Raw genomic sequence first — 545,925 nt, 5'->3', positions numbered from 1 at the left:
TGTGGGAAGAGGAAGAAGCCTGGGGAGCTTCTCCTGGAGCTGCAAACGGGCACTTTGCTGCTGTACCAGCGGGGCCCCAGCTGAACAGCCACTGGATGCACCCCTTTGCCCAGCTGGTTGGGACTGAAGGTCCTTGGCTTAAACTCTTGCTGCTGTAGATGGAGGCAGGGCTGGGTGAGCAGTGGCACACGTGCCCCTCGCCTGTGGGGGCTTCTTAATATCCCACATTACTGGGAGCTTCTGCATCAAAAACTTCCTTTCTGCTACTTTCCAATTAATCAAAACGCTCTCTAAATGTGAGCAACTTCAGCTTCTAGATGAAGGCAAGCAGAGATTTCACTTGGCCCCAGCTTCCTCCCACAAACCATGAGCAGAAGCACCTTGCTTTGAACTCTCAGCCTCCTACGTGCCAGCCCTGTGCCAGTGCAGGTGTTTGCTCAGCAGGCTGCAGGATTCAAGGGCTACTCCTGTGAGTGTGTCAGTGGCAGCAGATCTTCAGGGTGGCCTTGAGACATGCCATCCACACCCTGCGGTGACCTGGCAGCTTGTTCCAGCAGTCCCTTTCTCCATGAGATAATGCAGAAGGAGAAAGCAGCTCATGCAGAAGTCAGAGCTGGAGATCTCTGACCTATTATTCACAGAATCCCAGAATCAATGAGGTTGGAAGAGCCCTCTGGGATCATTGAGTCCAACCATTGCCCTGACACCACCATGCCAACTAGACCAGGGCACTAAGTGCCATGTCCAGTCTTTTCTTAAACACCTCCAGAGATGGTGACTCCACCTTCTCCCTGGGCAGCCCATTCCAGTGTCTAATGACCCTTTCCGAGAAGAAATGCTTCCTAATGTCCAACCTGAACCTCTCCTGACCAAGCCTGAGGCTGTGTCCTCTTGTCCTGTTGCTGGTTGCCTGGGAGAAGAGGCCAACTCCCACCCCACTACAACCTCCCTTCAGGTAGTTGTAGACTGCACTAAGGTCACCTCTGAGCCTCCTCTTCTCCAGGCTAAACACCTCCAGCCCCCTCAGCCGTTCCTCGTAGGTCAGACCCTCCAGACCCTTCCCCAACTTGGTCGCCCTCCTCTGCACTCGCTCCAACACCTCAACATCTTTCTTGAAGTGCGGGGCCCAACACGCTCTTCTCTCCCTCTTTTTCTCCACAGAGGGCATTTAGAAATCATCTACCCGGAGCTGGGTGATGTGGGCTGCATGTACATCCCCGTGTGCCACCAGTACCGGCGGCGGATGAGCAGGGAGTGGGGCAGCCCCCGCGTTCGCTACGCCAAGGCTGAGAAGGTGAGTCCCGCGGTCGCCTTTGCTCCACGCTTTGCCGCGTTAATTAAAGGTGTAGTTGACATGGTGGTGTCAGGGCAATGGTTGGACTTGATGATCCCAGAGGGCTCTTCCAACCTGGTTGATTCTGGGATCATGAGGGGGGGGTTCACTGGGAAAGGGCTGCTTAAGCATCTGTGTGGTCGTACTTTGACCCTGGCCGTGGCGCTTTGTCTGGGAGCTGGGCAGGGATGTGGCTTCGCACCCCTGTCCTGCTGCCAGCGCGCTGGTGCCTGCTCAGGTTGTGCTGATAAACTTTTGCCTGAAATCAGGGTGATTTTGTGAGCTTTGGCCCGTGCTTTGCATTGCTGCAGGGTTTGGGTTGAGGCTGAGCTGGGAGCAGACGGAAACGCAAATATTTTGGTTAAAATGAAGTATTTTGGTTAAATCATTTTTAAAAAGGATACTTTGTGGGCGACTTTTTGGATACTTTGTGGGCGACTTTTTGGATACTTTGTGGGCGACTTTTTGGATACTTTGTGGGCGACTTTTTGGATACTTTGTGGGCGACTTTTTGGATACTTTGTGGGCGACTTTTTGGATACTTTGTGGGCGACTTTTTGGATACTTTGTGGGCGACTTTTTGGATACTTTGTGGGCGACTTTTTGGATACTTTGTGGGCGACTTTTTGGATACTTTGTGGGCGACTTTTTGGATACTTTGTGGGCGACTTTTTGGATACTTTGTGGGCGACTTTTTGGATACTTTGTGGGCGACTTTTTGGATACTTTGTGGGCGACTTTTTGGATACTTTGTGGGCGACTTTTTGGATACTTAATACTTTTTTTTATAATTAAATTATACCACAAAAGACCCTCACAATGAGACTTTTTCAATTGCTTTCAAACTGTTTAAGGCAAACGCGGGGTGTTCGCACCCCGAGCTGGTGCCTGCGCGCGTGTGACCGGTGCCTGCCCGGAGAAACCGGATTAATTAATCTAATCAGCCCCGGGGTTAGTGTGCGATGGTGGTTACCGGTAACGGGGGGAGCTCCGGGGCTGCTGTTCCCACGCGTGGCCGCCAGGTGGCAGCATTGAACTTCCCGAGTACTGGGAGCACTGGGAGTACTGGGAGCCGCTGAGCCCCCTCCTGGGTGCTGCACCCCGGCGACCCCCGTGCTGGGGGGGGGGGTAATCTGAGAAGTGAGGTGTTGTGGGGGTCTTTGGGTGTTGGGATGTCATCCAGCACCCCCGGTGTCCCCCTGTGACCTGCCCAGTTGGGGACCGCAGCTGGCCGGAGGGTGCTGTGGCATCAGCTTGCGGAGGGCACCTTGTCCCCAGGTCCCCAGTGCAGTCCCTGGTGGCACCCTGGTGCGGTTTCCCCGTCGTTACCTCCAGCCCCGGCGGCTGCGAACGCTTCGGCTGCAGCTAATAAGGGAGAAACCCGGCTCTTGTGCGTCTTGGCTTTACCTTGAAGTGTTCAGAATCAGTTTTTCTGGCTGCTTCATCGCCGTCTGGAAAGTCTCTTCCCCCTGTCGATCACATGGTTTGAAGTACAACTTTCCCTTAAAGATGTCTGATTCTTCCCCAAAAAAACAATCCTCCCTGGCAGAGGATGCTGCACACAAAACCATCCAGCCCTCGTTCAAACCCTCCCTGGGATGTAGGCAGTTGCTTTTCTGTATATTTTAGTCCTGGAAAGCAAACCACGGCAGGGAGAAGGGAAGGGGCTTGGCTGTGGTGATGCTGGTGGATGCTGCTCTGCCCAGTAAACGATACTGCTGGCTGTGGGGAGGGTTTTGGGGCTAAGCAGAGCCAGACCCTCACCCGGGTGTGCTGGGGGGACACAGGCTTTGTGTTTGTGAACCTGAAAAGAAGAGCAGGCGGGTGAGCCTGCCCAAGCCGGGCTGGGGAGCTGGCTGTGTGTGTCACTTGTGCACATTTATTTTGGGATGAGATGCCAGCTGTGGCACCGAGGGGTAGGCAGGTCCCCAGGGAGCCCGTTACAGAGGGCCGGTGGCTCCTGCTGGCATTGGTGCTGGCTGATGGCTCTTCGCTGGCAGATTTGGCACCGTTTCCTTCCAAGACAACTCGGCACATCTTGCGCTGAGGCGGCATCTGAGGACACGGGCCCCGCTGCCTCCCTTGGTTTGCATTTATTCTCTCCTGGAGCCTTAGCCAGGAACACAGCTGGAAGCCTTCCAGGGTCTGCTGCATGCAAACTGAGGGTTCAATTTTGGGCAAGGGGCTGCACGGCCCTAATTTGGTTGCAGAGAACTGGTTCTGAATTGCCTCAGCTTTTCTCTACAGGAATATATATTTTTCTTACTCCTGAACCTATATGGATGCTTTGGGATAATCTTTTTCCCCCAAAAATCACCCTAAAGTGAGTGGGAACAAGAGTTGCCTTATCCTATGCCAAGGCTGAGGCACACACAGGTGACAGGGTTGTTTTTTATGGTTTATGATGGGATTTCTAAGGTCAGGAAACTTGATCTTTTTTAATTCCCAGATGAGAATAGGAAACCTCCTTTGAAGTTATCTCTGTCTCTCTGTGATGCTTCCCAGGACAATGGGGTGCTACAGCCCTGCTGAGGCTCAGCAATCTCGTGGCTGGAGTGGGGAGAGATGGGCTGGGTGAAGGGCTGGCTACACTCTTCATGTCAAAATCGGTGGCAGAAAAACTCGGGGTTTGAGTATGAAAACTTGTGTAGGAAGTGTCTGCTTTCCGTGGAACACTTTGTCTCTTCAAGAAAAACCATCACCAAAAAAGCCAAATGTGGAGTGTTTGTTTTTATCTCTGGAAATATTATCAGTTTTCTGAGGAGGGGGAACGGGACATTTCCCATCCTTGTTCCAGATGCTGCTAACGGGGCTGGTGGGGGCCACGTTTCACCCCGCTGTGCTGAAGGTCTCTGCTCGCAGTCTCGGTGCTCCTTGGTGAAGGCAACAGCGATGTGTTTGTGGGTGATGGCCCTTAGGGTGGGGTGGCACCTTGCTGAGCTTTGGTCTACCACCACGTGGCCTGGGGGATTCCAATACACCATCTTGTGTGTGTTTGGGGGGGTTTTAATAGACATTGATGCTTATCTAGTATAGACACTGGGGCACTGCAGCCTGGCAGCCAGCTTTGTCAAACTTTTACTTCCCAAAAGACCCATCTTGGACTTTTTTTTGGTGCAAAGAAGGCAGCTGTTACCTCTGGCTGCTACCTCTGTGAGCAGAGGGATAACAGACCCATCGCCAGGCTTGGGGAGGCTGGTGATTGAGGGTTTGGGTACCCTGGCAACCCTTTAGCTGGGCACAGACATACAAACCCGCTGTGTGCATGGTTTGGGCATGTGGGAAGTATGTGTCCCACAGTCCCATGCTGGAGCAGAGCAGCCAGTTGGTCCATCCTGGTGTCACAGAGGTCTGGGTGGGTGTGAGATGCAGCCCTGGGATGCTGAGGATGCTCGGTCCTTACTGGGAGACCCTGCTGAGCATCAGAACTTGCTCTGCAGGCATCCCATGCAGCCCTTGGGTACTGCCACAAAGATGTGCCACGGAGCAAACGCACATGGAGGCATCCTCCTGAAAACCTTGGCAGAGGAGCTGCTGCCAGACCCTTTCCCAGGGCAAGGAGGCAGCAGGAGCGGAGTGGAGAACATCTGGGTAGGTGGGAAATGCGCCCTCCTTGTCCTGCCTCAATATTGCTTTGCTCAACCAAAAATAAATTGGAAAAGAAAATTGGACATTGCATCAATTTGGGGCAAGTTTATAAATTCTGCAGCTAAGCAATCCCAATAGAAGGTGATAGATCGCCCGCGAGCGCGCGGCCCCGGCCGTGATGTATGGTCGCATTAGCCGAAACGCCGTGTTACATGATTCTGTTTTATTACCCCTGTTGGTGGCAGACAGAAAAACAGATTACGCTTGAGATCAAATCGATAGGAACTTTATTTACTGGCCTTTTAAAAACATATTTCTGCACTTTATAAAAACATACGGTAGATGCTATTGATAGAACTTGTCTGCTTGTTAAAAAGCAATTTGCCCACTGCGGTGTTCTCAAGCTGCAGTTTATGGCACCACCTTTTACCTGCTCTTCCAGATCTCTTTTCATCACAGGGCTTGACGACTTCCTTAGAGGTTTCTTTGGGCCGTGCTCTCACTAGTTTAGGGTGCGGGGAAGGGATAGGACTTACTCTCCGACTGAGGGACCAGAAGTCTCAGGAATAAAGTGCTTTTCTCAGGGTTTTCTAACTCAAACTGAACTTTTTTAAAGTTAAGTTGTTCTTGTGAGAACCCTCTCCTGTCCAAACCAGTCTGAGAAGACAACTTGCACTTGTGTGAACTGGAACTTCTTTCTGCAGCTATACAGATTACTGCCTTTTCTCTGCTCTTTCAAGAACTGTACATTTTCATAGCACCTTATTTAAACCCACTTCTGTGGCAGGACAAGCTGGAGCTGAAAAGGCAGCAGGAAAAGCCCACCAGCTGTGTGAACCATGGGATGGTGCCCTTGTGGGTTGCATTTGGCTTAATGCAGAAGTGGCTCCATGTGCTCTTTGTGCTTAAGCCTTAACCAGCACCCTGGGGTGCTGCTGTGGGGCTGGAGAGCCATGGCGATGTCCTGCCACGGGGCTGGGGATCGCAGCCATGCCCAGGGTGAAGGGCAGGAGTAGGAGCCTCTCCCAGGAGCTTGGGTTGTGCCTGGAGTCCATGGCTAAATCACTTGCTGGTTATATCCCAGCCTTGGCCCAGTCTCTCCTCCTTTTGTGAACACTTGGTGGCCGGATTGGGGACAGTCCTAATTTATAAAGGTTTCTGTGCTCCAGGGTCTGGGGCCCATTATTTGGGAGTTTATTCTTATGAGGGAATTCATGAGCTTTTAACAGAAGGAGGGGAAGGTCGGCTTAATCCCCTGATGGGGGTGTGCTCTGGTTGTGTCAGGCAGTGATTTGCAGCTGGCAAAGAGGGGGCTTTTGAGCAGTACCCAGGTTAAATTCAAGTCTCATTAAAGAAGATGGTTTTAAGCAGAATATTCCTGACAGTTTGTGTGTCCTCCTTGGCTTGTGGAACCCTCTGGGGTTAAGGAGCCACCAGCATGTTTTTCTCTCAATCCTGTCTGGGCTACTTAAAAAAACAATGGCCCAACATTCCTTCCCGATGCTGTCAGCCAGATATTATGGGGCTTAGCCCAAGTCCCTGGTGAGGAACCCCTCCCTTCTGCCCTGCTGGAGCTGGTGCTGGTTTGGGTTCCCATGCCCTGGGACTGCGCCGTGGCATACCAGCATCCCCGACTTCAGAGGGCTGCCAGCCCCGTGGCTCCCCGGCGCCTGGGACCGTCCCAGCTTTGCAGCGACTTCTGAGCGCAGAGGGGTTGGTGCGAGGCCTGCGAGCGACCAAAGTGCCTCTTTGAGGGCTTAAGTGTGGGGTGTTAAAGCAAAAAAGCTGTATGTGCTGCAGGCTCTTCTGCGCTGCATCAGCCCTGTCCTCTGCTGACCCGCTCCCAGGCAGGACCGCGCAGGGGCTGGCAGGCTGCTGTGGAGGTTTGGTTTGGGATGCAGCTCCCCTCTGAGCAAAGCAGGAGCAATTCCCAGGAGAGCATCCTCGATGTAAGCACTGGAAAAGCACAGGGTGTTGTACCATGATGGGCCCTTGCCCGACCAGACGGGACTGATGGGACGGCTGGTGCTGCATGCGATGAGAGCCTCTTTCCATGAGCAATCTTGGCAGAAATGTCACTTCACATCTGTTTCATTACCTACACGTTTGCTGGACATTTAACTATCCTGGACAAATAACCTTCCCCTTCAGGCAGAAGGATGGGCGTTGGAGATGGCAAGAACCTACAGGTCATCCCTCTGCTCTCCTTGTTGCTTATGTGTTGGCATCCACGCAGGATGCTGTTCCGACAGCAAAGTGTTTGAAGCAGCTGATGGTTTTACTTTGATCCCCGCAAGCGCTATACAGTAATCAAAGTTTAAGCTGCTTTGCATGAAATAATTGCTTAACAATCATATAAGACAAAGTGATTCAACAAATGACAATTAGGACTTGTGATATATGGAACAGATGCAGTCAGTGTACCATATTATAATGTGCTAATACAAGATTGACAGCGCAATAATAGGAGAGAACAGCCACTCAGCCTATAATTTGAAACCAAATGTGAGGCTGTCCACAGAGCTCACATCCGAACGGGCTGTAAAATCAGAGGTAAGAAGGCACAAGGTTCACAAAGACTCATTAGCAGGTTGGCTGTGAGTTTTTGAGGAGGGGGGGGGGAATTTCCTGCTGTAAAATGACTTATGGGGTGGAAAACCTCAGCCTCCTCGTGTCTATATGTTGGGAAGCAAGTAACCTGTGTCTCCCTGGTCTCAAACAGGCTGTAGCTGCTGCTGTCCCCCGTTAACAGCAGGGTTTTGGAGCAGAGAGCTGCTCCTGTGCCATGGCAGCATCGTGTCCTGGTGCCAGGGGACCGGACACATCACATAGCGTTACTGTACAGCGTGGGTACACGAACCAGACAACGGTGTTAAGGACCAAATGAAATTAAGCCTGATCTGAACACGGAGGTCTCCTGGGCATTCCCAAGCCCTAAATGATACTGATGGGTGGCAGGGCACCCTTTAACCCTGTCCATGGTGATTAAGGCAGCTTGCTCTTCTCTTGGGGTAAATCAGGAGCTGGGGACATGTGTGGGAGCGGAGGCTGTCAATCTCTAATGCCCCCTGCATGGGCAAAGGCAGGAGCTGGGGTCCGCCCTCCCCAAGCCCCTCCATGGGCTGGATGCACCATGCCATGTGCTGCACCCTCCTTCTAGAGCTGCTTTGGAGCCAAAGAGATCAAAGGAGCTAATATTTTCAGCGCTGGTGACAAAACAGACTTCAGCTCATCTTGTACTTTACACACACCTTGCGCTTATCCCACCAACATATAATTTTATCATATTTTATTATTAAATAAACATGCCAGAAAATATACTTTTTGTATGTGGGGGAGGATGGGAAGGTTTGGTAATTAAAACTTCTATCCATCAATGCTTAACTCCAAGAGATAATTGTGTTGCTTCTGCAGATGTATATTTTGTGTTGAATCACCCAGTTTTGTGTTAAAATTGGAGCTGGTGCTTGTGTGTGGAGCTGGGATGTGCTGGGGGCCATGTGGGACCCCAGCGGGCACGTCCTGGGCAGCGTGTGATCAGGCACTGGCCGAGGAGTTGGGAATTGGGCTTTTTGTCTCTGTGATGCTGGTTTATTGGATGGGCAAGTCCCTGCCATCGCAGGGCACTTCTGTGACCGCTTTGTCTTTAATGTGTTAATCTGAACGCGGCAGCGATGCGCCCGGCGGGGGGGGTCTGGTGTAAAGAAATAGATATTTTTCTTATTTTTTTAAATGGTAATGTCAAGCTGCATTGTAGAAACAGATTAATCTATTGAAAATAACCTCATTTTTTTTTTTTCCCCACCTTGTGTTTGGGATTTTCTCTGTGTGCCAGCTGCAGCCTGCGCTTACCTGCAGTGTGTGCTGGCATCGGGCACTCAGGATTTAAGAGCCTTAGCTGGGGTGATGCTAGGGAAAAGGCTGCAAAGCTCAGCCCTCCTCTTATTTAAACTCCCCACCTATTTTATTTTCAAGTGGACCCTTAGGAAGCGCAGCCCCCATGAACCTCCAAAGCCCATCTGGGGTTTCAAAGTCAGGTTCAACACCATGGTTGATGGCAAATCAATGACCCCTGAGGTGAGGTGTCACACTTGTCACATCTCCTGCTGCCCCAGGACCTGTCTTGGCTTTTTCAGAACAAATTAGTGACATTTTGGGTGGGCAGGAGGGTTTAGAGTAGGAGGCAGGCTCCTCCTGACCCTCCTGGCACTTGTGCCTTGAAAATTGGATTTGTGGGGTCTGAAATAATGTTTAATCAGGGGGGTGCAGCTGCTGCACCTCATCAGCTATAACATGGACCTGGCTGGCCCCACTCCTGCCTCTGCAGCACTGGCCTTGGACCTTGTTGGGGCTGGGAAAGGCTCTGGGACCAGACCTGGCACGGGGTTGGGGTGTTTTGGGGGGTCTCTGCTCCATCACCCTGCTCGTTGCAGGCAGGTATTGTCCTCCCTGCTCTTTGCAGAGGGGTTTGGGGGCACCTGGGGTCTCACTGGGACGTGGTGAGTTGCTGAGCACAAGGATGAAAAAGCCATGAAGTGCTGGTGGCTTTGACCTGGGAGAGCCAGGAGGAAAGTGCTGTAGGGGAGAGGTGCTTACCCCTAAAACACACCCTGACCCTGCTGCGCTGCCGGAGCCCTCCCCTGGGACTGTCCAAGCATCTCCCGTCCCCTTTCCAGCATCCAGAAGGGCTCGAGCCTGCTCTGGGTTCAATTTTGACATGGGAGGGTAGCGATGCCCTTCAGATGGAGGAGCAGCCCTCGTGAGGTCCCTTTTCTGCAGGGACACCCACTCTGTCCTGCTTTCCTGCTCCAGCTGCGTTTCCCGAGCACCACCTCCAGCTCAGGGTGGCATCCCAGGGACCACAGCCTCATCCCTGGGCTCTGAGCTTCCTCCCCTGCTGCACCTTCCCCGGTGCCTCCCTGGAGGAGTAATTCTTCCCCATTTGGGGGGCTCCTGTAACAGCCCCGAGCTCACCTGCCTCTTCCCCGCTGCTGATCTCCGGCAGAAATGTTTCCCTTTTCCCCGCAGCGGGGAGGGGACGGGGGATCTCGGTTATACAAGCTGGGGTTGGGGCGACTATTTTGGATCCCTCCTTCCTGCCTCCAAATTGCAGCTTCGAATGTGACAAGTTACAAAACATTTGAGTCATTTCTCTCTCTCTCTCTATCACTGCTTTTCCCCCCACCAGGAGAAACTCGTCCAGGTTTGGGTTATTTTATAGGGAAATAAATAAACTGGGGGGGAAGGGGGCTCCCTGCCTGCCCCCCACCCTGGGTGGCTGCGTGCAGCCCCCACGCAGGGTAACTCTGAGCACTGTTTATGTAAGCTGCTCATGTTCTGCTGAGCTGCAGCGAGAGCTGTTGTCGATTCAGAGGAAAGCCCACGTCTGCCCACGTAGGATCTCCCGAGCAGGGTTGTGTAACGGGGAACGCTGCGCCGGGGGGCTGCCACGCAAGGCTGGGGGGGGGGCTGGGAGATCCTGTTTTGGGGGTATCTTGGAGATCTGGGGGCAAAGGAGCAGAAAAAGTGTTGTGGAAAAGTCCGTCTGCTTTGATGTGCTGCGGGGAGAGGAGGGAGCGGGGTACCCACTGCTGCATCTCCCAGGGGGCTTGGGGATGCTCGGGGGGTCCTGCCCCGGGGTTGGCACCGCGTGTTGGCGTGTGTGTGTGTCTGAGTGTGGGCTTTAAACTAATCGAGTCATTGGGTGACTTCCAGCATCTTTGTTTCTTGGGCTCTTGGAAGCAAAGGGGCTTTGCTGGCAGATAAGGTTTGGTGCTGGACTCGAGGGAAATATTTGCGACGTCTCCAGAGCCCCTTGACGGAGGGGGTGGCCTGATCCTGAGCGCGCTGGGATTATCATGTCAATGGTTCTTTACCTAAATACCAAAGAATAAGGGAAGCTGGTGGCTTGGGTTGCTCCCAGCCTCTGCGAAACGCTATCTCGGCTATCGGATTGGAGTTCTTTGCAGCGTTACATTTTTATCCATATTTATTCATGCAGAGCAGAGGCGCCGAGCGAGTCGCCCTGCCACGGGGCTGCTGGGTGCTCTGCTATACATAAGAATGAACCTTCATTTACATCCTCACTCCTTCCCCACAATTGAACTGTGTGGGTTATTTTTATTCCTCATGTGTGTGTTTTTTTTTTTTTTTACAGGGAGGAGGAAAAAAAATCCCCTCTAAATTCACTTTTTTTTTTACTTCTATTAAAATTTCCCCTCCTGAATTTTTATAAGCCATAGAAATGAGGCACAGGAGCGAGCTTCACCGGAGTGGGGAGGCCCAGGGATGAGGGGGAGGAATGCGTTTTGGGGCAAAGAGTAAGTTTATAACTATTTTTCTCTTAACTGGAGCAGTTAGCTGCACTGCAAGCCATTCATCTTCTGATTTAATAACTCATTCTGCCCGCACGGAGATGGGGTATTATATTCCTGGATATTGCTTTTCTTGGTATCAGGTATCAAAGACGAATCCACGTTTTCTAATAAAATACATTTTCATTGTGATTGAAATAAGCCTTTTCTGCTCCTTGCTTTTTCCCTTTATTTGGGGGACCAGAGCTCTCCTTCCCCAAGTCCCTCTTTCTAGCCTGACATTTATTTATTTCCCTTCCCAAGTGATGGTTTCAGCACTGGCAACAACTCCCTCATTTTCCCCCATCCCAGGGGGGCTCGTGTGATGGGAGAAGTGCTGCCATTTCCCTTGGGCTGCCCCTAATCAAATCTTAACTCCGATATTAGATTATTTTTAGCATATTTTTGCACCCAGGGGGTCTCCCCTGTTGCAGGGGCTGATGCACAGTGGGGATACCAGGGAGTACCAGCCACCTCAAGGGCTTTTTGTGACCATTTCACTCTCGATTGACAATTTATTCGCAGCAACTCATCCCCTGGAGCAAGCTTTTTCCCTTGTGCCCAAGGTCCTTTCTCCCTCGGGGGTGTGATGAGTTTGCAGGGCCTCGAGGCAGGGGCAGGTCGGGTGCGTTTGTGGTCGTGGAGGGTTTTTCTGGGAGCAGAGGGAGCTCTCGGCTCGCAGCTCTGCCGCTTCCCGCGCCGCCTCGCCGGGGTTGATATCCTCACACAAAACTTCTCCCTTTCATGTTCTCGCCTGACTGTCTCTTAACTAATCATTTGATCTCAGCATCTCCGCGAGAAGGTTCAGAGCCTGATCAGAAATTAATGGGAAGGAGGAATTCAGCAGCGGATCAAAGCGGCCGTGTCGCGGGCTGCGGTTCGGGGTTGAAAGCAGGGGTGACCGGTGGGGCGTGATGGCAGGGGGGGGACACGGGGGACGCTCGGGGACAGCAGCTCCTCGTGCTCTCAGTCCCGCTGCAGCAGGGAAGCAGTAAGTTGCAACCCCCACGCAAAAAGGGTCTTTGCACCGCTGCGAGCGGCCATCACCCTCGCGTCACGCCTGGTGTCGGTGCACCGAGGGGCTCGTAGCCATCTCCGGGGGTTTCTCTGTGTTTGAGGATGCTGCCTGCAGCATCACGCAGCGCCGGAGCCCACGTACGTGAGACAGGAATTCCCTTATTGAACAAATATTTGGCGAGTGGGAGGAGGAGGGGAGGCAGCAGCGCTGCTGAGCCCCCCGTGATGCTGCAGCCCCCCGTGGTGCTGCCCGGCCCCTTCCCAGGCAAACAGCAGCTGGGAGGAAGGGTGATGCCAGAGCAAAATGGGGCTGGGGGCATGGCATTGCACCCACCGGGTTTGCAAAAGCAGAGCTTTTCTCTACTAAACCTCTTGTAATTCCTACTACGCCAAGTGGACCCGGCTGCTTTTTTGGGGCAATGAGGCAGGGTGGGAGCGGGGCACACGCCAGCCCCATGGGTTGGGATTCGGTTGCTGCTTTGTGCCTGGTTTGCTCTGCAGCTGCAGGGCTTTGTCCCGTCCCTCCGGGAAGCGCTGCTCCCAGGGGATGTCCCTCTTCATGGGGGCAGGTCGCACGCAGTCGATGGGTTTGGCAGATTTCTTTCAGCTGGAGTGAAAAGCCTGGGAATTTGGGTGGAAATCTGGCTGTAAGGAAGCAGCAGAGCTCTTGGCATTTGGGGAGGAGACCAGCTCGGCTGGCACCGCTGCCTGCTCCCGGCCACCTCTGGGCTGATGCTCAGCTCAGTCTCTCCCAGGCCATCCGTGAGATGAGCCAGTCTGGGCTCAGCTGCCAGGAGACAGGAGCTGCCTCGAGCGCCGGGAGCTGCAGCCCTGCCAGCCTGGCACCTTTCCCCATTGGCAAGGGAAGGCAGGCTTGGAAAGTGGTCCTTTTGCCACCTTTTGGTCTTCTCTTGCTGGGACGTCACTGCAGGTGCCACTCGCTGCCGTTTGGTGGCAGGGACCTGCTGGGGCCGAGGGGAAGATGCTCTCAGGGAGATGCTCCTGGAGCAGATCCTGTGCAAAGCCACTGCATCCCCTGCAGTGAGCACAGCCTTGGTTTTCCCAGCAAAGATCCAGTAATGGGGAGAGGGATTCCTGCGAGACCCCTGCCCAGGCGATGTGACCCACATCCCCCCTGGGCAGCCGGTAGCGGCTGTGCTTGGGGTTTGAGCCCCGATGGATGCCGCCTTTCCAGAAAAATGCTTTATCAAACCTCAGCCTTGAGTCCTTTAATTATCTGCACCCAGGGTATAAATTGCCCAAGCACTTAAGGGCTGTTCTCAGCCAGGGCCTGAGGCCACGAGGGCTCATGCCCCTCTCCTTTGCACACCCAGCTGCATTTCAGCACACACTCATGCTGGTATGTAAAAAAAAAAAAATCTCCTTCAGGAGGGAAATGTGCAATTAAAATACCACCACACACACACAAAAACCCACCCGTGTCAGTCTCCAACCAGTGAATTAAATAAGGATGAAAGGCAAAAGCTAGCTCTGGCAAAACCCTAGGAAAGGAGCCATCAGCTCTCGGCGTCGTCCCGGGATTGCGAACCACGCCAATGAAATTTGGCCGCTTCATTTCATTCACTGTCAATCAGCGTTGCTGCTACTGATGCTTCCTCCTCTTTTTATATCCCCCGTTTCTTTTGGCGATGCCCAGAGCTCAGTTGTATCCCAGCCAGGCAGCCCTCATCACCAAGCGATTAAATCATCGTTAAAAAAAAAAAAAAAGGAGAGACATCTCAGACATAATAGTAAAAAGGGGGCGGTGAGGGGGGACGACGGCTCCGGGGCTATTTCTGCTCTGATATGTCCTGGCGCCGATGGTGCGTGTTCCCCAGGCACCGCGCGATGCCGAGCTGTGCCGAGCTGAGCATCACCTGCTGCAGATGGCAAAACGTGATGTTCAGAGAGGGCTCTCGCACCGTGCTGGGTTCCTGTGGGATCCCAAAGCCCCCAGCCCCAGGGACTGGTCCTGCTGTGATGCCGGACCCTGCACTGCCGCAGCCTCGCTGGGCTCCCGTGAGCTTCATCCCTGTGTGGAGCAATTGGGGTGTTGGTGAACGTGGCACGTTGTGCCTGGTCCTCAGGTATCCCTGCCTCTGAGCATCCTGAACCCCGAGCATCCTGAACCCTGAGCATCCCAGAGCCCCCGAGCATCCTGAACCCAGAGCATCCCTGACTCTGAGTGCCCTGAACCCTGAGCATCCCTGCCCCAAGCATCCCTGCCTCTGAGCATCCTGAACCCCAAGCATCCCAGATCCCCTGAGCATCCCTGACTCTGAGCACCCTGAACATCCCTGCCCCAAGCATCCCTTCCTCTGAGCATCCTGAACCCCGAGCATCCCTGCCTCCAAGCATCCTAGACCCCCTGAGCATCCTGAACCCTGAGCATCCCTGACTCTGAGCATCCTGAACCCCAGGCATCCCTGCCTCCAGGCATCCTGAACCCCAGGCATCCCAGACCCCCTGAGCATCTCAGACCCCCTGAGCATCCCTGTCTCTGAGCATCCTGAACCCTGAGCACCCTGAACCCCGAGCATCCCAGTCTCTGAGCATCCCTGCCCCGTGCCTTTCACGAGGGCAGCTGCCTCGCAGCCACTAAAATCTAGTGCTTTAATAACGGAGCTCTCGGGCTGTAAAGGGACCGTGGAGAGAGGGGGGAAATAATTGTGCGATCGGGGGCTATCGGTTCGCCGAGTGTTTCCTGCCCTGGGTTTGGCCGTTCCCAGAATAAAACTGAGCGATGAGGGTAGGGCTGCCTTCATGAAAACATGCCTAAAGGCCTGTCCCTGGGGACCACACACCAGTGGGCTGCGAGGGTCCCTGAGCCCCCTTGGTCGGGCGGGTGTTTGCAGCAGCAACGTGGCCCCGGTTTCGCACCGAGCCTCGGCGCATGTCCTTCTCTCTGGAGGAGGTTTCGTCTAAGTCCTGGGCTGTGGGAAATACCCAGCAGGTTGCTTGTATTTATTTTAAGGGGTTTGTGTTCGAATGCGATGCTCTAGGAAATCCCACTCCGCTCGTGACATCCCCGGGGCCACTCCTGCTGCCTTGGCGCGGGCGGCCACGACACCCAGCTCTGCCCCTGGGAGCAAAGTTGGGCTCAGATCCCGGCTTATCCCACGTGTGAAAAAAACCTGAGGGTGTGAACGCAAAACCTGCTGTCCCAGGGGACCGTCCCCAGGGTGGGGGGTGATGGGTCTGGGGGGGTGTTTGTCTGGGAAATAGCATTAAAAATAAGTTGTGTAGCGCTGGCGCGGCCGCCGAGCGGGGCAGCAAAGGGCTGGGCCGGCAACGGCTTTTTAATTTCAGAAATGTCACTGAGTCACGAATGACTCATAATTGTAATGGGAGACATTTCCAACCCGGCGCATGACTCGGAGATGTCTTCCAGGGATATTAGAGCTGTTTGTAAAAGCCAGGCCTTGCCCCGGCGCTCTCCCCCATTCCCCGGCTGGTTTGTGTCCCCCCCCACTTGCCAAGGTGACAGTGGCAGCAGAGATGCGGTCCCCTCGCCGGGCTGAGGATGCTCGTCAGTGTTCAGCAGGAGCAGGGGGACGCATTAACGCTCCCCATGAGGTGGCAGGTGTCTATTAAAGTGACTCCCGTCACCGCTGCGTCTGGCCTGCCCTTGACTCGGGGCTGCCCCGGCAGACAGCTCCGTGTCGGCGGCGTGACCCCCGGGGTATCGTCAGGCAGAGGGGCAGCGGCGTGACCCCCCCGGCTGCGCTGACCCCTGCCACTCTGCCTCCTGGGGACAGGCGCTTCGTCCCCTTGCCCATCATTTTGGGTGCAAAAGGCGCCTTTGCGGGTTTTTTACGGCTGCAGCTCCGTGTCGTGCAGAACAGCTGCCTGCGATGGGGGGTGTTTCTGTGTCTGAGCATCCTCCGGGTTATCCCTTGCTCTGCCACCCTTTCCCCCTCTTCCCAACCAGGGAAATTGTCATTCCCATTCCTGGTGTGCTGGGAAGGGGACAGGTCTGTGGTCGGGTCCCCGGGCAGCGCGTCCTCAGGTGCTGGTGGGTGGGTGCTGCGGTGGGTACCCAGGGGTGACACCCCCTCGGAGATGCCTCAGCGTCTGCTCTGCCTCTAGACCCAATTAATTAAGCAGGATTGGTATGAACTAAATTAGGGAGGTGTTTGATCCCGTCAGACCAGTTCCGAGCTCCCAGGGTGACTGGTGTGTGTCGGTGCCAGCATGGTCCCCGGTGCGATGCCGGGAGCCAGGCTCGGGGAGCCGTGCGGTTCCCTCCTCGCTGGAAATACTTTCTCACCAAATAGCATTAAATATTCCTGAGCTGTGAACGTCTTGGACTGATTTTATTTTCCATAAATAAACTTGTTGGGAGATATTTGGAGATGGGCCTAAGCTGCAGAACTTGGACTAGCTCCCAAAGCTCGCTGCTGTTTGGGCTCGAGGGGTTGGTTCAGGATTGTTTCGAGATTTTATTTCGGTTTTAAGGGTTTGAGATGAAGTAGCTGCCCTCAAACAGGACTCTCACAGTGCCTCCCCAAGCTCCCTCATCCCCCAAGGGCTGCTGATGGACGGAGAGGGCTTAACAGGCATCCTCTTGCCGCTATAGGGTCATATTGATATAGGTTGCTATAGGGGCTGGGGTTTTCAGAAGCAGCTGCTACTGCTGGGTGGTTCCAGCGTGGCCGGCCGGCCGCTGCACGTGTCTTCAAGAGGCAAGAGGCACCAAACCCCCGTTGCCAGGGCTGGGACCGCGGGGGCTCGATGTTTTAGGCAGCTCCCTGCACCAGCACCGTGCATTTATGGGGGGCAAACCCTTCCTCGTTGCACGTGCGAGGTGCCCCGAGCCAAACGGCTCCGAGCTGGTGACCCCTCTGGTCTTCTCACTGGAAGTGGGTTGCTTTCCAGATTGGGCAAAAGAAGGGAAAGGAAAAAAAAACCCAATCAATTCTGTTTGTTTATTTTTAAATGGGGAAATTAAGTAGGAGAGCTGTAAGGATGTGTTTGCAAACCCACTCCCTGCGCAGCGCATCTCGGGGATGCCGGCTCCGTGGGGCGAGGAGGTGAGGGTTTAATTCCCTTCCCTTACCGAGCGCTCTCTGCTTGCCTAACGTGTGCCTGATTAATTATGACAAGTACAGGATTGCTCGTTTGGTGAGCGCACATGCTCCCCGAACCCCTCGCCGGCCCTCACCCTCGGCTTCCCTTCTCTTCACTCAATTTTCAGGTTTATGCCGAGCGCAGCCATGGGAAGAGGAGTCTAATCTGACCCCTAAACGCTGTCACATCCTCATTAATTTGGCCATGTCTCCCCTGGTAGCCTAAGGGGACCGTCACAGCTTTAACGAGGCTCCGAGGGGGCCGTCACGGCGACAGCTTCATTTTGACAGCTGAGGTGGGAAAGGTGCAGCGTCAGGTTTTACGGTGGCTCCCGGTGCCGCCGTGGGCTGGTCCCCGGGCAGGATTTGGCCCGCGCCGTCCAAGCTGTGCAGCTCTGGGCAGGCGTTTTGGTTCAGCTTCGTTTCGCCCAGGATGCAGCCACTGCACCCGAATTTGCTCGTGGTTTAAAGCCCAGAGCGAAGGGATGCTGCTGGTGTGCCATTGCTGTGGGGACGGTGCCAGCATCCCAGCGTGGGGCACATCCAAACCCTTTGGAGAGCCCTGGGGTTTGGCACCGTGGCCAATTCTGGGCAATTCTGCTTTTTTCCCCCCCTATAATTCCTAAATTTAAATGTTTTATAGCCAAACCCCCCAGCAGGGTCCCCTTCCCAGGGAATATTCCCCGCCGGGGGGGTCAGAGGCCGCATCCACGAGCGGTTTTGTGTCCAGGGTGAGGATGCTTTGCTGTTTTGTGCAAGGGCAGTGGCTGATCCGGAGGGATCTTGCTTCATCCTGGGAGCTCTTTTTGCCTATTCTAATGCAAATGCACATTAGCTGATAATCTGAATGTTGAGTGGATTATTTCACCCCCAGATGAGCTGCTGTAAGGCAGATTTTTTTTTGCTTTCAGTATATTGAACCGAGAAAAAAAAAAAACCCTTGGAATTACATTTTATCACCAGAAGCCCGTGCAGGAATCACGCTTCGCTCTTTCCCTCGCACGCCCTAAAACAAATGAGGAAACACGACCTACTGACACCCTCTAACAGCTCTATCGCGTGTGCACGATAATTGCATCAGCAAACATTTGTATTGCAATTAAAGAGAGGAAGAAATAAACCCTGAGAAATCAATTAAAAGAGGGTCCCGGCTGCGGGAGCATCCTCCCACCTGTCCTGCTAAGATGCAATAAGACCCAACCATCCTGCTCCATCCTATCCCCCCACAAAACCACAGCAGGGCTTGACCCCCCAGGGTGGGGCTGAGCAGGGGGTTGGTTTTTCTCCTTCTCTCCAAATTTCCTGAACACTGGAGCATCGCTGCTGGCTGTGCATCACCGTGCTGGAGCATCGCTGCCTGGGGGAGTCGTGGCATCGCTGCCCAGTGTTGAAACCAGGAGGTTTTGGTAGCTGAGGGTTTGCCCTGGGTGCTGGCAGGCCAGGGAGCAGAGGCATCACCCCTGCACCCGCACGATGGTGGGATTCAGGTTTGTTTTTAGGGCTCAGACCAGCAGCAGTTTGGGTGAGTTGCTTAAAGCTGCCGGCACCTTCCCCAAGAGCCCCTCTCACCCCAGGACCAGATTTTTGCTCCACCCATCACCCCAGATAACAGAGGTTTGGGTGCAGGACGCCAACCCCTCCGAGCCCTGCTCCGGCCAGCTCACTTTGCCCACGGCGATGCGTTTCCTCCTGTGTGCAGAGAAAAAGAAGATAAACCCACCAAAACAAACCCTTCCTCTGCACATGCGGCTCCTTCCCCCGGGAGAGACGGAAAGAGAGACTGAACCACACGTGACAGATGTTAATCGCATCATTTAATGCACTCCTGGAAGGCACTTGGATACGAGGGCTGGGTAGGAGCCCGTACGGAGGAGAATAGACTATTGTCTTCTTGTTTCCGCCAGCACCCACGGGGGAATTGATAACCCTGGGTTTGTGCGAAGGTGCAACTCGCAGCTCTTAAATTGGGGAGTTTTCTAATATATGCACGGTGAATCCTATTTTAATACAAATAAATTTTAAAAAAAACACCATAAGAACATTTTTGGCTTGTCCGCAGCTCCCCAAAGGGCTCTTTGGTCTTGGGAGGGGATACAGGAGAGGGGAAAATAGCGATGGAGGATTCACACCCCAGCATCCCTGCACCCACCACCTGTGGTGTGAGAAATAATGAAACCCCGTCACATATTGGTTGGAGAAGGGCTATTTGCTGCGTGGGGCTGCTGGTGGCAGGGGATTGCGTTTCCGAGGCAGGAGCAGCGTCCCGTGGGCCAGCTCCCTGATTGAATTTCCCCTCGGTGACCCTTGCAGCGAAGGGGGAGCCGGGGCAGATGGCACCCGCCGTGGAAACCAGCATCTCCATCCATCACCCAACCTGGGAAGCAATTGAGGCGAGATGACTAAAGGTCCATAAAAGTAGCAAAGTTATTGACTAATAGATTTCTTAGTCATGAAGTCCCTGTGCTCCATATGTACCGAAATCAAAGCAATTATGGATTTAAATGAAGCTGGAATCCGCGGTGCAGAAAATGCTTGTTTTAGCGTAAGATTGGCCAGAGGTGAATGACCTGTAAAACCCCCGGTAATGAAAGCTCTTCACAGCTTGCAGTGTTTCACCGGGTCGTAATTGCTGCAGTCTGCGATACGGCTCTGGCTGCGTTAATGATGCACTGTTCCTTTTCATAGGACTCATTTAAGCTTCCCATTTTTTCAGGGTTTTCAAAAAGCAACAAGGCATCATGGAAATTAACACATTAACGTGGACGTTTTCTCACTCGGAGGATTTAAAATATTATTTAAAACTTTCAGCCGGGATCGATTCACAAAGTGATGGGGGCCGGGAGCCTTGGGAGAGGGTGGTTGTGTGCTGGAGGCAAACGGAGCGCGGCACGGGCGCTCCCGGTTGGGTTACATCGGTCCAATTTGTATTTTATTTAGCATGACAAGATGGATATATCAGAACAAAACATACATTAGGAAAAAAAAAAAGAGAAATTTTGGATGGGAATAAAAATCCTATTAACTTCCAAATGAAAACCACATCCAAGGGAGACAGTTGGCTTCTCTTCGTAGTTTATTATTAAATATTTTACTAGGGAGGGAAGTTCTGAGCTGAGCATCTTTTCCCTCCTGTTCCTGGCAAGAGCGGTTTGCGTAGCGGGGAGGGTTATTTCTTGGTCGTTTTGCCAAAGCGGTTTCTGGGGGTAGATGAGCAGGTGGGGACGGTGCATCGGGGTGGGGGAAAGGCCCCGGCTGCACTTTTGGGTACTTGCGAGCAGCAAATTCAAACTGCTGGGGGTGAATCGCGGCAGGTAAATGGATGCGGTGGGTGGGCTGGCGTTACCTCCCCGGGGATGGAGATGGGCAGAGCAGCTCCTGCCGCTCCTGAAATACTCTTATTTTTCCCCAGATAGGGAGGAGAGCTCCCGTCCCCTCCCAGCCCTTGCAATCTCATGGCCAAGGCGCCAGCCCGGCTCCCACGGGGCTCGGGGATTAATTTCTTTCGGTGACCCTGGGGGCCGCTGCCGCCTGACCCCGCCGCCGGAGGGGAGGCGAGGTCGGGGCGAGGGAGCAGAGGGGACCGGCGGCAGATGATCAGCAGCTCGGGGCACTTAAGGGTTTGAACAATACGGAAATGGCATTTCCAGTTAACTTAATCACCGCGCCGGCTCTGCTGAGCGTGAGCGCCGAGATTCAATTACCGTCCCCGCGCGCGCCGTCCCCGGGGAGCCGCTTGTCACCGTCCCCCAGCGCCGCCGTCCCACGCTGCCACCCCCCCCCAAGGACCCCCCGTCCTCCTGCACGGCCTCGGGGGTGGCCGTGGGTCCCCGCGGGCACGGCTGTGGCCAGCGAGCGGGGCAGTGGCTGGCAGCAAGAGGTCGAGGCGCAGTCAGGAATGATCAATGAGGAGGTTGCGGGGTGCTGGGTGCTTGTAGGAATGTGAATTTATTCTTGTAAGGCATCATGCCAGCGATTTCCCTTTTGGAACTGGGGAAACGGAGGCAGCGCTGTGATTTGGTGACCATGGAGGGTGTGTTGGACCCGCTCAGCATCATCCTGCGTCTCCTGCTCTGTGTAGGGGTGAGCATCATCCAAGAAGAGGGCACGGGGCAGAGCGGGGCAGTCCCCACGCCCGCTTTACCAGGTGCCGACGCCGTGCACAGCCCCATCCATTTCCCAAAGGTTTTTAAGGCTGCTCCTGGAGCAGGAGGGGATGGGAGAGGTGATGGCGAGGAGCTGGGGAGGCACCACCCATCCCCACATGCCACAATGAGCCCCAATTTATCCTTGCAAAGACCCTGGGGACATCGGCTCTGACAACGGCCAATTTGCTAAAGAGGGGGAGTTATTTCCCTGCCCCAGTTTCTCCAGGCCAGTTTGGTGGTGGGACACACGTGCTGGGTGTTTGGGCTTGGCTGCAGCCCTGAGCTGTGATTGTAATCGTGGGATAATCCTCTTGCCGAAGCTGCCCATGAAACTGTTCTTTATTTTCACAGAGAAAAATCTAATCCAGAAAATAAGAAAACACTCATTATTTAATTTTCCCCAGTACTTTGTGTGCTCACGGGATTTTAATAGTATTAATTATTATTTAATTTGCGCTTTGGCAATTCATTTGTGCTGAGCTCTTGTTTTATCAGAGCGACAGCAGCGCTCAGTCCGCTTTGCATCGCGGTCCGCCCCGCCGGCCTCCAGCCCTTCCTCCTGGGTACCCCTCCACCTCCCCATCCCCTCCCATCCAAAGCAGCCCCACATCTCCTCCTCCCTCCTTTATTTTATTTCCTTTTTAATCTCTGGCTACCAGACTCTAAAGATCAATGTGCTGCACGTGTCACTGGGTGCTATTTGCCTGTACGAGTGGGAACAGCCGAGCAAAGGGCTGCCAGGATCATCAGCTCAGAGTCACAAAGCAGAGGAGTGGGTCCCTCCTGGGTGTCCCCGGTGCAGGATCATCCCTGTGCCCCATCCCCATGAAACCATCCTTCCATCCCCCTGCAATCATCCCTCCATCCCCCTGCAATCATCCCTCCATCCCCCTCCAAGCATCCCTCCATCCCCCTCCATCCCCGCCAGCTGCAGCCCCACTTCCCCAGATAATGAGAGTGAGTTTAAAAAACTTAAAGCCTCTTCCTGCACGCTGGTGACTGACACAAATGGAGTTCATATTTAATCATCTGTTAACTCGTTGTCTATTATAGCTCTTTAATAGCACCATAGATATTCTTAATGAAGCATGATTTAAGGTATTTACAGCTCTAGGACCGACAGACATCACTCACAGTGTGCAGGTAATGAGGCGTAAAACAGCTCTGGAAACCATAAAAATGGGAGAGAGAGAGCAGGGAGGGAGAGAAGCAGGCGAGGAGTTCAGAGCTGAATTGTTCTAGGGTTTGTTTTAAAATGTTTAGGCATTTAAAGTCATTTCAGCTTTCCCGAGGTGTCTGGTAGCACAGAGTTCAGCAGTTCCCAGCGCCGGTAACCCCTGCCTTGCCGGGGAGGGGTCCAGCCCCACGATGCTCTGTGGCCAGGGCAGATGCGACGGCAGCTCCTTCCCTGGTGTGGGTGGGAGGGAGGGGGGGAACAACCCTTTGGGGGTCCCCAAGGGCCGGGCAGGCATCAGTGGGGGCACGGTGATGCCCCAGAGGAAAGCTTGGGGTTTTTCAGTGCCTTCGATTGCCCCCACTGGGGCTGTTTGCTTTGCCCTCCTGGTGGCACAGCCACCACGACCTCCTTGCTTACGGTGGGGAACAATGGCCCTTTCCTCTGCAAATGCTACCCTGTGTGATCCTTTTTTCTTTTTCCCCCCAGAAAAAAAAAAAAAAAAACAAACTGAAAAAAACCCACCCAAACCCAAGCCAAGATTTGGAAAATAATTTGTGACGGAGGTGCCATTTCGCATCAAAATATTTTGTAGAAAATGTCAAATGTCACCAATCCATGTGTCCCCCCGCGTGACAGTAATTGGGTTGGAAGGCTGTGCTCTGCCAGCGCGGCCGCTCGCCGCCTCCTCCTCCTCCTCCTCCTCGCAGCCCGCTCGGGAGATGTGCCGCTTCGCCCGAGTTCGTCCCGGCTCCCGGGCGTGCGGGGAGGGCAGCGTGGCCAGCGTGTCCCCAGCCCGGGGACGAGCGCGCGGTGCTCGTTAGCTCACCCCCGAAGCCGTGCCGCCCAAATGGCAATAAATAGCTCCTGGGAAAGGAGGGGACGGAGCAGCAACTCAGCAGCTGGGTTGGGGGGTTCTTGGGGGGTTAATTCCATTTTTGCTGGTGTTTTTGGGGTTTCTTTTCTGGCTGGAAGGTGGGCAGTGGTGTGTGCCACCCCATTCCCCCGATGTTCGGTGTCTGGCAGCCAGCTTACAGGTGATGATGATGATGATGATTTAGATAAACCTCAATTTTGGGGAAACCAAAATTTCAGCGGGGTCTGAGCGAGGAGGCACAGCCTGTTGCTCTCCTTCCTCCCCGAAAGTGATCCAGAGGCGCAGCCTTCTCCTCTTGCAAACCTGTAGTTACGGCACCATGGAAGATTTACCCCACTTTCTGCTTGGTTACGTTACGCGTGTCACACACCCGTTGCCATTTCGTTGCAAGGAGATGGTTTATTCTACGGGGGAAAACAAACTGTTCTTTTGTAGCAAAAAAAACGTTCCTTAAAGCATCTCAAGACCTTAATCTGGGAACAGACCTTTAACACGCTCGCTTTAACGATCCTAAATTAATCAATTCTTATTAGAACATTAAGCTGCATAAATATTTGGCCGGCTTCGCTGCGGCAAGACCCCGGGGAGAGCGAAGGGATGGGGAGAGTTGTTGGAAAGTCGATGAAGTTCCCTTCGGCATCGCGGGGCTGGAGGGGAGCAGAGACCTGCGGCTGGGGGAGCTGGGTCAGGCGCTGGGATGGTGCCGCTTGTCCCCTTGGGCAAGTCCTGCGGAGCAGGGTTAATATTGCTGAGCTGGTTTTGCAAGGGGAGGAAGTGGTGACGTGCTGGTTTAAAATAAGGTGAAATCCCACCGTGCTCTGCAGCTCTTTCCCAGAGCCACAACACCGGACTCGGCTGCAAACAATTCCTTGCCTGCCTCGCCCCCCCGCGCTGTTAGCCGCCAAGAAAGGCACTGAAATGTCTCTTTGGCGAAGCAGCAGCAGCAGAATTGCTAACTCTGTGCCCGTTATAGAAACTTTTGAGTACTGGGGATGAGCCAAGAGAAAAGCCCAGATTGCCTCCGAGCTCTCAGCTGGTGCTCGCAGCCCTCGCAGGGGGAGCGGCTCCGCTCGGACCCTCACACTGGTGGGATGCAGAGCTGGGAGGATGTTTCCCAAGAGCACCCTGCCCACCTCCCTGCCCATCCAGCAGCTCCTGCCCCGCTCTGGCAGGTCACTTTGGGTATATTCAGATTTTCTGGTTTGCTGTTGCACAACCCGAGCTCTCCCCGGCCACTGCCTGGGGTGCTGGGTGCTCGGGGTGTATTGCCACAGCCCATCTCTGCACCGGAGGGACTGGCCAGCCTCGGTCTGTGCCATCAGTCACCCCGAAATCCTTTGCAGTGAGACAACGTGGGCTATTGCAACGCCGAGCTTAGCTCTCGGGGAGGCGGAGGCCCTTTTGGCTCAGGTACCGTCTTAATCTATCAGTGCCCCGGTTTGCTTCTGCAGCAGCTCCCTGCCTTGGTGAACGTGTCAGCAGCTGTAAGGGGACACGGGTGTCAAGAGGTCAACTGGAAACCTCCCCTGTTGCCCTGCGTGGTGAGGGGCTGGATGCTCCCAGCAGCTTTTTCCCTTGCTCCGGGCGGGTGCGAACGAGGAGCAGCTCGAGGGATGGGTGAGCTGGGGAGGATCTAGGTGGACTTTTCAAAATCAACCAGACCCACTTATACCCTGTGCTGGGAGGCGGGTGCTGGGTTGAGAGCCTGGCCGGGGCTTTGCCCATCACCTGGGCTTCTTTCCTTAGCGTTGGGATTGAATTCCCAAGGCGAGTGGGGCCAGCAAAGCTGGGCACCATCCACTTTCCCTTCACAGTCAGGAGAAAGCACGTTTCACGCCGTTTTCCTCCGTGCCCTGCAGCAGGCACGCCGCTGGGACGGGGCTTTGCTCCGGCTCCATCCCCAGCCAAGCGCGGGCATCCCTGGCAGGGCAGAGCCCTGTGACCGCTCCGGCGCTGCCGAAAATGCCAGGGCGCCGCATGTGTGCCACTTCCATGTGCGCTGGTTTCCAAGGAAACCGCTCGCTCTACATGTGTGTCGCTTAACACCCTATTTGCTTTCATTTGGATAAGTCTTTAATTCCTGTGCAGCCCCGGCTCCGCGGGATCTATTGAGCTGTGTGTGTATCCCCAGCACACAAATCCATCTCCTGCCCGCCCGCCTCTTGAAAAGTCCCTGCCTGCTCGGAGCAAGTTTCCTAAACCTGTGGCTAATCGCGGGAGCTGATGCTTTCTGCAGTAATAACTGGATATATCGCTGCTGCTTCCCTCCAGAAACAATTAGCAGGGAAAACATGACACTGTCATCTGCCACCAGCTCTGCTGCTTCGGCTCCGTTTCGGGTGTCGAAGCAGGGCAGGACAAGCACGTCGGGGGTAAAGCAATGCCCCTGGCCACACCGCCGAGCCCTCAGGGAGCACAGCAGCTCGTTGCAATGGTTAAATGCTAATTGCAAAGCACCCCAGCGAGAGGCACGGGGAAGGGGGAGCCTTTATTTTAAACCAGTGATGCTGGTGGGACGCTCCGTGTCCCCGCATGTCCCGCACACCGGCAGCTCCTCCGTGCCCCGGGCTGAGCTAGGGTGACTGGGTGTTGGGGGTGCTTTGGTACCCCAAATTTTCAGCTGTGGGAACCCAAAAGGGCTTTTTCTTCCCTCTCCCCCTTCCATCTGCAGAATAACACGCCGCCTGTTCTCCTGCACTGGAGGACTGAGGTGTTTGCTCATCTAAACCCACTTTCCTCCTCTCCAAAAATCCCCGGGGCTGGTTCCTGCCTGTGAAGCTGAGCAGCTCCCGTGTGACCCCGGGCTGGCTCCTGTGTGCAGCCCTGGCAGCAGCTAATGCTGTTAGCCTGCGTCCAGGAGAGATTTCAGTGGTAAAACCCCCCCTAAAATCACCAGCACACCGGCCAGAGGGTTTGCCTGGCTTTCGGGGAGATTTTGGGGGGCCGGTGCAGCCGCGGGAGCAGCGCAAGGCTGCTGGCACGGGATGCGACTGCTCACCTAAGCACCGGGAGATTAACTCGGGTCGTGGAGGGCTTTGCTATCTTTAGGTGGAAGGTGAGGGATTGGGCCTCTTAGGGTGGCCCGCAGGTGATGAGAGAGAAAAATCCCTCGGTCCCAGCCTGGCTCGGGGCCACTGACCCCAGCTCCCGTCCCCGCGGGGGTCTGGCCTCGCCGGCCCCTGGCCACGTTCGCTGCCACCTTTCTAGGCCACAATCTGTACCAAATCACGAGCCTGCTGTTAACTTCGCTTGCACTCTATTCTCGTGTTTGCTGTTTATTTTTTAACACTTTTTTTCCTTCCCTTTTTATTTTTTTTTTTTTTTTGCATAAAAGCACTACCCTCTCCCCAGAGCCTGCCTGTAGCGAAGGCATGGTCTGTACAACTGCAATTATTTCGAAGAACAGATGGAGTGAGGAGCAGAAAGTCTGTTAATAGTAATAGAAATGCTACATGTTAACCTGGACAGCACACGATGACAGTCCCATGACTACACGTTCTGTTCCCACCAGCTGGGCTCCCGAGCAGAGCCGAGAGATTCAGAAACGCCGTGCTCAGCTCCGCACCCTCCCCAAAGTTAGAGCTCAAATTCCTTCACACTTCCAGCGTAAGGTTTTTGGGTTGTCGGGCTTCTTTTCCCCTCCTCCTCCTTCCCATTAAACACTGATTTCAAGGAATAGCGTTGATTTTTTCGGGGATGCTCACAGCGATGCAGCTGCGAGCGCTGCGGGGAGGGAGGTGGCAGCTCTGCTCCGAGGTCCTGAGCTTCAGCCTCACGCGGTGGCACCGTCACTGCCCCTTTTCCATGCCCACATCTGCATGCTTGGCATAACCCCCCCTCCACCCCGTGATGCCTTGAGCCAGGCTGGGATTAGTGCCCCAGGGCTGTGCTCCCAGGCAGGGCAGTTGCAGGAGCTTGGCATTTTTCTCTGCAAATGTTGCAAACTGGTTTTTAAATGGGTTGAAATCCACGTTTAAACTGGTTCTTGTGGTGGAGGTGGGGTCTGCAAGGCGGGCTGAGCGGTGCATGGTGGGCTGCAAAGGGAAGGGGCTGGAGGGGATCTCTGGGTATGGCAGTGGCCCGGGGCTTGCTCGCCCCGTTTGCCCCAACCAGGGGTTGGGAAATAGAGCAAAAAGGTTGTGTCAGTCCCAACCATCTCACTGTGAAAATCCCTGCCTGGTTTCACAAGCGACCAGGCTGTTTAGCCACAGAGCTCCAGCTAATTTTGGTGGGAATTGCATGGCTAAATCCTCCAGCCCTTTATGAAACCTCAGCCCTCGGGCGCTGGAGCCGTGCATGGCACCACTGGCGACCTGGCAGATGCACCTGGAGGTCTTATTGGGCTATAGATCCCTTAATCTGGGTGCTTGCAGGATAATCTAGTGCCTGAGGTCCTGCCAAATCCCCTGCCATCAGCAGGTTTTCTGTCCGCAGCCTCCAGAGGTCACTTCAAACCCAGCTCCATCCTCGGGGACCAAAATATCCATCCTGTCTCACAGCGCTGGTGGCACCCTTGGGTGCTGGACACCCTCGGTGGGGACCCAGGGCAGGCTATAAGGGATGCTGGGGGGCTGAGCCAGCATTGTCCATGAGTCCCTGCTCTCTTTGCTTGGTTGCCATCACCCAGGAGAGGTTGCCCAAGCCCCGGGTGTGTGGTGAGGCAGCAGCTTTGCCTTCTTGCAGCATCCCTGGCCCATCTTTCAGTTAGTTTGGGGTTTGTTAGGTAGAGCTTAACTCCTTGCAGCCCCCCTCATGAGGCCAGGGGGTCCAGCCTGTCCTCAGCCACTGCCCTGGGGCTGGAGCTGGATTTAAATCCCCAAAATACCCCATCACCCTCTCCCAGGGATCGCAACCCTCTGCAGAAAGTCCCCTGCAGCGTGGCGCGTCGCTCTGCCCTGGCTACTGTAGGATGTGGTTAGAGGAAATTCTCTTTGGTGCCTTTTATCTGGAGGCAGCAGAAACCCCCTGATCTTCTTCTCTTTGAAGAGATTCAGATCACGAGGAGTAAATAGTCCGGAGCGGGTTTGTGGCCCTCGCGTTCCCCCGTGCGTGTTCATCATTCGCCTTCCCCGCGCATTTTGCATGAGTGCAACCACCAAAGCGTGGGAAAAAATGTCTTTTGGGGGCTGATAAAACCCCTGCTCCTCGCTCGCACGCCGCTGTCCAGCCCCCCGGTCCCGTGCATCATGCCCATAGCGCTCTTTTCTCCTCTCTTGCAGAGCAAGAAGTACGTGCTGGTGCTGGTGGACCCCGATGCTCCCAGCAGAGCCGACCCCAAGAACCGTTTCTGGAGGCACTGGCTGGTCACCGACATCCCAGTGAGTCCCCCCGCCATGGGGTCCGTGGGTCGGGGTCCGTGGGTCGGGGTTTGTGTGGGTGGGGGGGCTGGTTTCCCACGGGATGCGTGTCTCTCCCAGTTACAGCAGCGTCTCGGTGTGATCCCGAAGGACGAGCGTTTGCGAGAAAAATGTAAATGGTGCTCGGCGTGTAGGTAGGGGAGCGCTTCCTCGGGCTATATAGAGCCCAGCTGGTCCAAAAATATTGCTGCTTTTTTTTTTTCCCCTCCTTCTTCTAAGGAAATGCTGAAAAAAACCCGCTTTGAAAACTCCCCACCACCAGTTTTCTCTGCAGACACAACCGGTCGTTTCAAAAATCTCTTGCTGCCCTTGTTTTTTTTATTTTTGGTTAAAAAAGCAGTTTTGGTGAAAATCTCACCACTGCCAAATTTTCCATTTCAATTTTTTTTGGTGAGAAAATGGGTTTGGGCTGAATTCCTGCTGCTTCCCAGCTCGGTGGCCATGGGACAGGGGGCCGAGCCCTTGCCCTGCGATCGCTCCCCGACTGACCCGCCGTATCGCTCGTTCGCCTCCCAAAAGCTTTTGGAAAATCAGTTTGTTCCTCTCCTGCTTGTTTTTATCTTTTAAAAAATTAGATGTTTCAACCCTGAATCAATCTAACTCATAATCTTAGTACTAAAGTCTAATTAAGATATCAATTAATTTGCAGCGTGCATTTAACAAGAAATATCCCGTCATTTTCCTCTATTATTCTCTGAAATTACTGCTAAGGGCTTTTTGTACAGATACCTTAATTAGACTTTTTATTGTTAATGGGAATATTGAGCAAATTAAAATTGGATATTAATACTTTCCATGAATTTCATAATTGGCTGAAAAATAGAAAGCATTCGGAATAATTGCAGAGATTTGTGCACAGGGCTTTTTTTTTTTTAATCCTTCACAGAAACCCTTCTGCATTTCTAACAACGGGGTCCTGAAAGTCTCTCATTAATTTTAATATTTACTAAACGCAAAGAAGCCCAAGCTCTTGTTTTCCCTTCTGTACACAGATCCTTCTGAGGCGTTCGCTATTGCTAATTATTGTGGTTTTCTTTTCTTTTCTTTTTTTTTTTTTGAGCATAAGATCATTTAAGCAAAGAAGGGAAATGTGGGATTAAAAGCAGTTCTCTGGTGCGAATAGAAGGTGGATTTTCTCTGGCGTTTGAGCAATTCAGTTTGCAGTATAAAAGGTCAGAAAGCTCCTCGTGAGGCCATGCAGGAGTGGGGAAAAAGGGGATTTTGGGGAAGGAGAAGGGCTTTCCCATGTGCAGGTGCCGCATCTCTGCCAGGGACGGGGCTGACCCCAACCCCACCTATTCCTTGAGCATTCTCATTGTGAGATAAATATACATAGATAAATATATATATATGAGCAGTGAGCTGGAGTCAATGATCCTTATAGGTCCCTTCCAACTGGACATATTCTATGATATATTATATAAAATACATATATTGATATGATATATATTATATATATAAAAATATATATAATTATGTGATACATGTCTCCCATATAGATATCTCATGGGTGTGTATATATCTCTGTATCTCACGTATACACACACATCGATGCCTACAAATCTCCGCTGCACTATGAGACCCCACCAAACCCGCCGTCATCCTCGCAGGGCACCAGGGCAAAACCACCTTGCCCCAGCGCCGAGGTCGGTCCCCGTTGCCAGGGGGGTCCCAGCATCCCCCCTCGGGGCCACAGCCCGAACTTTCCCGAAGCGCCAGCCCCAAATCGCTTCTGCGGAGCCGGCGGCTCCCGGGGCTCAGCCACATGGTGTCTCGTTGAAATGCAGATCGTTGGGGGGTATATGGAAGTCTTGGCTCCGCGGAGCTTCAGCTGACAGGCTTATTTGCACACTGGCTCTAAAATAACCGTGTAGGCTTTACATGACACCTTCTGTTGCTTTGGTGCGGAGAAGGGCTTTCAAGTGCCTTTCTCCAGGAGGGACGGGGCGGCCGGCGCGTTGGCTGGGGGGCTGCAAAAGCCCCCGCACCCCGGCATCGCCCGGGCTTTGCCATCCCCCTGGGTTGGAGGGCAGCGGCTCTGGCAGCACTAAATGCCGTTATAGGTGCTGCAGTACCTTGGCACGCCACCAAGTTTGGGATTTGGCTCTGAATTTGCTTTCCCAGGTTGGTTTCGGGATGGAGCATCCCATCCCATGTCATCCCATCCCATCCATCCCATCCCATGTCATCCCATCCCATCCATTCCATCCCACGTCATCCCATCCCATCCATCCCATCCCACGTCATCCCATCCCACGTCATCCCATCCCATCCATCCCATCCCATCTATCCCATCCCTCCCATCCATCCCATCCCACGTCATCCCATCCCATCCATCCCATCCCATCCATCCCATCCATCCCATCCATCCCATCCCACGTCATCCCATCCCATCCATCCCATCCATCCCATCCCATGTCATCCCATCCATCCCATCCCATGTCATCCCATCCCATCCATCCCATCCCATGTCATGCCATCCATCCCATTCCATGTCATCCCATCCATCCCATCCCATCCCATCCCCATCCCATCCCATCCATCCCATCCATCCCACCCCAACCCAGCCGTGCCGTTTGCCGTTCCCTGTCAGCCGCCGCTCCTCCGGTTGTCAAACGCGAGCGACGCTTTCGCTCCCATTCAAAATAATTTAAATAAAAATGTTGCTACAAAGTGGAATAATATCTTTTGATGAATGTTTTTAAAGCCCTTTAGGTTTTCATGGTAATTTGCAGTGTAAAATTATTTAGAGATAAGAGCCAAATTAGCTCTTATAGGCGGAGGTCGATATGTCCCGTTATCCATGCAAGCAGTGTTTAAATATAATCAGCCTTTACTCTAATGCAGCATAATTGTTCATTTGAAATATCTTTTTTTTTTTTCCTTACTCCATTCAATGAGTCATTAAAATATTCAAAGGATAATGCAGTGAATTGGAAATGAATTTATCACATTATCCTGTAAATACTGTAGAGCATCAGGTAACCAGGCAGAGTCGGAACCAGTTTACAGAGAAATCCAGTAAACAAGGCTTTCCATTTTGTATTCAGCGGGGGAAAGAAAAAGAAGGGAGAAAATACTGCCCTTCAAATGGAAAGCTTTCTGTCTTTATTCCCCCTCCTTGGGGAGGAGGAAGGGGGAGGGAGAGAGCAGCAAATTTGTACTCCACTAAAGCCTCGCTGCTTTAACTTTATTTTTATCAAAATATGTTTGTAACAGAAAGTCGTTATGGAAACCAGTTCTGCCAGCCGGGAGAAATCCTGCGCCAGGCTGGAGCGGAGCGGGACCCCCTGGGCGCTGCTGCCGCCCGGCACGGCTCGCCTCGCTCCGCCGACCCTGCCCCGGGTGCGGGCGTTGGGGAAACTGAGGCACGGAGGCGGTCGGAGCCCAGTTTGGGGTCAGGGAGGGGAAATGTGTCAGATGAGTTTGAACGAGACCCGTTCCCACCCCATCGCCCACCACGGCTTTTCACCCCACGGTGGGTGCGCTGGGGTCCAGCCCCCTGGGGCTGCGCTCGCTCCCGTGGCTTTGCAGAGCGGGGTGGGGAACCCGTGGGTGCAAGACTGGTGGGTTTAGGTGCCAGGAGACCCCAGCATCCCTGCCCGGTCCCAGAGGTCCCGCCACCACCCATGGCCTTCGCCCGCAGCGCCCGCTCCCGCGGTTGCGTTTGTCAGAGCGTTTCTCCTTGCCGATAAACAGGCTCTGGGTTGCAAGTGTCACCATAGAAACAGGTGCTATCTTAAGCAAACAAGGGCTTGATTAACCTTAAAAGTTACGGGATTTTTGCATGCTCAGAGGCTGGGAAGGGACTTGTGGGGGGTGGCTGCGTGCCCACGCACGTGGCCCTGCGCCCTGCCCCAGCGACCATCCCTGTCCCCATCCCAAAGGGACACGGATGCTCTCAAGCAAACTTCTCCCCTGTAGTGTGTTTATACAGCACGTGGTGTTGGGGGTCAAGCTTATCCAAAACGCTTGGATTTATTAAAAATAATAGAGAGCAGCTGTTAATTGCCAGCTGCTGTTATTTCTGCTCCTCGGCTGCTGGGCAAAGCGCTGTACGGAGACGCCGGGGACACTTTTGCAGAGCTTCAGCATCCCAGCAGTGCCAGCGAGGAGAAAAATCTTGTAGGGGCAGGGAATCCTTTTCAGTAGGTTAATTAGTGTTAGTGGGGAAAAGAAATCAGCTTTTGGGTATTCTGCAGGTGGGAGGGATGCCTGTTTTGGGAGATGCCGCATCCTGAACCATCCAGCATCCCCGAGCTGCTGGCTGGCTCTGTGACACTGTGGCATCACCGGTCCCTGCCGTGCTGCTCCTCCTTTGTACTCCACTTTTTGGTGATTAAACGGAGAGTTTGAAAGGGAAAGAACAGAGGGAAATGTTGTTTCAATGGATGACTTGGCTCCTTGGAATAGGCAGTTCCTCGGTGTGAGTTTCTGTCGCCACTTGTTAATGAAGCCTTTATTAAGAAAAGAAAAAACAAACTAAGGAAAACCACAATAAGACTAAGAGGTGGCTGCTCGGGTGTAGTTTTCTTTGCTCTTCAAGCTGCTTTGCTCCTCCATAAGCACGTGGCAAGGTCGAGCCCCTCCGAAACACATGGGCATGGCACTTAGTGCCATGGTCTAGTTGACACGGTGGTGCCAGGGCAATGGTTGGACTCGATGAGCCCAGAGGGCTCTTCCAGCCTCATTGATTCTGGGATTCTGTGAAACACCAGTGGGATTCTCAGCACTGCTGCTTTTGCTGGGACCATGGGGTGTGTGTTGCCCCCGGCACCGCAGCACCTTCCTCTGCTGCACACGCGGTGCCAAGCAAAGCGCTCGGGGCTGCGCTCGGGATGACAGGCGCTGCACAGACGTGCGTTATATGATTATTATCATTATATTGCCAAGGATCCATGAGGAGAGAGATGATTGCGACGGCTACAAAGAGGCTTTTGTAAGCAGGGGCTGCCGGCAGCGAGCTGCTCGCAGTTTTCTGCTCAGCCCTACGCAGCCCAGCCCCGTCCCGCGAATGCTCTTGGCTTTACTCAGGCCCTGCCATTGCATAGGGATGAATTTAGGGTGAAGCCATGGTGCTAAAGCATTCAGCATCCAGAAACCCATCTGGTTTTGGGGTTATTTGGGATGTTTTCATGTGCAAGACTCGTGGTTTGTTGCCCTCGCCAGGGCTGCCCCGTGAATCGGTCCCTCTGCCTTCGTCTCTTCTCCCAGGCAACCAGCGATAGGACAAGAGGACACAGCCTCAAGCTTCACCAGGGGAGGGCCAGGTTAGACATCAGGAAGCTTTTCTTCTCAGCAAGGGTCATTAGCCATTGGAAGGGGCTGCCCAGGGAGGTGGTGGAGTCACCATCTCTGGAGGGGTTTAAGAAAAGCCTGGACATGGCACTTAGTGCCCTGGTCTAGTTGACATGATGGTGTCAGGGCAATGGTTGGACTCGATGATCCCAGAGGGCTCTTCCAACCTCATTGATTCTGGGATTCTGTGATCTGGTTTTGGGGTTATTTGGGATGTTTTCATGTACAAAACTCGTGGTTTGTTGCCCTTGCCGGGGCTGCCCCGTGGATCGGTCCCTCTGCCTTCGTCTCCACAGCAGGTACCGTCGTTATGCAGATGGGAATTAAGGTTTTCTCCTCCATGCTTCTATTTCATTTAACATGCAAAGGCTAATAATTTGTCACAATTCAATAAGGCGGAGGTTACAAACACTCTCGCTGCTGTTTATTTAAACGATGGTTTGTTAATTACCTCCTCTTAACGAGGAGAGAATAAATCAGATAAAACATACCAAAATGGTATGGAGATATTTTGAAGATTAATTTTATTTTCCAGCTGAGATGCTCCCGGCAGCCGGGCGCTCACCGGCTCTCGGCTCCATCCCAACCCCTGCGGGGGTGCAGGGCACATCGTGGCACCGCTCAGCCCGGGCTGATGCTCTGCCACGTCGCATCTCATTCACCACAGGTCCAAAAAAGGACTTTTCTGGCTCTTTTCTGCTGCTGGGCTCTGTCCCTCCAGCCTGGTCATGGCAGTGGCTGGCCCTGCAGCACGCTGGGTTTCCCTCTGGTTCTGCTCGCCGCTTGTGTAGTCTACGGTGGTTGAGGGGGGGGGAAATAAAAATTAGATCAAGAATAAAGTTGTGCTGATGCAAGTGGGAGTTCGGGGCAGGTTTACCCATCACCATCAGCCAGAGCCAAGCTCCCATTTCATCGCTCGCCCCGTGGAGAGCACTTAGCTCCGATCCTCATCACGTCCCCACCACCCTGGGGATATTTTATATACAGTCTATAAAATGTGTCCGGGGACGGGATTTCTTGCAAACTCTTGTCTGTGTCCCCCGTGAGCACCCGGGGACCCCCGCGGCGGTGGCCGGTGGAGAGCGACGGGGTCTGCCTTGCGGAAGAGGCGCTGATCAATGATTAATCGGGCATGTGTGGCTGTGTGGGAGCGATTTGTGTTGGAGGAGGGAACTCCTACAGCACCCCGGTCATGAATCATTTGAAAGGCAAATTTGTGCAGTTACCAAGGGAACGGAAGAAAGGAAGGGACTTCCCTTGCCGAAATGACTCGCGCTCTGATGCGGCTGAGAAAATCGCTCCAAAAAAAAAAAATAAAAAGGGAAAAAAAAAGAAAAAAAAAGAGAGTCGAAGCTGTGACTAAGCAGCAGAAGTTATGTAAAGCGCTCGCTGGGAAGTGCAGGGGAGGGACAGCACATCCTGCCGCTGCCCACGGCGGTGGCGGGGGGCGGCCGCCAGCCCCCTTCTCGCCTCCCCGGGGAGCGGGGGCGAAGCCGCGCCGGCTGGCCTGCTCCTCACCTCTCGCCCTTGCTCATGCAGGTGCTTAGAAAGGCTGAGCACGCTGCCTTGGTGCCCTTGCTGGAGGGGGGCATCACCCCCGGGCACCTGCATCGCCCACCTCTGCATCACCCTCGACCGCGGTCCCCGCGGGAGCTGGTGCTCGGTGTTGTACTAGGGAAATGTCCTTGCTCTGGGCAGGGGGTAGTTTTGGGGTGCTCTGGGGGATGCTGGGCCCTGCGGTGTGCTGTGGCATCACCGTCAGCCGGACGGGCATGTGGAGCCGGGCTGTTTCCAGAGGGAACGGGAGGATGTGGGAGATGATGCTGCGACCTTCGCGGTGGGGCTTGCGGTGATGCTCTTGGCAGCAGCTCATTCGGCACATCTCTGCCAGGGCCAGGGCTGGGCTCGTGGCTGAGGGTGGGACCCTCTGCTCTGCTCCCCGTGGGAGCTCAGGCAAGGGCCAGGTACTCGGTTTGGGGCTTGACACCCAAATTGAACGGTGCTCGCCCAAATTTAGGGATGCTCATCCAAAGGGCGTAAAAGCACGTGCAGGGTGGAGGCACCAACCGCTCCTCCATGGCGAAGGGATGCGCGAGGCACAACCACGCTCCTTAAAAACTCAGAAATCTGCTTTTCCTCTGAAAACATGACCCTGGGGCTGTGCGAGGGGGAGCAGCAAAGACCCAGGGCCGTGGCAGCGAGATCCGTAGCAGCAGCGAGATCCTCAGCAGCATCTCGGCGGAGCCCCAGCCACGCCGGGGAAGATGTTTGGGATCTTTCCAGCTTCCGCTTGGGAGCCCCCAAGCCCGGCAGGGAGCCGCGATATCTCCCGAAAAGGGAATGCAGAGGCAGCTGCACGGTGAAGGAAAACCCTCTCCCTGCCCTCCCCTGGTGCCACAGACAACCGGTGTCTGAGCGATTAGTCACGGCGCGAGCGCCGAGGCTTCCCTCCTCCGCGGCAGAGCCTGTCCCCCACACAGGCAAGCCAGCTGAATGCTTAATTGGAGTTCCTCACACCTACCGGGGCGCAGCCTTAAACGGAGCGACAGCGCGATCGCAGCGCTGGAGTCAGACCCTGGGAGCCGAGGGTTGCTATGGAGTTTCTGGGTTTAAAAGAAAGGGAAGGCAAAAAAAAATCTACGTATAAGCAGCAATCGTGGGGATGCTGCAGGCAGAGCGGCGCGGGGAGGCTGCAGGGGTGGTGCTTGGGGGGGTTTGCTCCTCCATGGGATGCTCGGCCCCAAAAAGGTGCTTTCCACCCCATAAAGCTGACAGCAGAGCTGAAGGAGGTTTGGTTAAGAAACCCTGTAAGGCTCCTGCATCCCGTGTGTGGGAAGGAGGTAGGAAAGTTCATCCTGTGCACGGGGAGGGGATGGGGAAGGTCGGCGTGGCGGGGAGCATCCTGCGGGGTCCAGCCGGGGCTTCTGCTTCCTCGTTACTTTTGGAACCGTCTCAGATGCATCAGGAAAGTCACCAGTGAGCGTGTCCCCAGGGTGGGAGCGCTGGCCCCACGCTGGTCCCCACGGCTGTGTTAGCTCGCCCAGAGGTGGCCGGGCTGGAGTTTGACCAAAGGATTCATTTTTCTGTGTGAAATTTAGGGTGAGGACTTTAAGCCTTTAACGTTTCTCATCCAGGTGAGGCCACGCGCCGTGGTCTGGTTTGATCAGCCACGGGGTGATGCTGCATCAGGACCCCTGCAGATGGGGATGCCCGTGTCTCCTCACTCAGTAGCACCCCATCACCCATCACCTACAGCTTCGTATTCCTCCAAAAGATGCTTGGGCTCAACTTTCAGAGGCCTTAAATTGCAGTGAGTGGGTACGGGGACCTGAGCCCCCGCCGCTGCCCACGGCCTGGGGGAGCCGGCAGGCTGGTTTTGGCTCGGGAGAGGGAAATTACGGCTCCATTCCCGTCAGGAACAACTTCTCTTCCCCAAAACAGAGGCGCCGTGCGGGAGGCAAACAGGATATCATTTGTGGTTTCATGAAAATATCGTCTTTTTTTTTTGTTTCATTCTTGTCGCTTCGGGTTCTATTTAAAATTTGGGTATTCTGAGACGGAAAGTTATTTCAAAAGGGCAAAAATGCGTCAAGTTCCAGAAAAATGGTGAAATCAGCTTGATGGCAGCGTTTTTTTTGGGGAAACACAGTTCTCTCCCAAATCCTGCCAGTCTGGTGCTGTGGCTGGCGCAGGATCTGGCCCCATCCCGCTCCAGTGCTGCACAAAGGAGCATCCCTGGTACCAAAATGCCATTTTTTCACCCCAATCTCTCTGCCAGCCGGTGGCAGGGGTGTACCCAGGGGATTTGCAACCCACTGCTGCCTCGAGCCCGACCCCAAGCATCCACATGTGGGCAGGGACGATCGTTGAAGCCCCATCGATCCCGTCTGCGCTGCCCCAGCCCTTCATCGATAAAGCATCAGCTCTTGCGAGGTGCTACAGGCAGCCTTAAAAAGATCATCTCGATACGAGGGCTTTTGGTTCCCGACGATTAATTAGTGCGTTGTAAACGACTCGGAAAGGAGGTAAATGTGAGAGCAATTAAATGTGCGGCGCCCGCACCCCTCCGACCCCGCTCCCGAGGCATCGATCTCGCTCGGCAGCCTCTGGGGAAGCGATGGGGTGGGCTGAGCTGGGATCGCATCCCCCTGGCACTGGGAAAAAAAGGCTTTTCCCAGGCTGGGATCTGTTTCTGCCTCTCTGGGCTGGCACAGCCGGCCGGCTCGCCTCTCCCCTGCGAAACGCACTGGGTTTATTCCCCGCTGTTTCTGAACGAGGGCTGGAAAAAGGTAGGAGAGCGAGGAAAACCCTCCGCTGGCTTCCCTTGATGAACTGAGCTAATTTCTCTCTTAATGGTTCGCTACGGAGCTGAATGTGAGGCTTTCCTCCTGCACAGCAAACCCTCTCCCACACACAGACAAATAGGCTGAATATTTAATTGGAATTCCTCACACCTACAGGGTAAAGCCTTGTCAGTAGAAATATAGCCCATCGCCAGCTGGCATCCCCGCACGCCACCCACCTCAGCTCTTAAAAAGAAATCCCTCCTCGTCCTCCCCTCCTCGCCGCACACCCACCAGCCCCCCAACCACGGGAGGATGCTGCCCCCCCGATGCTGCCCCCTGCTCCTTGGGGTGCCCTCTCAGGGATGGGGTGCCCGGCCAGAGCCTGTCCCCATGGCCATCGTGCCAGGGGAGATGCCCGTTGCCCATCATCTGCTGCACCGCAGAGGCACAGCCCTCACTGAAGCGAGCCCCCTCGGGGATGGTGGGGACCCAGCTGCGGTCCCAGGTGGGTGGCAGGGGACCAAGAGCAGCAGAGGGCACCACCGGCCCGTCTGCCCGCACCCTGCCCTGCCGGTGCCCGGGTGATGAAACGCAGGGCGAAGCCTTGCCCAACGCGCAGGCAGCGTGCCTGGGGTGCTTGCTGGCAGCGGGGTGGGCAAGCCCCCCGTTTGCAAGCCCTGGAGCCCCCCAGGAGGGAAGGCCACCGTGTCCGCTGCCAAAAATGACTCTCCCTCCCTGCCTGTGCTGTGCTGGCCCATGTGGGGTGTAACCCCATGGCATCAAGCGCTGCCACAGAGCTGATGGGGATGCAGGAGCTGAAGCCCTGCCTGCAAGGTGCCCCCATGGTGGGCAGCAGATAAGCTGGAGGGGCCTCGAGAAGTTTGTGTTCCCCTCGTCCCTCCAATATCTCCTTTGGTTTCTGACAGAATTGCTCTTTTCTCATCCCCCGTCGTTCCCTTTTTTGCTCTTTCTCCCTCGCTCCTTCTCCTCGTACCTCTCTCATCCCAGGTTTCAAAGACCCCCCTCCATCCCCTGCGGGGACCTGCCGCCATCTGTGGTTTTCTTTCCCTTTCTTGTTTTTTTTTTTTTCAAAGTTTCCCCATGTCTTTGTCTTAAGGAGCCAGGTTAAATATTCTATAATCAGTGTAATAATACACCTGGACTCGTTCGCGAGATATCTGCCTTTTGTACTGCGACAGGACATTAATAGTAATTATTCTGCTTTGTAATTGGAGCTTTAAATACTAATTCAAACAGCCAGAGGAAAACCAATTAGTGCTAATTTATCTCTATGTGTTTTGGAGAGCCTGTGTCTGTCATACTGTGAAGAAATAGGTTGGTAATTAGTACAGTTGGGTGGTAGATAGAAGTAATTATCAGATTCTTTCATGTTCTTTAAAGGAAAAAAAAAAAATCTAAAGGTTGCGTGACTCTTCCTTCCCGAGGAAGTTTGCACCTCGAAGGAAGGCGGTGCATGGTCCCAGCCAGCTCCGGGCTCGCCTGCTCGGCACGAGGCTCCTGGCCTGATCCTTTGGGGATGTTCAGGTTGGCCATTAGGAAGCATTTCTTCTCAGCAAGGGTCATTAGCCATTGGAAGGGGCTGCCCAGGGAGGTGGTGGAGTCACCATCTCTGGAGGGGTTTAAGACAAGACTGGACATGGCACTTAGTGCCATGGTCTAGTTGCCATGGTGGTGTCAGGGCAATGGTTGGACTCGATGATCCCAGAGGGCTCTTCCAACCTCATTGATTCTGGGATACCTTGTGCATTTGAGCCGTATCTTGCATGTTGGACCCAGACCCTATGCATTTGAGCCAAACCCTGTGTGTATGAGCCCTAGGTTGGGCATTTGAGCCAGAGTCTGTGCATTTGAGCCACATCCTATGTGTTTGAGCCAAACCCTACATATTCAAATCCTATCCTACACCTATGAATCCTACCCTGTGCATTTGAAATGTAGCCTATGCATTTGAGCCATACCCCGTGTTTCTGGATCCTACCCTACACCTTTGAGCTGTACCGTACGTCTTTCCGGATCCTGCCCTATGCCTTTGTGCCGTACCCTACGTGTTTGAGCCATCCTTTGTGTGTTTGAGCCAGACCCGATGTGTTTGAACCAAAACCTACGCATTCAAATCCTACTCTACACGTATGAATCCCACCCTGTGCGTCTGAGCCGTACCCCATGTTTATGGAACCCATCCTGCTTGTTTAAGCCGTACCTGACGTGTTTGAGCCATACCCTGTGTATGTGAGCCAGGCCCTGTGCGTTTGAGCCAGACCTGATGTGTATGAGACAGACCTTGTGCGTTTTAGCCATACCCCATGCTTTTGGGAGGATGTTGGTGGTGGCCAAGTGGCTGCTGTCCCCACTGTCCCCGTCCCCATCATCCCTGTCCCCATCATCCCTGTCCCCATCATCTCCTCCTGGCACTCTTGCTTTGCTGCCCAGGAGGAAGCAGCAGGTTCCTCGAGGATGCTGGGCCCTGCCACATGCTGCTTTTTTTCCACCCCCCCTCTTATTGGATACGAGGATCTCAAGGATTTCTGTGCAGGGAGGGTTTGGTTTGTAGTTACTTCAATCTCCCCCCACCCCATGTTGTGCTATTAAAAAAATAAATAATGCATGGAGCAGTTGTTCACCCCGTCAGGATGTCGGGCTGAGCCAGACCAGGAGTGCAGCAGGACCTGCAGGAATTCATTAATGGCCCATTCTGTATTTCCTTTTCTCTTTCAAAACCCAGCGGAGTTACCTTGGTAATAATAAAGTGCACGATTCCAGGAAGGAGGGAACAGATTCTTATTTTGATTAAACGGATTTCTCCTCCTCCCCTCTTTGCCCCTTTCATTCCTGACGATTTAGGATTTTTGTTTAGGGGAAAAAAAAAAAATATAAGCAAAAGCTAATGATGGAAAAAAGCACATTTTTTTCAAGGGAGGGGAGAAAATGCCATTGGAAATCTTCTATGTGAAGAGATGCCGGGGGGTACAATATATCAAAGAAAATATAATACACCCAGGTTAAAACTAATGATTGCCATATAATTAGACGTGAACCATTGTGCTATAAATGTGTATTCTTCAGCGTGCTGTGATTTTACTGTAAAAGAGAGAGAGAGAGAGAGTGAGCGGGAGAGAAAGAAAGACAGAAAAACACAGAACCCAGCAACATACTATAAAAAGCACTCTGTTGACTTTTCTGCTGTTTAGTATTCCTTGCCCGTACTCCCCCGGGAGTATGTAATTAGTGCTTTATGAAGAGTGCATTTAAAGCAGTTTAATATTCACCTCATTCAGTCTGAAACAATGTGATCACTGCTTAGACAAATCACTGCTCCTTACTGACATCCTCTGTCAGTACATTACCTCTGAAAAGACCTTTCAAGAGGCTTGGATGTTAATTAGTTGTCTATCATGTATAAACAGAGCAGTGAGCAGAAGGGCTGCGCCAGGCCAGAGACACAGAGGGAGATACTGGAAATACTTTTTTCTTTTTTTTTATTCCCCTTTCCCTCCTCCTTTAACGACAATTCCTGGCTTTCTCGGCCCCCGCTCCCTGGTTTGCTGGCGCTTCGCAGAGTTTTGCGTGGCCTGGAGTGGAGCCTGGGTTTCCCTGGGTGCCCTCGCAGGGATGCTGAGCCAGCCTGTCCCCGTGGCTCTGCAGGCAAGGGGCTGCTGGACCCCGGCTGGTCCGTGGAGCATCCTCCGCTCTGGCTGGGCACCTGCTGAGCTGCCCTGCTGTCCCTGCAATGTGTGAGCATCCCAGCTGACATCCCAACACTGAATCCTGGCCCTGCATCCCTGTGCTACATCCCAACCCCGCATCCCAGCCCTGCATCCCAGCCCTGCATCCCAGCCCTGTACCCCAATGTTACATCCTAGCCCTGCATCCTAACCCTGCATCCCAGCCCTGCATCCCAGCCCTGTACCCCAATGTTACATCCCAGCCCTGCATCCCAGCCCTGTACCCCAATGTTACATCCCAGCCCTGCATCCCAGCCCTGCATCCCAGCCCTGCATCCCAGCCCTGCATCCCAGCCCTGCATCCCAGCCCTGCATCCCAACCCTGCATCCCTGTGCTGTATCCCAGCCCCACATCCCAACCCTGCATCCCAATTCTGCATCCCAACCCTGCATCCCAGCCCTGTACCCCAATGCTACATCCTAGCCCTGCATCTCAGCCCTGCACCCCAACTCTGTATCTCAGCCCCACATCCCAACCCTGAATCCCAATTCTGCATCCCAACCGTGTATCCCAACCCTGCATCCCAATTCTGCATCCCAACCCTGCATCCTAACCCCACATCCCTGTGCTATAACCCAGCCCCACATCCTAACCCCACATCCCAACCCCACATCCCAACCCTGCACCCCAGTGCTACATCCTGTCCCTGTATCCCGGTCCCGTATCCCATCCCGCATCCCGCAGGTGCCCTCCCAAGCACATGGGGACACGCAACTGAATTCCCCTGGGGTGCTGAGCCCTGCAGTGCTGCTCCCTGGCAGGGGAGGTCCTGGCCCTGCAGCTGGGGATGGGACCGGGAACCTGCCAGAGTGGGAAGGTGCTTTAATCCCAGCGCTGACACCGGTTTAGTGACTGAACACGCCGAACTAGCGCTTCTGCACCTATAAAGTGTGGTTATTGACACCCACCCACTTTTCTAACGTGCTTGGAAATGAATGGATGGGAAATACTATAGGAAAAGGAAGTATTGCTGTTTAAATCGGAGTTTAGCGTGGCACAGCGGCTTCACCCGGCGCAAAGCCCCGCGGGTTTGCTGCGGTGCTTGCTCTGTTGATGCTGTTGTCGCAGCCCTCCTCCGTGGCACCAGCACGGGGGGGAAAAGGGATGGGGCAGTGGGTGGGAGACCCGGCTTAGACACCCTTATTGCACCCCAAAGCGGCTCTTTGGCCGTTCAAAGAGACTTTTTCCATTCTCCATCGCTGCACCCTGCCATCTCAGGTCAGGAAATTCAGCAGACCTGGGGCAGCACCAGGCCCCGCTGTGCATCGCTCATCCCCATCCAGCCGCACGCCTGTGGATGCTCCCCGTGCTGCCGGGGGCTGCCAGCCCCGAGCCCTCCTTCCCCAGGGCAGCTTGTCCCTTATGAGCATCCCTGCATCCCCCCCGTGTCCCCTGCATGTCCCCAATGTCCCCCCGTGCTCCTTGCTGGGTGCAAGGTGGACTCAAGGCACCATCACAGAGCTGGTCCTGGCTTTGCTCATGGCTCCTCAAGCCTGGCCTCCACGGCAGGGAGGGAGGACCAGGAGCCACAGGAATCCTCTTACCAGCCTCCATCTGGCAGACCCATTTGCTCTCCCAGGCGCTCACGAACCAAATCCAGCAAATCCAACACTTCCCAGGGCCAGGGCAGCCACTCGCTCCCCCACGGAGGTGTTTAAAGGGCAGGCAAGGTCCCACGCTGCCCTTTCCCTTTGACAAGCAGCAGACACGGACTGTTGCCCGCTCTGCTGCTGGGAGCAACAGCCAAGGTGTGAAACCACGGGTGTTTTGGGGTGAGAGCCCCTTGCACCCCATGGCTGGGCTCCCCATGTGTGCATCCCCATGCACAGCCCCGTGCCACGGTGGGGACATGCCAAGCATCCCCACAGGACACTTTCCTGAGCCTCCCCGACAGCCTCACCACTGAGCAGCAGCTCCACACCCTCCGGCTTGGGGTTTTTCCCCCTTTTTCTCCCTTTTCCACCGGTTTGTTTCCCTGGCTCTCTTAGTCACGAAGGTGAGGCACTGACAGAGACACAGACATCAAAAACAAGAGGTGATGAAACGCCGGGAATAATTAAGTTGCACTAAATCACCAGGCCCTGGTGGCACCCTGCCAAAGCACTGAGGAAACTGGAGCACGAAGGAGCTGAGTTATTATTAATAATCACCAGCGCCCTCGTGAACAACAACCTATTTTGCACCTCTCTGTACCAAAGGAGTGGGAAGGGAGCAGCTGGCCATAGGGACCGGGATGGGGAGAGGAGCATCAGCACGGGGGACAGAGCAGGGGACCAGAGCTGGTCCTGCTGGCTCTACCGGTGCATGGTGCTGCACGTCCCACCGTGATCCGGATCCGCGCCGGGGCCATCGGCACCACCGGGGCTGGGCTGGCCGTGCCGCAGGCAGCCCAAGGCCAGAGCAAGTCTGCTCCCGCCGCGCATCCTCCACGCAACCCCGAGCCTTACGTAAGGGCAGCCTTATCCGCCTGCCATCGGGGCTCATCCGGGAGCGAGAGCTCCCGTTCCCAGTGGGTGGGAGCCTGCTAGCCCCGGGCTGGGCATTGCACAGCTCCTGCACCCCTGCCCGGCCCTGCTTGCACGACGCATGCAACAGGCTGCCATCGCCTGCCCTGCAATACCCGATGGGCAGCTGATAGCGGGCCAGCGTGCAGCCGGCGGAGCCGCGGCTCTGCAGGGTGTTTGGGACCCGTATCCCCTGCGTCGTGCTGGGCTTTCACTCTTCAAAGCTCTTGGGAAGGTGCTGCTGGGTGTGCAGGGCTCGCTGTCTTCGCTGCTCTAGGTCTCACCTTGATGACGTGCTTTAAGGATCAAGGGAAGACCCCCCGGCACCCATTGCTGGTGGAGGTGCTGGTGGAAGGGATGCTCCAGCTCCCACAAGCCTTCCTGGGTACCGGTGTGCTTTTGGGGAGAGAAAAGAGACCTTAATGCAAAGGCTCCTTCTCCAATGAACGTGGCTTTACATGGCATGGCAGGGCAAGGCTCGCTGCAGGGTCTGATTGCACTTGGCACCATCTCTGCCAGAGCCCAACAGGCTCTTTGCAAGGTTTGGGGTTGATTTTGGATGCCATGTGGCCATGGGCCATGTGGCCAGCATTCCCACCAGCATGCGTTTCGTCAGGGAAACCATCCCAACCTGGTCAAAATCCTCCCTGGCAGCGTAAACCCAACGGTGTCGAAATTTCGGGGCGCTGTAAATCTAATGTGTCTGTAAAACCTTTAAGCCTCCGTCTGCAACGCTCAGGTAAACCTTTAATTCCCTGACAATACAGAGCTAACTCCCAGCTCAATCCTTAATTCCTGCGCACCGTAGCTCCGTGATTCGGGCCCTTTGCAGCCCAGGTCTCACCTGCACTGAGCAGCATCCACTGCCCGCTGCAGCATCCACGCTCTTTGGATGCAGTCTGTGTGCTCCCGGTGGAAAAGTCCCCTAAAATAGTTGATTAAAATCTTTGAAACGCCTTTTGTGTCTCTGTAAAATAGGAATAACGATGGCTCCTGCATCCCCGCAGCGCTCTGCCATCACCCTGGTGTTGCGGCGTGCAGGGGGACGGGGAGGCAGGGCAGGAGCCACCCAAACCCGGTGTCCCAGCTCCAGGCCAACCCTCCCTTCCTCTAACACGGCTCAAACCCTTCCAGCCGATGCGACATGTTGGAATGAGCCCGTTGCCTGCTCCGGCGGGTGCTGCGAGGCTCGTGAAGCATCGCCAGCACCCGCTGACAGACTTTCCCCCCCGGAGCTGATCCCCCACGCGATAGCGAGAGGGTGCAGCTGCGGAGAGACCCAGCCGGCACAGAGCGGGTGTCGGGGACACCGAGGGAGCCCGACGGGTTCGGGAGCTCATCAGCAGCGTGATGACAGCGCTGGCGATTGCTCCACGCGTTGTACAATGCGGGTCCCGGCTGCTGGGAGAACGTTTCCCAACCTGGTGTAACCTGTACGAACGACCACCCTTTTCTTAAGCAATTTTCCTGACTCAAGATCCCACCCCGAGTCAGCGGGAGACGGCTCTCTGCTGCCTCTTACAAAACATCCCCATCCAAACAGGTTTCCCCATTAATCCCTCTTCTAGAGATTATTTTTTTTTCCTCTTTATTTTTGGGGTGACCACGGGTGCTGTTGGCTCTTCAGGAGGGTGTTTGGTGTCAGGCCACGGGGCTGCATTGGCGTGGCTTGGCTTTCCTCAGCTGGGGGCTGAGGCCACCCACGGCGTCAAGCACAGATTAACCAAAATCATGCCCTTTATAGGAAAAACTTTCCTGAGGCAGGAGAGAAGGGAACGGCTCCTCTGGGAACTGGGCAAATCCAGGGGAGACACAGGGAGGGACTGTCCGCAGTGCTGGGGGATGCTCAGCCCTTTTTTATATCAGTGGCCCAAACACTGATGTGGAGGAAATCTGGAGGATGACACCGTGTTCACCTCCCCTGGATTTACAGCACATTTCTAAGGGGTGAATACTTTTATGGATGAATAGAGTTGCTAATTTATTTCGGTGCTCAGCAAATGGTCCTGGTGGGCTAAAACTCACCCATAACCTACCCCGAACGTGCTCATGGAAACATCTGCAGTGGCTTCTAGCCTGTTCGTGATGCTTATAAATCCATTTTTCCCTCGTGGGGATGCCACCTCGTGCGTGTCCTGCCGGGCTGTGCGGCCGGGTGCCGGCAGGCGAAGGGTTACGCAGCCCCGGCTGCTCCGTTCCCCATTTCACAAGGGCGGGTTTGGAGTTTTACTACAAGTTTCAGACAATGAAGGTGTGTCTGCGTTCGGTGCCTGGTTTGCCCGTTGTGTAGGCGTCGGGTTCAGCGCCGTCTTGTCAACACTTGAATATGTTGAGCATCACTCACGGGGCATTCTGTAAGAAACCTATTAAGTTAATTACCGAGGCTCGATGTGTGTGTGTGTGTGAGAGCGAGCGTGTGCGCCTCTCCTGTAAAAATTTGGCTTTCTTCGTTGCAAGCCGCTTCTGATGCAAGCCCCGGCCTCTTGGTGTGATGACATCTTGTCTGCTGCTGTAACTGATACGGGGCTCGCAGCGCGCTGCCTGCAAGCCAGGGAGGTTGCGAGGGTATGGGGTCGGGGTGGGACCCCCAGCCAGCCTGCCTTGGGGACGCCCACCTGGACGTAGGGACCTGCTTCGGCTCCCTGCGGTGGCCCTGGTTATGGGCTGAGGAGGAGTTAGGATGTAGATCAGTCCTAAATCTGTGGGGTTTGGACTCAAACCAGGCTGCGCCGCCTGCGTGGGGCCAGCCCCATCATCCCTGTAGGGAACAGCAGCTCCCTCACTGTTGGCTTCTATCATCATCTCTGCTCCATCCGAATACCTGGGAAAATATATTTTTGGCCCCTTGGCTTGGGAAGAGAGCTGGGAAGGAGCCTCTTGGTCTTTATATTTGCACCACCACCCACAAGTAGCCCAGAATAATTGGGGCTGGAGAGGGGAAGCTGTTCTCTTTGGGGCTGGGGGGGACTGTCCCGTTCCTGGTGGCAGGCAAACACGGTTTGTGCAAGGGGACGGTGCAGAAATAGCCTCGAGGAGCATTCCCAGGGGGACACCCCCTCCACTTTTCCTCTCCCCTCTTCCAAGCCTCTCTGCTGCCTTTGCATCCCCCTGGCCAAGGAGCTGCAGGTTTGAGCCCCAGCCCGGACAAGAGCGGGGCTGTTTGAGCGATGATGATGAAATGCTGCGAGCAGCAGCACGTGTCTGCGCTGCCCAGCCCCAGCCTCGCCATCGCCTCCTGGCTTTCCCTGCGTCCTCGCCCTGAACCAGGGCTGCTGCGTGCCTGGCTGCCCCTGAAATACATAAAAAATGAGTTTTCCCTCGCCGGAGCCCAAGCTGGGGTAGGGAGCAGCGCGAGTGCTGGCTCCAGGCTCCCAGGGTGGTGTTTTTGGGAGGCGCACGGGGCATTGCACAAACAGCCCCAGGTAGGGCGGCTTGGCCTCCTCCTCCCCGCGCCCAGAGCATCCCGCGGGAGCCCGGATCCGGTGGACTTTTATGGAAGAAAGGGAAGTTCATGGCACTGCCGGAGCAGCCTTGGCAGCCGCAGCGCCGAGCGCCCGCCAGCCGTGCAGCAACAGCAGCGCCGCTGCCATTAACCCCTCGTCCTCGGGACGGGCCACGGCTCCGGCCCCCAGATAGCTGCTGGGGTGCAGGTCTGGGGAGGGGAGGGGGGTCAGCAGCCCTCTGCCTTGAGCTGGGCATCCGTAGGATGTGAGAAGGCACATCTGGCTCTTCCTCATCGTCTATATCAACGTGAAGGGCTTGTGAGCATCCCAAAGCTCTCTCACCCCCCAAGAACCCCCCAAAAAATAACAGGCAGGAGGGAAGCGAGGGGGAGAACTCGCGCTGCTTCAGCGAAAGATGTTTCCTGTCGGAGTTTCTCCCGTCCCAGGGGCAGCTCTGGACTCTCCCTCCGCCCGCTGCCAAGTCCCGCAGTCAGGAAGCAGCGTTGGAGGGGGGGGACGTGAGGCCGAGCCCACGGCAGCCCGGATGCGCTGGCGGGGGCCCAGGCAGCGCCGTCCCCTCCCGGTGGGTCCCGGCCAGGGCTGTCGTCATCAGATGAGAAAAGGGAGACTTTTTGGCCAACGGAAGGAGAAAATAAAAATAATGTATAAAAAAAAAAAAAGAAAAATCAACCCAACCCCACGCTCGTTCCCCACCGCTCCCATCAGATTAGTGAAGCCAAAATAGCCAAGTTGGCCCAGAGCGGGAGCGGGGCTGGCACGCGCGGGCTTTGATCCGCCCCCGCGCCCAGGAAGGTGCCTGGCCCGGGGATCAGACACCCCGGGGAGGAGGAATTTGCAGGGGAGGTTTGCGGCGTGCGTACGCACCCCCGGCCGCCCTCCAGCCCCGAGGTGCCCCCCACCCTACGCCGGGGCTTGGCTGCCAGGGTGGGATGCAGCGTCGCAGCTGGGGGAGCGATGGGTGCAGCACCCTGCTCCCAACCCACCGGGCTCTGTGGGTTCTTATCTTCAGGTATCACCCCGGAACATCTGGGCTCGTGCCCTGGTTTCATGCCCTGGGCTTTCAATCCCAGTTGTCGCTGGTGCATCAGCACGGACCCGGCGTCTGCATCGCGTCAGCAGTGCAAAAACCCACTCTGAGACACGAGACCACCCCGGAGAGGTGGGAGGGGAGGTTGGCTGGGGGCTGGAAAACATCAGGTTTCTCTGTCCTCCCAAAGCCTTGCAGCACTGCATGAGGTGGCAGGGCTGTATTTTCACCCGTAAGAGTCTCCCATCACGTCTGAGAGTAGCTGTGGCACGTCCTGCACACCGAGCATCGCCTCCTCCAGCACCCTCCTCTCCATCCTTTCCCCTTGGGCCAGAAGCTTAGAGCATCTCTGCCAGCCTGGTTGTGCCTTGCCGAGGGACACGCAGCTCACACGTGAAATATCCAGGCCCCACGTGCCCCACAGACTTATTTATTACTGTTTACTGCTGCTTGGACGCTGGCAGCGCTGGGAACGTGCTGGCGCTTTGCAACCACCGCAGCAAATATATTCCCGTCCCCAAAGGTGAAGCTGCTGGCGGAGCGTCCCCAGGGTGCATCCTCCCGGCTGTCCTGGGCCTGGCCCCGGGGAGGGGGGTTCAGCGCAGGCACAGAATCAGGCTCCAGGCCTTGAAAGGCCTGAATTAGGCAAAATTTGGTGTTTCTCCAAGAATCCTCCGGAAATCTGCTGCTGGAAAAGCAAGCTCATCTTAAAGCTACACGCACAGGCAGCGAGCAAGTTTTCCACTCTCCAGAACTGTAGAGACTTGGGATGGAAAAGACCTTTTCAGTCCTACCCAGCCCTTTTGCTGGCCGGTTCAAGCTTGTTTCCCGCAGTGAAATCTCGGGGGCTTTGCTCATGGCTTTGAAACCTCTCGTAGTGCTCCTTTCTCTGGAGTTTTTGTGGAGTTTTGCAGATGCCCCATCAGTGCTGGGGGCATCGAGGGGAACTGCCTGCCCCTGGTTCCATGGGGTGAATGGGGGGAGGTCCGTCAGGATCCTCCTGGAGAAGGACCAGGCTTGTGCCAAAGCCCAGCACAGCACGATGCAGGTGTGGTCCGGCGGCTGCTGGGAACGTCGGTGTTGCAAGCGGCGTGTTTGAGCGGTGCCACCCTGCCACAGCGACCGGGGCAAAAACTCGTCGAGGGCTAAAAACTGCCCTTCCCCTTCTGCCCCCCTGCACCCGAACCATCCGCAAGCCTTCCTCCTCCTCCTCCAAACCCAGCGCCTCCTCCTCCTCCAAACCCAGCGCCGCTTCCCCATCAGCCGTTATCCCCCGGCACCAAGGATGCTTACGGGGGTCCTGGCTGGCTGGTGTGTGGGATGAACTGGATGAAGCCCACCCCCTCGGTGGGGCAGCGCCGGGCCAGTGGGTCAGGGTGACTCATTTGGCAACCAGCCCCTGCCGTGAGCTCGCCCGCAGTTGCAACACCGCGGGGATGTTAAACCCAGCCAGCCGCGGAGCCCGGCATCCAGCACGCAGCTTCCTAACACGCCCCTGGGGTTGCTATCAACATCCCTGTTGTTCTTAGCAATCGCAGCCATCATTTATCATCCCGGGGTTTACAACAGAGGCCCAGGGGCTGGGAGACGGGGTGTAGCCGCGCGGGACGCGATTGCAACGCTCCCCAGAAGGGTCTCGTGGGTGCGTTGGGGTGCAGCCACCCCACTGTGTGCTGTCAGCCACCCTGAAGGAAAGCGAGGTGTACGCAGCAATCCCAGCGTGGACAGCCCATGGACAGCTGATTTAAATCATCTTTTTATTTAATTTTCTCACTTAAACAAACCTTGATGCTCCTCCGCCACGGACCCAGGAGAGAAGGGGTAGCAGGAAAACTCTTTCACGCACTTTCTCAGCGAGCCAGCCAGCCTCAGCTCCCAAATCCATCACTTGTACCCACGCTGCGAGCGTCCTGGCAATGCCACATCTCGCGTGCGCACGTCTGGGGCCGGAGCCCAGCATCCTGCATCCCTTTCCCCCCCATCCCAGTGCTATAATAACACAGGTGTTTAAAAAAAAAACCAAAACCAACAAAACCCCACACAAAACCTCCTTTTTCAACAGAAGTGTTTTGGCTGAAGTTTCAAAACCATCCGAGTGTCATCACGGCCTCCGCCCCGCTGGCTCGGACCCCTCACCTACATCCTCAAGGGAAGGTGCAGATAGGCAGAGTGTGTGTGCCAGCAACGCCTAAGCCGGGCAGGTATCTGTTGCTCGCTGGAAATCCACCCAGCAGAGCCTCCCTCTTTTGAAATGGGATGTTCTGGCACTGGGAACGCCGGGGAGGGAGGCAGGAGCCCGGCGAAGCTCTCTGCAGCGTGCGGGTCCTGAACGGTTCGGGTTATTGAGTGCAGCATTTTGTCTCGGCTGCTTTCGTGCTCCTAGATTAAAAAATCTTGCAAAGAGCCCAACGCTGCGGTGATTTATGTTTATTTTGCTTACTTAATAACCCTATAGCACGTCCTTCCCTGGGGCATTAGGGTGTATCAGACAAGCATTAATTTAAATTACAACCGTGCCTGATATTTATTTTTTAATATATTTTTATGGTACCTTTCCCCATTTATAGCGATCTAGAAAGAAAGCCGGGCCACGCCAAGAAGCTGTAATCGCTACCTAATAATCCTAAAAGCAATCAGGGTAAATCGTCGGCGATGCTGACCCCGGAAAGCTGGAGGAGAGGCTCTTCGGAGCCGTGGCGGAGAGGTGACATCCCAGCGTGGCCACCCGGTCCTGCTCCAACCCGGGCAGAGCAGTGCTTCCCTCGGGGACCCCGGGGTGGCAACAGAATCCCAGAATCCATCAGGTTGGAAGAGCCCTCTGGGATCATCGAGTCCAACCATTGCCCTGACACCACCATGGCAACTAGACCAGGGCACTAAGTGCCATGTCCAGTCTTTTCTTAAACCCCTCCAGAGATGGTGACTCCACCACCTCCCTGGGCAGCCCATTCCACCTCGAGCTGCTTCTGCTTCTTGGAGACCCTCTGGGCCTCGTGGTGAGCTTTCCCAGGGGCTCTAAGAGCCTTGGTTCATGGTTGTGGATGAGGCTGTGTGGTGCAGCAGTGTGGGGTCGGGCAGCACCATCTATTTGGCGGTCGCTGCCTGCTCAGAAACGCCGTCCTGGCACGATGCTGGTATTAAAACCACCCGGTTTCAGTGCTTGTAGCAGCGTCAGTCCCCAAACTGCAGATCCCCCAGCTGGGGGGTACCGATCCGCCCGGGGTGAGCTTTTCCTCACCACTCACTGAGGTTCTGGCTCTGCCCTAAAGTGATGTTCTCTGCAGAAAGAAACTCGCCTTTTCCACTCTTTCTGTGCCTGTTCGTGGCTCGGATGTAGCTGATCACACCTCCGTGCGCAGACTGGCAGCGAGCAAGCCGAATATCACCTGGGATGGTGCAACTTCTGAGAGTTAAAGGAAAATAAAATAATGGGCTTGGGCTCTGGGTGATGGGGGTTGGCAGCCAGGGCTGGGGTGATTGCACGTACCCGGCCCGGTGTAGCTCGGCAGGTCCCCAGGGTCACGGTGCTGGACTGGGCATCGCTGGAGCCTGCCCAGGGGAGCAGGAGGCTCTCAAGCAGCTCATTAATCTCCTGTATTTGCATGTATGAAAGCGAAGTGTCCGGGCAATTAAAAGTTGGGCAGAAAGTTAGGCTGGAGGCATGGGGTACCCGTTTTTGGGTGGCGGTGAGATGCTGGGGATCATTTCTGCCTCGGGTCCGGGGTCGCCTGTGCCACGTCTCCAGCTGCACCAGAGGAGTGAAACTGGCTCTGAGGAAAAGCCGAGGGGCCTGAGTCATCCCGAGGATCCGGGAACTGGGGCTACAGGGGAGCCCTGGGGAGCAGGAGGCTGAGGATAACATCTGGGCTTGGGAAAGCTGGTCTGTTCCAGTGGGAAGGGGAGGTTTCTCTGGATTTGGGGCGCGATGGGATCCGGTACCGGCTCTGTTGGGCTTCAGTATGGGTTTATCTGTGGCCTTGGGGACGCAACCCTCAGTTTTCTCTCTGCAGCACAGGGACCTCCCCAGCTGGAGGTGACACCCCCGCCTCTGTGGGCTTTTCTTCCCCGAGCTCCTTCCTCTTCTTTCTCTGTATTTTTCTATTTCTACTAATTCCTTTCCCGACGGAGAGAACACCAAGCTTTAATTTGGTGGCATAACGGGCTGTGACATTTAGAATAAAAAAAAGGATGTGCATGGCAGGGGCTGACAGTCTCCTTCGGGCATGAAAGCCCAGCTTGAAGGTGATGGGGAAAGCGAGGGTGGTCTGGAGCCGTGCTGGCGGGGAGAGGGTCGGCGCGGCGCGGGCGAGCTGGGGCGGTTCGGGACCATCCCATGCCCCGGCGCAGAGAAATGATCTGAAATGCAAAGGGGCAGCTGAGCTGGGCAACGCCGGAGTCTGGGAGCGCTGGGAGCTCGCCGGGCCCTGCCCTGCGCTCTCATGGCCTCCCTCCACGCAGGAGTAATTGGAGGGAGAGTTTCTCTTGGACTGGGTTTTTTTCTCATGTACTTTTTGTTGGGAAGCAGGGTGAGCCTGTGCGTTTCTGGGAGCCGGGGTAGGAGCTGGCTTTGGTGGAGAGGAGGAAAACCCAAGGCGTGCACCTTCCCCTGCAAGGACACGGTGGAACAGATCCGTATCCAGCTGCAATTAGCATCTCGTTCCTTTATTCCGTGTTCAAGCCTCCGCTCCGCTTGCAGGAGGCTGGATTGCCATCCCGGCGGCTCTGCCCTTCCCGGGATGCTCCCCTGCGCTCCCGAGAGCCAATTCATAAATTCTGACCTCATTATAAATATCACAGAAAGAGAGAATAACAAATCTGGGCTCCTGGCTGCGCCGGCTTTGAAGCCGCCTTCCCCCCGTCAAGCTAGCGTGCCGTAAGCGAGCAGCGCAGGAGGAGCCCTGTTTGTTTGGGGATTAACTTCCCCGCTTGGCTAATTGTTGGTTAATCATATCAGCGAGCTGGCAGGCTGGCACCTGGGCTGCTGCCCCGTGGGATGCACCCAAATGTGTCCCTTGGGGTCCCTGGGGTCCCCGGGGCCGGGCTGGGGCACGCTCCCGGCGAGGCAGCAGCAGCCCAGCCCCGCTCTGCCGCGCAGCCCTGGGTCCCATCCGTCATCTGTTTGTCCTGGTCCCCTGCCAGCGATTGTGCCGATTCCCACACCCACTTTCCATAACCCTCCGTCCTCGCCCGGGCGAATCGCTGGCGCGCTCGCCACCCATCCCTTTCCCCTCCTCTCCGATGGGATCAGACACGTTCTGGAGAGGGGGAAGAAAGGGGAAAGCAAAAAAAAAAAAAAAAAAGATCAAGAGGAAAACAAAATGTGACTCACTGCCGCCTTAATTTATTTGTATTTATTTATCCCCCCCCGCCCTACGCTGCGATGCGCAGCAGGCAACACCGAGGGCTGGCTGCGATCTACCGGGGAGCCTCGGCGTGGCCGATGTCTGGCTTGGAAAAGGGGTGTTGGGAATGGGGGGGAATCATTTTCTCCACACTTTTGGCCAGGGAAGGGAGCACGGAGAGGAGCTCCTGGCACAGAAATTGTGTGGTACGGATTTTTAAGGCTGTCCAGGCCTCCGCGCTAGCATCCCTCCAGCATCCCGTGCCCCACCAGCACTCGGCACCGCACAGACCGGAGGGTGGAAATATCTAATTCCACCTCCTACACTGTGTCCTCGGCGGGGGGAAAGAGAGAAAGAGAAGATAAAAGGCTGGGAAGCTCAAATGGTGTCATTAGGAACGTTAATGCTCTCATAAAAGGGCATTAATAAACGCGGCAGCTCATCAGCGTCCATTAGCCCCGCTCCTGGCAGGGATCTTCGGGGGCCGCCGGCCCGGTGCTCCCCTCGGCGCTCCCCTCGCCGGCATTTCAGCGAAGGGGCAGTGGGCTGGAGGGGGGGTTTGCTCCTCCCTGCAAACCATTACCCCCACGCTAGCAAAAACCAGCTGCGAGTGGCCCTCGGCCCAGCGAGGCAGCGGGAGGGGAAGGGCGCTGGAGCGAGCGGGGTTCACCCCCGGCCCCCCAGCCTCTCCCGCAGCCCGTGCCCACCGCGGGCACCTTGGTCCTTGCCTCCAGAATAGCTGTTTGCTATTAAAAAAAAATAAAGGCCGGGTTTACAGTGCTCGGCCCTACTTTCTCCCTCCCGCCCTCTTCCTGTTCTCGCCTCTTAAAAGGAACTTTATCCTTTGACTCTCCCATCCCCGGGGCTAGCGAGAACCCACTGCGAGCAGGCAGCCCACACCAGCGGGGAGGGAAAGAGGGAGGAGGCCCGGCCTGTCCCGATAAGCCCATGGCAAAGCCAGGAATAGCAGCGAGGTCCCGGCACGGGAGCACCCGACCCGGCGCGGGGGCAGCCGCGGTCGCTGCCGTTGGAGAGCCGGGGCTGGCAGGCGGCCCGGCCGCAGCATGGCGAGCTGGGGTGTGCTGGAGCTTCATCTGCCAGCTGAGATGGCACATCTGGGGGAGCAGGCACAGCTGGAGGGGCTGGGTGTGCATGGCTGGGTGGAGCAGGTGTGCACATCTGGATGGAGGAGGCGTGCGCGTCGTCCGGGCAGGGCGGGCACGTGTGGGTGGGCTGGTAGTGCACATCTGTGCGGAGCTGGTGTGCACATCTGTGTGGAGCTGGTGTGCACATCTGGGTGAAGTAATGCTCATCTGGATGGAGCCGACATGCACATCTGGATGGAGCTGGTGTGCACATCTGGATGGAGTGGGCATGCTCATCTGGATGGAGCTGGTGTGCACATCTGGATGGAGTGAGCATGCTCATCTGGATGGAGGAGGCATGCGCATCGTCCAGGCAGGGTGGGCACGCATGTGTGGGTGGGCTGGTAGTACACATCTGGATGGAGCTGGTGTGCACATCTGGACGAAGTAGGCATGTTCATATGGATGGAGCCGGCATGCGCATCTGGGCAGGATGTGCTCACACATCTGGGCAGACCAGGCAGGGAGAGAGCAGCCAGTGCAGCTCCATGGCCTCGTGTCCCCCCACGGCCTTGTGTCTTCCCACAGCCTCGTGTCCCCCCATGGCCTCGTGTCCCCCCACACCCTGAGGTGCTTCCCCCCCCGCAGTCTGCGTGCCGCCTTCCCCTCCCCTGCGAACCGAGGCACCCAAACCTGCCGGTTGCTGCCCCAATCCTGACTCATCACCTCTCTGTCATTGGGATATTTTCGGCTCTGGCTGCCAAGGTGGCGAGCCAGCGTTGGGGAGCTGATAGCCCGGGATCTGAGCGGGCACTTGGCTTCCCGGTGAGCTTGGCCGTGCCACAGGAGGCCGTTGCCAGCCGGGACTCAGTGCAAAGCAGGTTTTTTTTTTGGAGAAAGCAAAGCTTTGATCCCCAAAAGCCGGGGACCGACCACGTTCCCCGCGTGCGCGTTCGCTTGCAGTTATCTGATGCATCTTTTTTTCGGGGTAAGAACTCCCAGGGCAGGTTAGGACGGAGGAGCCCTGGCAGTGGTGGGTGTGTGGGCAGGACTGGAATAACGGGTGCCGTAGGAGAGGGTTTACGAGCGCTGGGAGGTGGGGGCCGGGAATAGCACAGCAGGTCAGGGGTGAGGTGGCTTGTGCGGGGCCAGGATGCGACCGAAGGTCCCGCCGCTGCCCTCTCACCATTAATCTGGTCCTGGTGGGATGCTCGGTGGTCTTGGCAAAGCCTCCTTCCTCCAGGGAAGTGTCGCAGGCAGGGATGCAGGGCCAAGCCCGTTGGGAGGTGGGGTTTGCTCCCTGATGAACCTTTGCAAGGAAAACACCCAAAACGTTGGGAAACAAATCCCTGGGGAGATGCAGGTGGAGCAGGGGGGGTTGGAGGGCTCTGTCCACCCATGTCCTTCTCCCGGGGGTCTCGGTAGCACCTCACCCCCCTCTTCTTGTCCTTTCAGGGTACAGAGCTGAGGACTGGGGACATCAAAGGGCACGTGCTGACGGGTGAGTGCGGACCCCGACGGGGGACGGGGTCTCCCACAGCCCAGGCTGGGAGCTGTGCCGAGGCGATGGCAGAGCTGGCTGTGCCACACCAGGACAGGAGGGAGGGACACAAGGGTTTCCCACAGGGCTTAGATGGGCTGAAAATAGGAGCCACCTTTTTCTCTTAGTTTTCTAGAGGCAAAAGTGGTTAAAAAACTCCCCAGCGGCTGGAAGGGCTCCAAACCAGCGCAAAAAGGGGAGGGGGGGGGGGGGAAATACAAGCAAAAAGAAAAACACAAGATAAAAGCGGGTGAATCCCAACAACTTCTGTGATGTTGCACGAACAAAGACTTTGAGTTCACAACAGAGCAGACACGGCTCATGGAGTTCACACCCCGAGGGAGCGAGGGAGAGGGGCCAGGGGCTCGCCCGAGTCCTGGAGGAGCTTCAGCCTCCTGCCCCTTGGCATCAAGTCCTCCCGTCCCCCATGGAGGGTGAGGGGTGGCTGGAGGCATCGGCAGCGCAGGGAGGGGGATCTCCCCCCCAGGATGTCCCTCTGCCCTGAGCCAGCTGCAGGCCCCACATCTGGGCAGCTGTGCGCCGGGTTAAGGGCACGCAGGCGGTGCGGTGTGCGCCCGGGGACGTGCCCGCCCGCGCGTTGAACATCTGTAGCAACGTGGGGGGAACAGCCTTGGACCTCCAGCACCTGAGAACCTCTCATCCTCCCCCATCAAAGCTGGGAGGGTGATGGGTGCTGGGGGTCTCAGGCTTGTCCTCCTGGCAGGTCCCCCCATGGCCCTACCCAGGGGAGGCTGCACCCAGCATGGAGGGGATGGTGCAGGGCTGGGAAGGGTGATGGAGGAGAGGTCGAGGCGCTCGGCACGGAGGCAAGGAGCACCCCGGGGCTCTGAAGTTGAAAGAGGAGCAGGAGGAGGAGAGGGCGGGGGCTGGCGCAGCGGGAGGCTGGGGGCAGGTTATTTCAGGAGAGGGAAAACAGGAGCTGGCCCCCGGGCAGAGGAGTGGGGGGGTGTTTGGGGGGGGCACAGCGGTGGCTCTTGGCCATGAAACACCTGAGCTGCTGAGCACCTTCTCCCTCCAGCCCCAGGCATGGCGAGGGGCCTCGGTGCACGGGGTGGGAGAGCCTGGAAGGGGGTGGTGGGCGCGTGGTTGTGGCTCACCAGGATGCTCAGCCGTTATCTTTGGCATCCCCAGGTTACATGCGGCCCACACCGCCGCCGCGCAGCGGGTACCACCGCTACCAGCTCCTCCTGTACGAGCAGCCGGCACACGAGGCCATCGCCCTGAGCCCCCAGGAGCGCGTCTCGCTGGGTAAGGAGCAGCGGGCCCCTCGCTTCATCCCCGTGGGTACCGATAACGCCACGCGTTCGGGCACGCCAGATGTGCCAGGCTGGGGATGCTCGTTTGGTGCAAAGGGCCATGAAATCCTTCCACGGGACATGGCTGGGGCGTCACGTCCTTGCAAGGCAGCAGGAACCCTCGGTGAAGTGGCTGGTAACGGCCTGGCTAGCGGGATCGGAAGCAGGGAGAGATCTCAGCTGTGAAATTGAGTCCTTGCTGGCGCGTCCCCCCCACACCCGAGTTGCATCACCGGCACCTCGGAGCAGGCAGATAAGGATCAGCCGTGGAGATGGTTTAGCAAGGGATTGCTCAAACCGGGCTGACACAACGCCCGCCAACTCCCAGCTCCCCTCCGCCCCGTGCCCGGCTGGGATGGGGCTGCTGCCTCCCAAAGTGCTGCACAGCAAGGATGGAGGCGAGCAGGCGAGACCCCCGGGACACGAGGGGACCATCCTCGCTGCTTCATCCTGGGTGGGGTCACCTGTGGGACCCCCGACAAGGACCCATCCTGCGAAATGCAGAACCCAGCCAGCGCAGGGCCGGGATGCCTGTCCCATCTGGAGCTGGATGCTGCTGCTGCGAGTCTCCCTGCGGGTTATTTCTGCCCTTCGGTTCGCTTTCTGGCTCATTAGCTCTGCTTCTTAATGACATGCATTGAATTTACCCCCCTGCCAGAGGAGCGGGGCACTTCCCCAGCCCCTCATCCCCGGCGTGGGCAGAGGAGGGGGCTGCACTGCTGTCACCCTGGGCCACGCACCCGCATCCCCGTCACAACATCCCGGGGCTGGGAAGGGATCCTGGGACACCCACCGAAGAGCTTTTTCTAGATAAATCCTCTTATTTGGGGGCTCCAGGCCCCAAATTTCACAGCCAAAGGGGTTCAGCCACCAGACCCCTGTGCCCTGTGGAAGATCCCTCCCCTGTCCCCCGAGGTACAGGGTGGCCAGGCTCTCCCCATCCCACCCCAAAGTTTCTCAGCCCTTCCCAGGCTCCCTGGGCAAGCCCTGGTAAAACAGCAGCGGATATTTTCTCTGCAACAGCAGAGGCTGTTGTTTAATAGTTGCTTGGAGGTTATTTTTAACCATTTCACTGCTGGATCGAACCACCCCCCACCAGCAGCCCACGCGTGGGTGAGCGCTGCGGTCTGGCCCCGCGGTGCGAAGGCAGCGCACGGGGAGGGGAGAGGAGCAAACACCTTTGGCAGCACGTGGGAACAAGGAGGGCCTGATCCTGACCCAGGCGGGTGAGAAACGCAGCTGGATCCTCCGCAGCTCTGCCGTGGTCCTCTCCTCTGGCGGTACGAGGGATGCGGGTTCGCCCGGCGATGCTGCAGGCACAGCTTGCAGCCTCGCTCGGCATTTTCCCTCTTGCTTGGCCTTAAACCAGCCCCTTGTTGCTTTTATTTTGCCCTACACCCGGTGGCAGCAATATCTCCATGTCACCGAGGATGAGAACCCTGCAGAGGGAGGGATGGCCCGACCGGAGCACCAGGAGCGGTGCTGACCCGTCCCATCCTCCGCGTGCATCCAGGAGGGTCCTGGGCCAAGTGGGGCCAAACCGGGGCGGGTGGTGGGTGCCAGGGGGGATGGCAGGAGCTCCATGGCAGAGCCTCCAGGAGAGGGCACTAAACCAGGCCCTGCCCGCGCCACCGCGACCCTGGGCCTCGGGAAGGGCCGGTCCTTGTGCACATCCCTGGGAAACCCAAAAGCGAGGGGTGATGGTGAGCGTGGGAAATACATCTGTGCTGCTTCTCCCCCCATCACCCAGCTCTGGCAGCTCGCAGGGAGCGAGGACGGCTCCGTGGTGGCTCCGGTGAAATGGGTTGTGTACAGCACAGGTGTTTCTCCAGGGTGGCTCTTGAGCAGGGACTTGTTTCATCAGGAAAACAAGCCCCAATCCTTCTCCTTGAGGGTTTCTGATCAATCCTTGCACCAGTCCGCTCTCCTGCTGTGCACCCACAGGCAAATAACCCTCTTGGAGCCTCAGTTTCTCCACTGGAGTCTGATTCACTCCACTTTCTGGCTGTGCCGCAGCTTTGCAACCAAATTGTCACTGAGCACCAGCTCTGTCCCCGCTTGGGACCGAAGATGGGGACCCTTGGGGTGTCCCTGAGGCCGTGCAGGCACCGTCAGGCGGTGCACAGCCCTTCCTCTCCCTCCCGAGCCAGGAGGGTTACGAGCTGTGTTTGTATTCTGGCGAGATGCGAGATAATAGTTTGTGGTCTGCGAAATGTCGAAGCCGCCCGTCGCGTCCCGAGGCGTCGGTGGGAGCTGCCAGCTCCGGGGAGCCCCCTCGGCCGCGGGAACTGGGGCATCGGGGAGCCATGGCCACGGCGGCCCTGGGGACCTCTGCACCCATCTGCAGCCCGTGGGAGGGTGCAGACCGTTTGTTTGCCACCTCCTTCCTCTCCTTTGTGGGGGAACATTAATTAGCACAGGATCCTGAGGTTTAATTGCACCTGCCCTATCTCCCTCTGCTTCCACCCTGCCGTGCCCGGTGCTGGATGCCCCCCAGCTCCGCGGAGCATGGGGAGATGCTCCCCAGCATCCCCAAACCTCCTCCTGCCCCGGAAAGACGTTTTACAACTGGGAATGGAATTTTGCCTCCCAGAAATGTTGCCTCTGGGAAGCAGCAAGTCCTTTGGGGACCAGGGATGAGCCCAGCCAGCCACCTTCCCCGTGGCTCCATCCTTCTCCAGCTCCGGATCGGGGCTGCAGCGATGACTCATGAGCCGACCTCGTGCATCTCCGATCCACCCAGCAGGAAAATCGGGTCGGACCGGGCCCCGGCGGGGAGGGAAAGGCTGCGGCTGGGATGGGAGGCAGCGAAGGGCTGCGGGGAGCACACGGTCCCGGCCGAAGTCCCCGGGTGTCAGTTAATGGTGACCAAAGCGGCCGGCGGCCTCCCGCCCACCTCCGCTGGGACATCATTAATCTTGGCGGAAAAGCATCAGGGCTCTATCAGGGAGAACGGCCCCGCTGATGAGGCTGATAAATTACAGCCAGCAACATGCCCCCGGCACTGCGGGGCTGGGGGGAGGCGGGGAGCGGTCATTTGGGGGGGGCAGGGCTGTGAAACACCCGTTGCCTGCGGGGCCGGAGGGTCCCTGAGCTCCCTGAGCCCAGCGCCTCCCTCGTGCCTCAGTTTCCCCACCCGGCGCTCAGGGATCAGGCGGTGGCCGCACGTGTGGGTGTCAGCGGGCGCTCCGATAAGGGCTGAGTGAGATGATATAATCCTCTGGGAAATGAGTTTGAAAACCAACCAAGCCACGGGTGAAACATTGCGTTGTTTTGGCGGGGAGAGGGGACGGCGGCACCGCGAGCTGGGCTCCCTGGCCAGCCCCCCGCTCCCCTCCCGGCTCCGTGGTCCCGGTGACCCACAGTCCCCAGCCCTGGCGTGATTTGGGATGGTTTGCAAAGGGATGCCACCCTGTGCTGGGGGTCCATGTGGTCATGCCAGGATGGGGCATCCAGTTTGGGGATGCACCCAAGGGGTTGGATTTGGCGGGGAGGATGCGGACCCCCAGACCCAGCAGCCACCCTGTGCATCACCCCCTTTGCTGCGCCCGGGGCTTTCCCTGTGGCCAGTCCCGGTTTCCCCAGAGGGACGGGCACAACCGGTGCGGTGGCAGGTAGGAAAGTAGGTCAGGAAAAACCCCGGCCTCACGCGCGGCGGCGAGAGCCTGGGCCGGTGCCTGCGGCCCCGCAGCGGCTCTGCCTCTCCTGGCTCCTTTCATCTGCGCCTCTCCGGAGGCTTCGCCGACATCAATGGCAGCTCCCGGCACCCCTGGGAGTTGGGGGGCTGCCGCCTCTCCTCTCACCCCTGTCCCACGGGGCGCCGGCCGCTCTCCCCCGGGGCTTTCCGAGCGCTTTGAAACCCTCTGGATGAAAGGCACCCGCCGAAGGGCTGCGGGCACAGGGGAGCATCTCCCCCGAGACCCCTTCCCCTGGTGATGGTGTGGGGACACCTGGGACCCCCCCCAAACACACGCAGCCTGATGCATTTCAACAAATCTTCCCCGCTGTCACACCAGGGTGCAGGATCCAGCATGAGCATCCTGCGACCTCCTTCCCTGGCACCGGAGCATCTCCCTGGCCACGTCCTCTAGCAGCTCCGGGAGGTCGCAGGGCACCGGGGGCATCTGCAGATGCACCCCCAGCAGTCACCACCCCGCACGGGTGATGCAGCAGCTCGGGTTTTGCTCAGCACTTCTGCAAGAGCAACGGGGACAGTTTGCTCCCGTCGGGGCTGAGATGCGGAGGCAGATAAGGGCTGCCAGGCTGCGGCGTGACATTAAAGAGCAGCGCCAGGAAGGGGAGAGGAGGGGAGGATGGGTTTCAGATAAACAACGGGCCCCTTTCCCCCCACAGGGCACTACGGCCGTGTCCCATCCAGTGTCCCACCAGGCAGGGATGGAGGTGGCAGCGTGAGCCACCTCACCCCCTGGGAAAGCCCGTCTGGCCAGGGAGGAGGATGCTCCACCAGCCCTGAGCCAGACCCACACGTGGCACCGAACCCTGGCAGGGTGCAGGGGGGTTTCTGGCCCACGGGGCTGGGCACAAGGGATTCCCTGCGTAGGGAAAACCGAGGCTGGCTCCAGCCTCGAGCTGCCCCTGGACCTCCGGCATCCTCGGGTCGGGGCAGACAGCAGAGGAGCGGGGTCAGGAGTGAAGGTGCCCCCTTGGCTCCAAGGGTTTGTGGAGCAGCAGCTCGGTGCGTGCAGGCGAGGGGGATCTCCTGCCGCCTCCCCAGGGTGCTGCCGGGGGATTTCCAGGCACCCCAGGGTGGGCTCGTAGGAAGCTGTGGGCAGGTCTGCTCCGAAGGTCAGCCGGGGTGGAGGGGGGGTGTGAGAGGAGCCACCGCCGCTCCCCCCCACCCCAGGGTGCTCGGGGCAGGGCTGCCCGCGGCTCCCTGCCCCGCAGAGCCCGGGGCCTCCCCGTTGTTTGCAGGATGTGGGCTGCAGCACCCGGCGCATGGCACGGATGTGGCCCCGCAGCATCCCTCCTCCATCCCAGCCCCCTCACCCCCTTTCTCCCTCTCTCCCCAGGTGCCTGGGCGATGGAGAGCTTCGTGGAGCACTTTCGGCTGGGCTCGCCGGTGGCCTCCACCCAGTTCCTCACCAAACACTACGAGGAATAGCGCCGGCCATCGTGCCCTTGCCCTGTGCAGCTGCGCTCCCTTCCCTGCACCGCAGAGCCGCCTACACCTGGACCGGGAGGAGACCCCGGGACCCCCGAGGATGCGCCCACCCTTCTGCCAGCCCGGATTCACAGCAGAAACCCCATCCACTCCCAAAACCTGGGAGGGGGTTTCCTTTTTCCCTCCGAGGGCAGCATCCCGAGCGGTGTCCCGGCTCCCCTGGGTGTCCCAGGAATGACGGCATCACCCCCTTCTCCTCCCCTCACCCCATTTCTGGCCTGACCCCCAGCCTGTCCCGCCTGCACCTCGGGGGTCTTGAGCTTTAATGCCTGCAGCTTTCTGAATAAAACACAGCTGGAGCACGGGGGGCTGCGTGGGCACCTTGACAGCAAGCATAGGGCGATGCTGGGGCAGCACCGGGCGAACCTGGGTGGTTTGGGGTCCGCGCCAGCTGCATGGGATGGAGCAGACCCCCCGCAGCTGGGGGGGGGGATGCCAGCCAGACCCTCATGCAGGCGATGCCAGATGTCACCCAGGGACTCCGGTGCGGGCACAGGACCGCGGTGCCCGGCCAGGGGGTCCCTCGGCAGCACCGCGCAGGGCGGCAGCGTGGGAACCAGGCGCTGCCCCGGCCTGACTCGGGCCCTGCCCTGCCTTTGCCCTCGCTCGCTGCCTCAGCCCGCTCCTCTTGGAAAGCAAAACCGAAATTAAAGCCGTAACTCAGGAGAGCTCTGCCTACTGGCCGCTTAGCCGGACCTCCCCTTTAATTAGCTCTTTAATTAGGCTTTCATCTAAGACTCGGTTTTCTCTGAGGCTTGGATTGACCCGCCTGCGAGTGCTCCTTGGTGGCTCCTCTGTGACAAAGCTGATTTTTGTCCTGCCGACGGCCGGGGCCACATCCAGGAGCACTTTGAACAAACCACGGGGAGCAAGACCCCCGGGAGGCACTTTGCAGGCAGGGGAAACTGAGGCACGAGCGAATGACTTGCTCACGGCCGTGCAGGGAGGTCTTAGAGGGGATGGCGATGCTCCTGGTGCTGCATCTCCCCCCTGCATCGGTCCCTGGGTCTGTCCCAGAGCAACCTGCTCCCGATGCAAGAGGGAAAACAGGTCTGTGCGCCCCCTTCCTGCTCCCTGCACCCCACTGGCCGCCCTCCCCAGCTCCCTGGCGGCGAGAGCGGCTTTCACTCCTGGCCAGGGGGGGATTAAACGTGGCTGGGACTTTCCCTGCAGCAGGAAACGGCTGTTTACCTCGCAGGGGCTGGGTGACGCCGGCCGCACGCAGGCGCGTCGCGCGGGTCCCGCAGATCTCCGATGAGAAGGGTCGGGGTGACGGGCTGCGAGGTGGACACGGGAGCCACGGGGTCCCAGATGGGCACAGGGTGAAGCTGCAGGAGGCAGCGAGGAGAGCAACAAAAAAAAAAAGGAAGCTGGGTAACATACCGCAACGCAGGGAAAAAAATACCCAACAGAGTGCCCGGCTTGCCATGGGGGCTAAAATTAGCAGCAGAGGAAATGACACGGCGAGATGTCATGGAAGTCTGCTAAAGTTGGATTTCTCCTTCCCTTTTTCTGCACTTACCCACCGTTGAGGGTGTAATTGGCCCGTTGGGTTAATGCGGAGGGACTGGTGTAAATGAAAGGTCACGCTTTGTTGACATCCTGCAGTGAAGCTATAGTCATCCTGCCCTCCCTGCCTTTAATTCCTTGTGGCTGGCGTGTTTATTTTTGGTGGAACGGGAGAGAAAAGGCAATCGGATGTTTGTCCTTCGAGGAAATTATCACCATCATTCTTGGGTTTAATTTGAGCCGGAGAGGAGTTAGACGCACGCCGCGTCGCCCTGGTCCTCTCCCCTGTGTGTCGCTGATGGGGATGGGGATGGAGAAGGGGGGTTAGGATGGGGATGGGGATGGAGAACGGGGATTAGGATGGGGATGGAGATAGGGATGGGGATGGGATGAGGATGGGGATGGAGATGGGGATGGAATGGAATGGGGATGGATAATGGGGATGGGGATGGGAATGGGGCAGGGATGAGGATGGGGATAGGGATGGGATGGGGATGGATAATGGGGATGGGGTTGAGGATGAGGATGGAGATGGGGATGAGGATGGAGATGGGGATGAGATTGGAGATGGGGATGGGAATGAGATGGAGAGGGAGAGGGAGACAGGGACGGGGATGGGGATGGTCCAGAGCAGGAATCTGCCCAGGTGGGTGCAGTGGGCGCTGTGGTGGGACGATCCCAGTCAAGGACGCAGGACCAGGCACCGCTGACCTTGCACTGGGTGCCCAGGCACACGCAGGGCTGCAAACTCATGGCAAGGGCAGAGCCACAAACTCTCACGTGGATGTGTGCAAGGCCTTCACAGCGTGGAAAATATTAATTGTGGTTTTTTGCTTCGCTTTTTGATAATTTAGAAAGAAAGAAGAAAAAAAAAAGAAGGAGGAAGCCACGTAGAGTCACTTCGCGCTGGTCCCACCCCCTTTATCTCTCCTTCCATTCGCTCACCATCGGCGCGAGAGAGAAAAGAGAAGCTGAGTCTCTCGCTGCCTAAATGTAGAAAGTTTTGCTTCTAAATCAGTTTGTGATGGAAAGGAAATACGTCACGTCCCTGGGGAAGTGGCTGGTTTTCAGCAGCCACAACCCCAGCGCCGAGTGCTGCAATGGAACAGCCCGGCACTGAAATAGCTCCGTGCTCTGTTATTGTCACCGATATAATTTTTTTTCTCTGTCTACGTGTGTCATTTTTAGCATCCAGAGGAAGTTTTATTTGTATTTGTTAGCTCGACTTTCCACTGTCGTGGCTTTTTTTAATGTGTTTTTTCATCTGAAGGTCCAGGAAAGGGGGGCAGGAGAAAATAGAGCGGGGTGAGCTCAGGTGCGATGGGGTGTAATGTGGTACCCGCACGGCTGCGGATGGACCCAGCTCCCCTTTGCTCTCCCCAGGACGGGGTTGTGAGGCGTGTTTGGATGCTTCCAGCCCCTTCCCAGCGTGAACCTACCCGCTCAACGGGATGGCCAAGGGAGAGGAAGACTTGGGGTTTAAAAAAATGACAGTGAGCTTGTGAAAATCCAACGCTCCTGGTGAGCAACGGCAGCTCCCGGCAGCACACGGGGGGGTGTTTCTTTCCAAAGCTGGGCAGGAGGCCAGAGGAAGCCTGAGCTAAACACGATCTCTAAGTCAACAGGGTAATAATTACCTATTTTTAATGATTATTGAAATAATTACTCTAATGAGAAAAAGTCTCAGCCCCTGGCTCAGGGGGAGGCAGCCCTGGGTCCCATCCTGATGGAGAGCAGAAGGCATCTCCCCTCCAGCGCAACCACCGTGGGAAAACACAGATTTAGGGGCAGGGGATATTAAGGAACAGGGACTGGGGGCCACCCCTTGCACCCCCTGGCCTCGGTGGCACGTGGGGACAATGCAGGGACAACCTGGCTGGCTGGGAAGAAAGCGATGCCAGGCAGCAGCTGCCCCTCGCACAGGTACTTGCACAAGAAGGGATTAGCAGGATCAGCTGGTGATGATCTAAGCGCATAACTATATCAACCTGTGAATTAATTAATGATATCTCACGCTTCATAATGGCTCTATCTGCAGATCTTATGCCCTCCTCAAGCAGTCACTGAATTACGCCTTGCTGCACCCCCCCTGGGGAAATAGGTCAAGATTGTTCATCCCCACGTGCTGGTGGGGACACGGCGGTGTGACGCGGGGATAAACAACGCTGCCCATCTCGGGTGCCAACGCGGGAGATCTTCCAGGCGAGCCGAGCACCAGCATCCCCACGGCCCCGCTGTGGGTGGGTGATGGGTACCACTGGTGGGACGCTGCGATGCTCGGGGCTGAGCTCCCAGCCCTCCGCCTTGGGGTCCCCCACGAAGCCCCCAGCGTGGGGGCCCCCACAGCGCGTGAACGGGGCTGGTGGTGGCACTGGGAGCCGGTTACTTGGCTTTGCTGGCAGCCACGAGGCGCTGGATGCGGCGGGTGCCTCCGTGAGCGGTGACCCGGCAGCCGGGCGGGCCCCGGGAGAGGCAGCCTGGGCTGTGGCAGGAATTTAGGGCTCCTGAAGTAATAGGGGAAGGCGGGCGAGGCGAGGACAGGGCCACGTCCCTACCTCTGCGTGCTGTGCCAGCACCCAGAGGGGGCTGGCAGGCAGCGAGGGGCATGCAGGCTGCTCCTGGCGTGATGGTTTCATTAATTAGCAATAATAATTAATTCTTATTGAGCCTCCAAAATGCTGCATATTGGAGGAGCTTTGTGGGGCTGTCAGGAGGAGCCCCATCCCCATTGCTGCCCCATCAGGGCTTGCTTGGCTTGGGGGTCCTGGCCCCCCACCCCAGTGGGGTTGGCAGCGGTTCAGCTGGGCTCTTGCGATGCCAACGCCGGCTGTTACGGAGGGCAAGCACCTGTGCCTGCGTGAGATGCTGCCCTGGGTGCCCAGACATCCCATCAAGGGATGCTCAGCAGAGACAAACTGCGTTGGGGTTTTGTTTCCTCTCCCAGCTCGCTCTCGGAGTCGGTTTGGGCTGGGAAGCTCGCAGCCTCACCCACCGCCGGGAGCACGAGCACCTTCAGATGTGGTTTGCCCCGAACGCTCCTCAGGAGAAGAAAAGGGCTGTTGATAGGGTGGTCCTGGACCACCGAGCTTTGCTCCTGCCCAGAAGCAGCCATCAGCCCCGCTGCTGCTCCGGGTACCCCCGGCTCTCTGCGGGGTGAGGCAGGTGCCTCTCGGGGTTTGCACCCGGAGGTGCGGGGGAAGGTGCTGGTGGCTGCGTGGCTCTGCCAGCCTCCCCTGCCCGCCCCACGGGCAGAGGACGGGCTCACCCCGCGGCCCCCGACGGCTTGTCCTCACTTGTCGGTAGCGAGACTCGCTTCCCATCGCCTGCCCGCAGCCCCGCAGCGCCTCGGCTAACCTCGGTTTCCTCATTGCGAGGAAATGGCTAATTCCCCCCGGGCTGGTTTCAGTGGATGCGCAGATCCCTCGCCTTTGGCCTCGCACCAGTTTCTCCTTCGGTGGTTAAAGCGAAGCCCTGCAGCCCTCGGGAGCGGCGCGTTCCCAGGGCCGTGGCTGGCCGGGAGGACACCCATCCCCTGCACAGCACCCTGAGGTGGGTGCCCCGACCCTGCTGGGTGCTGGATTCACCCCCTGAGCCTGTTCTCCAGCCCCTGTGCCGTATTCACACGAGGTTGAGCCCCTTCTCCGGCACCGACGTGGGATGCGGCAGGTTCGGGGAGTCTCCTCCATGCTTCTGTGCCACAAGCTCCTCTCCCCCAGGGACCCGCTCGCGTCTCCAGAGCTGTGTGTCACGGCACGGTTCTCCGAGCTGAACCTCAAGCATCCCTTTCCTCTTTTGTTTCTTGGTTTCAGGTTAAAAAAAGCCTTCGTGGTACATCTCTGCAAACCCCTCGCTGGGGCTGCAGCGTTGCCCACTCCTCTGGGGCTCATGGCTGGGGCCACATCGCTGAGGTTCGTGCTTGTCCCACAACATCAGCCCCATCTCTGGCCGCTCCGTGCCTGATCTCGGCTAGTGGTCCTTGGCTCCAAGCCCCGTCGTTCCCAGCGGTGCTGCTCCCTCGGGGCCGCTCTTTGCTCCGGACCTACTATGTAGTTTTCCTGCTAATCACACTGTCTCCTTATCTCTGGGTCACACTGCGCCGGCCACCACCGCTATTGTTCCCCTGCTGCGGGCTGGATAATAACAGGAAAAACCTCCGGGCTCACAAACCGAAACCTGCCTCGGACTTAGATGACCCGGAGGTTCCCGGCTCCCCAGTGCGCACGGCAACGTGCCCCTCGCCGCCACAAGCCAGTCACCCACCGACCCCAGGCCCTGAGAGCGGCAGAAGATTGTGGGGTGCTCTTCAGGGTGGCAGAGCGCAGGGATGGGGTGATGCGTGGAAGGGGACGGCAGCGGTGTGGGGACCAGGGGGTGCAGGCAGAGCCCCCCCACCCTGCAGAACCCTCCACACCCGGTGCTGCTGCGGGTGCTTCCCAGCCTCCAGCCTGTTCCCAGTGCTGCCACCTTCAGGGACCGGCCCCGGCCACTCAGCACCCATTTCCCTGCGCAGGGTGCCCAGGGCTGCCCCAGGCTCGGCAGGGTGGGCTCACAGCTCCCCTCCACCCCAGAGGGCTTCCCCCCCTGCCCCGAGCTTCTCACGCTGCTGCTGCGCAGGGTGAGGTGAGGCTGATCTCGCTCTCTTGCCACAGGGGAAACTGAGGCAGGGAAGGGCCTCCCACAGCCACCCCCGGTGCTCCCGCAGGACCCCGCTGCCTGGCTCCCCCCCACCCGCCGCCCTGGGGTTCGGCACACGGGGACTCGCCTTTTGGGACCCACTCAGCAAAGCAGGCAGCAAGTTTGGGTCCCTTCGCCCCCCAAAAGGGGAGGGAGGATGGAGACGGCCCCGTCTCCTTTGCCACGCATATTTCAGCGCGAGTGTTCCTGAATATTTCCGGAGGAGGAGGGCGTGTAGTTTTCACAGGCAAATCAGGAAAACCTAGGTGAGGCGGGAGACGGTGGTGTGGAAGGACGCGGGCTGTGCCGGGAGGGTGTTGGTCCGGGATGAGGAAGGCTGCCCAGCAGTTTCTCCTGGCTAGAGTTCTCCCAGCCAGACTTTGGCCTCAAATGAGGTTTTCCCACGCCCAACAGCAGCAGAGAAAGTCTCTCCTCCTCCAGAAACTACAGATCACCCTGAATCCCATCCCTGCCGGTGCTGAGCATCTCTCATGTCCAGGCCCTGAGTTGCCCAGAGAATAATTTGCTGCCGATGGGGCATCTGCCACGTCTCAGGGCAGCGGGTGTGTGCCGGAGGGAGCTGACACCCCCCAAGTGCCACATCCCACCCGTGGAACCTCACAAAACACTCGCAGCCTCGAGAAACTATGGTGGCTTCATCAGATACCTGCGTGACACCCACCTCGTGGTTTGGGTGGCTGAAAGACTCGGGGTTTATTTGTTCCCCTTCTCCAAGCTGCTCGAGAAGAGCTTGTGTTGTCGACCATCCAAGCAGCCGCCTACGCACGTGGCCCCGGTACAGTCATGCCCGGGGGTAGGAGGTAGATGACCTTTCAGGTCCCCACCAGCCACACTCTGTTTACAACTCTGTGACCTTACCAGCCTCAGATCTACATCTACAGCAAATCCAAGGGGCTGGGGAGGAAAGGCTCCATGGCCTGGTGATGTAAGTGCCTCCAGCTTCGTGTCTGAGCATCTTCTGTAACCCAGGGCCGGAGGCACCACCACTGTGGGTCCCCAGAGCCTGAAACCCACAGCCATGAACCATCCAGAGTCTCCCAGAGCTCTGGAGACACCGAACCGCATGGCAGGATGGTGATGAGCACCTCAACCCATCCCTCAGCCTCCGAGGCTCTGCTCTGTCCAAGCTCAGCTCTTGGCTCAGGACCACCAGCAAGGTTTGGGCATGATCTCAGTGGGAATGAGCATCCCACTTGCCTCGCCACGAGGCATGAAAACCCAGCTCGTGCTCTCCTCTCCATCAGTACATTTATGCTGTCATTAACTAGGTGAAAAAAAAACCTGAATAATTCCCCTTTTAAAAGCCCCAGCAGTCCCCAGAGAGCCGGCGTGCAGCGTGGCCTCTCGCCACGGCCCGGTGCACCTGCGGGGCTCACGGCACATGAATCACCCGGTCACAAGACCGAGAGGGACGGGGAGAAATCACCCATCAGCTGACAGCACCCAGAGGGACACGGTCCCCCGGGGTGCTGGTGGGGTTTTGGTGTGTCATGTCCCACTCACAGCCCCAAAGGGAGGCCCAGGGGCCGGGGGGCAGCGGGAGGCTAAAGGGAAGGTGCCAGCACTCTCTTGGCATGGGTATTATGGGGACTGAACCCGACTGGGACACTGTTAAATAACGTCAAGGCTGGTCCCAAGCGGGTGGGGAGAGCCGAGGCGCAGGGGGATGGAGAGGGGTGCCAGGGCAGAGGAGGTTGGGCTCGCCCACGCTGTCACGGCATTATTCCTCCCATTATCTCTGGGGTTAACGAGGCTTAAAACCATTCAGAGCATCCCAGGTGAGAGGTTTTTTTCCTTTTGCTCCCTTTGGGTATAGCGCTCTGCTCGGGACGCTCCAACTCCTCACACTGAGCTGTAACTAAGCCAGTCCAACCCCCACGCGGCCGTTTTCATGCCAGTCTAAGGCTGCCTCGGTTTATTTTGGCTTAAGGCCGTTTCCCCATCAATTGGCATCAAACCACTATTAGTAACCGAGCCGGTGTCCGTGCGGGATTAGGCCGTTCTCACAGGCTGGCTTTAGCGGCACGCCTCCCTCCTAGCCTGGCTCCGTGAGTAAATCGGGCCCTTGTGACTCAGGAGCTTTGAGCCAGGCTTAAACCTCGCTGCGAGGGGTTGGGGTGTTATCGCTGCACCCACATCCCCAGCTGCCTGCTTTGCTGGGGTACGGGGTTGTTCTCAGCGGGGAGCGGGTGCCACTTGGGGCAGGAGGGATACGGGTGCACGTTTATGCACCCGTGGCACTGTCACCCCCTCTGCCCACATACCCACCTGGGTCAGTACGAGCCAAATGTGGGGCTGGGCCGCCTGGCACCCACTGGGATGCCGGGCTGCTCCGTGGCAGGGCAAGGAGCTGGGTCAGTGCCTGCTCGCTCCGGTGCAGCCATTCCCAACGCCAGCCTCGATGGTGCCCGCTGGTACGGCCCGGCAAACCCTCACCCCCTCTGCTATAAAGTCTGGAGGAGCTGGAGAGGAGCGGTGGTGGTGCCAGGCACGCTTGGCAGCCGAGAAGGGGCGGCTTGTTTTTTGGGGAGGGCCCTGCTCTAATCTGCGTGGGGCTGGCGGTGCCCGTGGGAGCCGGGGACGCAGCGGGGGGACCGGAGCATCCCCAGCACCGCGGCTGCGACCGTGGGAATGCGCTGATGGGGGAAAGGCGGGGGGGGGGGGCGGGAGCTCGACGGGACCCCCCTAAGGGTCGGGGCGGTGCTGCCCGGGGGGGGTGCGGGCGGTGGGTTCCCCTCCGCGCCCCGCGCCCGCCCCGCACCTCCCCAGCGCCGGGGGGGCCGGAACCGGCCGCCAAAGAAGGCAGCGGAGGCGGCGCCGGATCCAGACCTTGTATGGCGCTTCCCCTCGGCCGCCCGCCCGCCGCCGCCCCGCAACCCCCCCCCGCCGCCGCCGCCGCCGCCGCGCTCCCCCGGGCCGCGCCGGGCCACGGGGCGGGGGGGTGGGATGTATCGGGGGGGGGCTGCGTCTAGAAGGGTGCAATGGGGGGGGGTGTAATGGAAGGGGTGTAAATAGAGGGAGGTGCGAAAGAAGAGGGTGCCCTGCGAAGGATGGGGGGGTGATAAGGGTGCAGGGGGTGGAGGGGGGCTGGAAGGGATGGGGGGTGTCTGTGAAGGATGGGGGGGGGTTGCGAAGGATGGGGGGGCTCTGCGCAGAGTGGGGGTGCTTCTAATGGAAGCGGGGTCCTGCGGTGGATGGGTGCCGCTGCAATGGATGGGGGGGCTGCAGTGGTTGGGGGGCTGCAGTGGTTGGGGGGCTGCAGTGGTTGGGGGCTGCACTGGATGGGGTGCCTTGGAGTGGATGGGGGCCCTGAAGTGGATGGCAGCACTCGGACCGCCCCCCCGCACTCACAAACAGGCCACTTTGGGGCTCGCTGCCCCCCACTCCCAGTACACGCCCCCGCCCCGCAGCATCCCCACACCCCACACCCCAACCCGGGAGGCTGCTGGCACCGCAGGGCTAAAGTCCCCGGGCCCCGCAGCACCGGCCCCCTCCTCCCCAGCCCCCCCGGCCCCCCGCAGCCGGCAGCGGTGCCCGGTCCCCCCCAGCTGCAGCCCTCCCGCAGCACGGATTGCACTCCCATTGCAAAGCCGGCCCTGCAGGAATTGGGTAAGTGGAGCTATTGCAACACAGCATTTTTCCATACATTTGCTATATAACTCGGAGGGTTTTAAAGATAGCATCAGTTGGCACACTTAGCACGAAACCACCTAATTACTGACGCCTTGGAAGTGCCAAACTTTTAAAGGGGGGGGGAGGTGAGGTTAAAATTCACAGGCGACCAACAAGTGTTACCTGTTTTAAAGTATTCAAAGCACTGTTGTCCGTGGGACCCGGGGCACGGGGAGGGGGCAGCTCGGTGCAAAGCCGTCTCCTCTGTCCCCACGAGCCAGGGAGGGGATTTGAGGCTTCGGCAGCTCCAGCGCCTTCCCCGCTGACCCTCTCCATCCCACCAAACTCCAGGCTCTGCCTGGCGCTGGGCTTTCCCCCGCACATCTCCCATCCCGCTTCTCCTGGGCTGCGAGATGGGATTTGTGGCCGGTTCCCCCCCCTCTCCCTCTCCAGGGAGCGGAGCCGGGGCGGGGGGGAATAAAATCGCCAGGTCTGTCTCTGAGCATCCCCGGGGGAGGACGCACGGACGGGCACCGCGGGGGCGGGCGGCCCCGCGCCCCCGCTTCTTCCCGAGGGAAGAGCGATCCGGTGAGCCGCTGCCTTCCCCGGGGTGACCGCATCGCTCGGCTGGGCGAGATGTAAGTGCGGATGGAGGGAGAGACCCCCCCTCCCGCTACCCGGTGCAGGGTCCCCAGTGCCCGATGCCCGGTGCAGGATGCCCCATGCCCAGTACCCGGTGCCGGGTCCCCGATGCGGGATGCCCGGTGCCCGATGCGGGATGCCCGGTGCGGGATGCCCGGTGCCCGATGTGGGATGCCCGGTGCGGGATGCCCGATGCGGGATGCCCGATGCCCTGTGCCCCACGCCCTGTGCAGGGTGCCTGGTGCCCCGTGCCCGGTGCCGGGTCCCCGATGCCCGGTCCCCGGTGCCCGATGCGGGATGCCCGATGCGGGATGCCCGGTGCCCTGTGCCCCACGCCCTGTGCAGGATGCTCGGTGCCCTGTGCCCCATGGCCGGTGCAGGGTGCCCGGTGCCCGGTCCCGCGCTCCCCGGTGCCCGCACACGCCGGCCCCGCTTCCTGCTTTCTAATGTTCCATTGTGCGGAGCTTCCATTGTGACGTCTCGGCCTCGGCTCGGCTTTGTCTGTCCATATATGGGCAGCTACGTCACGGAGCGCTCCCGCCGCCCGGATAAATGGGCTGCGGAGTCCCCGGCGGAGCAGTCGGGCGGCAGCGAGGGAACCTGCGAGCGGAGCCGAGCGCGGGAGGGAGCGGGGACGGGGACGGGGACGGGGACGGGGAGCGGGAGCGAGCGAGAGGAGGGGTTAAATCCTCCCACCCGCTTCTACAACCACATCTGCCAGCCAGATCGCCCCCTCCCCCTCGAGGAAACACCACCAGGGACCCACGGAGGACCGCACCCCCCCCGCGCCCCCTCCTCCGCGGCCACCCCCGGCTCCCCCCCCCCCCCCCCTCCTCCCCGGTCCCCCCCCCGCCGCCCCCGCCCCAACTTTTTCTCTTGCATGATTTCCCTCGCACGGATTTGCCACTCGGATGTTGTTTCCTCGGGAGCTGAGCTCGGAGCCACGTTGAACCAGCCTTTTCCTCCAGTGCTATGACAGGCAAACTACTGGAGAAGCTGCCGGGGACCATGAACACTTTGATGAACCAATTGCCTGACAATCTGTACCCAGAGGAGATCCCCAACTCTTTGAATATCTTCTCCAGCAGCAGCGACTCGGTGGCTCACTACAACCAGATGGCTGCAGGTAAGGGGGGTGGGGGGGAAGGAAAATGGGGAGAAGGGAGGCGGGGGGGGGGGGGGGGGGAGCCGGTGGGGCGAGGAGGAGGACGCTGTGGGTAGGGTGTCATGGAGCCTCGGAGGGAAGGGAAGCGCTGGGGCTGGGGAGCGTCCCCCCCCCCGCACCCACCCACCCCTTTCCTCGCCGTCTCTCCGCGCGATCGCTGCAGGGCTCCGCCGAGCGCTGCTGCCGAGCCGCCGCCGCAGGTACGGGCACGGCGGCCGGGCTCCGTGGGGAGGAGGGCACGGCAAGGCTGGGGAGGGGGGGGGCAACAGCCGGGCCCCCGTGGCTCGGAGGGGCCATCCGCCCGTGCAGGGATCCGGCCGCGGACACGCGTGGCCGTGGCGGCCGCCCCCCCGCACCTCGCAGCGGCGGCTCCCCGGGACGCGGCGCCGACTTTCCCTCGGTGGGGGGGACGGAGGACTTGGGGGGCACAAGTGAGCGTCGAGGGAGGGCGGGGGGGGCCGCCCCGCGTGTCCCCGCTCCCACCCAGAGCCTTGCCGGGCTAAATCCCCCCCCCCTCCACCTCTCCGTGTTTCTCCTCGCCGGGGCTCGGCGCAGGGAAGGCGGCGAGTCGGTAACGGCGTCGGCGGCCGCAGCCGGCTCCGCGGAGTGCCCAGCGCTGCCGGGGGCTGGACGGGGAGGAAGCCTACCTGTAGCCGCAGGTACCTCCTTCCCCCGGCCCCACCCGCGGGGCGGCGGCGGTGTCCCCCCCCCATCCCCGGGGGGCAGCCCGGGTCCGCTCCCCGCGGGGGCGGCGGGGGCGGCGGAGGCGGCAGCCGGCCCCGCACCGCCGGGACCCTCGGCAGCCAGCGCCGCAGTACGCGGAGAGCGGAGCGGGGCGGGGGGGAAGCGGCGAGGGGTAGGAGGGAGCGGAGCGGGAGGGCCCGGCGCATCCCCGGCGCATCCCCGGTGCATCCCCGGTGCCCCCCCCTTCCCCGGGGCGGCGCGGCCCTCCCGGCTCACCCTGCCCCGCTTCTCTCGCACTTTGCAGATAATGTTATGGACATTGGCTTAGCGAACGAAAAGGCCGGTCAGGAACTGTCCTCCTATTCGGGGACTTTTCAACCCGCCCCGGGCAACAAGACTGTCACCTACCTGGGGAAATTCGCTTTCGACTCGCCCTCCAACTGGTGCCAGGACAACATCATCAGCCTGATGAGTGCGGGCATCCTGGGGGTGCCGCCGTCCTCGGGCGCGCTCACCAGCACGCAGAGCTCGGCGGGCAGCATGGGGCCGCCGCAGGGCGAGGTGGACCAGATGTACCCCGCGCTGCCGCCCTACTCCTCCTGCAGTGACCTCTACCCAGAGCCCGTCTCCTTCCACGACCCTCAGAGCAACCCCGGCCTCACCTACTCCCCCCAGGATTACCAGGCGGCCAAACCCGCCTTGGACAGCAACCTCTTCCCCATGATCCCAGACTATAACCTCTACCACCACCCCAACGACATGGGCACCATCACGGAGCACAAACCCTTCCAGAGCTTGGACCCCATCCGCGTCAACCCGCCCCCCATCACCCCGTTGGAGACCATCAAGGCCTTCAAGGACAAGCAGATCCACCCGGGTTTCGGGGGGCTGCCGCAGCCACCCCTCACCCTCAAGCCCATCCGACCCCGCAAGTATCCCAACCGGCCCAGCAAGACGCCGCTCCACGAGCGGCCCCACGCCTGCCCCGCCGAGGGTTGCGACCGCCGCTTCTCCCGCTCCGACGAGCTCACCCGCCACCTCCGCATCCACACGGGCCACAAGCCCTTCCAGTGCCGCATCTGCATGCGGAGCTTCAGCCGCAGCGACCACCTCACCACCCACATCCGCACCCACACCGGCGAGAAACCCTTCGCCTGCGAGTTCTGCGGCCGCAAGTTCGCCCGCTCCGACGAGCGCAAGCGGCACGCCAAGATCCACCTCAAGCAGAAGGAGAAGAAGGCCGAGAAGGGCTCGGCCGGCCAGCCCCCCGCCGTGCCCCCCGCCGCCGCCGCCACCACCTCGCCCCCCGTTGCCCTCGCCCCTGCCGTCACCACGTGCGCTTGAGGGACCGTGGGGGGCGGCACGGTGGCACCTCCTCTCCTCCCCTGCCCTCCGCACTGCTCCGTGCTGGGGGGGACCCCGGGGCAGCCTTGCCCCCCGGGTTCAGGATGCCCGGGGGCTGCGCCGTACGGGTCCACTCTGCCCGCACCCGGATTGACCGGGTCCAGGCTGCCCGCACCAGGATCCTGCCTGCACTTGGATCGACAGGACCCCGCACTGCCTGGATCCCGGCTGCCTGCACCCGCGCTGCCCGGTCCTGCACTGCCCGCACCCGGATTCCCCGGACCTGCACTGCCCGCACCCGCGCTGCCCGGATCCCGGCTGCCTGTACCCGCACTGCCCGGGGCCAGGCTGCCCGCACCCTCCTTGCCCGCACCCTGCTCACCCGGATCCCTGCTGCCTGCACCTCGGTGCCCGGATCCCTGCTGCCTGCACCCGGATTACCCGCACTGCCTGGATCCCGGATTGCCCAGACCCGGATTGCCCAGACCTGGATTACCCGGACCCGGCTCTCCCGCACCCCGCGTCTCCCGGTTCCAGCCTGCCCGCGCCCAGCTTGGCCCGGGTCCGGGCTGCCCGGGTTGCAGATCCCGGCTGACCTGGATCCCAGGTATCCGGATCCGACCCGCCCGGTTCCCCCAGGGCTGGGCTGGGCAGGATCGGGCCCTCCCGGATCCCACCCGCCCGGCTCCCCCGGGGCTGGGCTCGCCGGGATCCGGGTGCGGGTGGATGGATGGAGCCGACCCGCTCCCCCGTGCCCCGCCGGGCCCGGAGCCGGCCCCCTGCGCCTCCCCTCCCCTGTGCTCCCCCCCTGCCCCAAGCACCGGGGCCCCGCGGCGGAGGTAAGCGGGCGGGGGGCGGCTCGGCGGGACCCCGCAACTTCGGGGGGCGGCGGGGAGCGACGTCCCGGCAGCAGCTTTTGGGTTTGTTTTTTTTTTTTTTCCCTTTTCTTTTTTTTTTTTTTCTTCAGCAGAAGGGAAATTCTTTACAGAAATGCAGAAAAAAAACACCCCAGTATTTTGCTGAATACTTTTTATAATGTGAGATATTTTTATTTTATTTTATTTGGTCACTTTAAAACAACCAACCAACTACGGAGGAGAAAAATCAATTAGCCCTCTATTTTATTTTATTTTTTTTTTTTTTCTTTCTCCTTCTGGTATGTGCATGTCATTGCATGACTGCTCTGATTTTTTTCTTCTTTTGTTTTAATAAAACTGTGCTCAGACATTTAAGCTAAACTAAGCAAAAATAATAATGACTTAAAAAAAAAAAAAATCTTTGTTGCCAAAAGGTCGTGCTATCCAGGTTTGATGTCTGCATGTGAAAAAAAAAAAAAAACCATTAAAAACGTACAAAAAATAAAGAGAAGAGAAAGAATGCAGTCTAATTTATGTGAACCGAAAGGAACAAAAAAAAAAAAAAGAAAAAAAAAACCACAATCAGGTTTAACCACACAAACCTAAGGGAATGATATTTTTTGAAAGACTTTTGTATAAAGTTGAGTACTTAGAGAAAAAAAAAAAATAATCATACCAGATGTAATATATTTTGTGGATGTTTTTATTTCTTGGATTTATAGTACCTTATACTAAGGTTAAAAAAAAAAAAATTACGCTTGATATTGTGAAAAGGTGATAATTTTCACACACATTTCATTTGCTCATTTGTCACGTTGTAATGCAAATATGATAGTTAATGCATACAGCATTTTTAAGGGAAAAAAAACACAGAAATATTGAACCGATGTATTGTTGTACCATTTGCACTGTGAGCAAATGCTAATGCAGTAAATATATTGTGTTTGCTGACAATCAGAAGCTGTAGTAAATATCTATCTTTATTTTACCTTGCTTAAAGAAGGTCTATAATGGTTTGGGGGAAAAAAAAAGTCGTCTCTAATGTGTAAGGGGGTGTTAAAATGGCTTGAAATATGTAGGGCGGTGGGCGCCGCGCCTCGTCACGGGCGACTTGGAGACCTGTTTGTACATTTTTTCCTTGTGTTGTATTTGCTTAAATTATTTTTTTTCTTTAATATTTTCTTTTTTTAATGACCCAACCTCTTCTCAGCCCCCCTCTCCTTCAGTTCTGTTCGCAGGACGGCGTGGCAAGACCAGCTGGATGCCGGGCGACCCCGAAGGCGACCGGCTCCATCCTCGTGCCCCCCCCTTTTCCCAGCCGCGTGGGGAGGGGGTGCGCCCCGAAGCCCCCCACAAAACCGCCGCGTCCTTGGGTTGCCCTTGACCTTGCGCCTTATTTTTTGCCCCGCTCGTGCCCTCGCCGCCGCCTTGACCCCGTCACCGTTTCGCCGGGTCGCGTCTGTCGGATAACGGTGGGCGAAAGAGGATCGCGCCGCTTCAGCCGGTAATGCCCCCGCGCCTTTTGCCAGCCAAATCGCCCCAGGTCCAGAGCCCCGAGGGGATTTTTGCCCGGCTGGGTCACTCGGGTTAAAAATAACCCGCTGGGTTTCAGAGCTGGCACTTGTACGGGCACGAGGGACGGGTGGGAGAAGGTGCAGGACGAGGCGCTTGGGTGTTTGGGGTGGGCGCGCGGGTGGTGGCCCGCGATGGTCAAACGCTTCCCCAGGGATGGGCTCTCCTGGAGCTGGCGTCGTGCTGGAGGTGAAGGCTGGAGGATGTGAGGGTCTGGGGGTCCCTCGGTCCGCGCGGGTCCGGCTCTGCTGGGCTGGAGCGTGGTCAGAGCGGTCGAGCGTCCCACAAGCTTCCCCGTTCCCCAGGGCTTTGCCGGTGGCCGGTGGTGGCACCGTGGTTGTTCCCGGGGTGTTCTGCCCATCCCCAGGGTTTCGCTGAGCTCCCTGTCTCGGAGAGGCTTTGATTTTGGGGGGAACCCGGGGGCTGCCCAGTGACTCAGGGCATGCCAGGCCCAGCCAGGACAGGACCTCGTGGCATTGGGGGCATCGGCTCTGGAGCCCACAGGAGCTGTGCCAGGTGGGCTCCCATGTCCCAGAGTTGATTCCCAGGTGGTTGAGCCTTGGGTGACCATTGAGACGAGGTCAGAGCAGCTGCCGGATTCAGCGCGGGGCAGGAGGGGTGTCGGGGGCTGCCATCTGCGGCGCAGGGTCGGGGTGAGCCCTTCCCTTGGTGCTCTGAGCATCTTGAAGGTCCCACAGCGATTGGGGGCTGCGTGTTGGTTTTGGAGCTGCCGGTCCCCGTGGTGTCCCCTCGTGTGGCTTGGACAAGCCGAGGTGGTTGAGTAGGAGCTGGAGCCACCATGGACACAGCTGATGGCGCGGGGAGAGTTGCTGTGGCCCCCAGCATCGTCTGAGGGTGCTGTGGTGGTGGTGGTTACGCTCGTCTCCACTGGTGGTTGTGCTGGAAGATGTTGGAGATGCTGGGCATGGGCAGGCAGTGGCACGGCAAAGGCTGCCGGGAGACGCCACGCCAGCATCACTGTGCCACGGCGAGGAGCCACCCAAGGTTGCTCCAACGCTTTGGGCAACTTCGCTGCGGGCGAGGAGGAGGGAAGGAGCCTACCAGGCATCATCGGGGCATCGCGGCCCCAGTGCCAGGCTGGGGACTTGCTCTGCCACCTGGGCACAGGTGTCCTGGCTGGGCAGGACCACCCTTGCATGGAGCAGGAAGGTGAGGAGCACCCTTGGGTGGCAAAATGCATGGAGTGCGTGCGGCACCTTGCACGAAAATGTTGGTTGCTACGGAAACACGGCACTTTCCATCCCCGTTCTGGGCTATCTGTGTTCTGGGGAGGAGGGAAGGGCTTGCCAGTCACGTACCAGCTCAACACAACTTGCTGCCTTTCCCTTCTCGACGGCGGCTCTGGGTTCCTGAGGAGGCCACCAACACCTCGCTCCTCACTGCTGAGGGTCTTCAGGGCTTTGCAAGTTGTTGTTGAAACCCAAGAGCTCTCCACGGGATGGGATGTGCTTCTGAGGAGGAGTACTGAGAGCTGAGACCCCATCCCGGGGGTTGGGAGTGACGAAGACCTGCACCCAGAAGCTCCTGGTTTGCAGCTGGTAGATCTTGATGCCACAGATGCTGGTGGGATCCCTCCCTGATCTTCTCAGCCTCTGGTCACCGGCTCAGCCTCTCCTGCTGCCCTGATCTTCTGCAGAAGGTCTGGATGGTTTCTGGATTGCCCGACCCTCGTCTCCCACCCTGTGCTGGTGCCGTATGGACCCGTCCCCCGTTTCCTCCCCATCCCTGGCCAGGGTGGCAGGTCTGACCTCTGCTTTGGGCAGAGCATTTTGGAGGAAATTAGCAAATTAGCGTTTGCTCAAGTGCCCGGGCCAGGGTGACACGAGCCAGAACCTCTACGGAAGATGCTCTCTGAGCCCTGCAGCCACTGGGACGCCCAGATGCCAGGACCCGCTGGTCCCAGCTCTGCCTCTGGCCCTCGCTTGCCATATCCCCTACTGGCATGGGGCATCGCGGTGGGGATGGTGGCCAGGAGCAGCAGCGTGTCCCAGCACGTGGTGGGAACCACCGGCAAACCCTTCCCAGCACCCCTGGCACCAGCCTCGCTCCATCCCCACCCTGCCCACGCCTCGGCCGGGGGCACAGTGGGGTCCTCCCGGCTGCCTCCCCTCTCCATTTGCTCCGACAAAATGGGTGCCTGGGGTCTCTGCCACCCCGGGCACTGTCCCCACTGTCACCTGCCCAGGTTTGCCCCCCTCCTCGCTCCTTTTGGGCTAATCCCGTCCTCGCCGGTGTCGGTAACACCTTCCCAGTTTAGCATCATCCTCCCTGCCTGTAATTACCGCCCTGTTTACCTCCACCTGCTAATTGATAAAGCCACCCCTGGCACCCATCCCGGGCCTCCTCCCCTCGGCCCCGTGCAGTGGCACGTGCCATCGCCAGCCTGGTGTCACCGGCACCGAGCCTGGTCCCCCCACCGGGACGTCACCCCGGGCTGGCAATGGGGGTCCAAGGGCACACAGAGCTCAGGGGGTGTTTTGCTTCGTCCCACTGCCCCCGGGGTCACGGCTGGAGGTGGCTGCTGGGGACAGTGCTGAGGGCAGGGGGGCTTTTTGGTCGCCAAAATGTCTTCGCTGCCCCATCTGCCCCTGCCCGGCCTCCTGGTGCCGGATTCCGGGGGTTTCTCCCCAAAAATGGCTGCTCCCCCCCCTCCCAAGTGTGCCACCCATCCCTGCTGCCCTTCCCCGCGCCCTTGCCCACCCCGGGGTGCCCCGGAGCACCCCCTCCCCTCGCCCACCCCGGGGTGCTCCTGGCCACCCCCCCCTCGCCCACCCCGGGGTGCTCCTGGCCACCCCCCCCCCCGGTGCTCCCGGTTTTGGGGCGTGACGGTGGTTTTATTCCGACACCCCCCGCTCCGTTTCCAGGGTTTGCACCGAATCCGGAGGATTTTAAGCGTTTTCTCGCCGGTTTCCCCCTCCGGCCCCGGCTCCGGACCCCGGCCCTGCCCCGTGACGTCACGCCCCCTCCCTGACGTCACCCCCGCGGCGGGTTAACGCTCCCGCCCGCTGGCGGCGCTACCGGAAGGGGCGGGGCGAAGGCGGTGGCACTTCCGGGAGCGGCGCGGGGCGGCGGGGAACCATGAGCTGGTGAGTGCGGGACCCCCGGGCCGGCCCGGCCGCGCCGCTCTGTGCTCCGCTCCGCGGGGCCCGCAGCTCCCCGTTACCCCCGGGGCCCGGCCCGGCCCGGCTCGGCCCGCTCCGCTGCGGCGCTCGGCCAGACAGGCCCCGGCTTCTCACCGCGGGCGCTGCCGGGGCTGGCGGCCTAGGAGGGCCCCGGTGCTGGCCCAGGGGGAAGGCCCAGTGCTGGTCCGGGAGGAAGGCCCGGTGCTGGCCCAGTGCTGGCCCGGAGGGGGCCTCGGTGCTGGCCCAGTGCTGGCCCAGGGGGGAGCCTCGGTGCTGGCCCAGTGCTGGCCCAGGGGGGAGCCTCGGTGCTGGCCCAGTGCTGGCCCAGGGGGGAGCCTCGGTGCTGGCCCGGTGCTGGCCTGGAGGGGAGCCTCGGTGCTGGCCCAGTGCTGGCCCAGGGGGGAGCCTCGGTGCTGGCCCAGTGCTGGCTGGTGTGGGGGGTCCTGGTGCTGGCCCAGTGCTGGCTGGTGGGGGGGTCCCGGTGCTAGCCCAGTGCAGGCTGGGCTTTGCTCCAGTTCTGGCCAGGCTTGGCCCCGGTGTAGCTGCCCCGGAGCCGTGTCTGTAGGCCCACATAGGATATGTGGGTGTCTAACGTGTGTGCGCCCGGGGGGCCCCTCGCCCGTGCCCCCGGCAGCAGCTGTGTCCGTCCCTCCCGAGGCTGCGGCGGACCTGGCCTTCACCCCGGGTAAGGGGGAGCACAGGCCTGACCCCCTTGCCCCTCCCCTGCCCTCCCACCCCCCTGCAGCCCGGCTCACTGCCCTGCGCGTGGGTGCTGCTGCGGGGCGAAGGGGTCAGTGCGGGGAGGCGGGGGGTCCCCAAAGGTCCCCTCCGACCCTGGTGGCTCCGTGAGGCTGAAACGCTGTAAAACTGCCTTCTGCTCCATTAAAGTAAAGCTTTTTGGTTAAAAAAAGAGTTCCCACGTGTGTTTGAATCAGACTTGTGCGAGGCTCGGTTCGGACACCGCGGCCTTTGGCGTGCTGCTCCTGCGTGTCTGCGCTCTAAATAAGCGCTGGCTTAGTTAGACTAATTGTGTTAGACATTAATCTTGGCTGCTGTGCGCGATTTCTCATCACGGATAGTCACATAGAGCCGGCACCGTTGTGAGAGGTGAAGGATGTGATGGTTTAAGGAGAAAAAAGGCCTTCCCTGTGCCTGGTGGTCTCGGGCTGAGTTTGCCAGGGCAGGCACAGGGTGAAAATTGAAGATTTTTTGGGGGGAAGTTGTGGTCTGGAAACATACTTCAGCAATATAACGATGTGCACGCAGGTAGCTATTAAAAGGGGGCGTTTTGGTTAAAAATACACACTTATCCACTGGGTTAATTTTTATTCTGCTTTACTTGTCTCAGAGCAGCCATGATTATAGACAGCGCTGGTTAACGAGGGTCTCGGAGCCGCCTTTTGCCCGGGCTGCCCTCGTGAGCCCAGGGGCTGCTTGTGGGAGAGGGCTGCTCCACTCTCCTGGTCTGAAAACGTAAGAAATAAATCTTCCTTTCACATGACTGATGTGGGATAATTCAGGTGCGGAGCGGCAACACTTCCCCTCTGCGCTTTCCAGCCTCTGAATGGCCACGCTACTCCCCAGGACCTCGCCTGGGGACTGGAGCTTGTGGCATCTGGTGGCTTCCCTACAACACACGTGGCTTTTACTGAGAGACCGGGTGTTTTTGCCTGTTGCTGGGGACGAATGAAAGGTCATTGCTGGAAGGAGGGGGGGACTCCGCCGGAGTCTGAGTCTCCTCTTTCTTCTCTGGCAGCGTCACTCCTTCGGCGTGTCGTGGCTCCGCTTACGCGCGGACGCGAGGGGCTCTGACCCCGCGGGCCTTCGGCGACGTGTCACTGACACAATCGCTCTCAGTTCGGCCTCGCCGGCCGTGCCAGCCCTCCCGGCTGATCATTCACGCAGCCGCCCGCCCGGGATGAATCGCCCTATTCACGGGGGGCCCAAGTTCAGCGCCCGGCTGGCAGGGATGGCCTTGGCGTGACGTCCGGCTCGCTGCCGCGGCGAGGGGTTACGCTCCCGTCGGCAGTGGCCAGCGGTAACAAACGCTGGCGAGGGAGGGAGAAGCGATTGTGCCGGGGTCGTGCCCTGCTCCTCAAACGTCAAACGTGTCCGGCCCCGACGCCTCAGCTCTACCATCCCCACGGAGGGAGCGAGCTTTGTTCCAGCCCGGCGGGGCGTGTTTGCTTAGCGTGCACGTGTGTCTCTCCAGCGACGGGCACCGTTAGGCCGGGGCAGCGCTGATTAAAACCCCCTTTTGCAGGGGTCGATCAAGAGGATGGAGCTTCATCCTCAGCTCTGTCCTGCAGGTCATGCTGGGGAAGCGGCACGTAACTGCCTCCAGTTTTGCTTCTGTACCCTCGTTACCTCAATTATTTTGCGAAGGGCTGTGTGAGATTCTCTACGGACTAAAGGGCAAAGAAGCTGAGAGCGGGCTGGTAGATGCCTTGTGGAATGGTGTGTGGTTAATCCTTCGCTTTCCCTCGGCGCGTCGGGACTCGGAACACAGCGATGCCCCTTGGACCAGCACGGGAAAGCTTTGCTCCAGGGAGTAGAGAGTAACCCGCTGGTGACAGAGGCTGGGCTAAACCCCCGAATTCCCGACTCCAGCTCCTAGGCAACTCGGCAGTGCTGTCTTTCTAGGCTGAGCTTTATTTAGAGCAGGAGTAGGCTTGTTTTGGGAAACAGCCTTGCATGGACAGATGAGATGTTTCCTAAATCTTGGCGAAGCTCCGTGGCTTCCTTCAGGCTTTACGCCGTGGATTGGAGTCTTGAATGTGTCCACATCCCCCTCTTCCTCACCACTCACCTGCGGCCGTGTGTTTTACTCCAGTGATTACTTTCACCATCGCTCCTTTTAAAAAAATAAAGAGAAACAGAGTGATGGCTTTTACTGTATCATCATCTTCAGTTGCCACAAGCATTTGTCACCGTGTAAAGGGTTTTTAAGGGTCGTGAAACTGCATAAACCTAAATGCTGTTGCAGCTCATAACCAGGCTCCCAAATAACCTCCTCCTCGGGTTTCCCAGCTCCTCCAGGTGATTTTTACAAACAGGAAAGGGATTTTAGTAGTGTGACAGCTCGATAGCCGAGCGCTGCCTCGCGGCACCGCTGCAACAGCTGGTATTTACTGGGAGAAAAAAATATGTGAAGCAAATGTTGACAGCGAGGCAAGTGCGAAGCACGTGTGTTCTCGTGGCGCTGCAGCGTATTATTGGTGTGCAGGGGGGTTGCCGTTGCCGGACTGCTAAACCATATGCCTCTTGGCAGGGAGCTCTCGCTAAGTGGACTGAGGAGCTGGCATCGATTTGAAGTGGAGAGCGAAACTGCGCGGTTGTGCGATATTTAACTCCCCAGATCTTTATCGGCTGCAATCTGGAGCTCACGTGCATGTGTTTGCTGAAATATTTGGGGATGGAGGTGAGGAAGAGGAGGCTGGAGTTGGGCTGCCCGTCTCAGAAGGGATGGTGAGGGATGGATTTATGCCTGCTAGCGAGTGGGGAGGTGGGTTGTAGCCTAAGAGTAGGTTTGCTGGTTACTCGTTTTGTTTGCCGTGTTTTGGAGCTGTGCTGTGGCCACGTTGGGCAGGTGCGACGCAAACACGGACCGAGGTGCCGTTTTCTTCCCGGTGAATCAATATTGATATTTTTCGGAGCCCAAATCACAGTCCCCTCGTGGTCAATGGCAACGCTCCCCCTTCTCTGCGGGTTTCAGCGAAACCAGGATTTGGAGATGAGCACGGGATAAAATTAGATCGGATGAAGCAACTGGATACCAAAGCGGTGAGCGAGGTGCGCGCAGCTCCCGAACACCTCCCTGCACGGCGCTGCCGCCCGTGGCACCCGTGCGAGGTGGTTTTTGCACATCCCAGAGGTATTATCGCAGCGAAACCGAAACGCTGGCGTGCCCTCCTGCATCTCCCGGGGTGCAGCGAGCCAGCAAGAGCCGTGCGCCACGGTGGGAGATCACGGCGTGGTCCTCGCAGCGCGATTAGCACGTGGTTATTTCTTAATTATTATTTTTTTTTCCGCCTTCTTTGTACAGGTAGCTAAAAACCAGTGTTATAGTTGAGCCACAACCGTGTTTCACAACCATGCTTAAAATGGATATTTTTGTAGCATAGTCAGGGCCTAAAACAGCCTTGCAAAATTCTGCTCGCCCACGCGCCTGGCGTGAGTAATTTTCTTTTGATGGGTGAGTAAAATATCATTATTTTTTTCACGCTCATCTTGGAATGGGTGGGAGAGTAGATTCTGACATTATTTTTGATTTGCTTAACACTGACACCGCGCTCGGCTCTGCACAAGATGCAGAGATACGAGCAGCCCCTGCTCCGAAGCGCTCGCCGGCTGCGGGCGCACCTCTCCGCTGCCCAAGTTGAGGACGGTGCCTTGTTTCCCTGACCTAAACCGACACAAAATAAATGTTTACATCTTCTTTTTGCCTCCTCCCCTGCTGCAGGGGCTCGCTCTGACATCCATTTGCAGCTTAACGCCTGCAAGTTCGTAGGGAAGGGGTTGGAATGCAGGTGGGAGCACGTGCCTGCGGGGATGGATGCGTTTATTTCCATCGCTCCTCTCGCCGCCCCGTGACCTCCCCTCTCCTCTCCACCGAAGAGAAAACCCAAACCAGAATTTGGCGCAGAGTCTCCCTCGACATAAGCTGTTTGTGATCCGTTTGAATAATTTTTTCCTTTTTTTTTTTTTCATGCCTTCGCGCTGTGTTTGGAGCGGTTGCTATGAGTTCCTGCGAAGCGGGGGGGAGCGGGGTGGGACGGTGCATGCAGTTTCCATGGACACGGTGTAGTACAGCGAGGCATCCGGAGCGATGCTCGAGATTAATGCCTAACCCGCGTCTGCCTTCGTGCCTTTCTCACCTGGGCAGGGCTGGGATCCCCCCCCTGGCTCCGGGGCAGCCCGCACGGCCACAGATTTGCAGCTTTTGAGGATTTTGAGGAAGCCCAAAGTTGTGAGACCCGCGGTCCGGGTGCCCGGAGTCGGTTTGCACGTGCGCAGCACCCTGCGCTTCGCCGCGTTGCCTCTCCTCAGGTCTCACTTGTTAGGACTCAGGAACACTAATGAGATAATTAGTCCTGTTTCAGCAGCTACTGGTGGGGGCTGCAGCTGCCCTTGAACTTCCAGGGTTCTCTGGCTTTCCTGTAACACATCACAGAAAGCTCCTTTCCTAACACCGACGTCTTGTAGCGATGCTTACCTGAGCGCAGAGGGCACGGCGTGGGGAGGAGAAGCACCCTCAGGCCGTAGAGATGCTCACTCAAATTAACTAGATAACGGCAAGGAGAAAGTGAAAGTTATTGCCTACACGTTCACATCCTTCCCTGGGTGCTCCCAGCCTTCCTCTTGATGTTGGCAGGAACGCTTTGATCTCTCCCGGATAGCAGCTAGTCCCGTGAACAGGCAGGTCTGGCTGCGATTACCCTCGAGCCGAGTCCTCTCCCAAAGCAGGAGCTCAGGCGAAGGGAAGGGCTCACCATGGAGCCGAGCAGGGCTTGGGGAAGGGCCCCTCACTCTCGCAGGGGGAGTTTCTGGGAGAGCTTAGGGCCAGTTTTTGGCTTGACAGAGGTTCAGGTATAAACAGATGGTTTTGTCAAAGCCCTCGGCGTGCCACGTGCCAACGTCGTTAAGAAGATGGGCCTCGGTGGGTTGGGGTCACCCCTCGCAGCACGGGGGGCTGGGTGTCGTCCTGGCTGCGAGCAGAGAGAGGTTTGTTTCTGGTGAAAGAATTGAGATTTTTTTTTTGGTGGAAATTCAAAGAGTGAAAAGCTCTGGCAGGAATCCAGGCTGCGCTGGCTTGCTGGCCCTTGGGGTTTTGATGGGGGAAAAAAAAAAAGCGCCTTGAAACTTTCCACGGGAAGCGGGCACTTCTCACAAAACATGAGTTTAGTTGGCGGTCTGGTGTTACCGATAAAAACCAGCCATTGCCACCAGTTCCTACCACACTGAGGCCTGCGGGTCCCTGGCAAACGCCGCCCGTGTCCGCTGCCAGCTGCGGCAGAAATAGGGATTGGGATGGTGTGCCATCACCAGAGACTTGGCATCGCTTTTCCTAAGTGTCTGGGGGGAATTTAGGAATTCCTGGGGGATTAGCCTCCAAAACACGAGCACGCTGCCCCAGCCCTCCCTGCCCCTTCCCTCGCCCGCTGCCTGTCCGTCTGTCTGTCCATCCTTCCCTCCCCAGCCCCTGGCTCAGCAGCGAGCGGCTCAGCATCCCCAGGGGCAGCGGCTTATCAGCTGTGGGTCAAAACGCTTCATGCCGGGGATGGAGCCAAGGTTTGATGTCCTGCTCAGTCCAACACAGCAAAAGGGCCATCGCCTCCCTAAATTAGCAATGATTGAGTCTGATTCACACTGGCAATTCCTGCCTTCGTTTCGGGGGACTGGCGGAGACTGGGAGGGGGAGCTACGTGGTTTAACCTCCAGCTCCCCGCAGACCTCGTTGAGCCATATTCCCCTCCTGCCTACGAGGTTTGTTTGCAACTCTCCTGTGCATCCAGAGGAGAATTAGCTGCTTTGGTGTGTGGCCCTGGGTTTGCACACGGAAAAGCCAAGTAAATATATGACATTGCTGGGGAAACTTCAGAGAAAATTAGCCACAGCTTCTCCCACCTTCCCCTCCCTGGGGTTCCTGAGCATCCCCGAGTAGAAGCTCGCAGGATTCTCTCCACCCACACTTTTTTTCCTACTTTAAGCTCTTCCCACCCCCTCCCTGCAGTACTTCGCTCTCCTCCCTCCCAGCTGAACCCCACCAAACTCCAGTGACCTCCCCGCAGGGGGGGATGCTCCCCCAGCCCCGCGGCGCGGGGGGGACCAGGGTGGGAACGCTCCGGCTGTGAGTCAGCGCGCTCGCGCTCTTCAGGAACAAGGATTTCAAGGGATTTCACACCCCAAACACAACCCCAGCTTTCTCTCGCTCAGCAGAAATGAGAGATCAAAAAAAAAAAAATGCACCGATTCTGGTTTTTCTTTTAAGGTAACGGTGGTGGCTGTGACGCACCGGTAATCCGTGGCGATAAAAGGCACCGACCCATCTCTCTCCAGCTCGTTTGCATCGTGCCCATCATATTTCGAAACAGAATAAAACCCCTGGCAGCTCTTAATTTTTCAGTGAATGGTTGTAATGTTGCTGTGTCAGGCACACTTTGTCCCCCCTGTTTCGCAGACTCATGGAAGGGCAAAAATTCTTGGTGCCAGCAGCAGCTTACCAGTGTTTCGGAGCACTGGGTGTATCTATTTGTTTTTAAAGCTCAGATAAAATCTGTATCTCTCATCTTTTTTTCTTCCCCACTGCTTTTGTTCCTGCTTATGCATCTTTTTTTTCCCCCCTTGCCACAGAACTATATTAAAAGGCAAAGATTCAGAAACTGGGAAGATTATCTCAAATTGTAAAATAGCAATAAAAAAGAAAATAGTTGGGGAACAGACATTACTTGCAGGGTTATTTTTTAGAGGTTTTACCGAGACAGATATAATTAACCAAGTGGCATCACGATGCTAATAGAGATATTTACTGCTTCAAAGTGTGTTTGCAGCCTTATGAAGCGCTGCAGTGACTTTCTTTTGTTCTGGAAGAAAGTAGCTGAGGGTTTGTTTTCCTTCCCCGATGAGGGATGGGACGGGACCCCCTGCGCTCCCCGCTGCCTTCCCCTTGGCTGTGCCAGCTCGGGGGCACCCGACTGATGCCAACTCATGGCTTTGCCCAGGCTGTTCCCCACATCCCTCTTTTATGACCAGAATTGCCTTGATTTAACCCAGCTTGGCAGTGGACGGCTGTCGGGATCGCTTCTCTGAATAACCAGGGTTGGCTGGACAAGGGAGGGGGAAGGTTGTGTGTGGGTAATGCTTTAATCACCCTGTTAATTGTGCTTTCCCGCTAGGAACCAGCCTAGCTCCAGCTCGAACCCGGAGATTGCCCAGCAGCCCCCATGGCTCCTGCAAGCTGGTTTTTCTCGGGGTAATCACTCCCCTGGGGAAAGAGCACATCTTTTCCTCCTCCTTCCACCGAGACAGGTTGATGCCATCACTTCCAAAAACATCGAGTGACGGCACCTGGCTGCGGACGGGACAGCCTGTGCCTGCGAGAGTAAGGGAGGCGCCTCATTTTAGTTTATAATTGACCCATGTAGGAAAACACAAAGAAAAAATCGTTATTTTTTTTTTTTGCTTTCTTCCTGTAAGGCACCACACACCCAGTTATTGACAGGGTAATTATACACCAGACGAGTGTTTGTTTATAAAAAAAGTGTGATTCACGGCTACCGGCTCTGCCACGGGAGCTGGAAAGGGTTAACAGCCTAAAATTATATCGGTCCAACCAGAGAGCCATAAACAGGAAGCTCTCCAGAAAAATTTAAATTTAAACCTTGGTGACTCAGGTTGGCTTGTGCGCCCTGAGCCGCTCAGGAGGTGCGCAGGGCTCGCAGGCCCTGTTTATTACCGGTGGCTAATTACACCGTTGGTTCAAAAACAGCGGCGAAGATGGGCAGGAGCGGGGCCGGGAGGGGTCAGGTCGTCGGATAATCTTGGGTTTGCCGCGTCGCTTCGTCGCCAGCACTTTCTCCCATCGCGTGGCGTTGCTCATAGCTGGATTTTACGGCACGTTACGCTGGTAAAAATGTGTTCTGGGGTTCCAGTTCTCTGATTGAGCAGTGTTATAGTAGTGCTGGTGAGGGGGATGTTGTAAGTAAAGCTGGTGAGAAGCAAACGGGGACCCAGCCATGCGTTTGCTGCCCAGCAGTGGGAGAAGCCAGCTCGGGAGGCAGCGGCTGAGCCCAAAAATGCATGTGATTAGCTTAGCCTTGGGCTAGCAGTGAGAATTTGGAGTGGTCCAAGCAGGGACTTGGGCACCTTCCCAGGAAGTGTCTAGCCCGGCTCTGAGACGCGATGCCAAGCGAGGAGCTGGGGCATATCTGGGAAAAGATGCTTGCGTTTCAGCACGGGACCAGCGTTTCCTTTTTGGTAGAAGCAGCGTGATGCAGAAAACAGGAGATTTTGTGTGAGATGCTTTAACCAAGCAGCACCTCTTTAACTTAATTAAATACGTTGAAAACAGCAGTTGAATTCCTGGACTTTTCTTATAGGTGAAAGAAATCCAATTATTTTCAGGGCGGCTGCGTGGCTGTAACCATCTGACCCAGCCACCCTTACATATGTTGCGTAATTTATTTTGAGTACTCTTCACCTTTGAGCTAGCTCGCGTGGGGAAAAATCATTCAGGTAACCCAGATTTTACTAGCAACCATATTAAAGATTTTAAGAATGAAGGTTGTTCTGCTGGCAGGTGAGCTGCTCCTACAGCTGTTGTATCAGAGAAATCCTTTGAAGCAGCTCACAGCTCCAGACACTCGGCTTGTTACTTTTTTTAATATCCTCTTTCTAAATATTTACAGGGCTTGTTTTTTTATTTATTTAATTTTTTTCTTCTTCCCCTTCGGATTTGTTTTTAAACACAGTGAAGTTTGTTTTGCTAACGGATGCCTGGAGCATCCATTGCATCTATTTGCTGTGCTCGGAGGGTGGGGAAAGCGGCGTGCTGCGGCTGGAGATGGGGGTACTGGCCTTGGGGGAGACAGCAGCTCTCGGAGGGGGAGCACGCTGCAGGGAAAGGGGTGCTGCTGCCTCGGGACAGACCCAGAATCAATGAGGTTGGAAGAGCCCTCTGGGATCATCGAGTCCAACCATTGCCCTGACACCACCATGGCAACTAGACCAGGGCACTAAGTGCCATGTCCAGGCTTTTCTTCAACCCCTCCAGAGATGGTGACTCCACCACCTCCCTGGGCAGCCCCTTCCAATGCCTAATGACCCTTGCTGAGAAGAAATGCTTCCTCATGTCCAACCTGACCCTCCCCTGGCGCAGCTTGAGGCTGTGTCCTCTTGTCCTATCGCTGGTTGCCTGGGAGAAGAGGCCGACTCCCACTGCGCTACAACCTCCGTTCAGGTAGTTGTAGACTGCACCAAGGTCACCTCTGAGCCTCCTCTTCTCCAGGCTAAACCCCCCCAGCTCCCTCAGCCGTTCCTCGTAGGTCAGACCCTCCAGACCCTTCACCAGCTGCTCACCCCAAAGCCCATCACCGAGGACAAGCCCCGCAGGGCTGGGCTGTTTGAGGCCAGCACCGCTTGCTTACACGTTCCCTCTTCTCTCTTTTCCAGGATACCGTTCAAGATCGGGCAGCCCAAGAAACAGATTGTACCCAAGACAGTGAGTAAACCAGTTCCCCCTTTTTTAGATCCAGCCTTTGATCATGTGGCTGATGAGTCAAGCCGGCACTTTGACTCGTCCCATTTTGCGAGCGTGTGCGTGTGCGCGCGCGTGGGAGGGAGATGTGAGCGAGCAGAACCTGTTGCCGCGTGTGACCAGCGCTCGGCTCCTCGTGCGAGGAGTGAGGGGGAGCCCCAGCCAGGGAGAGAGTATTTTGGGTTGGGATCTGTTTAATTTTCTTTTTTTTTTAATTTTTTCTTTTTAGGGTGGGGAGGGGGTGAGGGGAAGAGCTCTTTTGGTCTGGCACAGTTTTCCTCGGAGATGGCTGAACGGGCTTCCTTCCTTCCTTCCTTCTTTCAGCAATGGCTTGTTTGTTCATCCTTTCTGAGCAGATGGAGGAGGAGGAGTGGTTCAGATCGCTGAATATAACTGTTTCCAAAGAAAGGCTTATAAGCTGAGATGCTTAGTGCTCGGGCGTGAATTAATTTGTGCTGCACAGCATTTGCTTTAAAAGCAAATTAAAAAAGCATTTTGTATTCTCGTGTCTTTGCGACTCCTATCCCAAGTGCCGTTGCTTGCAGCTGGCTGCGGTATTTTCCCTTCTTAAGCAGATGGTCTTTGCCTTTGTCCCGTGCAAAAAAAAACCTGTGGGACCTCACAGTAGCTCTCCCTGAAAACTAACCTGCATACCTGCTCTAAAATAAGTGCCCTGACAGCGAGCGTGGTGGAGACCTTGTCGTTATAACGGCATTGGTGACCTAATCCCTCGAACAGACTGACATCTCTGATCCTTCCTCTCTGGGACGCTCATCACGGCTAAGTCCTCAGGATGCGTGGGCACTCGTGTTTACGGGGTAGTTTCTCCTTGGGACATGACATTTTCCCCCCGAGGCAGAGGGCTCGTTCTGCCACTCCCTTTATAGCTTGGTTGTCGTGTTTTATTTTAAAGGATTTGGTAGTTGTCTGCTGCCGTAGAGCAGCGATTTTCTGTAGCGGCTCCAAACTGTCAGTACAAAATTTCAGCCAGGCAGGCGATGAAGACAAGGACTGAAAAAATCCCTCAGTGGTTTTTGCGTCTCTTCAGCTGCCCTTTCTCCAGGGGCTGGCGACCGGCCGGTAGAAGGTGCTGCTGTGTGCAGCCCCCTGGGAGAGGCAGCCCACCAGCCTCAGGTCTTCACACCCATTCCCGTTCCTTTCAGGAGCCCCCACGTTGCCTCATTCCACAAGGTTTTGCCTCTTGTCCTCTTTCCTGGTGTTTCCAACACCGATGTCCTTCCAGAAGGGCAAGAACCAACTGCTCTGCAGCTCTGGGTGTGTTGCCCAGCTTCCTTGGACATCTCCATCCCACCCGTTCTCACATCCAAGTTGACTATATTTTCTCTCTTGCCAGCGCTTGCTGATTTTCCTCTGCTCCTGCTGCATTTGGTGTTGTGAAAGGTTGTCTGAAAGACCTTGTCTCCCCTGTGCCATGCTCCGTTGCTGCTGACATCGGCCATCCACGAGCTGCGGCAGGAGCTGGGGGTTGGTGCAGATAAACAGTTGCACCTTTGAGAGCTTGCCTTCCCCTGAGCTGCTGGTATGTGCTGTTCTGAGGCAGTTGGCAGGCATTGCTTTTATATATATATATATATATATGTGTGTGTGTGTGTGTGTGTGTTAAATAGAACAGCTCAGAATATCCAGCAGGCAGAGGTTCATTCAGCATTTCCAGGCCTTTTCCCTTTCCTTCCTTCCTTCCTCCTCTTCCTCAGCTCCCCCAAGAAGAACAACAAGTTTTTGTGTCAACGACTTGGTAGCTCGGAGCCAGATGCCGATTTTTAAATGGCTTCCACTTGCCATGTGTTGAGGATGACGATACTTTGCAGGCAGCAGATACATGGAAAGCAGAAAGCAGGAAGCCCAAAGCTTTGCAACCTCACAGTGAGTGTAAAGTGCAGCTCTTCAAAGAAGAACAAACGACAGGAAACCGCCGATCGCCCCTGGGAGCGGTTCAGCATCGTGGTGTGGAAGCGATGGGGCTGCTTTGTAGCTCTAGCGAGCTCGAGGCCTCCGACTCTACCTCCCAGTTGCAGGCTGAGACGCTCCATCTGTGCGGGCTTTGGGGAACAGCGGTAGCAGCCGAGGTCTGCGATGTTCCAGATGTTGGGCTCTGGAGCCCGCTGCAGGAAGTGGGAAGGTGTGGCATCTCCAGGGCTGCATCCCAAGCCCATCCGAAGGGAAGTGGTTGCGGGTAGAGGATCTCCCACTCACAGAGATTGGACCACAAAAGAGGAAGGGGGGAGAGAGAGAAAAAAAAAAAAAGGCATTTGTCAGGATCTCACTTATTTGGCTCTCCATGAGGCGTGTAACTCGAGCGCAGGAGAGGGGAGGATCGCTTTGCTGAGAGAAGCTTCGCTCGCCAGCGAGGCTTTCTTCTTTTCTTGATGAAACGATGCTGGGGCTGGTGTCAAATCCAGGCCGGCAGTAGTACTGAAAAGCAATTTGCCTAGGCTGCCGAGGGAATTAGTCATGACTCCCTATGCCCACTCGCTTCTGATCCTTTGAAGAAGGGCATGGTGTCAGCCACAGTTTAGCTCCGCAGGTAGAAGGAAACCCCCGTAGAAAATCTCGGCTGGTGAACTGAAGTGATCTCCCACCCCCCAGACATGCCTCTGCTTTGTTTCCACCTTAACCTGGGCAAATCCAATTCCAGACAGCATAATCTCTCCCCTCCTCTCCCCTGAAAAGAGCAGCTGTCACCGGGCTTGCCGAGAGCCCGGGAGCCAGGTGGGAGGATCTAATGCGCAGAGAGGACCTGCTGTCAGCGGAGCTGCAGAGGACATGGTAGCACAGCCCCATTAAACTAATGCCCAGTGATAGGAGTTAAACCTGTTAGAATTATATCTCTCTACAGAATGTTTATTGCTCAAATCCGATGCAGCCTCTTATGGCAGAGATGTTCTTCCCTCCCCCAGGATAACTTCGGTCCGAGCAGAGGTTTCACTGGAACCAGAGCTATGGTTGTCTTCTGAGCTCTCTTGCGGCTCCAGCTCGCTGAAGTTCATCCGCGTCACCCCGAGGTTGTACCCTGCTCTTCACCGGGACTTGGGTTATCCGAGCCGGCAGGTAGCCGGGAAGAAGAGCCGGCCATGTGTCCCCACGGGGCGCGGAGCCGGGGTGGAAGCTGGGGGAGCCAGCCAGCTCTCATCCCCTCTTGGGATGGGGCAACCCAGCGCACAGCCCTTTCACATCACCAAGGTTTTACCCCTTCTTCCCTCCCTTCCTCCCTCCCTCGGCAGCGCTCTGGCCTGGGCTGACTCAGATGACTTGCCTTCCTCCTCCTCGCTGGCTAACCTTGGGTGAGTCAGCTTGGCAGGGAGCGGAGACCTGAGCTGTGGGCCCGCGCGCCTGCCAAGCCTCCCTTCCTTGACTCATCCCAGCAGCTCTGCCTTCCCCAGGGATGTCGGATGGAGGAGCTCCATGAGCAGGAGGATTCCACTGCAGCTGCCGGCCGGCAGCGCCTTTCCATTGGGCTCCACCAGCGAGCTGGAAATCCCAAAATGATGGAGTAAATGTCACAGAAATGGTGGGGTGAAATCAAGTGATGCCAGTTAAATAATGTTACTCATTTTCACTCTCTTCCTTCAACCTTCAGCGGTACGTAACCGGTCTCTGCAGTTCGGGGGTGCATCTGTTTTCCCTTTCAGCGTGCCACCTGAGCAGCCTTTCTTGGAAGCTTTCTTGCTGGACAGGGGTTTGGAGACCTTGCTGGGTGGCGAAGCCCGTGAAGTCCCGGGTACACCTGCGCTCCGCGGCGTTACTTTGGCTCAGGGCTCCGCTGTCGGACGCAGAGCGAATATTCACCCACGTTACTTGCCTTGAATCTCCTCTTGCTTGATGGGATGGCGAAAGCTGAGCCCAGGTTATAGCAGAATTTCTGGCGTAATTATATGGGTTCCTTTTTTTTGGAGAGGAGGGAGGAGGAAGCACTTGCTTCCTTCTTTTTTCCCAAGACCCACAAAGAGGCTGAGACCACTGGAACATGTAGAAATCAGCTAGTCCTCCTCCTCCAGGAAAAGAAATTAACCTCAGGGGAATAAGAAGGTTCATCACAGTCCCTTATTTCCATCTCTTTGTAGTATTGGCTTTGGTCTTGCTTCGTTGCCTTGTAACCATGGTGTCGATTATGATATTGCCCTTAAAGCAGGAGGGATATTATGGCAGGTGGAAGGCCCAGTGTTTGCAAACAAAAATAACTGGGTGAAAAAGAAGAACGTCGTTTTATTTCGATGCTTTTAAGAACTCATCGTTCTTTATGTAGATTTAAATAAAAACCCAGAGACGAGCAATCTTGCGTTAACTAGCCCGTATGCCTAGGAGAAAAAGCATTCTGTACAGAAACATGTTTTGATTCTGAGTTTTCAGAAGGAAGCTGCAGAGAAGTGGGATTATTTTAATGTTGCGGAAACTTCCCTTCAGGATATTGTAATTTTCGTGCCTGTACTTCTTGTTCTCGTTACTCTTAACGTGATAATCCTATCCATAGCCCTTTGCCGTGAGTGTCGGCTGTGTGTGGCCATTGATGATAGCTACTGGGAGCGGGAATTAGTGTGTGCTCTGCAAAATGTACTTGACTTGCTCTCACAGAATCAGTGAGGTTGGAAGAGCCCTCTGGGCTCATCGAGTCCAACCATTGCCCTGACACCACCATGGCAACTAGACCAGGGCACTAAGTGCCATGTCCAGACTTTTCTTAAACCCCTCCAGAGATGGTGACTCCACCACCTCCCTGGGCAGCCCCTTCCAATGGCTAATGACCCTTGCTGAGAAGAAATGCTTCCTGATGTCCAACCTGACCCTCCCCTGACCAAGCTTGAGGCTGTGTCCTCTTGTCCTATCGCTGGTTGCCTGGGAGAAGAGGCCGACTCCCACCCCACTACAACCTCCCTTCAGTTAGTTGTAGACTGCACTAAGGTCACCTCTGAGCCTCCTCTTCTCCAGGCTAAACCCCCCCAGCTCCCTCAGCCGTTCCTCGTAGGTCAGACCCTCCAGACCCTTCCCCAGCTTGGTCGCCCTCCTCTGCACTCGCTCCAACACTCTCAGCTTGTCCTTGCCTCTAATCCACCCGTCGCTGTCGCCTGTAAATCTGCACGGTGGGAGCACGTGAGAGCAGGTCTTTGTGTAGTGCACGGGGGGCCCTGCTCCTCGCTGCTGGTGTTGTATATCGGGGCTTCTGCGACGCCAACGAGAGCAGCGCTGACTGGGAGGGCTCCATCAGACTGTGATGACTGGGAGCCAGTTGCTACTGTGGGCGTGAAAAATAAGAGCAATCCTCGGGCAGCTGTCTCTGCATAGATGGCACTGGAGATGTGAGTCAGGCCCTTGTAGATTCAGCTGGATCGTACGTAGCAAGCGCACGGGCACATTAGGTTGAGTCTTTTGGTGAAGGGTGGAAGGTTTGGGGGTTTGCATCACCCCAGAGGACGCAGAGTGGGGAAGTTTCGCCTTCCTTTGTATCCATTAGGCAACGAAGCCTTCTGCTCATCTCTGCTCATTGCACAGGAATGGGGGGGATTGAACAGCAAAAGGGGCAAATACTGTGGATCTTCCCAGGTAGTTTCATTTCATGGCCAAAACCTCCTGTTCTTGGAGGAACTGGTTGCTGAGCAGACACAAGAGCCTCCCGAACGTGGAGCAGGCTGGAGGTCCATGCCACCAGCCTTCAAAGGACATGTTTTTAAGTCGTGCCCGACCCTCTGTGGTTTGCAACCAAAACAATTCACACATAAGGCGTATAAATAACTCCCTGGTTATTTTAGCAGCCGGAACAGCCATAGAAATGGAGGGTGATTTTTACTATGTGCTGGTTACCTGACCTCCAGGCACCAGCTGCTGCGGATTTCTGCGAGCCAGGCAGGAGTCGTGTGAGCTGCCCCCACGCTGCTCCATGCCTGTTCTCCAGCGACCATTTTTAGCAGCGCGAAAAGGGGAGTTGGAGCTGGCTGGAGGTTTTTCATCGGCAGGGAGAGCCAGCACGCAGCCCCCGGATGGTGGGAGCTGGCGGTGCGGACAGCTGTCTGTTGGGGATGGGGCTGGAACGCGGCACGCTCGCCACGCCGGGCACCGGCTGCCTGCGCGTCGGGCTGGTCGCGTCGTTGCTGTGCTGAAAGCACAGACCAAAAAGATATTTAGAAAAGGAGGTTGCAAGAAAACTGGGATTACTGAGCTCTGTCTTAAGATACTGGTCTTTTCGTAGCGATTTGGATTGAAAAGCAAACGTCCCTACAAAGCGTTCTGCTTTCACATCGAGCCTGGGTTTGAAATCCCGAGGACAGCCTGAAGATTTGGAACAAACCTTTGGATCCTTCTCGTCCTGGCTGCTTGCAACACTTAGCGTTTCCTTAATAGCATGGTAGCTTGACAACACAAATGAACCCAGTTTTGATCCCATGACAACAAAAGCGCATGGATTTGCTCTTGGCTGGTCAATTGAAATCCATTTGCTTATTCGGTCGACAAGGTGTGGAATGAACGTTTAAGTGTGTGTTAAAACAGTCAGCATGGAAGGAAAGTTCCTTAAAATATCTTGTATCACTGGAGATTTGCTGCCAGATAGCAAGTAGGAGGAAGCAGTCAGTGATGTAGCATCGGGAGAAGGCTGTTCTTTAGCTCTGCGCTCTTCGCCAGCACAGGTTTCTCCTCCCTTTGCGAGGTGTCGCTTGGACCGCGGCTCCAGCCGAAGTTGTTTCATCAGAGGGAGCTGTTGCAGGGATAAGGAGCGTGTCGAGGGGGCAAATAATAGGGAGACTGGAGGGCTTGAGGGGTTTGGGGGAGAAAAACCATCCTGTTGAGGACGGGGAGGGAGCGAGCAGCTGGGTGGGGGTCTGGCAGCCAGCCACGGGCAGGCCCACCGCAGGGGACCTTCGCAGCGTGCTGCTGGAGGAGAAGCAGCTCCTCAGCTTCTGGGACGATCGTGCCTCTGGAGCAGAACGCGGGCTCGTCCCCCGCCGGCACCGAGCTGAGCTGTGGGCGCCTGTGTCGGTGCGTGCGAAGCTGCGAGCTCTCTGCTTTTAAGGCATTCCCATTTACTCTGTCAGCTTCCAATTCATGTGCTGGAGCACATCCTTGGAACGAGCTGACGCACTTGGTGGCGGTGTCTTTTGCTCCAAGAGAGTCTGGAGGGAAAAAAAAAACAAGACTTCATTTACTTTCGAAGCGTAACTCCCAGCTTACGCTTCCCTGGGTTCACATAGGCTTCTCCTGAGGACAGGTTTCCCTGCACAGGTAGTTGCCACTCCAGGCTCCGCTGCGGTGGCTTTGAGCTGATTTCCATCTCTTCTTTCCACAGGTGGAGAGAGACTTTGAAAGGGAATATGGAAAGCTTCAGCAGTAAGTATCAGCCACACTGGTAAAACAGGAACAGTCGCATACTTCTCTCTCGTTCCCTCTTATTGCATCTTCCCAGGAAATTTTAGCCAGTTGTGCTCTTCCCAGCACATCACTCACTGCCCTGTAATTTCTAATTGTTCCGAGTTTCTCTGGTGGCTGGGTGTTCAAAGGTGTCCTAAGAAGTATTTGCAGTGGGGTTGAGGTTTGCAGATTATGGCAGCTCTAAAGTAGCGAGTGTAAAATTGCCAGGAAACTGTGGGGTCACCCAACAGCTCAACACCTCCGAGGACAAATACCGGTTTTACCGTCCTGACTGTGTCACATAAGCTCACACTTATCATCTGGGAGCATTTGGCTTTGCCATTTGGGGTAAGTGCGAGGACTTAAGAAAATATGTGACTTTGAATAAGGGATCACCAACTTGAAAAGGTTGAAAACTATCTGAAAACAACCAGAGAAGGTTGGGCAGCGCTGAACTTCACAGAGCCTCGCCTGGATATTTTTAACTCGCAACAGAAGCCAGCACATTCAGCCCGTAAATGATTCGTTGTGCGTGTGATACACTTCGGTTTGTTTCTTTCCAAGATTCAGACTTTGCCTTGTTCTCCCATCTTTCAGATTGGAAGATCAGACCAAAAAACTTCAGAAGGATATGAAGAAAAGCACAGATGCAGACTTGGGTATGTGACTGTAGGATACATAGACTGTGAACTTGGCCACAAAGAGATGAAGTGACTTTCTCAAGATCACATGAGTAATCTGTGACAAGTCTGGAAAACAAATCTAGATCTCAGTCCCACTCAGTTTGCTTAGTTACAAGGCCATCTGCATGAGGGCTGCCGAGCAGTATCTCAACCAAGGGAACAGAAAGTATGTTATGGGCTTAGTCCCTATCTCTTGAGCTGCGGCTTGCTGTGTGGCCTTGGACAAGTCACTTCCTTTCCTTTGCCTCAGTTCCTGCAACCAAAAAGTAGGAGTAATTATTCCAGTTCTCATGTTAGACAGGCAGGAGCAGTCTCCAGCTGAGCCTATTGTGTCGAGCAATGCATATTCATCTACTTCAGTCGAGGACATCTTATGCAATGTGAAGCCAAAGGAAGGTGGGACGAGGCTTTGGGGGGTCTGCAGAGCACCACGTAGGCATGGCTGTGCGTGTGGCACGTCTGAGCTGACCTAGCAGCCCTCATTCAGGAATAACCCTGCTTGTTCCCTCCGTGGCTGCTTGCTTTGGCTTGACCTCGTGGTCAACGTGGGAAGCAATAAACAAGTCACCTCTGCGTGTACTGCCTGCGTGGGGTGGCATCTGCCCCACGGGTGTCCTGTCCCAAGGCACGGCAGCCCCTGCCCGCCCCGTTCATAGCTTCTCCAGTAGGAAACTGGTGTGATGGCACCACGTGGCGCAGGCTTGAAATGAAGATGGGAGAGAGGAGCTGGAGCGATCCGGCAGGAGAAGTGGGTTCGGTGGGTGAACCGAGCAGGGCAGCCTGCAGAAACATGCAGCAAAGAGCTGTTTTAAACACAGATGGCTTCTCTCAGCATGTGGTTTGGAGTAGTCCCTGTTTGTAGCGGGCCCCCACAGCTCCGCAGCCAAGGCAGATGCACCAGCGCAAGCAGGTGTGGGTTGGACTGGTCCAACACTCATCTGGTGGGAGTTGGGTTCACAGAGGGGCAGGGGAGTGGGAAGGAGCCCTTCTGGGCCCTCTGCCAGCGGGAGGGCTGGCAAAGGTGGGGCTTCCCATGGCACAGGCTCTCACCTGCATGTGTATCTGTGTGCACGCTCGGGTATTGCCAGGCATAAACACGGATCCCAGCTCTTGCCCGCGCTCTCCCACCCTTCCCAGTGCCATGCTGGCACGTGCATGTGTTTGCACAGGGGGAGCGGTGGGAAAGGCACCAGGAACCGGTGCTGCCAGGACTCCTTTCCAGGGTGAAAACTGCCCTTCTTGGGGACTTTGGTCATTGTCAGGGATCCTTGGTAAGTTTTTCCTTGTTAAGGATTCCCCTCCCCTCCCTTGCAGTGGGCGTTGTTTATATGGAGCATTTCAAGTCCCAGAGGAGCTGTGGGAGGACTTTCTTTTTCCGTTCTGCTACATGGCAGAGTCACAAATGAGCCTTGGCCAGATCCAGTAAGATCTGATTTCTCATTTAAAGGCATGAAATCATGAGCATAAGGGAAGGTTTTGAAGGTGGTCTGAGGAGAGATGGGTGAAGGAAAAGGTGGCTCTGATGGAGCACTGAGGACTCCTTTCCTCACCTGGCAGTGCCCATTCCCGAGAGGAGACTGTGGTTTCTGAGCCAACATCCAGCCCCCGTGTCCGGCAAGGATGGCAGTGCATCAGCCTTGTTGTGTCCTCCTGAGCGTCTTATTTCTTCCACTGTACCTCTGTGCTGAGGGGGTTGATTATTCACTGCCTGCAAACACTCCCTAGCAAACTGGACCCGGGGGCTCGAGGCTCCATCTTCTGCCAAAACAGACTCGGCTCAAATCGACACCGATTCCTCCGTCTGCACGAAAATGTTCCTGCGAGGCTCAGCCGCTGCCCTGCCAGCTGCAGCAGCATGGCCGGGAACAGGGTACGGGTTATTAGCAGCTCTCTCTGTCCTGTGGCTGAAGATCACTAACCCCCTTCCCCACCCTCTTTCCAAACAAAATATCATCTTAAGGAGCAGGAGGATGTTCTTTAATTGGAGACAGAAGCTCTCCTTTTGCAATGAGATGCAGGTGACCCACTGGAGCACCGTGGCTCAGGTTTGCTCTCTGAAGCGTACCTGGCTGTTCTCCACTGCTTATATCGTGATGCAAACAACAAAATCCCAGAATCAACCAGGTTGGAAGATCCCTATGGGCTCATTGAGTCCAACCATTGCCCTGACACCACCACATCAACTCGACCAGGGCACTAAGTGCCATGTCCAGTCTTTTCTTAAACCCCTCCAGAGATGGTGACTCCACCACCTCCCTGGGCAGCCCCTTCCAATGGCTAATGACCCTTGCTGAGAAGAAATGCTTCCTGATGTCCAACCTGACCCTCCCCTGGCGAAGCTTGAGGCTGTGTCCTCTTGTCCTATCGCTGGTTGCCTGGGAGAAGAGGCCGACTGTCCGCTACACCCTCCCTTCAGGTAGTTGTAGACTGCACTAAGGTCACCTCTGAGCCTCCTCTTCTCCAGGCTAAACCCCCCCAGCTCCCTCAGCCGTTCCTCATAGGTCAGACCCTCCAGACCCTTCACCAGCTTGGTCGCCCTCCTCTGCTCTCACTGAAGTGCGGGGCCCAGAACTGGACACAGGATTCAAGGTGACGTCTCTCTGAACGTGCCTGAAAAGCCCCAGGTTCTGTCCTCCCGGCGTGACCCCGCCGCCCTGCGCTCCACTACACTTCCAGTCCTCTCCTTACGAAGGGAAGCTAATTTTTCTTCCAGCTGAAGGAGTTCTGCCATTCTTAACTCCGTCCCATTTTGGCACAAATCCTCCCTCAGATGTGGTCACACATATGGATTATATCCCATCAAACCCTTCATGTTTGGGTAACGGACGGATACGGTAGCTTTGTTATTCCGCAGTTAGCGTCTCCTCCTGCCTTGAGCTCTCCAGCTATTTAGCTTCTGAGCTCTCTGTATAATTGTGTGTAACCTTTAAATCGGAATGTTTAACCCCTTGATTTATGATCTTAAGCCCCATTATTCAGACGACTTTAACTTTTAATATCTGGGTGAGTACAGAGCTCTTTCCAAAGCTCATCTGTAGCACGGCTCGAGCATCTGGCTTTCTGATCTTAGACGGGAATAACTTCCAGCAACAGCGCTGACGAAAAAGAACATTTGTTTTTTTAGTACCCATGACTTTTTTTTTCCTTCTTTATTCCCATTTATATTGATGCTTGCCTTTTTATTCATCTTTTTTTTTCCCATTATGTACCTTAGCTATTTTCTTGCTCTTTTGTATCGCTCCTGTCACAAGGATTTAATTTTCCCTTTGAAGACCAAGTGAGATGTGTCTGATGGAGAACAAGTGCTCAGCGAGGCAGGAACTGAAGCCCGTCAGAGTGTGACCTGGTGTTTCTGGATTTCGTGGTGGCAGTCTCAGGGTCTGAAGGGCCTTCAGCATTTTCCCCTGGCTCGTGGGGTTGGTCTCCATGAGCAGAAAATTAGGCTCGTTGAGGGAAAGTGCTTAGCCAGCTTGTGTCTCTGCTGCTCCTGTAGTGCCTATTTTCAGAGTAAAAGAGAAACCTCGTCTTCCAGTCCTGTCAGTCTGGTCCTTTTCCACCAACACTAAATCCACTTCAAATATATATATTTTTGTAAAGCCATTTGAAAGACTTAATGGACTGTGATTTTTCTCATTGTGGAAGAGCTGTAGTGAGACTGAGAGTGACACTTAATAGTCTGTCGAGAAAAGATGTATTAAAAAACCCATCTACTTTTTTTTTAAGAGAACAGTGCTTTTGTTAGCCTGGCATTATTTCTGGCGACATCACAAGCTGTACATCGGAGTGGTTCAGACTTAACTTATATAAAAACAGTTCTCTGGGTGTTCTGGTGGCTCTTCCTTTCTTTTCTCTCAACCAATGGTGAATATCTTCCTGGAAAGTTGTGCTAAACCCCTCCACAGTGGCTGAAGTCCCTGATTTTTGCCCACGGTCACCCTTTGCAGGTGCCAGCGCTGGCAGTGAGGGGTTGTGTGGCTGTCCCACCGCTGAGCTGTGACCCTCTCTGCTTTCCTTTGCATGCTCCTGCTGCCCACAGCCATGTCCAAGTCGGCTGTCAAAATCTCTTCGGACCTGCTGTCCAACCCGCTGTGTGAACAGGAGCCCAGCTTCCTGGAGATGGTCACAGCCTTCGACACAGCGATGAAGAGGATGGACTCTTTCAACCAGGAGAAGGTGAATTGGGGTTTGGCTGAAGAAGGAGAGACCAGGGCGTGCCGAGGTGCTCTTGGTATCTCCTCCTTCCCTTTTTGTCATCGTCTCCAACACGCTTCCCACATGAGTTTCTCTATAATCTTACTCTTCTGACCCTGGTTGGGCTGGGGATTGCAGCTCATCCTGAGCACAGGGGAGAAGTTTGCTATTTGTTGGTTAAAGGGCGTTGTGGTTGCGCTCAGAAGCCCACATCATCCTATGGTAGGCACTGTGCAAACATGTACCGTCGTGCAAACAGGCTTTTTCAACAAGCCTGACATATAATCATCCCTTTCGCTTTCAACAGGTGAATCAGATCCAAAAGACAGTCATAGAGCCCTTGAAAAAGTAAGTACCAACGTTGCCTCATGAGCCATATCGAGTGTTTGTCATCACCGTGTACTTTAGGGACGTGTATCATCAAAAGAGATGTTGTCAGGTTAGAAATCAGCCCTCCCTAAAGAGGTAATAGTTCACATCCCTGTGACAAAGTGGCATCCTCCTTGCTTTACAGCTGGGGCATGGGGAGGTGGGATGGGTCAGCTGAGTCCATGCTCTGTGGCAAGGGTAAAGACCTCTTGTCTTCTCAGCAAGGGTCATCAGACACTGGAAGGGGCTGCCCAGGGAGGTGGTGGAGTCACCATCTCTGGAGGAGTTTAAGAAAAGCCTGGACATGGCACTTAGTGCCCTGGTCTAGTTGCCATGGTGGTGTCAGGGCAATGGTTGGACTCGATGAGCCCAGAGGTCTCTTCCAACCTGGCTGATTCTGGGATTCTGTGGTGCCATTCCCCCCGTCTGCACAGTCTCCCCGGCGTTAGCAGCCGTTCCCAGTCACAGCCTGTGCCCCCTAAACATTTCAGCAGCGCTTCAGTCGCTGCACCAAACGTCTGGTGAAATCCTGAGATTTGCTGTTTTGTTACAAGAACGGAGCGAGCGAAAATAAAATAAAATGACTTTAATATGACAGTAAGTGTTGCAAATTGCTGAATAACAATTTTAGTTTAGGTTTGACACAGGCTGGGCTTTTTTTTTTTTAAGTTGTTTCTGCCCAAATCTGAAAGTAAAATCTCCTATACCACTTAGCGCCTGAGGTTACAGCGTGTTTCTATCCGGGGGATGTTTGGTGACTCAAGTTTTACATTGGTTGTCTATCCACGACCAGGAATTCTTGATTATTTAGAAAAAAAAAAATAAAGAAGAAAAAAAATCCCAGGCTTGTGCTGTGGAATTGTGTTGCTTATTATCTTGATTGTCCTCATGAAAGAAACATTAACTTTTTCTTCCAGCATTCTGTTAAAATTGGAAGGGCTCGTGCCTCTGAAATCTTCATGGTGGTGTTTTTTTTTTCCCCCCCGACTTGTGTTAGTCGCTGAAATGAAGGATAACACCTTTCCCTGCAAACCTTGCCTTGTGTTTTACACCCTGGGCAGCTACGAGGCCGTTAATTCAAGACCACAAAGCCGTTCCCACGCTGCCCGTGGCTCATCCTGCGCTTCTGCAGCGTTTGGCTCGGGGTGCTCTAGATGCTGCCGGAGCACGAGTGGTGCAGGAGGGGAAGGAGCCCTTTCCTCTTGCTTTGGGTTTAATGTACAGTAAGTTGGATGTAAGGGTGTTTACTTCAGCCTCCTGGCTGCTCTCCAGCCTCGGCGATTCTCTCCAACTTCCTAAATTTCCATTGGACTCGAATATGGTATTTTTTTTTTCCCCTTCCTGCCCTTTGGCACCTGCAAAGAGTCGCTGCGTGCTCTTAAACAGCTTATGTTTCACGCTCGCAGAGGCTGCATCTCCACGCCAAGCAAAAAAATGTTCCTTCCCCTTCCCTCTCTCTGACTCTGGGCGAGCGTAGGTACGTGCACGGCCGAGTCGTGCAGCCAGGAACATTGCTGAGGAGCCCAAGGGTCCATTTTGAGGCTAATGAGATGCAGGAGAGAAATGCAGAGCTTGCACCTCCCCTCGTCCCGCTGGCAGATAAACCCCAGCGCCGTTTCTAGGATAAAAGTTTCAGATTAATAAAAGCTGCCTTGAGGAGCTCTTCTTATTTCCACTTAGGTATTGCTTCCCCTCGCAGAGGACTGTCCTCCCCAGCCTCTCCCAAACTTGCTTTGACCTAGAAAAAGGCTTTTGCTACAACAGCTGCACTTTATTACATCTTCACTGGTGGTCCTTTGTAGTTTATTAGCCAAAGAAACAGATAAGTATAATCCAGGCAATTATTGTTAGTGGGAATATATTGTAATCAGAGGCACATTGCAGCCAGCTCTCCAGTTGTCCAGGGATAGTAGGTTACAAATATTGGAGGATTTGTTAAACCCTGTAGAAGAAAGCGGTAGTAGCTTTAGAGGGGGGATGTGGAGGCTCTTATTGTTTAAATCCTTCTGCTTCTGGGGACAGAGGGTTATTCAGAGTGGTGCTTTTCGAGCCCCAAGAAGCCCTTGGCTGGGAATCACTCACTTCACTTCTAAGGAGAATATTGCACATTTCAGCGTGTGGGATGGGCTGGGAAAGGTCGGGAGGGATCCGCTCTCCTATTTGGGAGATGCCTGCAGAAATTCACGCCAGATCAGCAGATCTGGGGCAAAAAGAGGGGAGAAAAACATCTGCTTTTTGCTTCACTCCAGCTCGGGTGAGCAGCGAGGTGTATTGGCTGGGTGGGGGATTGGTGCTAGACTGTGTGCTGTCATCCTAGCGTTACACAGTGTGTGTCAGTGTTTAAGGAAGGAAGGAGCTTAACTGAGCCAGGTGGTTTGGGGATTCACGGGCTTTGGTGCCTTTCGGTTCGGAGCCGATTTTCCTTCCCACAGGGTGTCAGTTTAACAAACTCAAGCTGTCTGAACCTCCCCATCGTGGTCACCCTGGCGTGGTACCATCCCCTTGACTCGGAGCGTGGTCCTGCTCCCGCAGCCGAAGCCGAGGGGGGGCTGCAGGACAGCGAGAGGCTTTGGCAGGGGTGTCACCGCGGGTGCTGCCGCCTGGGTGCCATCGGCCGGGGCTGGGTGGCACCGCAGCGGGAGGTCCCAGAGGTGCCATCCAGGCGCCGTTGGCAGCAGAGGGATGTAGAACTTCCACTAGAGCTGTACGTCAGGAAATCTCCACCAGCAATATCAACCGGTGCTTGGCATCCACGGAGCTGGGGGGGGTCCTTCTTCTTCTTCTTCTTCCCATAACCCATTGCCGTGAGCCCTCGAGCTGCGTTCCCAGCTGAAGCAGAGGACCTGCCGCCAGCAGCCCCGGAGGTGCCGGGATCCGGAAGCAGGAAAAGCCGCTTTCGTGTCCTTAACGAGCCCCTAATGAGGATTTCGTGCACAAAGCTAGCCACATGGCCGCCTGGCCCCCTCCCGCCTAATCCCCAGCTCGCTGCTTTTTTGTGCCGTCCTCTTCATTCCCGTGCCTCGTCGCTCCCGTCGGAAGGGCTGGTTTTAATTTCCCCCCTTCCTGGTGGGTGGACGGGGCCCACGGCGGACGTGTGGGCACGGGCTGAGGAATGGCAGGCATCCCCCAGCATAGCCCAGATGCTTCGGCCTCGCGCTGAGCCGTCCTTGTGCCTCTCCAAACTTCCTCCTCACCTCGTCCACCATCGCTTTCTCTTGCATCTCACGCTCCCCAGCTCTGCTATTCCTTTTCCCCTGTCCGGTGCCAGCCTTAGACCCTGCCCGCTTCCTTTGGCTTTCATTTTCCAAGCCCTTGTCCCTAAATAATGCCATAGGAAAGAGTGCACACGCATGCCAGCCTCGTCCAGCTCACAGTGCTGCCAACAAGAACGCTTGAGACACTTGCAAACGGGGAGAAATAAAGGCTTCACCGTTATTTTCCCCTGTGCCAAAGCCCTAGCACCTCTTTGGCGTTGCTGACACTAAAAACGGGGGCTGGAGGAAGCCGGTTGCCAAAGACCGCAGGGAGGGCATCGGGGATGCAGCGGGGATGGAGGCGGAGAGGAGAAGATGGGTGCCTCGGGGACCTCTCTGCGGGCAAGGGGGTGACGGGATGGCCCCACTCCTCGAGCACCCCGCAAAGAGCCGCTCGCTGGAGGGAGAGAGGTCTTCAATTTTTCGAGCACCAGCCTCGTCAGCTGAGCTGGCTAACGAACTTTGATCTTCCGTGGCAGTGTCTCTCCAGCCCCATCCTTTCATTACGGGAGGCTGGCGTGGAGATGAAGTGGCGACATGATTTATAATTCAGAAAATCGGGTGGTTTATATTTTTTTCCCCAAGGCTAAACTGCCCTCCTAAGAGGAGCTCACCGGGACGTTCCCCCTCTCCCCCCGCCAGCAGCGGGGAGGCAGTAATTTGTATTTCCTTTCAGTTATCCCTGCGTATCTCCCCTCACCTGCTCCTCTTAAGCTGCCTGGGCTGTAATCCCCTCTCAGCAGCCTTGCCTAAAAAGTGACAGGGACCAACGGCGGCTTATTCCACAAGCTGCTTTCGCGGCGGGGGCTCTAATGCCCTGTGCTGCTGTTTTACCTTTGCTCCTGCTCTTCCAGCACCGTCCCCACCAAATTTTCTTTAAGTCGGCTTCAGTTTGCTTTGCTTTGTATTAAAAAAAAAAGAAGTATCGAGTACGAGAGGGCGGTCCTGGGGATTTGTGCGTGGTTACGGCTGTCAGGCCCTCTCATCCCCAACAAAAGCAGGGTCTGGGTGGAGCGTACGGAGGAGGATGGTGCTGGGCTTATCAATAAATACCCGTATCTGCTATAGGGCTTTTCGTGGGTGCTTCTTGGAGAGCTCTGCTGCAGGAGGAATCGCTGCCCTTGCTCCATGGGCGGGGGGAATGGGGGTTGAAACGACTGGGGTTTGCTTGTGAGGCTTCCCTGGTCCTGCTAAAATGCGAAAATTCTGGGTTTAGGTGTTCAGCCTTCAAGGGGCTGATACTGGTTGGAGGTTGCTCGCCACCCACAGCACTAATGACGGTCCTTGTCCCTTGCCTGCTGGCACCGCTGCTGCCGTGCGTGGCCAAGGGATCAGGAAAGATGCGGGATCCTCGCGGGGTTGTTCTTGCAGGGCTTGAGGGGCTGAGGGATCTGTTTGTGGATGGCAGAGGCTTTCAGAGGGTTTGTAGACAGCCTTCCACGAGGAGAGTTTGTAAATAACATGCATGAGATATTTCTGAAGACACTGGGGTGATGTGAAATGCAGCAACTCATTAACTCGTCAGAATAATTTGGCAGCGGTGGGAGCCCGTATCTCCCTATCACCCTTCACGGGTGTTTACCCACCCCTGGCACTTGGCTTGGGATCCTATTTCTGTACACATGGGGAGAAGAACCCGGGCAGGACGTCAATGTGGGCAAGAAACCCACTTGTCTGTGAACTCCAGGGGAATTTCAGAGCTGCTGGGTTAACGGGGAATTCACACGGAGGGATTCCTTCGGGCAGCTTCGCCTCCATCCAGATCAGTCCAAGGAAGGAGCAGCCTTCCCTGCTTGAGCTGAGCTAATCCTGCGTGAAAATTAAACCAGGTGGCTGGGTTGGCACGCTGGCAGTGCCCGGAGGAGCCGCGGCTGGCCCGGTGCTGGCGGTGAAGGACCACCTCAGCTGCCACGGGGGCTTTGCAAGCGACTCCGACATCCCCACGCCGCGCGGGAACAACTCGAGTGGGTTTCAAGCATGCTGCTCACAGCCCTTAAAACCCCTCGAGCATCTCAGGGGGTGGCCCGAGCCCCCTCCCCGTGCACATCCCTCAGCAACCCAGCGCTTCGTGGTGGTGTTCCCAGTGCCCAGGGCTGCGGGGAGGTGGGTCAGAGCACGGTGCGTGATATTAACGGCAGCTTGTGGAGCTGAGCTGCACCCCCCCAGCTCTGAAAGGCAGCGTGTAATCTATGCATTAACGGTCCTTGGGAGACAGGAGCTGCTGTGCCTACAGTCACAGTCTCTTCAGCGCCGGAGCTGGGTGTTTAAAGCACTGCAGAGTACAGCGTCCTTCCATCACGGGCTGCGAAATTGCACCGGGAACAAAAAGCAGGGGAAAAAAAAAAAAATAAAGCCTTTTTTTTCCTTTTTAAAACCAGATTTAACTTCAAAGTAAATGGAAACTGCGTCGCTAATCGCCTTCCGTGTTCTCGCTGGCTCAAGGGTTCCCTCTGCCCCTGCGGTAGCGGGTTTGTGCGGTGTAAGTGGCTGCGTGACAACTCGCTGGTGGCTCGTGGCTCTTTTAATGTGGAAGTGCCGAGCAGGGGAGAGCGTGTGAGAGCAGCTGGGCTGTCAGAAAAACCCCGTTTACAAGCTGGTGTTGGGTACCAAGCCACAGCTTAGTGGTTTGGAGGTGTCTTGCTAAGGGTTTTCCAAGAGCTGATGGCAGCGACGGCCACATCCCGGCCACGCTGGGGGCTCGGCAGCTCCCGGGGGGGGAACAACCACAGCTCCCAACCTCCCCGGAGCCCAGGGAAGGGAGGAGTCCCCAGCCCCGGGCCATCTCCTGCGGCATTTCCCAGGCCCAGAGGTTGGTCGTGGTCTGGTTGACGTGGTGGTGTCAGGGCAATGGTTGGACTCGATGATCCCAGAGGGCTCTTCCAACCTCATTGATTCTGTGACTCTGCAGCGTGCTCCTGCCCTGCTTTTGGGCGCAATGCAGAGAGGTGAGAGGTTGTGTGTTACCAAACCCGCCCCGTCGGGAATATAACACAAAAATCAAGCTGACGGGATCCTTCTTTTCCATTGCCAACTCATGAATAATTGGGAGAAATCCCTGCAGAAGCTGCGGCTGCAAACTGCTGACACTGTGTGCGCCGTTGGCGAGGAGCATCGATGCTTTTATTCCGAGGAGACCTCCCCACCCGGGTACCCCGTCCCTTTGTGCAGCCCGTCCCCATTCCCCCAGCCCTCTCACGGCGTATTTTTGGACGTTATATAGAGGGAGGAGGTATTTTAGCAGCAAGCCATGACCCAGGAGATGGTGAGTCCATGCCTGGAGCCCAGCACCCGTAAGGCACCGCGGCATTTCGATATAACGGGGAGCCAAAGATGACCATAAAAAGCAATGCGAGGGCAGCAGCATCTGATCCGCGGGCAGCTGGGCGGCGGGGTGACGCTGGGCGAGCTCCCTGATGACTTTCCCAGGTTGCTTCTCTCGCAGTAGTCTGGGTCAGGAGGAGAATAGCGTTGGGGGAGCAGATGAGAGCCGTGGCCCTGGTTATCCTCGGCCATCGGGACTGCGAGAACACGGCCCTGGGTCACCGTGATGGGGAATGGTTGAACACAAATGTTTCTGAGCCCAAACGCCTCGGTCTTAGCCCTGCATCTCATTCCATCTAAAGCAAATTACACTTGTAAAGTGAGATTTCTTTTTGCTCATGTGGATTATATTTTTTTATTTCAATTTAGACATCAGAAAGCTGTTTGCTTCCCTCTCAGAAGTGAAAACCATCACCGGGTTGTTTAGAGACATTTTTCATGACCTCAGCCCCCCCAAAATGACCCCTCTAATTTGTGGAGATTAAATTAATATACCCAGAGGGACTGTGCCCCATTTCTTACCAACCCATCGCCCAGCACCAGCGCAGCCCCCACCGGTATAATTTGATTTATTGAAATTTGGGAGACAGCAGCAATGGCTCCAGTTTCTGTCGCATTCAGAAATAGTCTCTCTTGTCTTCGCCGTCAGATGTTCTTGTTTCCTCAATTTGTAACACATTTTAATAAAATGAATCTTCCCGTAGCCTGGCTAATTGTTGGCTGCTGTTAATCCTTCTGGGGGGGGTACAGAGCTCCTCGTCAGCTGGGCAGGCCTTGCTGTGGGGTTTGCAGCCCCAGAAATTGCCCGAAAAAGCACCAGTTGCTGCAGTTAATATTTATTTTTCACTTCATATTTAATTTTTCCAGACTTTTGATTCAACTCCTCTCCTTGCTCATTCCTTTTCCACACACAGTATTGGGGAAATACTACATTAATTAACTATATATGGGGAAAAATTGTTTATTTTTCCTTTTTGGTTTGCTCGGTGGAGTTAACAGCTTTGTTTTCTGCAGCAGCTCCCGTCCCCCGGCCCAGATAAGGCAGCTCCCCGTGTTCCAGCAGCTGGAAGAGAGGGGGGAAACCTGTTAAAAATAAAGAACTAATGGTAAAAGCAGAAGGGCTGGCAGGAGGAGTGAGAAGCAGGTTGGGACCTTCAAAGTGCTTTTGCCAGGTTTTGCAAAATTGGCTTCATTTGTATCATTATTATTATTATTTATAAACACACCCTTCGACACATGAATTAACCTTCCCCAAAAAACTCCAAGCACGTGCTTCTAGCCCTGCTCCCCAACACTTTATATATATATATATAAAAATCGTTATATATAACTTAATCCTTTCTTCCCATCTCCTGGAAGGTCGTGATGAAAACTTTTGTGTTTAGAACAGGCTTTGTTAAAACCCCCGGGTTTTTTTGGGCTGAATCCTGAATTATTTGGGGACTTTCAGCTGGGAGATCGCTTTGGGTTCTGCATCCCCACCCCAACCCCCTTCCCATCCTTCTCCCCAGGTTCAGCAGCGTGTTCCCCAGCCTGAACATGGCAGTGAAGAGACGCGAGCAGACGCTGCAGGACTACAAGCGCCTGCAGTCCAAGGTGGAGAAATACGAGGAGAAGGAGCGGACCGGCCCCGTCCTGGCCAAGCTGCACCAGGTACCGCCCCGCTCACGGACCCAAACCCCAGCAGGGGCAGTGGGACAGCACTTGGGAAGAGCTTTTCTCTTGGTGTTTGACCTCCATGCCAAGCCCCCATGAAATAAAACACTTTGGAAGGATGACTTTTATCGAGGTAGAGCCGCCACGTAGGGCGCTTGGTCCCAGGAAGGGGAATTAGAGCGCTGGGTGAAGGGAAAGAGCCACTTTTTCCCAAATAAAATGGAATAAAAGCCACGGGAGCTGGGGGTGCTCCGAGGAGCAGCCGGCGCTGAAGTCGGCGCACGGGGGGTTTCCCCCGGACCCCCGCGTCGGAGCAGCAGCTGGGTGGGAAAAGGGGAAGATCAGAGCTTTGTGTTTGCCACCTGTTAGAGAAATTCGTCGTGGAAAATCGCAGTAATTGGTTAACGGGAAGCTTTGCCAGGTTCTTTTCTCTCTCCCAAATTTTAGTGAAATCATGATTTTTTTTTTTTAATTAAATCTACACCAGCGTTTCTCCCCAAATCTGTCGCTGCTGCAGAACGTTGCTTGATCCTCGAAGGAACAGTCGACTTCCTCGGCGTCAAAGCACGTGTATTTTCTGATGATTTTCCCCACAAAACTGAAGTTTTGTGCTAAAGAATAGAAATACCAGCCTTAACAAAAGACACCCCCGATTTAACAGTAAGCAGCTTACTTCGCTCAGCCTCACTGACTAAAGCTGTGGCTGGAAAAATGCGAATGCTTTTGTCCTGGTGATTAAGCAGGTTTTAGTTATTTAATTTTTTTTTCCCTTAATGAACTTCTGCGTGATCTAATTCCCCCCCTCCACCAAAAGATCTGAACTAACCACTGCGTCGGCTTAATGCCTGCAGGAGCCTTAAGAGATCCTGAACCTGGGGCGTCCGAGAGGTGCACAAATTTGATGGGAAATATCATAATCTCACCCAGGTTATTTTTATTGAGCTGCAAATTTGCACCTTCCCTTCGGAGCTGTTTGCTCCGAGTCTTCTGCTGTTGGTGCCCCGCCTGAACCCCACCCCGGGAGCCCAAACGCTCCGTGTTTCACGACAGATGATGAATTTATTCGTTTGCCTCCCAGACCTGCTTAAGCCTGGTTTGATTTAGGGCTGTGCCAGCCTGGAGCTGTGTCCACGCCGTCCCCCCGGCGCGCTGTCCCGGGGAGCGGGGCCGGCGCCGCGGCGGGGCTCGGCTTGCTCCCGTGTCCCCCTCCCGTCGGAATGGCACCGGGATTAAGTGGCAGACTTGAACCGCTCTAATGTTTCACAGCCCACCCCCTCCTGCCCTTTTCCACACCATCGCAGAGACATTTCCCTTTCTCCCCACGCTTCTGTTTAAAGAAGCCAGTTGGACACGCCGAGCTGAAGGTCATGGGCGAAAATGACAGTGGGGGCAGGATCGTCTGGTGATACTCTTGGGAATCGCAGGGTGAGGGGACACAGATGGGGATGGGGATGTTCTCCAGCCTGGCTGAGCTTTGGGGCTGGTTTTTGTCCCCGTTCTTCTGAAGGGGAGAAGACCGACTGGCTCACGATGTGTGCAGCAGCCTCTCTGGGTGTCCCATGGCCTTCCAGGGTCAGAGCTTGGGTCCCACCAAACTCCTTTAACTGGTCACTTGGATCCCACCAGGCTCCGTTAGCTGGTCACTTGGATCCCACCAGGCTCCATTAGCTGGTCACTTGGATCCCTTCAGGCTCTGTTGGTCACTTGGATCCCACCAGGCTCCGTTAGTTGGTCACTTGGATCCCACCAGACTCCGTTAGTTGGTCACTTGGATCCCACCAGGCTCCATTAACTGGTCACTTCGGTCCCACCAGGCTCCATTAGTTGGTCACTTGGATCCCACCAGGCTCTGTTAGTTGGACACTTGGATCCCACCAGGCTCTGTTAGTTGGTCACTTGGATCCCACCAGGCTCCATTAGTTGGTCACTTGGATCCCACCAGGCTCCGTTAGTTGGTCACTTGGATCCCACCAGGCTCCATTAACTGGTCACTTGGATCCCACCAGGCTCTGTTAGTTGGTCACTTGGATACCACCAGGCTCCATTAACTGGTCACTTGGATCCCACCAGGCTCCGTTAGCTGGTCACTTGGATCCCACCAGGCTCCATTAGCTGGTCACTAGTTGTCCATGGGTCAAAGCAGAGCAGTCCTGGGGTGGCCTCTGTGGGGCTGCCCAAGGGAAGGGCACGTTCCCAGATCCCTGACACCCCATCCTCTCTCCTTTCCCAGGCCCGTGAAGAGCTGAGGCCGGTGAAGGAGGACTTTGAAGCCAAAAACAAGCAGCTCCTGGAGGAAATGCCCAAGTTTTACAGCAGCCGCATCGATTACTTCAAACCCAGCTTTGAGTCGCTGGTCCGGGCGCAGGTGAGATGCTGTCCCATCTGTCAGGTGTCCCTTTGGTGGGCATCTGGGGGTCCCACCTGGGTGTGAATTACTGGTAGAGCAAGGCACCTTCTCGAGCTGAGTGTTAGACACAGGTAACGCAGCAAACCTCTGCCCAGATGCCGTTACCTCCAGCAGCTTAATTACCGCGCGGTGAGAGGGCACGGGGAGCAGTGGGGGGACAGATGGGACACTGGGCAGGTGGCTGTTGGACCTTGTCCTGGCAGAGGAGCAGGCTGGCATCTGCTGGCACCTGGCTGCTGGATGGAAAGGACTGAAGGTGGGTTTTTTGCTGGTTTATATGGATCTGCTCGTGTTGAGGACACTCCTGGTACCTACATGATGTCCTGTCCCATGAGGTTGCCTCCATCACGCAGCCCAAGCCCTGGTTGTACATTAACCACTGGCATTTGGTGGCTTTATTCGTCGGGGTACGTCGTCTCTTTGCGTCCCTGAGCTCAGGGTTGGATCTTGTTTGAGATTATGAGACGCTCAGGGCTCAACTTCAGGCTCTCTTCTGGCTCTCGGTAAGCAGAACCGGCGTGTGCCGGCAGGGATGGAGGAGGCTGCACCAAGGATCTGCAGGAAGGGGTGGCCTAAATAAACCACAGCCTGCTTCAATTTCCAGCCTCCACCTTCCTTCTGTGACTTGCTGCCGCTCCTCCTCCACCTTCCTTCTCCTCTCGCCCCTTTTTCAGGCTGGAGAGGAACGTTAGCGGGATCTAACCTAGTTTGGGACTTCTGGCATCGCGGCTGTACGTCGTGCCCTGGCTCACGGGGTGGGTCCAGCGCCGGGACGTGGGTGAAATCCACGTTTTCCTCCGGGGTTTTTTTGGCAGGGAGCTGCTGCGGTGACACGGGAGGTGCACGGAGCACGTGTGGGCTCGATTCACCTACCAGATGGTGCCGAGGCACCGGGGGGGTGCTGGGGGTGCTGCCCTTGCTGTTCCCTGCGCCGTCGGGGCTCCCTGTTCCAGCTGAAATAACCAGACTCCCTGGAGCCACCTCGGAGTCTTGCCGGCCCTTCCCCCAGCACACCCTCGCCGGCCGCTCGCCGTGGGTGGGTTGTTTGGACCGAGACCTTGAAACCCGCCTGCCGCCTGCCCCGCCGGGGTGTTTGTGAGCCGCTGGCAGGCTCCTTAGAAAGCAGCTTTGCCCCTCTGTCCTTGGCCACGCTGTCCCTCTGGCTCCCGGCTGCCAGCTGGCTCCTGCCTCGGGCGGCAGCACGGGGGGGAGCGGTGTGCTGGGGGCACCGGGAGATGCCAGCGGGCAGTGGCAGGGTGCTGGGGCCAGGGCTGCTGGAAGGACTCTCCCTTCGTACCCTCTTCTTCCTTGAGAATCCTGTTTTGTTTCTTGGCCACTTGTCCTGTACCAAAGCTGATGCACCTCCCCTAGGCTAAAGCTGGTCCCCAATGGGTGCTCGAGCATCCCCATCCCCATCCCATCCCATCCCTTCCCCATCCCCTCCCTATCCCTAATTCCCATCCCCATCCCTGTCCCCATCCCCATCCCCATCTCATCCCCATCCCATCCCATCCCCATCCCCATCCTCATCCCCATCCCCATCCCATCCCATCCCATCCCTATTCCCATCCCCATCCCCATCCCCATCCTCTCCCCATCCCCATCCTCATCCCCATCCCATCCCCATCCCATCCCCTTCCCATCCCTATCCCCATCCCCATCCCATCCCATCCCATCCCCATCCCCATCCCATCCCCATCCCAACATTCCCTTTTTTTTGGCCCTGGAGAAAGCAGGAGGTCAAAGTAAGACAAAAGTGTGCCAAGTGGCACTGGCCAGTGCACCGATGAGCTGTGACCGGACCGGGTGCCTCTGCGGGAACAAGTGGGCAAAGGGAAGGACCCCACTTCACACCAGCTTTATGGCTTTGACCCAACAAGACCCTCCAAGACCTCCTGGCTGGGCGGCTGCGTTCCCATGGCACAGCTTGGCCGCAGGCCCCGGCGCCGGGTGTCTCCTGACATGCCCCGAGCTCGCAGGGGCTGTAACATTCAACACCAAATTCTTCTGTCCACCCACGTGCCCGGGGCCAAGCCAACGGAGGCAGATATTTCCCTGGCTGGGGACTTTGAAGTGGCCCCATGAAGATGAAAGGGGAGATTTGGAGCCCTGTGGCCAGTGCGGGTGCGTGAGCAACGCTTCCTTCCCACCTGGCGCTTCATTTTCCAGCTAGAAAACACGATATTCCTCTGGGTTTTAGTGAAATGGGGGAAAAAATGGGGCTTGTGAGGCATGGGGCAGCGCTGTGGGCTGGGGTGAGCAACCCTGGCAGCACCCCAGGGCTTTTGTTGTGTGTAGGGCTGCCACAAACACACCCTGCTGCTGCCCGGCCGTGGCACAGTACCCGCGATCTATAGAAAATGAGGAGAACACGGTGTCCCGGAACAGAATTAGTTCAAGACAGGTGGAGTCGGGGCCGTTGGCTCGGGCTCAAAGGCGAGCTGGAGCTGGGATGGGATGGGATGGGGCCGGAGCGTATGGCATCCATAGCTGGGAAAGTACTGAGCCGCTGTGGTACCCCGGGCCCGGGCTGCCCCGTGCTGGGGCTGGCAGTGCCCGTCGGTTGGGGTGCGTCCCCTCCCCAGGGACCCCCCCCCATATGGTTTTCACCCATATTTTAATGGGGGAAAAGCATCAGGGGGTCGATCCCTGTGGGATCTCGTTGATAAAGCACAAGAGACTCGGCTGGCGCCCTGGATGGCTGCCTACTGGTTAGGCACTGGGGCTTACTGGGGGAGAAGAGCATCCCCAAGGAGACCCGCTGGGTGCCAGCGACCATGGTGGAGGGGGCTGCAATGGGGGGTGGGGTGGGGGGGGGGGCTCTTCCTCCCCGCTCGGCCCTGGGTTCGTTACTCACGGTGTAAATGAGCGTTGATGCTGAATCACCCGGCGTGGGGAGCCCCGGAGCAGCCCCTGCCGCACCCCAGCCCCGGGGAGGGGGGGCACAGGCAGCTGGCAGAGGCGGGTGGGTCCCCAGCAGCTCCCCTCCGCCCTGCCCGAAATAAGCATCGTTTTGAGCAAGATTGGGGAGCCGGTCGCCATGGAGACCGTGCGTGTCGCCGCACCAGCGCTGCCGGAGAGGCTTGGGCCAGCCCCGGTGCCCAGCGAGCCTCGCCTGTGCCCCTCTGTGAAATGGGGGCAACGCTGGCATCGTCCAGCCTGGGGGGCAGCACTTCCCCGTCCCTCCCTGCCAGAGATGGGGGGATGCCCAGGCCAGGTGTCCCCAGCGCCCTCCTCCCACGGGGCACCGCAGCCTTGTGAGCCGGGGGGACCCTGATGGTGCCACCATGGCTGTGCTACCCTGGTTGTGCCACCCTGCCTGTGCCATCCTGCTCGTGCCATCCTGCCCGTGCCACCCTGCCCGTGCCACCCCACCTGCAGCGCCCGCCGGGCACCGCAGCCCTCCTCCTGTGAGGGTCCACACCCCAGCAGGCAGCCCGGTGCCATCTGCCTGCGCTGACCCACTGGCTCCCACTCCGGGAAGCGTTGCAGTTAATTGGTGGTGCTAATTAACACGTTATTAAAACACCCCTCCCCCTGCTCCACGCAGGGTGCCAGGCGTGATGCTCGCGGTGCCCCTGCCCTGCGAGCAGAGACCTGTGGCAGAGCCGGGCAGCTTGGGCAGGCGGCTCATCCCGGTGCCAGGCAGGGGGACAGCGCGGCTGTGGCACGGGGCCGGCGGCTGCAGGGCCGTGCCGGGTGCTGGCAGCAGATGGGCAGGGGGCAGCGAGGGGCAGCGTGTTATTAAAACGTGTTGAGTTGTAATAATCTCCGGGGGTGGCATCAACACATGGGGGGGGAGGGGGGGAAGCTATTTTAGAACCGCTGAGGCGAGGGGCTGGCTCTTGGCACCCACAGCAGGGTGGGGAGGGCACCGCCAGCCCCTGCCCCACTCACCCCCCCGTGTTTCCCCCCCCCAGGTTGTCTACTACACGGAGATGCACAAGATCTTCGGGGACCTGACGGCGCAGATCGACCGGCCCGGCCTGAGCGACGAGCAGCGGGAGCGGGAGAACGATGCCAAGCTGGGCGAGCTGCGGGCACTGTCCATCGTGGCTGACGACTGAGCCCCGCGGCGGGGTGGGGAAGGGGCTGGGGGTCGCCCCCCACCCGGCTCCTGCAGCCAGGCTGCTCCCCACCTCCTCCCTCCCAGGGATGGACTCTGGCTGCTGCCTTTGCCCCCGGGGCTCTGCCCGCCTGCCAGGACAAGGTGCTGCACCGTGGCACAGCTGGGTGCTGGCCTGGCACACCTCGGTGCTCCCCGTGCCCACCCCAGCTCCCAATCTGGCCCAGGTTCCTTGCAGTGCTGCTGGGGGGGGACAGGGTCACTCCTGCGGCTGCTGCTGGGCCACTCCTTTGGTGCCCCAGGTGCCCAGCAGCCCCCCAGGGAGGGCACAAGCGTTTTGGGGTGTCAGGAAGGGGTGATGAAAGGGCAGTGCTTCCCCTGCCAAGCCCCAAGCGATGCCACGCTCTGAATCCACCCTGGGTTAAGCAGGAATGGGGAACCACAGCTGGGGGGTGCACTTCTGCACGACCATGGGTGCCCCCCGAGGGGTAGAGGGGTTGCCCCCCGAGGGGTACGGGGGAGCCCAGACCCCAGGGCAGAGGAAGGTGGGGAGATGCAGAAGGGAAATGCAACCTGGAGGGCTGGGGAGGGGGCTGCACAGCCAGACTCTGCCATAGCCCCCCCCGGGGTGCCCAGGGGGTGCCCAGGGGCTCCATCCCTCCCCTCCAATAAAGCCTTTGGCAGCCAGAGCGTGTTGGGGTCGGGGGGGCCCAGACTGAGCCGCTGCCGCCCCCTGCTGCCCCCTGCCAGCCACTGCAGCGGGGGGGGGGGCTGGCAGGACCCCCACCCATGGCAGGACACCCTTGGGTGGGAGAGGGGAGGGTAAGGGAGGTGTCGGGGGGCTGGAGGGGGGGGAAGGCGAGAAGAGGGAGGGAGGAGGCGTGGGAAGGGAAGGGCTGGGGGGAGGCGCACAGAGCACAATTTTAGTCAAAATACAGGAATTTTGGTGGTGATCTGGCCCGTGTCAGCACCCAGAGAGGCTGCGGGAGCCCCCCCTGCCACCCTCCGCGTCCCAGGATGAGGGGTTGGAGAGCAGTTATGGGGCTTGGCACGGTGTGGGGCTGATAATTGTGGCAAAGAAACCCTGGCACGGCACTGGGGTCAGTCTGTCTCCTACTTGTGTGTCCAGCTGGGAGCATCGAGGTGGCCCCTGGCCCGTCCCCAAAACACGCACACACGATTTCCTACCCAAGAGGTTTCTGTTAACGCAAACAACCACTCAGAGCAAACCCTGCAGCTGCCCCGGCTCCGCGTGCCCGGGGTGGGCGCCAGCTCCAGCCCATCGCCGCAGGGAGATGGCTCCCGGGGACCCTGCACCATCCATGGCCTGTCCAGGCGAGCAGGGGCTTCGCTCTGTCCTCGTGGCCAGCAGCTGGGGGGTGGCTCCTCACCTAAGCAGTCGGTAGCCTAGAAGAGAGGAGAGGGGGGTGACAGGCAGCTCACAAAGAGGGGACCCCATGTCCCAGCACATCCCAGCCCTCCGTACCCTGCTTGCCCCAGCCCTGGAGTATCCCCTGCCCCAGCCCTGGGAGCATCCCCAGCCCCTGCCCCGGGAGCATCCCCTGCCCCAGCCCCGGGAGCATCCCCTGCCCCAGCCCCGGGAGCATCCCCTGCCCCAGCCCCGGGAGCATCCCCTGCCCCAGCCCACCCCCAGATCCCGTACAGTCGCTGCTGGGACCAAGCCAAGCCTCCTCCCCCAGCACGGAGAACTTCATCTCCCCTCAGCGGTTCCTTCCCAACCGCATCACATGCCGGGCCAGGTTTAAGCAAAATAAACTCAGTTGCCACGGTTACCCGGAGCAGGGATGCTATATATACCTATAGAACTGCCACGCAAGGAGCCCAGCCCGTGCACCCGAGCGAGGACCACGCTCTGCCACGGGCAACGCGTGGGGAGCTGAGCCCTGGCAGACCCTGTGCCAGCTCCCGGGGGTGGTCTGCAGTGCCCTGGGTGGGCAGCGGGCACGTGCTGCCTCTTGGCTGGCTGCTGCAGCTGGATTAAACCCCGCTTTAGGCAGGGTTTAGGGCTCTTCTAAATCCACCTTGCTTCCCTTGTGGCTGCGGCTGCTTGGCTGCCAGCCTAACCCGCTGCGACCTGCCTCTCCTGCACCCAGCCCTGGCAGCGCACCCACCCATCCTCGCTCCCACAGCCCAGCTCCTGCTCTGTGCCACCAGCTCCTCCTGCCGTCCCTGCGCTCCAGAGAGGGATTTCACTGATGGAAAATTAACCCAGCGCTGCAAGCTCTGCTCTCACCCGGGATCGTGCCACGGAACCAGCAGCCCTTGGCCAGGAGCGGGTCTGCACGCTGGCAGGGAGGAGGGCTCCGTCTTACATAGTAAAAGTGGATAATTGCCAGTTTCTCACCCGCAAGATCCCAGGGAGAGCTTGCAGAAAGGGAAGATTAACTCTACACCGCGGTGCACGCTCAGCCTCGGTCTCTGACGCGCTGCTGAGTGAGGTACGTCAGCGCCCGGAGCTCCAAAAGCAGAGGGAGGGATGCTGCCAACTCAGGGATGCCCGAGCCGGTGGCACTCACCGCGTCGTGCAGCCGCTCAGGTCCAGCCCAGCCTGCACCATGCGTGCCAGGACCGTGGGGTCAGCGCCAGGATGGGGCCCTCCCGCGATGGGGACCGTTCTCCACAGCTTCATCCTCTCTCCTCCCTGGCAGGGAGAAGGCAGAGAGAGGCAGTGAGCCCGGCCGCATCGCAGCACCCCGGCTGTCCCCCCTCGTCCCCAAAGCCCCCGACCCCCTTGGGACAGGAGTGGGTTCTGCAGATGCCATCCCACAACCAAAGCACACCACCAAACCTATGGGCTTTCCCCCAAAACTGGGTGAATTAACCCTCGCCAGGACTACCAAGTCCAGCACCCACCTGAGCCCACCCCTCCCTGTGCTTTGTTGGGTGCTCAGGAGTCCCTTTGCTTGCTGGAGTCATCAATAAACCTGGTGAGACACCCCACGCCAGTGATCTGGGGGTATTGGGGCCATCATCTCCTAAGCCAGGCACCTGCACCGAGAGCAGACCTCCCTCCTCCTCCTCACCTGGGCTCTGGAAGCAGAATCAGCATCATCCGGAGCAGCCTCAGCATCCTCCTCGGGGTCAGGCACCGAGGAGCCTGGGGTACCACCAGTGAGGGGCTGGTAGAAGCCGCGGGGCATCCGGATGCTCCCGTAGCATCTCCCTGGCATCGCAGGAGGGGCTGGAGGCAGAGAGCTGCACCTCGGGGCTCACCCCAAAGCAGTGCCCACGCACACGGTGTGGGAGCACAGAGCTGGCTGCCCCGAGGCTTACAGAAACCAGAGAGATCCCCTCTGACCACAAATATCCCCCCCAAAAATCCCTGCGTGGCCTGAGCACGCGGTAGGGAAGGGCCCCGTGTCTTAAGGGCTGGCCCAGGTGAGTGTTCAGGGCTCCAGAAGACACAGGCAGGGCAGCAGGGGAGGGGGCTGCCCAGATGCCCACCCCCCAGCAGGGACACATCCCCATCATCTGCCCCGAGTTGCTCCTGCCCTTTGGTCCTGGCCCCGGGGTGATGGGAAGAGGTTCGCTCTGGGGAGGGGGCAACAAGGATGGTGAGACCCCGTGGCACCACCCAGGAGCGAGTCTGCCCCAGGACACCTACACCCCGCAGCACCCCCTCCTCAGGCTGTGCCCCCAGCCAGCCTCTCCCAGGACCCCCACCCGGGTCTGTCCCCCGTGTTCGGGGCGAGCACTCACCTCCCCAGGGCAGGAGCGGTGGGATGCCGGTGGGTGCCGGGCTCCGAGGGTGCCCCGCTGGTGGCCGGGGTGGGCGTGGAGGTGGGGTGCTGGGGCGAGCTGTGGGGAGGGCAAAGCCCAGGTCACGGTGGGAAACCAGCAGGGAAGAGGGGAGGGATGGAGGGGGTAAGGGGGTACCTGGTCCGAGAGCGCCTGGCCAGGGCTGCAGGCAGCGTTCACTTCCCCACCCTCGGTACCGACCCGACGGCACGATGAGGGGCTCCATGAGCACCAAAACACCGCGGCGGAGCATCCCCTGGCCCGACCCCCTCCTCACCTGGGCTGGAAGGAAACCTCCTCACCCCCCCCGCCCCCAAAAAACACTCCTGCAGCCTCTGAGCACCCCGAGGAAGACCCGCTGCTCCCCCACTCGCGATGCGACCCGGAGCATCCCCCCGCCCCGGCGGGGACCCCCCGGCGCCCCCTCCGCACCCACCTGCGGCAGCAGCTCGGCGGGGAGCAGGGGGGGTCTTGGGGGGGCAGAGGACAAGCTGTAGCCCCCCCCCCGCGAGGCAGCAGGACCCCCTGGAGGTGAAGCGGGAGGGGGATCGGGGTGGGGAGGGGGGCGGCAGCCGCTTGAACCGGGCAAACAAAAGGGGCGGAAAAGCCGTCGGATGTGATGCGGCGGTGACGCGCCCCCCGCGTGACGTCACGGGGGGTTGAGGGGAGTGACGTCATCACTCAACAGCACATCACCTCGCAAAGAGAGTGAAAAGGCTTTATTGGGGGGGGAAAAGTGATGTGGGGGGGGTGTCGGGCCGGGGGCCGGCCCCGGGTGGGCGTGACGTCATGCAGCGGTGTGTGACGTCATGCAGCGGGGTGTGACGCGATCGGTGCGGCGCAGTTCGTCCGTCCAGGGGCGGTGGCTGGAGCGGGACCCCCCGGCCCCCACTGGGACCCCCCAGCCCTACCTGCAGCGGCCGCCCCGCAGCGAGCGGCGGGTCAGGCGGGTGAGCAGCACCTTCACCCGGCCCCAGTGCGAGCGCCCGTCCTGGGAGGTGGGGGGACACACGGCCATCAGCGAGGGGGGACCCGCGGGACCCCCACCCGCCTCACCCCGCTGCCCCCCAGCCCGTACCTTGTCCGGTGTCGGGGCGCCCGCCCCGCTCTCGCCGGGGTCCAGCAGGCTGGGGGAGCTGGCCGAGTGCCCCCACGTCCTCCGGCACGGCCCGGGGTAGGGCGCTGCGTGGTGGGGGGGGGGACAAAGCTGGTGTGGGGGGTCCGGCTGGGCAGGGTCCCCCCCCATCCCCACATCCCACCCCGCTCACCTGGGGCCTGGCTGTCCGAGCAGGAGCGCGGGCGGAACCGCTCACCCCTCCACGCGGCCGAATCCTGCCCCGGAGGTTCCCGGGTGGGCTGTGGGTGCAGAGAGGCAGGGTGTGAGCTGGGAACACCCCCCCACCCAGCACCACCACCCTCCTGAGCACCCCACGTCCTCCCGCCCCTCACCATGGCATCAGGGCGGGTACGCCGGGCATCCGCCGCCTGCTGCCGGAGGAGCCGGTTGTCCTGCTGCAGCCGTGCCAGGCGCTCCAGCATCTGGCAGACGTGCTCCAGGTACCGCAGCCCCTGCCCTGGCACGGGCAGCACCGCCTCGGGCACAGCCTGCGGGCCAACGGGGCCTCGGGGGCTACCGGGCGGCTGAGCCCCCCCAGTCGCAGCCATCGCTCCCTCGGGGTCCTCCGGCTCCCGGGGGTCCCGCAGCGGCTCTGCCCGGCCGAGCTGTCGTAGCACCCGCTGCCTCCTGCTCCGCTGTGCCACCTGCACCAGTTTCTTGCTGGCCGAGCGGCTGCGGGGCGGCCGGGGGGGCTCAGCGCCCGGCTCTTCTCCGGGGGGGCTCTTCGGTGGGAAGCCGTCGAGGGAGAAGCTGCTCTCGGAGCCCAGCGGGGTGGAGGGTGAGTGCTCGTTGCTGGCCATCTCCACCCCGGAGTCCTCCGACTCCGACTTGAGGAGCTGCCCGCTTGCCGAGGGGCTGCCGGAGGAGAGGGGTGGCGGCGGGGGGGGTCCCCAGGCGCTCATCCCCCCCGGGGGGTGCCGCGGGCTCTCCTGCAGCCGCCGGTAGACGCTGGCGGAGGTTCGCACCACGCAGCTCTCCGCCGTCTCCCAGGGACCATCTGCGGGGCGAGGGAGGACGGGTGCTGTCAGATGGGGGATCCTGGGGCAGGGTGCTTGCTGCCCCATGTGCCGGGCCCACCACCCTTCCCAGCCACCCCACAGCAGCTCCAGCCATGCCCAAGGCCGCTCTCCCCACCGCCATGCCGAGTTACAGCCCCCCTTGCCCAGGGACCCCTCTCCGGAGGGTCCCCGCAGCCCTGCCCGGTGCCGAGGATGCTCCTACGATGGCAGCGCGTTGTCGCTGCTCCCCAGAAAGGTGGCCCCGTGCCTGGCCCCATCCTCCTCCCTCCCCACGCTGCTGAGGAGCACCCACGATCCTCACGCCGACCTGGCCGGGGCCGCACGAGCAGCTGCTCTCCCCGCACCCCGCTCCGTGCCAGCCCCCAGGACACAGCCACAGGGTCCGGATGGCTCCAGGGACCACCAGCTCCTCACGTGGGGGGCATCGCCAGCCGGGACGTGCCCACCATCACCCTGCAGCTCCGGGTGGGATCGCAGCGTGGCCGTGGGGGTCTCAGGCACCCACCTCCCTTCCCGGCCAGGCCGTGGCGGAGGGCTCGGGGAGGTGGGGGGCGAAGCTTTGGCACCCTCCTGGCTCTCAACTCGGGGTGCAGAGCTGCCCACCCCCCCCGGCAAGCCCCTGCTCAGAGGCTCCCCCCCCCCACGCACTCACAGCAGCTGAACCTCCTCTTCCAGACGGCGCGGGAGCCACCCCACATCGCCGAGAGCCAGAGCGTCCCGGCGCTCCCTTTTAGAGCCACCCCAGCCGGCGACGGGCCCTGTATCCAGAGGCGCCTCATTACCCAACTGGTTCCCAACTGGTTCCTTTCAGGATTTGGGATCGGCGATACTGGCTGGGCCGGTGGTTAAGGGCTCCCTTCCCACCCCAACCGGGAAGGCGAGAGGGTTATTTGGGGACTGGCAAGCTGCGGGACAAACCCCACTGCTGTGGGGAAACCCGAATTCCCCACCCAGGGGTGCCCAGGTTCCCAAATTCCTGCCCCTACACAGCAGGAGCCAGCAGCGGGGGGTCACGGGCACCCGCCGGGACAATCCCGCTGTTCAGTGGGCACATGAATGCCAGCAATGCCGTGGGGCTGCCCCTCCGCCCCGGCACGGCCGCTGCCACGCTCCCACGCACCCAATGTCCACGTGCCGAGGGGCTCCTGATTCCCCTCCCTGCCCCACCACCACCGTGGGGGGTCACTGGGGCTCGGAGCCGGGGGCACAGGCAGGGTGAGAAGGGGCACAGGGGGTTCCCCATCACCCGGAGAGCCCAAACCTCCCCTGCGGGAGCTGCCACGTGCCGGGGTCCCCCCGAGTCTGCAGCAACGGCTCAGACCCCTGGTACCCCCCAGGCTCTGCTGCTGGAGGGGGGATCCCATCATGGCCTGAACTGGGGGCACATACAGATGGGCTGTGGGTTACTGGGACCCCCACACCGCTTGCGGGGACCCAGCAGGCTCGACCCCAGCGCAGGCACAGGGCTGGCAGCCCAAACACACGCTCGAAGGCAAAACCCAGTTTGAATTCCCGGCACAGCCCAGCACCTGGAGCCCCTCCCAGCTGGGGGGCCACGAACTAGGGCTCCAGGGACCCCCAGAGACCCCCTCCAGCACAGGCACCACAAACTGGGGGGTGCCAGGGACCCCCAGAGACCCCCTCCAGCACAGGCACCACAAACTGGGGGGTGCCAGGGACCCCCAGGTCCCCTCTCCAGCACAGACAGCCCAAATCAGGGACCCCTGAGGATTCCCTCCAGCATAAACCTCGCAGGCTGTGGAGCCCCTGTGACCCCCCCCAATCCAGCCCCGGGACCCCCCCACTCACCGCGGTGCAGCTCCACGCTGAAGGCTCCGCGACGGCGCAGCATCCCCGGGAGGGGAGGAGGGACCGGGGGCCGGGCAGGGCTCACCGGGGGCCGGGCAGGGCTCACCGGGGGCCGGGCGAGGCGGAGGGACCGGCCCTGCTGCTCCTCCGCCGCTTTATGGGGCCGGGCTGTGGGGCGGTGCTGCCCCGGGGCGGGCCGGGATGGGTGGGGGGGAGCCGCCCCCTGCCTGGGCACCACCTTTGCCCCCAGCCCCAGGGTAGGGGGGGGGTCTGCAGGCGTGGGGTGCAGGGTGGGGGGCTGTGGTGTACCCCCAGCAGCGGGAGCCGGCTGGGGATGTGGGGAGCCGTGGGAAGGGGCTGGCGGGGAGCTGCTGGTACCAGCACAGCCCCGACGCCGGCACAGCCCCGACATCTCCCTGCAAACAGGGCGGGGAGCAGCGATAAGAGCCCACCTGGGCCCCCGCGGGACAAAGGGCCCGGCCAACAGCCCGCAATAAAGCCCCGACCCCTCCCGGGGACGCCCAGAGCCTGGGGGGGGGTTTGCTTCCACCTCCCCACTGCTGCTATGGGGTGCAGGGTGCGGGGTCCTTGCCTGCTGGGGGGCTGGGAGGGGGAAACCCACCCTGTGGTGCCAGCCCTGGGAGGGCACAGGCTGCTTGTCCCCCTGCACAGACCAGGCACAGGAGTGGAGCAAATATATATTATATTTATATAGAGATCTGGTTTAATACCTCGGAGAAGCCCTTTGCAGTCAGGGTACGGCACGGTGCCAGCCCCCTCTCCGGTACCTAAGTGCTCAAGCATCCTTGTGCCCCCCCCTCCATGTCCCCGCTGTGTCCCCGGGCGCGTGCGGCTGCTGCAGCCCAGGCTGAGAACGGCCCCAGCTCATCACACACACCGACACAGCACCGGCGAAGGTGGGCAGCTGCATTGCATCCCCCCCCCTCCATCCACAACCCGGTGACACCCTCAGCCCCCACCCAACACCCTCCCACTGCAGACCCCCACCCTACCAAAGCACTGGGGCCAGTGGGGTGTCCCCGGGGGGGGGGGACAGGGCACACGCTGCTCCCTGGGACACGGGGGATGCAGGATGCCGGTGCCTGGGGCTCAGGAGTGGGGGGACGCAGGGGGGGCGGCGGGCCCCCCCGGGGTGCCCTGGTAGCGCAGGCGGGCGTGCTTCTCGCAGTAGAGCTCGTCGCCCACCCAGAAGTGCCCCCGCATCTTCAGGTTGAGGCCGCAGTCGGCGCAGGCGTAGCAGGATGGGTGCCGGTAGCGGCCGTCCTGGATCCTCACCGCCTGCGTCCTGGGGGAGGCAGGCATCAGCGGGGCACCCCGTGTCCCCCCCACCCCCTGTGGTCCCTTCTCAGCCCCAGAGCGGTGGCAGGGACACATCCTGACCAGTACCCCCCCCCCCCAGCCCCACTCACGCGATGCTGCTGCCGCATCTCTCGCAGACGTGCAGCTTCTGGACGCCGGCCACGGGCTTGCGGGCGCTGGGCGAGAGCCGGCTGGGGAAGGGGGCCATGGGGCCGGCTGCGGGGAGACGAGGCCGTCAGAGTCCTGCCACCCCCCTGGCCAGACCCCTCCGTGTCCCCCCCCCTCACCTCCGCCCTCGTCCTCCAGAGCCTCCTGCAGCAGGCGGAAGGTGCTGGACTGCCGCGGGGCCGCCCGCAGCTCCCGGTTCTCCTGCAGCATCTTGTAAACCTCGGAATCCTCCTCCAAGCGCCGCATGGCCGGCTCGGAGCCCAGGCTATGGGATGGCACCCCAGGGTGCAGGGGGGGAGATCAGGGTGGGGGTCCCCAGCACCCAGACGCCTGGGACCGCCGGGCTGCACCCCGCACCCGCCACCTGCTCCCTCCACCCCGGGGAGCTGCCCCAGCCTGCCCGGCCCTCCCACGGGCCTCTTAACCCTTTGCACGGGCTCCCTCGGCGAGGCAGCACCCCATGTGCACCCCGGGGCGTGGGGGCAGCACGCCATGGGGCTGGGGGCTTCCCCACCCCTGTCCCCCCCCGCCCCGCACAGCCCCGAGCCCGCTCCGTACCTGTTGCAGGGGCTGGGGGAGGGCGAGGAGCGGCGCCGCTCCCTGCACGTCTCCCAGGGGTTTGGGGGGGCCCCGAGTCCCGGCGAGGGTGGGCAGGGGGGTGGGGGCAGGATTGAGCCCGGGGAGCTGTTCTGGCGGCTCAGGCTTCCTCGCTCCTGGCAGGGGGAGAGAGGTGCTGGGTGCCCTGGGGGGCGCGGGGCTGGCAGGGGGGTGTCCTGAGCCTGGAGGTGAGGGTGGCATCTCCCAGGCAGAGCGCAGGGAAGGGCACCTGCAGACCCCCTCGCTCTCCTCCTGAGCACCCCAGGGACACCCACAGGGACTTCTCCCAAGCCCACAGGGATGGGTGCTGCGCCGTGCCCCCCGGGAGGGATGCAGGGATGCTCCACGGCTCGGCACGGGGCAGCTGCTTCTCCTCCCCTCCCGCGCTGGGGGCAGCGGGACCCCAGGGCGGGGGCCAGGGGCAGCACCCCCACCCCGGCAACCCTGCGCCCATCCCCTCCCCGGCATCTGCTCCTGCTTAGCGGCGAGGCAGGAAAGGCAAAGCCCCGGCTAAGTGGAAGCCGATGTTCGCGGGAGCAGCCGCCGCGCAGATGTGACCCCCGGGGACGAGGAGCCCCTGCCCAGACCCTGCGGAGAGGGAGGGGGGCCCTGGGGGGTCACAAGCATCCCCTCGCCGCCCCTTTGGGCAGGGGGGTTCGGGCACGGCACCCCGCAGCCCCATCCTCTTGGCAGGGGGTGTAGGGGCAGGGAGGGGCTCTCCGGGGCCGGCCCCAAAGCAAATAAAGGGCTGGGGAGGAAGGAGGGAGCGGGCGGCCGGAGGAGCCAAGGGGCAGCCGGGGCCGCGGCCAAAGGCAGCTGGGAAGGGCTGTGCTCCGGCCACGGCGCTTCCCGATTTGGGCTTGAAAAACAAGAAAAGAAGCAAGCGAGGAGGGAGGAGAGGAGGGAGACGCCAAGCCCGGAGCCAGCGGTGCCCCGCGGGGCGCAGCAGCCGCCCGAAACCACGGCGGGGAGGGATGGGGCGGCCGCGGGCACCCCGGGACTGGTCTGGGTGGCAGCGGAGGCATCCCGTCCCCCCCGGGCATCCCGCTCCCCGGGCATCACCGTGGCAGGGGCCAGCGGGCGCTGCCGGGGGTGCGCCGGGCTGTGGGTCCCTGCCCTGCCAACGCCCCAGTCCCTGGGGCTCGCGGGAGCAGGGCCGGGCCTCCCCAAACTGGTTTGGCTTCCCCAGGCTGGCGCCGTTGCCAAGAGGCGTCGGGTAGGAGCGAGCAAAACATCCCCGGCCAGGTGTGCCGGTGCCCGCGGGGCCCGGGGTGCCTGCCAGTGCGGCGGGGAGGTGGCTGGTGGCACCGGGGGCACGGCAGACAGCGTCCCTGGGGCAGGGATAACGTGGCGATGGGGCTGCAGAGGGGATGAGATGGGGATGGGATGGGGATGGGATGGGGATGTGATGGGGCTGCAAAGGGGGATGTGATGGGGCTGCAGAGGGGATGGGATGGGGCTGCAAAGGGGATGGGATGGGGCTGCAGAGGGGATGGGATGGGGCTGCAAAGGGGATGGGATGGGGCTGCAAAGGGGATGTGATGGGGATACGATGGGGCTGCAGTGGGGCTGCAAAGGGTGAGGGTGCAGGGATGCCCCCCCAGCATCTCCGCCTGGCCCCGCACAGCCTCCCCAGCTCCCTCCTCACCTGGCAAAGCCTGGGACAGGCGAACTCCTCCTCTACAGGCTGTGAGCTGGGGGGAGAGGATGGAGCCATGAGGAGAGTCCTTGACTCTACCCGGACTCCTGCCCACCCCCCCCAGCCCCACACGCAGCCGGGTCCAGCCTTACCTGGCGCTGCGGGGCGGGGGGCTGAGGGATGCCGGGCTGGAGCGGGAGGCTCGCAGGGCGCCCTGGCTCTGGTCCTGCGTCCGCAGTGCGTCCTGGGGAGGGGAGGGAGATGCCAGGAGCTGAAATGAGCCCTGGGTGGGGGGCCGGGGGGTGCGGGGGGCTGCCCGGCGCTCACCTGGAAGCGTGTGCTCAGCCCCTCCGGTGAGGTGTCCCCGTTGGCGTGGCTGGGAGGTGACATCAGGGCCCTGGGGACCAAGGGAGAGTGGGGCATCCTGCATCTGCCCCAGGAGCACGCAGCCCCTGTGCACCCGTGGCCGTTCCCCTGCAGCCCCCCGGGGAGCCCCAGGCCCCCGACTGGGACCAGTCAGCCGGGTAACGGCTGCCAGGGCTGTGGGGCCTCGTTACCGCCTGACTCTTTAATTACAGAGCTCCCGCGGGGATGGCCCAGCCCCAAGAGCCGCCGGAGGGGAAAAACAACCGGCGCACACGTGGCTGGGGGCTCCAGCCCACGCGGGGACCCCGCTCCCCTGGGGCTGGGGACCGAGACGTCCTGGCTGCCATCCCCCCCCCCGGTCACAGCACCCACCTCTCCACCTGCAGCCGGAGCTCCCCGGGGCTCTGCTTGATCTTATTCTGCGCCTCCACGTTGAGCATCTCGGCTGCGCTCTCCCCGTTGATGGTGACGATGACGTCCCCTGGCCGGAGGTCACCCGCGGCCGCCTTCCCGTGCTCCGTCACCTCCGTGGAGAAGGAGACACGGGGACGGCCCCGCTGGTACCTCGGAGGTGCTGGGGGCAGCAAGGTCCCCCACCAGCCACCCCTCAGCCCCACGCAGCCCTCGGGCATCACCCAGCGCACGGTAGGGCACCGCCAGCTCCGTGCCAGTCCCCGAATCCCACCCCGCTGGGATGCTCCCACCCACTGGGCTCCCCACGGCCCTGCCAACCCAGTGCCAGGGGGCACCAAGGCCACGGCGACAACAGCAGGGAACCGGGCACAGCCCTGCCCAGCCCAGGGGGGGTGGCACGAGCCCCCACGCCTGCCGTGGGGCCGTTCCCACGGAGCGGGATCCCTCAAGGACAGCAAACAGGATCCGCTCCCCGGAGCAGCCCGGCGTGGCGCCCGCCCCGGCGTCCCCGCAGCCCTCCCCGGGGCGAGGGGGCACGTGGGGGGTTCTTACCTTGGTGACAGTGATGGGCTTCCCGAAGTCCCTTCCCCCGGTGATGCGGAAGCCCCAAGGGGCCGGGCCGGGCAGGGTCACCGTCACCGGCATGGCAGCGGGCGGCTCTGGGCGGGCAGGGAGCGGCGGCATCAGGAAACACCGAGGGGACGGGGCAGAGGGGAGCCCTCACCCCCTCTGCGAGGCACAGCCCGTCCCCGCTGCACCCCAGCGGCCCCCAGCCCCACACCCGAGGGTCACGAGGCCGATGGGGAGCAGTGGCGCCTTCCTTCCGGGGAGGGGACCCTTGTCCTCGTGCTGTCACAGGGTGCTGGCAGCCACCGCCGCTTCCTCTTGCCACCACGGTGTCCCCGGCTGAGCCTGGTGGCTTCCTCCCCTGCCGAGCCCCACCGAGGACAAGGGGATCCCGGGCACCCGCTGCCGGCTGCGGCAGTGGGACGGGGGCACCCCGCTGTCCCCAGGGCCTTGCGGGCGGCTCGTGGCACGGCACGGCATGGCATGGCATGGCAGGGCCGAGCCAGCGGGGTTTGGAGGGGAGGATGTGGCGGGCGAGGGAAGGATCCAGGCACCACCGCTCCAAGTCCTTCGCCCCGCAGCAAACCCGTGCCAGGAACGGGTGGCGAGGGTCCCCCTGGGGCAGCTCGGGGTCCCTGTGGCACCCCAGCGAGCGCTGTAACCCTTGGGATCAGCGGGATGGGCAGCCCCCTCCCCTAAACATCGGGCCTGGCACCCCTGCCCCCAGCACCCCGCAGCCCGGCTGGGCCCGATCCTGCCGGCACAGCCCCAGGGTGGCCGCGGGCGCCGGGTACCCCGTGGGCAAACCGCCGGGGAAGGCATTTTAAAAATCCCGAGCGCACAAAGAGGGGCTTGAGAGGCTGCCCGGAAGAATTTCCTGGGCTGGGCTTCGGCAGCGCCGGGAGGAAACCCCAAACCCCAAACCCCAAACCCCAAACCCCCTCCCCACAGCCGGCCCCGCTCAGCATCCCTGGGCAGCGAGGGCTGCTGCTCCGGGCACCCCGACACCGGGCTGGGCACGACCCCCGGGCCCCCCAACCGTCCTGCAAGCCCTCCTCCAGCCCTTGCACCCCCCTGTCACCCCCTGCAGCCCCCGTCTGTCCCCTGCACCCCCCTCTGTCCCCTTCTCGCCGGGCCCCGGCGCACAGCGATGCCTTTGTGCCCGCGGGGGCTGGCGGTGCCACCCGGCACCCTGCGGGGCGCGACGGCGGGGGACAGGCCATGCCAGGGGGTGCAGAGGACATGGGGACATGGGGACACGGGGACACACCTGCGGGACAGGCTGCCCGCACCCCCCCTCCATCCCCTGCCCGAGGGGAGCAGCACCGCGGGCACCGCGGGCACCGGGACCCCCGAGAGCGGCATCCCCGAGGGTCGGGCACCCCCCGAGGGCTGGCACCCCTCGGGGCAGCGCTCCCCAGCCCGTCCCCCCCCCCCGCCCCATGCCCCCCCGCACCCCCCAGGCGCACTCACCGAGCCGGGCGGCCCCGTGGGGCGGCGGAGCCGAGCGCGGCCCCGGCACCGCCCCCTCGGAAGGGGCCGGCGGAGCCCGGCGGGGCCGGGCCGGGCCGGGCGGGGCCTCGGCGGCGCCGAATGCGGGCACGGCTGCCCCGACGGGGCGCCCGGAGCGGGGCTCGGCCCGGTGGGGCGGGGGGGGGGACATGGGGACAGGGGCCGGGAGATGCCCTGCGAGGCGGCCCGTGGGCTGCGGGGGTCCCCACGCAGCATCGCTGCCCCTCGGGGGTCACTGCCCCGTGTGCCATAGGAGCCCCGGGCAGCCCTGCGTGTGCCAGGCAAACCCCCGCGGGCATCGCTGCAGCCCCACACGCCCCATTGCAGCCCCACGTGCCCCATTGCACCCCAACGGGCACCATTGCAGCCCCACATGCCCCCTCGCAGCCCCACATGCCCCATTGCAGCCCCCAATGGGCACCGCTGCAGCCCCACATGCCCCATTGCAACCCTACAAGCACCATTGCAGCCCCCCACGCCCCTTGCAGCCCCCCATGCCCCCTCGCAGCCCCCCATGCCCCCCCACAGCCCCACATGCCCCATTGCAGCCCCCCATGCCCCCTCGCAGCCCCCCATGCCCCCTCGCAGCCCCACCGCCCCACGCAGTGCCCCACGGGCCCCTGCCCCACATCTCCCCGTGGGCACCGCCCCGCCGGCTCCCTCCTGTCCCCGCAGCACCAGGCTGGGCCTCGGCTCGGGCTGAGCTGAGCTTTAATGATGGACAAGAAGCAAACGCGACTCCCGGGTGCGTGGCATGGCCCCGGACTGGCATCTCGGGTCACAGCCATCATGGTCAGGCCCGGCACTGGCCAGGCCCCCCCTGGCACTGGCCAGAGAGGGAGGGAGAGGTACGGCCACCAGCGTGGCACTGGGCAGCGGTGAGGAGGGGTCGGATTAAGGCACTGGGGTGGGGGAGACCCCCCTGCGCAGGGGGGATTGGTCCCAGTTAGAGGCAGCCCCATAGGGGCAGGAGGGAGGTGGAGCAGGGACAGAGGGTGGCCGAGGTGGCCACCGGGCTCCTCTTCTCCGTGCCGTGGCTCACACCGGTGCCACATAGTTGCCGGGGAAAGTGCCGAATTTCTGCGTCCTCCTGGACACGCCTGGAGGGGACAAGGCAAAGGGCTGCAGCGAGGGGCTGCGGTGGCACCTCACCCCTGTCCCCGTCCCGGTGGCCACCACGCACCCACGAACCAGCCGTCGTCGCACTGCTGCATGACGTCCACCCGGTCGCCCTCCAGCAGCTCCAGCTCGTCGGCGTTTTGGGGCCGGTACTGGTAGAGCACCCGGTACCTGCGAGACACAGCGTGGCCAGAGCCCGCGCCCCCGCGGGTCCCCGCGTGGGGACACCGTGCCACGGTGCCACTCCCGGGCCCTACTTACGGGGTCCACTGGATTTCGGAGCCGTTGTAGGACGGCGCGGGCTCGGGGCGGGTGCTGGTGGGTGCCCCCGGGGCTGTGCGCTGCAGGGGGAGAGGGGGGGTGCGGCGTTATGGGGCAGTACCCACATCCCCAGCGGTGCCAGGGCATGATGCCAGGGCGGGGGGGTCGCTCACCTGCTCGGGGGGCCAGGCCGGGCGCCACGGCTCCTGGGGATGGGTGCCCGCAGGGTGCGGGGGGCTGGCGGGGGCCGGCGAGGGGCTGGGGGCACCGGCGCGGGGCAGCTTTGGGGAGGGGGGGAAGGCGAAGCCGAGGTGGCGCGGTGAGGACGGGCACCCACCGGGCTCGCCAGGACCCCGCTCTGCTGCCCGCGTGGCAAGGGGGGGTGCCCGGGGCCCGGGCGAGCGCTGCAGGGCTGGGGAGCCGGCGGGGGGCCGGGGGCTGGCGGCGGCGGGCGAGGGGGGGAAGTCCTCGGCGGTGGCTTTGACCCGCGGCTCCTTCAGCACCTGCACGTAGGTGGCGGGGAAGATGCCCTGGCGGCTGGTGCCCGAGATGCGCCCCTCGTACCAGTTCTCGTCCACCCGCCGCACCAGGCAGACCCGCTCGCCCTGGCCGTGGGATGAGAGGAGGGGTTAGCACGGCACGGCACGGCATGGCACGGCACAGCAGGGTACTGCATGGCACAGCACGGCATGGCATGGCACAACATGACATGGCATGGCATGGCACAACATGACATGGCATGGCATGGCACTGCATGGCATGGTGCGACGTGACACGGCATGGCACTGCATGGCATGGCATGGCACAGCGCGATGTGACACGGCATGGCACTGCATGGCATAGCATGGCATGGCACGGCGTGGCGGTACCTTGCGGAAGGAGAGCTCGACGGGCAGCTCCCCTCGGAAGCTGTAGAGCGCCAGGGCCTCCCCGTACTCCAGCACCTGGATGGTGGGTGCCTTGATGGGCTTGGGCACCTCGGTGGGGGGCAGGACCTGGGGGGACACGCGGGTGAGGGCCGGGAGCGGGTGCTCCCTGCGCCCTGCTGCCCCTCTCTGTGCCCCGCTGCCCTCTCCCCGTGCCCCCCTGCCCCCTCCCCACGCCCCGGGCTCACCTCCACGTAGTTGGAGGGGAAGATGCCCACCCGGCCGTGGTGCTCGCCCTCCAGCCAGTTCCTGTCCACCTCCTTGTGGATGTACACGATGTCCCCTTTCTGCAGCGTCAGCTCCCTGCGAAGCCACCGCGCTCAGGGACGCACCCGGGGGGACACCGACCCGTCCCCAGCCTGAGGGGCAGCGGGGACCCCCCCGCGGTGCCATCGCTTACTTGGGTGACTCGGCTTGGAAGTCAAACTTGAGGCGAGCGGCTTTCATCTGGGGGGGGAGAGGAGCTGTTAGGGGGCACCCCCCCCCCCGGCCAGCGATCCCCTGTGGGGTGGCACCCGGCCTCACCTTCTTCTCCTCCCTCCTGACGGCCTCCACGGGGTCCCCCATGTCGGACAGGCTGGGGAGGGTCCCTGGCCTGAGGGTGTCTGCAAAGAGCGGGGTGTCACCAGCCAGGGGGGGCCAGGGTGCCCCACGGCACGGCTCGGGGTGGGGGGGGCTCACCTCTACCAGGGGCCACACGGCTCCGGTCGCTGGCCAGCCCCAGGCCACCCCGCTCCATGGCGGGGCTGGCGGGCAGGCGGCGGGCGCTGGGGGGGCTCTGCAGCCGGCGGGGTGACGGGGGGCTCCTGCGGGTGACAGTGGCTCAGGGCAGGGCGGAGCCCCGTGTCCAGCCCCGCTGCCATGCGCCTCCCCTGCCCTCCCTGCGCCTGACCCCGCTGCCCTCTGGGGCCAGGACCCCTGGGTACCCCCCGACCGGGACCCCTGGGTACCCCAGCACCAGGACCCCTGGGTACCCCCTGACCAGGACCCCTGCGTCCCCCAGGACCGGGACCCCTGGGTGCCCCCTGACTAGGACCCCCATGACCAGGACCCCTGGCTACCCCCTGACCGGGACCCCTGGGTACCCCAGCACCAGGACCCCTGGGTACCCCCTGACCAGGACCCCCGGGTCCCCCTCCTGCACCCCCGGTGTCCCCCCCCGGAGGCAGCCAGCCGGGACGGGTCCAAGGTTTCCCGGTGGCCCGTCCCCGCTGCGGCGAGCAGGAAGCCGGGAGCTGGCGAGCACCGGGCAGGGCCGCCTGGCTAATGGATAACCCCGCTCCGGGGGGGCATTTAAAGAGCCCCAATTCCCCCCCAACCTGGAGGAGGGGGTCGGGCAGGGGGGGGCAGCCACCCCTCCGGCCCCCATGGGGTTTAGGGTAGGTCCTACAAGAAGTAGAACACTTGTTTGTTTGTTTTCCTCCCGCTGCCGGGGCGGGGGGGCTGTGGGGATGCCCCGGGGGTGCCCACCCCACCCCGGGGGGCACCGGCACCGGTGTCCCGGTGGCAATGGGGACACGGCGGTGGGAATCCAGCCGCTGTCGCCTCCCCTGGGGCTGAGCCAAGCCCCGGGACACGGTGTCCCCGCACGGGTCAGCCCCGTTCCGGCCCCGTCCCACCCAGCCGGCCCGACGCCGCGGCCCCCCCCGGTGCCACGGAGGGTCCGGGGGGGCTGTGGGGACCCGGGGACCCCCACCCCACCCACCGCAGGAGCCGGGGCGCGGAGGGACGGTCCCGCCTGTCCCCCCCCCCTCCCAGCGTGGGGTCCCGCTGCTGTCCCCCCCCCCCGGGGCGGTGGGTTGGGGCGGGGGGCGCGGGGAGCGGCCGGTTGTACTCACCGGGCGGGCGGGGAGGCCGGAGCGGGGGAGCGGGCGGTGGGAGCGGCCGCCGGGCGCTGCCGGGAGGGGCGGGAGGGGGTGGGAGAGGAAAATTAATCATGGAGAGAGGCGGCGGCGGGGGGGGAGCGGCGGAGCCCCGCGGCCGGGCCAATAACGGCCGGACGGCGCGGCCAGGTCCTAGCGTCCACGGCCACGGCCACGGCGGCGTGTCACGGCCAGCTGGGCACGCATCCAGCTGTGCCCGCATCCAGCTGGGCATATACGCAGCCATGCATGTACCCGGCTGTGCCTGCATCCAGCTGTGCCTGTATCCAGCTGTGCATATATGCAGCCATGCATGTACCCGGCTGTGCCTGCATCCAGCTGTGCATGCATCCAGCTGTGCCCCCATCCAGCCATGCATGTATCCAGCTCTGCATGCACCTGGCCATGCCTGCATCCAGCTGTGAACAGATCCAGCTGTGCATGTACCTGGCCATGCATGCACCCAGCCATGCATGAATCCAGCTGTGCACGGACGTAGCCACGCATGTACCTGGCTGTGCCTGCATCCAGCTGTGCACACATCCAACCATGCATGTACTCAGCCATGCATGTACCCAGCCACTCCTGCATCCAGCTGTGCTTGCATCCAGCCGTGCATGTTCCTGGCCATGCCTGCATCCAGCTGTGCATATATCCAACCATGCATGTACCCAGCCATGCCTGCATCCAGCTGTGCATATATCCAACCATGCATGTACCCACACGTACATGCACCCAGCCATGCCTGCATCCAGCTGTGCCTGCATCCAGTAGTGTCTGCATACAGTTGTGTCTGCATCCAGCTGTGCATGTACCCAGCCATGCCTGCATCCAGCTCTGCCCGCACCCTTGCACACACCCAGCCCCGTGCACAGCTGGATGTGCGCACAGCTGGATGCACCCACCCTCCGCCCTGCATGTCCCCTCAGTGCCACCCACCCCCGGGGTACCTGGCCGGGCTGCCGGCGCGTCTCCATGGCCCTCATGTCCTTGTCCAGCTCCTCGCTGAGCTCCTCCAGCTCCCGCTCCAGCAGCACCTGGGCGGGCAGGACGGGGCTGCGGTGGGCGAGGGCATCACCAGCGCCCTTCACCCCAGGGGCACGGGCACCGGGACCCCCGCTGCCACCCCCCGCCCGCTGTCGGCAGCTTACCTCGATGGGCTGAGCCCGCGCCGGTGGTTCTGATGCCAGGGGCTGGAAAGGGTGAGGGGATGGTTAGGTGTCCGTGCACCGCAGCACCCATCAGCACCCCTCTGTGCCAGGTGCTGGGGGTGCCAGGGGCTGCCTACCTGCCGCGGCTGCTCCCGCACCGAGGATTTCCCTGGTTCGTAATCAAAAATGCTGCCGGGCTCTGTGGTGGCACCGGTGTCACCCCAGCTGGGCCTGTGGGGAGCCCGCAGGAGCTCAGCCCCAGCAGCCCCCTGCTCTGTGGGCACCCCACGAGGGGACGGGTCCCCGGGTACCATTTAAACACTACGCTGTGCCACACTCACCAGTCCAGCCCGTTGGGGATGCCAGGGGGCCTGGCTGGTGCCAGCCCCTTCCTCTGCGGCTCTGGGGGGGACGGAGGCACCGTGGGGGGCGAGGGGCTGAGCTTACCCGTGGGGCAGCGATGGGCATCCCAGTCGGGCTCTGCGGGGACAGAGGAGGGGGTGAGCAGGCGCCGTGCCGCGCCGTGCCGTGCCGCGGCGCCGGGACTCACCGGGCAGCTTGCGGTGGATCTGCCGGAACATGCTGCGGTACCAGTCGCGGGGCCGGTCGACGCTCTGCGGGGACACGGCGGGGCGGTGAGGGGGGTGATGGAGGGGGGGACCCCAGCCCGGCGCCCCCAACTCACCGAGCGCGAGGCGATGGGCATCCCCGTCTCGTCCACCGGCCCGATGCCGTCGTACTTCACCCAGCGCCTCTCCCGCCGCTTGCTGTCCTTGGTCCAGGTGGCCGACCAGCCCGCTGGCCGGGGGCACGTGGGGGTGGCCCCGGGGCTGGGCATGGGGCGGGTGGGCACAGGGGTGCTGGGTGCTTTCGCCTCCTTGGCCGGCCAGGTCTGGTACCACTCGCTCACTGGGACGAGGCGGGTGAGGGTGAGCCCTTGCCCTCCGCCGAGCATCGCGTGGGGCACCCCACAGGGACACCCAGGGCACATACCTGAGCTCTTAGGGGCCACCCGGCCACGCTCGGCCGTGCCACAGCTCTCCGGGTCGTGGAAGTCAAAATTCAGCGTGTTGGAGCCGCGGTGGCGGATGACGGGCACCTGCGGCACAAGGAGGGGGGCTGGCGCGGGGGCACGGGGCGGTGGCACAGGGGTGGAGGCAAAGGGGCACCCCAGACCCCCCCCCCGGGCACGCAGCAGCCCCCAGCCCCACTCACCCGTGTCACCGTGTGCTGTGGTGGGTGGGAGGGGGGGACGTCCTCCATGCCCAGAGCCTGGCTAGTGTAGGGGGGCAGGAGCTGGCCCGCCATGGGGTGCCAGGATGGTGCCCGGAGGCTGCCCGTGCCCTGCGGGGGAAAGTGGCGGCGCTCACAGCGGGTCCCTGGCTGCAGGAGGGCTGGTGGCCCCGGGGGAGCCCCATCCCCACCGCTGGGGACAGTCCCCCATTACTCAGAGGCGCAGGGGGGTGACAACCCCCACGGTGCTGTGCCCAGCTCAGGGACCCTCACGGTGCCAGGGGACGTGGCTGTCCCCGGCCAGAGGCAGCCCTGGCACGGCTCCCCATGTGTTCTCCACGTGGCCTCAACCCCGCTGCGGCTGGATCCAGCCCTTCTCCTCACCCCGGCGCGGCAGCAGGGCAGGATCCAGCCTCCCGAGCTCTCTGGGTGATGATGCCCATCACCCCGGCATCCCGGCGCCGGGGGGCACGTGGCAGAGTCGGGCAGTGCCACGCCGGGAGAGCTGCCAGGGCCGAGGAACACGACGAGGCAGAAGTATTTCCCCACCCCGCAGCGCAAACAGGGAAGGGAGAGGGGAAGGAGGGGAGAGGCGGTGGGGACGCGCGGCCGAGCCCGGCAGCACCCCGCCGGGAGGGTGACGGGGTGCCAGGGCGGGGGGCAGCGAAGGGGACGGGACCCCCGTAACGGCTCCCGGTACCATTGCGGGGAGATGCTGCAGGGGCGAGAGCAGCCCCAGAAACCTTTGGGGGACCCCCCGTGTCCTTGCTCGTCCCCCAGCAAGGGACTTGTGGATGCCGCGCAGAGCCCAGCATGGCACAGACCCCTCCTCAAACAGGGCAGCCACAGGGCGCTGCCAGCCTGGCACGGTGCCCCGTGTGCCCCCCACCCAGGGCAGAGCTGGGGGACCCCTCGGCTCCCCGCTCCCAGGGGCTGATGGTTATAACCACCCTGGGGAAACTGAGGCTGCCCCAGGGCACAGCAAGCGGGGTGCAGCCTCCCCCCGCCCAGGGCACCCCAACTGCTGCCACGCCACCCCCAGCACCTCCTGCACCCCCGGGGGGGCTCAGCCCCATCCTGCTCCCGCTGACGGTCCCCCAACGCCTGGCCCTGGGGAGCAGGTCCCCATCGGTCACCCCCCCTCTGAGCCAGCTCTTACCTCCTGGGTGGCACCAGCCGGGCACCCCTGGGGTGTCGGGGAGCCCCGTGGGGAGGGGGACGGAGCCGTGAGCGGCTGGGAGGAAAAATGCACAGCGCAAACTGTGCCGGGGGGAAGGAGAGGGGGGTCCTCAGCGCATCAGCCCCCCGCCAGCATCCCCCAGCAGCCGCCGTGCTGGCCGGGAGCGGGTGCCCGTGTGCCGCGGCCCCCCCGGGGTGCGCTCGCCCCCCCCAGCGCTCCCCGCTCTGGAGCGGGGCCGGCCCATTCAGAGTTTCCAGTGACATTTCCAGGGCTGGGATCCAGGGAGGGGAGCCAAGAGGCTGAACTCATCCCACGCCCCGTGCGCACGCGTTCCCGGCCCCCCCTGTGCTTACGAAACGGGGCGAGGCTGGTGTCGCCGACCCCCCCCCCCGCGATGGAGCCGGGGGGACTTGGAGGGGGTTTGGGGACCAGGGTGGGGAGGGAAGCGCCCGGCGGAGGTGGGGAGGGGGCTCCGTGCTCCCGTAGCCCCCCCAAGCCCCACCACGGTGAAAGCTGAGTCCCTGTCCCCGCTGCCACCCGCTTTCCCACGGGTCACCCCCTCTGTCCCCCAGGGGTCTGGGCACGGAGGACCCCCCCCATTTGACACCTCGGTGCCCCGTTGCCCACCTCACCCCCTCCGGCAGCGCCCGTGTCCCGGCCTCTGCTTCCTGCTCCCCGAAACTGCTGACAGCCCCGACGCGGGGCAGCCCCGGCCCTTCCTCTGCCCCACGTGCTCCCACGTGAGCTCCGGCCTCTGCCTCCGCGGGAGGACGGTGGCTTTGCTGCCACCCACCCCCGGCCATCCCTCCGTCCCCACCGAGCCACCCGTCCCCTGCCAGAGCTGTCGATGGGGACGAAGGGGCCCGTGGCACGAGCCCTGCCCGGCCACGATGCTGCACCCAGGGACAAAGGGGACAGGGCGGGCGTGCTCCCCGCTGGCACAGCTCTGGTCCAGCAGTCACAGGGACAGGGCAGCTTGTCCCATGCCGGGGGCACCGCAGGGAGGAAAGAGGTTGGGGACAGGAGCTGGTCCTGCCCGGGAAATTTGGGGGCAGAGGGGGCAGCGGGGCACCCAGGGAAAGGGTTAAACCCTGCCAGGGCAGCCCAGACCCCATCCCTGCCCACCAAGGCGGCGACAGCCCCCTCCAGCCCACCATGAGCCATCTCTGGAGGTCACAGCGCCCGCTGGCAATGCCCTCCCAGGGACAGCGGGGTCCTGGCCACCCCACCCCGCTGCAGCCCACCCTGGGGGGTCAGCACCCCCCGGGGCAGGGCCCAGACTCACCTCCACGGCCCCCATGCACCGTCCCCTTGCCCGGCGAGCAGCCTCCAGCCCTGCCTCCCTCCGCCCGGCTCCCAGCACCGGCCGCCGCTCGCAGATAAATATTTAACGCGCAGCCCGGGACAGGATTAACAAAGGGCGAGTGTTTCCTGTTTGCTCAGCGCGGCGATGCCAGCCGGGAGCGGGCGGCGATGCTCGGGGGGCAGCTGCCCCAGCCCCTCGCTGCCGGCACCGTCGCCCACCCACGCCAAGGGTCGGGGAGCAGTGATGGGGCAGGGTGCTGGTGGGTCGCCCCAGTTTGGTGGGAACACCCAGGGAAGGGGTGGGAGAGCTGGAGCGTCTCTCCCCTGGCCGCATCCAGCAGCTGGGGGCCGGGGATCTGTCACCCCGTGGGCACCCCGGGCCTGGGGAGCGGCGACGAAGGAGCCGGAGCTGGCAAAGGGCTGGCACGTGGCGAGCTGAACTCGACGGGGAGATGCTGCCCCGGAGGTGCTGCAGGGGAGCAGCCAGATGTGGCAGCCACAGCTGGGGGCCAGGGCACCCCATCTCCCCACACAGCCAGGGATGGGGCAGGCGATGGGGGAGCCAGGACCGGGGCAGGAGCCACCTCCTGTCCCCCTGCACCCTGGGGCAGGACCCAGCAGGATGGAGTCCGGCCAGCATGAACACAGGGGCTACTTGCCACAGCCCTGCGAGCCCCCGGCACCCCATGAGAGGGACAAGGAAGGAGCCAGCGGGTGAAACGAGCCAGCAAATACCCTCCTCTTCCTCACAGCACCCAGGATGGCGGCGGGAGGAGGAGGGTGATGGAAGGATGGAGGGGCGAGGAGAGGGAGCCCAGAGCTCGCCAAGAAACGCACCCGGGAGCGACTCCGCAAGTGCCGACGTGCCGGGGCGGGTGGGAGACGCCAGCTCGGCGCTGCCCTGGCCCCGCACAGGGGCCCTGAGCCTGGAAAACAGACCCTAAACCCTTCCTCTGTTCCTTCCCCAAAGCCAGGCAGCACCGGGGGGGCTCCTCGCCGTGCCCCCCGCGCCCCACAACAAACCACAACGGAGCCCAGCGACTGTGTCAATTTTTAACTTTTTTTTTTCCTGTTTTTTCTCTCCTTAAAGATTTCCAATTTACATTAAGACAGTTCTAACAAATTCATTCCTTGTTCACAAAAAAAAAAAAAGAAATTATATTAAATAATTTCTGCCAATAAATAACATTTTCACCATTTTTTTTTCTCCTTTAAACTAAAAAAAAAAAAAAGCAAGAAAAAAAAAATAAAAAGGAGGCAGTCTCCAGGCAACGGGATCCTTCAGCATCGAGAACCCTACGATCACTATCCCTGCACCCAGCACATGGCCCGGGGGGCTTCAGGTCCTCCCTGGCAGAGGCCACTCGGCCTCCACGTCTCCCTGCCACCGTGCCCAGGTGCCCCCGGGCAGCGAGAGGTTCTCCCAACGCCAAATAAAAATAAAAACATCAAAAAAACAACAAAAAAAAGCTTGAAGTCCACCCACCCCCCACCCCACGGCTGACTCCCCTCCTGGTTACATGCACCTTGCTATAACATGCAGAAAAATAAACCAAGCCAGGCTGTGGTGGGGGTGGCCCCGGGCTCCTGGGCTTGTAGTCCCGGAGCCTTCGTTGCCAAGGTCTGGGCTGGGGAAGGGGAAGGGATGGGTGGGAGCTGAGGGGTCTCGAGAGGTGTGAGGCGCTGCCGTGGGGAAGAGGGGGGGGAAATCTGCCCATTTCTGGTATTTTTTGGTTTTGCCACGGTGGGGAGCGGGGCAGGGAGCTCCGCCAGCCTCTGCTCCGGGGGCTTCATCACCCTCTGTCCCCAAAATGTGACTGAGGAGGGGACGGGGTGTCCCGGCTCAGCGCTGGGGCAGGGGGAAGCTGGGCAGGGCTACACAAGGGGGTAATTAGCACCCAGGTGCCCCATCGCTGCTCCTCACCCCTCGGGGTGTCAAGGGAAGCTACGGCACCAGGAGCCAGCGCTTGGCCTGGCACCATGGCACCCATACGTGCCATACCAGGACCACCACGCAGCACTAACTGCATCCCCCGGGCTGGGATGCTGCGTCCAGTCACCAGGACGTTCTCCACAACACCCAGCTCCAGGGAGGGGGGTCACAGCTCCCCGAACACCACCAGCCCCCCCCCATGCTTTGCACAGGCAGCACAAGGACCAAACGGGTTCTGGGGGGAGCTGGCGATGCCAGAGCACAAGGTTGGGGGGCAAATGTCCTCCCCGCAAAGGGAGGGTCCCCACTGACCCCCTCACGCACCCACCCCAAAGCTCCCACCGGGGTGAGATCCCAGCCTGGGTCAGAACAACGCGCCCCAAACATGCACGGGCAGCACCTCCGCGGGGTTTGAGCTCTCAGAGGATGATAAACCCCGCGGGCTCGCTGCGCTGCGGGGAGGATGCCGTTAAAAAATCCAGCAGAAACACTCACAGACAAAGGCAGCCGGCCCCACGCCTTGGCCGGGGTCAGAGCAGCTCGCTCAGACTAAGCAGTGGGCGTGTAAAAAAGGGGAAAGAAGAAAAAAAAAAGCAGAGGCATGCGACTGAAAAGTCTCTTGTGAAAACCCAGTGGTCTGCCCAGATAGTTTCCTAAATAGCCGGCACGAAATTAAGTGACGTGATGATGATAAGACAATTTTAAAGCTTCCTGCCAAGTTGCTGTTTCCCTCTGTCGCTGGGCTGGAGCACACGGGGAAGCCAGCAAGAGCCAGAGCAGGGGCTGGCAGAGGCTCAGCCCGCTCACCTGCTGAAAGCACAATGGTTAGGTTGGAAAAGTGAAAGCTGGCATGGGGTTTGCTGCCAAAAGCCGCTGCTCGGACTCTGTGATTGCTCAAGCGACACATGGGGAAGGGGAGTGACCCAGTGGGAACCTCACAAAACCCCTTTCCAGCACTCACTTGAGGCCAAAGGACAAGGCTCTGCTTCGCAGACCTGAGCTGCAAGACCCTCCACATGTCCCCGTGAACCCCTCCTCTCACCAGGAGACCCCCCTCCCCTCTCCAGCACTCCACAAACACCCTTCCAAAAAAAATCCCTGCTCAGACCCACTCTGATCCCCTACCCACCGACCTACTGTGCTTCCCAAACCAGCACCATCACGGTCCTTCCCCAAATCTTCATCCCCAGCCAGCAAACCCCCCCCCCGGCTGCCGGGAAAGGCTGGCGTGCCCGTGGCTCCTTTGGAGTCGAATAGCCGCTGGCTAACAAGGTACCCAGCAGCAGGTGGGTGAAAGACCCCCCCAAAAACACACGCTGGGTGACTGAGGGGTGATGCTGGCTTAGGGGAGACCACCACGTGCACCCACCACCCAAATACTGATCGGCAAAGGGCCCATTCAGGCTCTGCAGGACGCGGTGGTGGTAGCTGGGGGGGGTCTTTCTGTCCCCACAGGTTATAAATCACCCCCTTTTTCCTTTAAAATTCAGGTTTCCCAATGACCTGCTGGTCGCTAGAGACTGGAGAGCATTCCTCTGCTCCCAGAGGGGCTGGCAGAGGGATCCCTCCAGCACACAGGAGTGCGAACGGCTTCGGGAAGAGCTGCAACAAGGTGCAGCGCTTCTCCCACCTCCTCGTTCTCATGAAGAGGATATTTAAGAGGAATAAACCTGAATTACTGAAGGAAAAGGTGCTGTGATTGGTATAACGCTCCTTCAGAGCTAATATTTGGGTGTCACCTCGGAAGAGGGAGCCCGGGCAGCTGCACCACGCGATGCACCATCCACGCAACCGGTTGCTCAAGCAGCAGAGGCAGGGAGGCAAGAAGTTAAAAAAAAACAGCAAAAACTCTGGGAAGAAGAGAGTCGTGAAAAGAAAAACCAAACCAACCCTATTTTCAAGGAAAGGACCTGTGTAAGCTCAGGCTAACTTAGAACTGTACCAAAGTCAACGACCCAAGTTGCCTGGGACTGGTTTTGTTTCTTTTAATCCCCCCCCCCGCAGAGGTTTGCCTCCCGTGGAGGTCAGCTGTACAGCACAACACTTCATATATGCGCTAGCAGTTAGATTGGTTTCTAAATTAAAAAAAAAAAAATGGGCTTTTTAGATATTGAACATAAATAAAAAACTTACAAAATGGTCACCTTTCTTACAGGACGGATGCAAACTGGGTTATGAACGTGCCTCCAGGTGAAGCTGGTTTCTCCCCCCGGCCCCCACCCCACCCCAATAATAAATAAATAAAATTCATTAAGTTTTGGATCCTTTAGTGGTGCGCTCGGACCGTTACTGCTGGGCTTTCTTCCCCGTGCCGTTCTTGTCCGCAGAGTTTGTTGAGGTTACCAAGTTCACGGGCCCGTCCGAGTGCAGCGAATCCTTGCGGGGCGGCATGCGCTCGTTAATGCGATCCAGCCCGCGGGCCTCTTCGAAGCTGCGGATCTTGTGCTGCGGTGAAAACCCCCGGATGGCTGCGGGGAGAGGAAGGAGAGTCACCCTGAGCCACAGATCCCCGGCCACGAGCCCTCGAGTTCACACCAGACACGTACAGGACAGTCGGGGCAACAGAAAGCACGTGTCTGGCTACGGGCAGCACGAGGTGGGTCTGGGGGGGGGTTTTGGGCATCGCCAGCTCGTGCGGGTGCTACAGTGCAGCTGGGACGTTGGATTGTGCTTGGTCACATCACCAAAGTCTCGGATCCAGACCTCTGCTCCCTGGTGGTTCCCCTTTTAATACACTTTAGGAACGTAAAGACCAGACAAGTGCTCAACGGCCCCAAACAGTGACATCCCGTGAAAAACACGACACTAAAATAAAATAAAAAGGCAAAACCAACACAACAGAGACGTCACCACAAGGCTCCAACTCCACCACAAACACTGCGACACCAGGAGAGGGGAACAGCTAGTCCTCGGAGCACAAAAACGCTTCTTGCATGACCAGGAGACACATGGGCAGCCTCAGGAGTGACCAAATCCCACCCAAGGTAGGGCCTCTCTCTGTTTCATCACCACGGGGCTGAGCACGTCATGATGATACGGACCAAATGTTTGACTTCTTTGGATTACAGATAATTTAAGAAAAAGGGGTTTGTGCCAAATCTTTTTTTTTTTACAAGGACTTGGCTGCTTCACAAACAAACTTCCCTTGGTAATCAGAGAGTTCTCTAACACGGAGGTACAGCCCCGTTCATCAGGAGTTGAATGGAGCTATCGAGGAAAAAACCTCTCCAGGCATTAACCTCATCAACTACAGGGAGAAAACTGCTTCTCCCCACTGCGACCACCTTGGCCCACGGGTGGGGAATCGAGGATCACACCAGAGCCACGCACTCCGCTCCTTCCCAGGTGACTTTGACCAAGCGTGCTGGCAGCCTTGGAACAGGGAATTGATTCTATAAATTTTCTCCCTGCAAAACCAGGATACCCCACTGAAGTCCTCATTTTCAGACTGGCTACCTCTGTAAGATATTCCTAGTGGAAGTGGAGGTCTTCCATAATGTCCTTACAACTACTGATAGTAGGCTTGCTTTTTATTGTTATCATAGAGTGTTAGGGGTTGGAAGGGACCTCTGGAGATCATTGAGTCAAGATGACAAGAGGACACAGCCTCAAGCTTTGCCAGGGGAGGGTCAGCTTGGACATTAGGAAGCATTTCTTCTCAGCAAGGGTCATTAGCCATTGGAAGGGGCTGCCCAGGGAGGTGGTGGAGTCACCATCTCTGGAGGGGTTTAAGAAAAGACTGGACATGGCACTTAGTGCCCTGGTCTAGTTGCCATGGTGGTGTCAGGGCAATGGTTGGACTCGATGATCCCAGAGGGCTCCTCCAACCTCATTGATTCTGGGATTCTGAGTCCAACCCCCCAAATCCCCTTCACTGGATCGAGCTACCCAGGGGATGAACTCAGCCACGAGGCCTCGTGGGTCTCTTCCAACCTGATTCTGTGATTCTGAGGCAGCCCAGATGGGACTGCAGGACCCCACCACCAAGGGCTTGGGACATCAGAGCACAAACTGCTCCGGAGACGTGGCGTTGTGGGAACAAAGGTGTTACTGCACTAAGCAATAAGGCTCATTAAGGCTAAACCAGACCCGAACCAACCCACTGTGTATTTTTTTTTTTGCTTCCCAGCTTCTGGTGATGCAAGAGTAAAAAGCTTCCACAAGGCTGATAAAGCTCTTTAGAATTAGCGCACGCACACACAGATGATTTGAGTCTCTCGCCGGGTTCTAGCCATACCTTCCCGTGCCTCTACCGCTTCTACTGTGGCTGCAATACAGAAGAACAGTGGCATGCAAAAATGAAGACAGGAAAAAAAAAAATAGAGTGACAGTGAGTGATCTAACGTCATGGCTGCGAACGCAGAGCCCACAGCCTCCCAGCCCCCGGGGAGACGACCGCAAGCAAAACCAACTGGTAAAAGGGAAAAAAAAGAGGGTGAGAGGAGCTGGGGAGGAAGGCAGAAAGGGGACTCGCTTGGGTTTGGTGGCTGCTGAGCACCAGCACGGGGGAGTCTCCTTTCCTCCTGTTTTCTGGACTCATCACACAGATAAACCCGATGGAAAGAAGCAGAGAAGCAGGGAGGTGGCTCCCTGCTGCAGCACTGGAGGGCTTGGGCGTGCCAGCGTCCCACGGCAAGGATGGTGACAGTCTTGGACTAAGCCGTGGGTCTCCACCTGTATCTACAGCCCCCTGCCCCCTTTCAGGGGCTCTAGGGTGCCCCGGCCACCTCCAGAAGGTCCGTGGTGTGAATCCACCCCCGAGCAAAGCCCCGACCACCACAGCCACGTAAGGGGAATGACCCCGAGGGACACGGGGACGGCTTGGAGCCGTGGGGAAGAGAGGGGCAGTTTGTTTTCCAGGGGAGCAGCAGACACCAGGCTGCTCTGCTCCCGATGCCTTGCGTTAGAACCAAAAACCATGCTTCAAACCCAGTTTGGCTTCAGCTCCACCTCCTAAAGTGTTACCAAGCAACACGGCACCATGAAGCTGAACACCGTCCCCCTTCCTCAACCTGCTGCAGCAGCTGTCCGAGCTGTGGTAGTCCCTGCCTCAACCTCTGCGAGGGGGCCCTTCCCTCCAACAGATCCCCTGCTTTTTAGCCTCCAAACGCCACAGTGGTTTTGCTTTGGACACAACACAAAGGCCACGTGGTCCTTGAGAGGCCACGGAGGAAGAAGGGAGCCGTGGCTGAGCATCTTTGCTCCAGCTTCAGTGACTTTATTCTGTGAAAGCTTGGCAGGAGGCTCGGGGAGGGAAGGGGCCCCGCCACTGCTACCTGCAGCCCTGCCTCTCCTCTTCGGGGGTGCAGAGGCAGCCCAAAAGAAGGGCAGCCCCCTACTCTCCCCGCCCAGCAGATGGGCTCCCAGCCTGTACCTTCACCAGGAGGCTGCTGCGAGCAGACGGGTGCGAAGGGACGTACGAAAGGGGAAGGGGTGAGAGGAGGAGGCAGGATGGGGACAGGAGCGTGAGAAGGGGCACGGAAAGCAGGGTGCTGCTGCGGGGAGCGCGGGGTGCCGGGAGCAGCAGGGGTGGGTAAGGCAGCAGCGAAGGTGTTTGTCCTGCCTCGGGGAGATGCACAAATCTCAGCTTCTTTCCTGGGGAGGAGCTGCCTGGGAGCCCCTCGGAGGACCCCCCACCCCCGAGAGGGGAAGGTGCGGGAGGAGCTGTCGGCTGTAGGGGCAGAGCTGTGGCACCACGAGCGGGCTGTGACAGCCGCCTGCCCGCCCAGGCTCTGCTCCCACGCCTGCAGAACTGGGGCAGCACAAACCATTATGGTTACTATAAAAAAAAAGGGGAAAAAAAAATTCCATACTCCTCTGCGGGCAGAGAAACCCATGAGTTTGGGAGCGATTCTGCATCTGGGAGCGGGCAGCACTAGTCCCACGTTTCTCACTCGTGAACTATTTAATCGAGGCAATCCCAGAACGAGCCCTGTTCTGCGCGGATCGGAAGGGGGAGAGCGGGCTGGGGAGAGGCCAGCATTCAAAGGCCGGCGGCAGGAAAGGATTAAACCGCTAGATTACAGGATTCCCTCTGGGGACGCGTGTTACTGCGATAACTCACTCCCTGAGCACCAGCCAACCTCCCTGCCCTGAGTTTAAAGCACGCAGATCGCCAGCTCAGCCCTAATAAGACAGAGCAGTTGGCTGCTGAGGGAGGGAGCGAAGGATTTGCCAGCAAGCGCAGAAGAGAAACCTCCAAAACCAGATCAAAACCGGGGAGGGGCTGAGAGAAGCCTTAACACAAAACATACAGGCCTGGAAGAATCTGCTGCCTTCAACTAAACCTGAGCTTCCTCTGGGATTCATAATTTAATAGGGTCAAAACTGGAGGGGTTTCGTTTAACAATGAACAAACAAGCAGGTGTGTTTCCTACTGGATTTAAATATACGCTCTCACACGACAGCAGCAGGCAGGTGAAGCAGAGGATGCTCATCATGCAGCGTTAGAAGGGAGATAAATGATGAAAGTTGTTGCAGAAACATACAATAAAGCAATGCACATGCTTTAGGCGGGGTGCTGCTTGTTGTCTTTTTTCCCCTCGCGTCCTCCTCCTCGAGGGTACGTGGGGACATCTTGGAAGGCTCTCCACATCCCCTCCTACACTTCTGCTTTCTCCTATTTCTGAATCCCTCCTCCCCGTGGGCCTGAACCATCTCTGGGGTTCCCTGAAGTCCATCTCTGGGGACTGAATGGTTTTCGGGGCAGCTGAGGGGCAGGTATAGAACGGCAGAGGGGGTGCAGCGTTGAAGAGAGGGGGATCGGTCGTACTCACCGGTCTGTAGGGTCTGCCTCCCCCCTGAGAGCACTCCCAGGGGCAGGGTACCTGTGGGAGTCAGGCCTTTGAGGGTCAGCACGCTCTCGCTCTCCTCTCTGCAAATAAGAGGCAACACAAAAGGTTACTGAGAGATTAACGCAACGGTCATTTAGGTCCACGCAAGGCTGTCAGCGATGGGCCTCAAGAGGACACAGCCTCAAGCTTCACCAGGGGAGGGTCAGGTTGGACATTAGGAAGCATTTCTTCTCAGCAAGGGTCATTAGCCATTGGAAGGGGCTGCCCAGGGAGGTGGTGGAGTCACCATCTCTGGAGGGGTTTAAGAAAAGACTGGCCATGGCACTTAGTGCCCTGGTCTAGTTGCCAGGGTGGTGTCAGGGCAATGGTTGGACTCGATGAGCCCAGAGGGCTCTTCCAACCTCACTGATTCTGGGATTAGCATGAAAACTGGAGTCTGCCCCGTGCTGACCACAGGCTGATCTGCTGGGCACCGAGCACAACCCTGCCTCGTAAATACCGGACCTCTGCTGGCTCAGCCACCACGCACCAGAGCCGTGGCACAGCAAACACGTTCCGAAAGGACTGAATACACCTCATCAGCAGCATTTCTGCTGGCAAATGTGCTGGTGCTGCAGATGAAGGTTTCTGAGAGTCAGATCACCAGGAATGCAGAGACCACCACCTCGAGCCTTTGCCGTCTACGCTGAAGCAAGTGCCTCGTAAGATTTTTCCCCAGCAGGACTCTGCCTGCCTGGTCCACCCTGCCCAACATCCCCCATCACCCAGCCCCCAAATGAAACTCGGACCCCAAATCACTTCCTTACCGAAGGACCGAGAAGACACGTGCCATCTTCCCAATGGCTCTAATCTTATTCCTGATGATCTCTTTACGGACTGTTGTCCCACCTTAGGGAAAGAAGAAACACAAACACCAGCATGTTCAAGGCTTCCTGCTTCCCAGGCACAAGTAACGTCAACATGAAGCACCTGCCTGACTCCAGGAAAAGAAATTATGGTTTAGGGATTCACAGCTACACTCGAGAGAACAGTGCCGAGAGGATGACGGTCGGGATGGCAGCGAGAAGGGCAACACCACCGAGATGACACACGGACTTAGAGGTCTAAAGAGTAGAACCACCAAAGGACACGGATCGGTCTTGTTCGAAGCTCACCGGGTTCGATCACACCACACAGGATGTAACACAAATGACTCAGCCACGTAGACACAGTTTTGCAAGGCAGAACACTGACGGGTCTGACTGCTGAGCGCTGCAGAACACCGGGCTGTGCCCGCCGCGGGGAGGAGTGTCACGCAAGCATCAGCTTTGGCATCCAACGCGCGCAGTGACCGGCTGGCCCGAGCCTTGCAACGCTGCTTTGACCCCACACAGACACAAAGTGAGATGTGTGAACGTCCCCTTGCTGCTATACAGAGCGAACAGGAGAGGAAAAGCATGGAGGGTAACTGAAAACAAACAAAAAAATCAAAGTAAAAGAGGTAACAAATACATCTCCTCTCAGCTGAGATTCCTCACATGGCCCAAGTACACAGGAGGACAGTCCAAGCCAAACCGGAGGTCTCACATGCACCCATGGCTCAGCCATGCACTACGTGGCTGCATTCAGAAGTCAGATAGAAACGTGACCCCGTTTCTCGAGTTCCTGGAGGAACGCAGGAGGGTTAAAAAACACACGGCGCTTATGTTAAAACTGAAAGGGGATGAAGAGGCTGCCCAACTAGTCAGCTAGTCAAATCCACTCCGAGGAATCTGGTGGCACAGGCAGTGAAAATTAAGCTTGTAGCAAATTCTAGCTGGGTACCTTTCTGATAGCTTGAAATGTAGTGATCTTCAGGGAGAGGAGACACCAAGAAACAAGTAGATGAAGACAGAGATAGAAGAAACAAATTTAATTTTCATGGAGGGAGAAAGAAAACAAAAAAAAAAAACAAACCAAAAACAAAATGCAATGGGAGAAGCGGGTTAAAGGCTCAACCTTTCTCTGCATGCCCCACGCCTGAGCCTCCTCCAGGTCACCACCTCCAGCGATCCCCCCAGTACAGGAGCTGCCCATCAGCTCAGCGACTCATCCCTTTCATGCAGAGCTTAAAACCAGGGCCAAAACCTGCATTCTGCTCTTTTTTGGGGGGGCGGTGACACAAGAAGCCACTTCACAGGAGTTCACTGCAACAGAGAAGACTGGGTAGATATTTTGGTGTGGAAAATTTTGAATTGGGGGGAAAAAAATAACCACTTGGGAAGCAGTCTCTGGAAGGAGCAGGAAACCAGAGTAGCTGGCAAGAAGCGTCTGTCGCAGTGAATATAATTTAATTTCTCTGTGACTGAAGAGCAAAGAAAAAATAACCCAAATGTTTCCTACCCAGAACTGCACAAGGGTTGGCCAAAAAGGAACTGGAGACCCTGGCTGGGCATCCAGCTCTAAATGAAGCGCTGATCACTCTTGAGCTAGCATCATCCACCTTCCCCACCTTCGCTCCCCCCACTGTTACCAGCTTGGTTGCAAGAGGGTTTTTTTACCTTCCAATGTCTCATCACCATCTGAAATCAACTCATCATCGGAGCATATGTTGAGGATGTTAACGAGCATTTCTGTGACTGTAAGAAGTAGAGAAAGGCAGGTTAGAGAGGCCTGGTGCACACGTTTGGCAGACAGAGGTATTTGGAGGACGAGCTGGACAAGCAAACGATTTCAAGGTCATTTATACCCTGGAAGTGGAAGCCCAAAGACACTTTTAGCTGCACACTGCTGGTACCTCGCAGCAGTACCCAGAGCAGACGACACACTTTACACCTTCTGCCAAGGAGGTGGATGCAGGCCAAGCACATCACAGATGAAGCAGACGTGGGGAGCGGGGTGCCAACGTTCATGCAGAACAGCCTGGGCTCTGCTGAAGGTCCCACCTCCCCACCCCGACCTGCACAACAGGCCACCTGGCTCCAAGAACATCAGATCTGGGGAGGGGGAATTCAACCTTGGGCTCCTCAAAGTCAAAAAACCTTTGGCACTTCAGACCTTGAAGTCATACTGCAAGCGTACAACACTGGGGTGGAATTTAAATTCACCAGGAGATGTAAAAACCCTTTGGCTGAGAAATTGAGGCAAAGTCTTGGTCATATTTTAAGCTGCCTCGCCTCCTTCAGAAGGAAATAAGCCTCTAAACTGAAGTGAATGCTTTCTTTTCGGTGGGCCACAGGAGATTTTAACTTCTCTGTTGCAAACCAGGAGCAAGAGAAATGTCTCCAAATTCTGAGGTGGGGCTACACCACCCAAGATGGGCTCCACCAGCAATACAGAAATAGCAAGAAGGGATCGTTTTATTGGTAAAAGCTTTCTAAAACAGGTACCAACAATTATTTTCATATGAACTTTATCCAGTAATATGCAGAGCTCCTTGAACCTTAACTGCTTTCCAGTCCTATTTGGTACTAATGAGTTACAACGCTCTCCCAACACATTTAATAGTTCGTGGGACAGATTTCTGACACCCAGGGTACTATGACACGTCACTGTGCAACTCAGAAATCCAAATATCTCTTACCCTTTTCCCCTACAAAAGGCAAAGACCATGTGAAGACATCCATGAAGTTTGGAAGCCAGTAGGGATGAGGGGAACAGTTGAACTGCCTGATGTTCATGACATTGTTTTCATATTTCAGTACAGCAGCTAGGAGAGAAAAAAGGAAAGACAACACATGTCCAAAACACTGTCAACTTGTGGGAGTTGTATTGCAGTCTACAACTACCTGAAGGGAGGTTGTAGCACAGTGGGAGTCGGCCTCTTCTCCCGGGCAACCAGCGATAGGACAAGAGGACACAGCCTCAAGCTGCGCCAGGGGAGGGTCAGGTTGGCCATTAGGAAGAATTTCTTCTCAGCAAGGGTCATTAGCCTTTGGAAGGGGCTGCCCAGGGAGGTGGTGGAGTCACCATCTCTGGAGGGGTTTGAGAAAAGACTGGACATGGCACTTAGTGCCGTGGTCTAGTTGCCATGGTGGTGTCAGGGCAATAGTTGGACTCGATGAGCCCAGAGGGCTCTTCCAACCTCATTGATCCTGATCCTGATTGAGAGGGCAGAGCGGGCAAGGGAAGGTGGAGAAGGACTTCCTAAGCATGTGAGGACAGAGCTGCCGTCCAAACAGCAGCAGAGCCCCGGCCTGGCCAGCCTTACCCTTGTTGTTATAGACATCTAGGTAATTTGGTGCAGAGAAGATCGTGATTAACGACGGGAAGCCCGTTGTCTGGCTCTTCCTGTACATTCGGTATCTGAAAAACAGGTCAGGTGTTAAACGTAGTGGTGTGGCCAAGGACAGCACAGAAACAGACAGAGCCTGCTCAGCTAGCAGGCTGCAGCACTCACCCAGCGTCCTGGGCTTCGTGAGCTCGGATCACAGATAACAAACTATTGTTCTGCAAAAATTCACAAACTGCAGGATAACTGGAAAACAAAAAGCAAGTGTACGTTAGCACATAGCACAGGAGAACAGACAGCACCCACAGTCTTGGTTCCAGGCACCAGCCCCTTGCAGCATCCCTTCAGTTTGGGTCCAGCATCCCCAAACGAGGCCAGTATGGATTACATCATTCCCAAATTAATTGCAAAGCATTCTGTTAAACAGACCCCCGGTGCCAAATCCTCCCTATCAGCCGGGCTACAAGTGGTCTGTCAGCACAAATACTTCTCTTTTAGACAGCAAAAGATTACTTCCTAGAGCTCCTGGTACTGTCCAACGCCTGAAAACCACTCAAAAGGCACCCTGCCAGCTCAAAGAAGCATCTCTGCTGTCTGATACCACAATTTCACAGAGCAACACATCCAAAGAGAGCTCAACGTTACAGGAGGAGAAAAAGCAAACAAGATTTTGTGCATTAGAGCCAAGTGAAGACTATTTCAGAGCCAGGGAGGCTACAAAGTCCCACAGAGCGACCTGAATAGCAATTTATCTCCTCGTACACCTTAGTGTGAGGGGAGACAAAAAGCTCCAGCCCATCAGAGCCCCCGAAAACACCACTTACCTGTAGAAATAGGAGCAGCCTCGAACAGTGTTGTGGGTGAAATGCTCCAGCGTTTTCTCGTTGCCGTAATCCTCCGAGGGATCGGACCAGAGCAGGTCACACATCGGACCGAAGGCTGGAGGCTCCTTAAACCTGTCTAACTGAAAAACGTGCACAAAGTCAGGATGATGCTGGTGAAAGCTGCAGCAGCACACACACAGGAGCCTCAACCTGGAGCTCCACGCAGGAATCAGGCAAGCCCCGAGGCACGCTATTAATTATAAGCTATGTGAAAGGACCACGGAGATGACTTACTTTCCTAATGTCATCTAGACATGTGATTTCTGGGGACAGTCCTCCATGGACACACAGAAATTGCTGGTTTAAGAGGGCAGCAAGAGGAAGACAGTCGAATGTATCCATACACGCATCGTACACTCGCTCCGAGTACTTGATTCGACCTGGGAAGACGAGGGGCAGGGGGAGGAAGAGAGGGAAGAATTAAATTAATTTACTCATTAACACAACAAAGACTGCTCAGGCTGAGAGCACAGCTTTACTTTTTTAATCCTTTTTTTTTTTTTAAAGGAGGAGTCATTCATGCATCCAAACCTACATGATACAAGAAGCACCAAGCAAAGCTTTGATGAGCCAAAGTGTTGATAAGTTCAAGGAACTGAACTCTTAAGGTGATAAGGAAACTCTACGTCCATGGCCCACCCAGTCGAACTTTGCACCCGTGTTATTAGTGAAAATGCTGACTTAGAAAATGCTCGTTGGACACGGAGATAAAAAGGCTTCACAGTAATCTGGACGTGGTCAGGATCATTAATCTCCCTTCAGGCTATTTTCTAGAGCACCTGCACTGAGATTAACACAGAAGGGAGGCCAGGCGCCCGCCACTGTAATAGAAAACCCAGGACACCAATAAAGCCATCCCAGCGCTTCCTACTGCTCCTCTGGCCTCCAAGAGCCTCACCAGCCTCAGCTGCTAGGCAGATTATCCCGGGATACACGGCAGCTCCTTAATTTGGCACAGCAATATGACACAATCGTGTCAGATAGGAGCTGCCTTTGCGGCCGGACGCGAGCGCTTTGGGTCAGAACCCGACCAAGGTGCCCGCAGTTAAATGAATCTTCACGCAGGAACTTTCAGGGCTACAAGTGATCACAATCTTCATCTTCACAGAGGTGAAGAGGATGTTTCAATACATTAAGCAGAGATACTAACAGGTTTTTTCAGCTGCACGCTATGATACAGGGAGGGGGAAGGCAGCATCTTCTGTTTTCCAATGGGGAAAAAAAAAACCCCTATCACCTCTGGCTTTCTGGTTCAAATCGAGCCCAGCTCAACAGGAGCTCATCTACCACCATCTGATGACTGCAGCACCCAGCTGAGAGCTGGCTGGTGTTTTCCAACGCATTCCTGAGCAAACAGCTGTCATTATCTCCGTACCTATCAGCCTCACCCCGTCCAGCAGCATCCAGAGCCGAAGGGCTAAAGACTAGACTTGTGCCTTGTCCGTAACTATCTCTTGAAGTTGGGTCCTTGAGCAACTACTCCTGAACAGAGAGCTGCACGTTGCTGGTGTAGACCTTCTTTTATTGCTTGGAGAAATGACTGTCAGCCTCAGGGCAGAGGGGTCATTCCCCGACCTTTCGCCATCACTGGCTTAAAAATACGTAAATGCTGCACGAAACTATCTTTAACTCAACTAAAATGATCTTCAAGGTAATGATTCTCCCCAGCGCAAACACCGAGGAACGAATCCTTTATTTGCTTCCAATTGTAATCACTGATCCCAGCTGCACAATCTGGAGCTGAAAGTCGTTTGGCAGTAATTATATGTCGCTGGGCCCGAAAGTCAGAGGAGGGGTGGGGGGGTGCGTGCAACTGTCTCATCAGCGAGACAGGGAAGATGCTTTCACATTTCTTCCATCCATGCTCATTCTTCGTAACCAGAAGGCCACATCAACATGTACTCAATACTTTACAAGACGTATAACATTAATATATTTAAATCCTTACACTGCTGATACTTACATTCCTGCTTAAAGGTGAAGTATTCTGTGAGGTGCCTGCACTCGTGGTTCCCTCGAAGGAGGAACAATGTTTTGGGATGATTTATCTTTAAGCTCCATAAATACAGCACGCACTGCAAGAAAGGGAAAGAGGAGATGGCACGTAATAAAACCCTTTTATAGGGCACTAATCATCCGTCGGCTTCACTAAGTGTTTCTGGGAAGACACCCAACACGCTGAATTCAAAGTGGAACCCTGATAGAAACCCAGCTCCATAATCGGCAGTAGATCTTATCTTGGCCAACTTCACCCGTGGGGGAAAGCCACACCGAGCCTTTCTCTATATTAGGCCTGAGCTGGAGAAGTGACAAATGAGATCGCGTTCAACTGAAACCGGCTCCGGGCTGGGTGGGGGCAGCTTTTCCTTCCAGCTGAAAACCAAAGCTAAAAAGCACCCATTTTGCAGAGCAGCAAAGCGAAAGCAGCTGCGCGGCGAGACGTGCGCTCCAGATGTCCCACGGCAGTCGAAACCGAGACCAGCCATCTTATCAAGCGCATTAAACACTAGAAAAATTAAACTTCATCTTCCCCCTCCTCCGTTTTTCTGCTCACGCTACAGTCACGTGAAGTTCAAGTTCAAAACAGGAAAAGCCTCGCCAAGAAACAAGCTTACTAAAGCCTTCTGGCTTTGAAGAGGGCTTTCCACATCCCCTCTCTGAGCAGCAACACCTGTAAAGAGATCGTCTTTGATCAACCCTTTTCGGCAGGCTCCCAGAAATCTTGCGTGGTGGCTTTCCAAAGAGGCTGCGTGGAGAAGGGGAGGGCTGGAGAGCAAGCTATGCGTTGTCAAGCTGACAGCTAAATCAGCCGGTATCTAGTGTGGGGAATCGTTATCACATTTCCCTTGTTGGTTTTGAGTGCTGGAAGGACAACCCATAATGACAGCAAGCTTGAAGATCTGGATTAAAGTCCCTAAGAAGAGCTTACCCTTTAGGCTGACGTGCTACAGGAGCAGCACACACTTTGAGAACGTCAACCATGAAGTCTGTCAACAGTTTTACACTTAAAAACACTGATCTGGTGCACAGATCTCTGGGAACCAGCTGCTGTGGCACACAAACAGCCTCCAGGACCGAAATAAACCAGTTTCAAGTTAGTTTCCAGCACGGACACCTTACACACCGTGGCATTTAAGCACTGAGCCTGCAAGGTGAGCTCTACATTAGTCATTCCAGCTACACACAGGGATCCCTAAAACCCCAAGGAGCTGCAAAGCACCAGCCTGCATCTAACTCTGACTTCAACCCCACAGAAAAAGACTTGATTGCAAATTCTGAATTCTAAAAATGAACAGAAACAGGGCCAGGGCCAGTGGCAGGTCATTTAAGCTGTGCTTAGGGCTAGCAAAAATAAGGTTTTATTGCATCTGTTAACAGGAGGAATGCTCCCAGCAAAACCATTTATAATTATTCTGTGATTTAAAGCTTTAACCTCCTGTGTTTGCAACCTGAATGTCACTTTTCTGGGCCAGCATGAGAACTGGGAAGTGGCAGTCACTATAAATGAAGCAAATGACTCGCTAAGGACTGGAGAAAGCACCCAGCCCTGGTACCACTGGTTCAAGGCAAGAAAGCAGAGACACAGCGTCAATACAGGAGGATTCGGGGTGCACAGAAGGTCAGCAACTTGAGAAGAGGTATTTAAAAATACATTTGAAGTGTTTTAAAGTGAAATGGAAGCGAACGGAGCCACTCGGCACCACAATCCTTCCTGGACACGCAGCGAGAAAACCACAGACGTCGCGAGCAAACGTCTCTGCAGCTCCCCGTGGTTTGCAGCTGTTTCACGAGGAGTGGGGGGGCTGCCAGGTACTAGTGGGGTAACGATGAGTAAAGGACATTGAACAGCCCTCGGGAGCTCCAGAGGGGCTGGGAGGAGGAATGAGGGAGGTCTCTACGCTCGCACGCAGATCCCTTTCCCAGACTTCCACGGCACTGCGCCCAGGAATTGATTACTACATGTTTACAACAGCCTAGTAGCAACTCGAGACAATTATGGCTTACCAGGCTTAAATAATCTCCTTTCCTTATTCTGCATGTGGGTTTGAAGCCCAAAGCCAAGCGTTCATGCCCGTGCCCCCATCAGACCCCCTGCCTGTCGCTCAGCAGGGCACGGTGCGGGAACCATGAGAGGAATCACCACCTGCAACCCAGAGCAAGTGCAGGAGGGGCTGCTGCCACCCCGTAACCTCTCCTACCATCTACAAAACCCGGCGTTTACGAGGAAGTTATAACCATGGAGCCTGCCAGCTCTGCCCGCAGTTGGCACAGCAAAACTCCTGCATCCCAGTCCCACATTCAGCCCATGAACCCACCTTCGCTCACACCTTACAACACTGCCTGGATCTCTTTAATATTATTCTGGATAAAACAGTGCATTCAAACCTGACAAGATTACCACACATATAATTCCTTAATTAGACAGTGATCATGTGTCCTGTTGTAATTGGATTTGAAAAACTAGTCTGGTAAAGGTGTGTGCTGTTATTACGCCATCTTTACTGATAAATCTGCTCTTTCCATAGATTCTATTTTTGGTCACAATAATTGTTTCACTTTATAATTTAATAAAACAATTCTATTCATTCTGTTCTGGCAGTTCTGGCTTCATGGACCAGCATGGTCATAGTCAATCCCTCATTGACTAACACAGGCACAGACCTCTCTTAAGAGCTACGAGACGTAACTAAAAGGCAAAAGCACTTTGAAGGAAGCATCTTTCCCACTTGCAGACTGACAGAACCCTTCATCAGGATGCTGTCCCAGCAGCATCTCCAAACAGAGGTGTTCAGCCCCATTTCCACGCTGCCCATCAGCCCCTTCACCACAACGTTTGGGTCCGTGGCCGGTTAGTCTCGCTGTCGCAGCGGGTTTCGTGGCACAGACTGAGAGCAAACACTTTGCAGACTCCTCTGCCACCAACCCTCAGCTGTCTCAGCTTTCACACGGTTGCTTCCCTCCCCTCTCCCCCCACAACTCTTTTCTTTTAAAAAACAACCCCAACCAAACCATGCTCCATGGCCTCATTACACTTACTGGGAACGAGCGTTTTTAAATGAGCATTTCCCTAAGCCAGAGGCCCAGAAATAATTTGTTGAAGGCATCCAGCTGAGCTGATGAACAGAGGCTTTGGGGGTTTTTAAAGGTTTTGTCTGAGCCACAAACTGCTCCTTTTACCTTGACAACCAAATACCCACAGCAACAGCAACAGGGAAAGCTTGCCAGGGCGATTTGGGCTGCAGACAGGCAACAGAGTTTACCTTAAGACCTCCTTGGCCCCCAGTTTTGCACTGTGGGGAGTGCTCAGGGGCTTTCCCTCTGCAGACACGGGGGGAAAGGGGAAGGAGGAGGGCCAAGAGCAGCCTGAAATAAAAACTTTCTGTTCAGAGTTGATGAAGACCGACTGCCTCAAGGCTCTCGAGCCTTGCACAGGCTCTGGGTCGGAGTGTCAGGCCACAACAGAGACCTGACGAGGTTTACCTATAATTTGCAGACCTTTCTCCTCAATAACATAAAACGCCTCTTCCCACCACCTCTCCAAGGCAGGCTCATCATCCATCCCCCTGGAATTCCTCCTTACAGCATGGAGGGACGAGGGCAGCGATTCCCAACTCCAGCACTCACTTCTGCAGATCTGGGAGTAAAATCCCCACGTGGGATCAATAGCAGGGTAAGAGCAAAGAGTGGGGGAAGCACTTCACCACCCAAGATCTGTAAAATTCACGCATAGACACGCGGCATGACAACTCTCATTTGAAGGTTTCTTGGTTAATACCAAGAAAAATCCACATTTTATCTCAGAAAGAGTCGCTGTGTTAGAATATAATCTCTTTTCCAGCTAAATGCACTGCAAACCCACTTTACGCAAGCCAAGCCATTTAAACAAGTGGCCAGATGCCTGTTCTTCCCCTTCCTCCCCAGGGGTTACGAGGCTCCTCCTGCCAGCACACCAGAAATCCCAGCAGCCACAACCCCACCTCCCCAGCATCCGTCCCCGCTACCCCGGAAACTGCTCCTCGTCACCCCTTGGCTCCCGTCCGGGATCTGGAACACAGGGAGTGTGAGGCTGGCAGCAAGCCAGGACGCTGCTAAAGCACGAGCTGCTCTAGGTACCTTCCTAAAGCCTCTGCAGAATCCTTCAGAGAAGCATTAACCACCTTCACTGCTGTCCGTCAGAGTTCCTACCACAAAATTTAACTGAGGAAGATTCCTCTGCAGACCCACCAGCTCAGTTATTCCTGCCCTGTGGTACATCCTCTCCCTCTTTGAAGAGAAACCACCTACTCTGTTATTCCAGGCCAGCTCTGCCACCTTTCATGCCCCCGTTTCCCCAAACAAAACTCATTACGTTGCCTCCAACTGGAACAAGCTCTCCTTTTCCACTCCAAACCAGAAGGCTGCGATCCCTTGGGGTCTGTGGTGTTTGCTAACAGCTCTCCCATCCTGCCTGCTCCGTCGCTCGCAGGTGAGCCAGCAGCAACCACGGGGACCCACCAATTACTTCGCCCTTTAAGACCAACAATCCGCAGCGTTACCCAGTGCTTGGTCAGTGGCATCCCACAGAGCTGCAAAACCTTAACGTGACGCCAGATGTTTGGCTGCTGCCTGTAAGGTGACAGCATTGTTGCGACAAGATGGATTGTCACACGGGCTCAGCACGGCTAGACACACAACTAAACGCCTCGGCACTAAGCTCCTGGGTCACAGCGAGACGTACAACAGCCCAGGTGATTTATTGCTCCTTCCTCCCGACCCCATCTCCGGCGTTGCAAGGTTGATGCTTTCAGAGGGACCGTAGGGAAGCAGTGACTCAAGTCGTGTAGCGCTTTCTTCTCCCTGCTAAGCTGAATCCTGCGAGTTTTTAAACATTTGCTTCCCACTCCCTGCTAGGATCCTGTCGCCTGCAACATACAATCAACTCTCCCTCTCGTTCCCCTGACTGACAGCTACAAGTGATATCAAAACTCGAGCTCAGAAGCCAGAGTTTAGTCATTAACCCCGCTGCTGCTGTTTAATTCTGTCACTGGGTGAGGATCCAATTCAAAACCGTGACAGCTGGACATCGCTTTTCTGCCAAAAATCATACTGTAAGTGACCTACAACACGTTCTTCCCTGCATGCAAAGCTAGAGCATAAAATCCAGCATAAGACAGGGCTCTATCTGCTAGTTTAGTTGAACTTTGGGTCAGTTTAGCACCAGCAGCCCCAGGCTCAACTTGATTTGTCACCTCTATACTGAAGTAGCCTCTGTCCACGTAGTCTCCCAGGAAGAGGTAGCGGGTGTTGGTGGGTGATCCTCCAACTTCAAACAGCTTCATCAGGTCAAAAAACTGCCCGTGAATGTCACCGCACACTGGGGGAGGAAGAACAGCAGAAAAGAGGGACAGAATTACACGCCAAGAAAAGAAAGGTCGTGACAGCAACGAGGAGCATAGCATGGCTGTGCTCTGCCCCAAGCCACCCCTGCTTCACATCCAGCTTCTGCAAAGATGTACTTGACCTACACCAGCAAAACCCCCTCTTCTGGGAGTTCAGGCAATGTAAAAACCTCGCTGGTGGAAGGAACACAGCAGAAAACCTGCTCCTCTGAGCAGCTCGTGTTTCCTAGATGCCCTTATTGAGGCCTCCAGCTGCAGAAAGCTCTCTGACCTGTGATGGGAGCCTCCACTTCGATCATCGTCTTCTCGTGCCTCAGGATGGCAGCCCCATCGTTGATGATCTTCAGCGCCGCATCCTCTTCCAGGCGCCCTTCCTTTACCAAGTGGCTCTTCAGGACGTCGAGTCTGGGCTTCCCATCCTCAAACACCTCCTTCAGAGTGAGCCGCTGCGTGGGAGGGAACGGGACAGCTGGAAATGGAAGCGAAGAAGTTAGCAACATGTCTCTTTTTTTGGGGTGGGGAAAAGAATCACAGGCTTTTCAGCAGGAGGCTTTCGCTCCAAGCCTCAAGACGAGCATACACTCACAGAAACGTACTTTCCCTTGAAATTATGCTCTCAAATACTGGAGGAGAAAAGCTGTGCTGCCAGAGCAACCGCATACACCCCTCGGCGTGTTTAAAAAGCCACCGTACGCAGACTAAACGCCACATGCACCCACGGAAAATGCAGGCGCCGAAGCCGTCCCCTAATTTGGTGGGGATAGTTGTCACCGTCACGTTGCACTAAACCAGGAGTGCAGGCAAACACCAGCAGAAGACAAACACGCTGCTTCCCAGGGACAAGCAGTTAAGGCAGGAGGACCAACATGTAAAATTCTCACTGATCAGGAAACCGCACGTCCCCGTAAAGCAGGAGCTGCCTTTGCCAGGCCACAACCTCGCACCTCTCAGGACGAGCCACTTCAAAAAGCTTAACCCCAAGCTAAATGGTAAATCTTGTTGGTAAAGCAAGTTAAGGCCTTGTCTATTTGCAACACACTCACTATTTTCTAAATCTACACAGAAAACCACCCCATCAAAAGCCATTATTATTATTTTCATGCTAGGCAGTTGCATTATTGACCTCTAGCAGAGAGGAAGCACATGAAACAAAAATAACAGTTACAGGTGAGAACCATCTGACTTCCTCATCTACCTTCTCCTGGGCCTGGCTAATTTAAAAAAGAAAAAGATAGAGAATACACGATCCCCTGCGTAATATTTAAAGGCTATAGAGTGTCTTGATTTAAAATAAATTCCACGTGCAGGCCCAGCTCTCAAGCCTGTCAAGGTCCCTCTGGATGGTCCCTCTCCGCTGGGCATCCCCCAGACTACCCCAAAAATCTGTAAAAAATGGCCTTTTACAGCCATTTCAACGACTCCAGTGCCAGCCTGCTTCTGAGTAAAGCAGAACCTCCAACACGCCGCGTGGAACGAAACCCACTCGCTGGATAATGTACCATCGCTTCCCCATCTCCCGCTTCCGATGCGGTCGCGTCAGGTGGTGAAAGACAGATCTGCACTTCGCTGTAATGCAGCTGGGGAAGAAAAATATCTATAGTAACGCAACCGATCTCTTTGAAATGCAAACAGAGCGGCTCTTCAGCTGGGAAACCCAGGGGCAGGGAGAAAAGGCAGAGAGGCAGCACAAGAGGTTCTTCAGAACCGAACATCAATTTTCAAATAACGTGAAATGTAGGACAGAGGAGAACAAGAGCGGGTGTAATGAAAGGGGAGATGGTGTCTGCAATCAGGCTGCCCTCTTTCATCGCTGCTTTGGAAGCTGGGCTCTGTGGGGACGTGCCAAGTGCCCCGTGAGCCCTGGACGTTCAGGGCACACACAGCGCTTTCCCCACCAAGCTGCCAATTAAAGAGGTTTAAGCAAGACCCCTGCTTATACCAACGCAGGCTGGATGGCTTTTTGTTACTGCATATATAGCTCATCTCTACAGCCAAAAGGAAAAAAAAAACCCCGCTGGTTACTGATGAAAAACTCAACGTTTTGTAGAATTTCACCTATTTTTTCCCCCGCGCTCGGGCAGCAGCGGCTGCACTGCTGGAGGAGGCAGGGGGAAGCTGCAGGTCTGACACAAATAGGTTCAGCCGGAACAAGGGAGGCCAAGAGGAGCTGGGTGGAAACCTGGGCACGGGGGTTGGAGCAAGGGAGGCTTTGGGACTCGCTGGAAAATGATCTGTAAGGACTTCTACCAACTGGGCAGCGGTCCTAGCGTCTGCCGTCTGACTCCAGGGGAAGCGAGAGAGCGCCTGAAGGTCAAACGATTTATAAGGAAGAGAAGAGAGAAACAGGAACCGTTCAGCTCCACATTCCCCATCGTCCCAAGCCTTCAAACACGGCCACCGCCTCCAGAGCCACCCTAACAGAGCCCACCGAAGCCAGGACAGAGCTCGATGGAGATGGCACGCGACCACAGGAGCAGCACTGCCCGTCACACAAGGCAGAAGGGACCCACGAAAAGCTCCTGTCATGGTTTGCTTCGCCTTCTCTTGGGAGCCTCAGCGAGCGGAGTTATGCAAGATAAAATATGAGGCTACGCCGATGCGAGCAGCCAAGAACTTTTATGTAAGTTCCCTCGCTGGCTTTGCACGGCTCCACTCCCACGAGGAGCTGGGCACGATAAGGAACCGGCTTCTCCTCTGCTGCGCCTGTCTGCCAGCCAAGCTGCTGCCAGCGTGGAGTGCGGGGAGAAAAACCTGCTCCAGAGATGCCAGAGAGACCGGCACCGTCCTGGGGACGCACACACACAGCAAGGACCTCACGCTGGGCAAGGGACAGCTCCACATCGCCGGCTTTCTCCTCGCTGTGCTTCCTGCTAACCCACCCCAAAAAAGTTTCCTCAATTCCCCGAACCCAGAGCGCTTCAAAAGCTTCGTGGGGACTGCATGGAAAGGATCCTCCACGCACCGGAGAGTCACGAGAAGCAGGCACCGGCGCCCGGGCAGAACCGAAAGCCAGCGGTGCCCGTCTCCCCCATCAGCAGGGGATGAGGACGAGTACTTAAGTAATTAGTGTTGTCAAAGAGAGTAATCCTGTTAGCCAGCAGAACTTGTGTAAGGGCTTTAGTCAACTCAGTGCAAGCAGTTATCTGACGCACAAATATCCACTTTTTTTTTTCTTTTAAGAGCAGAATTTTATCCTTATTAACTGGTCGGAGTGCCCAGCACAGCAGGAGGGGGCAGAGGGAGGGGCTGCTCCTGCAGCCAGCCTGGGCTCCCAGACAGCACAGCTCCTTCCATGAACTGCCCACAGACAATTAATGAAAATGATGGATAAAGCATTAATTTCTCTGTGCTGTCATCTCTGTGCCATCTTCTCTTTGCATACAAAACCACACGTCACATCCCATCTAGTTCAAATAGTGAAATATTCAGGTCTGGGACGTCTAATTTTGCAAGGGCATCACAACACACTCTGTAGATGGCTCCTGAGAAAAGACTACGATTCCCACGCTACCAACAGGACATGCCGAGCCACAAACAAAAGGGCACAAATGCAAGTGAACTTTTGAGGTGTAAAATGGATTAAAAGGTCAGCTGTGCTCGAGGGGATCCAGTAAGAGGGCTGCGACGGCTTTGCTAGACTATGGCACAAGGCTGTTTACTACAGAATTAACACAGATTTTATTTGCCAGTCCAGGAGCAAGCGGGTATTTGCAGGGATATGGATAGCGACGGATGGGAGATCTTGATCTTTAACGGCTGAGGGAGCTGGGGGCGTTTAGCCTGGAGAAGAGGAGGCTCAGAGGTGACCTTAGTGCAGTCTACAACTACCTGAAGGGAGGGTGTAGCGCAGTGGGAGTCGGCCTCTTCTCCCAGGCAACCAGCGACAGGACAAGAGGACACAGCCTCAAGCTGCGCCAGGGGAGGGTCAGGTTGGACATTAGGAAGCATTTCTTCTCAGCAAGGGTCATTAGCCATTGGAAGGGGCTGCCCAGGGAGGTGGTGGAGTCACCATCTCTGCAGGGGTTTAAGACAAGACTGGACATGGCACTTAGTGCCCTGGTCTAGTTGACAGGGTGGTGTCCGGGCAATGGTTGGCCTCGATGATCCCAGAGGGCTCTTCCAACCTGATGGATTCTGTGATTCTGTGATAAAAAGCTGCTTCTCTACCACAAAGACTCTGTTCCTCCAGGAGAAAAGCCTGCGCTGTATTTCTACCTCCGTCCTTAAGCTACGGCCCTATTAAGCTTCATCACGGCTCTTCCAGCACGGATTGGGTCGGACCACATAACCTATGGTGCATCTTCGTCAGAGAGCGGTTGAAACGAAGCAAAGATCCTCTCCTCCCGGGCCTGGAGGCAGCAGCAGGGCTGACCGATCTGCACCTCCAGAAAGAGCCAGTACCATGGAAGAGAAAACAAAGCGATCCTCAAATTATTGTTTATATATCCGAGAGTCCCTCGGATGACTGTACCAAGCAACAGAGCGAGATTCATTACTGAAAAAGGAGCAAGAGCTATTTTGCCTCATCAGCAGCCGCATCACAACGCGGTTTGTTCCCTGAGTGGTTGGTTTCTAACGAAAAGGGGATGTGCTCTCACCCTGGGACGCGTGGGGCTTCGAGTCCAAAAATCACCCTGGATTCAACACGCTTGATAGCGAACTTGAGACTTTCTGCAGGTCCTGACGCCCATCTGGGAGCGAATCTGAAGGGGATTGAATGCAACAGCCCCCTTCCCTGCTTGCTCCTCATCAAATGGATGATGTTACAGAGAGATAGTTGAACAGATGGTTACAGATGCACTTTGGGGAGAAAAAAAAAGTACATTTTGGGCATTCTGAAGCAGCCAGTACGGCTCAGGCAAAAGGAAGCACAAGTAGAAGCTGTCTTTTATGCTCAGACACGAGGTACTAACAGCTTCCAGTTCCTGCACCCTCCCCACCTGCACTGGAAAGCATCTGAACCCCCTTTGAAAGGCAGAGAGGAGCTGCCTCCTGCATCCAGCTGCGTGTAGCACGAGCACCAGGTCAGGGTGGTGGTTTCCCCCCCCCCCCAATTTCCCAATAGCCCAATGTTATTTTTATCACACATTATTCCCATTCACACCTAACCTACATTCATCTATTCAAAGCCGAGCCCAGGGCTGAAACGGAGCCAGCTGAGATGCAATAACCTGGAGAAGTTCAGCAACGAAAGGCAAGAGCAATGCCATTTTGTGCTCGCAGAAAGCTCAAGTTTCAGGATCATGCAGAGCTTTCACAGTCATTAAAAGGGAACAAACCCCCGAAGGCAAGTGATGGATGCTGTTACCTACAGCAACGCTCCAGCCAACCTGCTCCAGTGCTTCTCTATCACAGGGTCAGGACCAAAAGCAAGGATGGGTTGAACCTCAGCAGCTAGAGCCACATTCAAACCTGCTTCTAGCCCTAATATTTAGTAGCAACTACCCAATTTTCTGTGGAATAATATTTATTTTCTTGAAATTACCAACCATACAAATTTCTGGTCATAAAATGTCGAGATGTCTTTGCTTTAAGAATCCCTACGCTGGTTTGCATGAAATTTTCTCTCCCCTGGGGTGCCTCAGGGCAAGTTTATACCAGAGTCTGCAAAAACAGACGTATGCTCGATACCAATTTTTCAAAGCCTGGACCAAGCCTTGACAAATAATCTGTGTCATTTTTCAGTCTGAGCAGTGCTGGCACAGGCGCCCTGACCCTGCTGTGTCAGAAAACCAGGGCTCTCTCCAACTATAGAAGCTACGTGGAAATAAAATGCCTGGGAAGTGGAGCAATACTCTCTCCTACCACCTAAGTAACTTCTCCCCCTTGCCGCTGGACTGTGCTAACATAAATAACATTAATATCTCCGAAGAGTCACCAAGTAAAACAAGGAAAGCACAAATGCAAGAGCCAGAAACGATTCCTATTGCCATTTCCAGCTGCCCTCCTCCAAACTTTTGCACCTTCTTTCTCCTCTTCCGTGTGCAGCAGTTTTCCTTTTTCATGATGAATAAGAGACCCCGGGTTTCAGAGGCTCCAAGCACTCACAAAACAGAGCAGAAGAGTTTTGTTTCTCACCCTGAGAAGAGCTGCAGGAGCTCCTGCGTTGAGCACCAACCACCACACACCCCGTCCCCATTCACGGAGCGTCCGGCACACAAGACTTGGGGTATCTCATTCATTTGGCAAGGGTAAATCCCAAATAGAGGAGCATTAAATGCAGCTCATAACGCCCCAGTTTTATCCAAAACCAGTTCAAGCTGCTGGAAGCTCCCGCCAGCCTCCCAGTGTGCAACCAGTTCAGAGAGCTCACTCTGCTCCTTCCTTTCAGCCAGATTCCTTTTTGTAGGACAACCAGAATATCTCCTCACAATAACCCTAAAAATATCTGTATTGTACGTCGAATTCTGCCAAGCTGTGTGATTTCTTCGAAGGGGGAGAGACACCATCACCATGACACCAGAGTGGAGCGAAACCGAGACGGACTGATCAACTGAACCGTTCCCAGCAGATCTGTCCTTACCTCATCGACCACCTTTAGTCATTCAAGGAGCAACACCCAAATTTTGAGGCCACGTTGATTCTTGGTTACTAGAGTAAGTGCAATGCCAAGAGGTTAGAAAACCACAAAAGCTACCTAAGCCAGAGTCCCTCTGTGCATTTTGGAAGCCATATGGCCTCTAAAACCTTACAGCTACCTGACCCGTGCTCGTGGCCTCCTAAAAACTTTAATTGGGATAGAAAGTAATTAATCTTAAATGGTTCTGCTGGCAAAACATCTAGCATGGACAGTAAATAGTGTTATCAGGCAAAAAAAGAGGTGCCTTTGCCAAAGTAAACGGCGGCTACTTAAGAAGGGTTCACCAACAGTCATGTGCCAAGGTTTGCCACAGTGGGCAAGCCCAGAGGCAGCGACGATGGCCCCTTGCCGGGCTCCTGACCCACGAGGTGGAGCTGGCACTCTGCTCCTCGAGGAGCCGGGTGAGATTAAAACCAGGAGTGTTTAACTAGAACAGAGGCGACTTAAGACTGTCACCGCCCATCAGCAGCCCAGCTCTCAGCCAGGGGAGCCGCCCGCAAAGCTTCCCCTGTGTCCATCGACTCTTTACGCCGGGGTCCTGCCCCGCAGCCGAAAACGAAGCCGAACCACAGCAGAGACCCAGATCCACGCTGCAGGGTCGGTCTTGCTCTTGCCAAAGCGCTCCGCGGCTCAGAGACTGGCTCAAAAACGTGCTCGGTGGGCACTGAATTTCCTCAGCCTCCTTGGGAGCAACGCAGACGTTAAAAGCGTACCTGCTCGCAAGGGCTGTCAGGTTCCCAGCGCCCGCACTGCTCTGCGTAGGTCCCCTCTTAATGACCAGCACTTGATGCGGATTTGCCTGGGATTGTCATTGAGACAATCTGTCCAGAGCCAAGTCCTCTGCCAGGGACACAGGCTCCTTACATCACCGAGTGCCAACTCACCAGCTACTGTCAAGGAGAGCACGTAAGCTCTCAACACCAGCCTGCAAAAAAAAAAATCTCTTTTGAGACCCTCAAGCTCTACAGACTTCCCAGCAGTTAAAAATATATATATTCCTACGAAATAACCACTCAGCAGCACACTGGCCCACAGCAAACCTGGCGTCTTCCTCCCATCAGGTCCATCGGTGGGACAGTCTCTCAGCTGACTGAAGAAAGATGTTGAGGTGTTGGAGTGAGTGCAGAGGAGGGCAACCAAGCTGGGGAAGGGTCTGGAGGGTCTGACCTATGAGGAACGGCTGAGGGAGCTGAGGGTGTTTAGCCTGGAGAAGAGGAGGCTCAGAGGTGACCTTAGTGCAGTCTACAACTACCTGAAGGGAGGTTGTAGCGGACAGTCGGCCTCTTCTCCCAGGTAACCAGCGATAGGACAAGAGGACACAGCCTCAAGCTTGGCCAGGGGAGGGTCAGGTTGGACATTAGGAAGCATTTCTTCTCAGCAGGGGTCATTAGACACTGGAAGGGGCTGCCCAGGGAGGTGGTGGAGTCACCATCTCTGGAGGGGTTTAAGAAAAGCCTGGACATGGCACTTAGTGCCCTGGTCTAGTTGCCATGGTGGTGTCAGGGCAATGGTTGGACTCAATGAGCCCAGAGGGCTCTTCCAACCTCATTGATTCTGTGACTTGAGGGAGTCACCGCTAAGCTTGAGTGAAAAAGAAAGAAGGAAAAGGAAAAGGCCGAGGTCCACAGCAAACAGCTGCAGCGACTTTTAAAAAAAAAAAAAAGTGAGCTCACCAAAGGAGCCGGGAGGGGATTCCTCGATGTCAGCAGGCTGGGAAACTCACCACCTGTTTCCCAAGGTTCGCAAGCTGCCAGCGCCTCCACTAATAGATCATTAATACATGAACAGCGGGGGCTTTGTGTGCAGGGCAAATCCCTCACCTGCTGGCGAGCGTAAATCTGAGCCCACCGCCGCCGGCGGCCGGGGAGGGGGTGCTGGCTCCAGCTTTAAAGCTACTTTAAGCAGACACAGTTCTGCACACGGTGGACTTTCAAGACCTCGCTCGGGACGACGTCGTAGGCAGGAATCGGCTGCTCCACGTGGGAAACCTGAACAAAATAACACCCCGAAACGCTCACACTGGAGCCCAAGCACCGTGGTGGAAGCATGGTGTTTTGATCCAGCAGCTCGGGTTGAAGCATTAAGGTGTGAGATGGGAAGAGAAGAGAAACCAAGACCCCTGTTGTGTGGGGACTGGTCTTTTTTTTGCTGCAGTGGTGATTGCAAGCGCTCAAATTCTCATTTATGGATGATGCAACCACCTTTTGCTGGATGCAATGAAACAGTCGCTTCTCCAAGGGTCTGCATGAATAAGTTCTAGCAACGTTTCAGAGCAGCTCTGCAGACCTTCAGGGACGGAGCTCGATGTCAGGAGCCCCCCAGTTATTGCTGAACCAGCAAAACCAGCCCTCTGCGCTTCTGTTCGGGGTCTGCCTGTGGGAAACCTTCGTGATACACACCCGAGACATCACCTTTGGGGTAATATTCTTCACCACATTCACTACCTCTCAGTAACTGATAAAAGGGAACGTTTTCTAGAGCAGCCCAGGGAACTGAAGACTCTTACAAGGATCACTGTTAACACCACTTCTGCCTCTTTTCCTTAATTTCACCCCGAACCACTTGTCTCACACACAGGAGATCACACACACTCTCACCAGGTCCAGCTCGGAGCAGGGAAAAGTGCTTTAAACTCACATCTTACAGCCACCACCACTGCAAAGGTATTCGCTAAAGCGGGGGAAAGCACTCAGGAGCCAGGAGATTGATGTAGTCTTCTGGAGAGATAAACCCCGCAAGCCCTCGCAGGCTCCCAGCTGGAGGAGGTCGCGTTACTCAACACGCTCACATCCACCTCTGCTCCTCACGGAAACACGGCGAGATCCTATTAAGGCGTCAGAGCTGGAGGTGCTGCGGCCAGACAGCAGCGAGGTTTTCCCTTCGGAGGCTGGAGGTCTGAAGTCAGAGAGGAGCCTGGAGAGCGTGACGCTCCTCCTCCCTGAACCTTGAAAAGCCGCACCGAGATTTCTTTCTCCTACTGCTTTTGAGCACCCACCCTTCACCCTCCATCTCACCTCTGGTCCACGCCATCCTAACCAGAGATGCTCTGAGTGCGGACCTGCCCCCCATCCCTCCCTCTGCCCCCCCACCAAGCTCCCCGCCCTGAAGGGTTTTCCCAGTTCGCTTGACCTGGCTCTCAAGTGTCATGGTCACACGCCTCTTCAGCACCGTGAGCCTGGCACACCGGCCTCCGAGAGCCGTGCAGAGCCAAGTCTTGCATTATAGGATAATGCTGATGCCTTTACGTAGCCCGTTTCCTCGCTCCCGCTGCTTAATGATGTCTAATTCCATTAGCATCCACGACATCCACGCCTAGCGAACGCACCCGCCTTCCCCACGCGATCCGCAGAGGAGCACAAGGGATCGAACAGGGAACACCTGGAAACACCAGCCAAGGATCCCGGGACAAATATAGGTCTCCAAAGAGTATCTTTAGATTAGCAGGCGGCTCTGCCCCCACCGAGACCCCAGGATTTACCTAAATAGCTCCCTTCATTGCGAGCAGCCCGGCGCTCGTTGCTATTTTAAGCCAGCACCCTGCCCTACTTCCTAAGGAACAGCCTGCCTTCTCCTGCAACCCCACGAGCACCAAAACCATCACAGAGACAAATTCCTCTCAACTCTGCCTTTTATTGAATGAAAAATACCATTTCGGCACCGTAACTCACTGATATGGGGCTCATCTGCTCTAGAGAACGGGCTCTCCAAGCAGCCAGCACAGCCATGGACGGGGACAATGGGATTAACCTTCCACAGGCTGATACCCACCGAGCAGGGAAAAACTGTATTAAACTTTGGGGGCTCCAGAGGGGCACAACCTTCCCTCCTCTCCACCTCCAGCATCTGGTGTTATTCTCAGAGGAAATTAAAAAAAAAAAGCCCAATCTCCTTGCCCTGACGCCTTATCGAAGTTTTCTGAACAGGTTTTAGTGCCCAAGGCCAGCGTTGGGGTTGAGGTTTTGTCACCAGCGGTGGCATTTCTGTTAATTAGCAGGGCAGCAGAACACCTCTGCAGAGAAACCTGGCTCTGGGAGGTTTCACACACAAAAATAGGGGACTGCTGGCCCTGTTTGGGGCAGACGGGGGCTGCGTGAAGCTGCTCAGAGCTGAAGGGTTTGAGTTACCCCAAGGTGTTTGCAGAAGTGCGCGTTTGACTTCTGATTCCCGTTGGGATGAAGTGCCACGTGATGTGGCAAAACCAGCCCCAATTCTGCACCACCCAGCCCCAGCGCAGATAGAATCCTGCCCCTGTTCTCACCACATCCCATTCACAGAATCCCAGAATCACTCAGGTTGGAAAAACCCTCTGGGATCATCGAGTCCAACCACTGCCCTGACACCACCACGTCAACTAGACCATTACAAATAACAAAGCACCTTTCCTGCAAGAAACCCCCCCCCATATTATCAGATTCTTAACTCATTTGGAGAAATCCTCCGGGGCTCAGGCTTTCAGGGCTATCTACACTCAAGTCCTCCTTGAGCCCTGTCCAGACGAGTTGCTGTGCTATGACACAACTTGCTTTTTAGAGGTCCCACCGCCGCGTCTTGACCCGGATGGCATTCGCACTTCTCCTCTGGCGTGCCCGAGGTCTAAGAGCGTGCACCTTGGCCTTCACCTCCATTTTTAGCCATTTTCACAGCTCTTTTTCCCCCTGCCAAGTATTTATTAGCCACAAAACGGCAACGTTGAACAAGACAAACCAACTAGAGCATTACAGCAGACAAACATGAAGCGAACGGCACTCGCAGTGATGGTACAACGTATTTCTTCTCTCCATCAACAATCCCCCTTGTATTTAAGATCTGCCTCAGCCTTCCCTTGCTTTGCACGCAATTACAAAGCTACTCTGACTTCTGCATCGCTGTGCTCTGTTATAACAATTCTCTACAGCTCCCAACCTACTGCAACCTGGAGAAAGCCCCATGCTCAACCATCCAGCTGCATTTCAGGAGTAGCAGTTTCTCTTAAAAACGAGGCAGGAAGAAATTTTTCATGAACTAAAAGCATCTCCAGCCAGCAAGATGAACTAGCACAGCCTCTGAACCGTACCCACTTGGCAGCAGCGTGGGGGAAGCTCTCCCAAGCCTCTGAAGATGGCATCTATTGATCTGACGCCGGTTTCAGGCTCCCCAGAGGCACAGCTTCTGTTCAAGGCACCAGGAGCCTCGCTGAACAAATCCCATGGGCTTGGGCTCCGTGCCTCCAGCAGCATCTCCGCCACGCTACACAGGCACACGCTTGCTGAGCGGAGAGGAGAGGAGCAGCTCGCTGGGTGTTTTCTGTTCGAGTGTGACTTCACCCGAGCTGACCACGCACGTGGTACGAGATATTGCTGGGGGAAGTGTGCTTAGATCACCCCACCGTCCTTTCACCCTCAGAAACCTCAGCTAGGTATTGAACAGATGATCTACAGCATATCTGGGAGGTTCACACCACGAACCAGACAGCTGCTATGCAAGAGAGCGTCACGTCGGGGGTCTTATATCTCACACACACACTTTAAGTGTCTTCACACAGGAAAAAACAAACTAGACATCCAGAAAGGCACCTAAAAAAGCCGAAGTGCTTATGAAAGGGCAGCAAAGCACAAAGCGCTTGTTTACAGGACACCTTCAGCTATGTAGTCTCAGCACCAGTCCCGGCTTTACCACCACCACCATCAACCCACCGACAGCGGCTCAGTCTGCCCATCTACAGAGAAGCAGAAACCCCACAGGACTTCATCGAGCAGAGCACAAGCAATTATTGAACAGCGCGGGGACGGGGCACGTCGCTGACCACCGACCAGCACGCAACAGCTGCCAAAAAGAGGGCACCAGGTCCAGGCTGGTTCAGCTCTGTAGTGGTGCAGCACTTTCACAGAATCACAGAACCAATCAGGCTGGAGGAGCCCTCTGGGATCATCGAGTCCAACCATTGCCCTGACACCACCATGGCAACTAGACCAGGGCACTCAGTGCCATGTCCAGGCTTTTCTTCAACCCCTCCAGAGATGGTGACTCCACCACCTCCCTGGGCAGCCCCTTCCAGTGGCTAATGACCCTTGCTGAGAAGAAATGCTTCCTAATGTCCAACCTGACCCTCCCCTGGCCAAGCTTGAGGCTGTGTCCTCTTGTCCTATCGCTGGTTGCCTGGGAAAAGAGGCCGACTGTCCGCTACAACCTCCCTTCAGGTAATTGCAGACTGCACTAAGGTCACCTCTGAGCCTCCTCTTCTCCAGGCTAAACACCCCCAGCTCCCTCAGCTGTTCCTCATAGGTCAGACCCTCCAGACCCTTCCCCAGCTTGGTCGCCCTCCTCTGCACTCGCTCCAACACCTCAACATCTTTCTTGAAGTGCGGGGCCCACAACTGGACACAGGATTCAAGGTGTGGCCTCACCAGTGCCAAGCACAGAGGGACGATCCCTTCCCTAGACCAGCTGGCCACACTACTCCTAATAGAGGCCAGGATGCCATCAGCCTTCTTGGCCACCTGGGCACACTGTTGGCTCATGTTTAGCCAGCTGTCAATCAGCACTTTCCTGATGAGTCCTGACCTCGAGCATCCAACCTATGTGCTTCAGCCCAAAGCACTGCACCCGCCTGCCTGCACAACGGGTATTTCACAGGCTGTGGATCCATCAGCTAAGTCGAGCCTATCTTTGGGCTGGCATCGATAACTGGACCCAACTCATCACTCACACTTCCAGCACAACCACCCCAAGCTCTCGTCAGAGCACCAAGTCTGAACATTAATGGTCTTGGTTAACACCAGCCATCGGTTGGCTGGTAGAGCTGGGCTACTAAAAAGCAGTTCTTGACAGACCTCAAAATTAGAGATTTTAATCATGAAGTTACCCGAGTACAAGCTTAAGAACAAAATCAAGGCAAATGGAAATGCTGTATTTCTCCTGACTAAACATAATTACAGTTAACACTTCTGCAGGGCTCTAGAGATGTAAATATGTAGGTTAAACATAGTTAAAATCCTACAACCCAGTTCACCGTAGGCATTTCCAACTGAACAAAATTAGCTTTTATCTTCAGGTTTAAATTATTAATAACCGCCAACAATGTCACCACCTTTAAACAATAATCACAGCCATGGAAAAAGCTGTCCTAGAGGCGCTCAAATCAGCGTCCCGAGCGTACCTGGGGGAAACCAAACGCTCTCCTCGCCGAGCTCCCGCGGCTCTCGGAGAATCAGCGCACCAGCCAACACCACGAGCCTCCAACCCACCCAGCTACGGACTAATTACCACAATTAGCGGGGGCTATCTGGATGAGGCAGGGTCGGTAACGTCAGCAGGATTGCTGCGAGGGTTCCCCGGGATCGGGAAGCCCGAGCAGCAGGGACGGCGTGTCGGGAGGGACGACTCAGCTGAATCATAATGGCTGCATTGACATTACCTTCCCCGAGCAAGGCCGACCTAAACACACACGCAGCTGCCTGGGATTTAGCAGGAGATTTACGGTTCGCACCGGCCGCCTGCAGACCTACAAATCACCCAGCCGCACACGCGGGGCTCGGGGGAAGACCCCAGATGAGCCCCCCCAGCCTTATTTCGAGCAGCGCAGAGCTAACCAAGCCCAAGGGGCCTCAAAGTCCAGGCTACCACCCTGGTCCACTTTCCCCTCGTTTGAGGCCACGCTTATTAACGTCTTAACATGTGATTAGCCACATGACAGGCAAAAAAAACCCTCTTGGACCCATCCAGAGGAGCAGAGATGGCAGCGTGCACCTCGCTGGTGGGCACACCTCCGCACCCAGACGCTATCACCAGCCCTGGGAACCCGCTCCCTTCATCAGGCAGCCCGCAACAATTCGAGGTGGTTTAATAACCGGGCAATTGTGTAACGTTCACAGCTGGGTGCCCCTCGGCTACGGCGGTGGGTGCTGAGCAAAAGTTTAAGGGAGCGAAGGCGCGCCGTGGATGTTCCCCGGTGCGTGGGTACGATAATGGCACCAGATCAATTAGGGCAGCGAAATGCACATCACACGAGCCTCCTCCTAATCCAGGAGTTTCTCAGCTAACGTTATCTCTCTCCTCGTTAACCGCTTCGGTGTCTTCTGCTCTTTCAAAAATAGTACCTGCTATAACGGGTCCTGAAGAGGGGGCCAGCTGGCACCCGCCTCGGGGCACCGAGAGAGCCAGCAGGGCTTCGGGGGAGGCAAGACACAGGCAAGCAGGCAGGGAGCTGCCGGAATGAGGGCAGAGGGGCTCTGCCCCCCCCAATCCTCACAGGGAGACGCAAAGCATGGCCAGGCCAGCCCCCCGCTTCCACCCAAAGGTCTCGGGGGGTGAGGAGCTCATGGGTGCGAAGGAGCCCACCACCTGCCTCGGCTGCCCCTCTGAGCCCACCCCCCTGCCCTCCTCCAGGCACGGGGCTCCCCCCAGGGCAGGGATCCCCCCCCAGCAGGGCAGGGATGCCGTACCCCCCCCCCTTGCCACCATCCACCAGGCAGTGACCTCCCGCTGCCCGTGTGTCTGCAGCCCCACGGGGCTGGGGGTCCCCCACTGCAAGGCCCCCACGCTGCACACCCCATCCCCACACTGCACCAGGGCGAGGACCTGCACCAGAGAGCGGCGGGGGGGGCAGGATTGCTCCTCCTCTTAGACCAGGGGTGCCCCCCAAGGCCAAAACTGCCCCCCCTGAGCAGATGCCCCCCCCCCCGCCCCAGACTCCCTTCAGAACAGAGACATTCCCCCTAAGACCAAAGGTGCTCCCCCAGGCTTCTCCACAGAGACTTCTCCCAGCCAAAGGGTGCCCCCCCCCCCCCAGTGTTACCCCCCCCACCGACGGATCTCCCTTAGCAGGGGTGCCCCCCCTGCCTGCCCCCCCCACCCAGGGCTCTCCCTTAGCAGGGATGTCCCCCGCAGTGTGCCCCCCCCCAGACCCTCCCTTAGCAGGGCTACCCCACCGGCACAACCCCCCCCGCCCCAACCAGGGCCCCCCCAGCCCGGGGATGCCCCCCCCAACCCAGACTCCCCCCTCCTTCCACCCCAGGTGTCCCCCCCGCGCCCCCCCGCGCAGGCAGGGGGCGCCCTCGCCGCCCCCCCCCTCCTCTCTCTCTCACCCTTGACGATGCGCTCGGTGGTCGGCAGCTTGTTGTGGCCGCGCCCGGACATGGTGGTGGCGGTGGTACCGGTGGCGGTGCCGCCGGCCTCCCCCCTCACCCCACGAGCGGAGGGGGCCGCGGGGTGCTGCCCCGGCTGCGCGGGCCCCGGCGGCGGCTGGGCGGCGCGGCGCTCCCCTCCGCCTCCCCCTTGCCGCCCTCCTCCTCCCTCTATGTGTGTGCGCCCCCCCGCACGGCGACTGCGCAGGCGCCGCCCCGCCCCTCCGCGCCTGCGCGCTGGCGCTCCGCGTCACGTGGGCGCTCCCCCGGCCGCCATCTTGGGGGTGTTGCTAGGCGACGGGAGGGGGGGGCAACATGGCGGGGGGCCTGGGCGGGCCGGAGGGGAAGCTGGTAAAATCCAGCAAAGGCACATATAGGGTGCTGCACCCAGGGAGGAATAACCCTGTGTACCAGTACGGGGTGACCTGCTGGGAAGCAGCTCTGTGGAGAAGGACCTGGGAGTTCAGGGGGACAGCAAGTTCCCCATGAGCCAACAATGTGTCCTGGGGTGTGTGAGGAAGAGTGTGGGCAGCAGGTCAAATGAGTTCTCCTCCCCCTCTACACTGCCCTAGTGAGGCCACACCTGGAGTAACTGTGTGCAGTTCTGGGCACAGTTAAAGACAGTGTCCCCAGTTAAAGACAGACAAGGAACTACTGGAGAGAGTCCAGCAGAGGGGTACGGAGATGGTCCGAGGGCTGGAGCATCTCTGCTGCGAGGAGAGGCTGAGGGAGCTGGGGCTGTTCAGCTGGAGAAGAGCAGACTGAGGGGGGATCTTATCAGTGCTCACAGATACCTTTGGGGGTGTCAAGGGGATGGGGCCAGACTCTTCTCAGTGGTGCCCAGCGACAGGACAAGGGACAACGGGCACAAGCTGAGACATGGGAAGTTCCATCTGAAAATGAGGGAAAACTTCTTTACTCTCAGGGTGCCAGAGCACGGGCACAGGCTGCCCAGGGAGGGGGGGAGTCTCCTTCTCTGGAGATAGATACTCAAACCCGCCTGGACACGACCCTGTGCAACGTGCTCTGGGTGACCCTGCTTGGGCAGGGGTTGGACTGGATGATCCCCAGAGGTCCCTTCCCACCTCAACGAGTCTGTGATTCCCTCCGTGAGCCCAAGGGGCACCATATCCCTCAGCAACCCCCTGCCACGGCCTCCCCTCTGCCCCCCAGCCTGCTCCAGGGCCGGCAGAGGAGGAGAGGAAGACACAGCAGGTAAAAATAACCCCCCCCAGCACCCTTCTGGCAGCACAGACTGGGAAATCGGGCAGCGGGTGTGCGGCGTTCACGCAGCCCGACAGCTCGTGGCGTGTGGGGAAGCAGAGACAAGCATTAACACCCCCACTGCAAACAGCAAGAAGGGTTTGAGTTTGTCTGAGGGCAGAGGATGACCCCAGCCAGCGCCACTCGCTCGGTTTAACCTTCCTGCCGAGGTGGGTAGCTGAGGTTGCAGGTATTCATCAAAACGTGAGGATTTTGCAGCAAAAAAAGAGCCCACCTGAAGCCTTGAGGCACAGGCCAGGAGCGCTGCTGCCTGCCAGCCCCCCTGGAAGCACTCAGACAGTGCTGAGGAGGAGAGCAAGCAAGCCAGACACACGCTGCAACCTTTCCGCCTCGGAATAGCATTTATTTTTAAAAAGCACCACAGAATTTCAAGATTTGTTTTCTTTAGCTGCGACGGGGTTTCTAAAAATGGTGCTCGCTACTCGGAGCTGGCAGCTTGAGGCTAGGGGTATATAAAAAGGGAAAAAAAAAGTGAAGTAGAAAAGCAAAGTATGCTTATTTTTTTATTTTTTTTTCCCTTCCCCTAATGCAGGGTGGGGAGGCAAGGACACAAATAACGCTGCTCCGAGTTGGGCTCCCTCGTGTGAGCTGGAGAGGAATACAACATCCTGCAGACCCGCTCCGAAACCTCAGCCTGCCTCCAGCCAAGCGTCAACGCTTGGAAATACATTAAAAAAAATTAAAAAAAAATTAAAAAAGGGCTTTTTAACTCGAAAGGCAACGTGCCACGTGGGCAGGCGGGGAGGGGGGGCCCTGTCAGTGCCATCTTCCGTCGGGCACGCCGCACTGCACAGCCCTGGCAAGGGGGGATTGCATCACCCAGCCCTTCCAGCCTGCCTCCAACCCTGCCCCTTGGGAAAATCCTGAACCAGCAGAGCTCCTGCCCCTTCACACCCCAACAGCTCCGGCCACGGGGAGGTTTCCACTGCTAGAGCATGCTTGCAGCCCTCTGGTCATTACAGAATATATTTTATTTATGGAATTTTACAAATAACTTTACAATTCACATGACATAAGTTATGTTCTTTGTTCTCTTACAACACCTGAGTTATTGAAATACTGAGATGGAACTTGAGCTTCGAACCGGACACGGGAAGGGAAACACGGATGAAAAAATCCCTAAACAAGCTCGATTTGGGTCGCTTTCCCTCCTCGTCCTCCTGCTGCCCCATCCCTTCCCCGACGGCGGGTACCAGCCTGCCTGAGCCGGGGATGGGATGGGATGGGAGGGAGCTCTCTCCCCGCCATCCTTCAGTGGAGGGAGGGTCCCTCTCTGCGAGGAGCCTTGTTTCTCCAAGGGGTCTCACACCCCCCCCCTCCTCACCCCAAATCTCTGGGTTGCAGATTTCTCACAGTCGACTCAGTGGGCAAGAAACAGAGTTAAACTTGAAATTAGAAGACGACAGACTCACGCTCCCCGCCGTGTGCCAAGGGGCCCACACCAGCTCCAAGGAAGCCAAGCGTCGGTCCTCGCCGTGTTTCCAGTTCTTGGGGACACAGAGGACCTCCCAGGCACAGCTCAGGTGCTGCGGAGGCGGCTGGGTGCCCGAGGCAGGACAGACCACGCTGCTTCGAGGTGGCTCTGTCCCATAAACCGGCCGCAGAGGGAAGAGTGACGACGTCCACACGCGCAAGGGATAAAGCAGAGCCCATCTCTCCCTGAAGGCATCACCATGGCAGCAAGTGGCCCCAGGACTGTGTGGTACCTCTGGGTTGAAGGGTGCTCCCAAGAAGGCTCCCTGCTCCTCGACACGCTTATATTTAACCTTCTGGGTGTGGGACAAAGCCACCAGCCTCCTGGGTGCCAAGGGGACAAAGGCAACGCCTGGCCTAGCCAAAGCCACCGAGAGCAGAGGTGCCGATCCACGAGGATAGTGGCAGTGCCACATATGAACAGGCAGAGACCTGGGGACTGAGGGACGACTGTCAGGAGCCTCAGAGGAACATCACCCAGCTGGTACCTAAGGCAAATGAGGAACTACGGCGAGGTAACAGCAGCCAGCGCTCAAACCAGGGTACGACGCTACCGGGTGGTGCTGAGCCTGTCCCAGGCTGTGCCAAGGGCTGAGGTGCTTTGTCTGTCTGGAGACAGGCAGGAAAAATACCCGGCGCTGGAAAAATACCGGAATACCAGAAAAATCAGCTGTGCTTTCCAACAGGGGTGTAAGGGAAGGTGTGGGGAGCCCCGGCGCTGAGTAGCGCTGAGCCTTGGCGGCACGATGGCCGTCACCCCATCACATGTATCTGTGACCACCTGCGCAGGCAGGGAGTGAAGGCAGACGCCGCCATCCCCGAGGCCGTACACCAAAGCTCTCCCCAAAGCCACCCACCCCGCTCCGCCATCCCCACCCCGCGCCCTAACCACCAGGGTAAGCTGCCTAAATCGGCTCCTGCTTCTCAGCGTGGCCACGAGCTCACCACTCCTGGGTGCAGGATAAGGTTTGGGGGGGAGAAGGGAACCTCAAGCAACACGGGTGGGGTGGGCAACATTATCAATATGATAATAAGTCAATTCACCTAGTGAATCTGGGGGAAGCCAGCCCCGAGGCAGAGCTGCCAAGTGCCTGGAACACCCTTCTCTGGCTACTCCCTCAGGCTGGAAACACACAACCTAAAGAGGTTCACAGTCTATTTTGGTTTTGGTTTTTTTTCTTTTTTTAAAAAAAAAAACCACCCCCTCCACCCCACCCCGAACCTCAGCAACTCAGCAGCAGTAGTGTTCAAAAACCCGTGTCCGTTCCCAGGCGTCACAGTGTAAGGAGCAATCCCCTGGCTGGGCAGGGGACTCGCCATCCCGCCTCTGCTCTTGTGCCCTTCTGGCCAGCCTCACCGCATGGCTGCCCTCATGGAAGAAGGGTTTCCCCCTCATACAGCAGCAAGGATCTAAGAGGGGGTAAGGGCATCCTGCTAAGCCTTCTCCCACGCAGCCCACGTCCATCAGTCCAACCCACACAAGGTCCGGTTTGGCGTCCTCTGCTCCGAGCGCTGATGCCCAGAATGTGCTTTGAAAGAAACCCTCTTCACCCTGCTCTTCCCAGGGCATCGTCCGGGCTGCTGGCTGGTAGGTAACTCTCCGAGGAGGGTCTGTCCCGGTCCACGAGTGCAGGATCCCACCTCCCCACGCAGGAGAAAGACACCAGCTCCTTGCGTGATGCTGGCGAACACGGCGGGTCCCCGTTCCCCTTCTCTGTGGTGGCACTTTTCACCCCCAGCACATCCATTCCCTGGTAGGGGAGCAGGCGGAGGCAGCTCTAGCTTTGTACCCCCCCAACCACCTTCACGCACCCCCTGCAAAGGGGTGAGGAGAGCATCACTCCAAGGAGGGGAGCAACGTGGCTAGAGGAGCTCCGGTCTCCCAACTCCATCCTTCTCAGGAGACGTGAAGAGAGAAGGGATACAACATTGGAAAGAGATCCTCTGGTCAGTTCGGTCCTACGGCAAAGGGGGTGAAGCTCCCCTCAGCCTTAAACCCAAATAAAATTAAATCTGTGGAATAGCTTTTAAAGCAATGCCTCTTCTGTGGCGTGGTGTCAGTGCCCGCACAGGTACCGTCGTATGCTTGCAGCAGGAAAAGAAAGAAAAAAAAAAAAAAATACCCCTTCCCCCCCCAAAAAAAAACACCCTAGAAAAACTGGAACAGGGCTGTGAGCCGGGCTGGTCCTACCCGATCTGGATCTGGCCAGAGTACATGGTGAGCAGCACCATGATGGTGAAGCCCGTGAGCAGCCCCGCGTTCTGGATGGCGAAGGTGATGAGCGCGCTGCCGTTCTGCTCGTCCTCCCGGCTGACCTCGTTCATCTCGGGGAACTGCGGGGGAACAGGGAGCGACGGCGGGGCTCAGCGAGGGCCCCGCTCTTCCCAGCCCTACCACCCTGCTTCCCACCCCGTGCTGCCACCCCAGCAAATATCCACCACCCATCCCAGAGCAAACATCTCCCCGTGCTCTCCGCGCCTGCCTTGCCTCCAGGCTGAGGGCAAGCCACAACTCCTCATAACCAGGCAAAAAAAAACCCCAAACAACCCTGGCACGGACCCAACCACGGACCCAGCAGCCCCCCGAGGCTCATCACTTACCATGTCAGCCAGCGCTATGTACAGAAACATCCCTCCGGCCAGAGCGAAGATCCAGTTGGCAGAGAAGTGGCTACCGGCCACGATGCCGAAGGCCAAGCCCACGTAGCAGCAACAGGCGGAGATGAAGTTGAAGAAGAGGGCTTGGCGGAGGGTCATGCCGGCGTTCAGCAGGATGACAAAGTCCCCTGCGGGAGGAGAGGATGAGGAGGGGAGGGGCAGCAGCAGCAGGACAGCACCGAGGTGCTGGTATTCAGCGCCTGCTTTCGCAGGAGCTCGAGCCTGGGCTCCCCACAGCAGCTCCCTGCCAGCTCCCGGCCCTAAATTCGGACATTCAAACCCAAACCGCTGCCCGCCTTCCCCCTCCCAAACAAACGAGGTGTTGGTTGGGTGTTTTTTTTTTTCCTTCAGATGTCTCCATCTAAATTTAAACCTCAGACATCATATTACCTCGTTATTTTTAGAGCTGTGATTACTCAGTGTAGTTTACAGCCTCGCCTTCCCCCCCGTCATTACTTTGTTTATTCCACCCCACATTTGCCTTTCGAGAAACAACGGGTAGGACCAGGCTGAGCCTGAAAGAGGGGCAGACCCGAGCGCCCTCGCAGCACCTTTCCCCGAGGCCCCACGTACCCAGCTCGTGCGGGAACTCCTCGCAGAGGATGGCCACGGAGGTGCTGATCCCTTGGAAGACGGAGACGGTGAAGGAGGCGCCGATGGCCAAGCCGTCGATGAAGTTGTGGAGGCCGTCGCTGAGGGTGATCATCCACGCCAGCGTGCCGATGTCGGAGTACCGCACCTCCTTCAGCCAGTAACACGCGCTCTGCGAGGCCTGCAGGTCCTGCCACGGCACCCAGCAGCGGGGGGTCAGCACCCAGCCCATCTCGGGGGGTCACCAATCCCTCCACCGCCCAGGAGAACCCACCCCTCCACACACTAAAGCCATGCAAGGCTTGACCCGAGCCGTTTGCTTTGTCAGGGAGGTGCCGTGGGCATCCAAACGGCTCTTTTTCATTGACAGGCAGGTTTTTCACCCCGCACCCCCCGGGAGGAAGCACTAACCTGGACAGAGAGGGAGCCCACCACAACCTTCTCATCCCCGGAGGGGTTCTTGCACTCCAGCTCGCTGCTTATGTGGGGGATCATGTGGTCCAGGTCCCCGTTCTGCAGCTTCTCAGCCACCCCCTCCTCCTGGTCCTTCTTGGACGGCAGAGCCTCGGGGCCGTAGTGGCTGTGCCCGTGGTGATGCTGGGGGACAGGGGGGGCATTCACGGGTGTCAGCCACCTCTGCCATTTCTGCCATTTCCCACCCCAGCAGCCCCTGCTCTGCCTCACCTGGTCCTGCTGCTTCAGGAGCATCTTCAAGACCTTCTCCGTGAAGAAGAAGAGGTAGAAGCCCCCGAACACCACGGCGGACTTGGAAACGTAATAATCTTCTTGAGGGTTGAATCCAAACGCCTGCAGGCGAAAGGGGCACAAGTGATGGGACTGAGGAACACTCTCCAGCAGCGCCCTTGCTCTGCCTTTGCCCCTGGCACCTCTGGGGCAACGCTGCCGCTTGCTGACCCCTCTCTAAGCAGCGGCTGCTGTAGGGGCAAGCTCAGAACATGCCTTCGTGCACCTTTGATCTCCCTCACTCCCCCAGCCAAGCCGGCTGCGCCCCAAGCATTGGATCCAGCACCCTGCACTGGGCAGGGGTGCTAAAAGCAGGCTTAGACCTGCCTGCAGGGCTAGAAAGGGCAATAAAACAGCGCTTCTCTGCGTGAAGCAGAGCGGAGGGCTCCCTGGAGCGACTCCCTCCCAGAGAGGGGCGAAACACCAGCTCCAGCCGCGGTCCCGAGGGGCTTCCAGCCTCCGTACCTCGCTCTCGGCTCCCCTCCGACGCCGCCTTCCCCTTCTCCAGCCAGCGAGTGCCCAAAGAGAGAGAGAAAAAGCCCCCGAGCGAGAGAGAAAAAGGACAGACCCAACGGTCCTCACCCTACCTCGGGAATGAGCTGGAAGAGGGCGTTGGAGTAGAGAGTTCCAATCGCCAGAGCTATGAAGTAGAGGAGCAGCCGCTTGTAAAAGGTCTTCTTCATGAAGGGCACCACGCTGGCTCCCACCAGCGAGCAGAGGGAGATGACGGTGACGCAGAGGAAACCGTAACCCCAGACTGCGGCGTGCGTGCCAAACCCACCCCGGGGAATCGGGCGAGGGGAGGAAGGAGATCAACGTGGGGAAGGGGAGGGAGGGGAAGGAATCCACGCCGAAAGGAAAGAGAGAGGAGGGGGGGAGAGAAGAGGACATTCATTAGTGATTGCTTGTTCATCTGGCGCTGGTTCAAGAGGGGCGAACCTGGTGCTGGGTGGCTCTGGGAAGGGCTCTGTGGGCAGGGTGGGAGGGACGCCCCGCCGAGGAGCCCTCCCTTGGAGCAAGCAGCTCGCCTTTAACACCCGAGCTGAGCTTTGGCAGCACCCCGAGGTGGCCATCCCAGTGCCATACAGCACCCGAGGTTCCCCGAGCATCTCGTACGCTCCATCCTCGCCCCTGCAGCCCACAGGGATGCAGCTGGTCCCCACGGAGCCACGCCAGGATGCTCCGAGGGGTGGCGAGGGTGGAGCGTACGTAAGGCATTTTGTCCTGGCAGATCAGGAAATACAGGCGCTTGGTTTTGAATGTTTGGCAAATAAAAGTCGCAGTTCTGGAGTTGAAAAGGAGCCTTGAAAAAAACATCCCAGGATTCGCTGCCCGAGAGCAAAGTGGGCAATGCCAGGGGGGCAAAACCCAGCTCAGAGGGGAGGCTGCACCTTAAATACAGAGTTTTAAGGCTGGATGAGCAGGAGCTCGGATTCAGCTGATCACTGACCCACGAGGGCCGAGCAAACACACGTGTTTCAAAGTGTCCGATCTGAGAGCACGAGGGGGGATTTATTCAACTCCAGAACCGTGCAATTACAACACAATTAATTTGCGATACGTCTGTCGGTCCCGTCGGAGCACCAGGAAACCTCACGTAAGCTTAAATCCTTGTGGAAACGTCGGTCTTGTAAATCAGGGTGGGGAAAAAAAAAAAAGGCAATTAAAATATTTGTAAAAGCTGGCTGGCTGGGGAGGAAGGTGGTGCTTCTCTCTGTGCTTTTACACCCTGATCTTTCCTCTGCCTCGCAGGTCTTTCCATCTGGGTCACGCCACGAGAGCTGCCACATCTCAGCAGCCTCAGAGCCGGGCAGCTCTGCACGAAGCAGGGCTGAGCTCATCCCTCCGAGGGACAAACTCCCTCGTGAAGCAGACACAGCCCGCGGGCAGGAACAGCTTCTCCCAGCGCCTTCCCGCAGCTCAGAGCCACCCAGCAGCCTTGCAAGGACCCAGCGGGACCGGAGGACGCAGCCTCCCCGCTCGAGAGGGTTTCCTGGTGCTCGGAGGGGTGAGAAAAGCCCTGCGGAGCCCCTGAGCCAAGCCCTCAGCCTCGGGTGACGGAAGGATCGGATCGATTCGGCAGGGTGGAGGCAGAGAGGGTGCCCGGAGAGCTGCCCCTTGGAGACGGGGAGAGAGGCAGGGACTTTCTACCGCACCTCTGGGATGAGCTGGAAGAGCGCGTTAGAGAGCAGCGTGCCGATGGAGAGCGCGATGAAAAACGTGAGGACCCGGCTGAAAAAGGCCTTCTCGGTACACGGTACGATGAAGACTCCGAGCAGGGAGGCCACGTTAATCATCGACACACTGAGAAAACCAAAGCCCCACACTGCGGAACGAGAAGAAACGAGGGCCAGACATTACCGAGGCTCTCGAGGAGGGGAGGACCCCGAGAGGGGGGGGCTGGCTCCGGGTCTACACCCCCACGCCGGGGCCGGCCTCGTCTCTCCCTTTGCGCCAGACACTTCAACTGCGACACAAACCATCGTTTTCGTTGCAGGGCAGGTGGAAACGAAGCCACCGGGTTAGTTGGAAAAGGCTTTTCCCCAGCCAGCCCCGGCGTTGAGGCATGGGCAAAGCCAGCGCGACGCTCAGGGCAGCCCATCCAAGACCTGGGGCATCGCCAGATGCACAGAAGCTCGTTTAGCATCCGCTGGTGGCTGGGGGCCAGCGGGTCCCTAAACGTGCCAAGTCACCCCCTCCCACCCAGGAGAACCCGCAGCAAGGTTCCCCCATCATCCAGCTATCCCGGAGAGACAGCTCTGACCCGCGGGCACACACCACGCCAAGGAAAAACCCTCGGGGCTCCCAGCTGCCGTAGGCAACCTCCCGCCTCTTGTCTCTGCCAGATTCTGCCTGTGCCCCAGAGCCAGGAACGGGAACCAGCTGTCCCACAGGTCCCCAGGTGCCTCGTGACCCCGAGCTGCGTGCTCAGGGCCGGGCAGTGCTCGTGCCCCCCCGGTTCCCTGCTTACCTTCGGCCGAGCTGGGTCTGCTCTCCTCCGTCTGCTCGTTCTCCTCGTTTTCCAGGTTCTCGGAGGTGCACGCCCCGGACTCCAGCTGCTGCAGGATGGTGGGGCAAAACTCCTTGAACTCGCTGTGCCCCACAGCAGAGCCCTCGCTCAGGTTGTGGATGGCGAAAAGCTCGACGGAGCTGAAGCACTGGGGAAGGGAAGAGACAGGCACGTGCCTCGAGACCCCCGCAGCTCCGCAAAGAGGCTTTGGGGGGGGGTCTGCAGAGCCCCTGCCTTACCCGGGAGAGGTTCACCCGCTGCTGCGGCGCCCGGGAGATGTTGGCGTGTCCCACTCCCACGTCCAGGCGGTTCAGCAGGGCCTTGAGCTGCTTCAGGCTCAGGGTTTCACTCTCGCCATATCGCTGGAGGAGATCCTGCAGGAAGGAGGCTGCGGAGAGCGCCGGTCCCGCGGCATCCCTGCCCGCCCAGACCCGCGGGCAGGGGGCAAGGCAGAGCAGCACGAGCAGGCAGCAGCCCCGGGGGCCTGCACTGGCCATCACGATGTCTCGGGGGTGCTGGAAGAGAAGCCAAGCGCTGCCGTCAGCTTTAGCATCCCCAGCGGCTCCCACCACCGCTCCTCCACCCCACAGCTCCAGATCGCTTCCCCAGGGATCCCCGTGCCGGGGTGGGGGGGACACACACAGAGTGCTGAGACCCCCCAGGTCCCACGAGGGAACTCAACACCTTTCCACAAGCGACACAAGCCCAGCGCTTCTCCTCCACCCCGAGCCAAACCCCTGGCACCCCTTCCCTCGGTGCCCCACTCACCGCAGCGGCGTGCCGAGGGGCGGGGGGCTGCCGGGACGCGGCTCCTGGGGGCTCTCCAGCTCCGCAGCACCTGCAAACCCCGGTGTGGTTAATCCCAGTTCAGCTCTCCGCGGGGTGAAGGAGCCACACATCAGCCCGTGGCCACGCTAATGCCACGTCGGGTCCTCCTCGTGCCACCGGGGCCGGGACACCCACCCCTCCGCCTCCACAGGCCACGGGAGCGCAGGGGCCAGAGGAGGCGTTTTCATTAAGTTATATTTTAACCACGATAATTACAACGAACCGGGTCCTCCCCAGCCACAACTGTAGATGCTTTTATAGTATTTGCCCCGAGTCAATCCTTGCCCTCTCCGCTCCTTTCATGTAAGCCGGGAAGCAATAAAAGCAGGGTGGCAGAGACGGGGGGGAGCTGGGGTTCACCCGCCGCCGTGCCCTGGGTGCAAAGGGAGAGAGGGTGGGAGGCCAGGCACGACCCGCACGTCCTCGCTGGGCAGCACCCAAGCGGCTGGAGCAGGGCCCGGGCTGCCTTCCTGGAAAAGCCTCGCCGAAAGGTGGGACGGCAAATTCGGGATTCACAAGGACAAGCAGAAAATCATTCGCTGTCGGCTGCCCCGGTGCCCCCCGCAGCCGTCCCGGGCTGACGGCTCGCAGATTTCAGTCTCCTCCAAAAAAACAAGACATTTTTGAAGCCCGGCCAAGCAACTGTTCCCAAAATAACCTTGAGCCGGGTTTGCAAGGGACGCTGCTGCCCAGGGCGGCAAGGCCAAGCCTGGCAGGACCCCAGGACCCCGTCCCCCCCTCTGGGACCCCGTCCCCCCTCCGAAGGCGCCCGCATTCCCGCAGGTTTTACAAGCTTACCACCACTTTGCGAGCTTTGTTCTCCAGGAGAGCGCAGGCCTTGGAGGTTTTAGCCTCCTCCTGCCAGGGCTTAGCTCGGATGCTTTGGCTTAACCCCTCTCCTCCCAAAACGGGGGAGGGAGCTCATCTGGAGAGGTGCTGGTGACACCCTGCTGGGTACCACAGGGGCCTCTTCAGCCACCCCCGCGAGAGCCGGACACCTTCCTCTGCCTCCCCGCTACCCAAACCCACCCTTCCAGACGGGTCCTCCCCAGGCAATGCCCCGTCGCAGCCCCAGGAGCACCAACTAGCCCAGGTGGCCCCACTGGGTGGCCAGTGACTCCCACAAGGCACACAGTCCACGGTGGCAAAGGCCTGTCCCGGGACGGGGGACGCTGGCTGCCTTCCCCTCTCCGTGCCAGCTGAGCGCTCCCCGACACACACCGATCACCGCCGGCCCGTGCCAAGGCACGCAGCCCTCGCTGGTGCCAAAAGGGCCCCTGGGGTTTCTCCCAAAACCGGGCTGAGCCGGGCGCACCCAGGCTGGAAAACCGGACCTCAACCCTCACCCAGCTGCCGAACAAAAGGCAGGATGCGGTTTGCAGGCAGAGCTGGGCAGGGGTTTGAACTGCACGGGCTCGCCGCCGTTTTAGGGCAGGAACCAGGTGGAAGAGCTGCCCCTGGGGAAGAAGGGCACAAGGACGAGTGGCCTGGGGGGCTTGGACCCCCCAAACACCGTGGAGAGACCTGAGCGAGGCAGGAGGGTGCCAAACACATCCAACCCCCCCATCCCAGGAGCTGCAGCAAACACCCCGGGGACACAAACCCCTCCTGTGGCCCCTCCATCACCGCATGACCCCCCCAAAGCCCCCCAGCCTCCTTCAAGGGCGTCCTCTCGCCAGCCACGGGACCTGCTCCGGGCCCGGGGGGCCGCGGTGCCGCACGCAGCGTGGAGCCTGACCTACTTCACGGCTGGCTGCCGGGATGGGGCCGAGGGAACGAACCTCCGCCGTGGCGAGGGGATGCCGGGGAGGGCGTCCCGCGGGATGTGCCCGGTGGTCACGAGAGCGCGAAGGAGCCGCCAGGGCCTGGCAAAGCCCCTCTCCTGTCCCACCTCCCTTGGGGTCACTTCCCGGAGCTACAAACCAACCCCCCCTCTGACCGGGAAAGGTGACGCCGGCAAGAAGAAACGCTGGCAAAGGCCAGCACGGCCCCAGCGACGCCAGCCCCGTGCCAGACGCTGCCCGAACCCCGCGCGGGGAGGGCTCGCTGCCGCGAACCTGGGAGGGGGACAGCGGGGGGGGTGGCCCCCAAAACCCCCCGGGCCTGCACCCCCCTCCTGCCAGGGCGGCTCGCAGGCAGCGGCCCGACCTCCTTCCGGAGCAAAAGCCGCTCCACGTGTCTGGCCGCGAAGGCAGGACCCGCCTGCGGGCTGGGAGGGTTTCCATGCCCTGGGGCACGTCCGCGCCCCGGGGGACGGCGGCTGCCCCGCTCCGCTCCCCCCCCCCAGCTGCCTCCCGTCCGCTTCTTGTCCCCCGCACCCCTGCCCACAGGGCAGGCAGGCAGCAAATCCCGCTGCCCAGGGGCTACCCTGGCTCTCCCACCCCACACGGGCCCCCCACTCCTGCCTCAGTGTCCCCCCAGTCCCTGCCCCATCCCAGCACCAGTCCCCACCCCACAGCCGCTCCCTGGCCCCTTTGCCCCCTACCACAGCCCTGCCTGGCCCCGGCCCGGCCCCAGAGCCTGCACCGCTGCTGCCAGACCCCATAGCGGCGTCCTCCACCCCATAGCGGGGTCCTCCACCCCATAGCGGCGTCCTCCACCCCATAGCGGCGTCCTCCACCCCATAGCGGCGTCCTCCACCCCATAGCGGCGTCCTCCACCCCATACCCCACACCTGCCTGCACCCTCACCCGACCCCAGACCCCACGAGCAGTCCCAAAGCGAGCCCTAGAGCTGCCCCCAGCCCCTATGACCGGTCCTAGGCGGGGTCCGAGGTGCGGTCCCGGACCCCGCAGCCGGTCCCGGACCCCGCAGCCGGTCCCCGCATCCTCTCCCCCATCCCCATCCCATCCCACCGCCATCCCGGGGCTCGGGGCCGGCCCCAGCCCAGTCCTCCGCCGCGCTGCCCGCGGGGCCCTGTCCCCATCACCCCCTCCCCATCGCCCCCATCCCCACGCCCCCCCCCCGGCCATACCTCCCGCCGCCGCCGCCGCCGCCCGCTCCGGGCCGCGCAGGGCGCACGCTCGGCCGGACGCACGGGGAGCGCTCCCATTGGCCAGCGGCGCGGCTGGCCACGCCCCCTCCTGGCCACGCCCCCCGGCCACGCCCCGCCCACCGCTGTGCAGCGCCCACCACCGCGTGGCACGGGCGGTGTGACACGGGGGGGGGGGGGGGGGCACCCCACGGACCCCCCCCAAGCACCCCCTGGGGGCACAGGGCACCCCACGGGCCCCTCACAGGGACACAGGGCACCCCTCAGACCCCCCAGGGGGCACAGGGCACCCCTCAGGCACCCCCCCGGGGGCATAGGGCACCCCTCAGACCCCTCCTGGGGGGACATGGCATCCCATGGACCCCCCCCCCAGCCATCCTTCAGGGGTATATGGCACCCCACAGACCCCCCCCCGGGGGCACAGGGCACCCACAGACCCTCCCTGCCCACTTCTTAGGGGTATATGGCACCCCTCGCACCACCCCAGGGGGCACAGGTCACCCCTCAGACCCCTCCTGGGGGGACATGGCACCCCATGGACCCCCCCAGGCACCTTTGGGGGGCACAGGGCACCCCTCAGACCCCTCCGCAGGGGACAGAGTACCAAACAGACCCCACCTGAGGGGACACAGCACCCCAGGGACCCCCCCTGGAAGGGACCGGGGGGGGGCTGAGCCCCCCAGGCTGGCAGCCAGACGCCATCCTGGCTCTCCTGCCCGTGCCAAGGGGCCGGCGAGGACAAGGCAGCCTTTCTTCCTGGCGCGGTATAAGAAGCCGGTTGGTGGGAGGCCCCGCACACGGGGGGCCCCGGCCGGTGTCCCCCAGCCCTCACCCCCCGCTTTGGCCCCAGCACCCCCCCAGCCACACCAAAACACCCGCCCGGGGCTGGGCGAAAGCTGCCAAAGTCCGCTGGGGCCGGTAAATAAAACAAGAGGATAAAAAGCTGCTATCAGCGAGGGGGGACGGTGAATGATTAACCCAGGGGACGCGGTGACGGGCTCTGCCCCTGCCCGTGTCACCGCTGCGTGTCCCCCTCCCTGGCCCCTCCACCCTGGGAGGGTCAGGCCCTCCCTGCGAGCACCCAGCCCCTTCGCCCACCCCGCAGCGAGAGGGAGCAGCTGCCAGCAACGCTTTTATTGGAAGTTAACCGAAAACGACAGCTACAGCCCCAAAATATTTAAATAATTTTCAACTTTTTTGGCATTAAAAGGGAGGGGAGAGGCTGGGAGCATCCCGGTGATTTGGGGGATGCTCTTGAAGCCCCCCCCCAACAGCTACAAACTCAAAGGTCTCCAACATGGGCAAAGAAAGACCAGGAACAGCCGTGGCAGCTCAAACTCGTGCCTCTCTCAGGGGTATCGCCCCACCGCACAGAGTGAAATAAAAAAAACCCAATAATAAAGATTTCTCCTTGAAAAACCAGTGACTTTTTAAGCACGTGCCAACCAGCCGAACTGGAACGGGGTTTGGTAAACAGGAGCTTGAAAAAACAACGTAAAATTTTCAACTGGCAGCTCAATTCAAGAGATTTTTGGGGAAAAAAATACCAGAAATCTTTGGGTTTTTGCATCCAGCACCTGCATGAGCTGGCGGGAGGAGCATCACCTTTAGGGCTCATTTCCTCAAACCCTTTTAATGGGAGGACTGGAAAGCAGTGGGCAGAGGGTGGCGGCCCTGTAGCAGCGGGATTTTGCTCCAGAAAAATCCTGGAGCAAAAAAAAATGGGATAAATGGGATTTATCCCAAGATAAATGGGATAAATGGGAGCCCACAGCTCCGGGGCCCTGCCGCCACGCCTGAGCACCCTCCTAAAACAACAATAAAAATGAACCTAAGAAACCATGTGTGGAAATAACATCTTAAAAAAAACCACAACCATACTTAAGGGAAGAAAGTCCCTCTTGTAGGAGGCTGCACACGCCGAGGCAAGCCCCTCACCCCGCGTCGTGGCGGCTAGAGGAAGAAGAGCTTGTCGCAGAGCTGGGCGCTGGGCTCGCGGCGCAGGATGCGCCCCGAGAGGAAGGCCAGCTTGTGGGCGTACCGGCACGGGGCAGGGACCCGGATGGTGCCCGGCCAGTTCCAGTAGAGGTGGCACAGCTTGAAAGTCAACCTGGGGACGAGCGAGAGGAGCAAGAGGAGAAGGGGGTTAGTGCTGCCCGGCGGGGGGGTGCTGGGGGGCCGTGTCCTGCTCCCTAAGTGCTGGGGCAGGTCGGCGCTGGCTCCAGCTGAACCTGCTCGCAGGGGTGTTTTCTTCCCGACTGCAGGAGTTGAAGGTCGGGCTCTGAGTGCATTAATGAGCGCTCTGAACCCGCAGCAGCCGCCCTGCCCGGCCAGCGCCGGGGGGACACAGCGGCTCCTTCGTCACCGTTGCAATTAAATCTTGCCCAGAGAGGAGGCAGGATGGATGCCACCCGCCTCCTCATCCTCACCTGCTGTCATAGAATCACAGACTCGTTTAGGGCAAGAGGACACAGCCTCAAGCTTGGCCAGGGGAGGGTCAGGTTGGACATCAGGAAGCATTTCTTCTCAGCAAGGGTCATTAGCCATTGGAAGGGGCTGCCCAGGGAGGTGGTGGAGTCACCATCTCTGGAGGGGTTTAAGAAAAGGCTGGACATGGCACTTAGTGCCATGGTCTAGTTGACAGGGTGGTGTCAGGGCCATGGCTGGACTCAATGAGCCCAGAGGGCTCGTCCAACCTCATTGAGTCTGGGATTCTGTTTGGGTTGGAAAGAACCTTTCAGATCATGAAGGTCCAACCCTTAACCCAGCCCTGCCAACTCCTCCCAGCGTGAGGAGCAGCCTCAGCCCAGTGCCCGCACAGGTTACCTGCTGCCCTCCCCACCAGCTCCAGGGGACTGCTTGGCAAAAACCCCCCCCACATTTCTGGGGGTCAGAAGGGGGTCCCAGTGCCTGCCCTTACCTCTGCAGGTGCTCGCAGCTCAGGTTGGCCGTGTTCAGCACGCAGACGTAGCGCGTGGGGGTGCCGCAGCCCTGGCGAGAATGGTGGGACAACAGAAAGAAATCCTGCCTGAGAGGGAGACAAGAGGTTTTTGCACACCAGGAGTTTTTTTACACCATTTTTTTGCACCCCAGGGTTTTTTTTTGCACCCCAGGGTGGTTGTTTTGCACCCCAGGGATTTTTTTTGCACCCCAGGGTGGTTGTTTTGCACCCCAGGGTGGGTTTTTTTAGCACCCCAGGGTGTTTCTTTGCACCCCAGGGGTTTTTTTTTTGCACCCCAGGGGGGTTTTTTGCACCCTGGGGTGTTTTTTTTGCACTCCAGAGTTTTTTTTTAGCACCCCAGAGGTTTTTTTTTGCACCCCAGGGTGGGTTTTTTGCACCCCAGGGTGGGTTTTTTGCACCCCAGGGTGGGTTTTTTGCACCCCAGGGGTGGCTTTTCCACCCCATGCAGCTTTTCTGCCACTCACCATTCCGAGCTGGTGACCGTGTGGTCGATGACCGTCCCAGGAGGAGGGGAGGTGAATTGTTCCCCCGTGAGGGCGTAGAAGTTGGTGCTGATTTGTTTCTGCACCACCACGACCACCATGCTGGGCTGGTAGTTCTGAAAGTTGTCGAAGCACTTCTGCATCTGCGGGATCTCGTACTTGAGCACGGTGTCGAGCTGGCTGTCGGACACGCCGTCCCTGTACACGACAATCTTCTGGGGCAAACAGTGGTTCATCTGGGGAAGCAGAAATCACAGAATCACTCAGGTTGGAAGAGCCCTCTGGGCTCATCGAGTCCAACCATTGCCCTGACACCACCATGGCAACTAGACCAGGGCACTAAGTGCCATGTCCAGGCTTTTCTTAAACCCCTCCAGAGATGGTGACTCCACCACCTCCCTGGGCAGCCCCTTCCACTTCCCCCATTGCAAACGAATCCCAGGGGCAGGTTCACACGTTGCCCGAGATAAGGGCGAGCCTCCCCGGGCTGCGTCGGTCCAAAGGCTGCCGGGGATGTTTGCTCACTCACCAAGGTTTGGGGTGTTTTTCCCTTGCTTTGAGGAGATATTAAACCCCAGGAGGGGCTTTTTTTGACAGCGCCGAGGGTGTTTGGCCTCACCTGGTGGAAGTGATGGAGGGCACTGGACAGGCAGAGCCGCAGGCTGTCAGCGATCTCCTGCTGGGGCATCTGGAAGACCACCCTGGAGTACCACTTGGTGAGGATGCTGGGGATGGACAGGGGACAAGCATCACCCCTCTCCCAGGAAAGGGGAGGCAGCAGCGACGCTGGTGTGGGACCCCCACCCGCACCCCCAGGGAGGAAGGGGAGGAAAACCTTCCCCTTGGGGCCCCACGTACTGGTTCATGCTGGCCACGAAGCCGATGACGGAGGGCCCTTGGCTGCGGCTGTGGCCGACGTCCATGCCGACGACCATCAGGTGTTTCTGGGGGGCAGGAAAAAGGCAGGTGGGAGTTAGGGATAAGTCAGACACCCCCGGGCTGCCCTGCCAAGATCCCTCCAAACGCCAAGGACGTTGCACGGGCAAAACGGAGACACCGACCCCGATTCTGCAGATGGTTCATCTGCACCCCCCAAGGGAAGCCCGTGAGCACAACATTTTACACCCCAGAGCTTGCAAACTCATTGCACGTGTGCCTCGTGGCCTCGCCCGCCTTACCAGGGGGATGTCGACCCCCCAGAGCTCGCCGCCCAGTTTGCAGTTTATCTGCAGCAGGATTTTCTGGACCACGCTCCTCATCTTGGCCGAGTGGCCCGTGAGGGTCTGCGCGTTGATGACCTGCGAGGAGGTAGAAAGAAACCAGGGAGAAGCGAGGCTGGAGATGCTTCCTCGGAGCTCAGTGGTGCCCCTTCCACCCGAGCCCCTCGCCTTACCTGGGAGGGCACCGGGGACTGCACACAGCACAGCTTCTTGATGGCCCCGTACAGATCCTCCCGGCTGCTGGAGATGATGCACAGGAGCAGCTGCACCTTGTCCTGGGGGGGGAGCAGAGCAGGGGAGGGCGATGCAGGAGCACTGGGTGCAGGAGCCCCCCGAGAACACCCACCAGCTCTCCCCAGCAGACACATTAACCTGTGCTATCCCCCCCAAACCCCCCCCCACCTCCTCACCTCGCTACCCAAAACGCTTTGTATGGTCTTGGCGTAGGTCTCGATGCGGTCGTCCTTGAGCTCCACCAAGGAGGGCCGGCTGACCTGCATGCCCATGGGGCCGCAGACGCTCTCCATGGCGCCCACCAGACCCTTCGCCAGGTCCTGCAGGCGCCTGGGGTAAACCAGCAGCCAGTAACTCATGGCGATCTAGGAGAGAGGCGAGGACAGCCCTTGCCTGGGGGCCGCGGCTGCTGAACCACGCAGCTCCCAGCCCTGCAGCACACCTGGGAGAGGGAAAACGGCCTGAGAGGAACTGAAAGGGCACAGAGCATTGGATTCCTGCAGCCTGGAAGGCTTCAGCCACGCCAGGAGGAGGTGAGAAAGCAGCCCACGTACCTCTAACCTCCTTAGGAAAAACGGGCTGAAGCATAAAGCCAACATAAATAAGGGAAGGGTTTGAGCTCGAACAGGCTCGAACGAGAGCGGGGCGGACGGGCTGCCAGCACTGAGAAAACACACCCTGGTTTTCAAACAAGGGGATGTTGTTGCCAGGGCCAAAGCCACGGGCTCACCGTTGAGATGGAGGCTTCTCGCGTCACCTCCTTGCTCCAGCTCAGGTCCTCGGCGGGGACGAAGGAGCTGTGCCGCAGGTTGATCCTCTCCACGGGCAGGATTCGGCCCTGGGTCTGACCGGAGCAGAAACCCACGGCAGCTCCGGTGCCGCCGTGGCACAGCCGGTGCCCCCATTCCAACGGGGGGGAGCTCAGAGCCCGGCCCCCCCCGCAGCCCTTACCCTGTGGATGTCCGAGTCCAGGGTGAGCCCCCAGCGCATCAGCTCCTGCGAGGCCTCGGGGGTCTCCTTGATCCGGCGCAGGAGGCTGGTCACGCGCGTGTAGTGCTGCTTGGGGCTCTGCCGCATCTCCCGCGTCACGTCCTGCGGCGGGTGGGCACGGGAGGAGTCGGGCTGGGGCACCCCCGGGTGCCACGGGGGGCTCAGCTCTCCGGGGAAGCAGGGACCATCAGGTGCAAACACGCTCTGACCTTCATCATCCGACTGTCCTTCCTCATCTCGGAGACCCCAGTCATGAAGGTGATCTCTGGCACGAGCAGCACCAGGTCCAGCCGACGCTGCAGGGAAGGGGACCGGCACCGTCAGCACCCCGAGGGGGCTGCAAGCCCCTGCCCTCCCAGCCACGGGCACAACAGGGGCTGAAGGAGCTGAGAAAAGACCGTAGGTCTCCAGTTTTCCCTGCCCAGGTCCCAGTGCCTGGCTCACCTTCCCCTCCGGCGTCCGTTTTTCCCTGGGTCTGTGGACAAGCAGCGGCTGGTCCAGCTCCCTGACGGTGACCCCGTAGGCTTTGCTGGAAAAACAAGAGGGAGGTGGCATCAGGTGAGACGTTCCCGCTCCTGCTCAGCCACCTGAGCTCATCCCAAGGGATGCTCCAGCAGGTCCCTACCTGTAGTAGTCCACGAAGGTGATGTGCTCGCCGCTGGCCAGGGTGAAACTGTCCCTCGGGCTCTTGTTCCAGTCGATGTCGTCGACGCGGTAGGTGCGGTTGTTGTAGCGGGTGATGACCGTGTTGCCCACCAGCTGCTTGGTGCACTCGTCCTGGAAGCTGCTGGCGCTTCGCTTGTAGATGCTGTGCCTGCAGTGGAGAGAGGAGGAGGAGGAGGAGTGGCTCACGGTGATGCTACCCCAAAAATAAAATGCCTTTTGCCAATTGGCACCGGTGGCCCGTGGCCTGGTGACTGTGGCTAGCATTGCCCTCGCCGAGAGCCAGCCCTGGGCACGCAGCTGCTGGAAAACCCCCCTCATCCCTAAAGCCCCACAGGGTTTCTCTGGGGGTTTTTTCCCTTCTCTTACATGAAATCCAGGACAGAATCGCTGCAGATGACTTTGTGGGTGGCGTCGATCAAGAGGAAGAGGCCGCCGTCCGTCTTCCGGATGCTCACAGAGTATCCCGGCCAAATCTGCAGCCTGTGCCCCGAGGGGAAGATGCCCGACGGCGCCTGGGTTACACCGGAGCCACCCGCACGGCGCTGCCAGAGGAGCCGGGCAGCCGTCCCGCTCGCCAAGAACGCTCAAAACACACAGGGATTTATTTCCCAGCTGGCTGCCAGCTTCCAGCTAATAACCCCTGAATTGCACTCCAGAACACAGGCGCTCTGAGGGCAGGCTGACCAGAGCTGGCCTGGCAAAGACTTCTGAATTTCCAGCCTGGCACAACTGTCTGGGGGGACAGGGATGTCCCTGGCTCACGCAGCAACAGGGGGAAACCACGTCCAGCGCTCACCTGTAATGCTGCAACACGATGGCCTGGGCAGGTTCAAAGAAATTTCTCCCAACAAGCTGCATATCTAAGATCCTCATCACCCTAGGAAAGAAAAACAAGAGTGGGATGGGCTCAGGCTCAGAGGGAGGAGGAGGAGGAGGAGGAGGAGGGTCTCCTCCAGAGCTCGGGGAGGGTCTCTGCTGTCCCTCACCTCCGGAAAACCACGTTGTAAAAGGGGATGCAGAGATCCGAGCTGGGCTCGAGGACCTTGGTCATCTGGATGGTGATGGTGATCTCCTCCCCGTCGCTCCTCCTCCGAGCCTTCAGACTGACCGGCTGAGGGGCGGGAGGGATGGAGAGCCGGGGGGGGCATCCCCGCGTCCCCAAACGGGCTACAACCACCCCACCCCGGGGCGGATCGCATGAGCCCTTACCTGGGGCAGCAGGATGGGCAGGAAGAGGATGGAGCCATCGAAGGCGGTCACGGCCCCGGTCACTGCCCGGTGCTCCTTCAGCATGGCGAAGCGCGTGGCCCTGCACTCCACCTCGGGGCTGCCGGAGATGGGGACGCATCACTGGAAAAGTCCTTGGTCCTTTACCCTCCTCTGCCCCACCACGAGACCCTGCTCAGCACCCCAAAACCCCACGAGGGGGGAACAGCCCGAGCTCAGCTGCTTTGCTGCCCTGCAGCAGCTCTGCCGTGGCCGCGCCGGCCGCTCCATCTAGTGGCTACCAGCACGGAGGGAGGGAGAGACGTGGAGGGCTCTGCTCAGGGGCACCCACCCTTCGAGGGGCTGCGGGGGAGCCCGGCCCCCCATGCCCACGCCAGTACCTGAAGGTAACGTGGTACTGGTAGACAGCTTCGTTCTGGCAGTGGATTTTAACTGAGTTCAGCCCCACTGTTAACGTGGTTCCCTTTGCCGCCGGCTTCGTCCCCGGTGCCCTAGGAGAGACGGGCAGAGGCAGCACGGCCAGCCGCGACCCCAGCCAGCGCCCAGAACCCAGGGCCGGGGCTCGCCGATGCGTCACTTACGGTCTGCTGGCAGCCGGAGGGGTCCCTGGGGAGGGTGTGGGCAGCAGGGAGGGCCGGGGGCCCAGCGGGCACACGGTGGGCACAGCAGTGGCGCAGGGTTTCCCGCGGGACAGCAGGGCAGCAGCTCTCCCGGGGGGGCCGGGCAGCGTGTCCCCTCTGCCTCGCCCCTGGATCCTGCGTCCCCAGGGTGGGCAGAGGTGAGCCCCGGCACGCTGGGGACACGTCGGCGGCATCCTGGCTGCAAACCCCCAACAACGGCCTCCCCACCACCCCACTGACCCCTGGTGCAACCCCCCCCCTCTGGCAGCCAGGTCTCCCCCCTCGTGCCCCACACGTGGCGGGGGGTCCCTGCCCCACGATGCTCAAGACGGTGAGTTTTGGCACCGAGCCGCCGAGCTGGCTGTGGCACCATGGCACCGAGGGCGCGGAGCAGAGGGCGGCGTGGGCACTGGCTTGCTCACACCATCGGTGTCACTCGCAGAGCAGCCCCCGGCCCCCCCATCACCAGGGCTGTTAATTAAACCACCAGAAGGACACAAGGCCAAGGTCTGGGGGGACAAGGGGGCCAGGGGGGACTCACCGCCCGCAGGTGGGGAGCACAGCTGCCACCGCCTTGTCATCCTCCACTGCCGGGCTGCGCCACGCTGGATCCCCCGCTGCGCCGGTGGTGCCGCGGCCTGCGGGAAGGAGAGGGCATGGTGGGTGGGTGGGTGGGGGGAGACCAGGCTGGGCCTCCCCAGCCCCCCCCCAGGCACAACCACCTACCGAGGGTCTGGTGCCCCGGCTCCAGCGAGGGGACAGGCCGCTCGCCCAGGCCCAGCCCGCGCAGCAGGGCCGAGAGTGGCTCCGGGGAGGGCCAGGGCTCAGGCAGGCGAGGCCGGGCCAGGCGCTGGACGCGGCCCGGGAGCCCGCTCAGCGGGGCCGAGAGCGGCTCCACGGAGGGCTGGGGCTTGGGCCGGCCAGGCCGGGGCGGGGGCTGGGTGTGTCCCGGGAGCTCCCGCAGCCTGCCCGGGGCAGCGGGGCCGGGGCCGGGCAGGCGGAAGGGCGCGGTGGGCTCCATAACGGCCCCGTCGACAGACCCGCCCGCGCAGCCGAGCACGCCGGCACCGCCGCACTGCGCAGGCGCGGCCCCGCCCACCGCCGCGGCCCCGCCCCTCAGCGGCCGCTCGGCGGCCACGCCCCCCAGAGGGGAGGGGCTTCAGCACCGCGGACAGCGCCCGCCAAGGGGGCGGGGCCTGAGGGGGGCGTGGCCTGAGCGGCCGAGGGGGCGTGGCCTGGGCGGGGGGCGGGGCAGGAGCACGTGGAGGGGGGTAAAATGGGCTGGGGCAGGGGGGCAACAGCAGAGGGGCAAGCGCAGGCCCAGCCCCGCTCTGCACAGGCACGCGGTGCCTCGCTGTCTTGGGGGACACGCAGGGGGGATTTGGCTCCACGGTGGGGGGCAGTTGGGTGATGGTGACCCCCCCCCACCTCAAGACACGCAGCCTCCTGGCACCCCGACAGCGGTGGGGCGGCGGGCGCTCACTGGCCCCCCTGTGCTGCAGCAGGGGCTGGTGGGGGGGTGGGGGGCAATGCTGGTCCCCGGGGGGTCACACGCACCCTGCTGCCTCCATGTTGCCCCCAGCTGCCTGCCCCTGGGGTGCTCAGGCCCCTGGCACAGCACCAGAGACAGGCGGATTCTGCTCGCCGAGCCCTGGCACCACGTGGGGGCCCCCCCGGCTCTCCCAAGGCAGCAGCGGGTGAGTGCGCAGCCGAGGACACAGCCCTGGGTGCCAGCAGCACGCCAGGGACAGGGGACAGGGCCTGACAGGCTGGTGACAACCGGTTGGGCAGGCGGCGCCGAGGAGACGGAGCAGCCCCACAGAGGGGAAAAAAAGAGGTTTTTATTCCACATTTCTCCCCCCAGGCGTTTGTCCGGCTCCCCCCAGCGTGTGCACAGCTGCTGGAGAGCCGGGGGGACACCACGGTCCGGCACATCCAGAGAGCCGTGACATGGGGGCAGCCACGGCCCCTGGCTGTTCTGCACTGGGGGGGCAGAGCCAGAGCCCCCTGCCCCAGTGCTGCCCCCCTGCATGGCCGGGAAGGAGGCAGGAGCTGGCCCTGCGCCCGACGCCTGCACAAGACACCTCTCCCTGTCCCGAAGGCACGGCTGGAGGGGCTGAGGGTAGAGCCGGGGTGCTGCAGGGTCCCCACGGGGTGTGGGACTGGGCCCTCCCGGCCCCCCCTGGGCTACCGGTGCCGGTGCTCCAGCAGAGCCTCGAAGTCCGGGGAACAAACCAGCTTGTGCTTCACGTGGCCCAGGACGATCATCTCGCCCGTCCGGTTGTCCCCGATGCCAACGGACACCAGCTCCTTTCCAGAGGGGAGAAACACCTGTGAGCAGCCCACTCCCACAGAAAACCCTTTAACTGTGGTGGGAGAAGGGCCGAGGTCCCTGCTCGCTGTGGGGGGTTTGTGTCCCCCTGCTACCCCACACCCTGGGGACAACAGCAGGATCCTTCCCCCCCTACTGCCAGCCCCATCACGTAAGGGCCAGCACGACCCTGCTCCCCCCCGATGGTCCTAGGGACGCCCAAGGGGCTATTTTGGGGTGCAGCCCCACAAATCAGATCCGCAGCACCCTCCTCCCCCAGCCCCTCTACCTGCAGAAAGGAGCAGGGGGTCCCCATGGTCACGTCCAGGGTCACCTTGCCCAGCACCAGCTGCACCTTCCCCGACTTGCGGATGAGCAGTTTCCCCACCTGCCCCTCGGGGAGGTCGGCCAGGGTGCAGGTATTCTCTGCCTGCCTCGCCTCCTGCCGAGGGACACCACGGGATGGTGGGGGGGGGGACATCACCCCGCTGCCCCCCCACCCCGCCGAGCCCCTACCTGGCTCTTCTCCTGCTTCACCACCACCACTTGTCCCTCCTCGTTCTGCAGCTCCGTCTTGATGGGTTTGGTGTCCTGGGTGGGCGGCTGGCCGGGCAGCGTGTCGGGCAGCTGGAGGAAGAGCAGCTCCTCCTCGGCAGACAGGCTCAGCCGCTGCAGCAGCTCGGCCACCGAGACATCCCGGGGGAACCCGGGGGGTCCCTTGGTCTGCGTCGGCGTGAGCGGGGGGTCCTCATCGCACGGCTCTTCCTTCACTGGCACCGGGAGGGAGAGGCGGCGGGTGGGCACGGGGAGGGGGGAGCAGCCCCCCCAGCCCCTGCCCGCCAGGGTCCCCCCCCCTCCCAGCACACCTTTCACCGCTGGCGGGTCCAGCTCCATCTTCTCCTCCTTGGGGCTGGGCAGCCAGGGCTGGGAGTCCTCCTGCTCCGCTGCCTCCTCCTTGAAGAGCCAGCCCGAGTGGGCCAGCGGCAGCTGCACCGGCTTGTTACGGATGTCGTTCTTCAGCCCCGGGTCATCGAGGAACTGCGGGGACAGGAGAGGGGACACTCAGCACCAGCCCGGTGGCACCAAAGCTCCCCCCTGCCACCAGCCCCACTCACATCATCCTTCTGCAGCATCCGCAGGATCTGCTTCGTCTCCTCGTCCGTCTCCCTCTTCTCCTTCTTGATGTTGATGATGTGGGACGGGCCGAAGTCCGACATGTCCACTGTCTTGTCCCAGGAGCCTGCTGGGGAGAGGGGAGCAGCCCTGGGGTGAGCCCCGAGCTGGGCAGGATGGCCCCGAGACCCCCCCCCTGGGGAAGGGGCGGGGGGCAGCTCCTGTTACCTTTCTTCTTCATCATTTCAGCAGGGCCCTGCTCGAAGATGGAGTGGGACTGGATAACCTCGGGCCGGCCCCGGCCCCGGCCGTGCCCATCGCGCTGCCAGTCCCGGTCCCGCTCCTTCTTCTCCTTCTTCACGGAGACATCCTCTCTGGGCCTGGGGAGCGGGGAGGCGGCCTGTCACCCCCACCCCCGTCCCCCGTCACCCTCCTGGCAGCGGGTCCCCATCTCAGGGCACGTTTTGCCCACCAAGACCCCGCCGCGCAGGTACCCGCTGGCAAAGCCGCCTCCGCACCCCAGGGAAACGCTTACGAGGCCACTTACTCTTCCTTGATCTTCCTGCTAATTATGTTGGGGGTGAAGGTTTTCTGCAAACGAGAGCAGAGGAACAAGTCACTGCACGAGCGCAGATAAGCAACAGAAACCAAACCGGTCACGGGGCGGGAGGAGGAGGCGGCTGGGGACCCCGGAGCACCCCAAACCCCCCCGGGCTACCGCTCCTGGGATCCCTCCTCACACCCCACCTGCGCCGTGGGGGTCCCCAAGCACCCATACCCCAAGCGGTGGGGCAGAATGCAGGGTGACCCCCCCCCAAGGGTGGGTTTTGGGGAGCCACCCCCAGGGTACTCACCTTCTTCACGCCTCCCAGGGTGAGGTCTCGGGAGCGGATGGAGGGCAGGCGCCCGGGGCTGAGTGGGGGGGCAGCCGGGCGCCTCCCGAGCAGCCCCCGTGCCCCGGGCAGCCCCGGCCGCAGGCTGCCCGGTGAGCCCGTGTCACCTGCGCCCCCCTCCGCCATCCTGGCCCTGGGGGGGGGCACACGGTCAGGCAGGGGGCTCAGCCCCCCCTCCCGCACCCCCAAACAGGACCAAGGGGTATACCCCACCCCAGGGTGCTCCCCCCACCCATGCACCCCCCAGGGCCCACTTGCATCCCCCTCCTGCACCCCCAAACTGGGCCCACTCGCACCCCCCTCCCCAGGGGGGCTCAGGAACCCCCCGGGACCCGCTTTCATCCCCCTCCGCAGGGCGTTCACCCCCCCACCCACCCCCAAACAGCGCCCACTCGCACCCCTCACCCCAGGGGGCTCATCCCCCCACGCACACCCCCCGGACCCGCTCGCCCTCCCCTCCCGCACCCCCCCCGTACCCCCGCACCCCACCACGCCGCCCCTTACCCTGCCCGGGCAGCCACGGGCTCACCGCCCCACTGCGCATGCGTGCCGTGCGACCGGACCTTCCCGGAGCGACGCCGCTGCCGCCATCTTTGTTACGGGCGCGCAGGGCTCGTCAATGAGCCGCCATCTTTGTGCTTGGCACTGCGCAGCCCCATGGTGAAGGTGCAGGCGCCATCTTTGTGACGGGCAGTGCCCGGCCTTGGGCGCAGTATGGGAGGGGACAGTGGGGAAAAGGGGGGTCACTCACCCCTTTATTTGCCCCCCCCGGGCTGCTTGGGCTGCAGCCACCCCCCCAGTGTCCCCTACAGTGTCCCCTACAGTGTCCCCTACAGCCCTGGGGGGGACCCTACCAGGCTACAGCCCCCCAGCGTGGGCACCCCACACACTTAGGGTCTAGGAGGGTGGGGGGCAATGATTTTTTTTGGGGTGCTCGCCCCCCCACCTCAAACAAACCCCTCACCCACCCCCCGACAATGGTGTCCCTTATCATCATCATCAAACCAGCAAGATCCTCCACCCCTGGGCTCTGCACCCACGTTTTCCCACGGGGTTCCTGTGTGGGTGCCAGCACCCAGTGCACCCCATTTTGGGGGGCTGAGGGGGGGTGGCCCGGTTGTGCCCGTGGCACAACCGGGCCACCCCCCCTCAGCCCCCCAAAATGAGGGGGGGGGTCAAGCCAGAGCCACCCACCACCCCACCCACAACCACCCCCTCTCCTGACGCCGCACACAACCCGCCACCCCATTGGCAGAACAAGCAGAGGGGTTTTTTTTTCCCTTCTCCGAGCTGCTCAGATATATATTTTTCCCCTTTCTATTTTTTTTTTCTCTCCCTTCCCCTCCTCTGGAGGGTGTTTGCTATTTCCGAGCTGGCTGGGAGGATCCCAGTCGCAGCGAACAGCAGGCAGCGACGCGGCATCATCGCCGGGTACCGCTGCCACCCAGCTCTCCCCGCCATCCCTTACCCTGCTTTGCCTCGCCTCACCTTACCCTGCCACCCCACCGCCACCCTACCGCACCCCAGCAGCCCCCCGGCACGGCCAGGTAAGGGCCTCCTCGCCATCGTGCTACCGGCAACCTCCTGATGGCATCGGCTGAGCTGCTTAGGGGACACGGTGGCATCAGCTGAGCCCTGGCAGGGGTTGCTTAGGGGGCATGAGGTGCATGGGGACGTGGGGGACACGGTCACACTGGGCATCACGACCCGGCTGCAAAGCTCTTGGTGCAGGGTGAGACCCCCCGCGCCACCGCCGGGCACGGGAACGGGGCAGCGGGCTGGCACGATGTCCCCAAATCGGTGACCTTCTGCTCTGCCCAAGGGTGGCGGGTGGGGGGTGTGCTTGGGGTGACAACCAGCTGACGGGGTCTGGCTGGTGCAGCTCGCCGCAGGGCACCCCCGGCTCTGCGCACATCATGGTGGGGGGCGTGCGTGGCCGTGGGCGACGGTGGGAGCGCGCCCACGGGTGCCCACGGGTGCCCACGCACGGGGTGGATGTGCCCGTGGGTGCTGAGAGGTGTTGGCACCCCGGCACGGCGGCGGCGGTGGGGGGGTGCGGAGGAGCCCGGGGGTGGGTGGCCGTGGGCATGCGTGTGTGAGCCGTGGGGGGTGCGTGGGGGGCGGCGGGCGCGTTGGCAACCCTGCGGTGCCATGGCTCGGGTGGGTGCCACAGCTTGGTGGGTGCCACAGCTCAGGTGGGTGCCACAGCTCGGGTGGGTGCCACAGCTTGGACGTGTGCCCACCACGGCACTGCCACTCGCTGCCCTGGGGTCCTTACCGGGGTGCAGGGTGGGGGGCACCCACCCCCCAGCCCCCCTTAACGCATCCCCTGGCTCCCGTGCCCTGGTACCACCAACCACACCCACCGCGCCCGTGCAACCCCCACCCCAGGGTGCAAAGCCCCCGCTCGTGCACCCACCCCAGGGTGCAGGGGGCAAGCGCAGCCCCGGACCTGGGGAAACTGAGGCACGCAGCGGCCGTGGGCCAGGGCAAAGGCGGATCCAGCTTTTCCAGTGCCAGCCGCCTGCGTGCAACCCTCCCCTCTCCCAGCACTCCCTCCGCTCCCCTTGTTTTTCTTTCCCCACCCGGTGTTGAGCAAACCCCGAAACAGCCGCTGGCGACGAGCCGGGGGGAGCAGCCGGGGCCCCCGAACGGGCTTGTTCCCCAGCTCCCCGCTGCCTGCTCCTGCCCGCGCTGCCTGTTCCTGGCCGCCGGCCGCTTCCCCACCCCGGTGCCATCTGCTCCTGGCGTGGGGGTGGGCGGTGGGTGCCCCCCCGCCCTGCTCAGCACCCCCTGTGCCCGCAGGAGCTCAGCCCCTCCGGCCATGGAGCTGCTTTCCACCCCCAAAAACATCGAGATCAACAACATCACGTGCGATTCTTTCCGCATCTCCTGGGCCATGGAGAAGGGGGACCTGGAGAGGGTCACCCACTACTTCATCGACCTCAACAAGAAGGAGAACAAGAACTCCAACAAGTTCAAGCACCGGGTGAGCTGGCGAGGGGGGGGGATGCGGGACCCCCCGCCTGGGGAGACTAGAGGGGGTTTTGGGGGGGGGAAACAGGGTTATAGCCCCCTGCCACGCTGATTTGGGGACAATTCCCCCACGGGACACAGCTGGCGGAGGGGAGCGGGGTGTGACAGACCCCCCCCGAGCCCCCGCAGAGCTGCCACCCGCTCTCTCCCCCTCCCCGCGGGAGGCGAGTCACTAATTCAGGACGGTTTTAGCAGCGCCGTTGCCAGGGCGACGCTATTTAATGTTTAACATTATTTTTTTTCTTTCCCTCCTCCCCGATAATCAGGGGGGTGGTGGTGGAGGGGGGGGGTGGGATATTTTTTTTTTCCCCTGTGCCTCCCGACTTCAGCATCCGCCGTTGCCACAGAAACAGCTCTGCACTGCGGTGCTGCTCGGTGGCCTCTCGAGATGCCACCGGGAGACGGAGGGTCCCCAAGACCCCCGGAGGGGGCAGGGGGGGGCTTTGTGTCCCCATCCCAGCAGCGGCTTTGCTGGGAGGTGTTTGGGGCAGCTGGGGAGGAGGGAGCGATGCCAGGGGTGGAGCAGGGGGGGGCATCACGCTGCTTTGGGGGCGTCCCGGTCCCCGTCAATCCCCGGCGGAGGCACCGGCTGGGTGATTTGCCCATGTGGTACCCAGCAGCATCCCCTCGGCGCCGGGCAGGGATGCAGGGGTTGGGGAGGGGGTGATGCCACCCTGCCTGACCCTCACCCCCTCGGCGCAGGACGTCCCCACCAAGCTGGTGGCCAAGGCGGTGCCGCTGCCCATGACGGTGCGGGGCCACTGGTTCCTGAGCCCCCGCACCGAGTACAGCGTGGCGGTGCAGACGGCGGTGAAGCAGAGCGATGGCGAGTACCTGGTGTCGGGCTGGAGCGAGACGGTGGAGTTCTGCACCGGGGGTGAGCGCGGAGGGGGCGGCCGAGGAGCTGGGGGGGGACGGGAGCTCGCCCAAACCGGGCGGGTTGGAGCAGCTGATGAGTGGGAGGCAGGAGGAGCTGCACGGGTTTGCTGGAGGGGATGGAGCTGCCCTGATGTCCCCATCCCCGTCCCCAGACTACGCCAAGGAGCACCTGGCCCAGCTGCAGGAGAAAGCCGAGCTGATCGCCGGGCGCATGCTGCGCTTCTCCGTCTTCTACCGCAACCAGCACAAGGAGTATTTCCAGCACGTCAGGTACCCCCCGTCCCCATCCCCACCTCAGGGCCACCCGCTCCTCACCCATCCCCTGACTTAGTGTGTGCGTGTGTGTGTGTCCCTCCTCCTCCTCCTCCTCCTCCTCCTCCTCCTCCTCGCGCGCAGGATGCACTGCGGGAACGTGATGAAGCCGTCGCTGAAGGACAACAGCGGCAGCCACGGCTCGCCCACCAGCGGCATGCTGCACGGCATCTTCTTCAGCTGCAACACCGAGTTCAACACCGGGCAGCCCCCCCCAGGACTCGCCCTACGGCCGCTACCGCTTCCAGATCCCGGCTCAGCGCCTCTTCAACCCCAACACCAACCTCTACTTCGCGGACTTCTACTGCATGTACACCGCCTACCACTACGTCGTCCTGGTCCTGGCCCCCAAGGGTTCCTCGGGGGATCTCTTCTGCCGGGAGCGTCTACCCCAACTGGACATTTCCTCCAACAAGTTCCTGACGTGCTGCGTGGAGGAGGGCGAGCTGGTGTACCGCCATGCCCAGGACAGCATCCTGGAGGTCATATACACCGAGCCGGTGGACCTCAGCCTCGGCGTGCTGGGGGAGATCAGCGGCCACCAGCTCATGAGCCTCTCCACCGCCAACGCCAAAAAGGACCCCAGCTGCAAGACGTGCAACATCAGCGTGGGGCGTTAAGGGGGGGACGCGGGCAGGGCCGGGCAGGGGGACGGGCGCCCGCCGCGGGGGCTTCTCCCACGGATGCTGCAGGGTGGAGGACCCAGGTGGGTGCGGGGGACTCGGTGGGTGTAAATAGCGGCGTTGCCGGTGCCCCTGCCCGCTCCGGGAGGGGGCTGGCAGGATGCCCCCCCAGCACCCAGGCAGAGCCCGTGCTGCCCTGCGCCCCGAGGGAGGGAACCTTCATCTCCTGGACTGGCCGACCAGCATCGTCCTCGCTGGCGTGAGCCCCACGCTCTGCCCTTCGCCACGCTGCGGGACCCCCTTCCCCTCCTGTGTCCCCCCGCGTCCCCCCACTCCCCTGCGCCAGGACTCACCCCCCCGCTGGTGGCACAGCTCCCGGGGAGCCCCGGCTCTGCCAACCGGGGCTGGGGCTCCCCAGGGGGGTCACCGGAGAGGCTGGAAGCACCCCCCCCGATTCTGAACTGCTCCCGGGGACGGAGGGGTGCTCGGGCAGGGACCCCCGCTCCCGCTGGCACCGCTTTGGGGCTGCAGCCGTGGTGTGGGGGACACCGCAGGGCCCCCCCGTGCCGTGTTCGCTCTCTGCTCCAGCATCGCTCTGAGTCCCCAGCCCCGGAGGCAGCCGGAGGAGCCAGGTGAGGGGGACCGGAGCTGACCCCCACCACCCCGTCCCCCCCCTCCGCCACCGCCCCCCCCCGCATGAGCCGTCGGCAGCATGGCGCTGGCGTGCCGGCCCCCGCGGGCTGCCCGCTCCCCTCTCGGTGTACCCCCTGCACGCTGTAACGGTAGATCAACGCCCCCCCCGTCCCCGAGCATCCCCGTGCTGTGCTGGCCGTGTGTCAATAAACTGTGTGCGGTCGCCACCGGCCGTGTCACGCGCCTCTGTTCCCCGCCGGGAGCCCAGCGGACCCCGGTCCGGCTCAGGGAGAGGGGGGACAGGGCTGGGGAGGGGGGGGACAGGGTGGCAGAGAGGGATGCTGAGGCAGCGAGGGCACAGCCACGGGCACCCTCCTGCCCTTGGGGCAGCCACGGCAACCTGGGTTCATCACCCCCTCGCCCATCGCTTCTGGATGAAAAGCCCTGGTGCCCATCACCGTCCCGTCTGGGCACAGCCCGCTCCGGGGCATCCGCTGACACCCCACATCCCCAGCATCCCCATGAGCGGGGATGAAGGAGGGGGGACACAGAGCAGCCCCGCGGCGCCGAGGCACGAGGGATGGCGAGGCGGGCGCGGGGGCCGCAGCCCACCAGCCATCTGCCGCCGGCTGGAGCACGTGGTGGCTGCGGCACGGTGTGGCTGCGGCACGTGGCACCCATTTGCCCCGTGCCGAGGGGGCACAGCTCGCTGTGGGGCTGTAGGGTGCAAAACAAAGGCGTGGGGTGAGCACCTCCCTGCAGAGGGGTCCCGGGGGGAGCAGGACCCACCGCCGAGCCTCGTCGGGGCAGGAGCAGGTTGCAATTAGCTGATTGCTCCGCTCCTCCGGCTGCAACCCGGGGAGCCCCGAGGACAGGGGGTGCCGCAGGGTGCTGGGGTGCTCCCCCCCCATTTTCGGGTGCTGGGGGAGGCTGGGGTGGAAGCAAAGAGCCCGGGGCCGCCCGCCCCGCCAAGTACAAGGGTATTTATTTATGGGTACAAGACAGAGACAGCACCTTCTGTGGGTTGGGCTCTTCCCGGTGACCGGTTCGTACATTCAGAGCAGCGGCCGGCTCGGCCGGGGCGAGGGAGGGGAGCGGGTCCCGCTCGGGGACCCCAGCGCCAGGGAGGGGACCCCCCCCCCTCTGCCCTTGTGCCCGCAGGCGCCCGAGCCCCGGGGCCCCGTGCGAGCGTGTCTGAGTGCTGAGGTTGGCTGTGTGCTCCTCCGTGCAGTCCGTGCGGGGCGGCGCTCCCCCCTGCCTTCCTCCCTGCCCTCCTCCTCCTCGCCTGCCTACGCGGGGGGGGCCAGGACCACCCCCCGGCTCTCATTTCCTCGTGTGCAGCGTGTCCTGGAACTTGGTGCTGGTGTAGCGAAGGTGGAAACCCTTCTTGTTGATGGTGTCGTCCGAGTGGAAACGGACCATCACCGAATCGCCGGCCGAGTAGACCTCCTCCGGGGGCTGCCGGGGCGAGGGAGGGGGTGTCAGGACCACGACCCCCCCCCAGGATGAATTTGCAATGGGGAGGGTGTGAAATCATTGCACCCCAAGACACAACCCCAAATCCCCTCCCTGGGTGATTTCTCTGCACCAGCTTGGCTCAGCTTCACCCACCGCCCCGGCACCCCCCCCCACAACCCACCCCACCGCTCCCCCCCCATCCCCAGCTCACCCCGGACCCGCAGAAGCGCCCGAGCCGTGGGGCCGTCCCGTCGTAGCCGTCGAAGAGCTCCATGTAGTCGTAGCCGCAGTCGGCTTCCTCCTCGATCTCGAAGGTCTGGAAGATGAGCTCCACGCCGTAGCCCTCCTCGGCCATGATCACCCACTCGCAGTCCGACCCCCCCGGGTAGTTGTTGTCCCCGAATTGTGCGTGTGAATACAAGTCCTTGGTCTTCACCTCGGCATGGACCTGGCCCCCGCACACTGGGGGAGAAGCCAGCGGTGACGGGGGGTGAGGAGGGTCCATGGTCTCCCCTCTGCCCCATCACCATGTTCTCCCAGCCCCACGGCGGTACCTGTGGTGTGGGTGGCCTCGAAGCCCTTCTTCTGGACGGAGTTATCGGAGACGAACTTGAGGAACATCTTGTTGCCGGAGGAGACGAGGGGCTCGGGCTCCTTGGCCCCGCAGAAGCGGCCGAGCGCGGGGGCTTTGCCGTCCTTGCCGTCGTAGACCTCCAGGTGGTCGTAGGCGCATTCCTGCTGCGCCTCCACGTCCAGCTCCGAGAAGGTCTGTCGAGCCGCTGGCGCTCAGTAGAGGGGACCCCCTGGTACTGCCCACCCCCCTTGGTGGTCCTCCCCATCCCTACCAGCTTGACGCGGTGCCCCGGCGTGGTGGTGATGGCCCAGGTACACTCCTTCTTACTGGGGTATTTATCGGGCCAGTTGGGGCTGGTGATGGTCCCCGAGATGGATGTCACCTTGTGGTCGCAGCCGGCTGCAGGGACGGAGGGGGGTTGTGGGTGCGTGTGGGGTCCTGTGGGAATGCGGGGGGGGGGTTTGGGGGCGCAGACCCACCTTCCTTGCAGTCGTGCTTGTTGTCGTGCAGCACGAAGCCGCTGCGGCACTGGCACTCGTAGCTGCCGAAGGAGTTGAGGCACTCGTGCTGGCAGCCCCCGTTGTTCTTGGAGCACTCGTCCTTGTCTGGAGAGAGACAGAGAGAGCAGAGGGACCACGGCTGAGCGGGCTGGGACATCCCATGCCACCGGCATCCCGGCATGGCACAGCCCTGCGTGCCAGTCCCCAGCCCCACGCCGCTGCCCGAGGGGAGCCACCAGCCAAGCAAGCGCCTAGGGCCAGCAGCAAGCAGATCCAGCGTCCCCCATGGGTGCAGGGGATGGGTCCTCCTCTCCCTTGGGCTCACCCCCCCCGGGCACAACCATTACCTGCTCGATGGTACGGATGGGGAAGGCAGAAAAACACACAGTGACAACGAAAGGTGCACAAGAAAAGACCAGGACGCGGGAGTCCCTCTTTACTCATCGATAGGGAAATGTCACAGACACGGTAAAAATTGAGGTGGGGGGAGAAAATAAAACCAAGGTCAGCTGGTCAAGGACAAAACTGACGTGGGAGTGCTTAAAACCAAAAAAAAATAAAAAGAAAAATTAAAAAAAAAATTAAAAATAAGGCAAACAACCAGTTCTGTCAAGGAAGGGGCTGCCGGGGCCGGCGGCACGGCTCGGCTCGGCTCGGCCCCGGCGTGCTCCGGCGCGGTGCCCGGGACCGCGGCGTTCCTGAGAAAGACGGAGAGGACGGAGCGGCTCAGGAGGGGCCCCGGGGCCGCTTCTGCAGGCGAAACTTCAGGCCGGGTGGGCGAGATTTCGGGGGCTGCAGCTGCTGCTTCTTCTCTGCGAAGAGAGAAGGGAGAAAGGCGGGGAGCGCTGGGGGGAGCGGGGGGCTGCGGGGGGCTGGCGGGGGCATGCGGAGCGGCAGCCGGGGGAGCAGGCAGCGGAGGGGACCCCCCGCGAGCCCCTCGTGCAGCCGGGGCTCGGCGGCGAGGAAGAGGAGGAGGAAGGAGGTGGCGTGGCTCCGGGAGGGTGAGGATGGGCTTCGGGTGGGGGATTTGGGGTTGGGGGGGTGTGGGAATGGTGGCGGAGGGGTTTGGGCTCGCCCAGAGCAAGGCGTCCCCCTGGGCTGGCTGCACTTACCTCCCAGCACCCACCACCTGCCCGAGGTCCCTATGGCCGGCGTCCCACTGCTCGCCAACCCCCCCCCGAGCCCCGCTCTGGGGCCGGGGCGCGATGCTCCATGGCCTGTCACCCCTCCTCGCTCCCCCTCCCCATGGGGCGATGGTTTGGGGAGCGGGCAGTGGCGGGGGGAAGGCAGCAGCAAGCGGGTACCAGCCCCCCCGAGCATCCCTCTCGGTGCCAAGCACACCCTGTGCCCCGGCTGGCGCGGGGCGGGGGCGATGCCGGAGCAGAGCATCCCTCCTGGAGCCGTCGGCAGCAGCGCGGGGGGTCCTGCCCCAGCCCCCCCAGCCCCTCGGGGCAGCCCCGAGCCCCGTGGCCACCTCTCGACCGGAGGCTATAACCTGACGTCTCCTAGGGCTGAGGTGGAAGGGCTCGTTTGGGGATGGGAAGGGGCTTCGGGTGGGCTCGGAGCAGCTCCAGCACCGGGAGCCACCATCGCCCCGCCGGCACGACGGAGGGAGCCTGGGCGGGCGAGACAAGAGTGGAGAGAGTTGGCAGAGGAAAGAAGCCCACCGGGTCGGTGTCTTTAGCAATCCTTTATTCTAACCGGCTCGCCGCGACCGTGCGCTCACCCTCGTCCCGGCGTGCGTCCGACGGGCTCCGGGCTGCTGGCCGCCCCGCAGCCCCCATCACCCCGCTACGGACCCCCCTCCCCGTGCACCGGGGCTCGGCGGAGAGCCGGGGGGACGTACCTGGGTGCCGACACCGCGGCGGGTCCCCGGGCGAACGCATCCTTACACGCGAGCCTCCTGTCACCCCGGCCCGCGACGAGGAGGAGGAGGAGGAGGAAGAAGGGGCCAGGCTGCCCGTGGCACCGAGGGACAGGGCTCGGCGTCCAGGGAAGGAGCTCAGAGACCCTCCGTGGCTAAAAAAGAGCCGCCCGGGAGATGCTTTGCCCAGGGCTGGCCGGGAGCGACCCCGGGGGGGACCGGAGGAGGGACCCCGGTGTGACAGAGTCCTGCTGCCGGGAAAGCCCGAGACCTGCGAGGGGAGAGGCAGAGGAGAGGGTTTGGTGGTGCCAGGATAGGGGCAGCCCCCACGGCACCGGTGGGAAGAGGAGGAGGGCACAGGGGAGAGGGAAGGAGCCCGAAGCGAGGGGACACTCACCCGGCTGCCCCGTGGTCCCCAGGTCTCGCTTTGCTGGAGGGTGCTGGCTCCCGACGGCTGGGCCCCGCTGGGCCACCCTACTCGCCTTGGTTTTAATTAAAAAAATAAAGCAAAGATACTCCCTGCCCACCCCGTGGGTCTGTGCCTCTTCGGGGAGCCCCCGGGCTCCCGGGGACGCCGGCTCCCGCGGCGAGCGGCCACGCTGCCCCTCAAAAACGGCCTTGGCGGGGCCAAAAAGCAGCGGGAGGTGTGGGGCGTCGCTGGTCCTGGAGGTGCCGTTGGTTGCCCGCGGCCGGGCTGACGTGCAGGGCACCGCGCCGTGCCCAGGGGGACCCTCTCTTGCACGAGGGTCCCGTGGCAGCCCCCAGCCCGGGGACCGGCCCCGGGTGATGCTCGGCTGCAGCCGGTGATGCGTTTCGCTCCGTGTCCCCATCCCTACCCCACCAAGGTGACACCAGCTCCTGGCGGGGTGGCCCGGGAGAGGAGAGAGGACCACAGAGGGGATGGGGAGAAGCAGGCAATGGTTTTTTTTGGGAGGAGGGACCACTGCGGAGGCCAGAGACATGGTGATGGTCGGATGCTGACATCCCTCCCTGGTGCTGCCCGGGGCATGGAGGACCCTGCCCGGGGTGCAGAGCATCCTGCCTGGGATGCAGAGGACCCTGCCCGGGGTGTGGAGGACCCTGCCCGGGGTGCAGAGGACCCTGCCCGGGGTGCAGAGGAGTGGAGGACCCTGCCCGGGGTGCGGAGGACCCTGCCCGGGGTGCGGAGGAAGCCGGTGGCCGTGCAGCGTAGCGGGGGGGAGCAGCGCAGCAGGCAGCAGAGCGGGGGGCATCGCCGCCCTCCCCGCGGCAGGGCTGCCCCAGGGGTGCAGTGCCCGGCCCCACGGCCAGCGCTGGCCCCTCCAGGGCTCAGCACATCCCTGTCCCCAGCACATTTCTCCCAGCGGATGCAGCTGGAGCCCAGCAGCCACTGGCCATTTGGGGAGCACCCAACATCAGAAGTAGGACCCAATTGCCCCCTAAAAGAGGGGGAAAAGCCTTGAGAGGCAGCAAAAGGTGCTGCCAGCCGGGCTGCTGGAGGCTGGGGGGGTCAGAGCCCCAAGGACCACCCTGCCGGGCTGGGACCGCGGGGCTGCACCCCCGGCGTGGGCGAGGGCAGGCGTTAGCGGAGGCTTGGGGGCGCGGGGAGGGTCGGCTCAGCGAGGGAGGGCGAGGGATGCCCGTGGCGGGGCCGGGCGGCTCTACCTGAGAAGAAATGGGCTTTGAAGCCCTTTTTGGAGACGGTGTTGTCAGACTTGAACTCGATCCTCATGTTGTTGTACTGGGAGGTGATGACGTCCGGCTTCTCGGCGCCGCAGAACTTGCCGTGCAGCTTGGAGTCGGCCGTCAGCCCGCTGCGCACCTCCACGAAGTCGTATTTGCAGACCTGGGGGGTGCAAGGAGTGAGGGGTGGGGGCACACACACACACACGGGGCTGGGGGACACGGCCGTGCCACCCCACAAGCCCCCAATGTCCCCGGGGGGGACGCGCATGATGGAGAGGGGCTGCCCCTCGCCCCGACTCACGTCGTTGCCCTCGGTCTCGAAGAAGTCGAACTGGAGGGAGATGCGGTACTGGGTGGGGGCCACCAGCTGCCAGATGCAGTTCTTGTTGGGGGGGTACTCCTTGGGCCAGCCCGGGCTGGTGATGGACCCGTTCAGCTTGGTGAGGAAACCTCCGCAGGCGGCTGCAGGGCGGGAGGCACCCGGCGCCGGTCACGTCCCCCCGGGGGGCTCCCCGGGATGAGGGATGCTGCAGGGGGTGGGTTTGGGGTGGGATGGAGAGGGGGGGACACCCCCACTCACCCTCGCAGCGGCGCTTGTCGGAGGCCAGCTCGTAGCCGGGGTCGCAGGCGCACTTGTAGCTGCCCAGGGTGTTGACGCAGCGCTGCTCGCAGCCGCCGTTGTTGGGCCGCGAGCACTCGTCCACCTCTGGGCAGGGGTCAGGGGGCTGAGCGGGCACAGGCAGGGCTGCCGGACCCCCCTCCGGAGCCCCTCACCCCTCCCCGAAGCCCCCCACCCCTCCCCAGCCCCTTCCTCTACCTTTGAAGAAGTTGACGGCGAAACCCGCCTTGTTGATGGAGCCGTCGGAGACGAATTTCATCCAGAGCTTGTTGGACGTGCTCTTGATGTCGTCGGGCTTGTCGTAGCCACAGTAGCGCCCGATGAGGCCGCTCGACTCGCTGCTGCCGTCGCGGATCTCCAGGTAGTCGTAGGCGCAGCTATCGTGCCGCTCGATCTGGGGAGGGGGACATTAGAGCGTGGGGGACACCCTGTCTTGGTCCCCAGCACCCCCAAACCCTGCCTGCTCCTTCCCTCATCCCCATTTTCCCTGCCAAGGGAGCTGGGTTGCTGCATGGGGAAACTGAGGCACGGAGGCAGCGCAGAGGGATGCGGGTAGCCAGGCAGGGCAGCGACAGCCCCGCTGCACCCCCCAGCCTGTCCCGTGCGGTGCTTCGGGTCGGGGAGATGCTGCTGGGGAGGTTTCCCCTTCCCACCTCGAAGGACTGGAAGGTCAAGCCCACGTGGAAGCCCTCGGAGACGGTGATCTTCCAGACGCACACCTTGCTGGGCCGGTAGTCGTCGGGGTAGTTGGGGGACTGGATGTGCCCGTTGTCCTTCTTCACGTCCCCCCCGCAGATGGCTGGAAGGGGTGGGGGGAGATGCCACCTGAGCCCCCCACCGCCAGCCCCGTGCCCCCTCCCTGCCCACCTTTACCTTCGTAGACGGCGAAGAAGCCTTTGCCCACCCAGTTGCTGCTGCTGCGGAACTCGACCCAGAGGCGGCTGTCAGTGGAGACGATGGGCTCGGGCAGCTTGTTCCCACAGAACCTGCCTGGGGACGAAGGCGCGCTGGGCTCCCCCCTCTGCCTCGCCGCCACGGCCCGCTGCCCCCCGCCGAGCCCCCCACCAGGGAAAACGCTGCTTCTCCCCCCGCTCCCCACCGGCTGTTTCACAGAAATTGGTTATTTCTGAGCGTGGGGTCAACTGGGACTTGGGGAGCACCCAGTTCATGGGGATGGGACTGAGATACTGGGGAGAGATGTGCTGGCCAGCCGGACTGGTTTCACTGGTGTGGGGCAGCAAACTGGGAGCCCCGTTCACTGCAACACCCCCTCTGGGGCCGGTATCCCCCCACCCAGGGCTTTGGCCACGGTCAGGTAGGGGTAGAGGCAGAGGGGAGCCCCGCTGCCTGCACCCAGAGCATCCCCCGCAGCGGGGCAGGAGGTGAGGGCAGTGGGGTGGGTTGTGGGGCGGGCTGTGGGGCAGGCAGTGGGGCAGGCAGTGCCGGCCAGGCTAAGAGCTCCCGGGTGGTTACCTCGCAGCGTGGCCTTTCTCCAGAACCCGTCTCTCACCTCCACGTAGTCGTACCAGCACAGGCGGCTTCGGTAGAGGTCCAGGGTGGTGAAGTTCAGGATGATCTAAGGTTGGGGGGGAGAAAAGAGCGTGGGGTGAGCCCCCCTGATGCCCCACGGGGTCTCCAGCACGGTGCCACCCGGACCCGCTCCGCGGTGATGCCCAGGAGCATCCCGAATGCAGCGAGGCACCGGGCGGGGGGATGCTGGGGTCAGGGGCACCCCGAAAGAAGGGTGAGGAGGAGGTGGGTGCCTTGGGTGCTGGGTACCTTCTCTCCGGGGGTGACGGAGATCCTCCAGACGCAGTGCATGTGGGCAGAGTACCCGTTGGGGAACTCGGGGGACGAGAAGTTGCCCTGGCTGTCCTGGAGCGTCTCCCCACAGGCTGCGAAGGGGGATAAAAGGGGGGTCAGACCCCTGGGAACCCCCCCTGGAATCGGGATGGGCGGCATTGGGATCGGGTCAGCCGCTGCCCCCAGCCCCCCTGGCGATGGTGATGCTCCCAGCACCCCCCCATGCCCCCCCACCGGGGCAGGAGCCATCCCGTGCCCCCCCCATGCCACGCCGCGGGGGCTCGGCTCGCCGCCCGGGCTCCGGGCAGGTTTACACGCCCGCGGCTGGAGCCGGCCCAGCGTCGCCATCTGGAAGCCACATGGTGCCGTGGCCACAGCACACGGCTCGGGCTGGGGGGGGCCAAGGCGGCCGCCCCCCACCTCCTGCCCAGGGGGGCTGCGAGATGAAAGGTGAAACGGTATAAAACGGCGGCTCCAACCCTGGGCTCGCTGCCTCCTTCCCTCCTTGCTTTAGGGTGGAAACAAAGGGAAGGGAAAGCCGGGCTGCAGAGAGGATTTTTGGGGGAGGCTTTTCCCCCCATCCAAACTAATCACTTTTCCAGCCCCCGAGCGCAGCCCGGCCGGCTGCCAGGGCCCCTCACCACTGCATCCCCCTTCCAGGCTGCTAATTAGTTGCTGGAATTAAGCGGGAGCGCACGGGAGCCAAACTCCTTGCAGATGTTGCCGGTACAGCCCCGGACGTGCCAGCAGCCGGGGTACTCGTGCCACCTCCCCAACAGACCCCACAGCAATGCCACCGTGGTCTGTGGTGGGATCACACTGTCCCATCCCACCGGTAACAGCCCTGAGCAACACCCGGCCGTGCCTCATCCAGAACCTTCCTGCTCTTGGGGTGGGTGGGAGGATGCTCTTGGAGGATGGTGCTCTGAGGGTGCTCTGCTCTCAGGGGATGCTCTGGGGATGCTCTTGAGGATGCTCTGGGGGGATGCTCTGGGGGATGCTCTGGGAGATGCTCGGGGGATGCTCTGGGGGGATGCTCTGGGGATGCTCTGGGAGATGCTCGGGGGGGATGCTCGGGGGGATGCTTGGGGGGATGCTCTGGGGGGATGCTCAGGGGATGCTCTGAGGGATGCTCTGGGGATGCTCTGGGGGGATGCTCTGGGGATGCTCTGGGGGGATGCTCTGAGGGATGCTCTGGGGGGATGCTCTGGGGGGATGCTCTGGGGGGATGCTCTGGGGATGCTCTGGGGGGATGCTCTGGGGATGCTCTGGGGGGATGCTCTGGGGGGATGCTCTGGGGATGCTCTGGGGGGATGCTCTGGGGGGATGCTCGGGGGATGCTCGGGGGGATGCTCGGGGGATGCTCGGGGGGATGCTCGGGGGATGCTCGGGGGGGATGCTCGGGGGGGATGCTCGGGGGGGATGCTCGGGGGGGATGCTCGGGGGATGCTCTGGGGGGATGCTCTGGGGGATGCTCGGGGGGATGCTCGGGGCAGAGAAGTCCCGGTGACACTCACCCGGGCAGCGGTAGAGCTTGCGGGCCTGGGCGATGTCCCCCTTGCTCAGCCGTGTCCGCTGGCCGATGGCGGGCCGGACCCCGTTCACGTCGTACTTGGGCAGGATGGTGTCGAGGAAGATGCCCCTGGGGCGAGAGCGGGCAGAGGCTGAGCAGCGCCTGGGGAGCACCGGCTGCGCCTCACTGCCGGGGGAAGGATGCTAAAAACAGCCGGGCTAATTAAAGCCTGCGGGCCGGTGAGTCAGCGGGGACGTGTCCCCGACGGAGGTGACCGCGGGGACAGCACCGTCCCTGCCCTGGCAAGGGATGCTGTGGGGCTTCATCCCACCCAGCATGTTGTGGCACGGCTCTGCGGGAGGTGGGAGCCTTGTGCATTAACCCTGGGCAGAGCTGCTGATGGGCTACCGTCCCCTGGGGCTGGGGACTCTGTGCCACCATCCCCTGGAGATAGGGATCCTGTGCCACCATCCCCTGGGGCTGGGGACCCCGTGCCACCATCCCCTGGGGCTGGGGACCCTGTGCCACCATCCCCTGGGGCTGGGGACCCTGTGCCACCATCCCCTGGGGCTGGGGACCCTGTGCCACCATCCCCTGGGACTGGGGACCCTGTGCCACCATCCCCTGGAGATAGGGATCCTGTGCCACCATCCCCTGGGACTGGGGACCCTGTGCCACCATCCCCTGGAGATAGGGATCCTGTGCCACCATCCCCTGGAGATAGAGACCCTGTGCCACCGTTCCCTGGGGCTGGGGACGCTGTGCCACCATCCCCTAGGGCTGGGAACCCTATGCCACCATCCCCTGGAGATAGGGACCCTGTGCCACCATCCCCTGGGGCTGGTGACCCTGTGCCACTGTCCCCTGGTGATAGGGACTCCGTGCCACCATCCCCTGGAGATAGGGATCCTGTGCCACCATCCCCTGGGGCTGGGGACCCCATGCCACCGTCCCCGGTGCTGCAGGGAGGACGGGGACGCCGCGCACCTGGAGAAGGTGTTCCTGGCGTAGTGCATGATGCTGTCGAAGTCGTAGGTCTCGCCCAGCGACTCCACCTCCTCCGGCTCCATCTTCAGGAAGTTGTACTCCTGCCCTGCGGAGGCAGCGGGGACGGGGACGCCGTCAGGGGGGACCCCGGCTTGGGCAGCACCCCACGGTGGGGAGGAAGAAGAGGAGGAGGAGGAGGCCGGTCCCTACCTGGCTGGATGTTCTCGCGGATGATGGAGACGTGGTCATCCCGGTCGGGGCGCGTGTGCTCGTGCCAGAACCCGATGACGTGGCCCAGCTCGTGCACCACGATGCCGAATTTGTCGCAGTTTTTGCCGATGGAGATGGCCTGGGGTCCCCCTCCGCGGCGGCCCACGTAGGAACAGCACCTGGGGGGCAGGAGGGTGGCACGGGCTGAGCCCCGGCTCTCCTGGGGGGATGCCCCTGCGGTGTGGGCATCCCGGTGCTTCCCGGGGTAAAGACACGAGTCAGGCCGGGAGCAACAGCCCCCCTGGGAGCTTCAGCCGTCCTGTCTGTGCAGGGAGCTTGAGCCGTGCCCCGATCTCAGCTCTGCCTGGGAGCTGGGAGAGCTCAGGCTGCCTGGCACGGCATGGCACTGCATGGCATGGCACGGCATGGCATGGCACAGCACACTGCAAGAGCCCCGGCATCCTGGGATGCTGCTCCTGTGGGTGCCCACCCTGCCCCATGTGTGCCCATCCTGCTCCGTGGGTACCCACCCTGCCCTGTGGGTGCCCACCCTGCCCCTTGGATGCCCACCCTGCTCCGTGGGTGCCCATCCTGCCCTGTGGGTGCCCATCCTGCCCCGTGGGTGCCCATCCTGCCCCTTGGGTGTCCACCCTGCCCCATGTGTGCCCACCCTGCCCCGTGGGTGCCCACCCTGCCCCGTGAGTGCCCACCCTGCCCCGTGGGTGGGCTCCTACCTGCACCCAGCAGCTCGGCAGGTCTGACCCCCCCTGCCAGACCCCAGCTCCGGGCTCCCACCGTTGTGGGGGCACGGACCAGCCCCCCCCTGACCCTGCACAGCCTGTTCCAGGGCAAAGCCCCCTCCTAACCCCCCTCTGCCAGGCTGGGGCTGTGCCCTGGCACATGAAGGTGCTGAGCTCCTCCAAACCCCTGTTTCCTCTCCCTTCACGCTCCCTCTGTGCAGGGTGGTCCCGCCACGTGCCCAGGACTGCCCCCCCACCCCCACCCCGTACCCGCAGGGGCGGTAGGTGAAGACGATGTAGCTGTCCTCGTCGTTGCGCTCCAGGAAGGTGACGCACGTGTGCTTCTCCCAGTGCCGCATCGCCTGCCGGAAGATGGCTCGCTGGCTGCCTGCGGGAGGGGGGGCACGGGGAAACTGAGGCACGCTGGGGACGAGGCTGAGCCCCCCCGGCTCGCCCGCACTCACCGCTGAAGTTGCCGCTGATCACGTAGGGGATGACGCCGTCCGGCCACACTCTCTCCGGCCGCGACGTGGCGGCGCGGCGGCTCCGTGCCCGTTGCCGGCCCCGGCTGTGCGGCTGGTGGCCCGGCCGTGGGCTGGCACCGGTGGCATTGCTGCCTGCGGGGATGGGGAGGGGGTGAGTGTGGGCACCCCCTGGTGATGGAGGCCGCCGGGAGGGTCGGAGGGTACCTGAGGAGTTGGTGGGCAGGCGGGTGACGGTGCGGCGTGCCAGGTCCACCACCCGCTCCACCTGGAAGAGGCGCAGGTCCTCCTCGTCCAGGGCGATGTCTCCCAGGAAGGCAGCTGGGGGGGGGACACGAGGTGTGAGCCCCCCCATGCCTGTGCTGGGGGACCCCAAACCCCATCGGGGCTGGGCTCCCCACTGCCCTGTACCTGGCAAGCCCCTGAAGAGGAAGGCAAGTCCTTCCTCCTCCTCCTCCTCCCTCTCTCCTTCAACCGGGGGCCAGGAGGGAAAGCGAGCGGGCTCCCCCCACTCCCCACCCGCCACCGTGTCCCAGCTGGAGCCAGCCCCGCGCTGACATCTGGTTCCCATAAAGCCCCGTCCATCGGAGCTTTGTGGGGTTTCTGCCATTATTTGTGTCGCGAAACCGCTTTGTTTTCACCGTGCGAAGCCCGACGCTGGGCTCGGGACCCCCTTCCTGCCCCCCAGCCTGGCACGAGCTCCCACAGCCCCGGGGATGCTCCGACGACCTCCGAGTCATCTGCCCCGGCGCAGCGAAGCCATATGGCCCGGGAAGCTCCCGCTGCGCCCAGAGAACGGAGCCGAGGGGCATCCGTCTGTCCGTCCGTCTGCCGGGGCCACGAGCCCCTCCAGCCCCGCTCTGCCACGGCTCCCGCGGGGCTGGGGGGTGCAGAGATGCTTCAGCGTTAGGGGACCGGAGGATATAACCTCACACAGACCTTCCTCCTCCTCCTCTTCCCCCTGCCCTCCCGCATGCCACGGCCTCACCGTGAGTCGACGCCGGCGGCTCCCGGCTTCGGCGCTTGGCCGGTGCCGAGCCCCGGGGACTGGTTGAGGTCACGCCGTGCCGCCGCGCCAGCCTCTGCGCAGGGGCTCTGGATGCGGCCGGCGCGGGGTGGAGCCGGGTTTCTCACCGGGTTGGTGGGTACCTGGGGTTAACGGTGGCCCCTGGCACCCCCCGCCCTCGCCAGCCCCTGGGAAGGGCAGTGGGATGGCGGCGGAGGGCAGCGGGGTGGCTGGACCGGCGCAGGGGTGATGGGGAGCGGCGCCAAGTTCGCGCTCCAAGCAATTAGCAAGTGGATCCCAAAAGAGCCACTAATTACCAAAGCAAGGCGGGACAACCAGGGTAACCCTGACGAGCCCAAAACAACCGGCACGGGGCGAGTGGACCAGCCTGGGCACCCCAGCTCAACCGGACCCCGTGCCTTCGCGTGGCACCGAGCCCAAACCCTGCTCCGGCGGCGGCGTGGAGAGTTTTGGGGCAAAAGAGCCACGTTTTGGGTCCGTCCCCAGCCCCGGTGGGCACATCCCAGCAGAGGAAGCCCCGGGGTGGAGAGCAGACCTGCGGCGAAGCCAAGGGAAGAGCAAACAACAAGCTGGGGCCGGCACCTCCCCTGGCACCGACCCGCCGCTGGCGCGGCCAGGCTGCAATTTGAGGGCAGAGAGGAGGCAGGAGCCGGCCCCGGGCTCCCCGCACCCTCCCCGGGGCCGGGAGAGACGTGTCCGAGCGGGCAGCGCAGGGGAGGACCAGGGCCAGGGAGAAGGACGAGCGTCCCGTGCCAAGAGCTGCACGGAAAGACAAGGGAAAGTAAGCTCGCTTAGAGCCGAGCAAGCGCCGGCGGAGCCAAGTGATATAGAAACCATATGTGAGGGATTTGGGAGACGTGAGAGAGCCGGGCAGGCGAGCGCGGGGACGTGGGGCTGCTCTCCCAGGCGGGGCAAGGCGGCTCGGCTCCCCCCAGAACCCCCAGCCCAGGGGGGAGGCGGCTCGCTGGGGACAGGGCAGTCGTGGGGCGGTGGGGAGGGGGTGTCCCGGCAGCCAGCCCTGGAAGGACACGTTGGGGACGAGCCCAAAGCGTGGGATTGAGAAACCTCCACGTTGGTTTGGGCTCTGGACCTCCTCCCGCTCGCTCCCCTGCAACGTGCGGGGTGGTTTGGCGGGGGTCTCTGCTCTCCAAAACCCCCCACACGCTGGCTGCCATGCTGCTGCCACTTGTCCCTTCCCAGTTCGTACCACAGCATCCTCCCTCCGAGGTAGAGGGGAACCCCTGCAAGCGAAGGGGACCCCCTGCAAGTGGGGGGGCTCATGGGGTGAAGGCGCCGCGCCAGGGATGGCAAGGAGCTGCCACGGCTCGGCAGGGCACAGGTTGGAGCAGGGGGAAAGGCACAGGGGAGATGCCAGCCCGGCTTCGTGCTCACCGGGGAGCAGGCAGCACCCACCGAGGCACCGCACCTCTCAGCACCCCTGTCCTGCACCCTGTGCCCTCGCCCCGCCAGGGCACGGTGCCACTCGGAGGCACCGGGGGCAAGGTCCGAGCTGCGGCGGTGCCAGGGGGGAGGATGTGGTGCCAGGGGGGAGGATGCGGTGCCAGGGGGGAGGATGCGGTGCCAGCCAGTGGCCACCGGGCCGTGATGGCCCCATCCTCGTCCCCATCAGCCAGAGAGGAATGGGGACAGGAGAGGAGAGGGGGAGTGTCGGGGCTGCAGCCGTGCCCATCCCTCCCACCACCCAGAAAACCACCAGCCATCGGGGACCCGCCGGCGAGGCTCCCCCCGCGCTCTTCCTCACCCCGGAGCCAGCAGATAGCTCAGCCCTCCGCTGTTGTTTGACTTTTTGTGCCGTGTGTTTTCTTTCGGGTTCTTGGAACGGTGACGTAACCCCGGGGGCTGAAGCTCTACACAAACAAGGTTTTTCGTTTGGACCCGGGCCAAGCGCTGCAGCACCCCGTCCCGACGCTACGGGCACCTCCTGCCCGCGCACGGCTCTGCGGGTGGCACCGGGGGGTCCCTCTGCCCCCCACGGCGAGGATGCAGGAGCTGCTCAGCATCCTTGGTACCTCTGGGGTACCCGTGGGCCTGACCTCTCTGGTATCGCCAGGATGAGCTTGACCTCGGACTCCACCAAGGCTGGGAACCGTGTGGAAGGGAAAAGAGAAGATAACACGTGGGAAGAGGCCACGATGTTCTGGTGAGCGGGCGAAAGCAAACAGAGCGGTGGGGAAGCCTTGAGAGGGGAGGGCAGCGGGTAAACAGGATGGGATCGTGTTCCAGGTCAGTCTGGGGCAACCAGACTCCGTGCGCGGCACCAGACGGGACGGACCCTCGTACCTGTGCAGCCCTCGAAGCGGCACCGGGCAGGACGGGCTCCCGTGGCCCCGGCAGGACGGGCAGCATCCCCTGCCCGGGAGAGAGGGCTCAGCCCAGCCTCCCCTCACCCAGCCATGGCGAGTCCTCGGGCGATGCCGAGCCACGAGCATCGCTGCTGGTGCCAGGAGGGTCCGGAGCGGGCGAGGAGGCAGGGACGAGGCATCGCCGGGGCGGACGGAGGAGAGTGTGGTTCAATAGGTGCATCCCGGCCTCACGCCGAGCTGCTGGGTCGTAAAGCCGCGGAGTCACCGGGGCAGCGTCCCACTGGCTCGGCGGAGCCGTTAAATATGTGAGGAATGCTCCTCGCACCGCCCCTCGCCCCCGCAGCCAGCCCAGCTGCGCCCGCGGCGAGCCCCGCTCCCGGCCAAGCACGCCGGGGCCACGGCGAGAGCAGCGGGCACCCCGCTCGCCCGGGGCTGGGGGGGGTCCCCGCTAACCTCGGGGGGGCTACCCTGCCCGCAGAGCCCTGGGGGCAGAGGTGGGGGGGCAAAGCCAGAGGGATGCAGAGCATCCCGGGGTGGGGGAGCAGCCCCCCAAGCTGCTGCCTCCTGCCCGGTGCCAGCTCTCCCCCTGCTCCCCGCAGCCTGCCAGCAGCTGGTGACCCCCCGGGGACCCCCAGGATGGTGGCACACAGCAGAGGCAAGCCAGACCCTCTCCTCGCACCCAGCGTTGGTGTAGCCCCTCTCCCGGTGCCCCTCGCCGGCAGCCGGAGAGAGGGAGCAGCCAGGCTGTAAACGCCGGGGCGAGGAATATTTGCTTTCCCAGAGCACCTTCCGACGAGGCACAAAGCGGGGATTCAGGCCTCGGTGGCCAGGCTGGGAGCCAGGCCAGATCACGGACCCTCTGCAGCCAGTGGGGAAACTGAGGCACGGGGGGATGGAGCCGGTCAGCACCAAGGGGCAGCCCCCCGAGGAGCCTGTCCTGGCACACAGCAGCTCTGCTAGCTGTCGCTGTGCCCGCAGGCACCCGGGACCCCCCGCCTGCCCTTTCCCAGCCAGTGCCTTTGTGAGACCCGAGGCTGCACCAGCACCAGGCACCCTCCTCCCGGCAGCCCTGCCTGCCTCAGCGCAGGGTGCGGGCAGAAAGCAGCGCCCAGGCAGCTGGGCAGGCAGAGATGCCCAAGGCAGAGGGCTGATCCCGCTCCCCAATTCCCCTCCCGCCCGCCCTGGGCATCCCTCTGCGACACGAGGTGCGTCCAGCACCCGTCGCCCCATCCCTGGGCATCCCCGGCCGATTCCCCTCCCCAGCCCTGGGCATCGGGGCGCGGGCTCTGAGCAAAAGAGAGCAAACAGCTCCCAGCTACAGAGCATCTGGGGGCAGGTCAGGAGCAGGAGGGATGGTTGGATCACTCCAGGGGAGGATTTTCCTTCTGCTCCTCTTCCGTGACAGCAAGCGGAGGAGAAAGCCAGCCTCGGCGCGGAGGATGCCAAAGCTAAGGCACGTCAGAGCCCCCGGAAGGAGCGGGGGGAGCTCTGCCTCCCCTCTGCAAAGCCAGGTCGCGGAGGAAAACACAGCCCAGGCCAGCGGCACCGGTCACTTGTGAAAGGGAGAGCTGCTGGGAAGGAAAATATTTGCAAATTGCTGTGCCAAGGGGATGGGGGGGGTTGTTGTTGCATTCCCCTGCGAGGAGGGGACGAGCGTGGGGACCGGAGCCCATCGGGGATGGGGATGCGCCCCGACACCCAGCTCAGCACACGTGGGGTGACCTGGGCTCTCATGGCATGGGGCAGCCGCCCCACAGGCCTGGCCCCAGCTCCCACCCTGTGCCAGTCCCTGCCGCTCGGCACGGGCTCTGCCAAGGGGCACCGGCTCCCAAGGGCTCCCAGACCTCGGTGCATCTGCCCCAGGGCTCTGGCTGCAAACATACCCCCCCCGCCTCGTGTTTTTATTGCTCAATCCTCTCCCCACCAGCCCTCCCCAGGCACCGATTAACTCCTTCCAAAGTCTGCTTGCAGCTCCCTGGCCGGGCTGCTCAAACCCTCCTGCAGCTCAAGAGGGGGGCGGATTTTCTCATGGACTTTTGCACGTGTATGGAGTGGAGTTTGCCATGCAAAGCCCCCACCCCCCCGGGTAGACGGGACAGCGGTGACCCCACAGCCCTCCTGCAGCCCTTGGGCAGGTTGTGAGTGGGACACCCGCTCTCCAGGATGCTGTGGGATGCAGAGGGATGCTACAGAATGTTGCAGGTTGCCAGGGATGCAGCAGGATGCTGTGGGATGCCATGGGATGCTGTGGGATGACATGGGATGCTGTGGGATGCAGCGGGATGCAGCGGGATGCTGTGGGATGCAGCAGGATGATGTAGGATGCTGTGGGATGCAGCGGGGTGCTGTGGGATGCTGTGGGATGTCATGGGATGCCGTGGGATGCCATGGGATGACATTTTCTCTCCCTGCCACTGTGCCAGAGACCTCCAGCAAGCCTCAGTAAAGCTGCGGGCAACCAGAAGGGCACGTTCTCGCCCAGAAAACACCCCCCACTGCACAGCCAAGATGAACAATTTGGGGAAAACCACTCGTGAGCCGTCCTCCCTCCTTTCCCCTGTCCCCCCCGGCTGCTTTGTTCTCCCCAGGTCCGGCTGTGGCTCCCCGAGGCCGCCCCATCCCATGTGTTTCCCAGCCCCGGCGGATAAAACCTCAGGAAACGCCGTCTCCCCCCTCGCCACGACCCGCTGACGTGAACCAGCAGCCGGAGGGTTTCCCAGGAGCCGGGAGGGGTGGCAGGCGGGCGAGCGAGCCCCCTGGCCTCGCCGCCGCACCCCGGCGCGCCGAACGGGTGATTACACAAAGATAAAGCGAATCCTGGGATCGGCCTGAGATTTCCGAGGTCTCTGCGCCGTCCCCAGCCCCGAGCCGCAGGCCTCCCGCCGGCCCCGGCTCCGCGGGTGGATTTTTTTTACCCTGCATGAATAAGTGACATATAACGGCTGGAAAATATTTTTCGGGCAGCTTGACAAGTGTGACTGCAACCAGTAGCCTCCGCTGGCTACGCCTGGAAAGTGTAATCTAGGTGAAAGCCGGGAGCCGGAGCGCTCCAGGAACAGCTGGGAAGCTCGTAGGGCTGGGGAGGGGGGCTCGAGCCCCCAGCCCCATCCGTGCACGCGGGTGACAGCACAACAGCGGGTGGCAGAAGCGTGTCAGCCCCCCACACCTCAGCCAGGCAGCCCCAAACGTGGCCATGGAGCCACACACGGGGAGCAAGGTGGGCTGCATCCCCCCTCACCCAGCATGGGGACACCTGGGGGTCCTGCTTCCCACGGCCAAATCGCTCAGCAACCCCTCTGGGTGCCCCGGGAGGAGCCAAGAGCAAAGCCCGGGGCTGGCCGTGTTTGGTTAGTGCTCTGCAAACACGGCGAGCCCCGGCCGAGCTGCTCCCCGGGGCGGTGGGAGCGATGCCCGCTGCCTTTCCCGGCCAGAGACGTGACCAGGATCCAACCTGGCAGCTGCCCTCCCCAGCGCCGGGCACCGAGACCTGGATATCCTGCTGACCGGGTGAAGGGAAACCGGGGCCACGGCTCGTTCCTCCCTCCCCGGCTGCCCCGGGGGCCGGTCCAAGGGCCGGATCTCCCAGCTGGTCCCGTTTTGGCATCCTTGGAAGAGACGCGGCGGCACGGGCGGCTGGGGATGGCCCGTTGGCACCGGCGCAGACGGGTGGCATCACCGGGGTGGCCGGCGAGCCGCGGGCAGCCGTCCTGCCTGGGCAGGCGGCCTCAGGATACCTCTGGCACGAGCTGTGCCGAGGAACCCAAATCCCTCTGCCGACGCTTCCCCTCCCCGTAGCCTCGCCGGGAGCCGCGGTGGCGGTGAGGCCTCGGCGCTCGGCTCTTTCCAGGGCGGGGGGACTAGCCACCCTAACACACACACAAGCCCCTGAATAGAGTCAGGGGGATGCTGTGGGGGGCTCCGGCCACCAAGCACCCCCCGCTGCCGCATCTGGCCGTGCCGACCCCACGGAGCCAAGCAGGGGCACAGCCCCGGCTCGTGCGGTGCGTGGCAGGGCCTGATCCTCCCCCGGGGCCCCTGGGGAAGAGCTGCTGTAATTGCATTAGTCACATAAGGATCTCGTAAAGGCAGGCGGGGAATGGGGGGGGGATGCAGCCACCTCGCCAGCCCCGGGGGTCTCGGGGGGCTCGGGCTGGCAGAGGCACCCCGAGTTGGTCGGGCTCGTCGGCGGGCGAAGCCCCGCGTGTGCGGCGCGGCTGGATGGAGCGGAGGCTGCAGCCGGCTCAGCCCGGACAGTTTTGCAAGCCTGGCTGTTTCAGCCCGGGAGGGCAGGAAGGGAAGGATTTTTGGCCAGAAAAAAAGCCCTCATGTAGACAGAGTTATATCAACAGACGCCTTCCAGCGCAGACAATGCCATTAAAGAGAAACGTGATCCTCCAGCCAGGAGCCGCCAGACCCAAGCCCTCGCCTCCACACTCAGGGTGTCCCTCCCGTGCCTCAGTTTCCCCCCTCCCCAAATCCTTCCATCCCCTTTATCTCGCTCTGGGAGACACGACTGTCCCCCCGCGGCGCCCAACCTGCTCCCAACCCTTCCAAAGTCTGAAGAACAGCTCAGCAACCCCCTGACCCAGCACGGAGGGACCCCAGCCCACGGCAAACACCTCCCGGGCCCAATCCTGGGACAGCCCGGCCAGCCCCGGGGGGGGACACACGAGCTTTTCCTCCGGCTGCGGTTTGGGAGAGAAGGAGCAAGCCAAGGGGCACAGAGCGTGGGTCCGGCGTTGGGGTGGGCTGGGGGCTGCTCGCCACCTTTGACAGCTGCCGGTGCGGCCAAGGGTGGGCAGAGAAAGCGGGGCGCTGGGCCAGCCCCCCCCCAGCCTCTCCCCTCCCTAAGTACAACCAGATGCATCCCGGAGCGGGGCCGGCAGCTGCCCCCCGCCCCCCCACCGGGGAGCCCCCGGGGCCAGCACGGGGCGAGCGAGTCCCTCCGTGCCAAGCCCCGAAGTGCGGAGCCGTGCGGGGCACTTACACACTCATTTACACACTCACTCACACTTACACACTCACTTAAACTTACTCACACCCTCCCACTCGCTCCCCTTTGTCTGCCCGCCCGGCCCCGCCGCCCCCCGCCCCGCATCCCCCCCCCGATCCTACCGGCTTTGCAGGGGTCCTTGTAGTCCAGGGGCTCCGCGTCCTCCTCCTCCTCCTCCTCCAGCACGTAGGAGTAGTCGGGGAGGTGCAGGGCCCGGGCCAGGAGCAGGCAGAGCAGCACCGCGCAGCTCCGCAGCCCGGCCATGGCTCCGCGGCAGCGGGCGGCCAGCGGAGGCGGCGGCTTTTTTTTTTTTTCCCCTCTTTCCTTCCCTTCTTCGCTCTTTTTTTTTTTTTTCCCTTCCCCTCCTCTCTCTCTCTCTCTCTTTTTTTTTTTTTTTTTTTTCCAGGGAAATGAGATCTGGCGGGGGCGGGTTCAAGAGCGGAGCTCGGCCCCTGCAGCCCCGGGCGCAGGGCTGGGAGCGGGGCCAGCGCCGGGGGGGCGGCGGGGACGGGCCGCTGACGGGGACCCGGACCGCAGCCCCCGCTCCTGCCCCCCCGCAGACCCCGGCCTGCAGCCCCCGGACCTGCTCCCGCACCCCCTGGTCCCGCTTCTGCCCCCGTCCCCGTCCTGTCCCGCACCCCCCCGGTCCCGTCCCGTATCCCTCGGTACCGATCCTACTCCCTGCGGTCCCGTCCCGCACCCCCCGGTCCCGTCCCGCACCCCTCGGTCCCGTCCCGTATCCCCCGGTACCGATCCTACTCCCTCCAGTCCCACCCCGTATCCCCCAGCACCGATCCTGCCCGCCTCAGTCCTGTCCCGTGTCCCCCAGCCCCTGGTCCTGCACCCCCACACCCCTTGGTCCCGCTTCTGCCGACGTCCCCGTCCTGTCCCGCACCCCCCCGGTCCTGTCCCGCACCCCCCGGTACCGATCCTACTCCCTCCGGTCCCATTCCGTATCCCCCAGCACCGATCCTGCCCCCCTCAGTCCTCTCCCGTGTCCCCCAGCCCCTGGTTCTGCACCCCCTCCTGAGCCCCCCAGCACCCAGTCCCGCACCCCACAACCTCTGCTCCTGCACCCCGTGGCCCCGGTCCTGCACCCCACATCCCCAGCCCACAGCTCCCAGTCCACATCACCCAGTCCTACACCCCCTCCTGCACCCCCGTGCCCTGATCTTGCACCCCACATCCCCATCCCACATCCCGCAGAGGCCCACCAGGTGGGCAAGCACCCTGGGGAGGGTGGGCGAGCACCCAGGAGTAGGGTGAGCACCCTGGGAGCATGGGCTAGCACCCCAGGAGTGGTGGGCGAGCACCCCAGGAGCTGGGCGAGCACCCCAGGAGTGGTGGGCGAGCACCCCACGAGTGGGGTGAGCACCCCAGGGTGGCCGGAGGGTGCCTAGACAGCAAGGCACGGGAGAGGCAGCTGGCAGGCCTGTCTGGGCCACGTGGCCACGTGTGCAAGCGTGTGTGCACACGCGTGCACACGTGTGCGCCGAGGGCTGTGAGTGACACCTGCCGTCAAAGCCCTGCCACTTCAGTGGGCAAGGTCCCCAGGGGCCACCAGCCCCGCAGCGGGCCACGCCTGGGCACCCAGGGATGGGTGTGGGCCACGCCGAGGAGGTGATGGGCACAGGGCAGGACGTGCCCGCGGTGCTCTGAGAGGTGCCACCTTGTTGCTACCCACCCTGGGGTGCTGGTATGGGGGGTCGGGGTGGCTGCGTCCCCCCCAGGTCGGGGTGCGGGTGTCTCCCGAGAAAACAAACAGATCTCCCACGACAAACCAACCGGGCTTCAAAATACTTTCTGTTTCCATCCCTCTGCTGGGGAGGATGTTTGAGGGCTGAGGTGATGTAAATCCATGATGTCAGGATCTGGCCGCTGCTCCCCACCCTGGTGTCACCCCTTTCTCACGGGGACCCAGGGCTCTCGGTGGAGCTTTTTCCTCCGCAGCCCTCCACGCCAGCCTGGCTTTCCCACACCAGCGTTCGCTCCCCAGGACCCTGCTCCCTGGCAGATGTGGTTTCCCGAGCGCCTCGGTCTCCACCAGCCACCGACGGTCCCGGCCCCAGGAGGCGGTGGGCAGCGTGGGGTGCAGGGCCAGCCCCGCGGAGCCCGCGAGCCTCTTCCCTGGCCGCGAGGCAGTTCCCCCTGACGTGTCGCACAGATGATGTTTTCTCGAGCCCGGGAATAAATAACCCCCCGAACGCGCATCCTCCCCCGCAGCCCGCGCTCAGCTGCACCGGCCGAGCTGCCCCGGCTCTGCGCCGCGGATCCCCGCGCCGGCGAGGGCGCAGGAGAGGTAAGAGGGGTTCCTCCGTCCCGTCGCGTGGCCAGCGCTCCGTGCCCCCGCTCCCTGCCTGCTGCATCCATCCCCCAAACCCTCGGAGGATCCGCATAGCCCCAAAGCTGAGCCGGGGGTGCTGTGCGGGCAACCTCACAGCGCCAGCGGCAAAGCCCATCCCAAAGCCCTGCCGGGAGCGGTTCAGGGCCATCAGGAGCTCAGCACCCCCGTGGCCTGCCCCATGTTGCCCCCACGCCCTCCCCAGCTGCCCGGCAGCTCTCCAGGAGCTCAGCACCCTCTGCAAGTGGCCAGGGGGAGGGCAGGATGAGGCCAGCGCTGGCTCGGCTCGGCCAGCCGCAGTGGCCCCGGGCTGGGCTGAGCTCCACGGCCGAGCCGTCAGCGGTGATGGATGGGGAGCCAGAGGCAGCTCCAGGCCCACGGCTCCCCGGGGCAGCGGCTCTGCTCTCGCCCTGCCCGTCGCTGCCTGCCCACAGCCCTGCCTTCACGCCTTGCAGCCACCGGGCACGGCAGGAGCTGGTTCCCCGCCGGTGACCACCGTGTCTTGGCTAGCCGTGCCACGCCGGGGCCATGGGGCTGCGCGGGCTCTGCTTCCCCACGGCTCTGCTCGTCCTCGCAGCCGCAGGGGTCTGGAGCCAGGAGGCAGGTGAGTGGGGACGTCCCTGTGCGTGGCCATGGCAAGGACGTGTCCCACCGCGGGGCACGCGTGTCCCCATGGGGGATGCCACGCTGCAGCCCACGCAGCCCGTGTCCCACCGCGGGGGATGCCACGCTCCAGCCCACGTAGCCCATCTGGCTCCCCGTGCTCTGCCCCGCAGGACCGTGTGCCCTCCACGTGCTGGTGGCCCTGGACGTCACCGACTACCATCAGTCCAACCTGCAGCCCTACCTGGAGCGGGTGCTGCGGGACGTGGCCGCGCTGGCCCGCCTGACGTGCCGCCCGCTCGCCCTGAGCCTCAGCCTGCAGAGCACGCGCCAGGACGGGGAGACCCTCTTCCAGGAGGGGCTGCGGGAGCCCTGGGGGGACGTGCTGCAGCGCCTGGCGCGGGCACACGCCTTCCAGCGCTCCTACCTCAGCCAGCCCGCCCTGCACAGCTTCCTCGGCACGCTGGCACGGCACGAGGCCAATGCCAAGGTATGGCACCGGCACCCGGTGGCTCCCGGTGAGGCTGGGGGGGTGCTGGGTGCTCCTGCTGCAGAGCATCGGGCCCCCCCTCCTCGCCCAGGCGCTGCTGGTGTTCACGGACGGGCTGGATGATGACGTGGGGAGGATGAAGGAGGCGGCGACGGCAGCTTGGCTGCAAGGTGGGGTGGCGACGGCGGCGCGGGGCTCGGGTGGGTGAGCCCGGGGGAAAGCTGGTGGGGACACCGGGCACGGCGTGACACCCCGTCCCCTCCCCAGACCAGGCGGACCTGCTGGTGACGGTGGCGGTGAACAACGCCACGGGGCTGGGGGACCTGCAGCACGTGGAGTTCGGGCGGCGGCTGGGCAGCGGGCAGCAGCTCGCCGTGGACACGCCCGAGGCCGGCGGGCACGTGGCGCAGGAGCTGGTGAGGACGAGCAGCGGTGGGGTGGGTGGTGGGACCCCCTGTGGGCTCTGAGCGGGGACGCTGCCCTCTCCCACAGCTGGCCCTGGCAGAGCGGACGTGCTGCCAGATGTGCCCCTGCACCTGCGTGGGGCTGCCCGGTCCGCGAGGACCCAGCGGCCCCCGGGGGGGCAAGGTAAGAGGCTGGGGGTGTGGGGGGAAACTGAGGCACGGGGGGGTGCGGGGAATTGCACCCCCGTGCTGCATGCATGGCCCCGGATCCCTTTCCCAGGGCCAAGGGGCTCAAGTCCTTGCCCTGCTCGATTCCTCCCTCCCCGAGCTGGGAAGGGAGCCCCGAGCCCAGCTGCACTGGCCCCCAGCCCGGGGTCCGTTGTGGGGCTGGGGGGCCGCGGCCGCCGCTCCCAGGGTCTCTCTGTCCTAGGGGGTGACGGGCAGCAAGGGGCGAGCTGGAGAGGAGGGCGAGCACGGGCACAGCGTGAGTTGGCCGTGGGACCCCCGGGGGTGGGAGAAGGGTGGCCCTGGGGGCGAGGGGACCCCTGTCACTGCATTGCCACCAATGCCCTCCTCTCCCTTCCCGAGCGCAGGGGGAGCAGGGACCGCGAGGTCTCCACGGCAGCCGGGGGGTGCAGGGATGCCCGGGACAGTGTGGACCGAAGGTGAGGGGCTGTCCCAGCCCGGCACGGCTCCGTCCCGCAGCGTGGGTGCCCACCGCTGCCCGGCTGCTCTCCTCTGTCTCTCTGCAGGGCTTCGTGGGTCACCCCGGGGAGCAGGTACGTCCCCGCCGCGTGGTTTGTCCAGCGGCTCCTACGGGCACCGATGGTGGCCAAGGCCATGGAGGAGACCCCGAGGATGGGCAGGGAAGAGAGGGAGGGGAGGAAGATGGTCATGATGGATGGAGGGGTGGGATGGCGCGGGGTGCTGGGGGAAATGGGGCAAAGCCAGGACCTGGTGATCCCATATAACGTGGCATCGGACTATGCCACCTCCCTGCAGGGACCTCCTGGAGAAGCCGGCTACGACGGCGTGGACGGGGAGCAGGTGAGCTGTGCAGTGGGGCATCGCACCAGCGAGCCGCTGCGACCACCCCTCCATCCCCGAATGGGCACGGGCACGGCCGTGGGCACGGGCACAGCCTCCTCCCTCCTCCGCAGGGCGAAGCGGGCACCCCTGGCCCCCCTGGAGGGAAGGGCTCGCGGGGGAGGCAGGTGCGGGCGCTGCACGGCTGAGCCTCAGCGAAGTGCTCCCTCCTTCGCCCACCGCCCGCTTGCTAAACCCCTTCCTCCTGCCTGCCCCTAGGGCCAGAAGGGCTCCCGGGGTGCCCAGGGGGAGAAGGGACCCCCAGGCCCTCGGGGAGAGCTGGTGAGTAAGGGGCTCGCAACCCCCAGGGCTCTGCAGGGTGCTGGGGGGGGATCGCTGAGCCCCTTCTCTGCTCCCCAGGGGCCACCCGGGAGGAGAAGCCCCGAGCCTGGCACCCCGGGGTGGAGAGGAGATGGGGGTGCCCAGGTAAGGGCTGGCAGGGGCTGGCAGCGTGCTCGGGGGTGCCAGGCAGCAGAGCAGGACCCTTCTGGGAGCACAGCCAGGAGCTCTGCTGCCCTCCCAACACCCCTGATTTCCAGGGAGACCCCGGCCAGGATGGTCCCCCGGGGCCAGCGGGACCTCCAGGTCCCCCCGCTCACCCGGTAGGTGCCACAAGCAGGGGGACACCAGGGTCTGTGCTGGGTGGTCCCTGTGCCACGTGTCCCCGTGGTGGGGACATGGCTGCTGACAGCGCTTCCCTCCGCAGACCTCGTGCCGCAAAGGGCAGCAGGGAGCACAGGTAGGGCTGGAACCCCCCGGGGACGCGGGGGTCCCTCTGCCCCGGGCACCGGGGATGTGTCCCCACCGGAGCCTGAGCCATCTCATCTCCTCGCAGGGCAAGAAGGGGAACCGTGGCAGGCCCGGCCCCGGGGGACAGAAGGGCTACGGAGGTGCCCAGGTGAGGCCAGGGCAGCCCGTGCCAGCCCCAGGACCCCCAGGGGGCACATCCCCGCTGCCCCTTCTCCTCTCCCTTTGCAGGGGGTGCCAGGGCTGCGGGGGATGACGGGTGCCAGCGGCCGCCCGGGGAGCAGAGGGCTTCAGGTGCCATCCCCCTCCTTGTGCTGGGATCCCTGGGGGGGTGCCCACCCCATGGGTGCTCCATCCTCCATCTGCCTTTGCCTTTCGCCCAGGGTCTGCCTGGTGCCCAGGGTGCCCAGGGTGCCGCCGGCCCAGCCGGCCCCAAAGGGGAGAAGGTGAGTGATACCACGACGCTTGGCAGCCCCCCACCGTACCCCCCAGCCTGCAGCCCCGCTCTCTCTCCCAGGGGCAGGCAGGAGCCGAGGGCAGGAAGGGGAGCGTGGGACCGCGGGGACCCAAAGGTGCCCTGGTAAGGCTGTGCCCCTCGGGGACGTGGCATCGGGGCACCACGGTTGGGGGGAGACGTGGAAAAACTGTGGCCAAGGAAGCTGTGGGAAGAGGAGAGTTTGTGTAGGTCCTACAATAATCTGCTTTGGGATTTTTCTCCCCTCCCAGGGCGAGAATGGCTGTGAACAGCGAGGTGCTCCGGGGAGGAAGGGTGCCAAGGTACCCACAGCCCGGAGCGGGCATGGAGGTGGGTGGGACGAGCGTGGGGCAGAGCTCGGTCCCACTCATGGGTGCTGCTTCCCCCAGGGCGCTCAGGGCCCACCAGGACACCCCGGGGCTCAGGTGAGTGTGTGGGGCCAGGAGGGGCACGGGGACCTCTCCGGGGGGCATCGGGGTGGGTTTCCTCCGCGTGTCCCCCCAGGGCGACGGGGGCGAGAGAGGAGCCGCGGGGGACAAGGGCGCGCGAGGGCTGCGCGGGCACGGGGTGAGTACGGCGCAGCCCCCTCCCCGCTCCCCCCGCCGTGCCCACCCGCTCAGCTCCCCTTGGTTTTCCAGGGCCACCCCGGGAGCAGGGGAGAAGCGGGCGGCCGCGGCGGTGCGGGACCTCCGGGAGAGCCGGTGACTCCCCCCAATCCCGTTTTTCCTGCCACGGTTCTGCCCCGGTGCTGGGGGCCGTGGTCCTTGCTCAGATCATTTCTCTCCTCTCCTGCTGCTCCAGGGCGCCAAGGGCTCGCCGGGCATCCCCCCCGCCACGGTATGGGGTGCTGGTGTGGGGCTGGCTGGGGACGGGGTGTCCTCGGGGGACAGCGAGGAGCCGGGTGGCTGCCTGGCCCCAGCAATCCTTGCTGGGTTTGCTGGGAAGAGCTGGGGCTGACGTGGCCTCGTGCATCTCTCCAGCCGTGTGAGCTCAAGGCTTTCATCCGCCGGAGCTGCGGTGAGAGCCCGGGACGATGGCGGGGAGGGGACGGGGACCAGCTCAGAGGGGTGGCTTGGTGGTGGGGGCACAGCCAGTGGATGCGCACCCAGAGGATGCCCAGGCAGCGGTGGGTGGGTGGGCACGGGTACCATGATGCCACGGGGGGGCTTTTCCGGCAGCCCCTGAGATGCCCCCGTCCCCTCGCAGCCACCACCTCGCCCTCCTGCCCGCTCTTCCCCACCGAGCTCGTTCTGGTGCTGGAAACCTCCTCCACGGTGCCCCCAGCCCTCTTCTCCCGCGTGAAGGAGCTGCTGGCCCTGCTGCTGCGTGACCTCCAGGTCTCCCCGTTGGGTTGCCCGGCTGGGGCTCGGGTGGCCGTGCTGGCCTACGCGGCCACCCCCACCTACCTGCTGCGTGCTGGGGAGGTGGGCAGCGGGGCAGCGCTGCTGGGGCGTCTCCGCCGCCTCTCGCCCACCCGCTCGTCCCGCCGCGGCCGCCTGGCCCTCGCCATGCGCTTCGTGGGCCACCACGTGCTCAAGAGGGTCCGGCCGGCCGCCCTGGGCAGGAAGGTGGTCCTCTTCGTCACCAGCGGCCGGAACCAGGACCTGGAGGGCATCGAGGAGGCTGCTCTGCAGTACGAAGCCCTGGGCATCGTGCCGGCCGTGCTCACCTTCAGCCCGCTGCCCGAGGTGGTGCGGGCTTTCCAGGTGAGCCCCGGGGCTGGTGGCTGCTCCCCCCTGGTCCCCCCCAAGCCCTCACCCCCTGCCCCAGCTCTGCCTCCCCTCCCCAGGTCAACAGCCTCTTCCAAGTGGTCCAGCTCTCGGCGGAGGAGCCGGCCGGGGACGCGGCGGTGCTGCGGGGCGCCGTGTTGCCCTGCGTCCTCTGCTTCGGTGCGCAGCCCCGGGGGGGTCCAGGGATGGGTGCCGGTGGATGCTGGGGCTCAGCCTCCACCTCTCCCCATCGCCAGACCTCTGCCACCCCGAGAGCTGCGCCGCAGCCACGCTGTCCCCTGACCCGCTGGACGTGGACTTGGTCTTGGTGGTGGACAACGCGGCGCCGGGGATGCCGGTGGAGAGGCTGGAGGCTGTCGGCGAGCTCTTCCACCGCCTCCTGGGGCACCTGCAGCTCGCGGGGCCTGGCCTGGCGCAGCGCGGCACCCGCGTCGCCCTGGTGCTGACGGGCCCCTCCGCCCCCGGGCAGGGTTTGGCCGAGGTGCCCTTCGGGCTGCCCAGCTCCAGGGAGCAGCTCCGGGAGCGCCTCCGCCTCGCACTGGTGCCCAGGGCGGCCACGGCGTCCCCCGGTGGCACCGTGGCGTGGGCACTCCGGCGTGCCTTCCCGCGGAGCCCTGGCCACCGCCTCCGTGCCCTCTTTGTGGTGGGGCCGGGGGCCGTGGGGCTGTGGGACGGGGAGGCACAGCAGGCGCTGGCCCCCTTCGCCCCGTGCGAGGATTTCGGCGTCTTGGTGCTCTCCCTGGGGCGAGCCGGGACGGAGCAGCCGGAGGCGGCCATGCCCGCGGCGCTGCCACCCTGGAGGTACCACTCGCTGCGCCTGGGCTCCATCCAGCCGCCAGACATGGGCTACGCGGAGAGGACGGCGCTGGGCTTCCTCAGGAGGCTGCGGGGTGAGCGGGGGGCTCGGGGGGCTCGGGGGGCTGGAGCATCTCCGGGTCCTGTCCCCGGCTGCTCCGGGGGCAGGTGGCTTCAATCCCCCAAACCTCCTTGCTGGCACCTCCATCACCTGTGCCACTGCAGCGGAGAGCAGCCAGCGCCCCAGCACCCCGGGGTGCCCCCGGGAGCTGCCCACCCCTGGCACTGGGACCACCGAGCCCCCCGCGGGGACCCCTGCGCAGTGAGTGAGCGGCACCGGGCGTGCGCATCCCTCGGTGCCCCAAGAGCTGGGGAGCTGGGGGGCTGCACCCCCTCTTCCCAGGGATGGGGTCCTTCACCCCCAGCATGGACTGGGGGGTTTGCTCTGATTTCTCCTCCCAGGACCCCCGAGGTCCCTGCCGTGTCCCCCACCGGGATGCCCCCAGCAGCCCCCAGCCCTGGCAAGGACCGGAGGGCTGCGGCCGTGCCCGGACCGTGCGCCCTGGCCAAGGACCCCGGCACCGCCTGTGCCCGCTTCTCCGTGATGTGGTACCACAGGGGCGAGACGGGGTCCTGCGAGCGCTTCTGGTACGGGGGCTGCGGGGGCAACGCCAACCGCTTCGGCAGCCAGCGGGACTGCATCCGCGCCTGCGTGGACCCGGGTAGGCGAGGGTGGGCATCCCAGGGGGCTGCAGGGTGCCCCCAGCCCGGGCAAGGGGCACGGTGACGTGTCGGTGCTGCCGCTCGGCTGATGCTTGGCATCCCGGGCAGGTCCCGACGGAGCCGGCGTGGGCGAGAGCAACGTGATGCTGGGTGAGGAGCGTGCGAGGGGAGGCTGGGGGGGCTTTGGGGGGGGGGCGAGCAAAGAGCAGGCGGGGGGGCTGCCAGCTCCTGCGCTGGCTGGTTCATGGGGTCATTTGCCGGCACACAACCATGCCGTGCCATGCCGTGCCGTGCCGCCCGCCTCGCAGCCGCCTGCCTGGAGGCACGGGATGCCGGACCCTGCCGCTCCTTCTCGCCCAAGTGGTTTTTCGACGGCCGCCAGCCCGGCCGGTGCTCGCTCTTCTGGTACGGGGGCTGCGGGGGCAACGCCAACCGCTTCGAGAGCCGGGAGCAGTGCGAGGCCGCCTGCCTGCCCCCTGGCACGGCGAGCCCCCCGGGCACGGCGAGCCCCCCGGCCCCCCGCCCTGCCAACACCTCTGCCTGCACCCCTGCGCCTGGCTGCCGGGGCTGACACCCCCCCCGACGGCGTCCGGGGTGTCCCTGGACCCTCCCCGGGGTGTCCCTGGTCCCTCCCCGGGGTGCAGCACCCGCAGCGCTCCCCCCCCGCACCCTCCGCAAACCTCGCCCGCGCAGGCTGGAGAAACGAGGACACGAATTATTGCACAAGGACCTCGGGGTCCTGCCAAGTTTCTGACAGCTCGTCTTCAGCTGCTCCATCGCGGGGAGGGGGGTGAGATGGGGACGGGGGAGCTGAGCCCTGGCAAAACTCTGCGCACCCCCTGCCACCCGCCGGTGCCCGGGGCTGGGTGCTCAGCCCAGAGCCTGGAGAATAAAACCCACCCCACACTGGTGCTCGCTGGTGCTGCAGGGATGGGGAAGGGCGAGGGTGTGGGGGTGGGCGCCCCGCAGCCCTGGCTGGGTGCCCCGCACCCCAGCTGCGCCCTCCCTGCGGGGAGCAGCTTCCCCGGCTGCCGGGAGCGGGGAGCGGGGGCCGGATCCAGGCGCGGGGGGGGGTGGCGGGGTGCTTGTGGCCCCCACCCCGGGCTGGCTGCGGGGCTGGAGGGAGGCAGCTGCGCTGCTGGCGAGCTCCCGTCCCGGGGGGGCTGCGGCTGCGCTGCTCCACGCCCCCCCCTCTGTCCTGGATGCTCGGCCCCGGGCCAGCATCCTGATACTAATAACTCCTGATCCTAATAACTCCCGATCCTAATAACACCCGATCCTAATAACACCAGCATCCTGGTCCTAATGTCTCCTGATCCTAATAACACCAGCGTCCTGATCCTAATAATGCCTGATCCTAATAGCACCAGCATCCCAGTCCTAATTACTCCTGATCCTCATAGCACCAGCATCCCAATCCTAATAACACCCAATCCTAATAACACCAGCATCCCAATCCTAATGACTCCTGATCCTAATAACACCAGCATCCTGGTCCTAATAATCCCGGTCCTCGGGCAGCGGCCGGTGGCCGTGGCCGCCTTTGTCACCAGGAATAGCTCTAAGCCCCAATTCTTCCCCGTATCCTTTATTCAGCTGTGCGGGGTGGGAGAGGAGCGAGGTTTTCCAGGGCAGCCTTGGCTCTGGCAGGAGGAGGGGGCAGCTCAGGTCGGTCCCGTGCCCCGGCGCCGAGCGATGCTCGGGGGCAGAAATCCCCCGACACGCTGCTCGGGGCCCCGAAATGCATTTTTAAGGCGAAGGGAGCTGGGAGCTGCCGGGGAGCGAAGAACTGCAACGGAGGATTTTCTCTCTTTAAATGTCACGGGGTGGTTTTTTTTTTAAAAGCTCATTTTTACACTCGGGTTTGGCGAAGCTGAGGAGACCGAAGTGACAAAGCAGCTGTCCCCGGCGCAGCGTGGCACTCGCCCAAGCAGCCGCCCAGCGCCGCGCTGGGGATGCTGCAAGGCAAAGCTGGCATGTGAGGGTGCCGCTGGGTGGGTGGGGGTCCCCCAGCCCTCCTTGTCAGCCCCCCTGTGGGCAGCGGGACCCTCACCCAGCGAGGCTAAGCCCAGTAGACGGGGAGGAGGCTGCAGAGGACGCTGGCGGTGGTGCCCAGGAGGGAGCGGTCGGCCAGGGGCACGGCGAGCCTCTTCTCAGCCTGGCGAGGGGGCAGAGGGAGAAGAGAAGCAGCGGTGGCACGACGCTGCACCCCAATTCTTCATCGGGGGGGGCTGCACGAGGAACCATGCCCCCCACACCCCGTACTACTCACCTGCCGGCGCTGGAAGGTCTCGGCGACGGCGTCCAGCCCCGGGACGTTGTCCCCGTCCACTCGGGTGACGTAGCAGGCGCGGTGGAGCGGGGATCGGTAGGTCACCAGCAGCTGTTTGCAGACAGACCCCCATCAGCTCGGTCCCGTCCCCCCCTCCCCGGCCCCCCCAGGGCTCCCCGCTCACCTTCTTGTAGTCATAGACGACCGTGGCCGGGTTTCCATCGCCACCGTCCAGGTAGAAAGTGGCCGCGTCCTCCTCCCAAGCCGGTCCCCTCCGCAGCCCCTCCGTGGCCATCCGCAGGACCTGGGGGGTGCGGGGGGAGCTCAGCACCCACAGCAGCCCCTCCCCGGGTGGGTGGGGGGAAGCAGGCGGGGGGTCCCCCCACTTACGGTGTCGGCGTGGCGCTGGTCGGCGCGCAGCCACATCAGCAGGGCGCCGGCGATGATGACCACGAGCAGGACCACGACCACCACGGTGATGAGGAGGCACTTGAGGTGGTGGCAGCAGCCCAGGAGCTTGCGGGGCAGGTAGCAGAGCAGGCGGGGCACGAAGCAGAGGGAGCGCTTGAGGCAGCCGCAGCCGGGGCAGCCGGGGCAGCTGGGGCATTTGCAGCACCGGGGCATGCAGCAGCGGGCACATTTGGAGCAGCAAACGGCACAGGGCCAGCAGCAGCAGCCTGGCTTGCAGCACCCGGAGCCACAGCAGCCCTTCTCGGGGTCCTGCGGGCACGGGAAAGGCGGAGAGATGGGGTGAGGGGGGAGAGGTGGGAGCTGGGGGGGGCAGGAGGGCTGGGGAGTCCCCGAGCTCTGGGGATGTGGCATCCTGCGGGGTCTTGTGCCATCACCCACACACCGGCGCCTCGCCGGGATAAACCAGGCAAAGCCCTGTGCTGGGCATCTCTGCGGGGCACAGGGACACCCCCAGCATGACCGTGCCACCCTGCTGTGGGACATAGGGACACTCACAGTGTGACTGTGCCACTCCACTGTAGGACATAGGGACACCCCAGCGTGACCGTGCCACCCCGCTGTGGGACATAGGGACACTCACAGTGTGACTGTGCCACCCCACTGTGGGGCACAGGGACACCCCAGTGTGACCATGCCACCCCACTGTGGGACATAGGGACACCCCAGCATGACGGTGCCACCCCACTGCGGGGCACAGGGACACCCCAGCGTGACCGTGCCACCCCGCTATGGGGCACAGGGACACCCCAGCGTGACCGTGCCACCCCGCTGCGGGGCACAGGGACTCACCAGCGGCTCCTCAACCACCACCTTCTTCATGCTGCTCTCCATGACTGCCTCCTCCTCCTCCTCCTCCTCCTCCCAGCCCGGGCTGCCCCGCAGCAGCCGGGCAGAGGGCTTTATACCGGGGTGCCAGGGTGGGGAACGAGGTGGCCCCCGTGAAGGGGCTCGTGGCCCTGGGGCTGTGGTGTGCAATCCACTTCACTCGTGTTTGCTGACCGCCTCCCCCAGGGCTGGGCTCCCCTGGGAACCTGCTGGTCGAGAGGCTCTGAGGGCCCTTGTCCCCGGGCACGGGGACCTCTCTGCTGCCCCGGAGCGAGGTGTCGGGGCCAAAGCAAACCCTCCTGCTGCCCTCCGGGGTGAAGCATCCGGCCACGGCCACGGCCAAGGCGAGCCATGGCTCGGTGCCCGCGTCCCTGCGCCAGCTGGGGCACCTGGAGCTGCTCGAGGTGGGCGAAGCGCAAAGGGGACATCAAAGGTTTCCCACAGACCGCAAGGCTGGGGCGGGAGCGGGGTCACTGCGGGGTGGGGACGTGTCCCCTGACCGTGGCAGGGCTGGGTGCTCCGCTGCCTTGGTCCCGAGGATGCTCGGGCACCGCGGGGGCTCGTGTTGCCAGTGCTGGGGGTTTCAGGGCTGGATTTGCTCGGGGTGAGGGGGGTCCCAGCTCTGACACTGACACCCAGTGTCACCCCAGGGCAGGGTGACACTGCTGTGCCTTGGTCTTCCCTGGACACGAGCCTCTCCTGCAGTGGGGCTCAGGCTGGGACCTCTCCGGCCACCCCTGCCACCCTGGGGGGGTGAGGGTGTGCCCCCTGTGCTGCCTCCTGTCCCGGGGTGTTGGGGGACACGAGAGCCCCTCGAGTGGCTCCTGGCTGTTTGCTCTCCCACACCGTGTGCCGGAGAGGCTGGGGGAGCCCATATCGCCGTCCCGGGCTGCGTGCCCCCTTCTACCCCCGGCTCCTTGCCAGGGTAACAGGGGTCAGGGCGTTTCGGGAAGCAGAGCTGCCAGCCTCATGGTGACATGTGGCAACGTGTGGTTTCCCTCCTGTTCCCAGCAAAGCCTCAGCCCCCAGGGCTGCGTCCCCCCTTGCTGCCCAGGTCGGTGGCCGCAGGGACAGCCCTGAGTTAGTGCCTACTGAGGGGTGAAATCACGGTGCCCAGCACCCAGCCGGGCTGGCTCGGGGCCTCCCAGGGTCTCTTTTGTCCCTCCCAGCCCCACTGATCCCCCATTCTCCAGAGGTGCCCCCCAAGGATGCTCCCGGGTGCTTTGGGGCGGAGGAGCTGGCGCTGCGAGGGCCGGGGGGCACACAGGGGATGGGGGGGAGCTGGGTCGTGGTGTCCGGGGGCACCCTGCTCAGCCCAGCGCTCGGCTCTCACCGGGGATGTGGCACAGTCCCTCTGTCCCCATCTGCACAAGGAGGGGACAGGGATGGGGACTTTTCCCAGAGGGGTGGCCCAGACCCCACAGGGGTGCCAGGGCTGGCTGGGCACACTGCCGGTGCCCAGTGCCTGCCCCTGGCTTCTCGTCCTCCCTCTGTGCAAACCGGGAGGGCACAGCAGGGGACACCGGCTGTGCAGCCTGGGGGTGTGCTGTGCAGGGGGGGGTGTGTGCCGCTGCCCCGGGAGCGGGTGTCAGAGCCCTCCCGTGCTCCCTGGCCAGGGCTGGACTGAGGGGTGATGTCCCCACACCGGACCCCGCAGCGGGACATCCCTGGGGCACCGTGCTGGCACCCTGGGCAGGGCCCTTGGGTACCAGAGCAGCGCCCAGAGGCGCGGGCACAGGCTTTACTTTGCAGAGAGAAACGTGAATCCCAACACACTTGGTTTATTGCAAGTGCCGTGGCAAAGCCACCCTGGCAGCAGGATGGGGCCGAGGAGGAGGAGGGATGCCCGGGCATCCCGCCTGGGAGGAGGAAGGAACGTGGGGAGCACGGGGAGGGTGCCATCCCCATCTCACTCTCCCGTGCCCCCCTCAGAGCCGACGCTATGCCCAGTAGATGGGGACGGTGCTGCAGAGGATGTTGATGGTGGTGCCCAGGATGGAGCGGTCGGCCAGGGGCACGGCGTTGTCCCCGGCCTCCTGCAGCTCAGCCTGCGGGAGAGACAAGGCGTGGGGCTGCCCACCCTCACCGCCAGCCCAGCAGCCCCATACCTCGCCCCGGGGAACGCAGGGGTTGGGCTGGGGGACCGGGGTGGCCAGCGCTCACCTGCCGGCGCTGGAAGCTCTCGGTGACGGTGTCCAGCCCCGGGATGTTGTCCTTGTCCACGCGGGTGACGTAGCAGGCGCCGTGACGCCAGGACCTGTAGCTGACCAGCAGCTGTTTGCAGACAGATCAGCTCAGCCCCGTCCCCACCACCCGTCCCACCCCCGTGCCCCCCGTCCCCGGGGCTGCCCCACACCTTGCCGTAGTCGTACACCACCACGGCGGAGGCGTTGAGCCCGTCCCGCACGGCGAACGTCCCCGTCCTTTCCTTCTTGCTCATGGAGAGGTGCTGGGGGGTCCCTTCGCCATCCAGGCCGTGGATGGTCATTCTCAAGACCTGCCAGGCACGGGGGGGTCAGGGAGATTTGCTGTCCCCAAAGCCGTCACCGGCACCGGTGGCACCGCGGGTCCCCCCCCCCGGCGCTGCCTCACCGTCTCGGCGTGCGTCTCGGTGATGTGCAGCCCCAGGAGAAGGAAGGCGACGATGACCACCACGAGGACCACCACCACCACCACCACGATGAGGAGGCACTTGAGCTGGTGGGGGATGCAGGGCACGCGGGGGGACTCCGTGTAGCTCTGGGGACACAGGGGAGCGCCTGGCTGAGCTCCGGGGAAGGCGGCCGGTGCTCAGCCCCACGCTGGCACCCCGGGCTGGGTGAGGGGTGCTCCTTACCGGCGGTGCCTCCTCTATCAGCGCCTCTTTGGAGCTGCCGTCCATCTCGCCCTCCCTCGCTGTGCCGCTCCTGTCCCTTTGCCAGCTGGAGCTGGCACTGGGGGCATTTATAGGGGTCCCAGGGCAGGTGGGAGGAGGCTGGGGCCACCCTGGCTGCCAAGGTGCCACTTGTGCTCTGTTTGCCAAGCCCGGAGAGGAGCCGGGGAGGGGACACAAAGCCTCTGAGGGCCCTTTCCCAGCATTTGGACGGGGGGGTGAAAGCAAACAGCGGGCAGGTAGTGTGCCCACCCTCCGCGCCCAGCCCCGGGCTCTGGCCGAGCACCCAGCACCCTCAGCACACACCCCTGGTCCCTGCAGCCCTGTGCGTGGGCAGCTGTGCCCCCCCCGGCGTGGGGAAGGAGCTGGCTGGGCTCATTGTTGGCCGGGATCACCGTGCCAGGGACGGACGGGATGGGATGGACGGGTGCCCGGTGCCTGCCGCCACCCAGGCTGGGCAGCACTGCAGCACGGGCAGCGGGGTGGGAGAGCCGCGGTGGCATCACCCCTGCGGGTACCCTCCTGTCCCCCTGAGAGCACCCGGCTCCCAGCAGCCACCCCCCCGGTGTGCACCCCGTGTTTGCGAGGAGACGGGTGCGCGGGGATGCTGGTGCTGTCACTCAGCTGCATCCCTCCCTCCATCCCTCGCTCCATCCCTCCCTCCCTCCCTCCCTCTCCCGCAGCACAGGAGCATGGTGAGCTGCAGCGCAGCGGCTTGGGTACCCGCAGCCTTCGCCTCCGCGTCCACGTCCCCTCCACGCTGAAATCTCCGGGGGAGGAGGAGAGGAAAAGGCTTCGCTGCCGGGCACAGCGGGGGCAGAGGGACCAGCTCCCGCAGCGCTAGGCCAGGGCGTGATGGAGCTGCAGCAGCGGAGGAGGATGCCGAGGGGTCAGCTCCCCGCTCTCCTCCTCCTCCTCCTCTCCTTGGCCTGGCTCTGGCTGCCAGCGGCGGGTCGGCGGCCACCAAAGCCACCCCCTTGCCCCCCGAGCTGCTCCTGCACCCGGGACACAGCCTTCTGCGTGGACTCCAAGGCCGTGCCCAGGAACCTGCCCCCCGAGGTCATCTCGCTGTGAGTGCCCAGGCAGCGGGACAGGGACGGGGATGGGGATGGGGATGGGGATGGGGATGGTGACAGGAATGGGGATGGGGATGAGGATGAGGGTGGGGATGGGGATGGGTACCAGGGTGGGGATGGGGATGAGGATGGGATGAGGATGGGGATGGGGAAGGGGACCAGGGTGGGGATGGGGACGGGGATGGGGATGAGGTGCAGGGCTGGCAGGGGCCACTGGCTGCCCCAGGGTGGCAGGGACAACCTCTGCCTTGCAGGGGCAAACACATGGCGGTGTGGGGTATGGGCAGTACGGGGGGCTCTGGGGGAAGGAGCGGGCTGGGGACACCCCGGGAGCAGTCCCCGTGTCCTGCGGTGGTGGCAGGTCTCCTCGCACCCGCAGCCATCCATCCATCCATCAGCGACGGCTGGAGCAGGGCTGCAGCCCGTGCCCGCCGCTCTGCCCGTCTGCCATGACCTTGGGGACCAAAGCCCCAAGGGGACACGTCTGGCGGGTCCGTGGGGACACGGCGGTGCACAGGAGCCTTCCACGGGCGTGTGTGGCGGATGCACACGTGTGTGCGCATGCAGCTGTGTGCATGTGTGTGTGTGTACATGTGTGTACGTGTGTGCACTCGGCTGGTGGATGTGGACACGTGTGGGGTGGGTGCCAGCCCCCCTGGGCTGCTGTGGCCCCCCTCTGTGCCACCCCCAGCCATGGGATGGCTGCTGGGACCCCCCTGCAACGGGCTGCCCCCCACCCAGCACCCCTCCCCAGTGCGTGGGGGCTGCGCTGGCACACACCGGGCTGCAGCGGGGCTGGTGCTGGAGGGCACGGGGGTGGCAGAGCCCCCCGCCCCGGCTGCTGTCCCCCTCTCCCCCATAGCCCTGAGGCTTCGTGTCGCTGGCAGGACGATGGTGAACGCAGCCTTCCCGGAGCTCCGCGAGGCAGCCTTCGCCCACATCCCCTCGCTGCAGTTCCTGTACGTGTTCCGTGCCAGCGGCTGGGCATCCCGGTGCCCCCCATGCCCCCCGTGCCCGAGCGCGGGGCTGACGCCTCCCCCGTCTCTTTGCAGCCTGCTCAACTCCAACAAGTTCACGCTGATCGGGGACAACGCCTTCGCCGGCCTCCCGCACCTCCAGTACCTGTGAGCGGGACGGGGATGGGGACACTGGGGAGGGCACGGGAGGGCGGGGGTACCCACAGGGACCGGTGCCCTCGGGGCAGCCGTGCCACCATCTCCTCCCACCCCAGGTTCATCGAGAACAACGACATCCAGGCGCTCTCCAAGGCCACTTTCCGTGGGCTCAAGTCCCTGACCCACCTGTGAGTACCGGGGGGTCCCCGGGGACACCGGGGACGGCTCCTGCCCCTTCACCATGCCCAGGGCTGTCACCTCCATGGCCCCTCTCGTCCCCCAGGTCCTTGGCCAACAACAACCTGCAGACGTTGCCCCGGGACCTTTTCAAGCCTCTGGATATCCTGAGCGACCTGTAAGGCTGCCATGGCACTGGGGACCCCCAGGACACTGGGCTGGGGACTGGGTGACATCCCGGTGCTCGGGGTGCTTGGGTTACCCCAGGCTGGGGGTGACCTGGTGCCGTCCTCGGCAGGGACCTCCGGGGCAACACGCTGGCCTGCGACTGCAAGATCAAGTGGCTGGTGGAGTGGCTGGAGAGCACCAACACCACGGTCCCCGCCGTCTTCTGCAGCAGCCCCGGGCAGTTCGAGGGCCAGCGGATCCGGGACCTGGCGCTCGGTGACTTCCAGTGCATCACCACGGGTAAGGGACATCGCCCACCCCTCACCCCCACCGCTGGCTGCCAGGACCCTCACTGTCTCCTCTCCCCACAGACTTCGTGGTGCACCAGGTCCTGCCCTTCCAGGCGGTGTCGGCCGAGCCCTTCACCTACGCCAGCGACCTGTACGTGGCCCTGGCACAGCCCGGTGCCAGCAGCTGTGCCATCCTCAAGTGGGACTACGTGGAGCGCAAGCTGCGTGACTTTGACCGCATCCCCGGTGAGGCAGCGGGGCTGGGGTCCCCTCCTGGGTTGGGACCCCCAAGTTGGGGTGGTTTGGGAAGGGTCAAGCCCCGGCGTGACGTGGTGCCGCCCGGCAGCTCACTCGGCGGTGCACTGCAAGCCCATCGTGGCGCAGGAGCAGCTGTACGTGGTGGTGGCCCAGCTCTTCGGCGGCTCCTACATCTACCGCTGGGACACGGCTGTGGACAAGTTCATCAAGATCCAGGACATCGACAGCCAGAAGACCCGCAAGCCCAACGACGTCGAGGCCTTCCAGATTGACGGCGACTGGTACTTCGTCATCGCCGACAGCTCCAAGGCGGGTTCCACCAGCCTCTACCGCCTCAACCAGAACGGCTTCTACTCCCACCAAGCCCTCCACGCCTGGCACCGCGACACCGACGTGGAGTACGTGGAGAACGACGGCAAACCCCGGCTCATCATCTCCAGCAGCTCCCAAGCGCCCGTCGTGTACCAGTGGAGCCGGGTGCAGAAGCAGTTCGTGCCGCAGGGCGAGGTGGGCGACACGCTGGACGTGCAGATGGTGAAGCACTTCAGGGTGAAGCGGGAGCAGTTCCTCTGCCTCAGCCGCTACATCGGCGACTCCAAGGTGGTGCGCTGGGAAGGGCAGCGCTTCGTGGAGCTCCAGGCGCTGCCGTCGCGCGGCTCCATGGTGATGCAGCCCTTCGCGGTGGGGCAGCGGCAGTACCTGGCGCTGGGCAGCGACTTCTCCTTCACCCACGTCTACCTGTGGGAAGAGGAGAAGCAGAAGTTCGTCAAGTTCCAGGAGCTGTCGGTGCAGGCACCGAGGGCTTTCCGCTACGTGCCGGCCGCCGACGTGCAGCTCCTCTTGGCTCCCAGCTTCAAGGCCAACACGCTGGTCTACCGGCACGTGGTGGTGGACCTCAGCCTTTAGTGGGGGGGGGTCCCAGGGGCGGCTCTTGGCTCCCCAAGGACACGCATGCGCCCACCAGCCCCTTCCTCCTGCCTGCACCCACCTCTGCCCCGTGGTCACAGCCCGGTGCCAGCCCCCCTCCTGCCCCCCACACCCCTCAAATTGCCCCACGTCCCTGCTGCCAGGGGAAGACACAAGCCTCAGTTTCCCTCCCTGGTATTTCCCCATCCAGCAGCCCGTGGAGGGTGGGACCCTGCAGACCAATGCCCTTGGGTGCCTGCTCTGGGTGCTGGCTGCGCTGGCAGGGATGGGGGGCACGGGTACCTCTGCCCGCTTGGGCGATGGGCTGGAGGCTTGTGGCATGGAGGGCTGGGGGCACAGGAGTGGGGCGGCGGGCAGGGATGTGCGCAGGAACAGCGAGGCTGGCAGGACTGGTGGGGTGCTGCCAGGACACTGGGGTGCTCCCAGGCTGATGGGTGCTCCAAAGCGCATGGGATGCCCAAGGTGGCTGGGATGCCCAAGGTGGATGGGATGCCCTGAGGCCAGTGGGATGCTCCGAGGGGGATGCAGATGGGATGCCCTGTGGTGGTTGGGATGCCCTGCAGTGGCTGGGATGCTCAAGGCCAGTGGGATGCTCCAAGGGGGAGGTGGATGGGATGCCCTGAGGTGGTTGGGATGCTCGAGGCCAGCGGGATGCTCCGAGGGGGATGCAGATGGGATGCCCTGAGCTGGATGGGATGCCCTGAGGTGGTTGGGATGCCCAAGGCAGAAGGGATGCTTGAGGCCAGCGGGATGCTCCAGGCTGGTGGGATGCTGCCCAGGCAGTGCCACCACCCGCAGAAGCTGCTCCCATCCCCCTCCGTGCATGCCCCTCTGCCCTCAGGGGCAGGACCCAGCGTGCCAGCCGTACCCGGGGTGTACGCACCCTCCGAAACGCTCCCCACAATAAACACACTGTGACACCCGGCCTGGAAACCCCTTGTTTTAGGGTCTTAGCCCCGCTCATGGCTGCAGATGCCTTGGCCCGTGGTGGGGAGGGGGGAGCAGGAGGTGTTTCCCCAGGGAGGGGAGTCCCAGCTGCACCCTGCGCCGCACCAGCACCCAGCAGCCGCCCGGCTGGTTTTCCAGGGGAGCATTTCCCTGTCCCCCAGGGGTATAAACAAGCGTGTGAAAAACCACCAATTAAGCTCACAAATAAAGATCCTCTCGAAGGCAACTGGCACCCCCGGGGCACAGCTGGCTTTTGGGAGCCCGGTTTGACCCCAGCGCAGCCCCGCAGCAGGGTCTGGCCCTGCCCTGGGTGCAAGGGCCCAGCCCCAGAGCCCAGCCCTGACTGGTGCCGCAGCAGGGCACTGCCACACTTCTCTGCCTCAGTTTCCCTACCAGGAAAGGGCAGATTTTAAAGCTGGGAAGCACAGGGAAAAGCTGCAGAGGGGTGCTGGCACCCCGACAGTGGCCGTGATGGGGATGGGGGAGCCAGGGTGCCCTGGACCACTGCAGGGGATGCACGGCCAAGGGGAAGGTGGCCCAGGGAGGCGATGCCTGGTCCACCGGAGAGGACTTTGAGCCTCGCTCTTGTTCAGGGAAGAGGAAGCAGCTTCTATTTTCCTCCCGAGCATCTTGCAGGGATGCAGGCGTGCCGCAGAGCCCTGGCCCCGGTTCAGCACCACGCCTGGGCGAGTGCTTAAGGTCAAGCGCACATGTAAGCCCAGGTGAGGCTGCGCCAGGGAGTGGATTTTTGCAGCGGCTGAGGCTAAACCCTGCTGAATCAACACGTCAGGGTGGTGCCCGCACATCTGACCGCCTTGGCATGACCCAGCAGCGCTCCCACCTCCGCCCAAACCCTCCCAGATCCCGCAGCCCCTCACAGGGGCATCACAAAAACACTCCCTCCAAGGCCAAAAAGAAATCCCCGGCATCACGCAAAGGCTCTTTCCCTCCCTGCTTTAAAAAAAAAAAAAAACCAAAACAAAATTAACTATTTTAGTGGGCTGGGGCATAGCGGTGGGCCCCACAGCTAAACGAGTGGCGTCGCCCTTTTAAGAGGCGTCATGGCCCTTTTAAGAGCGGCGGGGCGGGCGCGAACGCGCATGCGCGGAACCGGTGGCTGCACCATTCAAGTTGTTCCATTCGTTTCCGGGCGGGGGGGAGCGGAGGGGTCCAAGGGGGGGCTGCGGGGGGGGGAGGGGGGGAACGGGACAGCACAGCGCGGAGCCGCCCCGGCACGGCCCGGGGCTGCCGGCCCGGCCGCACCATGGTGTCCTGGCTGCTCAGCCGGGTGGTCGTGTAAGTGCGGGGCGGGGGGGACCGTTGGGAGGGGGGCTGCAGGGCGGGGGTGACCGGTGGAGCTGAGCCGAGACCCCCCCGGGGGTCCCCGTTTACCGGGGGGGGTCCCTGTTTAACGGGCATCCCCCCCCGGGGGTCCCTGTTTAACGGGGGGGGTCCCTGTTTAACGGGCATCCCCCCTCGGGGGTCCCCGTTTAACGGGCATCCCCCCCGGGGACGCGCTGTGGCTACCTGGGCTGGGTGGCCAGTAGCCAAGAGTGCCCAAGGAGTCCTTGGTGGGGAGGGGGAGGCCGTGCAGGTGCGGGGTGGGGGGTACCCACGGGTGGGGTGGTCTCCCTGGCCAGTAGTGGCCAGGTCAGCGTGCCACGGGGGACTTGGGGGGGGTGGTCTCCCTGCCCCACAGTCGGGCCAGCAGTGGCCAGGTCAGCGTGCCACGGGGGGAGGCTGGCACCCAGCCACGCCTGCACCCCCGCAGCGAGCCCGCGGCCATCGCCTCCGCACCTCGGGCCGCTCCCCGCGGAGGTGGGCGAGTTTGTGGGAGCCACCCCGAGCTCGCAGCCGGGCTCTCCGCGCCGGTGCCGTCCCTGTTCCCGGTGCCATGGTGCCGGGGGGGCTCGGGGCCAAGCTGCGGGGCTGGGGCAAGCGGCTCTGCTGGTCCCTGCTGCTGCTGCTCTACGCGGGGTGGCCGGCGTGCCTCACCCCCCCGCTCCGTTACAGGCTGCTCTTCGGGATGCTTTACCCTGCCTACGCCTCCTACAAGGCTGTGAAGACCAAAAACATCCGGGAATACGTGAGTAGGGGGCTCGGGCAGCCCCTTCCCCGGGCTCCAGCCCCGGGGCTGACCCTCGCCCGCTGCCCGCAGGTCCGCTGGATGATGTACTGGATCGTCTTTGCGCTCTTCATGGCCACCGAGACCGTCACCGACCTGCTCATCGCGTGGTGAGGCCAGTGTGTGGGCACAGAGCGGGTCTGTCAGGGTCCCTGTGCCCTGGGGGGGGCAAGGAAGGGGGCTGCCTGGCACTGGGCTCTGGGCAGAGGCACCATCCCTCCTGCACGGGAGCAGGACGTGCCCTTGGACCCCCCCGGCATCTTCTCCTCCCTCTCCATCAGGTTCCCCTTCTACTACGAGGTGAAGATGGCCTTCGTCATCTGGCTGCTCTCCCCCTACACGCGGGGGGCCAGCCTGCTCTACCGCAAGTTCGTGCACCCCACGCTGTCCCGCAAGGAGAAGGTGAGGTCTGCCCGGCTCTGGGGCAATGGGGGGGGTCCCTGTGCCCTGGGGGGGGGCTTGGCAGGACCCGGCGCTGGGCTGGTGATGCCCTGGGACAGGGTGCTGTGCCCTGGGACCCACCCAGCGCCGCGGTTGTCATGGCAGGAGATCGACACGTACGTCATCCGGGCCAGGGAACGCAGCTACGAGGCCGTGGTGCACTTTGGCAAGAGGGGCCTCAACCTGGCGGCCACGGCCGCGGTCAAGGCGGCCACCAAGGTACCGGGGAATGGGGCTGGCGAGTGTCACCCCGGCACGGGTGGCGCAGGGGTTGGGAGAGGGGGTCTCTGCGTGCAGAGCCCTCCTCGCCCTACGCTGTTGGCTCCGGTGGGGTTCACCCCGTGGGGGTCACCCCCACCCTCCCTGTCCCCCCCCACCCCCCCACCCCAGGGCCAGGGCGCGCTGGCCGGGCGGCTGCGCAGCTTCAGCATGCAGGACCTGCGCTCCGTCCCCGACGAAGCCCCCGTGCACTACCGGGACCCCCTGTACCTGGAGGAGCAGGAGAGCCGCCGGCAGCTGCTGGGTGAGCTGGGGAGGGGGATCGCAGCGGTGGGGGGGCTCGATGGAGCAGGGTGGGGGCTGTGCCGGGAGCTGCCGTGTGTCCCCGCTGTCCCCAGGGGCCGGCCGGCTGTACGAGAGCGAGTCGGAGGAGGAGGAGGAGCAGCTGTGGTCGGACTCGCAGGTCTCGCCCGAGTCGTCCCCCCGCCGCCGGGACCCCAGACCCCTCTCCCGCAGCCAGAGCCTGCGCGTGGCGAAGAAAAGGCCACCGAGCAAAGAGGTAGCGTGGGGCTGGGGGGGGATGTGGCAGCGTGGGGCTGGGGTGAGGGGGGTCCTGACCCATCCCTCCCCCTGCCCAGGGCTCTTCCCGGCTCCTGCGCAGCCGGCTCAGGAGGAAGGGGGCTGCGCCGGAGCAGGACAGCTGATGGCCCCGAGGACACCCCCTGCCCCGGGATTTGCTGCTGCAGCACCACGAGGGACCCACCTGAGATGCACCCCCGGGGAGGGGGCTTCTCCCCCCTGCATGACACTGTCGATACCTTCTCTGCCCCGTGGAGGGGGGGGCACAGCTCGGTCCCCACGCTGCTCCCACCCGTGTCCCCCCTCCCACACCGGCGCCGGCGCCTCTCCCATGGGGGGTCCCTCTCCCCCCACCCCACAAACACTACAGCCTCTCCCCCTGCCACGATGCCTTACTCCCCACACCCCCCCTCCCCTGGGAGCCAGCGAGGGGACGTGCCTTGTCCCATCTGTCCTCTGAAGCCAAAGACACAGCCCCTGGCCAGGGCCACCCCCCCAGCTGCAGACTGACACCCCCATACTTGAAACTGGGGGCACCGGTACCCGGCCGTGCCCTGCCTGGCACCACGGGGCTTTTAATGTTCTCCCCTCCCGCACAGGGAGTTTTGTACGTGGGAAAATAAATGTTATTTCAGACTTCCAGGAACAGGAGTTTGTCCCCTTCGCTTAAACGCTGTCCCCCTCCCCTGGGGCTGGGGGGGACCCTCTGGGGTGCGTGGGGCTGTGGGGTGCGTGGTCTGTGTGGGGCAGAGCAGGACTTGGGGGTGTGGGGAGGTGGGTGCAGGGGTGCAGGGATGCAGCTCAGCCCCTCCTTGCAGTAGCCGTGTCCCCCACGGCGTGGCAGCAGCAGCCGGGTCCCCGCTGGGCCACCCCCCGCAGACATCCTGGCTACCAGCCCTGGCTTTGTCCTGATGGCCACGGGCAGCCGCCCTCTCCCTGCCGGGGCTCCCCGAGCTCACCCGGGGGTCTTGCTCCTTCCCCATGGGGCACGGAGCCTCTATGGGGCAGGCAGGGTGGCACGAGGTGACAACGCTGCTCGTGTCACCGCCCCTGCGAGCCCCCCTGTCCCCTCGTGCCCTCCTCTCTGGCATCAATCCCCTCGATCCTTCCTGCCCTCACCCCTATTTTTAGCCCCTGGCTCCTTTCTGCTTTTGGGGGGGGTCTTCCCAGGGCAGGGGGGTGGTGTGGGAGCAGATTAGGGTGGAGGGGGCTGGATTAGCCCCATAAAACTGTCTCAGAGACGATTACTTCCCGCAGCGGCGCAGGCAGGGGGCCGGGGGGTGCCCGTAATCCCCCCAAAGCCGCTTAGGGAGCGGGGTTCCTCCAAGGGTACGGGGAAACTGAGGCACGAGCACCAGCCACGGCTAATCTAGAAGTGGGAAGGGAAGGAGGAGTCCTGGCGCCCGGCCCCTGGTTTGGCGAGTGGCCCGTGTGTCCCCAAGGAGGGGACAGAAGCTGCCCGGGGCGGTGCAGCCCGTCCCCCCGCTGTGCCAGCTCGCGGGGCCGTGCCAGGCTGCGCCCAGCAAAGCCCTAATCCCCCTCAGCTGGCAGCGGGGGGGGGGGCTCACCCTTTGCAGGCTGCCCCCAGCGGGGTCTGTCCCCACGGAGCGGGGTCAGGCGTCCCCCTGCGGTGCCCGGGGTTGGCAGGAGGTCACCTAAGCCGGGCGGCTCGCATCCCCGTAAGCGGCTTCCCCGCTGCGGAGGCATTAGTGGGGGCGAGGGTCAGGTCACTGCCCCCAGCTCCTGGCTCCTGTCCCCCCCCCCCCCTCTCCCAGGGCTTCCCTGCTCACCCAGGGGACCGGGTGACGCAGGGGTGTCCCCTCTGCCAGCGGGACAGGGATGCTCTGGAGAAGCGTGACACCAAACCCCGGGGCAGCTGGTGCCCCCGGGACAGGCACTACCCATTCCTGGCATCACCTTGGCATGGCCAAAGGTCCATGCTGGGGGGCCACCGTGGCCGGGTGGTGGCCCTGGGGACTGTCACTCATTAACTTGCCAGACCTCCCTGGGGAGCCGCTGGTGGCTTTGGGTCCCCAGTGCCCCACTGAACCCACCCCTCCTGCATCACCCTGTGCTGCTGCCAGGGCTGGGGACCACCTGAGCCCCCCGAGCCCACGCTGGTGGCACTGGCCACACTCCCACAGCCCTGTCACCTTCCTCCCAGCTCACTTCACCCCACTTAGGGCTGCTGCCTTTTGGGTTGGGGGGCATGAGGGGGTCAGAGTGGGGGTCTCTAGCAGAGCAGCACCCTCCCGCAGGCTGGCCCCTCTGTGTCGGGGGTCCCGGTGCCCCCCGGTGCCCACCGGGCTCCCCCCGTCCCCGCCGCCTGAGTCAGCAGCCACGGGAGCCATGTGAGGCCGCGCACACATGGCTCCCCACGCCGTATTTTTAGCAGCCGGTATCAAAAGCATAATTATGTCTGTTGTTTAAACGAGGCCTCTTCCCCGGCAGCCCCCGGGGAGCTCGCAGCTGCCGCCCGCCGCACAGGGCAAGGAGGCACCACGGTGGGCACGGGGCTTGGCTGGGCAGGGGCTGGCAGCCCCCTCCCCATCGCTGCAGGGCAGGTAAGACCCTGCTGCCCCATGCTGGGGGGGGGGACACAGCATCCCCCCTTCACCATCACACACACACCTACCCCCCGAGGAAGAGGATGGTGAGGAAGAGGAGGGTGGCAGGAGGGGCTGGGGAAGGGGAATCCGAGGTGACGGGGTGTGGGAGGACGTGGATGAAGGAATGCTGCATCCCTCCCCGTAGCCACCGGTGTCCCCGGGGACCTGTGTGTCCCCAGCCAGCCCCGTGCCCAGCCTGGCCCTGCCTGCTCTGGCACCAAGGACGGTTCCGGTGCCGTGTCCCAGGGCTGGAGCCACGTCCCTGCTGTCACACCAGAGGATTTTGGGGACCCCGCTCAGGGGGTGCTGAGGACCCCGCTCCGGGGACCGCGCAGCATCACTGGGGGCCGAGGGAAACTGAGGCAGGAGGAGCTGGGCAGGGGGCTGCCCGTCGTTGGTGACACCCTTTTCCCCACACCGGGAGCTGTGCCACCCCATTGCCACCCCGTCACCACGACGGGGGCAGAAGAGGGGCCGGGGCTGAAGGCAGGAGACCCCGGGTGCTCCCAGGTAGGTGCACGCTGCAGCGTGCGGGCGGCAGGGAGCCGAGGGGGTGGCACAGGGCGGGCACCGAGGCGGCTTGTCCTCCCTGTGCCCCCCCCCGCCGGGATGGGGAGGAGGGATGCGGGGAAGGAGCATCCTCACCATCCATCCCGGGGTCCTGCATCCCCCTGAGCATCCCCCGGCCGTGTGAGGGGATGGGGGACACGGGGGACCAAGCGAGGGTGGGTTGGCTGGTCCCTCCTGATGGGGACAAGCTGCCTCTGTCCCCTCTCCCCATCCCACCTTGAGGGGGTGACTGCAGCGGGGGGGGTAGGAAGGGCAGGGGGTGTCGGGGTGCACCCCAGCGGGGTGAGGGATGCTTTACTCACCTCCCCGGGGTGGGGGCAAGCGGGAGGTGAGGGCTGGGAGCCACGTCCACCCCGCAGCCAGGGCTGCCAGCGCCGTTGGGCCGTGGCCCTAATTCCCAGAAAGCTGCTCGTGTGGGAGTGAGTGTCCTCCCGTGCCCTCCGCTCCGCCGCAGCCTCCAGACTCCTGGAGCTTTGACGTGGGGGTTGGTGGTTGGGTTTGGTTTTTTTTTTTCTTTATATTTTTTTTTATTTTAAGCACCGGGTGCAGCTTAGCAAAAGCTCTCGCGGCTGCTGGGCGAGGGGGGGGCTTGCTCTGCCTGCACCATCATCTTCCTCACCTGCAGCGGAGGCAGGTAGGTGCTGTGCTGGGAGGAGGAGGAGGAGGAGGAGGAAGGGCTGGGGCTCTGTGGGTGCAGAGGGAGCGGGATGGGGGCTCTGGGCGAGCTGGGGAGGGGGCATGTGGGGTGTGTTTTGCACCAGAAAATAGGCTGGATTTCAGGGTGCTTGTGGGGCTGGAGCTGGCCTGGGCAGGGGGTCGTGGGCACCGGGGCAGGGCTGGCAGGCTCCTGGCTGCCGGGGCATCGCCGTGGAGAGGGGCTGTTGGGCGACCAGGGAGCCTTTTGCACCGGGACCCCCTCCCCAGCGCTGGAGCATCCCGGACCCCCGTCGGGGGCCTGGGAGGGATGGTGGCCAAGCCCCAGCCGAGCTTGCCAGCAGCGTGGTTGCCCCCCGAGGGCTGCGCTGGGCCCGGGGGAGGCTTTGCAAGGGCCTCAGGGTCCCAGGAGCAGCTCCGGCGTGGCCAGGAGCCGAGGGCAGCCGGGACAGGGGGGCGGGGGGAGGGCACAGCGCCCAGAGATGCTGCCCCAGTGCATGGTGGGAAACTCCCTCCTGTCCCTCCAGCATCCCCCCCTGCTCTGTGCTCAGCCCCAGCGAGGGCTGCTCATGGCAACAGGGTGGCACGTCTGTCCCCTTCTCCATCACTCCCTTGGCACCGCCGCAATGGTCCTGGTTGCCCTGGGCACCCGCTGGCCACACCAGGATGACGCAGCCCCGTCCTGGGGTCCGTGCCAGCTCCCCCCAGCCCCACCGGAGCCGTCACCCCCGGGGAGAGGCGGGAGGGAAGGGGAAGAGCTCTCCTCTGTCAGCACCTTCTCATCGCAGGCAGGCGCGGGCTCACCCACGCCCCGAGCCCTGTCTGGGTCCCCTCCCTGTTCCCTGGCACCCATGGGTGCAGCCAGCAGCACCCCGAGTCCTCCGCTCCTCAGCGAGTGGGGACCCCGCTGTGGTCCCCCCCATGCTGGCGGTGGGATGGAGGGCTAGCAGGTCCCACCCAGGGACCCCCGTGGCACCCTGGTGCCCCAAGCTGTGTCCGCTGCCAGCAAGGGTTAAGCCCGGCTCCTGGCTCCCAGCGGGGCCCGACCGCAGCTGCTGAGCTGTGATGGAGCCCGTGGTCTGATGTTAATCACGCTGCTGGGCTCACGCGGGCCGTGGCCTGCCTTCACCCCGTGCCCACCAGCCCCCGGGTGCCGCGCCAAGCCGTGCCATGCCAGGGGGAGGCTGTGCGGGGCGGCTGCGGTTTATATAAGGCGTGTGCAGGGCGTCCCTGGGACACCCACGTTACGTAAAGCCACCCAGTCCCTCAGGAGCCCAGAAATGGGGCACCCGCCCGGGGGACCCGCTTGACCCTCTCCCCCCACCCTGGGGATGGAGCATCGTTCCCTGGGAGTGGGCAGGGGGTGGTGGGAGCTGGTGGGTTTGGGGGGTGTGGGTGGGTGGGGGACGGTGCAGCGAGGACCCGCGGGGTGATGGGTGCCAGGGGGGCTGTGGGGCACGGGTGGGATGTGTGTGGGCTGCGGGGCAGGGGATTAAGTGGCCCCAGGTGCCATCGGAGGGGATCCCACGTTGGATCCCACCCTGCCCTTCGTGTCGGGGGCTCTGCGGTCAGGAGGGGAGGCAGAGGAGCTCTGCCTTCATCCCCAGGAGCTGCAGGAGGGGAGGCAGAGGAGCTCTGCCTTCATCCTGGGGAGCTGCAGGACGGGTGGTGGCAGGGGGACAACGCTGAGGCACAGGGTGACCCTGGGCTGTCGCATGGGCAAAGTGGCAGCGTGGGTTTGAGGCCGGATCCTCACCGTTTGGGCAACCCTGGAGGGGTTGTGAGCCCCCGGGACCCCCAACCCATGGGGTGGCCGCGTGCTCCGTGCCAGGCGTGCCACCGCCAGCCCCCCCCCAGCTCCGGGGTGGGGGGCTTGGCCCATCCCACCGTCTCCCATGGGTGCGTTGCCGAACAAAGGGCGCTTTCTTCGCGCGGGGCAGAGCACACCTGCCCTCCTTGGCACCGCCGCTGCCTGCGCCCGTGCCCCCGGGGCTGGGCGGCACCCGGGCACCAGCAGCCCCAGCACCCCGCGCCGCCCGCCCAGTCGCTGCGGGAGCCGGCGGAGGCAGAGCTGCCATCGCCGCCTCGTCCTGCTGCCGTCACCCCAAGATGCTCAAGGCTCCCTAGAGCCGGGGAAGGTCCTTCTTGCTGCCACCGCTCCCTTGGGTGCCCATCTCCCAGCGTGCCAGGAGCCCCCCCCGCTCTTAGGACAACAGGCAGGAGGAGCACGGCCCCCCCCCAGGCCAATGGATCAACAACTGGAGCTCCAGCACTCGGAGAAGAACGTCCCCAGGGCTGCCGGGGCGGCTTTCTGCCTCCTCCAGATCCCCGAGCCGGACCCCTTCAGCCTGGGGGTCTAGGTGCTCCCTCCTGGCTTCGCCCCTCCAGGACCCCGTGCCACCGGCGGAGACCCCCGCTCGTCCCTGCCGCCCCAGGGAGGTGGTGGGGTCCCCGATGGACCCTCCAGGTAGCTGGCTGTGCGGTGGGGATGCTCGCCGAGCTGTGGGACTGGCTTCTGGTGCTCTGGAGGGGATGAAGGGCACGGGACAGCAGGGGACAGCAGGGGACAATAGGGGACAACGCAGTCCTGGCGAGCCCAGGGGAGCTGGGGAGACTGGGGGCACTGGGAGGGAGCTGTGCCAGGAGCATCTTCTTGGTGTGGGGCTGGAAGGGAGAGTGCAGCGGGGTGCTGTGCCCCGGGGAGGTGGGGGGGTGCGCCCAGGGTGCCCCGTGGTGCCCCAGCTCGGGTGGGGTGCCCCAGGGTGCTTCCCAAGCAGCGTGGGATTGGGGACTTTGACCTCATGGGAAGGGGACGTGATGGGGACAGGCGGCTCTGGGGACACGCTGTGCCATGCTCTGCTGCCTGCCCGGCCATCGGGGCGGCTCTGTCCCACCCCAGCGCAGGGCAGCTCGGAGCCGGGTGCCCCCTGTGCCAGTCCCCCCAGCGCAGGGAGGGCTGGGGACAGGGGCTGGCGGTGGCTCCGCTGGAGGGGACCCACTCTGTGCCCCGCGTCTGCGTGTGGCCGGGGAGCCGGGGCAGCGCGGATCCTGCCAACCTCCCTGGGCGCTTCTCCCAGGAGGGGCCCCTGGGAGCCGGGAGCTCCCCCCTGGCTGCCAGCCCTCCTGGGAAGCGCAGCCCAGCCCTGGCCGGGGGCGAATACCTGTGCAGGGCACGGCCTCCCCACGCTGGGTGCCAGCGGCCGGGCGCGGGGCCAGGCTGGGCGCGGAGGGAAGGGTGGGCACGAGGAGGGTGCCAGCCCCGCAGGGAGGGGTGGGGACCCGCGCTCCAGCCACGTGCCCTCCCGCATCGTGCGTCCCACCGCGGGCACGGGAGCCTGGGATCCCCTCGCCGTGCCAGGGAGCCTGCCGTCTGGCATGGGAGGATGGAGAAACCACCCAGAACCCTCCCCGTGCCTCAGTTTCCCCTGTTGCAACCCGTGCATGGCTGCCTTGGCAGTGTTAGGGCAGGGTTTGGTGCGACTTGCTCCACTGATGATGCCCCTCTGATGCCCTGCTGATGACCCACTGATGATGCCCCTCTGATGCCCCACTGATGCTCCACTGATGATGCTTCTCTGATGCTTCTCTGATGCCCTGCTGATGATGCCCCACTGATGATGCCCCTCTGATGCCCTACTGATGATGCCCTACTGATGATACCCCCCTGGTGATGCCCCCCTGATGATGCCCTGCTGATTATGTCCCTCTGATGTCCCTCTGATGCCCCTCTGATGCCCCACTGATGATGCCCCTCTGATGTCCCGCTGGTGCCCTGCTGATGCCCCATTGGTGATGCCCCTCTGATGATGCCCCGCTGATGCCCCCCTCCCTGCCCGCAGGGTCCGGCCAGCCCGGCACAGCGCTGAGCACCACATGAGCGGCGGAGCAGGATGGCCAGCGACGCGAGGACGGGGGAGCCCCCGCCGCGGTGGAGGAGAGCCCAGGAGGCAGCGCAGGACGCCCGGGGGATGGAGAGCAGCGGGGTGCTCCTGCCCCAGAGCACGGCCACCAAGCTGGGACTCCCGGGCTACCAGGAGCCCGGCAAGCTGAGACACGGCACGGAGAAGGGGTGTCCCTGGAGGGGCTCCGAGGGGTGCTCGGGGCCGGGCCGGGAGCTCGGTGGTGCCCAGCTGGGCTGCCCCTACCCGCCGTGCCTGCAGGACACCCTGTGCCACCCCAAGGATGGGGCCGAGCTCCTGCCACCCCCCAGGAATGGGCAGCCCAAGGCGGGCTGGGCTGAGGCCGTGCTGGCCCCACTGGCCCTCTACAGCCACGCGTACCACCGCTACCCCCTGCCCGCCCCGGGGCTGGACAGCCAGCGCCCTGGCACTGCCAGCACGCCCCGCGCCGCTGCGGGGGACGGGGACCCCCAGGCTTTCCGCCACTGCCCCTTCCTCGTGGAGGCCAAGCACAGCCCCTTCCTCCTGCCCTCGCTGCTGCCCGCCAGACCCCCGGCTGAGCCCCCGTTTGGTGGCGGGGGGACAGAGGGACCGGGGACGATGCGCGACGGGCGCTTCGCTGGCACGGACTGGTGCCTGGGCTCCTACCCGCCTGCCTGGGGCCAGCCGCTCTACCTGGGACCCCCGCCGAGGGGCAAGGAGGCTCCGGCCCCCTTCGACGACCGCTCCAGCTCAGGGAACAAGGTAGGGGACCGCACTGGCACCTGGCTCTGGTGGCATCACAGCTCTGGTGGCATCACGGCTCTGGTGGCATCACAGCCCTGGCTGCCATCTGGCTTCGGAGCGGGGATGCTCAGGGCTCGGTGCCCCGGCTCCCCGGGGTGATGACAGGCTCCAGCCTCAGCTGAACCCATCTGGGAGCGGCTGGTTGCGAAAGGCGACTCTGGCACCCGCGCCAAGGGCAGGGCCAGGGTGCCCCCGGCGTCCCCCGAGCAGGACGCAGCCCCCCACGCCCGCTCCTGCAGCCTGCGCTGTGGGCAGGGGGCTCGCAGCCCCCCGAGGGATGGGGCGATGCACCCCGGGGGGGGGTGATGCTCTCCGGTGTCCCCGCGGCGTGATGCCAACCCCCGGGGCTGAGTCACGGTGGCACGGAGGCGGCGGGAGGCAGAGCTGCCAGCACGTGGGTGCGCCCGTCGCGCCCCGTGCCACTGCGGCTCCCCATTCCTTTCCCACGCGGGCAGGGGCGACGCGGGCACCCCACGGGCTCGGTCACCCGGGGCTGGGAAGCACCGGGCAGCTGCCCAGCTGGGGAGGGGGGTGGTGGTGGGGAAACTGAGGCAGGGCCACGGGATGCTCCCTGTCACCCCTCCCAGTGATGTGGGTGATGGAGGCAGGGTTGGGGACCCACGTCCGGGGTGACACCAGCCCCTCTGCTCCCCTCCAGGAGTTTTACCTGAAGAAAGACCCCGGCTTCCACCCCCCGGCCAAGGACCAAGCGCCATCGCAGCCGCTGGGCAAGGGCCAGGCGGGGCGGGATGGAGACGAGGAGCTGGCAGTGCCCGAGCTGCCGGGAGCCCCGTGGAGGGACGGCCGAGCAGGGGGCAGCTCGGCGGTGCCCGCTCCCCATGCCCGCACGCCTCCCCCCAGCGCCAGCCACCCCCTCTTCCTCCCGCAGCCCGGCGCGGCGGGGGGCTGCGGGGGTCCCTGGGTGGGCACGCGGCCCCACGCCGCTGATTGCCCCCCGGAGCCGGTGCCAGGCCGGCCCTCGGAGCCCAAAGACAAGCTCCCAGCGTACCAAAGCCTCCAGCCCGGCTCACCGCCGGGACGGGGGGACCCTGACCCATCGCCCCCACCCACGGACGGGCACTACCCGCTGGCCCTTGCCAAGCCTGAGCCACCCCCGGTTTGCCTCTGTGCCGTGCCAGGCTGCGACGGGTGCCCGGGGCTGGGCTGCGGGGCACTGGGCCCCTTCGAGCCCACCCTGGGCATCGCGGGGGGCAGGTTTCCGTGCCCACCCACCAACCACACCAAGCTGAAGAAGACGTGGCTGACGCGGCACTCGGAGCAGTCGCTGCCGCGCTGCGATGGTCCCCGGGGGGACGGTGGCCACGAGCCAGCCGGTGAGGGCAAGCACCCGGGCAAGCGCCCGCATGGCACCGCCGACGGACCCCGCGCTGCCGGCGAGGGCACCTGGGCCGCCAAAAGGGGCACGAAGGCCACCGAGCGCGTGGCTGCGGCGTGCCCGGGTGATGGCACGGAGAGCGGAGGGGACCCGGAGGAGAGGAGGATGGAGGTGGGAGACGGAGGTAAGGTCGGGGGGTGCACGGCGGGGCTGGGGAGAGGGGGGGTGGCAGCACCCGATCCCGGGGGGAAGTTTGGCATCCCGGTTTCCAGCCCCACCAAGCCGTGCCAGTCCCTCCCAGCCACTGGGTCCCTATGTGGTGTCCCAAGTCACCCCTGTCTCCCCCAGACCCACCAAGCCGTGCCAGCCCGGTGCCCGGGGAGCCGTGGTGCTTACAGAGTGTGCCCTGCACCGCCCTGCCCCAGAGCATCCCCCGGTGCTGTACCTGCGCTGCCCGGGCCGGGGGGCACCCCGAGGGCGAGGAGGAGGAGGAGCCCCCCGAGAGCACTTGCAGGCTGATGCACTTCCGCAGGTGAGCCTGGGGCTGCTGGAGAGCTCAGAGCCCTGCCCAGGGTGGGGGGCTCCCAGCAGCTCATGGGGCATCACCTCCCATCACCCTGCTTTGGAGCATCCCCTCCTGGCACCCCACTTATGAGCATCCTATCTCGTTACCCCACTTTGGAGCATCTCCTCCCATCACCCACTTTTGAGCATCCTCTCCTGCCACCCCACTTTTAAGCACCCCATCTCATCACCCCGCTTTGGAGCACCCTCTCCTGCCACCCCACCTCAGAGCATCCCCTCCTGTCCCCTCTCCCCCGCAGGTTCGCCCTGGGGGACAGCGGGGAGCTCAGCGTCGATGGCTTCTGCACCCCGGGGGAGCCGGAGGGGGAGCTGCTGGGGCTGGAGGCGACTGACCCCGGGCGAGGGAGCAGCCTCTGCCCGGCCAAGCACCTGCTGGGGGTCCTGGGGGACCCCTTCTGCGAGGCCGTGCGCAGGGACAGGGACGTGTGGCCACCAGCCCCCGGCGGGCCTGAGGGTGAGCGGGGAGCGGGGCGGGGGGTGACGCTGGGGACACCGGGGAGGCTGAGGGCTGTGTTCCCCGCAGGGGTGACAGCGTGGAGGCAGGGGGCAGGAGCCCCCCGGCTCTGTGACTCCTGCCAGCGCCGCTTCTTCAACTCCCACTGGAGCTGCGCCAGATGTGGCTTCCAGCTGTGCCCCGAGTGCCACCGCAGCGGGCGGGAGGCTGACGGCCACGGTACGGGGACAGGGTGGGGGGACTTGCAGAGGGGGTGTCAGCCCCGGGGGGGCTTGGAGGGGACAAACCCACCCTCTCTCTGACACAGAGGGTCCGGCGCGGCCACCTGAGTGCGTCCCTGGGCAAGCCCACCACGTCGCATCCCTCGTCCCCACGCAGTTCGTCCCCACCTCTGGTGAGTGTGTCCCCCCCCAAGCCCCAGGACCCCCCCCCCCTGGGCTTGACCCCCCTGTCCCCATCCTGACCCCCCTGTCCCCATCCGTCCCCAGCCCTGACCCGCCTCTGGACGCTGCTGCACGAGGTCCGGGCCAAGCTGGGCATCGAGTCGCACTGTCCCTGCGGGGAGGGGGCTGCGGAGCCCCCGGGGGGCAGCCAGGTACGGGGGGGCTGTGGAGGGGGGGGCAAAGGGGGTGCAGGTGCCCCCCAACCCCTGCAAAGGGTGCCCGGGGTGGGGGGTTGTGCATGATGCCGGGGAGGGGACCAGCCCTGGGGATGGGCGACGTGGGTCCCCTCCGGGTGCCCGCATGGACCGGGGTGTTTCAGGAGCTGCCGGGGGCCGCGGTGCCCACCCCCCCACCCAGCACCCATGGCCGAGCCGACACCCCCCAGCTCACCAAGGAAGGTAGGGCTGGCTGCGACCCCCCCGCTGCGGGGACAGCCCCGCTCGGGGGGGTCCGGGTGCTGCCCCGCATCCCTACGGGGTGCCAGGCAGGGGCAAGAGGGCGTGGGCAGCCCTGACCCCTTTTTACCCCCCCAGCAGAGAGCCCCGGGGGGGGGCCAGCATCACCAGGGCAGCCACCCCCCCGGGGGGCCGCGCAGACCTCCACCCTCTGCGACCTCCTTGCCTCCACCGCCGTCAGGCTGTGCCCGGGGCAGGACGGGGTGCGCATGGCCTTCGCCCCCGTGGCGCCCGCCTTGCCCAGCGTGAGTCCCGCGGTGCCCAGGGCACCCCCCCACCCTTTACACCCCTCTGCAGGGCTGGGGGGGGGTTGGCCAGGGTGGGCTGATGGGGCTCCCCCCACCCCAGGACCACCGCCTGACCAGCATCCTGGACAGCATCATCGCCCGCGTGGTGGAGAGGAAGATCCAGGAGAGGCGGGCGGGGGGCGAGCTGCCCCCCCCCAGCCCCCCGGCTGCCCCCGGCCCCCCCGCCCCCCACTGCACCCTGGCACCCAGCGGGCTGCTCTGGCTGCACGACCCCGGCGACTACAAGCTGTTCCAGGAGCACTGGCGGCAGGGCCAGGTGAGCCCCCCGCCCCAGGGGTGGCACAGCAGGGACCCCCCCCACCCTGCTGAGCCCCCCCCCCGCTGCCCTGGCAGCCCGTCCTCGTCTCAGGGCTGCAGAAGAGGCTGGAGGGGCGGCTGTGGGGGCCCGAGTCCTTCCGCCAAGCCGGGGGGGGAGCGGGCGGTGGAGGCGGTGAACCTGCGGGCACCGGCGAGCTGGGTCACCGTGAGCAGCCGGCGGTTCTGGGATGGCTTCGCCGCCAGCGCGGGTGAGCGTGTGATGAGTTTGTGGGGTCTCAAGTGCGATTAGGGGGGGATCCAGCCTGCGCGTCCCTCCCCGGGAGGTGCCAGCATCCCTGTGTGCGATGCCATGCTCCATCCCGCAGCATCCCCGGAGCCGGAGCGGGGCGGTGGGGACCTGCTGAAGCTGGAGAGTGGCTTTGGGGACATGGAGCAGTGCCGGTAGGTGATGGCAGAGGCTTCACCGCCCTGGGGGGGGGTCCCCCCGTCCCCTCGCCAGCTGGGTGCCACCCCCCGCAGCAGCGGGATGCTCCCCAGCGTGGGATGCAGTGAGCAGGGCTGGGGGGCGGCGGTGCCCCGGCCTCAAGCACCGTGCCTGTGCCCCAGGGCCACCAACCTGAGTGCCAGCTTGCCACTGCCAGAGTACTGCGGGCCCACCGGCCGCCTCAACCTGGCCGGCTACCTGTGCGGCAAGTGGGGCCAGCGCTGGCTGCGCCCGCGCGTCTGCGTGGCTTACGGTGAGTGGCTTCGGGGGGCTGGGGTCCCCCACCCGTGAGCGTGCCAACCCCTCGCCCACCGCCCCGCTCTCGCTGCAGCCGTGGGTCCCCAGGACCGCACCGTGGGGACCAAGAACCTGACGGTGGAGGCAGGGGACTCCGTCAGCGTCCTGGTGCACGCCGCGGCGGCACGGCAGGGTAAGGTGGGAGCGTGGCGGGGGGGGATCCCCCACCCTGGCACCCCCCTGAGCACCCCTCTGCCCCCAGACCTGCTCCTACAAGCTGACACCGACGGTGTGGACGCGCCGCTGAAGGAGCGGCTCTGGGATGCCCATAGCCAGCCCGGTGCCCTGTGGCACATCTTCCGTGCCGAGGACGCCGGGCGCATCCAGGATTTCTTGCAGAAGGTGGGTGCTGTCACCCCCCCCCCCGCCCCCCCCAGCCCCCCGCTGCGCTCACCCCCACCCCCCCACAGGCGTGCCAGGACCAAGGGCAGGAGGGGGCGGCCGCAGCGGAGCCCCCCACCCGCTACCTGGACCCCTCGCTGCGGAGGCGGCTGCGGGAGGAGCGCGGGGTGAGCGGCTGGACCCTCCTCCAGTGCCTGGGGGACGCGGTGCTGGTCCCCGCCGGGGCCCCCCACCAGGTAGGCAGCCCCGCGACCCCCCCCCCAGCTGTGCCAAAGCCCCCTGGGGAAACTGAGGCACGGCCAAGCCCCGATGCCACCGTGCCACGGGCAGGTGCAGAGCCTCACGGGCACCATCAGCGTGGAGCAGCGGTTCCTCTCGCCGGAGACCGCCGCCCGCCTCTGGGCCCACAGCACCCACCCGCCGGGGGCTGCGCGCCAGCTCTGTGCCCAGGTGGGTGGGTGGCGGTTTGGGGGGGGGGTCCTGGTGCGAGGCGAGAGGTGCTGACCCCCCCTTTGCACCCTTGCAGCTGGACGGCGTGATCTTCTCCGCGGTGCGGGAGGCCGTGGGTGCCCTGCGGGGCTGCAAGTGAGGGGGCTCTGAGGAAGCCAGCGCTGCCAGCCACGGCCACGGTGCCACCGGGAGCCGGGCGCCTCTCGCTCGGTGTTTCGCCCCCCGATCGCCCTCGGGGGGCTGAGGGCAGCTGGAGAATAAAGTGTCTGCAGCGTGCCGGGGCACCGGCACCACCAGCACCCGCCTCGGCCTCTGCCTCCCATGCCCGGGGTGCCCCGGTGGACATGGGCACGGGGTGGGGGGCAGAGAAGGGGGCTGGCAGGGTGGCACGGGGGGCTCCCAGCCCTTGGCATGCGGGGCTGGACCAGGGGCTGCGCGGTGCGATGGGCACCGTGTAATTAGCGCTGTGTAATTAGCACCGTGCAGTGGGCACCCTGCAATGGGCACCGTGGGATGGGCACCGTGCAATTAGCAGCACGTGATTAGCATCGTGCAATTAGCATCAAGCAATGGGCACTGTGCAATGGGCAACGTGCAATGGGCAACATGTAATTAGCACTGCACAATTATCACCGTGCAATGAACACCGTGCAATGGGCACCGTGCAATTAGCACCATGCAATTAGCATCGTGCAAAGGGCACCGTGCAACTAGCAGCATGTAATTAGCCCTGTGCAATGGGCACTGTGCAATTAGCACCGCACAATTAGCCCCATGCGATGGGCACCGTGCAATGGGCACCATGTAATTAGCACTGTGCAATGGGCACTGTGCGATGGGCACCATGCAATTAGCAGCATGTGATTAGCACCGTGCAATTGGCATCGTGTGATGGGCAGCGTGCAATGGGCACTGTGTAATTAGCACCGTGCAATGGGCACCATGTAATTAGCACCATGCAACGGGCACTGTGCGATGGGCACCGTGCAATTAGCAGCAAGTGATTAGCACCGTGCAATTGGCATCGTGCGATGGGCAGTGTGCAATTAGCATCGTGCAATTAGCATCGTGCAAAGGGCACCCTGCAATGGGCACCGTGTAATTAGCACCGCACAATTATCACCGTGCAATGAGCACCATGCAATGAGCACCGTGCAACGGGCACTGTGCGATGGGCACCGTGCGATGGGCACCGTGCATTAGCACCGCGCAATTAACACCGCGCAATCAGCACCGCCCAATTAGCACCACCCGCGCCCCGCGGACTCTCCCACCGCCCTTCCCAGCCCCTTTAAGGCCAAGCCCCGCCCCCAGCCGCGCGGGGAAGTGGCGGCGGGATGAGCCAATAGGAAGCCAGCTGGCCCCGCGGAGCGGCCAATGGGCGGCGAGGGAGGCGGGCGGGGGCCGCGCGGCGGAGCCCCCGGGACGCGGTGAGTGCGCGGCGCATGCGCGGGGCAGGAGGGGGCTGCGGGCGCGCGGGGCGACCCCCTTCGCTCCTGCAGCCCCCAGACCCCCCATCGCACCCTGCAGCCCCCCAAACCCTTCCCCACTGCCCCCTGCAACCCCCAGACCCACTTATTGCACCCTGCAGCCCCCTAAACCTTTCCCCATCGCATCCTGCAGCCCCCAGACCCCCCCCACTGCCCCCTGCAGCCCCCAGACCCTTCCCCATCGCACCCTGCAGCCCCCAGACCCCCTTATTGCACCCTGCAGCCCCCAGACCCCCTCACTGCCCCCTGCAGCCCCCTAAACCCTTCCCCACTGCCCCCGGCAGCCCCCAGACCCCCCCATCGCACCCTGCAGCCCCCTAAACCCTTCCCCATCGCACCCTGCAGCCCCCAGCCCCTTCCCCATCGCACCCTGCAGCCCCCCAAGCCCCTCCCCTGCTGCCCCCCGCAGACCCTCACCCTAGTGCCCCCCGCCTCCGACCCAGCCAGCCCTTCCCTGCTGCTGCTCCCCTCCGTGCACCCTGCAGCCCCGCAGACCCCCCTCCCTCTGCCCCCCGCAGCCTGGCACCCTGCAGCCCAGCTCGCCCCCCTGCACCCCACCGTCCCCCCCGCCTTTCCCCCTCTGCGCCCCCTACTCGGACCAGCCCTTCCCCTATAGCGCCCTGCAGTCCAGCACGCCCTGGCCCCCGCAGCCCGCCAGCCCCCCGGGCACCCTGCAGCCCAGCGAGCCCTTCTTCTCCTACCCCACGCCGGGCATCCCCCAGTCGAGCAGGCCCTTCTCCCCCAGCATCCCCCAGTCGAGCCGCCCCTTCGCCCCCAGCGTCCCCCAGTCCGGCAGACCCTTTCCCCCCTACCTCCTCCAGTCCAGCAAACCCTTCACGGCCTTCGCCTTCCCCTGCGTCCTGCAGTCCGGCCAGCCCTGCCCCTACCGCAGCCCACCCCGCATCCCCCGCTCCAGCGAGCTCTTCCCCTACAGCCCCCTGTACCCCCTGCAGTCCAGCCAGCCCTTCCCCTCCTGCGCCCCCCCATGCCTCCCCCAGTCCAGCCAGCCCTTCTCCTACCGCAGCCCCCCGCGCCTCCCCAGGCCTAGGGACCCCTTCCCCTACTATTTCCCCTCCTACGCGCTGCAGTCCGGCCAGCCCTTCCCCTCCTGCGCCCCGCTCGGCCTCCCCCAGTCCAGCAGACCCTTCCCCTACTACAACCCCCCCGCCATCGCCAAGGCCACTGAGCTCTTCCCTTGCTACGTGCCCCCCCAGCCCAGCAGACTCTTCCCCTCTTACACCCCCTTCCCCGTCCCCCAGTCCAGCAAGCCCTTCCCCTCCAGCACCCCGCAGCTGCTGGGAGACCATTACACCTCCCCGTGCACCCCGCAATCGCCCGACCCCCTCCCTCACCGCCTTCTCCAGCCCAGCCAGCGCCGGGGCTCCCTGTCCCCCCGCCTGCACGTCTGGGGGGTGCCCTCCCCACCCCAAAACCCCGCTACCCCCTGAGCGGGGTCCCTGAGAGCTCTGCTGCCCCCCCCTCCCCTCCCCACCCAGCCCATGGGGGAGGCTCCAGCGGCCGAGCTGGACGCGGTGCTGGGCGGCGGCGGCTGGGACGTGGGGACGAGCTTCGAGGGTCCCCCCGCGCCCACCGGCCCCGTCCGCCTGGGGAGGAACGTCTGCTACGTCGTGCTGGCCGTGCTCTTCAACGAGGAGGTGAGGCAGCCCCTCCGCGGGACCCCTGCCCGCCCTGGTGGCACCCGGTGCCCACCCGGCCCCCTCTCCGTGCCTGCAGGACGGGGTGCTGCTGGTGCAGGAGGCCAAGCCCGAGTGCCACGGGAGGTGGTACCTGCCGGCGGGGAGGATGGAGCCCGGCGAGGGCATCGTGGCCGCCGTGCGCCGGGAGGTGAAGGAGGAGACGGGGCTGGAGTGCGAGCCCCTCACCCTGCTGGCACTCGAGGAGAGGGGGCCGGCGTGGATCCGCTTCGCCTTCCTCGCGCGCCCCACCGGTGCGTGCCCGGGCCGGGGGGTGCGGGAAGGGGTGTGGGAAGGACACGGCTCACCTGGTGTGTCCCTTGCCAGCCCTGTGATGGGGCATCGCCATCCCCTGCCAGCCCCGTGATGGGCATCGGCACCCCTTGCCAGCCCCGTGCCAGTGTATCAGCACCCCTTGCCAGCCCTGTGCCAGGTCATTGATGTCCCCTGCCAGCCCCACGATGGGCTTTGGCATCCCAACCCAGCCCTACACCCGGGCATCGGTGTCCCCTGTCACCTTTGTGCCAGGGCATCGTTATCCCTTGCCAGCCCTGTGCCAGAGCATCAGCATCCCCTGCCAGCCCCGTGATGGGCATCAGTGTCCACCCCTGCCACTTTTGTGCCAGGGCATCGCTGTCCCCTGCCAGCACCATCACCAGTGCTGGCATCACCCCACAAGCCCTGTACTGGGGTATCGGTGTCCCCTATCAGCCCTGTGATGGGGTCTCTGTGCCCCTACCAGCCCCATGACTGGCCACTGGCACCCCCTGCCACCCCAGTGCCAGGGCATCGTTGTCCCCTACCACCCTGTGCCACCATCGCTGTCTCTCTGCCCGCAGGTGGGACCCTGAAGACGCTGGAGGAGGCTGACGCCGAGTCCCTGCAAGCGGCGTGGTGGCCCGGGGACCCCCGCGCCCTGCCGCTGCGAGCCCCCGACATCCTGCCCCTGCTGACCCTCGCCGCCCGCTACCGCCGCAGCCCCCCGCACCCCCCCGACGCTGCCGCAGGACCTGCCCTGCCCCCTGCTCTGCTTGCGGCTCCTCGTGGCCTTCGCCAACGACGCCGGGGACCTTTGGGTGCTGCTGGCCACGGCCGGGACCCCCCACCTGCCCGTGGTGGCTTGTGGCACATCCCCAGCTGAGCCCCACGGGGGGCTGCGCTTGCCCGTGCTGCGGCTGCTGCGGGGCTGCCTGCCCCCAGACCCCCGCCCGGGACCCCTGGGGCTGCTGGGGCTGCAGCACCGTGCCGGGGGGCCCGGGGGGGCTGACGGCGTCTGCTTCAACGTGCTGCTGAGCATCCCGCCCCCCGAGCCCCGCAGCCCCGGGGCTGCCCCCCCCGAGCCCCGCAGCCCCGCTTTCCGCTGGTGGCACGTGGAGGAGGAGAGCCTGAGGGGCCGCATCCTGCAGCGGCTCCGGGCCACCGTGCCCGTCCGCAGCTAGCCCCAGCAGCGGGCACGGGGTGGGCTGGGACACGTGGCCGGGGGTCCCGCTTGCAGTGGCGCAGGTGGGTGCCCTGGGGTGTGCTGCCCGTGGCTGGGGGGGTGTTTCAGGGCAGGGCACAGTGTGCTGAGAGCAGCCAGAGCACAAATAAACGCGGCTGCTGCTTCTTGCACCCACCTGGCTGCGGTTGAAGAGTGGGGGGCACATGGCGGGGATGCTTGGGAAGGGGGAGAGGGGCAGTAGAGATGGGCACAGCGCGTGGTGCTGAGCCCACAGCTTTATTGTAGAGGGGTCCCAGCACCCAGGGGACCCCGGGGGTCTGGGGTGCATCATCCCTGCCAGGCAGGAGCCCCCCACCACACACACACACATGCACACACGCACCCCGTGCCCCTTATTGCCAAAAAATAATGGGTGGGGGCTCGGGGTGGCTCCAATGGGGCAGGGGGTTTGGAGCAGGAACCCACCACCCAGGAGGAACCACGGGCACGGGTCACTTTGCCCCCAGAGGGGCCGCGTCCTGCGCCAGGGAGGTGGCATCACCTCCGCGTTGGCCAAGGCGGTGGTGAAGGACTCTGCACCTCCTCTTCCTCCTCGCCAGGCACCGTGGGGCCGGTGCCCTTCCCGGGGTGCCACCGCCATGCCCGGCTACTGGCGACGTGCTGGTCTGAGCTGGGGCTACCAGCACAGGGGTTGGGCCACCCCCGTGGCCACCACAGCCCGGCCGAAGAGGAGGTGCTCCGTGGGGGGCTGCAGCTCAGGGGGGCCCCTCCGGCGGTCCCTTGACCAGGGCGATGGCAGCCAGCTCCTTGCAGAACTCCTCCAGCACCACCACTCCCTTGAAGAGCATCTCATGGTCCATCCTGTGGGGAGGTGAGCCATGGGGGCTCTGTGGGGTGTACCCCCAAAAAGGGCATGCATTGCCCCCATCCCATAACCCCCCCCAGCACTTACTGCTCTCCTGGCACCAGCCCCAGGAGCTGCCGGCGCACCAGGAGCAGCTTGGCCCTGAACTGGGGCACGCGCTGGAGCCGCTGCATCAGGTCCCCCATCACCTGCATTGGGGACGGGGGAGAGTCAGGGACCCGGTTTGAGGGGGTGTCCCTGTCCCCAAACCCCAGCAAGTGACATTACCCTGACGAGGACGGAGAAGAGCGAGCGGCAGCCGGGTGCCAGGCTGAGGTAGGGGTCCAGCAGGTACTCGTGGAGGTGGGGATGGGGGAAGGCAGCCAGGCGGGACAGCACCGAGGTCAGCTGCAGGTTCAGGCTGTAGGGCTGGGGAGAGGGGGGACAGTCAGCGGGAGCTGGCACAGCCAGTGTCCCCCCCCTCCCTGGCATCACCAAGGCCACCGAGCTCTTCCCTTGCTACGTCCTCCCCCAGCCCAGCAGACCCTTCCCCTGTGTTGACTAGAGGATGCATCGCCTTCCCAAGGCCATCGCCTTCCCAAGGCCATCACCTTCCCATGGCCATCACCTTCCCAAGGCCATCACCTTCCCATGGCCATCACCTTCCCAAGGCCATCACCTTCCCATGGCTATCACCTTCCCATGGCCATCACCTTCCCATGGCCATCACCTTCCCAAGGCCATCACTGTCCCATGGCCATCGCCTTTGCATGGCCATCGCCTTCCCATGGCTATCATCTTCCCTTGGTCGTCACCTTCCCATGGCCATCACCTTCCCATGGCCATTGCCTTCCTATGGCCATCATCACCTTCCCAAGGCCATCACCTTCCCATGGCTGTCACCTTCCCATGGCTGTCACCTTCCCATGGCTATTGCCAGCCCCATGCCCTCAGGGACCCACAGCAGAGGGTGGCAGCCCTCCTTTCTAGGACCCCCATAGTGGGGATAAAGTGGCCAAGAGCATCAGTGGCATTTGCAGCCACCGAGGTCCCATTGCTGGGGACCAGCAGAGAGCCCTTTGGGGGGGGAAAGTACCCCCGGCCATGCCAAGGCAAGGGGCAGAGGGCAGGAGGGACCCAGGCACGTCCCCAGCACCTCCACTGGCCGCCCCCTTACCTGGTCCAGGACCCGGCTCATCCGGTCAAACAGCACCTTGAGGAAGTGACCCTCGTAAAACGTCCCTTCGGGGTGGCAGGCGTCGAGGGGCCGGGGGGCCGAGGGCCACCCCCACGGGGCCACGCTGGCCCGGCACGCCTGGACCTGCCGGGGGGGTGAGGGTGGGTGAGAGCCAGAGCGGGGACCTGCACCGCCGAGGATGGGGACCCCCCCCCAGCCCCTCACCGTGCCCAGGGCATCGTGCACGTAGGTGTCGTAGCCGCCCTCCTCCATGCACGAGGAGGTCTTCGCCTCCTCGGGGACCAGGCAGAGGAAGCTGGAAGAGAGGGGAGAGGGGTGGGGAGGGGGATGGGGAGGGGGATGCAGCCCCCCCGTGCTGGAGCAGCCCCTCGGCTCCCTACCTGCTCACCACCTCGCCCACTTGCCCCTTCCCCAACGGGGCTGATCCTGGCAGAGGGTTTTTCGCCGCCCCGAAGCCGGTGTCTGGGAACCCGTCGGTGAAATAGGGATCCTCCTCCAGGTCCCTGCGGCGCCGGGGCGGGGGCATTAGCTGGGTGGGCACCGGGGGACTGCCCCCCTCGCCTTACCCCACCCCCTGCTCACAGCCCGTCCTCGTCGGGGTCCGGCTCGGGGGGTCCGCGCTCGTCGGGCGCAGGGGGGTTGCGCAGCAGGTAGCCCCTCGTCTCCAGGTTCCTCAGCGCCAGGCTGCGTGCCACGTGCTCGTGGGGCTTCCGCAGGAGCTCCTCGAAGAGCCGCAGGCTGGCCAGGCTGATCTGCAGCACAGCGGGCACCGTGAGACCCCCGGCACTGCCCCTCGCCATCACCCGCTGCCCCCCACCCACCCAGGACGGGGCTCACCTCGTCGGAGAGGTGGTTGCAGCGGTCGATGAGTTGGGTGCGCAGAGGGTGGGGGGCGTCCCCGGGGGTCTCGGGGTGCCGGTCCGGCCCCAGCAGGAAGAGCACGAGGCGGTGGAGCAGGGGGGGGGCACGGATCTGCCGCACGGTGCCCGTCAGCATGGCCGTGGCGCTGAGGATGGCGAGCTCGGACCTGCCGGGGACGGGGTGGGATGCGGCGAGGGGGGTCCCCAGACAGCATCACAGGAGGTGTGGGCCAGGGGAACCCCGCTGCCCCCACCCCAGGGGGGTCCTGGGGGGAGAAACTCCCCCCGCTGCCATCCCGTGCCTTGGACACTCACATCTGCAGGAGCTGTGGCTGCAGGATGCCCTGGAAAAACTTCTCCTCCACGGCCTCCGTGATGGCATCTGCCACGAGGGGCTGGGCACTCGCCACCAGCTCGTCCAGGTAGTCCAGCCAGCAGAAGAAGGCAGCCAGGCTCTGGTTCTCCGGGCCTCTGTCACCATCACCCTGCGACCTGCACGGGGGTAGAGGACGTGGGGCTGCGGCAAAGCCTCGGTGGTGGCTGGGGCCCGCCGTGCCCGGTGCCCGCCTCACCTCCAGCTGGCCCTCTCCGGGGCCAGGATGTCGGTGGGGTGGGTGCGGGTGGGCACGGCGCCGTGCAGGTCGCAGAGATGCTCCGTCAGCAGCTGGCACAGGGCGCTGCCCCGCACCAGGCGGGCAGCGGCCGGCTCCTGGGCGAGCCCCACCAGCAGCAGCAGGTTCTCCCGAGCCTTCAGCGCGACCCTGCTCTTCTGCGAGGAGGAGGAGGAGGAGGAGAAGGCAGCGTCACCCCACCGTGGTGCCCACCATCCCCTCCTTGCCACCCCTTTCCCCCTACCTCGCTCTTGCACAGCCCCACCAAGGAGGTGACGAGGTGGCTGTCCCCCCGTGGTGGGCAGGGCTCGGCCGGGGCGCACGGGGGATGCTCTGTGCCCTCCTCCCCGGCTGGCATCTCCTGGGCTCTCCTCCTGCTCAGGATGCTCTTGCCCTGGAGAGGAAGAGGAGCAGCAAAGCATCGCAGCCACCATCTTCCTCCCACTCACCCCTTTTAGACGTGGAAAAGCCCGATTAAACCCCAAGCCAACGACCCCACGCGTGTCCCACTGGCACAGGGGTGCCCGGGCACTGCCCACCTCCAGGATGTATGCCAGCAGCGTGGGGTCCTGCTTGATCTTCGCGCAGAGGACGGCCGCAAACTGCACCTCCTCCTTCTCCGTGCCCGAGCCCGGGCGGGCACCGCTGAGCTGGAGCAGCTTCTGGCAGGGCAGTGAGAGCGATGCCAGGCTACTGGGTGCCCTCCCACCCTGGGAGCCACAGGCATCGTGTCCTGGCAGCGTTGGGCAGGGATGCAGCCAGCTCCAGTGCCCCAGCTGGGACCCCCACCCACCCCCCCTGGGCACGGGGCTCACCTGCACCGGCCTGTGCACGTTGAGGTAGTGCAGGAGCGGGTGCTGCACCTGCGCCAGCACCCGGCTGAAGAAGAGCAGGACCTGCTGCCTCATCCCGGGGGGGTACTGGGGGGGGAGACGGGGGGAGGCGTCAGCGAGAGCCCAGCGACCTGGTCGTGTACCTGATCACCCTGTAACTGCCCTAAATCGCCTGCAATTGCCCCAAATTGCCTGCTGGGATGCCCAGCAGCCAGCGTGGGGGGGCTTCCAACAACCCTTTCAGCAGAGACCCCAGTTTTGCTCCCCTATAACGACACAAAGGGGCCCACGGACCCCCCCCAGGACGTCCCATCCACCCCGGGCTCCTCTCTCTTTAGCCATTAGGGACTGAACTCAGTTCTCTCAATTTCTCTCTCTTGCAGAGAGAAAAACAAGACGGGTTATTCCCCCTTTCCCACCGCTGGCGATGGGGAATTCAAGCCCAGCGCCCCAAAACCCCAAACCCTGCAGCCACAGAGGGGCCCTGGGCGTTTCAGAAGCCCACACTGCGCTGGTGTCCGCTTAACTTTGACTAAAAGGCTGTTTGCAGGGAGCCTCGTTATTATCACAACATAATAATATGACAATATTATTATTATTATTAAATTTGGGCAATATTTACTTCGAGAGGGGTCTGTCTACAAACACCTCAAGCAGCAAGGTGCCAGCTGTGCAAACAGGCTGCTGGTGCGAGAAACACCCTTTGGGGAGCAATCCAGCCCCCCCCAAAAGCTGAGCACCCCAAACAGCTCGCAGAAACCCCCCCCCCATCCACCTAGAAGAGCTTCCAAATTAAAATTACTGAGCAGCACCACGCCAAGCAGCTGGAAAAGGCTGCACAGGGGGGCTCAACCCCCCCAAAAAGTGGTTTTCCTGGTGCCAGGGCACCCACCTCCGCCTTGCCCAGCGTGCTGAGGGTCTCCAGGACCTTGTGCTGCAGCAGGTACTCGAGGCACGGCCCCGCTTCGCCCGCCGGCCGCTGCTTCTCCTCGTACACCAAGATGTCCAGCATCTGCTTGAGGCGCCACGGGATGTCCGTCTGTCTGGCGGGGACGCTCTCGTCTGCGGGCACAGGCACGGGGGGGCTGCGGCGTGTCCCCCTCCCCAGGCACCGGCAGCCTGGGTGCGCGGGTGCAGACGTGGGGTGCTCGCCAGCAGCACCCCGAGCCGTGCCAGCCCAGAACCCCCCGCCAGCGGTGGGGACGACGCTAGATGGCAATGTGATGGTGATGGAGGATCCCAGCAGCACCCGAGGCTGCTCCTTCCGCTCGGGGCCTACCGAGCCGCCGCCGTCCCCAGCGTGGCCGGGGCTGTCCCAGGGGGCTGTCCTGGGGGGCTGCGGGGTGCTGCCCGCCACTGCCAGCCCCAGAGACCCTCTGGCCAAGCATGAAACACCGAGATCCCACTGGGGAAAGGGCTGAAGCTCTCCAGGCCCTGCTTTTAGTGCTCCAGCCTGAACCCACACCCACCCAAACCCCCCCCGTGCTGACCCTGCCGCTGTGCAGGGGGGGTCAGGGCCAGGCAGGGGCAAGCACCCGGCTGGGTAAGTCCTCCTGGGGTACGGGAAAGGGTGTCCCATGCCAAAACCCTCCATGCCAGGGCAGCTGCGGTGCATTAGGGTGGGCACGGTGCCCTGCTGCTGCATGGGGTCCCTCCCAGGGCATGGGGTGCCATCCCAGGGCATTGGGTGCCACCCCAGGGCACAGGGTCCTGCTCCAGGGCACGGGAACCCCCTCCCTGGGCACAGGACCCCCCTCCCTGGGCACAGGGACCTTATTCCCAGGCTATGCGACCCTATCTTAGGGCACAAGAACCCTCTCCCAGGACACAGGGACCCTGTTCCCACACCACAGGGACCTTATTCCCACGCCACAGGGACCCCCCCACCGCAGGGCACGGGGCCCCGCACCCTACTCACCCGTAGCCTCCAGGTAGTAGCCGGTGATGCCCTTCCAGTGCTCGGTGAAGGCTTCCAGCAGGTCCACGCTGGGCTCCCGCTGCGCACACCGGGGCTGGGGTCAGGGGCACACGGCAGCCCCCTCCCCTCCCGGTCCCGGTCCCGGTCCCGGTCCCTCCGTACCCCCCACCCCGACCCCACTTACCGTCTCCACCGCCTGCTGCAGCAGAGCACCCAGGCGGCTCAGCATGGCTGCGCCCCCCGCACCCACCCCAGCCCCGCACCGGCACCGGCCCCGCACCGACACCAGCCCCGCACCGGCCCCGGCCCCGCTGCGGTGGCTCCGCCCGGCGCCGGGCGCGGAGGGGGCGGCCCGACCGCGGTCCCTCCCCCGGCGGCTCCGCTCCGGCTGCGCTCGGGGAGCTGGGGATGGAGTGGGGGGAGATGGGATGGGGATGGATTGGGGGGCGCAGAGGTGATGGGGGGCTGGGAGAGTGTTTGGGAAGGAGCCTCAGCCCTAAAAGTGTGCGGGGGGGCAGCCCTGGGGGGGGACGGACCCCCGGGCACCAGGACAGGGACAGCCCCCCATGTACACCCTGTACTGGGATGGGGATAGCCCCCCGTGCACCCTGTACTGGGATGGGGATAGCCCCCCGTGCACCCCGCACTGGGTGGGGATAGCCCCCCGTGCACCCCATACTGGGATGGGGATAGCCCCCCATGCACCCCATACTGGGTGGGGATAGCCCCCGTGCACCCCATACTGGGATGGTGATAGCCCCCCTGCACCCTGTACTGGGATGGGGATAGCCCCCCGTGCACCCCGCACTGGGATGGGGATAGCCCCCCGTGTACACCCCGCACTGGGATGGGGATAGCCCCCCATGCACCCTGTACTGGGACGGGGATAGCCCCCTCCCCACCTCACCTCTTCCCCCGGCACAACCCGGTACAAGCCAAGTTTCATGATTTTTTTTTTTTTAAGGATTAAAGAGATTTTTTAAGGATTAAAAAAAAAAATCATGAGACTTGGCTTGTCCACTGTTTCTACGATTAAAAACAAGCCACGACGAACACAGCTGCTGGAGAGCAGCCCAGGGCCCAGCCTGGCCCCAGTGACTCCAGGGAAGGTGCCTCAAGCAGCCCTCACCGCTCTGCGTGTCCCCCACTTGCTCAGCCCAGGGTGCATCTGAAGTGGGTGTCCCTGGGGGGGCTGGGTGCTGCTGGTGCCCCGTTTGGACCAGACCTGCCCCGGGGATGGAGCTGGTGGCACATGATGTGGAAACTGGGAAATGTGTGCCCCAAACCCAAGGGATGGGTAAGGAGGCAGCGAGGGGCTCGCTGCCCTCCAGCCCCCCCGTGCCAGGGGAACGAGACACCCACAGGCGGAGAGTTTAGATGAAGAGATATAGATTATATATATATATATATATAAAAAATAGATGTGTGTAGTCGTAGCGTTGATGCTGCTGGTTAAAAAACAGATCCCAGGCTCGTCCTGCACGGTCCACGCGCAGCCCGACCTTCTGCTGGGAGATGCCCGATCCGGCAGGTCCGTCTGCGGGGTGGGTGCTGCCCCGGGGTGGGTGCTGCCCCGGGGTGGGTGCTACCCCAGGGTGGGTGCTTGCCCCAGGGCTGCTGTCACATCGCAGACTTCATCTCCCACTCCTGGAGAGGGGCCGAGACGGGCTGTCAACCCCCTTGCCCCGTGTCCCAGCGCCATGTGTGGTACCCGCCTCCCCATGCCCCTGCCCACCCGGTACCTTTCTCTTCCGCAGCACGTTTCCCTTCTCCACGCTGCCCGGGGAGGGGGGTGGCCTCGGGGCGCTCCTGGCCGACACCGTGCGCTTCAACAGCGGCGAGAGGAACGAGCCCTGCTGGGAAAACGGAGCGGGGAGAGGGCGATGCCTGCCCTCGCGAGCCCCCCGCGCTCCCTGCCCTCCCCGGTGCCCATCCCCTGTGCCCCCCACCTCGGAGGCAGCCGCGCTGGCGGCGATGTGGCCCTTCAGTGACTTGCCGATGGCCAGCAGGTTCATCTCGGAGCCGGCTTTCAGCCTGCCCTTCACGCGGCAGGCCCTCTCCAGCTGCCCCACCTTCTCCTCCAGCTTGGGGAAGGCTCTCTTCCCTGCAAGGACAGCGGGGGCACTGCCAAGCCTGGGCACCCCTGACCCCGCCAGCCCCTTGGGCAAGGGCCAGGGACCCCGTGGCACAGGGGCAGAGCCCCTCTGCGGTCCTACCGATGAGGATATCCAACCCATCCCGAGCCCCTTTCCTTTCGGGCAGCGTCAGGGTGCGCTGGGACCGGGAGAGATCCCTGCTCCGGAGCTCGGGGCTCACCTCTGCCCGCTGCGGGCTGGCAGCCCTGCCCCGGAGAGCTGCCAGTGGTGCTGGGGAGGAAGGGCAGAGGAAGGGTGTTCAGGAGGAAGGGCAGAGGAAGGATGCTGGGGAGGAAGGGCAGAGGAAGCACCACAGCCTCCATCCCAGGACATAGGACTGGGGAGCACAGGGGACCCCTGCTGCCCCCCTAGATGGAGCACCCAGCCCCGTCTCACCCGCCTGCGAGGGCAGGGTGCTGCCCAGGGTGCCGCTGTGGGCACCAGCGGGCAGTGCAGACACTGGTCTCCTGCGCTGCCCTTGCACTGCTCGGTCCAAGCTCTGCTTCTGGGGAAGGAAGCCCGGGAGGAGCCCATGGGCGAGCGGGCGGTGGGAGCTTGTCCCCCTCGCCCTGGGCTCGCATGGGGGTGCCAAGGGGCATCGGCAGAGGTTACCAGCTGCTGCAGCCGCTCCGTGTTGGAGTAAAGGTGCTTGGGGGCCTCAGCTGGCGGGAGCTGCCCGAAGGGGTCGTCCATGTAGGCGTTGGGGGTCGGGACGCGGCGCAGCAGCAGCCCGCTGCGAGCAGGAGGGGGGTCCCGTCACTGCCCGCAGCCCCGCAGCGGAGCAGGAGGGCTGGGGCCGGCTGTGCCCTGGCCAGCGGCTCCTTACCCCGCAGCAGGGCAGCTGCTGGCATCGCCCAGTTTGGTGGGCTCGGCGCAGGGGTTGTCACCAGCCGCCTCCCCTCCTCCCCCGGCCCGCAGGGTCTTCAGCCAGGCTTCCCTCTCCTCGTCCGAGCGGGTCTGGTGCGGGGCAGAGGGTCCGGGCTCAGCGGGACCCCCCGGTGAGGGGCACGGGGGTGCCACGGTGGCCGCTCACCTGCAGCAGGGCGAGCTCCCGGCCCCGCTGGGCGATGCGGATGCGGAGGTGCCGGGGGGAGCCGGCGGCCGCCCCCCCCGGGGAGACCTGGCAGCCCTCGAGGCGCAGGGCACAGACGGGGCGCTGGGCACCGCCGGGCTCGGGGAACATGCGCAGGGCTCCGCGCCGCACCGCGCACCACAGCCGCTGCCACCGGCCCCGCAGCCGCACCGCCAGGAACCCTGCGGGCACAGCCCCCATCAGCCCTGGCACAGCGGGCAGGGACCCCCCCCTTGCCCCATCAGCCATGGCACAGCGGGCAGGGACCCCCCCTCGCCCCGTCAGCCATGGCACAGCGGGCAGGGACCCCCCTCGCCCCATCAGCCATGGCACAGCGGGCAGGGACCCCCCTCGCCCCGTCAGCCATGGCACAGCGGGCAGGGACCCCCCTCGCCCCGTCAGCCATGGCACAGCGGGCAGGGACCCCCCCTCGCCCCGTCAGCCATGGCACAGCAGGCAGGGACCCCCCCTCGCCCTGTCAGTGCTGGCACAGCAGGCAGGGACCCCCCCTCGCCCCGTCCCCACGCACTGCACCTCCTTTAGCATCCTCTCCGGGCCGGGGGCTGCGGGCAGGGCTCTGCCGGGAGCAATCCTCCTCCTCCTCCTCCTCCTCACCAAACTGGGACCCAGCAGCCTGAGAATGGAGACCCAGAGAGCCCTGTCCCCTGCAGGTTTGAAGCCCCCTGCACCCTGACCCCCACCCTGCAGCAATGCCACCCTCCCCAGCGTCACCCAAGGGGGACAGCGGGACAGGGATTGGGGCGTGCTATCGACACCCCCAGCAGCCCCTTCCCCGTGCCCGGGTTTCCCAGGGGAAGGACAAGCAGCTCACCCGGCCGAGCCTCGAGGAGGGTGACGCTGGGACACCGACGGCTGCCAGCCCGCTCGGGCCATCGCTGCTGACCTCTTCGATCACCTGCCGAGGGAGAGGGGGAGCGCTGCAGCCCCGGGCTCCCTCTCCCCCATCTGATGGGGCTCCCCTGGGATGGGAGAGGAGCTGGGGACAGAAGGGGTCATCCCCAGCCACCTCGGGAGCACCCCAGCAGGGCTGTGCCCCCATTCCTCCTGCCCACGCAGAGCTCTGCCAGGCTGCAACACCTCCAAACCTTCCTCCAGTCCTCAGCCTGCTGCTGGCTCCGGAAGCCGATGACCAGCCCCTCGCCCGCCGGCCCCGTCACCTTCAGGGCGTGCGGCATCTTCTTGCCACGCTTGGCTTTGTAGGCGACGCGACAGCCCCGCAGGTCCAGCTCCAGCACGGGCTGCGGGTCGGCGGCACACCTGAAGCCCTGCGTGGGGGGCACGGCGGGGTTGGCAGAGCTCAGGGACCCGTTCCCACCCTGCATCCACCCTCCTCCGGCCGCTCACCAGCAGCACGTGCTCCCGCACGATGAAGAGCTGCTTTGCCCACTGCCCCAGCCAGCGCTTCCTCCAGAGGAACCCGCAGAGCTGCGCCTCGGGGCGCCCGGGGGGCTCGGTGACAGGGCTGGGGGCCGGTGACCGCTGCACGTAGTGGGCACGGTCCGTCACACCATCATCATCCTCCCCGTACGACTCGTAGTGGCTGCTGTCGGTGTCGGCGCCGCCTGAGAGCCGGGACAGTGTCAGGGCGCTGGGTGCGTGCGGGTGCTGGGGAGGGGGTGCGGTGGGGTCCTCACCGGAGCATCCGCCGAGGGGTTCGGCGTCTTCGTAGGAGTCATCAGCGGGTGGGGATGGTGAGACGGGGGGCACCTTGCTCTGGGGAGAGGAGGGGTGCTCCAGGGGTGCTGCCCCCCGGGGTGAACCCCGCGGGGTCCCCATGGGAGGGCTCTGCCCAGAGCTGGCAGGCAGCACCTTCCCAGCCTGGCTGGACCCCCATGCAAGCGAGGTCATGGCACAGGGATGGGCACGGGGTGCCCCTCTGCCATCCCCTGTCCCAGCACAGCGCTGCTGCCCGAACCCCCCCATGCACCCGCAGCCCCCCACCCCTCCGCTGCCCACCCTCACCCCTCCGCGCAGGCTCGGGGTGCTGCCCGGGTGGCACTCGCAGGCTCTCCCTCCCGTGGCACCCGCTGTCCTGGTTCCTGGGGGGGGGGGGGGGAAAGTAGGGCTGGCAGCGGTGTGCGGGGTCGGCAAGGGGCTGGGTACCCCCGGCCATGCACCACGAGCTGCCAGGGGAGATGGGGTGCGGGTCAGAGCGTGGGACTCACCCGGGCTGGCCCGGCCCCGCGGGGTCCCCGGGGATGGCGAGAGGCAGCGCATGATCATGTACTCTGCATCCTCTGCTGCGGGGGGAGCGCCCGGTCACAGCCCCCTCCCTGCTGCCCGCTGGGCACCGATCAGGGGCTGCCCGTCCCCCCCCAGACCCACACTCACACGTGGGGCTCTGCAGCCGGGACAGGAGATCGGCCACCGACTTCTTCTTGGCCCGAGCCGCGGCGCTGAGGCTTTCCCGGTCCAGGATGAGCAGGAAGGAGCGCAGGTCTGAGAGCAGCTTGTCCAGGTCTGTGGGGCACAGGGACGTAGCATCTCACCCCGAGGAGGAGGGTGCGGGCGGGGGTGCCCATCCCCTGCCCACCACACCGGGCAGGCTGGAAGGGGCTCGCCAATGTGGGGGCTACGTGCCCGGTGCCCCCGGCACCTGCCCTGGCCCCACACAGTCCTGCCATTGACGGGCCCGGGGTGCCAGGGGAGGATGAGGAGGGGGGACGGGGACCTGCGCTGCTGAAGGCTCCTCTGTGTGCGCTCACAGAGCGGGTTTGTTCCTGGTTGGGCGAGGGGAGCTGCGGCCGGGGGCTGCCCGACGTGCTGCTCCTCCATGCTGCGGAGGAGGAGGAGGAGGCATGGCACGTGGGGGCAGCTGATGAAGGCTGCTCTGGGCACTTGCTGCCCATGCAGAGGGTCCCACGTGTGTTACAGGGGACATGGGAGAAGCCCTTGCGGAGGTGCTGGCACAGGGGGGAGCACCGTCCCCCCCGTCCCCAGTGTCCCCAGTCGGGGAGCACACACCCCTGCCCAGGGGGAAAGGAAACATCTGGCAGGGCAGCGAGGCTGAGCAACGCCGGAGCTGGGCCCAAACATCTGGATTTCCCTGGAAACTGGGGAAGGGAAGGGGGGGACCAGCTCTGGGGAGGACTGGGGGGGGAGCTGGGGCAGGGGGTGGCTGAAGGGAGATGCGGGTAGAGCGTGAGCGTAGGGGGGACGGGGACTGCCCCCCGTGCCCGGTGTGCCTGGCTCTTCCTCTCCCTCCCTTCCTCCTCTCCTCCGCCCAGGCCAAATTCCTCGGCAATGACATCTCCATCCACTCACCCCCTCAGCCCTCGGCGCAGCCTCCCCCCATGCTCCCCCCGGCAGCCCCAATGCCCTCCATGGGGCAGAGGAGCCATGCCCGGCCGTGCCCAGCCATGCCCCCAGCCCGGTGCGGAGCAGGCAGGGGCTGCCCTCACCCCTGAGGCTGTGCCAGCTGCCCGCTGCTGGGGCCAAGGGAAGGCAGCCAGGAGGAAAAACAGCTGCCTTGGTCTCCAGGGCAGGAGGAAAACGCCCCCCAAACACACAGCCGTCTCCTAGCAAAGCGCCCTGCTCCCATGGCATCCTCAGAGGAGGAAGGAGAGAGATGCCCAAGGGATGCCAGGGATGTGCACGGTCCCTGGGTGATGCCAGCGCCCGGGGGATTCGGGGCTGGCACCTCTGCCCCGTGCCCACGTGGATTTCCCTATGTGCAATGAGGGGTAAGAGATGCCCGGGCTCAGCCCTGCTCCCCCGGGGGTGCAGCGGCTCGGGGGACCCCAGGGCCCCGCTCGGGGCGGCTCTGGCCCGGCGCGGGATGACTCAGAGGAGGAGGCTGGAGGCTGGAGCTGCTCCTGGCCCCAGCGTGACCCGGCACTGCGGGGAGGCTCCGGGGTGGAGGCACTGGCCCCACGGCCGCTGCGCCCCCAGATCACCCCGGGAGGGGCTGCCAGGAGCCCCCACATCCCACACCCTGCCACGGCACCCACACCCCACTGCCTTCGGGGGCACCCGGGCACCCCAGCCCTGCTCTGACCCCCCGACACCCTTGCCTTGCCCCTTGCGCCCCTTCCCTCCCCAGCACCCACCCCACAGCCCCTTCCCACCTCCCCAGACCCCCCTCTCCCCCTTCTGCACCCTCTCCCCCTTCCCCTTCCCCTCCCACACCCCCGGGGGCACCCCACGCCCCGCTCCACCCCCCGCACACCCTCTGTTCCCCCCGCACCCCCGCACCTCTCTGCCGGGCCATGGTGCGGGCGCGTTCACATCGCGGCGGAGCCGGGACCGGGACCGGGAGCGGGGCAGCGTTGTCCCGGCTCGGCTCGGCCCGGCCCGGCTCGCACACGCCCTGCTGGTCCCCAGCACAGCCCGGCCGGGGCGGGGGGGAGGCGGGGAAGGGCTCCGCATCCTCCTCGGAGCATCATCGCCATCTGCAGGGAGCGGGGCCGGGAGGGGGAAGGAAAGCGGCGGAGCCGGGGCTGGATAAAGCCATTTCACCTTTAATTGTCAGCAAAAAAAAAATCACTCTCACGCGGATCCTCCGACACCAGCAAATAAAATAAAACTCTAACGAAACAGAGAAAGTGAACCAGTGTAGTCCGGTCAGAAACCAACCCATATTTATATATATATTTATAGATATGTCGTCCGTAGAGTAGCAGTGAAAGGCAAGTACGGGCCAGTGATCTCCCAATAAATTACATTCTTTACATCCCGACAAGGTCTAGCGGCTGGGAAGGGGCTGGGGACAGAGACGGGGAGCGTGGGGGGCTGGGGGTGCGGGGGGCAGCGGGCTCCTGCCCCAAACGTGTGCCCCAAGAGGGGACAGGAGAGGTGTGAGAGGGGAAGGGGCTGCCCGGTGCCCAGCCCTGCCTGCACGGCTGCGGGGAGCCGGGCAGAATTGCCCAGAGCCTGGCACATCGTGGTGCCCATCGAGCCATGCCCTGCTCCTCGCTGCCCGGCCGCAGTGCCCCGGGTCATCACCCCAGTTCATCACCCCATCGCCCCAGTTCATCACCCCATCACCCCGGGTCATCACCCCATCGCCCCGGGTCATCACCCCATTGCCCCACTGCACCCCCATCTGCAGTGAGAACCGCAGTGGGACCTGCCCCAGTGTCCCCCCAGGACCCCCGCTCTGCCACCCCTGCCCCATCACGCCATTCCCCCCAGCCCTGCCCTTGCCAGCCCCGTGCCAGGCAGGTTTTGGCAGTGTCCTTGTTGCCCTCGCTGCGGCAGCGGGCACAGGAGGGACCGGGGGGATGCTAAAAGGGGGGGTGCCAGGCGGGATGCCAGCCTGGCTGTGCCCCGAGCACACGGGTCTGGCAGTGAGTCGCCCCCCCCCAGGCTCTCCCCAAGTCTCGGGGGGCAGAGGGGCACGGGAGGCAGCCAAGCCCCAGGGAGGTGGAAAGCCGCCCCACTGCCCGTGTGCCAGAGGCAGGCACTGCCCCTGCCAGCGTGCCCGGGGGGAGAGGGGGGGCAGAAAGCACAGAGACCCCCCCCCACCTCCCCTCCAGGCTGAACCGTGCCTGCTCCGGGGCAGGGTCTGCCCCATCACCCCTCTGCGAGCCGGGCGGTGGGGGCAGCTCTGTGCCCCCCCCCAAGCCCTTTTCCCACCGGGGGGGGCAGATTCAGGGGGCTGGGGAGGAGGGGAAGGGGGCACCCTACTAAAAACCGGCTGGGAGCCCTAAAGCGGGTACAGGGCGCGACACGGAGCGAGTGCGGGGTCCGAGGCGGGCTCAGAAGAGGAAGGCTTTCTTCTTCAGCTCGTTGCGCTTCCAGAGGGCCAGCTTGGCGAACTCCTCGGGGGGCATCTCGAAGACCCGCAGGAAATCCTCGGGGGAGAGGTGCCGCTGCGGGGGGGGGGGAGAGGGAGGGCGATGGGGTGCTGGGTCCCCCCCTCCTCACCCCCCTCCCAAACCCCCGTTCAGCCCCTACCTCCAGCCGGGTCCTGTCCACGCCGGGCGGCAGCTTCACGCGGCCTCGGTTCGTCACCATCAGCATTTCGTAGGGGTAGATCTGTGGGGTGGGGAGGGGGGAGGCTGTAAGACCCTCTCCGCAGCCCCCCCAGCCCTGCCCGAGCCCCCCGCAGCCCCCAGCCCCGCTCACCTTTTGCTCCAGCATGCTGGGCAGGGAGTTACCTCTGTCCATGCGTCCACGCTGGCCGTTCTGGGGGGGGCAAAGCCTGGCATCAGCCGTGTCCCCCCACCCTCCTCAAAGGGCTGCACTGAAGCCAAGGTGATGGGCTCCAGCCCGGGGACCAGCACACCCACCCTCCCCACCTCCAGCTCTCCCCTCTGGCACCCATCGCAGTGGTCCCTGTGTCCACCCCCCCTCGCCCCGCCGTACATCACCCTCTCGCCGGGTCTCCGTGCCAGCAGCCAGACGGGTGCTTACCTGCAGGCCTGGAAAACAGAGAGGAGCAGGGCTCAGCGCCGGGGCACCCCCACTGTGCCCCCCACCACCCTCCCCTGGGTGATGACCAGCCCTGAGAGCTAGTTTTCCACACTCTGCTGAGCCCAGGCTTGCCCCAGCATCCCCCATCCCTGGGGACATCATTCTTCTCTGGGGACAGCCCCACATCCCCCAGGACATCCCCATATCCCCCAGGACAGCCCCACATCCCCCGGGACAGCCCCACATCCCCCGGGACAGCCCCATATCCTCCAGGACAGCCCCACATACCCCAGGACATCCCCATATCCCCCAGGACAGCCCCACATCCCTCGAGACAGCCCCACATCCCCCAGGACAGCCCCACATCCCCCAGGACATCCCCATATCCCCCAGGACAGCCCCACATCCCCCATCCCCAGGGTCCCCCCCACGCCCCGGGCTGATGCTCACCCGGGCTGCCCTTCTCGCTGCCCGCCGAGCTGAACTCCGCCGACTGCAGCTGCAAAGGGGACAGGGGACAGCGTCAGAGCGGTGCCACCCCCAGACCCCATCCCAGCCCCTGCGGCCCCGGCTGCTGCCCACTCACCCGGGTGAGGGTGCTCCGGCCAGAGGCGGGCAGCGAGGAGCTCTTGTAGCTCCCCAAGTGCAGGGCTGCAAGAGAGAGCGAGGGGCGGTCAGAGGGGCGGGCAGGGCTGCGGGAGCTGCGGGTGGGCACGGGAAGGGATGGGGTGCGGGAAGGGCATCCCACGTACACGTGTGGAAGGGCGTCCGGTCCGGCAGCGAGCGGGTTTTTCTCCGGATGGGGAGAGATTTCTCCATCTCCTCCTTCAGGATGAGCTTCCCCAGGTTGGAGGTGACCTGGAGGTGAAGGGACATGTGTGGGCGTCAGTGCCATGACCCTCGCAGGGCACCCACCCACCCGCTCTGCCCCTCACCTTGCTCAGCTCCTGCCTCTGGAGCTCCCGCAGGTTCTTCATCTCCTCCGTCAGGTCCTCCTCCTCCTCCTCCCCTCTCTTGGAGGCCATCCGCCTCCTCCACTCCGTCTCTGGGGGGAAAAGAGGGGACGTTACATCCACCCCCAGCACCTCCACGAGGTCTCTGGAGGGGGACAACCCCCCTGGTGCCGCCCACCCCCCTCGCCTGCCCCTGCTCCCCACCTACCCACAACGGCCAGGGACGGGGGGCACGGCCAGTAGTCGGTCTCGATCTTGGCGGGTTGGTTGGGGTCTGGGGGCTGCGCCGCCGGGAACTTGGAGGATTCGATGATCAAGTCCTCTATGAGATGCTTCCCGTGGTGGGCGCCAGAATGGTGCTCTGTGGGGTACGGGGAGGGCGGTGAGGCAGCGCCCTGGGGTGCCCTGTCCCGTGGGGCAGACACCCCCCACCCACCTTTCTGCCTGTAGATCGGGGGCTTCTTGTATATGTTGAGCTCCGTCGTGTCGGTCTCTGCAAGGGAAAAGGGGGGCTCATGGCTCTGGGGAGGTGCTTGCCCGGACCCCCTGCCCCACGGTGGGGGTCAGGCAGAGCCGAGGGGGGGCCAGGGGGCAGCATACCGGGTCGGTGGAAGTGCTGCACGCTGCTGCGGGCCACGCTGCCGCCCTGGCGAGGGGTGGGCTGCGGGGTGCTGCCGGGGGTCCGGCTCTCCAACCACTCCCGGATGACCTGTGGGCAAGGGGGGGTCGGTGAGCAGCGAGACCCCCAGCAATTCGGCATCGCCCCCTCCTCCTCCTCGGAGCCCCCCCGCGTGGGTACTCACCTCCGGCGACGGAGGGGGAGAGATGGATTTGGGAGACAGGGAACGCTGCAGGAGGCAAGAAGGGATTTATTCCAACAGTCCCAAACCTGCCCTCTGGGACCCCTCTGTCTGGGGGGGCTTCACCCCTCTGTCCCCCCCAAAACACCCAGGGGGACACGGGTGGCCCCGGGGCACCCTCACCTCTCTGCTCCGGGGCAGCTCCACGTGCTCCATGAGCGAGTAGGTGAAGTGAGGTTCGTAGATCATCAGGTCGGGGCGCTCGATGTCCAGGATCGCTTTGTCCTTGGGGATGGCGGCCAGGTCCTTGTAGCCCAGCACCTCGTTGTCCATTTTGGCCTGGAAGGAAGGAAAAACACCTTCGTTTTTGGGTGCAGAAAGGGAATATTGGGGAATAGGGAGGGTTTCCTTGGGGTTGGCATCCCCCGTGGCCGCTCGGGGGTGATGGAGGGGGTTTGGGGTGGCACACGCCGACCCCACGGAGGGAGGGATGGGGAGGGGAGACGTGAGCCACCTCTTACCACGATGCTGGAGGGCGATCCGGGCACGCTGGAGCCGCGGGAGGAACAGACGCTCCCAGGGGAGGTCAGTGGTTGCTGGGAGGAAAAGGGGAGATTTTGGCAAACCTCGTCCTGGGAAGGGGCTCGAGGTCCTGGGCAGGACCCCGGGGTTGTGGCAGGGGGGCCCGGGGACACCCCTGTGCCCCATGGACCCCAGTGCCCTTGGGGAAGGGGTACTCTTGGGTGGGCACTGGGGTCTCCTTGGCTCCAGCGTGGTGGTCAGGGCAGGGGACACCCGGGACGTGACAGTGGCTTGGCCAGGACACGGTGCCACTAGATGGTGCTGCCAGGCTGGGCTGGGAGGAGGAGGAGGAGGAGGAGGAGGAAGGCAGGGCCCTGCTAGCAGCATCCCAGGGTGACTCTGCCAATGCCCTTGGCCACCAGCCCCTGTCCTTGGCCACCAGCCTTTGTGTGCCTTCCCTGGGCGCAGGGGACTGACTGCATGTCTCCAGCCCCCTGCCCACAGCCCCCTACCCATGGTCCCCAGCCCCCTGCCCCCTGCCCACACCCCCCCAGCCCCCTGCCCAGGGTCCCCAGCCCCCTACCCCCTGCCCACACCCCCCCAGTCCCCTGCCCAGGGCCCCCCCTTACCTTCTGCAGTCTTTCCATTCAGCTGTGGGCTGGAGGGGCTGTGTCAGTCACAGGGTCCTGCATGGGGGGGGAGCAGGGGGTTTGGGGCACCGCCGGGCTGGGCAGGGAGCACCCCGAGATCGGTCCCAGGGCGAAGTGCCCGAGTGGCTCCCCACCACCCTCCTGCCACGGGGCTGAGCCTGGCAGCCCCCTCGCACCGGACCCTAATGCGGCACAAGGCTGGCACGGTCCCACTGCCAAATAGCCACCCGCTGGCAGCAGGACAGGCTTGCCAGGGGATGCCACCATCCCTGGGGTGGCCAAACGGCTCCGGGTCTGCCCTGGGGCAGGGGAGAGGCGCTGGGGCACGCCGGACCCCCACTCACCGCTGCCTCTGTGGCTCCACATCCCTCTGGGCGCTCTCGCTGGGCTGGGGCTTGGGCGCTGCCTCTGCGATGGAGATGGGAGAGGGGACAGTGGCTTGCAGGGTGACAGCGGCGCCGTGCCCTGCTGTGCCACCCCTGCCCGTGCCGGCTGCAGCCCCGCTGCCCGGCGGCTGCTGACGAGGGCTGGCAAGCGGAGCAGGGCTAATGCAGCCCTTTGTCCGGCGGCCTCCAGAAGGCTCCAGCGGCCACGCTGCTGCGCTCAGCCCCTGCCCCGCAGCCCCCGGGCACGAGCCCTCCCCACAATGCCCCACACAAAGGGGAAAATTCCCCATTCTCCTCCAAATTTGTCCTTTCAGAGACGAGGGCACCGGGGAAAACCTCGTGCAACCCAGGCAACAATCCTCCAACCTCACCCCCCCCCCCCGCAGCCTGCACGCAAGGCTGGGGACATGCCACCGCCCATGGGGACATGCCACTGCCCCTGGGGACCCCCAGCCCCGCTGTCCCCCAGCCCCACAGCTCCCAGCACAGGCGCAGAGCACATCCCCGTGGGATGCAGAGATGGGGAAGGACCAGACCTGGCAAAGCCCCGAGCATCCTCCAGCTGCCAGCCCGGCACGAGGGACCACCGAGGGTCGAGCCAGGACGAGGAGGCTCTGCCAGCGCCTCTGGGCTTGAGCCTCGTCCCTCCCTTGAGACCACCCCACCACAAATCACCCCCACTTCAGCACTAAGGGGACCCCGACCCACTCACACCCACCCCCCCCCACCTCCTGGGCTCTGCCAGTGGGACGAGCACCCCTGGGTGGGCACAGAGCGCGGTACAAGGCGGCATTGTCCGGGCGGGCACCGACCGCCCCGCGCACCCGTGAGCTCACATTTTCCAGCGGCGGAGCCAGGGCAGCCCCCAGCCTCGCACCCCACGGCGCTGGGGGCACGGGCGGGCTGGGGGCAGGCGGTGGGGACGCGGTGGCGGCGAGCAGATGGATGAGATGGCAAATAGCAGGAGGCAGAGGAAGCAGCGGAGGCCGGCGGGAGGGTGGGTGCGGGGACGGGTGGATGCGGATGCTGGCGGGGAAGGAAAACAAGCCGGAGCCAGGGGCGAGGGGAGATGCCGTGATGGAGCCGAAGGGCTGGCGAGGGGTGCTGGGGCTGCACAGCCCAGGGAACACTCCCCCCCCTGGGCCAGGGGACTTGGGGACACGTTATCTGGCACAGGCAGGGAGCCACCGCCCCGCTGGCAGCCTCTCTCCCCATGGCAACCCCCAATCTCCCCGGCAGGTCCCCTGCCCGCTCCCCTGCTCGCCCAGATAAGGGCGGCCCGGCACGTGTTTGGGATTTTCCTGGCCAGGAGGGCGAAGGGGAGCGGGGCGAGGGGGGGTAACGCTGTGCCCCCCTCCCGGGGTGATGCTGCGGGGACCCACGGTGGGGAGAGAAAGGTGCTGGGCAGGGATGGAGGGGAAGGGCGATGGAGGGAGGATGGATGGATGGACAGACCGTGTGCTGGTGGGGGCTCGCGGGGCTGCAGGGGTGCTGGTCCCCCTGCGCGGCACATCCCCGGGGGGGGGCCGTGGGGAGGGCGGCCGCTGCGGAGGGAAGAGGCCGGTTCCCTCGTCCCCACCCCGAGGAAATCCGGATTTGACCTTTTGCAGCCGCCAAAGCCATCAGCGCCCGGGCCGGGGGCCAGGCTGCAGGACCCCCCCTCGGCGGGGGGAGCGGGCAGGGACCCCCAGCCTTCCTCCACTCACCCTCCTCCTCCTTGCTGCCTGCCTTACCATGGCGCTGGGCATGGGCACCGTCCCCTTCCCGCAGCCATCCGGGCTCCCCGCCAGCGCTGGAGGGGTTGGGACACGGTGGGGTCACAAGTTCCCCGAACAGACGGTTCCCGACAGCCCTGGGAACGGCGTCCGGCGCTTCCCAGCCCAGCCCCGGCCTCCTCCTCCTCCTCCTCCTCCTCCTGCCGCCAACCCTGAACACACGCGGCACGGGAGAGGCACCGAGCGTCCGCCTCGCCGGGGGAAACCGAGGCACCGCCACACGCTGGGGCCCCACCGGCAACTCGATCGCGGCAGGGAGCACGTGGGTCCCCGACCCGCGCCTCTCCGGTGTCCGGTTCCTCCTCTGTCCTGTTTCTCGCCCTCTCCCTCCCCGCCCGGGCATCGCCTGGCAGCGGGGAGCGACCCTTCAGCTGTCCACAGCCCGGTGCTCCTGTGCCATGGCCCGGCATGGCCATGCCAAGGGACACCTTGGTGGCCTTAAAAGCCACCAGTGCCTGGCCCCTGCGACTTCCCCATCCCCTGGGGCAGAGGGTGCACCCTGCCCATCTCCCCTCCCGTGGACACAGGGCTGCTCCGTGCCTCAGTTTCCCCAGCTGGGGGGGGGGTAGAAGCAATCCACCCACCTCATCCGGGAGCGGCTGGAGATATGGGGGGGCATTTCCACCCCCCCGGCTGCTCCGTTCCTCCCATCCAAGGGGTCTGGGCCAACCCAGCTGCCCCCCTGGCCACCAGCCCTGCCAGGAGGCTCCGAGCCCCCCAGCCAAGCTCCGAGTGGGGCTGCGTGGCGCTTGCTCCTGGGTGGGGGGGGTCCAGCCCCAGCCCCCCTGCCCCGCACGGCCCCGATGGCCACGCTGCAGCCCGCTCTGGGCAGCGGCTCACGTGGCACGTAATCTGGGATTAAAGTGGGATTAGGCTGCTCATCCCACACGCAGAGGGGCCGGGAGAGCGTGTGGGGCGTGTGTAGAGACCGCAGCCCCCATGCGTGGGTCTGGTGGTGCCCGAGGAGCCCCCAGCTCTGCCAGCCCCCCCACCGCCTGCACTGAGCACTTGGGGTGGGGGGTCCCTGGGCACCCCGATGCCCTGCCCGGGGCCACCGCAGCGAGGCAGGACTGGGGCAGTGGGATGGGGCCGGGGGCTCCCCAGGGCTGAGGTGGCAGCTGGTGGCCCGGGTCTTCCCAGAGCTTAGCCCTGCCTGACCACTGGCATGCCCACAGCCCCGAGCCGACCCCTCGCCCAGGAGATGTCTCCATCCATGGCCACAAGCTGGGGGCAAGGCTTTGCACCCCAGTTTCCCCCCCCAGGTAGCCCCCCCCGATGCTCCGCGGCGGTGGGGCGGTGGGAGTTCAGCCCCTCGGGGCTGGATGGGGCCAGGAGAAGCGGCAAAGGCGGTGCCAGGCGTGGCGAGGGGGCACGGCCGCAGCCCCCGGAGAAGGTGGGGGACACGGTGTGGGGCTGTTCCCAGCCCCCCGGGATACGCAGAGCCAGGGGAGGGCGAGCGGCGGCAGCGAAAGGCGACAGGAAAGCAAAGGGTGGCCAACACCGACCCCCCCAGACCCCCCCCCATGGCCACCGCCCTCCCTTCTCCCCACCGAGCCACGGCCACTCACCTAGGGACGGGGCCACCGCATCCCTCCAGCCGCGGGGAGCCTGCGGGGGCCACCAACCTCCTCCTCTGCTCTCCTGGCTACCAAATTACCCCGCTGGCTACCGGGCCAAGCCCCGGCCGGCGCGCTGCGGCGCGCATCCGAGAGCGAGTGGGCGGGCGAGCGGGCGGGCGAGCGGGCGACCAAGCCTATCTGCCAGCACCAGCCCCGCGGCTGTACCGCTCGCCGAGGCGATAACCGGTGCTGGGGGTGCCGGGTGGGGCGTGCGGGGGTGCGGGGGTGGGTGCGTGGGTGCCGCTCGCCTCTCCCCACCTCAGCTGCTGGCTCAGTCCCTGCCCGAACAAGAGGAGAATTAACCGGCATCATGACGAAGCAGAATTGGCTCCGGCACAAAGAGGGAGGCAAACAGGAATAACCCCAGCACCGCCCTGCTCCAGGGACAGCCCGGCCGGGGTGGGGGTCCCCAGCACCCACTGCCAACGGGGGCAGCACCCCCTGCCCTCCGTCGCCCCCCAGCTGGGGTTTTGGCATCCCCAAGCCCCGCAGCGCTGAGGAGGGGGGGGGCTGAGCACCCCTATTCCAGCCAGGGGTGGGTGGGGGGGTGAGGATCGCACCCCCTATTCCAGCCTGATCCCCAGCCTGGCTTTGGGGGGTGCTCCGAGGGCAGCACCCACCCGTGGGAGGGGAAACGCAGCAGGAATTTCCAGAGCCCAGGGAGGTGCTGAGCAGCTGCTAAAAATCAAGCCCCGACCTCTGCAGGCTCTGCCCTGCCCCTGGGCGCTGCCAGGGAGAGCCTGGAGCCCAACACCCTGAGCCCCCCCCAGGTCCTGGGGGCTGCGGACCAGCCCCTGCCCTCGGGCAGAGCCCCCCGGGCTGGGCTGGGGCAGAGGAGGGAGGCTGCGGCCACCCTGGTCCCCCCAGAGCCTGGCTGAGAACCCCGGGTGGGAGCACAGGATCGGTGCCACAGCCGGGCCCCCCCGGGGGCGGCGGGGGCTGCGTGGGTGCCGCAGCGCTGGCACCCAGCGTCTATTCCCGGCTCTGTGTGGGAGAGAGCTGCCTGGCGACAGCAGCTCCGCTGCTCGCTCCTCTCCCCGGCGCCGCGCTCGGTGCTGTTCGCTGCCTCAGTTTCCCTCCTGGCACACGTGAGGGCCGCTGGACCCCCCCGATGCATGGCCGGGGGGATGCAGGAGCAGGGATGCACATCTGGGGGGATGCACACCCAGGGATGCACATCTGGGGGGGATGCACACCCAGGGATGCACATCTCGGGGGGATGCACACCCAGGGGATGCACATCTGGGGGGGATGCACACCCGGGGGATGCACGCCCACGCCATCCGGTGCCAGGACCAGTCTGGTTCGTTGGACCAAGAGCATCATGGCCTTGGCCTGGAGATGCTGCCGTGCCCCCCGGCTGGAGGGGCTTCGCCAGCCCCACCGGCCGCCCCCCGGGGCCGTGGCCATGAATAATGGAGGCTGCGGCTGCCTCCCCCGCGCTAACCCAGTTTCTCAAGCATGAAGGCGGCCCCAGCGGCTGCCACAACCTGCTCCCGGGGCCTCTCGGGTGCCTGCACCGGCCGTGGCACCCGCTGTGGGCTCAGCCCCCCACACCACCAGCCCAGCACCCAGGGGTTTGGAAACGCACCAGCCGGGCACCGCGCACCAGCTCTCACATGCACCCACCGTAAGCCAAGCCCGGACCCGCTCGCCTGAGCCCCCCGTGTGCCCACCAGCCCCACAGGTCACCCCTCATCCCGGCCATGCCCTCCAAACCCAGGCACAAGATGGGCAGCTCCAGTCCCCTGCCCGGGGGGCTGCTGGGGGCCGGGGGCAGAGGGTCGCAGGGCCCTACCTTCAGGGGAGCCCATGGCCCGCTGCAGGCAGCTCTGCCTGGCCGCCGGGAGCCATGCCTGCGCCGAGCATCCCTCCCCTGCGCCCAGCATCCCTCCCCGCGCCCAGCATCCCTCCCCGCGCCGCACGGCGCGTTGCTACAGCGACCGCCTCCCGCCGCAACGGGATGAGCCGAGCGAGGGAGGGTGAGCAGGAGCCTCCTTTGGCCTCACCGAGCGATGGAGGAGGTGCAGGAGCATCCTTCGGCCTCACCAAGTGATGGAGGAGGTGCAGGAGCATCCTTCGCTCCCACTGCCCTTGGGGACAGGGGCAAGGAGCCTTTCTGCAGCCCCACAGGGGGGCACAGCCCCTGCACCCCTCTGTGGGCATCTGCCCAACCCCAAATTGCCCCCGCTGCCCCACCGGGTGTACAGGGGGCATCGCCCCCGAGGAGCCCGGTGACAGCAGCCCTGCGAGGGCTGGGCAGGATACAACCCACATCCCAGGGGACACCAGCCCCTGCCACCCCAGTGATGCCCCCAGTCCAGGTCCTGGGAGCCCTCTGTCAGGACTGGGACCCTGCGGGGTACAAGGACCACGGGGCTGGGGGTGGCAGCGGGGTGGGGGGCTGGCACCCATCACCTCTGCAGCGAGGTGGTTGCTCTGGGGAGCTGCCCTGGCTGGATTCACAACCCTTCCAGCCCCCCCAGCACCCCATGGCCCCCCATGGCCCCCCATCATCCCCAGCCCCCCGAAGAGCAGAGCCTTGGGAAAGGCTGGGCACGCTGCAGCGGGGCGAGACACCCTCCAGTGCCCTTTCTGCACAGAGGACATTCCTGTCCCACCTCCGCCCCCCGCCCCAGGTCTCACCTCAAAAAACAAGAAAGAAGCCGGGTGAGGGGTTGGTGGTTTTTTTTTTTTTCTTCTTCCCCAGCCATAATTAAAAAGGACTCACCCTTCCGAGCCCTTTCTATCCCGGGAGGTCGAGAAGAAAGAGAGGGGAGGAAGGGGAAAAACCTTGAAAGAAAAGAGAGGAAGGGCTTGGGAAGGAGAAGAGAAAGGCAGGGGGGTAAAAAGGGACGGGGAAAAAAATTAAAGCGGAGCTTACACAAAGGGACCTCCTCTACCTTTGAAGCTTCGGCTAAATTTGGGAGGGGGCGGCGGGGGTAGGGAGGGTCCGGACCCAGTCGGCCCCTTTCTCAAAGCCTTCTCCTTTCAAGAGGGTCTCAGATTCCTGCGGAAACAAGGAGCCGAAGGGAACAGGGAGGGGGGAAAAAATTACCCCGGCTGCTGGGCTAATTCCTGCCGCCACACCTGGGCAGGCAGCGCCGGGGCTTTGTCCGGCCCTAATTGCTGGGTGTTGCGTTTCTCTCCTGCTTTAAAGCTTCATTTAACTCAAACTGTTATAATTTTCTCCCCGCTGCCCCCCCCAGCCGTGCCCCCCACCCCACATTATGCTGGTGGTGGGATTACATCCTCCCCACCGGCTGGCTGCCACCTCCCAGGGCATTGTTGGGGGGAAAGTAATTATGGGGAGGGTGGGACGGCACGGGCTGGGGGCACCGGGCTGGGGGCCGGGGGGCACAGCCCGAGCGGTGGCTGTCACAGGGTGGGCAGCCAGTGGCCCCTGGTGCGGGGAGCAGCGGGTCGCACGGCGGGTACCACGCCAAGGGTGATGCCCTGCTCACTGGGATGCAGTAGACATCCCCAGGACAGGCTGGGAGGGGGCACAGATAGGGGTGGGGGGGGCACAGATAGGGGTGGGGGGGGCACAGGGAGTCCCCTTCAGTGGCCACCTTCATCCTCCTGCCACGCAGCATCTCTCCCCGAGCGTCGGGTGCTTGCACCCCAGGCAGCTCGGGGCACCCTGTGCCATGGGGGAGGTGGGTGCCCCCCACCCCGGCAGCACAAGACACCCCCAGGCGCCGTCGGTCCAGACACTCGCTTTTATTTGCCTCGGGGCTTCCTCCTTCACACAAACAAACACAAAGTCTAACTGGTTATGCCTAAAACTGACTCGTAAAGGAAACAGCAGAGCCCGTAAAAACACCCAAACGACCAATTAAACAATAACAACAACCTAGAGGCGGCTTCTCTTTGGCCAGCAGAGCCTGGTGGGCACCCACGCCTGTCCCCGTGCCACCGGGAGAGGGCACAGACCTTCCCCTCCAATAAATAACGCAGAGACCCCACGGCCGCGGGGATGCAGGTGCTGACCACGGGGTCTGCGTGCCCGGGCACCCCCCGACTCCCCTCTGCACGGACAGACGGACGGACAGACCAGCACCCCGTGCTCCCCATCACCCGCGGTGCCCTGCCATCCCTCGCAGGGACGGGCACAGCGTCCCGCTGACCCCAGGGCTGGGGACGGGCTCTCCATCCCGCTCCGGTGGGGACATCGCGCTGGTCCCATCCATCCCAGGTCCATTGGGGACAGGAACGTGGCCGGGGGTCCCAGCCCTCGGTGGCATTGGGACAAGTCTCTGAGGGGAAGGGGCAAAGGCACTGGGGGGTGATCGTGGGTACCAGGGGATGCTCTGGGGATGCAGGGACCCCAGTGACCGTGCCCGAAGCATGTGGTGCCCAAGGGGAGTATAAAAATAGAGCATCTTTAGAGAGGTGGGGAAGGAGCAGTGCCAGGAGAAGGGGCAGAGTCTGGCGAGGCTGAAAACCATGAGGATGAGGAGGGCAGGGCCCGGCGGAGGGGTGAGTCCAGGGGGGGCTGCGGGGCGTTACGTGCGTGGGCTGGGGGCTCGGGTGCGGCGCGTGCGGCGGGTGGGCGAGGAGGAGCCGACGAACTCGAACTGCTTCTGCCTCTCGGCGTTGTTGGGGAAGGGCAGCTGCCCCCGGTACAGGCGCTTGATGAAGTGGGCTTCGCGCTGGTTCTGGCGGCTGCGGGACGCCCGGCGCGGCCGGCCCCGGCGCGTGAACGCCATGTACCAGCCCTCGTAGCGGGCGTTGCGGAAGGCCGTGTAGTTGTTCTCCAGCACGATCTCGGTGAAGATGCAGTCCTTGCTCTTGCCGTTGGGCTGCGGGAGGAGGAGAGGGGCACTCAGCGCCCGCGGGGATGGGGCTGGGGGCTTGGGGATGGGACCCAAGAGGTGCTGCCACCCTCCAGCCCATCCCTATCAACCCTTAGCCCATCCTTGCCACCCCCTAGCCCATCCTTGCCACCACCCAGCCCATCCCTGTCACCCCTTAGCCCATCCTTGCCACCCCCTAGCCCATCCTTGCCACCCCCTAGCCCATCCTTGCCACCACCCAGACCATCCCTGTCACCCCTTAGCCCATCCTTGCCACCCCCTAGCCCATCCCTGCCACCCCCTAGCCCATCCCTGCCACCCCCCAGCCCATCCTTGCCACCCCCTAGCCCATCCCTGCCACCCCCCAGCCCATCCCTGCCACCCCCCAGCCCATCCCTGCCATGTTCACCCCACACCACCTCCCCGGGGGCTTCTCCTCTCAGGAGCCGGGCTGAGCAGCCCAGAGCTGATGGAGGAGAAGGGGGACTGGCAGCTTCTGGGGGGGAGCAGGGAGAACCCCCCTGCACCAACACAGCCCCTGGGACTGAGGACACGGGGACCAGCCTGACCATTCTCCCAGCTCTGGCTGCTCGCTGGGATGCCCGGGCAGCGGGGCTGAGCTCCGGGGACAGGGGACACGCAGAGGGGGAGCGCGGGGGGGGGGGCCGGGACTCACTTTCCCGACGAGCTTGCCCCGCTTGCTCATGCAGATGTACTTCTCGCTCTCGGCCCCCTTGATGCGGACGCGGCTCCCGAAGGTGTCCGTCTCCACGATGAGCTTGGCTGCGAGGAAGGGAGCACCATCAGCGTGGCGTCAGGGCTGCGGTGGCCCATCAGCGTGGCGTCAGGGCTGGAGCTCCCCAGCAAACCCCATGGGGAAGTGTGATGTGGCCAGGGTGGGCTCTGCCCCTGGGTGGATATTTAAGAGGCTGATGCTGGGATCAAGCGATTCTCCTCCAGGAAAAGTCGCCCTGTTTCACGCCGGGGAGAGATGAGGCAGGAAAAGCCCTAAATAAGGGCTGATAAGTGCTGCACGGTGTCAGAAATGCACAATTTTGGCAGTTTTAAGGTCGGGGCTGGCTGGTTTGCAGCCGTGCTCTCACGGGAATTATTTGGGAGAGTTTTGGGTATAAAACCAGCCAGCTGGGGCAACTAAACCCTCCCTGCATCCTCCACTCCCCCTGCAAAACTCCTCTGGGAAGAGGCTTTCCCCTGGCCTTTTCCAGCCCTTAGCTGGCCCGGGCGAGCCCCCCGGGAGCCGCTGGCCCCTCACCGAACTTGTTGCCGTCCTCGGCGGTGGCCGTGATCCTCCTGCCGGTCACCTGGACGTGCTTGCCGCTGGTCCGGCTGTAGAGCTGGTACTCCCTGATCTGCCGCCGGCTCAGCTGGTCGGTCATGGCACCCTGGTCCCTCACGTACTGGTTAAAATTAGGAGACGGTTGATTCTCCCCCTTTGTTTACAAAGGGAAAAATAAAATCAAATTTGTTTTGGACAGCCGACGGCGAGGGGATGGAGCAGGGGGGGCAGCCTGGTGGGGCAGGAGGGCTGGGGATGGCCCTGGGGACACGGGAGCCACCCGCCACCCCCGTCCCCAGCCAAGCTGGTCCCCTCTGAGCACCGAGGAGATGCTGCGGAGCTGAGAGTGACGGGGCAGGCAGGAGAGGCAGAGATGCTGCCGTGCATCCCACGCGTGAGGAGGATGCAGGGGTGGAGGGTGCAGGGGTGGAGGGTGCAGGGGTGGAGGGTGCAGGGGTGGAGGGTGCTCTCCCCCGGGCACAGCCTCCCATGCAGGGACAGGCTGGGGTGCGAGGGCTGAGCTCATGGAACCCCTCCTGCATCCCTCCTAGGGGGTTAGACCCACCTAATGCTGGGCTGGGTGTCCCAGGAGCTCTGTCCGCTCCCCATCCACCCCGAGCACGCACCAGCTCTGGGGCCGGGGGAATAAAACACCTCACGGACCCCAAACAGCTCCGTGGCTTATGCCAAGGGGGCAACACGTGAAGCCCCGCACGAGGGGATCTGGCCCTGCCTGCTCTTGTGGGGGGGAGCAGGGGGGTGGTGGGGGGGCTCTGCCTGTCCCCCCCCCCACCTTTGTGTGCCCCTGGGGACTCATTTCCTGCCAGGATCCACTTTAAAGCCTTTGGGGCTGGCCGAGGAGGTGGGCTGGGGGGGGGGGGTGGCCCCTCTCCATCAAAGGCGGTTCCCTTCCCCTCTCATTTTCAAAGAAATAAAAGCATTTACCTTGGGAAAGAAGAGAAAAAAAACAAAGAAAAAAAGGTCCCGAGGATGTATTAAGGCTGGTGGGGCCGGGGGTTTTGTTCGGGCTCCGGAGCGGAGGGTGCTGATATGGAACAGTGCATTTTAATAGCCGCTGCCTTTCTAAAGCGGCACAAAAAGGGACGGTGCAGCCTGAGAGGGGAGGGAGGGGGGTGCCAAACCTCACACCCCCGCGCTGCTGGGGGCACCAGGACCCGCCGTGCCCCGTTAACCCCCTCGGCATGAGCCCTGCCCCGAGAGCTCAAGCTGATGGACTTGGCACGTCCCTCCCCATCGCTGGCACCCCAGGAGCAGCCCATCGCAGCCCCGAGGCCGGCGCTGATGGGCGCAGCCAGCTCCCAACCCCGCAGCATCCTTCCTGGGTGGGGAAGGTGGGCACCAAGAAAGCCCCCACCCAGAGCAGAGGGCACCCCCGGAGCAAGCGGGCAGCTCAGGGGGTGGCAGAGCGGGTGCCACCCTAACCCTAACCTGGGTGCCCTCGCCCAGCCCGGCGGGGTTGGTAAAACACATCCACGTACCTGGGTCTGGCAGGAGAACACGAGGAGCTGGAAACATCTGTGGTGGGAGGCAAAAAGGGAGAGAAACGGCGTGGTTTGGTGGCGGTGAGGTGGGTATTTCCCCCCACCATCGAGAATAACCTCCCGACAAACCCGGGTGCGAAGGCTCGCGGGGGGCTTACATGGAGAGGTTGTGCAGGCTGAGGGGCTGCATGGCGCTGGCCCGAGCCCCCTGGCACAGAGAGGGCTCTCTGCGACCCTCAGTGCCCAGGAGTCGCCTGTGCCCTCCTTCCCGGGGCAATTCCCGCGTGCAGGGTGGGCAAAACGGGGTGAGAGCCCACGTGCGATGCCAACGGCTCCGGAGCGGCAGCAGCAGCGAGGACGGAGCATGGGGGAGGCAGCTGGGGTCGGGTCCTCTCCTCCTCCTCCTGCCCTGGCGTCCTACGCTTCGGGGGCATCCAGATCCATCCTGTCCCCCGCGTCCCCACCCCATCAGCGTCCCCTCCTCGGGTCAGTCCCCGCTTTGCGTCTCCCTCCGGCAGCAGCTAAGGGGAGAGGTGGCTGCGGGCAGGGCAGGGGTGCCCACCGCCCGCAGCCCCCCGCGCCATCCAGCCGCCAGCACCCTCCTGCTCCCGGCCTGGTGACGGGTGGGCGACAGCCTTTAAAGGTGGGGAGAGCCCGTGCGAAGAGGGGCCGAGCCTCTCCTGGGAGGCAGCCGGCTCTGGGGAGTGAAGGAGGGTCAGAGCTCGCAGGGGCTGGGGCGGGAGGAGGGGACAGGGGAGGCAGGGGGACAGGGGGGAGGCTCAGCCGCTCAGGGTGTCCCTGTCACCGGGGGTGGCAAAGCCCCCCCGCCTCAGCCTGCAGAGAGGGGAGGATGCTGGGGGCTGGGAGATCGGGGGGTGATGCTGTGGGGTGTGGGAGATAGGGGGGGGTGATGCTGTGGGGCCTGGGAGATGGAAGGGTGATGGTGTGGGGCACAGGAGATGGGGGGGTGATGCCATGGGGCACAGGAGATGGTACCAAGGGTGGGAAAAGCCCCTGCCAGGCCTCGGGAAGGGATGGAAGATGCTTTTTGTCACCCTCCTTCCCCCAAGGTGCCAGGCATCACGCAGAGGAAAGCACCGCGGTGGTTTTTAGCCACCTAGTTTAGTGCCAGGGGGGCTCTCGGGGCCCTGTTGCAGCCCCCCACGCACCCACGGACAGCTGCCCCCCTTTCCCCTGCCCACCCCATCAGGGGGTGGAGGACCTGTACCCCTGCACGCTCCATTTGTCAGGCCAGGGAGGTGCTAAGTGCCTTACAAACACCCTGGCAGGGGGCTGGGGTAATGCCCCGGGGGGGCAAAACACCCCCGCGGGGGGGTCCCACGTGCAGGGTTTGGTACAGAAACCACTTGCCTCTACGCTCGTGCCTCAGTTTCCCCATCAGCCCAAAGGGGAGGCGTCAGGCCCCAGGAGAAAGGAGGGATGGGGATCCGCGGGGTACCCGCTCCCCCCTCTGCAGCAGGGTGGGGGGCCTGATTCAGCGCTAACGACCCCAATTAGACCCCCCCCGGGTGCCTTCTCACCTCCTGGGCCAGGAATTCAGCCCCAAACACGTTTTGTAGCCACAAGCATGGCAACCCCCGGCTCGGGGGTCCCCTTCTACCCCATCCCTGTGGGGATGCACAGACACCCCCCCATCCCACCCCACCCCCGGGACTCAGCAGGGCAGGGCTGTGCCTCGCCCCCTCCAGCCAGGGGGATGACTGATGGCCACGGCTCCATCATCACCCCCAGCGTGTCCCCCCCGGGCTGGGGCAGGGGGGCCTGGGGAGCCGTCAGCGCAGCGGTGGGGGGGCGGCTTGTGCCAGGAGCCCCTGCGGGGCGAGGAAAGGCTGGAGGGACAGGCTGCCTGTCAAAGCCACTGTGTGTGGCCCCACAGGCAAGACCCCCCCTGTTCCCCCAGCCCCAGCTCCCCCAGCCCTGCTATAGCACCCCAAATGGGGCCCCACATCCCCCAGGGGCTCAGCCCTCCTGCCCCACACCTGGAGCAGCCTAGAGCCAGCCTTGGTGGGGGGTTCAGCTCCCCCCCAGAGCCAATCTGAGACACAGCAGCCCCCTGCCCTCTTTGTGGGGGCACCAGACCCTCCCCAAACACCCGCTGCCTCCAGCCCAGGGGTTATAATCATCTCCCTGCTGCTCTGTAATCCCACTTTGTCGCCTGTTCCCAAGGAACACTCGGTGTGGGGAGGGGGCTGCTGCCAGTCCCCCAGCCCCAGGGGGGGATGCTGCCAGGGCAGCGGGCACAAGGCTTCTCACAGCCCCTTGGGGGAGGCAGGAGCAGCCCCTGGCCAGGGCAGAGGGTGCTCCCATGGCCCCCCCAGCCCCTCCATCCGCAGCACGGAGAGCCAGGAGTGCAAAATATCCTTTATTGGGGAAGGACGACACCAAGCCAGCAGCTTCCCAGGCCCTTCTGCACCTGGAAGGGAAAGAAAAAGGGTCTTACACAGGCATTGCAGCCTGGCCCTGCTTTGGGGCTGTGTCCTCCCCAACCCCCTGATGGGGAGCAGGCAGCAGCCCCCTCCCAGCCCCATAGGGACCCTCGCACCCGGCCACCCCATCCCGCTGCCCCATACCTGGCCAGGTGCTGCCACAGCTCCTGCTACTTCTTCGCTGCTGCCTTCCTGCCCCGGCCGGCTCCTCGCCCCTGCAGGGATGGGGCCACAGCTCAGCCCAGGAGCCCCCAGCCCAGGGAGCCCCCAAAACAGCCTGGCCCTCCATTTCTCCCCCATTTTTGAGTTCAGCAGCCGACGGCATCACACATCAGCCCCTTTCCCTCCCCGAGAGCTCCCAGTGCTGGTCACTGAGCACTAACCCCGTGCCTGGCTGCGATGGGGTGAGTGGGAGCCACAGAGGGACACCCCGGCCAGCCCCTACCTTGCTGGGAAGGGGATCCTCGGGGGAGACGTTGTTCCTGCTCGGGAGAGAAGGGGAGGGCTGGGATCAGGGGTGTGGGGTGCCGGCAGCGGGGGGATCCCCTGCCCCATGGCAGGGCTGGGCATGCTTCTCCCTCCACCATACTCACAGCTCGTCCTCCTTCTCCAGCCTCCTCTTCTAGGGGAGAGAGAGGAAGATGTAGGTGGCAGAGCCAGGGGATGTCCCCCCCGTGGCACAGGGACCCCTCCACACACCCCAGCCCCAGAAGGGGAGGGGGCTGACCTTGGCAGCGCTGCCCTTCTTGGCAGCTTGGCCCTTGGGGGTCTTCTCTGGGGACTCCTCTGCTGGCTCCTCTTCCTCAGCACCCTCCTCTTCCTCCTCCTCCTCATCCCAGGACAGGTTGGGCATCACTGTGGGAGGGGTTGTCTGAGCCCCCGCTCCCGGGAAGGGCTCCCGGGGCCGCGGTACCCCCGTACTTACTGGAGACGTGCTGCCCGCTGATGTAGACGGGGCCGGAGCCGGCTCGCAGGTGGAAGGTGACCGGGGGCGTCAGCTCCACTCCCACCAGGGTGGCCTGGGAGACAGGAGCGGGGTGGCAGCACCCACCCGTGGCAGCCCCCACCCGCAGCAGCCCCCTCCCCAGGGCACTCACCATGGGCAGCACGGAGGGCTTCAGCGTGGCCAGCGGCACCGGGGCACGAGCATCCCCCTCCTCGGCCACCACGATCTCCACCACGTGGAACTCGTCCCGCGCCGTCTCACCCAGGCAGACCTTTGGGGGGCAAAAAGGGCATCCCCCCCACAACCCCCACAGCACCTAGGGACCCCCCGACGTGACCCCCAGGGGTTTGGGGCCCACATACCGTGCGCAGGGCCAGCTGCTGCTCGCACTGCCACTCCTCGGGCACCTCGAAGGTGTAGGAGTCCTGCTGGCTGCTCAGCTCACACCCTGCGGGCATCAGAGCAGGTTTGGGGGGCTCAGGGGAGGGGGAGCAGCCCAGCACAGCCCCCAGCCCCACAGGGACACTGCTGGGGTGTGGGGGGGCACCCAGTGCTTACCCCAGATCAGGGACACGGGCTTCTCCGACTTGCTGGAGGTGTCGGCGCTGTCGGTGAGGGACATGGCTCCAGGGTGCCTGTCCTGGGGGGGCACAGCACTGCTCTGCAGGGAGACCCCCGGGAGGGCTTCCCCAACCCCCCCGGGCCCCAGGGAACCCCCCCCAGCTCCACCCAGAGGTTCAGGGCCACCCAAAGCATGTCACCCTCATGCTCCCCCCAACACCTCACCCCAGCATCACGCTGCACTTAAGCACTCACCCCACACTTGATTTAATTACCAGCCCCAGAGCAGCCCCCAAATGCAGCACCCCCTGCCCGGGCAGCTTATAGGGGCAGAGGGGCCCCCACCCACCCCATCACCCACCCACCCACCCACCCAATCAATCACTCAATCACCCACTCAATCAATCAATCAATCAATCAGCACCCAGCCCTTTCCATCTTACACAGCATCAGCCCCCCCGGGGCAACGGGACCCCCCCGGTGTGTGTGACCCCCAGCCCGGGGCCTGGCCCTGTGTCACAGCTGACAAGCAGGAGCCCCCCGATCCCCCCCCCTGGGGAGGTGGGTGTCCCTGCTGAGCCCCTGTGTCCCCTGGTGTCCTGCCACGGGTCCCCGTGCCCTGCCCTGTGCCACTTTGCCTTGCCGTGGGTCCCCGTGCCCTGTCGCCTCTGTCATGCACCCCCCTGCCCTGCCCTGTGTGTCCCTGTATCCCCGTGTCTCCGTGTCTGCATGTCACTGTGTCCCTGTGTCCCCGTGTCCCCCCGTGTCCCCAGGTCCCGTGTGTCCCCATGTCCTCCTGCCCCGCATGTCCCCATGTCCTGCGTGTCTCCGTGTCCCCATGTCCTCCCGCTCCACGTGTCCACGTGTCCCCCCGTGTCCCCATGTCCCCCGTGTCCCCCTGTCCCGCGTGTCCGGGTGTCCCCCCGTGTCCGGGTGTCCCCCCGTGTCCCCATGTCCCGTGTCCTCCTGCCCCGCGTGTCCCCACGTCCCCCGTGTCCCCCCATGTCCTCCTGCCCCGCGTGTCCCCGTGTCCCCCCGTGTCCCCGTGTCCCCCCATGTCCCCACATCCCCCGTGTCCCCACATCCCGCATGTCCGGGTGTCCCCGTGTCCCCCGTGTCTCCCCCCCCCGTGGGCGGGGCCGCGGCGCCTCTTCCGGCAGCGCTGGCGATGGCGGCGGCCGGGCTGGTGGGGGCCGGGGGGGTCCCGGGAGGGCCGGGGCGGGAAGGGGGGGGGGGGCGCGGGGCCGGGGTGGCCCCGCCGGTCCCTCAGCAGCTTCTCCCCGCGCAGGGACCCGGCGAGGCCGCCGCGGCCGCTCACGCCCTGTCGCTGCCGGCCGAGGCCTTCGGCAACGACGTGAGTACGGGGCGGGGGGGGGGGGGGGACACCCTGCCTCGGGGGGGGGGGTCCCAGCCCTGGGGGGGTCCCAGATTTGCGACTCCCAGCCCTGGGGGGGGGGTGTCCCAGCCCCGGGGGGTCCCAGCCCCAGGGGAGGGGATGTCCCAGTCCTGGGGGGGGGGGGTGGTCCCAGCCCAGGGGGGTGCCTGGGTGTGTGTGGGTGTCTCAGCCCCAGGAGAGGGGTCCCAGTCCTGGGGGGGTCCCAGCATCGAGGGGGGGGGTCATCCCCCGGAGAGGGGTCCCAGCACCGAGGGGGGGGTCCCACACGATGGGCTGCTTTGGGGTTTGCAGGTCCATAGCATCACCTGTGACCCCCCACCGCGGCTGTGCCAGGGGGTCTCTCTGGCCACAGACCCCTCCACCATCACCCACAACCTGTCCCTACTTTCCCCTCTGCTCCCCTTGCCCCACGCCCCCCCCCGAGGGGGGGTGATGACCCCCCCGGGGTGCAGAGCCCTGCCTGACCCCGCTCCTGTCCCCGCAGCCCCGCGTGGAGCTGGCCTGGGCCATGAGGGCCCACCAGCACGCCCAGGTCTACTTCAACGTAAGTCCTCGGGGGGATCAAGGTGGTGTGGGGGGGCTGGGGGGGGTCACGGTTAATCCTTCAGCCTTCCTGCACAGCTCATCTCCTCCGTGGACCCCAAGTTTCTGAACCTCACCAAAGTCGACGACCAGATCTACAGGGAGTTCAGGAAAACCTTCCGGGATCTTAAAATCGACGTGCTCGACCCCGAAGAGCTCAAATCGGAGCCTGCCAAGGAGGTGGGTGGGGAGCAGGGGGGGGACACACGGATTTACCCCCCTTCGGGCTGTGGGGACGTCGTTGCTTCTCTCTCCCCCCCAGAAATGGCGCCCGTTCTGCCTGCGCTTCGAGGGGGTGGTGGAGGATTTCAACTACGGCACCCTGCTCCGCCTGGACTGCCGCGAGGGCTACACCGAGGAGAACTCCATCTTCGGTGAGCCAGGGCTGGCACGGCACGGCACGGCTGGGGCCTGCACCCGCTGGGGAAGGCGAAAGGGGGAAAGCTGAACCCACACATCTGGCTCTAAGTTTTTCCTCTCTCTCCTCATTTTTAGCCACCAGAATACAGTTTTTTGCCATCGAAATCGCCCGGAACAGGGAGGGCTGCAACAGCGGCGTCTACAGCAGCGCCGGGGCTGCGGCCACAGAGGAAACGGCGTCGGGGTGAGGAGGGGACAAGGGGCAGCAAGCCCCCCGCCCAGGCAGCGGGAGAGCAGGGCTAGAGCTGCCTTCCCTACTCCTCCACCTTCAGCCTGTAAATAAATGTTTTAAAAAAATAATAATAATCCTGTTGTGCCCCACAGAGCAAAACCCACCTCGGTTTGGGCTAGACACGCGCTCGAGACCCCTGTGCCCGAGTACAATCTACCCACGCAGCTCAAATCTGCTTTTTTTTAACCCATTTCACGTGGAAAGCTCAGCCCCGGGGGCGCAGGCGATGGGCAGGCAGACACGGCTCAGTAGAAACCATTGAAGTTTTATTTTGCAGTCACAATGCTTACACTGTATGCAGCAAACACCCTTACAAGTCAACCAGCAATCTGCTCACGCGAATAAAGGACCCAACACACAATCGCCAGAGGAAAGGAAACAAACAAAAAAAAAACAACAAAAAAAAAAAAAGGAGAAAATAAAATAATAAAATTAAGAGTAGGTGGTGTCTGGGAAGAGAAACTGGAGCCCTAAGGAGCGAGTGTCCGTGGGTAGAGCTGAGCAAGAGGATGCACACGACTAGCAGCAACAATAGTGGAAAAAGTACAAGGCAAACAGGTTCCCTCCCCCGTCACTTCCCTCTGCAAGTCAGTTTTCTATCCAAAAACGTACATTATGGTGACTTGGAAAAAAACGGAATCATTTTAAAGGGGGTGTTAAATACTTCATGCTAGGCAAAACCTTGTTATTAAGAACCCTCCGGTGGGTTGGCCGTGCTCGCTGCTGTGAGCTCGCCCGCAGCATCCCGCGTGCTCCCTGCTCGACTGAGAGGAGGGGGAGAAAATAAAACAGGAAAAAAAAAGAAAAACAGGGAAAAAAAAGAAGGCAGAGTGAGGAGAGCGGCGCTGGGCACGGGATGGGTGCGGAGGGAGGGGGGCGAGGGCCCTGCGAGAAGCGGGTTGACGAGGGGACAGCGGCTACTGCTACAGGGGGGACAGGAGGGACACCCACGAGCAAGCACGAACGGAAGGTCATGGCTTAGAGTTCCTAATAACAAGGGCAAGACGTAACGGGGAGTTGTGATTTCAAGGGGCTTAATAAGAAAAAATATACATTTGGAATTTTACAATGCCTTTTTTTTTTGTTGTTTTTTCTCTTTTTAATTTTTTTTTTTGTTGCTTCTCTCTACACTTGTCACTAAATAGATCTCTGCGCTTTCACACACCCACCCCTCGCCCAGTAAAGCTTCAGGCCTGCGGGACACGCTTTCCTCACTCGCATACACAACCCTCACGCCAGCACCGGTGCACCAGGAGACTCTGTAAAAATTTCAATCACACTTTTTTTTTTTTTTTACCTTTTTTTTTTTTTTTTTTTTTAAACTGAGTCAATATAAACCTTGTTCAAAATGTTATGAAAAAATGTACATGTTTATACAAGGCAGGCTGCAGCAGAGCGCTGGCGTTCCACGCAGACATTCGGGTAGGGAGACGCTGGGTTCTTGCACCTGACTTATGCCCTTTCCACCCCCTCCCACGGAAACAGAAGCACCCTGCCCCGGTGAGCTCAACAACCCCTCCTGTTCCCTCCTCCCTCGGGACGTGGAGTACGGCCCAAAGCGAGCGCCGCAATCCAGCCCTGGGGAAGAGCAGGGATTAGAAACGCCCTCTTTTCTTTCCATCGGAAACGGTAACCCCTCTGGGCCAGGCCCAAGAGATGCTGCTCTGTACAGGTGGAGTTGGGAGACGTCAGCTCATCATGTCGTTGCTGTTCACGCCGTAGGTGGAGTTCTTCATGGAGTCGTTCACCTCCCGCCTGAACGCCGACAGGTTTTGGGTAAACCTAAGGGAGAGGCAGAGCAGGGCGTCAGAGAGGGCGGTCGCCCCTTCCTCCAGCGTTCTGCCCTCCGCGAGGAACCTGCTTTGACTAGATGACCTCCAGAGGTCCCTTCCAACCCCAACCAGTCTGGGATTCTGTGACCAGTTCTGGGCCCCACGCTTCAAGAAAGATGTTGAGGTGCTGGAGCGAGTCCAGAGGAGGGCGACCAAGTTGGGGAAGGGTCTGGAGGGTCTGACCTCCGAGGAATGGCTGAGGGAGCTGGGGGTGTTTAGCCTGGAGAAGAGGAGGCTCAGAGGTGACCTTAGTGCAGTCTACAACTACCTGAAGGGAGGTTGTAGCACAGTGGGAGTCGGCCTCTTCTCCCAGGCAACCAGCAACAGGACAAGAGGACACAGCCTCAAGCTTCACCAGGGGAGGGTCAGGTTGGACATTAGGAAGCATTTCTTCTCAGCAAGGGTCATTAGCCATTGGAAGGGGCTGCCCAGGGAGGTGGTGGAGTCACCATCTCTGGAGGTGTTTAAGAAAAGACTGGACATGGCACTTAGTGCCATGGTCTAGTTGACATGGTGGTGTCAGGGCAATGGTTGGACTCGATGAGCCCAGAGGGCTCTTCCAACCTCATTGATTTGGGATTCTGTGAACTTGCTTTGGCAGGGGGTTGGACTAGATGATCTCCAGAGGTCCCTTCCAACCCCGACCAGTCTGGGATTCTGTGAGCACGGATTAAGCTGTGGGCTCAGCCCCACCGAGGGGGCTCAGCCCCACACTGACCTGTCCCTGTTCTTGGTTAGGAGGTTGCGCTCGATGCCTTCCATGAGGTTCTCAAAGCAGAGGTGCATGGCCTGCTGTTTCTCCGGGGGCTGGCTGTTCACTATACTGTTCCTCAAGTCAGAGAAATACTAGGAGACACACGAGAAGGCTGGGTTAATTTTCCAAGGCTTTGGGACAGAGCACACTTAATGGGCTCTCGGGAAGAGGGAGGAAAAGCTGCGACGGGAGGGGGGGACGTTTACCTTTTCATTGAGCAGTATCAAGCCAAGCAGAGGCCGAGACATCGACCACTGGTTCCTGCAGTCCTCAAAGATGATGATATTCAGCACTGTTGACAGCATCTGGAAGAGGGAAAGTGAGGTTTAAAACCAGCCCTTCCACCCCAGCTCTCTCCTCGCCATGGCACCCTGTGGGCTCAGGAGCAACGAGGCACTTTGGATGCCTCCAGTGTTGGTGCCTCAATGGTACAGAGCTCTCAGGTTCACGGGACAAGAGGAGGACCTGGAGCCCCCATTGACTGGTGGAGAACTTGACTGAAGGCACAGGGAGGAGGTGCTGAAAGCTGTTAGGATATTTATTCCCCACACACTCCATCCTGCCCCAAGGCAGCCAGGGGAAAGATTGTCTCATCTTCACTTAAACAAGGGACCTCTAGTCCACATGAGGTGTTGTCTGTGTTCCCTTCCACATTCTCCTCAGGCTAAAGCCAGTACCTAACTGGTTTGGAGGATGCAGTTTCTCTTTTTATCCTCAGAAAACACAGCTTCTAGCCCCAAAAAAGCCTGCTTTGCATTTGATCTACCAGCAAGGGTGGAACAACGCTCCCTGCTTCCACGTGGGAGTCGTGCTGACACTTTGACAAGCACCAGCGAGTGAGGCAGCACTGTTCAAAGCAGCACAGCCAGGCGAGAGGCATCTGAAAGTGTTCTGCTCTAAGGTATGGAGATCCAGATCCCACCACAGGGCCCTGCGGAGCACCAAACCCCTGTGAGCAGAACCATCTGTCATCAGGTGACACAGAGGTACCTAAACTACACCGTACACGTAGGTATGTGCTGAGCTAAGCCTGATCTAAGCAAGGAAAATGTCTCAGCTCACTATTGATCCCCTGCCACTGCACACTCTCCTGACCCGGAGAGAAGACAAATCCAGCTCTGTGTCTGCCAGAGGTGCTGCAGCTGGAGGCAGGAGACAGATGGCAGATGTGCCACCAGCATGTAAAAGACTCAGATTATCAAATTCCCTCCTCAGAGGCTGTTCTGAAGGCAGGCACGAACGCTGCCAAGGCAGCACGTGCTCCAAAAGGCAGCAAACCCGGCCTTCACGTGGTCCCACCACGAGCACCACAGCCCAGAGATTGTTCCCGTGTGCTGGGGTCTCAGCAGAGCCTTGGTAAGCACATGGACCCCACGGTGCCTGCTCTGCTGGGAGCACACATGTACGCTGAATTGTTCCAGGGATTTAAACACACCCTGATCTTTTTTAAAGCAGCAGAAGAGTGCATGCTCTCTGGTTGAAGCTCTCTGGCTTCATCTGTATGAGCTGCCAGCATCACCCATATTTCTCTTTAAAAAAAAAGAGACAAAAGCTCATTTTTGGCTACTTCTTTTCATATCTGAGATGCAAAAACGGTGTTCCTTGCCCAGGGAGAACCATGGCCCTGAAGCATTGGCTTTGAATCAGACCTGCCATATGATGAATGTGTAGGAGAGATGCAACACTAGCAAAAATCCTTTTTTCCTCCGGAGAAGCCTGGGGCTCTAGAGCAGGGAGCGTGCAGCCTCCGTGTTACATCATGCCAAGAGAATCCAGGGCTCATCGGAGAGTTTACTGTGCCGTGCCACAACAAGGCCCCACGCCTTTGATCTTTACCTGCTGAATCATCTCCGGGTGCTGCTGCATGATGTGCAGGAACCGGTCGCTCTCCTGGGTCAGAGGTGTGGTCCTCTTCTTGGTGCTGCGAGACAGCTGCTTGAAGAGATAGGTGACAATGTGGTCCAAACAGGAGCAGCAGCCTGTGCAAACCATGGTGTCTGCAAGAACAGGAAAGGGGGAGACATTGGGGTGCTGCCAGCACTTCCCTTGCTCAGATGCACCTGGGCAGGCTCCCAGGGAAACACCACCACTTATCTGGGTTCTTTTAGGGACTTTGCAAGCAAGAACCACCCAACCCTAAATGGCTCAGCAACCTCCTCACTGACATATTCACCATCTCTAATGGTCCAGCTTTAACACAGGTGAAACTCCACCAGTTCTTACCTGTTAGCCTGAAGTACCACACATGCAAAGCAACCAAAATCTTTCCCCACTTCCAAATCAAAGCCCTAAGAGTACAACAGAGGTAGTTACCTAGTGCAGTGAGGCCTTCTGAAATGGAAGAGAGAATATACATGATTACATGAGGCTCCAGACTGGCTATAAAGTTCATGTGGTCCTGGGTAAGAACTTCCAGCAAGGAATAGTATGACTGGCTGAGCTTGGGATAATCCTGCAGAGAAAGGGAGAGAGAAAGACTTTTAAGGCCTGTAAGCATCAGTTAAGGCTTTCTGCTAGGCCCAACCCGTTCATTAATCACCTGAAAGCTGCTTACTGAATCTCCTGGAAAGAGAACCAACCTCTCTCATAGTATAACTTATGGGCCAACATCTTCCCCCCTCTTCTCCCCCACCAAGCGCCTTCCAAACAGGCTCCAGCAACAACGGCCCAGCAGGTTCCCAACACCGTGATATCAGAACATCTTTCCCCACTGCTTCGCTCTGTTCTAAAAGGGGAGTGTTAGCTGGTGCCAGTGCTGGAGATGAGGAGATAGGGCTGGCTCTCCAGGTGTCCACGCAAGGTGCCAGATCACAAACATCAACATGCGCAGCGCTGGGCTCAGCAGCCTGCGCTGAATCGGTGCCACAGACCCCTCAGCAGCCTCCAGGCTTGGGGGGGACTCTGCTGGGAGTCCTGCAAAGTGGCCCCATCTCAGGAGCTGCACTGGAGCTGTATGTCTCAAGAGCAACGATCTGCCCACGGGTATATTAAATCAAGAACATGCTCAACGCAGTCACAGTGATGCCAACAACTTCTTTCAGATCCTGCTACGGTACTAAGATAAGACTTGGGAGGAATACATGCTGCCCTCTCTCCTCAATACTTTGCCACGTAGGACTGTGCTGATAGGATCTGAAAGCTCTGCTGCAGGATGGATTTCTGTATCCAAGGCTTGGATAGAAGCACAGCTCTGTAGGTGGATGTCTTCAGCAAGCAGGCTGCACCGTAACTGCTGAGGCATCTCTGCCCACAGGCAATACAGGGAAGAACAATCCTTCACTTGCAGGAAGTGTTTTTCAGGTAGAGGAGCAATTATTTTGGTAATTGCTCTGCTGAGACCTGGAGGGTACCCCGCTGGAGGGGCCCTGGGGTGGGGGGTCACAGCCTTCATGCAGGAGCCTTAATTTCCAGCTCTAGGCACAGGCCAGCAGGGGTTTCAGAGTGGCACGAGCTCACTCGTCTCTGTGATTAAAGTACTCCTTCACTGTACAATCCTCCAACCCTGCCTTCCCCAGCCATGTGTCTACACTGCTAACCACAGGTGTTGGCTTACCAGGAGGTCACTGTGAGGGATGGAAAGCAGAAGCTTGATAAAAGTTTGCAAGGCATTGTCCAGTGCATCATCCCCGTAGAGACGGAAGACCCCGAAGTTGACGTAGCTCCCGCTCAGCGCAGCCTTCAGCATAGAGAAGCAGATGGAAATCCCCTTGAGCTTCAAGGCGTAGACTTGATCCTTCGGGACCTCCCCAAGCGTTAGGATACGATTTCCTGCACGAGCACAGAAGTGGACTCAGTATTTCAGCAACCACATCCAACCCCTTTCTCCCCCAGGGTGCAGGAAAAACAAAAAGTACAGCCACAAGCAGTGACCGAGAAGTCAGCCACAAGCCCCAAAGACTTATTCCCCAGCCAAAGGTTAAGGAACCTGTTACAAGTTAAAGGTGTGACTCTACTAGGAAACACGGGAGAAGACAGCGTGGAATTTTGCTGTGGAAACAGGGCAGCATGAGGACAGGATCGCTCTCCACGTGCTTCACCCATGTCACCTTGCACACTCACAAGGGGCTCAGCTGGGCTCCTGCTCCTTGCTGTCATTTTCTTCCTCATCTGCGTGGCAAACACCCTGCCCCTTCTACCTGCCCACCAGCCCTTCAAGCAGGAGCATCTCTCTGTATCTAAGCACGCATTCAGCCAGTGCCTTGGCACTGCCTCCCAGCCTGGGCTCGCTCGCTGAGCTGGCAAGTGCCCCAAGCAAGCAGAGGAGTCAAGGGCAGGCCGAGGCTGCCCGGATCCCACCTGCTCCATACTCACCATATGTAGTTATCATTTTACTCGTTTCTCGGAAGAGCAGGATGCCATTCGGTGAGGACACATCAAACTGCAGCCGCTGGGATCTAATGGAAAGACAGGGAATAAATCAGAGCTCAAACAGACCTGGGAGTAAAAACAAAGCTAACGCTCCGGCACCTCCACGCGCTGCTGTCTGCTGGGGCACCCTCCTCCCAGGGCTGCTCCCCAGAGTTCAACAAAATGCCCTGGTCTGGTAGAAAATACTGCTGTTCATGACCAAAGCCAGACAGGACACAGCCACTCAGGGACAGACGAGCTCTGCTGTCGCAGAAGAAAGGGCCTGTATTTCACAGACGTTAGGAATATTACAAGGTCGAGGCTGGAAATCCTGTCTTGGCAATAGTCACCAGGCTACTGTACACAAACAGAGCCAGCAGCTTGGAAGCAGCATTGTAGGGCAGGCTGACTAGCTCCTATTCATGACACGACCAAGAGGTCAGACCTTGGCATTTTTTCCCCTACAGTGAATAGATCCCACAATTGAAGCGCAGCGAGTTGTCCAGTTCACCTCTGAAATAAATGAGTGGATGCATTCCAGGAAGGATTGTCCTACTGCAAAGATGGGGATGGGGCAAACAGTCTGGCAGCACGGAGAGTCGACTCTCAAACGACTGTGCCTGAACCTTGTGTCCCTTCCACTCGGCTGTGACAACGGTCCCTTCCTACGGGGTTGTGTTCAGCTGGCTGTGAGCCAGAGCAACGTCTTGGCAACCTTCCACTGCCAGATTAGATGGCTTCTGAATTATGTGAACAGCGTCAGAGGTACCTCTCTGCTGGCAAAAAGGGCTGATGCTCTAAAGCAAAAGTGGTCAGCTGGCCGCCAGACAGAACAACGCTCATTTTAAACCCAGGTTTTAAAAATTAACACGAGCTGCCTGCCTCCATCTTATAGTGCTGCCCTTGGAAGAGACGCTGAGAAATTCAGTGTTTATCGATTGTGTCTCTTGGTCTGACTGACACAACTGATATCTGAACAGTTTGATTTTCTTCCCTACTGAAACAACACCAGTTTCCCCCCCTGTCCCCTTGGCAGCCTTTATAGCATAAATAGAAATAGAAAAACCACAACTGGGCACCAACACCCACACAAAGGCCGAAGCAGCAGACACAAATCCCCACCAGCTTTCAGGTGCTGGAGGTTCATACCTATTATGTACCAACTCAGCCATCAGTTTGAGGACAGGTGTAGTGCAGGCTGGGTCGTGGTACCAGAGTTCAATGGCCCGCTGTAGGATTGGCATGTAGGATGGGTAGCTGCAAGGTGAAAGCTAAGGAATTGTGCTGCTTTTTCTATCAAAAAAGGCATATTTTTGTGTACTGCACCCAAACCTTCCAGAGGAGCTTACTTAAGGTTAAACAGAGATGCTGCTTGCTGGGCCTGCTTTATCACAGAAAAAAATAATAATTAAAAGATTTTAAGTCCGTTGAAGGAGTTGCATAAACAGTTCTTAGACCAGGACAAACCAGAACTGAAAAGGCTTTGAATTAAAGGGAAGACAGATAGCAAGATCTGTCACTGCAACAGAGAGCTGACCTTCACCAGCCAGAGAGGAATCTGGAGCCCAGACACCGTGCTCTTTGAGCAGCTATGCTCTCACCAAGAGGACAAAGATGCCAACTGCTGTTGGCTTTAGCGAGCAAGAGGAAAGCTTTTGTTGCTGCTCAGACACAAGCATCCCATTAAAGGCCTTTGTGCTTTACAGGTCAAATCTCTTTAGGTCCAACGGGAAAAACCCCAAGAGTTCAGCTTTAAGCAGATTTCTAGGTTGACATGGTTGCAGACAGACCAAGTCAAACCTATTTTAGTGCTTAGAGACAGGACACCGAGTACTACAAAGGCGAGGAGAACCCCCCAGTCAGGATTCAGCAGGGAAAATAGGGCATTTGGATGCAGTCAGACAGACTTCTCCCCTCTGACAGACAGGATGACTCAAGTTTTAGGGCAACAGAAGGATACATCCACTCAAACAGCATCATGAAGCTGGTCTTGGCATTGAAGGCAAAGGCTATTCCCCTCAAGTCTCTCACCAAACCAACCAAAGTTCTCTGTATTGCAAAAGAAAAGATACATTAAAATATAATACACATACAGATCTCTCCCTCTCTGGCTCCACCAGCCCAGAGCCACTTCCCTTCCTCCCATCCCAACAGCAACAAGGCTTTCTGTGCTGGATGCCAGTCCCAGGTTAGACAGTTCTTCCTCTTCAGTGCCAGAAGCCCTCTTTAATTTGAGGCAGTGCAGTGAGAGTACCGGGGTATTTCATTCCCAGCAGAAGGAAAGCTGGCAGATAAGGCTCATCACTTTAATTATGAACGACACCTAGACCCCAAGGGGTACAAGGCACACGCCGCTTCCCCCTATACTGGAAGAAAAGCACCTATCACTCCAGCATCTGTCTCGTTCAAAGGGCAGAATATCTTTCAGTCTGCAGGAGTTACTTGCTTTCTCCTGTCTGTCTGAACTGAAAATGTCAAAGCCCTGAAGGGAAAGAGTAGGGAGAGCACTGGTAGCAGGGAAGGTCCTGCCCAACTTACTTTTGCCTCTTGTTCATTGAAAGTATTTGTGCTGAACATCTGTGCCACAGTCCCAAAGGCAGCTGTGAGGGGAAGCATGAACTGCTCATACTGATCCTCATCTTCCCCTGAAAGAAAAAAAAACAACAAGAAATCAGGAGGAAATAGACAGCACATCCCTGCGCCCTGCAGTGCTGCCTGTGCTGGATGTTCAGACACTGCTCACCCACGGAGCTAGAGGCAGAGAGAGCACAGGTTTCCAGACAGGTGATCTATCACTGCCAACATCTAACTTTGAGAAAAGACTTAGAACAAACCCTGCCACCTCAGGGAAACCTCTCAAATACTATGAAGGAAAAATTTAGCCCCAGCCTTGGTGGTGTGCACCTCTGGACTACCTGTACCCAGCAACACAGCATCAGACCCGCTCTTGAGCTTCTTTCCCCTCCTTTTTCTTATCCCATTTGGCTTCTCCCATTCCAGCATCCTTTCCAGCAGGACCTAGCCTACTACAGAGCCCAACATCCAAACCACAAAGTCACCACTTTGCTTTGGTTCCCAGGAAAAGACCCCAGTACCTAAATCCACCATGAGAAGACGCCCAAGTGCAGTGTAGAACGTCGTCCGACATCTCATGTCAGTCAGGTTGGACTGATTGTTAATGCCCAGGAAGGAAAAGTGCTCACTCTGCAAATGGAAGCAAAGAGATGGGTTAAAGGGGAACCACCACCTCCAATGGGCTCCTGTATCAAGGGCTGAGGACCCCCATTCCCTTGCCTAACCCTCAGCCCGTGCAAGGATCACAGAATCCCAGAATCACTGAGGTTGGAAGAGCCCTCTGGGCTCATCGAGTCCAACCATTGCCCTGACACCACCATCTCAGCTAGACCAGGGCACTAAGTGCCATGTCCAGTCTTTTCTTAAACCCCTCCAGAGATGGTGACTCCACCACCTCCCTGGGCAGCCCCTTCCAATATCTGGATGAGCAGCAGCGAGCTGCAGGGTTATCTTGCTGCCCACATCTGCCAGCCACCTCGGAGCACAGGCCACCAGAGGGCAACAGGCACCGCGCCTGCAGGCCCCGAGCAGGGTCCTATCTGCTGGCAGAGATGCCAGCGCGATCATCTCTCATCTTGGAATTCCCCAGGATCAGACGAACAAGGAAGTCTTGTTTTGCCTCCAGAGCAGAGAAGCAATCTGCCCCCCTCACTCATGGGGACCTTCCAGGAGTTAATGCTGCTGAAAACCAGCCCTCTGCAGACAGATCCCCAGTTGCTCTGCCCACATTCTCCAGGGAAACGGTAGCCCCAGACAATGCAGCCTGAATGCAGCTTCTGGGCCAAACACAGGACGTGGGACTGCCTCCAAAACATCCCCTAGCTCAAGAAATACAGCACCTCATTCAACCAGTCAATGCAAACCTTCTGGCTGTGGTGCTGGGAGCCCTAGGGCTGCAGCAGCGGAGCATCGGATGACGAAACGCTCCCAGAGGCAAGGCAGAAATCTGATATTTTGCTGCTGGCTTCTAGTTGCTCATTCTAACATTTCTGATTTCAAGTCAGCATCCCAGATCTGCACAGGCAGCGACCAAGGAACAAGGCTGCTACCCTGACCACTGCAAGTGATGGCACTTCTTCCAAATCAGCACTTCCAGAATGAAAGTTGGGGCACTGAAATGCTCTAAGCATTAAGTTGCACAAACAGTGCTCACTGCTGTCTGCATGTGCAGCAGAACCAGCTGTCTCCCACATTTCACTCTGGAGATGGCTGTTTTTCAGTGGAGAGCAGAGAGACCCCCACATTAACCCTTTGGGGATGAAAGGTACCACATAATTATAATTACATAATTAAAATTGAAGGGCAGGCTTTGAACAAAGAGAGATGGAACAACAGGTCACATTTTCTAGAGGCTCATCTAGTACGATGGAAGCATCCGTGAGACAGGTAAACTTCAATCCAGGGGTTAAAACTAGGGGGTTAACTCAGCTGCACAAGGGCAGACAAAAAGCAGAAGGCGAAGGGACTTACCGTGTGATTGTTCAGCATGAACTGCACGGCGCTCAGCTTCACCAGCTTCCTAACACTGCTGTATGTAAAGGGGGTGTTAAGGAAGCAGCAGAGTCAGCAGAAAACTTCTTGCAAAGCACTCTGAGGGCAAAACTGGAAGGAGACTTACATCTATACGATTCAATACGTTCTAGCCTCTCTTCCACTTGTTTCAAGAGCAACCAAGTTGCTATATCTCTACTGTAGACACCTGCAGCGACCGTTTTTATTTACTTGTCAGGAAGAACAAGGAGAATACCGTAAGACAGGCTGTGACTGTAAACAATTAACTGTGGACGGTAAGCTACAAAGCAATGATGATCCAAAATAATAATAAAAAAACCCCTACAATATTATAGCCATCTCCTGCAATTCAACAGCCAGATAAGACGTTGACCAAGCACTCGCATGCTGCTCTTCTCACTACCCGAAAAATGAAGTGGTTCAGGAATCTGTCACGCGCAGAGTGCTCCTGTTCCAGCCGAGCATCTGGGTCACTCTTCCCCCATCCTGAGGTTTAAGTGTCCTGCGCACCCACCAGCTCTTCTGAAAAGGATATCCAATGGAGAGGTCATTGAGCAGCTGCAGCGTCTTGGAGGTGATAGGCTCGCATCGACCCCAGTACTTCAAGTTGGTGATGCTAGGGAAGAGGACAACACGGATGGATCAGAGGGGTTTGCTCAGCTTCCCCTTTGCTGTGCGGCGGATTCTTGCAGTTCAAAAGTCACCCAACATCATCAGCTCCACCCTCCACCGAAAGCACAGACATCACAAGCCACAAAATATTGGTATAAAATTACTGTACTTACATTTGGTTGACTAGAAAATTATCCTTCAGATAATCTTCACTACTTGGGTCCCAAGCTACACTGGCCCATACCCAGGCCCTTGGAATTCTGTGGCACTCCAGGGCTGGTTTCTGCAGCAAGGGTAAGAGAATTCTGCGGCAGTGACTACATGCAGACGTATGCAATTCTGCACCTGCACCATCCACTGTCAGCTGCAGAATTCTAGTAGCCCTTGCTTCTTCCAGGAGAGCCATCTCACCCCTTGGGGCTCACGAGGGTAAGCAAGGCCCCATGCACGTAAAGACGGGGGCGATGCTAAAGAAGTCAAGGGGGAGCTAGAGGCTGCACAGCACCAGGCACACGGCACTGGGCGTCAGCATCGGAGCTACTGAATTGGTTCAAAATGCTAATGGAGGCGGCCAAAGACATGACAAAAAGCCAGTCGACAGGTTCAGCCCAGAGGAGAGCTGCCACAGAACAGGCTGCCTACCAGAGGGGAAGAGTTTTAAGAAAAGGACTTGCGCTACTCTGGTCCTGAACAGCACAATTTGCAAGGAAAACCTCTGAAGGAGCAGTCCCCTCCCCACAGAGCTTTCGTGGCTGGTGATTGCCAAGAGTGAAGTGATAGGGCACGAGTGCTTGCGGCTGTCCCCTCCCTGACTTTGGTTTGACTAAGCAGGCACTGGAAAGAGAATCCATTCTCCTGGTGTACGGCTTATTTTTGTGTGTCCACAGCCCAGGCTAGAATCCTCGGTGGATAAATCACTCCTGGATATTGTGCGTGACTTAAGCCCTGATACAAGCTGCAATTCTCTCGAGTAGCCAGACGTTACTAGCTTTAGACTGAGCAACACTTCCTCAAGTTCCAGTTTTCCTCGTTACACCTTCAAATAAACCCTGGAATCTCTGATGCCTCCAAGCAGGAACACTTACATTTTTCCTATGAAGACACTCAGGACCATGGTCTCATCATTCAACCCCAGGACCTCTGAGAGACGGCGGTACAGCTGGAGGGGAAAAAACAACACCAGTTTAAAAGCTACCAACAGAACAAGGAATGATCTTTTCTATCACTAGTCATAGAGGGTTCAGATACTGCACACAGAAGCCAGGCACTTGCTTTCCTAGGGAAAGGGGACAGAACTGTGCTCCTCCTCCTGCACCTACACACACTATCTTAGTGAATTTATCTGGAACTCTAAGCCCCTTGTCACATCACTGCTCCGAAGTCTCCGGGGTGGGGAAGGAAGGTCATAGGTTACTGGAAAGGAAGAGAACCTAATTCTGGAGTAATGATGTTCCCATTCTTTACATTTTTTTAGTATAAAGAAGGTATTTTGCATCTCTAAAGATGCACCGAGGCATTCAAAGTCCAGTACATGTCCAATTGCCTTCTGATGAAGAGAATGGATATTTATCATCATTTTGGAGCCAAGGAAGCCAGGCAGAGATGCTAAGCTCAGGCTCCTCACGGGTGTATGAGGTGGTGTGACTCCCACACTTCCACAGGTTTACAGGCTTAAGGGACTCATTTGAAGTCACAGCAGAAACCTGGCAGGTAACAAAACTGAACCCAGGTCTCAAGTTGTAGGCTGCTGTCACAGGCACTGGCTCCTTCCTGATGCATACAGAACAGGGTGTTTCAAAAACAGCTCGGGGTTTGCAACGTTAACGCTGGACACGTATCTAGAAACCACAGCAGTCAAGCCTCTTAGATAATTTCAGCTATCCAGAACAGAAAACAAGCAATCCCACTTGCTTTCATTTAAAAACAGAAGCTTTTATTGGACTTGACATGTCCAAAGACAGCCAGCCAAGGGGACTGATTACCTTGGAAGACTTCTGCACCTGATCTCCAATATAGATCTTCCGGAACTGCTCAAAGAAGCTCAGCATGGCCAGCTCCAGCTTCTCGTTCCCAGCCTGCGCCAGACGAGAGTCCGTCAGGTTCATCAACTGCAGCACCCTGAAGAGAAGGGGGAAAAACAGACTTTGCTGCTGGACACTGGGAGAAACAGGGGATTTCTGGCACATGGTGGTGTTTCCAGGCTGTGCGCAATAGTATTTGTTACTTTGCGTGGGCATTGCTGGTTTGGGTCAAGAACTGACAAAACTGATAACAAGACACTGACTAGGGCACGTTCCTCCCCTGTGCAAGGCCACTACAAGGCTTCTATACCCCTTCTGATAGGGTTGCAAGGCCTTGGTTTTAATTTGCTGCACAAGGATAATACCAAAATACCTTTTGGGTGCTTTAGCACACTTACCCAAGTGACTGGTCCACCATGTTCTCAAACCCACCTGAGAAACCACTACCTGCTCCCCTCACAGAGCCAGACTCTAAAGGACACTCCTGCTTGTTTGGCCTTTGTTGTGAGCCCTGCAGAACCAACGCTGCGACCTGTGCACGGGCTCAATGGGCAGCCCTTGCTGGCAAGGGAGGGGCGGAGGGATTTGAGGGTAAGTAACACACATGCAGCAGAACCGAGGGGGCAAAAGCGATTATATTCTTCTTGGCAAATGCCACAAAACACAGAATGGGAAGATAAAACATCAATAGACTTCTGTGAACATCTACCATATATGCTGGCATTAAAGGTAGCTGAGATATACGGGGTCTCACCATTTCCTCTTCAGTAACTCATCAGCTACACGGGAAGCCAGTACTTGATGTTACCTGTTGGCTCACCAACAGACCAGCTTCCACACAGAGTGTAGCTCCTTTACTACCCTGAGCTTCCAAGCAGAGCAGTTAGGCTCTGGACCACATTCAGCATGACTCAATGCTGTTCATGAGTAGTAAGCTACATGTTCTCACCTCCATCAAATAAAGCTTGCACTGGAGAGGACTTACAATCCTGAAAATCCAGCACTGTTAGCAGACAGTATAAAGTTTTGGCAGTTATGGAACTACAATATTCACAGCGTATTTAAGGACAAAACCCACATTGCATCGTTAACCAGGAAAAAGACTTTTCCCCCCACCCCAAAGAACCATCGTGCATTTAGTTCTACTCCAACGCGTGCATTTAAGCCTGGTATAATTCTTACATGCTCTTCCCCTCTCATTCTCTTTCTTATAACCCAGATTCCCCAATTTAGCCCAGCCACAGCAGAAGTTTGCTGACTGGCTCTAGCCAGCGCCGCCAATCTCTTCTTTCAGGAGGGCCAATTCCACACTGTTCTTTGCAGTGAAAAGAGGGGAAGAACATGGTGGCAGCTTCACGATAGCAATTCTTTTGTCGACTTCAACAGCGGTGCAGCTAGGAAGCAGTCAGCATCCCTACCGACAAACCAACTCGCCATCCATCGCATCCTGCTCATCCGTGCTGGCGAACGAGACCCTACCACCGATCACTGCCCCGATAATATAGACGAGCCACGTCAGGCGCCCTGAAACCAACAAAGGACATCAGAACCGAGCACGTCACACATTGCACAGAGGAAGCGGAGGAGATTTGTATTTTATTTCAGCAAAGACAGGATTCACAAGGAGTATCTTTCTGCTTTAGTGCCCATCTATACCAAAATGACTCAATTTCCCACTTCGGGGAGAACAGGCGTGTCTTTACTGGAGAAGAAACAAGAGTGCCAGGTCTGCCTGGGAAGATTTGCATTATTTAAAGCTTTTCACTTTCTTGAAAAACTGTATTCTATGTATTTAACCATGTGCAGATGCCAGCAGGCAGCATTTATTCTTTCAAATTTATTCTATTCGTGGCTGGTGGAGAAGTCAGCATCACACAGTCTTGCCCACACACAAAAAAAGTGTACTGTGTTAGGTCAGACAATACTGCTTCAGAAGGAAAAAGAAGAGTTTCCGTGCTCGTGCTGATGCACCCAACTCCTCCACAAAAGGGGACGCCAGCTACGTTATTAGAGAGGGGGCACAACACAGCTGTACCTCCAAAGGAACTGCTTCTTTATGGCCAGGGTTAAGCAATTCCTAAACCAACCAGCTGTGCAAGTACAAAACCTCCACACTGAACCCACCCAATGCTGCACACAGACACACTCCTGCAGACAGTGGCACCAGCTGAACACCTCACTCCCAGTTACTCATTACCAACCACCAGCTGGAGGTTTTGGCCACGTAGCCAGTGGGGAGACTCAAATGAGCACTCCATATCCTGCCTCGGACAAAAGAGGGCTGGGGCAGGCGGTGCTGACCACCTGTGGATGGGGGAACATCTGCAGAACTTGTCTCTGAAAGACCAGGCAAGGAGATGCACTAGGTTTCCCCAAAAAACAACTGGAGTCAGTGGTAGGACAGCGATACCTTCGGTCAGCACTGCTGTGGGTGTTGGGAATGTCCACCCACGGCCAAAAACATTCTACACCATACGGGCACCTCCCCATGGGAACGTTTGTGAGATCTGCCTCCCCCTTGACGGATTTCACCAGGGATGCAGGCTTCTGAAACTGTACTTTGAGAACGGGCAACCTACTGCAAGCTCAGAGGCCACAGGCCTCCACACATGCTCACCTTCTTGTACAGCGACGTCCATGGGGCTGGCGGTGGCACTCTGCAGCAGCTCCTGGTAGGACTGGGCTGACTGGTCAAAGAGCTGCACAAGCAGAGCGCAGGTCTTCTCGTACTCGCACCGGCCAATGGTGGAGAGCTGATCTAGCTGCTGTTGCACGAGGCCGGTATCATCCAGCGGATCCTCCAAACCATCCCTAAGCAGCAAGAAAACAGATTAGAAAAGGACTTAAAATGTAGAGGCGGCCTCACCCATAACATAAGCTTATTTCTGTCAGGTAGAGGATGCTTTCCCAGGCAGACAGCAATTCCGATGGCTGAAGTCTCTGCCTCTCTGTCACGATGGAGAGCTACAGACACCGACATGATCATCTGACTGTTACTGTGGCCATAAATCAGAAGAACAGCAGCGGTTCAGGTGGAAAGGCCATCAGGACCTGGGATGAGTAAGCTCTTCTTACGTCTTTAGCATTTACCCAGGTCTTTCAACAGAACGTGCAGTGCCAAGAACAAGGTCTCTGTCTGGTTGTCTTTGTATAGCAAAGCTTTCCATCTTCCTCAATGTTTTAGTTGCCTTTTCCTCTAAATACCTCAACAACAAGTTTATTGCAAACTCCAGAAGTAGCTAAGCCTGCTGCTCCTCCCTTGCACTGCTAGATACCTAAAAAGGGATAAGCCAATCAGTCTTCCTGAACAGAGGCATTATTTTTCTGTGTTTGACCATTTGTTTTCATCAAATACAAACACACACGAGGTAGAATTCATCCCACGCAAACGAGAGTCCTGTAGGCTGCCCCTACACTCGAAGGAAGAAAAAAAACAACCAACACTTTGAGGTATAATTTGAGCCATGCTACAGCAGTGATCTAAAAATTCAGTGAATCACACTTTGCATACATATTCCTCTCTGCTACGATGGCAATTCAGAGTGTGAACGGTGTGCTGCAGGTGGATGATGGTAGGTAAGATGCATTCTACCCATGACATGTCAGAGAGCACTCAGATCAATCTCAGCCATTTATGATGGAGCAAGGTCTAAAAAAACCCAGTTTAAAAAAAAAACCCACCACCTTTTTTTGAGAGAAGCAGAATATGCAATTTAGGTAAGCCTCCCTCAGAAATCCTGTGGTCATTCACAAAACTTTCTGCAGTTTTTAAAAGAAAACTCAGAGGAGAAACACACCAGAGCTTTGTGCTGGCGCCGACAAGAAGTGCTGCCACCTCTCTGCTCTTACCTCAGTATGATGTGCACAGACTCCAGCCTGGACGTGATATAAGCTTTTGTGACCTCTGGTGTGTACGTTTCGAGCATGTGAGGCTCTGTGGCTTTAACGTAGGGCACCGATGCAGCCAGGCGCTGCCACAAGCTCAGGAGATAGTGGACGCTGTTCGGCGCAAACTCCCAGTGCTACCAGGAGCCAAGATAAAGGAAAGGAAACCAGCAAGTTACGGCCTTGATTATTTTATCCACATTATTTTGACTCACGGAGCACTAGACACAGCAACATCTAAAAACTTTAATGATCTGGCTGCCAATTTTAACAACGGATTTCTGTTCACACCTGGGTTCCGTGGGCATTATCAGCATTCAGTCTTTAAAGATAACCCCAAGTTCCCAGGCTGTGCAGCTGAGCCAAAGCCTTTGGTCCCAAACTACTGCTGAGCTCACGCTGCAGCGTGCTGCAGACAGCTCCCCAAACAGAATGTACAGTTTAAAGCTGTTTTCCAGATGAATATTAAAATTTAACAAACAAAGGCATTATGTAAGCTATACTTTTTTATTTAAACCACGTTCTGCGCAGGGGTGTAGTTACAAGCTGTAGTTACAAACTCAGGGGGAATATGGCACGATATTCATATTACCAGCAATCCCTGCAACTGCATTTTAATAGTGAAGTGATACATAATTCTAAAAATAAGCCTTATTTAACAAGGTGGGGTTTTTTCCCCCCAGCTAGGACATGGAAAGACTCTGGAGGCATAGCAACCCTGCCTTCCCCCACGCACTGCTCCTGCTCCATTCAGCAGGAATTCACAGAATAACCAAGGCTACACTGCAGGATTCTGTCACAGAGTTTGCCAGGTAAAAATAATGTACAGAGAATTAAGTGGCAAAAAACAGACAAGAGGGCTATAATTTTGTTTCAAGAGAAGACGAGAGGCATAAACACCCGTGGAGGGTAAGTAAAACCATTTTGTACCTGCAGGCTGGTCACGGTGAAGTTGGCAATGAGTCGGATGACCTCAGGGTAGTTCTCCACCTTCACCAGCTCTCCCAGCTGGTAATTGCTTTTCAATCGGGCCAGCAATCGGCAGAACTCATGGTAGTTATTTGGGTCTGACAAACTCTGAAAGGAGAAAAAGAGGAGAAGAGTTGAGAAACAGCGTTATTTTGCAATACATGGCAGTCAGCTACAAGAGGCACGGATTTATTATAGTAGGAAAAGGAAAAGAACAGCAAGATGTTGCACCCTCCTCCCCAGTGCCACAAGTGGGGTATGTACATTAGAAAGTATTTTTGGTGAAGAAACCTGATGCAGAGTAAGCAGAGACACAATTCCCCTGACTGCACCCGAAATACCCACCTGTGGATTTTCCAGTATTCGTTTAACGCCATCAACGAGATGAGATAAAAACTTTGCTCTTTCCGCATTGTTGAAGAGCGATCTGCGTACAGAGGCTATCTGCACCAAGCAGGATAAAACCTACAAGGGGCAAAGAGAATAAAGAGAAAGCAAGGCATCAAAACAATAAAATGAACAGCATGTTTCCTTCTCATGACACAACAAATCATTTCAGTCTGATGCTCCTTTGTACGCTACACAACAGCTCCTTCATCTTTGCAATTCTGTGTAGTCTTTAAATTAAATTGTTCTCAACCCAAACCTCTGAAATTTAAATTGAGAGTAAATTCCAAGGGTGCAGCTGCAGTAGCGAGTAACAGGCTGGTGAAGAGGCTTTTGAAGGGCAGCCACAGGGAGTTACGACTAGTACCCTGCAATCCTTATCCGAAGGCAAAGCCCCAATCCCTCTGAGCAGGGTAAGGACTCCTGCTCAACTGCTGAGCCTCTCATTCATGCTGGCAGTTACTGATCAAAGAGGCAGGACAATTAAAGGTGTAATTGCTTCAGATTTCTATTCAGTAACAAAAAAAAAGTCTCACAGTGTTAAAATCTTTCATTGCTACTTAAAGCTCTAAATTCAGAATTAGCAAGTAGCCCTTCAACATAATGAGCAGTGCTGAGAGTCTTAGTGGAAAAAAATACTTCCAAAGGACCCTTCCCTCCCTAGCCAAAGGGCATGTTGTCATTGTAGCCTTAATTACGAAAAATATTTATCTGATAGATAAATGCCTGGCAGGCAGTTTTTTTCAAGAAGAAATAATCCAACTTTTAGTTCAGTTGTGCTACTGGCTGTTTCATCCAGCTGGGACATGGCCTAGTTTTAAAGCGTGGAAGGAGAAATTACATTCCTCGGTTGTGCTCCCAGACTTGCTACCTACTCGCAGTATGGTTGTAGGATCCACTTAGTAGCACAGTGGAAGTAACATAAGCTACATCCCTCAAAAAAGGGCTTACTGGAAGAGCGAGCAGGCAGACTCTAAGCTACGCAAGGACAAAGTAGGTTGGACTTCCAGCAAACGAGCTGCTCTCAGGTCAAATCCAAAACCTGCAGATGCATCAAAACCAGCAGCAGCACTGGGCCAGCCTCCCCTTTGTGGCTGCAGCACAAGGCAGTGCCACCAAAGCAAAGGCAGCTGTCTGAAGGCAGCCTGTGGCATTAACCGACAGCGAGTCTCCCAGATGAATCCTACCAACACTGTCTGGTAGCAGAGTCTGTCAGGAAAATAAACTCTAAACTTACCAGAGGAGAAAACGAAGGAGGGATGGAATGATAAAGGTCAAAAAACAACTGAAGGGTTGAAGAATCCAAGAATGCTGAAAGAGAACGAAGCATTTTACTGAGAACACCTCCATCTGCTGCTTTCCATAGGTTATCCCGTCAACAACGGCATGTGCCCTTGCCTCATGAAGCACCACACTATAAGAAAACTATAAGAAAACTTCCAAGGATTTTACATTCCAAAGGATTTTACATTTTTACACAATTGCCTTTCCCAGAAATAAACTAAACTCACTGGTACTTGGTACTAAGACAAAATGACACGAAAATATTTTAAGAATGCAATCTGTGAACCTGCCTGCAAAACGACTGGAGAGAACAGCAAGGATGTTGAGAACAGGTGTTGAGTTATTTCTTATTTACATTTTTTTAAAAAAAACCAGTTTACTGTTTCTTGAATTGGCAGGTGTAAGACTGAAAGGGTAGAGGAGTGTTTTTATAGCTCAGGACAGCCAACCCAAGCTGAACTGCATTTGTAATCACACTAAGGAAAGGCTGGATTTTCCATCTGCCTTTGTACACAGAAGTCTGTTAAGTACAGAGAGGGCTTTAGCCAGCCAGCCGTGCTTTCAGCTGGTCTGCTGTAGATTAGCCCTCTTCCTCCAGCAGATTACCTGATCTCCAACTGGTTGGGATCTGCACAGTGCAAAGATCGTCTGAGGACTCGTCTGTTGATGTGCCAATGAAATCAAAGTTCAGGCAATTATGTGTGAGCTTAAGAAGCTGCATGAGCAGACCGTGCTGGCTTTCATCATTTAGATTCAGGTTCTTCCCAGAAGCCTATAAAACACATCGGATTGAAAAAGTATAAAGGAAGAAAACCAAGGTGACAGCTGAATTTGAGGCAGTAACTCAACTTTAAACAGGATGGGGCAGTCATAAGGATCACACGCCACAAGCACCAAGCCCAGCTATCACATACTTCTACAGACAGCATGTGTATCTACATGCTTAGTCTTTACACAAGATGGATAAACACAGTGCTTTCTTTTCCCCTCCGCTTGTACTGCACAGGAGAAAAGCAGTCAGGCTTGCCAGCAATTCTACTGTGAGATTCAGGAGATAAGGAAGTTCTTATTAAGGTTAAACACAATAATACATTTTCTGCCTGACAAGCACTTAGCAGCAGGGAAGCCTGTTGCTCCACCTAACCCTCCTATGGAAATGAGCACACACTCCTGTGGCACAGATGATCTGTGTGAGCCCTGCTCCGGTTACAGCGCTCTGCTACGGGCAGGGAAAGCACGGATCCTCTCAGGTAACACAAAGAACACGATGGACACGAAATGCTAGGTCATTCCACTGCAGTTTAAATGCAGAAGTCAGGTCAGTGCTCCAGGGACAGGTCAGTCCGTCTGTACTCAAAACAAAAGTAACTTCTTCCAGCTTAAGTTTATTGCAAATAACACATTGCACCGTTCGACACTGCCAAGACCAGTGCCAGACCTCAAATTGACCATCAAACGCACCTGAAACAAGCCAACGAACTCAAAAGTTACCAGAGCTGCTCTGGTTCAGGAGGATGGGTGCATGGGAAAGGATGACTAGCATAATTGTACAAGCCTTGCTTCCTTTAGAAATCAGGAGAGGAAAAAAAGATCAAATGACACCCACGTACCTACCTTTATTACTGACAGAACCAGAGCTGCTCATTTTGAAAAACCTTTAAAATAAAATTTCCTTTTCACTCTTTGTGCTATTTGTCAACTTTGACACTTCACTCCGCTGGAAGCATAAAAGTGAAACTAATCAAATGTGTGCTACTGCCACTCAGTTTATTGGGGTAGGCTTTCTCATAAAAGGGCTGTTCTTGGAGGCATCATTAGAACTCCAGATCAGCTTTTTAGAAAAGAAACCTGATGCAGAATCAAGAATTTTCTCCAGATAATCTACCTGCTTACAAAATATACATGTGCTGCTTCAGCTGAAACAAAACCTGTTTTTTTTTTTCTGGGGTAAAACCCAACCCTACTAGCAGAGCATTGCTGCCTTGTCCCAAGATAAGTATTTTTAAAGCAAGTTAACTCATGGGTGATAATCACCACAAAATAAAAACCTGGGGAACACAAGACAGCCTAATATTTATCATGTGTTAAAACATCAAGGACAACCTTTAGTCTCAATCTACTAAACCTATCTTCACTGGCACTTTTTCTTTCACCATGTGGGTTTTAAACTGAGGTTAAAAAGAGAGACAAGGACTTATTTTACAGGAAACGTCTCTGCCAGTACTGTAAATCAAAGGTATTTAAAAAGTTAAACAACATCTCATCTCTTTCCTGATGCTTTCAGACAGGAAAGTTTAACCCAAGCCTCACAGTCCAGGCATGTATGTTCAATCAAAATCACTAAAGAGAGTCGTATTTCTGTATCTGTGCCACGTTCACTTATTTTTTGTCCTTAATACCAACCTAAGTCATACATTTCCTGAAAACCAAGTCCAGAACAGAGCTTTTAGAACAAGAGCACTCGTTCCAGGAGAGTTACATCAGAGGGAACTTCAGCCCAAAGTCTGTTGCCCCATCACACAGCCCCCAAGAGAGATGACAAACGACAGTTTCCTTACCTGCTTCAGTAAATTGCATGACAGTGTGAAAATATCAAATAAGGATGAATCTCGGAAGGAAGAGGCTATTTTCCTGTGCTTGGTCAGTGGATGAGTAGTATCCGCCTGAGCAGAGAGAAAACCAGCGCTTAGAACTGACGGGCAGAGGTAGAACAAGACCAGCAGAACCCACAGGAACCCTGTTAAGCACTGGGACATCGAGGTTTCCCTCCCCAGAGCAATGCCACACCAGCTGGCTAAAGCAGGGGGATGCACTGTTCTTCCACGGGTAAAATCATAGCGCTGGCTGATGACAGGACTTCCCACCTACAATACTCACAATGCAGTTCCACTGTACCTCTGCCAGGAAGCAGGGTTGGGTTTATTCTCTAGTTCATTTAAATCTCTTCCAAAGCAGGATCAACAGCAGTATTTTCAACAGCACTTAAGTCATTTTAGAAACTTGAACACTGCTTTCTAAAGTGCTCCGAACTCCTAGGAGTTAAATCCTACCTGAAGCCGCTGGGCAGACACATGGTCAACTACTAGCAATTATAATTCCCCTCCTGAACCTGCACAGATGAGAAGAAAACTAGAAGGAGAGTTAACCAGTGACAGCCAGTGTGGACTTTGCTGTATCTATCACAAACTCCAGGTCTGGACCTCTCACCGTATCAGAATAAAAAGCTGACATATGATCTGAGAGGCAAATACACACATATTGCTTTATACCAGATAACAAAGTCTCCAACTGATTCTAGCACGGGCCAGCACAGGCGAGCAGCAGCACAACTTACGTCCCTTCATAGATTATTTTCTAGGAAGAGGAGAAAAGTGAAGTGATACTTCACAGCTTTGCCATTTAGGTGAACACAGGCTGGCAAAATTCCCCTTGCCCAGGATGAGTTACCTGATGGGCAGCCAGTTATCACAGTGCTCCTGGGATGGAGCCTTCTTGCAGGCACACAACGTGAATCTCCATTTTCTTTATGCTTTCGCTATTATACCTCTGTTAACCTTAAATACACACGTCCAGCACTGCAGGATCAGTACAGCTCTAACCACTGCGGACCTCACTTTAACACACTGAGCTTCACAACAACCCCACGGAGGATGCAAACACTCTTGTCTCATATTATAGGTGAGGAAGAGAAGCCCTGCATCACCCAGTAGTTGGTGGCAGATCAGAATTGATCCTAAATTTATCAGGTGCTCAAACATCTGAATTATCAATCCTCAGCTCGTGCTATTAGATTTCAGGGTCTTTAAGAAAATGAGCATTATTTGCTCTCTCCACTGTTATTACAAACCTCACGTATTTCTGGCCTTGTGGCATTTCCCTTTTCTTCACCATGAGGTCACGTGGCTTAACTCAGTGAACTTCTACAATACAGTGGACACTCAGTACCTCTGGGCAAGTCTGTGCAGTACTCACAGGATGAAAAATGATACTTCCAAACAGTTACCAGCACTCTTTTATTTGTACTGTGAGCTTTTGGAACAAAAGCTTTAGTAAACAGAGCTCTAGAAAATTCAGCTCTCATGCAATGTAGTTGGAAGTTTAAACAGTTATCAAAGAAAGCCTGAAGAGAAGCCCCAGAAGGGGTTTTTGGGTGGCTGTTTGCTATGCACACGTACATGACCCCACTCTGATGAGTTGGCATGTTGGCAGATTTATTATTTTGCAAGTAATGACAATTTTAGACTTTCCAGGATGAATCACTGAATCCAGCCCTGTGCAATTGCTGGCACAAAGCACATTTAGGAATGAGTAGTAAACTGTGGCAGATTTACTATCCAAGATATTAGGAAGAGATTTTTGATCAGTCTTTAATTTCATTGCTTATTTCAGTATCAACCTGTAGAGAGACTGGGACAGGGACAGGTGACAGTTTCTGCACTGACCATTCTCCTGCAAGCAGAAGCTGTACCCCTGTACAAAGACACTGATGGGTACATACCAATTTATAGAGTTAATTAGACTTGCTCTCATCCTTGATGCAAGGAAGTGAAGGACTGGCCTTCTGCAGAGATGGAGTTAGGGTTGTACAAAAGTCTGAGCAAGGAAACGGTAACAGTAACAAGACATGGCTTAAGAGTTAGGAGGAGATCTACGGGTTAGGATTTACTGATCAGGCCAGGCTTGAAGAATGAAAGTGAATTTGGGGTCTGAAATGGAGGCAGAAGCCATTCAGATTACAGCACACGGCTCGGGAAGTTCAGAGGTGCTGAACTTCATCAAGTCCAGCAGAAGAAATTGGTGCTTTGCCCTCGCCAGGACAAAACCTTCTCCTCCATTTCCAGTTCTGAAAACTGTTTGTAATCATCCTTCAAGTCCCACTCAAGGATCTCTCCATTTCAATGCCTGGATTAGTCAATATACCAGCAAAAATGAAAGGTTAGTTTCCTTAGTAAGATATTAAAATCAAATACTTAGTTACCCGTGGTCCTCCTAGCAAAATTAGAGACATTTATACACACAGCAGCCCTCACGCTGTCTTTGGACTGTGGTAGCCATCAACGGTGCTACAAAGTCTGCCTGACTTACTAGGAAAATGATCCAAGCTTCGATAGCACCAAGTAAAGCCACTTGTTCCAGCTTTCAACATAAATACCGAGCAGCAGCATAACATTAGAGGGCTCTAACTGCCCAGTCCTTCTGCCAGTCACCTGGGGCTGTGTAAGGGACTCAGCACTCAGCCCCGATAAACCAGAAGAATTTGAGAATTACCTACTGGGAACGCTACGGAATTTAGTACTGAATGAAAGGGATGCTTTAAAAATCTGCTCAATTTGACAAATCCTCTTTGGTTCATCTCCCTGGTCAATCCAGAGGAGGGCATGGTCCATTCACTTGCTGGCACAAGAATGCTGCGGGCTGATACAATGCACAGGGACCGACCACAGAAGGTGCTGGGGGTGTCCTCACACTCAGGGCTTTGTCCTCACTAAGGCTTGGCTAGATGCTTAGCATTGCTCTTTCCTATCAGGAGATTACATTAAAATATGAGAGAAGATGGAAGATGCCAGTGAAACGAAACAATTCCTCAGGACAGGAGGTTTCAGCATCTTACCACAACAGTAAGTGACTGTGTAAAAATAACAACAACAAAAAGAGAAAATGCCCACCACACAACACACCCCCTCCCAAAAAAAAAAAAAACCCCAAAAATGCACAGACACACAGCAGGACACAACAATATGAATGAGAAAATTGGACACTTACTTCACTGAGGAAGGCTGTAGCACTTACTTGATTAATTTCATTAGTTAGTTGGGACAGGATTGTCACTCCTATGATGCAGTGCTCTACACTATCCTGAGGAAGGAAAGGGGGACAGGGAAAGCAGTTAGCAGTGCCAGGATGTTTTCGTTAAGCTTTGTCATTCAAAGGCTTTTCTGCTTGGAAGATTTCTAGACATGTTTGTCTAGAAATGCTTTATCTTTGTAGTATTGTGACTGGAAAAAAGCCCATGAGCAATATCAAGCAGAGATTTAAAATGTGCTTTTAAAGTACTTGATGTTGTTAACAATACAAAGGATTATAAAGAGTTTGGTAACATGAGCTAATAAAAATATGCTCCTTTTATTTAATAGTTTAATCAACATGTTCGTGTTATGCCCTAACGCTGAAAAGATTTATTTAGATTTTTAAGTCAGTTTGTTTAATTTTAACAGAGGCTCTGGTAAAACATGCAGGAATTTCTGCAACGTTAGGCTGAGTATTAAAGTTGCCAGATGAAAACTCAGGGAAATAAACTTTATTTCTTTTTCCCCTTTTTAAGCTACAGACCCTGAACAACACGAGTAGAGCTGAGCAAGTTTCTCCACACACCTGCCCCACGACCCTCCTGCCAAGGACAGCCCATCTCCCAGGGAAGGGAGTCCATTCTTCACAGCCTGTCCAGCCTCTGGCTCCCCTTGAGGCTGCCAACAAGGGGCCAATTGTGAAATAAGCCTGCTACAGATACCTCTTCACTAGAAACGGTAATCCATTCATCAAATGATTTAAGAGAAACAACCTGCATTGTTCCTTTGCCCTAGTTCTGTTCTGTAACTAATAAATGATGTTTCCTTTCCTAGCTGCACCTTGCTTTGCACCTTCTGCACAAATCGCCCTGATCTCCAGCTTCGAAGGCTGAGCTCGTCTGTAGCAGAGAAATTCAAGCATATTTAGGCTTGGGACCTTGGCCACTTCTTTACTGAAGCCATCTCTCGATGACAGCCTCAGTATTTACATGATAATATCTAGACAGAAGCCACTGGAAAACCTTGCTGAACCACACCTTTAAAAAAGCGCAGCCTCCCGTACACTTTAGCAGCCAGAACAGGTAACGTGAGCAAACAGGAACAGACCATCTCCAACTGAACACAGCAAGGAGATATTCACACCATTTAATTAGGTTCCTGATTAAAAAGCACACACTCCCCATGTCACGAGCTGGGAGCGTGAGGAATCCAGCTCTGATAACATCAGCTAAGAGCACCTGTGAGCTATCTGGGACATGGTTACCAGCCCACAAAGGAACACGAACTTTAAATTACTTAACACCTTCTAGATCATACTTCACCACAGACATCTGTAAATGCCTAAAATAATAGTAGTTAGCCTGTTTTCTGAATGCCCACACTCCACCATTCCAGAATTAAAGCCTTGTACACACTACATCTCTTTTTCCACACTGGGAAGAATTTCTGGTCATTTTGATCTCTTCTACCGTGTTCCTCCCTTTTGATTTTGGGACAAATTTCAGAGCAAATAAATCAGTATTTACAGTGCTACAGGATTTACTGATCTCTCTGGAAGCAAGTTTCAGTTTGAAGACAGCTGGTGATAACAATGTCACCTACCTATAGGGTCTGATGAAACCCTACACTGTGGTGACAGCACGTACATTTAGGAAACAACAGAAAATTGTTAACAATAACGTTTGTGGAACAGGCCAGCTTTAAGCTACAGTTTGTTGTGATAACTCAGCTAAATATCAAAACATGACTCCCATGGATGTATCACCCTTGCAGTGAACGAAAGCAAGTCAAGCACGGCACGTATTTCCCTCGTAGACAATAAGCCCACGTGTTTACCAGGTTGCACTAGTCAGCAGGGTGTATTTAAGCTCGAGAGCTTGAAAGAAGAGTTGTGCAATGGAACGCTAAAAGACGCGTCTTACCATTGAACACTAATGGTGGCAGTTTCCAGAAATAAATCCTTGCTCCACCAAACTTTAAATAATAAAAAAACTGACCTGTCCTGCCAGTTGTCAGCTGCTTAGCCTTGGTAGTCACTATTCAAACAACAAATACACAGATGAAAGACTGGACAGAGGATACCAAGGTGCAAAACAGTAACAGAAAATCCACGGACTTTCAAATCCCTCGAGGTGTGTGCTCATCTTACACAAAAATCTGACCTGTAAAAACCTCGTGACATCTGTGATCACGTTCCTGAAGACATACTCATCCTTCTGACAGTCAAACCAGCCCAACTTTGTGATCCTGGCATACAACTGGATTAGTGCTTGCGTGACAAACGTTGCCAACTTGGGCCTGGTGGCAAGGTAGTTGAGCACATAGTTCCCTGAAACACAGAGAAGAGGGGTATCTGTAGACAAAAACTCGGCAGATGGAACTGAGATGGTGACACTGATGGGAAAAAGCATCTTTTTGAAAGCTGTTTAAAAAAAAAAAATCAGCACAGCAGTGGGTTAGATACAAATGCTGACCTTTTATTATGCCTTTAACCTACCAGAGCTGTGGAACAGATCTGGAAGGTGGTTAGAGACAGGTTCCTCCCCACAAGCCTAACTTGTTTTGTGTTATCAGATTAAGTCCAATCCTCTGTAAGCACACGTAAACAGCGAGAAAAGCTGAAAACATTTCAAGGCCTTTCCTTGGGGATGATCATCTACCACATCACTTGTACAAAAGCAAGCAGACGGAATGGCATTCAGAGCCCCTCCTCGGAGGAAGTATCAGCCATTCTCCAGGAAAGAGCGCTGTGTCAGACTGCCTGCTCCCTGAGGAAATACCCTAAATGATATTTCAGAGACCCATAAAGGATTTTCAGTTGCGAAAGCACGTCCTCAGAAGAGGCAAGCACTGTGCAAATTTATACCCCAAAAGAAATGTATCAAATGCAACTGGTTTATTCACAAGACCACAGAGTCATCATTCCCTTCCACCTGGAAAAATTCTGTATATTTAGCACTGAACTCTGTTAGCCAACGCTACAGGTGAAGATGCCATCTAAGAGAAACATTTCTTTGCCTTTTGGCATCCTATACCCTCGGATGCCCAAACTGTGAAGCACAGTAGCTTGCAGAGAACCTCCCACCCGTGGATGAAAGTCCATACGACAAACATCCACATTAGTTTGGTCAGAAAAATTAATACTTACGAATATCTATTCGCTGTTCCAATGGTAAAGGGTTGTTTGTGCGTGACACGAGTTTCGTAAGGCATGTAGCTGCCAATAACTGCGAGTAGGATGACTGCAAAGAGAAGAAAAACCAAAACACAAACAGAAGTTTCCCGCACGCTTCAGAAAATCAAGCAGCAATGCTGGATTTTAAGCTAATTACTCTCTGGAAATTTGAGTTTAAAGCATTAACTTATTAGTAAGCCTAAATACTCTATATAGTATTTATTCTATGTTTTTATAGATAGTAAAGTAAAGCAAATACTTGAAGAAAATGTTTAAGAAAGAAAGGAAAAGCTTTTAAAGAGTGGAAGACTGGCACTGCCACTGAAGGCGGGAGTAAAACCACAATCACCGTTAACCTGCATGAAGTTACCTTAAATGCCATGACTGAAAAAGACAATCAGCCCTCTGAGCCATAGGAGTATGTTACTGTACATGATCATGTGGCCAAGCCATTTTAAACATTATTTGGGCTGATCCAAAGTAAAAATCAAATGGCCACTTAAAAGGAAGAAAGCTAAAAAAGTCAGGCAGGATTTACTGCTGGCATATTTCACACCCTTTCTGTAACACTAATTCTAAAGCACATGATCTAATTTTCCCTGTTTTAAACTGCTGGATTATTAAGACAACACTATAGCAGGGGCAACTTTCCAAGGAAACATTCCAGAAGAAACGCTGCTGGTTTTATCCCCTAGGACCCTCTGTGCACACACCATTTTCTCCCCAAAGCCTATAGAGAGGGTAGTGGTTCCCACAGTCTATGAAATACCACTGCCATAATCATGTTTTCAACTTAAAGCTTGACATGTCTGGGTGGTAGCCTGTGAAGAATGCAGCAGGGCCCGCAAGACATGAGAATTGACAAGCGTTTGTAGTAATCACTGCAGCGGCATAATTAGCCACCAGAGCCAATGCTTTTTTTGGCACGGGCTGCCCACAAATTGACATACATGAGAGCACACTGGGTATGCAATATAAACACTGCATACCAGACCTCGGGGCTATTTCCCTTATCAATGTCCAAAACACCAAGATACATTTTGGACAATTATGTTGGTTTACATACACTCCCTCTTTCTAGAAGAAGCTGGCACTTGCTCAGGCAGTCTGGACTGTTGGTGAACTCAACCAAGGCTTTCTCTGCCTGCAGCCGTGTCGCAGTGTCTGTGGTCTCATAGAGCTGCTTGCACAGGTTCTCTAGCTGGGCTAGGCTCTGCAACACAGGAAAACAGATCAATTAGAAACAAGAGGCTTTACAGTTTAGTTCTGCAGCAGTTTAACCCAGGTTATATGTACATATACATACACACACACATAGTAAGTTTACTGTTTGTGCAAAGGAAGGAGAACGTTTAACTCAGTCTGTTCTTCCATCAACTAAATGCATTTAACCCACTAAATTACCTGTACAGAAATTTCCCAGCTACCTCTTACACCTGACAAAGCACCACGTTGCCTTCCCACGTTCACCTTTTTTACTGGAACTCGGGCACCCATTCCCAGAGTCAGTGCTCACCCAGCTGCTGAGGTCTGGAAAGCCTTTTACATCTCGTGCTGCAACGGTGACAATCCCAACCTGCCCATTTTAAACAGCGAAAAACCATCTTCACATCTAGTTTTCATGCCACAGAGCATCAAATCCCCCACAAACTTGGTTTATATTCCCTTTGCAGGGCACTGGAACAGACTTCAGCATCCCAGGACGCTAGAAGGATCTCCTGTTAAATCTTCTACACTACACATGCCAAAAATACCTAAAGCAGAACAGAGCAAATGAAGAATGGGATATGGATGCCTTTGAGTGGTGTCTCTGTGAACGTGTTCGAAGGGAAATAAAACGACCAGGCAGATTCTGTGTGCTCAAACAACTGGAAAATATTTGCCATAAACTGCGATCCAGGCAGATGGTTTCCCCCAGTGAAATCTTAGGTCTCCTAGCTAAAAAGTGCCTTCGCAGATGGCTATAAATACCCCCTCAGGTCCTCACTGCTAGATTAATAAGCAGGTATTTTCAACTGCTTTAGGGCTACATTCTAGGTTTCCAGGGGTAAATCATTACAAGCATACCATAACTTCTGTGCTTTGACTTTTACGTTTGTAAAAAGGAACAGCATCAGCCACCCGATTTATTTTTGGAGGCGAGATTGTTATGCAAAAGCTGAGCTACCGACAGGGTCGGACGACGGATTCACTCACCACATCAGTGCACAGCTGGACACTTTCTTATACACACACGCAGCAATTCCACACCACAAGCACACAGAAGTTTTTGATGCTCTGCTGTGGACATGATCATCAGATAAGTCAGTGTTGGAAGAAAGACAGAGGGACCCTCTGCAAAAATTCTCTTCCCTTGTACCATATTCCAGAGCTCTGATTTTTTTTTAAATAACCTCATGGAAAATGTTGCCCTGACAGCTTCACTCCGTTAGAGAAATTAGAGAACTTTGCCAAGTGCCAGATAGCAGCTCACCATAGTTTTGTTTTTGAGAAAGCCAAAACCCAAACACTTAAGCTCTACACAGAAAATCCTCAAAAACCTAAGATGAATATAAACCATTATTAACCATAAACTGTTATAAGTCATATGAACTATGGTTAAGCATTTGTCTGCACCCTTCATTTCTCATCACAAATCCACTTTCAGTTATTTAAACTTACACCCAGGAAGGTGCCTGTTTATGTGTATCAGCTTCAGCCCCAGGACAAAACACCGCTTCCTCCAAATCTCAGAAATCCTTGTGACCATTTATCCTTTTGAAAAGCTACCACGACCCTTCGGTCCACGTGCATATGATGGACCGAATCCTTGGGAAGCGGCTCGGCCCGGCTCCACCATCCCAGTGGGACAGATGAGGTGGTCCCCCACTGAACCGATGAACGCTGATCCAGAGAGCTGGGTTTACAATTTTGGAAAAAAAAAAAAAGTATCTATTTTTTTTAAAAGCTTTACATCACTGTGTACTAATTCTTCAAGGAATAGGGTTTCCCTACAACAAGCTTTCTTCACACCTCCAAGAAATGTTAATTCCCTGTGACTTTTTGGGACTCGGTGGCTCCTTTTGTGAGGCGCTGGCCATGACAAAACACCCTTGTTTGTGCACAGTGTGTGATCTGTGCCAGCCTTCTGGCAGATCACGGTTAGTTAACTCCCTCGGAACCGCAGGAAACACACGACCTCGGGGACCCAAACAAAACAACTCCGAAAAGCCAACCGCACCAACCGAACGGCCCGGCTGCTGCCCGAGAGATACAGCACACCAAGTCACTGCTAAATGCCCCATTAATGACACTGTGGTCATTAAAGCATAGTTTTCCTATGAAAAAAAAAATCACACACATGGAAAAGCTAGTCCAAATCATCCAGGACTGGGAATCCAGCAACTCAACGGGGAATAAAAGTGCACTCTAGTCATGTTAGATTAAGCCAAACACCCACACCAGGTTTTAAACATATTTTTAATATCACGTCTCTTTGTCCCTGGTGTCCCTGTCCAGACAGTCCTCGAGTTAAAGTTCACTCCATACTCCTTCCTCATGGTGTCCCCAGATCCCCAGCTGCAGAGGGGGCTGCGGGATGGAGAGTGTTTTAGGGCACAAGGACAAGTACCAAAGCAACAAGGGCAACTCAGAGGGAAAGGTGATGTCCAGATTTGGGAGTTTTCATCCATTACTTCAAGTTTGTGAATGGCCATTTTATTTTTTAATTTGATGTGCTCAAATATCCAAAAAAACCCATTCATGATAAGTTGTAATCCAACCAAATAAATTTATCTGATGAAAAACCTTTAGGAATATTTTTTTAGGGTTGTCTCACCAATAAGTTTCTTTTCTCCTCTTGTGCCCTGACTCGATCCTCTCTCGCACAGACAGGCAGAGCAGCTGAGCTGCCCTGATACTGCATTCCAGGTTTGCAACATTAAGTTTCCAGCACATTTTAATATCATGATGAGGGCAGCAGAGTCCCCCTCCTCTCCGCCGACGGGGTAGAAATCAGGCTAGCCTTACTCCAGCACCCAGCTTCGAAAGTCAGAGATGTCCAGGCATTAGGGGTAGCAATTAGGTGGGGATTATTTCACTACAGAGACCGGGCAATACTTACTCTTTCAACCAAGATAAAAAAAATAACATATAGTATAATGATTATGCAGGGCAGGAGCTCTGCAGACGCTAGATAAGGACTAAAGCATGAGACAGCAGAGTATGTGAAACGGGGAGACGCTCTGGCATCCCATAGTGCTGCACGCGTGGGCTGTGTCACGGGATGGGAAGGGATGCGGCCAGTGAGCCGAGAAGAAAAATAGCACTGAAGACAATTACAGCTGACCCAAACTTGTGTTCATCGCTCCTCTGAGAACGAACAGCCCCAAAAGCTCTTTGTAAAAAGAAGAAGCCAGTGCTTTGCACCCAGGGAAGGCAAGGAGGCATCGGTGAGGGCTCAGGGGAGCCGACGAGGACTCTGTGGGGCAGCGGTTGGGGTGGCATTTTAGGAGGAGAACTGCTGAGTCACGGGACAGACCCCACGTGTCACACACCTCCTCCCGAGCCGGCTCCCAGCCTTCCGAATCGCTCTTATCTGCTCCTCGCACGAGGCACTGAAATCCCAGGATTCCTCTACAGCTGCACATACCATAATTCACACATCCTAGGACACCCAAAGTACTTTATGCTGTAACATAAAACCCCCACACGGTCCAATTTCTCGCACACATCGCACTACGAAGGCTCAACGACAACCTAAAACACCAGTCACCTCCCAGATAGGAACATATGTCTTAAATGCACACCGAAGAGCCTAAACTGAATTTTTCACATAACCACCTGACTCCAAGCTCAGCACAGACGATGGTCACTTCACTTCTCCTCCGATGTGCACACACTTTTGCTCCCCTCCAAAGCCAAGCCCCAAACAATGCCCATGCTTTTCCCTCAATAAAGTGTGGCAATTAATGCCTACTAATGGAAATCTGCCTCCTACCTCAGTGTTCTTCTAAATCCAGCTGCCAGGCACGGCATCTCACTAACCAACGTCCTACAGAGAGTTGGGGGGCTCCTTCCCACCAGCCCCCTGCACAGAGGGAAGCTCTCTCCACTGCAATTGCTGATCCATCAGCCTCCTATGAACTTGGCATCATGTTATTGCTTATTTCTTTAATAACACGAAATGCTGAGAAGAAACGAGTTTTCCCCCACATATGGCACCCCCTTTGTACGATCTTGGCCTCAGATGCTTGTCCACCAAGAGCAGCTGTGAAGCTCAAAATGTGGGAAAACAAATCCCCAACCTATCAATCTCATTTATACTACAAGCTACCAATAAAACTCGTCACTGTTCAGTGTTTTCCCCATGGTGAAGATAAACAATGTGTGATCATCTTTAAAATGATAAATACTACAAGGAAAGTAACAGCTACCTAAAAGGAGTCCCCGGGGGACGGCTGTGGAATTGATCTTATATTACACGGTTGCTTAAGCAACGCTCCTTACATCCAAGGGCTGCAATAAGCTCTAGGTGGGTTTAGTTCGACAGAGTTTGACTCTGCCACGCTGACAGTTCCCATTTTGGAAAATTGGGGAAAGGCACGCTGTGCTCGGCGTGCACAGCCAGCCCCCATCGCTCGGGGGGAGCAGGCAAGCAATAACCCTGCAGATTCAGACACCTAAAATGGAGTATTTGGCTTAACAAGATCAACCCCAACTTCTCCGCTGCCTGGTGGTTCTTCTCCTGAAGGATGTGCATTGCTGTAAACCCTCCAGGCACACGTTGTTTCCAAGACATTCCTTCCTCCTGCCTTATGCTTACTGACTCCCTGAGCCAGAGATCCTGCAACATGTTTAATACAGTTATTTTCGTCCCAAGCACATTCATCCTTTTTAACATCTTCCAACCCATTCCCCCACATGTTATAATCAAAGTCAGACTCTGCAAGCGCTGGGCAAGGCAATGAGATGTTTATATCCTTGCTCACTACGAGCATGCAACAGGCCACAGAAGAAGAGTTACCGGCGTACCTCCAGGACATCTCGGAGGTGGGAAGACACCATCACCTGTTTTTCCTTTCCCTTGAAGAAGATGCAGCACGCAGTCAGGGCTCCGAAACACCGTGTTTGAGCAAATGCAACCGTGCAATGAAGATGTATCGCAGCAGCCAAAGGGCTGCGGTGTTTCAAGCGACTAAGGCTCAGAGAATGCCTCAGGTCACTTGATGAATGTCAGGTGTTTCAACCAAAAAGAAAAAAGCTTTTAAGACTAGTGATGCAACCATTAGCTGCCAAGGAGCGGGATGATGCAGTGTGTAAGTACTCATAGCTGTAAAAATCAAGGTCTCACAGCTGATACCAGAGCCTAGGGAGGAAAAATAAGGGAACTGCACTCCTGGGCAAGCTGGCTTCCAGATTTCTGGGTCTCATCTTCTCTAACAGAGATCACAGACAACTCTCAGGGCACCACTTTGCAGAACAAGCCACCTTCGGGTGCAACAATCAATACCACACACCAAGGCACCGCGAGCAGTGTTTTACCCAAACGGGAATCGACCACCAAAAAGCCCCAACAACTCAAAAGCAAACCCCACGCGCTGACAGGGCTGCACCAGGTGTATGGCATGGGAATTTGAGACACAAAGCTGTGCTCCAAGATGATGTTCAGGAGAAAACAGAAGCCTTCTAAATACCCTGAAAACTCTGGACGTGCCTCTGATCATATAAAATACTAAAGCTACTACAGGACTGCTCAAACTCACCGCCCAGAAACACCACAATAATCCAAGCACTGCAAATCACCTTCAACTTACTGGTTAAACTCGTGTCGGCTACAGACATTATCAAGTGCTAGAAGAGAAACAACAGAATTAGTATTTTCCAGTACGATGTCCTTGGACTGTAACTCCTGTAATCACCGTGTCCACAAACACTCTGAACTGGTGATCCAAGGGCACAGAGCTTTCACGTGGGAATTCAACCAAAACACTGAGATGATACAGCAACAACAGCCCTGTCCAGTGGGGATATAGGGAACACAGAATAATTAAATCTGAACGATGGGCTGTGGAATAAGCCACGTAAAAAGTGCGTTCAAGAACCATCCGTTACAGAAAGTGCCACTGCAGGACAGACACAAACCCTCTGCAGATCTACAGTGTGAGTCCACAGGGTACAACAGATGCAGAGCTCATTTTACTGGCAATAGATAAAAAGGATGGAAAGGACTTAAACATGAGCCTGAAGTGGAGGTATTTAGCAGAAAAACAGTGGCTATTCCTTTTATAAACTTATCTTACAATATGAGAAAACACATCGTCTGCTGATAATCCTGCTAGAAGATAAAGTGACTGAACAGTACATTTCTCAACTAAGAGAAATCTTCAACACATCCCCATTCCCATTTGGAAAAAAAAAAAATCTCCTTTTTCAAGAATTACTTCTGATTTCCCTCGCCCTGCTCTGGGCGAAGGAAGAGAAGGATCAGACTATCAGAACACATTTATAATGGAGATCTTGCATCACCCAATATTCAAAGTATGCCACCAGTAAGATGTCAAGCACCTGAGCATAAAGCTGATGTTTTATCCTGACCACACCAGGGCAACGGGCTTCCCACTGGCAAATCGTTACCAGAGACCACGAATAAACTTCACATTTTGTCCTTAATGAGAAACAAAAGCAAAAATGCCAACCTTCTGCTGAGAAATTTTCTGGTTTAGCAACTATCCTCCAACAGGACCTTTTATTGGTTTGTTACAACTAACACGTACCGAAAATAACCAACAAGAACACCAAAATTGTCAACAACCACGTGCATGGGGCACACCGAGCAGTGGTTCAGTGAGAGAAGACCCTTATGGTCTGGTCTGACCTTGAAGGTGTAAGAAACTTCTAATTAAAACTCTTCCCTCTAAGGTCTAAGTCCTTGTGCACAGGGAGAACCCAAACCCTCAGATGACACCGGCTACGCTCACCAAAATACACCCTAGATTCTTACAACTGAGCCACACAACTGTATCACCAGAAAAGCATCACATACTATTCATAAACGCCTTCTTGAAACCACAGCTTAGAGGCAGGAAGACAAAAATCACATTTTTGGGCAATTTTAAGTAGTAAAAATGTAACTTCTTGAACTTTGCTTCAGCAGGCCTGAGCCCTATAGACTCTTAAAACACCACCGCACTGCCCAAAACCAAGGGCAACGAGACATTATTAACAGTAATACAGTTCTTGAGCTACACAGCGTTCAGTGTTCTCTTAAAATGATTAAAATGAACAAATCTTCCTTAATTGTATTAGCGTTGGCTACCCGAGGGAACACGGCTCGGTCGCTAAAGCAGGGAGAGGAGAGCAGCCATCTGACAGCCCCGACCTCTCCACTCCTCCCTGCCCTCCTTTTACTGTCACAGCAGGCACCCAGCTCACGCCGACCTGAGCTTTGCCTTCCCCCTTTGTGCCACAGGAGTTTTGAGATCTTCAGGTGAACTATTACAGGTGGGATCGTAACCTACACCTGAAAAGGAGCATCCAACTTTTTTCACATCAAAGTTTGGCTGCAGAGATCTTGAGGCACTGAACTGCAACTCCAAACCTTCACCTTTCAGCTGAAATCCAACCCTGAACACCTTCTGCAACGTTGGGGCCGAGCATCCAAGCAGCACAGTTTAAAAAAAGCACATAACTTTAAAAAAAAAAAAGCCTAATTTGCAAAAGAAATGCTGCCAGCTCTATTTTTAGTGGACCCAGTGCTTCCCCCTCCCCAGGTCCAGAGCACTCCCTTGGGCTATTCTGAGATAAACCCAAGTCCTTAATTAGAGCTTTCAGCGAGTCCAATGACACACAGAAGGTAAAAGCTCGAACTAAAATAAACTAAAAAGTATTCTAAGCAATTTGTAGTTGGGCAGCAGGCTACGTCGTGACTCTTTTACCAAGCAAGTGCAAGGTTACTGAGATATCAAATGGGAAACACGCATCTCAGTCTCCAGGGTTTCCTCTGGAGCAGGCTGAACGTTATAGATTTTTAGAGCCAAATTAGATTTTGTGTTTGAGCCAAAACAACGTCCTTTAGAATACAGAAACACAGAAGAGAAAAAAAAAAGAAGGTCCTCTTAGGGATGGCGAAGGAATTGCCCTAGGAAACAGTCTCAAAAAAACAAGTCGTCTCCCCCTCAGGACCCCAGTACGGCACAAAGGAGCCTCCACCACCAGTGAGAAAATCCCCGCGTCCTTCCTCACGCTCACACGGGGCGACCCACTTCTGTGAATTACCAACACACGGTGGACATGACACAAGAATACCCACCCAAACACACTTTTATATGATTATTTTTTTCCCACTGAGCTTCCTCCACAACTGTATCGAGATGAAAGAAGTCACCACTTCTGTCTGGAGGCCCCAGGGCTGAACCTGCACAAACACACAACTGCTCCGAACATGGAAGTTTTCCAGCTTGGAGCAAAGTGCTGTCAGCAAATTTAACAGTTAAGAAGATGGAAAACTCAGTGCCAGTCTCCAAGATGTGAAAAACCCAGTCCTGAACCTAAAATCAGATAGCAGGGAAGCAAGAAAAGGGATGCAATTTCCTTTTTAGATGCCAGATTTCTTATTTTTCTATTACCAGTAGCACCTGTCTTGTTACCTCTCCCTGGCCCAAATTTCCTTCATTTCAACTTGCAGTCAAGCTACTGATAAAGGCAATAATAAATGTAGAAGCGACAACAATTCTTCATCAGTGCAATGATTTTTTAAATTCAAGCCAGATGAAACATTCAATACAGAAAGTCAGAGAATCCATCATCATCCTACAAACGTTCTCCCACAGGAACACTCACGTTCAGTAAGTGCACCCCATCTCAGGACAGCGGCATGGGAAACATCTAAGGGGCCAGGAAAGCAGAAGAAAAACAAATATGATACAAATCTGTTCCCAAGAGGGGGGAAAAAAAGGGGGAAGGGGCTCCATATTTGCCCACAAAGCTAATTGCAATGACGTCCTCACCGCTTTCCTCTGTCTCTACTGTGAGTAAGTTTAAGTGATGCTTACAAGAGTTGGAACCAACAGAAATATTAATTCAAAACAAGGTCATACGAGCTTTTGAGAATGGAAAAGTTGTGTACAGCAATTTGCTTTAAGACCACAGGACCTCCCTTGCAGCCACACAAAATCATCTGATTCTCTCCGGTATCAGCATCGCTGCATCCTTCGTTTCCAGATGCTGATCAGTCCCCCCTCGATGAGCTGCTCGACAGGAAAACACCACAGCCAGCCTTGACTGCACAACACTGCTGGGCTCGCTCACAATTTGCATAATGTCTGTTTTTAAAAAACAACAACATGATATTCTCTTTCATTATGGCCTTGAGTTTGTCTTTCTCCTTACCATCGCTCCATACTGTACAGTAAATAACTCCAGCACACACGTAGTCTACAAATAATGTTTTTGTGCTTCATAACGTATCAGCACACCAGGTACAACTCCACCAAGTTCCACTGCGGACACGTAACACCCAACCTGAAGCTCTCATGAAGCAGCAGCAAGGCTTTACTAACCTGCTAAACCCCGCACGGCTTTTGACAGGCAGTATTTATTTGCAAATCCCCGTTGCCACTAAAACAGGACCAACTCCCACAGCATATGCCACGAAAACGACGCGCAATTACTCACACTGATAGCCAACATCTCCCCGCGACGCGGGATAACTCAATAACCATCCTGTTAAATGAACATGATGTTTGATAAGGGAGTCTGGGCAACTTAGCTCAAATCACGTCCAAAAGACTGGTATTCAGGCTGTGGAAAGACCTCTCAGCGAAAATTTAATCTATTAATAAAAAAACACTACTTCCTCCAGCCACAGAAATCCAGTTTTAAAGGGAACCTCGCGCTCTCCTTCCTGAAGGGACCTACGTGAGGCTCCTCAGAGCTACCGCTTAATGCCTTTAACCTGGAGCAGAGAGAAGACAAGACAATAAAAAAAAACAAGTAAACCTCCTCCAGTTCCAGTACATAACAATTTTGTCAGCTATATTTGTCCCCTACAGGAACTGCACCAAGCTGCAGGTGCCTTCACCGTATTTGCAAATCACTTTTCCTCCGCGTGGAACATCCTCCAAGCATCCGCCGTTAAACTTTAACTCACCAAGTCGCACACAGCACTTGCAACCCTGTTCTCACAGCTCAAACTGCCATTTGCTCAACTCAATATTTAACAAAGAAAAGCAGGGTACGAAGCACAGCTTTAAAGCAACAAGAGCGGCTGTTTCACCTGCCTGCAGCGGCAAACTGCAGGATCGCCAGGTAGGGCGAACGAATTCAGAGGTTCTTCAGCAAATCCAGAGCCTGTGAATTGTTTAATAACGCAGTAATTCCTCCCCTCCCCTGAGATTACCCAAGAGACATTTGCCAGCAACCTCACCAGACAACCTGAGCGCCGCACGGCTCTATTCTGAGTTAATAAACTGCTCACCCTTGTGGTTCACGAGGGTATCATGTGAAGAATATATTTATTTAAAAGTTGCATAGATAATATGTAACTCCCCGTGCCATGACAGTTTAGCCAGGTTTTTGGACACCACGCAAATTCTGCGCAAGCTCGACTAAAAGATTATGCAAAAAGCATCCCCCAGCTGTACCTATTTTTACTTTTTCTGCCAGTGACAGCCCCGACTCTTCCGAGCTTCCCACCCTACCACGCAAGCCTGACTCCGTTAAAGCCACTGTCACCTCTGCTTTGCCTCCCGGCTCCTGCCCACGACAGCAACGCGCTCATCCACGCAGGGTTTTGCTTTTTAACGCCAACCAAAACACTTTACCTCAACGCCAAGTCTCCCTCGCCGCTGGAAAACAAAACAAACGCGGCTGGGAAGAGCAAGGATGGCAACGGCACAGCTGGGGCGAGCGACGGCGGTGCAGGGGCCGGGCTGCCGCAACGGCACCGGGAAGGGGGCGGCTGAGACCGGGCTCTGGCAGCGGGGGGCTCCGGCTGCCCCTTCCCAAGGCGGGGGCGGTGTCCGAGGCTCCTTTCCCCCGATGTTTGCTACCGGCGTTGCTAGAAAACTCCACAGCGGCGGCGGGAGGCGGTGAAGGCCGCTCGGCCGGTAAACACCGGCGGCTGCAGCCGCCCTCCCCCGGTGAAGCCGCCCCCCCGGCGGCCCTTCGCTCCGGGGAGGCCGGGCCGGGCCCGGCGACGACACACGTCAAAACCCGGAGCCGGCCGGGGCTCGCCGGCAAACACCGCCCGGGGCGGGGAGGGGGGGGCCCGGCCCAGCAAGGCCGCTCGCCCCCGCGCCCGCCATGCCAGTGCCCACACGCGGCGGAGCGCCGGGGCCGCGGGGCTACACGGCGAGCCACGGTGGTGGCGGCACCTCCACCACGCCGCGGGGCCTGCGGGCCCGCTGCCACCCCCGCCGCGAGGCGCCGCGCCGGGCCGGGCCTTATCGGGCCGGGCCTCACCGCGCCGGGCCTACCCGCGTCCCCGCCGAGGCGCGGCCCCGCGGCAGAGCGGGGCAGGGAGGAGAGGGGAGGGGAAGGGAGGCGAGGCGCGTCCCGGCGGCCCCGCGGCGCGGCCCCCCCTCACCTGCACATGATCCGCCATTTTGCTCCATTCATGCTCCGCTCCCTCCGCCTGCGCCGGGCCCGGCACGCGCCCGCCCCCCCCCCGCCCCGCGCCGCCCGCGCGCACGCGCCGCGGCCCCCGCCGCCCGCCGCGCCTGCGCCGACCCGCCGGCCACGCCCCCCCCGCCCCGCCCCGCCGCGCGCCCGCTGCGGCGCGCGTGACGTCACGGCGGCGGCGACGCGGCTGGAGGGAGGGGCGGGTTTGTTGACATGACGCTTAAAGGGGCCGCGCCCCCGCTGCCGGGGCGACCGGTGGGTCGAACCAGTGCTCCCAGTGCCCGGCAGCAGCGTCCCCAGTGTCCTGCAGCCGTGTCCCTAGTTCCCTGCACCAGTGCTCCCAGTTACCCCAGCCAGGGACAAGCCTCGTGCCCCAGCAGCACCAGTGCTCCCAGTGCTCCCAGTGCTTCCAGTTCCCCCACTACCCAGCAACAGTGCTCCCAGTGTCCTGCAACCACATCTCTGCACCCAGTTCCTCACACCAGTGGTCACCAGTTACCCCAGCCCAGCACTGGTGCCCCAGCAGCCCCTGCACCAGTGCTCCCAGGGCTTCTGATGCTCCCAGTGCCCAGCACCAGTGCTCCCAGTGTCCTGCAGCCACGCCCCTGCACCCAGTTCCTCACACCAGTGGCCACCAGTTACCGCAGCCCAGCATAGGTGCCCCAGCAGCCCCTGCACCAGTGCTCCCAGTTACCCCAGCCAGCGACAAGCCTCGTGCCCCAGCAGTCCCTGCACCAGTGCTCCCAGTGCTTCCAGTTCCCCCACTACCCAGCAACAGTGCTCCCAGTGTCCTGCAACCACATCTCTGCACCCAGTTCCTCACACCAGTGGTCACCAGTTGCCCCAGCTCCTGCACCGGTGCCCCAGCAGCTCCTGCACCAGTGCTCCCAGTGCTTCCAGTTCCCCCACTACCCAGCACCAGTGCTCCCAGTGTCCTGCAACCACTTCCCTGCACCCAGTTCCTTACACCAGTGGTCACCAGTTACCCCAGCCCAGCACTGGTGCCCCAGCAGCCCCTGCACCAGTGCTCCCAGGGCTTCTGATGCTCCCAGTGCCCAGCACCAGTGCTCCCAGTGTCCTGCAGCCACGCCCCTGCACCCAGTTCCTCACACCAGTGGCCACCAGTTACCGCAGCCCAGCATAGGTGCCCCAGCAGCCCCTGCACCAGTGCTCCCAGTTACCCCAGCCAGCGACAAGCCTCGTGCCCCAGCAGTCCCTGCACCAGTGCTCCCAGTGCTTCCAGTTCCCCCACTACCCAGCAACAGTGCTCCCAGTGTCCTGCAACCACATCTCTGCACCCAGTTCCTCACACCAGTGGTCACCAGTTGCCCCAGCTCCTGCACCGGTGCCCCAGCAGCTCCTGCACCAGTGCTCCCAGTGCTTCCAGTTCCCCCACTACCCAGCACCAGTGCTCCCAGTGTCCTGCAACCACATCTCTGCACCCAGTTCCTCACACCAGTGGCCACCAGTTACCGCAGCCCAGCACTGGTGCCCCAGCAGCCCCTTCACCAGTGCTCCCAGTGCTTCCAGTTCCCCCACTACCCAGCACCAGTGCTCCCAGTGTCCTGCAACCACTTCCCTGCACCCAGTTCCTCACACCAGTGGTCACCAGTTGCCCCAGCAGCTCCTGCACCAGTACTCCCAGTGCTTCTGGTGCATGCAGCTCCTGCACCAGTGCTCCCAGTACCCAGCACCAGTGTTCCCGTCTCCGTCCCACGTGTCTGGGCACCAAACAACACCCCGGAGCTGCCTGCGGCCTCAAACCTCTTCCTCCCTCCTCCACACCAAGCCGTTTCCTTCCCCAGTTCAACCCCTCAACCCTTTCCCAGCTGCATCGTGGCCAGTTTTGGGGCTGGGGGCTGCACCGCCCTTACTGGGAGCACTGGGTCGGGCTGGGCTGCCTGGGAGCGGGCAGATGGGCAGAGCGGGGGGATCGTTACAACGACGGAGCTGCCTCTAGACCCATTTCACAGATGGGGAAACTGAGGCACGGCCCCTTGGCGGGGCTGCCCGGTGCCCGGCGGTGCCGCGGGCCGGCGTTGCGGGTCGGGGCGGGCGTGCGGCCAGCTCTGCCGGGGCTGGGCCACCGTTTGCCCTTTATGGTAAGCCCACGGCGGCAGGAAGCCGGCGCCCGCGCCGCGCCAGCGTCGGAAGCAGAAGAGCCCGACCGCACGTCACATGCTGAGACGGCACAACCCGGGGTGACGGCACCAGGGGACACGGGACCCCCCCGGGGCTGCGGGGCGGGGGGGGACGGCGGCAGCGGGGCGGCGGCGCAGGAGGATGCTGGTGGCCCGAGGATGGAGGAGGCGGTGGTGAAGCAGGGCGTGCTCCAGCTCCAGCTGCAGCAGACCTTCGGGAAGGTGAGAGGGCGGCGGGGGCTGCTCGGGCCCTGCGGGGGAGCCACGGGGGGCTCGGCTGGGCTGGATTTGGGGTACGGGGGGGGTTGAATCCAAAGGGAACGGGGTGCACCCACCCGCTGGCTCCACAACCACCCACCGGCTCTTTGCCTGGGGCCGGGCGGGGGGACGGAAGGCGCGGGGGACACGTTGCCAAGAGAAACCCCCCCCAGCTGGACCCCCCTGGCAGGGGGTCTGCGAAGGGGACCAGAGTCACGGCCCCGAGTGATGCAACCCCCCGCGCCTCGTTGCTTCAGCGGCTGAGAACGGGGTTTAGCAACGGCTCCCGCTCTTGGGCAAGAAGGGGAAGGAGCCGCCCGGGCGAGCCTGGGTGCCCGTGGCCACCCTCCGCGGGGACTTGAGATGCCACGGGCAGGGCATCACCTTCCTGCTGCCTGCGATGGCGGAGGATGGGGCATCGGCCACCCCCATGGCAAAGCCTGCCCGACCCGGTGGGTCCCCGGTGCAGGGAGCTGCCGCGGAGGATGCTCCGGTTTGGGTGCAAGACTTCCTCTGCCGCCGCTCCCCCTCGGCCGCCGCCGGTGCCTCCCACGCGTGGCGTGCCCTGAATTGCCTCCTGCTCGGCGGGCGAGCCAGGAGTGGTGTAAAAGTTGGTGTTTTTGGGAGAAATTGGAGCAAACGGGGAGCTGAAAGTCCTCTGGCAGCGGGGGGCCGTCGGCGCGGCTATTGGGTGCTGCAGGGTTGGGGTGGACCCCGGCGCTGGGTGATGCCGGGATGCTGCCGGTGCCTTTCCCCGCTTGCCGTGGCTATGCTGGGGTCCAGGATGCTTTTCCCTGCTTCTACCCGATTTATCTCACCCCCTGCTTTGGCCACCCCACCTGGGCGAGGGTACGAGACCCTGCCCGGAGCCTGGAGGGGGTCGCCACGCTGTCCTGTGTGATCCCAGGGGGATGGGAACTCCTGGGAGGGTGAAAGCAGAGCTGGCCGCCGCTGGGTTTGGGTTCTCACTCCTCTCGCTGCTTCTCCCCCCCGGCAGAAATGGAGGAAGTTCTGGGCTGTCTTGTACCGCGAAAGCTCCTGCTCCACCGCCCGCCTGGAGCTCTTCGAGGGCTCGGCGCCGCCGGCCGCCGAGAAGCTGCGGAAGGGCGAGGGCAGCAAGCGGCTGGTGAGGCTGAGCGACTGCGTGCACGTGGCGGAGGCGGGCGGCGACGCCGGCTGCCCCAAGGACACCGTCCCCTTCCTGCTGGAGACCACCGACAAGAGGTACCTCCTGGCCGCCGACAGCACCGAGGCGGCCGGCTGGATCCAGAAGCTGTGTGAGCTGGCCTTCCCGGTACGCACCGCCCGGGGATAACGGGGGCACGGGGGACAGCAGGATCCGTGCGGGGGGATGCGGGGGATGCTGTGCTCTGCCCTCGCTCACCCGCGGCTCTTTCCCCGGGCAGAGGAGCAGGGAGGAGCAGGCAGCAGGCAAGGATGGCCAGCACAGCTCGCTGGGCACCGACGGCGAGTTCTCCATGGAGGAAAACTCCCTCTACAGCTCCCGGGGCAAAGGTAGGAGGTGGGGAAGGTGGGGAAGGTGCAGTGGGGCTGGGTTTGCCCACACGGGAGGCAGCGTGTGTCCCGCAGCATCTCGTCACCCCCCTTTCCCGAGGCCCCTCGGCTGGTTTTGCACCGAGGAGCAGCCCCGGCTGCAGGCGGCACAGTGGAAAGTCTCCTCCCAAAATAGCCTCTTCCTGCCCTGCGGTTTGGCAGCGCTGGGTTTCGCTGCGTTATCAGCCTGCCCCCACCTCACCGCAGCCCTCGAGCCCTTATCGCCCGGACGCCGCTTCCCCACCGCCCCGGCTGCGGGGGGTCATGAGCCCCACGGCACCTCCCTGCCGTGGGAGACGCAACTCTGCTCCTCGCACGTGTTAAATGCCACCCTCCCCTGTCCCCAGCTGGCTCGGAGCAGGCGTTCGAGGTGACGGTGAGGGCCACCGAGTCCTCCGAGCGCTGCCGGCTCTGGGGCCGGTGCGTCCTGCGAGCCGGCGAGGAGGCTCTGGAGCTGCGGGATTTCCAGACCTTGGAGATACTCTACAGCTGGCCCTACCGCTTCCTGCGGCGCTTCGGGCGGGATAAGGTACGTGGGGCACGGGCAGGGTGGGCTGGCGGTGGGCTGCGGGCACGGGGACCTGATCCTGCCCCTCCCCAGACCACCTTCTCCTTCGAGGCCGGCCGGCGCTGCGCGTCCGGAGAAGGCAACTTCGAGTTTGAGACCAGGCAAGGCAACGAGATCTTCCAGGCCATCGAGTCGGCCATCAACGTGCATCGGGGCCGGGGGACTGAGGAGCCGTGGCGAGGTGGCCCTGGGGACAATGCCACCCGGCCGCTCGGCCACGCCAGGATGCCCAGCTGGGCGCAGGGGCACGAGGAGCCTGGTGGCACCAAGTGCCCCTCGCTGGAGCCCACCTGGGAGGGGAAGGTGCCGAAAGCCAAGCTGGCGATGCCCCCCAGCAGCTGCCCGGGGGCCGGGGAGCCGTCGGGCACCTTCGTGCCCTCCCGCAGTGCCGACTGCCCCTATGCTGAGCCCTGCAACTCCCTCCGCCGGGGAACCCCCCCGGTGCCCGAGCAGGGCCGGGGGCAGGATGCTCCGGCCAAGGCAGCCGCTGAATGCGAGTACGCCGTCCCCTTCGACACCATCGCCAAGGCGTTCGTGGCTCGCAACTTCAGCAGCTTGGTCCCCTGCCCCGAGGAGGTCCCCGACCCTCTCTACGACAGCATCGGGGTGGCCGGGGGGCAGGTGGGCAAGCAGCCCCCGCCGCGTCCCACCGCCACCAAGCCCGACCACATCTACGACGAGCCCGAGGGCCTGTGTGCCCACACCGTCTACGACGAGCCCGAGGAGGTGAAGGGGGAGGCGTGGAGGCTGCAGGCGGCCCCGGAGGAGCCCCCCGGGCACGAGTACCCCTACAACCCGCAGCGGGATGACTACGCCGTGCCCAAGAGACCCGTCCCTCTCCGGCAGCCCTTCCTGCTGCAGGGCAAGGAGTGGCTGGGGGACACCGAGTACGACAACGTGGCCCTCAGGTTTGCAAAGAAGAGGAACCTGCAGTGAGCGGGACGGGGAAGGAGAGGAGGAGAGGAGCCCCGCAGCTGGCAGCCCCCCCTCCCCGGCAGAGCTGAGACCCCCCCAACTCAGCGCACTCATGGCTGCAGGGGACGGGGCGAAGAGCTGCCCTCCGCCCAGCCATCCCCCTGGAGCAGCGGGACTCACCATCTGTCCAGCTGCAAGGCACATCTGGCTAGCCACAGGACACCCCTGGCCAGCTGCAGAGCACATCTGGCCAGCTGTGAGACAACCCTGACCAGCTACAGCTCACATCTGGCCAGCTGCGGGGCACCCCGGCCAGCTGCAGGGCACATCTGGCCAGCTGCAGGGCACATCTGAACAGCTGCAGGGCACATCTGGACAGCCGCATGGCACATCTGGCCAGCTGTAGGGCACCCATGTCCAGCTGTAAGGCACATCTGGCCAGCGGCGGGGCCGGCAGCCGGGATGCGCCCGCTGGAGGGCAGCGCTCGCCCGTCGTACGGGCAGGGCACGGCAGCACCGGGCCGGGGTCCCTCCCTCCGCCCCTCCGCCGCTTCGCACCGGCCTGTCCCGCACCCCCGACCCGCACCCCGCAGCCTCGGGGGCTCCTGCGGACCGAACCCCAAGCCCCCCGCTCCTCGGGAACGCCGGCTCTGCGTGCCCCGGACCCCCCGTGCACACCCCGGGGATGCATGTCCCCCACCCCGGGATGCAGCCGGACGATGCCCAGCTCACCCAGCAAACACACCCCGCCTGCAGATTTCTCTTCACCCGCACCGCTCTTCACCCACTCAGCCCTTGCTGGACCACACGCAGCCCCCCGGGACGTGCCCGCTCTCAGTTTTTTTGTAAAACCACTTCCCAGCTCCTCTGAATTATAGATGAAATACTCAGCTTTATTGTCATGGTGATTCTACTGGCTGGCTCCTCTCCTCCCAGTACAGTGAGACCAGTAAGTGGCCTGGCACACCCTGACTTGCTCTGGGTCAGCCTCCTCCTCCTCCTCCTCCTCGTCCCGGCCACCTCCAGCCCTTGCTGGGGGACATCCAGCCCCTCAGCCGGGCACAGCGAGAGGCACCGGCCCCAATTCCCCATGGGCTGAGGGTCCCCCGGCACAGAAGGGTCTCGCAGGGCTGCCCCAGGCTCCGTCGGTGCCCATCACCCCGGACTGAGTCACCACGACGGAGGGACCTCGGGAGCGGCTGCCGGTCCCCCACCACCCCGGCAGGTCTGCCACCGAAGGCAGAGAAAAGGCATGAATTATTTATAATCTCTTTCAATCAAATAAATGCTTAGGTGCTCGAGTTAATTTCCTGGATCCTGAAAATCCAAAGTGCAGACTTTTAATAAGGCAAATTAAGCGCTTTATATATTACGTTGATTAAAGCTCCGTATCAATCCATCTATCACACCCTGAATCGAAGGGGCTGGGAAACGAACAGGTTGCAGGCAGCCAGGGTGCCCGTGCGATGGGCTCTGCTGCCCGCCCCGGCTGGCATCACGCAGGGCACAGGGATGGTCCCTGTGCAGAGACACCTGAAAATGGGGTAAAAAAGAGAAAAACAAGTTTCCAGCAGGTTTTTCCAGTGAGTGAACATCAGACCAAGGAAGAGCGCGGAGCAAGGCAGACCTCACCGTGCCCTGGGACCTGCCGATGGCACCGGCAGAGACTGGGTGCACTGGGGGGTGGGGGCTGCTCCTTAGCCCACAGCTCCCCGTCCCTTCCCAGGGCTGTTCCCACGGCAGCGAGGGGTGATCCCACCCACGACGGGGTGATCCCATCCACGACAGGGTGATCCCACCCACGACAGGGTGATCCCACCCACGACAGGGTGATCCCATCCATGGTCAAGCTGGTTCCCATCTCCAGACCCCGGGTAACCCGGGCACAGCCAGGAGCATCCAGCATCACCACTGGCTTGGTTAGCTGGAGCGATGGGATCTCCCGACAGCACGATGCCGTTCACCGGGAATCAATTGCTTAAGCATGTGCTATTATTAATTAGTGCTCATTATGGTGGTTATTTATTATTAATCAGTGTTAACACAGTCCTCTCTCCTCGCCCGGCTCCCCACTGCAATCCCTGCTCCTTCCAGCCGCCTCCACCACTATTTTTTTTCATTAACCAAAGAAATAGAAACACCTTCCGGACTTCACTTAAAGATCCTACGGGTCTAACGAGATTTGCACCGTGCCAGTCAGGCTAACGAGGGAGTCGCTGCGAGTGGCACTAATCAAATTTCACAGCGGCAGCGGCGCGGGACGGGAGTTTTGCTGCCGGAGTGAATCGCTCACGGATGGGGTTTAGGGTGGAAAAAGGGACCTGTCCTGGGATATCAAGTCCAGGTAAGGGGGATGCAGAGGCTGGAGAAGCCCTCGGGGGCTCAGCGAGGGGCTGGGCTGAGAAAACCGACAGCAGAGAGGGGAGGGCGAGATTACAGCGCAAAGCCCCAGACGAATGGCGAGCGCCGTAATCTGATTAGGGAGTTATTGTCATTATTGTATTATGCTGATTATAACTCATTTAGGAGCACGGCTAATCAAAACAGAGCTTTGTTCAGAGCTTTAAGGGTCGCTACCTCCGCCCCAGCCCCTCTCCCACGCTTCCCTCTGGGAGTGGAGGCAGAGCTGTGTCCAGGGGCGAGGGGATGCAGCCCCTGGGGAGGATCCCAGGGGGCACGGAGCAGGGATGCAGCCCCTGGGGAGGATCCCAAGGGGGCACGGAGCAGGGATGCAGCCCCCGGGGAGGATCCCAGGGGGGCACGGAGCAGGGATGCAGCCCCCGGGGAGGATCCCAAGGGGCACGGAGCAGGGATGCAGCCCCCGGGGAGGATCCCAGGGGGCACGGAGCAGGGATGCAGCCCCTGGGGAGGATCCCAGCGGGGCACGGAGCAGGGATGCAGCCCCTGGGGAGGATCCCGGGGGGCACGGAGCAGGGATGCAGCCCCCGGGGAGGATCCCAAGGGGGGCACAGAGCAGGGATGCAGCCCCCAGGGAGGATCCCAGGAGAAGGCTGGGCTGGGCTGGTGAGGCTCGGAGGGGCAGGGCAAGGGCATCTCCGGGATGGAGAGGGTGGGAAAGGAGGAAGGAGCGAAGCCACCGAGCAACCAAGGTGGGGATGCTGCCCATGGCCAGGAGATGATGCTCCTGGGGCCGGGCATACCAGGACCATTTTCCCCCTCCCTGCTCTGCGCACCTTGTCAAGGCAGCTCCTTTTTTCATTACTGTCTCCTCGGATTAGAGATGTGCTCGTTTCGCAGCACGCTGGCCGCTCGGCAGCCGAAGCCCAGGCGCCACGGTGCAGCTGCAAACTGCATTAACGCTGCGCCAAGGAGGCCCTAATGCTATTAGGAGGGAGGCATTAGAGGTGCTAAATGACCAGCCCCTAATCAGCCCCGGGATTTATGTCAATCATTTTCCCCGTGCAGGGCGGAGCAGGGCTCTTCATTCAGAAAAAATTGCCTAATTGGGAGGGTCTGGATTCTCTCCGCCTGTCTCGTTTCTGGAGCTCCCCGCTGCCTTCTCGGGATGGGGAATAAACGGAGCCGATGACAAGGTGTTGGGGTGAGGAGCGGGGAGGTGGTGAATGTGGCCATGGGTTGGAGCAACTCCAGCTCCCAGCTCCATCCAGCCTGTTTTTCTTCCCTTTTCAGTGGCTTGAGGAGTGCTGGACGGGTCACTGCTGGGGTTTTGCAGGGATTGCATCAGTGCAGACTCTGCTGGGGGCTGCATGGGAAAATAGGGGGGAAAAAGGACGCTGGTTTCCCATTGCCCACCCCTGCGTGGGTGCCCTCAAGGAGCTGGGCTGCCTCCCTGCCCTTGGCTTCAGCAAAATTAATTGGCAATTACCACAAGCCCATAAACCCCAGCCTTTCTCGGGGAAGGAAGCTGTAAAAGCCGCGTGGCCGCAGCCGTATTTCCTTCACCCCGCATCGATCCCGTGGCCTCTGCAGGCCAGGGCACAGCCGTGGGGTGATGGGCTCAGCCCCGCAGACCCACCCGCATCGATCCCGGGGACCTCGGCCAGCCCGCACCCCCCTGCAGCCCGCAGCACCCGAATGATGGTGAAGATGCAGCCAGAGCCCCAATTTCAGAGCCCTGCAGTCGCAGAGCTGCTACGGGGCAGGTTGCATTTAAAAGCCTAAGTTAAATCCAGAGATTTTTTTTAAAAGCCCTCAGCTCCCACACGCCTCTGCCGCAGCGGATGAGCTTAGCGAGTTCCCTTCGCCTTAATACTCCCTGTTTGAACAACAACAACACTCTGTATATTTTCCAGAGCTTCTCCACGCACGGATTTTGTCAGGGCTGCAATATAAATATCCCCACCAGCCTCCCAACATCCACCCACCCAGACTGATGCTTAAGCAAGAAAATGTATAAACTCTCCCTCTGCGTTGATCTGCTGCTGATGGCAACGATGGAGCAGCGGCCACGGCTCGGAAACCTGCCCAGAAAGGGTCTGCCCCCTCGGCGGCTGCTGCGTGGGGTTGAGGGGAACGTGGGGTCCCCGAGCAGCCCTGGGGTCCCCACACAGCCCCAAGGCTTGTGTGTCACCATCACCGTGGCACGGGGCGCGCGTAGCAGGATATTAAAAGCCATTACGTGGCCGGTGTCACGCTGTCCCCTGCAGAACAGCCACCTTTCCTGGGGACTCATCTCATTAGAAAAGGAGCCAGGAAGCGGTTGGATTTCCACCCTGCTGCTCTCAGTTATCTCTGCGAAAGGGGAGCCAATTACCAGCAGCTGGCGAGAGCCGAAAATTATTATTAATTTCAAACAAAGCATATGCTTCGTGTTAACAATCCTCCGTGGTGTGGCAGGAGGGCCAATACCATCCAGATGGCTCGACGTGCGGTGGGAATGATTAATGCCCGGCCCTGCCGCCTCGCCGGGAAGGGTGCGGGGACGGGGCGCAGGGGCTGTGCCACGGTGCCCAGCGTGGGCTGAGCCTGGCACAGGGTCACAGGCAGCACCGATCTCTGCTTATAACCAAAGAAAACCCCTGTGCTGATGTCCTCCTGTCCCCTCTGATGTCCTCCTGCTGTCCCCGCTGATGTCCTCCTGCTGTCCCCGCACGCAGGGTGAGGGAGCAGGGATGCTGGCAGCCCCAGAGAGCCATGGGTCCGGCAGCAAGCTCCCCCAGAGATGATATATGTATATTAAGGACACATAAATATACTAATATAAGTATATTAAGGAAGGTTTGGTTCCCAGGTGGGCGAGAGACCCGACAGACAGAGGCGAAGCAGCTCCCTGGTGGGATGCTGAAGGCTCCCTGCCTGATCCCAGCTCCCTGCCAACAAACCCTCTTGCTGGATTTGTGTTGGAGTAGAAGATAAATCATTTTCCTTTCTATCCCAGGCATTTTCCAGCTCGGCTGGGATGAAAATAAAGGATGGGTTCTGTTTCCACAGGGCAGCGGAGCCAGTGCCATGGGTCGCCTTTGCAGGGAGCTGCTGCTCGACTCCTCTGACCCTGGTGGGCTCACCCCTTGCAGAGCACCCATGGGAGCAGGTATTCAGGGGAAAAAGGTCTTTTCACAGCAAAGGGGCCTCGTTTGGACACGGATCCACCCCGAAGAGGTTTCTCCATTGGGTCTGTCCGGCCTCAGCTTGCAGAGAGACCCTGGTCCTTGGTTTGCAAAGCTGTTCCCACGGGTCCCCCCTTGCGTCTCCACCCTTGGCAAGATCAATAGATCAAGGTCCTCGGAGGGCTCCAGGCTCTGGATTAACAAGATCCCACATCCAACAGCACAGAGCATCTCCTGCCTGAAGGTGGATAAGGGGAGATGACACTCAGCCTCTGTGTCCCCTACCCAGGGGGGACGTGGCGAGCATTTGCCCTGGCAGGTGGGTGCCAGCACCGCTGCCTCGGCCCCCAGGGACCCCGGGAAGGGGGTGGAGGGAGCAGCAGAGTTTCTTTAAACCCCACGACTGGAATCGGGAGCGGAGCATCCCCAGGGGAGAGGGGTAAAAATAGCTGCTGCTCCGTGTCAGCGCCAGGAGGGCGGGAGGGGGAGCAGCCGGGGGTGTTATCGAGGGCAGGCTGCGAACACTCGGTTATAAATAGGAGTAATTACTCGAGTGGGGGCACGGCACTTAATGAGGGGTTGGGCTGACACCAGCGCTGTGAGTGCACGATGCTTCCCAGTGCAGGGTGGAGGGGCGACTTCTGCCATGACCCAAAGCCTCTCGGGGGCGAAGGGGCCCTGGGAAGGAGTGGGTGCCATGGCCCCGTGTCCCTGGGCACACGGCGGTGCCCAGGAGGGCAGGAGCATCGTGGGGAGCGGGGCTGCTGTGTGCCAGGATGGAGGTGGTGGACGGGGAAGGAGAAACGCTCACGTCTTAATTACACTCCGTGTCAGCGCAGCTGATACCTGGTGACTGAGTAATTGTGTCCAGGAGCTGCAGGCAACAGTTAATTTTAATTAAAACCCGTGGCCGTGTCTGCCTGAGCTTTCTGCGTGGGCAAGGGCTCTGCTGGGGAGAGTCTTCACCCAGCAAAAGCCAGCTCGTACCCCCTGTGCCCTCTGCACCCCTCCTTAGTCCCACGGACATGTAGGGAGGCTGCTGCTACAGCCAGGACCTGGGGCTGCTCCAACGAGGAGGGTGAGGGATGGAGAGAGGAGGATGAAGCAAGAACAGGAATAAAGCACCACGAGGGAGAAGAGGGCTTGGGAGGCAGCAGCTTGTGGGGCTGGTGCCTATAGGGAGGACAGGCAAGAGGGGCAGATCCATGGGGTCGGATGGGGCAGCCCTGGCTGCCTCCTGCCCCTCACCCAGGTGTCAGGCCGGCAAAGCCGCTCCACCTCGGCGCGTAGCTGCGACCTGCCTTTGTTGCAGTCACATAAAATATACATTTGAGTGATAATGGGGCGAGAAGCAACCGAGCACAAGCTCGAAGAAATATTGGTGCATTAAAAGGCAGCAGAAGCTGCTGCAGCTGGTTAAGAGCTGGCAGCAGGGGGGCCCGTTCCCCGGCAGCGGGGTCCCCTGCCTGGGGGGATCCCGGCAGGCAGCGGGGATGCTCGGGGCAGGCAGAGGCTGAGGGGTCTGGGGCGCTGCTCCCCGTCCTCTTGCAGAGCTGGGCTAAGCACGGGAAAAAATTAATTGCACCAAATTACCAAGGTGCGGGGCCCTGAGATCCCTGAGCCCAAACCCCCCGAGCCTGGGGGGCACGGGGAAGAGGGGACACGGGGCAGGGTGGGCCCCGGTGCAGGCAGAGCTGGCGGCAGCTCCCATTCCTGCTGAGCCAGCCGGGGATTTGATTCACGGCCCCATCGATACCGGGTATTTATGCATAAGGAAGTAATAATGGAGACGAAGCAGAGCTGTCCTGTGGCCAGCACTCGGCAGGATTTATGGAGCGTGGCCGGCTCGCCTGACCTTTGGGGCTCCCCCCACGTCCCGCAGGGCTCAGCGCTAACATCTCCCCAGTCCCATACCCAGTGCCGTGGGGCGATGGAGGAGCTGGCGGTGCAGGGAGGGCAGTGCCAGCTTTGTCACGGAATCATAGAATAAACTGGTTTGGGTTGGAAGGGATCTTAAAGCCCATCTTGTTCCAACCCCCTGCCACGGGCAGGGACACCTTCCACCAGCCCAGGTTGCTCCCAGCCCCATCCAACCTGGCCTTGAACACTGCCAGGGAGGGGGCAGCCACAGCTTCTCTGGGCAACCTGGGCCAGGCTCTCACCACCCTCAGAGCAAAGAATTTCTTCCTCATATCTCATCTAAACCTCCCCTCTTTCAGTTTTAAACCGTTCCCTCTCGTCCCATCACTCCATGCCCTTGTAAAAAGCCCCTCTCCAGCTTTCCTGTAGCCCCTTCAGGCACTGGAAGGTGCTAGAAGGTCTCCCCTGAGCCTTCTCTTCTCTGGGCTGAACAGAGAAGCCACCGCAGCTGGTGGCAGAGGCAGGGGGTGGGCAGGGAAGGCAGGAGGTGGGATGCGGGGAGCAGGCGACGGGGCTTGGACCATTATAACAGCGTTCCCACTGCAAACAGCCCAGCCATACCCAGTGCCCATACGTGCCCATATGTTGCCCTCTGCCTCCATGGCACCCGCAGAGCCAGCCCAGCCCAGGTCACCCAGAGATGCTTCCCTGGGGCCCCCGCCAGCACCCGGGATCCAACAGCAAAGATTAGGGCTGTTCCCTTTTCTTCCGCGAGGAGTGTAATCCCCCCTTTGAAAGGCACATCCTCCGCTTGATGCTTCCTGACATTAATATTATCATCTCCAACCAGCCGCAGAGCCCGGCTGTCGCCTGCGATTAGGGCGCTGACACAGATCGCTGCAAGATTTCACGAGCGGCTCGTTACGGCTGACTCCGGTCCTGCACGGCTTGTATAACTCATCCCGCACCGACCTGTCACCGCCGGAGCTGCTCCGCACCCCGGTGCGTGCTGACGAAGGGCAGCACCGCTGAGCATCCCCCCAGCTCAGGTCCTTGCAAGGAGGTTTTTCTTCCTCTGCACCGTGCACTGGGCGCTCTGGGGTGGCACACTGGTTACACTGGAAGGCAGCACCTTCCAGGGGACACGCCGCAGGTCTGGGAGGGGTGAAGGGCTCCTCCCAGAGCAGGATTAGTGCTGTGCTGGGTGCTCACACAGAACAGGACCCCCAGCTCCAGCAGCTTGCACACGGGATCGAAGCTCAACGCAGTAACACGTGCCCAATGGCAGGGGCTGTCCAGGGTGACAATCCACCCCTGCGAGGCTGCTGGCGTCCCCTCCCCATGTCCCTTGCTGCAAAGTCAAAGCCACTTCCAGGTCCCCATGCACCCCATCGCATTGGCGTGGGGGTCCTGGGCCCTGGCAGGGGTGTGCTGGGTGACCTGGCAGCAGGCACGGGGCTGGAGGGGCTGCAGAAACCCCCCTGGGTGGCCACAGCCCTTACCCAGACAGGAGCAGGGCTGGAGGTGTGACCCCGCTCCCCAGAGGGCTCATCAGAGATGCCAGCAGCGACGCATCACCTCCCTGCAATTAATCAGAGGAGTTATTTGTAAATGAAGGCAACCGCTGCTCATCAGCGGGGAGACGCCTCTGCCGCTGCCCTCGCCGGGGGTGAGCCGGGGAGCTGGGAGCCGCACGCAATCGAAACGAGGTGTCTTGGATTTTTCTCGTGGCTGGCTCTTTTTTCCCCCCGTTTTCAAACGTTTTGAGTTCAAACCTTCCCCCTGAGCTCCCAGACCATGTGCTGGGGGGGGGGTTTGCTGGCGGCTTCGTCTCGGGTGATGCTGAACCCGGATGGTTCCCGCAGAGGAGGAAAAGCCTTCGCTGGGGCTCATGTCTCACTATTCCCCCCTTAACCCCTCGCCACGTGGGGCCGTGTGTTTGCCGTATCCGTTACCGGCCACGTTTGGGATCAGGCGCCCGGGGAACAAAAGAGCTTCAAGAAATCCGCGCTCTCCTCGTTGCTATGTAATTATTTCCGCCCTACCTCAGCACTAGGTGAGGAATTCATTCCCTTGCCAATACGTTTGTTGTTCCCAGACACCTCGGTGCCAAAGATGCCGGCGCATGGATGCGATGGACAGAACAGCCTAATTAAGGATAAATCGTTAATGATGAGCCCTGCCGCGCTGACAAGGGGAGGGGTAAGCTCCAGGTTCCCCTCCTGGCAGAGATGGTTGGTGGCTGATCGGGGTTTCTCTTGCCTTGCTCGGGAAGGAGGTGGCGGAGCAGAGGGGCTGCACTGAATCGCCGTGCCCCCGGGGTGGCTGGAGGTGGCCATGGGCACCCCGTGCCGCTCAGGGTGGCAGCGACCCCTCTTCCCCCTCCATTTCAGAAGCAAAATCCCCTTTTGCTTGCACCCCAGAGCAGCCAGCAGGCAGAGACGGAGGCGAGGTGGGAGCCTCCAGCCTCGTCGCTGGCTTAGCCCCGCTAATCTCTGCTTGTCAGCGCCGCCGAGGCTCTGTCAGCTGCCGGCGAGCGGGGCTGAAATCTGCCTGCTAAATCCGACAGGATAATTAAAACCAGGTAGGGTGATGCTTATCAGCTAATTTTTGCAATGCCCTTCCCTCTCCCCCTCTCCTAGCTCCCTCCCCATCCCTCCCTGGCAGTCTCTGCCTCCTCCTCCTCCTCCTCTGAAGCAGCAGCTGGGCTCACCGAGTTTGCAATGGGTCTCAGGGGTCTCCCCGTGCCCCCCATCCCCTCCCCACACAGCGCAGGGACCCTTCCATCCCTCTCCGAGGCCCCTCTCCAGCCCTGCCAGGCTGCAGGAGCAAACTCTCCAGGGGAAGGGCAACACCGCAATCGATGGGAGGCATAAAAATATACACTTTTATCAATGGAGAAATGGGAGGCAGGGAGGTGGGGATGTCTGTGCTGGGTAACGGGAGCATCATGTCGCCAATTAAAGTTTGGAGGGTTCATCTTGGAGCCAGGGCGAGTCAGAAGCCAACATTTATTAGGCTGTCCAAGTCAATCTCTTTCGAGAGCTGCTTCCCCAAGAACATTGGGTTACGCACCATTTATGCCCTCAGTTTTGGGTGGGTGTTTTGGTTTACGTCTTGTTCCATTTCCCATAATGGGAAAGAAACGTGGTGGCACAAACTGATCCCATTTCACGGAAGCTATGTCTGATTAATTATCCTTATTGTGATGCACAGTGGAGCAAAGATCATCACTTCCTCGTGCTGGGTGCGTGCAGACACCAGCAGCAAGGAGACCAGGGTCTTTCCTGGGTGGTTGGCGAGTGAGGGGACGCGGCTGGGAAGCTCTGGGCTGCGCTGGGCGTGTGGGACATCCCCAAGCAGGGGTCTGGAGGGACCCTGCTGCGGTGCCAGGGTGACAGGAGGCTTCGCTGGACGCGCGTCTCCAGCCAGGACTATCGCTCCCCTCTCGGTCCCAGAGATGGAGAGGTGTTTTCTCTTGATCTCCTTCAGTGCATCTGGCAAAGAGGGGGGGAAATAAACTCCCCTTTGTGCCTCCCTGCCAGTGCCCTGTCCCAGGGGGTTGGCTCTGCTCCCCAGCCAGTGCCAGCCGTGCCAGCCTCCCCAGGGAGAGGCAGCCACGTTGATGGCTCCATCTTCTCCCATTGCTCCACACCGGGACAAGAACTGCTCTTACCATCTCCTTTCGCTGCTCCCACCTGTGCAAAGGGACAGGAGGTGTTTGAAATAGAGCTTTTATCCCCATCCCAGGGTGGGCTTTGAGTCCTTCCCCCTGTTTGTCCCTATCCCAGCTGCGTCCCCCCCTGCCTGGGGAGGTCTGGGCGCTCGGCAGCTCTCACCGTGCGCTGTCCCGTATCGATCCCTCCTGCCCCTGTCTGAGTCTCTCTGCCCCAGTGATTTATCAGCCTGGTTGGGAGATGGAAATGTGGTGCCTCTTGCTGAGCCTGACCCTCTTTAGCGTCCCCGGGGAGGCTCCAACGGAGCGGGAGCAGCGTGCGGGTCCGCGATGGCTGCACGCACGGGGCGGCACGTCCTCCCCCAGCAGCAAAACCAGTCTCACCCCAAAGCGTGTCCCGGAGCTGGGTAGAGGCTGCTCCTTGCCTGGGAGCTGGGGAGGAGGGGGCTGCAGGGCTGAGCCCCTCCAGGGACCAGGGCTCTGCCGCCTGCAGCACCCAGCCCGCGCCGGCGGCTGCGGGGGAGCCGGCTCCGACGCCCTGTTACTGGAATTCAGCCTCCTCGGAGCTGCCTGGACAGCGTTATTACAGGATATTATACAGACCATTTGCATGGCCACCTCCAGGTCATTTCGATCACTTTAAGCTACTTATCTGCCCATTTTCTTCCCCATAATATTTGCCTAATTCGATTACTCTGCAGCCTCAGCATGCTGCAGTGAAATAATCAGGAGATATTACCCAGAGCAAGCCGACTGGATCCACGTTTCCAGCTGCTTCCCTCCCCAGCCAGCTCGCCCGCGGGGCTCCGTGCAAGCCCTCGCTCAGGGACACCAGGGACAGCCCCAGGACCTGTCCCCACAGCTGCTGTGCTCAGTGCAAAGGGCAAGGGCTCTCGGTGGCCAAACACTACAGCCGTCCCCCATCCATCTGTCCCATCACAGCCCCCCGTCCTTCACCCATCTCACTGCAAACTGGGACATTCCCAGCACCCTGTGTGCCCCGGGACTCGTCCCCTCCTGGTGCTCAGGACTTTGGGGTGGTTGCCTGGTGCGTTCGGTGTGCCCTGGTCTCTGGCAGGGGCTGGCCCTGGGTCTGAACAAGGGGCAAAAAGAGCTTTTTTGGCCACCAGCCACGGCTGCATGGATGCTCGCCTCTGCCCTTGCATCTCTCCAGAACCAGAGCCCGGAAAGGCAGCAGTCGGGGAGGAGGAGAGCCTCGCTGCTCCCAGCCCAGCAGCGCAGCCTTTCCCGGAGCACAGCCCCTACCCGCTGAGCGCAGAGCTCGTTTGGGTAATGACCTGTTGGCAGACAATCAGCAGGCTTTGCCCAGCACCCACCAGCTCCTGCCAGAGCCACCCTCCAGTGAGGTACCAGCCCGTGCCCGCGGTGCAGGCACCCACAGCTCGCTCCCGAGGATGCTCATCCCTCAATTTCAGGCTAAACAGGAGGGTTTGGGCACCAAAATGCCTGGAGCTGAGCGGGAGCTGGGCTGCAGGGAGGGGAGGTGATGCTGCTGCAGACTTGCTCCCAACTGGCCCGTTGGAGTGGTTTTTGGGGCAGGCAGGAGGGTCAGATGCCCGTGGGAGGAGGAAGAAGGGCAAGCCAAGGGGAAAGGGGAAGAGGCTGAAGCACAGAGAGGATGGGAGAGGGGGGCTGCTGGCCCTCACCAGCCACAGCCCCTCGACACGGCTTGGAGCTGGAGGAGACAAATCCACTTCCAGGCTTTTTTCAGCTCCGGGGGGAGCCCTGGTAGGCCAATCAATGCCAGGACAATAACGAGAGGCCCTGAGTTAATTGGCAGGAGCGGCTGCCTAAATGAAGACTCAGTATGCGCAAGAGGAGCCGGGGAACGGCCTGGTGTCGGAGCTGGGCACATCCAATTTGTGCCTGCAGCAGCCTTGGGAAGCTCAATTAAGCTGCCCATGGCTTTTCTAATCAAACCCACCCCTGTGTACCCACGGGGTACGGTGGGGCCGTGCCTGGGCGCTGGCTCCAGCAGCGGGATGGAGATGCCACCGTGGGAGCGCGTCCTTTGCCTCCCCGGGGGGCAAAGGCAGAGCAGCACTTTGCTGAGCTGGGTTGATCCCAGCAAACTCCATGTAAGAACTCCTGAAATCCCCAGCTCCGGGGACCCTCAGCCTCTCTCCCTGCTTTCAGCCCCGCTACATGCCACCCCTGCCCCTCCCCAAGGCAGAGGAGGATGCAGGAGCCCCTCCGAGCCCGAAGCTTTCCTCCAGTGCAGCACGGGGACGCGCACTGGTGATGGAGGTGGTTTTGCTGCTCGGGGCCAGGTTCAGGCACTGGGCAGGGGGAAACGCAGCTGGGGACCAGCCCAGCGAGGTGTTTGCGTGTGAAACACGGTGCCCATGAGGAGCAAAACCAGCTGGCGAGTCCTTGGCCAGCGTGGAAAAGCCTGGAGTGACAGGTAGCGATCAGCCCGGGAGAGGATGCTCCTGCCATCAGCCTGCGAGGAGAGCGGTGCTATAAATACGCCTGCTGACACAGCAGCAGGGCTCAGAGCGGAGACAGAGACAATAAAAATAATCAGGGGACTTGGGGATCCTGCTGGGGACCCGAGGAGCAAGTCCTGACAGCGGAGCAGGGAACGGCTTCGGACGCCTCCTGTTTCCCCAGGGCTCTGTCCCTTGTGCGTGCTCCGACGGCTGACATCGAGGTTGCACCTCCTGCCGCAGCCTTTCCCTCACCCTGTTTGACAAAACGTGGGTTTTTTTTTCGCTCTCTTCCCAGCCCAACAGCCCAGGCAGCGTTTGCCTCTCAGTGCCAGGCTGCCAGGGAGGCGGGAGGGCTGCCAGGCACTCGTGGGGAGCGAGCATCCGTGTCTGCGCAGGACGGGGAGCCTCGCCTGGCACCCAGGGACCACACTCCGGAGGATGCAGAAACATCTGGCGCACACCTGCAGCAAAGCCTGTCCTCTCCCACCCCTTCCTGGCCCTACCTCGTACCGCGAGGAGTGGAGACCTCCCGTGTGCCGCATCTCTGGGTTCCTCCTTGCCATCCCTTCAGTTGCTTTTATCCCTGTCTCTGCATCTTTCCCAAGATTTAAGTTATCCTGACAGTTCATGAAGCCACCCAGCTGCGATGCCAAGCTCCCAGCGTCCACCTGAACCTCACAGAGGCAATGCTGCTTTAGAAAAGAGTGTGTTTGGGAGCATTGATTGAAGAATACCCTTTGAGATGACACCAAATTCTGGGATTACACCTGCAGAGCTGCACCGAGCATCGTCTGCACGTCAGCAAAGCCGCCGTACCCACGCCAGCCCTCCCTGCCCCAGCACAGACCACATCAGTTACTCATTTAACGTCCAGGGAGTGGATGGAAACCTTATTCCCCGTGACCAGGGAGCGTGGGGGCTGCCCAGCCCGGGCTCCTGAGCTTTTACTGAAACTCAATTTGCTTCATTGCGTGACACTGGAGCCGGCCCTCATTACCCTGCTCCTCCCCACGTCATTCCCAGAGCATCTGAAAAGCCCCTTTTCTCCTCTCTGCCTTTGCCACCATCCCCTGCCCTTCGTCTGACGGGAACGAGGAGCTGATTGTGCATGGAGGGGTCTGTGACTCCATCCCGGGGTGTCCCTGGGCTGATGTGCCCAGCAAATCCACCCCGTAGGGCTCCGAGGCCGGGAGCCTCTGCTCGGACACTGAGGAGAGAGCAGAGTAAAACAAATATGTTCCTCCACAAGAAAATCCCCAGCCGCTTCCCTTTCAGCTCCGTGCCTCGCTCAGGTGCCGTGGGGTTTGATTTAAATGTCAGCTGTAATTTGAGGCTGTGGAGGCTGACGAGTGTGTGAGCATGAGACCTGACAGCTCGGCTCCGCGCGTCCCCAACTGAGCTGGCTGCACTGGCCGTCCCCTCCCAGTGCCACCAGCTCAATTGCCCGGCCCCGCTTGGGTCACTGCGAACTCTGAAAGACTCATGGAGAGGAGGGGAAGGGCTGCAGCATCCCCTGAGCATCCCACGGGGCTGCAGCATCCCCTGAGCATCCCACGGGGCTGCAGCATCCCCTGAGCATCCCACAGGGCAGCAGCATCCCCTGAGCATCCCATGGTGCTGCAGCATCCCCTGAGCATCCCACGGGGCTGCAGCATCCCCTGAGTATCCCACAGGGCTGCAGCATCACCTGAGTATCCCACAGGGCTGCAGCATCCCCTGAGCATCCCACGGGGCAGCAGCATCCCCTGAGCATCCCATGGGGCTGCAGCATCTCCTGAGCATCCCACGGGGCTGCAGCATCCCCTGAGCATCCCACAGGGCTGCTGCATCCCCTGAGCATCCCATGGGGCTGCAGCATCACCTGAGCATCCCTTGGGGCTGCAGCATCCTCTGAGCATCCCACGGGGCTGCAGCATCCCCTGAGCATCCCACGGGGCTGCAGAACCCCCGGAGCCGACCGCCAGCATCACTGACAGCACCTTCCAGCTCCCTATCCCTGGGACACCCTAAAGCACCGGTGGGACTTGTCCCCTGTCCCCACACATGCTGCCACCCCAGCCTCCTCGATGCAGAGGTTGCATCTTAGGGATAACCTGGCTCCAGCTTGGAGATCCCCAGAGGAGAGGGACCTGCTCCTTCCCACTGCCCGTGCTCTCAGCACGGGACATGTAGGCAGATCCACTGCTCACGGCATCGATCGGTGCTGCCAGCGTGCCGGATGGGGCCCCGCGCCGCAGCATTCAATTAGCAGGGAGGATCATGTCCTCCCTGAACTATCGCTCGCTCTCTGGCAGGACAGAGCTGGGAATGGGATCGATCGGGCTGACGGCTGTCACCGAGGAGCTCTCGTTAGCGAGAGTCACAGAAGGAGTCGAGGATGGGGTAGAGGAGGAGCTGCTGGTGATGCTCTCTGCTCCGTCAGGTCCAGGACCTGGCGACCAGCCCTGCCTTTTATTCAGGGGGGTCAAAGTGTGATTTGGTTTTGGCTGGGCTCCTTTTCATTCAGTGCCTCTGCGGGTACCACTGCTTTCCCTCATGGTCCCCAGGTCGATGGGCAGGCAGGGGAAGGGACTGGTTTTCCCAGCAGAGGTTAAAGAGGGAGAATCAGACCAGAAAACAGCAGCGAGGGAAAAAATAGCCTCTGCGTTGTGTGTAGCTGTCGGGGTCCATCAGTGTCGGGGTGTTACAAGGACTCCCGTAGCCGGTGGCTACGAGCTGGCTGCTGTCAGCAGTCCTGCAAACGTGATCCCCAAGGAGACACCCGGAGGGAGTGGAAGCGTGACTGTCTGTGCCCGGGTGAGCCCCGATGGCATCCATGGCTTCAGCCCCTGGGGACTGGGTCTGTGAGGGCACCCTTGAGTGGAGACCCCCGGTCAGACACAGTGTTTGAAGGAGGATGGAGGTGCAAAAAAGCCTGTGTGGGACCCAGATTGCTGCAGGTGCCTGAAACACAGCGTCTCTTGGAGAGCAGAGCCAGGGTACCCCCAGAGGGGAAAGCAGCATCCCCGTGAGCCCCCAGACATCCACGTGTCCTCATCCCCGCAGCTGGGCATCCCCCACCCTGCCTGTGCACCAGTCGAGGGCAGAAACCCAGCACAAAGCCACAGACCCTGGGTCACCCTCTCGCTGCCTGAGGAGGTGCTCATGCTCTTCTTGTAGCTGCCAGGACTAGGAGAAGACGACGAGTGTTGGGGAGAGCTCGGAGGCTGGTCCTGCCCCCCATGGATTACACTATTAATGCATAATCCATCACTTTAACAACCTTGACTCCCATTAATGTGATAACGCTTTGCAGAATTAAAGCCGAGAGTCAGGAGGGTAAGCAAATCCAGCTCGTATTAATGGGACTTAAACGGAAGGAGGGGAGAAATCCTCCGGTGACATTTATCAATTGCTGTGCAGAAACAAAGCCCAGCTGGAGGAGAGCCGTCCCGGCCCCGTGGAGGGGTCTGCTCCGTGCTGCTGCCAAGGGGGTGCTCGAGCCGCTGGGAGCAGGATCCTCTGGAAGTGGAAGGCAATTTGGGGAGAGGAGCAGCAACCCGTGTCTGCCACCCACCAGCCCTCACCCCAACCGTGCCCGGCCCCGCTGCAGGCAGCAGGCAGCACTGGAGTGACTGGCAGCAGCGCAGGCGGCCGGCGCCAGCCCAGCCCCTGGGTTTCTGTAATCGGCTTTGGCGATTAGCGTTGTCGTTTCACAAAGGCTCTGAATTTGCCCAGCGCTGTGGCATAATAAAGTTGTTGGGTTTTGTTTGGTTGGGGTTTTTTTCCCCGAGCATAAATATTTGCAGGGTTGCGTTGGTGCTCCATCCTCTTCCCTGGCACGATGGGCCCTTGCAGCTCTCCCCTGGTCCCAGAGACCTCTCCCTCCCATCCTCCTCCCTCCTCGCCTCCCTTCTCCCTCCGACCGAGACCAGCAGCTCATCCGTGGCTGCACAAGACAGAGCCCTCTTTGTGCTGCCGGGGCTGCGGAAGGGACAGCCCTGCGTGTGCCCCCACAAAGCTGCTGGTGGAAGAGCCGCCTCCACCATCCCACCATCCCACCATCCCACCATCCCACCGTCCCACCGTCCCACCGTCCCACCGTCCCACCATCCCACCCACCTCCCCTTCTCCTAAAGCAGAGCACAACCTCCCCTATCCCCAAAACACGGGCTGAGGGGGGAGGCTGGTGGGTGTGATGCTTCCACTGCCGAGTCCCTGATTTAAGGAGCTCCCAGTGACACAGGCTATAAATTCCCCCGGAATAAATTCTAAACGAGAGGCCAGGTAGCTGGCTGCTCCTGATAACGCTGGAGTGGGGACGTGCCACTGGAATGGGGACGTGCCACAGCCACTGTCTGCAGCGGGAGCGCTGCTGGGATTAACCCCGCGGGATGTGATGCTCGTGGCCCCTGCCTGGTCCCTCCGTTTGGTGGCTGCTGTGGTCGTGCTAATAAATGTGCTCAGGCAATTAGGGGAGGGTGCTCTCCCAATAGATCCCATGGTCCCTGGCACTGGCCGGGTGATCACCCGGAGGATGAGCCGTGGCTGGGAGTGTTAGTGTGTTCCCAGAGCCCCTCTGCCCTGCCTGGGGACAGGGATAGGGACAGGGACAGGCCAAAGAGCAGAGAGAAGAGAGGAGAGCAGTTCCCTCTTCTGGCTGAGGAAATCCTTTCCCTGGTCTCGGCTCGGAGGTGGCATTAAAGCAGGGGTTAGAGCCGGTATTTGCCTTCCTGAGGAAGAGGCAGAGGTGCCCAGCGATGGGCTGAAGGAGCCAGTGTTGTTCCTGCTGCTGGCACAGGGGAGGGGGATACGCAGAGGCACAAAGGGGAGAGAGGAACGGCGGCTTCTTTGCGCCAGGACTGGCAGTTTTTGGGTAATCTTACGCGGGCAGACAAGTGTTAACACCCAGTGCAACGAGACCTGACAAAATTAAAGCGATGCCGGGCAGTTAAGGACACTACCATTCACTGCTGCCTCCATTTAGGCTCCGTGAAAGCACAGTAACATCCTGCTAAGTCAGAGTCTGTGTGTTTGGGTTTTTTTTTAAAGAGAAGGCAAGCCAGGGAGAGCAAAGAGCACGGAAAGAATAGGACGGGGAAGGATGTTGTTAAACGGGAAGCCTCACTAATGCGTACTGCTCTGATCTGTTGTTTGTCACCCCCCCCCCCTTTCTTTCTGCCTGAACCTTTACTCCAAGAGCAGCGTGACCCTGCGTGCTGTTTGCCCAGGCAACGTGCCAGCCGGTTTCTCTAAGCCCCTTGCTCCAGAGGCAAGGCTACGTGGACAGGGGGAGGCTCGGCGCGGTGCCCCCCCAACCCCACCGTGCAGAGCACGTGCTGCTTATGGGGCTTGGCAAAGGGGGGCTGCTCCCCCTGGCTCCCCTCCTGCTCCCCCCAGCTCCCCCCAGTTCCCCTCCTGCTCCCCCCAGCTCCCCCCAGCTCCTGAGGCCCTTTATTGCATTGAGATGGATGGAGTGGAGCATCCTCCCTCGTGCTGCTCATGACCTCCATGGCCAGGGCCCCTCTCTGACGCTTGTAGGGTCCTGAGCCCAAGTCAGGGACAGAGAGAGGGGCGAGAGGCTCCACCACCTCGTGCAGGGCTGGGAGGAGGAGGAGGAGGAGGCCAGGAGAGCTGTCCCATGGCTCTGCAGCGAGCACGCTGCCTGCTCGCAAGGGCCGGGGAGCGGCAGAGGGGTCGGGGTGGCGGTGACCCCTGTCCCCAGCCCCGGTGGGGGGGCGGAGGGGCTGGGTGCCAGGAAGGGCTGAGCAAGGCGCTGCTGCCGGGGAAGGCACGAATGAATAAGGAATGAATAATTCCCACGGCTGGATGTGTGTGTGTGCACACGTACGGGGGTGTGTGCCAGTCCCCCCACACCCCCCGGCTGCGGGAGCACAGGGCAGCCCCCCTGCATCCCCCCCCCCAGAACCTGGTGGCATTTCACCCATCTGGGGACGTCCCTGTGCCCCTGCACCCCGACGGGACCCCCCCTCTCCCATCCCATGGTCGGAGCAGAGCGGGGGCCCGGGGCTGGTCCCAGGCGGCCGGGGGGGCACCGGGGGGGGTGTCGCCATAGCGGGGCGCCCCGGGGGTCCCCGGTTGCGCGCAGGCAGGTGCATCCGCGGAGGGTCGGAGGGAGGGATGGGGAGCTGGGGGTCTGCACACAAACCACCCCCCCCCGGCCCCCTGCCCCCGCGGAAGGGCGTCCGTGGCTGCGGGGCCGGGCGGAGGGGCGGAGAGGCGCGGAGGGGGGGGCGGCAGGGGCGGGGAGGGGACGGGCGGCACCGCCGGCTCTGCCCCTTCCCCGCCGCCGGGGCTCGGCGGAGCGCGGCCGCCCCTCGCCGCGCCCCCCCCACGCCCCCCCCCCGGCAGCCAGAGCCTCGGCACAAGCCGCCGGGAGCCCGGCGGAGCGCGGAGCCCGGCGGAGCCCGGCGGAGCCCCGGGGGATGCGGGAGGCGGCGAGCCGCGCTGCCCGGCGCAGCGGCTGAGGACCCCGGCTCCGCGCCGGGCGGAGCACACACCTTCCCCCCCACTCTCTTTTTTCGCAGCCCACCGTCCCCGCCCGGATTTGGGATCTACCTGGCCGCCTTGGGAATTATTTTTATTCTTTTTTTATTCCCCTCCTTTTTTTTTTTTTTTCTCCCCCTTAATTTTTTGCGCACGTGGAGGAACGCGTGGATTTACTAACATGATCTTGGCAAACGCCTTCTGCATCGTCCTCTTCGTAGGTGAGTGGCCCCGGCGGGGATGGTGGCTGTGGCCTGGCCGGGCAGGGTGGCAGAGGTGGCGTGTCCCTGGGCGGGGGCTGCGGGGGCTCCCCCGAGGTGGGCACCGCGCGGGGCTGGGGCTGCGGCAGGAGAAGGACAAGGATTTTAAGTAGGGGCAACTTTATTTTCCTATTCTCTATCAAAGTTCAAAAGGGAGGGGGACACACACACACACACAACCCCGACCGCCCCATCGGGGCAGCCCCCGCCGCCGGCACCGCAAGGGAGCGGGCGGGATCCGCGATCGGCGTGCGGCAGCACAGCCCTGCTCCTCTTTGCTCCCCTCTCTCCTTGCCAGCCTACGTGGGTCTGCATTTCGGAGGGTACCCACCCCTCTGTCCCCCCTCCGTGTCCCCCAGCCGCTGCTGCGGGGCCCCCCCCGCGCCGTTCTTGCCGGTGCCGGCGAGCTCGGCGTGGAGAATCGGTTCGGAAAGTTGCGTTAATTGCGCGTGTGTGTGTGTGTGTGCGGGGGGAATCGCTGTGCCCTCTGCTGCAATTCGTGCGTGTCGCTTTCGATGATGGTACCGAGGGGCTGTGCCGCTGCCGGGAGGGGAGCGCGGCGATTCTGGGGCAGCCTCCGCCGGAGATGGGGAAGGGGCGGCCGAAAAGGGGGCGAAGTCAGACACTGGGGGGGGTCTGAGGTGCAAAGGCAGCACATGAGAAAGGTCATTTTTTTTCCTGCTGGGCGCACGCAGGACCGTGAGTGGGTCGTGTGTCGTGTCGTGCTCCAGCTGCCTCCCCACGGGGGTCTGCGTGCGTGTGAGCCCCAGCACACTGCAGCAGCCAGCGCCCGGAATCGCCCGGGCTGGAGGAGCGTCACCCTGCCTGCGAGGAGGCAGAAGGGACGGGCAGCTGCTCAGGGAGACTTGAAGGTTGGCAGAGCAAAGCTCCCTGCAGAGCACCCCGTGGTGCGGGGCAGGGGGCGCAGGCAGAGGGAACCCCGTGCATCGGCACCCCCGAGGAGGGTTCTCCTCCCTGGATGAAATGGGGGTGATGGGCTTGTCCTCTCTCCTGCTCCCCAGCACAATCCCTGGCTGGCGAGGGGAAGGGGTGCCGTGCCAGTGTGGGGGAAACTGGTGCCTCACGTGCCTTTGTGTGGGGTGGGACACAGGCTTGAGTGGGGGGGGGCTGAGCCCCAGTTTGGGGTGCCCTTCCCCATGACCTGCCAGAGACAGAGCGTGCCGGGAAGTGTCAGGGCTCGTGCCCCCCTGCCTTCTGAGCAAGGAGGGATGCTCTGGGGGCAAGGTGGGGGGCACAAGTGGGAAGACGTGGGCAGGGGAGAGGGAGGGCTCTCCAGCGCTGCTGGGGGGGGCCCTGGCCACTCATATGCATGTCTGACTCGCTGCTGGACGTCTCACGAGCGAGATTCAGGACAGGGACCTGCAGGATGCCCCACCTCAGCCACCCAAACCGTGGTCCATTCGCCCTCGCAGGGGAGGTTGCATGAAAGCAAGACCCTCTGCCCCCTTTCCCGGGTGCCCCCAAGGTTTCATGGGCGCAGGGGGGGAAGGCTGTGCTCCCCCAGCCAGAGCTGCAACACCCCGAGCAGCCATCACCACGAAGCCGTACCCCCAGACTGAGCATTAGGGGTGGGGTACCCAGGGGACCCCACAGCCCCTCCACGACGTGGCCTCGCGGTGAGGAGCCCGGGAGGGTGGAGGAAGCCCGGCTCTTCACATCTGGGCTCGTCTTTCTGCTGAGCCACAAAAGCCCTTTGCTTGGGATAAAGCGATCGCTGCCACAGCGGCCGGGCTGCGAGGCTGCACGTTCCGGAGCAATTATTTATTTTTTTGAGTCGAGTTGTGAGGATAAATATTTACCCCTAAAGCTGCCTGTGTCCAAAGGTCTCTGGCAGGACCAGTAAAAGGAAACATGTATTACAGCTAGAAAAGAGGCAGCACAGCCTGGTGCTGCTGGGGGAAGCTGCGGGAGCGAGGGGAAAGCGGGCCAGCGCGCTGTTTGCTGGCTGGCGGAGCCTCGTGCATCTGCCTGCAAATCCTCGCTGTGCTCCCACACCCCGGAGGCTGCTGAGGATTAGGTTTAAATTCTCTGCAGATGTTTTACTGATATGAGTTTAGCGAGCGTGTGTCAGTGAGGTGATTTCTTTTGGGTAGGAAAAAAAAAAAAACCCTCAGCTTGCCCCTCTATCCAAACTCCCCACCTCGTGCCTCTGCGGGGGTCTGCAGAGCTTTACCCGGCTTGGCAGCGCCGTGAGCAGGGAGGAGAGGGGGGTCCCGGGAAAAAACACCGCCCTGGCACCTTGGCTGAGCGTGCTGCTGGATTTGGGGGCTGTGACCCCCAGGGCAAGGCTGCTTCTGCCCTTCATCCTCCACCGGGACGGCTGCGTGCCGTGCTCCGGTTCTGCGGGTGCGGGATGCTGCCGAGGGGGCACGCGGCGCCCTGCTCTCTGCGAGGCCATGGGAGTGAGGTGGCAAAAGCCACGAGGCCGGGGCCAGCACGCGTCCCTGCTGGCTCTCCGGTGGGTGGATTTACTGGTGGGCTTCCCAGCATGAGCCAGTGCCCGCCCCAGCACCAGGGTGTGCGCCGAGGGTGCTGGGGCCCCTCGCAAGGATGCTGCGGGTGGTCGAGCGCCTTTTGCAGCAGGGCAAGGCTGTCTCCCTTCCCTGCCCGCCTGCCAGCGCTGCGGTCCCTGCCTGGGAGGGCAGAGAGACGAGGTCACGGCTGGAGGAGAGGCTTCGGATGGCGCTTTGGGAGGAGGCTTCATGGCATCGGCTGGAGAAGACTGAATTGGAGCTGAGACCTGGGCTGAGGGCTCAGGGCAAACAGCTGGGCTGGGCGAGGATGGCAGAAGAGGAACATGGAGCTGCGGGATGGCTCTGGATGCCCCGGAGCCCACTGCCCTGGGGCCGATGGCTGCAGCAGGAGCAGGTTGTCCCAGCTGCTGCGCTGGGTGCCTGGGGCTGGGGTTTCCCGGCGTGTAACGGCGCAGAGCTGGCCCCTTTCTACTCAAAGCACCAAAGCATCACCCATCTCGTGGCGAGGAGCTGGTGTTTCTGCCCCGAGGAGCATTTGGGGACACCTGTTTCTCCTCCACCAGCCCAGGAGTGTGCTTCCACCGCCCGGGGATCCTGCCTGCCTCCCATGTGGAATATAATCCTGAAAGGCCGAGGAGGGCCTTCCCAAGGGACATCTGCCACCCAAAATTGGATCTAACGTGGGTGTCGGGGCTCTGCGCCTGCTCCTGGTTACCCGGACACCCTCCAGACCTCTCTGAACCCAACGGCGTTTGTTCGGGGGCATCGGCCGAAGACCAGGAGGACGCGACCTGCTCCTCGGCGTGACCGCAGGCAGCGGAGGTGTTTCCCCCCAGGGCTGCTGTCCATCCTGCCCGCTCACCCCCAGCATTGCCCGTCCCTCCCGCAGAGCCTCTGAGCATCCCCTCTCCTCTCCCCGTGGCCCGAGGAGCGTGTCCCCATGTCCCCACTCGGGGTGGGCAGAGGCACGCGTGGCCGCTCGCTGCCGTGGCACGCAGGAGGCAGGGGACAGACGCCCACCCCAGGGTGGTGGCAGGGGATGAGACCTGCCTGCAGGCAGCTGCCTGCGTGTCCTGGTGGGTGGGGGGGACACGGGTGGCCCTTGTCACATGCCTGTAGGTGTCACTGTCCCCCTGCCATACCCGGCCGAGTGGCCACGGGTTGGAAAGGGGCTGGGAGCTGGCGGCTGAGGTTTGCTGTGCCCGTCTGCTGCCTGGCATGTGGCAGGGGACAGGGAAGCTGCTCCCCGGGGCACAGGGGCAGCAAGGGGGGGTGGGCGTTGCATGGGGTGGGGTCTTCCCCTGCATCACCCTCCTGGGTGGCCGAGGATGCCCTCCAGGTCCCATCGTGCCCGTCTTTGCCTGCTCAGGGGCTGTCCCTGCCTGTGGTTACAAGCTGGCAGATGGAGGGGGGGTCAGGAGTGGCAGGGGGGTCCTGCCCACCCCGTCCCCATCGCTCGGCTGGTGCTGGCGTGGGGGGACCCTTCCCCATGCGCCTGTGGTGGGACGGGCCGGTGGCCTTGCCTGGGGTTGACTTGGCAAGAATTTATTGCAAAAAGCAAAAGAAAACGATAAAATGATAGAAATAGCGTGAGAGGGGAGGGCGTGCCGGGAGGGGAGCGCACAGAGCCAAGGCAGGGTCCAAGGAGCAGGCGGTGGCCGTGCATGGGCAGGAGCCAGGCGAGCTGGCCGGTTGCCACCCTGAGGAGTGGCTAGCACGGAGGCACGCAGGAGGCCATCCCTGGGGGTGAGTTTGGACCGAGCTGCAGCCGTCCTGCAGCCCTGCCAAGCCCGAGCGCTCAAAAACCCATGAGTCAGATGCCCTAAAAATCCCGTGGCGGGCTGGAAGCGATGAGCTGCCAAATGAAAACCAAACAGCGGCGCGCGCGGGGGGGTCGAGTGGGCTCCCTGCTCCCCTCGACTCCTGCGACCAGGTCATGCGTGGAGGTTCCTGTCCTGAAGCACCCGGGCTGGAAATGTGCTGTGTTTGTTTATTTGCCTGTTTGGTTTTGATAAGAGAGAGTCCCCTGGGGCATCCTGTGGCTCTGAGGGGTTGGGTTAACCCTCCACCTTCCCTGCCACTGCTGTTGGGGTGCCTGGTGACATCCCACTTGCTTCTTCAGGTCATCATCTTAATTCACTGAACTCAATTCATGCCTAAACCGAGCCTGGATGTGGTTTAGGCACGAGGGAAGGATGCTCACCCTCTCCAGAGCAGCTCGAAGGTGGCTCTAACACCAAGGACCAGTTGGGGATGGTGTGGCTGGGGCACGGCCTGCTGTGGGTCCTGGGGAGGAGATGCGAGGGGTCCCCCTCCCTGGCCGCCCTCCCTCACCTCTCTCTGCCCTCGTCTCTCCTCCCCCTGCCCCTCGCCCAGATGAGATCCTGCGCTCGCTGGCCGGCCCCCCGTCCCCGCCGGGGCAGGACCCCCATGGCTGGCGGGTGCCCGTGGACTGCGTGCGAGCCAACGAGCTGTGCGCGGCCGAGCCCAGCTGCAGCTCCCGGTACCGCACGCTGCGGCAGTGCCTGGCCGGCCGCGACAGGAACACCATGCTGGCCAACAAGGAGTGCCAGGCGGCCCTGGAGGTGCTGCAGGAGAGCCCCCTCTACGACTGCCGCTGCAAGCGAGGGATGAAGAAGGAGCTTCAGTGCCTTCAGATCTACTGGAGTATACACCTGGGGCTGACCGAAGGTATGGGGCAGGGCTCCGGGGGGGGGGTTGCCCTGGGGTGGGGAGGTGGTGCTGACCCACCTCGAGGGTGGGGAGCTGCGAGGGCATCTCGCTGCTCTGGTGAGGATGGGCTGAGCGGTGCCCTGGGCTGCACGGGCACCCCGGGCGAGGCAGGCCGTCCCCCCCCTTTCTCAGAGGGTGCTGGGGGCTGGTCTGCCCAACGTGGGCATGAGGCAAGGCAGAAACAGGCTGGGGGCTGCGTTTGCAGCGAGAACTGATCACTGTCATGGCAGAGCTGAGATGCCCAGGCTTCGGGGCACCTGCCAGCCAGGGCAGGGCTCCTCTCCAGCCGGGCTCCCTCCTCCTCCCTGCCCAGGGGGAGACGTGCCGTGGGGTGCAGAGGGAAGCAAGGCTGGGGCATGGCTCTGCACCTCCATACCAGCTGTGGGGATCTCTCGGGGTGCAGATGTTGTTGCTGCCTCCTTGGCCCTCCCCAGCCCCCCGTTAGCTCTTGCTCCAGTGGGATTTACGGGCTGGGGAGCACGGCGGGGGCTCGCTGGGGTGACGCACTGGAGCCTGCCGTAATTGCAGCCTGGTGAAGGAGTAAATCAGAGGCTGGAGCAGTGCAGGTAATTGAAATTGGATTTTGCTAGCCCGGGGCTGGTTTGTTCATTGAAGGCAGGATTATCTATGGCCTGAGGGCAGGTGGGCTTCATCCCTCGCCCCTCTGGGGGAGCATCTCCAGGGCTGGGGCTGCCCCAGGGCTCGTGCTGCTGCTCCAGGGCTGCAGAGGGGCTCAGCTGGGGCTGGTGGGGTTTGCTGTGCTGCCCTGTGGGCTCTGCCACCCCTGTGCCGCTCTGCCTGGCCCCAGCCCGGAGAGGGGCAGAGCCAGCGTCACAGCACCGTGTGTTGGCAGCTTGGCCCCACATCCTCCCATGACTTGGGGCTGTGAAATGCTCAAAACCACCTCCTTCAGCAGCCTGAGCTTTGCTGGAGCGTGCGGAGGAGCCTCCATCCCTGGCAGCCACGCTCCCGCAGCGGGCACAGGTCTCTGACCCCTCTCCTGAGCTGGGACTGAAGCCAGCGGAGGTGGTGGTGGTGCTGGGAGGTGGTGGTGGTGCTGGGAGGGCTTTGGCAAGGATGTGGGGAGCTGTACCCAGCCCCTCCGGGTGAAATTGCCTTCAGCTCTGGGTCAGCACAGGGACTAGCGAGCCCCCAAACCAGCCCAGAGCAGGAATTACTGCTTGATTGTTTTCTGCCCCTCATTAGCAGCCTTCATTGAGCGATTTCAGGGGGCTTTGAACATGAATGAAGGGTGCTTTACTGCTTGATGGGTACTCCAGGACCTGTATCTGGAGGAGGAGGAGGTGGTGGGGAGAGAAGTGATTATACCAAGTCTTAAGGAGAGGTGGAAGCTTTGGGGAGATCCAGCAGCTCATCCCTTTAACCAGCGAGTGTAAAAGCAACGAGAAGCCCAAGGCAGCCCCTGATCTTCTGCCTTTTAGCAAAGACGCTGTGCCCGGTGGCCTCCCGACCAGCCCCTGGCTGCAGGAGCCAGCCTGTCCCTGCCATTAAGGAGGGCTGCTTTCACTCCAGCCTCATTCCTGGGGGTTAATTGCATCTCAGGGAGCTCAGGAAAAGTCCGCTGCCCTTTTAATGCTCAGTAATTTTCCTAGCGAGCAGCAGGATTCAGCTGGTATTTAATTATTTATTGCATTGGCAAAGCGATATACCGGGAGGTTACAGCGTTTCCTAAATGCACTTTAATAAAGGTGCTATTTGTCATCGGAGCATTAGGAAACCCGGCGAGGCGCAGGGGGTTGGCCTGGAGCAGGAGGGCTTTGCTGGCTGCCCGGACCGTGTTTCCTTCCCTGTGATGAGCAGCATCACCCAGCATCACCCTGTGGGTGGTGGCAAGGCCAGACGCAGGGTGATGGGCTGGAAACCCCCTGGTGGGACACAGCCCAAGCTGGCATCCCACCGGGGTCTCCCATCCAGCCACCCACCTCTGGGCTTGGAGCAAGCCCTCCCGCATCGCTCCCCACCTCCTCAGGAGCTTGTTTTCCAGCACAGGGTTTCAAGTGGCTTCTTAATTACACAGGATAAATGCTGCTGCCTTGGGCTAATAATAACACATGTGGACTGGAGTGGTCTGGGGTGCTGGGGTCCATCCCCGGGGCAGACTGGGCTCACCCACGGCAAGGGCAGGGGTCTGGGCACAGCGGGGATCAATGCTCCGGGCAGCTGGTCAGCCTCTGACTGGGGCCTTCAAAGTCCAGCCATTGATTTTTTTATATATATATGTTTATATATATATTTATTTCTTTTCCTGTGGCTGCTGGGCTTTGAGGAGAGCGTTTCCTCTCCTGGGAGCCACGGCCAGCTCTCCTGAAGTCACCCTTTTCTGGAGTGACACGAAGGGCAGGCAGCAAAAGCAGATGGGTTTGCACTGAAATCAAAGGTGGGAGCGAGGGGCTTTGCTCCCAGCCTGGGGGCAGAAGGACCCTGCTCAGGTCCCCTCCAGAAGGCGATGGATGAGCCCCTGGAGCGCGGCGTGGGTGGGTCAGTGGTGGGGATGCTCTGGTGATGAGGCTCTCCAGCCAGATCCATATCCCTCCACTGAAATATTCCCATTTTCCCCAAGTGCATCAGAAGCAGAGCAGGGTGGAAAACACTCTTCACAGCGTTTTTTTTTAGGCAAAAGCTTTTTTTTTTTGCAACAACAATAAAACAGGACAGCAGGACCCGGCGCAGACCTGCCCGCCAGCTCCCAGCCAGCCACAATTAAGCCAAGCTGGTCCAAAATGGGTTTTCCCTTTTTTTTTTTGTTGCAGGGCAGTGCTTTAAACGCTTTTTGGTTTGCCCTTCGCCAATTGCAGGTTGCCACCTCCGTGGTGGCTGAAGTTATTCGCTGTGGGTTTTAATTTGCTTTTTCTCCCCCTTCTCTTTCTTCCCTCCTGCTCTAGGAGAAGAATTTTATGAAGCTTCCCCCTACGAGCCGGTCACCTCTCGTCTCTCTGATATATTCAGACTTGCTTCAATTTTCTCAGGTAATAAAAGCAACATGAGTCCGCTGTGTTATCTCCTCTTGCCCGTGGATGTAGACCTGCTACCGAGCTCCCTGGCAAGGAAAACCCACACCTCCTTCCCCCGTGCTTTGGCCCTTTCCAGCTCCTCTGGCCACTCTCCTGCCCGTCTCTTCTCCCATCACTCCAGATCTGATGCCTTGAGCATCAGCTGGGGGTGACACGTGGCCCCTCGAAGACAGCCCGATGGGACAGATCCTCCCAGTTTGAGACCTTCCCAGTGGGATCAGCCGTTGCTGGGAGCGGGTGAGCCCCAGCCGAGGGGGTCCTTGCTTTGAGCAGAGCCACGGGCAGCAGCCTCCTCCTCCTCCTCCTCGGGCTTCCCATTCCCCCCGGGCTGTGATGTAGGTTTTTACCTCCTCTGCCCATGGGCTGACACCAAACAGGCTGCGGAGCCTGTAATTCCTTTGTTCATTGAGCCCTTCGGAGCATCTCTCTGCCTCCACGTCCTCCTCTCGGGAACCCAAACTCCGCCATCATCCTCAGGAACTTTTTTTTGCCATCTATTTCCATGACAACCCTCCATGCTGCCAATCCCCCCCTCCCTTCGCAAATTAGGTCACGCAGTGCCTTGGCTTCGCCTCGCTCTTTCTCCTCCTAACCCCTTCCCCAAGAGCCACCCGCTGCCGCGGGGTTTTGGGGGTCCCCAGCCTTTGTGGGGTGCATATGGGTGGCACCCGGGGACCCTGCAGCGATGCTGTGCCCCCCCTGGGCTCCCCCGGGGACGCCTCGGCGGGGGGCTGTGACGCCGCGTCCCCTCGCTGCCGTCACTCGCCGGGTTTCAGCTCCCGAAGTGACTTTGCCAGGCTCCCTCCGGGGAGCTTAGCACCGCTTCGGGATGACGCCGCCACCCCCTCCCGGCTCCCGCACGCCTTTTTGGATTACATTAACGTCAAGGAAATGTTTTAGCTGCTGGAAAGTATGAAAAGCAAAGTGTCTGGAGTGGGGGATTAAACGCTCTTGGGTTGATTTATTCATAAAAGCAAAGCGAGAGGAGAAGGAAGAGTGTCTGGGAATTGTGGGGCTGGGAGAAGGGGGGAACTGGAGATGTGCTGTGGCCATCGGGGCGGCCTCGGTGCTTCTTCCACCCCTCCTCTGTCCCCCTGCACGGGCAGCGTGCAGGGACCAGGGGGCTGGCGAGGAGCACCGTGGGTGAGCACCAGGAGCCAGCACCGCAGCCCTCCCCACGCGTGGGGCACTGCTCTCCCAGACCCCCCCTCCCATGGAGCAGAGCATCCCGGGCCGGCGGTGCCGATGCTCAGCGGTGCCGAGGGGTGCTGGAGCCCACCCTGCAGAATCCACAGCCTGCAGGGAGGAAGGAGGAGGCTCTGGGTGGGAAACCAGCCTCACTCTGTGTTTCTGCCCACGTGGGCACCGACACGGGGCAGCAGCACCCACGAGGCGGGTGGGCGTCAGACCCCCAGGCTCAGCCCGCGCTGCCCAGCACTGAGCCAGCTTGCAGCAGCGCTGCCTTCCCCACCACCCTCCTCCTCCTCTGCCCCTGACCCCGTCCTGTGCCACGAGGCCAGGCAGAGCCTGCCGAGGGGACAGCTGGTGGCACCAGGTCTCCCAGCACGGTCCCCTCCCCGGCTCCTTGGCCCCCGTTTCCTTCTCGCCTCATGAAATTTTCATGCTCGTGCTTTATTAATGAGCTCCCCGGGAACCCTGCGCTCGCAGACGTCATTAAAATGCATCCAGGTCCCCGCAGGTCTCGGGCAGGGCAGGAGCGATGCTCCGGAGGGTTAGACAATCAGCTGGCACTTTGCGCAGATCCTGCGCCTGTGCCCGAGAGCCACCGCGCTGGCATGGCTCGGAGCTGGGGTGGCCACCAGCAGAGAGTGCCCAGCGCATCCCCCACAACCAGGAGCTGGTCTGGGCAAGGAGAGAAGACAGCCCTGTGTCCCCCGTCCTCTTCAAGCACCTTTTTCCCCTTCTGCTCCTCTGCCATCAGTGCCATGAGCTGTGTCCATCCTCAGCCCTCGGACCCTGTAGCATCACCGGGGCTGGGGGGTTCCTGCTGTGAAAGTGCAATTCCTGCCCTGTCCCATCCTCGGGGAGGGTGTGAAGCCCCAAGGACTTGTCCTCACCTCCTTTCTCCCTGGCTTTATTCCGAGCAGGGCTCCATGAGGAGCAGGGAGGATGATCCCCCCTCCCAGCACAGCACCAGTTCACGCTCCCACCATGTGTCAGCTAAAACATCTCTCTTAGCTCCGGCGACCTTCTTGCCTCTTGCACTATTCTTCAAGGCAGATCTACTTATAAATGATATATCAGAAGCAGTATCCACTTTACATATGTCTTATCGAACTCCCCCGTCCCCGCTAGACCTCCACGGGGGGTGTGCGTCACCGGGCTGACACGTCTGGCATTTCAAGGGCTCTCTCTGAACAGATTTACCCCCTCCCTGGCTCTGGGGTCTCAGGGCATCGTGGCTCTGGGTGAAGGGGACACAGGGACCCCACAGTTGTCACGGACTGGTGGCACTGAGCCCCCCAAGGGCAGTGGGTTGGGTTTGCACAGGATGGCACCGGGGAGGCTTCCAGTTTCACCTATTAATCATGACCCCAGTGCTGTGGCTTGGGGGCTCACGCCGGGGTGGGTGAGACCGTGGGAAAATGCGGCAGAGTCGGGTCTCGTGCTGCAAACGACACCCCAAAGCGCTGCTGGGCTGCAGGGCAGCCCCATGGGCAGCTGGGGAGGCGAAGGGAGGCGGGGGTGATGCAGCTGCGTCCCGTTTGCTGATGAGCAGGGCCCTACAAATACCAGAGCCCTCCACAGTGCTGCCGTTTGTCTTTGCCAGCAGAAGCCAGGAGACAACAGAGGAATCCAGGGGCTTGGTGGGCTGTGGAGGGGGGGAAATTAGGGACGAGGTGGCTGGTGCAGTCAGGTGGCTTCTAAAACAGCACCTGGGCTGCTGAGGGTGATCCATCATTTTGACAAAAAGAAAAGAAAATTCAGTGTTTGTTCCTGTGCGGTGGTTCGGCCTCGTCCGTCCTCTCCTGGTTATTTGCTGAGGGTTGGGATTGCTGGGAGGATGCAGGATCCGGCCGGTGGCAACCTTGTCCCCACCGTCCCTGCCTGGGCTGGCTGGGGGTGACCCGGTTTTGGGGTAGCCCCAGGAGAGGATGTGGGGGCCGAGGGGCCTGTGCAGCTCAGCAGATTATTCTGCTTTGGAGCAGGCTGAATAATTAATAATTATTCTTTGAATAATTGACGAGAAAAAAAAACATATTACAAATTCATGGCATGAATTATGCACCGAGGACTGTGTGACCAGGTCCCCTCGCTGCCATTGGTGCGCATTAACCCTTTCCGTGCTGGAGGAGGACCTCCAAATAGTGCAGGGACAGGGATGAAGACGGGGGGGGGAACCACAGCGGGGCATCCAGCCCTCTCCCCACTGCCAGCAGGGCAGGGACGGGCTGTGCCACAGATGCCGGGGTCACACCTTCCCCGTAGCATCTCCCCAGGTCGAGGACATCTCCCCATCCCTCGGTACCATCCTCACCCCTTCTCCCCTCTTGCTTTCCGGGCAGGAATGGAGCCGGCCACCACCTCCAAAAGCAACCACTGCCTCGACGCAGCCAAAGCCTGCAACCTGAACGACAACTGCAAGCGCCTGCGCTCGGGCTACATCTCCACGTGCAGCAGGGAGATCTCGGCCACCGAGCCCTGCAGCCGGAGGAAGTGCCACAAGGCTCTGCGCCAGTTCTTCGACCGCGTCCCCAGCGAGTACACCTACCGCCTGCTCTTCTGCTCCTGCAAGGACCAGGCTTGCGCCGAGCGCCGCCGCCAAACCATCGTCCCCTCCTGCTCCTACGAGGACAAGGAGAAACCCAACTGCCTGGATCTGCGCAGCACGTGCCGGACGGATCACCTCTGCCGGTAAGGGCTGCGCCGGGCTCTGCACGGGGTTCACCCAGCCCTCCCGGTGCTGGGGGGGGACCTGCGGGCTGGAGCAGAGGGTTTTGGGGCTGTGTCCATGTTTGCAGCACTCTATTGTTGTGTGACCCTATTCTGAGTTTATCGGTTGCATCTTATTCTCAGCAAGGGTTATTAGACACTGGAAGGGGCTGCCCAGGGAGGTGGAGGAGTCACCATCTCTGGAGGGGTTTAAGACAAGACTGGACATGGCACTTAGTGCCCTGGTCTAGTTGCCACGGTGGTGTCAGGGCAATGGTTGGACTCGATGAGCCCAGAGGGCTCTTCCAACCTGGTTGATTCTGTGGTTCCCAACGCCGTGTGGCACTGGGTCTCCTCCAGTAACAGCCGTGTTCTGTGTGTAAAATGGGGCAGAATTAATGGGTTTTGGCTGCTCATGGAGAGGCTGAAGTGTGGCCTCGACTTTGTTCCCCGCTTTGCTGTGGGGTGAGCCCGTGGGTTCGTGCGGGGCTGCGTGTGGTTTGCAAGCATGGGGGCTGCCAGCTGAGCCCTGCACCGAGCTCTGACCTGCTCCAAACCCACAGCTTGGCCTGGGAGGCAGCGCTGGGGCTGGGGCAGAGCCGTGGGGCAGCACCAGAGCCCTGGGGATGAAGCTGCCTTTCAGGGTCCCCTGGGGACCACGCTGGCTCCGTTCCCCACCCGGGGCTGCTCCAGCTCCCCATGCTGTGGAGGGGATGAACGTGCAGCGGGGCCACCCGTGCCCTGCGAGCAGCAAAACCCCTCGCCGTGCTTCCCGGCTGGTGAAATCCACTGTTCTCTCCACGGCAGAGCGAAGTCGGGAGATCAGGCTTTTGTTCTGTTATGAAACTCATTATTCATACAGCAAAAAACCTCCTGTCACCCTCCGGGGGCTGGATCAGCCTCATAAAGAATGTGTTTACTATGAGGAGGAGGGTCTTCGTGCCATGGAGGTGATGGAGTTTCCCAGAGCTTGGTGGTGAAATAAATAAATAACACGGCTCCAGGTCTTCGTCTGGCTGCGAGCGAGTGTGTTTGAAACGCGGGAATGTGGCTTTTTATCAAAAAGTAATACAATAAGCCAAAGTCTATGAATAAAAGATACCAGGGCTGCGCTGAGCCGTGGCCAAATTAATGGCAGCAGCTCTCGGGCTGGGATATTAAATGCTGTGGATGCCTCCGCTCGTGGAGGGGAACAACCTGCGTTAGCAGCGCGTTGGTGGGGACCAGAGAGGCCACGGAGATGCTGAGCATTAATTAGAAGCCTCATGAAATGAAATTCCACCATAAAAAGGTGAAGCAGCAAAGGGGGAAGCGTGTGGCAGCGGCTTTGGCTGTTTGCTCCGAGTTGGAAATGCGTTTTTCCCCACAGCAGCGTGGGAAAAGTAGCAAAGCACCCGAATCTGGTGTTTATTGATGTGTCCTGCTGCCAGTGTTGGTTTGCAGAGCTCTGCCTTGGCCTCGGCTGTTCTCTCCCTGCGATGGGGTGTTGCATGGATGCACTCCTTGGACCTGGGCTTGCAAGACAAGGTCCTGTCCCACCCGCCCCCCTCCCGCAGCCCTGCCCAGGGGGGCTCTGGCAGCCTCTTGCTGGAGGGTTTTGGCCGATGTGGAGGTGCCGTGTATTTGTGGTGGGGTTGGCTTGGTGGAAGGGGGTCTCATCCAGCGGTGATGCAGAGGGGGTTGTCGCATCCGTGTGCGGGCAGGGTGAGTTTGGTTGGTTGGTGTCTGCTTTGCCGAGCGGCTCTGGGCTTATTTTGCAGGGATGGGGTGGTCTGCAGGGCTGCTTGGTGCTGGGGGGTGCCCTCTCCTCTCCCTCCTGCCTCTTGGTGTTTATAAATAACAAAGCACTGGCAGGCAGCTGCTGCCAAGAGCATCACCAGGTGCTGGGAATGTGTATAAATAGAGCGTGCAGGCTTTGTCCTCCTTCCCATGGGGATGCTCCTCATAGGGGCTGCTCCTCTTGCAGGACACAGCCCACCCTGAGGTCCTGTCATTTCCTTCCCAAAAGAAGCCAAGCAGAGGGCAAATTAATGGTCCAGGGTGGAAAACAGTCATTCTGGAGGCTTTCATGGCTTTCTGCTGCTGCTTTCCAGCTGCGCAGGGCTGGTGGGTGAATGGTTGTTGAACACCAGCCCGTGGCCCATCAGTGGTCACAGAGCTGGGGATAAAAGCCACCAGCTCTTCCATCCCGACCCAGAGCAGTTGTGCAGGTGGCTGTTTTCTGAGTGCTTTGGACTGGGGTGTTTTAACCAGCGTCCTGGCGTGGAGCAGGGGCTGGCTCACCTGGGGGTCCCTGTGGCTGCGAGGAGGGCGCTGGGATGCGCCCCCCCCCAGCTCCCGCGCATCCCTGCCTGGGCTCAGGTCCTGGCTCAGCCTGTGCCCTTCCCTCCCCGGGAACTGGGTGCAGGAGCTGGGTTATTCTGGGCTGAAACCCTGGGCTTTACTCTAAGACGACGCAATTCGAATGGCCGTGATCTGTGAGGCTGCTGCAAATCCCCGCTGAGATGCCCCAGCCCCTTCCCTGGGCTCCCGGGAGCAATCAGGCTCCGATCGCTGCCGTTTGTGAAGCTTTTCCCAGCGCAACGGAGGAGCCTGACAAACTCCCCGAGCTTTGTGTCTGATTGCAACGGACAGGTTTTAGCTCCCAGAATATAAAAACCTTTTGCAAAGCACTAACCTCAGCTAAGGGGAAAGGGAAGGAAAGGGGAGAAAAGAGCTGATTTCAGCAGCTGCAGTTTGCTGTATTTTTCATCTTGCATCAGCAAGTCAGGAACACAAATAATCTGGTCTTATATGCTTCAGTGATGCTGGTGCTGAAGAATTTCCCAGCCTCCACTGGCTGTAGCTCCCCAGCATCCAAAAACAGGGCGATATTTCATTTGCCTGAGTTTTTCTCCCCCTTTTCAGCATATTTGTGGCTGGGAGGGGGGGGATGGATCCTGCCCAGCTCCTCGCAGGATCCCCGTGTCTGTGTGCGCTGGTGAGGTGCGTTTCTGCAGGGCACAAACCATCTCTCTTTGGTTGGGGTTGGGGTGCTGATTCAGGAGCGATGCCCTGGGGAGGGGAAGCCTTGCTTCATCGCCCCACGAGCCACGAGGGAGGCTTGGCTCGGGGTGTGTGCAAGGGAAGGAGCGGATCCAGGCTGACTTGGTATTGATTGAACACCAAACAGGGGAAAAAAAACGCCTTTTTTTTTAAACCCACGCTGTCGTCTTCACGCCCTTTGTTTAGCCCAGACAAAATGCCATCTATAATGGATGTTTCCTTGATAAACAGCAGAGCAGCAGCTCAACTTTCTCATTACGCTGTGTAATGAGAGCGGCTCGGCGGCACGGCTCGGCTGTCCGCAGAGCTGGCGGGGAAGAAGACAGAGGAAGGAAAAATGCTCCTGGATTTAACAGCAGCGCCAGGAGCTGGCAGAGAGGAGCAAGGCTCGTGTCTGGAGGGGGCCAGGGCATGGCTGGTGGGTCCTCGGGGTGCACCAGGGCTGGGCAACTGGGGCTGCAATAATCTGCTGGGTGAAGCCTCCAAATCCACCCTTAAATTAGCAAATCTGCAGAGGTTGGTGGCTTTGGCTTCCAGGGAGGGGGCCAGTGGGGCAGCACCCCCCGGGTACCTTCTCCCCTGGGCACCCGTGTGTGAAGGAAGCTGGGAGGGATCGCCCCGCTCCACAGCCACCTTGCTCAAGGCTAACCGCGCTCTTAACGCAATAATAAGTCAATTCGCACTGAATAATTAAATAGAGAACCTTCATAAGTATTGACTTAATGTGACAGCAAGTCTATACTGACTCAGGGTTTGCTTATGTAAACACAATCTCCTGTTCGGCTTAGTTAGCAGTTCAATGAAATAGAACAGTCCTTCAATTAAAATCAAATGATGCGTGTGTTTAATTCTTCCCTTCTCTTACCGGGTAATGATAGGGTTTGAGCAGAGGCAAGAGAATTAAAAAAAAAAAAAAGTCTTTCAACTCCTCTTATCTGTGATGAATCAAAATGTGGTGTCCTAAAAATACACTCTGCTAACTAAACTTGTTAATTAACGGCTCCTAACTTAGCAGTTGGTCTGTTGTCTGTTTGTTCTCAATTTTTTTTCCCCTCTCTTGCTGGCTTAGCTCTGCTTACTCCACTTTGGGGATTTCTCCTTTGCTTCTCTCGGGTTCATTTGCTTTTTGCCTCTGCCCTGCTGCCCCCTGGGCAAGGGGCAGCTCTGGGATGGGGGCCCAGTCCTCATCCTACAGAGAGATGCTGTGCTGCCGCAGGGGTTTTCACTAAAAGCAGGAGAAAACCCCTCCTAGCTCATACCAGAGCAGGTGACTTCGGTCTCCAGAGGTGCCAGACACTTTTTCCTGGATAAAACAAATATTTCCATTGATCTTTTCCCCCTGCTGTGAACTATTTACCAGCTTTGGTAGAGGGTCATCCAGAAAAGTGGAGTTTTGCTCCAGCTTCCCTCCTTTCTCCAGCAGATCCCCATCCCCAGGGCTCTTTGAATTACCTGACCACTGTTCTGGATGTTTGAGGCTAATTTTTTCTTCCATCTCAGCATCTCCTGGCTTTGAAAGCATTCATCTCCGGCAGAGCCAGCGCGGGGAGGAGGGTGCCCAGCAGGCCTGTGGGTTTTCTCGTGTCTTGCTGAGTTTTTGCATGTTGTCGCAGCTTCTTGAACATCCGCTGCTCTGCAGGGGGGGAGAGGCGGGTTTCTGAGCCGCCTCTCCACGCTCGTGTCTAGCAAAGCCATTTTTCCTCGGTCCCTGTAAATTGCCTGTGAAAAACACGTCTTGAGTAATCTCCGCATCTCGGACATTTTCTGCATGAAATATTCAAGAGCCTGATGCTGCTCGCTTTGATGGGCGGTGAGTTATTACCAGCGCCGGGCTTGGACTTCTCATGGGCGTGCGGTGACGGGAACAATTAGCACCCAATTAGGCACCTTGCATCTGTTCTGGGTATTTTTTTCCGCTTAAAAAATCGCAACGCACCAACAGGTGGAAAAAAAATAAACCCAATCGCGAATCCTCTGCTGTGTAGGTAACTTTTAATGTCAGAGCGAGGGTGTTGTGCTGGCGCTGGCAAGCTGCTTCTGAATTCCTGCCTGATAACAAGGCTAGGAGATGAGTTAGCAGCCGGGAGGTGATGGGGTGGTCCCTGCAGCGATGCACAAAGTCCCCTAAACAGGGGATATTTGTACCAGGGGTACATGTGCACTGCAGGGACCCAGGTCCCTGGGAGGTGTCTGCACTTGGGCAAGGAGAAAGAGAAGCATTAAAGCCCCTGGAACTCTGGAGCTGCCTCCCCTTGGCATCACCCTGCTCTTTTCACCCAGAAATCAAATGTATTTTCTAGATACATCAAAGAGAATCAGCTTGGAAACCCCTAACTTTGAAATCCAGCGCTTGGAGCGGGTTTGGGATATGATATATGGGTGTATATATAAAATAAATATTTGTTAATCCCTTTTTCACTCCTTTTTCGTTTTTTTTATTCTGACTTGGAGGCCTTTCAGGAAAACAATTTGCTGGCCGAGGCTGCACTCCGCAGCTCCTCGCATCCTCCTGCCCCAGCACAGCTCCGGCAGAGCCCGGCCAGACCCACCTGCTGCCTCGAGCTGCCAGCCAGCAGTTTGGCACCAATTCCTCCTCTTTCTGCTCAGATGGACTTGGCTCCTTCTCCCTTTTTTGCCCAGGCACTTAAAAGCAGAAATCTGAGCACTCCGGGCCGACTCCACAAAGGTTTATTCCTGGCAGTCAGAGCCTGATCCAGCGACTGCAAACTCATTGTGTACAGCGGAAAGAGTGACATCTGGCTTGGATAGTCTGGAAGGATTTACCAGCTGGCTTGTCGTGTGTTATGAAAAGAATAACATTTGCCTTTGAGGATGCTACAAGCCAGGAGCAGGGCCCCGGGGAGCAGCGTGACAAATCTCCGCGGCGCTCGGTGATGAACTTGCCACAGTTCTTTAAGAGAATTGACGTGCCTTCGCCTCTCATTTGGGGAGAGGGGAAAATGCTGTCGGAAACTTTATTTATCTCCCGTGGAGGGGAGGAGGAGGGAGGCTAAATACCTTCCTGCCACGGGGATTGGGTGAAAGGAGCAGAGCTGGAGCTTTTCTGCTCCGCAACACCCACCCCAGGCTCTTCCTTCTGCTCCCACCTTGCAAGTGGGGAGCAGCACCCCTTGCCCCGAGGCTGGTTTTGGCTGCAAACATCCCTTGGCAAAGCTTTTCTGCACGTGCTGGGCTTTATGCAGAGCTCCAGCGAGGCAGACTGTGTGCTGGGAGCTGAGCATCAGCCCCAGGAATGGGGGCAAGGTGGGAGCCCCCGGCCCCCCTCTCTGCACCGCGGTCACAGGGAGATTTTCTTTCCCCATGTGCTAAATCACTAGGGAGGAAAATAAATATGGGTTTGGTGAAACAACCTGCTCTGGGATGGGTGAGGTTTGTTTCCAAGAGGAAGGAGAGGGAGAAAGTTTGCTCCTTGTCTCACACGTGTCACAGAAGAGCTGCAGAATCCCCTTTTTCCCCTGGAATTGGTGCTTTAGCCCCAGCCTGTCCTCCTTCCCCATGTCACGGAGCAGCTGTCCCGCACCCCCCCGCCTGCATCACCCCCTGAGCTGGTGCCAGTTGTGTTATTGCTATTTATCAGCATCCAACGTGTAGAAGAGCACAGCAGTGCCCAGGAGTCTTGTCTCCTTGTCGGGAGTGCTTGAATAACCCAGATGAAGAGGCTGACCTTGCCCTGGAAATTTGCAGCCTGCCGGGAGGCTGTAAGTGGGTCAGGCAGCCGGTGTAAGTGGGAAAAGAATCCAGTTCACAGCCCTGGCAGCCCCTCGGCAGGCAAAGGCTGAGTGTGACCTGCGTGCCCAGCCGCGGGAAGCAGCAAGGAGAAGGTACCAAGAGTGTGTGTGGCTCTTGCCAATCCCTGGCTCAGCTGGGGAGCCCGCTGCGGAGTGATGCTGGCAGCCCCAAAGGACCACGAGACCCCAGAAGAGGCTCAGCTGCTCCACAGAAGATGTTTGCATCGGTTGTGAAACCCCGTGACCTGGAAACAGCCCCAGTCACGGATGGCTGGAGAGAGCAGAAGTCTCCGGGAAACCACTGCGATCCCGCCTGGAGCATCCAGAGCTCCGCTCCAGCCCCCGGCAGCTGGGTTTTGTTCCCTCTTATGTCCCTTCCCCTGGTGCCCACAAGATCTGGTGTGGTGAAAAGTGCTGGCTGGATGTCAGGTATCGCTGCAGATCCCTTCTGCTGCTTTCAATCACTGCTTTGCTTCTTCCTCTGTTTAATTTGATCAAAACCTTCTGAAAACAAATCATTCCTATTTAAAAAAAACACCCACCACGATTTCTACCCTTTATTTTCACCATTTTTTATGGCTTTAGGCAGGCACTGTTGGATGATTCAATCACCGGTTGGACAAAGATGACATTTAATTAAGAAGGAAGGAAAAGGAAGGTAAAGAAAATAATGTATGCCGCCTTCTTTCTATATGAAGTGTGGGGGGAAAAAGAGCTGAGGAGATTTTCTGTTGCGAAGTGCAAGGTCTCATCTACGGCGTCAGCAACTTGGCTGCTTCGCAGCGATTCCTCCCCGTGATTGAGATCCGCCGTGGGCCACAACTCAGCCTCGTGTCTGTTCATTTAATGACTGAGTCGATTTGGAAGGCTGCAGCCCATCCGTCTGTCCACCTGGTCTGTCCTTTCTCTACACCCTTCCCATTTCTTTATCCTTCTACCTCAGTGATTCACTTCACCCTGAGGAAAAACCCCCAGGGCATCGCCTGGAAAGGGTGACGAGGCTGCGTGGCTGCGGTGTGGGTTCGTGTTGGCAGAGCCGGGTTGCTACTACACCTGGGAGTAACGGCGCTTCCATCGCTTGTGTACCTTATCTGTGAGCAGTGAGAGGAGATGAGCAGGGGTAACTGAGCCAGTAATTGGGTCAGGAGTGGAAATCAGCTCCTTTGCTCCTCTTGTCCCTCCTTTATCCCTCCTGGTCCCGCTGCTGTTCTCCCCATCTCTCCTCTTTCTGCCTTCACTCTGCCCCCGGAGCCCAGGAGGGCAGGCAGGGCACGAGCATCTCAGCCCTGTGGTTTTTCTCTTCTCAGCTTCAAAAGAAGAAAGGGAAGTGTAACCCCCAACCTCAGGCACGTTAATTGCACTCTAAGCTTTAACATTTCAGAGGGAGGATAAAAACAAGCAGTGAAATTTTACAGTCGTGTAATGACGCCGGGAGCAGCGCGGCCAGATGGGGTGGTGAAGTTTGCGGTGTGCTCTGCCAGCGCTCGGAGAGGGCTGGGGAGGGGGGGAGCAGTGAAGGATGGAGGAATGAGGGTCCCACGCTCAGGGGGTCATCCCCGATGGGGTACCCACATGCAGGCAGGCACCCCTCCCTTGCCCGTGACCCTCTGCAGGCTGGGGCGACCAGAGGCGAGACAAGAAGTTACAGAATCCCAGAATCAATGAGGTTGGAAGAGCCCTCTGGGCTCATTGAGTCCAACCATTGCCCTGACACCACCACGTTAACCAGACCAGGGCACTAAGTGCCATGTCCAGTCTTGTCTTAAACCCCTCCAGAGATGGTGACTCCACCACCTCCCTGGGCAGCCCCTTCCAATGGCTAATGACCCTTGCTGAGAAGAAAGAAGAAGTTGCACCTCCTGAGTCTAGATCTCATGTAGATCTCCTCTTTCTATCCCATTTATCCTCTTTTCTTGCCTTTATTTTTTTTTAAATGTCATTCCTTGCTGCTGGGTTGCTCCGTGCTGGGAGCGGCGGTGAAATCCTGTCCCTCTCCCTCTTGCTCTTTGCACCCAGGTCCCGGCTGGCCGATTTCCACGCCAACTGCCAAGCCTCCTTCCAGTCCCTGACGAGCTGCCCTGGGGACAACTACCAGGCGTGCCTGGGCTCCTACGCAGGGCTCATCGGTGAGTGCCGGGGGGTGGGATGGGCAGGGGGTCTCTCCCACCACAGTCCCTCATCCCTCTCCCTTCTCCTGGCCCGGGAGCAGGCTTCGACATGACACCCAACTACGTTGACGCCAGCACCACCAGCATCACCATCTCGCCCTGGTGCTCCTGCAAAGGCAGCGGCAACATGGAGGAGGAGTGCGAGAAGTTCCTCCGAGACTTCACGGAAAACCCCTGTCTCCGTAAGGCACTTCCCCGTCCCCCTCCTCACCCTGCCCCGTCACCGCCGGGGTGCAGCCCCCCATAAACATCTCCTGCCCCCAGGAAACGCCATCCAAGCCTTCGGCAACGGCACTGATGTGAACATGTCCCCCAAGAACCCCTCGCCCCCCGTCACCCCGCCGCCGAAGACGGAGAAGAGCCCTGCCTTGCCGGATGACATCAACGACAGCAACACCATGTACGACACGAGCGTCATCACCACCTGCACCTCCGTCCAGGTAGGACCCGAGCCCAGTCGCTGCTGCAAACTGGGGCCACTGGTGCCCCATGTATAAGACCACAGGCATTTCCCTGCGCCCTCGCAGGGGGGTTCTGCGGCTCCCAGGGGCGCTTGGGGAGCCCCAACCTCGGGGTGCAGCCCTGGGTGCACACACCTGCCCTGAGCCTTCCTCCTTTCTCCTCTCCAGGAGCAGGGACCGAAGCTGAACAAGTCCAAAGAGCAGAGCCTGTGCTACTCAGAGGTACGTTTGGGGCAGGGGGGAGCGTGGGGAGGGGGATCCTGGGGCCGGGAGCTGTTTCCCGCTGCAGATGGCTCGGGAAGGACGTGCCAGACAAGTGCTGTGCCGGGGACCGCTGGCTTCCAGGGCAAAAATTGGTGTTTTCCAAAGCTGGATGCTTTTCCCCCAAAAAAGGACCCTGACGAGACCCCGCTCTCCCCTCGCCCGCAGACCCAGCTCACCACGGACATCATGCCAGACCAGAAGACGTTCGTGGACCAGAAGGCAGGTGGCAGCCGACACTGGGCGGGCCGGATCCTGCCCGTCGTGCCCACCCTCCTGCTGAGGCTGGCGTTATAGAGGGGCGAGGGCGGCAGCGGCCGGCGGGACGGGGACGCTCGCACCAGCGCGCACCGGCTCTCGCCTCGGTTCCGGCGATGGGGAAGGGAAGGATCCCGTCGTGCCGGAGACTGAAACGCTCAGAAACACCGGGGATGCCGAGCCCCGGAGCGCCGGGCGGCCGGAGGACCCTCACCACGCTGGGAATCTTTGGTGGTTTTCTTCCTATTTTCATTTTTCCCTTTTTTTTTTTTTGGCCTTTTATGGTGCGTTGGGTTTCTTTTCTAAAGCAGGAGCCCACAACTCGTGGTGAAACCCCCTCAAGTGCCCTGCAATGGGGGATCCAGAGCACCGGGGAGGGAAAATGAGCATGGAGCGGAGCTTTGGCAGAGGGGATCTGCAGGACCCCCCGCCCGGGTGTGCCGGGGACGGCGGGGTTCCCGCATCGCAGCATCCCCAAGGATGGACTCGCTGTTGGGAGGCTCTTCTGCATCCTGCGAGGGGACTCGCTCGAGCTCTTGACGTTGTTACTGGGGTTGGTTTGGTGGTTTTTTTTCCTTTCCCGTCGTTGGCGAGAGTTTTAAAACGGAAGAGAAAAGCAGCTGCTACCCAACGGCGCGAGGCTGGCCTGAGGTTTTCAGTCTGGCGCTGGGAGGGGGAGAGTTTCCTTTTCTTTTTTTAATCTTCATCCGGTCGAGTTTGGGTTGGGATCTGACCCATTGGTGGTTGGAAACCTCTATACGTTCCTCTCCATTTCCTTTCTTTTATATATACATATATAGTGTATGTATATAGCGTCCACCTATACCTACATATATGTATGTATATACATAACCATATACATTAAGTGTGGCTTTTTTAATTTCCTTTTTTCTTTTTTTTTTTTAAAAAAAATTATGCTCAAGTGGCAACAACAACTTAAAAATGTATTATTGTAAAGTTTATTTTTTTTAATAATGTCTATAATGGAGAAAAAAAAATAAACCAAGAGCAACGAACCAAGGGATGAAGCAGCACGACAAGGCGAGCATCCCCCTGTGCCTGGGTGTGTGTCCGAGCCCCGGGGGGGGACGGGGGCCCTTCAGCTGCAGAAACGCCGGGATTTGGGTCAGTCGAAATATTTTGCAATGCTGCGAACAATTCCCTGACTGTTTTGCTCCAGGAGACAAGCAAACAAGCAAACATTTCAAAGGAGCTGACACGTTTCTGTGTGGCAGGGGTTTTTTATGTGCAATAACTTTGTTTTTGAAAACAGCAGCCTCTTTCCTTAATGTCTTTTTTTTTTTTTTTCCCCTCCCAAGCAACCTGACAGCGCTTAAAACCGAAATGAAACGTTGAGATTTGGGTCACACAACACATCAAGTTTCTTGAAATTTATTTTTTTTCCACTTGTGCCAGGGAGCAGAAATGTCACCCCCCACCCAGCTGTGCCCGTGGAACAGGGGAGGTCAGGGGCATCTCGGCGAGCTGGGGCTGCCAAAATCTGAGCTGAAGGCTGGGCTGGGCTGTTTGCAGGCAGCTGGGTGCTGGGAGGCAGGGGGAGGGAGGGAGATCTATTCCCTTTTGCAGCACGGAAAAAAGAAAGCGCGTTTGATGTGGAAGTTGGCGCGGGGAAAATAAACATGTCACGTCTCTCGCAGGAGTCGCGTCGCGAACCCAGGCTGTTCTTTACCATATTCTCTCCTCTAACAGCCAGGAAAACGACAGCTCTGAAGTACAGAGCCAGATGTGCTGAGCCGTTTGGCACCGAGAGCAGCATCCAGGCGTGGAGGGCGGCATTCGAGGGGCTCCCCAGCCAATTTTAGGGTCCCTCAGGTGTGGGGTGAGCCGAAACCCTGGCTGCTCCCAGCCATCCTCCTGCTTCAGCTGGGGGTTCAAGGTCTGGGCAGAGGCGCACGGACCCCCTGAGCACTGGCAGTGTGTTCCTTTAGCAAAGGGGCTGTAAAATACAGTGCAGGTTGCTTGTCTTGGTGATGGTTGGATTTGCTTCTCCCCCAAGAAGGCTAGAAACACCTGGGGCCTTTCCAAAGGGGGTGTAAACTCGGAAGATCAGGGAGAAATGTCTCCAGCCAGTAGCTGATGCCACATCTGCTGCCCACCAGGTAGCTGCGCCCCATCCTCAGGAGACACCCAGCCACCTCCCCAGAGCTCCTCGGGTCTTCCAGCCAAGGAGGCACCAGCAGAAAGCAGAGAGCTTTGATTGAGCCTGAGTTAAGGGTTGCCCCCTCGCTCTCGGGGGTGTTTCGGTTGTGCTGTGCCCTCCCCAAGCACCCCTGGCCGTGCTGGGAGCTGCTGGCTGCACAGGGATGGGAGCTGCCGTGGCTGGAGCCCCCCGGATGGCAACTGTGCCCCCCCAGCTGGGTCCTAGGCACAGGGATGGTGCTGGAGCTGCTGAATATTCATATGTGCAGGCTGAAGGCATGAGCCATGCTGATAATCCAGGTGCCTTGAGCTGCTGCAAGCAAAGCTCTTCAAGGTGGAAGTGCTGATCCTGGAGCTGGGGACGCCGAGTCTGAGAAGCAAAACCCTGGTGAGTTATCCTTCCAAAGCCTCGCTAAGCCTTCCTTCTCCAGGCACAGAGCCTTTCCTGGAAGGAGGGCAAGGGGACGAGACGCTCTCCGCTCGTGAAGCAGCAGAAGGAGGCTGTGGGAAATTGTTCTGGAGGATGCAGCGGAGCTAATGCAGCGTGCTAAATCGCTGCCGTTCCTGCTACGTGCTAAATCGCTGCCGTTCCTGCTACGTGCTCAATCGCTGCCGTTCCTGCTACGTGCTCAATCGCTGCCTTCCCTGCTGCGTGCCGCATACGAGGATTTCATTTCCACGGCGTTGTTTTGGGAACGGTCTTTTTCGAGGAGCAGCACAAAAGGAGCTGTGTGGGTCGGGGCGTCTCCAGCCTCTCTCAGCTGGAGCTAAACCACATCTCATCTGGATTTGGAGAGATCCCACACGCCGGAGGGATGGTTGGAGACCTTGTGCAGGCTCTCCTGGGGCTGCGTTGTGAACTGCAGCGTGGACAGTCCTGCTCCAAACCGCTGCAACCCTTGTCTGTGCGAATCGTTGCAGTAGGGTTGGGTCCCGCATGCCGGGCACGGGCATGCGGGCAGCAGAGATGCTCTGGTGGTTTTTGGCTGGTGGCAGCTTCGGTGTGACCAGAGGAGCAGAAACCAGCCTGCAAAACCCACCTGCGGGCACGGCCCCAAGAGGCTGCAGGGACCCGGTGGCTTCCCAATGTCCCGGCTGAGTGTGGGGTCCAGCAGCTGCAGGACTTGCACCTACCCGAGGGCTGTACAGCGCGTGGGACCAGGACTGCCTGCAAACATGGGATTTTCCTTCTCTTTTTCTTCTGCTAACCCAGATTCACAAGCAAGATGCTGCGAGGAGGTGTCTGCCACAGCTTCCCAACGCCTGGGAATACCCTGAGCCACGCACCCCATGTGCAGTCCCTGTGCCCTAACCCCTTCCCTGCCTGATCCTGTGGTACCCCCCGCCCGTTCCCATCCTCTCTCCACGGCTCTCCCTTCACTTCAACTCGCTCGCAGAAAGGAGAAAAAAAAGGGATGAAGGACAGTTTGTTACTCTAAGAGCAAGTTCTCTCATGTGCTGGTGTGGGCTTTGGTCACCCACGGTACAACCCATCTCTCACGGCAAGGGCAGCTCCAGCAACGCTGAGAGGCTCTTCCAACGAGAGGTGATTAAAAATAGATGGGACGGCACCTTTGCCTCTGTAATTAATTTGATGTTCTCCTCCAGGCTGTAATAAGCACCCGCACCAGCGTGGTCGGGCAGGTGTCATCTTCTTCCTCCCTCTTCTCAATCCTCCGTTAAATAAGCTGTCACCTTGGGGCACTCCTGACACCTCCGGCTTCCTCACGAGCAGATACTTTTGCCTCATTAACTTTCCTGAGCTGCTTCACTTCACAAGAAATACTTTTTTTTCCCCCATTGTGTTGCGTTTAATTTTAAAGGCATAAAAATAACCTCTTGCCGGCCGTGTGGTGATGAGCGGAGCTGCGATCGGGGATGGGGATGTGCACGGGGCCGGGATGCTCAAGTTTAGAAACCTCTTGATCCTCAAGCCCAGAATTTCACTTGATGCTGTTCCAGGGGGAAGAGAAAAAGAAAGAGGAGGATGTAGGAAACTGGTCCCTTTTGTTAAATAGGAACAATTCCACTGAGGCACCAACCATCTCCTCACATCACCCATCATCGTTATCTGGGATAATCTCACCGGAGGAGGAAGCTGGCAGGAGGCTTGGTGAGGTCTCTGACAAGGAGTGCAATCTGGAATTGATTTATTTTCTTATCTTTAATAGTGTAAGTGAAGCTCTGGAGCCTCTCACAGGTCCTGGGGCCTCGGATGACCCTGTGAGGTTTAAAGGATCTAGGGGGTGCAATGCTGCGCAGCAGGAAAACCAGAACCCTCGGCTTCAATCTGGGGGAGCGGCTGGAGAGGTGCTTTGGGGGTGGCACAGGGGGGCTTTGTCCCAGGAGCTGTGTCCCAAACCTGCCAGGGAACTTGGACTCATCCAGCTGCAGCCACTGTCCCCAAGAGCTGCCGCAGGAGAAGAAGGGCTCGGGGGGTGACCAAGGAGTCCCTAAATCTCACGGGGCTGCCTGGAGGACACAGAAGGGTCCTACTTTACAAATCCGTATAAAAATGGGATTGTCCCATCAGCATGAGTGCACTCTACCTCCTCCCCTAAAAAAAAAGGTTTATATCTGTGACACCCCCTGATCTCACCAGGCAATTAAGGCTGACGAGGCCGGGGCTGCAGTGGGGACGTGGGGCTTCGCCCCAAGTGGTCTCAGCTGCAGCAGCTCCCGGTGAGGAGCCGCATTCCTCTCAATTAGCACCCGAATGGCCTTGTTCCAGCAACAATTAGCAGCCTCCAAGGGACTCCTGTGTCCTGCTTACGCTTTCCTAATATAATTACTGAAGTAAATGAGCAATGAATTAAATCAAGGAGAAAGGCAGGGCAGACACCAGTGGTGTGCTGCTGCCGGGGGTCACGGCTCTGTCTCTCTGGAGGTGGGCAATCCTCCCGGCTCGCTTGAGGCTTTTCTGGTTTGAATCTTCTTCCTTGGGAAAGGGATGCCCGCAGGGATGGCGAGGAAACTCCCAGCTCCAGCATGAGGGTGCAGGTAAGCACTGGGGTAGGTCTCTGCAGCATCACCCTGCTGCCACGCAGGTGCAGCACGAGCTCCTGGGGCGACCGCGGTGCTGCTTGAGGGATGCAGCAGCATCCACGTACCGAGGTGATTCCCAAAGGTGCATTATGAAACAAAATAGAAAAAAAATTGCGAAAAAATGAAAAAAAATGAAAAAATGAAACAAAAATGGAGCCCCTTCCCCCTCAAAGCTCACTACCATCCTTGCTTGTGTTTGCTCTCCTGCTTTGAACAGATGCACTCTGCGTTTACTGGGGGTCTCTGTGCCTGGCACGGAGCGTGGGACACCGCAAAGCTCTGCCTGGGGTGGTTCTGCTGTTGCTGTCGAGGGCTGGGCAAAGCTGGAGAAAGGGGACGTTGTGTTCTGCTCTGGGTGGAGCTGGGTGCTCTCTCTGCCTCGCTTGCCTGCGCCTCCTGACTCTGGGAGATGTTTGGGAACTCTGGGCTGATGGCAGCTGGGCTCGCTCTGCTCTCCTGGCGTTCCCGTCCCCTCTCCACTTGGGTGGCTGATAACTCATCTCCAACACACGCTGCTCCAACCAAAAACTAACCCCTGGTACTTTCTCCAACACATTCCGGGTACATTAATTACAGGGAAGAAAAATGTGTGTGCTTCCAGTTACTGCGGAGCAGTGAAAAATGACTGAGTGTAAAACATGTCTGCTAGATAATTAACTTCATAGATAATTTCTTCTTCATTTTGACTCAATTACTTCCTTGATATGAGAAAGTGCTGAAAACACTATTTTTTTTTTTTTTTGGTGTTGCATAAAACAATAATTGAAGACAACTGCTCAAGCTTTCCCGGAGAGAGCCTCCCCTTCCGTGGACGAAGGAGCCAGGGAATAAATTGTATTTAATTCTTGCTCTGGAGTTCCAGGGTACAGCCTGGCACTCACATTCCTGTGCGTTGCATCTTGGTAGGGGGGGAAATAGTGATCTGTGTCCCTTAGCAAACGTGGCAGAGGGTCAGGTTGGACATCAGGAAGCATTTCTTCTCAGCAAGGGTCATTAGCCATTGGAAGGGGCTGCCCAGGGAGGTGGTGGAGTCACCATCTCTGGAGGGGTTTAAGAAAAGCCTGGACATGGCACTTAGTGCCCTGGTCTAGTTGCCATGGTGGTGTCAGGGCAATGGTCGGACTCAGAGGGCTCTTCCAACCTCATTGATTCTGGGATTCTGTGGAAGTCTCCATTTCACAGCTGTGCCTCGCATCCAACCAGCCAGCAGGCTGTTTAAATACCAAAAGCAATTTAACCTACTTGGAGACCAGAGCATCTTGCTTAATGCTGTGTATAAATTTCCAAGCTCTTTGCTCCCGGCCACCAAAGGAGCAGCCAACTGCTCTGTGCCCCCAGACATGCGGGGAGCAGCAAGGGACACTCGGGGACAGGGCAGGGGCAGAGGGGATGGGAATATTATGCCCACTGATGATTTTACCTTCAGCATCCTGGCTTGCTGGTTTTTTTTTTCCCTGATACACTCACCTATTCACTGTCACTCGCTGCCGTAGATGGAGCTCAGTGCTGGCAGGAGGTCTGTTCGAGGTGGCTTTCTGCAGACAGGCTTTTTGAGCAGTGAAAAACTCCCTGTGCTCCTCACAGGAAATGCCAACCGGTGGGAGAGCTGAGGGAAAAAAATAGAAGAAAAAGTGTTTTTCAGAGACATTTTTCAAAATAGCTTCCGTTTGTACCAAAAATACGAACGTACAAAAGCTGAGGTACTGTCAAACTTGGGGGAAAAAGCACTTTCTAGAAAATTGGGTTTAATAACTTTCTACGAGGAGCCATCATTCACTAGAGATGTTTCTGGGAGGAACAGCAAGGTCTTGGTGGCCCTGGGGTCCGTGCTGGGTGGGCAGCACGTGTCAGCTCTTGGGCAGCTCCGAGTCCTGCCAAAGCAGGGAACGGGGGTAAAAAAGGGTGGAGGAGAGATGCAAGGCTCTCCAGCCCCTTGGGATTTAAGAGGAAACATCTCCGATGCTTCATCTCCTTCTCTCCCAAGATCAGTAACTTTGCAGGATGGACCAAACCTTCCACGGAAGAGGAAAGTTAAACCCCGGTAAAACTGGTGACCACATTGAAAGAACAAACCTTCATCTTCTACCAGGAAAAATTACAATCACCAAAGCTCTTTTGTTTAACTTTTGGCCTTGGGAAGAAATACATGGACGTGAGAAGAAGCTTCTGGGGTTTTCTGTGAGGTTGTATAAAGCAAATTATGGAATGCACTTGTTCTCCAAGAGCTGTGATATGGTGTGTTACCCCAGGGTAGTAGGGGGGACAACCAGCAGGCTCGTTCTGTGAAGGAACTCACTGGTTGTCACTGGTATATTTTAAAGGGCTGTAAAATTTGGTTTAACGCCCCTGCAGTGAGTGGCTGCAAGGCTTTGGTGTGTGGCCAGAGCCAGGGCAAGGCACGTGCGGAGCGATGCTGCTCGGTGCCTGCCGGGCTCCCCCCTGCCCAGCTGCCTCCTCGTGAATTATTCCTCAACGCCTGCTCGAGTGCCGCATCTTTGCATACGTTAATTAGACTCAGTGGGTAAAATAAAACCGAGCGCAGGCTCTTCTAATTCCCCGTCTGTACACTCGTTATAGAAGCAGCAGCAACTGGGATGTCAAGGAGGATTAAGTAGGGAGCTGGGCGGTCACAGGTGGTTGCAGCATGAATTGCAAACCCTCCTTGCGTGCGTGGTGAGGCTGTGGGTGACCTTGATGGAGCAAAAACCAGCTACAGGCACCGTCCACGCTCCCCATCGCCCGTCCTTGGAGGAGCACGGGCTGCTCCGCTCTCCACGGCTCCCAAGGAGGGATCACCCCCGGGCTGGCAGTGAACTGGTTAAGGTGTCCTTGTTGCAGCCCTGCTTTGCTTGGGTGCTGATGAATGGGGCCGGGTGCTCCAGCCCCAGAAATCCCCGTCCCCAGACCTCGACGCATAAAGGCAGCATTTTGCAGAGCATGCCCCCCCGGCTCGTCGTGCGGGCGAGGGGGCACAGCACGAACAAGGGCTTCGCTGTTTCCAGCGGGCTCAGGGTCCTCTCGGTGACCTTCCACGGTCATGTTTGGGGCAAATCAAGTCTGTGGCGAAGGGGGAGCCATGGGAGTGGTAAACCTTGGCATTTCCCACCCAGCTCTGCTGCGGCTCCCGAACCCTTCCTGCGCCTGGACGATGCTGGGGTTACCCAGGGAGATGTCGGTGCACGCACATCGCTCACCCTACCCAACGCAACCGCGGGCTGAGCTCTTTAGGACGCAAACCCACAGCTCACGCCAGCAGGACGGGTGTCTGGAAGCCATCACACACGCCCAAGGCTGAGCCAAGCCCAGCTGCGCCGTGCTGGCCCCGGCAGCGCGGAGGTGGCCCGGCGAGGCGGCCGTGCCGCGGGGCAGCGGGCTTGGCCCGCGGTATTTAATTAGCTGCTGAACATGACGCTCGGTTTAATTCCGTGCGTTCGGAGAGGCGTGTTGCTGCCCACACACACCAGTTGCCATAACAACTTTAATTTGTTTTGTAGCCTCCACTCTGATGGATTTGGGGATTTTTGTTTGTTAATCTCCCTTCCTTCCCTCCTTTCTTCCCCGTTCCCTCTTTCTTCTCTCCTTTCCAATTGCACTCGCTCCCCTGCTGTTTCCCTGCATTGATAAGAAGCAAAAAGTCATTGCGTGGGTCCTCGAACCCTGGCTGGGCACCCACAGCTCCCATGCAGGGACCTGCTGAGCTGGAAGGATGCAGCAGCCGTGATTTATCCCGAGCAATCCATGTGCAATGGCAAGGGTGAAGCCGTTGCCTTCCCAAATTACTGTCCTGCTACTGAAGTACGAAGAGATGCACGGCTTCCCCCTCGCCCACCACCCTGTCCCGCAGATGTTGGGTTGAAAACCATGAGTAAGCCTCTTGGAAAGCAAGGCTGTAGTGTTGGGACCTCGGAGGGATTGCTTGGATTGTTTGAAAGGGATTGACCATCTGCTGAACTATTTAAAGAAGTAAATGCAAAGCGCAGGAGGGAGAGCTCTGCATGTGCGGGTGGGAAGCCTGGAGAAATCCCCCCTGCTTTCTGCAGGGCTTTGGGGTTCCCCCAGCACCCCAAGGGGTCTGTGTTAGCCGTGGAGGGCTGGGAGCCAGGGACCTTCATGCTGAAGCCAACGGCGGCTCTGCCCGTGGCTCAGCAGTGACCGGGGCAGCTCCAGGAAGATGCTGAGATGGATCAGTTGGTGCCACCAGGTCTTCCCCTGGTGGGGGATAAGTCTTAGGATTGGGATACCTGGTCCTTATCCCTTCCTTAAGTCCCCTCCCCTGCTCCTGCCTCCCATCTCAGACCCTGTCCTGCCTCCTCCAGCACCACGTCCAAACCCCGCCGTGATGCAGCTGGAGAACGTGACATAAAGTTGCTTCTGCTCAGCCCAGGGACTTGGTTGTGTTTCCGTTGTGCTCTGGGGTTTCTCGGGCAGGAGGGAGGGAAGGGCTGCGACTTATTACGCTTGCATCAGAGCAAAATGATGCGAAAAACGCCGCGCTGGCCAACGGGGGCAAAAAGCAGCAGGGAAAGGAAAAGCAGAGTTATCTGCAGCTCCCCGAGACTCAGCAGCAGCAGCTGCGCTGGGGGTGGTGGGGAGGCGCTGGGAAAGGAGTGACCTGGAGGAAGAAGAGCTCAGCGGGGAGGAAGGTCAGGCTCTCGGCCGGCAGGACCTGGGGCCAGGGCTGTCACACTGACTTACAGCAGCTGCCCGCCGGCTCCGTGGCCCCTGGCTCCTCGGCCGTGCGGGTGGGTGCAGCCTGACCCCCCCACCCGAGCTGCTCAGCCCCCTGTTCCCCCCAGGGTGACTTTCTGCAAAGGGACTGGGCTGGGAGTGCAAACCGGGGAGCACTTGCGATTGCTGGGGTGCAGGGAGCGTGTCTTGTGCTCAGACACCCACGGCCCGGGAGGTTTCCGCTCCCCAAAGGATTAATTTGCACAGGAATTGGTTTGCAGCGGAACTGACATTAATAACAGGCTGAGTTAGAGCCCTGCTGCGGAGCAGGATGTTAATGGCTCTGGGCAGAGATGGAAGGGGGCTGTTATGGAAAACAATCTCTGGGCTGTTGTTTTTTGCTGAGCCCTGGAATTAGAAGGAGTTTAGGAGGGGGCAAGCTTCTCCCCAGCTGCTGCGGCGTGGGCTGCTGCTGCCCCAGCCCCGCTGCGCTGCGGGACAGGGTCCGGACCTGGGGTGGGGTGAACCCTGTGTTCGGGTCGCTGGATGCACCAGCATCACTTGGGAAATCACAGCAGAGGAGGGGATGCAGCGGAGGTGGGATGCAGCGGAGGTGGGATGCAGCGGAGGTGGGATGCAGGGGGATGCAGTGCAGGTGGGATGCAGTGCAGGTGGGATGCAGTGCAGGTGGGATGCAGCGCAGGAGGATGCAGTGGAGGTGGGATGCAGTGGAGGGGGATGCAGCGCAGGGGGATGCAGTGGAGGGGATGCAGTGGAGGTGGGATGCAGATGAGGGGATGCAGCGCAAGGGGATGCAGTGGTAATTCTCTCGGTAGCTGCGGTTTTACGGCTTCCCATAAACAGTCCCCTCCATCTCTCTCTCCGTTTTTAATGACCTGGAAAATAACCTCCATTCAATTTACAGCTCATTTGAAGCTATGAGCAGGAGCCCATAAATATTTAATGTGCTTAGAAGTGGCACCAACTGTCCAGGGCCTTTTTTTTCTTTTCGAGGAGTTGCCTTTGTTTTAGCATATTTATTCCCCCACATCTTTACTTCTTTCCGCTCCCTCCACCCATAACCTCCTGTGAAGACAAAAATGGGTGGTAAAAGCCAGCAAACTGCTGGCAAAGGGTTCAACCCCTGAATTTCCTCTCCGAAGGAAAACTTCTCCCATTTTCTGAAGTCCTGACAGTTGCCCCAAATCCCAGATATCATGTGAGCGACTTTTGCTCCCAGATTCTTGTGGGTTTACCCAGAACATGTTTTGGTTGCGTGTATTAATCACTACAACATTTATTTTATTGTAACATAATAGATATATTTACTGTACGAGGAGTGACAGCATTTATTAATTATGCACAAGCGGGCCTCGAAAAAGGATTTGTTTGCTTTGATGTCTAATGCGGCAGACTTTTTTTTTCTGCTTGTTAAACTTAATCAAAAGCAATCAAAATACGCTCCCATAAATTGCAGCAAATTAATTTCAAACAAAAGGGAAAAATATTAGGTAGCACAAATGGAAGTAAAATTAAAAAAGAATAAGCGAGATAGCAGTCAGGCTAATTCAAATACTGTGGTTATAGTTTTTCCTTTCCTCTGGATGGATGGATGAGGAATAGAAAAGAAAATGGGATCTGAGGTGCTCAGGGCTTCACTTTCCCCATGAGGAGCCGTGTTGGCATAGCAAAAATATACCAGGGCCCATGATGCTCGCCACGGGGTGGGTGTTTTATTGCACCCTGGTGCTGGTGTGTGCAGGATCAGGGCTGTGACCCCAGCCCCATCCCTGCAGCCCTCGGTCGCCGCAGCAGCCGCATCCCTGCGAGCATCCTCTCTCCGAACCGCCCGTGGTCCCTCGTTTATCCTCTCCACCCAAGCACCAACCAAGCCACCTCTCTCCTCTCCTTTCTCATCCTGCTGTGAATGTTTTGTACCTCCTCAATTAAAAGGTGAGCAGTTAATTGGCGACTGGTGCCAACGGACTTTCCCCGGTGCATGGGCACCTTCTCCCGCGCGTGCCCTGCCAGCACGGGCACGCCGGGCTCTATTTACATAATGCTATTGACATTTTGAGGGTGACATTATGTATGCCGCTTTAATTCACTGTTAAATTAAATTATGAATGTTTGGAACGCGGTAATTTCTTTTGTTCTAGGAACAGATTGTTTTATATATCTGCCTATATTACCAAGTTATTAATTTAATGATTTCATAATAGCGGCTCATTCCTTTGGGTAATATAAAGCGCAAAGTGTGCTCGGTGCACAGCTTAGGCTTGTCCCTACGCAGATTGCAGGGGGTGAGGAATAAAGGCGGCGGGTTTGGCAGCGTTTAGGAGGTGGCAGAGCAGGATGAGGCACTCTGTTTGCACCTGCTGCTCCTCGGCCGGTGCTGGGGGGTGCGGGATGCCGGACAGCCTCCGCGCTCCTGGGGTGACCCCTCTGGGGCTGGGGCAGGAGCGCAGGGGGGGCTGGAGGGTTGTGTCCCTCCTCTGCACCCTCGGGGTCAGGTTTTCCCACGTGCTCAGCCCCCAGCCATGCCATCAGAGCCAGGCTCCGGTTCCCAGCTGCCTGGAAAGCCGCGTGCCCCCATGGATGCGCTCAGAGCAGCCCCTTGCCCGAGGACTTCGGCTCATCCAGGTGCTGCTCACATCAACGACACCCTCGAGGTGTGAGCAGGGCTCGCCGGGATGCTGGTGTGGCATGGGGAGAGGAGGGAGGTGCACGCCTTGTCCCCATCCCTGTCCCCGTCCCTGTCCCCTCTGCTCCTCCTGAGCCCCGTGGCACTGGCACCAGCCACCCACAGACCCATGCAACACCAGGACCCCCCTGAGACGGGCTGCAGTTCTGCTTTTCCAAAGCTGTAATGACTCTGCTCAGCCGCCTCTCCCGATTGCTGAGCAGTCTAATGAGCTCTGCAAACGTCAGAGCTGCCACCAAGTCCGTCAGAGCGTCCCTGCCAGCTCCCCGCCTCTGGCACCAAACCTGGGGACATTTCAGCGTGGTGCATTTAAGGCCTGAGCTCCCGGAGCCAAGTGACTTCACAGGCTCTTGTATATATATATTTATCCTTTTATCCTCCCTGGCAGCACCCGCTGTGGTGGAAAATCTGGGAAAATTTGTCCACCTACATGCTCAGAAACCAAGGAATGAGAGCAGAAGCAGCGCCCGCGAGTTGTTCTTTAAAAATGGGACTTTAACAAGAGAGATGACGAGGGGCTGGAGACTGAGGAGTGGGCTGTGGTGACGATTGTGACATCTCAGGAAAAACAGAGCAGAGTCATCATTTAAAGTGCCTCTGGCTTGCTGGGGCTGGGCAGGAGGGACCGTTACATTACCACTACACCAGTGCACGGCTGCATAACTGTGCGATGGCACCATTGCACTCCTACAGCACATGGGGGTTGGACCTAGATGATCTTTAAGGTCCCTTCATCAAACCATTGATTCTATGATTGCCTTCCCCTGGGCACTTGTCCCAGAACAGCAGCTCAGGTCATTACCAGGGGTTAACGATGCCAAGGGTGGGGATTGCAGAGGGCTGGGGAGCCCTGGTAGATGGGTGGTCCTGCAAAGGGTTGAGTTGGTAACTGGCATCAGCTGGGCAGCAGGGTGGAGCAGTGTTAAAGCAGGTCCCTGCTGCTGGGTGGGACCTTCTTAAGCTGCCCACAAGCCCTCCTCGACCGAGTCCTCCTCCAGTGAGAGCACGCCAGGCTTAGTGGACCCACTCCCTTTCTGAACCATCTCGTTTGCTTGGATTTGTTATTTTTTTTTACCAGTTCTACATGGTAAACATATGCAGCAAGAAGGGGAAACTCGGGTTTCAAGTCACTAAGGTCTCACCATGTGTGTTACAAGCAAACCCCTCGGCACAGCAGACAAAACCAGAGCGTTGGCAATCCCAGAGACCAAACCAGCCCCAAGAGGTGCCAAGAGTCACCCACCAGCATCACACCACGGACAAGGGAGTGCTGCAACCTGGCTGTGAGTACAGTGAGATGAATGCATTGAGCTTTTAGGGGTGGATTTATGTGTGAGACATCAGTGAGCTCCAGTGACTCTATCATAGAATGGTTTGGGTTGGGAGGGACCTCAAAGATCATCTAGAACGGGTTGTATCTCATGAGCTGGATGCTCCAGGCTGGCAGGACATGAGCAAGCCTGCGCAGCCCGAAGGAGGAGGGGTGAATCCTCCCCTTCTGCTCTATGCAGTGCAAAAGGAAGGTGGTTTTTAGGACTCCTGGGTGGGCATTGGAGGGGCAGTCTGTTGTGTGTTGTGTTGGAGTTCAAGCCTCAAAAGGGACCGTGAAATAACCTGGAAATAATCAGTTCTGGTTGCTTTATGTGTCCTATGCCTTCCTATTTTGCCCGGTTACCCTCGCACAGCAGGCAGGGGTGGGTCCTGGGCTGATCCCTACCCCAAGAGGGACCTGGTCTGGGTTTGAAGCCATTAAAAACTGCAGAATTCATCACTTCTGCTGGCGTCCACTCCAATGGGTAATCAGCCTTGCTGTTAAAACATGTGCCTTGAGCTTCCCAGTGGAAAAATAAGCCAGACACGATCAACTCCTGCCTCTTGTTATGTCTTTCTTCACTAGATTAAAGGTACTTTAGTAGCCAGTATTTTCTCCCAGGAAGGTACTTACTCATGGCAATCAAGTCACCGCCGTTGTCCTTTTGATAAACTAAGCAGCTGGAGCTCTTTAAGCTCCTTCCTCTGCAGAATTTTTTCCAGCTCTTGCAAGACTTGTCTGCACATCCTCCCTGCACCCCTCTGGGCTTCCCTGTTCTGCCCCAGGGGCTCCATTCCCAAGGGATTTTGCATAGAAATATCCCTCCAGGGGACAGCCCAGGGTGATGCTAACAGGGTTGGGGAGTAGAGAGGGTTTGGTGGGGGTGACTGAGCTCTGCAGCAGCAGCCACTGCCCGGCCCCAGCACCGCTGTCCCCTCCGGCTCCTTCGAGCACCCGCGCAATTGCCTTTAATGATATTAGAAGAAACAATGAAGCAGAAAAGAAGCGACGTCAGTGAGTGACAGTGAGATGAACTGATGCCGCTTGCGATGTAAAGACGGGTTTTTTTCAATGTTGCTTCTGACGCCGCCTTGCACGGTCTGTCTCGTATCATCTCTCCTGGCTCCGTGATGTTTTTCTAACCTCCAAGTGTGATACCCAAGGGATGGGGGAAGTTTTTCTGCCTCCCTTCCAGCTGTGGGGGTCAAAATGCTGTTTTCCCCCTTAGCTGGAGGTGTTTCCTCAGTGCTGTGGGCTGGGATGGCTGCCTGGGCATGGGCACTGGAAAATGGGAGAAGAGGCTGGGGGTGAGAAGGGGAGCCCCAAAATGAGGGGGATCTGCATCAAGAAGCAGCCCCTGCATGCAGCGGGCTCCCGTAGGGCTTTCATGTATGCACGTACATGTATGACCCGATGGTCAGTGTGTTGGACCAGGGGCTTGTTGGGATGTACATCAGCAGTGCCAGTGACCTCCCGCCGTGAGACCGAGCTCTGGGTGATGGTGGTTAAGGGGAGAAACGCTGTAGAACTGTTTAAAAATGGGAACAACCTGTTAATCGGCGTCTGGTCCTGATGGCACCAGTTGCCTTACAAATACGCAGCGAAGAAGCGTCTGAAATCAACGCTCTCATGCTCTAATTCTCCTTACCACGGCTCGCGCCGTGCGAAACACCCTGAATACAGCGCCGGGTAAATGAGGCAGCTCAAACATTAGAATATTTGCAAAGTGGTGCTCTCCAGCAACAGACACTTGAAATAATCTGTTCAGGCATCGGGTGAATTTGCTCCTACCAAAGGGCCGTCATCGGTGTCAGAGGCACTTAGTGTCAGGCCGGCGGAGAACCTACTCCTCGTTAGCGACCCGACGCCCAACAGTAAACACATTTTGCTGTTTTGCCATCTTAAGAAGAGGAAAAAAAACCTTTCTGACAGCTTGGTTAACCTTTCCCCCATCCCTTTCTCACTTGTAAGCGCTGACGTTCTCAGCTAAGGGCAACTGTGAAGAGCAGGAAGGGAGGAAGAAGAGGAGGGGAAAAAAAATAGATGTCAGGTATCTATTTTTTCCACGCTGCCTAAAAATACAGAGTCTCACGCGTTCTGCCTTCTCCCTTGTAATTAAAAGGCTGATTTCATGCTGCTGCAAAGGGTAACCCTAATTAGAAGGTGTCAAAGGAGGGAGAGGAGCTGAGGGCTCAGCTGCCCCTATCCTGAGCTTGCCTTTGAGCCCTGGTTTTATGGGTGCACTAAATCCTGCTGGGGGGAAAAAGGTGATTTAAGTCATGAAAACGTTATTTTAGTTTTCAGCCTGGTAAATATAGAAGGAAATGTCCCACGTGGGGTACTGAGCGGGAAAAAAAGTGGAGAAATACACTGGATTTTCCACGTGTTTGGATGACTTGTGAATAAATGTGGGGCTGGCAGTTGGTAAGTGGTTGAGCTGGCACGGCTGGGACAGCGCAGGCTGTACGTTGTGAGCAGGGACTTCTCATTGCAAAGAAAATGTATGAAAACTTGGGGAAAGGTGGCGTTTCTTTCCATCTTACAGGCACAGGGCAAAGATACGGGGATGAACAGATCATTCATCACCTCTGTGGCATGGACTCGGGTGAGAGAGTTTACCTTTTCCCATCACTGCTTCAAAGCTCTTTTTTGGGGAACTTTAGCAGCAAAGCCATGCTCCAAACAGGCTTTTTTGTGCCCTTCCCAGGGATCAGCCCTCATACCTGCACCAAGCCACAGTCCTGCTGCTGGCACAGGGGCTGGGCGCTTGCGTGTCCCTTCTCTGCCAGGGACTCGGTGCCAATGATGCACTCGCTTCCTTACGCAGGAAAAGACTGAAAACAAAGCCAGGGTTCATCAGCTAATTGCGTTTTAAAAGCAAATAATTGCATGAGTCAAAGTGATTTACTAAATTAAGTCGTTCTGCAGGGGCTGGGGATTTTTATTTTGGTGTTTGTTTTTTTTTTTTTCCCTTAAATACAAAGCTTTAATGATGTTGGTTGCTGGTGGTGCGCAGGGGAGGTTGGCCCCGTGCCACGGCCATGGGGTGCCTACACCAGCTCTTGCTGGGACCAACTGCCTGGAAATTTGGGCAAGATTCAGCGTTTTGCAGCTCCTGGGGAGGGAAACACAATGGCTGCAGCATCCTCAGCACCCAGCTCTGCTCCCCTCCACAGGATGCTGGTCCTACGCACCCACCTCCACCCCTAACCACAGCCAAAGAGGTCCCAGACCTCCTGCCCGGGGTCCCCAGCCAGTCCCCCCTTACCCTGGCTCCCTGCCCCAGCAGGTGGGAGCTCAGACCCTTCTTGAAGAGAATATTTTACCCTTTTACCCCTCTCTGACTTCAGTGAGTCACGCGGTTCCTTCAGAGAGAGCTTTTGCTTGTGGGAGCTGTAAAATCCCCAGCAACTGAGAAACGCGAGCCTTAAAACAGGGCTCTCTTGGCAAATGCTGAGCTGCAAATCTGGACCTGGATTTTTTCAATTAAGCTTTTCTCTTCTTTTCTTTTCTTCTTTTTTTTTTAATGTGAATTAATTGATATTTACTTAGTGTGTCAAAATAGCTCCAGTGCGTTGGAGTGCTGCTCGCCATGCGGTTGGAACAGGGTGGCATGAGTCAGTGGCAAATGAATTAAAAGCAGCAGCTCCTGCTCAAGGCCAATTATGTTTTGCTTGAAGAAATGGGAGGAAAGTACGTGGAGTGTGAAGAAACTGTGCCCAGGAAACCTGCCCCGGTCTCTTTTTGGAGGAATTTGCCTCGTTGGGCCCCGCACTTCAAGAAAGATGTTGAGGTGTTGGAGCGAGTCCAGAGGAGGGCGACCAAGCTGGTGAAGGGTCTGGAGGGTCTGACCTATGAGGTCCCAAACAGCTCTGGCTTTGTCTGGGGACATCAGCCTCGATCCATCCCTCCTAGAGACTCCTGAGCTGGTTGGGCCATTAAATAGCACCAGTTGCCTTCACTCAGTGGCTTCTGCTTGGGCTTTGCCCGGCCCATAACACATGTGATTTGCACAGCAAAAATGTATGCGGGATGGGGGAAAATCACTTTTGGGTAGAAAACCTCTGGGGGTGCTCTGAGGAGAAGCAGGGACCCTTGCAAATGCCCCTGCAAGCGAGCGAGGGCACCTTGTCCATGAGCTCTGGGCAGCCCAGGACACATGTGGCTGCAGAGCAAGCCGGGGCTGGGTTTAATATCAGCTTTACCCAGCTCCAATTGCCCGGCAAGATATGAAAGCCATATTTCTCCAGTTACTGGGGTTATGCCTTACACAATTAAAGCCCTTTTTTTGGTGCCCCGCTGCCCTCCATCCTCCTTCCCAGCTCCCGTTTATCTCCTCTCATTTGTCATCTTTATTAGTTCTTAATCTCCCATCGGTGCTGCGGAGTTAAGAGCGGGATTAGGGGGAAGTTTAATTGGATGGCACTCCGTAGCCCTCCCAACATCAGATTCAATAAAAGTTTATGAAAAGATAAAAATCGCGCTGGGTTTTATAGCTGTGGACAGAACAAAAGGGATGGGAGAGGAGAACATGGTAACTTTTTCCACCTCCTATTTTTTTTTCTTCTTTTTAATTCCCTCCTAACCCCGTACGAGCCGTGTTTCAGCTTGATTAAACAAGGAAGGAAGGATTTGTGTGAGCGTTATCCCTTTTGCTGCGGGTAAGCAGTAAGTGGCCTGCTGCTGCTCGCCCTCTCCCTGCGATCCCCCCTGACAGGAAGATGAATTGGGCTCCGGCACACCAGAAAATAACATTTATTTCACATTGAAAATATGCTGAACTGCTAGAGAAGCTGGCCGGGGAGGTCAGGACTGGGGGACAGGACAGGAGAGGGAGGGTGCGCACCCATGGGGTGGGAAGCCAGAGGCGCTGGGTTGGGTAAGAGCTTGTTGCAGGCAGCCACCCTGGGTTAATCCCATCCAGCAAGTGTTGAGGCTTTCCTTTAGCATCCCCGATGATCTTCAGGGGCAAGAAATTTGTTGTCAGCCCAAGCACTTCGATAGGAAAGAGAAATTTGGTTGGTTTTGGGGGGGGCTATAGACCCTCCATCCATCCTGTGTCCCCATCCTGGCTGTGCCCATCCTGTCCCCTCTCCCCAGCACCCTCCCAGCACACAGGGGGGACCCTGCTGTCCTTATCCACTGCCTTTTCACCCCGAAGATAAGAGAAATGATTAAGGGCTTTCAGAGGCAGCCCAGGGCGTGGGGAGAGGATGAATGGGAGCTGATTGAGGCTGCCTAGTTCAGGGGGAGTGTGTGCATGAGGCCAGCCCCCTCATCCTCCACCACCGAGCCCCAAATCTTCCTCTGCCAGGTGCTCTCCTTGCCCCCAGCCCAAAGCCCCCAGCCCACGGGTGCTCGTGGCTGTGTCGCTTCTCTGAGGGAAAATCACTGCAAATTAAAGTTATGGGAAAATCTGCCCTTTTCTTGTTGGTTTTACTTCCCTCCCTCATGATGGAAGCTGTTACTGGTAGAAAAAAAAACCCAAGCTCATCTTCATTATAGCTTTCCATTAGGGTTATAATTGTTTCCATTCCTGTTAAAAATAATCCTGGTTGTTTTTTCCCCTGAAACACGCTGCTCTGCTTGTGTTTTTTTCTCTCTTTTGCGTTCTCATCCCAACTTTTTCTTCTTCTAAAGTAACATACGGGGGAAAGTGTTAAGAAAGAAGGCGGAACAAAAGAAGGGCACAAAAATAGAGAAATGGGGGCTGGCTGGCGGGGATAGGATGAGCTGAGAGCTTGTGGCTCTTGCACAGGGTTGCAGAGTGTGACCCACGTGGGACGTAAAACACCCCAAAACAGGGAAAAACTCAACAGGGTTGTGGGTCTGGTCCTCGAGGAGTGCAAGGAGCATCCCTTGGGGCTGGGAGGCTCGGGGCTGATGCATCCCTCCAGGCTGGGCAGGATGCACCTTTCCCATGTCTGAGCATCTCCCCCTCGAGTTCTCATGCCTGTCCCAGCCCACCCTGGGAATCCTCTTCCCTCAAACCCCACTGCTGCATTTGGGAAGTATTGACTAACAAGCTGCGGGCAATTACAGGGAGAGGGGAAAAAAATCCTCTCCCCGAATCAAAGAGGACATCGATTCAGTGCCAGCTCCTCTGGGGACAGAGCAGGAAATAAAGGGACATTGTCAAGTCCTTTCAGGCCCCAAATTCTGATTTTGTAAGAAGAATTTTACAAACCAGGCCAGTTTCCCACTGGCGTGGAAGAGGGGCTGTGTCCAAGCAGGGCTACGGTGTCAATCTTTAATGGAGCTGAGCTTTTAAAATCCATATTTATATACAGAATTACTCTGTGCCTCAGTTTCCCCCTCTGCTGACCGGGGCTGACTGTGCTTCCCCTTTACCTGCCTCTTCCCTGCTCCGAAAAATCAGATTTTAGCTAGAGAGGCTGCTCTAAGGGGAAGGTGGGGCTGGGGGTGGTAAATGAGTCGAGGTGTATCTGCTTTTTGTGCAGCGCTGTCCTCTGCTCCCGCAGCTTATCGGCACCGTAATGGACTATTTCTAGGGATAATGAAATGGTTTTCCTGTTCGATGCCCCCGGCCGCTCGCTGTAAGCAGGCTAAGTACTGATTCAAAGGGAAAAATCATGATTTCCCGTGCCTTGTAGTACTCGGTACGAGCATCAGCGGAGCGGAAGCGTTGTCAGGCTGGATCAAACCAGAAGCCTGTCTAGCGTCGTCTCCCTGCCTCAGAAAGTCACCAGGCTCAGCGCTTTTAAAGCAAGATGCAGAAAATCAGAGAGAGAGAGAGAGAGAGCAAAGGCTGGTTGAATGCAGGGTGGGTTGTTTTTTGCTGCTCTGCACAGAGGAGCTGGTTTCTGGCAGGAGGAGAAGGTGCTGGGCCAGGCTCTCGCAAAGCAGCTCAGTCCCGCTGAAATCAGCAGAGCTGCACTAATGCAAAGCCAGCGTGAGAGCGATGGAAATCAGGTTCTCTGTGTATAAAAGTGACCGAACATCACCAAGAGATGAATTAATTGCTGGTGAATCGCTAATGAAGCGTTGTGAGTCAGCAGCGCTGCTCCGCGCCGGCGGTTTGATCTCGGGGAGTTGTTTGAAATGTCTTCGCTGGGGTTTGTTTTGAAGCTGTTCCAGTCGCCGTGATCCCACGCTGCTGGGGACGGGGGACGTTGGCAAATGAGGCCCCCGAAGGCACCCCCAGCCCTTCGCTCCCCGGTGCTGGGTGCACCACGGGGCTCTGACCCCATGCGATGCTCCAGATGGTGCCTTCACTCTTGGTGACCCAGAGCTGCCCCAAAGAGCTCTCGGCCATGGCACAGGGGTTTGGGGCACCGCAGGGCATTGTGCCCATGGGCGGTGGGGGACAGAGCACGCCCCACACCGCTCCAGGTCCTTTGAGGATCGATGCCAGCTTATAACATGCGTTATAAAACACGCCCTGAAAGCCCATCCCTGGTGCTGTGTGATCGTGCATGGTCCCGTGGATGTTTAGTCCCACACTAAAGGTTACTGCAGTGCCAGCTTCCTAAAAGTGTCCGGTAAAACCCTCCTCAGCAGCAACATCATGGCAAAGTGATGTGCTTCAGCCTCACCCCCAGCTTGGGAGAGAACCGTGGCGGGGTGGAGCGGAAAATAAAACATTAGGGGGAAAAAAAAAACCCACAAGAGGCAGAGAAGTAGTGGGGGGGAGGCTCCTTTCATCTGTGTAATAGCCTGTTTCTGACAAGGAGCCTCTGTTCTCTTCCCGCGGAAAGCTTTTAAGAGCCCGGAGAAGGACAGGCAATTACAGGGACGTTCGTGTTCTTGATGGGGTGGTGTTACAAATCACTCCTGGGTGTCCCGGGCGTTCTGGAGCGTGGCCATCGTGGGCTGATTGCGGTGGTGGGGAGAGGTGGGGGCTCGGTCCCCTCGGCAGCCCCGGCTGTGGGACCTGCTGGCGATGGACTGGAGGGCTCTGCAATTAGTGAGGGACATTAAAGCCGCTCCTCAGGTGCACTCCCAGCGTTGGCAGGAGGGGAAGTGAGTGCTCATCAACAAACATCGCTGAGAGCTCTAAAGGGCAAACCTGGGAGAGAGGGGAAGCGTGGTAATGAACTTGGCGTTTGCATCCTTCCCAGAGGGGCTGGCAGCGGCGGGGGCACCTCTGCACGGCTCCCCACGGGGACAGGGGAAGCGTGGGTGGGTAGTTTTATGGTATAAAACACTTCCTGGAGCCCAGAAGAATCTCCTTCGGTCCCTGGGCTTGCAGAGGCTTTGTCTGCCACCTGGGAACGGCCGCCGCGAGTAAAGCAAATCTGGCAGCATCTGCCCGTGCCACGAGCTGGAGGGTTAATTTGAACGGGGATGCTAAAACCACTTGTTGCGTTTTCATTCAGCAGTGGGAGAGCTGCATTTATTTCCATTTGCAGGGATTTTGAAGGTGGCAATTGCTCCTGGGAAGAGCCACGGGATGTAGGGCAGCTCATCCCTCTCCATCAAGGGCTTAAAAACCCTTAAAAAGCTCCCAGGAGTGCCCAGCCCCAGGCCCTTGTGATGGGAATAAACTGCTGCAGCCTGGGAGGGGCAAGGGCTGGGGGCAACCTGGCCAGAGGAGCCTTGTTATAAATTAATTCAGCTTTACTGTTAATGAAACCTACGGCTAAACAGTGATGCAGCCCTGCAGAGAGGGGGAGAGTGCCCTGTCTCTGGCAAGGTTATTTTTGGCTCATCTTAATGTTCTTGCAAGCCACAGTCATACTGCAAAAAGCCTCAGCCATAGGATAACTTAATTAAACTTTACTTAAGAGAGTTAAATATTCATTATTTGGCTTCAATTAGTGACTTTGCTGAGCCCTTCCCGCTTCTGTTTTCACTGGGGCTAATTAGTCCAGTGGCTGCTACTTGTCATGGCCTGTGTCTGTTTGGGGGGGGGGGGAAAAAGAGGAATACACTATTGCTTGGTATTATCCAGGGCTGCTCTGCCAAGGGACAGGGTTATGGTGTGACTTTACGGTGTGACTTTGTGGTGTGACAGCTCCCACTGAGTGTCCTGAGTCCCCATCCTGCCGTGGGAGCATCCTGCATCCGCCGCTCGCTCTCTCGGTGGATTAAGGATGGGAATTTGCTGGGTGGGTTTTGGCTGATGGAGATCAACTAGGGACAAGTTATCACCCTCCTTGCTGAGGTTCCCCTTTCGTCGCTGGAGCGTGGGTTGAGAAAAGTGCCTTTGTGATGGTGTTTTCCCCCTATTCCCCATCCCTGCTGCCTGCAAGCCCCCACGTTTCGGGGCTGGCAGTGGTGGTTTGGCCCATGCACCGAGGAAGCTGTCCTGGCGTCGGGCAGGGAGTGCTGCTGGTGCCTCCCACGGCTGCCTTTGCGTTTGGGACCTGGCCAGGGACGCAGAGCGATTCCCTGCACCCACCCCCCCTCCTGCCCCGTTGCCTCCGCTCGAGCCAAGCGGGCGGCTCCGTATCGATACGGGGCAATCAGCACAGCCATAACATAATCAATACAGAACTGTACTGGGGCTGCTCTGCTACTGCCAACCGCTGCTCACGGCTTATCCTCAGGCTGCTTTTGATCCAAGCAAGAGTTTTGCTCAGGCTTTGGGGACGGGTCAGAGAGATGAGCAGGGCCAGGAGGCTGCAGGCTCCATCCCCGCACACGAGCTGTCGGGGAGCGGCGAGGGGCAGGAGGGGAGCGATGCAGAGCTGCACCAGCACCCGGGGAACAGCCAGCAGCGACCCGAAGGGCAGCTGTAAAAGGTGAGATGTATTTCTGGTGGTGCAGCTTGTATTTCCCTTGGCTGCAACGTAGGGAAAGGCAGAATCTGCAGAGGAATGTGCTTCCCGGGAGGGTGCATGGGCTGAACGCTCTCCTTAGGCTGCCTCTGAAGCCTGGGCTGGTGGGACGGAGGTTTGATGGTCCCTTGCTGTGGGTTCTGCTCCACTTTCTGGGGTTTTTTCAGCTGCTCCACTACAGCCAAGGCAGTGACTTTGAGGGAAGGGAAAAATGGAAACCCACAGAGTTTATACAAGGGGAAGATTTGGGGATGTCTGGAAGGAGCGCGGTGTTGGAAGGCTGTTGGTGGGTGGCACGTCTGGCTTTGGGGTGTCTCAGCACCCGTACAGCAGAGCGGGGCTGGGATGGAGTGAGCGAGCCGGGCTCGCAGGAGTTAAGCGAGCGTCTGACAGGCCCTTTGCGCGGAGTTTTCCTCCTGCAAGTGGGTCAGAGCAGCTCTGCGGAGCTGGGACCTGAGCATCAATTTTAATTTCCCACCGTGCGCCGGCGTGTGCCGTCTGCGACTTCATCTACTTTGAGCTGCCGCGCTGATTTATTTAAGGTTTCTAAACCCGCTGCTCCAGCTCTCCCCAAAGAGCCGAGCAGACAGCGCTGAGGGCAGGGCGGCTCCGGCACCGTCCCTGCCTGGGGACGATGGAGCAGCAGCTTCTTGACACAACCGATGGTCTCTGGATGTCCCGGGAGAGCCCAGCAGCCTGTGGGAAGGCAGAGCTGCTTGCTCATGGAAATGCCCCATGGAAATACCCCCCCACCTCCTCGCCCGCCCATCACCCTGGCGCCTGGCCTCCTGCCTGGGCACTCCGGCTTTCCTGCCGAGTTCACAGCTCCACCGTTGGACCTGAGCCACCAGCTCGGATTGAGGAAAGAAAGTTGGTTTTGGGTGGTTTTTTCCTCCCCCCTCCTACGCACAGGAACTGATCGTGGTTTTACGCGTCACTTGGAAATGTTGCTATTTAAATGTGGTTTCACTTGAATCCTAATTCTGGAAAAAGAACCTTTCAATACGGAGATGATTTAATTTTTTTCCCTTGGCTCTGTATTCCATTAAAGCTGCCATCGCTTTCACTTGACCGGGATGGAAACGTGTGTCGAAATTCCCCACGAGTCCCTGACATTTCTACTGGCACCCTTCAGAGAGGGGAAAGTCTGAGCGATTTAACCTGCCTCATGCCCTGGAAAAGACCTTTCTGTGCAAAAACCACCCGGCCGACGCGCTGGGCTAAGGAAGGGAGCAACATCTCCATTCCTGTGCAAGCTGTTTTGCAGCATGTTTCTTGCGTCACCGGCATCTCAGCAGGTCTCCATCCCCCTCCTGTGATTTTGCCCTTTGCTCTGTGCTCACAGGAGGTGACAGACGTGGTCCCCGCTGCCAGCCCCCGGCTGCCCTACTCCTGCCGCCTCCCCAGCACCGCCCTGGCTCCGGGAACTCTTAGTGCCTGCAGAAAATGCGATTACTCCTTCCTGGGGCTGCCAAGGCCCATGAAAACCTTTGCTGTTGCAATGAACTTGATTCTGTGAAACAGTTAGCATCAGGGCAGCCGTCAGGAAGTCAAGAGCGGGGTGTAATTATGCCCATAAATGAGCTGGAGAAGCAGGACAGGTCAAAGGGAAACGGGGCACAACGGCAGATTTTGGGCCCAAGCGAAAATAACTCATTTTATGCGTGTGTTATAGAACAAGTTCCAGGAAAAGAATCTAATCCATATGGCAGCTCCCAGCCAAGGCTGGATGCTGGGGCTGGGAAAGCATCCTTCTGGGGGTGGGGGAGCAAGTCCAACCTGGCTGAGATATGTTGATTTTCTGTTTATACTGATTATTTCCATGCGCCCAAGATTGTTTCCCACAACGAGAAGGTGGCAGCTCTGGCCTCTCCGTTTTCCAGGGAGGGTCAAACCTTCATCACCCCGCACAGCTCTTCACCCTCCTCATGGCCATGTGCGATGGGCAGCAGCCCCAACCCACTCTGCCAGGAGGAATTGCAATCCCCCACGGGCTGGGGAATAAACCCCTCCTGGGCCACGCAATTCCCAGCCTGGAAAGGAGTCAGAGAAGCAGCGTGGGAAGCCTCGGCAGGGCGGTTTGTTGGCTCCGAACCCCAGCGACTTGTAAGCAAGGTGCGAAACTCCAGCGCGGCTGCAGCCCTCGCACGGGGCCCCTTCCAGCGGCCACGGGATGCGGTGACAGATTCATCCAAATTAGGCAGCTCAGCATCTCCCTGAGCCATCAGGGATCCTGCAGAGCCTTTCCCAGGCTCCCCACGCGGGAGCAGACGGAGCCTCGTGTGCCTCGCTCCTCTCCTGCTTTTCATCACCCTCCGTCAATGTGTTGCCATCAATGCTGACACCTCCCAAAACCCCTGGTGTCCCCCCAGCGCTGTCCCACAGGCTCTGCTTGTCGCTCCCCATCTCCTGGGTGGGTCCCGTGGGCATTGGCAGCATTTCTCCTTTGGGATTCTTCCCTCTTTAACAGAGTGTTGATCCAGTGGCGGGATCTGGGCTGTGGAGTCTGAAGGGACCAAGTGATGAGGGGAGGACAGAAGGGACAGGGGGGCCAGCACAGCCCCCCCTCAAGCCAGTCCATCCCTTTGCTAAAAATCTGGACCCGTCAATCCTGGCTTCTCCGCTCTGGTTGCTTTTCGTTATTACTCTTCCTTATTAAATAATTATCGCTTTTGTTGCGCTTTACATTTCCAAAGCACTTCCTAACTGCTCGCTAATCCTTGGATGTGTTTGCTGGCAGCCAGGGGAGCTGGCCTGTTCCCCTCGGGGACTGCAGAGGGGATGTTTACTCGGCAGTGCCAGCCCTGAGGAGCAGCTCCGGGCTGTCACCAACTGTCCCCAGCCCAGGATCCCCGCAGCCCCTCCTGCATCTGGCACGGCTCCGGCCAAGCCATCGTTCAATCTGCCATCCCCTCCGTTTCCCCAGTTTTCTGGTGGTTGAGCACACAACGCCAGAGCTTGCAAATAAGCCTGAATTTGGGCAGCGAGCCTGGAGGCAGCTGCTTTCTCGGAGTGCGCTTGCTGGTGCTCTGCCCGGCTCTGCACCCTCTCCAGCCGACGCACCGCGTGCTCCCTGTGGGTCTGTGCTCTGTTGGGGTGCCGGGGGCAAAGGTTGGGTCCTCTCCTCTCCTCCCCAGGGATGTGCAGATCCTTTTGGAGCCCGTGCTGCTGGCAGAGGAGCTGGGGGTCGGGGGTCTGGGACCTCCGCTGCCAGCACTGCCCCAAAGCACCGCAGGCAGGGAGCACCTCCAGAGGGGAGGAGGTTGCTTTAGTGCTAACAGAAATCCCACAGACCGCAATGGAGGGGAAGAAAAATGTGGTTTAGCTCATCAAATTAAAGCCCTGCCCTGTCCCATGCCCGTCCTTTTATTTTTCCAGCAATTTTCTCGTTATTTTTTGTGTTATCCCCCAGCACCGCATGATGCAGGAGCAGAGTGAGGCCAGGCAGCCCCGCGGGTCGCAGCGTGCCAGAGCGGGCTGGCAGCGGCTGAAGCACCGGGGCGGCAGCCTGACGGTCTCTAAATGACACTGGTGGGCAGTTAACACAATCAATAGAGCATCACTCCTGGAAATCGCCCTCTTACAAGGCAATTTTCTCCACCAAAGGTCCTCACTAATAGGGCCAGCTGTCTCTGACCTTTCGAGGGGAGAAAAATGATGCAGGATTCAAAAGCTGCTATTACAACTATCACCTTTTCCCCTCCACCCTCCTCCTCCTCCTTCTCTCCCACCGGCTCAGGGGCCCTGACGATTGCACAGCAGAAGCGAGGGGGATCTGTTCATGCACCAGCCCGCGAGGTCCCAGCATCACCTTCGTACATCTCGTTATCCACCCACCGACATCCCAGCCGGCGCTGGCTTCGTCTCCTCTCGCTCTCTCCGAAAGCCATTCCCCTTCTTCCCAGACTGCGGAGGAAGCCAGCGATAAATTGCTGACTCCTCTGACATGAATATTGTTCAATTATTCACAGACTTGTTTTGGCCCGGGTTTGACAGAAGCCTCTGCTTCAGCACATTCCTGCCTGCCCACCGAAGGCGGTCATGCTAATGCAACGCCAGCCGTCATTAGCGCGGGCTCGCACCACCTCCCAGCCGCTCCGCGCTCGCTGCTTTTATCCACACTATCATTTCCTCTTATGATTTAATTAAGCAAGAGAAGCCTGTTTCTCCTGCAGCTCCAGAAAGCCCAAGAAATTTCGTTAAGATGCTCAGTCCTGCACAGAGCCCTCCCAACCCATCTCCCTGGCAGACATGGCTGCTGCTGGAGCATCTACACCTGCTTTTGTCCCTGGGACGTTGGTGCAGGCACCCTTGAGCCCAGCTCTAGCAGCTCAGAGCAGGGGTTTGAGCCTCCTTTCTGCAGTCTTCAGCTGCAACCCCTGTGTGGGACCGATGGCCACGTCTGGGTTATTTTTTGGTGATTTGGCTTTGCTGAAAATCCCCTGGAAACGTGAGAAAGGCTGGAGTGAAGTTTGTAGAAAGTCCTCTGAGCATCCCGGGTGGATGCTGATGTTGTAGCTAGTCTGGCTCCAAATTTCCATCTCTGCCGTGGGATTTGATGGATCTCAGGGGCTCCGTGGGCACCGAATCCCCTCCCAGTGCTGCTCTTCTCCAAATATCCACAGTTTTGAGGGCTGCAGCATGAGGTTGCAGAGAGATGTCCTGCGTGCTCACGAGGAGTTGGAGGGTTCTCAAAGACTCAGGTGAAGATAGGAGCAGCTCAGATTTCTTTTCACTTAATGCTTGTAAAGAAACATAATTGGAAGGTTCAAAAAGCAGAAGGTACACAGCACTAATGAGGATAATTTTAAAACCCGGCTTCTGGACATTGGGATAAGACCTACAAGCTTTCTAGCCAATGTCCCGACCTGCTGAGGGTGCTTCCCCAGTTTGTCCTGGGAGAAATTCTGCTGATTTCTGGGCAGCGACATGAGGATGGAGGGGACAGGGAGCCTTTCACCAGGAGCCCTCCCAGCCCCTCGTAGGAAAAGCTACAACCAGCAGGGCTGGTGTGCTCGAGAATAAATAGCGAAGGAGCCCGGGGCAGAGAGAGGAGAGGGGCCAGGACCGGGGAGAGAGCTCAACAGAGAGGGGTTGTTTATGAGCCACAAATAGAGGAGAGGGGGAAGAATAGCCTCGATTGGAGAGAGCAAAGGCTGGAAATAAAGTATTTTTCCTGCTCCTTTATCTTTAAATGAAACGGTCCAGAACAAAGCCCCCCTTCTGCAGCAGCCAGGCTGGCTGGAGCCATGCGGGACCCCCAGGCTCGGTGCCCTGTGTCAGGGGCGTCGTGGGGACACTGGCAGGGGAGCGCGGTGTCCTCGTGTCCCCAGGAGCCCGGCTCCCTGTGCCCTCGCCCACCACCGGAGCTGAGGACGTGCAGAGGTCTCCTCCATCAAGCCGACAACCAATTACTGCCGGCAGCAACAGGCTTAATGTTTTACCTCATTTTCAGGACATTAGGAAGCATTTCTTCTCAGCAAGGGTCATTAACCATTGGAAGGGGCTGCCCAGGGAGGTGGTGGAGTCACCATCTCTGGAGGGGTTTAAGCAAAGACTGGACACGGCACTTAGTGCCCTGGTCTAGTTGCCATGGTGGTGTCAGGGCAATGGTTGGACTCGATGAGCCCAGAGGGCTCTTCCAACCTCAGTGATTCTGGGATTCTGTAATATACACAGTTTCCTCATGGCTGTTGGCTTCAAGGGACTTTTCTATCAGCAGGGAGCTGGTCTCCCAGTGCTGTCTCAGCATCCCGACCCAAGGCGAGGAGAGCGATGGGACCCCGGTGCTGAGGTCCCTTCTCCCAGCTCCAAAGACTTTACGGATGCTCTGGGGTGCCCCGAAGCCAGGGGTGACCTCGAAATAACCAGCAACCGCCCTGGGAGAGATGCTGCGGGGTTTGGTGCTGGGGTGGGGGCTCGGTGAGGCAGCAGCTGAGCAGGGCCCTTCGCACCGAGGCAGCGGGGACTGAAGAGATGCTAATTTATGTATATTTACAGACAACTAACGCGCCGGTTCCGTACCTGGCGGGTTCAAAGTTAACCTTGGTAAAGCAGGAGAGGAATGCTAATGGAGAGGAGCTGCTCGGGGAGAGGAAGGATGCTTCCTCCGTTCTGTGGAGATGCTAGCGGTAGTACCTTGCTTATCATAACAGATTCTTATTTAAAACACTCCCTTTTTTTTAATAAAGGGAATATTGTTTGCCTTTGCAGTGTTTTTCAATGAGCCAAGGAGGGAGGTTTGTTTTTTTTTTCCCCGTATATTGTAATTGATTTATTTTGTAATGCAATATTGTCTAACATTCACAGACTCATTTGACTAAATTATTCATCAGCAAATTTTTAAATAATGCAGCAACTTTTCTCTTTTTGCAAATTCTACTCTTATGTTCTTGCTTCTTAGGCCAGGGCTGGAAACTAATATGCACTAGTGGGATCTTCATTGCATCTCGCTCCGAGTTAAGCTGTTGAGAACTAATGACTGGAAGGCCAAAGACTAATTAAAATAAAGCTATTACAGAGAGCCCAGGTTTACTCTCTGCTCCAATACCTATTGATGTGAGCAGAGGAGCTCCTATTGATCTGGGTGGATGCTGGATCAAGCTCTGGAGGCAGCTGAGAGGGGAGTGCAGGAGTCCTCTGGGTGGGATCCGATGGGAGGATGAGGCAGTGGTGACCCCCAGAAGAGGGAAAAAATTGTACAGGGCTGTGCATGAACTGTTGAGTCCTTGATAGTTGTCATAGTCCCTGATTACCTCCATGGGGAGGGTGGGAGAAGGGGGATTTCCAGGCAGAAATGCGAGGGCAGGTTTCTTTCAGTGCCGTCAAATTGACACAGCGTTAGAGACCCCAGTGGCAGGGAGAGCGGAGTAATGAGCGTTTTGCCTTTGGATCAGGGAGCCAGACCTGATTTGCTTTCATTTCAAATTGCATTTCAAGCAAATATTCCCCTCCCTCCTGCCCCAATAAGAAGAGTAGAAAGGAGTGAGGTTTGATGGTGAATTTGTTTAGTTAAGGAGGGCAGAGGAGCCCTGCTCAGGCTGCGGGATGACACCTTGTCCCCTTCGTTTCCCAATTAGGGGCTGACGAGAGCCTTGTGCTGGTGGCCAAGGTGCCATCACTGACTGCCCGGCTGCAGGCAGGGTTGGGGGGGCCAGGCAGGGTTGGGGGGCCAGGCAGGGCTGGGAGGACAGGCAGGGCTGCCACCGCATCTGCGTTCCTCGGTGCCTCTCGCTGCTCTCGAGTCCCAGGATGTGGTGCTGATGAAAGACAGTTAATTCAATTTCAACAGAGAAATTGATTAATGGACTGGATTAAAATAAATCCCCGATGTCCCAAAGTCCCTGCGAAGCATCCCAACTCCTCCTTATCTCCCCTTCTGGCTCTGCGAGAGCAGAGGCGAAAGGGGGCAAAGGGCAGTGAAAGGGATGGAGCAGCAGAGGAGTGGGGGAAAACACATCCATACGTAATCAGTTCAGTAGCTTTAAATAATGTCCTCCCTGAAGAAGTGTACCCAAAGCTTGTTCTCTCCTGGGTGCTGCGGTGTGTTTTGGGGAGGAGGATTTGGTGTGGGTCTGGGGATGGTGAGTGCTAGCAGAGGCAGGGCTGTGGTGGGGCAGGGATGTGGGGATCCTCTTTTCTGCTGTGCATGAGCCAGGGTGGGCACGGCCGAGGCACGCAGCCCCTCGCCGAGCCCTTGGAGATGCACTGAATATTTAGTGCTGTCTCATCAGCCTCGGGAAAGAGCCAGGGAGGGGAAAGCGCAAAGAAGCAGGAGCTTTTGGAGGCTTTACCAAGTCATGGAGAAGAGAGGATTTCAGGATTTTGTGATTAGTTACATGCCTGAGGACTCGAAACTTCCAGCCTGGCAACACCCGCAGCCTCCCTCGCAGTCCTTGAGTTCAAAGGCAATTTGTCTGCATAAAATTGGAGCAAGCATTAAATCAGGACCTTTGATACTACGGCGAGCAGCAAAGCACAAAAATGAGGTGCACTGAGCCTCAGCCCGGTAGGACTTTCCTGAGCGAGGGACCTGGATAATGCGGAGTCGAGATTAATCCCGTGTTGTGGTTTATTGTGCTCTGGATAGAAAACAGGCGCGCGAGCACGGCCCCGAGGGCTCAGGGGCCTCGTTTGCCATCGCTCTGCAGTCATTTATACCCATGCCAAGGGAATATAAAGTGCCACTATTCTGGCTCTGCTGGTGTTTGACATCCACTTAGCTCTGCTGCTGCCCAGGGACATGATGGCATGGGGACGAGGATGGGGAGGGCTGGCCCCTCTGCCCACCCTGCCCTCAGCCGTGCTCGCTCAAATCAGCTTTTCCTGAACGTTTTTTTCCCTTATGGAAAGTTTGCAGGAGCCACTTGGCGCTTTCTTCCCTTTTTCCTTGGTTCCAGCTGCGTGGTTCATGGCTGGGAAATGTGCTTTGTCTTCAAAGTGATGCAAAAGCCCAAGTTTAAGGTCAGAGACTGAATCCGGAGCTGAAAGATAGTCCTAAAAAGTGGAGCAGAAATGTTGCTACAAGGGAAAAAGCCCAAGTGGCCTCGTCCTCCCTCCCTGGGGAGAGGACATGTGTTTCCCCGGGTGCGAAGGGGAAGCAAGGAGGGTCTGGCTGGAAGGGGGATGAAATGTCAAGTTTAAAACCCCATCACTGGGAATATGAGCACCACTGCTGACCCCCCAGGATGGCAGAGCCTGACTGGTACTGGCACTGATGCCAACACGAGGCAGCCTGGGAATGAAAAAGCACAAAGTGCAGGAGATTTTGGTTAATTTTGTTGTTTTTCCATCTTCTCTCCACGGCTCTGACGTGGGACAGTACATCTACCCCAGTTGCATCTCATTCTCTCTGTCCTCTGGCCCTGGCAAGAGGGGCTGGCAGCACCTCACGGGCTGGTGGGGCTGGGAGCTGCCGTTTCCCAGTCAGTTTTTCCCTTCGGAATCAAACCAAACAGCTGAAACCTGGAAACTTTCCTATGACGATGATTTTTTATATCTTTTTAATAAGCACAATCTGATCAAGAAACTGTTGAAACGTTTCCGTAACGTTGGATCATTTTGTTTCAATACTGTCAAAACAGTCGCGGCGCTGAAGGAAAACTATTTCATGTTGATAATGTCAAAATGTTAGAATCCAGGGTGATAACCAAGGGTGGAGATGCAGATCTGAGCTCCACATCCACAGCACTCGTGTCCCCATCCACCTTTACGCCGTGCTTGGGACGCTGTCCCCAGCTCCCTTCATTCTTTTTTCCACCACTCTTCATGTTATTTTCAAGCCATTTAGCAAATTTTTTTGTCCTTGAGTTCCCAAAGCAAGCTGTGCATCGGGCAGGGCTGTGCCTGTGATGGGCTGTCAGGCAACCCACGCCTGCGTTTTAATCCGGGATGGGGAAGGTGGTAGGATTCGACTGGAAATGAGATTGAGGCGATAGTGGCTGAAGTGCTTTTTATTGAAGCTTTCAGAAAACGTAAATGTCATCGGTCCTGTCAAAAAGAGATAGAGCAGGAAAAAATAACAGGGGAAAACATGACCGGATCCATGTGGGGGCTGCAGGGACTGGGAGCGAGTTGGGCTGTTGGGCTGCAAAAGGCAAAACCCAAACCCAGGGAGCAACTTTGTTCATAACGTGGATTTCTGGGTGGCTTTTAAAGCAGCATAACTTTACTGCATCAAGCCAGGCCAACAGGCATGTAATTAACTACCTCAGAGATTAATGTCACTGCTATCTAAGTACAGAAGCACTGTCCCTGGAGGTCACCAGGTGATTAGATTTGGAGTTACCAAATGGTTTGGAGATCAGTGACCACAGAGGGGGAAGCTGCTAAATCTCCCCGAGGGTTGAAGACAGGAATAGAGTAAGAGTTGCCCTCCTGCAGTTTACCCCCACCAAAGAGCCCAAGATTAATATAATCCCAAAGTTAGCCTGCAAGGCAACGCAATAAAACAGAGCAGGGGTGCTCCTGGGTGCTTGTTTTCACTTGTGCGTGTTGTATCGCTGTCCCGATGTTCTGCCGCTGTGCCCTGGCAGAAAAAAACTGTCATAAAAAAAAAATAAGCCCCCAAAATGCACCCAACTTCATTCAGGGACCCGTGAAGCTGCCTCCCAGCTATAGCCATCCATCACGCAGCCCTCCCCGTGCACTCCGAGCTGTCAGAATGAGTTGAAACGAAACATTTTTATTGATCTCGACTCTTTCTTTTGATGCTCTGTGTTTCTCACCAGACATTTCCATTCCATGGGAGCTCTTTCCCAGGGCACAGGCACCTGCAGTTCAGAGCATCCCCCTCGGTGCTGCTCCGTGTTGCCCAGAGCAGGGGTAATTTTTATGCCCTCGCTGCAGCAAGCGCTGTGGCCGTGGTCCAGCAAGGCTGGCTGAAAATTCGTCTCTAAATCTTTGAGAAAGAGGATAGAAAACCAAAAAGGCACCCGTGGAGGGTCTGTTGTGGGATTTATGCTTAGCCCCATGCCAGCTGGGACAGGCTGTCAGGGTGAAGGAGCGTCGCAAATAAAGATGGGTGCGATGCCTGCAGAGCCAGAGGTGCTGAGCGCCTGCTGTCGTCTTGGTGCCCTGATTTAAGGAATATTATTATTATTATTATTATTATTATTATTATTATTATTATTATTAACAACAACATCCCAGGACCCATCCATAAAATGCATGTGTTTGCTGTACCGGAGCATGGCAAATTAATTGGTGTGTCTGGCTCATGTGTGTGTGGGGCTGGGAAAGGCTCCCAGGTGAAGGTTCAGCTTTTCCCAGTGGGGCACTGGGAGGACTGGGAGAAGCCTCTGCCAGCGAATGGGCTGTTCTGGTGCTGCGTGCCCACGGGGGTTTGCCAGTGTGGGTGAGTGCCAGCTGGCATCACGCTGGGCATTGACAGCCAGCGCCAGCCTGGGGCTGGGGGCGTTTTGCTGGCTGCCGAGGTGCTGGAGAGGGGGGAGCTGAGGCTGGAGGAGCCAGACGAGGGAAGGGTGCGATGGCAGGCGGGTAGCAGCTGAGCCACTATTCCTGCTGCAAAATCCGTGGTGGTTCAGCCGAGGGTTTGGAGGGATTATTAAAAGTTGAGGAGCAATACAGATGCGCTCTGAGGTACAGCAGCCGGCTTATTTGCTGCCTCAGGAGCTGATTGGGGAGGTGACGGTGTCGGGCTGGGGTTTTATGGGACTGAGGGGCTGTGTGGGGACACTGGGGATAAACCACTGTCCTGGCCCCGAGGAAGTCAGGGAAATCTTGGTGCTGATTTTCCCCATGGCCCCCCAAAAGTCTTTCGCCCCGCGCTCAGGAGCCCTCCTCCTCCCAAGAGCACCGAGCTCGCCCTCAGAGCATCTTCCAGAAAAATCACAGATCTTTTATTATGTCCAGGCTCTGCCTCACAGCTCGATGCTGAAGGGGCCGTTGGGTTCCCCTCAGGCGCTTTGTTCCTTACAGAGGTTGTTGCTTTCCTTCCTCCACGCACAGCCAAAGAAACCCCGCAGAACTAGCTGGTGCCATGGGCAAGACCTCTGGCGCGAGCATCCGCGTGCCAGCGGTACCCGCCGTGCTCCCTGAGCATCCTGGGGACGTTTCTGGGTAGGCTTTGGTCCCCTTTTCTCAGCCCCTTGCTCTGTGGGGAGGAAGTTCCCACTCTATCCGATTCCGGGATGAAAAGCCACCCTGAGCTGCCTGTAGCAGGTTTGGGGGTTCAGGTGTTTGCGCACCCATCTTTCACCCCTACCCTAACCAGCCCAGCAGGCACAGGGCAATGCAGACCTGGCTGCTACTCCACATCCACGTTTGTGTGCCTCAGTTTCCCCGTCTGCAAAATCAGGGCATTGACAGTGATCCCCAAGCGAGGTGGCAGCATTGCAGCTCCCAGCTGCCCTGAGGGCTCTCCCACAGCCCAGGGTCGTGCGAGGCTGCGGGCAGGGGCCCTGCGGAGCAGGCAGTTGCACAGTCACAGGTCATTTGCTCAGAGCCCCAAAGCCAGTTGATCCTACTCCACATTTACCAGGCAGAACCCGCTCAGGGACGAGCCGAGCGCCAGCCGAGCCCATTAACACTCAGCTGCGTTCTGCTGCTCGTTCCGCTCTCCTTCCCTTCCCAGAATCAAATTAAATCTCTTTTATTAGTTCCCTTTTTTGTACACAACTCCTTGCACAATTAGTGAATAATTTTCAAGAGCGCAAACTAATTGTCTTGCTCCGTCCTCACCCTGCGAAGCTTTTTGCTTTCATTTCGCTTTCACTTAATTTTTATTAAGATCAAGAGCGAAGAGAAACTCAACCAAAACCGCCACTAACAACAACAGAAAAGAGCTCGGTGCTCTGGTGTGAAGCTGGAGCCTGGTGAAGGCTGAAGAGCTCCTGCAAGGTGCTTTTCCCATAGCAAAGGGGACTGTGCTGCTGGTGTCCCAGTGCCATCCAGTCCTGCTCCGTGGTACGGCTGGGACCTGGGACCTGCCAGCAGCTCATCTCCTTGTGCTAAGATAAAAAAATCCTCCTTTTTTATTAATTCTCAAGGACTGTGCATTGCTCTAGGCTTGGTTTGATTTCACTGCACATCAGTGCTTCTGGCTGCTCAGCTCTTAACCCCTCCACCCGGGCTGCCTCAGCGGGTCCCACTCGGATCCCGGACAGCAGCACCAGCCCCATGCGGGGTCAGGGTAGTGAAGTCCCTGACCCTCCCTCCCACTGCTCGCCCTTCACACACCCAGGCACACGCTGGCTGTGTTTACGGGCAAGATATTTGCTTATTAACCATCGCCCGAGTCGCTGTGATTCCAGCACAGGTTTGAAACGAGGGGTCGATGCTGCCCGTTCCCTCTGATAGATTCCTGAAGCTCTGGGGACACAATCAATTGAAGGCGACATAAATCACGCTAATTAAACTAGCCCGAAAGCACGGTTTGCAGCCTTTGGGGCCAGCTGCAGTGCGTGGATGGCCCCTCGGCAGCCCAAGCGCTGATTGTCCGCTCCCGGAGGCCCCTCGTCGCAGGCTTTGGGATAATTGATTCTGTGGCCCCTTTTCTTTATGGATGTCAGAGCAATGCTAGCGAGGTCAGCAGCGGCGAGGAGGGGTTTAATTAGCTCCTCTTTCCTCCGCAGTGCTGGCGGAGCATACAGGTGTTTGTGGCAGCAAACAGCGGGACCTGCCCGGGCTTCCCGAGCATCACCAGCCCCAGCGCTGTTTGCCTGGGATCCTGCCTCTTGCTCCTTAAACGCTGGCAGCCCAGGTGCTAATGAGGCGTTTTGGCGGGGCTATAACGGAGATCAGAAAGACAAATTAATGGCTGAGCAGGAATAGCGTCTCCCGAAGTGCTCCGGAGGGGCAGGGATGCTCTGCCGGGCGCGATCCCGCTGGGGCTGCTGCAGCGCGGGTACCACCCGCATCCCTTTGAACGCGGCAGCATCGCTGGTCCCCCGCTCATGAATATTCACACGGCGGCTGCTGCGCTTTATCCCGTGCTGTGCAATTATCATTTTAAAGGCTCTCAAATGCTTATCAGACTGGAGCATGATTTAAAGAAGCGGTGGAGCTGGTGGCTGCGGGGGCTTTCGCTGAGCTGGGGGGTGGCGGTGGGCGGGCGTGAGCATCCCCCCGAGCGGGGCTCGGCTGTCCTGGGGCGCGTGGAGCACCGGGCTGGCTTTTGGGGGTGGTGGCGGTGGGATTATCCTGCTCTCCTCCTCCCCGGAAGGCTGTCAGGCCTCGCCGCTTACCCCATGTAATGAGCTTTCAAATCCATGGGCAAAAGGCTGGGACAAATCCGAAGCTACTCGGGGATTTCACGACCGACTCCCTGGGAAATGATGGTGAGGATGAAGCCGAGTGCGGCTCTCAGCCCACACCACCCGAGAGGAGCACACCTGGGGCTGCTGTTACTGCTCTGCCGTGATCATTCACGAGCTGGGAAATATCCAGTAAAAACCACTTTGCACGCAGTTTCCCATGTGCGCACGAGATTTTTTTTTTAATCCCTGTTAAAATTAATTTAAACCACGGAGCAAGCAGAGAGCTGCTGCGCAGAGGGGGCTGTGGCAAGAGAAACGTGTTTCCATCAGATATCTCGCTGTGCTGCGTGTGCTAAACACAGGCAGCATCACCTTAAAGCTGCTCCGCCGAGCCCTGGGCCCTGGCTCGCACCTGGGGTCCGTGAGAGCTTTTGCAAGAGAAAAAATAAATAATGGAGCATCGTTTGTTTAATTGTTAATAGCTTCCAGATAAAAGATTGCTGTTCACAGGGGGAAGGGGGACTCTGGCAGCTCCGGAGAGAGCATGTGGCATCACAGCTTGGGTTGCTTTTCAGAAGTGCTGAGCATCCAAAGCCGGGGCTGGTGAAGGAACGGGAAATGAGAACATGATTTTGCAAAAGCTCCTGATGTTTCCGAATGGTTTTGCATTGGGCCCTTTCCAGTGCTGACTGGGAATATCTCCTCGCCTGCTGCCCGCCCCCGCTCCGCGTTGCATATGCTGCTTGACATATGCCGAGGGTTTTTTACTGGAAAGCTGAAAAATCAAAACCTGCGTGAGTGTGTTTTCAGGCTCAGGTAACCAGAACCCAGGCGGTATTTCAGTTTTTTCTGTTTTCCCTGGAAAAAAATAGGTATTTCCCAGAGGAGCCTGTGGAAACGCTGTCCCCCGAGAAATCTCCCCGTGGAAACCCAAGTGAAACGGGACTGCTGGCTTTCTCACTGACGTGCCCAGCCCCACAGCACATGCACAGGAGGCTTCGTGCTCCACATTCACCCAGGTACCACCTAAAAGGTCTACCCAGGGGCGGAGGAGAACAGTTTGGCTGGGTCTATTGATTTTATAATCAGCACAGTGCCCGTGGAAAGGATGTTTGTGAGCGAGTGAACTGTCTGCCGGCTTGGATTCGCTTTCTTCCCCCCTTTCCCTTGCATCAGGCCCGTCTTGGGTTCTCTCCAGCCGTATCATGAGGGGGTTTGTTCCTGCCAAGAGAGCTGGATGCTACAAGTGTCCTTTGAATGTGCAATCACAGCAGGCGACTCCCCTTTCCCTCCCTTCCCCGGCGTCTGACTCGGGATCTTGTCGATGATTAAGCTCAGTGTCTCATAAATTATGTTTCGCCAAATTGCTACATTAATAAGGGGCCGTATGTTCTTGGAGGATCATTAATTATAGATACGTTTTTATTTCCCCTGCAAAATTGCCCGTGTTCCTCGCTGGCTTCATTATGCAGCCGCTTCAGGCGCCGGGCGGTGGGAGAGGGAGCCGTCCCACCTTAACAACTGAGCTTTGCACCCACCCCTGTGATGATCTGTGGATTATTTCCCGGTCTCAGCTCAATGGGGGCAATGCCTCACTCTTCTCCAGCCCCAGTTTACATTGCATGAGGACAGTGCGTTCCCCTTCCCCGCGGGGTTACAGCTGCTTTGTAGAGAGGGTGGGGGGGGCTGCAGGGACCCCCCGAGAGGGGACTCGGCTCCAGGCACCCACAAGGACCCAGTGAAAGCTGTTAAACTTTTATGTCGTGCCATAATGGTAAATGAAGTTTAGAGAGACCCTGATGAAATAATTTCCCCTTTCAGCTGCGCTGAAGAGAGGCTGGGGATGTCTGTCTGGCAGCTCGTGCCCGTCGGTACAGTAAACCCTTTAAATTAGAGGCAAATCAGAGCATTCCTGAATAAACCCTGGCCTTGCATCACAAGTGCAATGAGTGCTGGGTCTCAGGGGGAAGGTGCTCTTCAGGACGGTTCCTCTCGTGCTCTGATCACTTGTCAGCACACACACACGTGCGAATCCACCTTCTGCCCCGCTGCTCATCAAAGATTTAGCACCGAAGAGACAACGGTATTTGCAGTGAGCTCACAGCGGCTCATCGCCGTTGCAGAATATACTCCCGGACACTTACCAGTGCATTAGGAAGCGCTATAAATATTTAAAGATAAACTATCATTGCCCAAATAAATGAGCAAGCTCCGGCGGCTCTCGGTTTGTGCACTCTTCCTCCATGCCTTAATTCAACCAGCCCTCAGGGCCCCCCAGAAGGAGAAATCAGGGGGATGCTGCTTTCACTGGAGCTTGTGGCACATGGATGGGCTCTTTCTCTCCCCGAGCGGGATGTGCTCGGGGATGCTGATGAGCGGGGCTGGGCTGAGCTCTGGGACGCTCCGGCTTTGGGATGCAGCGAGGCTCTGGAGCCAGGAGTTGCTGGGGAGACGGGATTAGCAGAGCTCCTGCGGTTTCCCTGCCCTTTTCCGGGACCCTACGGTGTCGCTTTGGTTTCCCCTTTTGAAAGATGACAGCAAAGGTGTCATCTCATGAATTATGAAACGTGCTACACCATGTTCAACCCAGTGCTTGAGGGTATTAAGCTAATACTTTCTGCCCACATCACATCTCCTGAACACGCCAGTCACCCCTGAGTGCAGGAACCTGGCTGTAGCAGTGAAAGCACCCGCGTCCTCGGGGAGCTGCAGGGTCTACAAGGGGTTTTGATAGTAAAAAAAATCTATTCTGAGATAGAGATAAATATTTGTAAGGGAAGAACCTATAGATCATAGAGATGATAGAAAATTGGCAAGGCTTAGTAAACCCTTATGCACAGCTCAGCTATACATCAGCAGTAAAATAAATATATTGATAATTCCCCTTTGGAAAAGTGTCTATAAATTACTGCTGCTTGATGCTGCTAATAAGGCGGTGGGTGATGTGACCAGCACATTAAAACGCGGCTCCTGAGTCAGAGTCTTCCAGATCTCCTTGTTCCTTAGTCCCAGCTGAGAGAAAGCACAATCTGAACTCAGGAACAAACGCTGCCTTGTCACCAGAGCGAGGGAGGGGGATTTGGGGTCCCCCGTGACCCCACAATGGGGTCTCGCGTGGGGACAGGGTTATTCCTACCACATTGATACCCTGGAGGTAACTGGGGCAGGACTTCAGCTGGGGCTGTACCGCCTTGCTGGGTGCCTTTGGCCAAGCAACCACAGGCCATTTGCTCTGTCTTTGACCTCCTAATTTTTTCCTCGTCTATTTAGACCACTTGCAATGGTAACGATCGTCTCCTGCAGTGCATGTACAGCCCCAGCGCGGCGTGACTGGGACCGTGGGGACCATCACGGGATAGTTACTGGAAGGGACATAACTCGGCCGACATCAGTGAGTGTTTAAAATCCTCTAGCTAACTCCTAGGAAATACAGGGTCCTGCAAAATTTTACTCTTGTTACTTAAAAAGATAAATAAAAATCTCATTTCATTGGAAGGGGCTGCCCAGGGAGGTGGTGGAGTCACCATCTCTGGAGGGGTTTAAGAAAAGACTGGACGTGGCACTTAGTGCCCTGGTCTAGTTGACGTGGTGGTGTCAGGGCAATGGTTGGACTCGATGAGCCCAGAGGGCTCTTCCAACCTCATTGATTCTGGGATTAGCTATATTTCCTTGCACTGATTTAAACCACCACTTGAAGTTATAACTCTCTTCCCAGCCATCGGGCCTGCCTGGTTATCCTCTTTGGTACACGCCGCAGGACCTGCGTAGCATCAACACCCTCATGGAAACTCCTGCTTCATGGAAACTTTATTTTCCACCCAAATACCAGCAGTGGAGCAGCTCCTCCTGGTTCCTGCAGGTCCTGGATTGGCCCTGGAGCTGCTCAGCACTGTTACGGTATCACCGAGCCTGTTTAATATCGAGCAATTTCCTGCTCCAAACAACACTTAATGTCAATTATTGCATGCGGCGCAGGCAGTTTTTCAATTAACTGCCCTATATAATTTTATGTTTCCAGTCTACTTGTATGTGGTTTGTGCATAAACCTTGCGAAATGATGGCCCGGGCAGACAGGAGCCATGAATTTATTTTTAAGAGGACACGGCTGGGAGCCACTAAACCTGGATTTCATTTGCCACCGTCGCCCCAGGGCTCGCAGGGGTTTTGCTCTGGGTTTTTTGGGCCCTGCTGGGATGACAGGTCTACCTCTGGAGGAGCCACATCTGGATTCCTCCATCTGCTCTTGGGAACCGCCTCTGCACCCTCTTTCTGGGGTAAAAAGGGCAGGTTTTGTCCCATTCCTGTGCCACAGGCTGCGATGCTGTGGGGTGTCTGGAGAAGATGGGCAGACAGCTCGTTTTGGGCAGGAATTGCTGCCGTTAACCATTTACACACTCTCTCTTGCTATGTGGACCAAGCCCAGCTTACAACTGTTTGAGGTTAACTTGGATGAAGACCAGCACTGGTTCGGATATGTATATTTGCTCTAATAAAATCCAAAGTGCTCTTTTTTGTTCTAAAAAAAAAAAGGTTCCCAGCAAAGGCAGGAGTAAGACCTGTGCTCTGCCTGTCGACTTGACGAATGTGCTGCGGTCCGAGCCAGACCACTTAGCTTCCCCTCGTGCTTAAACTAATCCCCGTGTCCATCAATCACGGGGGGAAAAGGCTCGGACCCTCATTTATTACAGCTCCGATAAGTGTGCGTGGCCAAGGCAGCTTCGAGGTGGAAGGGGAAAGGGAGCAAGAAAACCTTTCCCATCCCTGTCCCCTGTGCCTTATGGTCATCGCCCCTTGAGGAGCAGATTTCCCAGGGCTGGGGGTGCCTCTGCCCCCAGGTTTTCTCCCCTTCCCCTCAGCAACAGAGGGTGTAAATAACGGATTACTCTGAAACAACTGTACCGAACAGGAGCCTACATCTGTGACCTGCAGTACTTAACGCTCGGTAAATATGTTCTTAATAATCAACTGGTGTTTATTTATTGTACAATAATTCTGCTGCTAAGCTCAAGTACAATGTACAGTTAATTAAAAATGTCTTTGAAATCGGTCCTCTAGGGAGAATATTTTATATTATCTGAGGGTTGGGGTTTTTTTCTTTTTCTTTTTTCCCCTCTTTTCTCCATCCATCCTGCTGTTCATTTTATCTTTTCCCTGTAATCCTGACGCTGTTTGCAGCTGGGTGCCCATGTTCTGGCTATTCCCCCTGGCAGGTGGGTACCGGTGGGGGCTTGGCTATAACCTCCGCTCAGCTCCTGGGATTCCCCGTGGCAAAGCAGGCAGGGCTACCGGAGCTTTGCCTCTCCGCTCCCCTGGGACTGGCACGGGAAGGAGGTGGTGGTGATGCCCGGGATGCAAACGCTGCGGTGATGGGGACATCAGAACACGGCTGCCCTTGGCCACCAAAGGCTCCCCTGGAGGGGACGCAGGGTCCAGCCCCTTCCCTGTCCCTCGCTGGGTTTGGGGTGCTGGTGAGCCTGGATTTAATTTGTCGCTGTCACCCCGGGGCTCGCGTGGGTGTTGCTCTGGGCTGTTGGGCCCCGCTGGGACAACAGGTCTACCTCTGGAGGAGCCACATCTGGATTCCTCCATCTGCTCTTGGGAACCTCCCTAAGAAGGACACCTCGCCGCGGCCGTCCCTTCCCCGGCACAGAAACAAGGTGATTAAAAGTTAATATCGGCTCGCGGCTGGAGGCTGGTAAGCTGGCTGTAATTACTCGGCTGTGGGGATATTAAGGGCCAGTGTAATTATAACTCGGAGGTAATCGGGAGAGCGCGCTCGAGCAGGCTTTGTGCTAATGTTGTATTTCACATCTCATGCCACAGCGTTGGTCAGCGTGGTCCCTGCTGCCCCGTCACAGGCTCTCCCCAGCCCCGTGTCACCCTGGTCCTGTGTCACCCTTCAGCCCTTCTCGTCACCTCCATCCCACCCCTCCAGCCACTCGAGATGGAGCAAGCGGCCCCGCTGCCGGCAGCCAGGGTGGGATGTTTGTGCTTGGCAAAGGCTTGCTGCAGCGGGGGGAAAAAATAGCAAATAAAAAGCATCTGATTGATTTTTATATTATGGGTTTTTTAACTAATGGAAGGGGAGCACTTGGGAACAGGAGACATTTGCGGCCAGTCTGTGTGCTGGAGCTTCCTAAGGGACTGCGGGGACTGCAATCACCAAGTGGAGGACAGGATCCCCCTGGGACCTGGGCGGTCCCTTCTCCACTGGTCAAACTGGGAGAACTGGGAGGGCAGCTTTTACAAGTGGAGTGGTGCCAAACCTGGGCCAGGGAAAACCCCTCCCCTGGGGCTTCATACAGAGGGTGCTGGTGTCCCCCAAAAGCCGACAGCACGTGGATGGCATGAAGGGGAAGGCTGGGAGGGGGACGGCGGGGGCTGAGGAGGGGGAAGAAGTCAGGATGAAACCTCTGAGCCGCTGCCTCCGCTCCCACCACCCCTGGATGAGCCGGGATTAGCGGCTCCGCAGCCTTCGCAGCCAAAGCCACTCGTCTGAGCCTGCAGATAAGGTGCGGAGGCAGCGAGGGGAGGAGAAAGCGTCTCTCCGGGCAGCTGAGATCTGCCGAGAGCCCCGCTGAGATGCAGGAGGCAGGCCAAGCTGTCCTGCAGGAACCCGGAGCTGCTTTTTGCCTACTTGGGTTGGGCAGATTTGGGATTTGTTGTTTCCTAATGATTTGTTTTGCATTTGTTTCCTCTTTTCAGCTCCACGGCTGCGGGAGCAACGGATGCTGCAGGGAACAGAGCGGGAGAGATGATTAGAAGTCATTTGAAGAGTAATTAGGTTTGATCCAGGACCCTTCGGGATCCCAGGTCTGCTCCTTCCGCTCCCAGCATGTTTTATTGAAGATCTTGGGGCTTGTTCCTACGAGTATCTCTCCTTTACTGGGCGCGTGGCTCTGCCTGGCTGCGTGAGCATCTCCTGCTCCTCTTTGCCAGCACCAAGGCACTGATGCACAGTGAAATTTTGCTGTTCCAGGGCTCTTTGGCTGTATTTTACCCCATATGTCATACGACAGGATGCCTATACGGTGTGTTTAGCTATTGGCTCTTCTGGAAGGTTTCCACGTCCTTATTTATAAGGCCTCTCCAGCCTGGAACAACCCCCTTTGGAAGATCAGTAGCACAATCATCGCTGGGCCATGAAATAAGACCCGAGGAAGTACGGCTGAGCGTAATTTACCTACCACACGGCTGAACCTGCGCAGAAATAAACCTCCATCCTGCGGGAAAGAGGCACCATCTTCCCAATTGCTCTCCTAGATCATGATGCCATCCCCACCGGCAGCCAGCTCCCGTATTTTCGGTGCAGCTTCTTCATCCCGCGCTCAGTGGGATTCTTTGTGATGCTCCCTAATGTCTTGTACACAGGCTGTCGCTTGGGGTGGGGTTTTTTTTTTTCCCCTCTCCCTTTTTTATTTCCTCATCTCCTCCTGTTTATATCAGGTGTCATCTGCTGCATCCCACTGGTTTTCCCACGGGATTTCCATCATGCCTTGGAGCACAGATCCCAGTCCCTGCCGCTGGGCTGGGGTGGAGAGGGGACACCTCTCCTTAGAAATGGAGAAAAAAACAGAGGAACCATCTCAGGAAAGCCAAGCAGCCCCCAAACAGGAATTTAACAGCAGGGACGTTTGGCTCAAGGTCCGTGGTAAACCCGGGTTTAGCATCGCAACCAAGGATCAGCTCCCCATGGGCTTTGGTGCCTCCTGCGAACAGTCTGGGGGGAAAAAAAAAAACCCTCCCTTTTTCTTCTCTTTCCCTCCACTCAAGGAGAAAAAAAGGAACAAAAAAAAAGAAAAAAAAATGAAAAAAAATTGTTCTGGCTTTTCTTTCCTTGTTTCCCACTTTTTTTATCCGAACACTTTCAAAGTTAATTTCAAAAAGCTGGGAACACTTGATAGTTTTAATTAATCTGCTGCCTAGGGAAATACAATTTGTGCAGCCCAAGCCTCTCGCTTTCCTCTGGATAGCTATCTCACTCTGGGTAATGCTGATGGTTCCAGCGTGACAGCAACTGCAGCAGCGACTCTGGTGTTTTTATTTTATTTGATCATAAAATACCGTGTGTCAGGTTTATTTTGGCCTGGCCAGCCGGCCCGGGGTGCGCTGCGGGAAGGGGGGACACAGGATTTAATGGGGATCAGATGGGAACAGCTTGTGCTCACCCAAACTGCAAATCAATTAAAACAAAGCCTTGAATGATTTTTCTCCCCCAGTAACCGGCCGGGTCTAATTCGAGATGTACATGGAACATGGAAAGAACACCGTGATGCATTTGAAATATACTATTGGGTCCGGGTTTTTTTTTTTTTCCTGGTGTGATTTGCTGATTCATTTTAATTAATTAAAAGTCAACAAGAAGCAGGGAAAATCCTGGGCTGTCCAAGGGGCCCTTTGCGTTCTCCAGCACCGCTGTCTCGCTCCCATCGGGAGGTGAGCGGCTCAGGCCCGTCGCTCCCCGCCAGCCAGCGTTTTGTAGCCACTTAGCTAGGGCTGGCATTTGGAAGTGACATTTAAAGGTCACTGCCAATCTTCCTGCGTGGTGAACACGGAGAGGGCTGGAGCGTTCGTGCAACGCCGCGATGGGACCGGGGAGCGCGAGTGGCATCAGCAAAGACTCTGAGCTGGGTCCCTGCCTCCCCGTCCCTCTTGCCCTCCTCCTCCCGTCCCACGCTGTGCGTTTCTTCCTCCCCGCCCTGCCTCTCTTCCCAGCTAATGACTTTTTCATTCTTCTACAAGGAAAATGTTGTTCTGGGAGATTTATGGCCGGTTCTCCCAGGGAAGAGGTCTCGGTGCTGATGCTTTGTGTTTGTGTGACTCTGCACACTTAGGGCTGGCCAAGGCGATTCCCACCAGCTCGAAGGCAGCAAAGCCACGTTGGAGCACGGCGCGGTGACAGCCCTGACATTCGTGTTACTATTATTATTGGCACTATTTCGCCTGTATTCAGGGCAGTGCATTCTTGCTAGTCTAACCCACTTCACAGCACGTCCTTAAGCGGGGACATAATACACATTTTAAAGCATTGAAAATCACACCCCACGTTCGCAGCTCCCAAAAATAAAAATAAAGAAGTCGATACAAATTAAGTAAGAAAGAAGAGACAGTCTGTTTCCATTCTTTAAACCAGGTTTCCAGGCAATTATTCTCCTATCTCACACACAAAATTAATAAGAATTCTGCTTGAACACTCAATAGGCTTTGCTTTTGCATAGCATCTTTGAGGCAAAAGGAGGACAGAATGCTTAATTAGTTTCCTACAGCCTCTCCTGCTTACACAATGCGTAGGGAGCGGTGCCCATAGGTAGCTGCCCATGAAGGTATCGACCGAGTCCTGCCGGAACAAGAGGGCTTGTACACACCTAACAATAATCAAATCACATTAATAAAAGATATGCAAATGATATAAAACTTCTCGGTGGTGATCCATGCTGCCTGGTTAGCTGCGGGAGGGATGAGCAGCAAACCAGAGGCAGCGAGGTCATAAGCATCGGCATTGACACACAAGTCCTGGGCTGTTGGAAGGTTATTTTAAACTTTGCAAAATCCTTTTTCTCTACTTCTTTTCCCTTTTTCCCCCACCTCGAGGTGTCTCTCTCTTCCCCACATCTTCCAAGCTTCCTCGCCCTGCCGCTCCCATGCTCAGCCCTCTCCTGCAAGAGCTCCCTTTCCTGCCCGTCTGTGCTCTCACCAGCTTTTCTGCCTCCTCCATAAAGAGAAAAAAAATTGGATCCCAGAGAAGCAGGAGTCTCAGAAGTAACAGAGCGACAGATAAATGGATGTGCCCATATGGAGACAGACAACTAGACGGGGAGATAAGGAGACTGGGTAGCGAGCAGTGCGTGTGTCTGAAATCAAATTAAGAAATTTCTCACATATGTTTCGTTCCATCAAACCCTCAATTATGCAGACTGTGTTTCCTACCTCATCGCCATAAATAACGCATCGTTTTCAAAAAGGACAACAATAATATTATACTAATATTATTGCAGCCCATAAATAAAGACAGCGTGAGATGCCACTGATAATCAGGAGGTCATTTCCAATTCAGCATCTTATTGTTTAATGCAGTGGCACAAAGCCTGCAGGCCCTGCTCGGCGCCGGGTAATAGCAGCATTTCTCGATGGGTTTAGAAGCACCAGGTTATCAGTATGGGTCTAATTAACTATCTGCTTTTGGCCACGTTTGGAACTGGTGTAACTCAACATAATCCCATTGACACTACTTGAAATACGGTGATCTACATCCACTAAGAATCCATCCATCCATCCATCCATCCTTGTCCCTACAGTTCATGCATATTCACATAATTGTATTGAAATATTTGTAAATATATATCCCTGCATGTGCATATGTGTTTATTTCTGTTTAGCTCTATTTATGCACACATATACATGCATATATAATTTTCTCTCTTTAAAATATTAAAATAAATTACATCTTTTCACAGAATACAGACATTAATTCTGTTTCCAGGAGATTTGTCAAATCAGTAGTCTGTGTTTGCATAACAAGCTCTTTGGTTATGCTGCACTGCATATAAATTACCAAGTTGTCAGGCTCCAGATCAAAATCATCGGGTTTTAAGGAGAATCTCTCACATTGATTAAGATGTGCTTTATGTGATGTGCATCCATCACATCTAGAGCTCTGGAAGCGGCTTCAGAAAAAGGCTGCACGTGGCCGAAGGGGCTGTGGGAACCTCACAAACCTCATGAGCCCTTTACAGAGGGGATCCCCTGGAGGGATGCTCCATCCCTGGACCCCTCTGGGGGATGATGCCGCCTCCTCCTGCAACGCAGAAGCCACCGCCGCGCGCATGGTTTGGGCTCCTCATGTTATCACACACACATAAAGTGTATTAAACGTACAAACCCCAGACCACAGCTCCTCCTCTTAAAAGCTCCACTTATCTGCCGCGGCAGTGAACAGCTTGGGGTTTATAAGGTGTAATCGGGAAGCGCAGTCCCCGTGTCAACGCAGGCAACAGTCGTCTGTTCGTTTGTTTTAACGAGATAAAACCCCCTCCAGAAGTCAGGGCGACGGGCTCCAAAGCTCTTCGCTTGCCTCTGACTTGTCTCACCCCTGTTTGCTGGTGCACCCAGGGACCAGCCGCGCCGGCTGCTCTTGGATTTATCTGCTTTCACGCCGAAGTGTGAACACAAAGTGCACTGAGCACCTGGTTGGGCTGGGACCCAAACTCAGGAGGGCTAAAACCCTCCGTTGCTTTGGGTGATGAGGGTGCTGACACCAACGATGCTCAGTACACTGGCTGCTTTTATTTCTGGAAAAAGGGATTTTTTTTTAAAATGGAAAAAAAAAGGCATAAAGGCATCAGGAATTCCTGCAGGATGGAGATGCACTTTTCTGCTTAGCTCGTCTTGGCTCCATCCCATCGTGAGCTCCTGCACAGCTCCATCCCTTCAGATCCTGCATCCCCTCTGCCAAGCCTGTGGCTTCCCAGGAGCCGTGGGACATCTCCTTTAAGTGACAGACTCGACCATGATCAAGAGCCGGCACAGGACAGAAAGCCTACCAGGTGTCCAGGTGGCTCCGATGGAAAAATCACCTTTCCTCCTGAAAAAGTGAGCGCTGCTCCCTGCCAGCACTTGTCTTGCTGCAGCTCTCAGCCTTCCTGGAGGCTGCCAAGAAAAGGGTCATTTCTAGCTGTATTTTTAGCCTGCTGGCACCTGCCCATGAGGAGCCCAGGTGAGACTTGCCAGCTCGCTTCACTCAAGACTGTGGAGTAGCAGCAGATGGGCCCCGTTCCTGGCTGCTGACAGGGATGTGAATAGAAGCTTAAATTAAAGCAGCGAAGCTGGGGGGGCCTGGGTGCTTTTTCTGTGTGCGCCAGTCGTATTTTGCCTTAGTTTGCACAGAGGCACTGGGGAGCCAGCTACGGTTTAATTGTATTTCTTTAATTTTACCAGCCAGAAGCCTTGAGGCAGAGCCACATGAAAGGAAATTGTGATTCGGGAGAATTCCTTTTTTTGTTTACCTATTTAAAGTGCATTTCCTTGGTGCTTTTCCCATTCAAGGTGGAGAAAGAAACCCACCGAAAAATGCAGCAAAATTAATTTTAAAGTCTCCTACCGTGCTTGCACAGAGGAGAGGCAGGGACGTGCTGGTGTCCTGGGGTGTCTCGTGACATACAGCTGTTTTTTTATTGAGGAAACAGGAGCTCCAGGCATCCTTGAGGTCAAATAATGAACCTGAATCGAGTGCGAAGTAGCCTCAGAAAACTCAGCCCGGACCAGCACCCAACCCCAGCCCCTCTGCTCGCCCCGCAGAGGAGCAGCCCTGCAAATAACCCAAGGCCACAAAGCACAGCGAGCAGGAGAGACCCTTAGGGCCAATACTTCTTCAAGGAACATCTCCCAGTCCATAAATATTTCTACCAAAATGCAGGACAAAACATAATGTATAAAAGATTGAACAGAAGATCTATTATGCTGTTGCATAGCAATCCTGTCTTCAGGAATTTATGGCTTCGATATATCCCCTGTTAAAAGAGGTTCTGCTGGCTGATGGAGGAGTTCAATTCATCTTGTATCTGTTGCAAACTATCAATATTATGGTTTCCCATTTAAAGGGGAATTGGGATCAAGTCTTTTGGCTATTTATAATAAAATAAATAAATAAATGTAAAAAAAAACCCCAACTCTTCTGGCACCATCAATATTGTGCTTGCTCTGGGTTAATCTGTTGGGATCCTTCCCTTTCCCACCCCGCTTCAGGGATGCACAGAGTCCTGGGAGTGTGTAAAGCTGCCTGGCAGGAAGGGACGAAAGGGTGACAGTGACAGTGCCTGGTTTTATGGCAGCAAATCTCCCCTGGCAGCTGCTCTTGCACACACACATTCATGCCTGCATCTCCTCCTGAGCAGGGCTTGCTTTAATCCATCCCCTCTCCCCTTATTTTACAGCGCCTGTGCCTTTATGCTCTATAAAACCTTCCCCGCGTGGCCACGCTCACTGCCGGCGCGGTGCAGGACTCGGGATGTAAAAGTTTGGGAGTGAAATCAATCCATCACCACCAGGTTTATAGACAACCCTACCAAACACTTCACATTTTAATCACGGCGGAGGGCGAGGGCAGCTGGGGCTCCCCAGGACGATGCTCCTGTGTCGCTGCGGGAGCGGCACAGCCCCGGGAGCTGCCAAATTGATTTTGCAGCGCGGTGGCACAGCCTTTGTCTGCTCTTGGCAGGGGCTCTGGCACAGCCACGCTGCGGAGCTCGGGGTTTATTAGGATTTACGCTGCGCTGGGTGCCAGGGCCCCCGGCCAGCAGCGGGGCCAGCGTGCAAGGTGCTGGGCAGAGATACCCACACAGACCCGGCCCCCGCGGGGCTCGCGAGAAACAGGTTAATAGACACATCTGAATGGGAGCGATGGGTCGGCGAAGCCCAGGGGGGATTAGGAAGAATTTGCTGGTGCTAATGCAAGAGAGGGTTGTGCTTCACCCGCCTGCAAAATGGTCCCTTTCACAGCAGGGCCATGGGGAGCTGCTGTCCCTCCCTGAGCGATGCGCAATCCCCTCCTGTCTTTTCCAAGCTCTGGCAGATAGCGTGGGATCAGCAGGACTGCTTCAGGCACCCCTCGCCTTGAGCAAGAGCCTGAGCTGGTGGGAGAGCTGGGCTGCTGCAGGGTCCCTCCACCCCCAGGCTGGGCACCCCGGGAGCACGGCCCCTCGCCCGCATCGCTGGACCAGGCCCCCCAGCCATCCCACCCAGTCCCACCGCCGCACTGGTTTCTCCTTCCTTGCCAGGAAGGGCACGAGCGCAGCGCTGGGAGGAGAGGGGATTTGGGAGAAAGCGGGTTATAAAACACTCAGCAAAGTTCCACTCGGTGCTTCAGGTCTAAAATTAATAGGTGCAACCCATAATCCTCTTTTGGAGAGAGATGGAGGCGGGGGAGGCAAGGGAAAAATAATGGCCAAATCCCCGTGCCTTGCTGTCGGCATGTCCTCCAGGTCTGCAGAGTTCAATGCATGGGAGATGAGGTGGTGACTCAGCACGTTTGCAGGGAGCACGGGTCAGAACTGACCTTCCCAGGGTACAGATTCTGTGATTCTGTGATTCTGTGATTTTATGAGAAAGCAAAGGCAAAGTACGGAGAGAAGGGATGGGGAGGAGGATGCTGCTTCCCATCGTGCTGCCTGCAGGTGACCCCAGCATGGGACAGTGAGCCCCCCGCCAGCTCCCGGGTGTGTGAAGGAGCAGCTGGTGCACTGGGGAGTTCAAAATTAAAGAATTTTATTTTTTTTCCCCAAAAAGCAATCTATCCAGAAGCAATTATGCCCTGGTACCTGTGTTGAACTTCCATGTTCTTTACTGCAATGACATTTGCATGAAAATGGGATTAAAAACCCATTTTTTTAGGGTAACAGTTTCCCACCTGTTCTTGCTGCTTGTTCCCAACCCGAAGGGATCGTCTGCTCTGGGATGAGGCTGCTGTGGGGTGTGATGGGGCGATGGGGACGAGCTCTGCTCCCCCCTACCCCACTCCCCCCATGTCCCCCAGCCTCTCCCATCCCTGCCTCTGCTCCAGCCGGCTCCTCATTGCCCAAACACACTCTGAAAAAAAAAAACCAACCTACACCCTGAGCTGGTCCTTTTCTATTTGTTCGGTAATCATATTTGATTTAATTTCGTGTTTTCCCCTCATTCTTTTTGCTGTGCTTTCTGCTCAGAAATAATGATGGCACTGTGCTGCTATTACTCCCGTCTCTGTAGCTGATTCCTCTCCTTTCCTTCCCTTGTCATTTCCAGCCCTGAATTTTTTTTCCCCCTCCCTTTCCTACAATGACTTCTGCATTTCAGCTTACTCACCTGGAAACCGCTACATTTCCTGGTTCATTCTGATTAGATTGTGTCTCACAGCTCTGTACTGCTGAGCCATTTTTAAATAAGATGTTCTCTTAGCACAATCACCTAATTATTCGGAGTTTAGTGCCATTGTATTTTTACATACTCTCTTAGAATTGATTTTTTGGGGGCAGGAAAGAAGCGCAATTGTTCCCCCACAAACCGACATATTTTATACGTGTCGGTTTTTGTGTGCATATTACATTTTTAGAAAATCAATTTCTGGCCATGGATGTATTTGTTCAGCCCCAGACAGAATGCGTGCAGCGGCGCTGGAGCCGGAAGGACATCGGAGGACCTTGCAAAGAGCTGACACGCAGCAGACATTTATTCCTGCGCCGTAACTAAACAGCCAGCGGGGCTCCAGATTTATCTCTGTCCCACACGTGCCCTCTTGCCTGGACTCTTGCTAGGCGAGGTGACTCACGAGGCTGAGAATTTGAAAAGCCCTGCTGCTATTTAAGCAAAAAAAAATAAAAGGAATATAAAAAAGGTGCTCGCAGCTGCCTTCACCCCGCTGAAGGATGCTCCAGCCTCAGCTGCCGCCCAGCATCCCCTCGCTGCCCGCCCTGCCAGCACCGTCCCGCTCCCCATCACCTCCTGAACCAGCAGCCATGGGAAGGGTGACACTGCCTCTGGCTAAAGCCCCTAAAGAGCCACCCAGCCACCCTGGCTCTGCAACTGGGAGCAAGGCTGGAAGCCACTGGTGCAGCGGTTGCATGGTGGGAACCGGGATGGGAGGTGATGCAGGGGCTGAGTCTGGCCCAGCATCAGTCCTACCCCCTCCCCAGAGGGAATAAAGGAAAACCTTGGCGAGGAGGGCCGGGCTCCCCGCAGCCCCCCGCGCTGGCCAAGGCGAGAGGAGGAGGAGGAGGAGGGCAGGAGAGTCAAACACCAATGGATCATTTGCAGACGTACGTAGATACACAGATATTAACCACCAAACAACAAAACCCCCTCTGCTTTGACTGCCTTCCTGATGCCTCTGCAGCCATCTGTCTCTCCTGGGGGAAGGCTCCGTTTTTCCGTACTTAAAGGATTTGTAAATTCGCTGCAAACGAGGAGCGCGAAGGCAGCGGAGCCGCGCGGGGTTTGATGGCCCATCTGGCAGAGCACCGCGCTCCTGCCCGCAGCCGGCCGTCCCCTGCCTGCCACAGCGGCGTGAACGCACCCGTAAAGCCCACGCACCCATAACTGATTATTTAATTACACATGCCGGCAGCCGCGGAGGAGCAGGAGCACCGGCTGCTGCAGCTCGGGGGCATTTCTGGCTCTGCTGAGCCATTTCTTATCTCCCCAGGCTCTTTCCCTGGCTCTGCAACAAGCCCTGAAGGGACCTTGGAGCCTCCCTCGTCTCACTCCCTGCCTCAGTTTCCCTCTTGATGAAATGAAAGGGATGCTGGCAATATTTCTGCCGGCCATGATGGAGACAAGGCACGTGCACGGGGAGCAGCGGGCAGGGCTTGTCTCCTGCCAGGCCTTGGCTTTCCAGCCAGGTCGGTCAGGCAAAAAAAAGGAGAGAGGGATTTATTTCCTCTCTAGTTCAAGACTGACAAGGACACAGCTTAATCTAGGACAGGCATGCTCGAAATCCTTGTGCTCTAAAGATAATTTATAGGGCAAATTTTTGCCACATTGGTATAAGCTCCTTTGCCTGGGATTTCATTGGCAGCGCTTGTGATTAAGCAGAATCACGGATGTAAATCAGGGGCAGCCCTGGAAAGTGTCCTGGCGTTGCACTCCTGTCACCGTGATCACTGGTCCAAATCAACAGCACCCCATAAACCTGCGTGACATTGCATGAGGACCGGAGAGCACACCGCTATAAATCTGGAGAGGTGCTTGATTGTGGTATTAAATTTAAGGGGCGAATAAGGAAGAGATGCTCCAGGGTCCTTCAGGCTAAGGAGGAGACGGTGTTCAGCTGTGATGGAGAGTTCACCTTGGTTGCTTCATCCATCCTCAGTCAAGAGCAACATCCCTGACTCCCTTCTGAGTGCTCAGAAGTGGGTGAGGGACAGGTTCTCCTGGAAGGAAACACCTCGGGGGATGCTGTTCGCTGCCCCCTCCCAGCCCCATGGCTCCCGGCAGGGGTGAAAGCAGCATTGATTAGACTGCATTAGGATTTCTAAGTAATTCTGGGCGCCGACGGCTTTGTTAATAGTCAAGAGGCAGCTAAGGTGTGAGTTATCTTGGCTGGAGATGGCAGGCAGAAGGTGGGAGCTGCCTGCACCAGAAGCCAGAGAGCTGCTGTTAGTGACTTGAGTGGGAATTGCATCCACACGCGCTTGGGTTCAGTCTGGTCTCAGCGTTTCTGGCATCCCTGCGAGATCCCTGGCATCCCTGAGAGATCCCTGGCATCCCCGTGGGAGCGATAAAGGGAGAAGAAAGTGCTGTGATGGGTTGGGCGAAGTGTTTCCAAGCCCTGGGCTCTCAGATGGGGTCACTGGCTGGTGACTTCTTCAAGCCCATTGCAAAACCCAAATGCCAATGTGCAGTTCTGCAGTCTTTTTAAGGGACAAAAAAAAAAGGCAGATTGCACCTTTAGACCTATTTCCTGTTAATCTGCCATTAAAATACCAGCCAGAGGACAAAAAGAGAGGGGTCCATTCTTCATCTGGACAGTGGAGGACATAAATTGCTCGACTGTTTTGGCTGAAACGAGGTCTTTGTCTGAGGCTGAGCGCTGACCCCTGCTCCCTCCCCGCTCCTGGCCAGGGGATGCCGAGGAGGGAGCAGAGCAAAAGCTGCAGCCACCATCTCCATCCCGTCCCCCTGAGGAGCCACCTCCATCCCTGCTGTGTCCCCTGGGAGAGTGTGTAGGGGAAGGGAAAACAAGCCTCAGACTGTGCTCGATTTGCTGACGCTTCTTGCAAATCTCCTTTTTTTCCCTCCTGTTAATGACATGTCTCTTCAGTTGGTCCTAATTTCTGTATATGCATTTATTCTCTGCATGCAAAGAGGATTTTGGGGCTGAAGGGCTGCCCAAGTGGCTGGCTCCGCTCCCTGCTCTGCTGTACATGAATTTGGATGGGAAAGAGCACGCACCCCCATCCTTGCTTCGCCCAGGTCTCCCTGGAGGGTCCTGGTCCCCGCAGCCGCGGGACCCTGCTCAGGGCTTCATCCCACACAGGGATGTGGCCGCGCAGGAGAGATTCCCCGGGCACTTTGTCATCTGCCAGAGAGATGCCACCTGAGCTGGCACAGAGCTGCAAATCAGGCTTTGCCTTTTGCAGTATATACATATGGAATGAGCTTTATTTATGAGGGGGAAAGAGCCTATAAAGAAGAGTTATGATGTCCAAGAGGAGCTGATTTATGGCACAGCAAACTTCAGGCTGTAGCTCAGCGTGGGGAATGACAGCCCCTGGCAGGTGGCCGTGAATAAATCCAAAAGTTTTCCTGCCTCCAGTAGCCGGTGGCCAAATCCTTCGGCAGGTTGGAGAATCCTCCACCTGCCACGTGCTTTGATAGGCAAGAGGTGGGGAGGAGAGTGGGAGAGACCTGCCGTGCTCCGGTGCAAAGCGTGGGGCTTTTTCCTTTGGTTTTTTAAACATTTCTCTCACGACTGGTGAATCCTGAGCATGGCCAAGAGCAGCTCTCTTGCCAATATGGTTTTCATTACAACCACCCATGCATAAAGTGCTTAATTAGGTCCCCGTGCCAGCGTCCCTGCTGCTGCCGCGACAGCCAACGGCTCAGCCCGGCGCTCGCCCGGGGAAGCAGAGTTCACCCCACCTCGACCCATCGCAGGTGTCTGAGCAGCCAGACCTCCTCTCCCCTCCCCTGGTTCCCACCCTGCCCAGGTCCACGTGTCACTACCAGCACGGCCATGCTGTCACCACATCATCGCTCCTCCCAGGGGCAGGGTTAGCATCACCAAGGAGCTGAATCGCTCCTGGTTCACCCCAGCCCCGGGATGCAGAACACGCACCGGCCCCACCGGCGAACCCTCGCCAGCTCCAGCGCTCCGCAGGGCTCTCTCCACAGCAAAGGCAAGCGACTAATTAACTCCTGTACACTGCTGTAATTGCACAGCTTGCTAGCTTCATTCACCGGATCGCTTTGGATGTGATTAATTTTTTGCTTATGAAAGGTGAAGCCCCGCACAGCCCTGCTTGCCGCAGCCCCCTCCCACCCCTCTCAGCGAGCCAGCGGCACGGCAGCCTCCCCCCCCCTCCACCGCCTGCCAGGGACTGCATTCGTTAGAGGTGAAAGTACAGTTTAATTTCTAAAACCACCCAGCCGTGGCTGCAGCGTATGAATTAGGCTGATAATGAAATATCCACGCTGAATATTTGATGAAGAGGAGAGCTGCCGATCCGCGCCCGGCAGCAGCTTTCGCTTGGGCTTGATCTAATTGTTCCCAAATATCTGAAGAAATATTTTGTAAAGTTTGCGGAGGGGAAGATCCGTGATTCTTTGCAAACACAGTGCTGTTTAGTTCTGATTAACATTATGATCCTCGCTGCCGAAAGAGCCCATTCATTTCAGTGAGCAAACAAGAGAGGGGAGCAAAAGGGACTGTGGGCTGATAGCCTGCAAATAATGTTTTCCATTTGCTGGGTCTTCCCAGCTTAGAATGGCTTTAAAAAAGAGGGGGGAGAAAGAAGCATTTTTTGAAACTTTGCTTCTCAATTTATTGCATGGCAAACAGCAAAATGAAATAGGTCCTTTGTTATCTCTCCCCTCCCAAAAAGAGACAAGCTGTACAGGAGAAACAGATAATTTCCATCTGCTTTTTTTTATATGCTTTTTTTTATATGCTTCATAAAATGCATTGCTGGCGGCATGTAAAATATACATGGCCTGTATAAATATGTTTAAAGATATAATTTTAAAAACGGTCTAACTTGAATTACTCGGAAAAGCAGGACCCCACACCCTCTCCTTTTATCCCCGTGCACAGCCCCAACGCAGCGCCAGGGCCGGCTCATTCCCATGCAGCTCCAGGTACGGCACCAGCTCAGCAGCTCGGCAAACGAGCTAGTGAAAACTGTTTTATCTATTGATCTACGCGCCCTGCTCGTGAGCCGGCAGCGGGGAAGCAGCCTCTCCATCACCCAGCAGAGCTGGCTCCCTCACTCTTCTGTTTGAGCACGTAAAGAGGTTGGGAGATGAACCCCTCCGTGCATCCCTCGCTCCTCGCGTCCCATCCACGAGATGCTGGGTGACCCAGTGGTGGCCAGAGATGTGGTTTGCAGTTTCCTTCCAGGATTTCTGCACAAACAGCCAATGGTTGGTGGGAATTTTCTGGACCAGCTGCCTCCATCCCTGGGAAGGAGCCCCAAAAACCTCCCCTCCATCCCCCTCCACCTTTCCCAGGGCAATGAGCCACCCCTTCGCCCCCCTCAGCAACCCCAATAAACCATTTTCAGGGAACATTTCCAGGGAGGTTTGGGGGGGGATTGTTCTAAATTACAATATGTGAATAAGAAAGTGGAAGAAAAAGTCTTTTTTCCAGCCAAAGTCAAACTGAAAAAATATTGCGCTATGCGAAAGAGATAAGGAGGAGAGCTGTTTATTCCCTCGGTGGCACGGGACCTGCCTTTGAAGCAGATAAATCTTTTGCTGGTAATACAGTACTTAAACCAGAACTGACACCTTTTTATATCAATTGCTGGGAATTGCCTTTGTGAGGCTCTGATGCAAAGGCTGGAGCTCGCATACCAATTTCTCCCCAGCCCGTCGGTTAACCCGGCTGCTCCGTCCCGCGCCGTGCCTTGGCATCTCCAGCTGCCAGCTCTGCGCTTGGGAGCTGTGTGTGAACCTGAAATGCTCCGGGAAATCTCAGGTTTGGTCCCTTATTCTGCCCCAAAACACCCGCTAAATTTGAGAGAAGCATTTCAATTCTCTGGGCGCTGATTTTCCATCTGTAGTTGCATTTTGTACCCCCTTAGCACCGATGCAAGCGATGGAGCGTGCATTTATGTATGTATTTATTGCACCCCTGCGAGTCCCGAGTCCAGCCCCGCTGCACCCACCTCCAACCGTCCCCAACCCTGCCATGGCCGAGTGGTCCCCGTGGGGGACACCGTCACATTGTCCCCAGGGACCGGTGGCTGCAGGAGAGCCGCAGCCCATCGTGGCTGGGGCTTTGCCATCAAGTAAATAATAACAATAATTTTTTAAAAAGCCACAATCACTGCTGGGAGCTCGGCTGTGCGCACCCCCAGCCAGGGCAACTGGCGGGTCCCATCCTGCTCTGCCTTTCCCATCTTCAAGCTGCACTGTGCTTGCTGGAGCATCTCTTAATTTACATCCCGAAGGAGCAGAGTCGGGTCCAGCACATTTGCAGCTGCCCTGCCCATCTACAGCTTGCTCTGGCACTGTGGAATTAACATAAAGCATCGTACAGCAGAGACACATTTAATTTAGGTGGTTATACTATTATACAACACAATTTTAAGTGCTACAAGCTCCTGAGAGAACAACAAAAAAAAAATCTCCCCTCCAAAATCATATAATGGCTGAGAAATCCTGTAACAAGCCACAATCCAGAGTGTAATAAATAGTGTAGTTAAAAATACTTAATGCTGCTAAATACTTGATTTCATTCTGATCAGGGACACAGTTTAGTTCGAGCAGAAGAGACAGAACTTCACGAGACTATGAATGCTGAGTGGCTGGGTTGCCTTTTTTTCAGGAACACGGGGAAAAGATACGTATTTTGGAAGAGCTGGGGAAAAAAAAAACCAGATGAGGTTGTTATTTTTATTTTTTTTCAAAGCCTAAGATGACCACGCTGAGGGCTGAGTCCTGCACAGGACAGCCTGGGAAGTGCTGAGGATTTGAGCAAATCCTCGAGGTGTTTCGTGAATTACATAGTGTAATTGTGATATTGTCTTAGATATTTTCCTTGTAATTCTTACCTGACGCCGCTCACCCGCAGATCTCAAGGAAAGATGATAATTAAAGATTTGCAAAACCTTCTGAGCCAAATATCCTTTGCTCTCCTGCATGCATGAGCTCGAGACTGAGCGTGGAGAGGTCCTGAATGCTAAGAGCACCAGGGGAAGGAAAGCCAGTTTCAGTATGCAAGAACTCTAGGCATTGTATTGATTTCCCACCCCGGGACTGAACCTGCAACATTGCACATTCCCCACCAGCCCCGCTCGTGTTAACCAGCACACACGGAGCTCACGGCAGCTCACACAGCATCCCCTGCCTGGTGCGAACTGCAGCCAAAGCAGAGGGAGGAACCAACCTGTTAACGCTTCTCCGTGATTAACTGCCATGCTGGTAATTAGCTGAAGGAGGTCAGAGCTCGAACCGTAGCTGGAATTGTTTCTGATGATCCTCCTGGTTCACCTACTCGTAAAACCTCGACAGGGTACAAGTGCGATGAGGGCGAGTTGACTTATCCCCCCCCGCAGGTTTCCCAGGCAAAGGCAGGGTCAGACTGATCAGATTTGATTATTCCAGCTAATATTTTCCCACTCCCTGTTAATTGTGACAATTAGAGTCAATTACTGCTGATTAGAATTAGATTTATGAGCAGGTGCGTCGTGGGAAGCTGGCCAGGGGTCACCCACGCCAAGCCCAGCCCTTGCTGGCCCAAGGACCTGCTGAGCCACCTCGGGGCTGGGGCTCGGCAGATGCTTGAGGAGCTTTTCTGTCCCTTCCCTGTGTGACCTTGGGCAAATCCTTCCCCCCCAGCACTGCTCTCGCTGCCTGTACCCGCACCCAGCTCTTTGGGCAGCTGAACAGCCATAAGCCGTGCGTGTGGGTGCCCAATGGCCAGTGCACACCCTCCCTTTACACCTCTGGGAGATGCTGTCACATAAATAACAGCGCGAACTGAGCCGAAGGACAGCAAAGTGCAAAAGAGTTGAAAGCACATGATGGCCAATCCTTGCTTGGTGGCTACGAGGTGCAATATCTGAATTGGGAGGAGAGTTTGGAGCAGGAGCCTGAGTTTCTGTGCTTGTGCTGTGGGGCTGCACTAACCATGATCAAGCACCAACATTAGATTTTATCCTGAATTTTCCTAATTTACGTTGGTGCCTTGATTTCTTACCTGTGGCGGGGACATCGTGGTGTCAGGTGCTGCAGGTGGCCACAGACATATTCCCTATTCCCAAGAGCCTGGGCGGGTGGGACTGGAAAAGCAGAAAGGGAATAAAGTGGCATAATACTAAAGAGAACGTGACTACAATGCCACTGAGGCGAGGATGCTCTTCCCACAGCGCACACCCTGCCTCTCGCGCAGATTTAGGGGCTGTTAGAGGATCGAGGCACGATGGTGTCGTCTGCAGGGACAAAGGACATACGCTGCTAAATAAAGTTGCTATTATCCCCGCGCAGAAGGAGAGAGGGATGGGTGCCCAGGGAGAGGAAGAGAGATCGAACAGGTAGTAAATTTTCAGAATTGCCCCCAAAAAGCATATCTACTAAGTAAATCCAATAGAGTGGGCTGTCTGTCTGCATGTAATGTATTCCTTATTAATAATGTAGCCATGATAGAGCCTTTTATTGATCTTCAATATATAAATCTAACCTCCCTATGAATAAAAAATGTAATAAGATCTTGGAAATAGACTAAATAATAGCAGAAGAACCCTAAATGACAGGGATAAATTGCAGCGCTGGGGAAATTGCTAATGGATGGCAGCCTGTGCCGTGTGCCCGGGATCCTGCTAGCGACAGCCAAGAGTTGGGCGACGACGCCGGCCTGAGACATCTCGGCTGTCCCCGAGCACTGGGTGGGGACAGGGCTTCGAGGCTGGTCCCCGCTGCTCAGCTCGTGGGAAACCAGAGCAGGGCTCGAAAGGATCCTTAAAAATAGAAGGGTCTGGACAGGAATCCCTGTCTTTTCTGCTCCGTCCTTCGCGTGGCGGTCACCCAAGTGCCAGGACAGTCCCTTTAGGTGCTTGTTAGAGATGCTCAGGAGTGAGTGAGTGTAGGTGCAGGCTTTGATGTGTGCTCTGAGCTTGCTCTGCTCCATCTCTCTCTCCCCCCCTGCTATTTTAACACCTAATAGAAAATGCAGCCCAAGCCACCACATGTCTGCTGGTTTTATGTTAAAGCCATAAAGGGGCTGAAGCCATATATTGGTCTGCGTGCGCTCGGAACATTGTCTGTATTGGGGAAAATAATCCGTTTGTGTTTCTCAGCTCTGTAGCATGAGAAACTCCTTGCAAGGAAATGTCATTTCTGCCCCTGTTTGTCCTCAGCACCTGGAAAGTTTCACCCAGTTTACCCTTTGCAGCTGCAGAATTGGGATAACAGCTTTTGCTGCGTCTGTAAAGAGCATGGAGGGATCTCGTAATAGGTCTATCTCCGGATAATATACAACATGATTACTATTCACATGTCACGGAGAAACTTTTTCACAGCTCTTGCTTTTACTTCATGAAATAACCCCTTTTAGTGTTTAACTTTGCTCAGAAAGAATTACACCCTCAGAAACACTGGCTGTGCAACTTTCTTAATAGCAGCTGTCAGCACGGTCAGGCATCCTTCGCAGCGGAGATGGGAGATGCAATAATAACAACATCAATAATACCTACCTCTGACAGAGTGCTTTTTTTTTGTCAGTGGATTTCAAAATATTTTAAAAGACGATCCCATTTACAGGATGGAAAGAGCAATACCCATCAGAAGGAGCCACAGGCAAGGGGCTGGGGAGCTTTGCCCTCGGGACCACCCATCATAGGGTGCATGTGGGTCCCCGCTTTCACACCAAGCACCCACAGCTGGGATGCAGAGAGGACCACGCGAATCCTGGCCCAGAGTGTTAACACTAACAGATCATTCCCGTTAATATGAAGACAATTACACCAGCTAATGCAAGGAGAGCAGCTCATTAGCCAGCTGGCAGGGTTGCAGTGCTCGCTGGGGACCTGAGCGCGTTAACAGGGATATTACCAGTGTGCTGGTGTATAACTCACCTGATCGTGTTTCCCATGGGCCAGCCCAGGCTGCAAGATGCACACGGGGGTTCCTCCCTTTCCCCCTTCGATCCAGTGCACTTCCCCAAGCCAGCGACCTGCAGCAGGGGGTGACAAGTGACACGACACAGCCCCAGCCAACCCTGAGCAGGGACATGTCTGGAGACGGGTTTCAAACAGCCCAGGGTGTGGGAGAGGAGGAGAAATTGAGATGACAAGAGTGTTTTGGAGAGAGCCCCGGGGTGGGGAGGCAAGGCAAGGGAGCGGTGGCACATCCAGACTGTCAGGGACACAGATCTTCCTCCCTCTCACCCCAAAACATTCATGCAGAAGAGCAACGTGCATGGGGAAACTAAAGAATATTTATCATCTCTCTGCGAAGTAAGTGAATCTTGCCTGCACCGTGGCGGTTACTGTGGTTGTAAAGCGACTCTCACGGCTGCTATTAAATCTGTTCATTAACAGCGTTGTCGTGGCAGGCAACGCTGGGCTATGGCCACGTCAAACCCCATCGATCAGCCTATCTGCTTCAGACACAAGACATCCAGAATCAGCAGGAAAACACAGCAATTTTTGTCCATGGCAGGTGCAGACGTACCTGTTGCACCAGCTAAAACGGGTCTGGGTGTGCCCGAGTGGAGCTGGGGGCTGAAGGACCAGCGAGAGCTGTGGGATGGGACCCAACAGTGGGCTGAGATCCTCAGCTCCGAGATGGAGGTGGGTTCCATCCCCAGCTCCGAGCCAGAGGTGGGCTCCATCCCCTCCACACCTCTCCTGCAGTTTCACAGGGACTATGGGATGGGCTCCCCCGGCAGCCATCGGCATAAAGCCATGTTCGACAGCTGCCTTGTTCCATCCCAGCAGGATCCGGCCACGCTTCAGTGCCAGGTGATGGATCCCCATTGCACAACGTCTGCTGTGAAGCGTGTTGGGATCCTTTGGGATGAAGTGCAGTATATAAACGTGACGGATGATTATGGTCCGTGCCTTTGGGTCTACTCACCGTAGGACTATTGCACGCACGCAATTGCCAAGTGAGCTGCAGAAACATGCCTCTCTGTAGCTACAGTGGGGGTTTATTAGCTCAGAAACCCTCTGGACGGTGATATTGCTCCAGAACCTCAATGGCTGCTCTTCGCAACACACAGCGTTACCTGCTTGGTGCTAAAAATGCCAGAAGTAGGTTTTGTTGCTGTGTGGATGGCCCTGGCCAGGCCGGCCTTGCTGTAGCATCTCCAGCAGTTGCTATAGCAGCGCGGGTGAAAGACAGAGATGCCTCAAGTGCGGTACAGTGAAGGACAGGATGAGGCAGGGGGGGATTTTTGTGAAATAGAGAGCTGCCAGCTCAAATAAATAATAAAAACAAGCAAGAGCCTGTGTTAGATCAAAGCACAAAACTGGTGAAAGGTGAAGAGGGAGCAAGGAGGAGGGGAGACCCTGCGATCCCCACGGGATCTGGTGTGGTGGAGTGCTCAGGGGAGGAGGCTGCAGAGGCAGCACAGGGTGATTTTGGAGGGTCCTGGCCTCCCAACAGAAGAAACTTATGCCAGAAAAGCCAGAAAAAAAATCCACATGTCAGAAAAGAGCAACTCTACAGCTAAAACCCAGCTCCTCCTCCCAAAATGTTGGCTGCTACCTGCTGATGCACCTTCAAGGTGCCACACGAGTTGTCCAACACTGTGAGCCATGAACGCTGAGCATCGGCCGGTTGCCACATCCCGACGCAGGGCAGTGGGATCCAGCTCCCTGTGACCGGGACGGGCAGCATCGCCTGCTGGCTCCCCCCACGCTGCCATCAACGGTGCTTGCGCAGCGCCAGGAGTGACAGCTCATTTCGCAGGACAGGTTGGCTTCACAATTGCTTGCTCAAGAGGAAACCTGATATGAAACAATAGGCTGGGATTGGTTTTTTAGGAGCAAAACAGTGTATTCTAATTCCAGCCTGTGCCTCTCTCAGTGCATCTTTTTTTCCCCCCCTCTCCCTTCTTTTCTTCCTCATCTTTATTCCCATTTTCCAGCAGGCAGCACGCACCTTGCCCTGCCAGACCACGGCACCTCGGCCCCTCTGTCGCAGGCGTTATCTGTGTGCTTCAGTTTTCCTCTCGCTGAAGTGGCCAATGTAACACCCAAAGCACAGAGCAGCAGGGGGATTTCATTTATAGAGAGGTTCAAGGTCCCTGGATAAAAGAGAGTTGATCGCAGAGGGAAATAGCTTGCCCTGTAAGACTTGGAGACAAACCTTTTCACACACAGGGGAAGGAAAATAAAAAGATATTGAGCTTTTTCTGAGCCTTTCTCAGAAACAGAAACCCTGAACCCGTGGCTTTACTGCCTGCATCTCCTGCTCTGGTTTGCAATGAGACTCCAGCATCTTGCCTGCCCTCGGAAAGCCAGGGAGGCTTCCCCCTGCGAGGCTGCTGCTGGGGCTGGGCAGGGAGAAGGAAAGCAGCAAGGGAAAGTGGTTGCAATTACCGGGCAGATTGCAACAAATGTGTATGTTAAACACATGGAAATAACAGCAAGTAGTAAAGACAAGAAGGCAAATATTTAGCAGAGTCCAGCAGAAAGCAAATATTTAGTCCAGAGTCCAGTGAGACTAAACAAACAGTGGGAAATGAGCAGCTCGTTGAAATGAGATGAGCAGGGGGAACGTGAAAAATGCTGGGGATAAAACCACCAAGCGGGTGCAGGCGGTGCTGTGCAGCGTGCCCGAGCCCACCACCCCGCGTCTGGGCTGCTAGCGCCCGTGGGTGAGAAATGACACCAGGGGACACCCCAGACGCCCCTTTCTCCGGCTTTGGATGCCTAATTCCCTGGCTGTGCACAGCTCCCGTCTTGCAAAGCCCTGAACACACGCTGAAGGCTATGAATAACCCAACGTCTTCGGTGAAACCACCCAGTTCTGCACGGGCGTGATTGTGGGATCAGAGCTTAATTCTATTGAGCGTTTTGGATACGGTTTGCTTGAGAGAGTCGGGACAATAAGTCTGCATTGTCCTCATTACAACCCAGAAATTCAAGGGAGTTCATTCCCTGATTTAAATCAGCTATGCTACTTGAATGAAGCAGGCAATTTCTTCTCAATTCCTTTTCTACATTTTCCCCTCTCTTTTTTTTTAAAAAAAAAAATCTGCTGACAAAGTAGCATTTATTTCCAGGGGAGTTAAAAAGAGGGGAAGCTGGGTGGGCTGTGCAAACCACACAACACCTACATTGTCATTACATTTACCGAGTCGCTTCTGCCACGGGGGAATTCTGTCCTTAGCAAAGAAAAGCTGTCACTGGTGGGGACGTCTGTGTGAACTGATGTCCCTCGGGGCTTTGATGAACCAAGCAGCTCTAGCCAGGACACGAAGGCTGGGCAGGAATATCCATCCCCATGTGTCCTGGCTGCCAGTATAACCTGTTAAACTGAGCCACTCGGCTGGATTTCTCTCTGACTTTTTAATACCAATGAGGTCCTTGATCCCCCAAAGACTTACGCACCTGCTTAACTTCGCACGCTACAAATAGCCCCGGTGATCCACGGTGCAGAAAGTTAAGCACTCAAGTAAATCTTTGCCAGATTGGGGTCCAAAGTAGGCAACAAGAAGTTAAAGCATTATTTTTCCTTCTGTAACACATTCAAGTATCAAAAGCTATTTCAGCAGCCTCCCAGGAAATATCGAGTCCTGTGTGTCAGGGATGAGCACACTAGATTTAAACAAAGCATCAGAGAAAAGAAAAAGGCTCAAAGAGACCTCAAAAACATTATTTAGCCTGGTTTGTCCTTCCTCTCTCCCTGCATCAGTCATCTCCTCCCATCCCTTGCTGTGATTAGAAAATTTATCATCGTAATCAGCCCCAAACTTTTCTTGCCACGATTTAAGGCTATGATGTCTTATCCTACCTACAGGGGATATGGAAAAGCAACAATTAAGAAACGTGAACGTCGAAGTTGTGACTATTTTTAGTTTGAAATTTAACTAAAAGAAAGGATTTGAATATAGCAGTTTGTTTTGCCACAGTTCCATCCAACTTCTTATCCAACTTTAACTTCCCCCTCTTTTCCTCAATTACTTTTTGAGAGATTAATTTAAAAGACAACGTTAGGGAATAGAAAAGGTGCCAGCGTTTATTTACCCGTCGAATGAAACTATAGGATAAATATTTAGAGACGTGAAGGAAAGGAGAATGATAAGGCAACAGCTTTTCAGGAGCAGCCACAAAAGGTGCATAGAATGAAAACACGCTCACAATAACAGAACACAGGCAAAGGCTACATCAGCTATAAAAGAACAGCAGTTTCTTCAGCAGAGTTAATGTTACGAGCTGTTGCTCCCCAAGGCTTATTTCTTTGGGGACTCTTCAGCGACCAGACTAGCCTTTCCCTAGGGACAACTGCTCCATCCTTTTTCTGGGCTGATTTTCCCCAAAGTGCTGGGTAGCGGGGTAAGATGTTGGGGCAGTGGCTCAGCACCAGGAGATGCCCTGCACGGGCTCTGCAGAGATTTGGCACAGATTCCTGCACCCCCATCAACCGACCTTGCCACGTCACTTGTCTTCATCGTGCAAATGAGGGACGCGAGAGCGGGGCTGCCCTCCCATGCAGCCTCCCGTGGTTATTTATAACCCCCTTTATAGGAAGGAGGTGCCGGTTCTCATTTTGTGCAGTATCTAACACACCAGAGCGCTGATCTGAGTTAGTCCCCTAGATGCTACTGGCACGTAAATAATGGTAAAAATAACCTACAGAGAGAGAATCGATAGACTTAGAGCCTGGGGAACCCATTTCAACCCTGAATAAATTCCAGACAGGGTTGCTTTACCAATTGATTGTCCCCACCAAGCAATGCATCCATCACTGGCAGCAATCTGTGATCGTGGATGGAGTTAACCTCAGAATATTGGCTCCTCAGCTGGGGTGGCTCAGGAGACCTGGGGTGAGGGAGAGCTGCTTGAATATGCACAAACGCTAAGAGTGGGACCCGCTCCTCCCTGTGCTGTGCATGGGGGCTACATTGTGACCCACTGGGTGCCCAGGGGATGGGCACAGGGATGCTGCGGTGCAGGAGCCAGAGCCTCAGGGCTGCTCTGGGAAGGAGCTCAAGGCTTGGCTGGGACAAAAACCTCCTATCCCAGAAGCATCCTCAGAGCCCAGGGGTGACGGATGCAAAAATATCCCAGAGACCTCGTGCCTTGCTCAGCAGTTCAGGACCAGCCTCTCCATCGTAGGAGGGCTCAAACCCACCTAAGGACTAGCAAAATCCCCCCAGAGTTAGGAAAGGAGCAGAGCTGGCTTCTAACAACCCAGAAGTAATGATAAAACCAAAGCCTGCCCTAACCTGGGTGTGCAGATGATCCTGACATCTCCAGCTCCCTATTTTTCATTTCCTTTGAAAACACAAAGTATGCACAAAATACACAGAAATGTAATCCAGCCCAGTGGCTCAGCTCATTGCATCCTGCATCCATGGACAGCCTTTCAAGTTCTTAGTTTCAAGCATATTGGACACAAATTGCTGGGGTACGGTCAGCTGCTTTGGCTCGGGGAAATTTTACAGCGGGGGCGAAACAGAGAGAGCAGGAAGGAAGGGGAGCTGAAATAGAAAAACTGCTGAAAAGCCTCCTGTACTTGTCAGGAGTATTAACTTAGGATGATGTAGGGGAAACAGCTAAGTGGGTTTTGTGTCAGCTACACTGAATCAAACTTGTTCAAATATATGCAGGCATGTGTGCAGTGAAGAATATAACCTATCTCCGGAATGGAAAGCAGGCTCTTGGAAGAGATTTTTATGTTCTGAAGAAGGCTGTGTGTAAATGAGACCAGGTGTGACGGGGGGAACATCAGGCAGGGGCTTCTGAGATGCCCCGAGATGCAGCGGGGTGGGGATGGGGGCTATGGGGTGGGCAGGGGAGGCAGAGCGGGGCAGGGAGCCCCGAGCAGAGAGGACAGCAGGATCGGGGCTGTACCAGGGGAAAGGAAAACCCACTGAGAGCAAGGTGCTGCATCTCTGGGCATTAGTGTGGGTAGCACTGATGTATTGCTCTATCTTTCCTGTCCCTAAACCTTCAGAGATGCGTTTAGGCTCAGCAGTGGCCTCAGTCGTGTGGGTGATCAATCTGCCAGGGAAAAAAGTTCTCACTTTGGCCAGTTTTTGGACTAGAATCTCTTTCTCTCCTACCCTGAGCTCACCTCTGCCAGGCAGCGCACTCAGTCATAACAGGATAAAAAGAAAGTGATAATTGTAATCGATGCTTCTTACATCCTTATCACCCCCAGGACATGGAGTGTCACAGATACTAATGAATTAATGTCTGCAGCAGCCAGTAGTGTGCTAGGTGCCCATGAAAGGGGGCTGGGTAGCGTGGGAGGGAGATGTGCCTGGTGACAAGCCCGGGTGTCCTGCCCTGGTACTCGTCAGCCTGCCCCACCGCTTTGGCTCTCCATCAGCTGTAACGCACCACGCTTGTATCTACATACGCGCCTTTCCAACCAAAACGGTTCTATGATTCCATACAAGCACAACTCAAATCCAGGAGCACAGTCATTTCAGGACAGCAGACTGGTTATCTGAAAGTTCCCCTTCCAGCTGATTTCCAGGCTGTGTTACAGATAAGGCTGGGGTGATGCCAGCAGCCAAGCTCGAAAAGAAACCGAGCCTGGCACCCTGCGAAGGGGGGGAGCGCCCGTCTCTGACGCTTCATCTGCAGCCTGGAAGGGGAATGGCAAAGAGCCTGAAGGCTTTTGAGGGGGTTTTGGTGCAGCAATGGGGCATCAGAGCCATTTATTGCATCCCTCCGGGACACTCCTGTAAGAGTTAGTGGCGATGAAAGGGCAGCCACTGTCCTGAGGGAGCTTCCAGAGGAGCCCTGGAGCTGTCCCAACGCTGCTCATCCCGACGGCGAGCTCTTTATCTTGCAGGACAAGTGCATTCCTCACCTTCATCTCCTTTCTGCTTGGCTTGGCATAAAATCCTCCGAGTGTCCTTTTTTTTTTTTTAAAGCATGTGTTTTGCAAACGGATAAACTGAGGGTGATTATTAAGGTGAAGAAATAATTGTAGTGGAAGATCAGAAGCGGAGTAACATGACCATGGACAGCTGCTTCTGGGAGGGAAGCCAACAGGGCCTGGCTCTTGTTCCCCAGCAGTTAAATCTCAAGGTTTGCTGTGCTCTCCATACCTTTCTGCTACACGATGCCTCATGGATGCTCATCCTCAAGACTTCTTTTCCACTTACTGATCTGCTCCCCACCACTAAACATCTCCGAGCCCCGAGAAAATTTGATTCAGGAGCTGAACTCTGCAGCTCAGGTCAGTATTTCTCACCTTCCCCAGCTTCTGAATCCTTTCTCAGTGCCCCTCTGCTGTTATTTGCTTCAGCAAAGGAAAAAGGGAATTGTCTCTTGCCTATTCAAGCTGCATTCCTGGGCTCCTGCCTGCTCCCATACCCCAGATGTGTCTGGGTGATGCTGCCTGCCAGGATGATGAAACCATCCACTCCAGACAAACCTCTGCAGGAGAGCAGAACTCTCCTCGTCCTCACCAAGTGGCTTTGGGGCTTTTTTTAACTTATTGTTGCATGGAAATAAGTCTGATGTCAGGGAAACGTGTCAGCACACACACTAATTCCAAGCACTTCAAGTGCTCAGCTGAATCAGAGTCATGAAAACACACTCTGCACAAGTACTCGCAGGAGGCTGAAGCGATCCCACAGTCTGCCAGGCGAAAGAGACCTCGGGGACAGGATGCGTGGTTGTCATAACCCCGCTGGGGACAAGTATCTCCCACCCCCAATCACCTCATAAACACCGGCTGCAAGATTTTACACGGGCTTTTGCTGGAACAACACTTCGTTCTGTCGCTAGACATGTCTCCCAGGGGATGGGGATAATGGGAAGCGGCTCTGAACGGCCACGCTTTAACAATAATAGCGGAAAGTTAGGACGAAATATAACCTCGAGGGTTTGCTCAAGAAACAGATGGCTTAATGTTTGCTTGGAGAGCTTTCTGAGTAAAAATAATACTAGTAATAACATTTAGTCATTAGCAGCACTGTGCATGCGAGGCTCGCAAAGCACTAACAGCACAAGTGGATTAAGCTTTATTCCTGAGCAAAGGCAGGAGGAGAGGCAGGTCAGCCCCAGCAGCGACGCTTTCAGACAACCAGCACCGAAGCGACGCAGACTTCCCTATCCGAACCCATCCCACGGCAAGCAGGGACCATTCAGGGTTGCACCGTGCATCACCTCTGGGCCTTCCCCATCCCAAATTGTCTTGTGACCTTGGGTGAGTCCTCCAGAGCCATGCTCCCCTCCTCAGATGCTAGCTGGTGCCTCCCGAGGTCTGAAGACCCCAGCCTGCCCTGCAGGCAGAAAATCCCTCTCCATCCTTCGTGGGACCCCTCACTGCCCCTGAGCAGATCCCACAACACCAACCACCCCATCCATCCTAAATAAAGCGCATTTCTACCTCTGTAAGCAGCAGCACTGATTTCACAGTCTCCCCTCAGAAATGCCTTGCAAAGGATCCTTTTGTGAGCTCCAGCTCACTTTCCTCGCAGGGAATAACCTAAGAGAGGGGCTGCAGGCTGGTAGAAGAGCTACATGGCACACTTGCAATCCGAAGGGTTTGTGGCGTGATAGGAAAGGGGAGGGGGAAGTGCAAATTGTTTTCCATATTTTTTAATAACGTCTCGCCATCTGACACGCCGCTCTTTGTAACAATTACGTTTCTAGCTCAGCCACTTAATTGGATTTTGTTTAGCAACTTGTATGATGGAGCCCTTCAACTCGATGATGCTGCGAGTGGTACAAAAGCAAAGATCCACCCGGGACTCGGCTGGGAGCGGCGCGATGCAGAGCCAGGATGCCTAGTGGGGATGCTCCCTGCATGGACCGGGGGTTTATAATCCTTATTTTTTGAGGTTCAACGTGCAGCTTCATAGTGAAAGAGGGAGTAAAGAAGCTTAGAAGTACGTGGAAGGGGCAGAGGTGTAGCTCCAGCTGCCTGGGGGGTGGCTTTACATACAGCTCCCATTTTCCTTTAAGGCTTTCACCAGCAAACAGCAGAACACTTCAGGGTTTTTTTTGCCTGGGTTTCTTTTCTGCCTGCTGTCTGGGCGGCAGTTTCATGAGCATCTGAGGTTTATTATCCCTATAATTCCCTCCAATGGGTGAGCGTGCAAAGATGGCATTATCACAGGAGAGAAGCAGAGCAGTTGGGTTCACAGGGGGGTGCCTGCACCACGCAGGGACCGCAGGGCTGCGGCTCAGCCCCGGGCTCGGGGCATCCCACGCTGCCCGGCCCATCTGTGGCCACCGGTGAGAAACCTCCCAGAACACCTTTCCCTAGCACAAAAGTCACTTTGGATTAAAAATAAATTAAATAAATAAATAGAAAATCCCCAGCAGCAGCATTATGTTTCCTTTTTTTCTCTTTTTCTCCCCTCCCTCCCTTGGTAAGGCAGAAATTACAGCAAGATTGAAAGCAGAGATCCTAATACATTTTCCCTCAGGTGTTCTTGAGCTCTGAAAGGTGCATATGAGGACTTGTTTAACAGAGATAACTGTGACACCGTGCCAAATAAATTCAGGCTGTAAGAAGAGCTGCTGACACTTAGACCACTTTGAAAAACCTTCTAGTTAGAAACAATTCTGCCAATATGTCATATATTTTCAGTGTTCTTTCTTCCTCTTTATCGCCGCGAAGAAAGCGAAGGTGCTGTCGCCTAAACCCACTGGTTTGGGTCAGTAAACGCGTGCCTTCCAGGGATAAAGGGAGGGGAAAAAAAACCCCAAATATTCCAGTTTTTATCTGGTTTCCTGGCATCCAGGCAGGAAAGGAGCCAGCCAGGTGGGAGGCGAGCGGGCGCAGACCCCGTGGCGTATCCATCGCTGCTGTAGCACAAGCTGGCTAAAAGGTGAAAGACAACTTGTGTTTTTCTGCCCCCAACCTAAAGCCAAAATTCTTCTCCCAGAAAAAAAGGATGGAGGGGGAAAAACAGCAGGAATGAAGGCAGGGCTCATCCTGCACAGACCAGCTCAGCACAAAGCACCAAGGTGTCCCGCTCCGGGGTGGGGAGGAAGCACAAGAGAACAAATAGATTTATTCCTCCCGCCTGCTTTAGCTCCAGTTTTGGTTTAATTACACGGAGCAGCTCCCCCTGCACAACTTTCTCTCCTGTAGTTACACAGCAGAATTTGCCACACAGGCACCGTGGAATTATACACTGGGTCCTAATATTTCAAAATCCAACAGGAACAAATATGCAATTATAGAGTTCAGTGATGCAGCACCGTATTGGCAGCCGGGGAGGAGATGGAGTCACCGCTTCAGACTCCAGAGAAAGTTTCCCTGCATGGTAACTCAGGTCACCAGCTCGACTTCTCTCAACCAGGGAGCCCCTGCAACGCGCACCAGCTGCGGCCCCGCACCGCTTTCCTACGCGGCCGCTTCCCAGAGCGGGATACAAAGCAGTTGTTTGGAAGTTAATTAAATGTCATGTAGCATTAGGCACAACAACAGACCCGCTGCATCGTCGTACTCCTTGGGAATGGTGAATGACATTTGTTTGTTTGATGTGGGTTGGGTTCGGTTTGTTCAGTTCTGCCCGAGCAGGTCAGACTAAAAATTAAAACTATTTAAATTTACATCATATTGTCTTGCTGACTTAAGCAAGGTTGCTTCAACTTAAAACGATTCTGAGTTGGATTAAGCCTTACCACTTGGTTTTACAAAATCAGAACTAGTATTGATTTGGATTGGGAGCCTTTGTTACCCTACAAGAATCCCAGAATCAATGAGGTTGGAAGAGCCCTCTGGGCTCATCGAGTCCAACCATGGCCCTGACACCACCATGGCAACTAGACCAGGGCACTAAGTGCCATGTCCAGGCTTTTCTTAAACCCCTCCAGAGATGGTGACTCCACCACCTCCCTGGGAGCCAAAATATCCAAACCCACCAAGAAATCGGCAGCTGGTTTCTGTGCATCACCTCCTCACTAGAGGGAGACAGGAGGATGCACAGCACACACATGACTCACACTTCTTTGCCTTTTTTTTTTTTCTCCTATTATCTAGTGGTCTGCAAGGGGAAAATCATGCTACATCACTGCAAGGAAAAAAAAAGAAAGCCAAACACCACGATCCTCTTTGCTCAGCATTTCCAGCCTACCTGAAAGAAGCAAGCACTGGGTTGCTCAGTTTGGTTTCCCTGACTAATTGACTATGAGACAGTACTGCTGACCTCTTACTCAAGGGCTGGACCCGTAATTGCAGCGAGTGAACGCAGCCAGCCGGGGAGCATTACAGGGGAGCTCGAGCGTTACGGCTCCTCTAAATAACCAGCCACCAACTGTACTCTTAAGGATATTTGGAAACAAGTGTTTGTTTTTCCTTAATGTTTTCCCCGATATTCACCCTGCGCTGACTGCTCCAGGCAAATGAAATCGCAGTGGGAACAGTTTTCTCCTTCCCTCATTGTGCCTGATGATTTGTTGTCAGATTAAATATAGCATCCGTTTAATATGAGCTACATCATCCATGGGAGGATTCCAGCCCAGACCTGCGGGAGGTTAGGCTGGAGAGTCTAATAGGGCTTTAATGCCTCTGCTATGATCTTTAAATATATTTGCAATCACCAAGATACAGCAGCAGCATCTCCTGTGAGTATGAAAAAGAGAAAAAAGGGGAATTTAAGGTAAAGCATCTGTAACCCAGAGACTCGGACAGGGTAAGGGGGGAACAGCTGGGAGCTGGTAGTCCTTCCTCCCAGCAAGGGGAAGGACACAGGGGTGCTGCTAATTAATCTGGTAGGTTTTACCAAACGAAGGGCTGGAATTAGCCGACAACTGCACATATTTCTCCCTGGTGAGGAGCTGGCGCATGGCTGAAGCCCCAAGCGTTGTGAACTATTTGTAGCAAACAATTTATTCATGGATTTAGCTTATTTGCTGGGTGAACCATCAAAGAGACATGGTGTTTTCCTGCCTATCTTTGCATTTCTCAGATATTCTGCATCATGTACTTGCTTTAGGCCACTGCTGGGCTCTTTGCCTGTGCAGCATCCCTGCCTGCCCAGGGCTGGGGACTATGGGTGTGCGATGCCACAGACCCCCAGAAAGCCACCCAGCTCCTGCAGATGGGGATGGCAGCTGGGTTTTGTGGTTAAGGCACTTGTCTGGGACCCACATTTCTCCAGGTCTTTTGGGTTTGGCTCAGAAAGTTCCAGTAAAAGGTCAGTTCTCACTTTTCCTTTCGGTTTTGGTGAAATGCATTAGAAATCTCCTAATCCTCTTTTAATCCATTTCCATCAGCCTTCGTTAGGGTCTTTATTTGTGCCCAATTTATCTCTGCTGCTGCAGCCTCCAAATGAGGATATACAGCGCCTGCCCTCCGTGGGTTGTTTTTTTTTTTGTTGATGCTTATTTACAGTCACATTTTCAGTGGAAATCAGCCCATTTATTCATTAGCTTTAATACAACCCCTTTGGTGCACCGCTGCTGTTCAGAATTTTATCATCACTTACTGGGCCTCTTTCCACACGTCAAAACTTTATTAAATATGTTTCTAACAGGGTGGAAATGTATAAAAGACACTGAATGCTTTTAAATTGTGGCAGTTTTGCATTTTGTTGATACCCTACCCGAGCAATGAGATATGACAGGCAGGCAGTGCTTTCTGAGGCAATTATATCACACTTCAGGAGGCGGCGTGGGGAGCGATAATACGGAATGGGAAGGAGATAAAAGAAAACAACTTGCTCTCTCATTCTCTCGCACACATCCACAAACCCACCACCGTCCCACCGGGACCAAGCGAGAGATGGGGGAAGACATCAGAGGTGTTATTACTGATGATACAAGGCAGGATAAATAGCAGAAGAGAAAGAAGGTGAAACTCAGCAAAAGGTAGTTTGAAGTAATTAACAAAGAGATAATGGCCCAGATCCTGCGATGCCAGGATAAAAGCAGTTTACTCCGGCCAAGAAACCAATGATGCTTTAGGAAGCGGGAAATATCTGACTGTGGAGTATCTCCCCATCTCGTGCCTCAGCCACCATAGGAAATAAGAAAGAGATTTATCTATTTATCCACTTACTGACCCAGCAAACATTGGAAACAAAATATCTGTTTATCTACCTGTACACCCACATACACTTTTATAACCACCATCCTTCCCTCTGTTCCTCTTTCCTCCCATTCTCTGACACATTCATCATAGAAAACAGGAGAGAAAAGTACGTTTATCTACCCAAAGGGCATGTTTCCATTTGCTTTGTTTTTCCCCTATGCTTAGAGGAAAAAAAGAGCAGCCTTTCTGAGATAAAACATCTTTACAGCCCAGTGAGGAGATGAAAACCTCATGAAACTAAAAGTCTCCTTGAAGTCAGAGCAAAGGGGGGACCTGGGTGCTACAGGCTGGATCCCAGGGCCGGGATGCTCAAGCCAGGGTGAGCAGAGCCAGCGTTCTCCCTCAACAGCAATATCAAGAAATTATTTGAGCCCCAGGACCGAATACAGGATGCTGGCAGGGATTTGGGAGCCCAGATGTGCTGGACTTGTACAGGGAGCTGGACAAAAGTCTGTGTGGTTACGGTATATCCTCAGCAGGGAGGGATGGGAGCTGCAAAAGGGGATGGCAAATGCCACCAAGAGCTGCTGAAGTAGGTCTACAGTGGTAACGAATCATCAATAATTAATTATTGCACAACTATCTCTTGGCTTCCCCCAGTTTGGGGCTCAGAGATGGGTTTTATCCCAAAACCAAAGGCTTCTGCTGGGAGGGCGCATGCACAGCCCCAGTGCCTGCCTCTCCCCTGCCTGGCACGCAAGGCTTATTATTAGGTTAATTAAAACCATAAAAATGAGTGCCAATTTGCACTGAACATTCGGGAGCAGATGGCAACAAGTACCGAGCTCCATAAAAGAGAATTGGAAGTTGTGAAGTGTCTCTGGCTCATCTGTGCCAGGGTGCTGGGGGAGCAGCAGGCTGGGGCTGCGGGTCCCTCGTGCCCGAGCCCCACGAGCGCTGGCACTGCCAGTAACCCCACATGTAGCTCCCAGGGGACATCTATGCCTGGAAACACGTTAATTTATAAAAATCTGAGCCTCTGCTGTTGAATCCCCCCCGCCCATACGTGACACTGCAGGGAAGCGATGGGGACGGGAAGTTTCTCAAATCTCCCGAGCCCTCGGTGAGGGGGTTACAGCAAAGTTCATAAATCCTTCAGAGTTAGGGTGAAGCTATGGCTGATTTCCATTCTGCACAGCAACAAGGGGGCGTTTGATTATCTCAGCTGTGTTTTGCTCTGAAGAACCCCATTTGGAGCTCCACATTTTCCAGTACAGCTGGGATTGTCAAAGTACCCCACGCAGGCAGAAAAGTTGCAGATACCCATCAGAGCTGACACAGGCAGAAGGCAGCACTCAAAAACGCACGAGGAAGCAAAGTTTGGCAGAATATCAAGAGGAGCAAAATGTACCCTGAAGCCCCCGCCCTGACCCCCCTTGCACCTCTCATCATCAGGGCTGACAGCCCAGGAGGGTACCCGGGTACCCCAGCCCAGCCCAGACGTGCACACACACACACACACACAGTGCCAGGAAAAAAACCCACTTGCGAGGCAGAAGTATTGAATGGAAGGAAGACAGCAGGAGAAATGAAGACAAACAGCTTGAGCCCCTTTGTTCCTACTGTACATTCAAGAAAAGAGCAGGCAGCACTGTTAAGGGGAAAAAAAAAAATCCAATAACACAAGAAGCTATTACAAGCTGCCCAGCGGGCTGCACTGCCGCTCACCCTCGAACGCATCGCGGGTCCCGGGGACAAGGGGCTGCTCCTGGCAAAGGGCTCAAGCCACCGATGCTGAAACTGCCCGTGCAGAGGGTGGATTCCCCAGTCAGTGACACCCCGATGGGGCTGGCATCCCCCACGGCGGAGCTGAGCTGCAGAGATCGGGGCGAAGTGAGGTCTCAGCTGGGGCTCCACAAGGTTGGACGTTTCCCAGGTACCAGGCACTTATTGCACAATTTTTAGCTGCATTCCCGTGATAAATCTGGGAGGCTTGGGAAGGCAAGCGGAGAGCTGACAGAAGGCTTTGGGAAGGGCCAGCCTGGCTGCTTGGGATGGATGATGTCCACAGCAGCAGCCAGGCAGGGGAGATGCAGCTGGCATGGGAACAGGCTTGGCTTGGCCCTGGGTGCAGCACCCATAGAGAGCAGAACATCTCTGCAGCACAGGGAGGGATCAGGAGTATTTTGGAAGATGACTACAGCAATCAGAGCCAGATCCCGAGTACAAAGAGGGGGTTTATTAGCAGGAACTGCACTGCAACAGCAAATCCTCCTTCTCCGAACAGCACAACTGCAAGGAACGGCTCCATCCAAATGTTAATGCTTTTTTGTTGTTGTTTAATTTGTGGACTTATTTATCTGGTAGTCTGGAAAGGCTGCCTTGTGCTCAGGATGCTGAGCACAGCCAGTCTGCGCTGCTATGATTAGATGGCTAAGACCCAACCTCAGCAGCTGCTAATCCTGACTATTAATTAGAAGATTTGGGGTAAGAATTCCAGCACAGAGGCTCAGTTAAGCTCGAGCAGTTTCTGCATTTTCTTTCCCCCTCCTCGTCTCTCCCCGCAGCCACCCAGCCCCTGCCTGTCATAATCCCTTGCAAAAGCGACTCTGCCAGCGGGGTCCGACCCTGCCAAGCGAGGACGGCCGGGCACGGGCTCTGATTTTCATCCCTGGAAAGAAAAAGCCAGGAGACTGCCATGGTGACACAGGGGATTCATCCTAGCCTGAAATGACAGCATCTTCTCCTCGGGCCAGTTCATTAATTTTTATATCTCAGCGGCTTTGAGAGTCTTCAATTGAGGTCAGGGCCTGTTTTATCGGGTGCTGTATATGCACGTTGCAAGAACACCGCTCCGGAGTATTTAGGTCTTGCTCAGATCATATCACATAGCTGCCTAACCTGGGCTGGGTGATTACTCCTCTCTGCCGGGGAAAATAGGGGTCATGGCCACCTCCTTGCCCCAGGCTGGTGACCGCTGGCCAGTCTGGCTCCCCAGCCTGTCCCCTCTGCTCCGACCTTGTTGTGAGACAGGGCTGTAGGATGCTGTCGGGCATCTGCCAGGCTCCATTTTAACATGCGGAGAGAGGCGGCAGCTTGAAAGCTGGGCAAACACAGCCCAGCAATCGCTGCTCTCCAATTATTTGTTCGCACTGAAACTTAATTTGTTTTAATTGTTTTCAGGGCTGCGCCCGCTGCAGACAGTCCCGAGGACGAGTCAGCCGAGCTGGGTCTCGCACCCCTTGCCCAGGGATGGGGAAGGGGATGCAGCCTGGGTGTCTGCTGAGCGGTGGGAGAGGCCAGAGGAGCTGATGCTCAGGGTTTCTGCCTGCACAGGAGCTGATGCCCCTTTGCCTGTCCCCAAACAGAGCGGCAGTGATGAAGGCTGTCCCAGCACAGACACACGCACCTACACACAGTGTAGCTGAGCGCAGGGTGGCGAGTTCTCCTTGGACTGCACCCAAGAAAGGGGTTCAAAGCCATTAACATCTCCGAGAATGAAATATTGATGGCCAGAAAGCTGTTAACAGGAACAAGAGAATTGGCAACCCCAACACCTGGTATCCTGCCCATTCTGCTTGGGAAAAAAAAAATACAGAAATTAAAAAGAAGAGGAGGGGGAGGACCAATGAGAGCGGACGCAAGCCAGATAAAGCACGCAGCGGCGCCGGGAGGTGAGGGACCGCAGGCTGATAACACACAGCCAAGCCTGTCTCTTTCTTCCTTCTCCTTTTGCATTTTATAAACTAAATTGATTTACAGAAGAAAGGAACACTTACCACATTCAAAGTGAGGAGCCTTCTCCTTCTAAAGGAGGCAACAGCTTTAATTGAATTTCTAAGGGTTTGCTTTTTCCGTTTCCCTTTTTATTTTTTCTTTGCCCTTCTGTAAATCAGTGTATTACATCTGAATGAAAAGCAGGCACGAGTGTGCGCCTCAGAAAGCTGCCATCACACCTCCCCGAGCTGGGGAGGGGATGTGGGAGAGGATTTCCCTCACCTCCTGCCATCGCTCACCGGTGGGACATCCCCCACGCTGCTGCTCTTCCTCCTTCCCACCTCCTGGGCATGTCTTGGTGTACGTTGTTCATTGCACGGCTTTGACTAGTGCTTGTTTGTGGTGGGGCTTTTGCTGAGATTGGTCTCTTCATAAAGTTTCTCCCTCTTAATGAATTGAATCACAGAATTGTCTTGGTTGGGAAGGACCTTTAAGATCATCGAGTCCCCCCTTCCCTTTTAATTTTTTCACTGAAAAGTGACCCGGAGCAGCTCAACGCTCTGCTCCAGAGATGCCAACGTCCCATTTCATAGACCTGCCATGACGGAGACCTTCCTACCACACTGTGCTCTGAGCTCTGCAGAGCTGCCTCTGCTCCCCCCATGCCAGGGGGGCCCAGGACCCCCAGCACCAAGCAGGGCTTTTCCTCCACGCTCCTGCCCCAACCTCAGCATGGGACACATCTCAGGCCGGTTGCAGAGACAAGAGCCTGGCTGGGTAACACCAAGAAGAAGGTTTGCAGAGCAGCTCCCCCATCCTTCTCCCCAAAACACCCCGAGCACCTCCAAGCCTCCCCTTCTCACTGTCTAGACAAGTTTCAGCTTTTTCTTCACACCGTGACATTTCCCCCAGCCCTCCACTGACACATTGACTGGAGGAAGTTTTTGAGCAGGAGATAATTAATTCCAAAATGAAACAAACATTTAACCTTGGGTCAAATGAAAGACTGAGTCAATCCCAAATGATTTCTTTTTTTTTAATCCTTTTTCCCAAATAAGAATGAATTACTTTCACAGAATTAAAAAAAAAAAAACCCATCCCAAACCACCATGATTTGCCCATCTCTGCTGCTGAGAAGTGCCAATAGTATTGCTCGAGGAAGAAGAGCCGGGGTGAAGGAGAGAGACAGGAATTCATTTGGGGCTTCACTCGCACTAACTACCAGCAGCTTCCCAAACCGGGGGGACCAGAGCATCTCCACAGCATCGTGTCAGTGACATCTGTATTTCTGCTAAATAACCCAATTATTTAGGGTTTTTTATGGGGGGAAGAACAAAATTCACAGCTTGGAGTAGATCAGAGAGGGCGGGGGGAGCTTTGCAGGCTGGATTAAGAAAGAAGTCCCTTTTTCCCCCTCCACCACAAAATTCACACTATTTACTCCAACTTTGTACATGAATTCTGCAATGGAAGAAGAAGAGCTGCTGTTTGGGTCAGGGGCAGCATGTGGCCGTGCTGGTGAAAGGATTTTGCCTATACTGGGGTGGTGGGTGCTGCAGGTACCCCCACATCCCCAGACACCCTCCCTTTCCCCTGCACCGCTCCATCTGCCACGGAGATGGACAGATGGATCCATCAGGGCTGGTTTATCTTTAGCTTTCGTCGCTGTACAAGTGGAATAAGCCTCACGGCAACATTTCTGCCCACCCGGACGTGGAGCTGTGCACAACCACCTCCACCTTACTGGGCTGCATCAGTACCATGCCAATTTACCCATGCACAGCCTCACCATATGCATGGTCAGACACTTCTGGGTTTGAAAACACCACCAGCAAAAGAAATTCTCATTTTGAATACCAGAAGGGGTGATTAATAGCCAAAATAGAGTGGGTTTCACCCATATTTCCTTCTCAAACACCTACAGGGATGCTCAAGCACAGCCCTCTCTCCCTGTCCGCACGCATCAAATCTGTGTGCACACAGACACCAACTTTTAATACATCCCCACGCTATTTGTACAGCGTTATTGAAGTGCTGGGACTACGGTCACGTCTGCCCCTTTTTTATACACCAGAAAATTAGATTACACGCACACAGAGTTGTTATCCCCGCGCATACACACACGCTGCAATTTGCAGTCTGGGTAGGAACAGGTTGTTTTCACGTTCCTGCAGATATAGCAGCCTCTTGGTCTTAATAAATTCATGAGCATTGATTCCTGGGGGTAACAGCAGGAGTATTATACTAGAAGACACAGTGTTTCTGACCGATGCAAAGCACTTCTCTCCCCTCTTTCCCTTCCCCTCTCCTTGCACGCTGTAAGCCCTGTTGCACCACGTACCTGGGTGGAGAGAGCCCACGTGCCAACCAGCCCGCAGAGCACACCGAAACACTGCGACTTGGCTTCTGAGGCTCCAAAAAGCAACACACCAGGTCGTCCTTAGGGATCAGCTTTCCTTCCTGCAACACCGCCAGTAACTCAGCCCGAGCTCCTATTTAAAGGGCTATTTAAGTAACGCTTTCCACCTGCTCCGGGGCTGCTGAGAGGCAGCTGTGCCTGGGCTGCAGCACAAAAACCCCAAAACAACCCCCCACCAGTGTGGATTTGGGGTTTCATGACTGATGCAGTGAGGATGATCCTGTAGTTTGCTCCAGCATCCCTTGGGATGGGCACACCAGGGCTGTCCTGGTGTAACTGGGAGCAAGGCACCCAGGACGAGCCAGGGTGGCCCCTTCACCTTTGGATTACTGTTTTTCTTCCTCCAACTTTACTTACAGTAATCCCATTCTGCAGCCTTTGTTTCTGCCTGACATTTGAAGGATGAGCCATTAACGGTACTAAATTAATAACTGTTACAGAGTTTATTTGAGAAGATCATAAAAAAATCACTAATGTCATCGTGTCAAGCCAAGTTTCTGGTGTTTTTTTTTTATGATTATGCATGTCTTCTATTTTTTTTTCCCTTCCACCATTGATCTGAAGCTTTCAGGGGCACATTAATAAACCTGACCACATCAGAATTCTTAATTATTCACCTCCAGCCAAACAACTAATTCTCCGGGGACTCCCAGATGACCTAAAATTGTTCCCGTGCGTTTCCCAAAGTCCTTCTCAGAGCTCACCATTTCCCTTCCTTCGTGTCTTTGCTTTCCACGCGCAGCAAAGAACTACCCCACGGCACCTCGCATCGCATCCCCTCCACGGGCCAGCACAGAAGTGGGTGTTTTCTCCTTTTATTATCATTTTTCCCAAGCTAAATTCGCTCACTCCTGCCGTCGGACAGAGCATCCCGCCAGCGTGCGGAGCAGATCTCCAGCGGGTTGGATGGGCAGCGCTCGGCAGCGTTGGCAGCCTAGGAACAAACTTTTAAAGAGTAAAAATTCCTCCTGCCCCCGCAAAAGCGAGGCGGAGAGCGGCAGAGACAGAAATAGCCTGCGGAAGGAGCCGGGCAGCGCTCAGATCTGCTGGCAGCCGCTGTGCATCGGGCAGGAGATAGATTCCACCTGGCAAAGGAGCAGGAGAGAGAGCAGGTAAAAGATGCTGTTACTCCCTGGGCTTTGCAAGGCTCCGGGCAGATGAAGAAGTGCTTTCTTCTTCCTTTTAAGTTATTTTTAAGAATCAATTGAATTCCTGCTAAAAGCCAGATCAGCCCGAAAGGGCTGGGGCAGCAGGGCAGGCTGGTTGTGCACCAATATGCCCAGTCCACCCTGGGCACTGGGTACCAGCGAGCCCCTCCTGACCCCGCAGCCTTCCCTTCGCTTCCTCAAACAGCAGGAGGGCACCGGGGCCACCAGCCAGATTTGGGGTTCATATCTCTGTGCTTCACAAGACATCTCCCTGTGCCACACCAGCGTGGGACTCGTCCCCTCGCCCCAGGGAGGCTGGGGGTGCCCTTCAAGGGGTGACCCCAGAGAAACCCGCTGGGTCCTGGGGGAAACCAACTCCCGGGCAGGGATGAGCCGCTGTCAGAAGATGCTGTTTCTTCCGAGCGACTGCAGAGGGAAGTAGACGACTAAAGAGACTTTTTGCCTATGGCTGAAGCGAGGTCCTGAATCCAGGACAAGCCCTAATCCATACCTTCCCCAGGAGACCTTCCTTCCCAAGCCGGGGCTCTGGCACCCTCACAGTAAAGAAGTTTTTTCCTCATTTTCAGATGGAACTTCCCATGTTTCAGCTTGTGCCCGTTGCCCCTTGTCCTGTCGCTGGGCACCACTGAGAAGAGTCTGGCCCCATCCCCTTGACACCCCCCCTGAGGTATCTGTGAGCATTGATCAGATCCCCCCTCAGTCTGCTCTTCTCCAGCTGAACAGCCCCAGCTCCCTCAGCCTCTCCTCGCAGCAGAGATGCTCCAGCCCTCGGACCATCTCCGTACCCCTCCTGCAGCCACCAGCTGCCTTTACCCCTCGCCACCATTAACCCACAGCCATCACTCAGGGCTCCAGTCCAAAAAAAAGCACTTTTTGTGCCCTAAAGCTGCTCCTTTGCGCCTTCCCTGCTCGTGGCAGGAGAACAGAGAAGCATCTTCCTCAGCTGCGGGGAGGCTCGGGGCCAAATCCCGCCGTGCCAGGATCCATCCCCGGTTGCAGGAGGGAGCCTGGCTCCGTGCGTTTGATGCTGTACCTGGAGCACTGTGCAGAGCAGCTCCCAGCTCGCTTCCCACCGCGCACTTGCACAGGAGGCATGTCCTACCAGGGAGGTTTTTAATCTCCCTGCCACTTGCTACAGAGCAGAACAGATGAGCGGGTTTGGGGACTCGGGAGACTGACAGCTCCCAGAGTGTGAATTAGCAAAGGGAAAAAAAAAAAGAGGTTAAACACTGAGTCCTTCAAACCATCTCTGCCTCACGTCCTGCGTGCGGCCACACCTAGGAGGGCACAGGGGCTGTGCCAGCGTTTCACTCCTGTTGAGGGGCCAGGGAAAGGGCGGGTGGTGGTCCCTGTCCTGCAGGCAGGACGGAGGAATGGCATGGATGGAGGAACGTCTCAGAAATGCCCTTTATAAACCATAAGGACTATTTTCCTGCCCAAATGAGACATACTGGGAGCCTCCACCAGGGCTGAAAACCTGCCCAGCGCCACCTCAGCATCACTGCGATGGGTGGGGAGGATTTTCCTTGCTCTGAGCGCTCGTGAGCACAGGCAGTGCACAGAGAGGCCCTCGGCACCGGCTGGAAACAGCATCTTCTGTTAGCGTGAGCTGCATCGGGGTGAGCCAGCACCTGCCTGACAAACACGGCTCGCACAGAGCCCGTGGGACCTCGGACAAAGAGAGGTGTCAAACTCCGGGCTTTAAAAACCCAGGTCTTTGTCCTGCAGTATGGCAGCAGGGGGGAAAAAAATTAAAAAAAGCAAAGCATGGTTTATTCAAGGATTTCTTCTGGTATTTCTCATGTCTCTCACCTTTCCCAGCCTTTCGCTCTATCCCCCGTGCATCCCTCCCTCGCTGCTCTCACCTCTGTCCTTTCGAGGGAGAGTTCAGTTCTTGCTGCCTACACAGCAACCGCCCGCACAAAACCCTCCTGTTAATGCTCTGGCATTTGATACATTATCAGTGGAAGATACGCAGAGGGAAGAAATATATTGTGCAAATTACTTGATAATGCACAGCAAGGTAGCACCGTGACCTTAAAAAATGCCTGTTAACAGGGAAAAAAAAGAAAGAGAGAAGAAAAGAGACGGGCAGACTTTGCTGGGAGCCTTGATAGTCTAGATGGAAAATGGAATCGTTTTTTTACGATTTCCAGCCTGCTTTAACACTGCCCTCCAGGTCAATAATCTCAGTAACAACCTTTTCCTCCAAGAAAATGTTAGAGCTCGTGCTGGTCCCCATGGGAATGAAAGTTCAGGTGCCTCCGAGAGGCAGCTCGTTGCCCAGCCATTTGCCTGGCAGCCAAAATAGCATCGAAGCACACAAGGTGGGCAGCAGGGACCCCAGGGAGAGCCCGCAGCCCCCGAGGACGTTACCCCACAGCCCCATCCTGCGAGCAGCGGGGTTGTGCAGGGCAAGGCATCGCCTCACAGGGACATTCTCCCTCTGCCTTTTATTTTTTCCAGGTTTATTAACCACCCTCCTCCTGCTAAAGTTTCCCACCTCAGCCCGCCGATGGAGAACAAGAGTTCTCTGGTGGCCAAAAAAGAAAGGGATGGGTTTCCATGGCAACCCCCTTCCCAAAGGAGGGTTACAGTCACCTGCGCCGCCCGCTCGCAGACAGCCCTGCCGAAAACCATCGCCCTGACCCGGGCAGCGGCGAGCAGGGTGCCCGGTGCCACGGGAGGGGATGTGCCACTGATGCTCTGCACAATCGCCCCAGCCTGAGGGTGGTTTATTCGTGATGTCTCTGCAAATAGAGGTGCTGGGGGGCCCGGAGGAAGGCTGTGCTCCCCAAGGACCTCCTCTGCCCGCACGCAGAGCCCAGGCAGCAGTACCAGGAGGGCAGAGCAAGGCGATCTCCCTGGCAAGGCGGCAGCCGACAGGTATCTTCGCCTCTTTGGGGCCTTCATCCATCTCAGCTGTCTGAGGGACAAGATCGCTTCTAAAAGGAAAAGCATGTTTATAAGCAAAGCGCTTGGGCATGGGGTTATGTCAGATCCTGCATTCCAACACCAGCTACCCGGGGAGAGAGCGAGGTGATGTGCGGAGGCAGACGTGGGGCTCTGCAGACCCTTTGTGCGGGCACACACCTGCATGGGCTCCTGCCTAAAGCAGCACTGCCTTTAACAGCCTTTTGGTTAAAAAAGTTATAAAAACATAACCCAGCTGGGTGGGTTGGCAGAGGTTTCATTAAATGGGTTCCCAGCCAGGTTTAAAAGCACACTGTCAGCTCCGCTAACGAGAGCCAGAGCCAAAGCGTGCTCGAAGCTCCCGTCCCGAGCATGGCCAGTCCCCAGGATGCCCAGGCACTGCTGGAGTTGCCCATTCTGGCTTCCTTGGACCTCTTTGCTCTGCTGTTGCCACTTTCCCCCTCCTCCTGCCTCAGGGACCCTCAACGAGGGACCCACTCGCCCTGGGTGCCCCCCTGCTCTCCACCACAGCTGATGGCTGCGGGGAGGTCCCAGCTCACACCAAGCGATGACTGCTCCTCCAGCAGCATGTCACAGCACATCTTGGCTGCTGGAGAGAGAAACTCGAGGGTGCACCCACCAGATCCCAGGCTTTGAGGAGAGTCCCTGCACCAGCAAGAGGGCTGGAGGCTAACGGCGGGGTGGGGAGGGTGGGCACGCTGCGTGCACCCAGCAGGTACGGCTGCCACGGGCGATGCTCCCTGCACACGTGGCAGCAGCAGCGGGTGTCAGCTCGGATCACATCCTCAGGCACAAAGAGAAAAGCGCTTTTGCCTGGGCTCCTGCAGATGGAAGGAGCTCAGCGCAGCCCGGCTGCGTGCAGGGTCTGGTGCTGATGTCCGGCGTGTCCCTTCTGCCACATCCCCCGAGGATTTGGGGTATTTTATCTCCCTCCTACTTCAGCCCTCGGTCAAGGACATCTCTCCGTGCTGTATTTGTGCAGACGCCAATGCATGGGCCTCGGGGCTGGGCACAGGGCAAGGAGACCCAATACACTTCGACCACAGCACTCACAAATTGCAAGGCTGCTCTTTTTTCTTAATAGACACGTCTCCCCACAGCTCTCGAAGGGCACAGGCTTGTCATCCTCCGCTCCTCCAGAGGCAGAAGGGCACGTCTACAATTATAACCCCAATCGATGCTCTTTGGTGCCATCTTGCTCCAGCCTTAATCTAGAGCCACGGTAACACTAATTGAGATTTTGGTGCATTGCTCGGCCCTCGCAGCTTGGATTTGTGATGCTTTTCCGGATAATGCCCATTGCCAATCTGAATTTCACCCCGCAGATCCCGTCACACAGCTTGCCCTAAGGCCCTTGCACAGTGTCAGTGTTTAAAGAGATTCAGCGTAACACAACCTGACATTCGTGAGCTGAACTGGAATGCGAATAATCTCGTCTGGTGCGCTGTGCCCCCCCTTCTCCTTCCCTCTTTCCTTTTATATATGTTGAGCACTGGGGTTTTTGTCACACCTCAGATCTGTAGAAGAGGGAATGCAACTTCCAGAAACTAGAAATCTCTTGGAGGGGGGAAGAGAGGAGGATTGCTCAGAGAATTTGCGACATGAAGCCCCAGCCTCTGCCCACACCAACCAAACAGAGCTGCTCTGGCTCCTGCAGCCCCAGGAGGATACTCTGTGGTGCCTACGGGCTTTGGGTACAGCCAGCCCTGCACAGAGACCCCTTTTCTCAACAGCAGCAAGGTCTTGTTACTCCCCCAAATGCTAACAGAGCATCCTCCTGCATCCTCCTGCGTCCTACTGCATCCTCCTGCACCCTCCTGCATCCTCCTGCACCCTCTTGCACCCTCCTGCGTCCTCCTGCACCCTCTTGCACCCTCCTGCGTCCTCCTGCACACTCCTGCATCCTACTGCATCCTTCTGTGTCCTCCTGCACCCTCCCACATCCTCCTGCATCCTCCTGTACCCTCCTGCATCCTTCTGCATCCTCCTGCACCCTCCCACATCCTCCTGCACCCTCCTGCATCATTAAACCATCTCAGCCTCCTCATCACTAGACTCAGCCCCCACAAACTTTCTCACAAGTCCCCCACGGGGACATGACGCTCCAGCCAAGACCTGGGCACAGGGTCCTCTGCACCTCTGCCAGGGCACCTGGCACGTTTGCCCAGGAATTTCAGGTGCACCCGCTGGTTTCAGCGCCCAGCCTCAAACACCCCAGCGAGCCCCGATGACCCTTCCACCTGCCTGGAGCTGAGTTAATTAATCACCGCTTCGGAAATCTGGCCTGAGCGCGCTGGGACCATATGGCCCCTGCTCGGAGCAGCTTGAGCTTCTCGGCGGATGGGAGGTGGTGGAAACCTCGGGAGTAATTAAAAGGAAAAGTTGGGTTTGTTCGAACCTTTCCCAGGCGCGGTGGCCTCTGCTGTGCTGGCATATTTCAGGCGAGTGACAGAGACCTTGCGGAGTGTCCTTGCTCGGAAGGAGTGTGATGGATCTGGCTTTTACAGGGAACAAAGAGGCCATGATCTGACATCAACGTGATGAATTGTCCCTTATTCTACCCCCTAATGATTACTCGAGAAAACTTTGCAGTCTGTAAATATTTACCGGGGAGACCACAACCATCACCTATCCTTTACGAGCACAGGGACATTTGTTTTAATAAAGCATCTCTTAATTAAGAGCAGCGCTGCTCCCTGGCACGCGGCGGGCTGTGCTTTATGGGGTCATGGGGGGCAGAGGAGAGTTTCCCAAAGCCATTTGCTGGCCTGTCGGCAGCAAAATAAACCATCCCAGCTTGCCAAGGGCCAAGCAGAGCAGGAGCAGCCTCAAAACATCCCAGCAGCGGCTCATTCCTCTGCTCCAGCTGCCAGCTCCGAGGGCAGGAGCACGGCGTTACCCCACGTTGGTTTTGCAAAATACCCCTGAATTTCAGCCCCCCTCAACAGATGTTTCTGCACTGTAAATAGGAGCTCCAGTGAGGTCTGGTCATGGCAATTGAAGGAGTCATGGAATTGGAAGCAAAAAGGGGGTTTGGGGTCGTTTCTTATGGATGCAGCCAGGTTGGGGGGGGGGAGCCCTGAGCAGCAGCGTGGGAACAAGGTCCTCTCCTTCCTGCAGCTCCCCACAATGGGAAGGTCCCAGCCAGGGCTGGTCATCAAGGGGGACGAATCCTTCTCAGGTGGCTTTGCCCAGGGTTAATTTGTCAGAAATACAAAAATAACGTCACCAAAGCGACGTCAGGGCTGGGAGAATGGCTGGAGATGAGGAAGCAATGCTGTGCTGTGCCTGCTGCGGGCTGGGTAATGCAGCTGGAAGTCAGCCAGCAAAGGAAGAAAATGTCTTATCTATAGTTCAAAAAAAAAAAATCAGAAAAAAACAAATGGAGATATATAGTAGCGGAGGCGAATTTATAAACAGGAGCTTATCGGAAGGCAAAGCAGATAATAAACAGCTCTTCAGATCTAGGTCTGGAGCTCACAGAGGACAGAAAAGAGAATGGGATTCCTCAGGCAATGGAAAGGGCTGATAAGAGCCCACAGTGGCTTAGCAAACATCATTTAAAATTTAAAAAACAAAGCCAAAAAAACCCCTCTTTTGTCTTCGCACAAGAAGATTACCTGCAGCCCCTGAACAGACTTACTGGGCTCCAACTTGGGTGGATTGGGAGAGGGAAAACCACCGCTGCTGCCTCCCGGTAAAACTGAGCCCAAACTCATTGGAAATTCTCTTTCAAGGCGGGTTCAAAGCGGGAGGGCACCGGGGCTGGGCAGCCCTCTGACCCGCCTGCCTGCCCTCCTGCCTGCCCAACAGCCCGGGCTGTCGCCTGCAGAGCTTAGAGCTGCTGGGTTTTGTGCAATCAGACCTTTTTTTTGCTTGCACTCCTGTTACCTGTGTATTTATTTACAGTCAATTGTTCCCTATTTTCTTTCCATTTACGCACTATCTTGGTTATGATGCTACTTAAACGCCTGGCGTAGATGTAATTATGTCACTGGAAATACAAAGCAAAAACAAAAGCACACACGTACGTACACAAAAAGGAGAAAAAATGATTTTTCCCTCGGATTACAAAGCCCAGCCTGGACGGGGCCCTTGGCAGGTTTGTCCTGCCCTGGGCCTGCCCAGCCGCAGCAGCGGGGTGATGGGCACCACCATGCCATCGGCTGCCTTTGGCTCATTTTACTGAGTTTTCCCCCTCTCTGGGGTGGGGTGAGAGGGGGCGACGTGATGGAGAGACGGAATTAAGAACATGAACACCACGTCAGCACTTGCTGGCTTCACTTCATTGCATGTGTCTAACAACCGAGTTATAGTTTTTCAGTTTGATGAATTCATTTATTCCCATTCAGCCTTTCTTCTTATTATTATTTTTGGTAGCCTTATCAAGGGGTGATTCTTTTTAAGCCATTATAATCAAATTTGCAGAGGCAGACCTGAATAAGCAGCCTGCCACCAAGAACTGCAATCCTTCAGACGTGCTGCCAGCACTACAAAGGGCTTCCCAGCCCTGCTGCAGAGCCGAAGAAAAGCCCATTTGCAGCCCAGAGCCAGGAGGGACCCAGTGTCGAGCCCAGTGGGACCCTTCCTGGTGCTCAGGCAGGCTGGTACGGATGCTCTCAGCTCCTCTCCTCCAGAAAATGAAGGTAAAACCCAGCCCAGGTCGTTGCTGGCTTGGCCATACTCCCCCAGCCCCGCTCCCATCCGTGTCCCCCCATGTCTTTCCCATGTATGCTACAGTTTGCTATTCTTTCCTAATCTGAGATCGTTAATCTAATTGCTTGGATGCAATCAGAGGCGAAGGCGCCTGTGTGAGGAGCAGGGACGTTGCCTGCAGCGACGGGTGCCTCCACCTGCAGCACTTGTAACGGCACAGAAACGCGCTGCTGGATTATTTATTTTTTTTTTTAGCATTTCATATCTTTTACAGTAAATTACCTCAGTTTATGGCACTTTTTTCTTCCTTACATAATTGTTATAAATAACCTTCAAACAACATAAAAGCCATAAACATTGCAAGGGAAGGAGGAGTAAATTATAGAGATTTCAGAGCAGATGAAGGAGAACTTGCACATTGATAAGGCAGGGGAGGCTGCCTGAGTTGTTTTGTTTGCCCTTTTTATTCCCCCCAAATTGTCTCTCTCCTATTTCTTCAATAAATATCCAGCTGCAAATAAATATTTCCTTCCCTGGCCATGGGGGATTTGAGAAGCAGCATCTGAGACTGCACCGATCCGTGTGACTGCGCAGCACGGAGCCGGGGGAGCAGTTTGGGGGACACAACGAGAAAGGGATGATGAACCCCAGGGCCAGGTCGCACCCCGAGGGCAGGAGCCCGGGCATCCTGCTGCCCATTGCCCGCTCCTGCCCCCACCTCGCTCCCCAGCAGCCCCCAAAGCAGCGTGTGTCACCCACCCGGGGAAACTGCCTTCATCCTCAGGAGAGGATGATGGGGCTGATGGGGTGTCTCTGCCACACGCCTCGACACCCACCTGTGTTGTGCCGAGGCAGGTCCAGCACTGGCGAAAAGTCCCCCGAGTCCCCCCTGCAGCGACTGGAAGCAGCAGAAAGGGAAGGGGCTGCTCAAATGATGCTCCCGGGGTGGGTACCAGAGGGAACATCGTGGTGCAGGGAGCTTCTGAGAGCACAATAATTCCCCAAGAGAGAGGACAGAGAGCTCATGGCTTGAATTATTTAAAACAGGGCTTGTCAAATCACTGCCAAGATCCCCGGCCGCGTGCTGAACTCGCTCCCTCCTGAGCATGCCCTGCGGCCAGGGTTGAAGGTTTAGCTGCTGGAGTTGTTTTCTGTATCGTTAGCTCTTTCCCTAACAAGAGCCCCTCGTGGGGCTGGGGACCAGCAGAGGGGATGCTCAGAGCTGCATCCCCAGTGGCAGGGATGCTTTGCTGACTGGGAATGAACCGCGGTGCTTTGCCCCCTAACGCATCCCTGCTCCGGCAGCGCGGCGCTGGGCAGCTGTTGGCCACGAGACGCTGCTGATGCTGGGGAACTTCCACCCTGGAAGTTTTTCCCCAAAAATAATTGTCAGAGAGAGGTGCTGGAGAAGATATGCCCGATAAACCCTCCGGACCACAGGGGCACGCGATGCCCACGCCGCCGACGCGCGCTCCCGGGGATGGAGATGGGAAGGAGCCGGCAGCTCGCCGAGCCTGCATCACCCACTGAGTTATGTCACGATGAGCACAGATAAGTCACTGCCCAGCACCCGCTGGGCCCGAGGTTTATGATTCTGTGGAGCCCTCGGAGCAGCCGCCTCCTCGGCTCTGGGTAATTTGCTTATGCATCGATCGGGGAAGATGCGCTCGCCGCGTCTATGGGGAACAGACCACTTCCCTCCTGACTCTACGCTCCTGGGACTTGGAAATAAATATTTGATCTTTAAAGATCATTTTGTTGCTTGTTGCAGTCAACACAGCCGGGTTTTTAGTATTTGTTTATGGTTTATACCATATGATTCAATAAACCCTGGCTGAGAAACATGTGCACAATTAGGTTTAAAAAGCAGCCTCAACTCCACTCCGCTCCTTGTTTTCCCAGCCAGGCTTTGTGCAACAAATCTTGTTTACTGCTGACACCGATTTCATCCTTCCCGCCCCTTCACTCATCAAATCAAGATTGCCAGGAATTATTTTAAAGATCCCAGGTTTTTAGCAAAGCATCTGCACGGCAGACTGCGCAGGCATGGAGGAGAGGGCAGCGACGGGGCCGCCGCGCTGCATCCACATGCAACCGCTGTCCGTGCAAATTAACTAACCAGCATCAGATTTGGGCTACATGAGGAAAAGCGAGTGTAAGCACCTGAATTGCCTACCCCTAATCTCTTGGAAAATGGCAATTTCAGGCTGGGGATGCCCTGGGCTACCCAAACCATTGCTCCATCTGCTCCTCCGGGTCTGTCCGTGAGCCAGCGCTGCAGCTCTGGCCCCGGGGGCTGCGGGACGGGAACCACCCCAGCGCTGCTGGATGGGAAAACCCAATCTCCTTTGTGCCTGAAACCTGCTACCAAACCACAGGTTGATTCTTGCATGGTGAGGACCAACGACGGATGGTCCCTGCTCTGAAACCAGCATAGCCCTGCAGCCCTCCCCTCCCTGTGCCACCTCCTCCCGCTCGCTCTGCACCCCAAGCAAAGCACACTCATCTTGGCCAGCAGAAGACCGACATATTCTCCATCTGGAGGTTTTCATTCTGGGTGGATTTTTTTTGAATGAGAAGTAATTTTTTTTCCCCTATATGAATTATTTATTGTGGTTCAAGGCATTTCTAGGGCAGCCAGGATCTTAATTACATCTGGACACAGTTTCAGCCATCGAGTGGGGGTAGGTTCAAGCCTGTCTGTCTCGACGCACATTGTTCCCATCACTGCAACAGCCCCTCTTTAAATCCACCAGAAAATGGAGCCTCACCATTGGTAATTTTTCCTTTAATTAAAAAATACTGTTTTATCAGAAGCGGAAATCAGTGGTGAAAAGGATCTGTTTCGATGAATTCTCCCCCAGTTACAAAAGAAAAGAGCTGAAATAATTAGGAAGTCGAACTCTGATGCTTTCAAATTGAGACCTCCGGCTTTTTCAGACGAGAATGACTTTTCATTTTGAAATGTTAATTGATAGTAAGAAGTATTAAAAGCCAGACAGGAAATAAAAAATGTTTCCAGTTCCTTGCAGGGAGGTACTTGGTTGACCAAAGCAGCTGCTTTCTGTCTTAGGTTCCTGCCTCCTGAAGAACTTCTGAGATTTCAGTTTTACAACCTTATTTGAGGCAGGAAAAGAAAATATCAAAATTTGTAGCCGCTGCCTGGGAAAGCAGAGCCCTTCCCCTGCTAACAACCCACCAGGCACTAAGGAAACGGTACAATTTTATAGGTGGTTTATACAAACACCTACACTTATATATAAGTTTTATGTAAGCGTACGGAATTCAGCTCAGATATCAGAGCTTCATTTAATTAACTGCAACAACACACTTTCTCTTTGCTACCACCTTCCCTTTCACTGCACTGCACCAGGGCTGGGAAATTGCTGTTAGTGGGGATGCTTTTTATCCCACCCACCCCTCAGAAAGGATGTTCCCCACAGAATCAATCAGTCAGGTTGGAAGAGACCTCTGGGATCATCGAGTCCAACCATTGCCCTGACACCACCATGTCTGGTCTTTTTTTTTATCCACTTCACTTTTTTCCAGCACTTCCAGACTCCCTGGGCGAGGCCAAGAGGGTTTCTGAGCTGAGAAGGATGCCTTTTCCTTCCCGCCTCCTCCATGGGGTTTGGCTTTGGCTCTGAGCACATCCAGCACACAAAGTTGGTTATCTGAGCTACCAGTAATAACGCTGAGCTCTTACCTCACTCTTTACATCTCAAAAGTGCCATACAAGCATTAAATAATTAATTGAGTTACAGCAAAGTCCCTTTTATTTTTTCCCTGGAGGCACAGAGGAAAGGGGGACTCTATCCGAGCTCTTCTCCTCTCTGCCCTCCTCTCACTGCTCGTACATCTGAGCCTGTCTTTTCTCACGTGCTCGTTTTCTTGGCCTGAGCAGTGGGAGCTGCTCCCGGGGAGCACCCAGACCCCTGGGCACCGTGGCACTGCCTGGCTGTGCATGAGGATGCTCTCACCCAGCAGTGGGGCAGGAGATGCTGGGTGAGCAGGAGGAGATGCTGGGTGCATCTCAGATGACCTTAGGCAAATCATCATGTCTTTGCACACTTGCACACCTCTCTCCAGAGCGGGAAAGGCATTTGCTCCTCTCTCTCTGCCTCTCCCTGTGTCCCACATCAGTCCCAGCTAAAGCCTCCAAGACCTATCCAAAAAAAAACTCACTGGCTGTTGCAGGAGAGATGAACATTTGGAATCATCTCTGGCTTTGGAAAGCATCACTTCAGTCCTTGGAGAGAGCTCCCAAGCAGCCCTTCCACTGCCCGCATGCCGTCTGAGAAATATTAGCTCTGATTTGCTTTATCTGCTTCATTTCTCCCTCAGTAAATGGGTCAAAGTCCTGCAGGAATTTGATGGCCAGGCCAGAAATAGAGCACAGGTGCTCAGCGTCCGTGTCCAATGCCCTCGCCAGCAGAAAGTCCTTATCCCTTTAGTTGTCTGATGCTATGAAGACACAGCACAGATCTTGTTTTCCCTTCCCACCCATCCCTATCTCCTCTCTTCCTCAGAATAGATCCTCACAAACTCATATATATGAATCAAAAATAAAAACCAACGCTAGAAATCCAAATCTACAACAGTCTTAATTAAACAACCCTGTTGCACTGTTTCTGCAAGGCAAGGTAATTTCCTGGTCGATATTGAGCAATTATCATCTATCACGGGCCTCAAAGCCCAGCGATGCTCATCCCTGCTTGCGGGGAGCTACCACGGTGCCGGGGCCAGGAGCATCGCAGGGCTCCCGCAGCAGAAGCTCCTCTATCCCCAGCCATAACTGGAAAAGGGTCTGGGGGGGCCATGAGGGGCTTTCTGCACTTGATGGGGGGCTGAGACCTGGCTGTGCTCCCCCCAGCAGCACCGGAGTTTGCTGGAGGTTGTGGCTCTTCCCCGAGCTGGGAAACGACCGTCCAAAAGCACCGAAAGAGATCACAGACAAATGTCAAGGGAGGGGGGGCAATACTGAGTCAAAGTAGATGAATTATTCAGCTCCCAAGCTGCCGAGTGAACATTATCAGCTAATGATCTGTAATTATTAATAAATAATTTAAGCTTTAATAGCTAGGAAATGAAATGCTTAATTGCATCATAACATAATTAATGGAATTAGCTCCTATGAATAAAATGAGTTGGGGTGGGTTTTTTTTAAGTAAAAATCTTATTTCTCCACAATGCTGTTGGTTATTTTTGTTCAACTTAAACACTGGCAAAGATGCAGGAAAGGAGGAGAAGAAGGAAGAGGAGAGCTTGGTGGGAGCTGCAGGACCCCAGGACAGCGACCAGCTCTTTACAATAACGCAGAAAATCAGGACATGGGCTTGATAAAACTTTGTGAGAGCACAGACCTGAAAACAGTAAGTCTACCAGAAAAAAAAAAATAAAATCTGTTTCTGGGCTGAAAATACAAATCCAGCCAAGCTTTCACCCATCGTGCAGGATGGGAGGAACAGGGCATCCATCAGCTCTGCAGGCGGGAGCTGAGCTGAAGTGGCACGGGGTGGCCGGCCAGTTCCAGCCCCAGTAGCAAGGCTGGTCCCACAGCCACTACAACTGTCCCCACAGCCACCACAGTTGTCACCGCAGCCACCGCTCGGGTGTTAACAAGTGTTAATAAAAGCAAGGCCACCATGCGCCACCCGTTCAAAGGGGTTTTTTATTAGGCAATCATATATTTTCATTAGTTATGGTGATGAAGCACTTAAGTTTTATGGAGTGTTTTAGTGTTTCATTTCACTGTGTTTCCCGATTACCCTGCGAACGGTTCAGGGTGACATGGCCCATTTTTCCCTCTTGCTGAAATGGGGCCTTCTCAGCACTAGGATGGCCATAAACGGAGCCAGCTCACATCTGCTGGTGGAGGGAAGCAGCCCATTAAAGCCTGGGAATCCAATTCTAAAACCTGTTCATAATTAATATACCTTATAACGCACAAAAACCACCCCAAATGTTACTACAAGATAATTGTTTCAGTGATGTAGGGATGGGTTAAACATCTTGCTGGGCATTTAACATCCTGCCGTACGTCTGGCTTGCACCAGCCCTGCTGCCATCACCCATAAAGCAAACTACGGATGATTTCCAAGCCCAGACCTTGGCAGATGCAGACTGATGGGTTTAACCCCTCTGGAGCTGAGAATACTTATGCTATTGCTGATTTACACCAGGTGCAAGCTTAGACCTCTCTGCATAGATCTCAACAGCTACGCACAGAGATCTCCCTCCAGGTCATGGTTTGCAAACACGGCCCTAGGTCAACAGCCCCTCTTCCAAAACTGAAACCAAATTATTTCTCTGGCTTTGAGCTGCTGGAAGAAAAGAAGAAGAAGAAAAAAAAAAAAAAAAAAGCAGAAAATCTCGCAAGCAACCAAACTGGGGAAAAATTGCAAGCTCTCGAAGAGTGACAGTTTGCAGAGCGCTGCCAAGCTTAATCGTCACCATTAAGCAATTATTGCACATGAAAACAGAAAGTGTCGGCAAACTCAGCCTGCTCTTGAATGAAATGGAAAAGGGTTAGACAGCATTAGATACTCGCTTCTTTCTAGCTGAGGGATCAAACTACATTCCCATCATAAAAGGCTTCCAGGCTCATAAATAACAAAGTGACTGACAACAGCAGCATTAACTCCCTCTCCGGTTCCCACACCAGGCTCCCCAGCCCTGCCCACCCCCTATTCCCCCACCCCATCCATGACTCTGAATTTCTTGAGGGATTTATTTATTCACCCTCATGGCCGGTGGGTGAAGGGGACCCAGAACCCCATTGCCCCCCCCAGCACGGTGCTGGCATCCACCTCCTTCCCCGGGGAAAAGGAAGACGCTATGAGAATTATGAGTAAATAGATTTGACTCAGTCCAGAGTCTTTTTAGGTTGTTTTTTTTTATTTTCCCTTTCCTTTCATGGTAAATTTTCGGTAACAAGGCAGCCAATGGTGATGGAGCACGGGGATTGAAAACGGTTTCAAAGGAGCCTTATCATGCTGGGGACATATGCACATTGAGCCTTGGAGATAGGATGAGTGTAGGGCCCTTCTGCAGGAGGCAGACAAATATATACAGGTTTTATTTGCTTTTTCCTTTGGGTTGCATTTTCTTTTTCTATATATTTTTTTTTTTTGGCAGGGAGTGGGATGCCTGTCCAACCTGTCAGTGGTTTGGGCTCAGTGACTGCAAGAATTCAATATACCTCTTACTTAAAGGGCCAATATTGCTGTAAAAATATACCAGCAAAACGTGGCATGTTTGTGAAAGGTAAAACTAGAAGTCCTCACCTACGTTTTGCAAAATATCAGAAAAACTGAGATGATAGATAGATAGACAGACGGACAGATGAGTGGATACGATCTCAGTCCAAGGGGAGGAGGGTAAAGAGGAGATAAGATACTTCCACGGTTTCCTCAGGAGCCCTGTGATAGCTCCTGGCTTTTTAAAGCTCTCCCAGCCATCTCCGCGGTATCACGAGGATCTCGTCTCTCATTTAAATAAGGAGCTGATGGACTCTGTGCTGAGAGGTTTGCAGATGCGAGGCTGGCCAGCTCAGGCACCCGATGGCCAGGAGGAGACCCGCGCCTCTGGGCTCTCCTTAGCCCAGGTGGGGTTTGCCATTATTACACCATAAATACACAAAAAAAACCTAAATATAGCAGTAATGATAAGATGCTGCCTAATTACCCCGGCAGCACCGCCGGGTGCCTTCAGGGTGCCGTGCTCCCCCACCTCTGCTCGCGCTCCCACAGCCTCCTCCCAGCCCCTTCGCATTTACACAGCACCCTCGGTGGCACCCAGAGCCTCAAGCTAAGGAGGAGCAGGAGGTTTCTACGGAGGATCAAAGGAAGAAAGGCCAGGAGGAAGGGTGGATAAAGTCCTTGCAGCAGCAGGGATGCCCATGGGATGTTTTCCAGTAGCCTTTAAATAGCTTCCCCCTTAGAGGGATGGAAATCCAGCAAAGATGAGATGATGGAGAAGGCTTGGGGAGAGGCTGAGCTTGCCCAGCCTGGGCTGTCTCTGAAAACCACTGTCTCATCCCTGCAGAAATGTGTGCATAGGGTTTTTGTTTGGCTTTTGGAGGGTTGCTATTTGTTCTGGAGAACTTGCTTTCTCTTTTCATTCGGCTTGGCAGAATTTCAATACTTCTGCCTTTCACCTCAATAAAAACAGCACGTCACGCAGCGGGTTTTTATGATGGAATGACCTTTTCCACATGCAGCAAACCCAACCCTTTCCTTGCCTTTGAGGGGGCAGGAGCGTAAAGCTGCTTTTGATGAAAAACAAAGCCTCCAACTCCACAGGTGACATCACCACGAACCAGAAAATTAATGTAGTGGTGGGGATTTTTTTAACTATGCAGAATGACATCAGGATAAAACTTTCATTAACACTGAGCTATTTGCACACACACGATGGGGCATAAGAAATCGCCGTTGCCAACAGCAGAGCCCACGCCTCAGTCCCCCTGGGATGCTCAGACCCATCCAGGGACCACGTTGGGTCAATGTTTGGGGCATTTCAGGCTGCTGCATCCTGAGCAATTTGTGTGCCCAAATCTGGGACAATAAAACGTTGCTGTTTGTCTTCTTTGTCCTTCCCCACCTCCAAGTCTCCACAGGGGCAGCGCGGAGATAAATAACGCCTACAGAAACCCCTTGAAAGCCATGGAAGTGCATCGTGTCCTCGTGCCGCAGTCCTGTTCATTAGCAGATTGTTGACGTTCATTAATCGAGTGTAAAACTGTAATTAAAAATAATCTTCTTTTCTTGAAGCAGTGGCAGAAGAGAAAAAAAAAAGAGGATGCCGAATAAGGGGAAATAAAACTAGTGCATGAATGTGCTAATTGCAGCTGTGGGACCACGATGGCAAAACAATTTGCTGTTTTGTTTTCTTCCTGCGGGTTTGAGCACGAGGCATCTGGAAGGCCAGCACAGGAGGGGCTGGGGAAGAGCTGCCTGAGCCCAGCCGTGGGAAGAAGGCTGCAAACACCTTGCGCGTGGGTGCATCCCAGTAGGAATCCATCTTCCTCCCCCAAAAACTGCAGGCCGGGCTGATCCCTGCTCATTCTGGAGCGGTGCAGAAGTGGGGCTGCGGTTTATGTTGGCTGATTTATCTCCTTCGGTGAAGATTTCATTTCAAGTTGGAGGATGTTCGAAGTAAAGCCAGCCCTGTTACAGACTTAATTGGACCATATTTCAATCCCACTTCCTCTATTCAGCGTGGATTCCTCATCCTAGGTCCATAAAGTTTTATTAAGTTATATATCAAGGAATATACATATAGGCTACAGAGATACAGTCCTGCTTACATGTTTTTTTGAAATGAGGAAGGTTGCCATCGCCTGTGTGTCTGTCTCCATTCACAGCCAGGTATTTGGGCACTCGCAGCCGTGTGCTTCTCCAACGTGGGCTGGAGGTAAATCAGTATTTTGGAGAGGGGTATCTTGGGGTCATGTTGTCCCATGTGCTGGCACACCAGGACCAAGCCGTGGGAGCCAGGGGACCACCAGGTAGAGTAGCGTGGGTGCCTTTCCCAGCCACTCCCTGCCCTCCGCACGCTCGCTCCGTCTCTCTCTTGGCTTTAGCTGCTTTTCCTTCCTGCCCCTCCTCTTCGTCAGCTGAGGTTAGTTTGCAAAGACAAGTAATTACCAGCGTGTTATCCCCGCTCAGCCCATGTCCTAACAGCACCTGCTGATGTACAGTAGCAGGCAGCTTGATAATGGGACGTATTTAAGCTGATTGCCACTGGAGATAGGTGATTTCTCTCAATGGGCGCACCTTTGTTAAACTTCTGAAAGCAGAAGGAAAAGTTACCTATTTTTTTTTTTAAAAAAAAAAGCTCCCTTTGAAAAGGATGCGCCTCCCCCGAGATTCTCATTTCAGATTAGATATCAGGTGTACGGCAAGAGATCTCCGATTCCCTGGCTGTCAGAGCTGCTGTTTGATATTCAAACCTGCCATTTGATCGCTCCTGAATAGCTGCCTTGGTGTCCTTGAGGATAGCTCTATTAAATGCCAAATCTCTTCCCTCTCCCTCTGTATCCATGAGACAGAACCACTCTCACGCAGGAGAGCTGGGTGTATTAACGCGACTCAATTGTGTCTGGTTTAAGCGCGTTGGAGTGGGTGGAGAGGGAAGGGGACAGGGAGGGAGGAGAGAGGCTGGGGGGATAAAACCCACTTGAGCTGGAGTGTCTGGTTGTGCTGCAACGCAGACTGGAGAGAAAACTGGCCTGAAGATCAGGAGGTGACAATATCTTTGTTACAAAAAGAAGAAGGAGAAGACAAAGAAATTAATTCAATGCTTCATGCGAGGAATTAAAAGGCAATGCTTTTTGGTTCAAAAACTCCTCGAGAGGCGAGGGGTTGCATGCAGAGCAGCTGAGAAGTTGGAAAACACGGGGAAGCCTGTGCAGAAAGCGAGGGCTGAGCCCGTGCCGGGGTTTAGCTGACCTGTTTAGGAGGCAGCAGACCCGCTGCATCCCGCTCGCTGCCGTCTGCTCCCCGCAAGACGATCCAACGCGAGTGAACCAGCGGCGGGGTAACCTTGGGTTGTTGTCATCACAGCCACCACCGAGAGATCTTTGCACACGTTAATGGCACTTGATTTAACGACATGTTCACATTAGATCTCCGTGTTGATTGCTGAAGTCACTTCAAGTTAATTACAGAGTTAATTACCAGCTAATAACTTTGTTGCTAATAGCTGTAACGGATTTTTTGGCAAGAGTTGTCAGAAGGGGCTGATTGGAAGGTCTCCTGGGTAGGATCCTCGTTACAGAAATGGATATACTGAAGGCAAATGATTCTGATCTTTTTTCTTTGATGAACAGTAAATTATTCTAATATCCTTCACTATTGTGTTCGCTTATTATCTGTGGGTAATTAGAAGTGAAGAGCTACAAAGCTGCCTTCGTTGCAGATAGGAGACCAGAGCAATTGTGCTGTCTTGGTTTTCGATGCTAATAAATTGTTTTTTCATCCTTCATCTTTTCTTTCCTTCCCCAAGACACACAGCATCTGCATCGCCAGCCCTTCTGCCACCAACACACCTGGACATGTGCCATCCCAGGGTCCCTGCATCCCGCTTTTGGAGTCTCCCAGGCCAGGGCTCGTGAACGTGAGTCTTGTGAAGAATCGCAGTTGATTCCTTTGCCTCTTACAGTAGCGTCTCAGGAGCAACTCTGCCAGCTGGGACACTTTGCCATCCTTTGCCCTTGGCAGCAATGGAGTTTTCTGTCCCTGCCTCCCAGCCAGCAGCATCCCCCGTAACTTCTCAAGCATCCTCGCTCGCCCATCACATCCCTCCTCTTCAGAAGGCAAACTGGGCTAGCTGGTTAAAAGCTGTGCCTGCACGCTGAGCAGCCGAGAGCCCCGCTTGATTTGGATGGGTATTAGCAGGCAGCAGTTGAAGCTGAGGGGAGGAAGCCTTGGAGACCAGCAGAGATTGTCGGAAAACAAATGAACAGAACAGCGTGTCGTCCCTCAGCAAGGCACAACCACCAGAATCAAAGGCGCAAGCAGGGCTCGGTGATTAATTTTAATGCAGGGGGAGGTGAGGGTGATGGAGAGCATTTGTCCCCGTCAGCTGCAGCCTGCACAGGGACAAAGCAGCTGCCCCAGCAGAGCTGTGCTGGTCCCGAGCCCTGCAGAGCCCCAGGGCTCGCTCGGTGGGGTGGCACACGCGAGGTCTACGAATCGTTGCAGCTGGTGGCACCAGGGCTGTCACATCCTGGCAGCTCCCGCACCACAACACAAACATGCTGGAAACATCTGAGCGAAAGCTTTATCACCTCCGAACAGCAGATCGATGGGAGATTCCCAGGGACCAGAGACAGGCTCCTGCCTCGCAGCCGGCAGCCTTTTCTATCTAACACCGCTCCTGCTGAGCAGCAGATAAAGCCAGCAGCAGCTCCTCAGGCTGGGGACGAGGGCAGAGATGGTCAGTAAGAACACATGGCATGCGTTCAGTGACAAGACATCCCTCGCTTAAGTACCTCAGAAAAACTGGCGTTGCAGCTAAATCGCTCTTGCAGCATTACAGAGTCTTGGTTTTGTTTCCTGCTTCTGCTGTGAGCTGCCATGAAATGCAGGTTAACGTGCTGCAACACCCTCTGACCTCGACTCCCACCTGGAGGTACCATCATCTTCCTCACCTATTTGCAACCCGTATCTGGCTCCCTCTGCACTCCCAGCCCTGGGAAAGCCGTGTCTCCGAGGCAGCTCCTGCCTCTCTGTCCATACCTGCACACGAGGCCCCGGTGCTCTCCCACCACAGGGATGTTTTGCAATAAGCATCAGCGCTGGACCAGAGCTCTCTGCTATGGATGCACAGCTCCCGGCACCAAACCCACTGGAGGCCACAGACTGCAAGGATGTAACCAGCTACGTCACCTCCCCGTACTACATCATATCTGCTCCCACATCACAGAATCAACCCAGCCCATGAGCTACAGGTTTGACAGCTGAGTTTTACAAGGGGACCAAGACTACGAGGCACTGCCAGCAGGACAGTGTCCATCGACTGGATTTTACTCTTGCTCTCAGTAGCCCTGTTGCATTCAGCAGGGCAGGGCTATACCATGCTGCCAGGCTCCTTGTGTGCACCAAGAAGGGGTCAGGACTCGAGTTTTGCAGCACCCTGCAATCCCTCTCTGTTCGCTGCCGTGCCACAGCAGAGCAGGGTAGAGCTCTCCTGGCACAGCTCCTTTCCTCAAGAAAGACACTCCAAAACCCTCTTTATCAACGAGGTGCACACACTGACATCTCAGGGGAAGACCAGGCATCTGAAGGAGGCAGAGTAAAAATATTCAATCTCACAGCACTGGAAGGTCTGTAGTGACGGGGCGTGATGGTTGGATTTGGTTTCCTTTCCCCAAGCAAAATATAGGACTGGGAGCATCAGAGGCTGGAAGCTGATTTCATGGAGAAGGCGGCCAAGCCTGAGCACCAACCCGCTGCCAGGGCGACTGCAGCTGCTTTGGAAAGGCACGTCCCTGCCTGGCTCGGGGACGGGCTGGGACTTGGGCAAAAGCTGTTGCAGGTGCAGGAGGTTTCTCTCACCCTTAGCCTGGCAGCTCGGACCCTCACAGCCCACGGAGGCTGCTCTGCACATGCCTTTAGGAGCTGTGGCTTTGAACGTCGCCTCTCTCCAGAACTCACCGAGTACTTATTTGCCTGCGCTGAAGTACAAGCACCGCTTCACCGCTTCCCCTGAACCGTTTTAAGTCATCAAAGGAGCTGACAAGCCCAGGAGGGAGATTTTCTGTGCCTGATCGGTCCCATTTGCTGGGCTGTAGGAGAAGGATCCTGCCAGGAGGCAGGTAAACCCCTGCCAGAAACAAGAGTGAGGGACAGGAATGTGTAACGGAGTCGCCTGGACTGGGTGCAAGCCTCAAAATGCTAAAGCAAATGTTTGCTTAAGGAGGCAGAATTGTTGGGTCCTCGCTGAGACCTTGCTCCCACCCAGCTGCTTGGCAGGGTCCCTAAACATGGGGACCCCTAAATGGGACCATGCAAAGTGCTGAGCACCTCCCTGCCCCACCGGTCACAGCATCCTGCTGCTCATTTACCTTCAGCCTCAAGCTTTTTCGTGCTGGGCTTCGATTTATCCAGACCCAGAGCTGAACAGAATAGATAACACAAGGCTCTGGATCAGCCCCTGACCCTGGCCACATGAGTAATGCTACGGGTTGCTGTTATCTGAATGTATAGTAAAATAATGATCTGCAAATCGATAAACTCCTTACTATTATACGCCGCAAACATAACATGAATTCATTACAATTTGTAAATGCCACGAAGAGAAAGCTAATCCAGAATCTGTTCCAGGTTTTTGTAAGTATTCCGCCCCCGTCACGCACTCAAAATATTGAGCTTTCCTGGAAATCAGGCGCAGTGGCAGGTCCTGACACCTGAAAACGCTTCCTTTCAGGCTGCTGCAGTGCTCGAGCTCGGCTCGCTGAATAGATGCAGCCATAATCACCCTGCAGTGAATGACGCCTAAAATTGCAGTTCCCAGAATGCAGAGGGGAGAGTGGAGCTGGGAGCAGGTGACAGCGTCTGAATGTCATTTAAAGTTCACTTTCATTATTTTAATTGTCACTGTAAAAATCTCCCCATTCAGGTCTGATTATGCTCTAAGAGAAATCAGAACTTAAATCCCAATCAATCAGACCTGGAAGTGTTGTTTCTCTGACACAGGCAGCAGTGCCTGAGCTGTGATTAAGCCCCGGTATTAGCAAGCCCTGAAAAGCTACCAGGAAACTTAGGAGTGAGCAGGATTAACGCTGAATAACATCCGCGGCCGAAGTCATCATGCTGGTGGATAAAAAGAACCCTTCACCTCTCAGATTAGGTTATCCTGGAGTTGCTTCACAGCAACCCTGGGAGGGGGGATGGCGAGGATGGGGTACGGCGGCTGGGTGCAGGTCATTTCCCTGCTGCTGCCTCAGTTTCTCTCTTCATCCCATGGAAAAGGGGCAGGACAGAGTATTTTAGGGACACATGAGAAGCCAGTGGGCAGCTATCAGCATGGGGGGCTTGGGCATCCCCACCGCACACAGGCAGGGCTGACCCGGCCCCTGGGGTTTGGTGTTTGGGGAAAGGGGCTATTCATTGAGCTCCCAGGGAGCGACAGGCACGGCAAGATCCCAGTCCTTTAGTGCACACAATTAAGGCAAGAAGAAAAAAGGATGCTTCTTAAGCTGCCTGAGAAGTGTAACCTTCTTCCAGACAAACCAATTTGCACAAAGATAGAGCCAGTGGGATCAGGCAATAACTTAATAAGCATCTCGGAAAAAACAATGCATTTAAGAACATTGGTTTGCTTTTTTTTTTTTCTAATGGAGAAACATCAGCTCTGTGGGGAAATAAATGCAATAAACTAAGTCCAATCTCCACAAACATTTGTTTTCTTATCTCTGTAAAATCAATATACATGTTGCAATTATGTCCTCCAATGAATCCCCCAAACTTTTGATTCTCTCTCAAGGCTTCCTGCTCAATTGAAGTTCATTACATCTCCCTTTCTTCATCTAGATAAATTTGGGGTTTTTTTGCAATTCCAAGCCCAAGTCCTGTTTTTATCTTGAAAGGTTTCATTTCTGTTTTCCTTCCATCATAGAGGGAGAAGAGTGCTTCCCTCAGCTCTAATCTAATCAAATTAAATGTAATTTAATTGCTGTGCAAGCTTATACTTGTTAGGAATCCCAGCAACAAATAAATCAGAATAAAATCAAGGCAAATGCTCTGCCTGTCAGGGGTCTTCCTTGGTTTTCAGCTAAAATAACCCAGTTTGGGTTTCAGCAGGTTGGCCAAGCTTGGCTCGGGTCTGCAATAACCAGGGCTGTTCTTCCCCCTGACCAAAGCCCTCACTTGCCTTCAGAGCCGGCTGGACCAGACCTGGTAGTGACAGCATCCCAAAGCCTCCACAGCCAGGACAGGGACAAGGACGGGGCCCACGGCTGCTCACTGTTGCATCCCGATGCCCTCAAGACCGTGGGTGATCAGATATGAGAAGAGATGGGTGAAGACATCACCTGTTATTGGCAAACCAGTCTTCCAAATCCTTAATCCTTCACCAGAAAGGGAGAGAGATGGGGAGCTATTTCTTCCTGTTGCCCTATGTCGGGCCAGTGTGCTCTCCTGCGACTTACCCATGGAGAGAACAACAGCCCCATCCACTATTTATAAGGTACGTAAATAAATTGGGGTAATTATCACCCAGGGGTATCCAGTTATTTACTTTTCTTCAATATTTAATGAAGAAAAAACGTTGCATGTTCATTCGAATTTCAGAGAAACAGAAAATATCTTGCCAGCTTATTTGAAAAAGCCGTTTCCAAGCAGATCCACCTGGCCATGGGTAGCTCTGCTATCAACCCGGGCAGGCTGCAGCAAAGGACTAGGTATCTCTGAAAGCCTATAAACCAGAAGAAAATGTTGGCAAAAATTTTGCCTCTCGGGTGGAAAGCAAACCGTCTAAAGAGCGGTGGACTGATGCCTTGTGAATACGTATCTCCTGTGCCTTGATCTGCACAGAGGACCTCCTTCTTGTACCGCTCCCAACACTAATGCTGCAGCGACAGGCCCTGAAAGACTAATCATCTAGAGCAAATATTTTGCTTCCATTTCCAAGTGACCAGAGTTTCCTTGAAGGAAGCTCCAGAGGAGGTCATGGAGTAAAATTGTAATTACACACAGGCAATTGGAGGTGGCCAGCATGGTTACTGGGGGCTGGCTTAGGAGCAGGGCAGAGTATTTGCCATCAGGGGTAATAAAAGGCGGGTTGTGATGGATGTTGGTGCGACAGTGGGATTTTCCTTGTGTTTCCTCCCTGGTAATAAGAGGAGGAAGGCGGCTGGTTCCTCCCATGGCAAGAAATGTGCTGAACCCATGTTCATGGGGCAGCATAAACCCACAGCCTCCCCCAGTGCAGCAGCGTGGGGCTTTGCAGCGATTTTCTGACCACTGTGTTCAGGGAAAGGGGGTAGGGGGATGGGCAAGACAAATTGCATTAAAATTAACACATAGCAGCCTGCCAGGCATGTGGACAGCAACGATTATCCTATTTAACGGGAGCCCCCTCCGGCGCGTGGAAGCCAATGTGCCGTACAGCCAACTAATGGCTCATTTGTAGGATTCCGTTGGTTCAGAGAGTTCATAATGTCCCTGTGTCATGGCAGCTTAGTTCAAGAATATGGATCTTCTACTTAAGGAGACACAGCCATACATCAAAGTGTTTAACAGCCTTAGGTCAGCATCCTTCTGTTTGGGTAGGTCTGGGCAGGGAGCCAAAGGAAACCACTCCTTTCATCACAGGACTTCTTGGGGAAGCGTTTAGGAAATGGTTCAAGTAACGAGAGCAGGCGTTGGGCTGAGGACAGTATGTTTCTCACCTGCAGAGTGTCACGCAGGGAGTAGGAGATGGAAGTGGAAAGGTTTTAAGCTCTGGGCTTTTTCCATCACAAGCTCAAGACCCTCAAGGTCCAGCGTTGACATCCACCGGCTGAGCGTCGACTCTGGACGCTGATGGGGACAGACAGGGCGGCTGGGAAGGCACAAACCGGCAGTGAAACCGGCGGGGGAGAAGGACAAGGCAGCGAGGGTTTGGGGGGAGCTGTGACAGATGGAGAAAGTGGAAGAACCCGACACAAGCTCCAGCAGCGCTCCGAGGGTCAGTCCCTGCTGCACTGCACAGAGCTGGGTGGTGGGGACAAGAGTGCCCAGGCTCTCGGCAGCTTTCCCAAAGACCCTTTTCCACCAGATTCCCACCCCAAAATTAACTCCTGAATGGGAAATTTCTGGTTTTTTTTACAATTCTGCACATTGAAAAGAAATTGAAGTAAAATATAGAACTATCTCAAGATATTTTGGTTTCAGCAGCTGACAAAACCTACCGTTTACTTGATATTTAGGAAACCATCTCCTGCCCCCTCACAGCTGAACATCTCATCAGAGGTCTCTGAACTACACCCCGACACAACCGAGCTACAGGCAAAGTGTGACGGCACTTCTGGTCCCGGGCGATCGTGCACAACCGTAGTGCAAAGCTCTGCAGAAGTTACGGGATGCCCAGCCAAGAGCGGTGCAGGTTGTTGGTGTTGCATCCTGCTCCTGCACAGCCAGAGGCCAAAACAGACAGAAGACAAAGTCCAGAGAAGATTTTCAAGTGACAGGAAAGAAAAAAGGAAAAGAAAAAAAGAACAATTATGAAACCCAGAAGAGGTTTCATACCCATATTGTGGGTTTTATGAGTCTCTCCCTTGGCATCTCCTCCAGGGACTGTGTATATTTTCCTGTAATTAGCAGCAAACTGTGATCGCCTTGCTTTAACAAGCCAAGTGTCTCCTTTGAATGCCCGCATGGGCTTTTCCTTCTGTCTTTTCTTCTCATTTTATTTCTCACCAAATAATTAAATCAGAACTGGCAGCCGGCAAAACTCTTTGAGGAACCGAACCCTTGCCGGGCGAGAAAGCAGTGGTCCAGGGCGAACGCTCACACAGGCTGGGGAGCACCCAAGGTCTCCCCCCATCACCCACAATTTGTCAGTTTGGAAAGAACAACCTGTGACCAACTCCTACGAGCAGAAGCAGCTTTAACCATTTACAGCGCTGCGCAGAGTTACTTCTCCCATTTGCCAGACGCATTTTGCTTCTTTGTCGCAATCAATTGCAATTAAACATTTAATAACCACCAGCAGGAAAAATTACGACCTTTTTCTCCTCTTTAGAGGAGAGGAAACCCTCGTCCTGGTGCCATGGTGTCCCTTTGCTTGGCCAGGCTGGGGACACCACGGCACGGAGATGCTGGGGAGCCCAGCTCTCCCCTCCAGCCCTGCCTGGGACCCACCGGTGCTGCCCACCACGTGCTCCCCCAGCCCATCCCGCAGCGCGATGGTGGCGGCGATGGAGAAATGCAACGTTAAATGAAGAGTCCGTGAATAAAACATGAAGCAGAAAGTAAATCCTTTCTGGCACCTGGTTACTTCGCTTCCGAGTGCAATATGCGAGGCTGCTAATTGCTTGATTTACTGTCGCAGTCACTCTGCCAACAGCAATAAATAATGTTAATTAATATAAGGTAACCCACTGACAGAGAGGCTGGTAATTACCAGGAAACCAGAGAGATGGGCCTTTTGTGGTACTGTTAGAGGAGAGAAGAGCACAATTTCCTCTCCTCTATTTGGTTATCTATCATCCTTTATTTGTTTGCCTTGAGCACTACGTGGAAAGATCTTGAGTCCAATTTCTGTTTGTTTTCTTTTCCTTTTTTTTTTCCTCTTCCCCAAGGATACCGTACGTTAATCGGAGAAGAGTTTCTTTGATTATACGCACGCAGAAATGATGGGTTTTCTCCTGAGCATGTGCAGTGAAGAAAATCCAACACCAAACATTGAACACGGACATCCTGGTGTGCCAAAGAGGACTGATGCAAACAGGGAACATCGCAACGTCCCCCTCACCCTGCGAGGAGACGCGTGTGGGAGCCACGTGTGTGCTGAACATCATCATCCACTGGATTTAAGCATCCGCTTAAATACTTTTGCTGAACCTGGGACTAAGGAAATTTAGGCTAATCTCTGGTTGGGGCTGACTCCCTCAGAGGGATGCAGAAAGAAGCATCTTGACTGCGTTACCGCATGGTGGGGAAACAAAACGCCTTGGTCTGTTATAAAGCATCGTCAGCCTGTCTGCCCTGAGCAGCTTTCTTCCATGTCTGGTCCCCTTCTCACTCCAAGACATAAATCATTGCGAAATCTGTCCATCAGGTTAAGAACGAGCAAGTGCAGGGAAACAAGATAAAACCAGCAAGATATCGCTAAGCCAAGCTCAGCCCGGAGTTCCCAGCAGAAAACCCCATGGCATCTGGGGAAGATGCTTAGAAGGGGTTTAATTATTAAGGATAAAGCAGCAGCCTTGAGGGGGGCTGGTGGACAAAGGAGTCCCCAGGCTGGGAAAGGGAAATCTCGGGACCAGACCTGGCAGTCGTTCACCTCTCCTAATGCCCCAATAACTCTGTCAGCAAGAGATTGCCTGGCCCGGCAGTCACCTGATGCAGACAAATTGCTCCGGGGAGCAGCCCTGACAGCTCCCCACATCCTCCTTGTTGGAGAGACACCTAATAATTCCAGCTGCTACGTAGGGGTAAGATTTGTCAGCAAGAGAAGTGACGTGGGACACGCATCAGCCAGCCCCAAGGACTGAGAGTCTCCAGGGATCCGCATGTGAACCACAAGTTTACGGAGCAGTGAGGTACTGGAAGAAATTCCCCATTTTCCATAACGTAGCTATGTAGCTCCCGACTCCGGAAAGAAGTCGAGAAAGAAAGAAGAAAGGAAAGAAAGAAACTGCATGTAAGCCTCATACTCTGATGGAGAAACTACATCATAAGCTCTGCTCACCAAAGACCCTCATTCCCAGCTTGTATACTGGTGTGACCAGCTAGAGGAGGAGAATTAGCTCTTCTCAGAGGATGCCAGATCCTGGCTGGGGCTGAGCAGGGAAGGAGGATGGGATGCAGCCCCTGTTCCTGCAGCTCTCAGCCCCGGGGAAGGTTTGGGAAGAAAAGATTCCCTTGCGTTTGAAAAGGCCAGACTTGCCCGAGATCTCACCTTCAATTTGCTGGCAGGATCAGGTTACCTTCTGATTGGAGAGGAGATTGCATGTAATGCTCTTTAATGGGTGTTTAGTACAAAGCTGACAGCGATATGACAGATAGGATCCTCACGGGGGCTTTTTGCAATCACACTATTAGTTTACTCCTTTAGATGACAGAGATCTTGATCTTTCAGTCTTTCAAGTGTTGTGTGTTTTGGCTTTGGCAGCTGTGTTTTTTTCCTAAACAGTGATGTCCTTGACAAATACACAAAAAATGCCACAGAGCCAGGAAGAAAATCCCAGTCTGCAAGGAAAAAATTAAAAAAAAAAAAAAGCCAACCTAACACCACTAGGGCAGATCAGCGACACCCCAGCTGGTGCAGAGAAAAGAAGGGAAAAGAGATTTCACCAACAGCTCAGCGGGGCGGCAGAGAGGGGACTCCTCACCCATTTGCCCTTCCTGCGGGTGTGAGAGCTCTGCAGAGATGTTTCATCTCCACGCAGCCAGGCTGCACGAAGGCGGGTGGGCAGGAGGCGATACAGGGGCAGGCAGAAACCATGGCCCTTGAGCTGGGTCCCAAGGGGCAGCAACCCAAATTCATGCTCAACAGGGCAAATGCTGGGCACCTGCAGAGCTCTTTGCATGGCGTGCGTGAGGAGCCATGGAATCATAGAATAGTTTGGGTTGGAAGGGACCTTTAAAGGCCATCTAGTCCAACCCCCCTGCAGTGAAATCCAGGAACAAAATTCCTCCAGTTTTCTCCATTATTGTTTGCATTAAATATTTCATGAATGCAATATCATGTGTCACCAAAGCAGAGCAGATTGTTGAAAAAAAAAAAACATTACATCATATTGCTTCCCAGATCTTCCAAATGCATCGGCTGCAACAACTGAATTTCTAAGTGAATCCTAAAGGGAAATAAGAGGAGTTTGGGGAAAGAAGGCGGTGGAGGAACAAGAAAGCCTCAAACAGAAATTAATGAATTAAGTACAATCCAAACCAACCACCTAAGAGGCCAGCTGCAATCAAGGAGAACAGATGTAGATGTATAAAACTACTGATGGTAGCTAATGGGAAGGAGAGAAGGATCTCTCCATCATTTATATTTTCTAACATGCTGAGATTTAGGACAAGCTATTAAGGAGCTGACATTTGCAAGTGTATTTAAGCCCTGCTTAGATTAATGCTTTTTATTTTTTCTGACTCTCATCTCCTTCCCACCACATTCTCTAACATTTGCCCCCTCTTTAGTGGATTTATTTCTGTAGAGTTATTCAATATCTCCATCCACATCTGTACATCTCCCCTTTTTTCTCTTCTTCTATTTACCATGAAGCTAATGGTGAATAAATCAAGAGCAAAATGAATATATTCCTCCTATAAATAATTGATGGACATCTCAGCTATGTACCGATCCCACACAGGTTTCTGTGCATGTGGGCGCAGAATGCACAGAGCCCGGGGAACAAGAAGAGAGGAAATTTGTGCTCCTCATCACAGAAACTCGGAGCCGATGGGAGGAGAAAGGAGAATATTCCTGTCTGCCCCATTCAAGCAACCAAATGCAGGTATTATTGCCTTGGCGTTGACATATCCAAGCCCCCCGTGCCATCCCCAGCCCCTGCTCGTGCCCTCGTCCCCAGCTCAGTGCAGCCCAGGCACAGCCACATTTCAGCAGAACAGTTGAGGATAATTAAACTTTGCAGTTAAGAGATAACATGAGAGATGCCGTTTTCCCTCTGAGCTTTTCACATCACAGCTGGAGGCATTAGATAAGGTGGAAATTGGCCTATTTTCCAGCCAAAAGTAGCTTTGCTGCGAGAACACAAGGAAATTTAAGATTTTTCGTCCCTTATTTGAAACAAAAACATGACGGTTTGCACTGTGACACCCCCCGCTCTAAAAATCTCATGGATGCAGCATCTTCTGAGAGCAACAGGATGTTTTTCCGGGTAGCAATGAACAAAAAAGCCCAGAGATGATCCTGTATCCTTTTCCCGGGATGTTGTCCTTGGATGCTGATGGCCGGCGTGGCTGACACCATTGTCCCCCCAGCACATACATATACACACACACATATATGTATTCTCTTCCTATAGACACATACTTGCAATGCCCTCCCTGGAGCCCTCAGTTAAGTAAGGTCTCAGCTTTATCTCCTGACATTGAGTTTCTCGGATAGATGTTACAATGAGGTGGGGAAAAAAAAAAAACAAACATCCTTTTCACATTGAGATGAGCTGCACCTCCAGGCCCCCAAGAGCCAGAACCTTCTCCAAGGCAGACTGCTCCTCACTCCAAACAGCAGCCAGGTCTGCATTGCTGTTTACTTGGAAAGATGCTTTCACAAGAGAGGAAAAAAAAAAAGTCAAACGACCTCAATCCAGGATATTGCTTCCTTCCTCCTGACACTTATGAACTATGTATTTCACATCTCTGGTGCCGTGTTCCATAAAATAACATCTGTCATAGCCGGCAGCCCTTGGAAAGTGCTCTCGCTGGGTTTTACTTCGCAGATTTAGTGCTTGTGAAAGGGGGCTCAGCGGGGGCTCAGCGGGGGGAGAGGGCAAAAGGAGGGGGAGAGAGCTGGCACATCCCTGCAATGCCCTGCCTGCAAGCTCCTTAACTGGGCTGCCCTCTCTCCCCCCAAACATGTGTCCATCCCCATTTCATGCTCGTGCAAGATGAGGGCATGGGGCAATGGGCAGGTGATGGGCGTTTGGGGCACAGGCTGCAAAACCACTGCCTTCCAAAGCCGGAGCCAAGCGGGCAGTGCCCAGCCCCGACCCCAGTCGCTGCCACTGCTCCCCACTCGTCCCAGCCCAGCAGATGCGTGAAGGGAAGGGAATAAAGCGCAAATCTCCCTGCAGCGTGCTCTTTTCCATCTCTTCTTCTCCCCATCCCTTTGCATTTTTCTCTCCTTACTCATTCCTGCACTTTTCTTGACTTTCTCCCTATGTCACCCTGTCCCCTGCCTCCCTCCGCCAGCGTCTCGCTCCCCTGCTCCCAGATCCGGCGCAGTCTCTTGACACCTCGAGTCACCATGACAACATCCTCCGCGATGATGCCAATACGGAGAGCAAAATCTCTCTGCCACTGGAGGCTCTTGTTCTCCTCTGGCATAAATTTCCTTATACCTTCACCCAGTGAAGGTCTCAAAGGAGCTCAGCAGTTTATTCACAAAGAAACAAACACAAAATATTCCAGGGTTGGAAGTGGGATGGGGCACACAGGTAAATGGGGACCACTCTCGTTTCCAAATTGCTGCTAAGAAAGTCATTTCTCAAAGTAAGCTGGTCTATTCCCAGTTCCTCCACAACCTCCAACATGGCAGTGCTTGCCCACGCCTCTTATCTTTCCTCATGTTACCCACGGTGGTACCTATTCACATACATCTTTCCCATCTCAGCATCCTCCCCTTCCTTTCACCCCGTCATCACAGCTTTGGGATATCTCATGATCACGTATGGACCGTCAGCACCAGTCCCTGAGGAAATGAGCCTTGCTGCAGCAGAGTGTCTGTCCATATACAACTTTTTCAAGCAACTGGATAATTTCCACCAAAAGCGAGGCAGGGAGGAGTCCCAATCTGCGGACACTGCATCAGCCCTGCACCTGAACCAGTCACGGACATGCAAGAACACAAGCAATGGGGAAGGAAAACATCAGTTCTGCCCCAAACTTGCATTCATTAGAAAGGAAAAATTAACTCTTCTTCCAGTGAACAGACCAACTGCATCCTCCTGATGGGCAGCTGCTCCCAGGCTCCCGCGCTCAGGCAGCAGGATGGAGACACACGCTTTTAAGGATAACACAAGAGAGCTTTTAGCTACATAAAAGCTCCTGTGGGCTTTAAGAAACACACGTCACTGGAGCCAAGTGCACTAATAACCAGGGGACCAACAAACCAGGAAAGCTGAAAGCTCCCTGTTGGCTCCTTCGGGGACAGCACGAGCAGCTAAGGTACTGGTTGGAAAGGTACAACAGCTCGGGGTGAGGGAGAGCCAGGGAACAGCCAAATATCTGCAGAGTCTACATTTCTGGAGCTTAATTACAGCAGAAATGAGGAAGGGAGGGTGACACCCTCTCAAGGACTAAGTGCTTTGAGCTGCCCGGCTCCTGGGGGCTCGGGGGAGGCTGAAATTCAAGCAAACTCTGCGCTTTCAGCTGAGTTTCATTTGGATGCTCAACACTCACAAGTCGGGGTCCAGCTTTCAAACATCAGATTGCAAAGATAAATGGGCCTGGGCTTTGGATCTGGAAACAGGTTTGCATTTCAAGCGTCCCCAGGGCTTGAAATCTGGGGGTTTTTGGACCTGAATTTTGGACTTATGCTGCGCTCTGTTGGAAAGCCACCATCTCAATCAGTTTTTACATTAAATTATCATAACAGGCTGAGAGTAGTTACTGTAACCTGTGTTGGGGTGAGGGGAGCAAGTGAGGAAAACCAAGTACTTTGTGATAAATACAGACAGATGGCACAGGGTATGGATGTGCCAATGCACCGGGCATATATTTAATTAGGTCTGCGAGTGAGGGCACCCATCTCTTACATCCCCTCTTGCTTTCCATGGCTGGCCTCTTCAGCAACCTACTGGCTGGCGTTCCTGGGCGTCAGATATTCCCTCTGCTCCCCCGGGGTAAATCCATCCACAGGGGTGGCTGCACACCCGTGCAGAGCTGATCAGACAGCTCTGCTCAAGGTACAGACTCAGGCGCCCGACTGCACGTTGACAAACGAGGCTGTTTTGTTGTAAACCCCACCCAAAAATGCATAAAAGCTTACAGAAGAAGAAAACAGAAGGAGAAATAGCAGAGAGTTGCCTGGGAACGGATCTGTCTCCACGGAAGGATGCATGGGCAACGCTGCTCTCCATGCTGAGGCTTTTTGGTGATGCCAGAGGTTGAAACATCCCAAGAGGGACACGGGGCATCAGTCTCAGACCACCCTGACAAGGTCAAGAGCTGTGAAGCTAAAAATTCCTCCTCCTTCTGGCTGTCTCTGCAGCAGATAGAAGGGCCAAGGGGGGAGAGCGGCGGGCTCAGCTCCCAGCTCCAATCCATCCCACCGCCGTGTGCCTTCCCAGGCGCTGCAGCGGAGCAGAACGCGGCTGTAAAGCTGGGGACGGGATCTCCTTTGAGGCTTAATTAATGGATGTTTGCAAAGCGCTCAGAAATCCTAAAGGGGAGGGAGGTCGTGTTATCAGGGCAAGGAGTCTTTTTCTGAGTTTTATTGGCATTAGCTGCTGCTCGTGTTAAATTCATACAGTGCTTTGTAGGCGACTAAAGCACTTTCTCTGCTGCACATCATTCACCGCCGCTCTCCTTCACAGCCCAAATCAAGTTGCTGAAAGGCTGCTGATGTCTCCAAAAAAAAAAAAAAACAACCAACCCAAACCCTTGAAAGAAGCATTCTGTGCCAAGATAATTCTGCTTATATAACACATTATCTGTCTTTCTTTTCTCCTGGATTTTATTACTAAGAGATATTTGCATGAAAACAGGATCTTTGTTGCTTAGGAAATTCATCTGCTACCACTCATGTCCCCATTCTGCTGCGGTCGAATGACAGCTATTGTGCTCTGCTCTCAGCCCCGACTATTTATACACTCCCCGGCAGAGCACGCTGGCCCGCGTGTGCGTCCGCGTCCTCAGGAAAAAATATCCCTGGCTTTAAAGGGGAAAAACAAATTCAATAAAAGCTGTTTCTTGGCCTTCCTTCGACTGAAGGTGTTGCAAGAAGGGAGCAAACAACATCTTTGGCTTTGCCTCCGTCTTAGAGCTAAATAAACTACTTTGGCTCAGAGGCAGGTTTGGGCTTTTTTGGGGGGGAAAGGAGATATTTTTTGGGAGAAAATAATCAGGGCTGGGGAGATCACAGAATCAACCAGGTTGTAAGAGCCCTCTGGGATCATCGAGTCCTACCATTGCCCTGACACCACCATGGCAACTAGACCAGGGCACTAAGTGCCATGTCCAGGCTTTTCTTAAACCCCTCCAGAGATGGATCACGTATACGTCCCACCACGCTGGGCGCTTCTCCATCCCCAACACACTGCAGGTTTTCCAGGAGTTCACACCAGAAGTTAAAGCTGGAAATGCTAAGGAAGCCTTGAGAAATTCTAAATATCTATGATTTTTCTCCTCAAAGGAGATTGCTTCCTGCAAGAAACGCCTGCATTTGCTTTTACATGGAAATATGGGGGGGAAAAACACAGAAAACTTTCAAATGTAGCAACTTGAAAATGTTTCAAGCCTGAAATGCTAACGCAAATGTTTTTATGGGTTATAAAAGCCCTGATTTCTCACGCTTCGTTCCCTTACCGTGGCTGGGCTTCCCAGCCAGAGCTGCCAACTCAGAATAAGAGGAAAAGTGAGGAAATCAGTCGTGGGGCACGAAGGGCGAGCGAGCCTGGCCGAGGCAGAGCCGATGGGAGCGCAGCGTGCAGATGAGAGCAGGGATGCTCAAAAGCCGAGGGAAGCCATCCCGGCCCCGCCGGCGCTTCGCACCCCGGCTGCTACCTGCCAACTGATGTATAAATCATACAGGTCAGGTAGAGGGGATCCTGCCAGCGTTTCAGCAGAGATAAAAGAGCGCTGCAAACCCATAGACGTCAGGAACGCCACCTTTGATTAAAAATTTACTGGTGTGAGAGCTCCCCTCCACCTTCCTCGGGCTCCCACGTCCCCACGCAGGCAGGGATGGTCCAGGATGCTCCCACCCTCCTGTGCAAAGCGGCTGCTCCCAGCCCAGCTCCCGTAGTTCCTTGCCTGGGTTTATTTTGCAGGGGTTGGAGACATTTTTTAATTCTTGGTGTGATCAGGGCCTGGCTCCTCTTCTTCTCACCAGCTTGGCGAGAAGGGGAAGCCTCATCAAGAAAACTAATGTCTGTCTGCGCTGGTATCAAGTCAAAGGGGTCAGTGAGTCAGGGATTACCCATTCAGGTCCCACCTCAGCTATTCCACAAACATAAAAAGAAAGTAATTAGTTTCTTTAATGGATCAGACCTGCACAAAAAACGGTGGGAGGGGAGGAGGCCATGTACAGATCAGCAGGTTTGGGAACTTTAATTGCTTTTTATTCGTTTAAGCTTTGAGGACACGGTGACATGCTCCATTACAATACTGCAGCCCTGATCAGATGAAGCCTGTTCCTGCCTTATCAAAATACTGAATTAACAAGACAAAGGTTATTTATTTCTTTAGCCCCTGTTCGCAAAGCCTATGTCCACATCTCTGCTGGGAAGGCAAAGACCCCCTAGCCCGTCTGCTGAGAAGGGCAAAGGGCTCCACCACGGAGGTCCTGGGGACCTGGCAGCCCCTTCACAAAACCGTCCCCTCCAGCAGCATCCCCTGGGCTTTGCCCGGCAGCTGCTGGGAGCCATGAGGCAGAGGAAGGAGCTGGCGATGCTGAGGAAGGAGCCGTGACCCTGCCGCTGGCATCTCCCGGCTGCTCTTTCTTTCCTAAGTGCCTCTGGGCTTTTTTTTTTAAAAAAAAAGTCCACTCATCTCTACTGGGAAAAGCTTCCTTTCAATTCACCTCTCATTAGCTGCTCCTTAATGTTTCATATTCCTGCCTGGGATCCAGGGCTTAGCGTTGCTTCTGAAAAGCTGCTCTCGCCCCCCTCCCGCAGACCCCGGGATCAGGAGAGAAGCATCATTAGAGTAAACCTGGGATAAAACCACAGAAACCTGATATCTGTGGGAGATTTTTCTAGCTTTTCCTGCTTAGGAAGCCCTTGAAAAGTCAGGCCTTGAAGAAATCATTAGCACCCCTCTTCTGCTCTCACCTGCCCGTACCCCATGGAGCGGCTTCAGGACCAGGGTTGCGGATGCTCATGGTGTCAGATGGGTCCTGGCTGCAGCCAGGACACAGACACAAACCCAGCTCCGAGCCACGAGGGATGCAGAGCAGGAAGAGGAGGCTGTAAGAGCAGGAATCAGCCTCCTCCCTGGCCTCTCTTCCCCCCCAAAACCCCATGGATTTGGTCTTAAAGATGCGAGACTTTTTATAACGATTATAAACTCCGATTTGCATTTTGTTTTCCTCCTGGTTTAGGAGACATGGGTCATATTTCTAGCTTTTAATGGGAATCACAAGGGCTGGTGATAACAACTTACTGTTATTTTTTTATGATGATGATTATTATTATTTAAGGAAAGCTGAGATTGTCACAGAACAGCGTAACTCCAGGCACCAGGGCTTTACAGAAAACACCGGCAAGGCCACACACGTGGGCACTGTCTCAGGGCTGGTACCCGCCTGCCAGCCCTCTGCCCCGGCAGCCCAAGGAGGGGGTTTTGCCCCAGCCCCACGGAAAGGTGATGCACAGCACCTCGTGCCTCCCCCCAGCGCTCACGTCCACCTTCTTCGTCCCTTTTAGGTCATTACGCTAATTGTGACAGATGCTCTCTTTGTGCTTACACAGGGAGGCAGATGATGAAGCCTTAATGTAAGGTAACATGTCTATTAAATGTTTAAAATAACCTGTGCTGCTGGTGGTTCCTCACTTTAACTCACAGCTTACCATCAGTGAGGGGAGCAGCTCCTGCTCGGGGGAGCCAGGGGTGAGGGTGGGATAGAGAAGGATAAAGGCTCACGGCACTGAGCCCAGAAATTATTAAAGGGAGATATACACAAATGCATAAAATTATATTTATACTGTCACTTCTCCAGCTGTGGCTATGTTCCTTTAACAAATATTGGAAAGTTTAGTCCAAAATGATCCAGTTTAAAGACTTTTATTTAGGAACTAAAAAGAAGAGTTAAAATGTCACTACTTCCCCCTCTTCTTCCAAAAGCTTTTATGACAATGCTTTGAATTAAAAAAAAAAATATCCCTCCAGGCTTCTAATTGTGCAAGTACATCTCATAGAAACATACGACTTATATCTAAATGCTATTAAGTTTAAAAGCTAATATTACAGCTAGCAGACTCGCCAATTTATACGGTAGTTTGGGAGCACCGAGCTGTCCCCTCGCATTACTGCGGCTGATACCCATAAATACTTTCACCAAAGGGTTTTACCTTTAACAGAAGCAGCAATTAGGGATCTGCGCTGGGTGTGGGATGCCCATCCCTGGTATCCTCACTCCATGCCCCTTTCTGTTTGCTTGGAAGGTGTTTTCCATCTCTTTTTGGACACGCTGAGCGCCCGGTGCTGTGCTGGGCACCAGCCCACCTTGTGTCTGTACAAACCACCATAATCCCCTAGAAACAAGACCCTGCCAGGCACTAATTCCCCTGTTCATTGTGCCAACCCAGCGCAGATCAGCTGCGATGCGCTGGGAGGTAAAACATTCTTTTTGAAGCATGTTTTTGCCTGGGAATGGGCCAGCACTTGGCTCTGCAGGAGCCACGTAGCCCCTGCCCCGGGCAGAGCGGCCACGCAGACAGTATTCACCCACACGACGCACTATATAGAAATTGATCAGACCCTTGCACAAGCTCAGCCTCCCTTGTTTCCCTTCCAAAAACCCCACTGATACGCTCAGTTGTGCAGCCAGGCTTTTATTTTCAGGCTTTGCTTTGAGATCCGTGGTACGGAGTGCAGCAAGTTGTGCCACTGCAAAAGGACAACCATGGGCTGGGTCTGAGCATCCTATTCCCCGCGGCCCTGGCCCCGACAGCCGGGATCTCCCTCTCCCCCCTCTCCAAGCTGGCAGATGCACAGAAGGGGCTGCGATAATTAGAGTCTCCCTGGCATTCAGAGCCTCTTTTAATTGCATCCAAGTGGCTGCAAGTGGGCGTCGCGGGCGCTGCCAGGCTGGCTGCAATTTGCCCTCTCTGCTATAGCTGCCAAAAGAGGGCTGAAAGGAGTGTTAGTGGAGACCGTGGGGTTGGAAATCCATCTACCTCCTCTCACCCCAGCTCTCAGGCGTTACGAATCTGCTCTAAATTAGTGCCCATGACATTCACCAGCTCATCACCTTGCCAGCCAGAAGGGAACACCAGCACCCACGGGCTGACCTCCTCCACATCACACACCCTTAAATCTCATCTGCTGCCCCAGAACTGAGCTTCATAGGGTGCGTTTGGCAAAAGCGACCTTTCCCGGGAGCTTGATGTGGAGAAAACCTCCTGCTTCCCGGGGGGTTTGAGCCAATTCATCACCCTCCCTGCAATAAACACCTCGAATGGACCCAACTTCTCATGTGAATGTGGCAGGCTGTGTCTTCCAGCCATTGCTGCTAAAAGCTTTATATCTCTTTGCCGGTGCCCTTTGTCAGGCAACCTCCGGGTCTTGACACCTCCGTCAGGGAAAGGAGAAGGAAAAGAAAGCTCTGGACAGGGGTCAGCAGGGACCTGGCTGGGCAGGAGAACATCCGTACCACGAACACAACGTGCTTCCCATCGCCTTGCCTTAAGCAAGGTGGAAAAAGACAAACAACTTCACTGAGTGAGGTTCTTTCCTACGAACACACGCACAAAACACCCAGCAGCGGAGGGGGATTGTCAGGGCAATGCTGCCCCGACTCTTTGCTGTCCCTAAGGAGGTCACTGGGCCAAAACCAGCAGAAACATTCTGGTTTATATTGGCTGGGACACTCACCTCCGCGCAGAATAAGAGCTCTTGATGCTGCATTGGATAAGCACAACCTTATTGCAACCAAGAAGTAACTACAGGCAGTGATGGGTTTATACTGCTGAGCCTTTTGCACATCCCACCTGCAACCATTCCCCGTGGATGGGGGCACAGATATACGCTGGATACACAGATACACACTGGATACAAACCCGAGAGCACATGGTGGCCCCGGTGATGCTGAACCCTCTGCCACCATGGCTGGGGTCCCGCTGGGTGGGAGGGCAGACAGCAGAGCAGTCATCGCCCACCCCGCTCTCCCCTAAGGATGACACACGCAGACCTTGTTTCTGCGCACTTTCCTCAAATAAACTTTTTATTTCCTACGCAAACATCATAAAGACAACATAATGACTTCCTGGAACATTCACATCTTAATAAAAATTATAGAGGGGAAGAGATATGATGTGGCACCTGAAATTGAAACCCAGCTATTTCTTCCATCTTTATCATCCAAAAAAATGTAATATTTTGACATTTAGAGAGAGCTGCAGCATTGTGATTTTTTTTAAATGCATTTTATCTTTCCCTGTATGATATTAGGCAAGCTCTTCTCCATTTTCTAATTTCATTAACTGGCACCAAGAATAAACCCCTTTATTTCCCCCTGAATCCACCCACTCAACATTTTTTTTCCATTCTACAGAGATCTACATGTAAGACGTTTTTCAAGCGTGATTGCTCAAAGAAAAATTACAGGGGAGACAAGTGCAGAGGCAGAGAGGCTGAGCGGAGCCGTGGGGAGCGAGAGGAGTCCTGCATGCATGGGGCAAAGGGCATGGGTGGCTGGGTCTCATGGGGGTCTTTCACCTTCCTAAGGCAGTAAGGAAAAAAAAAAATATCATAAGAAAACAATTCCAAGGGGGAAAGGCTTGGATGGAAGGGAAAACCACGCAACTCCCTGCTGGGAACTGATGGGTGCGGAGAAACCTGCCCTCCCTCTGCAGAGCGTGTGTGCCAGCCCTGGCAGGAAAGCTCTTCGAAAGACCCTGATGTCTAAGGAGCTCTGTGAGACCTTTGTCTCCTCTCGCTTGTTTGTGTTTAAGGGAAAAGTTGCAGTTCTTGGCGGTGACAGGTTTTATTTCCAAACTTAGAAATAGCGGGGATGTCAAGGCTGCTTTTCCTGCAGGAGCCCTTGGAAGGCTCAGACACACGGATCGCTGCCTTGAACTTTAATTAGAGGGGAAAGAGCTGAAGCTTTCAGAGATGCGCTTTCATCCGGGGGACGCTCAGCTCCGGAGCTGAATGGGTGCTAATAAAAACAAGTGTAAAACAACCCCCATTGTCAGTGCTCAGGGTTTCCAATGCAATTCATCTGTGTGATCCCTTCCCACCAGCCGTCCCCGCAGGGCTCACGGCATCACTGCACACAGCAACGCAGGATCCCCTGGGATGCCCATCGATGCTCTCTCTGCCTTCCCACGCTACGCACGGCCATGCCAGCGTGCGGGTTGAAATCAATACAACAAGACTCTTCTATTAAAGCAAACATAAAAACCTATTTTTTTGTGGAGAGACGTGTTTTGCGGACAGGGAAAGCAGGGGAACAGCAGCGTGGTGGCACGGAGAGCTGTGCCGTGTGCCATAGCAGGGATTACATCCACTCACACAAATGTTGGATCAGGATTTTTTCCCAGCAAATCACCAAATTTTTGCCACTTCGCTCCTGGTGACAAACCTGTTTTCCCTGATTTGCAGAGCTGAGATGGGCTCTGCTGGCTGCAGCATCCCGGAGGGGAGCTCGGGTGGGCAGGGATCGGGGCCGGGTTGTCCCCATGAGCTCTGTCCATTAATGTCGGTGATTGGGTGATTTATTGCCACTATTTGAGTGGCTGTGGAAGACAAATGGAGTTAATAAAGCCACCCGTCCCTGCCAGAGGCATTTATTATAAAGCTGGTGCAATTCTTTCCTTTCTCTCTGCCCTGGATTCAGGTTTGGCTGAGAGAAAGCACCCAGGAGGCACCTGGAGCATCTCACCCCAATCCTCCTCCCGGTCCCTCGCAGCCCTTTCAGCACGGGGATCCCACAGGAGATGGACACGAGGCACAGGTTGCTCCCAGAGACGCAGCCCTGACAAACAGACAGCCTTGGAATAAAGGCAGAGAAGCACATTATCCTCTTTCGCTTGTTCCCAGGGAGCTTTTTCTCGCTTCTTGAGGCTTTGACTAAAATTTTGGGAAGGCAGGGGGGAAATCTGACAGCCACTCAGCATCCTTCTACCCAGGCTGGACCCGCTCGGGGCATCCGAGACTGTTGCTGCAGCTTCCCTGGGATGGAGATCCAGCGAAAGCAGCCACGTACCCCAGCACAGCCTCCGATAGGGATCTTAATTCTATTCCGACTAATCCTCACAAATTAGTAAATACAGCTTCATCCTATTTGGAGATATTTCACCGCCCAGGGATTTCTAATAAGCTGATCGAAAGAAAGAGCCAAAGTAGCTCAGCTAACGATGCTTCCGAAGAGCAGGATCAGGTAGTGTGTCTAATAAGCCCTTCCCGGTCCAAAGGGAGCCTCCGATCAATCCCTATCAGGCAACTCCCTGTGTTACTTTCCATTTACCTCTCCGATAATCCCCTCCAGCAGTTAATCAGCGCTTCGCATTCAAAGTCACTTAAGTTCCATTGGATTTTCCTAATGTTGTTGGCATGTTAATATTTAATAGCCCTTGCACTGCACCTTCTCGGAGCCAACGGACCTGGGAGTTTGCTCAACAAGAGCTTTTGGTTCAAAGCAAAACTGACGAGTCCCGGGGGGTAGATCCTGGGGAAAACAGGGATATGGACCCGACGGGCAGCTGAGCGCCACAGCATCCCCTCTGCTTTAAACAAACACCCTGAGCACCCCCCAAACACGCAGCAGCAGCACAGCAGTTCAGCTCCAGCACCTCCACCTTCCCCGCCAGCAGGACAGGGTGCGAGAGGCTTAGTAAAGCAAGAATTTGGGGGTACGTCCTTCTGACTCACACACTTCAGCATCATCTGTGCCTTCCCCCCTGCCAGGTGTCCCCAGCCTTTCCCTGGGTCCACAGGAACAGGAAAGACATTTATGGCAGGAAATCCATTATCCAGCTGTAACGACGACTCTTATTAAATATGAATTGTGAGATAATGAACATTTTAATTTTATGTATCCCCCTCTATTTCTCCACCCTCTTCTATTTAAATAAATATTTAAGCATCTTTCAAACTGTGTTAGAAGTGGGAAGATGAGCAGGTTGATTTAATCTCCCGTTCTCCCCTCATTGCCAAACAGGAAATCTCTCATCTGCCTCTTTCACAAATCTCTGCCAAGGGAAGGAGGGAGGATTAGAGCGTCCATCGCTTCCCCCCTTTCTCATATTCCTTTGGAAGTCCTTCAAGGAATGCTATGAAGATGTGATTCATGGTTTTTAATCACTCTTCTCCCCTTTCTGCTAGTCTTATTAACTCTTTAGGACCTGATCCCAACGGAGATTGGTTTCTTCTCTTATTTAAGAAAAATATTATTACGTTTAATATAAGTTATTTCTTCCTTTCAGTTTATGCTGATGAGTTCCCATCCAGTTCCTGTGGGTGCTTTTACCAAGATGAAAATTACAATATCAAAATAAAAATCAGCTAATGTGGTAGAATAAATGGTCCAGAGAGCATCAAAGAAAACATACCAAGAGCGAATAATAAACCATCGTTAGTCCTCAATTCTATCTGTCCATCCATCTAACTATCTGTTAGACAGGAGGCATCTCAATTAGCTGTTAAAAGGATATTTATGATTGTTTTACGGGCATTGCAGTGCTCTTCCTGTTCCCAAAAGCTCCTGTGACAGTTCTCTGACCCAAGGATGGGGAAGTAAACCCAGAAGATTATAAGATTTCCCAAGAAATGGGATATACGCCTGCTGATGCATCGGGGGGGACAGTGCCCAGCCCCCCGAGTCCCCAGCTCAGTCCCACCAGGACCATTCCCCTGTATCAATGGGGACCAAGTAGAGGGAAGCTCCCGAGTGACCCATTAACTCCAGTTCATGTAATTACTCTCTCAGCAACAAAACGGACTGACCTCTCTGTACCAGCTCTCAACGTTCAGAACAATCGACAACGCCAATTAGCTGTAATTAAGAAGGATTATAATGAATCTACCACATGCATTTTTACATGCACCTATTAAAATCCCCAAATTCTCCTGTGCAGTCCCTGGGTACGCGTTTGCGTGCGCAAGGAAGGAACACAAAAGGAAAAGGCTTCTTTTAGTCATTATTTGCGCTGACGTTTTACATCAGGGTTTTCTGTCTGCTGCTGATTATAGATGTCGAATTGAATTCTGACTGGAGACAGAAAGAGAAATTAAGCAAAACAAATAAAATCACGGCGGCTGTAATCCCCGCAAAACAGCCTCGCTGGGACCGCTGCGTAATGAATCCGCCTCGTGCTGCCATTACTCGCCTTTTGTTTACCTAACAGTTTGACAATGCATATTTATGCAAATTGGGAGCCCGGCTGCTTTTTTTGCTGTTCATTAATTAGCATCTCATTCCGGACGTGTAAACTAGGCTTGGAGAATTTGTCTAATTTGATCAACAGTTTGATTCCTCTCTCCCCCACCTTCCTTCCCCCCCTTCTTGGGTCTTTAACAAGGTTTTTGGGTTGCGTGTAAACTGCCTTGCGCAACACGGATCTCATGGGGGTCCTGTGCTTGGAAGGAGGAAAGAGGGATGCTGAGAGAGAATTTAAAATAAAACAACCTTTAGGAAGAGGTGAGCAGCAGCGTTGCACCCAAACCTGCATAAATCTGGTTTTCCCTTTCAGCTTCTTACTGCAGCGATGCCGTCAGTAAGACCCTCCCCAGAAACCTTTGCAGAGCAGGGCTAGAACTTGTTCTGGTGAACGAAGGGGTTGTGCAGCCCAAAAAATGAAGAATGAGGGCGGAGACGGACCCATCCCCTTGCCAGCGTGGTGCCAGCTGAGCCAACGCGTGTCCAGCAGCCGTGGGGCTGGGGTCCAGGCACGGGATGCTCCGTGAGCATGTACCCCTCTCCCAGTGAGGATTCCTCCCTGTTGTCACAGAAGGAAGAGAATAAATCTTTACAGGACGGGCAGAAACGTCGATCTGCTCCAAGAGGCTTTTACAGATCAATAGATGCTGCTGGGAGCTGGTGTGTTGTGCCACCAGCCCTGCAGTGCTGAGCCCACAGGGAGGGATCGATCTGCCCAGAGTAACCCCAGCCCCTTATTGTTAAGGAACCATCCCATCGCTCACACAAGCCTGCAAAGGGCCTTTTACTTAAACTGCATGGAAAAAAATAAAGCAAGACTTCCCGGCCCACCCTGAAATAACTCCAGCTAACAGGCAAGCTGATGACGCAAATTTCTGAAGGAGACATATAAACTATCAGTGATCAAACACGTAAGCAACCTCGTTGATGTTACGTTCCCAAAAAAGGTGCTTCTTGTCTTAAATGACTGATCAGCAGCCGGCGACAACCACGTTGGGGCACAGCCAAGGTGAGCTGCAGCCAGGAGCATGGCAGAGCAGAGGCAGCTCCACCCTGGGCTCCCAGATGCGTTTCCCATCTCCCAATGCTTTTATCCGGCCCCTGCTTCCCTCAAGGGCAATTTCTTTTGCTCCATTTACACATTTGTTTACAAATACATAATGTCTTGGGGGTGCCACCCACCACCCGCAGAACAACGGCGCCTATTTCTAACCGCTGGCCTCCGCCAGTGTTCCCTCTGCAATTTCTGCACACGCACAGCCACGCAAAACGGGCCTAAACACTGCAATTTTCCAACCATTTTCATCCAAATTGTCAGCAATTTCCCACTGGCCCCGGCACCAAATTGCAAGTGAACGCTGGGTAACGCTGTGCGGCTGCACAGACATCGGCGGGCAGGGGAGGGAGGGGAGGGCGAGCGGGGTGCGGCAGCTGGACACAAACCCTTCCAAAATGGACTGTTAGGTCATTACCGGCCACATCTTGGGCATCAAGTCATCAGGGTGAAAAGACGAGCGCGTTTTTGTGATGCATTTTAGCTACGACACCGCAAATCTTCTTGGAGGGCTGGGAAAGGGGGCTTTCTGCATGATATTCATGGCTCCAGGGTGCCAAAATGGGAAAGGGTCCCAATATAAATCGGAGCTTTAGTACCTCTCACTTAAACACCAATTTCACCTTAGCAGGGGTGGGCTCTGCCCCAGGCTGGGCACCTCCAGGGACTCCGCTGATACCCAGACAGGCAGATCGAGGGGTGCATGCTGCAGACCTGCCAGGACAGTGCTTCATTCCCCCATATTCAGCAGACGACTTGTTTTGGGTGCTGATCACTTCAAGGTGTGACCCCACAGGAAAACACAGTCATTGCAAAGCAGATGCATTTGGGAAGGAGAGGGGAGGCTGTCCCCAAGCTGCTCATCTCCCCACAGCACAGGCGTCTGGTGTTGGAGACCTGCAAAGACCTGGAGCAGAACATCTCTGCTCCACGCCAGCTCGGAGGCTGAAGACCATGCGACCATCCCCGTGCCACTATAGCCCCATCGTTTCTCTCCCTTGACATTGCAATGGGAAGCCGGGGTCTGGGTCACGCAGCATCCCAGGCTTTGTCACTCGAATGCTGTTAGTCCCCATCCTTCTCCCACCGCATCTGCCTCCTTCTTCTCACATGTATTTTATATTCTTCGCATCACCCAGCGAGATAAGCCTGTTAGATATTTATATGTTTATCACAGATGGCCTTGGTTTCAGAAACTAACCACGCTGCAGTCAGAAGGGATGTATTAATAATTATATAGCACAACGTGATAATTACTTCCAAAGAAAGTCTTTTATCTCTCCTCTTCTGATTATGCAGTTATTTCACCAGCGACCGGGAAAGTCAACAAGTGTCAAGTACGGTGGTTAATTCCTGAGCTGACAGCGTTTATTAAAATTGCTAATGAATCTAATAATTAAACACATAAATATAAGTTACCTCAGGTATTAAATCTAATTATTGAGCCAGCAAAAATCAATTTTTGTGCATATGCATAATAATGCATGGGCAAAGTTAATTAGAAATGTCCAGATCAATATTTGAATAATTCTTAACTAGAGGAATCCCTGTCTGAAGAGCAGGTCTAGACACTGTGAATAAGTTATATTTCAGAAACTAATGCCTTCTCCTAATGGCGTTTATCCTAGTAAATTAATAATACTCCAGTAAATCTGCAAAATAAATGACAAACCTGTTTGCCTGAACATTGCCCTTAGGGAAATCATTAATAACCCTTGTCAGCACCCTCCGAGGTCAGGGCTGAAGCTCTGCTCCTCGGCACCATGGGCAGCGTTTCAGCTGAATCCCACCTCTCCCACAAGACCAAGCCCCCGCCAGCGTTGCCCCATTCCCCAGGGATCCTGCAACTCATCCCCACCTCCAGCACAATCCACCAGCACTACAGCCTTGCGTGTCTTGGAAATATGACCTTGATTACGGCCCGAGAGCTGTGCTGGTGTAAATCAGTGAAGCGACGCTGATTGATGCTCTCTCAGATCCCCATCCAAACAACAGCATTAAATTCGGCAGCACTGACTCTTCCAGAGCTCTCCGAGTGTGAGAAGAAAAACCTCAGCTGTTTTTTGAAGGTAGCTCCTCTGCTTTGCAAAGAGCAGGAAGGATCAAGACCCCCATCCCGATGCTCAGGGAGGGCTTGGGGGGTGGCAGAGCTGGGAGGATTTTATCACCCCCCTCCCATCCCTGATGGAAACGCATCATCCACCCCTGCATCCCCTCTGCTGGCTCCTCTCACCAGCACAGAGATGGTTAACGAGGAGAGGGAAAGAGGAAAAAAAGAGCGAAAATGGTTTGTTTCGCCTGAAGATGCTGCTGCACGGCTTGTTTTAACACGGTGTTAACAGGAGTCTCCACCTTTTCCCTCGCCATTGCCCTGGCACGCTCTCCCCTTGATTATTCATCTCCGCTGAAGGGAGATAAAACAGATGTAATACGGCGCAGAACTCCGGCACACATCTTAAATCATCTTGTCTCGACGTGGCTCCTCGGCGTACGCGCGAGCGATGCTCATCGAGAGCCCGGCTGAACCGTTTCGGTGCACATGAGTGATTTGAGCGCTGGGTTTCTCCAGCGTGCTCTGGCACGGGCAGGGACGGCGAAGGGAGTTATTCAGTCATGGGTGAAATCATTACGGGTAAACCGCTGCTCTGAATTACACTGGGGTAAATCCACTGAAGGGTAACTCAATTGAGATCAACGGCCCAAATTTTTGCTTTCCTTTACTCCAAAGAAAGGCCTGGGTAATATTTTTGAAGTCACAAGTAACACTCTGGATTTTCGCAGCTGACAGGCAAATCTGACCCACCCTGTTCCCAATCTTTGGGGAACAGCAAAGCCACCAGAAAACGGGTGTCATCCAGGACCACGTTCTCTGAAGTGGTTTTTATGTGCTAATCAAAGGCAGAGGCACAGCTGCTCTGGCTCCCTGTAATTACAGACACAGAAAACAGGTAATTCAGGAGAAAATGGGAAACCCAAAGGATATTCCTGTTGTCAAGTGGGCATCAGGAAACGGGAGCCTCTGGGTAAAAGCGGTTCTTGGACAGGGTTTCGGCGCAAGCTGCCGGGCAAGCAGGCAAGTCTAGCCCTGAATCAGCAGCTCAGTTGCTCATTTGGGTGATGGTTCATTTATAAATGATTTATAAAGGCAAAACCACCCCTTGACGGACATGCCAAGCACGTTGGAGACATGATGTCCAGTGCTACAAGACAGGCTAGGAGGACAGCTGAAGTTGTTATGCCTCAGTCTACAGCAGCAAAGAAAAAAAAAGCCCTAGAGACAGTAAAGCTGCAGTTTATTGAGCTGTTGGATTCTCTAGCAATTAATTCTTCATTTATTAAAACATCTGTTTGTCATTTATTTGCCCTCCATGTGCTATTTATAAATCTGTTCTTAATACAGCACAACTAGAGTTGCGCCATGGTGGAGAGGATTCAGAGCCCATCGCCGCCAGCGATCCCCTCAGGTCCTACACATCTTTTCCATCTTTTTCTACAAGTTTCCCTGTCTGTTTGTTTCTGTCTCTCTTTCACTCTCCTGCGATAACACCATCTTTCAATCTACTCTGACACGTTCGTTTCCTGAGGGCAATTTAAACTGAGAATGATTCCCTGATTGCTCACTTTTCCTCCTCCTCTCTTATTCTGCAGGGGTTTTTTTGAAGGATCGTAAAATAACATGTTTAGAAATAATTGCATGATAGGGATGTTTTCTTGCCGTGTGAGCATTGCTCATTTCCTCTCCAGACAGCACATTCTCAGCACATTTTCGGGGAAGGTTTCCCCGGCGGCAGCAGCAGGCTGGGCAGGACTCTGGCACGGAGGGGCTGATGAGAGTGGTTGGGCGATGGAGGAGCAATGTGGGTACTGCTCCGTGTCCGAGGGAAAGGTCCCTCAGCCCAGCGAGGGTGCGATGGGCAAGGGGAGAGATTTGGGGTCAGATTTGAGACAGTGCAAGGCTCCAAGCATCCTAAACCCAAAAGATTTCCCAGCAGGAGCCGGGACAGGCAGCTCTGCCCATGCCAGGCTCCAGCCAACACCGTCTGAGGGCAGCCAGCACCAACACACCCCCAAATTAACTGGGATTTCTGGGGGTGGCAGAGACACCAGGCTCTCCCAGGCTGGCAGCTCCTGCTCGCTTCAACGCAACATCAATTCTACTCAAGAGCTCAAGAGCGTTTCTATTTAGTTGTAAATTTATATGTATTAGATTATATATTGCAAGTGCAAATAAAATCCATGTATTACCCAAAAGCCATTTGATATAGTCCTCAATAACGAGCGGGTGTACTTTAAAGCAATACATACTGTGAGAGACAAGAATTATGAACAAGTCTGTGGTTTTCCTGTTTCCTTTTTTTTTTTTTTTTTAACCTTTTACAGGCCACCCAGACACCATAATCTCCTAATAAATATCCCCCCTGACACAGCCATCATGTAACTCGTTACGGCATCCACGGCACACGCATTATGTGGATAAGGTTCACGTAGCTATGAAGATATTTATGGCAGGCCATACTGTTTCTTAGGAAAATATTGATTTGTTAACAACTGAATGACTGTATAGCTATTAAATCAGAGCGGTCTATCGTACGCCCTGGCGTTAACAAAAGAACGGGTTTATTTTTTACATTTCTTTATCTATTTTATTTGTGAACCGTGGAAGAGCACATGCACAAAGCTCTGTTGCTCCTGTATCTGCAAAGCCAGAGCCCAGATCTCTCCACTGCCTAAACCGCCGTGTGGGGACGGATTATTTTTGCTCCTTTAATCTACCGTAGATCAGGAGTGACTGTCCCCGGTCGGGACAGGAACAGGGTCACCGGGAAAGGTGGAGGCAGAGTCACACCATCTCTGTCATTAGAACATCTCTGATTCACCCAGCAGCAGGGCTGATCCTTCCCCTGCCCTTGCTGCAGCCCACACACAATAACCTTGCGGAGGGCAATGCCATTATCCCGCGTTTATGCAGCTGTAACGGAGGGAAGAATCTGTCCCACTTGGGATTTTTTCAGAGGTGGGGAGAGACAAGGGATTGTAGCACCATCTCAGGACTTTTGAACTGCTAAAATAGGGTTTGCAGTTCATTATTCTGGTGTTAAGGCCTCAGATAAAAGTGCAGGCAGCTATGTTGGTTTTTTTTTTTCTTTCAAAGAAATACAACTTTCTTTTTTTATTGATTTGCTTGCTTCATTTTATATCCTCTCCCCTTGCCTGAAATGAGAAAAATGCGTCCCTGCCACAGGCTTTAAAGTTTATACTCCCTCACTATCTTCTCCCTTATCTAATGCCAAGGCAGCAAGCCGAGGCGAGAGCACGCCGGGCAGCGCCGCAGATTATGCCACAAAACCCGGAGATAAAGGCAGGGACCAGCCTGGGGGGACGGGGAGGTACCTGCCTCCCTCCTCCGCCTCCCTCCCCTTCAAAGCCAGACTTTCAATCAAACCCTTAGTGCTGCGAATTTCTTTCCTTTAAATTTGATAACAAGGACCATGTTTTCCTTTGGAGATTGGGCTGTAATAACACTGGAGGGATGAAGGGGGGGGGGAAGCACACCCAGGGTTTGGGAAGAGCACCAGCATCAAAACTGATCCCAGCCCACACGACTGCTTTGCATGACTGTATTTCTTGGCTGGCCAGTACAATCCAGCCGAGAGATCATAAATGTCTCCAGCAGACATCACAGTCTGCTTATTGATCTCAATTTCTTGTTTTTAAAAATAATCACTCCCCTCGATTAAGGCTTTTCATGCCTAAGTGTGCCAGCAGAGGAAGGCAATCAGCATGCAAAGCATCGCCCCGTGCCCACGGGCACTAATGCCATCAGGTGCTTCGCTCCCTTGGGAAACACTGGGTTTGGGGCTGGAAGCAGGAGGGAGAGAAAGTCCTCAGCAGGAGGACAGCAGAAGGACATCGAGCCGGATTAGCTCAGCCCTGGTGTTTACCTCAGTGCTCGGTATTAGAGATAACAGCTGCTGCCTGATGTGCAAAACATGGGCCTGATCCTGCGAGTCCTTTTTCACCCTGGTTATCCTCGCTCACAGGTTGCTACTTGCAGAGACATGGTGGGAAGCACGGGCATGGAGGGGGCAAGAGGAATTACCAGTCCCGTGGGCAGGGACTGCTGCAGCATCGCCGGAGCGGGGCCGTGCTCGCAGGGTGCTGGTGCTGTATGAATCCGGAGGATACGGGCAGTCCTTGCCCACCTGCTGGATGTGGGACACTGGACCACGTGGATTTACATGGATGGATTTAGAACAATGTTTATTGTCACTGTCTGTTGGTGGGCTCATGCCCACGGGTACCCGCACAAGGCTCAATGCCCCAACCAGAGCCAGCTCTGCCACGGCTCGAGGTGCTCTGAGCCAGCACACCCACAGCCTCACTGGCTTTGAGCCTATCAAGCTAATTAACACCCTTCATCTCAGCACGGATGTTACTTAGGAAATGTCAAAGGTGGCAGGCCCAGCCTCTAAGAAATGAGGAAAGCGATTAAAAGGGGAAAGAGCAGTCAGGCTAAACAGCAACAAGATGCAGGAGTCTGAACCACGCAGGAGTTTTTCAATGGCACCGAAATCCAGAGCCAGTCACAGGTGACGTAGAGGGGGGGAGTCCGAAGGAGAAACAGCAAAAGGCATGAAAACAATTAGTGACAAACATGCCTGGGAGGGGAGGAAATGATTCGGTGTGTCTGCTGGCCTGCCAGAGAATAAAGAGAGCAGCTGAGAGCAGAGTTCCCATGAGGAGAGAGAAAATACCACGACTGCTTCGTTTCAGGAGGAAAGGAGGGAGAGGGGGACGGCAGATGCACAGAGTGAGGAATGAGGGGACACGGACCGGGTGCTCCTGCCTGCCAGCTCACACAGCCCCTACACCCGCAGCACGCTGTGCTAACAAGGCAGCGAGCGTGCAGCTCTTGAAAGGGGGGAGAAAAGGAGTAGGAAAAAATTCTGCACAGCCCTCTGCTTGTGCCTGACACTGCTGTCATCTCTGACGTGGGAAAGTCGTTGCCGGAGGGAAGCGTGGGAGAGCAGAGTTCACAAAGGCAGAGGTGTACATGTGTATGTGCGCACACACGCATGATCTCACTATCTGTTGCATTTGAAAAAACGTGTTTCCTTTATTCCTCTGAACGCTTTGATATCTAAAGCAGATCATTACATCAGCTGGAGGAGCAGCTGTCCCAGGGCGAACCGCTCTGTACCTGCCCTTGGGCTTCCTCACGCATCGTATCGAACCCACCCGCTGCACTGTTTCTATCACATCCCCTACAACCCCTAGAAAGGGTGAGGGTGCTGTAATAGGGACAGAGCCAGCAACGCCCGTGCTACGTCCCCTCCCCGGCAGCACAGCCCCCTCTAAGCAGCCCTGGGGAAATGCTGTCCCTCATCACGGCCATAAAAGTTGGAAGCAAAGAGTTGGAGGTGATCCCACAGACAGTTTTTGCTCTCTCCATCCCTACAGTCTTCACAAATTGTTTTCTACACAAATATCTCCCTGCTCATTCTCCTTTCAATTAAGGGAAAGGCAGCAAAGGTCAAGCTTTGCCCCCGGCCAGCCGGCAGCGATGGATCCGCACCGCTCAGCTGGGCAGAGCTGACAGACACCTGCGGTTTGCGTGAAAAAAGTCAGCACTGAGTTAAACTCCGGGCAGTGAGACACAAACTTCCTTCCCCAGGGCACTGAGGGCTCGTTTCAAAGGGTGCCTTCAGTCGGCAAGTTCGCACTTGGATGACAAAGCCCTTATGCACGAGGGCTGGAGCCGGTCACAGGCCAGGGGCTGATGTTCAGGGCAAGGGGAGCGACTGCTCCAAGGGCACAAGAGACGAGGCCACATCTCGCAACCCACTGTCCTGGCACAAAACCACTCACACCCACCAAACACCCATAGCAGATGCCCCAGAGCACCCAGCATCACCACGGGATGCAGGGCTGAGATGCCGCCTCCTCAAATCCCAGTGCCTGGGCCCGAGCGGGAAGCTATTGTATCTCCCCACTTATAATTCTGTGTAGATAAACAACATTTCCTCCCAGAGCTGGTAAAAGCCAGGCGCAGCCCAGACAGGCACTGGGTACCCGAGGAAATGCCTGTGATGGGCAATAAATGTTTTAGCAAACAGCGAGCTCAGGAAGGCAGGCAGCGGCAGTGCAGGAGAGCTCTGATCACCATCCAGCGCTAAATGATTCATGTCCCTCCCTGCCTGTTCCAGGAAGACCCAATTACCAGTGTTTTCTTCTCACCATCGAGATCTTTGAAACTTTTTGTTGGGAGGAGGAGAAGAGCAGGTTGCCTTTGCCCAGCGCTCGCTGTCCCATGCCCCCAGGTTCATACAGAGCCACAAAGTGCTTGGTTCATCTTGGAGAGGGCAGAGCTGAGGCTCTGGGGGTACCAGACCCCCCTGGGCCAGGTTGGGGTCAGGGCGAGGGGTGGCACATCCCTGTCCCAGAACAGCTTCGCCAGAGCCAGACCCAACGCAGCTGTAGTACAACAGCAATGTCAGCAGCGTTCAGAATTGAAATTTTCCAAATGTGCACTTAATGTGGAATTAATGGGATGATTTTTTTTCCCTCCTGCGTTAATTGAAAGGGAAAAAAATGATTATTAAACACAGATTCTCTGAGCTTTGACAACTAGGTAGTAAATATCCATCCAGCACATGGCTGCTAATTCCCAATAAATACATTTCTTTCAATAACCAGCTGGTTTTAATTTAACAAACAAATAGCTGTCTGGTAAAATCTGAATTAATTGAGTGTTTGGAGACCTTAATGGAAAATAGCAGTTGTGTCTCCACCCCCCACCCCTGGCCTGTGCAACCTCCCCATCCCTGTGCAGCGGGAACGTGGAGCTGGGTGCTGGTAGGGAAAAGCAAAACTATGTGGCTGCCCCCACAGAAGTGACACCCCTGAAACCTCAGCAAGCAACAGCTCCAGCTGGAACGCAAATCCAGCAAACCTCCTTCATCCCTGAGCCCCAGGAGAACGGACAGCACAGTCAGGGTGATCTACGCCTGCTCCTTCAGTCCAGGATGTCCAAGCACTCTCCAAGTAATTCTTCGACTTGCCCACAGTTTTTCCAACATGTTTTTCTAACACAGCCAGACCAGCAGTTATATCAAGCCCCTATTAATGCACTTCTCACACTCCCTGTGCATCAGATCTCTGGAGGTGCAGCTGGAAGACCAAGCCCCAGCACATCAGCAGCTCCCGCAGTACTTGGCAGGCAAAAAACAACATTTCCATGAGCAAGAACGAACCTGGTGCTGAAGTTCAAGTCTGGAGCTACCATAAGATGCCCTATGGATCGGGTGGCACCGCCAGCAGAAGCAGCACGAAGCACATTCAGCCTCAGAAGATATTCACACCCTGTTTTACAAGTGAAAGGGGACGGGGGAAAGCTCACAGAGCTGCAGGGACCAGCAGTAATTCCTTATAATCCTTTAGTTGATGGTTTGGCTTCATCTCTGGAGCTGAACCAGCAGTGAAAGGAAGGGAGAAATGGGGAATCAGTGGCTGAGCATGGCCATCGCCTCCCAGCCTCTCGCCCCTGCTCCAGCACAGAGCAGGATCAGGGGATTAAATGAGCACATAAAAGACCTGCCAGACACCATGCAAAACTGTTTAATCAGAAAATTGCCTCTTGACCAGTGTGAGACTTTCCAGCTGCCATGGAGATCCCTGTCTTTGTGAAAGGGTTGCAGCAGGGCAGAGTTAAATATCTCTTTATTAAATCCGAGTGTCAGGGATACAGTGCCAGCCTGTTTGCTTATTGCAGGGAACAAGCCGTGACCCCGAAAGGTCCAGAAGCTGCGACACGGAACCGAGAATGAATTGCAGACACTTCAAAGAGGAGCGATGGTGAGATGAAGGTCAGCCCGCCTACCCCACAGCCTCCTGCTTTCGGCACATTCCTCCCGCGGGTGCGAATGGAAAGGGGCAGAGCCAGGCAGCATCCTCGGGGCTGAGGTACCCAAACATCAGCCAGCTGCAAAGCCACCGGGGTGCTGCCTCCCCTGAGCCCAATGCAGAGGGGGCTGTGTTCCCCACTTGGAAAAAAAAAAACACAAACCCTCTAATAGCTTTGCTCTAAGATCCTAAGAAAAAGGAGAAAAGATTGATGCGGATGTCTCAGGGAAAAAAATACCATTTCCTTTCCATTTTCCAGAGATGAACTGATCACACCTGATGATGTACACAAACACCAACCAACACATACCTCTCCCCAGGTACGCGCAGACACACGTCGGCTGCTGGAATTGCTCCCAGTTGACAGATTGGGCTGTTTGGCCACAATAATTCCTGTATCTGCGGCAGAGCAAATTTTGAAAACCTGCTATCTGGGAGAGGACCCCAGACTTTAATTATATCTTATTTCACAGCTGCAGTCAATTCCTGCTACAGCTTAATAAACAGGTTGCATGAGCCGTGAACGTATTTTGTTAATTTTCCTCGGGAAAATTGAGTTTTTACTACCATTTTGGCAGAAATGCTTATCATAACAATTGCAACAAATTGGTGAGAAATTGAAAACATCTGCAACAAAAAAAAAACCTTTGGGACAGACGGACTGTCAGTCAGTCTGGGCAAGTCCAAAATGTGCTTTTCAGCAGAGGTAGATGCCCTGGGTTTTTTCCTTCCCACACTAAACACTGGAAAAAGGTGGTTCAGAATTGGGTCATTTGAGACAAGTTTGAGGTAAGTGTATGTAAATCTGAGCTTTTCTTTCCATTTGGGTGTATTGACAGTCACACAACCAGGCAATTATTTAGAATAGGTGAGGAAGAAAAAAAACCCTAAAGGGGGTAAAAATGCTGACTGAGTCCAGATACCGGACTAAGACAAAAATGTGAATTTAATTCCTACCTACTTGACTTTGGACAGTGCCCTTGGCACACAAAAAAATTCAAATACACTCCAAGTTATGTGCTGACCTATCTTTCTGTAAAAGAGATTAGTTCTCCTTTTTCTTGCCCAGAAGACTTAGGGCTCCTCGCATGTGTGTACAGCACATAAGCACCACGAGGCCTTCGTGGGAACTAGCCTAAGCTTTTTTATAACAAGAGGAATAAAAATAATTGCCTGGCCCCTCTTGAAGCCCTCATTCTGGACCAGCTCAGTAGTTGTATATATTGTATTTCCACCAGTTTTTCCATCAGAATTGTGATGTTAAAACCCACTCAATTCTACATCAATACACTAAATACCTTTTTTCCCCACACACACACAAAAAAAATGATGTTTCAATAAGCTGTTAACAGGACAAGGGATTTTCCACAGCTCTCATTTCAGCAGCTGCTGAGCCCTGGCACTTCCCCTGTTTACAAGAGCTGGAGGACGGTCCCCTTGGCACCACAGGCACTTTTGGGATCACAGCAGCATCCCGCATCCCCTGCCTGGTCCCCCTGATCAGCCACATCACCTCCCCGGTGCCCCGCATGCTGCTCCTCCCTGCCAGCTGTGGTACAACTCCGTAGTGGAGCCTTATTTCAATGAATTCCCTGGGAAGGGGATTCAAACAAACTTCAGCAGCGAAGGCTTGGAGTGATCAAAACAAATCAGCCAAGACATGAAAGAAGAAAGGTTGCAGCAGAGGTGTGGCGGTACAGGAGTGATTTTCATACTTTTATTCTTGGGTTTTTTTCCCTTCCTCTCCATCATTTCTTATGAGATGATTAAGTTCAGTCAGAAGTAACATTGTGGTTTTGATGGCCAGGAGATCTGAGGTGTCCGGCTGTCAGGAGATGCTCTGCATTTAGCATATGTAATAACTCACAGACAGCACAACGTGAAGCTGCTTTGCACGAACCAGCCCCCCCAAAAAAAACACCAAATGCTTGTCAGACAAGAAAGAGATGCGTCTGCTGGGGTCAAGACCAGGCAGCCTGGCAGGGAAAGGCAGAAGAGCGCGAGTGAACCTTACCAAGAGCAAAGGTGCACAGGGAGAAGTTGAAACGTGGATTTGCACGTGTTTAAATGATACTATGACTCCAGAATTTCCTGAGGAAAGCGGCAGAAACCAAAAGAAACTAAGATGAGATGCTGCCCCAGAGTCTCCGGAGGAGCATTAAGCAAGAGTCAAAGCTCACGGTGCTGCGGGTCCAGCCCCACACGCAGAAGGTCCCTATTCAGCATGATATTCATGGGGTATTATCATGCGATAATATATCCCCAACAAGCAGAGCTGGGAGCAGGCAGTGATTGCCTCCAGAAGATTTACTTTATAGGAAGAAGGCCAACGTGTTGAGTTACAGGTAATGAACTGACCTTTAATGAATTTAATGCTGAAAAAAGCCCAGATATTCCATATAACTTTTTTCTGCCAGTCAAACTTTTCACCAGCACTTTAAATCCAAGGAAGAGACTCTTAACACATTCCTACCAAGAAAAAAAGACCATTACCACCACTGCTGCTTTAATCGTTTCTTTGAACAAACTAAGATACACCCACAGGAGTTCTGCTGGGATAGAAAAGCAGCTTAAAAGAAAGAAGAAATCCCACCCTCTGCCACCACGAACATCCCCATGTACATTTTAAGCACAGCCCAAGTGCGATGCTCAAACCCTTCCTTCCCTCCCCACAGTTCAGAAGCCCAAAGGGTCTCTCATTGCAGGCAGCAGCACGTAGCAGCTGCAGGTGTGGGCTTTATGGCCCCACACACTTCAGATGCAATCGGGTTTATTGCCAAAATCACCCTGAACGTGGTGTTTGGTCACTTAATGGTGCAGGAGTCAAACGAGCGTTGGCGATCAGCTGCGCAGCAGAGGACGTTTAACACTGCGCCTCTCACACCTGTAATTTAGTGTAATTGGCCACGGCCTTCATTGTTCCGCTATGAAAATGAAAGCTCATTAATGTGGCAGTAAAAAGAATAGGGGAGGGAGAAAACAAGAGGAAGGAAAATGAAGAGACTTTTCACAGAGGATGGCTGGGGAGGTTGGCACCTTGGCACGCTGCTCCAATGAGTGCTGGCTAATTGCGGTCCGGGGGAGTGATGGATGGGGGCAGTTACGAGCCCCACGACAGCAATAAAGATGATCCATGCCACTGCTCAGAGAGCTCCACCTGCACGTCTCGCTCCTCCACCGCCACTCTCCCTCTGCCAGACATTGGGGACGGGGAAAGCCCCCGTGCCCCTGGCATGCGTCACCCCGCAGGCTTCACTCCGCTCTGGGAAGCGGGGTAGGAAATATTGGAAATATGTGCCTAAAGGCCTTAATTCTGCCCCCATTAAATCCACGTGATATTAATCTGCCATGAAGCATCAGCATCTCAGAGCTGAGTCAAATCCAGGCAAGCGGCTGCTTGGGTGAGGGTTCCTGCCCTAAGCTCCCTCCTCTCCCCGAGATGTGCAATACTCTCAGTCTCTGATCATGACTAAGAATAAAACTAGCTGAATGTCAAACCACTCCAGACAAAAAAAAAATAATAAACAGTAATAGCACTTTGCAGCCTCACTTCGTTGGCACCGGTTCATCGTTGGTGGCTTTTGAAGAAGACTCAGTCATTTCATCTCTCCATCCAATCTGGCACTAAAAATAAACTGCTATTTTCCTACAGGTTCTCAGGTACAAAGCAGCAAGAGTGCTTTGTAATTTATTTGAAAGAAAGGAGTTATTTTCTTTTTAATCCCCTAAACAACATTTTTCCCTTCTGCAATGTGCCAAATCTCTGGGATTTTTTTTTTTTTTTTAATTTTAGAGAAGAAATTAATGCACAGAACAAAACACTGCCACAGAACAAAGCAGAGAGGGTTTGTTTGTCCCCAGCAAAGGAACTGAGATGACAGACAGACAGCCTTCCACCACAAGTACAGACCAGATTCACGCTTCTCTGTCTTTGATGCCTCAAATTAAAATGTGGTTGAAGACGGTAATTAAAAAAAATCCTGAGAACCACTTGGCTTTTTGCATTCATCCTTTTCCTCATTTTTCACCCAGGGTATAAACACAGCCCTTAGCTTCAACAAGGAATGCTCCTCACGCGCAGAGGGAGGCTGAGGAGAGTCCTTCCCCCAGTGTGAGTCAAGCCCTGTATGCGCTCACAAGTGCATCTGCCATCGTCCTGAGGGCACTTATCCTGTGCCCGTGCTGGTGTAAATACGGAGAGAACTTGGTTCTCCTCTTCAGTGCTCCTCTATCCTGCTATAAAATGTGACTCATACTGGCATTTCTCCCAGTGGAAGGTTGTAAGGCTAAATTAATGCGTGCAGAGCACTTTGAGATGCTGAAAATTGTTTTATGAATGCAGGGTATTAATAATATTAGTGTAGTTACCGTAGAAGAGGAAGGTGATTTAGTGCTATTTGTGTCTGAGAACTGCCATGCACAAAAATGACGCCATTACCATAACGAAGAGGGGAAAAAAAAAATTACCCAAGATGGATTTGCAGCAAAAGGTGGCAAGATGTCCTCACAAGGTACCTCTTCCCTGTCCCAGATGTGTACACCAGAGCAGTGCCAGGAGACCCCATGAGAGACTAAAGCCCCCCTGGGCCAAGTGCTGCACAGGCACTTGCAAGGGAGAAGCTGCTACGAAGAGCTGATGAAAGGCAGTTGCAGGGGAAGAGTGAGCACACTCCATGTTTCAGCAGCACCCTGCTGCTCTCCACATCATCCCCAAGACTACTGAGCTGAGAAACACAGGCATGATCGTTCCCAGCCCCAAGCATCACCTCTGCTCCTGATCACGGTTCTTGATGTATCTCCTAGAGGTTTCAGAAACCATCTGGTAAATAGATATGGATACGGAGCCACCTATTTTGGTCAATCCCCAGCAAGAATTTCAGTAACAAATCAAACCAACTGCAGGTCTGAGGTGCACCCATGTCCTGGGGGGATGCTCAGCATGGGCTGCAGGAGGGATGTGGGTCCAGGGCACGCAGGACCCATTACAGCTCAGCAGCTGCTCACAGAGAAAGCTCACCAGCACAGACCCCCAAACCTCACAGCTCTCATTACAGCATCTCCAGCTTGCGGGAACAGCTACTAAAGGTCAATCCTAAAATGAAAATCAACCCAAAAAAAGTGGAAATAGCTTTCTGACCACAAAAATCCTGGCAGCTTGCTGAAAGTTGGAGCAAACCACGGGGATGAATCAGCTGGGGAAGTTTGCCCATCAATAACAGAGCAAAAGAAGATCAAGCCACAGGATCTGTCTCCTGTTAGCCAGATGCTTCAGCCCATGGCCTGGGGACTGTACAGCAGCGAGAGGAAATGCGAGCACAAATCATATCACAGGGCAGCAGCGAGCCGTTATTTATCAAAGTAGAGCGAACAAATACATTTGCATCCATTAATAGCTCCGTGATCAATTACTGATAAGAACAAACTGCTCCATATTCTTGATCGCTGAAAGCTTGGTGCTAATTTGGTCTACAGCATATTTCAGCTAATGAAGCCAACCAAATATGGATCAATCCACCCAGGGAAATAATAATGCCTAAACCTACAGTGGAAAAGAAATAAGTCTCGTCTTCTCAGTACGCTAAATTGATCATCTGTCAGATTCAAGGAGGTCCGCTGGAGTTAAGGGGATATGGCAACATCTCCTGATACCTAAAGGTAGCAGAGAAAGAGCCTCTTTCTTAATTATCTCCCTTGGGAAGACAGAAGAAAACAGTGCTGTAGTAAACACTTAAAAACTACACACATTAATTTATGCCGGCTGCTGCCTTTGTATTTTGGAACAAGCCGGACTTTTTTTTCTAATTGCTTGATGAAATGTCCCATCAATCCTGTCAACGCAAATAACGCCACTAAATAATGGATGCCCACATGCCACCCAAATGGCAGGACTGCTAATTAGAGCCTGCAAACAGACGTAAAGGTGCAGGGGGAGAGCGGCGGGCAAGAGGTGACCTCTCTTCCACCCACCCTCTCTGCCCACCGCCAGCTCCCCGCACCAGAGAGGAGATGGGCTGGTGCCAAGCTGTGCCTGTCACCGCAGCGTCTGGTACCAATCAAGTACTTGGCAGCGCTTCCCCCAGACCCTCCCCAGCTTCCCCACGGACCCATTTTTAGACCGACAGCGGGACTGGATGTCCTGCCAGCAAGACAGACGTTGGTGTGGTGCTCTTCCACCCACTCCCCAGCTCGGTGGGGACCCGGGGTGGGGGACACCCCACAGACATGCCCCCATGCAACTTCTCCAGCTGCAATCAGCCATGTCCCAGCTCGTAGCTGAGCTCCGTGCAGTGGAAACTGCCCTGATCCCAACCACAAACGTCATTGCCCAGTGAGGCTCATGATGACAAAAAAAAGAGGGGAAAAAAGGAAGTAAAGAGAAGTAGAATACCTTAACAAAACCCACCAAGGTTTCTGGGTATGTTTCAGTTCTGTGCTGCTTTTAAGCACCTCCAACTGAAAGAGGATAATTCATTAACTTGCTGCCTGTATGGTTGGATTATTCCTTATTATTTTGGCTGCATTGCTGCAGCTGATATTTGGCAGCAAGAACACACAGGTTTATTGCTTTTTGACAAAGGTAGGCCAAAGCATCCTCCTCAGAAGCAGCACCAATAATTGATTTGTCATTATTAGGGAGATAATTTATTTAAATGCAATAGCAGGCTCCCACTGAGTACAGGACCAGGTAATTCCAGCCTCGGATTAGTGCAGCCTGATAAGATTAGCGTGGAGCTCTCAGTCCCTGGATGTGCACAGGCCAACAGGGACTGTGTGCTGGAGAAAGGTGCCAGCCTCAGATCAAAAGGGTGTTGTGTAATAAACGCTGGTGTGAAATGTTCTCTTAAAAACAAGCCTGGAGTCTAGAGCACAGTGGGGCTGGTTCACCACCTCCTCCCTCTTCATCCCCTGGGTCACCACTGGAAGGCACCTTCCTTGTTGCTTCAGGACGCTCCTTCCAACACACCAAATCCCAAACACAACCTACCCAAACCCTCCAGGCTTTGCGCAGTTTTGCTTGACTCTGGTTTTGCAGGCTCAGGCTGTGCACAGGGTC

General features: G+C 57.9%; 28 protein-coding genes and 1 long non-coding RNA gene across 48 annotated transcripts in view; 12 read left to right on the top strand and 17 right to left on the bottom strand.

Moving 5' to 3' along the window:
- PEBP4 (phosphatidylethanolamine binding protein 4) overlaps positions 1–64,006 on the top strand; it is a 72,676-nt gene extending 8,670 nt beyond the window's left edge. Inside the window, exons 3-7 of the mRNA XM_068421431.1 lie at positions 1,162–1,294; positions 28,776–28,874; positions 57,119–57,164; positions 58,356–58,472; positions 63,550–64,006. Of these exons, the coding sequence (XP_068277532.1) occupies positions 1,162–1,294; positions 28,776–28,874; positions 57,119–57,164; positions 58,356–58,472; positions 63,550–63,641 (487 nt within the window). The 3' untranslated portion in view covers positions 63,642–64,006. The remainder of the gene's footprint in view (positions 1–1,161; positions 1,295–28,775; positions 28,875–57,118; positions 57,165–58,355; positions 58,473–63,549) is intronic.
- Positions 64,007–74,753: 10,747 nt separating this feature from the next.
- EGR3 (early growth response 3) lies at positions 74,754–78,322 on the top strand. The gene is made up of 2 exons (XM_068421471.1): positions 74,754–75,285; positions 76,313–78,322. The coding sequence occupies exons 1-2, from the start codon at positions 75,132–75,134 to the stop codon at positions 77,350–77,352; spliced, it is 1,194 nt and encodes a 397-aa protein (XP_068277572.1). The 5' UTR covers positions 74,754–75,131; the 3' UTR covers positions 77,353–78,322.
- A 4,497-nt stretch (positions 78,323–82,819) lies between these two features.
- BIN3 (bridging integrator 3) lies at positions 82,820–121,166 on the top strand. The gene is made up of 9 exons (XM_068421595.1): positions 82,820–82,888; positions 93,095–93,143; positions 100,471–100,511; positions 101,130–101,191; positions 105,252–105,388; positions 105,714–105,754; positions 113,862–114,003; positions 116,237–116,371; positions 120,334–121,166. The coding sequence occupies exons 1-9, from the start codon at positions 82,881–82,883 to the stop codon at positions 120,478–120,480; spliced, it is 762 nt and encodes a 253-aa protein (XP_068277696.1). The 5' UTR covers positions 82,820–82,880; the 3' UTR covers positions 120,481–121,166.
- A 3,979-nt stretch (positions 121,167–125,145) lies between these two features.
- Positions 125,146–127,104, bottom strand: C33H8orf58 (chromosome 33 C8orf58 homolog). The gene is made up of 6 exons (XM_068421596.1): positions 127,027–127,104; positions 125,907–126,352; positions 125,688–125,843; positions 125,507–125,594; positions 125,317–125,420; positions 125,146–125,229 (listed from the first exon to the last, which is right to left on the bottom strand). Exons 1-6 carry the CDS (start codon positions 127,070–127,072, stop codon positions 125,146–125,148), a joined length of 924 nt encoding a protein of 307 aa, XP_068277697.1. The 5' UTR covers positions 127,073–127,104.
- Positions 127,105–129,197: 2,093 nt separating this feature from the next.
- On the bottom strand, positions 129,198–134,766 carry PDLIM2 (PDZ and LIM domain 2). The gene is made up of 10 exons (XM_068421506.1): positions 134,728–134,766; positions 133,240–133,346; positions 132,646–132,797; positions 132,235–132,304; positions 132,060–132,151; positions 131,917–131,962; positions 130,230–130,384; positions 129,791–129,936; positions 129,614–129,719; positions 129,198–129,489 (listed from the first exon to the last, which is right to left on the bottom strand). The coding sequence occupies exons 2-10, from the start codon at positions 133,330–133,332 to the stop codon at positions 129,294–129,296; spliced, it is 1,056 nt and encodes a 351-aa protein (XP_068277607.1). The 5' UTR covers positions 133,333–133,346; positions 134,728–134,766; the 3' UTR covers positions 129,198–129,293.
- Positions 134,767–135,467: 701 nt separating this feature from the next.
- SORBS3 (sorbin and SH3 domain containing 3) lies at positions 135,468–143,850 on the bottom strand. 2 transcript variants are annotated; one of them, XM_068421417.1, is made up of 19 exons: positions 143,784–143,850; positions 141,301–141,429; positions 141,079–141,184; positions 140,771–140,994; positions 140,636–140,699; positions 140,427–140,565; positions 140,223–140,316; positions 140,086–140,127; positions 139,885–139,971; positions 138,911–138,966; positions 137,754–137,878; positions 137,598–137,677; positions 137,473–137,519; positions 137,261–137,375; positions 137,016–137,141; positions 136,320–136,751; positions 136,147–136,226; positions 135,950–136,056; positions 135,468–135,866 (listed from the first exon to the last, which is right to left on the bottom strand). In XM_068421417.1, exons 1-19 carry the CDS (start codon positions 143,796–143,798, stop codon positions 135,805–135,807), a joined length of 2,130 nt encoding a protein of 709 aa, XP_068277518.1. In that variant the 5' UTR covers positions 143,799–143,850; the 3' UTR covers positions 135,468–135,804. The 2 variants fall into 2 exon arrangements, with proteins under 2 accessions (XP_068277518.1, XP_068277519.1); XM_068421418.1 differs by lacking the exon at positions 143,784–143,850 and adding an exon at positions 142,478–142,699.
- Positions 143,851–144,842: 992 nt separating this feature from the next.
- On the bottom strand, positions 144,843–180,817 carry PPP3CC (protein phosphatase 3 catalytic subunit gamma). 2 transcript variants are annotated; one of them, XM_068421593.1, is made up of 15 exons: positions 180,625–180,817; positions 165,254–165,451; positions 164,833–164,957; positions 159,567–159,678; positions 157,838–157,983; positions 157,544–157,683; positions 156,888–156,965; positions 156,699–156,793; positions 156,072–156,197; positions 155,050–155,127; positions 154,334–154,360; positions 153,337–153,418; positions 152,513–152,610; positions 149,974–150,003; positions 144,843–148,204 (listed from the first exon to the last, which is right to left on the bottom strand). In XM_068421593.1, exons 1-15 carry the CDS (start codon positions 180,674–180,676, stop codon positions 148,023–148,025), a joined length of 1,569 nt encoding a protein of 522 aa, XP_068277694.1. In that variant the 5' UTR covers positions 180,677–180,817; the 3' UTR covers positions 144,843–148,022. The 2 variants fall into 2 exon arrangements, with proteins under 2 accessions (XP_068277694.1, XP_068277695.1); XM_068421594.1 differs by lacking the exon at positions 154,334–154,360 and having other exon boundaries at positions 180,625–180,806.
- Positions 180,818–182,897: 2,080 nt separating this feature from the next.
- Positions 182,898–194,250, bottom strand: SLC39A14 (solute carrier family 39 member 14). The gene is made up of 10 exons (XM_068421380.1): positions 194,226–194,250; positions 191,192–191,261; positions 190,663–190,938; positions 190,385–190,571; positions 188,001–188,170; positions 187,354–187,476; positions 187,081–187,266; positions 186,652–186,859; positions 186,022–186,206; positions 182,898–185,754 (listed from the first exon to the last, which is right to left on the bottom strand). Exons 3-10 carry the CDS (start codon positions 190,918–190,920, stop codon positions 185,608–185,610), a joined length of 1,464 nt encoding a protein of 487 aa, XP_068277481.1. The 5' UTR covers positions 190,921–190,938; positions 191,192–191,261; positions 194,226–194,250; the 3' UTR covers positions 182,898–185,607.
- Positions 194,251–195,414: 1,164 nt separating this feature from the next.
- Positions 195,415–203,665, bottom strand: PIWIL2 (piwi like RNA-mediated gene silencing 2). The gene is made up of 21 exons (XM_068421294.1): positions 203,371–203,665; positions 203,186–203,282; positions 202,606–202,779; positions 202,405–202,515; positions 202,007–202,124; positions 201,784–201,908; positions 201,594–201,674; positions 201,164–201,277; positions 200,757–200,945; positions 200,576–200,660; positions 200,341–200,427; positions 200,093–200,233; positions 199,872–199,985; positions 199,318–199,506; positions 199,081–199,182; positions 198,866–198,985; positions 198,546–198,631; positions 198,307–198,412; positions 197,670–197,923; positions 197,164–197,271; positions 195,415–196,353 (listed from the first exon to the last, which is right to left on the bottom strand). The coding sequence occupies exons 1-21, from the start codon at positions 203,663–203,665 to the stop codon at positions 196,197–196,199; spliced, it is 2,853 nt and encodes a 950-aa protein (XP_068277395.1). The 3' UTR covers positions 195,415–196,196.
- An 800-nt stretch (positions 203,666–204,465) lies between these two features.
- On the bottom strand, positions 204,466–207,507 carry POLR3D (RNA polymerase III subunit D). Of its 2 annotated transcripts, none has more exons than XM_068421469.1 (9): positions 207,466–207,507; positions 206,923–207,094; positions 206,616–206,659; positions 206,297–206,448; positions 206,071–206,198; positions 205,822–205,993; positions 205,472–205,725; positions 205,245–205,397; positions 204,466–204,954 (listed from the first exon to the last, which is right to left on the bottom strand). In XM_068421469.1, the coding sequence occupies exons 2-9, from the start codon at positions 207,085–207,087 to the stop codon at positions 204,832–204,834; spliced, it is 1,191 nt and encodes a 396-aa protein (XP_068277570.1). In that variant the 5' UTR covers positions 207,088–207,094; positions 207,466–207,507; the 3' UTR covers positions 204,466–204,831. The 2 variants fall into 2 exon arrangements, with proteins under 2 accessions (XP_068277570.1, XP_068277571.1); XM_068421470.1 differs by having other exon boundaries at positions 206,071–206,195.
- Positions 207,508–209,785: 2,278 nt separating this feature from the next.
- On the top strand, positions 209,786–211,808 carry PHYHIP (phytanoyl-CoA 2-hydroxylase interacting protein). Its single transcript, XM_068421545.1, is given in 5 exon segments — positions 209,786–209,950; positions 210,700–210,874; positions 211,029–211,146; positions 211,273–211,396; positions 211,398–211,808. Coding segments are annotated over 5 exon segments (993 nt in total).
- A 1,604-nt stretch (positions 211,809–213,412) lies between these two features.
- Positions 213,413–233,510, bottom strand: BMP1 (bone morphogenetic protein 1). Of its 10 annotated transcripts, XM_068421408.1 has the most exons (20): positions 233,326–233,510; positions 225,067–225,180; positions 224,842–224,994; positions 224,648–224,765; positions 223,638–223,816; positions 223,428–223,533; positions 222,445–222,569; positions 220,904–221,019; positions 220,598–220,700; positions 219,998–220,114; positions 219,778–219,923; positions 219,323–219,518; positions 219,086–219,211; positions 218,807–218,967; positions 218,485–218,665; positions 214,956–215,081; positions 214,748–214,875; positions 214,457–214,670; positions 214,114–214,364; positions 213,413–213,902 (listed from the first exon to the last, which is right to left on the bottom strand). In XM_068421408.1, the coding sequence occupies exons 1-20, from the start codon at positions 233,465–233,467 to the stop codon at positions 213,768–213,770; spliced, it is 2,937 nt and encodes a 978-aa protein (XP_068277509.1). In that variant the 5' UTR covers positions 233,468–233,510; the 3' UTR covers positions 213,413–213,767. The 10 variants fall into 10 exon arrangements, 8 of the variants coding, with proteins under 8 accessions (XP_068277509.1, XP_068277508.1, XP_068277511.1 ...); XM_068421407.1 differs by having other exon boundaries at positions 224,842–225,180; XM_068421410.1 differs by lacking the exons at positions 225,067–225,180; positions 233,326–233,510 and having other exon boundaries at positions 224,648–224,739; positions 224,842–224,922.
- A 1,828-nt stretch (positions 233,511–235,338) lies between these two features.
- Positions 235,339–243,507, top strand: LOC137675361 (collagen alpha-4(VI) chain-like). 3 transcript variants are annotated; one of them, XM_068421404.1, is made up of 32 exons: positions 235,339–235,502; positions 236,000–236,148; positions 236,321–236,637; positions 236,729–236,807; positions 236,905–237,053; positions 237,130–237,225; positions 237,472–237,525; positions 237,635–237,706; positions 237,794–237,820; positions 238,044–238,088; positions 238,202–238,255; positions 238,347–238,409; positions 238,488–238,553; positions 238,667–238,729; positions 238,834–238,866; positions 238,963–239,025; positions 239,106–239,168; positions 239,258–239,320; positions 239,392–239,454; positions 239,601–239,651; positions 239,739–239,774; positions 239,854–239,916; positions 239,988–240,050; positions 240,151–240,186; positions 240,330–240,366; positions 240,556–241,055; positions 241,139–241,238; positions 241,316–241,969; positions 242,100–242,196; positions 242,337–242,596; positions 242,706–242,747; positions 242,906–243,507. In XM_068421404.1, exons 2-32 carry the CDS (start codon positions 236,073–236,075, stop codon positions 243,166–243,168), a joined length of 3,648 nt encoding a protein of 1,215 aa, XP_068277505.1. In that variant the 5' UTR covers positions 235,339–235,502; positions 236,000–236,072; the 3' UTR covers positions 243,169–243,507. The 3 variants fall into 3 exon arrangements, with proteins under 3 accessions (XP_068277505.1, XP_068277506.1, XP_068277507.1); XM_068421405.1 differs by lacking the exon at positions 239,988–240,050; XM_068421406.1 differs by lacking the exons at positions 239,854–239,916; positions 239,988–240,050 and having other exon boundaries at positions 235,340–235,502.
- Positions 243,508–244,659: 1,152 nt separating this feature from the next.
- Positions 244,660–246,171, bottom strand: LOC137675313 (surfactant protein C-like). Its single transcript, XM_068421338.1, has 5 exons — positions 246,130–246,171; positions 245,260–245,589; positions 245,054–245,173; positions 244,870–244,980; positions 244,660–244,755 (listed from the first exon to the last, which is right to left on the bottom strand). The coding sequence occupies exons 1-5, from the start codon at positions 246,169–246,171 to the stop codon at positions 244,660–244,662; spliced, it is 699 nt and encodes a 232-aa protein (XP_068277439.1).
- Positions 246,172–248,105: 1,934 nt separating this feature from the next.
- Positions 248,106–249,046, bottom strand: SFTPC (surfactant protein C). The gene is made up of 5 exons (XM_068421280.1): positions 249,002–249,046; positions 248,758–248,904; positions 248,522–248,662; positions 248,329–248,439; positions 248,106–248,213 (listed from the first exon to the last, which is right to left on the bottom strand). The coding sequence occupies exons 1-5, from the start codon at positions 249,044–249,046 to the stop codon at positions 248,106–248,108; spliced, it is 552 nt and encodes a 183-aa protein (XP_068277381.1).
- An 846-nt stretch (positions 249,047–249,892) lies between these two features.
- On the top strand, positions 249,893–253,027 carry LGI3 (leucine rich repeat LGI family member 3). The gene is made up of 8 exons (XM_068421490.1): positions 249,893–250,107; positions 251,001–251,072; positions 251,166–251,237; positions 251,345–251,416; positions 251,512–251,583; positions 251,704–251,873; positions 251,945–252,109; positions 252,210–253,027. The coding sequence occupies exons 1-8, from the start codon at positions 249,893–249,895 to the stop codon at positions 253,025–253,027; spliced, it is 1,656 nt and encodes a 551-aa protein (XP_068277591.1).
- Positions 253,028–255,202: 2,175 nt separating this feature from the next.
- Positions 255,203–258,002, top strand: REEP4 (receptor accessory protein 4). Its single transcript, XM_068421394.1, has 8 exons — positions 255,203–255,292; positions 256,010–256,082; positions 256,155–256,231; positions 256,403–256,523; positions 256,668–256,781; positions 256,953–257,085; positions 257,180–257,340; positions 257,420–258,002. Exons 1-8 carry the CDS (start codon positions 255,261–255,263, stop codon positions 257,483–257,485), a joined length of 777 nt encoding a protein of 258 aa, XP_068277495.1. The 5' UTR covers positions 255,203–255,260; the 3' UTR covers positions 257,486–258,002.
- A 7,081-nt stretch (positions 258,003–265,083) lies between these two features.
- HR (HR lysine demethylase and nuclear receptor corepressor) lies at positions 265,084–274,228 on the top strand. Its single transcript, XM_068421293.1, is given in 21 exon segments — positions 265,084–265,836; positions 266,537–267,398; positions 267,563–267,746; positions 268,039–268,253; positions 268,323–268,472; positions 268,561–268,647; positions 268,742–268,848; positions 269,016–269,094; positions 269,233–269,396; positions 269,500–269,715; positions 269,793–269,866; positions 269,868–269,965; positions 270,083–270,158; positions 270,533–270,631; positions 270,701–270,840; positions 270,909–271,076; positions 271,171–271,290; positions 271,367–271,426; positions 271,429–271,572; positions 271,575–271,645; positions 273,299–274,228. Coding segments are annotated over 21 exon segments (4,797 nt in total).
- Positions 272,694–276,089, top strand: NUDT18 (nudix hydrolase 18). Its single transcript, XM_068421454.1, is given in 5 exon segments — positions 272,694–272,720; positions 274,277–274,435; positions 274,515–274,728; positions 275,314–275,462; positions 275,464–276,089. Coding segments are annotated over 4 exon segments (969 nt in total). The 5' UTR covers positions 272,694–272,720; positions 274,277–274,279; the 3' UTR covers positions 275,914–276,089.
- Positions 276,090–276,204: 115 nt separating this feature from the next.
- On the bottom strand, positions 276,205–282,426 carry FHIP2B (FHF complex subunit HOOK interacting protein 2B). Of its 2 annotated transcripts, none has more exons than XM_068421415.1 (16): positions 282,364–282,426; positions 282,180–282,258; positions 281,154–281,323; positions 280,244–280,348; positions 279,968–280,090; positions 279,673–279,822; positions 279,390–279,586; positions 279,133–279,309; positions 278,795–278,984; positions 278,540–278,709; positions 278,338–278,460; positions 278,162–278,252; positions 277,937–278,080; positions 277,048–277,188; positions 276,868–276,968; positions 276,205–276,776 (listed from the first exon to the last, which is right to left on the bottom strand). In XM_068421415.1, exons 1-16 carry the CDS (start codon positions 282,406–282,408, stop codon positions 276,671–276,673), a joined length of 2,112 nt encoding a protein of 703 aa, XP_068277516.1. In that variant the 5' UTR covers positions 282,409–282,426; the 3' UTR covers positions 276,205–276,670. The 2 variants fall into 2 exon arrangements, with proteins under 2 accessions (XP_068277516.1, XP_068277517.1); XM_068421416.1 differs by having other exon boundaries at positions 281,190–281,323.
- Positions 282,427–283,551: 1,125 nt separating this feature from the next.
- On the bottom strand, positions 283,552–289,732 carry LOC137675399 (actin filament-associated protein 1-like 2). 4 transcript variants are annotated; one of them, XM_068421473.1, is made up of 17 exons: positions 289,602–289,732; positions 287,739–287,867; positions 287,573–287,647; positions 287,370–287,446; positions 287,042–287,120; positions 286,752–286,969; positions 286,493–286,672; positions 286,219–286,302; positions 285,921–286,020; positions 285,348–285,568; positions 285,141–285,271; positions 284,927–285,047; positions 284,711–284,819; positions 284,396–284,545; positions 284,129–284,283; positions 283,922–284,035; positions 283,552–283,826 (listed from the first exon to the last, which is right to left on the bottom strand). In XM_068421473.1, exons 1-17 carry the CDS (start codon positions 289,615–289,617, stop codon positions 283,800–283,802), a joined length of 1,986 nt encoding a protein of 661 aa, XP_068277574.1. In that variant the 5' UTR covers positions 289,618–289,732; the 3' UTR covers positions 283,552–283,799. The 4 variants fall into 4 exon arrangements, with proteins under 4 accessions (XP_068277574.1, XP_068277575.1, XP_068277576.1 ...); XM_068421474.1 differs by having other exon boundaries at positions 283,922–284,032; XM_068421475.1 differs by having other exon boundaries at positions 286,493–286,645.
- A 786-nt stretch (positions 289,733–290,518) lies between these two features.
- DMTN (dematin actin binding protein) lies at positions 290,519–298,744 on the bottom strand. Its single transcript, XM_068421488.1, has 16 exons — positions 298,419–298,744; positions 295,034–295,097; positions 294,669–294,725; positions 294,039–294,113; positions 293,701–293,856; positions 293,521–293,565; positions 293,318–293,426; positions 293,154–293,210; positions 292,926–293,078; positions 292,700–292,809; positions 292,517–292,622; positions 292,351–292,415; positions 292,198–292,263; positions 291,477–291,536; positions 291,306–291,386; positions 290,519–291,220 (listed from the first exon to the last, which is right to left on the bottom strand). The coding sequence occupies exons 3-16, from the start codon at positions 294,684–294,686 to the stop codon at positions 291,107–291,109; spliced, it is 1,215 nt and encodes a 404-aa protein (XP_068277589.1). The 5' UTR covers positions 294,687–294,725; positions 295,034–295,097; positions 298,419–298,744; the 3' UTR covers positions 290,519–291,106.
- Positions 298,745–302,977: 4,233 nt separating this feature from the next.
- On the bottom strand, positions 302,978–306,651 carry FGF17 (fibroblast growth factor 17). Its single transcript, XM_068421289.1, has 6 exons — positions 306,630–306,651; positions 306,226–306,331; positions 306,065–306,101; positions 304,542–304,719; positions 303,945–304,051; positions 302,978–303,274 (listed from the first exon to the last, which is right to left on the bottom strand). The coding sequence occupies exons 1-6, from the start codon at positions 306,649–306,651 to the stop codon at positions 302,978–302,980; spliced, it is 747 nt and encodes a 248-aa protein (XP_068277390.1).
- A 1,811-nt stretch (positions 306,652–308,462) lies between these two features.
- On the bottom strand, positions 308,463–311,136 carry NPM2 (nucleophosmin/nucleoplasmin 2). Its single transcript, XM_068421277.1, has 10 exons — positions 311,104–311,136; positions 310,019–310,100; positions 309,823–309,908; positions 309,612–309,731; positions 309,440–309,533; positions 309,242–309,369; positions 309,108–309,136; positions 308,960–308,996; positions 308,659–308,729; positions 308,463–308,501 (listed from the first exon to the last, which is right to left on the bottom strand). The coding sequence occupies exons 1-9, from the start codon at positions 311,110–311,112 to the stop codon at positions 308,685–308,687; spliced, it is 630 nt and encodes a 209-aa protein (XP_068277378.1). The 5' UTR covers positions 311,113–311,136; the 3' UTR covers positions 308,463–308,501; positions 308,659–308,684.
- A 26-nt stretch (positions 311,137–311,162) lies between these two features.
- On the top strand, positions 311,163–312,725 carry PBDC1 (polysaccharide biosynthesis domain containing 1). The gene is made up of 6 exons (XM_068421276.1): positions 311,163–311,207; positions 311,310–311,375; positions 311,902–311,961; positions 312,039–312,179; positions 312,262–312,373; positions 312,495–312,725. Exons 1-6 carry the CDS (start codon positions 311,190–311,192, stop codon positions 312,605–312,607), a joined length of 510 nt encoding a protein of 169 aa, XP_068277377.1. The 5' UTR covers positions 311,163–311,189; the 3' UTR covers positions 312,608–312,725.
- A 171-nt stretch (positions 312,726–312,896) lies between these two features.
- Positions 312,897–343,795, bottom strand: XPO7 (exportin 7). Of its 2 annotated transcripts, none has more exons than XM_068421274.1 (28): positions 343,761–343,795; positions 343,357–343,503; positions 342,264–342,357; positions 341,278–341,444; positions 339,093–339,185; positions 335,888–335,992; positions 333,936–334,101; positions 333,283–333,356; positions 332,004–332,123; positions 331,620–331,766; positions 330,654–330,826; positions 329,422–329,615; positions 328,223–328,328; positions 326,766–326,901; positions 325,869–325,942; positions 324,707–324,787; positions 324,130–324,193; positions 322,680–322,788; positions 322,123–322,229; positions 321,545–321,633; positions 320,734–320,841; positions 319,549–319,631; positions 318,791–319,005; positions 317,551–317,689; positions 317,074–317,234; positions 315,444–315,542; positions 315,202–315,329; positions 312,897–314,433 (listed from the first exon to the last, which is right to left on the bottom strand). In XM_068421274.1, exons 1-28 carry the CDS (start codon positions 343,785–343,787, stop codon positions 314,340–314,342), a joined length of 3,300 nt encoding a protein of 1,099 aa, XP_068277375.1. In that variant the 5' UTR covers positions 343,788–343,795; the 3' UTR covers positions 312,897–314,339. The 2 variants fall into 2 exon arrangements, with proteins under 2 accessions (XP_068277375.1, XP_068277376.1); XM_068421275.1 differs by having other exon boundaries at positions 339,120–339,185.
- Positions 343,796–357,019: 13,224 nt separating this feature from the next.
- DOK2 (docking protein 2) lies at positions 357,020–361,696 on the top strand. Its single transcript, XM_068421464.1, has 5 exons — positions 357,020–357,253; positions 358,287–358,583; positions 358,696–358,804; positions 359,191–359,372; positions 359,445–361,696. Exons 1-5 carry the CDS (start codon positions 357,191–357,193, stop codon positions 360,345–360,347), a joined length of 1,554 nt encoding a protein of 517 aa, XP_068277565.1. The 5' UTR covers positions 357,020–357,190; the 3' UTR covers positions 360,348–361,696.
- Positions 361,697–380,224: 18,528 nt separating this feature from the next.
- GFRA2 (GDNF family receptor alpha 2) lies at positions 380,225–403,607 on the top strand. The gene is made up of 9 exons (XM_068421458.1): positions 380,225–380,550; positions 385,461–385,775; positions 388,721–388,804; positions 392,377–392,725; positions 401,554–401,663; positions 401,747–401,887; positions 401,970–402,145; positions 402,335–402,388; positions 402,596–403,607. Exons 1-9 carry the CDS (start codon positions 380,511–380,513, stop codon positions 402,722–402,724), a joined length of 1,398 nt encoding a protein of 465 aa, XP_068277559.1. The 5' UTR covers positions 380,225–380,510; the 3' UTR covers positions 402,725–403,607.
- Positions 403,608–462,135: 58,528 nt separating this feature from the next.
- Positions 462,136–464,867, bottom strand: LOC137675314 (uncharacterized). The gene is made up of 3 exons (XR_011049947.1): positions 464,800–464,867; positions 462,927–463,008; positions 462,136–462,230 (listed from the first exon to the last, which is right to left on the bottom strand). It is a non-coding gene; the product is annotated as an uncharacterized lncRNA (long non-coding RNA).
- Positions 464,868–545,925: the final 81,058 nt, after the last annotated feature.

This window comes from Nyctibius grandis, chromosome 33 (genome assembly GCF_013368605.1).
Source record: "Nyctibius grandis isolate bNycGra1 chromosome 33, bNycGra1.pri, whole genome shotgun sequence".
Lineage (NCBI taxonomy): Eukaryota > Metazoa > Chordata > Aves > Nyctibiiformes > Nyctibiidae > Nyctibius > Nyctibius grandis.
This window is presented reverse-complemented; position numbering and strand designations above follow the sequence as displayed.

Coding starts and splice junctions, on each gene's coding strand:
- DMTN (XM_068421488.1), bottom strand. Junction 293,857..294,038: donor GATCGCCCTCCAGCATCGTG/GTAAGAGGTGGC, acceptor CCTTCCTTCCAG/GCCAAAATGGACAACGAGGT. Junction 293,427..293,520: donor CTCCCCCTCCGTCGCCGGAG/GTGAGTACCCAC, acceptor CCTTGCCCACAG/GTCATCCGGGAGTGGTTGGA.
- DOK2 (XM_068421464.1), top strand. CDS start 357,191: ATGGAGGAGGCGGTGGTGAAGCAGGGCGTGCTCCAGCTCCAGCTGCAG. Junction 357,254..358,286: donor TGCAGCAGACCTTCGGGAAG/GTGAGAGGGCGG, acceptor CCCCCCCGGCAG/AAATGGAGGAAGTTCTGGGC. Junction 358,584..358,695: donor TGTGTGAGCTGGCCTTCCCG/GTACGCACCGCC, acceptor TTCCCCGGGCAG/AGGAGCAGGGAGGAGCAGGC.
- PIWIL2 (XM_068421294.1), bottom strand. CDS start 203,665: ATGGAGCCCACCGCGCCCTTCCGCCTGCCCGGCCCCGGCCCCGCTGCC. Junction 198,986..199,080: donor AGTCCCCGGTGCCCTCCCAG/GTAAGGCGAGGG, acceptor ACCTCCTCGCAG/GTCATCAACGCGCAGACCCT. Junction 198,632..198,865: donor GGGGGGTCGACATCCCCCTG/GTAAGGCGGGCG, acceptor CCTGCCCCCCAG/AAACACCTGATGGTCGTCGG.
- REEP4 (XM_068421394.1), top strand. CDS start 255,261: ATGGTGTCCTGGCTGCTCAGCCGGGTGGTCGT. Junction 255,293..256,009: donor CTGCTCAGCCGGGTGGTCGT/GTAAGTGCGGGG, acceptor GCTCCGTTACAG/GCTGCTCTTCGGGATGCTTT. Junction 257,341..257,419: donor AAAGGCCACCGAGCAAAGAG/GTAGCGTGGGGC, acceptor CCCCCTGCCCAG/GGCTCTTCCCGGCTCCTGCG.
- PBDC1 (XM_068421276.1), top strand. Junction 311,376..311,901: donor CCGAGGCCTTCGGCAACGAC/GTGAGTACGGGG, acceptor CTGTCCCCGCAG/CCCCGCGTGGAGCTGGCCTG. Junction 312,374..312,494: donor CGAGGAGAACTCCATCTTCG/GTGAGCCAGGGC, acceptor CCTCATTTTTAG/CCACCAGAATACAGTTTTTT.
- BMP1 (XM_068421407.1), bottom strand. CDS start 233,467: ATGGCCGGGCTGCGGAGCTGCGCGGTGCTGCTCTGCCTGCTCCTGGCC. Junction 221,020..222,444: donor CAAGCTCTACCGCTGCCCGG/GTGAGTGTCACC, acceptor CCCCCTTCGCAG/CCTGTGGGGAGACGCTCCAG. Junction 214,365..214,456: donor CGAGGCCACCCACACCACAG/GTACCGCCGTGG, acceptor CTTCTCCCCCAG/TGTGCGGGGGCCAGGTCCAT.
- LOC137675361 (XM_068421404.1), top strand. CDS start 236,073: ATGGGGCTGCGCGGGCTCTGCTTCCCCACGGCTCTGCTCGTCCTCGCA. Junction 238,410..238,487: donor CAGGCCCTCGGGGAGAGCTG/GTGAGTAAGGGG, acceptor TCTGCTCCCCAG/GGGCCACCCGGGAGGAGAAG. Junction 240,367..240,555: donor TTTCATCCGCCGGAGCTGCG/GTGAGAGCCCGG, acceptor GTCCCCTCGCAG/CCACCACCTCGCCCTCCTGC.
- GFRA2 (XM_068421458.1), top strand. CDS start 380,511: ATGATCTTGGCAAACGCCTTCTGCATCGTCCTCTTCGTAG. Junction 385,776..388,720: donor ACACCTGGGGCTGACCGAAG/GTATGGGGCAGG, acceptor CTCCTGCTCTAG/GAGAAGAATTTTATGAAGCT. Junction 401,888..401,969: donor CACGGAAAACCCCTGTCTCC/GTAAGGCACTTC, acceptor TCCTGCCCCCAG/GAAACGCCATCCAAGCCTTC.
- SORBS3 (XM_068421417.1), bottom strand. Junction 136,752..137,015: donor TCGAGCTCTCCTTCCGCAAG/GTACCGCCACGC, acceptor TCCCACGGCCAG/GGCGAGCGGGTCTGCCTGGT. Junction 136,057..136,146: donor TCCGAAATCCAGTGGACCCC/GTAAGTAGGGCC, acceptor TGTGTCTCGCAG/GTACCGGGTGCTCTACCAGT.
- C33H8orf58 (XM_068421596.1), bottom strand. CDS start 127,072: ATGTGGGGTGGCTCCCGCGCCGTCTGGAAGAGGAGGTTCAGCTGCT. Junction 126,353..127,026: donor GAAGAGGAGGTTCAGCTGCT/GTGAGTGCGTGG, acceptor CTCGCCCCGCAG/ATGGTCCCTGGGAGACGGCG. Junction 125,421..125,506: donor CTCGGACAGCCAGGCCCCAG/GTGAGCGGGGTG, acceptor CCCACCACGCAG/CGCCCTACCCCGGGCCGTGC.
- SLC39A14 (XM_068421380.1), bottom strand. CDS start 190,920: ATGGCCAGTGCAGGCCCCCGGGGCTGCTGCCTGCTCGTGCTGCTCTGC. Junction 188,171..190,384: donor CAGACCCAGCTCGGCCGAAG/GTAAGCAGGGAA, acceptor CGCACGCCGCAG/TCTGGGGTTACGGTTTCCTC. Junction 186,860..187,080: donor TGGGCTCCCTCTCTGTCCAG/GTTAGTGCTTCC, acceptor GTGCCGTGGCAG/GACCTGCAGGCCTCGCAGAG.
- LOC137675313 (XM_068421338.1), bottom strand. CDS start 246,171: ATGGAGAGCAGCATGAAGAAGGTGGTGGTTGAGGAGCCGCTG. Junction 244,981..245,053: donor TCGTCTATGACTACAAGAAG/GTGAGCGGGGAG, acceptor GTCTGCAAACAG/CTGCTGGTGACCTACCGATC. Junction 244,756..244,869: donor AGACCTTCCAGCGCCGGCAG/GTGAGTAGTACG, acceptor CCCCCTCGCCAG/GCTGAGAAGAGGCTCGCCGT.
- BIN3 (XM_068421595.1), top strand. Junction 101,192..105,251: donor AAGCACAGATGCAGACTTGG/GTATGTGACTGT, acceptor TGCTGCCCACAG/CCATGTCCAAGTCGGCTGTC. Junction 114,004..116,236: donor TCCTGGCCAAGCTGCACCAG/GTACCGCCCCGC, acceptor CTCCTTTCCCAG/GCCCGTGAAGAGCTGAGGCC.
- LGI3 (XM_068421490.1), top strand. CDS start 249,893: ATGGAGCTGCAGCAGCGGAGGAGGATGCCGAGGGGTCAGCTCCCCGCT. Junction 250,108..251,000: donor CCCCCCGAGGTCATCTCGCT/GTGAGTGCCCAG, acceptor TGTCGCTGGCAG/GACGATGGTGAACGCAGCCT. Junction 251,584..251,703: donor CTGGATATCCTGAGCGACCT/GTAAGGCTGCCA, acceptor CGTCCTCGGCAG/GGACCTCCGGGGCAACACGC.
- XPO7 (XM_068421274.1), bottom strand. CDS start 343,787: ATGGGTGCCCGAGTTCCAGTAAAAAAG. Junction 322,789..324,129: donor TCATGCTGAACAATCACACG/GTAAGTCCCTTC, acceptor TTCCATTTGCAG/AGTGAGCACTTTTCCTTCCT. Junction 317,690..318,790: donor TCCCTCACAGTGACCTCCTG/GTAAGCCAACAC, acceptor CTTTCTCTGCAG/GATTATCCCAAGCTCAGCCA.
- PPP3CC (XM_068421593.1), bottom strand. CDS start 180,676: ATGTCCGGGCGCGGCCACAACAAGCTGCCGACCACCGAGCGCATCGTC. Junction 156,966..157,543: donor GGCTGCTCCTATTTCTACAG/GTAAGTGGTGTT, acceptor TTTGTTTTCCAG/TTATCCTGCAGTTTGTGAAT. Junction 154,361..155,049: donor TGGTGATGAGACATTGGAAG/GTAAAAAAACCC, acceptor CTCTCCCTGAAG/ATCACTACATTTCAAGCTAT.
- FGF17 (XM_068421289.1), bottom strand. CDS start 306,651: ATGGCGCGGGGGGCTGCGGGCG. Junction 304,720..306,064: donor TGTTCTCCTGCCAGACCCAG/GTACGTGGATGT, acceptor TTGTAAACAAAG/GGGGAGAATCAACCGTCTCC. Junction 304,052..304,541: donor CGAGGACGGCAACAAGTTCG/GTGAGGGGCCAG, acceptor CCTTCCTCGCAG/CCAAGCTCATCGTGGAGACG.
- LOC137675399 (XM_068421473.1), bottom strand. Junction 287,121..287,369: donor CCCCGAGCCTGCGCGGAGGG/GTGAGGGTGGGC, acceptor TCCTCTCCCCAG/AGCAAGGTGCCCCCCGTCTC. Junction 285,048..285,140: donor AGCAGCTGCCCTGCTGCGGG/GTAAGGAGCCGC, acceptor TCCTGCTCGCAG/CGGGCTGCTGCTGCGCCGCG.
- EGR3 (XM_068421471.1), top strand. CDS start 75,132: ATGACAGGCAAACTACTGGAGAAGCTGCCGGGGACCATGAACACTTTG. Junction 75,286..76,312: donor CTACAACCAGATGGCTGCAG/GTAAGGGGGGTG, acceptor CGCACTTTGCAG/ATAATGTTATGGACATTGGC.
- NPM2 (XM_068421277.1), bottom strand. Junction 309,370..309,439: donor CAGCGGGCAGCACGTCTCCA/GTAAGTACGGGG, acceptor CCCCTCCCACAG/TGATGCCCAACCTGTCCTGG. Junction 308,997..309,107: donor CTGGAGAAGGAGGACGAGCT/GTGAGTATGGTG, acceptor TCTCCCGAGCAG/GAACAACGTCTCCCCCGAGG.
- SFTPC (XM_068421280.1), bottom strand. CDS start 249,046: ATGGACGGCAGCTCCAAAGAGGCGCTGATAGAGGAGGCACCGCCG. Junction 248,905..249,001: donor TGATAGAGGAGGCACCGCCG/GTAAGGAGCACC, acceptor CTGTGTCCCCAG/AGCTACACGGAGTCCCCCCG. Junction 248,440..248,521: donor TGGTGTACGACTACGGCAAG/GTGTGGGGCAGC, acceptor GTCTGCAAACAG/CTGCTGGTCAGCTACAGGTC.
- FHIP2B (XM_068421415.1), bottom strand. CDS start 282,408: ATGCTGAGCCGCCTGGGTGCTCTGCTGCAGCAGGCGGTGGAGACG. Junction 278,461..278,539: donor GACCCCGACGAGGACGGGCT/GTGAGCAGGGGG, acceptor CCGGCGCCGCAG/GGACCTGGAGGAGGATCCCT. Junction 276,969..277,047: donor TCTTCTCCGTCCTCGTCAGG/GTAATGTCACTT, acceptor TCCCCAATGCAG/GTGATGGGGGACCTGATGCA.
- PDLIM2 (XM_068421506.1), bottom strand. CDS start 133,332: ATGCCGGTGACGGTGACCCTGCCCGGCCCGGCCCCTTGGGGCTTCCGC. Junction 132,798..133,239: donor AGCCCATCACTGTCACCAAG/GTAAGAACCCCC, acceptor TTCTCCACGGAG/GTGACGGAGCACGGGAAGGC. Junction 129,720..129,790: donor TCTGGAGGACGAGGGCGGAG/GTGAGGGGGGGG, acceptor GTCTCCCCGCAG/CCGGCCCCATGGCCCCCTTC.
- POLR3D (XM_068421469.1), bottom strand. CDS start 207,087: ATGGCGGAGGGGGGCGCAGGTGACACGGGCTCACCGGGCAGCCTGCGG. Junction 205,994..206,070: donor GGATGCTGCAGAAGGATGAT/GTGAGTGGGGCT, acceptor CTGTCCCCGCAG/TTCCTCGATGACCCGGGGCT. Junction 204,955..205,244: donor CCCCCTGCTCCTTTCTGCAG/GTAGAGGGGCTG, acceptor CCCTCTGGAAAG/GAGCTGGTGTCCGTTGGCAT.